The 576,716-nt window shown below is 48.8% G+C and overlaps 1 protein-coding gene across 1 annotated transcript; it reads right to left on the bottom strand.

The window, feature by feature from the left end:
• Positions 1–150,303: 150,303 nt before the first annotated feature.
• Positions 150,304–502,332, bottom strand: DCHS1 (dachsous cadherin-related 1). Its single transcript, XM_086950300.1, has 21 exons — positions 501,673–502,332; positions 460,723–462,557; positions 236,722–236,910; positions 219,357–219,588; positions 218,689–218,925; positions 214,560–215,567; positions 205,681–205,868; positions 204,429–204,525; positions 202,970–203,127; positions 197,802–198,645; positions 186,659–186,898; positions 186,390–186,515; positions 178,378–178,587; positions 173,982–174,845; positions 173,375–173,488; positions 171,643–171,854; positions 164,248–164,402; positions 163,640–163,770; positions 162,756–163,042; positions 161,220–161,361; positions 150,304–158,848 (listed from the first exon to the last, which is right to left on the bottom strand). The coding sequence occupies exons 2-21, from the start codon at positions 462,475–462,477 to the stop codon at positions 156,237–156,239; spliced, it is 9,801 nt and encodes a 3,266-aa protein (XP_086806426.1). The 5' UTR covers positions 462,478–462,557; positions 501,673–502,332; the 3' UTR covers positions 150,304–156,236.
• Between the last annotated feature and the right edge of the window lie 74,384 nt (positions 502,333–576,716).

The following is a 576,716-nucleotide window of genomic DNA, read 5'->3' as shown; positions in this document are numbered from 1 at the left end:
AGGAGGATGACCTCCCTTCAGAGGAGAATCTATGAAGCTAAAGAAAGGGAAGTCAATCTGAGGATTGCAAGGGAAGAACTTGCCCTGGCCAAAGAAAGACTTGCCTTTGCTAGAGAGCAGGAATTGAGTGGGTCAAAACCCACTGGTGGCAGCATTGTACCTAGCAATAGGGAAAGGAGTTTTGATACAAAACACCTGAATAAGATAGTGCCCCCCCTTTAAGCAAGGGGATGATATCCACAAATGGATTACTGCTTTGGAGAGGGCCTGCACTGTACAGTGTGTCCCCCGGAGTCAGTGGGCAGCTATCTTGTGGCTCTACAAGCAGTACAGGGTGCTGTTCAGGGATACCCAGAAAACTCAGTCTCAGGATTGGTCTGATTTTGTAGATTGTGCCACTAAGGCTTTGGAGGGCTGGTTGCTGGGCAGTAAGGTTACTGATTACACAGGATTGTATAATTTGATCATGAGGGAACAAATTTTAAACAATTGTCAGAACCAGTTGTTGCATCAGCATCTTGTCGACTCAGATCTGACCTCTCCCCAAGAATTGGGAAAGAAGGCAGACAGATGGGTCAGAACAAGAGTTAAACAGAACCAGGGCCAGAATCAAGGTGGTCAGAAGAAAGCCGACCAGAAGGGTAAAGATTCTAAGGGGGAACAAAATGACCAGAAGTCTTCGACAGGTCCCCAACAACCCAAAGAGGGTGGGGGTCAGGCTCCCCAGAAAAAGAAGAATCAAGAAGGCCAATCTAAAAGGTGGTGCCAGTACTGTAAAAGTAAAACTCACTGGTTTAGTGAGTGCACCAAGAAAGGAGGAGGGCAGACTCCTGCCACTGCAGCCCCTAAGGCACCTGTGCCCCCTAGTACAGTCAGCAGTGGTAGTGCACCTCCCAAGGGTTTAGTTGGGTTAACCTTGGGTTCTGAGGGGTATGACAAATTAGTTGGCACACTCACTCAGGCTGTCCTTGTCTGTACAGGGGATGTGGATATGTCCCCTGATATAAGTCCCAATACCTTGGGCAAATACAGACAGGCACCTTTAATTAATGGAAAAATGGCTCAGGCCTATAGGGACACTTGTGCCAGTGTCACCATGGTGACACCTAACTTTGTGGACCCTGGACAGATCATGCCAGGTACAGATTTCCTGGTGACCAATGCAAGCAATGTCACTACCAATCATAGTATGGCAATTGTAGCTTTCTCCTGGGGAGGGGTAACTGGTCAAAAGAAGGTTGTAGTTAGTGCAGACCTCCCAGTGGATTGTTTGTTGGGCAATGATTTGGAGTCATCACAATGGTCAGAAGTGGAGCAGAGGACTCACATGGAAATGTTAGGCTTGCCAGCACATGTGCTTGCTGTGACTAGGTCACAGGCCAGAAGATGCCCCACTGAACAGGTGCTGGATCCTGGAACAATGGACCAGACACCTTCCAAGAAGAAGAGCAGTAGGGTTAAGGCATTGCCTTCCCCCTTGCCCCAGGTTGAGGATCAGGTCTCAGAGGAGGCTGACCTACAGGAACTGAGGGAAACTGAGCCTAAAGAGTTTGAACTTGATCAAGTTGAATTCCTGGGCTCAGGGGGACCCTCAAGAGAAGACCTGGGGAAGGAACAATTAGACTGTTCTTCCCTTGAACCCCTCAGACAGCAGGCTGCTGCTGAGGCTGCTGGGAATGCCACAGGTACCCACAAGGTATACTGGGAAGATGGAATCCTGTACACTGAGGCAAGAGACCCCAAGCCTGGCATGGCCAGGAGGCTGGTTATCCCCTTGTCTCAGAGAGGTTTCCTCCTTACCTTGGCCCATGAGATTCCCTTAGCAGGTCACTTAGGCCAGACAAAGACTTGGGACAGACTTGTCTCACACTTTCACTGGCCTCACATGAATGAGGATACCAAGGAGTTTTGTCGCTCCTGTGTCACTTGCCAAGCCAGTGGTAAGTCAGGTGGCACAACAAAGGCTCCCCTTATACCAATGCCTGTGGTGGGGGTGCCCTTTGAAAGAGTGGGGATTGACATTGTTGGTCCAATGGAACCCCAGACAGCATCAGGGCACAAGTTTATACTGGTGGTAGTGGATCATGCCACCAGGTATCCTGAAGCTATTCCCCTTAGGACCACCACAGCCCCTGTGGTGGCAAGAGCCCTAGTTGGTGTGTTCTCCAGAGTGGGCTTCCCTAAGGAGGTTGTCTCTGACAGAGGTGCAAACTTCATGTCAAGCTACTTAACTGCTATGTGGAAGGAATGTGGTGTCAACTACAAGTTCACCACACCCTATCACCCACAATGCAATGGGCTTGTTGAAAGGTTCAACAGGACCCTAAAAGGGATGATTCATGGACTACCTGAAAAGCTCAGGCGAAGATGGGATGTCCTGATTCCCTGCCTTCTGTTTGCTTACAGAGAGGTCCCACAAAAGGGGGTTGGCTACAGCCCTTTTGAACTTTTGTATGGGCATCCTGTGAGAGGCCCCCTGTGTTTGGTGAAGGAAGGATGGGAGAGACCTCTCAAAAAGCCTGCAACCAGCATAGTGGACTATGTACTTGGTCTCCGCTCCAGGATGGCTGAGTATATGGAGAAGGCATCTGAAAACCTTAACGCCAGTCAAGAACTCCAAAAAGCTTGGCATGACCAAAAGGCTGTCCTGACTGTTTATCAGCCTGGACAGAAGGTGTGGGTGTTGGAGCCAGTGGCCCCAGCAGCACTCAAAGACAAATGGTCTGGGCCCCACACAATTCTTGAGCAAAAGGGAGAGGTCACCTACCTGGTGGACCTTGGAACTCCCAGGAGCCCCCACAGGGTACTCCATGTCAACAGGCTCAAAGCATATGTCAACAGGAAGGACATGAGCTTGCTCATGGCCATAGATGAGGGACAGGAGGAAGAGAGTGACCCTCTCCCAGACCTGCTCACTCAGAATCCTGATGATGGGTCAGTAGATGGTGTTGTCTTTTGTGGCAGCCTCTCTGAACATCAACAGAAAGACTGTAAACAGGTTCTTCAGTCTTTCAGACATATGTTCTCTCTGACACCCAGTCAGACCAATTGGTGTACCCATGAGGTTGACACCGGTGACAGCTTACCAGTTAAGAGTAAATTCTACAGGCAGCCTGATCATGTTAGAGACTGCATTAAAACTGAAGTGCATAAAATGTTGGAGTTGGGAGTCATTGAACCCTCAGATAGCCCTTGGGCTAGTCCAGTAGTTCTAATGCCAAAGCCTCACACCCAGGGTGGTAAGAAAGAGATGAGGTTTTGCGTAGACTACAGAGGTCTCAATGCAGTCACTAAGACTGATGCCCACCCAATACCAAGGGCAGATGAGCTTATAGATAGATTGGCTTCTGCCAACTACTTAAGTACATTTGACCTGACAGCTGGGTATTGTTCAGTTCAGTTCAATAAACTTTATTCGGTTAAAAAGCAAGTAACCATAAAAGTAACAAACATATAAACAAAATACAATGATTACAGCAGTTAAAATAATTACTTCTCATAAATAGTAGTACAGTGAGGTAGGTCAGTAGGGAGTCTAGGATGTTTCAGTTTGAATTTGTTTCCTAAATTTAAAAACAGTTTTTAAATAATTTAAAATCACAGTAACGGTTAAAATCGTGTCCATTTTCTGTACTTCTAAGAAAGCTGGGCGGCATCTGGTTAAATTCATGTTTTTTAAAAAAGGGACTATGATTTTCCTACGTATAGCAGTATAACATTTGCAGAAAAAAAGGATATGTATATCAGATTGTTGTGACATGCCGTCACACAGACAAGCGGGCAAAATGTGATTCCATGAGTTCATGGATGGAAAAGACACTAATCTAAAATATATACAAAATCTAAAACGGGTTAAAAGAAAACGATCATAGTTAGTCATGGACAGTGATAAGTATGGCTGTACAGTGTTAGTCTCACAGAGGGTAAAAAGGTGAGAGTGTACTGTGGGTTTCAAGATTTCGACTCTCTTCCTCTTATCCAGCAAGTGGTTCAGGCAGATGGTTTTTAGTGTCTTCCTGGGAATAGTGTCCATTGTGGAAGGGTCCGAGAAATATGAATGTAGACCAATCTCGGTCAAAAAGTGCTTAACATATCCCAGCCATTCCATTCTGTCCGCATGGACCAAACTGAGGGTGTCACGTAGCAGGGCCCGATTCATAACGCATTCGTTAGTAGTCCATACCCTGTGCCACAATAGGATAGGTTGAATTCTGATAATATCCGTTATGTAGGGTTGGCCAAGTTCAGCATGACAATTAAATGTGGCAGCACACTGTGGAACTGCTAGAACTCCCCTCAGAAATTTGTTCTCTACCAGCTGGATTTGGTCAACATTTGCATGTCCCCACAGACCTGAGCCATACATAGCCACGGACAAGCATGTAGCTTTATAAATGGTTAACATTTCTTTTATCGGTTTCCTGCCCAATTTTCTAACAAAATTCTGTAGAGCCATGATCGTTTTCATAAATAAAAGAGTTCTAGCCTTAATAGCGCTTGTCCAAGAACCTGACTCATGGAATAAAATGCCCAAATAAGAAAAGGTTGGGGTGTTATCCAGCGGCACATTATTTAAGAAAATACGCTTCATTAGTTTACCTGGTTTTAGGCCACAATTCATTGTGAAGGTCTTGCTACAGTTTACTAGTAGGTCCAGGTTCAACATAAATTTCTCAAAACTAACTACTAGTTTCTGCAGGGCACGTGGAGTGCGTGCCATGAGTACTGCGTCATCCGCATACATGAGCGCAGGGATTTCCCTCCTCCCCACCCTGGGTATATCCCTGCACTCCTGCAGCAGATGACGCTCGAGCCCATTGATATATAAGAGAAACAGAAAAGGTGCCAATACGCAACCTTGCCGCACTCCACGGCCTTCGCTAAATTGTCTGGAGCATTCTCCTCCCCTGCCGTAGCGAACAGAGGCTGTGGCTCCACTGTAGAGTTCCCTCAAAAAACAGATGATGTTATTGTCCACACCCAAACCTTTCATTATATCCCACAATTTTGAGTGTGATACACAGTCGAACGCTGAAGAAAGATCGACAAAAGTAAAATAGAAGCGTTCAGATTTAATCCTTATATATTTATGCTGCAAAAGCATTAGGTTTAACCCTTGCTCAATTGTACCAATCCCTTTTTGAAAACCAAATTGCAAATCACTAATAATATCATTTTCCTCTGCCAAGCTTTGGAGTCTTGCCAACACAACACGTCCTAAGATTTTTACTGAAGAATCAAGAAGGGAGATTGGTCTGTAACAGGCACAGCTATTCCTATCCCCCTTCTTGTAGATGGGAACAATGACTGAGGTGAACCAAGATTCTTTCAGACCCAATGAAAGAGCTGCATTAAAATGTTGTACTAACATTGGCCCCCAGATTTCAGTATTAGCTTTAAATAGGTCTGCCGGAATCCCATCGGGTCCGGCAGCCTTACCGCATTTAGTAGAGCTGGGTATTGGCAAATCAGGTTAGCTGAGGATGCCAAGCCCAAGACAGCATTTTCAACCCCTGGTGGGCATTATCAGTTTGTGGTAATGCCCTTTGGTCTGAAAAATGCACCTGCCACCTTCCAAAGGCTGGTGAATCATGTTCTCACTGGGCTGGATGACTTCTGTGCAGCATATCTTGATGATATTGCTGTCTTTAGCTCCACCTGGGAGGATCACCTGGTCCACCTGAGGAAAGTGTTAGAGGCTCTGCAAGCAGCAGGTCTCACTATCAAGGCTACCAAGTGCCAGATAGGGCAGACACAGGTTGTATACTTGGGCCACCTTGTAGGTGGAGGCCAAGTTCAACCACTGGAGAGCAAAATACAGTCAATCAGGGACTGGGCTCCTCCAACCACCCAGACTCAGGTTCGAGCTTTCTTGGGCCTGACTGGTTACTATAGGAAGTTTGTCAGGAACTATGGTTCAATTGTGACTCCATTAAATGAACTGACAAGTAAGAAAATGCCAAAAAAGGTTCAGTGGACAGCAGGCTGTCAAAAAGCATTCGATGACCTAAAGCAGGCCATGTGCACAGCACCTATCCTTAAGAGTCCAGACTACTCCAAACCATTCATTGTCCAAACAGATGCTTCTGAGTTGGGTGTGGGAGCTGTTCTTTCTCAACTGAATTTTGATGGTCAAGACCAGCCCATTGCTTTTATAAGCAGAAGGCTGACCCCCAGAGAGAAGAATTGGTCAGCTATTGAGAGGGAGGCCTTTGCTGTGGTTTGGGCCCTGAAGAAGCTGAGGCCATACTTGTTTGGCACTCACTTCAAGATTCAGACTGACCATAAGCCCCTCTTGTGGCTAAATCAGATGAAGGGTGAAAACCCCAAACTGCTTAGGTGGTCCATTTCCCTACAGGGGATGGACTTTACAGTGGAACATAGACCTGGTACTGATCATGGCAGTGCCGATGGGCTCTCCAGATATTTCCACTTAGAACAAGAAGACTCACGTGGTCAAGGTTAGCTTATTGTCCCAAAGTTTGGGGGGGGGGTCATGTAGGAGAGTAGGGTCTGCAATCCTATGATCACCCAGATTTTTTGCTTTTGTTTCACTGGTTTACGACTTTCTCTGGCTGTGGGCCTGCCAATCAGACCCACAACCTGGCTGTTCTCTCCCTAAATTACCACATGTGCCCTAGGTGCATTTACCAATTGGTACTGGGCCACCTTATCAGACCCTGTAACTCAGGGCATAGGTGTACCCAGGGCTGCCAGGGGCTGCAGCATGTATTATGCCACCCCTGGCTGGCCTCCTAAATCTGACACAACTGGCTGCATGACAGCTGGGGCAAAGTCGTGTAATCACCCTTTGCTGTAGATATAGTATACCTATATCTAACCCTAAAATGGACACACAGACTCCTATCAGTCACTCCTATGGCAGGCCTTGACAATCCTGAAGGCAGAGTGCTTGGAATCGTGTGAAATGGTGCTCTGGCATGAGCTGAGCCCGGTTGCAGCTTGCGGAACCAAGTCCTAATAGCTGTTCCATGATAACGCATACCATATACTCTTAAGTACATTATAATCCTTGCGGTTAAATGCTATCTTTGGTATTGCTTTATCAAAACATGTCGAGTAAGGTGTCATACGAATTGGAATACTAACCCCTCGCCAATTCTGGTGACGGGGTTAGCATTCCACCCTTCTAGAGGGACACGACATGTATGTAACTGTGAACCCCGGTTAAAGTTAAGCGAAGCCTCAGCTCCACAAAATGGACGCTGCCACCACAGACACGAGTCTGACCTCCTGCTGCTGGGAGTCCTTCCAGCGAGGAGAGCCTGGACAAAGGGTTTCCTGTCAGGGGCGGTGCTAGCACCATCCTAGACAGGGTTTTGTGTATCCTGGGTAGGCAGGGCTTTACAGGAAGGTGACTGCTGAGTGGCACCCCGGTGCTCACTACGCATCTGCCGGCTAGAACCAGTTCCAGGGGCACCCGAGCCCCTGACCTGGGGAAAGTCCGGCATGGGAGAGGGGTGTAACCACCCCCCTCCTAGTCCCACCCATAGGCAGGACCTAGTCACCGGGTCAGCCCCCTTTTTTTAGTATAAAGATAGGAGCGGGCCCCCTGTTCAAATTAGATCATCTTTGGAATCAAGACACGACTTTCTACGAAAGGACTTCAAGATTTCCTTCTTCAAGATTCTCCCTTGTGGCTAAGGAGTAGTCACCCTGCATCCGCAGGCACCATCAAAGAACACTGCGGTCTGCTGCAAGTCCTTCCTCAGGAATCCGACGACACAGCTCGACGAGACCCGGCTTCCCTGGCACCTCTGACCTCTACTCACCTCTACAGCCAAGCTGAGAACCGTGAGTGCGACGAGACCTCGAGGGACCGACGATCGCCAAGACTGCACGACCTCTTTACAGCAAGCCCGCCGAGCATCCCTCTGGTGAGTGCTTTGGGGTCCGAGAAGCCCCAACCCTGAGCAGCTCCAGCACCGAAGATCAGCCCTCCAGCATCTCCACGATCTGCGTGGGGCCCTTCTGCTCTTAGCTGCTCAACGCGTTGTTTGGCTACTAGCCCGCTGGCTTGTGGCCTTCCTAACGACGCCCGACGACATCACTGCTGCTGGTCTGGTTGCTCCAGACTGGCCCTTGCTCCCTTGCAAAAGAGGAGCACCCCGAACCCTCCTGGTCCACTCCAGACGCCATTTTGAGTCCACCTCGTGGGCTTGAATTTGCCAAGGCTTTGTTGCCCAATCCTGGGTCCAGCGACGCCGACAGCTTCAACCATTGTGGGACAGCTCGCTCCTCCATCCTGGTCGCCGACAACGCCTCCTGGTCCGTGAGAACTGCGAGCCCAGCGTCACCCACTCACCTAGTCGAGGTGACTACCATCCGGTGCCCTCCTGGTGCCACCTGACTACTGGCTAGTCGTCACGAACTTGGTCCCCTCTGCTTTCAGGTGTCATCTACCATCGATCCAGGCTTGGATCACTCGAACTTTCTTCACTGGTCGCCTGCCAGCAACTTCTTTCTTCCAGGCTCTTGGTCCGGCAACGAGGATTCCCGACGTCTTTTGAGCCCTATGCAGCTGCAGCCCCTGGGCTAGGTAACTTTGGCATTTCGGTGCCCCAGCATAGCCTCACTATCCAAGGGTCAGGATCCACTTTCGTTTTCTCCCTACCAGGTCGGGTTCGCCAGAGAACACTAACTTTGCATTTACTAGCTACCATAGACTTTGTCCCGCATCACGCGTGAGAGTGCACACTCTGCATCTGAGTCCCCTGGGTCTCCTAGAAGTAATCTAACGATTCTATAGTCAAGTCCTAGCGATTCCAAAGTCCCCTAGTACTGTACTTACCTGCTAGTAATTTCGCATTCCACTTTCAGAGTATATGGTTTATCGTGCCCCTCGGGCATTTGTGTTTACTGTGCGAACTTAAGTATTTTTTATAAGAGTTTTGTTTTGTGCTTAGTACCCTGTCCTCATAAAGAGTACAGGGCTGTTGTGATTCTAATAAATACCTTGTTTATTTTCATAACACTTGTGTGGTGTCCTTTCACTTGGTGTTCAAGGGGTATATGTGTGGTAAGCAGCTGGCTTAACACGCCCTCTCGAGTCTTTAGCCTTAGACTGCTCGTATCCACGCTACTAGGATAGCTGGTCTATAAGGTTGACTTACAACCAATCACCATAAGGGTTGCTGGACTGATACATAGTGATCACTAGAACAGTGAGCACTGCATATCAGGCCACCTTCTCACAACTAGCTCCTCCCCAGCCTCACAGACCTCTGAGGGGAGCCAGCCTCTCCGACATGTGACTCTGTCCCAGCCCCACAGTCTCACAGAGGTACCTGCTGTCTGCTAGGTGTCTACCCAGCCCCATCTCTAGCCGACTTCCAAAGGCACCAACCTATCCCACGGACAGTCTTTCAGAGGGCAGGCCTGCCTGCTGACGGGCTCTACCCCGGCCCCACCGACCTTTCCTGCAGCAGCAGTTCAGTTGCATCGGCCAATCTACGAGGCCTCTAGGACTGACCCACCTCACCGACCTTTCAAATGTAGCATACCAGCTGAAGTGACTCTGCCCCAGCCCTAGAGTCTTCCAGAAGTACCCGCCTGGCTGCTGAGTGACTAGCTCATTCCCGACTCCACCGACCTTTCACCTTCTCTGACCAGTGACTCTGCCCCAGCCCTGCAGGCTCGTCTGCTAAGTGCCTAGTCCGGTCTCATCTCTAGCCACCTTCCAACCCCCCCCCACCCCCGCCTATCTGAAAGATGTCTCTGCCCCGCCTGTGAGGCCTCAGAGGTACTGACCTGGATTTTAAGTCACTATCTCTTCCCTCCCCTCCCAACAGTCCATGAGTCGGCCACTGTGCCCCTTTGTACTCTCTACCATTCCTATGTGACTCTTAGAGTATATCCATTCGTATCCCTTCCTTGAGTGGTTTACTATCTCTTCCTTGTGTTTATTTATTTATTTATTTATTTATGCATTTTTATATAGCGCGGACTTTACCCGAGGGCGTCAGAGCGCTTCACATTAGGAACAGAAATGAAACATAATGAGAAACATTACAAAAGAGCAGATTACAAAAGCATACGTTGCGTTACATAAGGTAATAGTGACAATTGTGAGCAAACAAAAACATGAGGTAGTAAAAATTGTGAGCAACCAAAAATACATGAGGTAGTAAGGGTAATAATGACTTCACATCTTGTGTGACTTCACATCTTGTACATTTGCATTTTTTTCTGTTTGTACCTTTTATGTAACGCATGTAAACCTTAGTCCTTATGTTTTGCAGCTGGTTCTTATGTAAAGCGCTCTGACACCTTAGGAAAAGTTCGCGCTATATAAAATAGCATTAAATAAAAAAAAATATTAAAAAATGTGACTTTGCCCCAGCCCTACTGGCTTCCGGCTGCTCCCGCCGGGATGCTATGTGAGCCTCTCCAATGCACCAGCAGCAGCCTGTCTGGCGCAGTCTGGACGGAAGCCCAAAGGACTCAGGAAAACCCCTGAAAACTGACCCCTCCCATGTCTCCACAACTGCCCCCCACCCCTCCTACCCCCATGACAGCCCCACTCCCCCCAGTCTGGGTCTGGCAGCTGGCCCACTAATGAGAGGCAGGCCCCGCCGTTGCTAGGCGACGGAGGCTGGTGGCCGCCTGCATCCCTCACCTCTGCACCCCCCGGCCCCCCACTCTCAGGATGGCGCGCTGATGGAGAGTGAGCCCGGAATGAGACCCAGACCTGCCCCCCCCCCCCGCCCCGACGCCGTTATAAATAGACACCGCCTCCAACTGCTTCCCACTTTCACTCTTTTTCAAACAAAAAAGGGGCAGCGAGAGGCCGGAGTCACGCGAGCTCCGCGCCCCCGCCAGCTGTGCAGCGCTTCCCCGGGGGAGATGCTCATATTGGGCAACCGCGGCGCTATTATAGTCGGGGCGTGGGGCGGTGTCAGTGGCATGCGGGGGAAATGGGGTCGCCCTTCTTAATTTGCTTCCGTTTAAGCGGCCGTTGCCCTTATTAGCCGAGGAGTGAGGGTGCAGGCCTGGCCCTCCACGTGCCCTTTCACGGGTCCCACAGTCCCCCACACACCAGGCATCACCGCTGGACGGCAGACAGCTCACATTTATTTATTTATTTATTTTATTTATGCAATTTTATATAGCGCGGACTTTACCCGAAGGTGTCAGAGCGCTTCACAATAGGAACAGAAATGATACAAACTGAGAACATTACACGAGCAACAGATTGCAGAGGCATACGTTACGTTACATACAGTAAAGTGATAATTGTGAGCAAACAAGAATACATGAGGTGGTAAAAATTGTGAGAAACCAAAAATACATGAGGTAGACAAGGTAATTGTGACACTTGCGAGCAAACAAAATACATGAGGTAGTAAAAATGTGGGCTACCAAAAATACATGAGGTAGTAAAAAGTGCACAGGAGGAAAAAGTGACCCCACTGCCTCGGGAAAGTCAGAAGCCTTTCCCACCACGTGCCCTTTCACGGGTCCCACAGTCCCCCACACACCAGGCCTCGCAGCTGGACTGCAGACAGCTCACAGACCCCTGCAGTGCGCCCACTGCCTCGGGAAAGTCAGAAGCCTGGCCCACCACTTGCCCTTTCACGGGTCCCACAGTCCCCCACACACCAGGCCTCACAGCTGGACTGCAGACAGCTCACCCCGCACTGTGGTCACTGCCTCGTGGAAGGCTCGGCTCGCGCACACAGCTGGTTTTTCTGCCAATGCACGCCCTGTCTCTAATTTTGTTTTCTTGGTTTCAGTTCATATTTTGATTTAACCAAGATTCCTCTTATTTCTTGCTCTGATCATCTGCATTACAATATCCAACACAAAAACCCACATACTGCAACCCCCTGAATTGTAATTGCATTTACATAGCGCTTACTGCCCTCGGCGAAGTGCTGCAGCGCTTTATGCCACGCAGCCCCGGACCCAAGGCCAGTCGTTTTTCCAGTAGACATTGTTAGATATTGGGTCTTGTGCTCCTAATGAAACCATTCCATGGGTTTGCTCCAGGTTCCAGGTGTTTTTAGGTCGAGCCTGGGCAGCGCATAACAGCTGCTGCGAGGCATGCAGTATTGGAGTGTGGCTTTGAAGCCCCGCCCACTCTCCGCCCATATTGGTCCTTGGCTTGTGTCCAGGGTTGGATTGGGATTGAAAATCGGCCCGGGCACGCGCAAAAAAAATCGGCCCACATTTGCCTAATCACTCCTCAAATCGCTGCTTGGCGTAATCTTATAAAAAAACTTTAGGGGGGGGAGGTAGGGGGTACAAAAATGCACGCGTTAGTTTACAGTGGTGAAATAAATTAGGCCACTTCTACTAAGTCCCCCGCCCCCCACTCAATATGTCCACACGTTAATGGGCCGGCCACGGAGACAAAGGGAGTGACACCTCTTCCTGTTGCTAAACGGAGGTAATGATCGCCCATCTGCCTCTAGAAAGGCCTCTCAGACACCTACTGGGCCGCTGGCTGTATTCCAAGAATAGAGACAGCGCCCAAGTGGCCCCCCAGACTGCTAAAAAAAGCAGCCTACAGCAGAACTCAGACACCGGCCCCTCAGGCATTGCCCGAATGCCCGCGTTACCAATCCGACGCTGCTTGTGTCATTGTTCTTCACTGGCTTCCGAGTCGTTACTAGGTATGTTAGTTCCTCCTTAGTACCGCCTCATCTGCATTTGTTACCTCCCACAACGACTGGACCTTTTACTTGTCTTTTTAAATGGTCTGCCTAATCACGGCCAGTTGTATTCCAAAAGAAAAACAGCCAATACAATTTTCCAAACGAAGAGCAATTGATATAATGAGCTTAAAGACAATCAGCCAACACGTGTTTCGTCCATGGGTCAATAACACCTCAACTTCTTCAGGGCTGGTACAATATTGTGTAGGAATCCATTCACATAATCAATGTCAGGTATGTAAAGCACTATAATGCTATGTTCCAGTAGAGATCAATACGCCAGTGTCCTGGGTAGTTATCCAGAAACGAGTGTGCCTCCCAGGAGAGTACTCCTCGTGTTCCAAATGGTGTGGACCTTGCTTTTATTTGTCAAAGTGCCCCATGCTGCAGTTTCACTTTAATGTCGGACACGCCCCTTTCTTTAGATGCGGCTTGTCTAAAGAAAGTATTTACAACAAGGGGTGGTGAGGGACAGAGTCTCTGAATTAAGCAGAAAGCTCTCACCCAGTCAAGAGATCAGGGCTAGATCCAACACCGTTTTTTAGCTCACTGCACCATCCCAGTTTCAGAACCTGGCTGTATGCAAATTAGTCTGTTCCTGTCCCAGTGCATGATGGGAACAGGGCAAACCAAACTACAAAAGCCAATTCTTACACTGGGAAGGAAACAAGCTCCCGGGGACCGGTTTCTGGCATTACAGCCGTCTTCGGCCCGGTTTGCTTGAATCCTGATGGTGCAATGAGCAAGGGTCTCACATCTGAGAATACCCTTCCACGCTTAGGGTGGCCAAAAATATTTACAACAAGGGGTGGTGAGGGACAGAGTCTCTGAATTAAGCAGAAAGCCAGGTTCTGAGCTGGGATGGTGCAGTGAGCTAAACAACGGTGATGGATCAAGCCCTGATCTGTTGACTGGGTACGAGTGTTCTGTTTAATTCAGATACTCTGTCCATCACCACCCCCTTTTCTGAATCGTTTTGTCCACCATAAGCGTGGAAGGGTATGCTCAGACATGAGTCCCTTGCTCATTGCACCATCAGGATTCAAGCAAGCCGGGCCGAAGACGGCTGTAATGCCAGAAACCGGTCCCCGGAAGCTTGTTTCCTTTCCAGTAAAAGAATTGGCTTCGTAGTTTGGTCTGCCCTGTTCCCATGATGCACTGGGCCAGGGACAGACTAATTTGCATGTAGCCAGGTTCTGAGCTGGGATGGTGCAGTGAGCTAAAAAACGGTGATGGATCAAGCCCTGATCTGTTGACTGGGTACGAGTGTTCTGTTTAACTCAGATACTCTGACCATCACCACCCCCTTTTCTGAATCGTTTTGTCCACCATAAGCGTGGAAGGGTATGCTCAGACATGAGTCCCTTGCTCATTGCACCATCAGGATTCAAGCAAGCCGGGCCGAAGACGGCTGTAATGCCAGAAACCGGTCCCCGGAAGCTTGTTTCCTTTCCAGTAAAAGAATTGGCTTCGTAGCTTGGTCTGCCCTGTTCCCATGATGCACTGGGCCAGGGACAGACTAATTTGCATGTAGCCAGGTTCTGAGCTGGGATGGTGCAGTGAGCTAAAAAACGGTGATGGATCAAGCCCTGATCTGTTGACTGGGTACGAGTGTTCTGTTTAATTCAGATACTCTGTCCATCACCACCCCCTTTTCTGAATTGTCTAAAGAAAGTGGCACGACCTCAATGAATGTGATGGGCACTATAATAATAATAATAATCCACATTTTTAAAACGCACAATTAGCCGTAAGGGTCTCTAGGCGCTGGGGGCGGTCGGGAAGATTAAGCAAGCTATTGCCCAGAGTCACATAGTGCTGGGCAAACAAACAAATATTTGTAGTGCAATAGGTCTTGCATTTGCAAGAGTTTAAGCTATTGCATTGCCAATAGCTCAAACTCTGGTAAATTTGGGATCTATTGCATTGCAAATGCTTGTTTAAATTAACAGGAGTTGGGCGTGATCTTTAGTGGGAGGGTGATGGGAGCTCCTGCAGACAGCTGTGGGGTTAAGGCGTTCTGGTATTGTTAGTCTGCAGGGTATGACTTTTACAGGAAAGGTTGTGACCTTTGAAATGAAATGGGCCGTGCGCACTTTGCAGAAATACAATAATAGGGAGCCAAAGGCAGACTGGCATGCACGCAGTGCTCAAAGAGAGGCCATGCAGAGGATGGGAAGTAATTAGAGGGTCACTAAAAAGAAAAGAAGATGCAACAAATGGAGACTTTAGCAAGCTTCAACCTGCCTTTAGCACTATTCAATGATGCCATGGGGTCCTCAAAGCTCCGTCTGCTCCATCTCTTCTAGTTTATCCTCTTTCTAAGAGGGCAATGCCTCCCAGGGTTGTTTTTGTGCAGGAAGGCCCTTCCTTTCTTCTGGAGGTTGCTCTCGCTGTGAGTGCTCTGAAGCTCAGGTCAAGTCAAGGAGTCAAGGGTTTTGGCGTTGCCTTTAGATACCCTTTTTCAGGCAGCACAACCCCACCATGACTCGCGTTGTTGGGGTCATGGCACAGACGGATGTGCTATGGGTGTGCCCCATTTGTTCTTTCTTTTTTTGTACATTGCACCTCATAATATGTTATGCCATAAAGATATAATCTAAAAACAGTAAACACATATTTGAGGTATGCTCAGCAACTCTTTAAGACAACAGTATTAAACTACACCACAGAATTCAAGAATCCAAGTGGCCAAAGAAAGAAGAACAAAGTGTAAATCCTCCCACCACTCTAGACAGGAATGACTCAGTCCATGCCAGAGCTGTGCCCTGGATACCCGTGCAGAAGGCAGTGAGCTGGAGATGCTGTGGGCCGGGATATGGTCCATGATGGTGAAGGCAGTGAAAAGGTCTAGTAATGTGAACCACTCATCTGAGCACATTGAGGACAGCAGCGAAGATGGACCCGATCCCGCTTGCGAGATGAGGGCCAAACTAATGAGTACAAGGCATTGGAAGTAGCCAGGAAGGTGGCACTCCGAGCGGTGAGTGCCTTTCGAAGAGTTTAGGAGGTAGAAGCAAGCTGGACACTGGTCAGAAAGTTTATGTCCAAACAAACCGCTCATGTAGAAAAGGAACCAGATAGAAACAAAAATTGGACTACAACAGAGGCCATTGTCCTTAAACTTTTAATGGGGCAAGTATCAATGCAAAGCTCAATTTTGTACTCAGAAAGGGGTGCAGGAAGCTCACACTCAACAACAGATCTGAAGCTAGGAAAATAAATACAACTAGAGCATGGAGGGCCAGACGTGGCTTGAGGAAAGGTCACGCCATGGGGTTGACCAATGATTCCGTCCAAATGTGGTCAGTAATGGAGCATTGCCCATTAAACTCCTCTACCTGTTTTCATCTTAATGTTATATTTACATTTTAGAGAGCGCACAGCTGCCCCAGCAAAGGGGCATCCAGGCGCTAAATGCAACTGTCATAGGCAGACCGGGAGATGCACGGAAGAGCCGATTATGTAGAAAAAGATATGTTTTTATGGCTTTACGGAATAACGCATGTTTTTGGATACTCCTAATACTCACAGGGAGGGAATTCCAAAGCTTTGGAGCCAGAGCATGAAAGGAGCGCCCTCCTGCACGTGCTCTCTTAACCCGAGGAACGACCGCCAGGTGCTGGCCAATAGAGCGCAGCTGGCGGGTGGGTATGTAGGGCGTAAGGAGATTAGCTAGAATATCGGGAGATTGGAGATTCATGATTCTATGGGAGATACAGAGAGTTTTGAACTGGATACATTTCTCCACTGGGAGCCAATGTAGTCTGCAGATAGAGTCACTGCTGTGTTAACAAGGTCCTTATGTCATGTTTTTACTAATTGTCCACCCAGGTTTGCCGAACAATGCATCATGTAGAGGTACATTCCATCAAAAATCACTGGAGATCTCCAGACTCCACCTGTAAAGAGGTCTTAAAATCCAAACAATCTTTGCGCCAGGCCCGGCTCCAGGAATTTTTATTTGGGTGGGCCAAGGGTACATTCGGGTGGGCCACTACCGTCCCAATTTGTTGCTTCTTGAGGTAGACTACAAGCCATAGATTACATCATATCTACTTGTCAACAGTCACTATGATACAAGGATTGCTTCTGTGTGTATACAAAACATGTGAAGAGTTAAATAGTGGTGCCCCACCACTGACCCATTTCTTTGTAGATACCTTTACTACAACCCTCCAACAGTGCACTCCATCTCTTCGTAACCCCGCCCCCTCATGACCTCCTCCTCAGACTCCCTCACTACCACCCTCCACCAGTACCCCTCATCTCTCTGTATCTCCCACCCTCCCCCATGACCTACTCCTCGAATTCCCTCCTTCCACCCTCCAACAGCGCCCTTCATCTCTCCAAAGCCCCTCTCCCTCATGATCTCATCCTCAGATTCCCTCACTACCACCTTCCAACAGTGCCCCTCATTTCTCCAAAGGCCCTCCTCCCCATGACCTCCTCCTTGGATTCCCTCTCTGCTACCGTCTAACAGTGCCTCTCATCGCTCCATAGCCTCTCCCCCTAATGACCTCCTCCTCGGATTCCCTCATTGCCACCCTCCACCAGTGAGCCTCATCGCTCCATAGCCCAGCCCCCCATGACCTCCTCCTTGGATTCCCTCATTGCCACCCTCCACCAGTGCCCCTCATCTCTCCAAAGTGCCTCCTCCCCATGACCTCCTCCTTGGATTCCCTCACTGCTACCCTCTAACAGTGCCTCTCAACGCTCCATAGCCTCTCCCCCTGATGACCTCCTCCTCGGATTCCCTCATTGCCACCCTCCACCAGTGCCCCTCATCGCTCCATTGCCTAGCCACCATGACCTCCTCCTCGGATTCCCTAATTGCCACCCTCCAACAGTGTCATTCATCTCTCTGTAGCCCCTCTCTCATATTCGATTTCATTTGTTGTATTGCGCTACTCATAGTGTAGGGTGTCATAGTACTTTACATCATGCACACATTATGCAGAGACAATGAATTATACAAGTATGTAAATCAGCCTATAAGTAATGTCACATAAGCCAGTGAGGATTACAAGGTGTAGGAATCACATGTCATCCATACTGGTGGGCAATATGTTTTAAGAGGGTTTGGTCTGGAGAAGCACAAACGCAGGATTGAAAGCATACCCCAGTATTTGTGGGGTTGGCTTTACTGATTAAAATGTATATCTGCCAAAACAAACTCGTTATAGCAACATTAGAGTAATGAAAGAGTAGGGAAATTCCAACTATATTGAAACACACAAAAAAAAGTTCTAAGTGTACCATTCAGGTTTGTATGCAGCTCTTAGATGTCAGTTTATAGATCACTGTCCTATTTTAGGATTGTAACTTCTGTACTGCAAGTAACCCATTGAGCTATCCACATCCACATAAAATACAGTTTATCTGCATTTAAAAATTATGAACAGACAAAATATTGCTTTTTAGTAGTTGTCTTGCATCCGTCATGATAACGATACAACAATATAAATTAAATATACACGAAGTATGTGTCTTGCTGGGCCCTCACAGACTTTTAGAATATTAACTAATATACACACATCCACGAAACATACACAAAGTATATAGCTGGGCCTTCGCAGATTAAAAAAAAATACTGAGCAATAGCCACACATTCTCGTACCTGCTCTGTTCAAATTCTGTGCCACAGCCGGACCTAATGAACAGCTGAAGGGGTCAGCCTGATGTCACTGCGAGGGCCAAGGTTCGTGTTTGGGTGGGCCAGGCTCATGTTTGGGTGGGCCTGGCCCACCCGGCCCACCCTCTAGAACCGGGCCTGCTTTGCGCAATGTCACAGGACAAATGTTGTTGACAAAGCACAATTTGTCACTTCATTCCCCAAACTACATTAAGGAAATACTGTGAAATTCCTCCACAAATTGTGTTCAAATCCTATCAAGTTATGATTAAGGCTCCCTCTTTTCCGTTTTTACTGATTTTTACAGATAAATACAGACAGAAAACAATGTGTTTTCTGTCTGCATTTATTTTTAAAAGTGGATAAATACAGAATATGTGCTTTTTTAAAGTGACTCTTCATGCTGTCTTTCACGAAATATAGCCGAATAGCAGAGCAGATGGACAGCATGGGAAATTAAAAAACAGTATGAAATTTCTTTAAATAACTGCATGTATCAACTTACATTTGTGGTATAATGCTAATATCAGCCTGTAAATGTACTGCTTTGTTATATTTGTCAACTTAAATAGCTAAAACAAAACAGAAATCAAAGTATGATTGCGCGTCTATCATTTAAATAAATATGAAAATGTATAGTTTTATAACTACATTTTTACTCAAAACAGAACAGAAATATGTATGAATACAGATAAAATGCCCCAAAAGTAAATATGGATAAATAGAGACGGAAATGTAAAAAAAAATTAATACTATAAAACCGGAAGCCCTAGTTATGATCAATGTTATTAACATATTGTGCCCAAAATGCAACTTTTCAGCTAAATCTACTTTCTCCCCTTTCTCATGTATGTTATGCCAGAAAAGCAAAAGGGATGAATTCTAAAAGAAGACATATCTTTTAGGGCTATGTTTGAAACAACAGAAACTTATTTTCTTTCTTAAAAAAATAGATAGTTTGATAAATTGGCTGCACTCACTGAGAAATCATGTCCCACCCCCAATTCGGCTTATTTAACAGTGGGAATAAACAGCATGGCTTTATCAAAGGACCTGAATTTTCTTGCAGACTGATATGTTTTGAAACGCCGAGTGAGGAATGTTATTGTTTTTATTTTATTTGTAGTTTTGTATAGTGCACACAAGGCCTATTAAAGCATCAGCGCGCTTTACCAGATGTGCTAAGCATTTTAATGGCCACAAACACTATGATCCGCCGTTTGGAACCGTTAAAACGATTTTCCGCATTTAGTAATCCCATTTTTAGAGTCAGAAAAGTTTTTCCGACTATTAAAATGGAATTCCAAATGTAAGAGCCGTGTTATAGGCCTCCCTTCGAAATGCCTAATCAGTATTTAATGTATCATAGTTTTGCGACAGAAATCTGGTCGCAAAACATGAATATTTAACAGACACCTCAAAGGAGGTGGAAACCCATTCGAACAAGGAAAGGGGCCCCCAGGATGCCTTCCCCTTGTTGAATGTAAAAAGAATGTTTGTTTAAGAAGCAGCAGTGGCAAACCAAAAAGAAATGTAAACTTTTTAATTACAGGCCTGTTTCCTTTTAGGAAAATGGGCTGCATTAAAAAAGTTCAGTTTATTAAAAGTCAGTCACAGATATGGTTGCTGACCTCAGCTGGCCACCATCCCTACGATGGACTCTAACTTAGTGTTTTACAATTTAAGACTTACCTCATTTATATGCACGAGGTTGGTTAAATTCCGACCCACTTAAATGAAGATTTTTGTGACTCAAACCTATTAAAATAAAATCTTTCTGGCCGCCGTTTGCAATCAGTATTTTGCGACCAGATATTAGTGTCATTCAGTTGCAGATCAAAATTTGGCTTGACCGGTGTCCATGTGGTCTCACGAGGCCTCGAGGTTCAACAGCAGGCCACGCAGCTGCCGTCCATCATAAGTTCATCAAGATGACGTTACTATTGGGAAGTAGAACTGGAATAGTAGGATTTTGAGCTCTTTTTTAAAGATGATGAAAGAGGAGATTGTCTTGATCAAGGAGGGAATGTCAGATTACAGGTCCAATGTTTTTCGATGGTTCGAGGATGTCTTCTGATGAGTTTATTTACTTATATATTTATATAGCGCACTACTACCCGAGGGCGTCAAGGCATGAGTTCCATGTAGAGCTCAAGGTCATTCTCATAGAGGTGGAATTGGATGTTTGAAAGATTCAGAAGGGAGAAGAATGAGTCCATGCAGACTGAAGACTATGTGGAGAAAGAACTGATTCTGTGGAGCTCCTTGCTGGAGGGAAGAGGGACTCAGTAAGAAGTTTGCTAGTTTTATCTCTTGGGAGAAGTTAGCCAGGCATGACGTCTTCAAGAGTTCAGTACGGTGCCGCATATTTCCATATATAGTCCCAGTATTTTAAAGCGAGGGGTGTGGTTGACTGTGTCAAGTGCAGCAGACATGTTGAGGGGATAAGAAGACGAGTCATCTTAGTCCAGGATGCAGAAGGCATTGTCTACTATTTTTAGCACAGCGGACTCTGTGCTGTAACCTGTGAAAGGTACATGGAAAACACAACAGTGCCCGTGAGGACACAAACAAAACATGCCTGTGTGCAGATCTAAACTTGGGTCCTGTGACCTCCTGACCAGTGCTCCCTCCTCTCCTGAACATCTGTGCAGTTCATTGCTCATCTTGGGCCAACGCTGGAAGAACACAAACCCGTTGCTTCTGCTTTGAAACATTTGCTGTCCCACATGTTGCTTACCATATATCACTGTACAAGACTGAACTGTTAATCTCGTGTTTTGGGAAGCCGGAACTGTTTCTAATTGCAGAAAGCTGAATCCTTGCCTGCCAAAAGCCCATTATTTGGGACACGGCATTTCATCAGGACATCTGTCTGCGTATAGGACTGAAGCCGTTCCTAAAGTTCCCTGCACCAACACGGTCTCCCACATGAGAGCGTTTCTTGGCATGGTAGGTCATTGTCCCCAGTGGATTCTGGGATCTGCCCCATGGTCCTGCAGACTCACACTCACTTTAATGCACCTGACCATTCACACTGGACAGAAGCGGCAGAACAAGCTTTCGCGCTCCAGCTTTGGCGCTCCCTAATTCATGCAAAACCATTTACCCTCAACTGTCATGAAAAAGGTGTGTTTTTCTCAGCGGTGCGGACTCAAATGCATGGTGACAAGCACCACAAAGTAGCATTTTACAGGAAGGCCCTCGACCCCGTAGCCGCTGGATTCCCACCTTGTCTACGTACAGTCGCCACAGCTTCCACCATGGTGGAACTCTCCCAGACTGTAGTCCAGGGCTCGACTCTCACTGTAGCTGTCCATCATGCAGTAGTGTCCCTTTTACTGACCTCCTACTGGACGACTAACCAGAGATGCGATCCTATTGTTGTCTTCTAGCCTATTATTTTAAAGAGGTGTTCAGCTCTGAACCCTGCATCACTCTTATGTTCTCCCTAGGTTGGTGAGCATCATGATTGCCTCGCCGTCACAGCTTACCTGATGAAGCCTCGTAGCGATCTCAAAGACATCCCCGTGCACCATCCTAATATTGTCCTCTGTGTGGGTGGCTCTTGTTTACACAATGACTCTGGTACCTGGGCGTGCTGTGTGCTCCCAGCATGAGGTTATGGAGAGGAACCACATGCCCAATGCCTACTCCAATGAGGCGACTAAACTTCACTAGAGATTGTATTTTGGACAAAGCTAAATCAGACAACTACAATGATTCTCGCTATGCCTTTGAGGCTGTACATGACTGGGCAATTGTGGAAGCGATGGAGCCTCATAAAAAATAGCTCCTACATAGCCACGCCTTTAAATGCCCTTCAACTCCCCATGAAATGGTTGTGATAAAGTGTGCTGCCCACCATGGTGACTTTACTCGTGGAAATGCCCTGTCTGATTCAGCTGGCAGACTACAGCCCTGTCACTCTGATTCCTCCTGTCTGCATCCCAGTGTGAAGGCCCAATGGTGGCCCTGCAAGAGGTTTCTAAGCCACAAGGTGACACATCAGAAAGGAAGAAACAGCAGTGGAGGTGGAAGGAATGTAAGTTACATTCGGACCACTTACGGCGTTTCCAAGACAGCCGTTTGGTAGCAGTAAGGGTCCTACTCCCATACCTTGGTCGTATGCATCATGGATGTAGCATGTCAGCAGGGGGGAATGATTGCTGGTGTGGGAAAAAAAGATGAGCTCTGCCCCCAAAGTTCGCCACCGCAGCACAACTGCACCTGTACCTGCATCCTTTTAAAGCCCACAATGCCAGAACTACATAGGCTGCCAATCCACCATCATGGGCCCAATTTATAAATATACAAGCGGATTTCATTAACATTGCTAAATGTCTTAATTATGAATATGTGCTTGTCACTGTTTGTATGTTTTTAGGATGGGTAGAAGTCTACCCCTGTATTAAAGCTGATGCAAAGACAGTAACAAAAATACTGCTAAAAATGTTATTCCTCGGTTTGGCATTGTACTAACCATAAACAGTGATAATGGAGCTCACTTTACTCAGCAAGTAATGTGTGACATGTGCAAGGCATCTAAATACAACAGACCTTTCACTGTGCCAATCATCCTAAGTCAACAGAAAAGGCCATGATGGGGTGCTTGAAAGCAAACTTGCAAAGATCTGTGTGAAAACTGACCTCAAATGGGCTGACCCATTGCCCCTTTGCTTTACCACTGCAAATAGGGATAGAAAAACAGGCCTTAGCCCATATGTGGTTGTAATAGGCAGACCAATGAGACTCCCCGTCTCACCACCAGTACCCCTGTCTGCCTTAGGTCCACACATGGCTGATGACATTGTCTTGGATTATTGCAGAGCTTTATAAGTTGTGGTCAGACCTTCTATTCACAGGTATCAAGGGTCTTGCCCAAGGAGCCCAGTCAACCTTGTCAGCAACTTGAGCCAGGGGACCAGGAGCACAAGACAGTACATCAGAGAAAGACAGCATTGCGGCCTCCATTGAAAGATCCTTTTCTGATACTACTCACCACCAATACAGAGGTCAAGGGGCAAGGCTTCTCATCATCAAGACACGTGAAGTGGCTAAAAGGTGGAGCAAATCTCAGGATGAAAGTTCTGGAAACCTCTGCACTGAAAAAGAAGGTTTGCCACTACATTTTGAAGAGAATTTACAACTACAGGCCGTAAAGGATTTGACACTACAAAAGGTCCTACCCATATCACCCCCGACCGAGGAAGACAACTGCATGAGGTAGGGCCAGCATGGGATGGGATATGTTGGACTGAAAATGCATCTAGTTGACTCCTTCTAGCATTTTGCGAGTTAAGTTAGCATTTGAGGCGCCATTTTGTATTTAGCCGCCATTTTGTGCCAATGTCGAAACTAAGCTCCCGTCTCACACTGTCTGCCTCAGCAGAAAGCAGCCTCGATTGTTTCTCTCTATTTCTTCAAGGTTGAGCTTTGCTGCACTAATGAATAGATTGTTTTGCCACTGCATACCTTTCCCAAGTAGATAGGCCTGCTCCCACTCGCAGATAGACAGGCAAGGGCAGAGTAACCTTGAAACTAAGATAGCATGTACCCGGTCTCAGGATCGTAGCTCATCCTTTTCTGTCCTCCTTTGTTCATCAGCTCCCAGACGGGAGGGGTGCTGGAAAATGTATATCTTGTATCACATTGTTGGCGGGGTCAGTCCATCTGCAGCAATCTAAGGAGGCTGGTCAGACCGGCTCCGCTCGAGCGAATACTAATAAATAACTTGGTTTGTATTCTCCATTGTCTGACTGACTCTACATTTGCATGGAAGGCTGAGAGGTGGTCACAAGTGACCCGGATGACCCTAATCGGGTCATTTCCTTCAGATAGTATGGCTGTTCTTTGTTATAGAGAGGTGTAAATAAGAATGAAATAACAGCCAGGTGTCATTTTCACCTTCACGATGCTGGGAATTTTATATCAAGTACCTGTGATGCTGCCCAAAACCAAAATTGACACCTAGCATAGAATGTCTCTGTAATAAAAGAAGAGCGCTGCATTGGAAATGGCGGATGTATGTCGTTAGAACGTGCGCGTTACCACGACCTACTATTACAACGCGGTCGTAACAACGAAAGTTGTTACCACGCATTGCGCTGGGAGGGCGCAAAATTAAATAATTTAATTTACTATTCCAACACCAGTCCCCGTGGATAGTAGGGAAGGTGTTGGGATAGTAAATTAAATCATTTCCTATCCTTGAGCGCCCCCCACCGCATTGCGTGGTAACAACTTTCGTTGTTACGACCGCGTTGTAATGGTAGGACGTGGTAACGCGCGTGTTGTAAGTGTTGCATACCGAAATGGCTAACTGAAGAAAACCTGACACTGTATACATGTGTCTGCTGGTAATGGTCTTCTCATTGACTTACATGATACTATCAGTTTCCATATAAGCAAAGAGGATATAAGTAAGACTAGATTGAAAGTGGATGCAGATGATGTGGTATGTACTGCAATGTCAGTGTACTGCATGAAAACCTAAAATACTTTTTGCAGGGATCCCCAGTGGTGAAGAGAAGGTGCCCTCGTCACATTATATCTGATCATTAACTCTCCTACCCCTGGACCAGCAAGGGAGAAACTATACTTGCCCCTTGTCAGAGAACAACCCTCCCTTGCCCCCCCCAGCCATCTCCAAGCCATGAACAGTTCTCCTCTACCACACAAACAGCCGAGCCCTGGTCACCAACATTGACTTGCTGAGGCACATTTCACATTGTGTCTTTCTTGCTGATTTAATAGCCTAGGTATCACAGAGACTGGAGAGGGCTCTAGAGGAAGTGGACACTACCTGCTACCACTGAGTAAAAGTAGTACACTGGGAGGTGTGGGAGGAACTTTCTGCAGTACAAATTCACTTGTCAACACCACTGCAGTGGCTGAGCAAGAGAACAGACGCCAGGGGAATGAGGACAGGCTGGCCCAAGGAGGAATTCAGGGGAGAGGAAGGTGCAAGGGAGTTAGTATGGTACGGCAAGTTGAATCTAAGGTGTGGTGTTTGTTTGAAGAGACTGATGCACTGCACTTACATTTCACCTCACAAACAGGAGACATCATCACACGGAGCTTTAGAAGAACATCTAACACAACCACACATTTAATAATCTGTGACTTCGCCTTTAATATGGCCTTCTATTCCTTGCAAAGAACACTCTCTGAATTTGTCATCGGCCAGTGCGGCCACGCCCCTTATGACCAGGTCACACATGCACGTTCTGCTGTAAGAAAAAGGTTACGTGGGGATCAGGAAGCCATTTTGCTTGATTCCATCCTCACCCAGCCTGGTTTTCCTGGAAACTGGAAATACACGTGGAAGAACCAATGGGCATCAGAAGTGGTCAATGGAGGTTGCTGATGATACCTTTACCACAGCACTGTCAGCCATCTGTTATCTGCTGGAGATCATGGAAGTCGTGGAGGTGAAGTTACTCCTGGAAAAAGCTCCCTGGATCTGGAAGCCAATGACAACTTCCGTACGACAATTGGGAAATGAAACATTTTGTGGACATGCACCTGGCAGGACAGTGAATGGGCACATTTACTAAACTTTCAAGCAACACAGGGCAGCAAGCAAAGCTCTGAGCTGCGTTGCATGAAAGGGAGAGAGAAGACATGCTCCATATTTGCAAAGATAGGGAGCATTTCTGCTCTCTCTTTCGGCTGGTGCATTGTGTGCAGCCTAATGGCTGCAAGATTGTTTTTCTGCAGGAAGGGTCACACTCTTAAACAAAAGCAAGCCTTAGAGACATTTTCCTTGCTATGTCTGTTGCAGAATGCAGCACTCGCAGAAAGCGGAAATAACGAGAAGAAATAATTATATTTCTCCTTGTAACGCCTCACTTAGGAAGATGTAGCATTTTGATGTATTCCCAGGTTTACAAGTCTTTGCACACTCATGGACCACCTCTCAAGTTGAAATATAATGTAACACTGCACAAGTAGCTTCCTTGCATTACATTTCTTTATTAAGCTATGCAAGGCCACACAAATCAGCCCTTGTGCGGCTTTCTAAATAATGCTGCAGCCTTTGGGTTGTCCTTGCGCCACCTTGCGTGATGCTAGGGCAGAACAAAGGATTCATAAATCTAGGCCTGCATCCTCAGCAGGGAGAGCCCGAGCCTCAGTTCCCGTGTGCACCTGGACACTGTTTTGTCCTTAGTTGAAGGTAAATCCAAGACTGTCTGACACATTCCCATAGACCCATCCTGTACAATGACAATAAAACAAGGAACATGGGGAACATATATCATTATATCCTATGGGATTTGTTTTTTGGTGGACAGGATGTCCTTAACTGTTGTGACAGAGTAACCCATCCGACGGGATCTAAATCAGGCCCTATGTTAGCAAAGAGGCTGAAACGATGAGGACTAAACTAGGTGCCAATATAAATAATGACAATTTTCAGAGCAGTACGAAGCAGGGCAGATGGCCATTAACACAGGTCAGAAAGACATGTGGTGGGATTCCTTCTTCTCGTGAGGGGTGTGGGGGGAGTTTGTGCTTGCCCTAAAACTATGTTTCTTTATAATGATCTGCACGATCCCTGTGCTTTGGATAGTAACAGGGTATATGTGCTTTATGACAAAGAAAAGTATTCAAGAGAAGAGGTCCAAGGTTTTTAGAAGAAAGAGTGGACAAGAAGTGGAAGGAAAAATGGGATATAACTAGTGGCGGCCGGCATCTACAAGGAGCGGACGGAGGTCACGTGCATGAAAAATAAAAAATAAAAATAAAAATCATGTGTTTGCAGATCTAAACTGTGTCCTATGACATACTGACAAGTGCTACACTCCTGTACACTATGAATACCTGTACAAGTCACTTTTCACCCTGTGGTGACCCTGGAAGAAAGCAAATAAGCAGTGTCTGATTTGAGACATTTGCTGCCTTCACATATTGCTTACCTTATATCACCTTGCAGGGCTCAACTATTAAGCATTTTACTTACTATCATGTTTTGGTCAAGCTGGGAATGGTCCTAATAGCAGGAAGACTCGATTATATTATGTCGTTAATCTGTTAAACCATATACACTATGGGGCTAATTTAGATGTTAGTGGGCCATCAAGGAGACAGAGGGGCCATCCACCAAACTGCGAAATGACCTCCAAGCAAGCGGTCATTTCTTTAAACTTTGGCAGGAACCACTGTTACAGCAGCTGCTGCCAGGGTTTTTTGGAAGTTCGATGCTGGGCTCCGACAACATGGCCGAGCCTTTCACCAAGCTGTTTTCCTTTTTTTTTTTCAAAAACAAAATCCAGAAGCAGAAATTAATTTTTAAAATAAAAAAACGGCAATGCTCCCCTCGCCATGGGAGCCTCTCTCATGGCAAGGGGAGCACTTAGCAGTTTTTACTGCGCCTTACAGCTAAGGTTTTCCTGGAGATGACAGGCAGTGAACACTGACCACTAATTCCACCCATCTAAATTAGTCACCACTAGGTAGTTATAGTTAGGTCTGCTTTTCCACAGAAATAACATTTATTGGTTTGGTAATAACTTTGGCCCCATTTGATGAATCTTCACAAACCTTTCCCAAACAAAAAGTTCATCCAACTTTCTGGAACTTTTCAAGGTGATTCGTGGAGCAGGGCTGAGAAAAAATGGGGGTCCCAAATGTAAAATCCCCATACATTTTCCATGGACTTCTTTAAGACGGGCTACATCAAAAACTGCTGAATGGAATTACACCCACTTGGCAGTAAGCTAGATCTTGGTCGTCAGATTGTGCTTTTTATGAGCTGGTGTAAATCCGTTCAGTAGTTTTTGAGAAATTAAGGGTAAAAAATAATTGTATATTTAGGCAGCTGTGTCCACGAGAGGCTCAGAAACTCTGGGAGCTGCAATGTAAAAATAGAGCATTCTGATTGGCCTAGGGAGCTTTATATTCTTTGGGCCATATCGCTCCCACTGAAGTCAGGCTTTCGCGAGTGGCTGCCAGCAACATGAGAAAAATGTGACTGGTAGCCATTACTGGTTAAGGGGACTTAGGGCCAGATGTAGGTGGCCGTTTGAGGCCATTTACCGAGCGGTAACGGCCGATTTTGGCCATTACCGATCGGTAAATGGCTGACAGGTATGTAGGGGGCATTATTTTACCAAATCGGTAAAATTACTGAATCGGTAATTTTACCGATTCAGTAAAATAAAAAATCTGTCATTTTACAGATTCTGAGGCACCCAGATGTAGGTGGGACTCTTCAGAGTCCCAGAGGCCTTACCGAATCGGTATTTTACCATCAAATCCAATTTGATGGTAAAATACGGATTCCGGTGTGCATGCACATGTGTGCATGCACACCTATGCCATGTGACAGGCAGACCTGCCCTTAGGGCATGTATGCCTGCCACATGGCACCCGAGCCTGTTTTGGGGGTGCCAGAGGGTGTCAAAGTGACACCCCCTGCACCCTTGTGAAAATCGGTATTTACCGATTCGGTAAATACCGAATCGGTAATGCCCATTCATTCCTATGGGCTTAAATACTGAATTCTTCCGATTCGGTATTCCAGCACATCTGGAATACCTACATATCCACCACTTAGATTTACCGATTTTTAATTACCGAATCGGTAAAATTCGGTAATTAAAAATCGGTAAATCTATTTTACCTACATCTGGCCCGTAGTTCCCTGTCCTAAAGTTATAAAAAATAAAGATATATGGGAGCAGTGTAGGGATACCCTGACTCTGTAGGCCTCGTGGGAAGGACCCAGAAAGGCCCCCACACCCCAGGACCAAAAAAGAAATTAAAACAGCAAAATATGCCACTATCCCCCAAAACTCTTGCAGGATCGGAAAAAAATGGCTGATTTCAGAAAGGGTAGGGGAACAGCATGGCCCCCCTCCCAGAGTCTCCAGATGCCCCAGGAAGCACCCCAAAACCCGTCCCAAATTAGTGAAAATGGGGAGGGGGCAGCACGTTTCAATTCCGTGTGCCTCCAAAGGCATTTGAGATGAACATCAGTAATGTCAGAAATGATGTCATAGAACATGTCATGAGTGATGTCATATGTGAGGCCATAAGCAGTGCATGGCTTGGGCGCATGTTATAGTTAGAGCTGCTAGATATAGCTGGTAAATTTCAGTTTTTGTTTTGTTCAAACCATTCATGTTGTCACTGACAAATCCACCTAACTATAACATTGCTCTAACCTTTGTTTAAAATATATATAAGTTATAGTTAGGTCAAAGTTTCCATGGGAAATGCCTTTTTTTGTTTTGCTTATAACTTTGGCACAGTTTGATGAATTTTTACAAAACTTTTTTTCAAAAGTGCTCTTCTTTGCTTAGTTTGTGCATGTAAAGTTTTGGTTGATCTGTCAAGTCAGACTGAGAAAAAAGGGGGGTCCCAAAGCACAAAATCCTCATGCATTTTCAATAGACCTTTTTAGGCAGCACTACTATAAAAACCGCTGAATGGAATTACTCTAAATTTGGTAGAAAGTAGGGGTAGGCGGAACTCACAGTGTTTTACTCCGTGGAATTTCACAGAGTTACATGAAAACTCGTTGAGATTTTGCAGAATTAAGAGAACGACGGAAGTTGGCACGTCGCGCTGGTTGCGCTAATTTCTAGCAACAGAAGCTTGTTCTGCTCTGAAACATCATGCGAATGGCAGCACGCCAGGGAATGCTGCTTCTCGAGTTGGTTTTGCTGCAGCTCGAGTAGAATTACTTCTCGAGTGACAGCTTCCCACTACCTTTGCTTAGCTTTACATCCTCCCGCGTTGGGAAAATTTAACCAGGCTCCCTCCTAGCGAGTGAAAATCATGCTAGGGGACATCAATTCCCGCTCACGCTCATGAATTTACCATTGGCGAGCCGCGCATGAGAAAAAACTCCACCATGCGGCGGTTGACGGAATTTGCCTGGAACTCTGTGTTATATACGTAACAGGGACTGGCCAATGCTATACCAACTCCCTTGGCGGAGCGTAATTTAACACCCAACCCTAGTCGAGAGCTAGATCTTGGTCCAGAAAGGTGCTTTTTGTGATTTAGTGCAAACCCATTCAGTCATTTATGAGCAATTAAGGTATGAAAATATTTGTATACCTGGACGGTTGGGTTTGAACGACTCTTGTGAAAGGCAGTATATGTAAGTGTTGGAGTATATATAAATGACTATATGTGAGAGTGAGTGATTGGGAGAGTGGCTGTATGGATGAGTGTGTGCTTATATCAGTGATTGTATAAGAGAATAAGTATGTGTTAGTATCTCTATGAATACGTGAGGGGGTGTGTGTATAACTGTATAGGTGAGTAAATGGGAGTGTGACTGAGTCTTTGCATGACTGACTAGGTGTGTGAGTAACTGTATGGATGAGTGGCGGTGTGTGAGTGTGTATAGGTGTATGAGTGCATATGACAGTGCTCTATTGATGAGTGACTGCATGTATGAGTGACTGTATGGGTGAATGAGTGGACGTGTGTGTAGACCTAGGAATCAGTGAGTGGGTATGTAGTAACTGGTATTGGTGTGTCTATGGTTTCGAAAATGGTAGTCTGTATTTTAGAGTGGGTGTATCAAAGGTTATATTAGGGTATGAGGAGGTGCATTAGATTATCACATGGATGATGTAATCAATGATGTCATCAGTGATGTCATTTGAGATGTCATCAGTGATGCCACTGACCATGTCATGAATGATGTAATATGTGACGTCATCAGCAGTGCAGTAAGGGGGCGTGAGTTATAGTTAGCTCAACTAACTATAACGGATGAATTTCTATGATTTTGTATGAGGGAAATGTCCAACTAACTATAACGTCCCTGAAACCTGTGTTTTTTCAGTGTGTGTGTATATATATATATATATATATATATATATATATATATATATATACACATACACACACACACACGCCCAGATACACAAATATCAGTACATATATACCTATTCATATATACATTTATTAAAATACCTTAACATAAATCTGAACAAAACTCAGAAATTCAACTAAAAAACAAGTTAAAGTGCAATTATGGTTTCAAATTGAAACTGAATTAATACAGAGGTTTGCATGTTATGCAACAATTCATAACCCCCACAACAATATGCAAAACAACTTGCGCACCACACGCAAGTCTCAGACCTCACCCTTAATTAAACACATGCATTTAGTTACAAATGTTGTGAATCATCTTACAGACAAGTTTACATGTCACATTTCCCTACCACTTTGAAAGAGACAAGTTAATGTACTATCATTTTTTGATTTAATTATGTTGTGTTGTTTCACATTGCATTTTGCTCTTCTGGGCTGTTATTATTTGATATAAATATTGGTGAGCGCGTTATGGTTTGCATGGCTGTGGTATTGTGTTTTGAAACATATGTTAAGGCATTACAACAAGGTCAACCAAACAGCACTTTAACATTTGTTTTTTTCCAGTGTTTTTTCATATAAAACATGCAAGAGTTCCCTCCACTAAACCCTCTGCTGAAAGCCAAGCCCCGCTGTACAAGGCCTTCGTTCGTGGGCTGCGGGGTTGGCCACAGGATCTGACCGCCAGCCAGATTCTATGCAAACCTTCAGTGGGCGGACAACCCCTGCTGCACACTCTCCTGCCTCTGTCCTGGCCCTGCACCCAACCTGTTCTTGGTGGCTATCCCCACTCTATGAGGCCTTCGGCCATGCACGGTGGAGTTGGAGCCTAGCCCCCAACCAGTTCTTCCACCCCAAACCTTTGCAGGCAGCCAACTTCCGCTGTGCATGGCTTACGATTTCCTTCCCCTGGTAAGATACTGCAAGGCCAGACCCTGTCCCCAATTTCTACGGCTTCTATGTTGGCCTCGCAGTGCGTATTGGGGATTTATTTATTTAAGCAATTTGTAGAGCGCGCAAATACCCATGGGTGTCTCGGCTTGGCTGCAGGATCTGGCCTCCTACAATGGGGGTTGGTCTCCCAACCCACCACAGATGGCGAGGCCCCTGCAGCACACAGCCTTCAACCCTGTGCAGTGAGTTTCGGTTACAGGTCCCGGCATCATGCAGTGGGTCTGGCCTCTCGCCGGTCCTTGCTTTCAGCCCATCTTGGAGAGCCAAGACCCCGCTGCGCAATCTTCAACTGGGCCATTTGGAGATTGAAAGTAGGGCCTGAACTCCTGCAGCATGGTGGGCGGCGGAGCATGGCCTCCCAACCCACTGCGAGTCGCGGAACCCCTCAGCACACAGCCTTCTTGTGCAGCAGGATATGGTCACGGGCCAGACGTGGCACCTAACCTGCAGCAGGCAGCCAACCACCGACTGCACACGGCCTTTGGCCATACGCAGCCGGTCTGGCCACAGGGCTCTGGACTGTGGCTAAACACTGCTACCAACCCAATGTGTGACCAAAGTCTACATGTGGCGTTGGCCAGCTCAGCAATAGGGCACAGGATTCATTTTTTTGTATTTTGTTTCTACTGATTTTGCAGAGCCAGTGATGAATTGTGAATCCTGGTCCCTCCCTGTCCAAGCCCTCAGCATTGGATCTGTGAATTCCATACTTTGTTGCCAGGAGTGTCTCTTTGGGGCTCAAAGACATGGAACTGGGGGTCAAAGTGACGCACCCCGCTCAGTTCACCAGGATGACCAATAGCAGTCTGCGATAGGCAACCAATTAGAATGTGTTAGATTTACGAATCAGCAGCTAGTTTTGTGAATCCACAATACTGGACAGAAGGAAAGGCTCGCTTGTCCAGACGTGGTCCTTTATTTGTTTATTTGGAGTCACAAATCCTCCCTGGGTCTGCCATTTTGTGGATCCGCAAATTAACGATCTGCTCAGGGCTTACCTGAGCATTTTTTAAATGCTAATTTCTTGAAAACTATTAAATAGATTCACAACAAACCAAGCAAGACACTTCCTTGACTAAAGTTATACCTTCATGAAAAATGTGCTGTAATTCCATTCAGCTGTTTTTCCTGTAGTGATGAGCAAATATTCCTAAGGGAATTAAAATGGGCGATTGTATTTTGGGAGCCCCCTCTCTTTTCTTGGCCCACACTTGACAAATCTATTGCTTTTCTAGGTTTCAGGCGTGGTCTCCAATGGAAGGATTGTCTCCTACACTATGTAATTGTCCCCTCAAAGGCAACACGGGTTAGCAATGGTGAAAAGAAAATGAAATAATAAAAAGATGGAAACAAATACTTTCCTTCTCTTTCTCCTTTCATGGAAATTGATTGTTTTGCTTTTGTGTACCTTAGAGTTGTCCCCTGGCAGCCTACTTCTCTTTCTTCTGTATGGTATTATTTACTTTTCTTCTTTCTAGTACCTTTCCATTAGCTTTCTAAGATGACACTTAACATAAAAAAATGAAAAAGTTTCATACAAATTGGAGTTCTGATGCAACATAAGAGGATGTGGCATAACGGTTAGGGTGGTCGACCTCAAAGCTGGGGAACCGGGTTTGAGTGTTGGCATGGATGCTCAACATTCTGTGATTCTGGCAAATAGCGTAATATCCCCGTGCCTAACAACAATGAATGTGTCTGTCTGTAATGCAACTGGTGCTCATGGAAAGCGCGCTGGCACCTTCGGTTCTAGTTTGTGCTGTATAACCCCCTCCCCCCCCAAATAAACTCTTGTTTCACTGCTACCTTACTGTTGTCCCTTGTTCGCCCTCCTCTACCCTCTTTCATCACTAGGGGACTTGCCTGCATCACAGCTCACCCTCGAGCCTTAGTAGGGACGTGCCGCTCTTCCCGGTGGAGGGAAAGGGATGCCACCAGTTGTCTTCTCCTGGCGCCCTCTCTTTGTTCTGTTCTTCCTGGCTCTGGTGGTACCCTCTCCTTCTGAATCTTTGGGATTCGGGTACCCTCTCCTTCTTTCTCTATCATTTTCTGCCATGGGAGCATGAAAGGAGCATTTCTGATGGATACTTCTAAGTGTGGGTTCCTCATCTTCTGAATACCCCCAGGCACAGGCTGGATCGAGATGTTTCTCTCAGCAATTCTCTTGCATTGCCGGTGGCGCTGGCTTGTGGCTCCACATTCGATGTGCCTTTATCCAGATGTGATTTCCGGGGTATAATATAACCGCTACCTCTACCCAACCCCATCAGTTCCTTTCTTTCCGCGCCATCCGACGTGTATTCAGAGCTCCTTCCCTCGATTTCAATCATCTGACAGAGTTCCTTATCCAGACTTTTTCCAGTGTGAAAGGGACATGTCTCCCCTGAAAGAACAGGCTTCAACCCCTGTAAGGAGTGCCACAAACAGATGTTGGTGACCACCCTCAAGAGGTCTGTCTTTGGGCTCCCCACATGACTCATGGTCTTGTGACAAAGGCATTTAGATGATTCCAAAAGTCATACAGAATTGCGAGGCTAAATTCTAAGTTGCTGAGCACAGCGGGACTGCTCGAAAGACCTGGTCCTGGTCAAAATCGAGGATTCAGGAGTATTTACCTTCCTGAGGCCATTGCTGAGAGGGGTTGTCATCTGACTCTTAGTGTTCAGGTAAGTCGAAACAAGGCACATCTTCTTCCCGTCACTCTCGTCATAAGAAATTGTGTGGATATCAGGGTACCTCAATATTGTGGCCTAAGTCCATCATATTAGGAGCTGATTAATGCTAGTGCCAATCAAACCCTGGTTCCCGGGGCAACAGATTGAAGCATTCAAGGAGCCTATGTTGCAGGTCTTTGGTACCCAACTAGATCCCTCTGAAATGCCTTCTAGCCCCATGGATCCGTTGAGACCTCCATTGAGGATAACGTTGGTGGATCTACCCCAATGCTGACTGTGTCTCTCGATCTGATTCAGGGGTTCGCCCTGACTCCAGGTTCAGAGCCTGCTCTAAATCCCTATACCACAAAAACAGACAGTGCCCACACCACAATTACTAAATCAATACTTTGATAGGGTATAAACCAATTTATTGTAACTTCCCTAAGACAACCTTATTTTGTGTCCATTATTTTATACTTTTTGTCTTTTTCAAAAAATCATGATAGAAAGAAAGACAATACATTCACAATATTTACAAAACTAAATGCACTTTGTACAAGCTTCAAACACAAACATTATTTACAATCTAAAACATTTTTGCATCAAACATTTATACACAGACAAAGAAATATTACATTCAAAACATGAGAAAAACAAATATTGAGGGGGAATATAAACAACTTACCGCCTGATTCATCATGCTCCCGTTTTGCGAGGCCCTAATAGCGATTCATAGCGAATCGCTATTAAGGACTCGCAAAACGGTAATCATGTAGGAATATGCAAAAAAAATGCGATTCCTTACAATTCCTTATTTGCGATTAGCTAATTGCTAATCGCAAATAAGGAATAACTCGCCATTCATTCCTATGGGCCAAAAGGCCCATAGGAAAGAATGGGGAGTATTCCTTATTTGCGATTAGCAATTAGCTAATCGCAAATAAGATTGCGATTTGAAGGGTGCAAGGGGTGTCCACAGGACACCCTGTAGCACCCCTCAAATGACATTTCACACAGGTGTTGCACACACACATGTCCAAAGGACATGTGTGTGTGTAACATGCAACTCAAAAAAATGCTTTTAAATGCATTTTTCTGAGTTTTCGCAATTTACCGCGAGGTCTGACCTCGCGGTAAATTGCGCCTAGAAATTGCGATTTCGCAAATTTAAATAGGATGTTGAATAGCATTTAAGGAATCTCAAATAGAGATTCCTTAAATGTCATTCCTCGCAAAATTGCGAGATCGCAATTAGCGATTTTTACATTTGGGATGCTGAATCCCAAATGCAAAAATCGCTCTCGCAAAGGGCCGGATTCTCAGAATCCGGCCCCTTGCGAGCGCAATTTAGGGTCATGAATCTTAGTTTTAATGACTTATAGGCATTTAGATACTGGACCAGCCGGTCCTAGTGTATTTCGTAAGTCAATTTATTCCACCCAAACAATAATGCCAACGCGTTTCTAGACCAGGCGTGGCGTCACTGGTCTTTCATCAGGGCTGTGGATTCTTAATCTCTGAAAAATGCAAAAACATTGTTTTGCTTAATCAGGCTTGTTGACAAAGGGGTTCCTTTTTCAATCGTGGCTACAGAAAAATAAGGCTACATACCAAATTTGTTTAAGGGAACTCGAGGCAATGACTCTTCTAATAGTCCAGTTCACTATTTGTTGTGGTGGCCCATATGGATGTCTAAATTTTTTTTTATAAAGAATGTATGTAAATATGACCCGTTCGAGTCTTAAATTAACATGATTGAAAACCTGAATGAAAAGAATGGTTGCGTACCTTGGTATTACTGAAGTGCCGAAGCATGGCGGGTTCGCTCGTACAACGTAACCATCAAGTTCGTTTTCTAAAACAATAAGGCAAGTTGTTTGGTACGCGTGGAGATTTCAAAAAGGACTTGTACTAATGAATGCGGTCTCTTACAGCAACAAGTGAGCCTACCTTATCAGAGTCTCGTAGCATTAAAGCTGAGGATTTGAGGGCCAAAGTCTCCGTCCTGTAACGCAAACAGAACGTTGTATTTAAGATCACCATCTAGGAGTGCATGGATGCGAGTTAGAAATGCGTGGGAGCGGTGTCCACACTTACCAACTCCCTTGCCACCGCACGCCGTTACTGGGATCTGTTTTCTCTCATTGAAGATGGCCGCCAAAGTTTTGTGTTTATTTTATGTACGGGCTTGCACTGGTGCATTATGGAACTTGTGGTCGAGAAACCGGCAACACTCCTGGTCTGGACGCCATCCAAATGTTCTTATATAGCAAGGTTTTGCGTTCAAGTATATATAATAAAACAATGGTTTGGTGGATATAAGCGATAGTGAATTCAAACGATGCGTACCCTAATGCCTAAAGATTGAGCATAATGGTACTCGTAAAGCAAGTGTTAAATTTTTCATACTGGTGACATCAAAGGGGCCTTGGACCATACTGATTAGTGAGTAGAGAGACATAGTGCCTGCCAGGGATGTCAAAACGATGCAAGTCAGAGCACTCCCAGTGCTTATATATGCGCTATCTCAGATAGGTTATTCAGACCGGTCTGCGCGCTGTTAAACTTAAGAATGAGGTAAGCCTCTTTCTGTAACAGAACACGCTCCACATCATGGCATTTAGACTTTGAATTTACCGTATACAGAACAGACCAATTAAATTCCTGTTCGTTGTGGCCTTTCTCACAGAAATGTTCTACCATGGGTGCAGACATAACCTTCTTCTTAATACAAGATCTATGCTGACTTATTCTTTGATTTACTTGTTGACAAGTTTTGCCTACATAGAATAGCTGGCAAGGGCATCGCAACACGTATACAACATTTTTCGTTCTACAATTGGAGAAATCTTTGTGTCTCCATTTTGAGCCGAGGTGAATGAACTCATCACTTTCAATTGTGCTGGAAGAAGCGACGCAATTGCCACACTTGTGGTGTCCTTCAATCGGCTTAAGATTCCATTGCGCAAATAGGTCACTTTTGGGCTTTTGAGTAACAATGTCAGCGCAAATAAGTTCATCTCCAATACTGCGGGTTTTTTTAAAGGCAAAGATAGGTTTGGGGAACGGACAGTTCAACCCCTCCAATAAATGCCAGTTCTTTAACACAGTTTGTCGTAGCTTATGTGTGTCTGGACAGAAGGTTGTGACGCACACTAGTTTATTTAAAGGTGTGCGTTGTTTACTTTGCAGGAGGCATTCCCCTGGTGTGTACTTCGCACGCTTAAGGGAATGCTTAAGGAGCTTCCTAGGGTAGCCCCTTTCTTGCATATCCGAGCAAAACTTTCGGGTATGTCGCTCGTATTCCTGTAGATCCGAACAGTTCCGCCTGATTCTAAGTAGCTGTCCGTAAGGAAGATTAGCTTTTAAACTATGTGGATGTGAACTCTTGTGGTGTAAAATAGTGTTCCTGTCGGTATCTTTCTTATACAGTGATGTTGTTAACAGTCCGTCCTCGCATTTCAACTCAATGTCCAGAAATGTCATATGAGTAGAGCTACTCTCTATCGAGAATTTTATATCTCGATGCCTTGTGTTGAGCCATCCATGGAAGGCCATTAAATCGGTATGGCTCCCCTGCCACAGGAGCCAGACGTCATCAATGTACCGGTACCACTGTTTGATTTGCTGTTTGAAAGGGTTGTTAGTGTCAACAAACTTTTGCTCATACTGTGCCATGAAGAGCACTGCCATTTCTGGGGCGTAAGGACACCCCATGGCAGTGCCCTTCACTTGCATGTAGTACTGGCCATTGAAGGTAAAGTAATTTTTCTTCAAGGCTATCGATGCCAATTGTAAAATGAAGCTAGTAGGCACCCGATGTGGTCTTTCTCTTAGATCGAAGTATAGCTGCATTACTTCCAAGGCTTCCTCCTGGGGGATCTGGGTGTACAAGGACGTGACGTCCATTGACACCATGATGTCTGTCTGGGGGTCAAAACTGGTGCCTTCCACTTTAAGCAAGAAGTTGGTCGTGTCACGTAGATATGATTTTACCTGACACAAAAATGGTTTCAGGAAGAAGTCTACATATTGTGCTTTTGGCTCTAAACAAGAGTCACACCCGGAAACTATGGGGCGTCCCGGGGGCTCTTGTAGGCTCTTATGGATCTTCGGAAGAAGATAGAGGACTGGGGTCCTGGGACATTTCTTATTAAGGTAATCGTTTTCCTTGTTGCCCAAGAAACCACTCTCCTTTCCGAAATCCAAAATCTGCCCAATTTGGCCCTGGATGTGCTTGGTAGGGTCCTCCGTTAACTCACGATACCAAGTCGTATTTTTCACTTGCTTCTCTCCCTCTGCCAGATACATGGGGCGGGGCCAGATGACTATCGCCCCGCCCTTGTCGGCTTGCTTAATGACAATGGAAGGGTCATTCTTAAGCGAACCAATTATATCTCTCTGATGTTTACTCATATTCTGTTGAGTAAAGGTCTTGGATTTCTCCATCTTAGTAATGGAAGAAAGTAGTACTTGTTCAAAAGCTTGAACTTGTTTTGGAATATTGGTGTAGGGAACAAACTTAGATTTGTTCCTAAGACCAGTTGTTTCTGTACTTTCAGCGAATGGAGTGTTGGCGAAAAACGCCTTCAGTCTAACCTTACGGCAGAACTCTATTGCCTCCATTTTAAGTTTGGTGTAATCGGTGTTTACCGCTTCTTCTTCCATGGATAACACTCTAGGTGACAGATTTACTACAGTTGTAGATCTTTCTATGACTTGTAGTTGTTGTTCCTGGTTCGCATTTCCCATGGTACCTTGTACCTGGGTTTTGTTTGTTTGCCCTTCTCTAAAAAAGACACACCCTTCTTTTGGTTTCTGTTATCAGATCCCGTGTGACAAGGTACCATGGGAAATGTGAACCAGGAACAAAAACTACAAGTCATAGAAAGATCTACGACTGTAGTAAATCTGTCACCTAGAGTGTTATCCATGGAAGAAGAAGTGGTACTCAATCTTGGGTTAAAATTTGTGCCTAGCAAAAACACTGATTACACCAAACTTAAAATGGAGGCAATAGAGTTCTGCCGTAAGGTTAGACTGAAGGCGTTTTTCGCCAACACTCCATTCGCTGAAAGTACAGAAACAACTGGTCTTAGGAACAAATCTAAGTATGTTCCCTACACCAATATTCCAAAACATGTTCAAGCTTTTGAACAAGTACTACTTTCTTCCATTACTAAGATGGAGAAATCCAAGACCTTTACTCAACAGAATATGAGTAAACATTCGAGAGATATAATTGGTTCGCTTAAGAATGACCCTTCCATTGTCATTAAGCAAGCTGACAAGGGCGGGCGATAGTCATCTGGCCCTGCCCCATGTATCTGGCAGAGGGAGAGAAGCAAGTGAAAAATACGACTTGGTATCGTGAGTTAACGGAGGACCCTACCAAGCACATCCAGGGCCAAATTGTGAAGATTTTGGATTTCGGAAAGGAGAGTAGTTTCTTGGGCAACAAGGAATATGATTACCTTAATAAGAAATTTCCCAGGACCCCAGTCCTCTATCTTCTTCCGAAGATCCATAAGAGCCTACAAGAGCCCCCGGGAAGCCCCATAGATTCCGGGTGTGACTCTTGTTTAGAGCCAATAGCACAATATGTAGACTTCTTCCTGAAACCATGTTTGTGTCAGGTAAAATCATATCTACGTGACACGACCGACTTCTTGCTTAAAGTGGAAGGCACCAGTTTTGACCCCCAGACAGACATCATGGTGTTGATGGACGTCACGTCCTTGTACACCCAGATCCCCCAGGAGGAAGCCTTGGAAGTAATGCAGTTATACCTCGATCTAGGAGAAAGACCACATCGGGTGCCTACTAGCTTCATTTTACAATTGGCATCGATAGCCTTGAAGAAAAATTACTTTACCTTCAATGGCCAGTACTACATGCAAGTGAAGGGCACTGCCATGGGGTGTCCTTACGCCCCAGAAATGGCAGTGCTCTTCATGGCACAGTATGAGCAAACGTTTGTTGACACTAACAACCCTTTCCAACAACAAATCAAACAGTGGTACCGGTACATTGATGACGTCTGGCTCCTGTGGCAGGGGAGCCATACCGATTCAATGGCCTTCCATGGATGGCTCAACACAAAGCATCGAGATATAAAATTCTCGATAGAGAGTAGCTCTACTCATATGACATTTCTGGACATTGAGTTGAAATGCGAGGACGGACTGTTAACAACATCACTGTATAAGAAAGATACCGACAGGAACACTACTTTACACCACAAGAGTTCACATCCACGTAGTTTAAAAGCTAATCTTCCTTACGGACAGCTACTTAGAATCAGGTGGAACTGTTCGGATCTACAGGAATACGAGCGACATGCCCGAAAGTTTTGCTCGGATATGCAAGAAAGGGGCTACCCTAGGAAGCTCCTTAAGCATTCCCTTAAGCGTGCGAAGTACACACCAAGGGAATGCCTCCTGCAAAGTAAACAACGCACACCTTTCAATAAACTAGTGTGCGTCACAACCTTCTGTCCGGACACACATAAGCTACGACAAGCTGTGTTAAAGAACTGGCATTTATTGGAGGGGTTGAACTGTCCGTTCCCCAAACCTATCTTTGCCTTTAAAAAAAAAACGCAGTATTGGAGATGAATTTATTTGCGCTGACATTGTTACTCAAAAGCCCAAAAGTGACCTATTGGCGCAATGGAATATTAAGCCGATTGAAGGACACCACAAGTGTGGCAATTGCGTCGCTTCTTCCAGCACAATTGAAGGTGATGAGTTCATTCACCTCGGCTCAAAATGGAGACACAAAGATTTCTCCAATTGTAGAACGAAAAATGTTGTATACGTGGTGCGATGCCCTTGCCAGCTATTCTATGTAGGCAAAACTTGTCAACAAGTAAATCAAAGAATAAGTCAGCATAGATCTTGTATTAAGAAGAAGGTTATGTCTGCACCCATGGTAGAACATTTCTGTGAGAAAGGCCACAACGAACAGGAATTTAAATGGTCTGTTCTGTATACGGTAAATTCAAAGTCTAAATGCCATGATGTGGAGCGTGTTCTGTTACAGAAAGAGGCTTACCTCATTCTTAAGTTTAACCCCTTTACTGCTAAGGCCATTTTACTATTCTCCTCTAATTTCCATTGAAATCAATGAAAAGTGCATGACGAGTTACCCTTGTCATTAGCAGCCAAGAGGTTAACAGCGCGCAGACCGGTCTGAATAACCTATCTGAGATAGAGCATATATAAGCACTGGGAGTGCTCTGACTTGCATCGTTTTGACATCCCTGGCAGGCACTATGTCTCTCTACTCACTAATAGTATGGTCCAAGGCCCCTTTGATGTCACCAGTATGAAAAATTTAACACTTGCTTTACGAGTACCATTATGCTCAATCTTTAGGCATTAGGGTAGGCATCGTTCGAATTCACTATCGCTTATATCCACCAAACCATCATTTTATTATGTATACTTGAACGCAAAACCTTGCTATATAAGAACATTTGTATGGCGTCCAGACCAGGAGTGCTGCCGGTTTCTCGACCACAAGTTCCATAATGCACCAGTGCAAGCGCGTACATAAAATAAACACAAAACTTTGGCGGCCATCTTCAATGAGAGAAAACAGATCCCAGTAACGGCGTGCGGTGGCAAGGGAGTTGGTAAGTGTGGACACCGCTCCCACGCATTTCTAACTCGCATCCATGCGCTCCTAGATGGTGATCTTAAATACAACGTTCTGTTTGCGTTACAGGACGGAGACTTTGGCCCTCAAATCCTCAGCTTTAATGCTACGAGACTCTGATAAGGTAGGCTCACTTGTTGCTGTAAGAGACCGCATTCATTAGTACAAGTCCTTTTTGAAATCTCCACGCGTACCAAACAACTTGCCTTATTGTTTTAGAAAACGAACTTGATGGTTACGTTGTACGAGCGAACCCGCCGTGCTTTGGCACTTCAGTAATACCAAGGTACGCAACCATTCTTTTCATTCAGGTTTTCAATCAAGTTAATTTAAGACTCGAACGGGTCATATTTACATACATTCTTTATAAAAAAAATTAGACATCCATTTGGGCCACCATAACAAATAGTGAACTGGACTATTAGAAGAGTCATTGCCTCGAGTTCCCTTAAACAAAATTGGTATGTAGCCTTATTTTTCTGTAGCCACGATTGAAAAAGGAACCCCTTTGTCAACAAGCCTGATTAAGCAAAACAATGTTTTTGCATTTTTCAGAGATTAAGAATCCACAGCCCTGATGAAAGACCAGTGACGCCACGCCTGGTCTAGAAACGCGTCGGCATTATTGTTTGGGTGGAATAAATTGACTTACGAAATACACTAGGACCGGCTGGTCCAGTATCTAAATGCCTATAAGTCATTAAGTTGTTTATATTCCCCCTCAATATTTGTTTTTCTCATGTTTTGAATGTAATATTTCTTTGTCTGTATATAAATGTTTGATGCAAAAATGTTTTAGATTGTAAATAATGTTTGTGTTTGAAGCTTGTACAAAGTGCATTTAGTTTTGTAAATATTGTGAATGTATTGTCTTTCTTTCTATCATGATTTTTTGAAAAAGACAAAAAGTATAAAATAATGGACACAAAATAAGGTTGTCTTAGGGAAGTTACAATAAATTGGTTTCTTACCCTATCAAAGTATTGATTTAGTAATTGTGGTGTGGGCACTGTGTGTTTTTGCGATTTAAAAGAAGGTCTAGCCCTCACTCCACGTTCACGGACCTATCCCCTGTTGTTCTCACTAAATAATAATAATAATAGGACATTTATAAAGCGCATGGCTGCACAAAACTGTGTGTCCCCGCGCTAACTGCTGACAGACAACTCTCATGGGAAAGGAACCGGAGAAAAGACCAAAAGGAATTATTGCGGAAGAGGTGAGTTTTTAATTTAGCTCTAAATAGAGTTTCCGAGGGTTCCATTCGCAGATGCACTGGGAGGGCATTCCAATGCTTCACTGCTAAGTAGCGAAAGGATCTACCCCCCATTTTTGCTCTGGAAATGCGGGGAAGTTTGAATTGTGTCATACCAGATGATCTTAAGTCTCTGATCGGTCGATGGATGGTTAGGAGACTTCTAAGGTAGGTAGGTCCTTTATTGTGGGCAATTCGATGGCGTAGCAGAGGCTTTTAAATCTGATTCTTTCCCTAACAGGGAGCCAGTGCAATTTGTAAAGGGCCGCCTTGGCAGAGGTTCTTTTTGGAAGACCCAACACCATGCGAGCGGCAGTATTCTGAATACATTGCAGCTGGTGCAAAAGATTCTTGTTCAGGCCTAAGAGGAGAACGTTACCGTAATCTAAGTGAGGCGTTATTAGAGCGTGAACAATGATTTTTCTGGCTCCAATAGGAATAAGATCAATGATTTTCCGCAGGGTTTTTAGCGTGCCAAAGCACTTGCTTGTTATTTTGCTAACTTGGGATTTACCCGAGAGGTCCGAATCAATCATAATCCCTACGTTTTTTACTTTTTCTACAGGACAGGGGAGTTCACCCAGGGCCGTAGGCCACCATGCCTGAGACCATATCAAAGTTTTGTTCCCCACCACCAGCACCTCTGTCTTGTCTCCATTTAAGCGGAGGCAATTGTTGTCCATCCAGGTGGCAACAGCCGCCATGCAGCTGGAGAAATTGGTGGCGTATTCCTCGGTGTCTGGGGTAAGTTTAAACATCAACTGGGTGTCATCGGCATAGCTTACAATGCCCACCCCAAAGTTCTCTGCAACGTGAGCCAGGGGCTCCATGTAGATGTTGAATAAGGTAGGGCTCAAACTGGAGCCCTGTGGAACCCCATGGCTCACGCTACGAGAAGATGATGTAAAGGGTGGGCAGTGCAGTTGAAACGATCTTTTGGTGAGAAAAGATTCGAGCCAACGTAGTGCATGGTCTTTCACTCCTATATCCGAGAGTCGAGACAGCAGCGTGGAGTGAAGCACAGTATCAAATGCTGCGCTTAGGTCTAACATGACCAACGCTGCTGTCTCTCTCTCGTCCACCATCTTACGGATACATTCCGTAGAATACTGCACAGCTGATTCTGTGGAATAGCCAGGTCTAAACCCCGATTGAGAGGGGTGGAGTATAGTTTCCTTTTCTAAAAAGGCCATGAGCTGTTTATTAACTATTTTTTCTATTATCTTGGCACATTGCGGCAGGAGAGAAATGGGCCTGAGGTTTTGGAATTGAGTGATAGGGATGTTGGGTTTCTTTTTTAGAGGTATGACTTGCGCTGTTTTCCAGGCTTCAGGTACATTACATTCTTGAAAAGAAAGGGTTATCATGTTTCTTATATTATCTATAAGAAAGTGTTCCATGATGTCCTTGCTTTTTACCAATGGACACACATCACTGGGAGAGCCTGAATGAATGCCATTGATGATATTGATAAGGTCTTTTTTGTCAGGTGTAGTGAATTTGGTAAGCGTGGAGTTTTGAGTAGTTGAGGCTTTAGTCATTGCCTCCTTTCCTGAATTATTGGGTTTGGGGAAGGTGGCATGAATTTTCTCGACTTTTTCGACGAAGAAATCTGCTATTTGTTCACATATATCGTTGGAATATGTGTCTTGCGTATCTAAGCGTGTGGTGTCTGTCAATTCTTTGTAGATACGGAACAGTTCCTTCGTAGGATTGTCTGCCTCCTCAATTCTAGTTTTAAAAAAGGCGCTTTTTTCCTCTCTTACCATTTTCTGGTAGTTTTTTAGTTCAGATCTATACTTTTCCTTAAATCCCTATACAGCGCAAAGACCTGTACTAGGGCACCATGTGTCGGTGCTGGCAGTGACACTGATGATGCTGGAGGAAGAATCCATAGTCCTTTCGGATGCAGAAGTGAATCCACCCTGACCTCGCTCAATGCCGTGCTCACCTCGACCCCTGTTCCAAGTTCACCCTGATTCTGGTATGCTTCCATTCGTCTACAGATCTTCAGGTCTGGAACCACAAGTTGATGGCAGTTCCGACACGTTGTGACTATAAGATGACTAGAACCTATTTTGGACCACTGGCTTTGATACCTCCACTGACACTGGCTTCAAATCCCCTCCCGGCCCTTCTACTAAGGAATCTGCATTGATTGCAATAGTCATTAGAAGGACAGCAGAAGTTCTTGACCTTTAGCTCCCCTCAGTGGAAGTAAAGACCAACATACTCATGGAGGTGCTGCAGTCAGGGGAGACCTCCTTGGAACCACTCCTTCCCTTTAACCAGGCACTGACAGACACCTTTGGGCACCTGGGTGAAACCAGGATCTTGGACTTCTGTTTACCACCAGATAACCAGGGGACACAGGCCAGCTCCGGGGACCCATCCTTCCAACTGCAGGGACCGACACCCGACAGACTCAGGGGCATATTTACAATAACTTGCACATCCCTGCATATCAGCAGGGATGCGCCAGTTATTGTGCGACACAGCTTCGCCATCATGGATGCGCCGCATTTACAATGCGGCGCACCATGGGGCAAAAAACGGCACAGATGCGTGACGCATCTGTTCCGTAAACGTGACACTTTGCTGGAGTTGCGTCGCAAGCGTGACGCGGCTCCAGCAATGCTCTGGGAGCCCTATCTAGTTAATGCTGCGTCAATCCTTACGCCTGCTTCAGGCAGGCGCAGGGTTTTGACCCAGCATGGCCCTAAAAGTGCCTGAGTGAAATCTTGTAGATTTCACTCAGCCACTTTTAGGAGGCGTTCCGGCGCCGGAACGCCCCCCCCCGCCCAGGAACGCCTACATGTGGCGCAGGGCTTTACAACGTGATGCATCTCCCAGATGCGTCACGTTGTAAGTACCCTGCACCATGGTGCAGGATTTGCACCACCGTTGCGTCACAAAAGTGACGTAACGGCGGCGTAAATAAGGCGCAAGGGGCTTGTAAATCTGCCCCTCAGTGTTCAGGTCTCCACCAACCGGCTGAACCAACATACATTCACAACCACCCCGCCAGACAGAGAATAGAAGAACATGGAGGCATTTGTAATAAAGCGAATCTTCTCATCTGCCAGTCTTGCCCTCCGGTTAGCAAACTCGAGCTGCCTCCTGGGGTGTTATACGCATGATATGGTAATCGTATTTTGCCTGCAATTGGAGGTGACCTTTGTGACGGTCTTTAACAGATAAATCAGAAGGTGAAAAAGCAAAAAATATGTGATTATGGGCCAGATGTAGGTAAATGGCATTTACCGATTCGTAAATACCGAATTTTACCGATTCGTTATTTACAAATTGGTAAATGCCTTGTAGGTAAATATTCTGTAACATTTACCGAATCGTTAAGATTCGGTAATTACCGAATCGGTATTTACTGATTCGGTAATTGCCATTGATTCCTATGGGCCTTGAGGTTGATTCGGTAATTGCCATTGATTCCTATGGGCTTTGAGGTTGATTCGGTAATTGCCATTGATTCCTATGGGCCTTGAGGCTGATTCGGTAATTGCCATTGATTCCTATGGGCCTTGAGGCTGATTCGGTAATTGCCATTGATTCCTATGGGCCTTGAGGCCCATAGGAATCAATGGCAATTACCGAATCGGTAAATACCGATTCGGGAAAATTACCGAATTGTCAAGGGTGGCAGGGTGTCACTTTGACACCCTGTTGCACCCCTGATTCTGGCTTGTGTGCCATGTGGCACACATACATGCCCTAAGGGCATGTATGTGTATGTGTGCCACATGGCACAGGTGTACCTGCACAGATGTGCATGTACACTGGAATTCGTTATTTACCACGAAATATTATTTTGTGGTAAATAACAAATTCTTTTCAGTGCCATCTACATCTAGATTTACCGAATCGGTAAATTTACTGAATCGGTAATATTTAGGCCCCCTACATCTCAAATTCCAAATACCGGTCGGTAACGGCCGAAATCGGGCCTTAGTCGGGGCTGGACACTACCAATGTCTGGGTAGGGAAGTTGGTACCAGAGTGGAACTTTGACAAATCTGGAAACTTTCGAATGACCTTTAACAGCCACTCCTGGACATACCTTTTCATGGACCCGTCTCTTTGGAGACAAAGTGGGGTCAGCATTGCATCGCATTGAGGAAAGCAGGGAGCAGCACGGCTAGCACTGCCCACACTACCGTTTCCACAGCAGCATCGGTCCTTTCAAGGTTTTGGAGAAGGATTATAGTAGATGTCACGACAGACCTTGCCTCAACTGCAAGAGTCCTTCAAGGCTTTTAGAGGAAAATGTTGGCAACCAAGCCGAGAGTGTTCAGGCCCCAAGAGGCAACAAGCAACCCAATTCCACACAAACGGCCTTGCACGCGAAAAACACAAGTAAACACAGTATCACAGAAATTATTGTCCATAGTCTGAGACACTTTAAATTGCAGATAGATGGCTTCCCAAATGAAAGGACAAGAAAGTGTGGTATTTTGGATTGTAGAAGAAGTTATCTTTATTCCTTTAATCCATGAACATTTTCTTTCAAATACAGAAGCACAATGGACAAGATTACCCAATTCCCCCACCCCTCCTTCTGCCCTGGTTGGAGGTCCGACTTGTTGTTGCTTTTGCCGGATGCAAGGCGTCGCTTTTAAAACATGTGTGTTTCAGCTCATGCAGCATGGATATGGCCTGCCCTTGCTTTCCACACCTCCAAACATGCCACCGACACCTTAATGGCTTCCAGAGGAACACTTGCCCCTTCTACGAAGGGAAGTTCAAGCTCTCTTGGAAAAGGGAGCTGCAAAAAGGGTACCGGAATCAGAGGTGGAGACTGACTACTGGTCCCAGGACTTTCTGATGAGGAAAAAGGAGAGAGGACTTAGTTTTACTTTAGACCTCCGCCCTCTGAACTTCTTCCTCAAAAAGGACAAGTTCAAGATGTCCACCTTGGCCTAAGTTTAACATGGCCTTAGTCCAAGTGACTGAATGATGGCAATGGAGTGCATATTTCCACATGCCCATCCTGCAATCTCGCAGACACTACCTGCGGTTTCAAGTAGGACATGAGCACTTTGTTTGTTTATTTTGTAAATTTATATAGTACAGTTTTTTACCCGTGAGAGTATCCAGGCGCTGCCCATGAGCATGGAGAGATTAAGTGATTTGCCCAGAATCACAGGAGGCTGCGCTAACGCCGAGACTCAAAGCGGATCCCCAGCTCCTGAGTCGGCAGCTTTGGCCACTGCACCACATCCTCTCGCTTAGTCCTTGGTGCTCCCCTTTGGGATCACCAGTGCCCCTCGGCTATTCACAAAAGGGATGGTGATAGTCGCTGCACATCTTCAAAGGCTAGGAATACCAGTCTCCCCATGCCACAATGACTGGTTGCTGAACCTCAACCAGTCATGAGGCACCTCCTGATGATGGCCAACCAATTATCATTCCTGGGATTTTCCAGCAATGTGCCAAAGTCACAACTGACTCCTTCATAGAGTCTCCCTTTAATTGAAGCCATCCTGGAAACAGTGCAGTTTCAAGCCTTCCCTCCACCTCAACGAGTCCGGGACATTCGGATTATGATCCTGAAGCCTCAATCTTTGAATTTGGTCTCAGTGAGAATGGCTCTGAGGCTTCTTGGCCTCTTGGTCTTCTGCATCCTGGAAGTGGACCACACCAGGTGGCACATGTGGGCTCTGCAGTGGGATTTGAACTTTCAGTGGGCCCAGCACCAAAGAAATCTTTCAGACTTTATACAGGTGTCGGAGGAGACTGCAAAAGGGCTGCAGTGGTGGCCAATGTACCACAATTTGACCTGTGGCAGACACCTCTCCCTACCCCACCCAGAGCTAATGGACATGACGGATACATCGTTGCTGGTATGGGGAGGTCATGTGGGAGAGTTAGAGATCAGAGAACACTGGACTCCAACGGAAACCCAGGTGCACATCAATCTGTGGGGAGCCCCAGGTGCACATTCCCACAAACAACACCATCGCCAGGTGGTACTGCAACAAGCATGGCATGGCAGAGTGGGATTGTGGATTCTGGGTCAATAATATTTTTGGCTCTGGAACTAGCTGAGTCATCAGGGCATCTCCATGATTGTATAATACTTTTCTTAGAACACGAGGTAGAGCAAACTCAGCTTGCGTACCCTAGCAGATCACGAATGATGGCTACTTTCAGAGATGGCACCGGGCATCTTCCAGCAATGGGGAGAACCCTGACTTTATGTTTTCCTTCCATGAAGAACATGCAGTGCTCAAACTTTTTGCACGTTTGACACCCAAGGTAGTTCTCAGTTGGAGATGCTTTTCGGATTGACTGGAGCTTGGGACTCCTGTACATCTTTCTGTCTCTACCTCTCATGCCCACATTTCTGAAGGAGATTAGGGATGGCCAGGCCCGAGTCATCCTAGTGGCTTCCAATTCGGCTGGAAGAAGATGGTACTCTGAACTTTGGTAATGAGCACCTGTCCTCCAATCCGGCTTGAAGACAATGTTTCTCATAGTGATCAAGTCAGCTCGTCACGTGAGTGCGCTGCGAGCACTTTCAGTCCAGCAACCGTACACGACCTTTTTTTTCTGGCCAAGCTAGTGCCAAGGACTAAAGCTGCGTTCCTCCTGAAAATTATAACACCTTTCAACATTGGGCAGTCTATCACCTTCTTGACGTTCTTCGCACTACCTCACACATCTAGGAGGAGGAGAGACTCCCTCACCTAGCGCCAAAGAGAACTCTGAGGTTTTACATTGATAATACTAGGGACCATTTGGTGGACGATCTTTATGAGGTTCTTGGAGACAAAGAGGAGAAAAACAGTGCAAAACTATCCATCTTCAGATGGATCTTCTTTTGTATGAAGATCTGCTGTGGCCTAGCAAAGGAACATCCTCCAGAAAGTCTCCTGTCTCATTCTACCAGAGCAAAAGCTGCTTCGACTTTGCTCGGGCATGTAGTGCCCTCTTTGGATTTTTGACAGGCAGCGGCATGGTCCTCAGTTCACATGTTCATGAAGCACTACTGCTTGTAGAGCCAGGTCTGGTGGAAGGGGCACTTTGCCTAGTTGATCTTGCAGGTTTTCTGGTCTGAGTCAGCCCACAGACCTACCAACCGAGGTGGGCACTGCTTTAGAATCTACTCAAAAGTTGAGGTGTCTGCAGTTAGAAGTATTCATCAGAAGAACAAGTTATTTACTTTTGGTAATGCTCTTTCTGGTGGATACTCTATATAGCCACAGATTCCTCACTAGCCCTCAGCTCTGTTTCTCTCGAAGGGACTCCTTTGGTCCATACTAAAAAGGGTCCAATTAAAGATCTGCACCCTGATGCAATCTGATGACTGAGGGCTCTGCGTATGACAGGGCAGACATTTATCAGAAAGACACTGACGTTGATGCTGGAGGTAGCCCCAACATTACTTCTGGAGTGGGACGGTCCTGATGTGGAGCTGCAGCCTCCCAACACCTCTTGTGTGTTTCATGCACCGCCTTAAGTGGCATGGGTATGCCCAGACGCAGGTCCTGCGCTCACTGTGTCACTGGAACCAAGCTGGACCCAGCTGATGAGACCATAACCAGGGCAAAACCGGTCCTAGGTCGCTTGTGTTCCGGTTCAGGGAGGCCCTGGCAGTTCAGGCTGGACTGTTCCATGAGAGCAGGGTCAAGACTGATTTGCATATGGCTGGGTACAAACTGAGGTCGCGTGGTGATCAAAAGAACGATGGATTGGAGGGCTATCCTGACCTACTACCAGTGGGTAGACTTATTGCAAGTAGCCTCCCAGCACCTACTGTGTGTGGAGCTGCACAACGCCACCTACCTGCACCCGAGGGAACTACTGAGAAATATCTCCTGATCCAGTCCGGTGCCTGCATGAATAATTCAGCAAGTGAGGAATCCGCGATTAGAGTATCCACCAGAAAGGCAACGTAACCAAAGGCAATTAACTTGTTCTCGTGCTATAGCACTTCCTCCTACTGGTCCAACGGGTTTGCTCTGTCTTTCTCGGTTTGCGTGGATCTGGCCGAGTGACTCCCATTTGGTTCCTGCAACTCCTGACTGTTGATATTTACTTCTATTTTTGTTTTTTCTCCATGTCCCTTTTCACTTTCTATTGGTTTTCCTTCTAGTCTTTTTTCAGCTTCTATGTTTTCTGTTGTCTTTTGCAGGTCCTCCTTCTGTCTACCCAGACTCGTACTCTTATAAGTGCTCCTTCTTACCTACCCTGTGACAGTAAACTAATTGAGAAGCTAGAGATTGCCTCAGATTACCCCTGTGCAGATTGAAATTGCATAAAATGTTATTAGCTGCAGCTTTCAGTTGCTTGGCGAGAAATTCAGATTGATTTTTGATGACTAATGTGTGGTTTTGACCTTGAGGGTGGTAGATGACGTGGAAGGTAGTAGGTCTGCTTACATCCGTTGCATATATGGATAGACTTTGGAAGGAGGAGAAATGATATAGGGAAAGTAATAGAATGTTCTGAAAAGCACCAGGACTTTAATGCATAGTTAATCACCCCTCGTCCGCCGCTCCTCGGGTGGTGAACCCCCCTCCCCCCCCCTTGCAGACCTGATGCATCTTCTATGCTTGTAGAGGCGGGGAGATGGGCCGGCTGAGGAGCGCGTGGACCCCATTTGCCCTCAAATGATGTGTCTCTTTGATTCACTGCGCTCTCTGCGTTATGTGAAAAACCTTGTAGCCGTAAATACCGCGCGGCAAGCCAGATCTCCGCAACCACATTTTCAAATGTTATTAATTCACGGTATATTGGCTGAATTCCACCTCAATTTCGTCAGGAATGTTCCCCAGCCTATTTACATACTTCTGGACGGCCAAGGCTGAGCCTGGCAGTGTCTTCGCTCTCTGCTGCACAGATGTGAGCTGCCGCAAGCCACGGCCTCCCCGCTGCCCTGATGAGTAGGTAATTCCAGTAGCCACCGGCCAACCCCCGACTCTCTTTGAGGTCAACCTATGGCATGGCTTCAAGGGACACCTTATTATCTCACCCATGGATCCCTTGTCACTTCTTGTTAGCATTCAAGTGTGTCTGGCTGGCCTCGAGCCATCTTTCAAACTGTTCTGCGCATGTCCTGGAGCTGAGGATGGCGCCTTCCATCAAAGTCACTTCAGCAAAACCATAGGCTAGCAATAGTGACGTCACACACTCAGTTGGACTACCTGGTGCTGTTAGAGGAAGAGATGTCACCGGCCCCCGAAGTTGCCTCTTAACACATTTGACAGTGATAAAGTCACAGCAAGTGTGAAATAAGTGAAACAAGCATTGACAAAGAAAACCTGTGGATTTTTTTGTGGTGGTGGAAAGCTTTCAGTGTTTTTTTTTGTTGCAGATTTGTATAGCGCAAACTCGACCCGAAGGTATTGGAGCGCTTTACATGGGCACCAGTTATGTTACACAAGAACACATTCATTTTTTGGTAGGCACGGGGAGAGTAAGGGCCTCATTTATGAGAAGTGACGAATCGCTGGGTGAAAGCAGCGATGCGTCACTTCTCAGTGCGCCCTCCTTGCAACATGATTGATGCGTCATATTTACTGTATGACGCATCATGTCGTAAGGAGTTACAGATAGGTCAGTATTTCTGACGATTCTTTATGGCGCAAAAGTGACGCATTGCTGGAGTGACTCCAGCAATGTGTCCTTTCACAAGGGGCAAGCCCTATGTGAAAGGACCTGCTGGGAGGCAGGCGTAAGATGTTGACACATTTGCGTCCTAGAAGTGGCGCAGTGAAATCTTATAGATTTCACTACGTCACTTCTATGACCCTTTCTTGCGTCAGAACGCCCACCCTGCATACATTATACCTGGCGCAGGTATAATGTGGCACAGGGGTTTAAAAAGTGACACATCTACCTAGACGCATCACTTTGTAAATATGGTGCAATAAGGTAATTTCTTTACACCGCTGGTGCGTCACGAAAAGTGACGTACCAGCGGTGTAAAAGTGACGCACAGCCTCATAAATAAGGCCCTCTGTGATTTGCCTAGAATCACAGGATGTGGAGTCAACCCCGAGGCTCGAACCTTGGCTTTGCAACTCCAAGGTCGGCAGTCTAGCTGTGAGACCACATCTTCTCTTCCAAGTTTTGGTTGGTGGGAGGAGAGCAGAGAGATGGCTAGAGTGTCCTTGAAGCAAAAGGGGGTTTTCTGTTCAAAGCAAGTGGGTGGCATTTTGTAGATGAATGTGTTTCTGGATGTCAAGACCATATTTGCAAACTGATTAAGGTCCACACCAAGGGGCTGAACAGTTTATGTGAAGTTTAAGTGATGCTGAGTGCAGCTGACACCCCACACATCATATTACACACTCACAAGGGCGTCCAAACGCTCATATCCTGTAACATACACATAAACTATAGAATAGAATTTAGGCCCAGATGTTCAAAGGCTTATATATGAAAAATTCTCGTTTACTCTTGAAAGGGTTTTGGTGACCCTTTGTGAATCACAGATAGGAAGGGCCATGAAAGAGGCATACATCTATCGTTTGCTATATGGAAAGTGATGTATCAGTGTCCTTTAGGGCCAGTTTGCCCTCTGGGACTCATGCCAGGAACTTTTTTGGTGGGGAGGGCGGGGGCGGCAGGCAGTGGTCCATAGAGCCTCCAATGTCTTCCCAAACAGGACTTTTTTCTTTTTTGCTCCACCTTTGCATTCTGTCGCTGCTGGGGCAAGGCCACTGAAGAACTTCTCATTGACTCCCTCAGCACAACCACTCTGCCACTGCCAACTGATGCCAGCACGCAACCTCACCTGATGGATCTCCGACTGCGCTGACACTCTGGCACCCTTCAAGAAGAGGCCAGACAAAAAACACACCAAGGAAGTCAGCTGGTTCATCCATGCCCTCCATGAGTCCAGAAGTACCTGCCGACGACTCGAGTAGAAATGGAGGAACAACAAAACCCCAGAAACCCACGTAACCTTCAAATTTGCAGTCAACGCACACCACTTCCCCCTCAGAACCCCAAACAAAGACGCCCTTCCAAGACAGAATCAACACCAACGCACACAACAACAAATAATTCTTTGTCATCATCAAGGAATTCGCAAGGCCCAACAGCGAGACCACAGACACCCCACACTCCCAAGAACTCTGCAACAAACTCAGCACCTTCTTCGACCACAAGATCAGGCAGATCTACAACAGCTTCTATGCCCCAGACTCTGCCACTATGCCTACCACCACTGCACGCAACCACGCCACACCCCAACAGACCATGCTCAGCTGGACCCTCCTCACAACAGAGGACACGCTCAAGACCATGAAGAGGATCCACTCAGGAGCCCCCGGATACCTGCCCGTACCACATATTCCACACAGCAGCTGGCGCTATTGCCCCCTAGCTTCGCTACACCATCAACTGCTTCATCGAAACCGCCACCTTACAGGATGACTGGAAACAGGCAGGGATCAACCCCCTACTGAAGAAGCGATCCACAGACCCAACAGACCTCAAGAACCTCAGACCCCTATCCCTCCTCCCCTTCCCAGCCAAAGTAATTGAGAAAGCCATCAACTCCAAATTCATTGAAGTAAACCACGTACTAGACTCCTCCCAATCTGGCTTCCGAAGCAACCACAGCTCGGAGACCACACTACTTGCAGCAACCGACGAGATCCACCCCCTCCTCGACAAGGGTGAGATCACCGCCCTCATCCTACTGGACCTCTCTGCTGCCTTTGACAATGTCTCCCACTGCACCCTAATCACGAGTCTCCACGACGCCGGCATCTGCAACAAGGCACTGGACTGGATCCACTCCTTCCTCACAGGCTGGACACAGCGAGACAGGCTACCCCCGTTCCTCTCAAAATCTACAGAGATCAGCTGCGGAGTGCCCCAAGGTTCCTCCCTGAGCCCCACCCTCTTCAACATGTACTCGGCCCCCCTCGCAGACATTGTCAGAAGCGAGGGACTCAACATCGTCTCCTATGCGGATGCCACTCAGCTGATCCTCACCCTCACCAATGAACCCACAACTGCCAGAACCAACTTCATCAGCTGAATGAAGACTGTCACCACCTGGATGAAAGACAGCTTCCTGACGCTCAATTAAAACAAGACCAAAGTACTCACCCTAGGTCCCATCCCTTCAGCCTGGGAGGACTCCTGGTGGCCAGCCATTCTCGGAACCCCTCCCACCTCTACCAACCACGCATGCAACCATGGCATCATACTGGACTCAGTAATCTCAACAAACCACCAAATCAACTCAGTTTCCTCAGCCTGCTTTTACATACTGTGCCTGCTTCGAAAGACATTCAGATGGATCCCCACAGTATCCAGAAAGATTGTCACCCATGCACTCATCACCAGCAGACTCACCTACAGCAAAGCACTCTACGCTGGTGCCACCCAGAAGCAACTCAAGAGACTACAGAACATTCAAAACTCCGCCGCCAGACTGGTCCTCGACATACCCCGCCGCAGCCACGTCACGCAGCAACACCTCAAGCAACTTAACCGGCTCCTGGTCAATAAGAGATCACTTTCAAGCTCCTCACACATGACTACAACACTCTCCACAACTAGGACCAGCATACCTGAACCACCGCCTCGCATTCCACCTACCCGTCAGACAACTCCGTTTCGCCCATCGCACCTTGGCCTCTGTCCCTTGGATCCACAAGATCAGAGCCAATGGAAGTTCCTTCTCCTACCTCGCCGTCAAGACCTAGAATGCCCGGTCCCTCCACCTCAAGCAATCCATGCCGCTGACCCAATTCAAGAAGGACCACATGACCTGGCTCTTCAAATGAACCTCTACACCAAGTACGACTGGCGGCCCCCCACCGTAGGGCCTTGAGACCTTCACGGGTGAGTAGTCATGCTCTACAAACCCCTGATTGATTGATTGGTAAGATATAATATGGGTGGGGCCCAGCGAGGATGTCCTAGGAGAAATCTGGCTGCAGGGTTTGACTACTTGGGTGATGACCATAAATTCTGGATCAGTAGGTTGATAAAGTAGTATCTATTTTAGGAGTTTGAGATTTAGAAAGCAGTCTGGAGCGAGATAAGCATTGTGGGCTATGCAACCCAGCATCTCATTAAAAATAAAGGCTAGGGGCCAGATTAAGATCACGCCGGACAGGTTATTCCGTCACTTCGGTGATGGATATCCTGTGCACCACAATTTAAATCCCATAGCATATAATGGGGTTTATTGTTTGGCGGATGAAATATCCATCACCGTTGTGATGGAGTTAGCTGTCCGCCAAGATCGTAATCAGGGCCTAGATTCCGGACTGTAGGCACATGAGTAGGTCACTTGGTCAAAGAGGGGGACCACCAGTCTTCGTACCAGGTCTTGGAGGAGCCTCCAAAAATCAAGACCCCTGCTTCAGAAAGCTTCAGAAAGTTATTATTCATCCATTGAGCCACCTCGGACACACAGTCCTGAACCTTGAGATGTGGGTAAAGTTCCATCAGGTCTTGACATTGTCCATGTGTCATCAGCAGAAGTCATGGGCTCCAGAGTCAAGGAATTAATGGTGCAGGTAGGCAGTGTTCACCTTCCCTCACTTTCTAGCCTGTGTGCTTGGAGTGGTGCAGAACCTGGTCTACGGAAACAGTATGGCCCAGCAGGAACAAAGAACAAGAGAAGGAAAACACACAAGGCAGAAAGAAGGAGGAAGAGAAATATGGAAAAAGCTTTACAAATGGACAAATCTGCAATAGTGAGATATAGTGCCATGGAGTGTCTGTGGTGGATTAAGGCGACGCTAGGTCGAGTCAAGACTATGCGGCTGTGGTATTCGACACACCGACATTCAATAACGCCGGCAGCAGGCTTCGGAGCAAAACTTTGGGTGCCAGCACTAATTCTTTATAAATGAAGCACTGTTGCCAAGCACTCCCAAACAAACAGATTGTTCCTTGCTGAGGAGAGCCAACTAGCATGAAGCTCCTGCCCCAGGCTACCCAGCTCTTGCTGCTCTAACACTGGGGGGCAAACACTTGATTAATTGTGGCTGTGAACACTTCAGCTCTATTAATCAGACTGCACTGGCAGAACTGAAGCAGGCAGGCAGTGTGGTCTCCTCTCCCACTGGGTAAATATTCCATTAATTATTTACACAATATTGGAAAATGTGAAATGAATGACGAGTAGCTCTTTGCACAAATGGGCAGATTTCCAAGCCCCTTGCGACAACTTTACGCCACTGTTGCGTCACTTCTGTGTTGCAGTGCCGCTGTAAATAATACGCCACGCTACGACATATTTACAACGTGACGCAGCTCCCTAGATGCGTCACGTTATAAATCCCTGTGCTACATTATACCCACGCCGGGTATAATGTATGCAGGGTCGGCATTCCATCACAAGAAAGCCTCGTAAAAGTGACGCTGAGTCACTTTTACGATGCCACTGCATGAAAACCTTGCACCTGCTTGAAGCAGGCGTTAAGAGTGACACAGCATGATGGGAATAGGCATTCCTGACCATTGCTGGAGTTGCGTCGTGCTAACGACACTGCTCCAGCAATGCGCTGCTTTTCTGGCAAAAGATGGCTCACGCATCTGTCTATTCTTGCGCCACTGTGTGCCGCATTGTAAATGCGATGCATCCATGGTGGCTCAAGGCTATTTTTCCATCACGCAATTTAGCTGACACATGTCTGCTAATATGCAGAGATGCGCCAGTTCTTGTAAATCTGACCCAAAGTATTTTAGAAAGGCATTGTTGAGGACCCTGGTAACCCTGGCTATTGGGTAAGGCAGCTAATTGCAGCCACCAATCACAAAAAGCCTCATTACGAGGTACACTTTATGCCACCAGTAACTTCGCCCCCTAGACTTACTGATACCGGGAGATAGGTATGTCCATGGGGTGGGTTAGAAGAGTTACTAGGGCCCTCATTTTTAAGAGGACCAACGGGCCCCCTTAAAAATGAGGGCCCAACTTTCACATACCTCTCCCGCTGCACATTTTCCCACCTGGACCACACCACAGTTACACAGCATAGGAGAGATATAGGGGCCTGAAGGGCCACTCAGTAACAAATCGAAGAAATCAAGTGGAGGCAGTGTCATCCCCTCAAAAAATAAATAGATCAAGGCTGCTCTCTCTGAGATGGGTGGATTGTAGGCATCACCTGACACAAAACCAGCACTCCACCAGGATGCCTCAGAATGTGTGGTGCCACCCAAACCTGGACAGAGGAGATTGGTGACCACTGAAGCAGCAAAGAAAAGATGTCTTCTTAGACACTGGAGGAAATATCCATGTCATGAGGAGTGACTGGCTGGGCTGGCACTCAGAGGGACGGTGGTCGCTTGATGTAATGGGACACAGAATTTATGACTGCAAAAGGGCTTTTTCCGCCCTTGAGTCAAAGCACAAGTGATGAGGAGAGAATGCAGCTGTGTTTGTACGTCTCTTCACATGGTAATGTCAATTAACAGTATACATTAATGTATTGTAATAACACTCTAATGAACTGATATCTCCTAATGTATACAATGGAATAACAAATACATACTGTCAGGCTTGTCGACCTGTATTACTGTGTTACACAGCATTGAACAACCTAAAAACCCAATGAAAGGTATTTGAAATTAAATGGAACTATTTGACACGATTTGGACACCTTTCACTAGACCAGTTAGGCCACCATGGAAATCTGGCACAGAAGGCAGAGACAATATGCCTTTTATACATAATTATTCACTGATCAACAATAGGATTCCCCCTCTCGTGAAAGGAGTGGGAATTATTACTAGCAACTGACTTAAACAAGCATTGGCATAGTCAATAGGTCTCGCCTTTGGGATCTTATAAATGTTTAGTTATCCAGCACAATATCCTTGGTGAAACAACATCAAGTGTTGCATGGCTAAACACTTATAAGGTCCCAAAGGGGAGACCTATTGGCTATGCCAATGCTTGTTTTGAGTGAGTGGCTTGTGCAGGTATGCCACTGTGAGGTAGAGATGCTTCAAGTGCTTTTACAGGAGCCGCTGTGACATTGCCTCTTCAAACTGTATCTTGGGTCGGGTGTAATACTTCTAGCCCCTATTTCCGTCGTCTCACACCCAATGCATCCTCAGATTTATTTTATTTTTATTTATTTATTTATTTTTATTTATTTAATGAGTTTTATATAGCGCCTGCTAGACTCGAGGGTATCAGAGCGCTATACATGAGGTTCAACAATATTACAGAGTTACTTCAGTTACAATTACATTTGTTACAGACAAAAACATTTAAGGAGCATAGAAGACTAGGAAATGGAGTGAAAGAACGGTAAGGGGTAGGGTAAAAGGGATAGGAGGGAGATACAACAGAGAGACGAAGAGAAAGTCTGCCCAAGGTCCGGCTGGGTAGGTGAGGGCAAAGGGGGAAGTGCACAGCCCATCTCCTATATAGCTATCCAGTAGTTGTCCCATGTACAGCCGGGGTTGACACTCCTATTACCCCTGCCCTCCAGTAACACTTTACCTGTCACAGGTGGTCGTGGTGGTGGACATGGTGGTGGATATGGTGGTGGATGTGGTGGTGGTGGACGTGGTAGTGGTGGACTTGGTGGTGGTGGATGTGGTGGTAGATAGGGTGGTGGTGGACGTGGTGGTGGTGGTGGAGGTGGTGGTGGACGTGTTGGTGGTGGTGGATGTGATGGTGGATGTGGTGGTGGTGGATGTGGACATGGTGGTCGATGTGGTGGTGGTGGATGTGGTGGTGGATGTGGTGGTGGTGGCTGTGGTGGTGGTGGATGTGGTGGTGGTGGCCGTGGTGGTGGTGGACATGGTGGTGGTGGATGTGTTGGACGTTGTGGTGGTGGACGTGATGGTGGATGTGGTTTTGGTGGCTGTGGTGGATGTGGTGGTGGTGGACATGGTGGTGGTGGATGTGGTGATGGTGGTCGTGGTGGTAATGGACATGATGGTGGTGGACGCAGTGGTGTTGGTGAACATGTTGGTGGTGGACGTGTGTTGGTGGTGGACGTGGTGGTGGTGGATGTGGTGGTGGTGGTGGATGTGGTGGTGGAGGATGTGGTGGTGGAGACGTGGTGGTGGTGATGGTGGACATGGTGGTGGTGGATGTGGTGGTGGATGACATGGTGGTGGAAGACATGGTGGACATGGTGGTGGACATGGTGGTGGTGGTGCATGTGGTGGTGTTGGACATGGTGGTGGACTTGGTGGTGGATGTGGTGGTGGTGGATGTTGTGGTGGTGGACGTGGTGGTGGTGGTGAATAAGGTGGTGGTGGACATGGTGGTGGTGATGTAGTGGTGGACGTGGTGGTGGTAGAGGACGTGATGGTGGTGGATGTGTCTGTGGTGGATGTGGTGGTGGACGTGGTGGTTGACATAGTGGTGGTGGACGTGGTGGTGGTGGACATGGTGGTGGACGTGGTGGTGGACGTGGTGGTGGTGGACATGGTGGTGGTGGACGTGGTGGTGGAAGTGGTGGTGGACGTGGTGGTGGTGGACTTGGTGGTGAATGTGGTGGTGGTGGATGTGGTGGTGGTGCTGGTGGACGTGGTGGTGGAGGTGGTGTTGGTGGACATGGTGGTGGTAGATGTGGTGGTGGTGGACATGATGGTGGTGGATGTGGTGGTGGTGAACATGGTGGTGGTGGACATGGTGGTGGACGTGGTGGTGGTGGACGTGGTGGTGGTAGTGGACGTGGTGGTGGTAGAAGTGGTGGTGGGGGACGTGGTGTTGGTGGACGAGGTGGTGGATGTGGTGGTGGATGTGGTGGTGGAAGTGGTGGTGGTGGTGGACATGGTGGTGGTGGTGGATGTGGCGGTGATGTTGGCGGTGGACATGGTGGATGTGGTGGTGGTGGACGTGGTGGTGGTGGCGTGGTGGTAGATGTGGTGGACGTGGTGGTGGACGCGGTGGACGTGGTGGTGGTGGTGATGGTGGTCTTGGTGGTGGTGGATGTGGTGGTGGACGTAGTGGTGGTGGTGGTGGACGTGGTGGGGGTGGTGGACGACTATTGGGTAGGAGGGTGCTGGCAGAATGCGGATGGAGAGGAGGATCTCAAAGGGGCACATGGGAGAGCAGAAAGAGGCTGAATATTAGATACAAAAAACGACGAGTAGATAGAACACAAAACAGATTTAACGGGGTGGTCCCTTCTTATAACGCAAATGAATGTTCCTTAGCACCCTGTTTTTAGTAAACAGGGGGACCATGGGGAGATTAATTGATTAATCATGCATGATGATTGTGTGCGATTAATTGATTAAACACGTCTGATGATCGCGTGCGGAAGCTGGTGTTGTTCGAGTCACGGCGTTGGCTTACCAATGTGTGATTCTGGGCAAATGAGTTAATCTCCTGTGCCTTCTAAAAGGCAATGTGTTCCTTTGTGAATGTGCTCTTGTGTAATGTAACTGGGTGTCTGGTAAAGGCCTCTACTACTCTTGAGTTCAGTTTGCGCTGTATGAATTTGCTAAACAAACAGCCAGCAGACCTTGTAGAGCAAGAGCCTATTGCATCCGTTCATGTAGCGCACGCACAGCAATGAGGGCTCTGTATAGCCCAGTACTGCACACTACACAACAAACAAATATCCGTTCATGTAGCGGACGCACAGCAATGAGGGCTCTGTACACCCCAGTATGCATTTAAAATTTAAAGCGCATTAATGCACAATGCTCCGTTAATTAAAAAAAACGTCATGCCAGCAATGAGAGTGGCTCACAAAGGGCCAGATGTAGGAAGCCTAATACTGGTCGGTAATGGCCAAAATTACCGAATTTCTGGCGTTACCGACCGGTATTAGGCATTTGGGATGTAGAGGCCTAATTTAAGGATTCAGTAATTTACCGAATTGGTAATTTAAGGAATCAGTAAATTACCGAATTCTTAAATACCAATTCGGTAAATTACCGAATCCTTAATGTAGGAAGCACTCAAGTGAATGCTTTTCACTTGTAAGGATTCGTTATGTACCACCAACTAAAAGTTGGCGGTAAATAACAAAAACCGTTAAAAAAGCAATGTGCTTTTATAATAGTGCCATGTGGCAGACATACATGCCCTTAGGTCATGTATGTGTGCCACATGTGCACCCATGCACTATACAGGGGTGCAACAGGGTGTCAATGTGACACCCTGCCACCCTTGCAGGTCTACCCCCTATTACCGATTCGGTATTTACCGAATCGGTAATTCTCATTCATTCCTATGGGCCTCCAGGCCCAAAGGAATGAATGGGGAATACCGATTCGGTAAATACCGAATCGGTATTTACCGAATTTTACCGATTCGGTAAAATTTACTGAATCATTAGCTACATATCATTTACCGATTCTAAAATACCGAATCAGTAAAATTCGGTATTTTAGAATCAGTAAATGATATTTACCTACATCTGGCCCAAAGAAAAGAAAAAAGTGCTTAGCATCAAATTAAGAGACACTGTGGCCCGTCGCAAATAAAAGATTAAATCCCGGTGGGCGGGGCCTAAAGTGGACCAGGAGGGATTAAAAAGCCTCCTGGACAATTGTAACACCCGGTTTTGCATGATTGGTGACGCAAAATGACGCGCACCAATGCAAAACACGGACGGAGTAGAAAGTGAGCTTCTGGAATCGTGTTGATTCCAAGAAGCTCTTGCATGGCGAGAGCAGTGCATGCAAGCTGCTAACGCCAGGCGAGACCTAAAATGTGAGGCGTCTGTCCCCTGCCTCAAGGTCTGCAATAAGATAGATACTATGACAATGACAGAATGCCCTGTGGGATGGGCAGTAAAGTAAAATGAAATATGTGAAGTTACAAGTGGATGTCATAGATGGTCTGATGTCATAGATCCGGGATAGCTCCCTCAAGATGTCTTTTTTTAAATGTATTTTTACATAGTTTTATATAGCACGAACTTGACCCAAATTGGGTATCAGAGCGCTTTAAATAGCATTAGTTGCATTACATGAGAACACATTCATGTTTTGTTAGGCATGGGGAGATTAAGTGATTTGCCCACAATCACAGGATGTTCAGCGTCATTGCCGAGACTTGAACCCAGTTCCCCAGAGTCGAGGTCAAACACCCTAGCCGTTAGGCCAAATCCTCTCCCCCCTCTTACATTTCCTGCATCCAGATGGGTATTAAGGCTAATGTGGAAACGCCCTATGGCCTATTCTGTTGAAACTGTATATATCATTATTGAAATATTGGCATGGTACGTGCATTGCGTGTTGGCCAGGTCACAGGAATTACCTATGCATTAAGAATGCCACTTTAGTTAATGTCCAGTACCCCACAAAGGGGCTCATTCAGATGCGGCCTGTGCAGGTAACAGCGGTAGGGCAGGGCAGGGGCGTTGGGGAGTGGACAAACGATGGGATAGAGAAAGTAAAATAAATAAAAGCACTTTCCTTGCGCTCTCGGCAATGCAGCGAGCACAAGGTAAGTGCTTTTATTTATTTGTTTATTTTACTTCCCTATCCTGTTGTCTGTCCACTTCAAGCCCCGCCCCGCCCCTCCCACAGCTGTTACATGTGCCAGTCACACCTGGTCTTATCTACAAGCCCCTTGCGCTGCCGGTACATCACTTTTTCCCATATTAAAAATGACACATTGGTGGTGCCAGGGGCTTGTAAATAAACCCCAGAGCTTAACCATATCGCTGCAGCAGCTATTCCGCCGCAGCGCTAAGTGGGCGGGGCGGCCGCACGGCTCCCGCATGCTGGTGACAGAACCGCTCCGTCACCAGCCGCGGTTGGGCTGTGCTTGTGACGGAGCGGTTCCGTCATGGCCCCGCCCGCTCAATAGAACGCGCTGCGCAGGCGCGAAATAAGCGCAGCGCAGGCGCGGCGGCAGGGCCATGACGGAACTGCTCCGTCATCAGCACAGCCCAACCGCAGCTGATGACGGAGCGGTTCCGTCATCATCAACGATCGGGTTAACTTTGTCTTCAAAGGAGGCAAGCACTAAACATGAACTGGTCAACAGTCTTGTGACAATTCTCTCCTAAACAAGAACATTACCACTTCGACAGAAAATAAATGAGGAGCAGGTTGTAACAGGGATGCTTGGTGGGACATTTAATCCTACACTTACCTACTCACAAGGGATTGTGTTGCATGACCTACTGATTATCTTTACAGTCCGTAGGTTGATGTAGGAAGCCCTTTTATGTTGGCAAAACCCGTAATCCACCAAATCACAGAATTTATGACTGCAAAAAGGCTTTTTCTATGCACTACATTCATTTTTTGCAAGTCAGAAAAGCCTTTCTGATTCGCATAATAAGTTTTGCAATCCTTTCCAAATTGCAATTTGGATGGGGCATTAAAAGGAAGTATCCTCTGAATTGCAAGTCACAAGGGTACATATCGAAGGGGTGCAACTTCATCAATCACTTACCACCCCGCAACCGACTGGAAATTGGGAGGCCACTTCTGTGACCTGCCTCTTAGTCAGGGCTCGCAATTATGCGGCTGTGGTAATTTATGCATAATTCTTGATTTCCTGCATTTGAAACAATTGCTTCAAACAATTTAAAGGTTACTAAGAACGCAGCAACACAGGTTACATTAGAAGGTCCTTTGCAAAGCTTTGCTGGTCCCCTTTTCTGTTGCTTATTGCTGTACTTGGGTGTTAAACTGGCGCTAATGAGGTGAAACCAATGCCCAGACAGCACAGGCAAGTGTGAAAATGTCAAAGTAATAAGTAATACTATCGCGAAATGTGCCGCATTATGTAGCATAATTTGCCTTTTCTTGCCGGACAATTCACTCAACGCAGCCACATAATTTGACCCTACCCTGCCGCGTAATTCCAGTGGTCCTGCTCTTAGTACAGCGGTCCCAGTAGCCATTGCTTCCACCTAGAAACCGGGGGCCTCATTTATGAAAAGTGACGCCTCGCTGCGAGAAAACAGCGATGCGTCACTTTTCATTGCGTTCTCCTGGCGACACCAATGATGCATCATATTTACAGTAGGATGCCTCATGTCGCAAGGAATTACAGATACGTCAGTATTTCTGACGCATCTGTAGGCGCAAAAATGATGCATTGCTGGAGTGTGTCACCAAAGTGACGCAACTCCAGCAATGGGTCATTACACATGGGCAAGTCCCATGTGAAATGTACTTTCATCAGTCTTACGCCTGCCATGAGGCTGACGTAAGATATTGACTCATTTGCGTCCTAGAAGTGAAGCAGTGCAATCTCATAGATTTCACTGCGTCCCCTCTACGAGGTTTACTTGCATCAGAACCCCCACCCTGCATACATTATACCTGGCTCAGGTATAATGTGGCGCAGGGGTTTACAAAGCGACGCATCTACCTAGACGCGTCACTTTGTAAATATGACGCAACATGGCGCATTTTTTACCCTGCTGGTGCGTCACAAAGAGTGACGTGCCGGCGGGGCAAAAGTGACGCAAGGACTCATAAATAACCCCCACCGTTGATGCAGTGTTACTGACACGGTCAGGGTGCACCTTTTTGAAGTCTTGGAGTCCCTGCTCCTTTGTCAGCAGTTCAGAAAAGGGGGTGCTCATTGCACCATCAGGATTCAAGCAAACCGGGCCGAAGACGGCTGTAATGCCAGAAACCGGTCCCCGGGAGCTTGTTTCCTTCCCAGTGTAAGAATTGGCTTTTGTAGTTTGGTTTGCCCTGTTCCCATCATGCACTGGGACAGGAACAGACTAATTTGCATACAGCCAGGTTCTGAAACTGGGATGGTGCAGTGAGCTAAAAAACGGTGTTGGATCTAGCCCTGATCTCTTGACTGGGTGAGAGCGTTCTGCTTAATTCAGAGACTCTGTCCCTCACCACCCCTTGTTGTAAATATTTTTGTCCACCCTAAGCATGGAAGGGTATTCTCAGATGTGAGACCCTTGCTCATTGCACCATCAGGATTCAAGCAAACCGGGCCGAAGACGGCTGTAATGCCAGAAACCGGTCCCCGGGAGCTTGTTTCCTTCCCAGTGTAAGAATTGGCTTTTGTAGTTTGGTTTGCCCTGTTCCCATCATGCACTGGGACAGGAACAGACTAATTTGCATACAGCCAGGTTCTGAAACTGGGATGGTGCAGTGAGCTAAAAAACGGTGTTGGATCTAGCCCTGATCTCTTGACTGGGTGAGAGCGTTCTGCTTAATTCAGAGACTCTGTCCCTCACCACCCCTTGTTGTAAATATTTTTGTCCACCCTAAGCGTGGAAGGGTATTCTCAGATGTGAGACCCTTGCTCATTGCACCATCAGGATTCAAGCAAACCGGGCCGAAGACGGCTGTAATGCCAGAAACCGGTCCCCGGGAGCTTGTTTCCTTCCCAGTGTAAGAATTGGCTTTTGTAGTTTGGTTTGCCCTGTTCCCATCATGCACTGGGACAGGAACAGACTAATTTGCATACAGCCAGGTTCTAAAACTGGGATGGTGCAGTGAGCTAAAAAACGGTGTTGGATCTAGCCCTGATCTCTTGACTGGGTGAGAGCTTTCTGCTTAATTCAGAGACTCTGTCCCTCACCACCCCTTGTTGTAAATACCTTTGTCAGCAGTGGCGGCTCCTCTGCTAAGGCACAGGAGCATCGCCCCACTGCTTTTTACCAGGGGAAAAAAGGAAAAATAAAATGATAATAACTTGACGTTGTTATCCTTCTAATTGTTTCTGCTGCGGCAGCTTTGCAGGGTGGGGCGGAGCTGCTCCAATGACAGGAGCAGGGGGAGTGGAGAGCACACTCTGTAAGTGCACATCAACGGCCATCTCAGGCGTCCAAAACATTCATGCGTACTTGGCATGTTCTCCACCTAGGCTGTATTGCAGTCTGGGTGGAGAACATGCCCAGGCTCCCATTCCCTAGCTGAGCACCGAACCACGGCGCTCAGACCAATCACAATGCTGCATTGCAGTGTTGTGATTGGCTATGGGGAGCCTGGGTGTGTTTCCTGTTCAGGCTAGAGCGAGGGACTGCGGAGGAGAGACGCGGCGAAGGTGTGGCAAGAAGGTACGCTTTTTCTTTTTTTCTTACGCCTTGCCGGTCCCCCCAAACCACCCCGCCACCCACGATTTGTGCTGGCCGCCACTGCTTGTCAAGAGTTACAGACGTTTGTGTTATTATAACTCACTAGAGCCGCCATGTTGGATCTGCCTGTTGTAAACACACCCCTCTTCAGAGAACAACAGATGATTGACATGCTACTTCTGCACATGTTAAAGTTCTTCCGTTACTGTTTTAGGTGCCCTCAGGCTTATCCCAGAGTCCCTGTGTAACAGCACATATGACCTACACATCATAGCTACATTACTTCCAGTGTGTGTGGTGCAGTCATGTGCACTGCTCCACCCCACTTGGACATTCCCCACCCTGGAATCCCACTGCAGCCTGCCCTCTGTTCCATGGCCAATTGTCCACACTCCATACATGCCGCTAGTCGCACACATGCAGCGTGTGTCCCACCCGCTGACGCGACGCTCATTCTGAAGCAGGAAGCGCACTCACTCCATCCATGTGCCGGCCACTTGTGATGCGCTGCTCAACATATGAAGTAGCAGAGACCCTGAGTGCTGTCCCATCCATGGCTGAACCCACTCCACGCAGCTCACAACATGCTAGCCACAGGCCTTCTGAGCGCTTCCTCCACGGCGGGCTCTTCGGCCTCACTCACACCCTCCACATAACACTCTGACGTCAGAGATATGCCTATCTGCTAAGGTGGTTCAGCAAAGTAGGTACTGGATGTGAACAACTCTTGATCTGTGTCTCCCAAGATCAGATCAGCCCAGACCTGGTTAGCCCTTCATCCTTGTGAGGTCCACCAACTGAGTACCATTAAATTGACTAATATTTACAGCTCTAATTTGCTTTACTTAGAATTAACACAAGTGCAGTATGGAGCATGATTTAAAAAAACATCTGTTATTACAGAGGTTGGCGTGAGATAGAGAGAGAAGAAATTGAGGGCATGGGACTGACTGGGTCTGACCTGAGGTGACTAGGTGGGCAAAACATGATGGATTGGAATGTGTCAATGAGCAGTCCTTCCATTGGCTCGTTTTTGGTGTTCAATCCTAAGAGGCAGACCTGCAGTCTTAAAAACCTAATCCTTGTGATTATTTATTAAAATCAAACGAATGTGCATTTTTGTTCCTCTGTCATGCGAAAGACATACATTGTCCTGGTTTTAAAGAAGACTAAACTAATAGTCCATCACCAGGCTTTCTTTTTACTATTATGTAATTTGTTTATCGAGTTTTGTATAGCGCAAACTTGACCCGAAGGTACCATAGCGCTTTACATAGTTGGCAAAGTATCAGTTACACGAGTTACTTATATCTTCTACTTTGAGGTATTTTGCAGTGTGGGCGTTTTTTTAACTTCGGTTCCAAAAATAAGGAATGAGTTGTGTGATCTGGATCACAGCATTGCTGTGGCTGTACGTAGATCATGTAATCTGTTAAAGTTAGGTACCTGTAAAGAACTTTAGTGTGTGTCTTATTGTTTTTTGTGGTCTGCTTGTTGTTTGGTTTGAGATTGATATGTGCCTCAGCTGATCTGACATTGTTCTAACAACTTGGCATGATAATCAGCATTTTGTATTTTTATTTTTTGTAGTTTTATATAGCGCCGACCAGACACAGCTGGGCCGTAAAGCACTTTACAGATGCACAAGAGGCAACATTTTAGGGTAAATATAAAGAATGCAGACTATTAACAGGAGTGGATCACTGCTCTTCAAATTTGTGTCCACCTTGTAGCATCAGCATGATACTTTGCTGTTATCCCTCCTCTTTATTGTGAATGGGCTCCAGTACCAGAAGGACTGCGGGCGCTGGCGAATGATGGAGCGAGCTGGAGAAAAAACATTTTGTATACCTCTCGCGAAGTCATTTCCTCGTAACTGTAACCTTTATTAATTGTGTGGTGTGGAAAATGAACCAACATAGTATAGTATGCACACACAAATAGACGTGGGAATACTAATCTGCTTGTATGGCAAAATTATAACTGACTAATTATTGTTGTTGTCGTAATATGTAATAATGCAAAATCTTCAAATTAATCAAAAGCGGCAGAAATGTGCTTTTTGTGCATCTGTTTTTGGCAGAAACCGAGGGATAAGTGAGTATAAATCGCATATATGTTGCTTATTTGCTAGATAATAAGTAACAGTGAAACCCTTGTTATGTGAGGTGGTAAACGGAAGGGTCATATTTCCATAATTAACATTTATTTGTGTTTGTTTCTATGATAGCTCCCATTCTGGCCCGTGAGGCCTAGTAAAAAGATGGCTGCTTTATTAAATGTGAATGGAAGATCAACTGAGCCTGCGCAGTCCAAGGCCTAGATTGAATGTGAGCTGCCTGTGCCTGAACAAAAGAGGTTCAAGGACAACATGCCCTGAAAATACAGATGACTTCCAAAAAGAGATGGGTGTCTCTATTGTATAACGTGGGAATAAAATCTGAACTTGCAAATTGTGGACATGACAGTGCCGGACGCTAATAAAGACAATAGACTCTTTAATTTCTGCTGAAACTGCATAAGCTGGATATTAAAATGATGGGGTAATGCTTATCCACCCTCGAATTTGTCCAATCAGGATCAGAGTTTATACTGACAGTTACTTTTAAGATAGATAAAGTTAATCAAATAGTGTATAAAAAACCCCGATTTTACTTAGGAAAAAACTCCTTTCACTGATCCGTGAAGTAGGATGAAAGTGTTTTGTGAGTAACTCGCAGTGTTATGGGCCCCACTGACGAGTAGATGTATGGTTTGGTACTTCAGGGAAAGGTGATATGGTTTTAGAAAACATTTCCGGAGTAGCGCTGCTTCACTAAATACAACATGTCAAGGAAACCATTGTTGAGGATGCGAAGATTAAGATGGCCGCAAATGCGTTCACGTCAGACTCCATTTTAAGTGAAAATACATTGTGCTTTGTACGCGTGGGTTCGAATCCCATCCTCGTCACCAATTGTTAAGTACAAATACACGTAGGCAAGTGAGTGTATGTACCGGTTTATTGTCTGGAGCTCGTAGTTGCACAACAGCTTCTCTCTCAGACTTCTTCAAGTGACTGGTACATTCCCAGTTCTAACATCACTGTTCCAACATAGAATTCCCTAGTTGCTAGGCAATACTTCTGTTAACAACAAAACACACCAGCACAAGGAACTGTGCGGCTCTTCTATTGGTCCAAGCATGGGTTACTGGGGTGCTCCCGTCACCACACACAACAACCACTGTTACAGTGCTCGCGGCTATTGCTGTTTCGGTGGACTTGGCTTAGCGAACCATTGACTCTGACCTTAACTTTAGTTCAAATGTATGTGCTTACGATGCCCAGTGGACCCTCACTTGAGTCTCAAAAGAGACCCTTGGAAGATTTGGTGGTCAACAAAAAACATTGACAAGTAATTAGAGTGTTCACAGAGGCAATGGGTCTGTGGGTTTTGGCTTAATCCCTTCCTTGTCACCAACATGTAGCAGTAAATGAAGAGCAAGAAGATCTGTATGCTGAAAGTATACATTTATTGAAAAGAAAGCACACAATGAGGACACAGGACTGGCTCGCACCCTAGCATCACAACTGGCAAAGGCAGACAGCTGCAACCGGAGTCAAGAATAGAGCACGATCTGCTCCTAGAACCTGAAATTGGAACATTGGCAAGTAAGACAAAAAAAAGCCCCATAAGCCAGAAACAATGTCACTGAGCTCTTTTGTAAGTGTTAAGTTATATACACGGAGAGAGAGAGAACAACACGAACGATGTCCAGATTTCGCTTGGCAGGACTTATCATACCTGTCAGTATTTTGTTTGTCTCCGATGCAATACACGGGACCACTACTAGTACATATATTGAATGAAACGATCTGCTTATAAAGACGTACATATGGACGATCTTTGATTTGTGGAGAACCAGCACTTCTTTTTTTGACACTACGGAACACGTACATTGGCCATGGCTGAGAGTACTTTCTAGTCATCATTCTTTTATCGACATACATATGGATGCTCTTTGATATGTGAAGAACCAGCAATCTTTCTGACACTACGGACCATCAATTTTGGCCATCTCTGGGAGTACGTTCTTGTCGTCATTTTTCATTGCCCTGATGAAGTTCTCAGTATGGGAATGAAACGCGTTGGCTGAGTTTTAAAGAATGTGGAATAAAGAAATTGATTTTCTACATTACTATTTGGCTATTGGACTTTGTGATCCACGCACCCTCATTTCACAAAAAACTACTTTTTGATCTGGAGCACAGGTACATCAAACAACGGCTGGGGTTTGTTGCACAGTGAAATCACTTATTGGAACTGTCGTGAGGTGCGGAACTAGAGGTCCGCCGTTGCTCCATTGAACAATCAAGTTATGTTTTGTATTTGTTTGGTAATAAAGAACTTATGACGTTTGACCAGTGGCCAATAAACTACTACAGTGACTTCAAAGGGAACTGAATATCATAGAAATGAGGCCTATGTGTAAATTCCTAGATGTTGGGTCACCTCCCGGCTCCTCTGAGAGGTCCCTCCATATTTTCAGTAGTTTTCCTGGAACGCTTGAGCTGATGTGTTGGTGTAAGCTTTTAAGTCTTGTCACATCTACGATATATACATGGAGTTAAGAATAGTAAATCTATTAGTGTGACAACATCAGTGAGGCTTTGTTTCGCGTCACTCAACATTTCATAACATGCACACTCTATTGACCGTCTTGCAGGACAGAGACTGGACCCTTCATTCTGCAGTGATATTCTTGGACGCTTCTAAGGGGTTCAACGCCCTGGAGTGGAACAACCTTTTCAGGACATTGGGTAGAACTGGCATACCGCGTGATTTTCTGAGCTGGATAAAAGTGCTGTTGATGTTTCCCACAGCCAGGGTACGCATTAACAATGCCTACCCCAACTCTTTGGTGATATGCTGTGGCACGAGGCAGGGTTGCCCCCTCTCACTCTTTCTTTTTGTACTGCCTATGGAGCTGCTGGCCTCTAGGCTAGGGTGACCAACCATCTGTAAATTTCATGGACAGTCCGTAAATTGGACACCATGTCCATTGTCCATGAGGATCCCTTTTACGGAAGCCTTTTAACCATCATTTTTGCCATCACAGGGAGCAGCGCTGCTCCCCTGTGAGAAGGCTCAGCCCCCTTGATGCAGGTGCCTCACACTCACCTTGAGCACTAGGACAGCCCCACCCTGCCCATTGTCATTATGTCTGGGCTAATTGCCACATACAGAATGACAATGGGGCAGTCTGGGGTGTGACAGCATGTGGCGGCCTCCTCTTGCCCCAGGGTACATCAGGGCATTCTGTTGGATAAAAGGTAAAACGCCCATGCTGCAATGATAGAAAACAGTTTACATAAAGAAGCCTGTGAAACAAGTTAAAAAGAACTACCGTTCTTTCACTGTCTCGTCATTTTAGAGCTGAAGTATTTTCAATATTATATTCAACAAACCCATGGTTACTGCTTTTTTATTTTAAGCAAATAACAAACATTGACAAAGCCAATAGTCCTGGCTTGTTGTTGGTGTAATGATACTTGCTGTATTATATATCTGGATACAATGACAGAAAATACATAATACCAGTCGCGCTGAACACTATGCTAAGCACAGATTTTTAGCCTAGGTGTTTTAAACCATGCCCTTAATAACATCGAATCCCCCCCCCCCTATGAAGAGACACCCCCGTTTTTTAATGCCACTTAAAGCCTTGGAAACAACACCATGTCACAGTCACCTCATATCCTGGGACTGTGCATCATGCATGACTAATGACTTCTAGTTTTCAGATTGCCTATGCGCAGAGGCATAGTGCCCCCCTCGCCCCCCACCACCACCACACCCCTTGCTTTAGGAATTACAGCAAGGTGAAGTTCTTGATGGGCCTCTTCTGTCTGCAACTCTGCAGACAAAGGCTCAGCTCATAATGTGAAAAGGCGGGTGAGTAAATAAGTGAAGGAATGTGTGAATGGCTGGATGGATTAGTGATAGAATGAATGGATGAATGACAGGGTGAATGAATAGATAACAAAAGAATGGATGGATGAGTGAATGAGTGGAAGCATGGATGAGAGAAAAGGTAAATAGATGTATGTATGGGTGTAAGGGTAGATGGATGGGTAAAAGGGTGCATAGGTGTGTGAATGGATGGATGGATGGATGAGTGAAAGGGTAGATGAAGGGCGAGTGAATGGGTGGATGGATGAGTGAAATGATGGATGGATTGATGAATTGATAAGTGAAAGGGTGGATGGATGGATGGATAAGTGAAAGGATGGATGTAAGGATTGCTAAGTGAGTGAAAGGGTGTAGATGGACAAAAGGATGGATAGATGAGTGAAGAAGTGAAAGGGTGGATGAATGAGAGAATGGATGGATAAGTAATAGGGTTAATGGATGGATACATGAATGGATGAGTGGATGGGTGGGTGGGTGGAAGGATGGATGGATAACTGAAAGGGGGATGGAGAGAGAAAGGGAGGATGAATGACAAAAAGGGTGAATGGGTGGAAGAATGAGTGACTGGGTGGATGGCTGAGTAAGTGAAAGGATGGCTGGATGGGTGAAAGGGTAAATGGCTGGATAGATGTGTGAATAGATGGATTGGTAGAAGAGTGGATGGATGACTATACGGATGGATGGGGTGAAAGGGTGGATGAATAATGGGTGGTTGAGTGAAAGGGTGGATGGAGGGATGGATGAGTGAAATGTTGGATGGATGGATACATGGTGGATAGGTTTGCAAATGTTTGAATATGTTTGGATATAGATGGGCCACATAGATGAAAGGACAGAATAAATGGTGAAAGAATGAATGATATATAAAAGAATGATTACACCTTGTAGCACCCATTATCTTAAGCAACATTTCCTATGCATTCACTTTCACATTTATATGAGTCATTGTCTTTATAATGTGTGTGTGATGTAACGCATTCTGACACCTTGCCCTACATACTTGGGATGGGTAACACTATAAAAGAAATTAAATACACATGAGGGACGGTCTATGTGAGGATGAGGGGCACCATTGGAGGGTGGTAGCAAGGCCAGACTGACCAACCGGGCATCAGGAGTTTCCCAGTGAGGCTGGAAAAGGGGGGTGAGTGGTTTTGTTACTTGGGGCTGGCATTTCAAAGTTTCTTGTATATCCATTAGTTTTCAATCAACAATAAAAGCGGGCTCACTTATATTTAGGTTTGGTTCACCATCGTCTGGTGACTTATGTACCTGTTGGAGTGAGATGCAAGTTTTGAATCATCTAAGGTATCAAGCAGCGGCCATACTGAAAAGCTGTGAAGTGCACGATTGTCTCAACCTAATATAATCTTATTTTGACTTGTATTTAAGTGGTTGTCTATTTACTTAGATACTATTGGGCAACCTCCTCTGATGCGTCTGTAAAACGTACCTTTTGTCCCAAAGTTTTGTCCTGAATTTTGACCTTTTGTCCTGAATTTTGGTCCTGAATTTTGACCCTTTGTCCTGAATTTTTACACTCCACATCCTGAATTTGCACCCATGCCAGTTGGTCACCCTACTCTAGGCTCCAGCAACACTATGTTCAAAACACCCTTCGGTACATGAGTCACCACATTTTGCAATCCTTGTACAGTGATGACCCGACCCTTTTTCTTCTGGATCCTTACCTAAGTCTTAATGCCATCATGTGAGAATATGTTATATTCGGATCTCTCTCAGGGGTTCATGTTAATTGGAGTAAATCCCAGATTTTTCCCCTCATGATTCGCACACTGTACCAGACTTTCCCATGTGATTGTATGCTCTCCCAGATATTTAGGGATATGGGTGAAAAGAGATAGAGATGTGGTTATAAGAGAAAATGATTGCAATACAATTGATCAACTCACGGAGATGATTTCTCACGGGATTTCCCTCCCCGTGCCTGTGGCTGGTCGAGTAGGCCTTATGAAAATGATGATTCTCCCCAGGTCACTTTATCTCTTCCTGAGTACACCACTTGCTCTCAATAAATTCTTTTCAGTGTGCTCAGAACCTGCATGATCAGCATTGTGAGGGCTGGGAGGAAGGCCAGGGTTGGCTTGGAGACTCTCACATTGTTTATTATTATTTATTTATTTATTTTAATGTTTTGTAGAGCGCGAACTTGAACCGTGAAGGTATCAGAGCGCTTTACACGGTTTACAGAGGTAAACAAACAAAATGTCTCAAGTACAGAAATATACAAAGGTTGGCGCGGGGTAGGGGTGCTGGAAGCATAGACAAAAAGGGACACAAATGTATGGTTATGGTTGTAATTAGGATCAGTAAACAGAAACCCCACATTTTCTTGGCGGGGTGAGTTGGTGATCTGAGGAAGAAGCAATGGATTTAGATTTGTCAGGCACACTGTGGTGGATGAGAGCAGGCCATAGACCAGGAATTTGCCCATGAGGAAAGTTTTGGCCTCATTCTTGAAACGTGGTAGAGAAGGGATTTTTCTGATGTCAGGTGGGAAAGAGTTCCAAATTCTTGGTGCTGCTCCGGAGCACACCCTATGGTAGGTTCTTTTTTTTTTTAAAGGGCAGGTTGGAGCAGGAGGTTTCTAGCGGACCGGGAGTTCCTGCTTCCTCCAGATATCACAAGTTTCTGTGCCAGATAAGCAGGGGAGTTTGACTAGTGCTTGGACTGCCATAAGTCGGGAGCATCGATGAAAGGTTTCAGCTTCCACAGGTAGCTCAGGTGGAATTTGGCTGATTTAGCCAACGAGTAAATGTGGTCTCGCATGTTCAGGTTACAGTCGAGGAATATGCCCAAAGATTTAGCAGAGTCCACAATGGTCGGCGGGCAGTTTAAGGCTGTGATGGCTTTGATCCACATCTGAATCTCGGGGTTGGCTTTTGAGGGGGAGATCAGGAGAAATTCAGTTTTCTTTGCATTGAGTTTCAGTTGGTTAGCGGCTAGCCATTGGACAGTTAGTTTCAGGGTCTTGTTCAGGGCAAGGATCTCCTTGAGTGATGCAATATTGATGTATATTTGGGTGTCGTCCTCGTACATATGGTAGGAGATGTTGGCGGTACGAAGAACTTCATAGAGTGGCTCTGAGTAAAGATTAAAGACGGTGGGTGACTGGATTGAACCTTGGGGGACTCCAACTGTGACCGGGGTGGGAGCTGATAAGTTGCCGTTAATGAGGAATCTCTGAGATCGGTTATGGGGATAGGACCTAAACCATTCTAGGACAACGCCATCCAGACCCATCCTGAGTTTAAGGCGTTCGAGTAGTTTTTCATGGTTGACCGTATCGTAGGCGGAGGATAGATCGAAGAGGATTAGAAGGCAGGTTTTGCCTGGCTCAAGGGCTTGGGGGGCATCGTCCACGATGTGGAGCATAGTAGTTTTCATGCTGTGCCCGGTCTGAATCCAGATTGAAAGTCATCAAGTAGGTGGAAGTTGTTGATGTGCTGACTTAGTTGCTGTTGTACACACTTCTCTAACACTTTGGCTTACAGAGGGATATTGGAGATAGGTCTGAAATTGTCAGGGGAGGCAGGAGCCAGCAATGTTTTTTTTAATATAGGGAGGACTTGGCCGGCTTTCAAGGGGTCCGGGATTGATCCCTGCTGGAGAGAGGCGTTGATTATTGCAGTCCAGCAAGGAACAATGGCTTGGGAGGCAGCAGCGAGGCAGTTGGATGGTAGCGGGTCTTTGGAGTGGTTATTTGGGTTTAAAGGCAAGACACCGTTTTTCTCGAGTTGCTTGATACTTTGTGCTATACGTACGATCTCAGGACCTTGAGACCTAAGCCCCTGACGTGGGGTTTACTTTACTGCTTGTTTACATTGGAGCTCTCATTTGAATTTGGACTTAAACCTTTGGAGATTCTTATTTTACCTTACATGATTATTTGCTAAATGATATGGATCATTGAGTGCGGTGTAAGAATATTTTCTATTGGAATTGCCCTGAGGAAGTCTTTTGTGTATACCGCTTTTAGACGAAACACGTGTTGGCTCGGATCCACATGGATGCTGCTATGAAAAAATAAAGGAAGAAGAGAAAGTAGAAGTGTGGACTTGAACCTTTTATTGGACACTCATTTGAAAACAATTGTACCTTTGTTCTTGCTCTGGATACCACAGACTTTTCTTCGTCATAGTATTCGAAGTCGGTCCAGCGAGCTTGGTTTTTAGGTGAGGCCAGTGAGGGTAGTGCGGAAAGCGGGGGCAGGTCAGGAAAGGGTTGAGAGTAAGCAGCGGTACTGAGTTCGATTCCTAGTGCCGTGATTTTATCAACAAAGAAAGAGGAGAATTCCTCCGAAGATATTAGAGACTTAGGAGATTCTTTCAGTGTTTTAGCCAGTTTATTTGATTGGTGTTTGACCAGTTCAAAGTGCTTGCGGGGCCTATTCTTGGCATTCTCCAATTCCGATCTGAAGTATTGTCCTTTCACTTTGGTGGGTTCGAAGCCCCAGATGTTTGGCTATATTATCTATGCGCACAGGCACACTTTTTCATCTGCTGGTACAGCCCCTCACCTTTCCTCCCACATCTGGCTCCCATCCGGCCCCCTTCCTTCTTGGAGACACCATTCCCTAGATCCAAGCATGATGTAACAACGGTTGAATGTATGATTAGGGTATGGCATAGACTAAGTTAAAGGGGGGGGGGTGGGGTTACCTGTACTCACTAGACTGCAACTAGGCCTTCAGCCCGTGCTGCAGGCCACTCATGAGTCTAGCGCTCTACTATGCTCCATGCACAGGGACTGCTAAAGTGGGGTGACCTCTATAGGAATGGCGTATTTCCTATGCTGGAGGATTGTACTGGTAATTTACTCTGCACCTGCCTGGATGTGCTTCTTAATTACTGGGTGGGAGGTAGCTGCAAACTCCCACTCCCAGAGTTCCCGGAGCAGCCATCTACCTTTCTGCCGCTAGAGTGACTCTTAGATGTCTAATAACAATATTATATATCGCTCTGCAGGGAGAATGAGCTATACATACTCAGACATTGCACTCCCGATGTGAGGGGGAATTGATCCTGTCATTCGACTGTTGGGCTGGGTGAGCGACCTAGATACCACACATAAAGAATTTCTGGAACTGACCTTTCATTGGCGAAGAGACAAGTGACATGCCAATAGGTCAGAGGTAGGGCTCCCAAGTTTAAGCACTAGATACATGATCTGGTAGACTGCAGTGAAAAGTTGGAAATTCACACAGAAATGCTTACTCAGGCATCTTGACCCAAGGATTTCTGGAGACCCCTCAGGCCCACTGTGATGGGGTGGCACGGTGTGCGGATCTGGATGCTCTCCTGGTGTTGCATTTGCCGATTTGAACTTCGGATCTGTGTTGTCCTGTATGGGTTGTGATTAGACTGACCTTTCCGTATTGGCTGGTCTGTCTTTCATTCAGGTACTATCTGATCTACAGTGTCTAGGAACCTTCCCCTTCTGGCTAAGGGCCCGCTGTCCCTCACAGCTCTCAAACTGAACCTGTTTTGTTATAATGTTGACAAGATGTTGCTATCCTCCAGATTATAAACCCCGGATGGTCCATTGTCATGAGACCTGTGAGTCGGGGGGCAGGTCTCTTCTGCTCACCGCCTTGGACACAACAGGACTGTGTAATGTCCTCCCCCCCCCACAAGTCTTCGGGGCGCCGCATGCTTCGTGGCTATGACTCGCCAGCCACAGCCCTAGCAATTTGCTATAGTGCCCCCGGGAGCCACATGGGTTAGAGAGCTTGTTTTCTCCACTCACCATCCCCAGAGCAAAGGGGGAATGCTTAGTCTTGTGACCTAGCAGAAGGGGCAAAAATTTTAAGTTTGACAATCATGCTGAGTGAAGTCAACTGGGCTTTATTGGAAGTTCTGATAATAGCTTGTCATGTGTAACACCTTTTGTCTTGCAGGTCATCCTAGTATGTCATATTTATGTTCTTTTCTTTTGCAGGTCACAATAATGTCGTATTTGTGTTGGTTGGCAGGTGAGATCATGATTGGTGAGACAGTTCGGGTCCATATAAGGCCCCCTTTTACACCAAAGTAACCGCGGCATCACTGGACCCTCCAAGGGGTGCTGGTAGCAAGTCGAAGGAAGGTTGCAGTGGCCCGGGGGTTGGGGGCGTCGTTTACATGCGACCCTTACCTCGCACCCATCCTCGCATGTGCAGTTGGTGCAAGCCAGCACAGGCCCTTGGAGGGAGGTGGATGGGTGTATGGGGAGGTATCCTAGCAGGCAGACAGGCCCCCTATTCTATTATTCTATTCTATTAATGCCATTTGTAGAGCGCGTACAATTACCCTTGGGCGTCTCGGCGCTAAAAGTGCATTGAAGTCTCACCATGATCGGAAGTACGGAGATGTGAATTACTGATTGAATAGCCATGTTTTCAGTTTTTTTCTGAACTGAAGAAGAGTGGGACTAGCTTTTATGTGGTTAGGTAGGGTTTTCCAGAGTCTGGGAGCCGCGATTGAGAAGCGGCGATCGCCCCAAGATGCTGTTCGGCAACGTTGAACCACCAGCTGGTTAAGAGACGTGGATCTGAGAGTTCTCGGTGGGTTATAAGGAATCAGTTGATTTTTGAGAAATCGAGGTCCTTGATCCTGTAGAGATTTGTATACTGTACACAGAGATTTAAATTTTACCCTGTTGTGGATGGACAGCCAGTGGTAACTTTTGAGCGTGTCCGAAATGGGTGCAAACTTAGGTTTTTTTGCCAATACGCGGGCGGCAGCATTCTGCACGGTCTGAAGTTTTTTGATAACCCTGCTCTGAGCATTGAGCAGTAGACCGTTACAGTAATCCAGCGATGTGAGTACTAGGGAGGTAACTAAAGTTTTTGCTGCTGAGTCTGGTAGATAAGGTGTAATTTTTCTTACCATTCTAAGCTTGAAATGGGCGTTAGCTGCCACCTTGTTTGCATGGGCCATGAAGTTGAGCTGGTCATCGAAAGTAACTCCTAGGTTTCTGACTTTGACCGTGGGGCCGGGGGGTTGCCTAAGGCCGAAGGCCACCAAGTTGCCAACCAGACTGGGGAGAGGTTACCAAAAATTACCACCTCCGTTTTATCGGAATTAAGCTTTAGGCAATTCTTTGCCATCCACTCGCCGATAGCCATCATCCCACTTTGGAATCTCTCTGCCACCCTCTGTCCATCGCCCTTTATAGCCAGCACCAACTGGGTGTCGTCAGCGTATGAGGTTAGGCCCATCCCGTGTGCTTTGATGACACTAGCAAGGTCCGACACATATATATTAAATAGTGTCAGACTTAGGGATGAGCCTTGGGGTACCCCGCACGGTAACGACAAGTCAGCCGACTGGAAAGGGCACACTGTGACCGCCTGGGTTCTGTTGGCTAGAAAGGAAGCAAGTAAATCCCTAGCGGTGAGCTGAATGCCCATCCTCTCGACACGGTCGACCAAAATGTTATGGTCAACCGTGTCGAAAGCAGCTGATAAGTCCAGGAGAACTAGCAAAGCAGTTCCTCCTTGATCACGGATAACTCTTATGTCATCGGCTGCTTTAATGAGAGCGGTTTCTGTGCCATGATATTTGCGAAAACCGAACTGCGTATCATCCAGCAGATTATTGTTTTCTATGTAAGCTGATAGCTGCTGGTTCGTAGCCTTTTCTATAACCTTGGCTAAAAAAGGGAGACTTGCTATAGGGCGGTAGTTTTTTAATTCACCTTTATCTAAACCAGGCTTTTTGAGCAGCGGCTTGATTAACGTATTTTTTAGTGAGTCAGGGTAAGATCCAGACGCCAGTATTGTATTACAAACCGTAGTAATCATAGGGATAACGGTGTCTGATACAGTGGCGAGTACGGAAGTTGGGCATGGGTCCAGAGCTGAACCAGATTTGATCGTTTTTACTATGCTCTTGACTTGGTCAGTGGTGAGGGGACTAAAACAGGTCATGGTACTTTTGAGAGTGATCATGGGGGTGGTAGCACTGTTTCTAGCCTGATCTGAGTTAAAGGCTTGATAGATATCATTAACCTTAGCAAAAAAGAACTCCGATAGGGCATCACATAGTGTTTGCGATGGGGGTGGATTAAGATCCGGGGCATTTCCAGCTAGGGTTTTGGCAATGTGATATAACTGTTTGCTAGAAACAGGCACTCCCGCTGTGGGAGAATGGTGTCCATTTGGTATTGAATTAGGGGTTCTAAGAGGAGTGGTCCTGGGAACCAGTCAGGATCTCACTCGGAAGATGCTTGTGATGGATGCACAGGAACAATCTTAGTTATGGTTAGGCAACTCCCATGTATTAGGGACTCTGTTAACGTTAGGACTTAACTATGCAAGCAAAATTGTCAAATGATGGGTTACTGTGCATAAAAATGACAATGTGTTTTTTCCTGTTTACATCTTTTAATTAATACTTCTGGCAGTGCTTAATTTGTAAAATATCAAGTGCCAGGGCTCTGACCAGGAGGCCACTGTAGCTTGCACCACCCATCGCCCTTGTTTTCGCTGCCAAAATAACTACTAATCCTCTCTCTCGCATGTAAATGCGACGGTTCAGATTAAACCAGGTCCCCAAAGCTAAAGGAATGGCTGGGGATGCAGGTATTAGACATTTTATTGTATATTGTATTCCAAAACTACTGTTGTACTGCTCATCTCTAAATTAGGTGAGCAGCACCCCCTTGTGGTGGACTGTTCTAAGTATGGTGTTGACAATTAAGTGCCGGTGCTGAGCACTGAAAATCACCTGCTCAAATTAAGCACTGACGGCCGGGGGTTTCACATCCCCTAACCCAAAGAACTTGATTTTTGTATTCATGGTCTCTTACAAGGAGTGTAAAGGTGGGTGGGGGATTTGGAGAGGGGGTTTTCCCCAAGGGACATCAGGGACTACCTGACCATATTGTACATCCTCTCTTTATTTTTATTTATTTATTTATTTAGAAGCTTATAAAGCGCGCAGCTATCCCTAACGGGGGTGTCCCGGCGCTGTGAACATGTGACGGTCAGAGAGGTTCAGCTGGAGAGGTTAGGTGAGGGCTAGATCAGAGAAAAGAGCCAGGTCTTAAGTTTTCTTCGAAACAGAGGCTCTGATGTCAGAAATCTGAGTTCCACCGGTAGTAGATTCCACAGTTTGGAGGTGGCCACAGCAAAGGCCCTAACACCCGTGTGTGCAAGACGAAATCATGGGCAAAACATAAGGCGAAGGTGATTGGATCTAAGATCCCGCGTTGAATGTGTCATCCTGAGTCTATGCCTTAAGTATGCTGGGCCGTGACCATTGAGAGCTCTAAAGGTAAGGACCAGAGCCTTGAACTGAATGCGGAATCTCACTGGTAGCCAGTGCAGTTTGGCCAAATAAGGTGGAATAGAGTGGCGATAAGGGATGTTACAAATCAGCCTGGCCGCTGAATTCTGCACTGTCTGCAAACGGTTAATGAGATACGCCGGGGCTCCGACATACAAACTGTTTGAGTAGTCCAAGTGGGACGTTATTAGGGCATGGACTACTGTCCTGCGGGAATCAAGTGGCAGGAAAGGGATGATTTTTTTTAATCATTCGAAGTTTTCCAAAGCAGGATGCCAAAACTTTATTAATTTGAGTTTTACAGGAAAGAGCTGTATCAAATTGGAAGCCCAAATTACGGGCAGCTTGAACTGGTGCCGGGGGGGATTAAGTTCAGACGGCCACCAAATGTTGGCAGGAATAGAGGATTTCTGGTTAAAAAATAAGACCTCCGTCTTATCAGTGTTCAATTTTAGGTTGTTGGCGGACATCCAGGAGGCGGTGTTAACCAGGCAATGGCGAAAATTAGCCAGAGAGCTTTCAGAGTGGTTTTTAAAAGAAAACACAAGCTGAGTGTCATCAGCGTAAAAGATCACACTGACGCCCCAAGATTCAACCTACTTCGCCAGCGGCATCAGGTACACATTGAATAAAAGGGGGCTGAGAGCAGATCCCTGCGGGACCCCCCATGTCAGAGGTTTCTCCGTGGAGACAAAAGGTCCGAGGCAGACCTGTTGAAATCTGTCCGTCAAAAATGATTTCACCCATGCCAGTGGCGTCCCTCCAATACCCACCTCATGAAGGCGATTCAGCAAGGTGTCATGCGAGACGGTATCGAATGCTGCGGATAAGTCGAGGAGGACCAACATGGCCTCCTCTTCCCTATCCACACATTCGTGAATTGACTCAGACACTTCTAGTAAGGCTGATTCAGTGCTGAAGTCTGGCCTGAATCCTGACTGGGTATCATGAAGCAGATGGTTAGCTTCTAAATATTCGGATAGTTGCTCTTGTACCGCCTTCTCCAACACTTTTGCTGGCTTGGGGAGAAGTGAGATGGGCCGATAGTTGCCAAAACATAGTGGGTCAGCACCAGTTTTTTTTAGGAATGGTAACAGCAGTGCATGTTTCCACAAGGAGGGAAAAAGGCCCGATTGCAGGGAGGAGTTCCAAATTTATCATGAACTGAACTTACTGCTAAAAGGTTCTGATGAATTGTTGCCGTGATGTTAGCGATTTTCTCGTGAAAGAAATCAGACAGGCCTTCGCTAAGCTAGGAGTGACTGGGCAGGCCAAAGCAGAGGGATTAGCGAACTCTTTAACAGTGTTAAAGAGGGTCTTGGTGGAATTTTCCGCTTTTTAAATTTTTTCCGCAAAGTACTGTTTCATGGTGATGCGTTTGAGTTTATGAAACTCTTTAAGGGCTAGTCCGTAAAGGGATTTGGCCGCCGGGTCATATGTCCGGCGCCATGAGCACTCCAGTTTTTTGCATCTACTTCTGTTTTCCCGTAGTTCCATTGTGAACCAGGGGGCCGAAGGTTTAGATCTTAAGGAGGTAAGATTCTGCATAGGAGCGATTTGCTCAATGGCAGCAGAAAGAACTTTATTAAAAGTAGATACTACTGCATTAAGATAAGCAGAAAATGGGTCAGATCTACTCCTAAACGTTTGCTCCAGGGCCGTGCATGTGACCTAATGCCATTTTCTGCCCTTTTTTCTGATGGTAGATTCCGTCTTAGGAGGCCGGGGTATAGACACTACAAACGGAATCAGGTAGTGGTCAGACCACGTGAGAGGCATGGGGGGGAGAACCTTAAGGTCAGGCCAATTGGAAAAAATTAAATCAAGGGTGTGTCCTGCAGAATGTGTAGGACCACTGACCCATTGGGTCAGATTCAGGCCTTGCATGGAGTCTAAGAGATTTTTAGCACGTGTACAGTCATTTACATCAATATGATGATTGAAATCCCCTAAGACAGTGAAATGGGGGTGTTTGAGAGTCAAATCTGCAATGGCCGCCAACAATGAGGCAACAGCAGGCTGGGGTGTGCTCGGGGGGCTGTATACCAGGACACCCGAAAATATGGCAGTGGAGGCATGAGAGATGGAAAATAGAGTGCCTCTATAGGCCCTAAATTGGAGATTTTCCTGGAGGTGATTGTTAAATGATTTTGTAAAATGACAGAAATTCCACCACCGGACTTCACTCCTTCACGGCTTATACCTATTAGGCGATAGCCCGGGGGCGTGGCAAGGGAGATGTCTGGGCTAGAGGAGTACTTAATCCAAGTCTCTGTGAGAAAGAGTAAATCCCAGGACGTCGATGAGAGCAGCAGCCATATGTCACTTGAGTGACACGGCAAAGAGCGGCAGTTCAATAAACTGGCCGTGTAGGATCGTGTTGGCGTAAGAGGGGCATTTGTTAGGGACTGGGGACATTTTTTTTTCAATCAAGGCCCCAAAGCACTCGTTTTTTGTGCAGATGTGTGACTGCCTCAGGGATCAAACTTATTGCACACTGTCTACTCTGTGAAAATGCAAAAGCCTCTGGTCTCCCAAAACAGTTGAATTAAAGATTACTCACTATGTGGACGATGCCCAGGTATCTTTCAGAGTGCCATGTCTGGAGGTCTTTGGCCAGCTAACAGGGGCTCACACCCACCTTCATCAAAGGCACTGTTCGTTTGGAAACACTCTTAGTCACAGGAACGATAAACTTTGACTGCCACCCTGGCGAATGACTCAGACTTTCTTAGTGACTGCTAGGATATATTTTGCATATTTTGCTAAGCGTTGCCACAACTATTGTAATAGTGTGGTTAGTCTGTTTCCAACTTTCCTGCCTCATGTGTTCATTCCATTTTCTTTCCGGCCCTCTTTTCTTCCCTTCACTGCAACTCTCTCTGTTCGGAGACTTCATTTATACTTTTTCATTACCAGTGAGAGATACTGACCACCTTAGGGTGAACTCACACGCGCAATTCTGCAGATCTAATCTGTAGACAGGGCTTTAAGTGGGATGAAAAAACTCAGGGCTCAGCTAATGTATTTAAGGGCGTGGCTTAAAACACGTAATCTAAAAATCTGTGCTTATCATAGTGAGCCCCCCGCCTTGTACTTTGGTGTTTCTGTCATTGCATCTGGATATATGATACAAGTAACATCATATCACAACAAGTCGGGACTATTTTTTTTGTCCATGGTTGTTAGTTGCATAAGATAAATAAGCAGCAACTATGACTTGTTTTATATAATATTGAAAAAGCTTCCACTTAAAGCATTGGTGACACCACGACAATGTTGCTGCTCCTGAGTTTCAAAAGAGAAGGGAAATCCAGAGAGAAAACGACTCTTTAAAGGATTTCCCTTCCCCTACAACGTTCACCTGGCATGACGTCATGCCGTCACTTCTCCACCGGTGAGAAGTGAGCAGTGTGAGCACACGCACATCCACGTGCCTGCTGTCACTGAAGTCTGGGAAAAAAAAGAAACCGTCTGTGCCAGGACATAAAACAGAGCCGATAGAGACCCGTTTCGAGGCCTCCTTTAAAAACAAGCATTGGAAATGCAATAGGTCTCGCAATAGAAAAGTTGGAGCTATTGGTTTTGTAATTGACAATTTATTTTTAATGTGTGGGTCTTTAAAATTGCAAAAGTAATAGCTTTGTGATTTACAATGCCAATACTTTAAGCTTTTTTAAATGTGACACCTATAGCATTTGTAATGCTAAATGTTTTGTATGTACGTGACTTAGATGTATTCATTTACCAAATATAAATGGTTTTTAATTTTTTTAAATAATTAAGACTGAAATAAAAGTTTTTGTAATTTATAATAGCAATAACTAAAACGTCGGCATGTCAACCAGCCTCTGGCATCCCCAGAGAGGGACAGCGGTGCACAGTAGGGTGGATATTCGGCATGTAAGTGGAAATACTTGCAAACTACTAGACGTGGCACTTTTGAAGACACGTGTACTTTAAAGACAGTTTGTGTAGGTGCACATTAATGTACTGTGCTAGCATTTTTAGTGTAAACAGTTTCAACGTGTCATTTTCTCACAAACTTACGTGCCTCACAGAAATAAACATGTTGAAAGTTTCTGTTTGATAAAACAAAGAGAGATGGGGCCATGGCACAGCTTGAGTCACAGCAGGTGATCATACCTACACCAAAGAATTATTAGAACGTCCTCACACCAAACCAAGTAACACACCAATAAACCTACATAACAATTTAACATCCCCCTTTGATTCATGTCCTCTGTACTTCTTCCAACAAACCCGGAAGCACTGTTTAAAAATACCATTTTGAAAGCATGTTTGCACGGATACCGTTAGTGGCAAAAAAATTACACAGATTTCACAGCATTCTATCTTTCAAGCTGTCATGATTTGCAGTAAGGGCAAGTGAGACATTTACCTACCTGCCCTACAACATCTCCTTAACTTACACATACTGTAGGAGTTTGTGTCTACCTTCTAAATATGTAAAAAAAAAAGACTCCTAGAAGCACTAAAGATGGCACTGAGCAAATGAGTGCATTAAATCTACTGCTGGCAAAGTACCGCCGTACTAGGAAATGAAAACAGCCCTAAGCATTTCACCCGAGCAAAATCAGTCTTAGCCGTAAATGCGTCCATAAAAATAACAAGGTGCGACGGGCTGAGAGTTTGGGAGAGATTACATGCTGGGAGTGCGGATGGCCCTGGGAAATGGCAATTAGAGCATGCCAGGGTGAGAAAAGGGTAGAGTTTACTGTACGAGTTTGTGTCTACCTTCTAATTATTAAAAAAAAAAACAAGCTGTTTGGTAAGCGCGGTTACCTTTCTGTATTGGCAGTGTAAAGGCTGCGACAACGAGGGAGGGGTAAGGGAGGAGAGCCGAGTAGCCTCTCGTTAAGAACTGAAAGCAGACGAATAGCTATACAGATTGCAACCGCTCTTCGACACAGCAGCATATGGGTCTTGTTTGGGCATGTGGAAGGCTGTGTGTTTTTTCCTTCTTGCCTATATTTGTAATTTGAAGCATTCTGTTAAAATGACAGCGCTCATAACGGAAAAGAAGCATGAAAGTACTCATTTTAAATAACAGCGATTGACAAAAGAGACACACAGCTATGTAAGGAGCCTTCATACGATTCGAATGGGGCAGCAGGTTTGGAACACAAGCAGCATAGTAAACAACCAAGGGGTGTTAGGGATCACACTCCACAACACAAGCAGGAAAGTAATCAAACCCAAGATGTGCTGCGACAGGCAAAGAAAACAGTTGGCCGGCAGATACTCTGGAAGTGGATTATGAAAACGAAGACTGGAGTAAAAGCGACGCACATCCATTTACAAAAGAGACACAAAGCCAATAACTGGTGTGTTTGTGAGATTGGAAAGGAGACAGCAGCAAGATGGAGTGCAGGGTTGTTTCAAAATTGTGTTGAAATGTCAAAGCGAGAAGGCTTTTGATGTTAAAAGTAAAGCACTACGCTGATAGAGTCACAATTACAGCTTCCAACTCACAACAAAATCCAACGTACGATTATAAAGGAGAAAGTAAGCAAATGCAATGCATAGCGGTTTCACAATGCAATCCAAACCGGTCCAGAAATCAGTGAAAAATGCTCTGAAGGAATAAACAAAAACAGCACGCTGATAAAGTCCAAATTACAGTGACATCTTTAAATAAATTAAGAAGGATTCCATGAACAAAAAGACATAGCCATATGTAGGTGCCTTTGTGCAATTTAAAACCCACCGGCAGCCTAAGTACGTGATCCAAATATCCGGCTGAATAAATAACAGCAGCACGCTGATAAACGCCAAATTATAGAGATATTTCTAAATTAAAAAAAGACAATAAAACATTCTCAGTGAGAGAGAGGGGAGGTGCTGGCTAAGTAGCAGATTCAGGGGAGGCTGAATAAATAACACGGCCTGGCGGCCGTGAGAGAGAGGGTAGGTGCTGGCGGCTGGGGAGGGGGAGGAGAAATGCGGCCGTAGTGTAAAGCAGCAGGGGCCTTTGAAGTGAAGCTAAGCTTCACTTCAATGGTGTGGGAGGAGTGCTGCTGGGGAACAGATGGCGATTTGATGATGTGCACACGCATTTTAGGTCAATGCGCTTGCGCATTGACCTAAAAGCGCACGGGCACAGCATCAAATCGCCAGTCAATCGCCAGTGTGGGTAAACCTTATTTAAGCCCCTATAGTCTCGCTCAATGCGCATGCGCATTGAGAGGCGAGACCTAAAAACTGCTCAGCACCAGTGAGACCGGGCCCACTTAAAACCCAGACTGCAGAGTTCCACTAACCGTTTCTGACGAACAACCTTTGTGTACCCGCTATTTCACTGTGGCCTTTTTCTGTTTACGTATAAACTGCTTTCCTCTAGTCTGCTATTTGTTTGACGCTTCATCCTGTTCCGCCAGCCAGCAATCAAAACAGTAGAGGTAGGAGGAGGATTTTTTTGTCAGGAAACCTTCTGAACAGGCCTTTCACTCGTATCTTCCTGTTTTGTTCATCATGGCCTCCCAACTCCAAGCCTCGTTCTGGTACTGGCAGCCATTTTGTGCACTGGTGTGTGTCCCACTGCACATATACATTCACATTTTCAGTGTTAAAGTTGTAAAACTCCATACCTTCCTATAATGTGCATGCAATTTCTTATGTTCTATCCAGTTTCCTTGCACAAAGACAGTAAATCTGTGTCCCACTGCAATATGCACACATTCATGTTTCTGAAATCAAGCTTTAATTTCTTTCTTGCGTTTTTCCAACAATGTGCACACTAATAGGCATGTTTGACTCACTTTTGTTGCATAATGATAGCAACTCTATCATAGCTACCAAGTTTCCCAGGTCAATGCATGATTTGCTGTTCCAGTCCTTATAGTCCTATTTTATAATGATGTAAACAATACTACAAGTCCCAGAAGTCAAAGAAAAAGCCTAGACTGGAGCAGCCCATAACACATGGACCTGGGAAACCTGGCAGGGCTGCTCTGGATGTCACTGTGATATGTACACATTTATGATTATAATCGTTTAAAAATTGATACACATTGAAAACAGAGTTCAATTCGATTTGCTCTGTATCATTCACCTTGCTACATTATTTGTTAATTGCAGAACTTTAAACTGCTGTTACATACATTTCTTCATTTAAATGTCTTTCTACAAAATTACCACCCACCACACATTTCTGGACACTGAAAACCTTCTTCCAAAACAAAGGTGATCTGCTCATTCCTTGGAAAAGATGCAAAGAATCATTTCCGGCATACTTATTTGCTATTGAGGCAGATGAGATGCCTGTGGAGCACGGATCATTGATTGCAGAGGTTTGCAATAATTTAGAAGGGATGTATGACGTTACAACGCATACTTTTACAACACCTACCTTTACAACTCATTTTTTACACCGCAACATCCATTACAACGCATACCATTACAACGCATGCCATTACAACGAATTCTTTGAAACTACCTTTACAACGCATACCATTACAACGCATAACATTACATTGCGTGTAAGGTAAGTATTAGATAGTGTAGGGGTAAAAATTACTATTCTAACTCCAGGGGGTGCAACAGTAGGGTAAGTGTTGGATAGTGTAAGGGTAAAAATTACTATTCTAACTCCAGGGGGTGCAACAGTAGGGTAAGTATTGGATAGTGTAGGGGTAAACATTACTATTCTAACTCCAGGGGGTGCAACAGTAGGGTAAGTGTTGGATAGTGTAAGGGTACTATGTGTTGTAATGCAATGCGTTGTAATGGTATGCGTTGTAATGGCATGCGTTGTAGTGGTGTGCGTTGTAGTGTCATGCGTTGTAATGGTTGAGTTGTAAATGCATGCGTTGTAATGGATGTTGCGTTGTAAAAGTTTCGTTGTAATGGTAGTGCGTTGTAAAAGTTGCGTTGTAAAGGTTGTTTCCCATTTAGAAGAGTCTCAAGTCCATTCAGAGAAAATACTTCCAACCTCGCATCTCCATAGCCTTGAAAATATATCATCGATACTCGCAGACAAAAAGAGAGTTAGGCATTTGATGAATTCTACACTGCATTAAGGGGCTTAGGGAATACCTGCAACTTTGGTAACAACCTAGATGTCATGATCTGAGATAACCTCATGATAAATACAAATAATAAAAGAGATTCAGAAGCATCTCTGGCTAATAGGTAATCAAACCTTTGGGGTCAAAAATATGCAATACATTTGGGAACGTTTACTGAGACACTAACAAAATTACTAGGGGTGTGTAAAATGTATGTAATTTCCTTTTTGTGTATGTATGTATAAGGCATTTCTATAGTGCGAACTTAACCAAAAGGCAGCAGAGCAGTGTACCTAGTAATAGGCAAGTATAAGTCGCTGACTCATAAAAGAGGAAGCTGCGCTGCGGATGGTTAATCCATTGTGAACAAGTGTTCAGTAAATAGCTGAGGGCCTCATTTATGAAAAGTGACGCATCACTGCGTAAAAACAGCGATGCGTCACTTTTCACTGCGCCCTCCTTGTGACATGATCGATGCGTCATATTTACGGTATGACGCATCATTGCGCAAGGAGTTACAGATACGTTAGTATTTCTGATGTATCTGTATGGCGCAAAAGTGACGCAACTCCAGCAATGTGTACTTTCACATGGGGCAAGCCCCAAGTGAAAGGCCCTGCATCAGTCTTATGCCTGCTGTGAGGCAGGCGTAAGAAATTGATGCATTTGTGTCCTAGAAGTGGCGCAGTAAAATCTTATAGATTACACTGCGACACTTCTATGACCCTTTCTTGCGTCAGAACGCCCCCACTGCATACATTATACCTGGCGCAGGTATGATGTACCGCAGGGGTTTGCAAAGTGACGCATCTACCTAGATGCGTCACTTTGTAAATATGGTGCAACAAGGCACATTTTATACGCTGCTGGTGCGTCACAAAAAGTGACGCACCGGCGGCGTAAAAGTGACGCACGGCCTCATAAATGAGGCCCAGAGTCTCTAAGTCTTCGCTAAATTGGCGTAGCGATGGGGGCAGTCCTGGTGCATGTGGGAATATTGTTCCACATTCTGGTTTCATAGATGAAAAAAGCCTGTTGCCTTGTTTTTTTCTTTGTTACACTTCTTAGTCCGCGGTCTGATGTTCTGACTGTGGGTGTGCCGAGATGCACCAGAGATGGGGAGTTTGTCTGCAAGATAAGCGGGGGTGCTGGTCGCGGTGACTTTGTAAATGAAGCAGCTGGTTTTGAAGATGGTGCCAGCTGGCAAGAAGAGCCAATGGAGTGCCATCAGGATTGGCGGGGAGCGCGGGCGGCGGGGTGGGATCATATTTGTTCAGGCCCTGGATGAGATGTGCCACCCTAAGGAGGGGGTGTCAGTGTGGAGTCTGGGGGGGCATAGAGAGGGTCTTCACCACCATCTGAATCACTTTCTGGAAGAAGCCGTTTGGCTCTCATTAGAAGAGAGACTGGTGTCCGGCTGTCTTTGTGTGCTTTGGCCGTGTGCTCCATGAGGGAGAGGTTGGTGTCCAGAATGAATCCAAGTGAACTGGCACTTTGTGACAGTTGGAGTTTGAATCCATCAAGGTTCATGTCTTTGAACCAGGATTGCACTGTGTCGTGTTTGATGTTCTTGGAAAATAATAGAAATATTCTCTTGTGTAATTTCCTTTTTCGTAATAATGCGCAATTTCGGGACAATTATGTAAACTTACTCGAACTGCAAACTCAACATTTTGGGCTATTTTTATATTCATCCTTGCATCCGTTTTGTTCTGAAAAGCATCACTTGACACTTGAAGCAAAGTGTAGCCAACCGTGCTTGTTCATATTGTTCTGTGCTCCCGCTCTAAACTTTTTCCCTAAACAAGGATGAGTGCAAGACATGAAGGCTGACACACGTTTCAGTTATCTGGGAAACTTTCCCACTGCTTGGAGCATGTGTTAAACTTGTTAAGCTCTGTCCCAAAAATCAACATATATTTATAGGCACACACACATACACTCACAAACACACATATGAGAAGCTCCTTTCCTTAGAGCAACCACAGGATAAATCAAGTGGTGTAACGAAAGTTGAAGGGCCCCCCTGCAAGGTACACAGAGGGGCCCACCTCCGGTTTTAATCTGGAGCGCTCTGGCATGAGTACAGTGCTGAGGGAGACTCTCGCACTGTGGGGGATGCGGCGGCCTGTGTTACACCCCTGGATAAATATATCTATGTATGCAGAGATGTGCATTACCTACTCGCGGTCGCCAGCAGGTAGTTATAGTTAGGACCTTGTATCTATTCAAAAAGCGTTTTTTCTTTTCCCAATAACTTTGGCGCCGGATGACGAATCTTCCCTCCAAAACTAATGGCCTGCTCTTGTCCGCTCCTATCTTGAAAGTTTGGGGTGATTCGGCAAGCGGGGGCCGAGAAAAAAGGGGGGGGCCCAAAACATGTTTTGTCCATGTTAATTCCCATAGGAAACTTTAGACACGGCTACAGCCCGAACTGCTGAACGGAATTACACCAAATTTGGCAAAAAGGTAGCCCTTGTTTCAGAAAGAGCCCTTTTTGTTAAATGGTGTAAATCCGTTCAGTAGTTCCTGAGAAATTAAAAAAATAGAGGTCGAAAAATGCATTTCCCATAGGAAACTTTGGACACGGCTACAGCTGGAACTGCTGAACGGAATTACATCAAATTTGGCAAAAAGGTAGTGCTTGCTTCAGAAAGCATCCTTTTTGTTTAAATGCTGTAAATCCGTTCAGTAGTTGGTGAGAAAAGCAAAAATAAAAGTTTTGACGGAGGATCCGCGCACCCTACAGATCACGAGCTTTATGCTAATTGGCTGTCAACACTCCAAACCAAAGTGTTGGCAGAACCGAGGCACAAGAAAACAGTAAAAACAACATGCAAAACAAGAAAAGGGAGCAGGGTAGAAACACCCTGACCCCCTAGACCTTCTCAGGGGGTCCCAAAAAAGCATTAAAAAAAATAAGTCTGCCGAATTTGCACTGGGTGCGCAAATCCAGCCGAAAATAAAATAAAGAAAAATATACCGTGGGCTCTCCCGCTTCATTTAATTGAAGCCCCGGGGGGGCCAGGTCCTGTGGTCAGTAAAACAATGTGTGGGGTGGCCCCAATACCCCCCACACTGCCCCGGGGACCGCCACCCCCGGGGCTTCTTTTAAAAGGAAAAATATACCTGTGTTGGAAGGCTCAAGCCCCCCCAAATGCCCCGGGGACCGCCACCTCCCCGGGGCACTAAGTACCTCCAGTAAGCGCCACGGGCATGCGTTGCAGAGAGGTGGTCCAGGCTACGCCCCTTTTTACACCTATCTGCAACGCAGCTCTGTGGCGCTTACTGGAGATACCTGGTTGACTAGTTCAACCCCAGGGACCGTCAGGATTGAAGGGGACATAATCTCCCAATTTAAAACGGCCACAGGGCGTGTTTGCACATAAGTCACCTCAGGCCTCCTCCTCCATTCACCACTGTCCAAACGCTCCCAGCAGCGCATTTTAAGAGGTAGTTTTAATTCCCCTGCCCTATTATGTACTAGGGCCTTACAGAGGAGGTCATTCTAATAACCGGGGTACCCCAACGCATAGTCTTCCCTAGTGTATGTAGGTGTTTTCACTGTATTCTAAGTAGATTTTAGCATAGCACTGGCTCTAGGCCTGGTGAGTCAGTTACCACCAGCACCCGTCTTAAAAAGTTGTGGGCACAGGATGATTTTGCAACAAGGCCTCTTTCTGCTCCACTCTTGTTTCTTTCTGCACATGTCTTGCTTCTTCCTGCACTTTTCTTCGTCTTTGTGGACTTCTGTTGCTTTTTTCTGCATTTCTTTTGCTTCTTTATGTGCCTTTTTTCGTCTTTCTTCACATGTCCTACCTCTGTATCCATAGTTAGAAACTAGCATTTGAAAAACCTTTGAAATTCACTGAAAAAAACCATAGGTTTCAGGCACGTTATAGTTAGAAATCAGCATCTAAAAAACCTTTGAAATTTACTGAAAAAACAAAGGTTTCAGGAACGTTATAGTTAGAAATTAGCATTTGAAAAAAACTTAGAAATTCACTAAAAAAACATAAGTTTTAGGGAAAGTTATAGTTAGTTAGAAATTTCCCCGTTATAGTTAGTTCAGCTAACTATAACTCGGGACCCCGCAATGCACTGCTGATGGCGTCACATATTACATCACTCATTACATGGTCAGTGACATCTCTGATGACATCATCCATGTGATAATGTGATGCATCTTCTCACACCCTAATATAACCGTTGATACACCCACTCTAAATTACAGACCATTCTCAAAACCAAAGACACTCCATAATCAATAACTACATACACATTCACTGATTCTTAGGTTTACACACACATCCACTCACTCACCCGTACAGTCACTCATACTTATGGTCACTCAGTACAGGACTATCGTATGCACTCATACACCTATATAGACACTCACACACCAGCACTCATCCATAGAGGTTCTCACACGACTAGCCAGTCAAGCAAATAATTATTCACACTGCCATTTAATCACCTATACAGTTATACACACACCAGCTCAATTGCTCATACAAATACTAGCACATTCTTACGCTCTAATACAATCACTGATACAAGCACACACTGATCCATACAACCACTCTCATAATCAGACAATTTCACTTATAGCCATTTATGTACTCTAACACACATATATACAGCTTTTCACATATGTAGTTACTCACACATGTACTACTGAGATATACATTCACTCACTAACACACCCATGCACACACTCACCCACCCATACAGTCCATCACAGATGCTCTCTTGAAACCATGCACCCAGTGAATCACCCACTCACACATCTATCTATGCACAGAGTCACACAAACCCCACCCACAAAAACACTCAGGCACCCATTCAGATACTCAGACAAACAATCAATAACCCATATCAACACTCATGTAGATATTCGCTAACCCATGCAGCCGTTTACACACCAACATTCAGTAAGATACGTTTAATCACTCACTTATAGAGTCAGTCACGCACCTACTAAATCATCCATTTAGACACTTATACATCCACTCATTCTTCAATGCGCTATTCCCTATATATATTAAACATATTTAAACTTTACAGAAACACATAGTCACTGCATAATGTCATGAGTGATGTCATTTGAGATGTCATCAGTGATGCCATCAGTGATGTCACTGACCATGTCATGAGTGATGTAATATATGACGTCATCAGCAGTGCATTGTGGGGGCGCAATTTATAGTTAGCTGAACTAACTATAACGGGGGAATTTCTATGATTTTGTACGAATGAAATTTCCAACTAAATATAACTTTCCCTAAAACCTATGGTTTTTTCAGTGAATTTCTAAGGTTTTTTAAATGCTAATTTGTAACTATAATATGCCTGAAACCTATGGTTTTTTCAGTGACTATATATATATATATATATATATATATATATATATATATATATATATATATATATATATATATATATATATATATATATATATTTATATATATATATATAAATATATATAAATATATATATAATATCTATATATATATATATATTCACTGAAAAAACTATAGGGGTGTTATAGGTAGCTACACATTTCACTCGTATAAAACCATTGAAATTCTCCCGTTATAGTTAGTTGTACTAACTATAACTCGTGCGCCCGCAATACACTGCTGATGATGTCACATATTACATCACTCATGACATGGTCAGTGACATCACTGATGACATCTCAAATGACATCCTGCTGCCTTTCATTTTGTAAGTAGTGCGCCACGTGCTGCTTCCTCCCCATGCAGTTCACATGTAATCAATTGACCAATGTTGTATTTTACAATGCTCTCCATGTTTTTTTAATAACGTTAAACTTGATTTGCTATCCTTAGTTCTGTGCAAGTCACTTAATCCTGCCACGTTTCTTTAATTTGCCAAGCGCCTCGTGGCCGTTTCCGCAACAGTGTGGTACGTGCTGTTCAACTTAATGCGATGTAGTTTTTCTCGTGTAAGTAGTGCGTAACGTGCCCCATGCATTGCAAAAGTAATGTTTTTGGCAATAGTGTATTTTAGCACGGTTTCCAGCTCTTATACCTCTAATATCTTACCTTGGTAGGCGATCACGTAATTCTTCTGCCTTTAATTTTGTAAGTAGTGAGCCACGTGCTGCTACCTCCCCATGCAGTTTACATGTAATCGATTGACCAATGTTGTATTTTACAACGCTCTCCAAGTTTTTTAATAACCTTAAATTGATTTGTCCCCTGTTCTATCTTATTATACAGATATCTCAACCATGAGATGTACTGGTCGCCACAAGCTGTTTATTCCTGCCCATGCACTATACCAGATGGTGGTCAACCACTCCACATACCAGATCCACTGACCGCTCTCCATATGCTATCAGATCAAAACCAGGAGTTTGTAAATTAAGTGAGTGACCAATCTAGGCCTAACATTTGTATAATGCAATGCTATTTCCTATTTTGCTTGCCAAATATAACCTCTGATGATTGCTTTTCAACCCCAATCCTATTGAGAACAAACGTTTTTATGTATATTAAAATGAATCTTGGACATATGTACATTACATTATGTACAAGATATACATTTTTAACTCTTTTTTCCGTTTGCAGAATGTTACATAAATTAGCAGCATATTGCCGAGGTTGAAAAAAAGTATATCCTCCTCTTCCAGCTGATTACATCGATGTCTCAAATATGGCATTTACTAGTTGTCTGAACCATTGAGATTCACAAATTTTTAACGGATAACGTTAAGTTAATAGTCTCAATATGAGTAGTTGATGAAGTTAAAAAGTAACAGATATAAGTACTTGAGGGATTTTTGGTACCAGATAATCTCCAATTCACACTTGTATGGATGAGTCTGATAAAGGGTGGATATCTGTATAACTAATGGATGATTAGGTATTAGGATGGCATACAAAGCTCCCAACCTTCTTACTTTCTCTCTCAAAGGGTTCCAAATTGGGGACAAATATTAAGCTGTGCAGTAGAGGTTGAAGGTGTACTTCACTGGTTGACTGTTGACTGGTACTTGTTTGCCCTAAGTTGGCAGGGTATACTCAGACGTGAGTCCCTTGCTCACTTTGCCACTGGATTCAAGATAGCCTGGCTGATGAGGATTATGAATCCGAAACCGGTCCCAGGATGCTTGTTTCCTGTCCAGGGAAGACATGGCTTGGCAGTTCGGGCTGGACTGTTCCCATGAGGCACAGGGTCAGACTGATTTGCATATGGCCATGTCTGAACTGGGGTGGCAGAGTGAGCTAAAGAATGGTGATGGATTAAACCCAGATCAGTTGACTGGGGGTGAGTGCTTGCAATGTTCAACACGCTGTCCATCATCCCCCCTGATTTTGCTTTGTTCACCCTAAGATGTTGAGCACAGCAGTTGCTTCTCCATTGACATTGGCAAATGTTTGTTCCACCATTTGCAAACATTTCTGCAAGAGGTGCAACACTGGGATCGCTTGGCTCATGGCATTACCCTCCTTACTAACTTCCTGTATGAAAATCTCAAAATGCACTTGCATTAGGATAAGGCACAACACTAGTTCCAATTTGGCAACCTCCATTGTCATTGCTTTGGCAGCTACATCCCCTCTCCTTTGTAGTACGTAATCATTTATAGACCTGCACTGCTCAAATAGGCATCACAGCATGGAGAAGGTAGAGTTCCAGCCAGTTGTCACTTCCTTTATGAGGGCTTTTTACAGGGATTCTATTAGCATGCTGAATGATTCTCAACTACTTCAGGGCTTTGAATAAATACCTGAAATTAGTGCAAATCAGGAGACAGATGACCAAGATGTTGTTGACTATGCTTCTTTTAAGAAGTCTAGCACAATGAGGTTGATGCAATGTGCTAAACATAGTACTCAAATGCACTGCTAAGACCCCTGGGATAAAATGATTTGTGGACTTTGGTGTTAAACTCTTCCAAGATATTGGCAACTGTATATGATTTCTCCATGGAAAACATTGCAACCGTTGCACGTCTCTGAATGTCTCGAAAAGCATTGTTAACAGTGAGACCTGTAGTGAGCCTGCGCTTAACCCCTTTAAAAAAAAACAACTGTGAAGTGCTGCACATATAGTCTGTGGATTGCGCTCTGGTCCATATGTCGGTGATGAGGAAGATGGACTGAACAGTGCTTTCCTTCATTGATTCACCAACAGTGCTGGAATTGCTAAAAATGCACTCGGAACACAAAAATGAATTTCAAGTTGTGGAAGAAGAAAGAGGGTGGATTCACGAGGGGCAGAGCTTGCAAAGCAGAGTCTGACAGTCAGCTTATCCACTTTTTTTTTAATATCTGCTGCTAAGAAATTGGCAACAAGGACATATGTGACAGCAAATCTGTTCTAGCTTTCATAATTGGCCAAAAAGAGGCTGCATTTTAAAATATCTTACAGGGTTAAGACAGCTGCTGCAGAGATCTATGTGTGCCCATCAATTTTAATGCTACTATAATAGTGCTAAAATAACTCTAGTGGTGATCGCACTTCTGAGAGAGTGCTGTGCTTAGTCCAGTCACAGTTTTGACTTGTAAAGTAGCATGGATGGTTACTGTACCTGCTGCAAACACATTGTGTAACATGCAGATCGCAGATTTGTAGTTTGTGTAGATAGGTAAGTGAGCTACTGCTTTTGAGACTGAGTTCATTTTATTACTTCCAGTTAATGTTTTTCAGTCATTCTAATATAGCACAGTCACCTATTTATCCAACATCAAAGAGCTGCAAGCAAACAGTAAGCCATATATTTAGATCCTTATTGTTTTTTTCTCAATTTATTGTTATTCTCAGATTGCCGAGAAGTATTCCTTTGGCAAGTGATAAAGTCTTGTTAGTACAGACAACCGTAATCACTCTTGGCCATTCACTCTTAAAATACAAAATCTACATGTATGGAACATATGAAATCCAACCTCTTATTATCTTTAATGTCATATGTAACATTTCCTGATATTGGTTTACATACTTGTATGATTTATTGTGCCTGTGTGTGTGTTGTAAAGAGCTCTGACACCATACACTGGGATGCGTAGCGCTGTAAAAGCAATAAATAAATAAAGAATTAGTTTGTGCCCGTTAAATTATTATTTATGTAATTACTCGTGCACACAGATGAATCTTGCATTCTTACAGAGCAGGCACATCTCCTTCAAAGGACGATTGAACAAAGACAAAAACCTGCCTCCAAGTCATAGTTGTTCTGAAGTACTTGTACATTGACACGCTACGCGCCCTTGTCTCCTCCCATTGCATTGGCATCTAGGTGTTGGGCTCCAGATTGCTCCCAGCCAGGATGGTACTTGAACAAAAGAAAGCCTTTGTTTTGAGCCTGGCTAGAAATGAAAATAAGAAAGTCGCCTTGCTGCCTTCAGGTTGTTGTTTCGAATGGGATTCAGACAACGCGTGGGCACTGCTGAATTATGTCCCAGTACAGGAAAATGAGACGAGGGCATGTTTCCCTGGGTCGACCAGGTACCAGATCCAGCACAGAAATTGCTCCCAGAACTGATATCCTGCAAGATCCCCCTACATTCCAACACTTTTCACCAACCAATTGCAGCACTTGATGGTGCCAGGATAGCACAACAACAGTGTAAATATAGATGTGTCATGGAACCTTCCATTTTGAACAGAGGGTCTCCACAAATTCCTGAAATCCCACACTTTTCACAAAGAAAAGGTAGGAGGCCAATCACTAACATTTTGTCTGACTTCCCATTGTATGAATGGACATTATCATGGGTTTGGTGGTACGGCGACTCCTTGCTGAACATAAATTGGACATGAGGATACCTCCAAAAGTGACCTATGCGTAGCAGGTAAGCTGCTCGAGTGATTTGGGGTGATTGTTTCCTCTTTTCCTTGTGTTATGCCGAGATTACTGCAGTTGATGACTGGACACTATTAACCACAAAGCAGGGCTGCTTCAAATGACAATGTATTCTTCTTCCTGACCCCATCTGTATCTATCTGTCCAACTTCTTCTCCTCTCTCACAAGAGGTTACCTTTTAGGGGTGCTCTTCCAACATGATTGTGTGTTGATTTTTTAGATGGACCAATTGACTCCCATTACCATAATGTCCACGTGGCTTACCAAGACACCCTGGTTTGTGTTAAAGTGAGCAATCTGCGATGTGCCCCTCATGCGGCTTAAGTGTACAGTACTCCCAAACTGGGGAGGAGAGATTTATCGAGTCAATGCCTAAAGAACTTGCTGAGATGGAGCTTGTCGGTTGCATTGCCCTTTCTCGCGGGCGGTGAATGCGGTTGGGGTTGTTGTGGTTGATGCTGGATTTTGGGCTTGTGAAAAGATGGAAGCTGGTGATGTTGGTGCATCTCTCAGTACAGGTTGAATAAATGTGATCTTCACTAGCTCTGACCCACTCTCCACACAAACAATCACTCATTCATCATCTTCCTCTCTTCCAAGGCTTTTGGGAACCTTGGTTGGAGGACTTGGTTGGAGAACATGAAGGAGTGTTCTTTCTTTTCCTTGCAGCCGATGTGTCCAATGGAAGAACAGTCACAATAACATCTTGTTCAGCAGAAAGCTAAACTTCCCCCTGAGCCCCACCTCTGGAAGATCAGGTGCAGCAGGCTGTGGTTGCTGTTGGGTTCCTGTGATGAAGATGTGTCTGCTGTTGAGAAAATTCGATTTCCAATTCATTGCTCTTTGCCATGACTGCAGGAATTGCAGTGCTGAGAGACATCTGCGTTGGTATTGGTGGTGGTGGTGATGGTTTGCTGTTGTCGATCCACCAGTGATCCTCCTCCCAGCCTCTCCCTGCCCAGAGGAGGGTGCAGCAGGTATGCCATGTTGCTGGAAAATGGAATATGTTTTGATGCAAATTGTGGTAATAGCAGCAGACTTCCTTCTTTGGGATCAGCTTCTTCTTTGTGTTTTCTATGATGCAGCACTGCTGCAGGAGGGAAAGCACCTAGCAGAGAGGTCTCTGGACTCCAGCGGCTGCTGCTTCATACACTTCTCTTACTCTCAGTCAGTAACGAATGTTAGGGCGCTTAGGGGAGTGAATGTGTAGGCACTCATGGTGTAGGGATAGGTGCTGGTTGTATACAGCAGTTTCCAGAGGCACCCACAAGGTGACAGATTGCGGGTATGGGGCTGGCTTCTCAGAAAAAAGCCCTGGGGGTGACAGGGGTGTTGCCCCATCAGAGGGGGCCAGTAAATCATAGAGGTGAAAGGGACACATGCGATGGCTCATGTATGTCGCAGACCACGCGGATTGTGCTGTGGGAGGCTGTATTAACTTGTCACCTCCCCCCAAGGAATGTAGTCTGATAGTCTGATGTGTGGCTAGACGGTATACCCATCGTTGATCTTTGGTGAAGAGGGTTTCTTGGGTTATGTTGGAACAAGCTTCAAGTATCGTCCAGCGTAACTCGTCTGGTGTGTGGCCCATTTAAATGTAGTGGGTGAGCATTTTAGTAATTGTCTTGCTGCACCTGATGTTACTGCTTTGTTCAGTTATTCTTATTTTCACTGCCCTTGTTGTCATCCCTATGTATTGTTTCAGACAGGGCATTCAAACATCTGTGGGACCCAGGTCCACATGTTTGGAAGGTCGTGTTAGTAGACACACGCTGCATGAGCCACATTGGTAGTGGCCTGTCAGCGGGGGGCCCAAAGAGGTAGTTTTTGGTCAGGTGGTCTAGTGTGTACAACAATGTTTTTAATGTTGCAAATTGTGGGGTAGGGGGGCATCTTTGCTGTGTGTAATATAGCCCAGTGTTTTTTAATGATTTTCTGTATGTAGTTTGACTGAGGTGTGACGGATGTGACACAGGGGATCACATCGATAGGTGCCCTCTCACTTGGTTCTAAGAGACTGTTGTCTCTATTGTTGTTCCTCACTCATTTGAAGGCCTTTTGTAGCATAGGAACCCAGCAAATAAAATATTCTATGGGATTCCGATAGCTATTTTCAATCCGCACACACTTTCTTCCCATCTCTACTCACTACACATATGCCCCACTACTACTTTTCAGCTTCACGTCGGCAAAAAAGAAGACCTCCGGCATTGAGGCACCGGCCCAACAAGGAGCAGCTCGGTGATAAAGCATGACACCCCTCGAGGTCTGTGAGGGCCCTTGCTCCTGATTGGAGCTATTCCACTTCCACCTTCGCCTTGCCTGTCCCTTGCGAACACCTGGTATCCACGCCTTCTTTCTTCCTCCCCTTCTTGCTTCCCTTATACCTACCTAACTTCAACCCCCAAATCGTGGCCCCCCTAGCAACCATACTCCTCACAACAACACTGCTAGCATCAATGCAGGCTTCGTCACATAACAGACAAAACTTTATGGCCCCTGGGAAAATATTTGTGAGCACCCATGCCCTAAACATTACTATCAAACCTCAGCAATGCAGATTCTGCCATGTACTGCAGGATAAGAAAAGGCAGTCCAGAAAAAGGCACGGTACCACAGCTTCCTCAAGTGCTACAAGGACTTCTGTCCTGCATCTACTTCTAAAATCATGGATCAAATAGTATTTGGAAATTCCTTTGTAATCTAAATCTTGTTTTGCTTGTGTTTTCTTGATTTCCATAGATGCGTTGCTTGCGTTTTCTTGATTTCAATCCAAGTGCTGCTTGTATTTTCTTGATTTCCATCAATGTGTTGCTTGTGTTTTCTTGATTTCCACCAATGTGTTGCTTGCGTTTTCTTGAGTTTTTATCGATATGTTGCTTGTGTTTTCTTGATTCCCATCAATGTGTTGCTTGGGTTTTCTTGATTTCAATCGAAGTGCTGCCTGTGTTTTCTTGATTTCCATCAATGTGCTGCTTGTATTATCTTGATTTCCATCAATGTGTTGCTTGTGTTTTCTTGATTTCAGACTAAGTGCTGCCTTTGTTTTCTTTATTCCCATCAATGTGTTGCTTGTGTTTTCTTGATTTCCATTAATGTGTTGCTTGTATTTTCTTGATTTCCATCAATGTGTTGCTTGCGTTTTCTTGAGTTTCTATCGATATGTTGCTTGTGTTTTCTTGATTCCCATCAATGTGTTGCTTGCATTTTCTTGATTTCAATCAAAGTGCTGCCTGTGTTTTCTTGATTTCCATCAATGTGTTGCTTGTGTTTTCTTGATTTCCATAGATGCGTAGCTTGCGTTTTCTTGATTTCAAACCAAGTGCTGCTTGTATTTTCTTGATTTCCATCAATGTGTTGATTGTGTTTTCTTGATTTCAGACTAAGTGCTGCCTGTGTTTTCTTGATTTCCATCAATGTGTTGCTTGCATTTCCTTGATTTCAATCGAAGTGATGCCTGTGTTTTCTTGATTTCCATCAATGTGTTGCTTGTGTTTTCTTGATTTCCAATGTTGCCTTACTTGTGTTTTCTTGAGTTTCTATTCATATGTTACTTGTGTTTTCTTGATTTCCATCAGTGTTGCTTGCGTTTTATTGATTTCAATCAAAGTGCTGCCTTTGTTTTCTTTATTTCCATCAATGTGTTGCTTGCATTTCCTTGATTTCAATCGAAGTGATGCCTGTGTTTTCTTGATTTCCATCAATGTGTTGCTTGTGTTTTCTTGATTTCCAATGTTGCCTTACTTGTGTTTTCTTGAGTTTCTATCCATATGTTACTTGTGTTTTCTTGATTTCCATCAGTGTTGCTTGCGTTTTTTTGATTTCAATCAAAGTGCTGCCTGTGTTTTCTTGATTTCCATCAATGTGTTGCTTGTGTTTTCTTGATTTCCATCGATGTGTTGTTGCTTGTGTTTTCTTGATTTCCATCAATGTGTTGTTTGCGTTTTCATGATTTCCATCAATGTGTTGCTTGTGTTTTCTTGATTTCCATCAGTGTTGCTTGTGTTTTCTTGATTTCCATCAATGTGTTGCTTGCGTTTTCTTGATTTACATCAATGTGTTGTTTGTGTTTTCTTGATTTCCATCAATGTGCTGCCTGTGTTTTCTTGATTTACATCAATGTGTTGCTTGTGTTTTCCTGATTTCTATCAATGTGTTGATTGCGTTTTCTTGATGTCCATCAGTGTTGCTTGTGTTTTCTTGATTTTCATCAATGTGTTGCTTGCGTTTTCTTGATTTCAATTGAAGTGCTGCCTGTGTTTCTTGATTTTCATCAATGTGTTGCTTGTGTTTTCTTAATTTCCATTGTTGCCTTACTTGTATTTTCTTGAGTTTCTATCCATATGTTGCTTGCGTTTTCTTGATTTCAATCGAAGTGCTGCCTTGATTTCCATCAATGTGTTGCTTGCGTTTTCTTGATTTCCATCAATATGTTGCTTGTATTTTCTTGATTTCCATCAATGTGTTGCTTACGTTTTCTTGATTTCAATCGAAGTGCTGCCTGTGTATTCTGGATTTCCATCAATGTGTTGGTTGTGTTTTCTTGATTTCCATCTATGCATTGCTTGTGTTTTCTTGATTTCTATCGATACGTTGCTTGTGTTTTCTTGGTTTCCATTGATGTGTCTCTTGTGTTTTCTTGATTTCCTCGATGTGTTGTTGCTTGCGTTTTCTTGATTTCCATCAATTTGTTGTTTGCATTTTCTTGATTTCCATCAATATGTTGCTTGCGTTTTCTTGATTTCCATCAATGTGTTGCTTGCGTTGTCTTGAGTTCAATCAAAGTGCTGCCTGTGTTTTCTTGATTTCCGTCAATGTGTTGGTTTCTTGATTACCATCTATGCATTGCTTGTGTTTTCTTGATTTCTATCGATACGTTGCTTGTGTTTTCTTGATTTCCATTGATGTGTTGCTTGTGTTTTCTTGATTTCCATTGATGTGTTATTGCTTGTGTTTTCTTGATTTCCATCAGTGTTGCTTGCGTTTTCTTGATTTCGATGGCCTGAGCACAGTGCCGTAGCTAGGGGGGGCGGTGGGGGCGGTCCACCCCAGGCGGCACTTTTTTGGGGGCGGCAGCCTTTGTAGTTTATTTGGGGACCGGGACACTCACTGACACTACTGTCTGTCAGTCTAGCTACGCCTCTGATTCCCTCTCTTTCTGTCTTGCTCCTCACTTACTGAAAACCGTGACTTGAAGAAACGGTTCATAACCTCTCTTTCCTTCTTTCATTTAGTTGCTTCCCTGTGAAATGGATCCAAAAAAGAAAAACACTCTTGCGAGAAATGCCCTTTTTGTGACATTTTTCTATTCCAAGGTGCAGCCTCGGGATGGAGAGAAATAAAAGGTTTTAAATATGAAAAATAAATACATAACTAAATAAAGCAAGACAGAGGGGTTGCAAAGTGGCCAGATTGGTTTTATTCACATTCAAACACATCAGCCTCACTTTACAGAATTTGCAGTGAAGCGCTACTTTTGTTTTCTCGTCTTTCTTTGAACAGCATTGTTGTCCCCAGGTGGGGAAGTGCACCATTCCTGGATGTATTGCAATACCTGGTTGATGGGTGGATTGGAAAACAAAATGTGTACCGTGGCTCTGTGTTTATGGATGTGGTCTTTTTAAACCAGACTGCTTATGTTTTGTAAGGATATAAGCAATGGGCATTGAAACGGTTCCCTTCAGGGTCCTGTAGTCATGTCCTTAACTTTTCAGGTAAAACCACTCACTGATTTCTGAATAGTGAGTGAGAGATCGTTAAGGTAACCATGTTGTTTCTGCTTACATTTCACATGCTTTACTTAATCTTGCATTCCCTATGAGAGTTTGCTTTCACTTTTTTTTAGGCAGTATATTACTCTTATCAAGTGCATAATTTGAATTGAGCCACATCCAAGGGTTTATAGCTGGCACAATTAGGTTGTAGCTGAAAGCAGTGCGAGTTTCTCTCAGTGGGGCAGTATGGTGCTCAGTGGGGGAGAGGATGTGGCACTATGGCCAGAGCTGTCGAATTTGGAACTAGGGAACTGGGTTCAGCCTTCATGACCAGTCCGCCAGACCACTTTACTGAGGGAGCATATTCCCATGCTAGAGCTTAGAAGGCCCCACAAGACCTTAGAAGGCCTGATGTCTTAGCACAAGCAGGTTTACCCTAGTGGTGTCAATTGTGGGTTAACCTTGAAGGCCTGTCCACCACAATCCATACTGAAGTTCATCTCTAGTCTTGCGGGCAGGCCTACGAAGCAGCACACCCTAGAACAGCAGTGATCCTGTCACTGTGACTCTGTCACTGAGGTCACATGAACCTTGAGCAGGTTAGGGCGGTGCGAACGGTGTGACCGCACTGGGTACCTATTTTGGGTGGGTGCGTAGTGTTTGCAAGTATTTTATGGTTTTTAAAAAACTTGCTGCCTCCTTCCTGGCCTCCAGCAATTTTCTGCAACAATAAAAATTTCATGATAACTTCGGTGATTAATGTTCTTCCAAGAGAGAGATCTGAGTTTTGTCCAGTGGAAGGGCTGACTCCTGGAAAGGTAGCACAGAGTGCTAACGTAAGGAACAGGCCCTCATCCCATTTAGGAAGAAGTTGGATACAGTTCTTTTTCGGAATCCTGGGATATCATCTAACAGCTGACATTTCCCCTCTGCTCGGATAGGTGCTCTCTCTGGTAGCGCTTAGAGACCTGTAGGCGATAAGGCGCTTTACAAATAACAATTACTATACAATTACAATGATGTGCCTGCTGCAAAGAACGTGTACTATGCAGATCTCAAAGTGCACATAATGTTAACTAGGTTAGTAGGTTACTGCTTGTATGAGAGAGATCCTTTTATTACTTGCCGTTTATAAGTTCAAATCCTAACATAGAACAGTGAGCTATTAAATTATACTGCCTACAAGTATGGTTTTCATGTGGCTTCTACACCTAGTAGTCCTTTGTCTTATGTAACATTTCCTATACAGTGATTTACACACGTAGGAATGGATGTCTCTGTGCAGTGTGTGTGATGTAAAGTGCTCTGACACCGTACACTGTTATGTTATGTTATGTTATGTTAATAACATTTATTTGGCGCACAGCTGCCCCAGCGAAGGGGCGTCCTGGCGCCTGATCAGATGCCACAACATAACAGGTCAGGTCAGACACTGGTATGAGTGGCGCTGTAAATCAAATTAAATGCATCTGAGAAAGAGTGTGGTTATGGAGTCTGGGACGCGCGTGCCGATCACAGTCAGGCAGGCTGACGGATATAAAAAGGGGGTGGGGTCGCACACTACTCACACACCGGCGGAAGTTGCCCCTAAGGACTCTGGTCATCGTAGTAGAGTGTTCGCGATGCATCATCTTTCGATCTTGCTATCTTCGCTGTCTTCGCCATCCCTGGACACGTGTTTCGGGTTTTCAACCCTCGTCAGCAGGGATAGGCAGTGTTCTGGGGTCGCCGATGGCTGCCAATATCTGCCAGGTATAGTACCACTCCGGCGCGTAGGTGCGGGATCCCAGGCTCGTCAGCCCGCTGCTCAAGGGAGCTTTAAGTTACAAAAAGGGGGTGGGGTCGCACACTACTCACACACCGGCGGAAGTTGCCCCTAAGGACTCTGGTCATCGTAGTAGAGTGTTCGCGATGCATCATCTTTCGATCTTGCTATCTTCGCTGTCTTCGCCATCTCTGGACACGTGTTTCGGGTTTTCAACCCTCGTCAGCAGGGATAGGCAGTGTTCTGGGGTCACCGATGGCTGCCAATATCTGCCAGGTATAGTACCACTCCGGCGCGTAGGTGCGGGATCCCAGGCTCGTCAGCCCGCTGCTCAAGGGAGCTTTAAGTTACAAAAAAGGGGTGGGGTCGCACACTACTCACACACCGGCGGAAGTTGCCCCTAAGGACTCTGGTCATCGTAGTAGAGTGTTCGCGATGCATCATCTTTCGATCTTGCTATCTTCGCTGTCTTCGCCATCCCTGGACACGTGTTTCGGGTTTTCAACCCTCGTCAGCAGGGATAGGCAGTGTTCTGGGGTCGCCGATGGCTGCCAATATCTGCCAGGTATAGTACCACTCCGGCGCGTAGGTGCGGGATCCCAGGCTCGTCAGCCCGCTGCTCAAGGGAGCTTTAAGTTGCAAAAAGGGGGTGGCGTCGCACACTACTCACACACCGGCGGAAGTTGCCCCTAAGGACTCTGGTCATCGCAGTAGAGTGTTCGCGATGCATCATCTTTCGATCTTGCTATCTTCGCTGTCTTCGCCATCCCTGGACACGTGTTTCGGGTTTTCAACCCTCATCAGCAGGGATAGGCAGTGTTCTGGGGTCGCCGATGGCTGCCAATATCTGCCAGGTATAGTACCACTCCGGCGCGTAGGTGCGGGATCCCAGGCTCGTCAGCCCGCTGCTCAAGGGAGCTTTAAGTTACAAAAAGGGGGTGGGGTCGCACACTACTCACACACCAGCGGAAGTTGCCCCTAAGGACTCTGGTCATTGTCATTATAGTAGAGTGTTCGCGATGCATCATCTTTCGATCTTGCTATCTTCGCTGTCTTCGCCATCCCTGGACACGTGTTTCGGGTTTTCAACCCTCGTCAGCAGGGATAGGCAGTGTTCTGGGGTCGCCGATGGCTGCCAATATCTGCCAGGTATAGTACCACTCCGGCGCGTAGGTGCGGGATCCCAGGCTCGTCAGCCCGCTGCTCAAGGGAGCTTTAAGTTACAAAAAGGGGGTGGGGTTGCACACTGCTCACACACCGGCGGAAGTTGCCCCTAAGGACTCTGGTCATCGTAGTAGAGTGTTCGCGATGCATCATCTTTCGATCTTGCTATCTTCGCTGTCTTCGCCATCCCTGGACACGTGTTTCGGGTTTTCAACCCTTGTCAGCAGGGATAGGCAGTGTTCTGGGGTCGCCGATGGCTGCTAATATCTGCCAGGTATAGTACCACTCCGGCGCGTAGGTGCGGGATCCCAGGCTCGTCAGCCCGCTGCTCAAGGGAGCTTTAAGTTACAAAAAGGGGGTGGGGTCGCACACTACTCACACACCGGCGGAAGTTGCCCCTAAGGCGCCTGTGTGGTACTAGACCTGGCAATATTTGGCAGCCACCGGCAACCCCAGAAGATAAGAAGATGGCCTATTCCCTGCTGATGAGGGGTAAATACCCTGAAACACGTGTCCAGGGATGGCGAAGAAGGATACATCGCGGAATACTAAACTACACTGACCATAGTCCTTAGGGGCGATCCCGCTGGTGAGTGAGTGGTGTGTGACCCCACCCCCTTTTGAAATGTTTAAAGCTCCCTCGAGCTGTTGGGCTGACGAGCCTGGGACCCCGCACTTGCGCGTCTGTGTGGTACTAGACCTGACAATATTTGGCAGCCACCGGCAACCCCAGAAGATAAGAAGATGGCCTATTCCCTGCTGATGAGGGGTAAATACCGTGAAACACGTGTCCAGGGATGGCGAAGAAGGATACATCGCGGAATACTAAACTACACTGACCATAGTCCTTAGGGGCGATCCCGCTGGTGAGTGAGTGGTGTGCGACCCCACCCCCTTTTGAAATGTTTAAAGCTCCCTCGAGCTGTTGGGCTGACGAGCCTGGGACCCCGCACCTGCGCGCCTGTGTGGTACTAGACCTGGCAATATTTGGCAGCCACCGGCAACCCCAGAAGATAAGAAGATGGCCTATTCCCTGCTGATGAGGGGTAAATACCCTGAAACACGTGTCCAGGGATGGCGAAGAAGGATACATCGCGGAATACTAAACTACACTGACCATAGTCCTTAGGGGCGATCCTGCTGGTGAGTGAGTGGTGTGCGACCCCACCCCCTTTTGAAATGTTTAAAGCTCCCTCGAGCTGTTGGGCTGACGAGCCTGGGACCCCGCACCTGCGCGCCTGTGTGGTACTAGACCTGGCAATATTTGGCAGCCACCGGCAACCCCAGAAGATAAGAAGATGGCCTATTCCCTGCTGATGAGGGGTAAATACCCTGAAACACGTGTCCAGGGATGGCGAAGAAGGATACATCGCGAAATACTAAACTACACTGACCATAGTCCTTAGGGGCGATCCCGCTGGTGAGTGAGTGGTGTGCGACCCCACCCCCTTTTGAAATGTTTAAAGCTCCCTCGAGCTGTTGGGCTGACGAGCCTGGGACCCCGCACCTGCGCGCCTGTGTGGTACTAGACCTGGCAATATTTGGCAGCCACCGGCAACCCCAGAAGATAAGAAGATGGCCTATTCCCTGCTGATGAGGGGTAAATACCCTGAAACATGTGTCCAGGGATGGCGAAGAAGGATACATCGCGGAATACTAAACTACACTGACCATAGTCCTTAGGGGCGATCCCGCTGGTGAGTGAGTGGTGTGTGACCCCACCCCCTTTTGAAATGTTTAAAGCTCCCTCGAGCTGTTGGGCTGACGAGCCTGGGACCCCGCACTTGCGCGTCTGTGTGGTACTAGACCTGACAATATTTGGCAGCCACCGGCAACCCCAGAAGATAAGAAGATGGCCTATTCCCTGCTGATGAGGGGTAAATACCGTGAAACACGTGTCCAGGGATGGCGAAGAAGGATACATCGCGGAATACTAAACTACACTGACCATAGTCCTTAGGGGCGATCCCGCTGGTGAGTGAGTGGTGTGCGACCCCACCCCCTTTTGAAATGTTTAAAGCTCCCTCGAGCTGTTGGGCTGACGAGCCTGGGACCCCGCACCTGCGCGCCTGTGTGGTACTAGACCTGGCAATATTTGGCAGCCACCGGCAACCCCAGAAGATAAGAAGATGGCCTATTCCCTGCTGATGAGGGGTAAATACCCTGAAACACGTGTCCAGGGATGGCGAAGAAGGATACATCGCGGAATACTAAACTACACTGACCATAGTCCTTAGGGGCGATCCTGCTGGTGAGTGAGTGGTGTGCGACCCCACCCCCTTTTGAAATGTTTAAAGCTCCCTCGAGCTGTTGGGCTGACGAGCCTGGGACCCCGCACCTGCGCGCCTGTGTGGTACTAGACCTGGCAATATTTGGCAGCCACCGGCAACCCCAGAAGATAAGAAGATGGCCTATTCCCTGCTGATGAGGGGTAAATACCCTGAAACACGTGTCCAGGGATGGCGAAGAAGGATACATCGCGAAATACTAAACTACACTGACCATAGTCCTTAGGGGCGATCCCGCTGGTGAGTGAGTGGTGTGCGACCCCACCCCCTTTTGAAATGTTTAAAGCTCCCTCGAGCTGTTGGGCTGACGAGCCTGGGACCCCGCACCTGCGCGCCTGTGTGGTACTAGACCTGGCAATATTTGGCAGCCACCGGCAACCCCAGAAGATAAGAAGATGGCCTATTCCCTGCTGATGAGGGGTAAATACCCTGAAACATGTGTCCAGGGATGGCGAAGAAGGATACATCGCGGAATACTAAACTACACTGACCATAGTCCTTAGGGGCGATCCCGCTGGTGAGTGAGTGGTGTGCGACCCCACCCCCCTTTATCAGGCTGACGGATATGTTTGGAGGTATTAGGAAGAATCACACCGGTATGGTCGGGCGAGTGGCCCCGGGGTGCTGTGTGCGGCCCTCTGCGGCTGCGAGTTCAGATGGTTGGCACATGCTTGCACTGGATGGTGGACCGGTGTGGAGCTGGCATTACAGTGATACATGTGAGAAATATTTGTGCCCGAGGTTTGATAGTGGGGTGAGATTCGAAATTCGAGTCGCGACTTGGCCTCGCACGGTCATGGGGCTGCGGATGCCATGGGCGGCAGTCTGTGGGATGGCTGAGCAGCCATTGCAACTTGACTTGGTATGTAACTTGCCCCACCTTTGTGACCTTTGATCACTGGATTCTGAAAAACTAAGTCAGAGGTTGAAGAAGGACTTTCAGTCTGTCATCTCCCCCTTCAAACATGGCTTCTGCAGAGGACTGCGTCGTCCTTTGCTGCAGAGCCCTTGAGCAAGGGATGTTGTGCGCCTCACCAATAGCGCGTGGTCTGCTACCCTGTTGCATTGGCTTGGGAAATGCGGTAGGCATGGACCCTGTGATTTACTACAGGCAAACTTGAACAGTTAACTGATTATTCACGCTGCATGGGCTCGTTTTTTCAGGGGATTTGTTAAATCTTTCCTTTTTAAAAGGAAGGGTAAAAAGCCTTCTCCTTGGGTGGGAAGAGGGAGCTGCCAAGTTGCATGAATGGGTTTTTCAGTGGGGATCAGGCTGTGCATAAAAGCGTGTGAGCCAGTCTTGGAAGTCCATAACCGCGCGTAGGCAAGAGCAACACCCGCACGGCTGCGCGTGTGCGCGGGCCCTCAGGAAGCGGGAAGCAGTTTTATTGGCCAGGTGGGATTGCGCTGCTCCAGCCATTGCCAGAGTTTGGCCTCATATTTTCCCCTTTAAAACTTAAATTGAATATAATATCCTACTGTACTGAATTATTTATGGGCCTATGCGTATATTTCATGATAAGTGCCCTGCTAGGTTTTATAGATTGCGTGTTGCGACAGTTCCTTATGTGCCATGTTTAATTTATGTATTGCTTACGTAGTCAGTGCAGAGTGCCAGGCCTGCACAAATGGTTTCAATGGGAATATGGGGGGGGGGGGGGGGGGGGGTGGCCTGACCAGATTATGCAGTTAATGCCTCATGCAGAAACACCTAATACTCGTCTGATCCTCGACAAATTTACACCCATGAAATGCAGGCTTATTTTCTGCCTTCATTCAGGGGTGCAGCAGGTGCAGTAGCACCAGGAGGCCACTGAACCCTGACTATTGCTTTGTTTATCATTTAAACAACAACCAGGGGCCTCCATCCTTCCTTGCACTAGGGCCTGTGACACCCTGGCTACGCCACTAACAACCTTGTGCAGTGATATTTATTCTAAGGATCTCTTATAGTGCTGGGTGGGTCTCCATGCCTCTGGGGCAGCAGGGACCTCGCTTCGACACTCCAGCAGCAGCCTGGCTTCCATCAGTGCGGCACGGCAGCAGCAGTTTCTGTGAAAATGCACTTCAGGTGGGACCGCCTTGTGATGACCGCCTAGTCAACATTCTGGGGTATATTTACAAGGATTTAATATTGACATGGCTGTTTTTATCGTCATCTTGACAAGTTGCCACAAAGCCTTGTTAGCTGCACTTTTTAAGAGTTAACGTCAGTTTTTCATCGTGCCACTTCACTAAGAGTGACTTACCAAAAATTAGATGTAAGGTAGGCGCGCTCGCGAAAAAACTCCCGCAAAGCACACAACGCAATACTTTCAAGGATTACCTTGTGCCGCTAAAAATGAAAAACAGCTGCTGAGCCACATTAGCAGCAGATTCTTACCGCTAGCAATTACCTGGTCTTAAAAATAATGCTAACAGACTTGTAGAATAGGGGCCTCATTTTGAGGTTTTGACGCAGGGCAGCGCAGCAGGAAATCTTGCTGCTCTGCCCGGCGTCAGAAGAGAAGTGCCGGAATGCACTGTACCTATAAGATAAAGGGCATTCCTAACCTTTTCCCCAGCGCTGGCACACAATGGGCTGCCATGCGCCAACGCAAGCACCTTTGCACTCTCAATAGTTTGCAGCACAAAAATTTTAACAAACGGCACCTCCAGTCTGCAATGCAGCCTGTCGATTGATAGCCAGTTTCTGCTTAGTTTTGCGCTTGGCAGCATGCCGGAGATTCTTGCAGTCGTCACTGTCCCATTGACTTCTGAAATGGAGTTCACCTTGCTGGTGATGGAATGCCATGCAGCGTTTTTGGTTCTCATTAACACCCATGAGCTGACGAAGAGCTTGTGTTGATGCTCCGTCACCTCCGCAATCCGGATCTCATTCTCCTCCTGACGGTATCTGCTTTTTCAGGTTCTCATCCTCTTGGACTCTGGCTTGTCATCCTGGGTGTTAGAGGGGTTGTCCTGTGCTGAACTTGGTCCTGGCTGCTCCATTCTGCATTCAGGTCATTTTTTTATTTTTCCTTAGCGGTGTATGCGTAAGCTCTTCTTGCCGCTAGACTCTGTAAAGTGACGTTGGGCTAACTTGCATGAACTTTTTTCCTGCTATTTGGCTGGCTGGCACTTTTTTCACACTAACAGGAATTTTTTATCGCCTTCACACTGAAGTTATCGTAAATTTTCGTGCCTGCTAGCCAGTGCTTAATTTGTAAAATATGAAGTGCAGGTGCTCTCATTTTTTTAGGATGCCACACCCACTCTCCATGGCCCCGCCCACTTCCTCAGGTGGCTCCACCCACGTGTTATCGGCTCCGCCCACACTCACAAGCCTCAACACATGAGAGCCACCTCCAGACTGTATTGCCTTTTCAGAGCAAATCCAGGAGTTTGCAGGGCTCACCTGTACACCTCCTTCCTGGCACTGTGAGGATTGCGCAAGCTCACTGGTGGGCACCTCCACGCAGAGCTGAGCGATGAGACGTACACACTACTGGAGGCTTTTGCTTTACATCCTACTAAAAAGAACGTGTCAGACAGGATTACACACGCTATGCTAGTGTATTTTTGCATCACCATTGCCGAATGCAGATAGATGGCGCTTATGCAACCTTTGCCCTGCTTATTGACTGAAAGTGCAACATTTGCACAAACTGACCAGTGCAGAAATTTATTTTGCATCGATTGGTCATTCTGGTGTTTTTATATTTCTCTTGCAGAGAGCACAAAAGCAATACGACAGTTTAACAATTAAATGCATAGATGTGAAATCATTTAAAAACTGAGACCAGATTACATTGATGGCACCAGTACAGTTTTACACCAGTTTCTTGCTAAAAAGTGACAAGTGGGCTCCACTGTCTTCAACTCAACATATGTTAAACAGACCGCATAAAGTGAGCGATTAAGATAGGGACCAAAGTGAAAATAATAGCGATGCCGCGCTCCTGTAAAAATAAATTAAATACATTTGTCAGTGACAAATACCACAACAATGTATAGTTGGGTTGTCACTGCTCCTCTCATGTTCGTCCTTACATTTGACTCATGGGTGATGGCAACACATTGCTGGCTCAGGGGTCCACTTCTGGTGGGTGGGTGCGATGCCCCCAGCTCTCCTCTGCAAACGCAATTCACCGTCCACGCTTGGCAGGCCTGTGTTGTGTCTGCAAGCACAAGGGACATGGGGGACCGGCACAGCCGGTCACGTGCATCGTGCATCAGGTAGCGCGGTCCAAGAGGAGAGGACTCGAGCAGTTGCGCCCCTCCTTTCATGGTTCGGCTGCACTGGACAGCAGTGCAGGGTGGGCAGGTTGTCAAGGGAACTTCTGGCACTATTCCACAGTCCCGATGACTTCAGAAAGTTCAGTTGTGCGTTACATGGAACACAGGTCCCGACCTCAATGAAAGCTTCCGGCAGCCGAGTTTGATTGGGGAATATATAGAGCATGAGGAAAGGTTTCAACTGACCCACCCGGGCCATGCAGTAATGCACATCTTCAGCTTACACCTCTCTATAGCATGAGAGGAAAATCATGACGCCATGCTCTTCTGCCTCCCACAGCAGCTGTTTGTGTTACGGATAAATCATATTTATTTTTTAGATGCGGTCTCATTGTGTAGTATAATTATAAATTTACTTGAACTAGAAGAGTTCAGAGACAGACGTTTCCCAGTCCGTCTGGAAGGGGGGCTTGGGGGGGGGCAGCCGACCGCAGGGAGGTCCCCCCCCCCGGGCTGATTGGGAGGGGTCAGTGGGGGGGGGGTTGTGACAGAGCGCCAGCCTTGGGCTGGTTTTGGGCTGGTTTTGGGCTCCCTCGGTTCCTACTGAGGGAGCCCACCTATATAAGCCTTTGACCCCGCCTCCCGGCCACCATTTTAGGTTGAATGACCTGGTGGCCGGGAGCTCATAGCTGATTTGAAAAATTTTTGTGTGGTGTTTTGTATTCCGACTTTGGCATGTCTGGTGAGGACTACCGCGTTTTGGAGGCGATCCGCCTCTTGAGCGAAGCGGGACGCCTGGATTTAGTTCTGGGGGATGTGACTGGGCCGTCGCGTCCTCGGCGACAGGCCTCGGCTCGGGTTGCTGCTGTGGTCGCGGCTTGCGCGTCGCCCAAGAAATCCCGCCGAGAGGGGGTAAGTGACAGGGGCCGCCAGCGTGCTAGAAAAGCGGCCCCTGGAATTGTGGCGCATGGGGATTTTGTGGCGACTGTTCGGCGGGAGGCGGGTGTACGGGAGGGTGAGGCTTCGGCTCCTACGCTTGTGGTGGGGCCGCCGCAACGTTCGCTTTCGGTCCCCGCTGCCAGAGGCAAGCGGGCCGTCAAGCGGGGGGGCAGAAAGCGTTCCGCTTCTGTCTCTGTCGGCCAGGCCGAGGAATTGGTAGAGGCGGTGACGGCGGTTGGCGCGCATGCGCATTCTGACATGAGTGCGCAGCGCGTCGATATTGATGATATTTTACCGTCGGCTGTACAGACTGATGTGGCTTTGGAACGCTCGGTTTTGGGGGCAATTGGTGCTAATCGGGCGGCGGATGTGCCTGCGGCTGGCAGGGGGCTTAGGAGTGACAGAGAGTGTACGCCAGCTCGCGTTTCTGCGCCGCAATTAGCTGAAGGTGTTGAGGCTCCGCCTGGACAGTCAGGGGCGGGGGAGGTTTTCGTACCTTATAGTCCCCTGTTGTTTTCCCCCCCTGTATCTGATCGTGGGGAGGTTTATTCAGTGCTCAGTGGTTCTGTGGGGGAGGGGGAATGGGCGCAGGTTGAGAGGAGGGAGATGGCTGTGTTGCAAGGTCAGGGGGCTGGTGTTGGTATGTTGTCTAGCAATGCTGTTGTCTCTGAGTCGAGTGGGGGGCTTGGGGATCCTGCGGGGGGAATGGGGGTTTTTCCTTCTGTTCATGGCAGTGGTGATAAGCAGGTGGGTGCTAGGTCTTGGGAGGGTTTAGACGTTTTTTCTTCATGGGCAGAGGGGGTTCGGGATGCAAGCAGGGCTGGGCCCCTCCAGGGGACTGATATGCGGAGTGGTTTTGGGGGCACTTTGAGTTTTCCAGGGTTACCTGTCAGGGGCAGATCGCTTGGGAGGATGGAACAGCCTCGCTCTGATGTCCAGCAGAAGGGGCAGGGTGGACAGGCGTTGGGGTCTGCGTCTAAGATTGTGCAGGAGTTGTTGGACTGGAGTAGTGGTGATGAGGACGTGGGACCTCACCCTCCTCGTGGGGGGCTGTCGGTTCTCTCAGGGAGATCTGTTTCTCGGGAGGTTGGTCAGGTGCAGTTTCAGGATTCTAGTTTTTGTATGGCTAGTGGTGTTAGCAGTTTTGGCCGTTCTGGTACTAGGGGTCCCGGCACATCAGTTCAGCCTTTTTCTTCGCAGGTTGGAGAGCGTCGTGGAGATGCAGACTTGGTAGGGTGGAGTGCGGCCCGGTTGCACCGAGGAGAAGGGAGGGTGGAGCCTGGCGCGGCATACCCCGTACCGGCGAGGGACCCCGGCGCGGTCAACGTACGCAGGTCAGGCGCTACCTCGTTGGCCCCAACGTCCTCCTCTCTGGATCTCGGCGCGGTCAGCAGAAGCAGGTCGGGCGCGGCCTCGCTGGCCCCAACTTCTCTTTCTACAGGTATAGGTGGGGTTGGCAGAAGCGGACCAGGCGCGTCCTCGCTGGCCCCAACTTCTCTTTCTACAGGTATAGGTGGGGTTGGCAGAAGCGGACCAGGCGCGTCCTCGCTGGCCCCATTGTCAGGTTCTTTGGATGTCGGCGGGGTTGGCAGAAGCAGGACCGGCGCGTCCTCGCTGGCCCCCAGTGTTTCTTCTCATCAACGAAGGGATTCATCGTTGGTTCACCTGTATAAAACTGGTCAAAGTTCGGGGGAGTACAGGCAGGTTCAGTCAGCTCCCACGTCTCAGGTGTCCGTAAGGGCTGGTAAGGCCCAGGTTGGTTTCAGAAGTCTGGCAAAAGTGTTGGCCCCTCCTAGGTTGGAGGAGTCTTTGGTTTTGGATTACGATGAGGAGAGCCCTGAGGAGGGCGAGATACGTGCTGAGGGTGCAGGGGGGGGGGCTTTTTCACGCTTCTGATGATGTTTTGCAGGCACCGTTGGTGGTGCGTCCGAGGACTACAACCTCCAGACCAACCCGGGAGAGCGGCCCCGCGGTGAGGGTTCCTCGGTCAGGCGACGATGTTGGACAGATGACATGGAGAGAGAGGCCAGCCCAACTGCCTTTATTGAATTCAGGTGAGCTTGCTGGTCCTCGGAACAGGCCGTTGATGGTTTCTGTTGGTACGGGGGGGGATCCTTCTGCAGAAGGTGTGGATCTTAAACTTCACAAGGGTCGTTATGTTAAGGATCAAGGAGTGGGCACGGGTGACGGGGATGTAGGTTCTAAGGTGGATTCCGGGACTGTTACGGAGCCCGTGGAGGTAGGTAAAGATCCACCACAAAGCAAGGAGCTTCAAATAAAGAAATTGCCTTACATGGGCGTCACAAAACCGTTGGGCGCTCATTTAATGCTGTCCACTAAGGAGAGGATTTGGAAAGGGGAGTACGTGGAATTATTGAAGCTCTTACATAGGGAAGTGAGGTCTAAAGAGGGGTCTAAGGAGGAGGAGTACGAGTTGGCCAAGCGCCCCAAGGTTCCTCTGACTATCGAAAATTGGACTGCTGCATTTCTTATATATGCTAGCGTTTACTGTGAGAAATTCCCTGAGCGCTGTGTGGCCTTGTTTAAATATATGGACGTGATTAGAAAGGCGCAGATTACTGGCAGTGGTTATGCATGGTCACAGTACGATGAGGAATTCCGGGCTCGGATGGCTTGGGATCCTGAAGCTAAATGGGGGGAGCTAGATAATGACCTGTGGCAACACACTATGGGTGCATCAGCGGGTGGTAACACGATTTTCACAGCTAGTGGTTATCCCTTACCTTCACGGCCCTTTCAGGGTAAGCCCACTCGGGGAGGGGTGGGTGCAGCTGCGTCAGTTCAACCTGCCGATGGGACCTGTTGGGATTTTAACAGAGGATACTGCCCGAGAGAGTATTGCAAATTTAGACACGAATGCTCCCAATGTGGTAGAACACACCCGCTGTCCAGGTGTTGGGGGCCGCGGGTTACAAGGGGCAGGCAGTGGTCACATCAGTCAGCTAATGCCCCCGCTCCTGCACAGCAGCCTCAACCTAACAGGGGAGGGAAACACACTTCTGGAACTGGGCCCAAAGGCTCATACGCCAGTTAATCCTTTTCACTTGGCTGTTGCTCTGAAGGGTTATGGGAATGTGGACGCTGCTGAGTTATTGTTGAGGGGTTTTCAGGAGGGTTTTCGTCTTGGTTACACCGGGCCGCGGTTGCGGCGGTGGTCAAGGAATCTTTTGTCAGCCAGTGAACATCCAGAGGTGGTGCAGGACAAATTGGATAAGGAAGTGCGTGAGGGTAGGATGGCGGGTCCTTTTGATGATTGGCCCTTGGAGAATCTTATTGTCTCCCCAATTGGCGTGGTTCCTAAGAAAGAGCCTGGGCAATTTCGTTTGATACAACATTTGTCATGGCCGGAGGGCTCCTCAGTTAACGATTTCATTGATGGTGAGGCTGCTTCTGTCTCTTATTCTTCAGTGGATGTGGCCATGGCACTGGTTGTATCTGCCGGCACGGGTGCGGCAATGGCAAAGTGTGACATAAAATCTGCATTTCGTTTATTGCCGGTACATCCTGAGGATTGGGATCTCTTGGGGATTCAATTTCAAGGAAAGTGGTATGTTGATAAGGCTCTTCCAATGGGTTGTTCCATGTCCTGTGCGCTATTTGAGACCTTTAGCACGTTTCTCCAATGGTTTTTCATCGACACGTCAGGACACCAGCTTGTGACTCACTACCTGGATGATTTCTTTTTTGTAGGCGCTCCCAATTCCTCTGCATGCCAGACTGCTTTGCGGACATTTCAAACTCTGATGGAATTTTTGGGTGTGCCCTTGGCACCCGAAAAGACAATGGGCCCCTGCGCGACCATGTCTTTTTTGGGGATTGAAATTGATTCTAATGCCATGGAAGCACGCTTACCGGTGGATAAAAAAGCAAAGATGTTGGACCTCTTACATGTGATGTTGAACAAAGCAAAGGTGACAGTGAAGGAAATTCAGGTGCTGCTGGGCCATCTTAATTTTGCTTGTAGGGTGGTCAGGGCAGGTCGAACTTTTTGTAGGCGTTTAGGTAGAGCCCTGTCTGGTCAGTTTTTACCTCACCATCACGTCCGCTTGTCAGCCGGGGTTAAGGAGGATCTGCGGATGTGGGTAGCCTTCTTACACTCTTTCAATGGCATTCCTTTGTACAGAGAAGAGAATTGGATTTGGGACGTCCAAATTTTTTCAGATGCTGCAGGCAGTGATGGTTTCGGTCTTTACTGGCAGGGCAGATGGTGTGCTGAACAGTGGCCTGCTGCGTGGAAGGACGGAGGCAGGAGTATTGCCTTCCTTGAGCTTTTCCCTGTGGTGGTGGCTTTGACGCTGTGGGGTCAGGAGCTTGCTCACAAAAAAGTGCTGTTTAGAATTGATAACAAGGCTGTGGTGGACGTTATCAATCGACAGTCGGCCAGGGATGCTCACATCTTGAAGCTTTTGCGAGTCTTTGTGTTGGGGTGCTTGAGGTATGACATCAGTTTTAAGGCCTTACACATTCCTGGAGTGGACGATGACATTGCGGATGCTTTGTCTCGTTCACAGTGGGAGAGATTCCATGGGCTAGCCTCGGAGGCGGACAGGACGCCGACCCGCATGCCAGAACATCTGTGGACTGTAGGCGAGACAGGGTTTTGCAGTTGGTGGTAGGTTCACTGGCACTTTCCACTAGGACAGCGTATGAATTGGCATGGAAGGAGTTTTTGGAATCTGGGGCCGTCTGGCGCGCTCCGGGCTGGAGACGATCTGAAGATGTGGTACAGTTCATTCTTCACTTGATAGACAGGGGCCTGACACGTGTGACGATTGCTGGAAAATTGGCTGGTATTGCGTTTATGGGCAAATTACTGTGGGGCTATTCTCCTTCGGCTGGGGAGGTGGGGAAGCGCATGCTGGAAGGTTGGTCCAGGGAGAGGGGTAGGGTACATATGGTTCGCCGACCTTTGTCTTGGCAGACGTTAGCCCGAGTTTTGCAGGTTTTGTCCTCAGTTTGTTTGAATGAGTTTGAGGTTTGTCTGTTTTCTACTCTTATGGTTTGGATGTTTTTTGGGGCTTTCAGAGTTTCTGAGTTGCTGGGGTCGAAAGTTGCTCTTGGGGTGGGGTGGGAGAATGTTCGATTTTTGGAGATGGGGTTGCACGTCTGGTTGGCTCGGGCGAAAACTGATCAACACAGCAAAGGGAGGGGCATTTGGTTGGAAGCTTCTTCCCCTTCTGAGACGTGTCCTTTTAGGTGGGCCAGGCGGTTGAGGGACTGTTCGGGGGCCGCCCTAGAGGGCCCTGTTTTCCGACATATGGATGGTTCCAGGGTGACTGAGTACCAACTGCGCATGGTTTTGCGTAAAGCGCTGCGATTCTTGGGGTTGGATGAGACTCAGTATGGTACGCATTCCTTCAGGATTGGAGCTGCTACAGAAGCTCATAACAGGGGTTGGTCGCAGCAAGACATTATGTCTTTGGGGCGTTGGTCCTCCAACTGTTTTAGGCGCTATGTGCGGACTGATCCCGTTGTGGCGCCTGCGGATGATAATGTTTCTTGAATTTGATGCTGCTTTTCTTTTTCAGGTTCAGTGGCCGGCCCCCGTTCTACTGTCATGACGATCTGGATAGTGGGACATTCCTTCATTAGGCGCGCGGAGGATCAAGCTATAAGAAGCTATTTTGGTTCCACTCTTGGTTTTAATTCTCGTCTTTTTAATGTTGTGTGGAAGGGGAAGGGGGGTATGCTTTGGAGGGAGCTTATCCCAGCATTGAATTCTTGGTTGGTGGGAGGTGTTTGTCCTGACGTGTTGCTCTTGCACCTTGGGGAGAATGACCTTTGTGGAGTGAAGGGAGTGGTTTTATTGAGAGCAATGAAGAGGGATCTTTCTCTTATTCGTCAGCATTGGGCGGGTTGCCATGTTTTGTGGACAGAATTGGTCCCTAGAAGAACCTGGAGGGGTGCGATCAAGCCTAGGGCGGTGGATAAGGCGCGACGAAAGTTGAATCTGGAGGTTTCCCGTTTTTGTAGGGATCTGGGTTTTGGGCGGGTGTCCCATAAGGACATCCGGTATGACAATGTGGAATTCTTTCGTGGTGATGGTGTTCACTTATCTCGTATAGGGATGGATTTATATCTTTTGGAAGTGCGAGAGGTGCTCTCCAGGTGTTTGAAGATTCAACATTTCTTAGGTTGAGGTTCTGGTTCATTGGTTGGTCGGTTTTGGGGGGCAGAAAGAGAGGAGGGTAATTCCTTTCCCCCTCTTTTCTGGGTGGCGGAATTTGGGCGTTCTTGGTCAGCTGGGACATGAAGGTTGTTGGGTTTTGATAAAGTTGGGCTATGGCTGAAAAGTTTAAATAGTTGTTTCGTGGGGTGGTTACAAGGTTTTGGGCAATGTACGTTGTTGGTGGGTAAATTTTGCAATGTGATGTTTGGCGGTGGGTTGGGATGATATGTAAATGATTATCAGGTTTTGGTATTGTTTGAACTGTAATTATGTTGTGCTGGGTGGGGGCGGGGTTTGTGACGTGTTAGGGGCGGGCCTGACGTTTGGGGTTGTAAGGTAACATCTTATTTAGTGAGGACTAGTTTTGTTAGGCGGTTGCCAGGTTTGTATTGTTGTAAATATGCACCTGTTTCAATAAAAGCGGCCTTTTGCACACTCTAATTTGGTCTGGTGTCGGCTCACCCCCCCTCACCCCTCCCTCCCAAGGGGGGCTTGGGGGGGGGCAGCCGACCGCAGGGAGGTCCCCCCCCCGGGCTGATTGGGAGGGGTCAGTGGGGGGGGGGTTGTGACAGAGCGCCAGCCTTGGGCTGGTTTTGGGCTGGTTTTGGGCTCCCTCGGTTCCTACTGAGGGAGCCCACCTATATAAGCCTTTGACCCCGCCTCCCGGCCACCATTTTAGGTTGAATGACCTGGTGGCCGGGAGCTCATAGCTGATTTGAAAAATTTTCCCCCCCCCTCCTCCCCCTGTTTTCTGGGTTAGCCCTTTCTTCTTCTTTTCGGGGTTTTATTTATTTCTTTATTTCGTTATTTATTTATTTATATTCATAATTTCAGGTTCTTTTGTCGGAACAGGTGGATATGGGGTAACTCACAATGTTGTTCATTGTCGCTTGGAACAGGTGCCGTGCGGAATTTGGGCGTTCTTGGTCAGCTGGGACATGAAGGTTGTTGGGTTTTGATAAAGTTGGGCTATGGCTGAAAAGTTTAAATAGTTGTTTCGTGGGGTGGTTACAAGGTTTTGGGCAATGTACGTTGTTGGTGGGTAAATTTTGCAATGTGATGTTTGGCGGTGGGTTGGGATGATATGTAAATGATTATCAGGTTTTGGTATTGTTTGAACTGTAATTATGTTGTGCTGGGTGGGGGCGGGGTTTGTGACGTGTTAGGGGCGGGCCTGACGTTTGGGGTTGTAAGGTAACATCTTATTTAGTGAGGACTAGTTTTGTTAGGCGGTTGCCAGGTTTGTATTGTTGTAAATATGCACCTGTTTCAATAAAAGCGGCCTTTTGCACACTCTAATTTGGTCTGGTGTCGGCTCACCCCCCCTCACCCCTCCCTCCCAATGCCGCGGGCCGCACAGGGACCCCTGCCGGGGCCGCAAAGTTCAGCTGCAGCACTGTCTGCTCTGCAGCATGATGCACTCTGCGGGACTGCATCAGTCTTCTTCACCGACCCCCAGACACTGGCTGCTGACACACTCCTCGTCCCCCCACTTGGCCGAAGTTTAGATTGCGCCCGCCTGCGATCGTCACCAATACCTCTTCTTGCGTAGCGGGCGGAGAGTGGACACTGTGTCTGTGTGTCCTCCTGGCACAGTTGTCGCCGCGCCGCCGCCGGTGACATTTCACTCCGGGGCATAGCTGCCAAGGTTTCAGATTGCCGAGTGTGACATTTTCCTAATTTCAGTGCCAATATGAGTGACATTTGATCGAGCGTGAGTGACACTTTTCCGCAAGCAAAATTATGCAATTAAGATAAGGGAAGCTTATAAATATCACAAACAACCATTTGCACAACGAAAACTATTATTTTAAGCAGTTTAATGTACGGTACGTGACGTCACTTTTTTATGAATTCCAGCAATGAAACAAGTAAACATAGCCGTATGTATTTATCAGCTACAGTCTACTGACTGACATTGTGGAATAATTGTTTCTAAGAAAGCTGAAAAGTTAATTACAGGGACCGTATTACAGTGCTTTATTGTCCAACTCAATGGTGCTCACAGTAATATTAACTGCAGAGAAGGGTGAAACGGACTGAGCCAGCCCTGCTGGACCGGGCCGTAGACAGCGAAAACCTGATCTGCAAAATAATGTGGAAAACATTAGAAATTGACAGTGATGCCCGACTGACTGACAACTTGCTGTGTGTGTTGCCCATCCCAACTATGTAGTGTACATCGTGTCTGGATGACGGTTTAAAGTTCCCCAAAAGGCGGCAGACCGGCCTTAATGAGATTGCGCGCTCTGACACAACATTCAAATTCAATCGACATTAATAGCAATATTTGTGTATAATGGTAATGGGTTGTGACAAGTACTTGAAGTGAAGTGGCGGGCCGGGTGCGGTGGGCAGACTTCAATCCTCTTCAGAGCCAGCCATCTGCAGCAGTGTGGTCTGGTACGTGGGCGATCGGACTCAAGTCGGCAGCTCTGCTAAGTCAAGCAGCTGGCCGCCAGCGACCCCCGTGGCAATTATCTGGTGGTCAGTGCAGTTGCAGACGAAGCTGCGGCCAGCTGTGTTCTCTACTTCAGTCCCAGTGACTGCAACGTAAGCCCCCCACAGCGTGGAATGTCCGGCGGCCGAGCTGCAGGTGCGAGCTCCACATTCTTAGTGCTAGCGATTAGCGAAGCACCTCCGAGCACAGACACCATTATTGCCGCAGCCGGCGCCACCCCAACAGGCAGTAAGCACAAGACTTGACCTCTGCTTCTTGCGCGCTCTGGTAGGCAGCAGGATGTGAAATCACTTCCGTCCTGCCCGAGCGGCGCCGCAATAACACACAACCTGACTGGGGCAGGCACGCCCGGATGTCAATAGTAGCTATTGGATATACTACCTTCAGGCGGGCCTATGTGGTGACTCAGCATCGCTGCGGAAATTAAATAGAAAAAAATACATTGTAGCACTCTGAGCCCGCAGCTGCTGCCCGCAGCGCCCCAAGCCTCAGCCACGCAGGCCACACGGAATAAGTTTCAGCGATAGTGCTTAAGTTGGAACTATGCATTAATATGCGTGACAATGCATTTAGCACCACACTGAAATAAATGTGTTAGACCCGGCCCTGAGAAATAAGTGCCGGTGCTAAGCACCGGAAAGCACCGGCACAAATTAAGCACTGCTGCTAGCTGATCCTAACTAACGCCATATAGCAACGTCTTGTAAATATGTTCCAAACATAGCGTTAGGATTTGCCGATCAGCAGCCGTAAAAGAATAGCCACTAAGCAGCGTGAAAACTGCTTAGAAGCAATTCTTATAAATGTACTTCTCTGTTTTTTACCCTCAGCTTTGTTGATGCAAAGCAAAACTAGAATGTCTCAGACTCACTTGGGGTTTCTCGCCGCTTGTTGCTTTTTCCTGTACTTGACCACCATGGGTTTCACATCAGTTGCGAACTGACAAAAACAGGCTCAGATGACTGCTGCTGAGCCAGTTCCTTTGGGGAACAGCCATGACAACGCGGGGATTACCCCGCACTGCCATTACAATGCAGGGGTTACAACGAAAGTTGTTACAACGACTTTTGCTGGAGGGCGATGTTGGATAGGGAATAGTTTAATTTTCTATCCAACACCTTCCCTACTGTCAACGTGGGCTGGGGTTGGAATAGAAAATTAAACTATTCCACTATCCAGCGCCCTCCAGCGAAAGTCGTTGTAACGACTTTCGTTGTAATCCCCGCGTTCTAATGGCACGCGTGGTAATACCACGCGTTGTCATGACATACAACCGTTCCTTGTTGGGACCACCGGTGCTGAACTAATGACGAAGACTATGGTGAAAAGTTACTCAGTGGGGTCAAAAGCGAGGAATGGCCCGGGAGTCAGTCTCTTTAATACCCACCCCTGCAGCTACTGACTGCCGTCCAGCAGAGCCAGAAACAGCAAGTGAATTTGGTTTAAGCAGTGATGTGTAGTGAACAAGAACCAGAAGGGCAGCGGGCACAAGTAACATGTCTCTTCTGCCTCTGTCTCACCACCAGCAGTTGGGGCCCCTCAGCCACAGGTTATGTTAAGGGCCCAACCTCTAAGGCACCTCAGCAGAGCCCCACGGATGTAAGTCATCTCATTAAAGGTCTGAGGAAGTTTGACCGGATCACTCCAACCCTGAAGTGACCACACTGTCGCTCCCCTCCAAGACCGCATCATCATCAGGGCAAGCTGCCAAGGTACCGCTTCAGTGCATACCCAGCAAAGGATAAACCATCTCAGGTGACAGCATGAAAGCCAATTCACCAACGTTCCAGGGGAAGCAGAAGTGACATTACACACCATTAGACCTTTCCTTTCACTCACATACACACACACACTCTCTTTCACACATAAACAGACTTTCACACGCAAGCATGCACACAACATCAATTTAAAAGTATTTTTTACTTACCTCAGCTGCCAGGGAGGGTCATATTCCAGCTACTTGCACTCCATTCTTTACTACACGAATATTGAATAATATGTTATTCACTATTAATGTAAAACAACATTGCCAGAAAACAAGAAAAATGGAGCCTCCAACAGACGTCTTCAAGGACAAGCTGCCCCTGTGTTTGTGGTACAAATGTTGCCACCTCTGAGGACAGGGGTCGCAAGGAAGGGATCACAGCTAAATGGCATCCATGAGTGACAGCTTCACATTAAGACAACTTAAGACATGGCTGTTTCCCTGTTAATGTACCAAAGGCCCTACTCTCAGCACAGTACTCACCAGCGCTGGGAAGCCTTCGGGTAGCCATGACTAAACAGAAACATAAACATTAGACATATGACAGCTTCACTTAGACACATGAACACCATCACAGTGGGAAAAAAACACAACACAAAAAGAAAACCAGGAAGCAGGCCTTCTTACAGTTATTCCTAAATGGCCTGGAACAACATACCTGTCACCATCAGACCTACCCCAAACTTCTGCGGCTTAGAAACAAGATGAAGACCCGCCTCTTCAGAGTACACTCCACACCTAAGGACTCACCACCCATGAATACTCTGTGTCGCTGTAAATGATCCTTAATCCTATGTCTTGTGTCACAGGCACGTGCACTGCTCCGCTGCTCTCTGGCTGGGTTTGCATTATTAAAATACATGGACATACATTCAGGTACAACCGTAGGCCTCTTCACTGGGTCACACCCCACCCCAAGGGCCACTACAGAAAAACTAACAAGCAGATTTCAAATGATGGGAAAACTAGAATTTGTTTTAAAAGAGGATGCTTTTGAGACAGGTGTTTCTAAGTATAAGGGTTTCATCCCAAGCAATCTAGGCATGTTCTTGTTAATGCTACTCAGCTCAGTAGTAACATAACAGCTGTGACATCACAAAAACAGTTGGTATCACACAGCAAGCCAGAGATGAAGGTTTCAGAATCAAAGGCGGCCTCTTTGTAGGTGCCTGGCCAGGTCAGAATTCTGTAGAACTACGAGTGGTCGTAGGTTTAGCTTTGAGTAGGATGCTGTGTAAATTAGCGGCCAGCCCACTGTGAGTCTGGGGCCATCATACTCCTCAGAGACTGAACGCACCCTCAAAGGGGCTTTACAGCCTCTTCTGGACATCCTGGTGGTCCCTGAGCCAAGCACTATCTTGTAAATACTAGCACTGTCACCATCTGCAGCGCGCTGTCAGGAAGTTGGGAAATTAGTTTCTCTTGTCCTTGGGTCTTGAAACAGGTGAGGAAGTCTCTTGTGCTAACCCAATGGGACAAAAGACAATATCACAACCACTCTAGGCTCTCACTCTTGAAGACACAAGAGGTCTGCCATTGTTTGACACCGGCCTTGCACAAACCCCTGTCTCTGGAGTATGTTCTTACCCCCACATGAAGTTGGGGTGTTTCAAACTTCCAAAGGCTTCACAATGGGACACTTAAGTTTCTCATTAGTGGACGCCATCCTTGGGGATTAGTCCAGCCTGTGCCGTCGGGTGTTCACTCCATTAACGCGTGTCTCCAGCCTTTGGGAAAGGGCAGGTTTCTACTCTGGGTGCGGATCCTCACCTGGAGGGCTCGCGCCTAGCTCCCTACCCTCCTGAAACAGGTAACAGATCATCCAGTTTTTCTTTCTGTCTTGCCAGCACTTCTGGGTTGTCCATCCAGCGAACAACCTGGTCTGGTCACCCAGGACAGACAACATGGTGGACTGTGACAACTTTTAGAATAGGCCCTTTGCTTCCAGCTCTGATGCTCATCAAAGGTACTTTGACCCCTCCATCCCAACCGTAAGGTGCTCGTAGGGGCTATTGACTAGCTTTGGGGAGGTGGCTTCGTTAGTGTTTTGGGCAAGGTTGAGAACCTCTCTCAGCCTCTGCTCTATGGTGACAATTGTCCCCACTTTTCCAGAGGTTAAGGAATATGACATCTTCAATTTCTGTTGACCAGCCCGTCAATGGCATTGTCTCGTTGAGTGTTCTTTGGTGGTTTGCCAACGCCTTGATATAGCCGTTGTTTCAGGAATATAGCGGCTTGCCACCCCTCTCTGGGATGTTAATTCGCTTCTTTCCTTTTGTGGCGTAAAATAATGTTTTTGATTTCAATAGACTGACCCTTAAATGAATGATGCTCCTTTGCTTGGATTGCTGCTGGACTATGGACTGATTGGAAGGGGTTTTTCTCCTGGAAGGAGTCTGTTTCCTTCTTACACGCTGCATGACGTCACTCGTGGTCCACCTTATATCCGTCCTATCCAGGGAATCCAGCGTCACTTGCCCGTGTCTATGAGTATCTGACTGTAAACGTTAAGGCTCCACCCCCTTTGCTTTTATGTCCTTGTGATTGTTTTTGTCGACTGTGGTGCCCCCCGTTGCCAGCTTAGTGTGGGCATTTCTGCGTATGGTTTATGTTAGTAGTTGTGGCCGCACCCTGGGGTGCTGCGGTTCTGAGGCTTGTTTGTGGGGGTTCGCCGATCGTCGGATTTCTCTCCGTCATCAGCCTTTATCAGTTTGATTCAGATCTCTTGACAGTGCTGTACCGTTCAGAATGTGTATGCGTGGTAGTGCGTGAGACGTAGGCGTGGGTGCACGCTGGTGACGTTGCAGAAGGGTGCACAGTGCACTTGCTCGTTTTGGGCGTTCACCATCTTATTCGCTTCTAGAAGTTGCGCCCACTTGTGCCGCTTCAGAGCTCTCAGCCGCCTTTATTGCTGTGTTTCATCCTTGTGACTTCCTGTGTTTTATGAGGGCCAGGGTGCTAGTTTCATACTTGATTGGGTAGCATTGAATACATAATTCATAATGTCATCGATAAAGTCATGATTTCCTGCCCAGAATGACTGAAATCTACATTTGTATGCAGTGCTTTAAATGGGCCGGTACTCACCGGTACTGAATACCGGCACTTCTTTTTTCCCCCCAAAGAGTACCGGCACTTCTCCGTTACCAAATAGAGTACCGGTACTCAGTCACACATAGTCGTGAGCATGCATCGCATTTCTACAATGCGGTGCATGCTCACATATTGGTGATTTCACAAGGGGGGCAGTAACACCATGGCGCCAAGGCAGAGCAACGTGTGGCCCAGGCGTGCAAGACTTCAGCACAACCCATACCCCCCCCTCCCTCCCTCCCCCTGCCCCCGCCCCCGCCGTGTGTGGCAGCCCGGCTGAGACAGGTTGCCGGGCAGACACACGGCCGCCCGAGTACTTCACAGGTCTTTGAAAGACCTTGTAAATGAGGTTTTGATGTGTTTCACAACTTCTTAGAGAGCCCCCGGCTCCACTCTGACTTTTGCTTAAAGAATGAAATGAAACTGTGCATAGCCAATGGACGAGAGAAAAAGGTGGGGTGCAAGGAGGGGAGGAAAAAATACTCTGCACTCATTTGTGCATGCCGATATCTATATGCGTCAGCACCTTAAAGGCTAGACCGCTGATTTTTTTGGGAAAATGCGCATCGTATCTATGGAATGCCCCCTATAGGACTTGCCAAGTGGTATCTCACAAGACTCAAAGGCAGCCCCCTGCATCTGGTGGAAATTCTACTACACCTTTGGGCAGAGCATGTAGCTGCTCTTGAGGGGCTCTCCCTGTCGCCTTCCCCAATCAACATGGGAGCCAGGAGCATGTTATAACACAACCTTTATTCAGCCATGCCTGCTCATAACTAACTTCCCATTCCCCGTTTCCTGCTCCTCCCTTTCCTGGCCCTCCCACGAATCTATCCCAGACACTAGACTGCTGCACACGATACTACATCTCCCCCTTTCTTAACAAAATAGAGTCATCTTCAAACATGTTTATAGTTTCTTGACTGGCCGCACAGGTCTGCGGATTGTCCGCATGGGTCATAGACACGTTGCCGTTCCAGGCTTAGACTCAGTCAGCTCCTCAGGCGTTGGCAAGGTATAGTCTGTTGGGGACACTGCATTGTTCGAGCTGTCGGCTGCCTTGACAAGAGTATCCTTGACTGCGGGAGTGCGCCTTTGAAAGTACGAGACATTCTGTGTGATCCTCTGGTTCTCAGATTCGTTGCGGTTTCCAATAATCTTCCGAGTTATCCATTCGTTTACAGCTTCTGGCGCGATCATGGTTACCTTTTGTGACGTGACAGTTGATGGCTCAGCTCGATAGCGGCAATCTGTCTTTCTTGGTAGCTCTTGTTCGACTGACGCTCGATCTCCTTCAAGAGTGGACGGTGTTCTGGTTCTCTTCCGAACATCTGCATGAGATTTTACTTCCTTCTGTCTCTTCCGGTCGGGGGCAGCAATGTCCTCTTGTTCCGAGTCGTGCATACATGTCAGTAAGGCACTATCTGACATGGGTGGCTCGGTTTGGTCTCGGGACTCATTTGTTGACCCTGATTGTCTCTCCCACTCCCACTCGCATTTGGGACTGGTAAACTCTTTGATCATCCGGGCATGTATATGTTTCTTCCTTATCCACTCATTTTGCCTTCCTTGCTGAGTGACAGGGTAGTCCTTTCTCACCTGGTGGGTGCTGTCCCGTATCTCTGGTTTCCTTCTGCGAGCGCGTTGAGTCAGCCTCGCGGACCCCTTCAGGGGTGCCGGTATATTCTTTATGTCTTGAGGTAACCGTGACTGACATGACGTGTTGTATTGTGGGGTGATCAAATATTTTAAGTCATTGACGTGAGATATGCTGCTCTGGGCAGGGAGAATGTTCTCTGATTCTATTGTTGGTGATTGGTGCCATGAGCATTGTAAGGTCCTTGACTCGGTTGATCGGAGTAACCGTACAGACATTTTCTGAATTGGAGGAGCCTTTTGCTGATTTCCTCTGAGAACGTTTCTTTGAGAGCGTTTTGACTGATACATTTCTTGAGCTGGTAGTCTGTGATGACATGCTCCTGGAGTCGGAGTCATCTGTCAGACATTTTTGTGAGTGTAGCTTTTGAGGTGTCTTTTGTGTTATTGCTGTGGATGAGTTATTTTCTAGCCACGCATTTATTTCTTTGGTCTGGTCGTGGAGCATTTGGTCACTGTCTCTCTCACATGACATTAACTGTCTATGCCCAGTTTTCTCATTGTCGTGGGTGTCTTTAGTGCACATGCCTATCTCTTTCCAGTGCCGGAGTGACTTACCACGCCTCATGTGTTTTGTTTCTTCTTCTCGTTGGGTGCACTAATGGCAGTGACACTTGTGTAATGTGTCTTCCTGCTTGGTGCTTCTTCAGAAGTGTCTACAACATTTGATGGGCAGTGGGTTGCTCGAGTGTGTTTGTATACCGGTGTCCAGAGTTGGTGTGACTTGTCCACTCGTCTGTATTTGGTCCTTTCCACATATCCATTGAGCAGACTGTCATCTGTCTCCTGTGTGTGGTCTGTCTCACTTGATGCTTCATCCGAATAGTTTGTGATGTCTGTTGAATGATTTAGTGAAGACGTATCAGTGAGGCTGTCGTAATCATCCTTCACTGCCTTTTGTATTGTTAACTCAGGGTGTTTCACGTCACTTGGTTTCTTCCGCGGTCTTGTCTCTATTCTGCCTTCGCCCTCCTTCTTTCTGGTTTTGTTTGTTACTTGGGCTTTTTCCACATACATGAGAGACGGCCCCATTCCTTTATCTTCGTGACTTGCGTTCGGGTGCAGTTCTTTTGCTGATTGTCTTGCTTTAACTCTCTCTCCAATATCAGCCCTCCTGATGATTTCTTGTAGCGAGAACTGCCCTTGAAGGATCTTGCGTTTTGTTTCAGGTTTTGAGCAACCTTCAATTACCCGGAGTCGAACTGCTTCCTCATCTGTAAATGTGTTGAAATGGCAGTGGTGCACTAGACTTTGTAACCTTGTTATGAAGTTTGGTAATGATTCTCCGGGTTCCTGCCGTGCCGCGTTGAAGGCGATGCGGTCATGATCCACGATGTCCTTTGTGTCGAAATGAGCGCGTAGCGTCTCTTTGAGTTTTCCATACATCTCTGTGTCTTTTGCTGAAAATGTTCTGATTAAGCGTCGGCCTTCGTGACCTACAAGCTGACGTAGCAATAGTAGACGTTTTCCGTCCCTTCGCTCACCGGTTGTTTCAAGAAAGTCATCCAGTGATTCCAGCCACCTGTTCCATTGGTGACCCAAACTCTGATTATTGATCTGCGTCACTGGGGGTGGTATTTCAATGCAGGGTTTGGATGTATGTGTTTTTTCTGTCACCGACATGATGGTGAAATGTATGACAATGTCACAGGACTGTTCCCTTTTCTTCCTGCCTTCTTTGCTGACCCCCCCTTCGGCCGATAGTCTTTGTGTGGTCGTTTCCTTTGGTTTTGGTGTGGTCGTTTCCTTTGGTTTTGGTAAAACTCGCTGCGCTCGGGTGACTATTGTATGTTGTCTGCTGTCTGCCCCTGGCGCGACTGTCTCGGTATGCTTCAGTGAGTTAGGCTTGGATCTCCTGAGGTCAGATGGTCACCCTTCAGCTCCACTATGCGTGACTCGTGGCTCTGCAAGTTTCCGCTTTCGCTTCTTCTAACTTTAATTATTTGTCTTCACGTGGTTCTGAAGTTTACTTTGGTATTTGCCTTTGCTCGTGCTTGTTCCGTTTGGGATCCGCATTTGCTTGTGTTTGTTGTATTCGAGGTTTGTGTTGGCTTGTGCTTGCTGTGTTTATCGTTGCCTTGACTTGCGCTTGTCGCTAAAGTCACTTCGATTCATAATACTTTGCATATGTTTGTTTACTTGTTCAGCCTCTTGCATTGACTTGTGCTTGTTGTTTGTACTCGTGCGTGTTGTTGTTTTTTCTTTCTTTCTTTTGCATTTACTTGGGTTTGTTGATTTTGCTCTCTTGCAGTCGCTCGTGTTTGTTCACTTTATTATTTATTGCATTTATCAGTGCTTGTTTATCCTGTGTGCCAATGCTTGTTTCTAATTTTTTTTTCAATGCTCATTTGCCAAGCTCTGCTTGCCTGACTTAAAGATGTCCGACACCAAAACTCTGATGGAGTCCTATGGGTGGCGCCTGACTCTAATATGGCCGCCGCTCGGGACACAAATAGTCTCTTTCTTAATCAAAGCTTCATTCTCAAAACCTCATTTGCTTCACTCCCTTGAGCTTTGGGTAGCCGTTAATGTATTTGCACAGACGTTCAGGCGTGTGAGGACTCACCCTCTTGTTGCTGCTCGTGGCTGGCTGTCCTCACGTGTTCTCCTCGGCTGTGGTGCTGATTCGCGCCGTTTTTTTCAATTTCAACTCCCGCAGTGTGGAGCTATCGTTTGGCAGGGCGGGCACAGTTCTTTTGAAGGAGCGCTGATTTTCGCGCTTTGGGCAGCATACGTGCGCGCCGCGTGAGGCGATCCTGGTTTCACGCCCCCGCGTGCTACGCCGACACAGGCTGCAGGCTCACCGTGCTCGCTGGCCGTTCACAGACGGCAGGGATTCAGGCGTGTGGGACTTTAACAAAGATCCCACTCTCGTCGCCAGTGTCGCCTTCCCCAATCAACACAGGAGCCAGGAGCATGTTATAACACGACCTTTATTCAGCCATGCCTGCTCATAACTAACTTCCCATTCCCTGTTTCCTGTTCCTCCCTTTCCTGCCTCTCCCACGAGTCTATCCCAGACATTAGACTGCTGCACACGATACTACACTTCCCTCTACCACATTACAGTACATCCGCTGTGGAGCACGGGCTTGTAAAGAGAAGCACACTGTACCCTCTGGAGAGGGCAGCATTTCATCCTCTATTTGTGTACTTTTACCTCCTAAACAAACACCAGGTAGCCAGGGTTGTAAACATGTAAATCCTCCCCCTGGTTTTGCTGCCAAGTGTGGTGTTGGGCTGCCAGACGTTTTTTTTTCTCTGTGTGACGCACGCATCAAGGCTGTTGGAGATGCGACTCTTGGCCAAGCCCTATACCTGTCCAGTGGAGCCTGTTGATTTTACATGTCTCGGGCAGTGGGACCTAATGCCCGCAGGAAAAGCAACAATGAATACAAGCATTGGCAAAGTCAGTAGGCCTCACTTTTGTGGCCTGTTGAGTTTGCCAGTGTTTTTTAACTGAGTGGGAGCAAAAGAAACACGGGTTGGGGGAAAGCAACATGGAGTGCGCAGGTGAGGAGATGTGAAAAAGCAGATGGGTGAGCACAGCAAAAGTGAGGGGCTGGGAGAAGCTGTCAGTCAACACAGAACAACACTGAGTGCAGGGGAAAGACATACACAAGGAAGGTGGCTTGAAAACACACTCTCTAATGGAGTACTTCACACAAAAGAAAAAAGTGTTGTGACCCTTCAAATGTTTTTCATTAGACCCACGCTTAGTCCCGACTTTAGCCCCGCCTCCTTGCCACGCCCCCAGCTCGATCTGATGAGTACCTGCACTTTTTTTTTTCCATTTAAAGCACTGTTTGTATGTAAACAAGAGCCACACAGGCACCCTAGGAATAAGACATAAACCGCACATTTATTTTTTTGTTGAGCTGCATGAATATCTCCATTATAAACTAAGGTCCATATTTCTAATTTTTTGTATGCAGCGCAACGCAGCAATCCACCTCGCTGCGCTGCATGAAAAGGAAAGGGCAGGGATGCATCGTATTTAGCACCATACAGCCATTCCTGTCCTTTCCCTTGTGCTGGTGCACATTTGGCTGCCTAGCGCCAACACAGGCACCCTTGCGTCATGGTGCAAGGGTGCCTGCATTGAAGGCAGCATTGCTCCTATGCTTTAAGGGACACCTTCCTGCACAAAAACAATCCCGAGTGGCGTTTTCCTCTTTCCACGTGTGGTGCGGAATAAGGCACATACAGATTGAAGAAAAGACGAGGAGAACACATTCCGAGGTCTACCACTCATGGTAAATTTGGGAATGCGCCAAAATTCATGGGTGGATGCTTGGAACATCCACACTCCACCCATGGAACGCCTCCCTGGGGCCGAGTTACACAAGGCAGCGATTTATGCTGCCTCGAGTTATCCAGATTTGTCAGGCCATGCAGGGCCATGCAAGGTGGCCTTGCATGGCTTTATAAATCTCACTTAGGTTTTGCATTGTGCAAAAGCAACGCAAAACCTTAATAAATGTGCCACTATGGTCCAGATTTACTAACATTTTGCCTCATGGTTGCACAATTCTTGTGGCACATCCATGATGCAAAATGCTAGTATATATTTGCAAAGCCATGCAAAGGCGATTTGCACAGTCTTGCTTGGCTTTGTAAAAAAAAATAAATGTAACGCAACGCAGTGGCTTGTGCATGGGTGGACCATGGCATTGTCGTGCATCCACTGATGGATTTCATGCAATCCCAGATTTGCAAATGTTTGTAAACCAGGGATTGTGTGAAATCTCTACACCTGCCGGAGGATGGCATAACAATTCTCCTCTTCATTTCTTTTTTATATCTGTGCTGCAATCTGCAGCACGGTGGATGTGTGTTTTCTCCTTCTTTATATTTCATTTTCTCCTTTCATGCAATGTAGCACGGCAAGTTGCTTGCTACACTGCATTACGTGATAAGTTATTAAACCTGGCCCTCAGTTTCAGGACCAGCATTAAAACTTTCTGATGCAGGACTAGAGCTTACAGGTGAGTCAACATCTCCTTCCCTCGGATTTTTCAATAAACGATTCCTCAGAGCACAGTGTTATGGGCAAGGCTTACACATCCTGACCAAAAGCAGTTATGGTTTGTGGTTTCGGATAGAATTCGGGACTCCTCAGGGAATAGGAGAACTTGTGACTCAAACTCACGCTTGTAGAAGTGGAGGGACGGACAGATTGCCGCTACCAGTGTGTACATATTGCCTCTTACTGTGAGATGTTCAGCTGCAGAGAGAGGTGATGTTCCCACCAGGGCATAAATATGAACTGCACCGTACCAAGTTCTCTGGCCCCTCTTATTCCTGCTCTCTTTATAGAGTCTGTAATTGGGTGGTCGGAATGTTTGTGGGTCGGACGGACATTCTTGTGGGATACATGCCTCAGTTAAAGAAAACTGCTGTAGGATTTCCTATTCAGTGGCATCTCTATCATAGCGAGCCTCGTTTACTACAGAGTGAACATTTACAATCCTGGCCTGGACATGCCGGGCAGGTGCTTTTTAGGTCGAGCCTGGGCAGTACATGCACTGCTCTGCAAGGCATGCTGTATTAGAGTATAGACTTGAAGCTCCGCCCACTGTCTGCCCATATTTTCCATTGGCTTGTGTCATTGTCCTTCGTAAATGATGGCATCTGATTCGTTAATAGGCTTGTTAATCCCTACTTAGTACCAGCTTGTCTTCATTTGTAACCTCCCATGAGCACTGGCCCATGGTTGTTACAAAGTATGTCTTATTTAGCCCGTAAGCACTATTTTCTTTGATGAGTTTCTCCTACTGCAGACACAACATGCTTTCCTGCAACACTCAGCGCACCATGAGCTCTTTCACTTTCCAAGCAGCCCGAGACAATGGCGGCCGCTTCTTTGAAGTGAAATAGGTCTCGCATATACAAGAGTTTGAGCTATTGGCATTGTAAATCACAATGCCTTTTATTTATGTGTTAATTATCATACCAGATAAATAAAAGGCATTGTCATTTACAATAGCTCAATCTCTCGCAAATGCAAGAAATATTGCAAATGCTTGTTTAATAGTTTTCTCCAAGGGCTGGACATGGAAATCCATTGCCCATGATTTCACCTAAGCTGGGGTCCGAGCTGTCGGATTCAATCCTACAGCGGTGGTTTTGGTCTCGATACCAAGGATTGAGCCTCATACTCCATATTCACTTTGAAGTTTTAAGTCCCAAATGTGTTTTCTTGTTGGTCCTTGACATGTTGTCACAGGTGAACTGCTTTAGGGGAGGAACGTCCTTTACAACTGAACTTTTACAACGAAGTACAGTTACGACGCAGGTTTAACAACGAAAGTCATTACAAAGACTTTCGCTGGAGGGCGCTCTAGGATAGGTAATAGTTTAATTTACTATCCAATACCTTCCCTACTATCCACGGGGACTGGAGTTGGAATAGTAAATTAAACTATTCACTATCCAGCGCCCCCCAACGCAAGTCATTGTAACGACTTGCGTTGAAAACTTGCGTCGTAACGGTACGCGTTGTAAAAGCACACGTTGTACTGTCATACATCCGCTTCAGGGGGTCAACCCTGTGATGGGCCGTGGGTAGTGGTCAAAGGGGGTTGCAGAAATGTCAGCAAGTTTCTTAATCAGTAGGGTTTCCTCTTTATCAAGCCCTTTGTAAAATGTCTCATTGGGTTTGTGGAGTTGGTTTTTCAACATTTCAACGCTTACATCTCAGTCGAGTTCTGCGGTTCTTGTGAAGCAGGAGCACCTGCTGCTATCCGATGGGCCTTGTTCTATAGTTTTAGCTGAGATTTTTTATACTTCTCCTGACATCCGCTCCAAACCAGTGAAGCACGTCATTGTGCATCAGATAATTGCCTTGATTGCGTGCACCTTGCTCTGCATAGGCATTGACTTAGTCCTCAGAAGCTGGTACGATGAAGCCAGTTGGGATGATGCTTTCTGGTAAGTTTTCTCAACGTGGTTTCTCCAGCTGAGTTTGGAGTTGAGTGTCACCCCTAGGTAGAAGCTCTATTCCCTTAAAGCTCCCACAGTACAAACAGGGGGACACTGTTGTAGCAGCAGCTTCTCTGATTCGCTTCACAATTATGGGCACAGATGGGCTGCCCATAGTCCACGTGTGGACCCGCATTTTAAGTGCACTACAAGCACATGAGAGCTATCCAGGTGCCCATAAATGGAGAATAAATGTTTTATAGTGCACAGCTGTGGTTAAAAGTAGCTCCTATTGCGAGGAAACCAAACCCTTCCCAAATTTGATTTATACATGTCATCCTTGTGCTGCCTTTTGTGTCTCAGGGCTCGATTCACAGAACTAACTTAAGACAAAATCCTAAACTTACTACCATTTTGGTATTCACAGAAGGCACTTACTCATTTCGGTATTAACAGAAGGCACTTACTTACTCATTTTGAGTAACTTACTAATTTTGAGTAACTTACTAATTTTGGTATTCACAGAAGGCACTTATTGATGAGTACGTGCCTTCTGTGAATACCAAAATGAGTAAGTTACTCAAAATGTGTAAGTTACTCAAAAGGAGTAAGTAAGGGCCTTCTGTGAATACCAAAATTAGTAAGTGCCGTCTCTGAATACCAAAATGGTAGTAAGTTCAGGATTTTGTCTTAAGTTAGTTCAGTGAATCGGGCCCTCAGTGCGGTGTTAGAGTGCAAGTTAGTGCGGTGCCAAACTGTGACACGGTGATTGGCAGGGATGGGTCACTGTGGCAGGGATGAAGCACCACAGGGCGAGTGAATGTGACGCAAGCTGTGGGTGTGGCATGCCTGACTAAAGTACTGTCCAGACGTGACACACATGCTCAAGGCTGCATGACTGCTGCCACGCGGCACTCGACCTAAACTCGGGGCCTGGATTCTAGTGTGCAGCTGATGCTGCTCTAACCAGGGCAGGGGCTGCAACATTGTTGCAACTGCACCTAAGGGGGTTTGGAGTGACGTGTTTTGAGCCCTTCTTCCAGCTCTATTGCTCAATGTAGGCCTGTTGGGTCAATGGGCAATAATAAAGGGGTGCGCCTCTTCTCAGGGCACGATGCCAATGTATCACTGAGGTGGGTCCACTGAACTACGTGGACCCGCGTTTGTGATGTATTACATGCACACATGAGCACCGCACCATTGACCGAGAGCCCATAATTACCACAGAGCAATTGTAATGTGAACAGCACAGAATACAAGAGGCCTAATGTATGCGTATGGGGCCAGTGAGTGTTTCGAAGTTGTACCTCAGTGTAGCGCTGCCTTTTTGTGTCGCTGTTGGGCACTAGAAAAAAGGTGCTTCTGCCAACGTGGTCCCAAACTATTGCCCCGCAGTGAGCAGAGGGCATTGCAAGGCAGGCGATGGATGGACCTACATGTTGTCCCCTGACTAAACTACTGTCCAGGAGTAACACACACACAGGAGACCAAGGTAAGGAATAGTGTTATTGTGGGGTGTCCTCTGTGCGTTTTACTCCTGGCTAAATATGAAAACACTCCTCAGAATAACACAGAGAAGAGATCAAGGTGAGAAATAGCATTGCAGGGTGTCCTCTGTCTGCTTTACTCTTGAAACAATACTAAAATACTGACCAGGAGTAACACACAGGGGGAAGACACAAGCTAGGGAGTACATTTAAAGACGATAGATGTGTTTTACACCTGAGAAAACACTAGTGCTGTCCAGGAGTAAGACAAAGAGTGGAGGTCAAGGTGGAGGATACTTTTAGTGGTTTCCTCTATGTGTGTTTTACGCCCAACCAAATAATTGTACCATCGAGGAATAAGACACAGAGTGGAGACCAAGGAGAGCAATACCATTGCAGGCTGCCCTCTATGTGATTTACGCCTGCTTAAATATTAAAATACTGTCCTGGAGTAAGACACGTAGTGGAGACGTAAGGTACACATAGTACTGCATTGTTATGTTATGTTATGTTAATTTTAACTTATATAGCGCCAAATCACCATCACGTCTCTAGGCGCTAATAACAGGTGGGAAGGAACAACAGCTGAGTGAATGGAAAATACGTGTGGCGGTTAAAAATACGCAGTGCTTCGGGCTTCTCTAAACAAGAGCGTTTTTAAAGATTTCCGGAAGTGCAACAGATTTGATTCTTTGCGGAGAGGCTCCGGTAGTTTGTTCCAGATCTGTGGCAACAGCACAGAGAAGGATCTCCCTCCCTTGGTGGCCAGTTTGTACCGGGGACAAGACAGCAATTGTGCATTGGAGGACCTTAGTGATCGTTATGGGGTTGTAAACCTCAAGACGTTCCTTGATGTAGGCGGGTGCTTGGCCATGGATTGCTTTATGAGCTGTGCATAAACTTTTAAACTCCACCCTCTGCTTTATGGGGAGCCAGTGCAGTTTGCGCAGCAATGGGGAGGCATGGGTCCGTCTTGGTAGCCTAAAGATCAGTCTAGCTGCGTCATTTAGGACCACTTGTAACCTACCGGTCAAAGTTTTAGGCAAGCCCAGATAAAGGGCATTCCCGTAGTCCTATCTTGAGATTATTGTTACAGAAACAATTGTGTGAAGACAATTGTGTCTCTGTGCACATTGGGGTCTCAGTCCACATGCTGGGGGAGCTGCTAGAGCCTACATTTGACAAGGGCAGCAAGGACACTGCCACCATGGCCACAGATGCCTCTAAGTAGGGTGGTAAGAGGAGCTGTAATAGGGTGCCATGGTGACCCTACATCCCCGCCTGAAGGCTTCCTGCCATGGCTCATCTCAAGCATCCATGGACCAGGATGCACGTAGGCTTTAAAGGGTCCTGTCAAGATACCTCTTAGTGGTCTCTGAGGGGGACAATAAGATGCAGGGGCTCTGACCTTATTTATTTATTTTTTACACTACAAAATCCTCCTTCAACGTCATTTAGCCACATGCTTTCTGATGTATTGTTGGGGTGTGGCGAAGTTTGGTTTTTGAGATGTGCTGGTGTGATTGGCTGTGGCTGGCTGCCTCCCAGTTGTGGTGCACAGGGCCTTCCTTTCTAGCTCTCACCTGTCAGACAGCACAAGCTGTCTGGTTACAATATACTTTTTGTGAGCTTACAGGAGGCTTAGAGCCATCTTCTTGGCTTTCTTTTGTCACTTATTTGATTCTTTCTTATTCAGTGATGTTTCTTCCTTTTCTTGTGTTTGTCCCCGCCCTGGAGCATAACCAGTATTTACAATCCTTTTGATTGGCTGACTTGTAGCCTTTCACGGCTTACTGTTAGGGAACTATTTTTTTCTTTTTGGGTAAGCACTCCAAAAGGGTGCATGTGTTTTCCATCTCTCCCTCATATCCTTCGCCCCTCTCTCCACTCATATTCTGTGCTGCTCTCTCTCTCGTTTGCCTCTCCTCGCCTCCTGAACCCATGTTGCTCTCTCCCTTGTGGCATTCTATCCTAAACTCATGTGTTGCTCTATCCTTCTCGTGCTTCTCCCCCAACCTCCAGATTGTTGTCTTCATTTTGTGCTTCTTTTCCCTCATTCTGCATTTATTTTTGTTTCATTTCCCCCTCCGCTCCCACGCCTCCATTATCCCCTCACCCCGCAGTCCTTTTTCTTATTATAGTTTATTTATTAGCATGTGCATGCATGGTGAGGCATGCACATACATACGTCATCACAAATGTCCATGCCTTCAGAATTGTGTTTTGGATAAGTTACACAGCATCCCAAAAAGCATTGGCAAAGTCAATGGGTCCCAAACTCGAGTCCCACTGGTTTTTCCAATGCTTGTTTATTTGGTTGGGGGATTGCCACTCCACAAACCGTATGCTTTTATTTTTTCTACGTGTATAAGGGTATCCATCATACCCTGCTTCTTCTCTATTTTTTCTCCTGATTGCGCCTTCCACACTGTTATACTGCAGTGCCGTGCACGTGGGGAACTATCTTGCACTGATGAGTATGTAGTTTAAAGTCTACGTAACTTTGCTTTGCATGTGGGGTCATCCATGACATATCATGAGTATTTATGGCATTCTTTTGAACCATAGCGAATGTGGCCATGCCTTAAGGTAGTCATCAATATCATATTGTTTATATTCTGTTCCTAGGCATAATACGATGGCTGACGTGGTGCTTCACATAAGCTTCGCCGCATAAGGACGGCATCCTTGACATTCAGTGGCTCCCATTAATATAGGATGGGTCGCCCTGGCTGTGATTGTAATACACACCTTTAAGCTTAAAAAGCTCCATGGGGGCATATTTACAAGCCCTTTTCACCACAGGAACGTCACTTTTTACGACGTTCCTGTGACAAGAGGGGCTTTCCCTTATTTAAAGGGCAGTGCTAAACTACTTAATGTGGCTTAACGCTGCCTTGTACATAAGGCACCCTTTCACGCTACACTTAGTGTGAAAGGGGGGCAATGGGTTTTGCGGTGGGATTTCCGCCGCAACACCCATTGATATGGACGCTGCCCCCTATTTACATGGCTGGCATAAATATGGGTTCAAAGAAAGGTGTTCCCAAACTAGTTAGGGCATACACAGTGTTTGCTTAAATACCCCTCAAACACCAAAAGGGGCCTTGGTGTCACGCTTCATCATAGGGGTCTTCCCGCCCGCTGCGGGACGGGGCGTGCTACGACAAACGACTACGCTGGAGCACTGTTATTGTAGTGCTATGTGTGGTGTATGTGTAGTGAGAGAAAGGGTCAGGGGTAGATGAGGTGAGTGGGTGTGCCGCGGGATGGCGCCAGTCGAGGCGAGGACTTCTCAACCACTTCATTACAGTGGCCACCCGTAAAAGAAGGCTCATGGAGCACTGACTCCGAGGGCCCTTTTGGTGGGGGAGGGGTATTTAAGCAAACACTGTGTATGCCCTACCAAGGTTGGGAACACCTTTCTATGAACCCCTATGAGGTGGATCCTTTTGTTTTGAATTAATCTAGTTGAGGAGGACATATCCACCCCGGTGCCCGTGAAGGGCATTACCTCTTCACTCCCTAATCCTGTTTCTTGTAGTGGCATAAATATGGCGCAGCGCCACAATTAAGACCAAAAAAGCCTGTCCTAACACGGCGAAAGAAGGAGAAATACTTTATTTCTCCTATGTTTTGCTGTTTCTATGTGTGCTGCATTGTGCAGCAGAGCGCCATGCATGATTGTTCATGTGCAGGAAGGTGCACATAAACAATCATTTTAAAAATGACGAGTTACAACTTGTATGTGCGCTGCGCAAAGCAGCACACAGCAGCAGATACGAATCGACATTTAAGATTGTTTATGTGCAGGAAGAGACACCTTCCTGCACATGAACATTTCCACAACGCAGGTACCCTTGCACTCTAGTGCAAGTGGGCCTACGTTGGTGCTAGGCAGCTGTAATTAGCGCCAGCGCAGGGGGTAACTCAGGGCTGCATCGTATTGTTGTAAATATGGTACAGCCCTACGTTTCCAAAGTGGCGGAATGCGGCGTTAAGCCAAACGCCATGCTCCGTCACTTTCCTTGTAAATATACCCCGTGGTCACTCACTCTGTTCCATCTGGTTCCTTATTTCACCATTCTTATCAGCATAGTGTGTTTCTGTGCAGGGGGCTTGTGTCAAGACTCCTGATAGGTGCTCTACATCTTTTGTATGTTGCTCTCTGACTGAGTTCTGGACTCTGTGGGATGGTAGGAGATCCACTCAGAGTGGCACTCCTTTACTTCCCTTATAAGGCCATGGCATGAGCTGGTGGTTGCCCTATAGTCATGGGGTACAGGATGTTCTATCTCCACTCCAACCTGGTGGAATGCCATACTGGCTTTTCAAGTGTTAAACTATATAGTTTGGAAAGGGCTGAGCCTCTTCCATTCTCACAGAATTGAAGAACCATATGTAAGGTCATGCTTAAACACATGAGAGGTGGGTCAACACATTTTGAGGGTCTGTCAGGAACATCAGAACAATATGTATTACTTGTGGTCAGAGCTGGGGTGGTTTTGTCACAGTTGCCAAACAAGGTAAACGGATGTAGACATGAGGTTCATTTCTGGTTCCCTATATTTTAGTCCTTCAGAACATTTATAACTTAAATATCAATTTCATGTAATTAAAATTGAGTTTAGATTTAATTAACATTTTGTACATCTAAGATGGAAGCCGAACTGTTGAGTGTTTGAGGTATCGTTCCCAAACCAAGATGGCGTCCACACAGTGAGACACATTCCAAACGAGAACAAACATGAACTAGAATATGGCGGCCATCTTTGAACACTAGAATATTAAGGCGCTTCCCTTGAAGATGTTGCTTCCCAAAGACAGTTTTTGTCTGCTCAGTTTGAAGATTGAATTGTGCTACTATCATCTCTTGAATATCTTTCTTCATGGAATTAGTTGAATTTCTTCAATCACTTATGGTAAATCTGTGAAAATCCATGGGTGGATGAGTGGGACCCCCCACGCTTCACCGACGGAACACTTCCCGGCAGAGTAATGCAAGACGGTGTCTTCTGCTGCCATGCATTCCGCCAGATTTACCAGGTACACTAGCACCCCTCAAGGCGGCTCTGCGCGGCATGGTAAATCTGACTTTAGTGCTGCATTGTCCTTGCGTTACTGTGCGCGACGCTAAGGCAACGCAACACTTTGATAAATCTCTCTCTATATATTTTATGACGTTGTTGTTTCAGTTAGTTTCATTTGCCCATATTTATCTAATTTTCCTTCTTTTACTCTGCAGGTCCCTACCGTGAATGGACGGACGGTCACAGCGGTCCTTGATTGGCAGGTTATGGCTGCTTCCGCTCTCCATGATAGCGGTCACTGGACAGGCGTGCAGATGACATGTTAATGTCTTCCCAAGACAAGCTGTCTGCAGCAGATGTGGCCACCACTGCCAGTGCTTGAAATGGACAGGTACTCCCCAGTACTGAGTACCTGCACTTCTTCAAATTGAGAGGGAGGGTACCTGCACTTCCCAGCAGTGCTGCAATGGGAGAGTACCTGCACTTCTCAGGAGCAAACATGTACCCTAAAGAGTAAGTATCTGCACTGACCACTGCTGTCCTTTTTCACCAGCTGCCACGGGTACTTAGTTGAGCATATACGCCAACATTTTAGAGCAAGGAAGTGAGAGATTTTGAAAATAAAATCAGGGGGGATGTATTTTCCCCGTTGACTTATATTGAAACAGAGGCACTTTTAGGCGGGCGATAGCTGAAGTAAAGACATTTTTGGCTTCAGAAATCAGCAGTCTCCCACCTGAATCAGGTCGCTTGGCATGTATGGGGTGAGGCGTTCATCTCTTTCTTCTCCACCAATGGTGTGGTAACTATTGAAATGTATCACGGGTGCGATCCCGCATCACCCACCCAAACCCTGTTTCCTTGGAGTTAAGATCCTCTAATTTTTCCCACAAACCACCCATATATAATATTAAATTGAGTTCCACATCTACTAACGTTCGTACAGTGCAAGAATCAGCAGCACACGCAAAGATTAAAAAAACCAGGCTCCTCCATATTTAGGAATACTCCTACGCCAAAGGTGTAAATAGCGGCACTCGTGCACAATAAAATACCCAGTTTTGCAGCAGTAGGGCCCAGATTTAGAACATTTGTGCACCACAGTGATGTAAACTAAGATAATACTTGGGCCTCTATACCAATAGTTGATAGTCTTTGTATAGAATATAATGGTCGACACGGTCAAACGTCGGTAATAGGTCTTATAATTTCAGGGCGTTGACATCTGCTATCCCACAGAGGTCAATTGCTGCAGGTATCGGAGCCAACTCGGTACCTCGCCACAGCCTGAAGTCTAGTTCAGCCTCTTCTAAGATGTGGTGCTTATGGTCTGGCTTGACAGTGCAGCTGTCACCAGAAAATTAGGTTAGTATCACTAGAGAGCGGCTTTGAGTCCACCCACATGTTGGGAGCCAGGAGTGTGGTTTGATTGGGCAGAAGTTGTGTGCTGCCACAAAAAAAGTGCTTGCCTTCCAGGCAGCTGAGATCATTTTGTTTATTTATATGGTTTTGACAGTTGAATTTTGTATATATTTGAAATTGTATTATGGCATACCTGATGGTTGTCTTGTAGGAGGGACTATAACCAACATAGTAGGTCTGAGCTGGCTATGGTGCTAGCCAAAGATAACAGTTAGTGGCCTGATTGGTTCTCTAGGAAAAAATATTTCCAATGCCATAGATCTGATCTGTTTATTATGAAAAGTTATGATAAATGCAGTAGGCCTGAAATTTTGATTGTGAAATGCATAGATTTTGAAGTCTACAGATTGGTATTTTGTTAAATGGAATATCACACGTTAGCCGTGTAGGGAAGGTTTTTGGTGTTGGCTACCACCTCTGACAAACCCTAGGGGGAGAAGATTTGTACTGTAATAATTCTTGCTGTGATCTCTTCTTAGCCGTCTGCTAGGATCTTGTACCAAGGAAAATCATTAAACAATGCATACATACAAGTCTAAAAGTGCATATCCCTATAGGTAAATAGAGGCCAACTCTGCTCTTCCATTGGTCTGTCTGAGTGTAATATTTCATATGACAATACTACATCTCTCCAGGCAGTGCTAACGGATCACTTGCTTGCCGCTCATTCCTCTGCAGTGCACCGCATCCCACGTGACCACTTCATCTAAACCAGGAGACCATGATGGAATACTGTTGTGCATATTGTATTGTTGTATTACCATTCCAAGATGCCAACGCGTTGGTTCTAAATGTGGCGGCCATGATGGACCCTTAAAACGACAATAGACTACTTGCAATACCAATACAAGACAGACACCTGCTGCTATGTTTAGTTTCATTATTGCAAACATGTCCGCCATGTTTACATGATAGCTGGTTTTATTTTTCCTACTTGCATACTTTCAATTTATCATGCATATGTTGTTGAGTTTGTGTGTGTTTTATTGCGGTTGTCAGAAGGCGAGTGCAAGAATGAGTGAGTGAACGGATGAATGAATGGATGCATGAGTACAAAGGTGAGTGACAGAGGATGCATATGATATCACATTGAGAGTCTAAACGCGTCGGTGGCACTACAGACACTTTTATTCATAAGCCAGACCTATTGCCATTGCCAATGCTTATTTATCAAGTTGGGAACAGAACGTCTAAGAGACACAGCCATATGCAGGAGCGGTCCGTGCAGGTAAGAGTGGTGGGCAGTGGGGCTGGATGGGGGGGTATTTGACAGATGACAATAAGGGAAAATTAAATAAATAATCCATTTTTCCTCGTCGTCGTCTGTCGAAGCTCCCTTCCCCCCCCCCCCCCACCTGGCCCCACCACTCTCACCTGCACGGGCCGCTCCTGACCATATGCAAGGAAACACCTGAAGCATGGGACACAGTCCAGCCAATCAAGGAAGCCCAAGGATATCTGGGGCTCACTCAGAGGTGTTCTGTCCGACTTGGCAGAGGGCCAGTAAACACAGATGCTAATGACGCGAACCAGCTCCAGCTGTGTACGGAAACACTCCGGGTCCAACAACTAGACACGATCACTTGTGAACACTCAGAATGCATGCTGTAGACACGTCTTGTGAAGGGGATACACTTTGCTCACATTTATTATATATCCTCCCTTGCTGGGACTGCCTGGCTGCTTACTCTGGGGCAGATTTATGATAACTGGCGCATCCCTAGGGATGCGCCAGTTATTTTGCGCCGCTGCTCCGCCACCCAAGGTGCGCCGTATTTACAATGCGGCGCACCATGGGGCAAAAACGGCACAGATGCGTGACGCATCTGTGCCGTAAAGGTGGCGCATTGCTGGAGTTGCGTCGCAAGCGCGACACAGCTCCAGCAAGGCTCGGGGGTGCCCCATCTTTACAATGCTGCGTCGAGACCTACGCCTGCTTCAAGCAGGCGCAGGGTTTTGACGCAGCATTGGCCTGAAAGTGACTGAGTGCCATCTTATAGATTTCACTCAGCCACTTTTGCGAGGCGCACCTGCCCCGGAACGTCCACCCTGCGCCGGAACGCCCACAAGTGGCGCAGGGCTTTACAACGTGACGCATCGGACTAGATGCGTCACGTTGTAAATAGGTCGTAGGGATGTGCAACGTTTACGCCGCAGTTGCGTGGCGCAAACGTGGCGCATTCCCAACATAAATCTGCCCCTCTGTGTTGGCGCCCTCTGAGGACAGTTTGCTGATGTACCCTTATGTATGAAGAGCTGTAAACTCGAAGTCGGTTGTTGACGGCTGTAGGTTTCAAGTACTTGTGGTGACTGGTTCTTTCGTTAGAATAAACGAAACAAACAAGAGAGTGAGAAGGGGAGATACGTTTGTTTCTGTCCCCTTTGTAAACATAACAAACACATGAAAACAAGCTTGCTACCACTCGTATATAGTGCCAAGAGTACCAATCACTCCTGCATCCAGAGGTAAAAACAATAGGTTTTTTGAAAGAACCCTCACCCACCAACCTAGTTAGCGACATGCTTTACCATTTCGTTCCCACCCAAGGCGCGAGTGCTTCTGGGGTGTGCTGCGACGCCTGAATTACAGCGGAGCGTTTTTTTGTGAATTTGTGAGTTATGAGGGAGGTAATATTTTCTCACGGCGATTCGTCCGTCAAGGGGGCTTTAATCGTGGATACCTTGGAAGGGTTAAAATTGGATGTGATGTGATGAGAAATTGGGTGTTCCATGAGATTATAATGGTCAAGACTCAACAATTCACACAAAAAACACTACACTGTAATTTAGGCATTACAGCAGGGTGGGAACGCACTGATGAAGCATGCCACCAACTAAGCTGGTGGATGAGCGTTCTTTAAAAAAAAAGTTTACGTTTTTTTCTTTCAAAATGTTAACTAAAGAGATATTAAAATGCTTTGTGGGTGCACCAGAAGGGTTCCTGGGGTATGACCTTTGACCCCGTTGCACGTCTGTGCTCACTATTCAAGTGAAGCTCACGCCAGGGGCTTCGGAGGTGTGAGGTGAAATACTTTACTACGCTTCCTACATGACGCAATGTGACCTCACTCGGGGTGTTCTAATACACACCACTAACACTAGCAGAGATATAAATTCGTAGCAGACACCCTGCTGGGCATCGCTGCACACATAGCGCCTTGGGCGGATTTTATAGAATATTTTTGAAAGGCGGATCGGTTGTAATTTCCTGTGAAGGTTTCTCTTTGGTTCACAAGTGTTGAAAACCCTCCGACGTTATTAACTTACACAAAGACCAGTGCTGGTAGCAGTGACGTCACCGACCCCGCCCTCTTTGGCAGGAGTTCTTCCGCCGATGAGGAGTCGAATTTTTTTGAACATCTGGGATTTCCTCACTGGCGGAGACGTGTGTAATTTGCGAAACAAAAGAAGTCTTGGCAGAAGTAAAAAGCGAGACCAACCGTCTTTTCCGTTTAATTTCTTTCTTTTTTTTTTTTTTTACAAACAGGATCCGGTGTAATAAAAGCGTTTCATATAAAAGTTGGCACTTGGTTCGAAGTACACCCTGCAAACGGTTGGAAGGAGGAGGCCGCAGCCCCGGGGCGCACTTGCAAACTCCGGGTCCACGTCTTACACATCATATTAAACGGAAAAAAACTGAGAAACACAGCTCTTGGTACAATACTGTATGTAAAAAATAAATAAGTATTCAGACTCCAGTCGCTCAATGCAAAATACAAATAATCTGTAGAAGTGTGCCCCTTGTTATGACAACATAGAAAATAAAATACCATACAGTAAACGGGAAGGCGTGGCCACCACCACGCAGTGTGAGCCGCACCTGCAGTTCTGGTGGAATTAAGGTAGTGGGCAGTATTTCTCTCCACCCTTAGAAGCCGACATGCCACGCGGATGGTGTCTGTCATACAAAAGCAATAGCCCCGCCCCCATCTCCCCATGGCCGCTTTAGCTTGGTTCAGTCCATCCCTCAACCTGAACTCCCACAGGGTTATTTCTGACCCTTTCTCCACCTCCCAAATTCAATTCTAGAGTCCCCGCCTCACCAGCTACTGAGGAGAAACATCTAGTCCCTCCTCCGTGTACCACACCCTCTCGCCCTAGGCTACCATACGCGTCTTTGAACGTCTCATGCCGGCCCCATCCGAAGCAGCACCATCCCTGTCTTGACTATACTGAAATAGCACATTGGTCCCCAGACCTCCTTATGCTAAGCCCTGGCCAATGCCCAGAACTTGCCCCGCTGAAGACCATGTGCTCCCCCTCTCTCACCACACCTCTTCTGTTCACGCCCCATTCCACCATGAAGTTCCACCTTCCTTACCTCCTGTTTCTAAATACCACCCACCCACCTCCTTCTCTAATTAGACCATTCGCCCCCAGAATTCTGCGCTGTGCAGTCCCTAGGAAGGACAGGGCGCGTGACTTGAGCACGGTGGCGCTGGGTATGCCATGGCACATTGTATGAGCGGGTATAGGTGAGGGTGGGAGGGAAGTGTTCTGTAACAAGGAGGAGTAGGTAGGGGAGAAGATGTTTATCTTGAATAGAATTGTAGAATATTGTAGAAGATGAATGTACTCGCTTGGAGTAGGTGAGGAGGAGCAACAGACAAAGATGAACCAGCCCCAGAAAGGACAGAAGTTGAAAGCAGGACGTGTCTTCAGCGTTGCATATGGAAGCGACCGAGATAGGGTACTTATGAAGAAAAGGAGGGAGAGAACAAGAACGGGGTGCAAAATTAGAATCTGAGAGGCAGGATAAGGATGAGCTTGGAGGTGTTGCATGGTGGAGGAAAGCGGGTTCTGGAAATGAGAAGCTGTCAAGGAAGAGCCGTAAGTTAGTAATAAAGGGACACATGCAGACGTGAAATCATGCGCCAAGAAGGCTATGGCCGACGATGAAGCACAGAGGACTAAGGGATGGGATACGCCTGGGGCAGAAAGAGTCTCAAGAAGCAAAAAGGGTGAGGTGTGTTAGCGATGGAGAATTGTTGCACAGAAAAATGTCAACCTCTAAGAGTTGGACGTTGTAATGCTGAATAGCTTTGTAGGAGCGCGCAACAGAGATGGACCAACCTCAAACCACCAGACACTGTGAGGTTGGATACCACTGGGGAGAAGAGGAGACATGGACCTCATGGAGCTTGAGACTGTGCAGAAGGAAAGATGGAAATGAGGTGAAGATCTCATAGATAGGAGTCTCCAAGGCAGCGCGGCCATGGAAGTGTGGAGCAAAGGCATCAGAGGGAACTGGTGGCTGGAAGTACCCTGGAGATGTGGGCAGATGTGAAGTGATCTGCCTCTGTGAAACTGAAGAAGGGAGTGGAGGTAGGATGTAACGATTGGCTGGAAAGAAAGAAGTACCACCAAAGGATTGGTTCCAAGAACGCCATGGTGGTTAGGACCATGTTTAGGCCAGAAAGGAGAGACGCTAAGAGGGGGATGATGGCCGTGAACAAGACAAGGGATGCTTAATAGCAGTAGAGGTAGGACGCTGCCCTTGCAGTAGCCGGGTGAGGATGGGTTGGCTCTCAATGATACGTCTTGATGATGGGTGGACCCCCATGGGACAGAAGAGGACCTCTTAGTGACAGATGTCAAACACTGCTGGGGATGTCACAAATATTTGGAAATGGTCTTCATTTCAAAAATACATAATAATATAACTATATGTACACACACGCGGACACACACCTAGTCACTCGCACACGGGCACGCACACAGAAGCTCACAGATGGGAGATGCTTCTTCCTCTGGAGTCTACATCGTAAAATATGGTTTTCATGACCTTAGTGTGTTTCGCTTCGCAACCTTCTTCCTGTTGCGTCAGGAGAGGGTCTCGGCGTGTATTATTGCTTCGTAGACTGAGCACGCTCTGCTCTCCATGGCAAGATGAGAGCACTACGACCCTGCTGGAGGGACGTAACATGAAACGAACAGAGATTCCAAAGAGAAGCTGGACTCAGACAATTTTCTGTTGAATGAGTACGCCGTGGGTCCTAGAGCCGGAGGAAATGATGTGGACGGAGACTAAGAGTTATTGTACTGGACCCAGAAGAAGGGCTTTGACTGTAGAGGACCTGGAGGAGAAGTTTTTGTGAGTATGAAGTAAGAAAAGGGTATTTCAACCCTGAGGAGGGTGACCTCCCGCTTACAGAAAGTTCACGTTAGAACAAATCCACCAGGGACTCGGTCTGGCTCTTCTTTGGCTGGTGTGAGATTCCTAAAATCGAAGGCACCAGCCAAAATGTAGGTGTTCTGTTCGTGTTTTGGTCCCGCAGTCATGCAAGTGAGAACAGCCTTGGCTGAGGGTGCCATCGAGCATCCACACTTAGACACAGGAACGAGTAGGCAGGTTTAGGAGACGAGCAGCCTCTTCTGCCATTATACGTTATAAATCTCTATAGAAAGAGGGAAGGGATCCAGCCCCTCCATACATAAACTGTGGACACATAATGAGCTTAACACCATGAATGCCATGGACTTAGAGGTCATTTTGAGGGTGTGACGGATGAATTGCATTCTATCATCATCACTTTGCCAGCGTCTAAACGAACTTGAGAGGCCAAAACATACATCTGTCTGCTGATATACATGGCACACACCCCCACCTCGCCCAGGGATAAATTAACTGGCACATGAAAGGTTTGGGAAGAAGGTGCATCTACAGACCCTTTGGGAGTGAGCCTGGCTTCCTATTCATAAGTTCATGCTGGTTATCCAGAGGTTTACCACCACTGGGGCCAAACACCTGGCGAGGTGTACGTGGTGAGCATGGTTTCCCATCAGTAGAGTCTTGATGATCATCAAGAAGGTTCCCCTAGGAGAGACTGGAGCCAGACTTCGTACGGTGTAGATGGTGAGCATGGCCTCCCATCAGTAGCGTCTTGATGATCATCAAGAAGTTTCCCCTAGGAGAAAGTGGGGCCAGACTTCGTACGGTGTAGATGGTAAGCATGGCTTCCTATCTGCAGCTTCAAGCTGATCATCAGGAAGGTTGCCCCAGGAGAAAGTGGGGCCAGACTTCGTACGGTGTAGATGGTAAGCATGGCTTCCTATCTGCAGCTTCAAGCTGATCATCAGGAAGGTTGCCCCAGGAGAAAGTGGGGCCAGCCTTCGTACGGTGTAGATGGTAAACATGGCTTCCTATCTGTAGCTTCAAGCTGATCATCAGGAAGGTTGCCCCAGGAGAAAGTGGGGCCAGACTTTGTACGGTGTAGATGGTGAGCATGGCTTCCTATCTGCAGCTTCAAGCTGATCACCAGGAAGGTTGCCCCAGGAGAAAGTGGGGCCAGACTTCGCGTGGGGTGCAGGTGGTGAGCATGGCTTCCCATCTGTAGCTTCTAGCTGAGTTTCAGGCAGGTAAGCCCCAGAAGTTGGAGTCAAACTCCTTCGAGGGGGAAGGTGAGTTTAGCGCTAAAGTGCTGACCTACGTTCTTTGTAAGTTTGTTCTCCAACACTGAACATGAAACAACCGCCCTCCCCACTCCCCCTTCTCTCTCAGAGGAGCCCCATCTTCTACCTCTTTCCACTGTTTGAGGCATTCCCTGCTCACCACATCAGACGTTCTTTCATTAAAACAACAACAAACATTCAAAGAAACAAACGTCGTCAGCTACAACACGTTCGTAGAGACCCCGCTCATGCCTGGCTTTGATTCCAGTAAAACAATCACCCTCCTGCAGCATGAGAACGGAAAACACACAACGACTGGGCATAAATTAGGACAAACAAGAGAACAAAACGACCTCAAGTGTCTTTGAAAATGTCAATGCCAGCTCTGCTGACTGAGGTCTTTCTTTTTCGTTGGATCTGCAGGGTTCCTACGGCTTGGCTGAGAGTCTGTGTGATGCCTGAAGATATGTCGACATGGGTCCGAGGACAGATGTGAGCGGCAGCGTCCTACCCTCTGTTGGCCATCTGGCTGCGGTCAAGCGGCTACCACTTGAGGAGTGTCCAGGAGAAGAGGGCAGAGCGCCTGCATTCCCAACTCACTTTTCATGTAGTGGTTACATTTTCCTGAATAGCTACATGGCACGACATATTTCATGGCCAGCTGTCCAAGACACTTACCACTTCGTCAAACCAATATGAACAGTAACACTGATTAGGCCAGGGTGGGCCAGAAAAACAACAGTTCGAGAGGTGGCGACTGGGTCCATGAAAACGGAAACATTGACTATTGTCCTTTGTTTGTCTTTGAGGTCCAAACTTTTGGGTCAACTCTGAATTGTTAAATAAAATGATCTTCTTTAAGAGTCTCTCACTTGATGTCAACCTTTCAGCCTCAAGTTCCTTCAAGCAGTGAGGAGTGCTGAAAGTTGAAAACATGAGGCCTGCGGTTAAGAACAAATTGATGAATGTACACGTGGACATGCACACCCACAAACTGGCACAGATACGCAGCCTCCCCAAGACATGCTTGGGCTTGGCAACCATGCTGGCTTATGCCAAAAAGCGAGGGAAGGATTGAGAATGTGAAGAAAGGAAAACATGAACATGTAGCTGCCGCTGCACAGTAACCATTTCAAGATGTCCGCCCTGAGCACAGATCATGGGTGACGTCACTAGACTTGATGTTCTACAAAGGTGGCAAAAACACTGAGGGAATGGGTGGACTGCCACCTTGTAGGTTCTTCTGTCAGCTGTGTTTGCTTAGGGTCTGGTCACTTCTCTCTGTGCCCAGCACGCACGTGCATCTCTTCTGACCACCACCAATATCCCCCGCCACTATAATACACCTACAACAGTGGTGGTAACCTACATATTTAACCAATTGCCCAAGTGGCAGAAATAGTGAGTGAAAGAGGAGTGCAGAACAATTTACACATTTCAACTTGCACAGGAGTTGTGAAAACATATGTGTCTATGTGCGAGGGATCGAGAACAGAGGGCGAATAAAGTTATACAATTATGTGCAACTAACAACAGTGCCACTCGTTCCTATTAGAATACCAAGGCACGTCAGAGGTAAGGTACCCATTTTAGCACCAGTCTGTCACGGTTGGTACTCCCCAAGCACTTTGTCCGGCCGGAAAGTGGTCAGTGTGTTACAGGGAGGCACTATCATTGCGGGGTACTAGTGTATGCCACATCCGAAACATCGCCCGTGATTGGCTGTCAGATGGCCCCACTGCCACCACTTCCTTTGTCCTTTTCTTCATTAGAGATAAGGCAGTACCATGACACCTACACCAGAGGAATTTGGCTCTGATAGAGTGTGGGGGCCCACGAAGAGCCCAGAGGCACTCCGCTCCAACGTCGTCTTCTCTGTCCTTCACACACACACAAACCCCCACAATACACGCTGTCATGGTTCTCTCTTGTACATTTTCCTTTTAAATACTCTAGCCACCCTCTGCAAAGCCACAAGTTAAATCCGCAGTTCTGCTTCGTCTGCGTTGTCCAGGGAATGCCCAGTGCTGATTATGGAGGCCGAAGGCCCCTGCGAGACCCCAAATGGAGACACGACTGGGGATCGAGCAGCCAGAGGGGAGAGGGAAGGAGAGAAACTGGGGGACATGGCGGCAGATGAGAGAGATCCCTCATGGCTGATTGGAGAACGTCGCAAAGAAGACAGGTGGGGGAATGTCCTTCCAATGGCTGGCTTAGGTGGCACTGTCTTGGCACCTGGGTGGGCCACCGATGTGATCAACGGTGGCGGGTCGATTCTCGGTTTAGTTTCTGCTTTGGGCTTGGGCTGGAAGGGTCTCCTCATTGTGGTCTCATCCTTGAGCCGGGCGATCTCAGTAAAGACACTAGCCAAAGGCTGGAACTGAGGGCACCAGTTCAGCAAGTAATCCCAGTTGTAGCTGCCTCTAAGTTCTTCATCGCTTGCCACAATGGCAGTCAGAGAGCCGTCCACAGACGGCTTGCCATCTTCAGGGAAAGCATAGTCTTTAGGATGTGATAAGTTCAGTCCACATCCTACCCCCACGAAACCTCCCCCATCATCCCGGTAAAGGTGAGGCTGGCCTTGGACCAGTAAGCCAGAACCCTTTTTGTTTTTAAACCATTGGCTTGTCTCCATGCCCGGGTCGCAGGAGATGTCCGACAACTGGTCTGCATCTTGTTGTATGCCTGAATCAGGCCCCCTGGCAGAGATGTGGTCTTGCATTGAGGAGGTGATGCTGGCAACACGTGGGTATTCATTTATCATTCGAATCTCGTCATCTTCTGCTGCCTCTGCTGAGCCCCGCCCACTAGAATGGGACGGGTCCAAGGATCCGCCCCTTGTGTACGTACCACCAACCCCACTCTGATCACTGGAGAACCCCGGCAGTGTTTGGTGGTAAATACGATCACTGTTGGCAAGCGTGGAGTCTTCGCGCCCAATCTTCTGCATCGAGCTGCTTTGGATGTTGCTAAGTTGGGATTCTGTCTCTGGTTTCTTTCTTGATCTTCGTCGCGAGCGACACACCACTAGAGCAATCGCCACCACCGCAATTATGACGACTACTCCCAAGGAGGCTGCCACAGCAATCACCAGCACAAGGTTAAAATCAGGTGCCAGGCCGAAAGAGGTATTGGTGACATCGATAGTAACTTGAGCAGTGGCTACACGTGAGGTGGGTAGAGGGCTGCGTGCATGGATATCCATGGTTATTTCCCTTGTCTCGCGCTTGGCGCGGCCACTGCGGTGTCTTTGGCTGTCCATTTTGAGGTAGATATAGCCAGTGGTTTCATTTACTCCAAAATAGAGTGAAGGCTTTGCAAAGGAGTAGAGAATTACACCATCTGCTCCCTCATCTTCATCGGTGGCCATCACCCTGCCAATGATTTCATCTTTCTGTGCTCCTTCCGGCACATCGAAGTTGAAGGAAGGCGCAAAGAAAACTGGGTCATACTCATCCTCTCCGCTTACCAAAACCTGCACTGTGACAGAAGCAGAGAAGTTCCCAGCATCAACTGCTTTCACCATCATCTTAAAAACTTTAGTCCTTTCATAGTCAAAAGATAACTGGGAACGCAACTCCCCTGATGTCTCGTTGACTGAAAAGAAGTTCTTTCCATCTCCGAATCCAAGTTCATCCACTGGAAGGTCAATCACAGTGTAGCGAATTTGCCCAAAAACGCCAGTGTCAAAGTCAATAGCATGGATCACAGTTACCACGGTGTTGGGGGGCTGGTTTTCCCTGATGCTGGTGGTTAGAATTTCCACTGGAAAATATGGCTTGTTGTCATTAATGTCCTTCACTTCTATGGTGACTGGCACCAAAGCAAAATTGCCTTGACTGCCTCGACTGTCAGATGCTTGGATGACAAGGACGTGGACAGCCTGGAGCTCTCTGTCAAGAGGTTGCACCAGCCGAATCGCTCCTGAACCCTCATTGATGTGGAACAGCTGGTTTTGGTCACCAGAGCTGATCTTGTAGTGAATGAAATCATTAGGGCTGGAGTCAGAATCGTGAGCTGCTACCCGCAGGACCTCTGTGCTGACCGGGGCACTCTCGCTCACCTGGATGCTGTACTCTGCTCTGGGAAAGACTGGGGGATTGTCATTTACATCCAGGATGGAGACCACAACTGGCACGACGGCACTCTTCTGCGGAATGCCGCGGTCGGAAGCTGCCACAGTGAGGTTATAGAGCGGGATTGTTTCAAAGTCAAGCTTCTCCACTAAGATGAGAGCACCAATGGTCTGGAATCGACCATCGATGAAGCGCACGCTGCTCTCCAGTTGGAAGGCATTGCCAGTGTTCCCACTCACGATGGTGTAATCAAAGCCGGCATTCTCCCTGGACAGGTCGTCATCGGTGGCCTCAAGAGTCAGGACAGTGGTGCCGGGGTGCAGGTCCTCTGATATTGAAGCGTCGTAGCGGGCCTGGTGAAAGTAGGGGGTGTTGTCGTTCACGTCCTGCACTTGGATCTGGATGGTGGAGAACGAGGACAGGATTGGGGAGCCATGATCCCGAGCCTCGATCAACACATCAAGAGTAGGCCTTCTGGAGTCAAATTCAACGCGTTGACTGGTAAAAAGAGTTCCTGAATGGGAAAAAGAAGAAAAAAAGTGTAAGAATCCAAATTCACGAATCCAAAGCAAATATAATGTACACGCAAACATCTAGACAACCGCGCAAAGAAAGATCATGTTTGATAAACATCCCCCAACAGGATTAAATGTCCAGCCTTGAGTCCAGGAACGTTCATTACTTTGTGCCCTAAAGATACTCAGGATAGCCAGTAAACTGGTTCTATTTAAAGGAATTATACTTACTTCTAAACAGCTCATACATACCACAGGCGAACAGAAATATCATGAGAGTACCCATACTAAAAGCATCTTCTACCAAATACAACTGTAAATACAGTGAAACTAAGTATATGGAAAATACCACCAACCTACACATATCAAGAGCAAATATACATACCACTAAGCAGAACCAGCCAAAGGCTGGCAATGCTTACTGGTTTCAACTCACATCAAGGGGAAACTTTTACACTATGCAACTCAAATCAAGAGTAAAATATACCTACTACTAATCAACCCAAACAAAAAACTAAGTTATTAAACAATAAATGACCCACACCCACATCAAACATGCACACCACAAGACAACTCAAGCCAAGAACAAGCAGCCATATTACTAAAAAAATGGCAACTGAAGCAAACAGCTTCTACTTAACAAAACCCAATAATAGCAAACATACATAACGCTGAACAATCTTTAAGCAACTGTGAATACATGAAAAATTGAATATCTGACACTAAGAAGCAAACTTGCCAACCTCAAAGCAACCATTTTTAAGAACAGAAATGCTTACCATGAAGCTACTGTACCAGGGGCAAAAACACCAACCCATTAAAGAAATGTACCAATACTCAACATGCAAAACAGACTGAAAGCAAACAGACCTGCTATAAGATCCTGAAATTAGAGAACCTGTGCCATCGCTAAATGGTCTGTAAGAGGAACTGACAACTATTGCTAAACCACTTATCCAAAATATGCAAACAACTAAACGACTATATCAAGAACAAACTTGTGTGTATTAGAATCACCCTCACCAACAGTAACCACTAAGGTTGCAAAAGGAGAAGTCACCGGTGTAGCAGGATCCCTCTCCAAGGGCTAGACAACTGCCCCAAAGCCATGAGACTGGCGCGTCTGAGTGGAAGTTGTGCGGGTGAAACACCCTGCTCTCAGGATCTTAAAAAGGGACGGTTCTATGATACTGAACAAGTTAGATTAATATGATGGGGTTTCTGGAAGAGTATGACTGCTTGCAGACAAGTTTTGTTATATACAAAAAAGCCACCTGAAAATTTTTCATAAAACATGTTCTAATCTATCACATTATGTAATATATTCATGTTATATCAGCCTGCACCTAAACATACACAAAAATGTGATGAGATGTCCTCCTATTCCACCAGGTGTCATGCTTCAGCATAGGACTACCCAGGGTCTTCAAAACTCCGGTTTGATGAAGAGCGGGCCTACAACCCTGAAATCAGGGAGGCACTTATTACAAAATATGAATGCGTGAGAGATATATACTTAAAACCCAATGTGGTAATCCAGTCTGACTTTTATACTATATGGGATACCACTAGGTAATACAAACTAAATGTGGGGAATAGGGGAATTAGTACCCCAGCCCCACTAAACAGTCAACATGTTTCTACCTAGAGGCTCAACAAAGTCCATGGCATTCATCAGGATGGACATCAGCTCCTCTGGTAGCATTTACAATGTACATTCCATTTTGTCAGTGGTCTAACCCCTGTCACCACCCTATGTTTCTACGTCCCTAGGGACTTGAAAGACTTTAATAACAAATGTGTGTTATCAACAGAAATGCAAGGCTGATACTTCAGGACCAGGCGTCACTCAAGATACACGTAGGTATCAATTACACGCGGTGTGGGTGTGACGCTGCACTCGTGTATCACACACCAAGGCATTTGTGACTTGACGCTTGCAGACAATACCACCAAATAAGCTACTGTTTTCAAGAATGTAGACTATGGAACAACGTCAGAGAACAAAAGGGTAGAGCTTTATTAAAAATGGCCGCTACAACACAGAGGCGAACATACCACAAACTTTAACAGAATATCCCTTGATTTATTAATCACTCCTTTCTAGCTACACATTAACTAAGTACTACTTCTCCCAGGTTCTGTCTGGTAAAACTGGTTCTGTTTCTTAAGTAGACCCAGGAAAATGCTGTCTCTTTTTTGTGATTTTTTTGACTTATTAACTAAATTCTCATTGTAGTTGCCTGATGTAACTATTTTCTGCTGCATCTTAGTAGGATAACTGGTACGGTTATCACCGCCTCATCTGGCATTCTGCGGAGAAACCCCACTAGGGTTATCCTAAAGGTGGAAGTATACACAGAGCCGTACCGTTATTGGAGTCTATGTAGAAGGCGTCCATGGCTGTGGAGGCGAGGTGATATGTGACCCTTCCGTTCTCGCCGGAGTCCCTGTCGGTGGCGGTGACGGTGAGTACCGGAGTGCCTGGGGCAGTGTGCTCCAGAAGAGTGACCTGAAAAACAAAAGGTGATCTCCAGTGAGCAAGGACTGTGCAGGGTTTCATAATAGAAGAGTCCATTTCATGTACAAGCCTGGATAATTAGGAGTGCACCATACAGTTTGTAAAACAACCATTCTCTAGGTATCCAAGACTGTGTAGCTTAAAAAACAGACCCCCCTCCCCCCATCCAGAACCAGATGAGTTAAAGAGGCCACCCTCTGGCTGAACAGCACCCACCTACAAGTAAAGGTCCCTGTGAGTCTCAGCCAAGGTTCAGAGGAGGCCTCTGGGATTCTGAACACCATCCAGCACAGCCGCAACGCTGGCACCGAGCACTAGGCACAGGACCCCCAAAACAGCTTTTAGGCTAAATAGGTGCATTTACTCTACATCTACAAGGGCCTCACGTATAGCAGCCAGGAGCAGGACCACTCATCTGCTAGCAGAGTATGAAAATTGCCGAGTGCGTTTGAGGTGGAAGGTTCTGTGGATCAGTTATGTTTTAAGTGGTGTCAGGATGGTGTTTACATAGGTGGCATGGTGGTAGGAAGGTGAACCCCTTCCAAGAGATAAGGGAAGACACAGACATGTGATAAGTTGAAGGAGGAGGTGCAAAGGATGAAGACTGTTGCAGGATGTGTGTAGCATGGTGCTAGAGAACTAGACATCTCTGTCGACGGTGGGAGTCATGCTTTGAGTAGGCCTGGGCGGTGAACTTCACTCTGTTTGCGGAGTTTGCAGAGTTTTCTGCACTCCGCACAGCTCGCGGAGTGCAGAAAACTCCGCTTCACGATGTGCAGCAGAGCATTTTGCCAGCTAGCGATCTCAAACGGTAAGTTCGCGAGCGTGAGCTATCGCTCGGGTAGAATTTCTACACGAGTGGCAGGAATACCAGCACAAACTGCAGTTCGCACTGCACTCCGCCACTTGCTGAACTTCGCAGAGTTTTTTGTAACTTTGGGAGTTCTGCATAGCAAAACTCTGCAAACAACGCCCAGGCCTAGCTTTGAGCTTAAATTGTGTTCGATCGAATTTGACGAACACCCAAGATTTCCAACCCAACGTACATGTGAGCTTCACTGTGCTGCTCTGGTAACTTCTGCTCCACTTGGATCTGTTACTTTTATTGAGTTTACAAGTACCAGCTCTGTCACATACTCTGGGCCATGTATATATTACGGAATTTGCCTCTATTGATAAACCTTTGCCTGTAATCTCTATCGTCATTTTACCAAGTGCACCTTTCTCCTGAAGGACTCCTCCATCTGTAGGATGCTATAGGATGTACTTTGTCCTTCAGGTTCCTTTTCCTATGACCCAAACAACAATGTACTTTGCTCCACTGCCTTTTGGCTACATTCAGGCTATAGAAATACCATACATCCATACACCCCCCTATGGCCTACCTGGTAGAGCTCCTGTGTGAACTCTGGTGGGTTGTCGTTCACGTCTTCCACGATGATGGTCAGGTTGGCCTCGGTCTCGTGCCGGGAATCCGAGGAGCGGATGGTGAGGGTGTACCAGCTCCTGTCCTCATAGTCCAGAGGTTCCATCAACGTAATGTGTCCCCCATAGCGCAGGATGCTGAATGTGCCTGCAGGAGCTCCGTTCAGGAGCAGCGTGTAGGAAAGGGCGGGACCGGAGTCAACATCGTTTCCTGTCACCTGTGTAATCTCCGTGCCAATCGTTATGTCTGGAACAGAGGACACAAAGTTACCAGAGTTACTGTGCTTTATGTTCAGGACTCCTATGTCAGGCTAAAACACACAATACTTGAACAGCATCAAACAGACCCCCCCCCGTGCTAATGAAGTATCCTGTACTGTTGATGAATGGGCGAGTCTGTAAAAGAGGGTGAAAACTCTCCTGCGTAATGTGGGCATTAATAAACTCCATGGGACCAAAGATTAAGGTGTACTGTCCAGTATCCAGTATTCACTATAACACAAAATGAAAAAATTGCCATGTCACTGACTGCGCCAGGTCGAGTGTGTATTTTTCTGAGTCAACAGAAAGGGCCATTGGGCTTTGAGATCTGTAGCTGGAATGAAAGCATGAACCTGAGAGATATGTGTGATTTTAATGCTCTCTGATCATGCACCACACCTCAGCATGTAGCTTGGGTATTCCAGCCAGCTCCCAGTGGCATGGATTTTGACAGTTCTTACCAACTCTTCTCTCCTAGACTCACAGAGTGCACCTCCTCCCACCATCTTCCATTCCCCTGTCCCATTTGAATTACTAAGATACTGTGAATCACACCCAGGCTACCAAGGTGCCCTGAACTCACTTTCTCGCACTTGCAGCTGTAACGGCAGAGGGATGGTGGGACTGTTGTCGTTTAGGTCCATCACCACCACTGTCAACGTGGCAGAGCCTATGAGCGGAGGGTTGCCTCGGTCCATCGCTGTCACCACGAGCCTGGCAGGAACAAACACAAGAGAATAAATATATGGAAATATCAGTAGCCACAGTTGTGTGGGACCAACCCAAAAACCACAGGAACAGCAATTTCTTAGAAGCAACTAAAGCGCCAAGCAATTAAGGTTCCACTGATGCCACCTGCAACAGCAGGAAACAGATTCTCCAGCCACTCTTTGTAAGTACATTTTATGTTCCACTTGGTGGGATAGGGGCATCTTAAAACATGAATAGTCCAAATGCCTCTAAGACCATTTAAAGTACATCAGTGATGTAAGCTTGCACTTCTTATACTCAAAGCAAGACTATAGCCAAACAATAAACATTATAGCCACACCATATTCTCATCCAAAGAAGTTATAAAGAGAGTGAATCAGCACAGTAATATCCCAGCCCGAATCCCTCCCATTAAGGGCCGGTTGCATACACAGAGCCCACAGTCAAACAGGTTGGTGGCGCAGACAGCCGGCCGCTCACCTAGTGCGTGACCAGATCTCTCTGTCCAAGATGGCTGCCGTGGTGATGGTCCCCGTCTGAGGGTCAATGTTGAAGAGCCCTTTCATGGGTTGAGACTGCTCGATGGCATACGTCACCTGGCCATTCTGTCCTTGGTCAACATCATCAGCTAGCACCTGATAAAAAAGGAAGACAAACAAGATGGTGAAGGGGAAGTGCGAGCCAAAAGGTGGCCATGATACAACTGTAACCCTGCTGCTTGGTTCAACCCATACGTGTGACTCACCCAGCCCAGCCCCTTATGCAAATCAAAGTCAGAACCTGATAGTTGCCATCACTGTTAAATTTCCTCTGGCCGGATAGCTACCAGCTGCCAAGGCAGGAAGGTCAGTCATCATTTCTCCCCTGAATCTTCATTTTCACTCATCATCACTGAGAGTAATCTCGAGTCTTTCCCATGCGTGTGCATGACAAACTCTGAGCTTCCTTTTCAGAACAACATCCTTGTGTATCACTAATATCATTATACAGTTTCTTGTGATTAAGATTATCTCTACTTTATGTATGCGTGGTGGCTTAGTATCGGGGTGACCAGTAACATAGGGTGGTACTTCTGAGGCCAGTACTACAGAATATCTCCAATACCGCCCCCATGGCTATTGGCCATCATGAGGTACTTTTTGGCCTGGAATGGGCATAACGCGAAAGTCCCAATATTACCAGCTCCATTACTGCATGTGATTCCAAAATTCCGAGCCCATTTCTGAACACATTTTACAAATGCATTTTGAAAAGCAATGGAAGACGCGTAATCCATGCATCTCAGCTCTTTCCTCCCCATGAATATTAGATTTAGTTTTCATGCATGTAGTGCCAACTTAACCACAAATTAGCTGGGCATGTTCCAATAAACTGATCAAGGTAACTCTCTGCCTGCCATGGTAAGGACCGGTAAACCTTGAAAGAACCTGCTGGAGGGGCCAGGCAGGGGCGGCTCCTCCGCAAAGGCGGGGGAGCGTCGCCCCACTAAGTACAAAAAGAAAATGACAATAACGCAATGTTAAAAATGGTACGTTATAATCATTTTCTTCTTGGAACCAGCCAGGTTGGGGCGGGGATGGGCTTGCCTGGGAAAGGGAGAGGGCCCTGCTGCACTCAAGTGCGCATGACAGTTTGGCGGGCCGTCCTGGGCCAGCCACTTTACATGTTCTCCACCCAGACTGCATTAGAGCCTGGGTGGAGAACATGCACATCTTTCCATGGCCGAATCTGTGCTAAACCATGATGCTCAAACCAATCACAACGCAGCCTTAGGAGCGCTGTCATTGGTCAAGGGATTCTGGTTGCTTCCTGTTCCTGCGTTGGAGGAGGCGAGGCAGTGGCTGGCGATCAGCATTGATAAGATAAGTCTTTTTTATTTCTAAACCCCCCTCATCCCCTGCCATGGCACCAACGTTCCCAACCAGCCGCCACTAGGGCCAGGTGGGAGTGAAGACAATGGAGCTGTAGTGGTTGGAGGAATACACAAAGAGGTGGTGGATGGGGCTACAGTTTGTGCCAGTAATTCCAACCTGGTTGGAAAAAAGGCTTCTGCAGAAGGCAACTGTGGAGAAAAGCATCTGCCGAACACGGAATTAGGAGCTAATGAAGATACGAGGGGCAGATTTATCAGCAATTTGCGACGGTGCAAAGTCACCAAAAATTATGCAAACAGTGTAAAGTGTTCTTTTGTTAATTTGACTAAAAGCAACGAAAAGAGAGGATTTGCAGAATCTTGCAGCACTGGCATCCAGAGGGTGTCCCATGGATAGTACATGGCCCTTCACGTACTACCAGGCATGGTTTCTGGCACAAAGACGGATCAAGTAACAAGATGAGATAGGCTTTGCATACAAAAATACCACCTCCTCGAGGCAGGCGCTAAGAAGGGGAAAGGTTTCCATTTCTCCTAACTTTTCCATCAGTGCACGGGTGCTGCACTATACGACACACAAACTAAGTGGGGTACTTTTCAAACTTAGTCTAAGCAACGTATTTTGTACTGGAAGAGAATCGTAGACAAAATGTGTGCTCCACTTGAGTGCAAAGGTGTGTGAGTAGCACTAGCGTGGTGGAGCGCTGTGCACGGGATGACAGCAGCAACGCCATATCTTTGTAGACATCGCTCTGCCATGTGTTTGCCTCATTGCGCAAAGCAGAAAAGCAACCAAAAGCTGAGGGCCCAACTTTATGATACATCGGCCCAAAAGAGTGCAAAAGAGCATTTGATGGACAGCCTAGTTGGAGAGAGAAAGGCGGTGTCAAGAGGAAGATGGGTATGAGGATGGAGAGGGTTCAAGGCTTAGGGAGTGCTTGGTGAAGTCCTAGGTTTGTTGACCAGAGGTATGCCAAGGTGGGTCGAGTTTCTAATGTGGGTGGAGTCAGAGCCTCCAGGTGCAGATAAGGAGGTCGATTTACATCTGCAGGTGACACAACATACTTCTAAGCAGATGCATCTCAGTACAAGACAGCCAAGATCAGAGGCGAAACTCGTGATGGAGGAAGGATTGCCATCAGTTGAGGCGATGATGATGAACAGGTAAATGCGCCTTCAAGGGTTTTTACTCTTTTAGTTCACCATTCAAGGCAAGCTAACAAATATTACTTGCAATGTAATTTATTTTTATAATTTCTTTTCGTAGAATATAAACATACTTAGATTGTTCCATTATTCACAAAATGAGAACACAAGATCTAATCATAGACAAAAATATTAAAACACGAGCGTAAGTATAAAAATAATGTTATTTTGAGAAGTAATAAAGGGTATTTGTAGGTTTAACTCACAGGTGAGGGGAGGCAGCTCGGCTGGAACCGATTCCGTCCAGCTGGGAGCGCAACAAGGGCCGGATCCTGGTGCACAAGGGGACCTCTGGGATGTAGAGTTTAATATTCCTTCGTAGTCTGAGGTGATATGGTTGCATGTCTGCGAGTTTGTTAATTTGCACTTTGAAGGAAAAGGTGGAGTCGAGTGTGGAAGACAAGTCAAGGAATTCCATGTCAATGGGGCTGAGTATTAGAAAGTGGGAGGGCTCCTGGCGGTCAGGACTCTTGAGACAGTTTCCGTGCACTGCATGTCAGCAGCTGATGACTCTTAAGGATACAGGTAAATGTTGTAGGAACGCCTGTGGGCTGGGACACTCAGGAAAATCACCAGTTCTCCCAGTTTCTCCATATAGAGTCTTAAAGGGACAAGGATTTGTATGGTTACCTGTGGCACCTTCACTGCATGCAGTTCGCGTTCCTACTCAGGTTACGCTTGAGTCTAATCGCAGGAAAAGTTTCGCTGTGGCTCTTCCTGTACTGTGTATGGCAGCGGCCCGTCAACCATTTTTACTTCATCTAATGCTTGTTGGGAACTGTCCATGACACTTTCTTCAATCCGCAGGTTTTCTGTATAGTGCCGCACAGCAAGGCTGACAGCCCATGCTTACCCACAGCCGCAGATGACGACCTTCGCGACGTTAACAACAGGGGCACGAGTGGTGACGGAGTTTTCCATCGGAGCAGCTGTGTTCCTTGGAACTCCACCCTCCTGACGTCATTTCGAGTTTAATCTGCCAATAAACTCATATGTGTATTCCGTGCTGGCGGAATTCCCTCCACATAGTCAAGATCGAGTAGATCTAATACTACCTCCTTAGCAACTGACTAAGGTAAGGATTTTTTTCATGGGACTGGGACAGATAGACGTCCTGAAGAAGATCAATGTGACCTACTGATTGGGGGCACGCCCAGGTCGAAACATGTTGACTCTAGCGGTTTAGGAGGGGTGTTATAGGTTCCTAATTTCCTCCCTTACCACCACCATCCGTAATTCATTTTTAATCCTGACCTTGGAACCTACGAATAAAGGTACATTAGGTCTCCATGAGCCAGTTTTAATTTAATCTCACTACTTTGACTGCACATTTTATTCTATTACTGTACCCAGTCTTGGACTGACACACTCTGTTGTGAACACTGTTTGTCACTTCCAATTTTGTGTTTTGTCTCTATGTTTTACGTTTCCCCTCCCTATGCTCCGCTCTGTGCGTGGCTACGCTAGGGCGTCGCAGCAGACCCGATGATGAAGCATGTCACACACATTTGTGTGTGAGTGAGGGCAGTTTTTTCAAACATACAACTGTATCACTGCTTGTATACTTTGTTGTATGTGGTCTTTCCTCTCCATCCCTTCATGTGTGTATCAAGTTGACTTTAGGGGGTTTGGGGTGGTAGAGTAGTAGCTTGACCCTCTCCCCTCTTTTGTGTGAGAGAAGCCTTTATGGCACCAACACTAACTGCAGTAACCGCCCAACAACAGGGTCAGTGATGAGGTGTCGCAACAAAGTGGACCATTGGTAACTAACGTAAGTGGCTGCAGTTCCCTACCTTCTCCCCGTCTCCTACTTGAACAATGGTCTTCAGCACAGATGGGTTTTGAGAATCCTTAATTTCTGAAGTCAGGTGTCCAAGAATGGGTCATTCTGAGTGGGAACCTCTGCAATATTACAGATATATTACCATCCATGCTCGGCGACGCAATCAACCTTCCTTCTAAGCCTGCAATGGGCAACAAAAGGAGCAAGCACGATTTCCTGACTATCCCTGATGATTCTGATTTATTACACCTATCCCACGTGCCCAAGTCCAGGACAACACCTTCCAGCTCTGGGTTAATGTGCACAAGCGCCCTTCGATTCTACAAATAATCACTTTAACGTGGACACTACAGTGGGTTGGGGGGCTTGCCCGTCAACATGAGGGTTGGAACTCATGCGCGTGTCTGCGGATGGCATGTCTGACGTGCGGCTCTGAGCTGGGGCACAAGGCCCGCGGGAGCTGGCTCCACCTTGTGCCCTAAGGGATAGCAGCTTTTGTTGCTCAAGGGCCAGTAGTGTGGTGTAGGAGGGACACTGTGGCAGGAGTAGACACCTACTAACAGATACACAGATAAACTTTTAAATAAAAATTGCACTTTCCCAGCATACTTTGCTGTACAGTGAGGCAGGGCCATGCAAACACAGCTCCAAGCCATGACTTTTAGGCACCTCACTGTGGAACATGTACGTCAACGCGAGGATTTGTGGATTGGAGGAGGACGTGTTGTGCCAAACGTCCAGTTTTAGGAGTCAAAGGAGCTGTGTCGCCCTGTGGCCATGCCCTTTGCCAACCCCAGATTAGGAGAAAACAAGAGAAAAAGACTGAAGCAAGCTGAGCCCCTTGGACAGGAACTACAGCCCTCCCTCTGGGAGACAGTAGACATCTTGTAAACAGATGTCAGATACCAGCAGCGAGATTACCAGGCATCTGGTAGTAAGTAACCAGCATGAAAGTAGGTTTTAAGATGTTTCTAATATCCACACTGCAAGAGACATCACTCATGTGATTGACAAGTCTGTCATATCTGGCACAAACAGAGACAAGATCCTTTCATCAAGTCACCTGAAGCCCAGTCTTAAATGCACCCTCGTGCCACGGGAGGCCGCGCTCCTATGACTGATCATCTACTGCCCAGAGTCCGTGTCCGACCTGACACAGTGAGAGCCATCACTCATGGCAGGGCTCACAGCATGGAAGCAGCGTGAGATGTCTCTTCCAATACCATCAAAGGCATCACTCAGAGTATTTAAAATCTCAAAACAAGTCTGAGGTGACTCTGGAGACACCACCTACAGCTTAAAACAACCTGAAAACCAGCTTGAGAGGTGATATCTTATCCCACCAGACAAGACATGAACATTCGACCCACCAGACAAGACGTGAACATTCGACCCACCAGACAAGACATGAACATTCGACCCACCAGACAAGACGTGAACATTCGACCCACCAGACAAGACATGAACATTCGACCCACCAGACAAGACATGAACATTCGCCCCAGCAGGTGAGAGACGGCACCTCACTGTCATAGATCTTATAAAGTGCCGGAGAGCGTGACGCACACGCCATAAGGCCACTCATGCAGTCGATTAAGTAAAGAAGGGATGTTTCTTCTACTGCTCGTACCATCACATGTAACAGAGTTCTACGGTCATGAGAACCCTCAGCTTCTCTCCAGCATTCACAGATCCTCTAAGCAGAAGCTGTCCATTTATGGTCCTGGTTCTGACAGGAGACACTACTTGCAGTAGAGTTCTTTATCCGCTCCCTTCTTCCCATAATCCCCAACTACTCCTCGCTCGTCTTGTGGCCTGTGTATCAGCGTGTTACAGACTGCAAGCGTGAACCTATAGAGGGAATGAGGCTCCGGAGTCAGAGGAAGGGGAGCACCATGCTCTCCCGCATGGTCGTTTGTCAGTGTGTCGTTTTCGGAAATATTGTCTGACATAAATACTGTGTCCTAAATATTGTTAAAAAAATGACATTGCAGTTGGTGTCCATGTTCTATTATTTTCTCTAAATGGGTGATATTTTTGTAAATGATGCTGAGTATGATATTTTGGTACCAGACCCTGCTGGTCTGATGAGACGTATCTGACTCAAAACCATCCCATTCTTTTAGGGTACACTAGGGTACGACTGTGCCCTCGTGTTCTATTAAGAGACACATGGCACAATGCTGCCCAGAACGCCAGAGCTGCATTTGACTTCTTGCCTCGCACCCTAAATAAATGTGCATAACGTCACGCCACACCATTTGACAATATATGCACACCATTCATGCCATCCGATCCTACCCAAAAAAAGCCTAAATCCATGACTTCGCTCTCTACCAAACATGATATTATTCCATGGCATCCCACTCTACCAACCGAGACATTTTTCAGTACCATCCCTTACTACCAATATAGCCATTACTCCGTGTTATGCAGCCCTTCCAAGAGATGGACGAGTAGGCACCACTCTATTTTACTGAGATACACATCACGCCAGGTAATGCAGTCCTCACAAAGAAATACACGGGAGGAGACCCATCTGAGGAAACTTCCTGCTTTCTACTGCCCGCTGCGACCCATCTGAGGAAACTTCCTACATTCTACTGCCCGCCTCTCCCACCCGACAGAGCCAGTATCCATTACATAACCACCTGGTTACCAGCACCTTCTGGTAAAATCCTCTGTTTACCCTTGTCCTGGCCTCCCCTTGTATCCCTACCTCTTCCCCTTTCACCTTCCCCCTCAGAACCCCTGCAGCCAAGTGGCATGTCTATAACTAGGCCATCTCCATAAACCCACCTCTCCACTTCACTAAGTGCCACATTTCCACCCTTACTAAACCCCCATTTTGCTGCTCACTCCTCCTCTGTGCTCTCCCTCCCCATTTTGTGTCCTTATTTTCCACTCGATTGCCTCTCTTATGTGGCTTTGGTCTACCTTTGCACTCTGCAAGTCACTCACATGCACACACAGCACCACGGCGCCTCCTAGTACTCATTCAGTAAGCACTTACCTGTATGACAGGCAAGCCATAGCCCTGAGCCTCCCAGATAAAGGCCACATAATTCTGCAGCTGGAACCGAGGCAGGTTGTCGTTTATGTCCTGCAGGTTTAGGCGAAGCGCCATGAAGCCTAAAGATGCAGCCGTCTCTGCCTGGATGACCAAGCGGAGCTTGGGCGTTGACTCGAAATCCAACCTTTCAGAGCTCTGTATGGAGATGTCCCCTGGTAAGGTGAAGAGACCCAATATGTGTTAGTGAAATATTGGCTCTGCAGGAGCCATACAGCCATAAATGTCAAACTCCTAGAAGAATTGGAAAGATTCTAACCTGGAACACCTCTTCCAGTTCACATCCCAAGAAGAAACCACACACAATCATGACTGAGCAAGCAATGGTTTCATCCCATATCACAAAAGAAAAATAGAGACTTTATAGGACAAGCATCTTTTATGCTTCATGTTCTATTGAGAAGTAAATAGCTTTTTTCAAAAATCAGGTTCCTACTCCAGAAGTGAGCCACTGGCACCAGACCACTCTCCTTAAGCAAAAACCACTTGCCCTTCTGAGCCAGAGTTGTCAGAACTCTCTACACGAGCAATCAACTCTTTCAGATTTTTGTTTTAGAAGCCCTCTCTACACGAGCATGCACCTCTTACAGACCCGAGTCCGTGGTACCAGGCCTCGCTACTTGCGCAAGCATCTGTTCGCGAGCGTAGTAAGTAGCACCAGACTGGTCTACATAAGGAAGCACTTCTTCCAGAGATCACTGACCTGAATCAAAGCAGTCTGTTAACATTCTCACAATGTTTAGAAATTATTCAGATCAAATTGTTGTCATAAAGGGTGGGTAACCAATGTGTTTGTTAGTGAGGGGTTATGTTGGTTAGTAATCAGATGGAGCCTGTTTAGAACCTGTTATGGCTCTAAGTGTGCACAGATGTGATTGGTTCTGCTATTTGTTTCATTCTATGCGGTTGTATAGTTACCCATTGCTTGTCTTCAGGTGGGTGTTATTTTTCAGCAGCATCTTTACCCATTACATGGCTTTACGGGTGTGTTATTTCTCTATGTGCAGTCTAGGTTTTTAGATTTAAATAACATTCTTCTAAGTAGTTGATATTTAGAGTATTGATCAGAAAGAGATGTGTTGGTGGAACAGGATGGATTGCACCACTGAGATGGCAAACCCTTTGCCCACTAGATGACTTAGGGTTGTCTGCACGGTGGTACCCCGGATGGAGTCCAATGTGTACTGCTAGTGGGGAGATATATGCGTATAGTTTCATCTGTAGGTTACGCTGAGGTGACAAGCAGTTAGACAGGTACATGGCTCATGGCATCCCTTCAACTTCCTCAATAATGTTGATGAATTACAACACTGACAATGCCTGAGGCACAACCATATCTTTCAAAAGATTGATTGTCCACAGCGGTACTCCTAATAACGACTCACTGGGTAATATAATGCTACACTTAGAAGTTTTTTAACATCATTTAGTTTTCTTAAATTAGAAAAAGATTTGTACTGATAATCAGTCCTACATTCTACGATGAAGATATTGATCAAAGTGGGTAGGAAAATCTTTTCCAACCCCATTAAACCTGGACAGTTTCTACGGTCTTTGCTAGTACCATTGTGCGCTTCCACAACCATAGTCCAGTATCCATCATGCATCCTTTATCCATCCTTTAAACCTTGATGCCATCAGACCCCACCCTTCCCAGCATCCCTTGCTACTGCACCTGTATTGGGTTGGATAACAAACGCCTCGTCCTCGTTGCCGCTGATGATACTGTAGGTAATCCGCCCAGATGAGCCAGCCACATGGACGGCTTTGATGCTCAGGACGGCGGTGCCTGTGGGGGAGAAAGGAAGAATGGTTTCAAATACAGTCTTTTTCACAGGATACAGAGCATCATTCTTCCAATGCTATCTGCACTAATCGTCCAATAAGAGGCCAGCTGCACTTAGAACTTGCTATCAGTGGCCCTTACTGTTGGTGGTACGGTGGCTAGTTCATATCATCAAAGAGAGGAAAGGCCACAAGCAGCCATAGTCATCTTAGAATATTTATTTTACTGGACCAGCACCAACTGGGCTGATACAAAAGCCTCATCTGTGCTCAGACTCTTTTTACCCAATCACAGACTGCTACCCTCTTTATTCAGAGACTTTGGCTCCATGGTTGGCATTATTGCCCTGTTAACATCCAAAATCTGTTTTCATGGCAAACAGGCTGAACCCATCCTTGCCCCTTTATTCCCAGCAGCTAGACTAACAATCCCCTCAGCTCCCCTCATATAGCTCTTTGTAGCTTTGACAAAAAGAGAAACTAAATGCGCTTCTTACCTGGAGCAGCATTCTCCGGTAAGGCCACTTCTCTCGTACTGCGGGGAAAGCGTACTCCCCGGTAGGTCTCTTCCAGAAGATATATCACCACAACCCCTGTGGTTGAGAGCGCTGGTGAACCAAGATCCGTGGCCACCACGAACAAGGTGCGCTCCCTCTGGTTCTTGGACGCCAGCGGCTCCGTCACCTGAATCTCCCCCGTGTAGGAGTTGATGCTGAAGCCATTCACTAAGGTAGAGAAACGGTATAAAATTGAGGCATTAGCACCCGCATCTTTATCTTCTGCCTTCATAGTGGCCACCACCTGCTTGAGAGGCGTGCTTCGGGACACGTTGACGAAAAGAGGGTTTTGAGTGAAAAAAGGGGCGTTGTCATTCACATCCCGTACATTCACCGTAATGCGAACACTAGCGCTTTTTGGATCGGATGGGGCAGAATCCACCGCTTTGGCCAGGAAGCTGTATGTTGACCGCTTCTCACGGTCCAGCGGCAGTGCGGTGGTGATAAGACCCGTCTCAGGATCGATATGAAACTTCCCTAGTGACTCATTGCCGAGGAAGTAAGAGATCTGCCCATTGGTTCCTTCGTCCTCGTCCTTGGCTGAAAGCTGCAGGACAGAGTGCCCCACCGGAACGTCCTCGGGCACGTCCAGTGTGTAAGAGGCCTCAGAAAAAGCAGGACCGTTGTCGTTGAGGTCCAGGATGCGGATGGTAAGAGGGATAGTGACACTACGCTGCGGGCTCCCTTGGTCTCTGGCGACCACCATGAGCGAGTACTCTGCTGTGACTTCGCGATCCAGATTCCTAGCTGTCGCAAGGGTACCCAACACCGAGTCCAGAATAAAGTCATGACTTGGATCTCCTGCTGTAAAAAACAAAACAAAGACATGAATACATCTGTCCTGTTCAAATAAGCCCTTTATTTAATATCTGTACATTGCTAAATATATTAAAATTAATATTCTTAAATATTGTGCAATTAAATTTGTCCTGATTGTCATTGTACTACCAAGGGCTACAATAATTGCATTTAAATGTTGACCAGAACAGCTACTAAGAAACTTAAAAATGCATTATTGACCTTGTTGTCTGTCAGCAGCACTAGATAAAGCCTTTAAATCGGGTGAATTAACTAGCATTATTGACAAACTAAGCGCTTAATTAAACGCACCTTATTACTTAACTCAATAAATAACGTCAATTAGAAAGAAGGTCTCTTGAGGTCTGAAAAGGAGACCTAAGATGGCGCTGCAGGTGCAATATCACACAGAGCTAGTTATTTAACCTGTGAATGCAGGTGCTTATCTGCATGCTTTTTTGTTTGCAATTTTTTTATTATGATTTCTAGTAGTTTCCCATGGGTATCTAGGAGAATGACATGCAAATCTGTATTTGAGGAGTTCGAAAGGTCTATGCGAGAATTTTTGCTGGACAAGTCTTACATAAGTCATAAGACAATAAATCCCTAAGTGACTTGTCATCTACATTAGAGCCCTCTAGGTAATTAGCATCAAAAACTGTTTATAATATTCCACTTACCTATAAGAAACTCATGGGATGATTTTGCACAAAAAAGAGTCATATTCCAAAGAACCCCAACAATTACCAGTTAATTAAAATCTAAGGAAGATCACAATCATTTCCTACAGATCTTGAAAACATGTAGGGTATTCCCAGGGCAGAGGAACACAGAGCAGCACAACGATGGGCCCATGAGTCCACCAGACACATCAATGTCAGTCTGATTCAAAAAGCCATTCTATTTCATAAACTTATGTTTAAAACTTATGTTTACAGCTGAAAATCACTTCCTAAAGTATCCACTAACAGATACCTTGCATGCGTAAATGTATTTACTACTTCACAACTGCATGCCGCGGCTACATTTGATTACAAAGTAGTAAAAGCCACACAACAGACAGGGAGGGCGCAGATCAGGGCGTGGTTTGCCTTGAGAGTTTATGGACATTTAGAAACCCCTCGCAAACCCTTTCCACTCTGGAAGTGGACTGGGATTTACTGTACCAAAGGGTGGAGTAAATCTTCTTCAATGGATGAAGGGGAACAAAGACCCCCAAACTACATGGGGGTCTATGGGATAGGGGGGCTTCCACTGAACTTTTGACAATCACAGTTTTCCAGGCCAACTGCTGCCAGTGTTTGAGAATAAGAACACAGAGTAAACCTGTGCCTGTTTGTAGTACTTTTGCAAGTACATATTTGTCAACATTTATTGTGAGGTGGGTCTGATAAATTCTAGTCTGTGGGGCATGTTTTTGATGAAAAAAAAACCTAATGACATACTGTGCTGCTAGTTTTTTGCCAATGGATTGGTTGTTTGGTATTTTACATTAAAATCTGTGGTGGGCAGGCATGTACTAGTCCAGAGGCAGATGATGCCCCTCTGAACGCCAAACCCATCATCTCTGAGCCAGTTATGCTTTTATGCTCGTATCCCTTGTCCGATTTGTTTTAAGATGTATTCTAGACTGTTTAAGCGCTGTTCACTACCGCAGAGATTGATGACTCTGCTAGGTTTGGGAACTGAGTTTGTGCCACACATGACCAAGAAATGCACTGTACTTGATGGAGGGCAAGGACCACCAGACCTCTTTAGTTCAGTTCTTCCCCTGCCTGCTCCAGATCATAGACCTTTTCTCCAGTCCCTTCCAGAGCATGGACCTTTCTCCCTGTCCCTTCCAGAGCATGGACATTTTTCCCTGTCCTTTCCAGAGTATAACTCTTTTCCCCATCCCTTCCAAAGCATAGACCTTTTCCCCTGCCCCTTCCAGAGCATAGACCTTTTTCCCTGCCCCTTCCAAAGCATAGACCGTTTCCCCTGCCCTTTCCAGAGCATAGACCTTTCCCCGGCCCCTTCCAGACCATAGACCGTTTCCCCGGTCCCTTCCAGAGCATAGACCGTTTCCCCTGTACCTTCCAGAGCATAGACCTTTTCCCTGTCCCTTCCAGACCACAGACCTTTCCCCGGCCCCTTCCAGAGCATAGACTGTTTCCCCGGTCCCTTCCAGAGCATAGAGAGTTTCCCCAGCCCCTTCAAGAGCATAGACCTTTTGCCCTACCCATTCCAAAGCATAGACCTTTCCCCGGCTACTTCTAGAGCATAGACTGTTTCCCCGGCCCCTTCCAGAGCATAGACCGTTTCCCCGGCCCCTTCCAGAGCATAGACAGTTTCCCCTGTACCTTCCAGAGCATAGACCTTTCCCCGGCACCCTTCTAGAGCATAGACAGTTTCCCCGGCCCCTTCCAAAGCATAGACCTTTCCCCTGCCCTTTCCAGAGCATAGACCTTTCCCCGGCCCCTTCCAGAGCATTGACCGTTTCCCCTGTACCTTCCAGAGCATAGACCTTTTCCCTGTCCCTTCCAAAGCATAGACCTTTTCCCTGTACCTTCCGGAGCATAGACCTTTTCCCTGATCCCTTCAAGGGCATAGACCTTTCCCCTGCCCCTTCCAGACCATAGACCGTTTCCCCGGCCCCTTCCAGAGCATGGACCGTTTCCCCGACCCCTTCTAGAGCATAGACCGTTTCCCCTGTACCGTTCAGAGCATAGACCTTTTCCCTGTCCCTTCCAAAGCATAGACCTTTTCCCCAGCCCCTTCCAGAGCATGGACCGTTTCCACGGTCCCTTCCAGAGCATAGACCGTTTCCCCGGTCCCTTCCAGAGCATAGACAGTTTCCCCTGTACCTTCCCGAGCATAGACCGTTTCCCCTGTACCTTCCAGAGCATAGACCTTTTCCCTGATCCCTTCAAGGGCATAGACCTTTCCCATGCCCCTTCCAGAGCATAGACAGTTTCCCCTGTACCTTCCAGAGCATAGACCGTTTCCCCGGTCCCTTCCAGAGCATAGACAGTTTCCCCTGTACCTTCCAGAGCATAGACCGTTTCCCCTGTACCTTCCAGAGCATAGACAGTTTCCCTGATCCCTTCAAGGGCATAGACCTTTCCCCTGCCCCTTCCAGAGCATAGACCTTTCCCCGGCCCCTTCCAGAGCATAGACCTTTCCCCGGCCCCTTCCAGAGCATAGACCTTTCCCCAGCCCCTTCCAGAGCATAGACCGTTTCCCCAGCCCCTTCCAGAGCATAGATCGTTTCTTCAGCCCCTTCCAGAGCATAGACCTTTTCCCCTGCCCCTTCCAGAGCATAGACCGTTTCCCCGGTCCCTTCCAGAGCATAGACCTTTCCCCTGCCCCTTCCAGACCACAGACCGTTTCCCCTGTGCCTTCCAGAGCATAGATCTTTTCCCCGGCCCCTTCCAGACCATAGACCGTTTCTTCAGCCCCTTCCAGACCATAGACCGTTTCCCCAGCCCCTTCCAGAGCATGGACCTTGTACAGTAACACAGAATGGCCCTTCTCGCTTTGAAATTATTCTCCTCACCGATGATATGGTACTCCACGCGTCCATTCTCGCCGGCATCAGAATCGGTGGCCCTCAGCGTCAGCAGCACGACCCGGCCCTGGTTTTCGGGCACCTCCAGGTAGCCTGAATCTCCTTGGAATGCCGGGGTGTGGTCATTCTCGTCGCCCACTGTGACCTTCACCGTAGCCTTGGCCATGTGGGGTGGGACTCCACCGTCCTTGGCATACACTAGAGGCAAGCATGTGAGACTGTTAGATGGAAACCGCTGTTGCCAGCAGGTGTTGACCAGGTACATACGTCAGCACAGGAAGAATGTGTGATGCAATCACCCCCCGCCCCCCTGCAGCCCAACCTTGCAATACTGCCGCCCTCACAGACTACCCATGTGCCCGGGTCACAAACATACCCGGGCAGACATATGACCAGCTCTGAAGTGGAACCAGATGGTTAGATGTGAAGACACAAAAGACTACGTATACACAGCGGAATAACAAGAGGCGCCCTGCCCATAGACATCACTATCAAATGATGCCATTCAGTAAACCAATCAACCTCTGAGACTTGGAGAGACAGAACCAGTTCCCAACTAGAACACTAGTGATTCCTTTCACTGATGGACGGAGAACATGAGTAGCTGAGCAGGGGCTTCCCAAGGATTAGGTGGGCCGAGTCAGTGGGCACAGGGTGATCTGACCATGAGGGCAGCAGTCGGGTCCTCTCTAACCATCCCTCTTGGCAATGCCAACCCTCAGTCTTTACAGGGTTCCCCAGAGCACAGCCAATCAGCAGTACTTTCTCTAGTCTCAGCAGTATTTTGTCATGGCTCAGCAGTCCTCTCACTTATCTTGGCAATTCTCGATGTAGGTTCAGCGATACCCTGTATACTATACTCAGATGTTAATGTTAATGTTAATGTTAGCCATAGACTGTGGGATCAGTGGGTCACTGGTCCCATCCTTGGGTGCACACTGTAGTTCCTCTGTGGTTCACAAAGGTTCCAAACTTGGTTGATTATAAGTTATTCATGTTTATTATATTCATGAACATGTTAGGTTATTCCATTTTCAATATTTTGACTTAGTATTCAGCGTCAATCCAATGCATTTCGGGGCTGAATGGTGCCCCTTCATCAGGGATGAGGTACTGTAATAAAGTTCAAAATAAAGAGGTGTAAGTGATGGTGGGGGATAAACATAACGTGTGTGCGGTATTCGGGGATACTAAGAAATGTGGAGGGAACAAGGTAGTGTGTGGATCTTATGGGGTCACCTTTATACATTCAGAACTGCCCGTGTTCAAAAGGAAGGTAAACGAAGAAAAAAACATGCTTCCAAGATAGCTTACGTGTGCCAAAGGTATTGCGGTTATGCCGATGTGCTAAGAAAGTGTCACAACTGCGGGAACTGTAACAGCATTATAAAGGGCAACACGATTAACCACCCTATGAAGGGCAACACCATCAAACTACAAGTCAATGCAACTTGTGATTCAAGCAATGTAATATATGCCCTCAAATGCCCTTGTGGGAAACTGTATATCGGTAAGACCGAAAGGAAAATCAAAACCAGACTCACAGTACCTCATCCCTGATGAAGGGGCACCATTCAGCCCCGAAATGCATTGGATTGACGCTAAATACTAAGTCAAAATATTGAAAATGGAATAACCTAACATGTTCATGAATATAATAAACATGAATAACTTATAATCAACCAAGTTTGGAACCTTTGTGAACCACAGAGGAACAACAGTGTGCACCCAAGGATGGGACCAGTGACCCACTGATCCCACAGTCTATGGTTATAATTCAACGTCACGGACACTTGACGTTACTTGAACAGCACCTAAACTTAGCTAAACCACTCAAAATTCAACTAACTTGCTGTGCATCTATCCCAACAACACTCCTAATGTTAATGTTAGCCACACTTTTAGAGCGCACGGCTACCCCAAAGGGTGTCCCGGCGCTTTAGCAAAGAGGCCCCTAAAAACAGAGAAAAACCAAGGCAGACACACTACAGTTATCGCGGGTTACTCGGTGAAGTACCGGAGATGTACTTTGTCAAAGTTCACCTATACTCTCTCTAGTCTCAGCAGTAGCGTGTTAGGTCAATAGTACATTCTGTAGTCTCAGCAGTTCACTCTCTAGGTTCCGGGAAACTCTCTATACAGAAGTAGTAGTACTTGGACAAGACTCAGCAGCACTCTCTATAGCTCAGCAGTTCTCTACGTAGGCTCAGTAGTACTCTCTCTAGTCTCAGCAGTACTTTGTCAAGGCTTGGCAGGGTACTAGCGTCAGTAGGCTCAGCACCTTCTCTAGTCTCAGCAGTACTTTGTCAAGGCTTGGGGGTTCTAGCATCAGCAAGCTCAGCACCCTCTCTAGTCTCAGCAGTACTTTGTCAAGGCTTGGCGGGGTTCTAGCATCAGCAAGCTCAGCACCCACTCTAGTCTCAGCAGTACTTTTTCAAGGCTTGGGGGTATTAGCCTCAGTAGGCTCAGCAGATTCCTTGAGTTCGGCATGATCTACATGGCTCCGGTAGCTCGAACCGTTTTCAGTACATATTAATCTCGTAACTGTAAAAATTGTCAAGACCAGTAGCAGTTATTCACTATATATGAGCCGCGGGCCTCTATTTACTTATTCAACCTACCTACACTACATTGTATGCCTTGACAAAAGTCCATGGGTGGACAAAACACGTGTTGGCAGTTTTTGTCTGAATTAGAAATATTCTTTTGTCTGGATTGAATACATTTTTAAAAGATAAGAAACAAGAAAAATAAAGGAAGGAAAAAAAATTACTTTTTGAAGATATTCATTGATGTGGACTCTGCTTTTCTGCCTTTTCATTTTGACTTTCCTAATATTGAAAAAACAAACTGTGGAAATTGACATGAATATATGTTGATTTGAGGTCATATATCTAGGGTCTGAACTTTGACCGTATCTAACAAGCCAAGGGTGTGCTGCATATTTCTTCCAAACTGTTCAAATTCTGTGTTTACAACCTCTTTTGTTGCAACTATTGGTACTTTTTTGGGTAGTGGGTACCGGAAGAATCGAAATAGCACCCTGACAACAGTTGTTGATTGTTTGATTAACTAGCGATATCTGAATATACACTGCAAATAATTTGCTTGATGTGCGATTCCATCCCTTATTTGGTATAAGGGAACACTACTACCTTCCGTCTTGCATAATGGGTACTAGCGTCAGTAGGCTCTTTACCCTCTCTAGTCCAAGCAGTACTTTGTCAAGGCTTGGAGGTACTAGCATCAGTAGGCTCAGCACCCTCTCTAGCCTCAGCAGAACTTTGTCAAGGCTTGGGAGGTACTAGCATCAGTAGGCTCAGCACCCTCTCTACCCTCAGCAGTACTTTGTCAAGGCTTGTGAGGTACTAGCATCAGTAGGCTTAGCACCCTCTCTAGCCTCAGCAGTTCTTTGTCAAGGCTTGTGAGGTACTAGCATCAGTAGGCTCAGCACCCTCTCTAGTCTCAGCAGTACTTTGTCAAGGCTTGGGGGGGGGGAGGTACTAGCATCAGTAGGCTCAGCACCCTCTCTACCCTCAGCAGTACTTTGTCAAGGCTTGTGAGGTACTAGCATCAGTAGGCTTAGCACCCTCTCTAGCCTCAGCAGTTCTTTGTCAAGGCTTGGGGGTACTAGCATCAGTAGGCTCAGCACCCTCTCTAGTCTCAGCAGTACTTTGTCAAGGCTTGGGGGGGGGGGGGGGTACTAGCATCAGTAGGCTCAACACCCTCTCTAGTCTCAGCAGTACTTTGTCAAGGCTTGGGGGGTACTAGCATCAGTAGGCTCAGCACCCTCTCTAGTCTCAGCAGCGCTTTGTCAAAGCTTGGGGGTACTAGCATCAGTAGGCTTAGGACCCTCTCTAATCTTAGCAGCGCTTTGTCAAGGCTTGGGGGTACTAGCATCAGTAGGCTCAGCACCCTCTCTAGTCTCAGCAGTACTTTGTCAAGGCTTGGGGGGAACTAGCATCAGTAGGCTCAGCACCCTCTCTAGCCTCAGCAGTACTTTGTCAAGGCTTAGGAGGTACTAGAATCAGTAGGCTCAGCACCCTCTCTAGTCTCAGCAGTACTTTGTCAAGGCTTGGGGGTACTAGAATGAGTAGGCTCAGCACCCTCTCTAGTCTCAGCAGTACTTTGTCAAGGCTTGGGGGTACTAGCATCAGTAGGCTCATTACCCTCTCTAATCTCAGCAGCGCTTTGTCAAGGCTTGGGGGTACTAGCATCAGCAGGCTCAGCACCCTCTCTAGTCTCAGCAGTACTTTGCTCTGGTCTCTTCAGTACTTTGTGAAGGCTTGGGGGTCCTAGCATCAGTAGGCTGAGCACCCTCTCTAGTCTCAACAGTACTTTGTCAAGGCTTGGGGGTCCTAGCATCAGTAGGCTCATTACCCTCTCTAATCTCAGCAGCACTTTGTCAAGGCTTGGGGGTACTAGCATCAGCAGGCTCAGCACCCTCTCTAGTCTCAGCAGTACTTTGCTCTAGTCTCTTCAGTACTTTGTGAAGGCTTGGGGGTCCTAGCATCAGTAGGCTGAGCACCCTCTCTAGTCTCAGCAGTACTTTGTCAAGGCTTGGGGGTACTAGCATCAGTAGGCTCAGCACTCTCTCTAGTCTCAGCAGCGCTTTGTCAAGGCTTGGGGGTACTAGCATCAGTAGGCTCAGCACCCTCTCTAGCCTCAGCAGTTCTTTGTCAAGGCTTGGGGGTACTAGCATCAGTAGGCTCAGCACCCTCTCTAGCCTCAGCAGTTCTTTGTCAAGGCTTGGGGGTACTAGCATCAGTAGGCTCAGCACCCTCTCTAGTCTCAGCAGTACTTTGTCAAGGCTTGGGGGGGGGGGTACTAGCATCAGTAGGCTCAACACCCTCTCTAGTCGCAGCAGTACTTTGTCAAGGCTTGGGGGGTACTAGCATCAGTAGGCTCAGCACCCTCTCTAGTCTCAGCAGCGCTTTGTCAAGGCTTGGGGGTACTAGCATCAGTAGGCTTAGGACCCTCTCTAATCTTAGCAGCGCTTTGTCAAGGCTTGGGGGTACTAGCATCAGTAGGCTCAGCACCCTCTCTAGTCTCAGCAGTACTTTGTCAAGGCTTGGGGGGAACTAGCATCAGTAGGCTCAGCACCCTCTCTAGCCTCAGCAGTACTTTGTCAAGGTTTAGGAGGTACTAGAATCAGTAGGCTCAGCACCCTCTCTAGTCTCAGCAGTACTTTGTCAAGGCTTGGGGGTACTAGAATGAGTAGGCTCAGCACCCTCTCTAGTCTCAGCAGTACTTTGTCAAGGCTTGGGGGTACTAGCATCAGTAGGCTCATTACCCTCTCTAATCTCAGCAGCGCTTTGTCAAGGCTTGGGGGTACTAGCATCAGCAGGCTCAGCACCCTCTCTAGTCTCAGCAGTACTTTGCTCTGGTCTCTTCAGTACTTTGTGAAGGCTTGGGGGTCCTAGCATCAGTAGGCTGAGCACCTTCTCTAGTCTCAACAGTACTTTGTCAAGGCTTGGGGGTCCTAGCATCAGTAGGCTCATTACCCTCTCTAATCTCAGCAGCACTTTGTCAAGGCTTGGGGGTACTAGCATCAGCAGGCTCAGCACCCTCTCTAGTCTCAGCAGTACTTTGCTCTAGTCTCTTCAGTACTTTGTGAAGGCTTGGGGGTCCTAGCATCAGTAGGCTGAGCACCCTCTCTAGTCTCAGCAGTACTTTGTCAAGGCTTGGGGGTACTAGCATCAGTAGGCTCAGCACTCTCTCTAGTCTCAGCAGCGCTTTGTCAAGGCTTGGGGGTACTAGCATCAGTAGGCTCAGCACCCTTTCTAGCCTCAGCAGCACTTTGTGATAGCTTGGGGTACTAGCGTCAGTAGGCTCATTACCCTCACTAGTCCCAGCAGTTCTTTGTCAAGGCTTGGGAGTACTAGCATCAGTAGGCTCAGCACCCTCTCTAGTCTCAGCAGTACTTTGTCAAGGCTTGGGGGGGGGGTACTAGCATCAGTAGGCTCAACACCCTCTCTAGTCTCAGCAGTACTTTGTCAAGGCTTGGGGGTTCTAGCATCAGTAGGCTCAGCACCCTTTCTAGTCTCAGCAGTACTTTGCTCTAGTCTCTGAGGTACTTTGTGAACGCTTGGGGATACTAGCGTCAGTAGGCTCAGCACCCTCTCTAGTCTCAGCAGTACTTTGTCAAGGCTTGGGGTACTAGCGTCAGTAGGCTCATTACCCTCACTAGTCCCAGCAGTTCTTTGTCAAGGCTTGGGAGTACTAGCATCAGTAGGCTCAGCACCCTCTCTAGTCTCAGCAGTACTTTGTCAAGGCTTGGGAGTACTAGCATCAGTAGGCTCAACACCCTCTCTAGTCTCAGCAGTACTTTGTCAAGGCTTGGGGGTTCTAGCATCAGTAGGCTCAGCACCCTTTCTAGTCTCAGCAGTACTTTGCTCTAGTCTCTGAGGTACTTTGTGAACGCTTGGGGATACTAGCGTCAGTAGGCTCAGCAACCTCTCTAGTCTCAGCAGTACTTTGCCAAGGCTTGGGGGGTACTAGCATCAGTAGATTAGCACTCTCTCTAGTCTCAGCAGTATGTTGCTGAGGCTCATAGCTTGTCTCAATGCAGGTTCAGCCCTACTCTCTTCCCATACACAGGAAGGCTTTTTTCTTTAAACCCAGCCAGTAGGATGCAGCCAGAAGCTTCTTCCCAAGCACTTTTGTTAAAAGAATTAAATGAACACATGTATTCATTTTTATGCAAACCTTATTTCCTGACATCAGATGAACCATACATATCCATTAGCTAACGAGCGCTTGACAATTCATCGGGGGTTATATAGGTGCGTTAAAAGGGCAGCATCTCTGGATGAGGCCTACAGGGAGCCGACATCCTGCATCCATTTTATCCTCATGACTTGGGTCCTGATTTAGAATTTGACAGATTGGAGGCTTCCTCACAAACATGGCGGACATCTGATCTGCTGCCATATGATATGATGAACTTTTAATACAGTAGACGGGATATCCGTGATGTTTGTGACAATATAAACCATCCGCCAATTGACGAGTATCCAATCTGCCAAATGACGAGTATTCCATCCGCCAAGTGATGGAGTATCACATCCCCCCAAGTGACGGAGTATCCCATCCCCCAAGTGACAGAGTATCCCATTCGCCAAGTGACGGAGTATCACATCCCCCACGTGTCGGAGTATCCCATCCCCCAAGTGACAGAGAATCCCATCCACCAAGTGACGGAGTATCCCATCCGCCAAGTGACGGAGTGTCCCATGCGCCAAGTGAAGAGTATCTCATCCAACAAGTGACGGAGTATCCCATATGCCAAGTGACAGAGTATCCCATACGCCAAGTGACGAGTACCCCATCCGCCAAATGATGGAGTGTCCCATCCGCTAAATGACGAGTATTCCATTTGACAAGTGACGAAGTATCCCATCCCCCAAGTGACGGAGTATCTCATCTGCGAAGTGATGAGTATCCCATCGGCAAAGTGACGAGTATCCCATACGTAAAATGACGTGTATCCCATCCGCCAAGTGACGGAGTATCACATCCACCAAGTGACGAGTATTCCATCCGCCAACCGACGGAGTATCCAATCTTCCAAGTGACAGAGTATCCCATACGCCAAGTGATGGAGCATCCCATCCGCCACGTAATGGACTATCCCATTCGGCAAGTGACGGGGTATCTCATCTGCCAAGTGACGGAGTACCCCATAAATAGACTCACTCACTTGCTAAGCAAAAATGACTGTGTGTAGTGGGATTTTTTAAATGCAAAAATTATGTATCTGCAATATCTATTAATTAAGGCAACAGTAAATCTGCTCCAAGTAGTCTTGCATTATAATGCATCTACTGTCAGGTGTATGAGGTTTGTCTCACAAGGACCCGGTTATTTTCAAGCCTTCCCTTACTTGGCCTCATGTGTGGGACATGAGTGCACGTGGTGTACAAAAACACTTCCTGCACATCCCCCACTTGCATCTATTGCATGCTAGCACCACACACACACACACACAAAGTCAGTACCTGTGATGATATAGTGCTCTCTCATCTCTCTGTCCAGTGAGCGCGTAGTGGTGACCACCCCGGTGACAGGATCAATCCTAAATCCGTCCTCAGAGAGGGCGCTGTAGCTCACAGCACCATTGGAGCCTATGGAAGGAAGCAGAAATGCATCAGGACTTTTGGTCTAAGTTTACCTTTGTAAATCAGACCCAATAATACTCTGAGCCGAAGCTAGAGCGCATGAATCGACAATAGTTTAATGCTTCAGAGCGAGAGCCTGCCCTGCTTACCCGAATCCCTGTCCCTCGCCACCACCGCCAGCACCGTGGTGCCGGCGGGCTGGTTCTCCATGACCACGACCTCATAGTCGCTCTTCTCAAAGGCTGGTGCTTCATCGTTGACATCAATGATCAGGATGGAGAGCGCCTGCGTGCTGGTCCTGCGTGGATTACCGTGGTCTGTGGCTACCACGGTCAGGTTGTACTGGTCCTGCTCCTCGCGATCCAGGCCCTTCACAATCGCCAAGGAACCTGAGGGATGCAGAAGAAACCCCACTGAAGCAACAGAGCGTCTCAGGCTTTCACACAAGGCAACGATGAAGACACAAGTACCAGCAATGCTTGAGCAGAACAAATATAGACATTACATGAAGAGACAGACACAGGGACATAGAGGAGGAAGACCCTCAGGGCTGGTGCCCCATGGAGCTGTCAGTGGCCTTCCTGTGCCACTCCGGAGCCACCAGGCTGCTTTCCCACACCCCGAAGACAGAGAGGGTCCCTCTGAACATTGTTCGATCCAATCAAATCCAAGGGATGGAGATCCATATGAGATTTGCGATCTCTCGCCCGCACTGTTTTTGGGCAGGGGGTTGTCATTGGCGCCAAGCTAGCACTTTACTAGAAAATTCAAAAAATAAGGCAAAGCCCAGGAGTGCAAGCAAGAGATGGAAACTACATGAGCTAGGCTAGGTACAAAGAGTGGCAGGAAGAATGTAGGCAGCCATAAACAAGAGAAGACAAGCAAGGTAGCAAGGGGGGCTGGTAGAAAGAAAGCAACTGCAAAAACAGTGGCTCAAAGCCAGCAGAGGCGAACAGTAACCTTTGGTGGATATGCAGGTAGACACCAACATCTGAATTCTACAGTGGGGGACAGGGAAAAGCAACCCACCCACCAATGGAACCTACCAAGTACACCAGATCAAGAGCAGCACCAGGGCTGGAGCCTCCACCCAACATGGCGACCCAGATAGCCATGTGTTCACGTGCATGACGCGTCAACGCCTGCCGCCCAATGCAGTCTCTCTATAGGTGCTCAATCTCACAGCTCACTTAATCAGAATCCAGAAGGTGTTTCCCTTTCTTCTAGGATCGGCTGTGCTAGTTTAATCGTTTGTACTTTATTTATAGCAACAGTAGCAATTATTAACACATTTTATATTTTTAGAAACCCTTAACTGTGCATCAAGTCATGTACCATCTAATTGTTCTGGACAGTTTTACACTCTCTCATCACATTACCTTCGGCTGGAACAGCTTTCAGCTCAACAACTCTACTAAAACAGCAGGGGGGAGGCCTGTGTCCCTCCCTCTCACATGAGACCAGATGTCCGCGAGTAGTTGTGTTTTATAATTCTGTTTCCAACCTCTTAAAAACAGTTGTTTCTCAAGAAAAGCTGTTTATAATGCTTTTCTACTTTCTGCGTGGATATCAGAATGTGAGCTCTTAAAATCCTCTCTCATTCAGCCAAGAGCCACGGGCGCCACGGGAGGGTAAGTTTGAGGAAACTCCGAGCGCGCGCCATGGACATGTATGGGAAACACAGAATGTTTTAATAGTAAAAACAAAACGCCATGTTCCTCCCCAAATTAAACAAAACAGTAAAACAGCATTAATAAACACATATAGTGGATTACAAATTGTATTTTAGGCATGGCTCCAAGGCCCAAGGGGCAAAGACAGATGTGGGATGCAATAGTGACAGAGATGAGACGGGAACGGAATGAGGCCCAAACACGAATTGTTTCACTATGTGCAGGTGCCTCGCCTCTCTGGGAGAGTTGTAGATGTTCTTACAGCCTGGCAGTGTGCCCACCTGCTGGCCTGGTGCCAGCTCATCTTGTTTGACAAACTGGACCTGAGAGATTGCACTGTTGGATTAGTGGTACAGCCCACCTGCAGTCCCCCCCCCATACTGAGGGTTATTGGTGTGCCCGGAAGAAAGCAGCAGGTGCAGTGCCAGGTCAGTGTTGCCAGATTGCGCTCGATCTCGCACAATTGGGCTATATTTTTTCCGGTTGTGCGGTAAAATTTTGGTTTGTGCTAGTTGCCAAATTATAAATATATATATACAGCGCTCCAGCAAAGTAGTATGATAAAGCGCTTTATTAGACAAATATTTACTTGGCAGCCTGCTGCAACATCAATTCCAATGCATTCACCGCCTGCTTGACACTGTCCTTCCTTCCTTCCTTAAAGTAACAATATTGGGCTACTTTGAGCTACTTTTTGGTTGGCTTTGGTCTAGAGAATGCTTAAAATATTTGGCAACACTGTACTAGGCACGTGCAGTCCACAGTTACCGAGTCTGTGTGCCTCATTACAGTGTGTCCTTGCGCGCCTTGGCCCATGGGGGGCGGACGATGCAGTGTGCCTCCCGAGGAAGAGTTCACCTCTGTATCGCACAGAGAGGAGAGCGCCACACTGTGGCAGTCCTGCCATGGGCACAGGACTCTCCCAAGACCGGCTTTTCAGGTGCCCACACCTCTCCAAGAAGAGCAAGATGCGGGCCAGTGCTGCACAAAAACACCACCCGCAGGATGAGAGTGAGGGCAGCCCCCAATGATCACAGCCGGGCACAGAGGTGCACTTCCTGCAGGGTGAGAGTGAGGGCAGACCCCACTGATCACAGCCCTTCAGAGAAGAGCCCTTCCTGCAGGACAGAGAGTGAGGGCAGACCACGCTGATCACAGCCCTGCAGAGAGGTGCACTTCCTGCAGGACAGAGAGTGAGGGCAGACCACACTGATCACAGCCCTGCAGAGAGGTGCACTTCCTGCAGGACAGAGAGTGAGGGCAGCCCCCACTGATCACAGCCCTGCACCGAAATGCACTTCCTGCAGGATGAGAGTGAGGGAGGGCCCCACTGATCACATCCCTGCGGAGAGGTGCACTTCCTGCAGGATGAGAGTGAGGGCAGCCCCCACTGATCACAGCCCTGCACCGAAATGCACTTCCTGCAGGACAGAGAGTGAGGGCAGACCCCACTGATCACAGCCCTGCAGAGAGGTGCACTTCCTGCAGGACAGAGAGTGAGGGCAGACCCCACTGATCACAGCCGTGCACAGAAGAGCACTTCCTGCAGGACAGAGTGAGAGCAGCCCTGTTCACAGCCCTGCACAGAGGTGCACTTCCTGCAGGACAGAGTGAGGGCAGCCCCCACTGATAACAGCCCTGCACAGAGGTGCACTTCCTGCAGGGTGAGAGTGAGGGCCGCCACCAGTGATAACAGCCCTGCACAGAGGTGCACTTCCTGCAGGACAGAGAGTGAGGGCAGCCCCCACTGATCACAGCCGGGCACAGAGGTGCACTTCCTGCAGGATGAGAGTGAGGGAGGGCCCCACTGATCCCAGCCGGGCAGAGAGGTGCAGTTCCTGCAGGATGAGAGTGAGGGCAGCCCCCACTGATCACAGCCGGGCACAGAAGAGCACTTCGTGCAGGGTGAGAGCGAGGTCAGACCCCACTGATAACAGCCGTGCAGAGAGGTGCACTTCCTGCAGGATGAGAGTGAGGGCAGCCTCCACTGATCACAGCCCTGCACAGAAGAGCACTTCCTGCAGGATAAGAGTGAGGGCAGACCCCACTGATCACAGCCGTGCACAGAAGAGCACTTCCTGCAGGACAGAGTGAGAGCAGCCCTATTCACAGCCCTGCACAGAGGTGCACTTCCTGCAGGACAGAGTGAGGGCAGCCCCCACTGATCACAGCCCTGCACAGAGGTGCACTTCCTGCAGGGTGAGAGTGAGGGCCGCCACCAGTGATAACAGCCCTGCACAGAGGTGCACTTCCTGCAGGGTGAGAGTGAGGGTCGCCACCACTGATAACAGCCCTGCACAGGGGTGCACTTCCTGCAGGGTGAGAGTGAGGGCCGCCACCAGTGATAACAGCCCTGCACAGAGGTGCACTTCCTGCAGGGTGAGAGTGAGGGCAGACCCCACTGATCACAGCCCTGCAGAGAGGTGCACTTCCTGCAGGATGAGAGTGAGGGCAGCCCCACTTATCACAGCCGTGCACAGAGGTACACTTCCTGCAGGATGAGAGGAAGGGCAGCCCCCACTGATCACAGGCCTGCAGAGAGGTACACTTCCTGCAGGGTGAGAGGAAGGGCAGCCCCACTGATCACAGCCCTGCACAGAGGTGCACTTCCTGCAGGGTGAGAGTGAGGGCCGCCACCACTGATAACAGCCCTGCACAGAGGTGCACTTCCTGCAGGGTGAGAGTGAGGGCCGCCACCAGTGATAACAGCCCTGCACAGAGGTGGACTTCCTGCAGGGTGAGAGTGAGGGCAGACCCCACTGATCACAGCCCTGCAGAGAGGTGCACTTCCTGCAGGATGAGAGTGAGGGCAGCCCCACTTATCACAGCCCTGCACAGAGGTACACTTCCTGCAGGATGAGAGGAAGGGCAGCCCCCACTGATCACAGGCCTGCAGAGAGGTGCACTCCCTGCAGGATGAGGGTGAGGCCAGCCACCACTGATCACAGCCCTGCACCGAGGTGCACTTCCTGCAGGATGAGGGTGAGGCCAGCCACCACTGATCACAGCCCTGCAGAGAGGAGCACTTCCTGCAGGGTGAGAGGAAGGGCAGCCCCCACTGATCACAGCCCTGCACAGAGGTGCACTTCCTGCAGGACAGAGTGAGGGCAGCCCCCACTGATCACAGCCCTGCACAGAGGTGCACTTCCTGCAGGATGAGAGTGAGGGCCGCCACCAGTGATAACAGCCCTGCACAGAGGTTCTATTCTCTGTGAACGTGGAGGAGGTGAAAGGGGAGTGGGAGGGTACAACAAAGCCCCCGAGGAGCATGACACATCAGCCCTCCGTCCCACCCCGCATCTCATGATAATGCAGCCACCACCGCTGCCTCTTCTGCTCCCACTAGGCAAGCACTAGAAAGAAGAAATCGGGTACTCTTCAAAGAATCCTTGGCGCGTGTAACAGTTTTCCACTGGAAACGTGAGCTATCGAGTGAGGGGGCAAATTAAACACACATGCAACCTTCTGAGTGATTCAGCGTATGCCCAGCCCGCAGGGGCCCATTAACATATGGGGAGGCCGGGCCGCCGCAGAGATGGGCTGGCCCTGGGGCCCACAACCTTTCTACGTCAGGTTACTGTATGACGTCGGCACAGAGGAGTGACCTGAGGTGTGAGGGCTCCAGGTGACACCCGTGCACTGTCTGTCAGGTCCCGCCAGGTACTGGCTCTGGGCAGGGTTGGATTGGGATTAGAAATCGGCCCGGGCAGGCTAAAAAAAAGTGGCCCACATTTGCATATTGCCTTTCCGCAAAACACTGCTTCAGCAATTTTTAAAAAAAAATATGGTGGGGAGGTGGGGGAGAAAAAAAATGCACGGATTAGTTCACACTGGTGAAACTCACCTGAAAACAAGTGAGGCCACTTTTGCTCAGGCCCCCTGCCACCGCTCAATCTGTATACATTAATGGGCCGGCCCAGCGAGAGAACGGGAGTGACACCTGTTGCTGTTAGACGGGAGGTAATGGACGTCCATCTGTCTCCAGAAAGGCCACTCAGGCACCCACTGGGCCGCTGGTGGTATCGAACAACGCAGAAACCGCCCAAATCGGCCCCCCAGGCTGCTCCAAAAAGCAGCCCACAGCTGGAGTTCTGACACCAGCCCCTCGGGCATTGCCCGAGTGCCCGCATTACCAATCCGACACTGGCTCTGGGGCACAAGGGCCGCAGGGGACAGAATCACACGGTGGAGGGGTCCGAGTCCGATCTGTCCAAGACAGACCTCCACGCTTCGTTGGAAAGAGCCTCTTTTTAATCTGGCTTTTAGGACAAAACAACCTTAAATCAGGCCTCGTGCAAAGCAGCAGCCTTACAATGGGCAGTGCATGACGATACAGCCTTGCATCAGACTTTGCATGATAGGACAGCGTTACGTCAAGCTCTGTAAGATATAACAACCTCACATTGGATCTGGGAAGATATAACAACCTTACATCATGACTAGTACGATACTTACATTCGGCCTTCCACGATAGACAGCCTCACTCTGAGATATGGCGGATACAAGAGTGTTACACCGAGCTCTGTAGGATATAACAACCTTATAGCATGTCCTGTGTAATATGGTAGCCTTACATTGGATCTTGTAGGATATAACACCCTTATATCATGTATAGTACGATACCGCAGGTTACGTTCGGCCTTCCACGATAGACAGCCTCACTCTGAGATATGGTGGATACAACAGTGTTACACCGGGCTCTGTAGGTTATAAGAACCTTATAGCATGCCCTGTATAATATGGTAGCCTTACATTGGATCTTGTAGGATATAACACCCTTATATCATGTATAGTACGATACCGCAGGTTACGTTCGGCCTTCCACGATAGACAGCCTTACTCTGAGATATGGTGGATACGACAGTGTTACACCGGGCTCTGTAGGATATAAGAACCTTATAGCATGTCCTGTATAATATGGTAGCCTTACATTGGATCTTGTAGGATATAGCACCCTTATATCATGTATAGTACGATACTGCAGGTTACATTCGGCCTTCCACGATCGACAGCCTTACTCTGAGATATGGTGGATACAACAGTGTTACACCGAGCTCTGTAGGATATAAGAACCTTATAGCATGCCCTGTATAATATGGTAGCCTTACATTGGATCTTGTAGGATATAACACCCTTATATCATGTATAGTACGATACTGCAGGTTACGTTCGGCCTTCCACGATAGACAGCCTTACTCTGAGATATGGCGGATACAAGAGTGTTACACCGGGCTCTGTAGGATATAACAACCTTATATGGGATATGGCTTCTTATATAATATGGCAGCCGTACGTTGGGTCTTATAAGCTACAACACATTTATGTCATGACTAGTATGATACTGTAGCCCTACACACTGCTTTTTAGGATAAGGCAGCCCTACTTAGGGCAAATGGTGAATTCAACAGCATTATGCCGGGCTCTGTGGGATACAACAGTGTGAATATATGGCTTTCTGCTATGCTTCAGTCTCAGGTAGAGGTTTGGAGGTGAAATTAAGCCTTTAAATAATGATTTGTGGAGCGCAGGACTGGTTCTGAGAACATTATTTCTACTCTTACTGAAAATATCTACTTTTTCAAGTCGAATAGTGTCTAGCTGAGCCCTCCATAGTATTGTTGGGCAGATTCCAGGTTCTTTAAATGGGGGTGTATATACGTGTGACCAGTGCCCGCAGCAGTGAAGCCTAGGTTCGAGCAGGATGTCGTTGCAGTCGATGAGCGGACATCTAAATATGATACTGCAGGGCAGGGATAAGTAGGGACCAGTGCTCCCCAACCCTGGTGCAAAGACTGCCCTGACATGAGCACCATGACCCTGTATCCATGCAACACCCACAGACACTCACGCAGAGGGACTTCGGTTGGAAAAAGGGTGAAAACCACTACTTAATTTGAGCCGGTGGGTTCCAGTGCCTGGTGCCTCCGCTTAATTGTCAACACCGGCGGGTGTGATGGTCTACCACAAGGTGGCGCTCTCTTGCTAATTTAGAGATGACCACAACAACAGTTTATTATTAATTCAATGTAGATTTAAAATGACTATTACCTGCTGCCCAAGCCATTCTTATAGCTTTGGGGGCCTGAATTGTCACACTTGAATGTGTGTGATGGTTAGTGGTTGTGTTGGCTTAGTGGACTTTTGCATCCACTGCAGGGGCCTGTGTTTGACCTCATGGTTACAGGTTAAAATCCTGGCGGGTCCACTCAGCCTTTCATCCATTTGAGGCCGATAAAATTAGTACCATTGAGTTGGACAGCAATATACATCTGGTATTCAGCGCCTTGAGACCCCTGGGTAATAAGTGCGCTTTAAAAAAACAATTGTTATGTTATGTTGTCACTATGATTGGGAACAGTGGCATGGGCAATGCATGGTGCAAGCTGCAGCGGCCCCCAGAGGAGAGCCCTGGCACTTACGTGTATACAAGTTAAGCACTGAAACTGTGCAGCCAGTGGGTCAAACTCAGACCGAATCCGCAGATCTCGCAGCCACCCAAACACGAAAAGGCAACAAATAGGTCTGGCGTCGTCAGGACCCATCACTGATATTCCATGGAGACCGGAAGTCCTGCTTGCAGTGCAGCTCAGCGCAGAGCACTTCCTTACTGGGCATCAAGCTAGCGCCTAGAGGCAACTGGTCCACACTGTACACCCCAGACCGAACGTACTCACCCCATCAGTCTATGGGAGGCGCTAGAAACGCCCAGAGTGATAATAATTTCAATCTAAAAGGTCAGACAGAGTCAGTTGAGCCAGCAACCGCTTTAAATAAGCACGTTGCTGTTCCTGGTTAATTTCAGACAAAAATGAAGATTCAGTCGTTCCAAATGTGCTTTTAGATGCACTATACCATTGTCATTTTTCGTCTAACATTTGTATTGCATTTTTTGGGTTGATTTGCATTTCGTAATTGCTTGTTATGGACTTTGATAGCTACATAAGGGACGCAATTCACAAAACAGGGCGAACTGCAACTGCAAGCAGAAGGAAAACTGCATCTCACAGGGCGTCGGATTGTGCAGAAAAGGTGCGAAGAGGGTCAGGTGGCAACCTCAGCTGGCCCTACAGGCTGCAGCCTCAACCAGGCTTGATAGGGTCACCCAGGGGGTGTAAGTTTGCACTCGGGCGTGATTTTATCACCCCCTCCGTTGCTGACCTTTTGCAACCTTGCTCTTGGCGGTGGATTTTCTTGTCAATGGACAGCCCCACCCGGAAAACTAGTCCTGCCAGGGAGGGCTCCGGTTGCGCTGCAAGCAGCACATCTAGGCGCTTAGAGGCAGAATCAAAGGGAAGAGAAACGCTATTTCTTCGAGCAGGGTCCACCCAGAGTCGGATCCGTGTTCATGGGCCTCGCTGTGGCTGAGACAAAGGGGAGGCGAAGGCCAGCGACCGCAGTTGACGAAGGCATTCTTCATGGAAAACCGCTCTTTCCCCTGATCTGCTTTAAGCCAGCGAGCGCCTGGCGCCGGCCCAGCCCCTCCTGCGCCCGTAAAGGGGCCGCGCCCTGCGTGGAATGGTCGGGGCTGGACTGCCTCTGACGCAGCAGCCCCGCCCACTGGCAAGGGAGCAGCATCAGTTCAACCTGCTACCGACGAGCTGGCGCTGACAGAGCCAACCCACAGGGCTTTAAGTGGGCCGGGTCTGAGCACCAGCAGTTTTTTAAAGGGGGCCTCGAAACAGGTCTCTATCGGGCTGTGTTTTGTGCCCTGGCACAGGTGGACTGCAGTGACAGCAGGCACATGGGTGTGCGCTGCTCACACTGCTCACTTCTCACCAGTGGACAAGTTACGACATGACGTCATGGCAGGAGAGCATTGTAGGGGAAGGGAAATCCTTTTAAGAGAGTCATTTTTTCTCTGGACTTCCCGTCTCTTTTTGAAACGCAGGTGCAGCAACATTGTCCTGGTGTCAATATTGTATGCAAGCCACAGTTGCTGCTTATTTATCTTATGCAACTAGCAACCATTGACAAAGCCAATAGTTCTGACTTCTTGTAGGTATGATGTGACTTGTTGTATCATGTATCATATATCTGGACGCAATGACAGTAACAGCAAAATACAAGTCGGGCGGCACACTGTGCTAAACACAGATTTTTAGCTTTCGTGTTTTAAGCCACGCCCTTTATTACATTGACCACGCCCCTTTGAGAGACCCTGCAGTTTTTTCATCCCACTTAAAGCCCTGACTCACACCCTGCATAGCCATAGTCGAGTAATGCGGATATGGCATGAAAATCTAGGCAAGGCCCCTGAACCCCAAAAACACGGCCCCAGCATTGTGTGTTGTAAGCAATGACTGCATCTTCAAGCCCCACCGGTGCACATGTATGAAGCAAGAGTTATATTCAGGGAAATATCTGAAGCTTGCATGGCTCGAATTTCTGTTAGTCACCCATACATCACACTAGTTTCTTCAGCAAGAGGACACGTTCCATGTTCCGCATTTCAGGAGGCGGTGCCTGGTTATTGCGTGGTCTATGACTTGACGCATTCATTGATCACGGTGGACTACACTCTGGTCCTCTCTCCTCTGGCCTCACCCTGCTGCTTCCCGTTGGCTTGTGAGTTCAAGCGCCTAGAAGCTCTTCAAGCCCCAGAAGAGCCGTAGCCAGCCCGCTCTCTTCATTCAGTCAGTTTCAGGCCTGGGTCAGTTTCCTTGGCTCAGGTAGCTGCACGGGGTTCACATTAGGACACCCTTCTGGTGTTCAATCAATCAATCAATCATAACATTTGTAAAGCGCACTACTTACCTGTGAGGGTCTCAAGGCGCTGGGGGGTTGTTGAAGCTTTTAAAGAGCAGCGCCTGTATGTAAAGGATTCCTAGGGGAGCTATGAACCCTTAGTGTGACCCAGTTTCAACACTAGGGTTGCATGTGACACCCACCCAAGGCCAGGTGCCCAGGTGTGGACAGAGAGGGTCATCCTGTCCAACCCTTGTCCTGAATGACATCAGTCCAAGGTCACTCAATGTGAGGAAGGCCCGGCCCGACCTGTGTCACTGCAGCACAGGTCGGGCAGGGTGTCTCTTCATCCAATCATGGCTCCATGTGCCCCCGATGAGTCAGTACCACAGGTACACACATAGGTCCTTTTAGCCATATAAACAAGAGATCCATTCCATTCCACTGGTGGGTAAGCCTGATTAACACCAGTCCTGCCACCCCGCCCTCTGCTGTAAGGCCTGCTCCAAAATCACTCAAAGAGACACCTCTAAGATGAACATCTGCTTGTAAAGAGAAACATACCATGATACCCCTGGGCATATCCAGCTCACCGATGGGTTACCTACTTTCACACGAGTGCACCCCAGTCTACACTAATACTCTAACTTACTCCGTCCATACTAGCTGCCTCCTGATAACACCTGGTGGTTGCGATGTCTGGTGTCAGCTGCACGAGATCTAATGCACTGACTGCAACCCTGCAACACTTGATTTCCTCTCTGCACACCTAACTGCTCACCTTCGTGAAGTTACAATATGCACCAGCTGTGCAGAACTCATATCAGTGAAACATGGAATCATGACACAGGTTGTTCAGTTCAGTCAATAGTGTATGTGTGGTGCCTTCACAGAGAAGTGACTCTCCGCGTGCACAGAATGTGACCTTCCTTACCTGTGCTTGGGTTCAGGTGGAATTTTCCATCCCCGTTGCCTGATCTGATCTGGTAGCTCACGCGGCCATTCTCGCCCAGGTCTTTATCCTGAGCAATGACGTACAGCACTACAAACCCAGTGGGCTGGTCTTCCATCACGCTGACCGCAGTTGGGGAGAGGAAGACGGGCGGGTTGTCATTCTCGTCCGTCACAAAGACCCGTGCGGTCACCGATGATGACTTGCGTTGGGTGATGTTGAGAGCCTGGTCCGTGGCCCGTACCACCAGCAGGAACGAGGAGGTGTCTTCGCGGTCCAGGGCCTTAGCCACACTGAGGATGCCCGTGCGGGCATTGAGCTGGAAGTGCCCATCCAGCGGTGACTGCTGCACAAGGGTGTAGAACACCTCACTGTTGGGGCCCGCCCCATCTTTATCCAGAGCCTGGAAGGTGAAAATGGAGGCGCCGACCTCAGCATCCTCAGACACCACCACGGTGACCGGGTCCTCGAAGAACTCTGGGCTGTGGTCGTTGCGGTCCTGGATGTTGATGTCCACCACCATCAGATTGCTGACGAGGTAGCCCCTCGAGGCATCTTCTGCGCTTATCTGCAAGGTGTAGTGGGCTCCGGCCTCATAATCCAGTTCTCGAGCCAGGTAGATTTCCCCAGTGGTACTGTCAACCACGAACGTTCCTGCAGAGTCGGTTCCACCCACAATGGTGTAAGTCAGCTGGTTGTTAGGGTGCCGGGATGGAGACTTCTGTGCCACTGAGCCGATGACAGAACCGGGCCTCACTCCTTCGACCGAGTGCAACGTCAGCATGGTGGAGTCTGGCTTCGGCTGCAGTCTGGAGGAGGGCAGCACCTGGGGGGAGATGACCATGGGCTTGGGTTACTCAATGAACACAGCAGATACAGTGAAAAACAACCATGACGTGTATGAGACCCAGTGCAGAGCACATCCCAGGCACAGGAGAGCTGACTGTATTGCATTAAGAACACTGAACAGATATGTACAAATCTTGCAGATTGTTAATTGTATTAGTGAGAAACAGCTTTGGCACAACTTCTGTCTCCTTCATGCCAATAAAGGAAAATGAATTGAATTAGGAAAAAACAGGAGAAAGGGTGCAATGAGAGGGTATTGTGGGGGAGGGAAGGTGGGGAGGGGAACAGCTTGGGAAGGAAAGAGAGAGAAGAAAGTTGTGAGTTAGAGAACTCTCTAGAGAGGCCAGATTTTAGCTGAGCTGGTCAAAGTCAGGTTTTGCAGTTGTGGTGCGTGAGTGAAGGGAGAAGGGTAAAGGGGGCATGTGAGGTCAGGAAAAGTACTCAGAGTTAGAGAACTCTCCAGTTAGTCGTTCCTTCATTATTGTCCCCAGGGCTTGGGCCTGTAGGTCTACAGAGACCAGAGGCTAGCTGAGCTGGTCACAGTCAGGTTGTGTAGTTGTGGTGCGTGAGTGACGGGAGAAGGGTAAAGGGGTACGTAAGGTCAGGCAAAGTACCCAGAGTCAGAGAACTCTCCAGAGTTGGTAGTTCCTTCACAACCATCCCTAGAGCTTGGATGGTAGGTCTACTGAGACCAGAGTTTAGCTGTGCTGTGCTGGTTACAGTCAGGTTTTGTAGTTGTGGTGCGTGAGTGAATGGAGAAGGGTAAAGGGGGCATGTGAGGTCAGGGAAAGTACCCAGAGTTAGAGAACTCTCCAGTTAGTAGTTCCTTCATTATTGTCCCCTGGGCTTGGGCCTGTAGGTCTACAGAGATCAGAGCCTAGCTGAGCTGGTCACAGTCAGGTTGTGTAGTTGTGGTGCGTGAGTGACGGGAGAAGGGTAAAGGGGGTACCTATTTCGCTTCTGCCAAAACCTGCCAAGATTTTGGAGAAAGTGGTACAAAAACAAATGGCACTTTACCTAGAGTCGAACCAGCTGCTACATGATTCTCAGTCAGGCTTTAGGACCGGATATAGCACTGAGACTGCGCTGCTTGAGGTCTCTGAAATCATCAGGGAATCAGTGGATAGGGGCGAGGAGGCCATGTTGGTCCTCCTCGACCTATCCGCCGCCTTTGATACTGTCTCCCATAAAATACTTATCACCCGTTTACAACAGCTTGGGGTTGGTGGGACGGTGCTCGCCTGGATTACTTCTTTCCTGACCAATCGCCTCCAAAGGGTCACCATGCACCCTTTTGAATCCGAGGACAAACCCCTCTTGTGCGGAGTGCCCCAGGGCTCCGCCTTAAGCCCTCTTTTGTTCAACGCCTATGTGGCCCCCCTAGCCAAGGTAATTGAGTCTTGGGGTGTCAGGGTGGTCTCGTATGCTGATGATACTCAGCTTATCTTTTCCTTTCGAGACCATTCTGACTCCCTTTTCTCTAACTTTAGGAATTGCCTTGGCAGCATCTGCTCTTGGATGTCTACCAATCATCTTGCCCTGAACACCGATAAAACGGAGGTCCTCTTCTTCAGCAAAAAATCCCCCCCCCCATCTATCCTATGGTGGCCTACTATCCTGAACCCTCCCCCTACGCCAGTACAGGCAGCTCGTAACTTGGGCTACACTTTTGATAATGCCCTGTCTGGTAAGGCTCAAGTTAATAAAGTGGTCGGAGCTTGCTTTTCCAAACTTCGTATGATAAAGAAAATTCTCCCTTTTCTCCCTCATTCAGCACGTAAAACTGTGGTCCATGCTCTCATCACCTCCCACTTGGACTACGCCAACAGTCTTTACTCAGGTGCCCCACTTTTTCTTGTTGACCGCCTGCAAATTGTGCAAAATGCAGCCGCCCGGCTTATTGGCAATATTCCTGCCCGCACCTCTGTCAGAGCCTTTCGAGAAGAACTTCATTGGCTTCCTATTTTACGACGCATTGATTTCAAGATTTTGACTTTGACATTCCGAGCTATCCATGGTACTGGCCCGACATATCTGAAAAAGCGCCTTAAAATCTCGGTGTCAGCCAGACATCTTAGATCTAACAACCTTCGCCTGTTGACAGTGCCCAGATTTAAGCTCTCTCGGACTGGCGGCAGATCTTTTACCATCACTGCCGCCAAGCTCTGGAACAGCCTTCCTCTTGACCTCAGGTTCTGCGAATCTGAGTCTGTTTTTCGCCGCAAAATCAAGACTTGGTTGTTCACTAAACAGTAGGACCTGGTTGGGTCAGAACCCTGTATGAGTTCAGTCTCTGTTTTCTTTCCCTGGGGACAATTCAGTAATCTCAGCGCCGGGACACTTCCTTCGGAGGTAGCTGTGCGCTCTACAAGCTTCAAATAAATAAAAAAAAAATAAAAGGGTCAGGCAAAGTACCCAGAGTCAGAGAACTCTCCAGAGTTGGTAGTTCCTTCACAACCATCCCTAGAGCTTGGATGGTAGGTCTACTGAGACCAGAGTTTAGCTGTGCTGGGTACAGGCAGGTTTTGTAGTTATGGTGCGTGAGTGACTGGAGAAGGGTAAAGGGGGTACGTGAGGTCAGGTCAAGTACCCAGAGGAGGAGGGTATGAGTTCAAGAGGAGAAGAAAAGGTAGAGAGATTATGTGAGAAGGGATTAAGAAACAGACGGAAGAGGATACTTGGATACTAGAGAGTAGAGAGTAGCAATCAATGAAGAACAACTTGAAGGAGCGAGGAAAGAAGGAAAGTCTGAGGAGGAAACTACGACAATATCATAAGAAAAGGGTGAGGGGAAGTGGGTTAATAGAGGGAACGAGAGGAAGAGGAGCAGAAGGAGAAGGGAACAGGTTGACACTATACAAAACCAAATATCGGCACCAATGAATGTAAGAGAGCATGCCCCCGGAGGGGCTAAAGATCCATCCTCAGCTCTATGAGGGAGAGGGCGCATGAGGAAGGTGTAGAGCCCCCCAACTCCCTGCAAAGGGGGAGGTTCTCATCTCATAGCTGAGGAGACAGGCCATAAGTGAGGAATAGGAAATCAGATGCAGGGGTCACAGGGGAAGAAGTAGCAAAGGGGCTAGTCACAGCTCACACATCTGACACTTCTCTGACTGGATTCAGGAGTCTCCCTCTAGTAACTCACCGCCCACCCCTGGTGCAGGATCCAGCCGTCTGCCCTCAGATACTCACCACCTCTTAATATCTGGGTTCAGGAGTCTTCAAGCTTACCTTCACAAACACACAACCCACAACCAGCCACCCTCAGGAGTCAAGCATCAAGAATACACCACCTTCCTTTTTCTAGACCTGGCCATTGGTGGGCCCTCACCAACCACCCACTTAAGATCTCAAGAATCCGCCAACTTGGGGACCCAAGCCCTGGCCATGTGTCTGCCCTTGCAAACCACCCACTCTAAGGAGCTAGCCCTAAAGAGCCCACCACCTGCAGCCTCAAGACCTAACCATGTGTCTGCCCTCACAAACCACCCACCCTCAGGAGGCAGCCCTCAAGAATTCACCACCTTTGGGTCCCAAGACCTGGCCATGGGTGTGCTCTCACAAACCACCCACTCTAAGGAAACAGCCCTGAAGAATCCACCACCTACAGGGCTCATGACCTGATCTAGAGGTCTACCCTCACAATCTCCCACCCTCAGGAGTCAGCCATCAAGAATCCAAACTATGGGTCTGCCATCACAAAATACCACTCTCTGAAGCCAGCCCTGAAGAATCCACCATCTGTAGCCTTAAGACCTGACTCATGGACCTACCCTCGCACACACTCCTCTCTCAGGAAGCAGGCCCTCCCTGGGAGAGCATCCACATAGACTCATCAGCTTCGCGTTTTGAAGGACAGGTCTCGGGACGGAGTTTGCCCTCCAACATTACCCAATGTCACGTCGTGGAAAAGACCCCGGAGTCTCCTCTCATAAACCAAACACCTCTCCTGTGATTGACTTTTAGTGATTGGCTTATAGTAAGAACATGGGAATTGGATCAATTAAGTGAAAGATTGGGTAATATGGATCAATCTGAAGGAGCCTTCGGGTCATCATGAACAGGGCGTTTGACTGCTGAACCGTCACCAGATGTGCACACACCTTGCAAATAAGATGGAATCTGTGACACACATCTGTGCTGCCTCTCCTCATATTCCCACAAACATCCCTACTCTTTTTTCTGACCTGATGTGGGCAGGAGGGGACAGCCGCAGTCTGATGATTCAAGGGGTCTTAAGACTGGCTTTGATTCTGGGCTGAGGTGGTTCTGCTCATCAGTGGTGCCAGCACTCGCCGTACCTGGATGCGGATGAATGCGGATGTGCTTTTGGCCTCTGGCCCCCGGTCGCTGGCCTTGATGGTGAAGGTGTACTCAGCTCTCTCGGACCGGTGGAGCACCGTCGCTGTTCGCAGCTCACCCGTGTTCGGATTAATTGTGAAACGCTCAGCCCAGGATCCTGGAAAATGAGAGGATTGTCACAAGGGGTGAGGGTCTGTCCACTTCCACCCTCTCCCACACCTCAAATGGTGAGGGTCTGTCCACTTCCATCTATACCCACCCCTCCAATAGTGAGGGTATACCCACTTCCACCTTCTCCCAGCCCTCCAATGGTGAGGGTCTCCCACTTCCACCCTCTCCCACCCTCCATGAGCACATATCTTGCTTGAGCTTTTCCCATACATCCATCTTGATTCCCCCCGAGGTTCTTCCCAGTTTTCCCTTTACATTCACCTTTTTTCACTCTCTCTACACTTTCCTTCCATTTCCTGCTCTTTCTCCATTTCGCCTGTGCTATCTTGCACCTAAGTCTTTCTGATTCCAAGTCATCTCCTTGTTCTCAATGTTGCACTCCAGTCACATTATGTTATAATAAGTTGCATAACATACATAACTTGCACACTTGGCCCCAAGGCAATGCCCACTTTACATCTTTGTAGATTGCTTGCTTTTTAATTATCATTCCCTCTAATTGCCAAAGTGCTTCTTAGCAGATGACCCTCACCTGACTGAGGATCAGTTTTTCCTAAGCCCCCTGGTGTTTCACTGCAGACCTTTCTCACCTCTCAGATCTTTTTTGCCTTTTCCACATGGTGTTTCTTAAATCTTTGTCTTAGATTGTCTTGCCCACTGACAGCCTCTCCAGCCATACATACCACATGCATGAGGTATAATCTCCCCAAATTCCCAGCTTCTGATTTCAAGATGTCTCACTCTTTCAATGTTATTCCCTCCTACAGTGGAAGTCTCTTTTTTGACCCAAAGACACCTCTTTAATCCTTCCCATTTACGAACCACCTCCCTCAAGTCTGAAGACTTCTTCCCTTCACTTTGAAATGTCCCCCCATATGTATTTCATTGCCCTCTCCGCTGGTCACCCACAATTCCTCCTTGGTCACCCAGAAGAGACTTTTGATCTTTCGTGTTCTTTCCGTGAAGATGTAACCCCCCTAAAGCGTGCTTGCCTCCTTTACGAACTTTCTTGTCTAATGGTGATGTCCACCCTCCGCAGACCCTCACACCTGCCCTGTGCATGAATCTGTCCTCAGCCCACCTCGCATCAAGTCTTCAAATCTGAGGCGGGTTGGGCTGGGACCTCTCCAGTAAAGCCCTCACCCCATGTTCATGGAATCCTCGCTCACCTATTGTTGCCTACCAGGTCTCTCGCTTCCCTTCTACGTGACTCTCCTAAGCACCCCTTCCCACTGTCTCTGCGACTTTACATCCCCACCATCTCCTCAACGGTGGCTCCTTCAGTACCTGTCAGCGAGTAGAAGATGGTGGCGTTCTCGCCCTCGTCCGGGTCCTTCGCCTGCAGGGAGGCTATGAACGTGCCCGACGGCTTTCCTTCCTGCACCTGCAGAGGGAATGCGAGGTTGAAAGAGATCCTTGTTAATGGAAAAGTTTATGGGGCAGCAGGAAGGTGTAGTTAAAGAATCTTTTGCGCTTCAGACTGTTCCATTAAACTGATGATGAAGCCACCTAGTGGTTGGACTCAGAATGGCACTGTGCTGACTTTAAATATTGATTTTTGGTGCCAACAGTAGGTGGCGCCACTAAGACTCATGACCACACCCACAAGGCGCCACAATATACCCCCATCTTCAAATTCTCTTTTCTGCTGTTGGATTCAGAAGAAGATGGATAAATGTGGCAAGATGTTGGGAAACATCATTGGTAATCCTAAAGGGGCGTGAAGGTGGCAACGCACGGTAAGGAGCGGTTGAATATGACACTGAAACGCAGCCTCATCAAACCACAGCTCAGAAGTGGCTAGAGAAGGCTGTCCACTGGGTGGTGAGGAGTATGGGGGGTAGGTCTGGGGGCCAGTTTGCGTGGAAGGGACAGACTCTGCCACCTCCTCCCTCCGAGATTAATAAATAAGGCTCCCAGTTTGTTGTTTTTACTGAATTTTACAGATAAATACAGACAGAACACCATTTATTGTCCGGCCTGTATTTATTTTTCCATATGGATACATACAGAAAAGAGGTTCTGGGTTGAAAGATTCTCACTATTGTCAGTCATGAGTGTTAGGTCACTAGCTGTGCAGAATGACATGTAGGAAAGTTAAACATTTTACAAAAAATTCTAATGCAGGCGTCCTACAATGCAAATGTTTTCAAATGACTTTATTGTACTATAAATAGCTAAAACCCACTGGATCTTCAAACCTGAGTAAGCATTTGTTGGTTAAATAAAAGTGGAAATATACCCATTGCAGCTACATTGTTTACACTAAGTACAAAATAAATATGGATAAATAAGGATACATGAACAAAAAATAAGTAAAGATAAATATAGATAGAAATGTCAAAAAAATAAATACCATACAACTAGGAGCCTTATTTATAAATTAGCAAAGCACCTGTCCTACCACAAGTCTTGCACACTGTTCCTAACAGCTGCTGGTGCAGCAGTGTCTGGACAGGTGGTGCTAAACCTCTCTCGTTCCCCACTGAACTATATTTCACCCCTTCCTCACCCATACCATCACACCAGTATGTGGTACCTGCACAGAGAACTCCCTCCCGGCCAGGGCGTGTAGGAAGGAGGGCGCGTTGTCGTTCTCATCCAGCACAGTGACGTAAATGGTGCCGGTGGTGCTCCGTGGCGGGGTGCCCCCATCCTGCACCATCACCGGAAGCTGGTAACTCGACTGCTGCTCTCGGTCCAGACTCCTTCTCACGCTGACGTCACCTGAAAGAGATCAGTGTCGCAGTATGATATGTGCGTCTTCAGTTCCTGCTGTGGGCAGGCTGGTGTGTGGACAGTTATGGTGTGTTGTGTGTGCCAGTGAGCCTGACACCCTGCTGTAATCAATCACCCATGGCACAAGCCTGCCCACAGGTCCCACTGTACAGATGAGTGGGGTGACATATGCCACCACAGGCCTCGAGGACATGGACGCGGTGTACTTTTGGAAAAAGAAAGAAAGCATCTATTGTGAGGTGACATCCATATATGAAACCATCTCGCTGGGGCCGATTCACAGAACTAATCTGAGATAAAATCTTAAACGTACTACTTTTGGCATTCACAGAAGGCATTTAGTAGTAGTAAAGTTAGGACTGCTAACTTTACTACTACTAAATGCCTTTTGTGAATACCGAAAGTCGTAAAGTTAGGATTTTTTCTCAGATTAGTAATAGTAAAATTAGGAGTCCTACCTTTACTACTACTAAATGTCTTCTGTGAATACCAAAAGTAGTAAGTTAAGGATTTTATCTCAGATTAGTTCTGTGAATCTGCCCACTGTGTTTAATTCTTACATTGTGTCAGGTGGAAACTGGTGTATCACAGCAAAGCAATGAATTAGAATAGCACACTTCAAACAGGTGGAACCCCACAGCTAGGTACCACAGCATCCTTCTACACACAGGTGAGACTGCACACCAGACAATCGTGGATGCTGTCAGAAACAGGTGTGGCATCACATCACTAAAGCACAGCATCATTCCCTAAAGAGATACTAGCTCACAACCCACCACCAGGGCACCTTCTGAAAACCAGTGACTTCACACCCCGCTGCGAAGTGGGACTGGGCCACAAAAACGGCCAGAACTTCTCTGTGTAAACAGATGGTACATCAAGGGTCTCTCTTGAGAACAGGTTCAGGCCAAGTCAAGTGGCCTCAGCATCTATCTGTAAAAAAGCCGGACTCAAAAATACAGTACCCTCACTTGACTTCGGATGGAGTGCAGATGTGCGGAGGTGTGCCCACTGGGCACTCTGATCCGGAGTGGCCATTGGTCGGGTGCAGCTGTGTTAGTGAGAGGAGTGGCACTCTGGTTGGGTGTGGATGTGTCAGTGTAAAAGTGTCCTTTGCTTTGGGTGTAGATGGGTGTGTGGTGGAGTGGGCCTCAGGTCAGGTGTGGATGAGTGAGTGGCCCTTGGGTCAGGTGTGGATAAACGAGTGGCCTATGGGTCAGGTATAGATGAGAGAGTGAGAGAGTGGCCATTGGGTCAGATGTGGATGAGTGAGGGGTCCTGGGGTCAGATGTGGATGAGTGAGTGGCCCTCAGGTCAGGTGTGGAGGAAGGAGTGGCCTCGAGTCAAGTGTGGATGAGTGAATGAGAGAGTGGTCCTCAGATTAGGTGTGAATGAGTGAGTGACCCTTGGGTCAGGTGTGGATGAGTGAGTAGAGGAGTGACCCTTAACTCAGGTGTAAATGAGTGGGTGTAGATGAGTGAGTGAGGAGTGGCCCTGGGTCAGATGTGGATGAGTGAATGGCCCTCAGGTCAGGTGTGGAGTAAGGAGTGGCCTTGAGTCAAGTGTGGATGAGTGAATGAGAGAGTGGTCCTCAGATCAGGTGTGAATGAGTGAGTGGCCCTTGGGTCAGGTGTGGATGAGTGAGTGGAGGAGTGACCCTTAACTCAGGTGTAAATGAGTGGGTGTCAAAGAGCTCTCCAACCCCAACGCCGGTAACAACGACATCACCCCGTCACAAGACCTCTGCAACTCCCTGGCCTCCTACTTCCACAACAAGATCGCGGACATACATAACAGCTTTAGCACCCAACCGACACACGCTACGACTGAACCACCGCCCCCCACCACCACCCTCCGCAACTGGACCCCGATCAGCACCGAAGACACCATCCGCGCGATCAACTCGATCCACTCCGGATCTCCGACCGACCCCTGCCCTCACCACGTCTTCAACAAGGCCGACGCCGTCATCGCACCCCACCTGCGGGACATCATCAACACCTCCTTGGACACCGCGACCTTCCCGGAGAGCTGGAAGCACGCCGAACTCAGCGCCCTACTAAAGAAGCCATTAGCCGACCCCACCGACCTCAAGAACTACCGCCCCATCTCGCTGCTCCCGTTTCCTGCAAAAGTCATCGAAAAGACCGTCAACAAGCAGCTGGCCGCCTTCCTCGAGACGAATGGATCCCTCGACCTCTCGCAGTCTGGCTTCCGGGCCAACCACAGCACCAAGACCGCCCTGATCGCAGCCACCGATGACATCCGAGCCCTGCTCGACAACGGAGAAACAGCGGCCCTCATCCTCCTAGACCTCTCCGCGGCCCTCAACACTGTCTGCCACCGCACCCTAGTGCAGCGCCTCCGCAACGTCGGAATCCAGGAGAAGGCACTGGAATGGATCATCTCGTTCCTCGTAGGAAGGACACAGAGAGTCCGCCTCCCCCCGTTCAGATCGGAAGCCACCGAAGTCATCTGCGGTGTTCCTCAAGGCTCCTCGCTCAGCCCAACCTTCTTCAACGTCTACATGAGCCCCCTCGCGGCCATCGCTTGCCAACACAACCTCAACATCATCTCCTACGCCGACGACACCCAGCTGATCCTCTCCCTCACCAACGACCCCGCAACCGCCAGAGCCAACCTACACGAAGGGATGACAGAAGTAGCCAAGTGGATGATGAACAGCCGCCTGAAACTGAACTCGGACAAGACGGAAGTCCTCATCCTGGGATCCTCACCCTCCGCCTGGGATGACTCCTGGTGGCCCCCCGCCCTGGGCAGCGCACCCAAACCAACAGACCACGCACGCAACCTGGGCTTCATCCTGGACTCCTCCCTCTCCATGACCAGACAAGTCTCCTCATCGTGCTTCAACATCCTGCGCATGCTACGTAAGATCTTCCGGTGGATCCCCACCGAGACCAGGAAGACGGTCACCCAGGCCCTCGTCACCAGCTGACTGGACTACGGCAACTCCCTCTATGCCGGAACCACCACCAAACTCCAGAAGAGACTCCAGCGGATCCAGAACGCCTCAGCACGACTCATCCTAGACATCCCCCGTCGCAGCCACATCACCGAACACCTGAGAGATCTGCACTGCCTCCCGGTCAACAAGAGAATCACTTTCCGTCTCCTCACCCACGCACACAAAGCCCTGCACAACCAAGGACCAGCATACCTCAACAGCCGCCTCAACTTCTACGCTCCCACACGCCAGCTTCGATCGACCAGCCACGCCCTCGCCGCCGTCCCCCGGATCCGAAGAGCCACCACAGGAGGAAGGTCCTTCTCCTACCTGGCCGCCAAGACTTGGAACTCCCTCCCGACCCACCTCTGCCTGACCCAGGACCACCTTGCCTTCAGGAAACAGCTCAAGACCTGGCTTTTCGAGCAGTAGCGGACCCCCCCCTCCCCTAGCGCCTTGAGACCCTCCGGGTGAGTAGCGCGCTATATAAATGCCTTGATTGATTGATTGATTGATTGATTGATTGGTGTAGATGAGTGAGTGGGGAGTGGCCCTGGGTCAGAAGTGGATGACTGAGTAGCCCTTGGGTCAGGTGTTGATGAGTGAATGGCCCTCAGGTCAGGTATGGATGAGTGAGTGGTCCTCAGGTTAGAAGTAGATGAGTGAGTGACCCTCATGTCAGGTGTGGATGAAGGAGTGGCCCTTGGGTCTGAGGTGGATGAGTGAGTGGCCCTCGGGTCAACTGTGGATGACTAAATGGCCCTCAGGTCAGGAGTGGATGAGTGAGTGGCCCTCGGGTCAGGTGTGGATAAGTGAGTGGCTTAGGGTCAGGTGTGGATGAGTGAATGGCCCTCGGCATAGATGTGGATGAGTGAGTGGCCCTCAGGTCAGTTAGCTATCGGGTCAGGTATGATGAGTCAGTGTGAGAGTGGCCCTGGGCTCAGGTGTGGATGAGTGAGTGGAGCAGTGGCCCTTAGAATAGGTGTGGATGACCAAGTGTGGAAGTGGCCCTCAGGTCAGGTGTTGGATTAATGAGTGTGGGAGGGTCCCTGGGGTCAGGTGTGGATGGGTGAATGGCCCATGGGTCAGGTGTGTAAGAGCGAGTGGCCCTCAAGTCTGAGGTGGATGAGCAAGTGGCCATGCCATCAGTTGTTGATGACTAAGTAGCCCTGGGGTCAGCTGTGGATGACTAAGAGCACTTGGGCAGGTGTGGCTGTGTGAGTGGAGAAGTGGCCCTCAGGTCAGGCATGGATGAGTGAGTGGGGCAGTGCCCCTCGGGTCAGATGTGGATGAGTGAGTGGCCCTTTAGTCAGGTGTGGATGAGTGAGTGGCCCTCGGGTCATGTGTGGATGAGTGAGTGGCCCTCGGGTCAGATGTGGATGAGTGAGTGGCCCTTTGTTCAGGTGTGGATGAGTGAGTGGCCCTCGGGTCATGTGTAGATGAGTGAGTGGCCCTTGGCTCAGATGTGGATGAGTAAGTGGCCCTCGGCTTAGATGTGGAAAAAAGGAGTAGCCCGTGGATGAGTGTGTGGCTCTTGGGTCGGGTGTGGATGACTAGGTGGCCCTAGGGTCAGGTGTGAATGATTGAGTGAGTGGCACTTGGCTCAGGTGTGGATGAGTGAGTGAAGGAGAGGCCCTCTGGTCAGGTGTGGACAAGTGAGTGGCACTCAGGCCAGGTGTGGATAAGTGAGTGCAGGAGTGGCCACTGCATCAGGTGTGGATGAAGGAGTGGCCTTAGGGTCAGGTGTGGATGAAAGAGTGGCCCTCGGGTCAGGTGTGGATGACTGAGTGGCACTCGGTTCCGGTATGGATGACTGAGTGTGGGAGTGGCCCTCGGGTCAGGTGTTGGATGAATGAGTGATGGAGTGGCCCTCAGGTCAGGTGTGCATGAGTGAGTGGAGGAGTGGCCCTTGGGTCAAGTGTAAATGAGTGAGTGGCCCTCAGGTCCGTTGGCCCTCAGGTCAGGAATGGATGAGTGAGTGGGGCAGTGCCCCTTGGGTCAAATGTGGATGAGTGAGTGGTCCTTTGGTCAGGTGTGGATGAGTGAGAGGCGCTCAGGTCATGTGTGGATGAGTGAGCGGCCTTTGGCTCAGATGTGGATGAGTGAGTGGCCCTTGGCTTAGGTGTGGATGAGTGAGTGGCCCTTGGCTTAGATGTGGATGAAAGAGTAGCCCTCGGGGCAAGTGTGGATGAGTGTGTGGCTCTTGGGTCGGGTGTGGATGACTAGGTGGCCCTAGGGTCAGGTGTGAATGATTGAGTGAGTGGCACTTGGCTCAGGTGTGGATGAGTGAGTGAAGGAGAGGCCCTCTGGTCAGGTGTGGACAAGTGAGTGGCACTCAGGCCAGGTGTGGATAAGTGAGTGCAGGAGTGGCCACTGCATCAGGTGTGGATGAAGGAGTGGCCTTAGGGTCAGGTGTGGACGAAGGAGTGGCCTTAGGGTCAGGTGTGGATGAAGGAGTGGCCCTCGGGTCAGGTGTGGATGACTGAGTGGCCCTTGGGTCAGGTGTGGATGACTGAGTGGCCCTTGGGTCAGGTGTGGATGACTGAGTGGCCCTCGGTTCAGGTGTGGATGACAGAGTGTGGGAGTGGCCCTCAGGTCAGGTGTGGATGACTGAGTGGCCCTTGGGTCAGGTATGGATGACTGAGTGGCCCTTGGGTCAGGTGTGGATGACAGAGTGTGGGAGTGGCCCTTGGGTCAGGTGTGGATGACTGAGTGGCCCTTGGGTCAGGTGTGGATGACAGAGTGTGGGAGTGGCCCTTGGGTCAGGTGTGGATGACTGAGTGGCCCTTGGGTCAGGTGTGGATGACTGAGTGGCCCTTGGGTCAGGTGTGGATGACAGAGTGTGGGAGTGGCCCTTGGGTCAGGTGTGGATGACTGAGTGGCCCTTGGGTCAGGTGTGGATGACAGAGTGTGGGAGTGGCCCTTGGGTCAGGTGTGGATGACAGAGTGTGGGAGTGGCCCTTGGGTCAGGTGTGGATGACAGAGTGTTGGAGTGGCCCTTGGGTCAGGTGTGGATGACTGAGTGGCCCTTGGGTCAGGTGTGGATGACTGAGTGGCCCTTGGGTCAGGTGTGGATGACAGAGTGTGGGAGTGGCCCTCAGGTCAGGTGTGGATGACTGAGTGGCCCTTGGGTCAGGTGTGGATGACTGAGTGGCCCTTGGGTCAGGTGTGGATGACTGAGTGGCCCTTGGGTCAGGTGTGGATGACAGAGTGTTGGAGTGGCCCTTGGGTCAGGTGTGGATGACTGAGTGGCCCTTGGGTCAGGTGTGGATGACAGAGTGTTGGAGTGGCCCTTGGGTCAGGTGTGGATGACTGAGTGGCACTTGGGTCAGGTGTGGATGACAGAGTGTGGGAGTGGCCCTTGGGTCAGGTGTGGATGACAGAGTGTGGGAGTGGCCCTTGGGTCAGGTGTGGATGACAGAGTGTTGGAGTGGCCCTTGGGTCAGGTGTGGATGACTGAGTGGCCCTTGGGTCTGGTGTGGATGACTGAGTATCCCTTGGGTCAGGTGTGGATGACTGAGTAGCCCTTGGGTCAGGTGTGGATGACTGAGTGGCCCTCGGTTCAGGTGTGGATGACAGAGTGTGGGAGTGGCCCTCGGGTCAGGTGTGGATGACAGAGTGTGGGAGAGGCCCTTGGGTCAGGTGTGGATGATTGAGTGGCCCTTGGGTCAGGTGTGGTTGACTGAGTGGCCCTCGGTTCAGGTGTGGATGACAGAGTGGCCCTCGGTTCAGGTGTGGATGACAGAGTGGCCCTCGGTTCAGGTGTGGATGACAGAGTGTGGGAGTGGCTCTTGGGTCAGGTGAGGATGACTGAGTGGCCCTTGGGTCAGGTGTGGATGACTGAGTGGCCCTCGGTTCAGGTGTGGATGACAGAGTGGCCCTCGGTTCAGGTGTGGATGACAGAGTGTGGGAGTGGCTCTTGGGTCAGGTGTGGATGATTGAGTGGCCCTTGGGTCAGGTGTGGATGACAGAGTGTGGGAGTGGCTCTTGGGTCAGGTGTGGATGACTGAGTGGCCCTCGGTTCAGGTGTGGATGACAGAGGGGCCCTCGGTTCAGGTGTGGATGACAGAGTGTGGGAGTGGCTCTTGGGTCAGGTGAGGATGACTGAGTGGCCCTTGGGTCAGGTGTGGATGACTGAGCGGCCCTCGGTTCAGGTGTGGATGACAGAGTGGCCCTCGGTTCAGGTGTGGATGACAGAGTGTGGGAGTGGCTCTTGGGTCAGGTGAGGATGACTGAGTGGCCCTTGGGTCAGGTGTGGATGACTGAGTGGCCCTCGGTTCAGGTGTGGATGACAGAGTGGCCCTCGGTTCAGGTGTGGATGACAGAGTGTGGGAGTGGCTCTTGGGTCAGGTGAGGATGACTGAGTGGCCCTTGGGTCAGGTGTGGATGACGGAGTGGCCCTCGGTTCAGGTGTGGATGACAGAGTGGCCCTCGGTTCAGGTGTGGATGACAGAGTGTGGGAGAGGCCCTTGGGTCAGGTGTGGATGATTGAGTGGCCCTTGGGTCAGGTGTGGATGACAGAGTGTGGGAGTGGCTCTTGGGTCAGGTGTGGATGACTGAGTGGCCCTCGGTTCAGGTGTGGATGACAGAGTGGCCCTCGGGTCAGGTGTGGATGACAGAGTGTGGCAGTGGCCCTTGGGTCAGGTGTGGATGACTGAGTGGCCCTTGGGTCAGGTGTGGATGACAGAGTGGCCCTCGGTTCAGGTGTGGATGACAGAGTGTGGGAGAGGCCCTTGGGTCAGGTGTGGATGATTGAGTGGCCCTTGGGTCAGGTGTGGATGACAGAGTGGCCCTCGGTTCAGGTGTGGATGACAGAGTGTGGGAGTGGCCCTCGGGTCAGGTGTGGATGACAGAGTGTGGCAGTGGCCCTTGGGTCAGGTGTGGATGACTGAGTGGCCCTTGGGTCAGGTGTGGATGACTGAGTAGCCCTTGGGTCAGATGTGGGTGACTGAGTGGCCCTTGGGTCAGGTGTGGATGACTGAGTGGCCCTCGGTTCAGGTGTGGATGACAGAGTGAGGGAGTGGCCCTCAGGTCAGGTGTGCATGAGTGAGTGGAGGAGTGGCCCTTGGGTCAAGTGTGAATGAGTGAGTGTCCCTCGGGTAGTTGGCTATCGGGTCAGGTGTAGAAGAGTGAGTGGGGGAGTGTTTCACTTTTTAGGATTTTTAAGGTTTTGCAATGAGATATCACTGCAGTAATACCATCCCTAGCACGCTCATATCACTGCAGTAGTACCATTCCCAGGAAACTGATGTATTAGTTGACATATTAATGCAGTAGCATTATGTGTGATAATGCCATATCACCCCAGATGTCGACATACAATCTTTGGTGAGTTGATGTCTGCACGTTCACATATGACTGCAGTAACATGATCTCTGGTGACGCATCAATGCGGTAGCGTGATGTCTGACATGTTGACATGCTACTGCAGTAACATGATCGTTGGTGACACATCGGTGCAGTAGCGAGTGGGCATGCTACTGCTGTCTGGTGAGTTGACATAGCATAAGCAGAATTCTTTGCCCAGCTCCATGATGATTGATGGAAAGTGTAAGTTGTCACTGGAGGAGATTTGTTACTGAAGTGTTTGCCTCTGTCAGTATCAGTGAGTTCAGGAGATGCCTTGACCCTGACACGTGAGTCTACAGGGGTGAAGCAGCATAGCCTCCCCGGTGTGACAGGTGGATGAATGCACAGAGAGAGCTTCTCACCTGTCTGCGCGTTGATGGAGAAGTTGGGGTCATGCTGCAGAAGACGGTAGGTTAACCTGCTGTTGGGCCCAGAGTCCCTGTCCGTGGCCACGACTCTTCCAACTGGAGTCCCTCCGGGCTGGTTCTCGGTGATGGTGAAAAAGTACCTCTCCACGCTTAGCTTGGGCACATTGTCATTCTCGTCGGTGATGGACACCCTCACCGTGGTGGTGCCCGTCTTCCTTTGGTCATTTCCACCGCTCGAGGCCAGCACTGTCAGTATGTAGAGGTCTTTGGTCTCCCGGTCCAGGGTGCTTTTCACAAAAAGCCATCCTGTCTCCGGCACAATGCCAAAGCTCGCTGAGTCACCATCAGAGCGGAGATGGTAGGTGACCTGGGAAGCACCGTTGTCCTGAGACAAGGCTCGAACTTGCAGAAAGCGTGAATTCACAGGCGTCCCTTCCTTCACCTCAACGCGGTACGTGAGTGTGTCGAAGATTGGTCCGTTGTCATTTTCTGCTTGGACATGCACGAAGAGTGTGAATGTTGAGCTCAGCTGGGGCACACCACTGTCCTTGGCTAAGATCTTCAGGTCGTAGCGGGAGCTCGTGTCATACTGCAGGGCTCCAATCAGTCGGATTCGCCCTGAGGTCCGGTCAATGCTAAAGAGGCGCTCCCCACTGGGGACCAGATCAAACTGGATGTGCCCATTTGGGCCGCTGTCTTGGTCTTCGGCGTGGAGTGTGTAGATGGTGGACCCAATCTCTGTAGCTTCTGGGATCAGGATGGAATCGGACGGTGTAGCAAAGGAAGGTGCATTGTCGTTGACGTCTGAGATGGTGATCTTCACTCGGGTGTTGCTGTAAGCTGGGGGAGAGCCACTGCGGGCCTGGACATCTAGCATTATGGTGGGGTGGGCTTCGTGGTCCAGTGGGATGTTGGTGCGGATCTGCCCCGAGCTGGAGTCCATGACAAAGTACCCAGTAGGGTCACCAGACGAGATGGAGTAAAAGATGTCCTCAGTATGACCTGTGAGGAAAGACAGATAGAACACATGAAAAGAGATAGCAAAGCTTTAAAATATATACGATTAATGGAGAATTCACAGTTAAAGTGGAAAGTCTCACTGTAGAGGAACATCAAACCCTACACAAACGCTTGATGGACTCCGTTGTCAAGTACAAGGGGGTAGATTGGTATCCCTCGCCCAAGACTTAGTTCTACTAGATACAATGCCAGATCCATACATCAAGCTGTGAGGAGGCGAAATGAAAGGACTGAATCTACTGGCACGGAAAACAAAAGATCTGCGGCCATGGACCAGGCAGCTGGCTGTGTGGTTAGCATTAAGAAAGCACGCTGTAGGGCATGGATCGAGAAACGAGCTCTATGGCATGGACCAGACATCTGGCTGTGGGGTTAGGGTTGAGAGTATCAGAGAGCTGGCTGTAGGGTCAGGGTTGAGAGTACTGACTCTGGTGCATGGATCAGAGACCTTGCTGGATGGTTGGGGTTGAGAGAGCACACTGTGGGGTTAGAGTTGAGAGAGCTGACAGTGGTGCATGGATCAGAGACCTGGCTGTGGGGTTATGGTTGAGAGAGCTGGCTGTGGGGTCAGGTTTGAGAGAGCTGGGTGTGGTGCATGGATCAGAGACCTGGCTGTGGGGTTATGGTTGAGAGAGCTGGCTGTGGGGTCAGGTTTGAGAGAGCTGGGTGTGGTGCATGGATCAGAGACCTGGCTGTGGGGTTAGGGCTGGGAGAGCTGACTCTGGTGCCTGGGTCAGAAATCTGTCTGTGGGGTTAGGGTTAAGAGAGCTGGTGGTGGGGCATGGATCAGAGAGCCGGCTGTGGGGTTATGGTTGAGAGAGAGCTGGCTGTGGTGCATGGATCAGAGATCTGGCTGAGGGGTCAGGGGTGAGAGAGCTGATGGTGGGGCATGGATCAGAGAGCTGGCTGGTGGGTTAGGTTTGAGAGAACTGGTAGTGCAGCAGGGACCAGAGAGCTGGCTGAGGGATCAGGGTTGAGAGAGCTGGCTGTGGTGCATGGATCAGAGACCTGGCAGTGGGGTTATGGTCGAGAGAGCTGGTTGTGGTGCATGGATCAGAGACCTGGCAGTGGGGTTATGGTAGAGAGAGCTGGTTGTGGTGCATGGATCAGAGACCTGGCTGTGGGATTATGGCTGAGAGAGCTGGCTGTGGGGTTAGGGTTGAGAGAGCTGGTAGTGTGGCATGGATCAGAGACCTGGCTTTGGGGTTATGGTTGAGAGAGCTGTCTGTGGTGCATGGATCAGAGATCTGGCAGTAGGGTTAGGGTTGAGAGAGCTGACAGTGGTGCATGGATCAGAGACCTGGATGTTGGGTTATGGTTGAGAGAGCTGGCTGTGGGGTTAGGGTTGAGAGGGCTGGTAGTGGGCATAGTTAGGAGGTCTAGTCTTGGGGCATGCTTAAGAGAGAGTGTTTTGGGCTTGGTGTAAGAGAGCTGTCTGTGGGACACGGTTTAAGAGAGCTGTGTTTTGGGCTGTCTTTAAGAGAGCTGGCTGTGTGGTTAGGGTTGAGAGGGCTGGTAGTGGGCCCAATTAAGAGGGCTAGTCTTGGGGCATGCTTATGAGAGCTGTGTTTTGGGATTGGTATAAGAGAGCTGTCTTTGGGATATGGTTTAAGAGAACTAACTTTGAGGCCTGTGTCAGGAGAGCTGTCTGCCTGCGAGTGTGGATTAAGAGAGAGTTAGCCCTGGGGTATGGATAGAGAGCTGTCTGTAGGGTGTGGATTTAGACAGCTGGCCCTGGTTATTATTGAAGAGAGCTAACTGTGGTGTGAGAAGGAAGAGTGTGGAGTGAGCTAAGTGGTATTTTTAAGGAAACTGTCTGTGGGAGTATGCTTAAGAGGGCTGACTTTTGGATGTGGCTAAGAAAGTGGTTTGTCTCATAACACTCTTTCTACTTTAATGGAAATTGTGGTGTCCATAAAGATTTACTTTCTGAAGGAAAGGTTATTTTTTGCTAGCGAAGGTGCGAGCTCTGCCCGTTGGGTCCTGGACTGGAATACATCCACCAAGGTGTATTGCATGTGTGTGAGTACTGGTTTGTATGTGAGTACTGGTTGTTATTCTAGTTGCAGCACCAGCCCAAGCCTGGACTCTGTTTCATAAACACAGTGCTGCTCGTTAGGGAGGTGTGCAAAATCGCATCTTTTTTTATTGAGCATTTCAGGAAATTATGCTTACGTCAACAGTCAACACTGCTCTGTTTTAGGAAAGAGTTGAAGAGTTCCCTCTTTAAAGAACACTACATCACAGTGCATTAACCGTCCACAACCCAGATTTGTCTCCTCTTACTCGTTGACTTTAAGCTTACCTGTGCCCATGTACAGAGCTCCGCTGTCTTTTGGCTAGGTTCATGTTATAGAAATAACATATACATACATGCATGCATATAGTTGGGTTTCACCAGCATCCAGTGTCAATTTTTTCACCTGAATGTGAACTTCCGGTACAAAAGTGTTTACAATCTACAGACAGGACAGTGGTTTGAGCAAACACAAGGAGCTGACAGACGGAGGGCCGAAACCTTTCAGTCACTCACCCCCAGTCACAGATCGGGGTTGAATCCATCATCGTTCTTTAGCTCACTTCGCCTCCTCAGTTCAGACCCAGCTATATGCAAATCAGTCTTGACCCTGTGCCTCGTGGGAACAGTCCAGCCCAAACTGCCAAGCCATGTCTTCCCTGGACCGGAAACAAGCATCCTGGAACCGGTTTTGGGCTAAGAGCCCTCATCAGCCAGGCTAACTTGACCCCAGTGGCAAAGTGAGCAAGGGACCCATCGTCTGGGCATACCCAGCCAAGACACTGGTTTGAGCAGAAGCTGCCTCTCAGGGAGTCTTGTCCCCTTAGTACTGACCTCTTTAATTACAAGAGGGCTGTGTTATGTTCCTATCTGTTAATGCTTTGTATGGTTTCTAAACTTCGACCACACACCAGTCATCCGGGGAGTGTATGATGAGGAGGTCGTACATGTAACTTCCATGGGCGCTCGTCTTTAAAAGGACAAGGATTGCCACTTAGTACTGATCTGGTTGACCCTGTTGCCTGCAAGTTGCATTTATTGCAGCTATGTGTATGTGAGGAAGTATTAAGCAAACATTAGTGTTACCTGGGGGGTTGTGCGCCCAGACAGTGCCCACACTTGCCCCTCTGCTGATGTCCTCGGGCACAGTGAAGAAGTACTGCGGGTGCTCGAAGAATGGTGGAGAGACGGATCCTGGAACAATGCTGATGTTGACGCGGGCGTTGACCAGTGCAGACAGGCCACCTCCATCCTGGGCACTGACCACCAGCTGGATGAGGGAGTTAGCTTTACCGTTCAATGCCCAGGACAAGGAAATAACACCTGGAGTAAGAGAGAAAGAACATCAGGTAAGAACGCAACTATGGTAAGACCAAGCCCAGCAAGGAGACAGTCATCGGAGACCAAGCCAACACCCATTCAAGCCTATACTGCAGATATAGCAGATAGTTAGAACAAAAGTACTGTGACACCAAGCTTCGCCATCACTGGAGACCAAGCTTACAGCCTGTCTGGCCTTACTAGAGACAGAGCTGAGGTTAGAACAAAAATATGGTAACACCAGCACCAGCATTCTTTGGACACCAATGAGATATAGCCATTAGGGACGAGGCTAGTTAGTATTTCACAGGAGAACATAGGCTATCCTGCAGAGTCCTCAGTCCTGTCTCACTCTGCATACATGGTACCAATCTACCCTGATGATGCTCTTCACAGCCCCAGCACCATCGGCTGCCTATCCTGAGCGGTCTCACCTGTCTCCTTGCTCAGGGTGAAGAGCGGCGGAGAGTTCCCAGAGATGATGCGGTAGGCCACTCGTCCATTGACACCTTCGTCCTTGTCGTGGGCCGTCACCTTGACCACAGCCGTGCCGGGCATGCTCTGGGTACTGAGGCTCACGGCGTAGTCTACCGGGTAGAATACTGGCCGATTGTCATTGATGTCATCCAAGAAAACCTTCACATAGGCCATGGAGTTAAGTCCACCCTGCAGAGGAATCACACACAGAAGTCAATGACACAATAGTACAACTGGATTATGCGAGGGCTATGACAACTCCAAATAAATGCAACACATCGGCAAGTGAACACGTCTTCAATGGCATCTTGTCATGGTTACCTACAGGTCCCTTTAGAGATTTAGGTCTGGCTTGACAGTGCAGCTGTCAGCACAACATATTGTTTCCAATTCTTTAAAATATACATAAAAGGGGCTTTAGTTGAACTTGGAGTATTTCTCACCCCATTTGATTGGTTGTTTGGTGTATCCTTCCACCACCTATAGAGATTTTGCATTGCCATAAATGAGAGACTATTTTACATTAGAAAAAGTAAATATTTTGGTCAGGAATCAAAATGCAATCCAGAATCATTGGCTTTTCCAATGTCTATTTTATTTGTGGTAAAAAAAAATTGTATATCCTATAAGGTACCTGTACTGTGCATAGTTCCGTAGGATAAAACTAATAAGCAATCACCTGATAAATATTGTGAATAAATATTGTAATATCCTCCTCTGTGATTAAATACTTGAAAGGAAACAAATCTTTTAAGAAAAGAGCTATGACGCTGAGGTGCTAGCTAGGACTGAATATCAATAAAGTGTAATCAGACCGAAGACCAAGAAACACAAGGTTTGACCATAATCCGTGAGCGATGCCGTTATAGAATGTTACGGTCAGAGTCCAGTAACTACAAGGTTGTGTTTCTAGTTGTTTAAAAGTTGATAGTTAATTAAATGTTTAATGACCACAAACTATGGGGTGATGGTAAAGAATGGTAGGATGTAGCCCAAAAACAACTAGGCTGTGCTGTAAACCGTGACTGGATATAGCTAATGAAGTGTGGGATTTACCACTGAGAACCTCTAAGACTATGAACTAAGATATTTTCTTGTTAAATGTGATTTGATATTGATAACGAGTGTGAATTTTAATTTCACGGTGTACACACTTAAGATGTTTGCTGCCATTGACTACTAAGAAAGAACAATAACCTCTTAGATTGACTTAGATGAGGGGCCATGAGGTTGTCTCGCTAGATGTGATTGGCTAACATAAAAGACCAGTAAACTCTTAGATGAGATCCATGAGGTTGTCTCGTTAGCTGTGATTGGCTAACATGAAAGAATAGTATGTTTGTAAGACCTATCGCGTTTAGGTTGCGTGGGAAGATCTTATATAATGAACCATGAATCTGTTTCATGCGCTGTGATTGGTTTCCAATAAACAATGTCACAAATTAACACGTTTGAAGTCTCCAGGATACTTCAGATGGCGGTCAGTTAAGTACCATCAACTGTCTATGGGTAACACCGGGATTTTATGGCACTTCGACGCTACAAAACTGCGCTGAGAGAAACACAAAGAACAAAACAAATGATAATCTTTATAACTGTTATGTTTGGTCTTCTTCCTTGTGTTATTCTTATTATTACTACGCTAGGGGCATATTTACAAAGAAAGTGGCGGAGCGTGTCGGTAAGCCTAGAAGGCTAACAACACGCTCCGTCACGTTTGAAACGCAGACTGCACCATATTTACAAGAATATGGTGAAGCCTTGCGTTTCCCCCCGCACTGGCGATAACTTAGTCTGCCTAGCGCCAACGCAGGCACCCTTGCACTAGAGTGCAAGGGTGCCTGTGTTGAGGAGAAGATTGTTTATGTGCAGAAAAGTCCCCCTTCCTGCACATAAACAATCTTGAAATGGCATTTTGTAACTTTTATGTGTGCTGCTTAATGCACTTAATGAAGGTGCAGAACAGCATTGTTTTTAAATGATTGTTTATGTGCAGGAAGGGGACCTTCCTGCAGATTAACACTCATAGGCAGTTTGCTGTTTCTGTGTGTGCTACACAACGCAGCACACATGGAAACAGCAAATACGAGGAGAAAAAAAAATTCTCTTTGTTGCACCAGGATAAGACCAGGTTTTCCCTGGTCTTAATTTTGGCGCTGCCACCCTTATAAATAGGAAGCCGCATCAATATGGAACGCCCACCGCAACACCCATTGCCCTTCCCTTTCACGCTAAGTGTAGCGTGAAAGGGTGCTTTATTTACAAGGCGGCGTTATCTTATTTATTTATTTTATTTAATTTCTTGTATAGCGCAAGAATCGACCCCAGTCGGGGTATCTCCGCGCTTTGCTCGCTAAGATGGTGAGAGAAGGGCTTTGCAGATGAGCTGGGGTTTTAGTGGTAGTGATACAGTTAGTTATTCCTCTAGGAACAAGTTGGTTTTAAGCCTTTTTCTAAAGGATAGGTGATTGGGGGTTTGTCTGAGGCTGAAGGGCAGATTTTTCCACAGGGTCGGCCCCACTAGGGAGAGGGCGCGGCCGCCTTGTCTGGTCTTTTTGATAAGAGGGGGTTTTAATAGAAGTTGATTGCTTGAACGCAAAGAGCGGTCTGGTTTGTAAAGTTGTAGCTTTTGGGTCAAGTAGTTGGGGCCATTTCCAGACAGACACTTATGGACGGTACAGCAGATTTTAAATTTGACACGTTGCCGTATTGGGAGCCAATGAAGTTCTCACATTTAGTGGCTCAACGCTGCCTTGTAAATAAGGTACAGTTCCAATCACCACCACAACGTCGTGAAAAGTGACGTTCCTGTTGCAATAGGGGCTTGTAAATATGCCCCTGGATGTCATTGGATGTTCACAAACACAGGGTTTCTTTTCTTGTATCCTCTAGTCTCTGGTGTCGCTGATGGCTGCAGTTAACAGTAGCATTATTTAAAAAAATACAAAATAAGTGGAGTGCATTCTTTGGCTGCGCTGTTGACTCTGATTGAATCAATACACAAGCTGGAAAGAACAAAAGGCTGTGCCCTTCCGTGTGATTGAATAATGCTAGAGTGCAACCAGAACCAGGAGTGTGTCGTCAGCGGTGATTGTATAATGATACACAATGGCAGAGGACAAGAGATTGTACCATTAGCCATGATGGGATAATTATAAGGAATGAAAGTTCTTGGAAGTTGTGCTCTTGTCAGTGAAAGAATGGTCTTCATGTGCAATATATTTCCTGTGATGGTTTGATTAGCCTTTATTGGATAATGACAAAGTGGAGGTTTCGCTGAAGGCAGGAACAATATGTCCATGGCCTTCGATGTGATTAGAGGAAGGACGCACGGCTCTCAGCATCTTTACGCTTGGGAGCCATCGCGTTCTTCTATCCTCCAGGTAGACCTCAATTGCCAGCAGAGCAAAGGCCTTACTGAACCGATGAGTGTCTTGGTTCATGCAATGGCTGAGTAGATGTATCTTCTAGTGATGCAATATAATCAAGATTGGAAAAAGACGTCCAAGTGTCGACCTGCACTCCAGCTTCCCTGCTTCGTCGAACCTTAATATGTAATGTTTGTATATGCCAGTAGGCTTATGATAGCCAAGAATGTTTTTCTCTGGTTCTGCACCAACTGGAACTCAGCTAAGGGAAGAGGCTCAGCCTGATGGCCATATGCTTAAACGAAGATCAAACAAGCACTGGAAAAACCAATTGGTCGCACCTCTGTAATGCGAGTACCGAGCTGTTGGTTTTGCCATTGTTTATCAGTAAAGTATTGTTAAAAAAAAGTAAAAGAAAAATAAAATTCTTAAATACTAGAGGAGAAACAAACACATATCTTATGATATCTCAAATCTTGACATTGAATAAAATATTTGAAATCTTTTCGAATGAAATGGTTTATTGTTTAACTACTTTTCACTCAGGAAAACTTTGAGTAGAATTTAAAACGTGTCAGAATGTAAAGGAAATGCTTGCCAAGGCCTAACTCACTCTCTGCGGAAATCAGACATTTGGTCCTTGTAGTAACCCAGCAAACGGATTTATGGGCCTCCAGGAGAAGTGTCATACTAAGTACACCTTCTGTCTCAGGTGCCAGCTGAGTGAGTTTGAAAAGTAGAGAGTGTGTACTCCATGAGGGATCACAAATGTGCTTGTTAGGATTAATATCCGTTCTTTCAAGTCGTCATACAGAGGACAGAACTATTTCAGGTTGCAGTGTAACATCTTTATTGTTTTTTAGTGGAACATGGACAGCCGACACGTGTTTCGCCCCCTCTTGGCGAATTGCGTCGGGGCTTTCTCAAGGCTGTAAAGAAAGATGAATGAATTGTTTAGGAGTGTGATGAGATAGCAGTTGACCCCAAGAGAAAGAGAGAAAAAAGAAAGGAATCACCTAAAGTGGAAAGTGATTGGAATATTTTGTGCTGTCTCAGCATCAAGGCATTATCTAAACCGTGAAATGACAGTGTGTCGTGCCTCAAGTCACGTAGTTATAGATTTCATATGTCCTTATAGCAAGTCCAAACAACAAGAAGTGCAAAACATAAAAAGATGAATCAAGTGATTTTAAAAACAGTACAGAGAAGTGCGCTTTAAACAGTGTCTCCGGTAGGTCGAATGTTCGATATTCTCTAGCGACCCAGGTAGTGAACAAAGGTACCAAGCCAAGATGATGTAATAAGACAAGACAAAAGAGTAAAAGCATAATAGACAATATGTAGTAATCATACCTATTTCCACATATACAGCGTATATTATTACTGTTTCCAATTTTGATAATATCCAAGATACAGAAAGTTCAATACTCGAGGAGCAAGAGTTCTTCTGTGAGTTCTAATAGAGAAATTGTATACAAAATGTTTGTGACCAAATGTTATGCCATAGCACAACATACAGTGCATACAGTATTTCACGTTGAGATTCATTAGAAAACATGCATGTAGTTGAAAAATTGTATATGGTACAGGTTAAACAGGTATATCTATATTGGGTCTTAGATTTGGTTATGCGTTGCTTTATATATCTGGGCCTAAATGCCCTAGGCATTGTATGTTGGTTGGGTTAACCCACATGTCCTCATTCCTCGTCGGGAGAGATGGGCATATATGCTTATCTATCTTATCAGGGAGTACATGTAAAAGACGCATGTTTAAAGAAATAAATAATGACTGTGGAAATGGGGAAAAATGTCCTTTAAGTTTTACGTGCATGGAAAAGTCTCCAAAAACGAGGTAACCCGAGGACTGGGAGCAGGGACCAAACTGAGCCATCAGCCCAAAAGTGAGTAAAAGCATGTTTGGGGCTCTGTTAAGCCTGGCGAGATGAAAAAGAGTCGCGGCTCGTTCTACTCGCTCCAGTCATTTTGCATGCTCATGCGACCTTACCAGCACTTCGGCTCTCTCTAATTAATGCACTTTACTTTGGCTAAGTATCGCCCTAGCAATGCGGGTGCCCCGTTTTGTTTTTGCAAACCATGGTGGTTAAGATCAGGGTTTCGTTTAAATAACGGTTTTTTTTGTGGCACTCGAACACACATAGAATCTTGGATTTCCCGTGTATGCTTAAACTAATGTGGATATTACGAGATGGGCGCAAACTGACAACACACGGGTTGCACTGTCAGTCTTAAACATCCGATGGGATTTACTAAGAAGTTAATTTTTCCTTAATAAGTTATCGTCTTGATAGACAACCGCCTGTAACCACGTGGGTGCCCAGTGAGTCATTAAACGTTGACTTCAAAAGACGGAAACGTATATGAAAATAGACACGTACCACCATGTGGACATTGATAGATTTTTTTTTTTTGGAAACCTTTATTGTGCATCTAGTCAGTACAAATACGGGCCTACAACCTGTCGGCCGGCCACGAAACAGTAAAGCACCAATGCAGCGTTACGGCGACATAGTAATACCTCTAATCGAAGCAAGCAGTAAAAAAGGGGTTACACTGTAGTTACCGTATTACCATGTCCCAGAATCAGTGAAGGTTAATTTTCAAAAGTTTCCATCGCAACCATTAAGAGCAGGTCATAGTTCTCCGTACTGATATAATAAAAAGAGGAGAAACTAGGTCCGTGCAGGTGGGACCCACAATAGACACCCCCACCAATCAGCACAGTTCGCATCATGCAGGTCCCAACCAGAGGATGGCAACAAGTTATACACACCCCTAAAGAGGACGCAACATCCCAACTAATACCACGCTATCACCCATCCCCCAATATGCCTAACACGGCCAAGAGAAGAAAAGAAAGCATATAATAGCAAAAAAGGCACCATAGAAAAAAATACGAACTGAAATTTAACCCCCCACCCTACACACATGCAGAGGCTACGGCCTACCCCCCCCCCCCTCCCCCCCCCCCCCCCCCCCCCTAGCAGAGTGTTTATCTCCCCATAACCCGAAATATAGCAAGAGAAGAGAAAAGGAAGAAAGAAAGAAAAACAAAAAGGGAAAAGGAAGAAGGAAGAAAGAGCACAGTTCACCTAGGGAAAGAGTTCCGTTAGGGAAGAAAAAGAAAAAAGTATAAATCACATAAGACCGGGGGAGGGCCGTAAGAATATGTCCAAAACCATCAAAGTACGTTAATCCGGCCACCCTTACCCCGACCCCGCCAGCAATACAGTACCAACATATGAAATCCACAGGCAGTCCATCAGTGTCCCAGCAGCACAAGGAAGACAGTTCCGAAGGGATGGGGGACACCCTCAACCTTGCCCCTTACGGTAAGATGCAGCGACGCAGTCCAACTGGATTGAGAACGATGCAGATGAAAGAAGGGAATGAGGGGACTCCGTCAGGATAGGAAAGTGGTCACAAACATTCATCCAGTCCGTTGCCGAGAATACGTCAATGATGCAGGAAGCGTTGCAAGGTGATGGATCACCCCGTGCAGCCAGTCCCAACGTTCGCCACCGCGCCAAGAAGGGGAAGTGCATTCCGCTAGCCGCCATCAAGGGAGCTTCGAAAAATGGCGCCCGATGCCATCTCTCCATCCGTAAAACAGTCCCAGACTTTCCGGTGCTGCCCAGGGGTGTTGCCGCTAGTTCACTTACAGGATTAGAGTCCCACTCCGTCCCCACCTCAGCGGCGACCGGGGCAGCGGGGCCAACAGGATTTATCACCGGATGTGGCATAGCGGCCAGATGCTGCGGATTTTCGCGAACAGATAGGGGGGCCGCGGACAGTATCGCGTTCATTCGACCCCCCAATTCCCCAGCGACGGTACGCAGGTCAGCCCTCAAGACAGACAGGACGCTCAGGATATCACGTAGCCGCAATGGCTCCGAGGGGGGAGAAGGCGCCGCATTGTCATCCAGGTGGAGCGGATGTGCACAGTGTCGTTCCGCCGGTCGATAGCCTTCCTTGCCAGCATTCCCAAATAACTCCAGCTGGTCCATAGTGAAGTGAGCCCAGCGGGGGGCGCAGAGGCAACGGTCTCTTATCACCCACGCAGCAATGCTTGCCCAGACCCAGTCCCGGGTGGCCCCCTTCAAAGGACAAAGGCAGGCGAAAAGATGGCGCCCGTCCCTGCCCTGCAGTGAAACGAAGTAGCGGCGGAACCAATTCAGGTCCGAGAGCTTGCTACAATGTTGTTTCTGGAGCGTCGGCGTGCAGATCAGAGGGAGCGGCAGGCAGGGTTACAGGATCGAGAAGCTGCTTCGGTGATACGGCAGCCTGCCCCGTCCAGCAGTCCCAGGCGATCGTCGGTGCATACGGAGCCGGGCTCAAACTGAGAACAAAGACCCCGAGCCAACCTCGCCGAGTCCGGAGGAGGTGAGGGCGTCGCGGCGCTTCCACTGCCGGGAACGGGCTTCAAAGGACAGCGGCAGGATCAGGCTCCCTTCCCGGTTCCGCCAGCGCCATGTATTCCGAGGAGTGCGTGCAGGATGTCGCGGAAACCGGGAAAGTAGTATAGAGGCGAGCGGAGCCGAGGAGTCAGGCGGCCATCATGGTCGCTGGCCAGGCTCCTCCCCCCACATTGATAGATTTTAAATAATAAATCTAGAAAAAGAAGCCAAAGACAACTCCTTTTTGGCTTCTGTTTATTTACCCTTTTTAAAAAACGATTTGTGCGTTTTTTGATACATTTTATCTTATGCATTCAAGTTTGCAGTATTTGTAAATCCGATAAACAACGGATTACCTCGTTTTTGGAGACTTTTCCATGCACGTAAAACTTAAAGGACATTTTTCCCCATTTCCACAGTCATTAGTTATTTCTTTAAACATGCGTCTTTTACATGTACTCCCTGATAAGATAGATAAGCATATATGCCCATCTCTCCCGACGAGGAATGAGGACATGTGGGTTAACCCAACCAACATACAATGCCTAGGGCATTTAGGCCCAGATATATAAAGCAACGGATAACAAAATCTAAGACCCAATATAGATATACCTGTTTAACCTGTACCATATACAATTTTTCAACTACATGCATGTTTTCTAATGAATCTCAACGTGAAATACTGTATGCACTGTATGTTGTGCTATGGCATAACATTTGGTCACAAACATTTTGTATACAATTTCTCTATTAGAACTCACAGAAGAACTCTTGCTCCTCGAGTATTGAACTTTCTGTATCTTGGATATTATCAAAATTGGAAACAGTAATAATATACGCTGTATATGTGGAAATAGGTATGATTACTACATATTGTCTATTATGCTTTTACTCTTTTGTCTTGTCTTATTACATCATCTTGGCTTGGTACCTTTGTTCACTACCTGGGTCGCTAGAGAATATCGAACATTCGACCTACCGGAGACACTGTTTAAAGCGCACTTCTCTGTACTGTTTTTAAAATCCCTTGATTCATCTTTTTATGTTTTGCACTTCTTGTTGTTTGGACTTGCTATAAGGACATATGAAATCTATAACTACGTGACTTGAGGCACGACACACTGTCATTTCACGGTTTAGATAATGCCTTGATGCTGAGACAGCACAAAATATTCCAATCACTTTCCACTTTAGGTGATTCCTTTCTTTTTTCTCTCTTTCTCTTGGGGTTAACTGCTATCTCATCACACTCCTAAACAATTCATTCATCTTTCTTTACAGCCTTGAGAAAGCCCCGGCGCAATTCGCCAAGAGGGGGCGAAACACGTGTCGGCTGTCCATGTTCCACTAAAAAACAATAAAGATGTTACACTGCAACCTGAAATAGTTCTGTCCTCTGTATGACGACTTGAAAGAACGGATATTAATCCTAACAAGCACATTTGTGATCCCTCATGGAGTACACACTCTCTACTTTTCAAACGTGCACTCCTGTATGAAGCCCAAGAGGTCCAGAGCTTCGAGTGTGTCTCCATTCACCTACAAAAGCAGCTTATCAAAGCGCTGTTTAAGCCTTGGAATCCTTGGACCTTTCCTACATTGCCTGTAGTCAGCTGAGTGAGTGCAGCAAATGCCCCTTCTCCCAATTCCCATAAAAGCCTTTGTGTGCCAAAGCTAGCTGGTGCTTTCTTGAAGTATGAGAAATGCAGGAAATAAAACAAAAAGAACTCTCAAATTTGTTCACCTGCCATTACCCAGCAAAATACAAGCTTGTGCTTTTACAGATAAATGGGGAGGGGTGGCGAGCAACATATAGCAGAAGTGGCATTTGAACGGGAAAGTAGTACACAAGTGAGTGAAAGTAGTACACAAGTGAGTGAGCTATAAAACACGTGTGCACTCACAAAGTGCTGAATGCAAAAAAGGAGTTCACTAAATGTAACCAGTGCAAGGATTCAAGTCAGCCAGTCTTAACCGCATGCGCGCTAGCGTTTTTCCCGCTGAGCGCTGCGATTTTAAAAATCCCGCGTTACGTGACAAGGTCAACTCGTCACACGCACAGCGCAGGTAACGCCCATGACGAGCTGACCTTGTCACACGCATCAAAGGGGTTAATCATTGTAAACAGTCTCTGCTCCAGAGGAGGGACATACACAGGAAGAGGAAGGCAAGCTATCAAGTGAGAAGCAAGCAAATGATAGTGACAATAATGTCAACCAATGGAAACCAATGGGCGGGCTGTAAGCCCACTGCAAGATCACAATAGGTATTTTGTATCCAGACTACTTACGCTGTCTGATAGGTGATCGCTAAAAAACACATAATAGGTGCAAAACCGATTGAGCTCGCAGGAGGCTGTGGAATGTCTGCTTCTGGGGCTACTGTTGTCATCAGTGGGGCTAAGGCTACCTTAAATCCACGAAACTGGAGAGTGACAACAGCAGTGAATCATGGGACACCAAAAGTGACGCACATAGATGAATGAACTTGTTGTATCGGGTGTTATGTTTCATGTCTAGTCCCCCCTCTGTTCCTCTTTCTTCACTCCCCCTCTCACTTGGTTAACCCTGGATTTCAGCGCCGGGACACCCCTTCGGGGGTAGCTGCGCGCTCTATAAACTACATAAAATAAAAATAAAAAATGTCCCAGTTTTAATTACACCATTTACTGCTCCCCCTAACCTCCTTCATTTTTTCACCTTGTGCTGTTAGGTTCATCCCCTCTTTTTTATAGCCTTGTGCCTTCACTAATGATGGGGTGCCTACAGAGTCTCACCAAGCCCCTGTCCCTGATCATCTGTGGTGCATTACTGCTTGCAATGTGGAGTCCTTTTTAATTCATGCCAGTTTACTGGTCCACCTGGACGCGCCAACACCAACAGCCAAGGCTCCTGTTTTTACGAATAAATTGAAGCCGTTGATGACGTTACAGCAGCTCCACCAACAGCAGCACTACAGATCTCTCCAATGCCACACTTGCTTCTATGAGAACCACAGATTCATTAAGATGGCTGCCTTCCTGTCACTTTGCCGGCGCGTCTATGACGCCTAGGCAAGGAAGCTAGGAATGCGTTGGCAGTAGGAAGAAGACATTGGATTGGAGGAAGCATGAGTGAGGTCACAAGGGGGTCATGGTTTAATAGTGACCAGGTGGAAGTACACTGTAGGGTGCAGGAAACTTGCAAAATTTGTATGCAAGCAAAAAGGAGACGGGTTATGGTGGCACTCTGGGAGCAGGGGAGGCAGAGTGCAAGCAGGCTGAATGAAAGGAGGACAGAGGAGTGGGTGCACTGAAGGAGTTCAGATGAAAAACTAGAGAATCATCCATCAGCAATTACAGTAGCTCCGGCCTTCTAATGGGTGGTATGAGCCTTCTGTTCCAACATTCCAATGTTTGTCTTCATGTTTCTCCCTTTTTAATGTAGAAAATTCTACAATAGTGGGTGGAATGTTCTAATAGGCTTATAGCCCCTCTGTCTTGGGCTATACCGCTTATTAAAAGCCCTCTCCCTTGTTAAAGGTCCTCATCTATGGCTCAGGTTCTATAACTCGGGTTCAGGGTGTTTAATAACCAGTATATCCCTCGACAGCTTCTATAAGTCTATATTGACACAGAGTGAAATAACGGTGGCCATGTTCATGTAGGCACATTTGCCAGACCTAATTATAGAGGCTCAGAAGAAGGACGTTTTAGCACTTTAAGCTAAGCCGGAGCAGAACATTCCAAGAGTCCCCGCACAGCATGTCTTAGAGGCTTCTGGCGGTGCTCCTTCTGGAGAGAAGCCGTATCCAAGACCTGCTCCCACACCAGACGAAGGCAATGACTGTACAGTTAGAGGACGGTGAGTTACGAAACCCAAAGAGTGTGCAGCTTTGGCACAATCAATATCACAAACCGTGGGAGAGCAACAGGAGTCATCTTTCTAGAATGAGGGGGTGCAGCTAACCCATGGTCATAACAAGATGGGGGATCCTCAAGAGAAGTGAAAGAAGAGTTTATGCGCATGCCCGTCACGGACATCCACCGCATGGGAGCGCTATGGAAGGAGTGACTACTACCATGCGAGCGTGAACACATTTAATGGCAATTAGGGCATGATATAATCATCTGTAATTCCATCATTGTAATAGGTACCTGAGAATCCCTAAAATTCAACCATGAATTTGTCCTTTGACAGTGATTAATATCCAACTTGATCAAGACTAATTAAGGTGCTTATTTGAGGGGGCATTAATGGTTCTTCAAATGAATAGATCACCAGGGATGATGTTAATGACTAGTTGGTGAAAGCATTTAAAGGGAATGACACACCATTAAGATACTTCTGAGAAAGGCTGTAGAGCGCAGACGCTATGCCGTGCTTGGCCCTCGTCGCCTGTATCGCCTATGGGGAGACTAGGGATCTGATTTAAATCTTGGCAGATGGGATACTCCATCACAAACGTGACGGATAACCCGTCTGCCGAAAAATAAATCCCATAGGATATAATGCACGTGTAATACGGCGGACAGGATATCCGTCATGTTTGGGACGGAGTATTCAATCCGCCAAGATCTAATTCAGACCCCAAGTGAAGTACTACTCAAGGTTTCAGTGATCTTTGTAATAAAGAGATTAATACTTCATTTGATTATTTTCTTGTGGTGTCTCTCCAGTGTGGTGCGCCGAGTGATCGGCCATCGTGGGTGCTGCTGCGACGGAAAGACCAATATCTGATGCACCACTGTGGGGAGTGTCATCTCTGTACTTAGGGAAGTTCTCGCTTGGAGGCCACAGGGCACAGAGCAGCAGACAGGGCCCAGGAGCCTTGTCTGAGAATCTACCACTGAGTACACTGTTTAAGGGGGGTGTTGTGTGAAGATAAATTCAATGATATTAGAGGTTTGTGATGACTTTGCCGCTGTCTTTCTTGCCCCCCGCTCCCCTCTGATTATGGAGGTTCATTAGAGATAATGTGACTGCGAATATGACAATGTAAATGACAAGGGGGCCTCCAACGTCCAGGTTACCGACACCTTCTGGCAGAGGAGTGATCATCGACTGCTTTAAGGTAGACAAATGCATCTTGTTTGATCAATGTACCAGCAGAGGGCGTATTGGCTACTAGGGTGGTCACTGGCCACGGAGGTAAAGCATGTCAAACGCTTCTGCCGGACCCGGGTCGGCAAATTGAAATGGGACTTAAAGGACAAGGAACCTTTTCAAAGTTAAAAAAAATGTCCTGCAGAGGAAAAGAAAAGATACTAGATCCAGCTTTTTAAAATCTATACATAACTGTGGCCGCACATGAGTGGGGCTCAGAAAAAGCGCAGGGCCTGGGGAATAACGAATCTGACTCTATTCTCATAGGTCTGCATCGGGCCATAAGGGTGTGTATGCCACAGTATGCTTCATTGGCTGACATCCTGCAGCAAGCATGAGGGAAAGGTCTCTTATCTGTACCAATAGTTTTGCTGCTCTAGACTATTCACGAGTGGGCAATAGATGGCTGGGATTAGATAAACAGCTTGCTTACTCGCATACTGATTTTAGGGTCCCTGTGAGTAATGAATCATTATCCATTATTAGGTCTCGCCTAGGCAGCGCTTGTGCTGTCTCTTCAAGGCATGCTGTATTCAAGATATAGGCTTTAAGCTTCGCCCATGTTTTTAATTGGCTCCTTTGACTGTCTTTTGGAAATGCTTTTTTTTTCTTTGGGTCATGTCTTTAGTAGTACCTCCTTTTCTATTCTTGTAACCTCTCCGGAGGAATGCCCCGATACATGTGATTTACTTTCAGCTTCAGAGCACTCTTTTCGGAATGACTTCTTCATCTTAGCTGGGGTTTCAGGCACAACAGCCCGTTCCCTGACCGCACATCCCAACACACCCTCTCTTGGACTGCAGCAGCCTGCTCCTCCTCCCTCTTGCTTGTTAATATTTATTTCTTAAGGAAGTCCATCTTTCTTTCCTATTTATTTACTTTTGTATCATTTGTGGCACACCGCACTTTAGCATAACATGTTTAAAGCGAAAGCGCTGCGTGGTGTGAATGTACAAAAGTGAATAGATAATAAATACCAGCGGCTGCCGCTTTTCCTTTCGATTTCTTAACTTTGTTGTACAAAGGGAAAGCACCCTATGCTGGAGACCATCTCTAAATGATGCTCTGTGTGTCAATTAATCTCAAAACTGAGCTTTTTTCAAACAAATTACAAAGTTCTATTATTACTTTACCATTTTAGTAAGATTGTAGCAGGAAGTTGAGTCCCCTTGTTATTGCAGGCTTGATTTCTAGCCTTTGTTTTGCATATCTACAGCTAAATTTTTATAAAACGGAGGCAACAAAATTGCCAGACTTCTTTCAAATGAGCTTGGATTACCTGCTTTTACGGTATATGTCTATGAACGTTAGTTGATAAGTATTCCCTACTTTTGTAAACAAATCTAAGCCAACAGCCTGCCATGTTTGCTGTAGATGTCACTGTGCGTATAGTTATCTTGCAATAGGCTGTCAAAAGAACAATGTGCAAGCTCAGAGTGCCTTGCTGGGGAGAAGATCAGAGAACAGTGGATAAATGCTCAGAGGAGGGTGTGGGGACAGGAATACAACTGTCCTAACTCAAGCTACACAATGTGTGATGCAATGTGGGCCTTTCTGTGGCACCACTTTATGTTTGTCCCACTACGTTCACTTTATTTGTGTGCCGGGGTGGGAGAAGATTGAGGATTCAGTTGTGCAGAGGTAGCCCTGGTATACTGCCAGTGCACTAGGTGGTCTAACATAGATCGAACATGCGTGTATACATCTTGTGAATTAGCAAAGAGTTTGTGAAGAATTGACAGAGCAACTCGGGTGAGCTTCGCAGGGGCTGACAAGATCCTCGGCTGATTAACCACTTTCAACGTTTTTTACATTTTTGAGCTTTGCATGTTTTTGACCCTACCCGGTGCTGTTCTTGGACCTATTTAGGAAGGGATGACACTTGACAGAACTTTAGTATATAGGTTTCGAACTCCTACTTATGCCAGAGACTGCCTGGTAAACCAGTACAATAGTTGTACTAAAGTGCCAATGTAGCCCAATTGCTGATGTGGGCCTGTATAGCTGCATATTACTCATTGATCAGATTATGAAGGATCCAATCATGCAACCCCAACACATCTCCCCCTTCCCCATCACCCCTTAAAGTGACTCAACGATATACTCATGCACAGAAGTTTTTCAATCCAACATGTCATGGTCATATTGTGGTGCTTCATGGAGAGGTGCGATAACACTGAGTTTCAGCACCGACTTGTCGTCGACGGCACTACCAGTATATCTGTGACAGTATATTCCTCTCTCCTAGTGCTCCGATGCGATATACCAAGGGCGAAAATGAGAACACAAAAAAAAGAAAAAAAAATCCAGCATGTAGTGAAGCCCTCCTCGTTGCAGCCCTCCTCCATGTTGTCCTTCTCTCTGCCCTTCACTGTGCTGCCCACTTCGTTGCCCTTCCCCTTGTTATTCCTAGTTAAGCACTGTTTTTAAAGGGTGCAGTACCACAGGCTGTTACCAGGTGTCCCTGTGGAGTTGTAAAGGGACCTCTATTGGCCAGTTAAGGTACTGCACCCTTAATGCAATTATAAAGAGAAAGATTGCAGCTGAGCATAAGTTTCCATTTGTTCTTATAGGAAGTGCGATCTTTGTTAGCTTGCGTTTTAAAAATGCCCTATTAAATAGACAACAATTGTGCATATTTAGAAGGCAAGGTAACAAAAATCTTACTTCCAATAAAAATAAATGGAAAAGTATACTACGCTGCAATCTTTCCCTCTATAATTGCATAAAGTGTGCTTCTCTCCCCACCGATTCTTGATTTGCTTTCTCTTGCCCGTGTGCTTCTCTGCCCACCTATTCTTGTGTTGTTTTCTCTTGCCAGTGTGCTTCTCACCCTACCCATGCTTGTGTTGCTTCTCTCACTCGTGTGCATCTCTTCGTACCCATGCTCGTGCTGCTTTCTCTTGCCCTTGTGCATCTCTTCGTACCCATGCGTGTGTTGCTTCTCTCACTTGTGTGCATCTCTTCGTACCCATGCTTGTGTTGCTTCTCTCACTCGTGTGCATCTCTTCGTACCCATGCTCGTGCTGCTTTCTCTTGCCCTTGTGCATCTCTTCGTACCCATGCATGTGTTGCTTCTCTCACTTGTGTGCATCTCTTCGTACCCATGCTTGTGTTGCTTCTCTCACTTGTGTGCATCTCTTCGTACCCATGCTCGTGCTGCTTTCTCTCGCCCGTGTGCTTCTCTCCGTACCCATGCTTGTGTTGCTTCTCTCACTCGTGTGCATCTCTTCGTACCCATGCTCGTGCTGCTTTCTCTTGCCCTTGTGCATCTCTTCGTACCCATGCGTGTGTTGCTTCTCTCACTTGTGTGCATCTCTTCGTACCCATGCTTGTGTTGCTTCTCTCACTCGTGTGCATCTCTTCGTACCCATGCTCGTGCTGCTTTCTCTTGCCCTTGTGCATCTCTTCGTACCCATGCGTGTGTTGCTTCTCTCACTTGTGTGCATCTCTTCGTACCCATGCTTGTGTTGCTTCTCTCACTTGTGTGCATCTCTTCGTACCCATGCTCGTGCTGCTTTCTCTCGCCCGTGTGCTTCTCTCCGTACCCATGCTTGTGTTGCTTTCTCTCTCCCATGTGCTTCTCTTCTGACCCATGCTTGCGTTGTTTTCTCTCGTACGTGTGCTTCTCTCCCTACCCATGCTCATGTTGCTTTCACTCACCCGTGTGCTTCTCTCACTACTCATGCTCGTGTTACTTTCACACAACTGTGTGCTTTTCTCCCTACTCATGCTTGCGTCGTTTTCTCTCGCACGTGTGCTTCTCTTCCTACCCATGCTCGTGTTACTTTCACACAACTGTGTGCTTTTCTCCCTACTCATGCTTGCGTCGTTTTCTCTCGCACGTGTGCTTCTCTTCCTACCCATGCTCGTGTTACTTTCACACAACTGTGTGCTTTTCTCCCTACTCATGCTTGCGTCGTTTTCTCTCGCACGTGTGCTTCTCTTCCTACCCATGCTCATGTTGCTTTCACTCACCCGTGTGCTTCTCTCACTACTCATGCTCGTGAAGTACTGGTGTTATAACTTTCATAGGTTGGCATGGAGACATTTGGTGATTATAATTAAGTAGATTTAAAGTCTTTTTAAAATGGCAAACTTTTGTTACAATTATATAAAAAAATCATTTTATGAACCAAAATGTGTATTTGTGTCAGATGATGGCCTTTTTTCAATACGGGCTCAACCACCCCATCAAGGTCGAATCTTGACTCCTTGTTATATAGTTCCCCTTTCTATTTTATTTTTTCTACTTTTATTCGCGCTCCAGTAGACTTTAATGGAACTCGCAGACTTCAATGTTAAGCATGGATGGCCATAGACTTCCATCAACATTTAAACTTCACTTTTTCCATTTTTCTTTTTGAGATTTTATACAATTTTTAGTATCAAATTCCCTCACACCAGAGCTCTTCTGTCCTCCCACCAAGTGTAAAAAAGCAGCAGTCCTCACCCCGTCCACTGCGCTGATGGTGAAATCGTAACTGCGCATGCCCTCGTCGCGGTCCAGGCTCTGCGCCGTGCACAGCTCGCCCGTCTGCTTGTGGATGCGGAATTGGGTGGGTACCACGCTGCCAATGCCCGAGCCCAGGGAATAGGTAATCGTCCCGAAGGTGCCACTGTCCGCATCCGCCGCAGAGACCTATGGGCGGAAGGAGAAAAGAGTGAGGCTGTGCAATCATTACCAAAGGGAAAACTTCACCTAGTATTTGAAAAATCTTCATTGATTGATTAAAAAATAATCATTACAATATTTGGAGCATTAACAGCTGTAATCACAGTAGCGCAAAGGATCAATTATAGTCAAATGCATAAATAGATAAAATAAGGAAAGACCACTTAAATGTAATCATTTTCAACAAATTTTTGGTAGGGATAGCCACCACACTAGAACATTGATACCACAAAAACAACTTAAAGTAGTTTGTGTCTTGTCTCTAATGATCCTAGTCTCCATGGTCATTGCCTTACTAACAAGATATCTCCATGCTTGCACACACACTTTATCTTATCCTTTTATTCCTAACTCCACATCCATAAAGTGACTACATGCTTATTCCGCTGTGCGATAAACAGTATTAAAATAAATGGATAAAATTCCTCAATGCCCATCACTTTTAATACAGACTTATTAAGTGCTTACATGCAGTGCCTTAGTGCTACCCAAACTTTATTTCTATCAGTGGGTAGCATGTCAATAATGATTGTTCTAATGATACCTAATTTCGTTTTTTTCTGCTAAAAAGATATACTTGACAAATTAAATGGATTAATTTCCCAGAAAGGCATAAGATATTGCTTGACCACATGTTCTCAACCCTTGTCCATTGAAAGTGGGTTTCAACAATGCTTGCTGCTTTTCCTCTAATAGGCAAGGGCAAGTGCACATGATATTTGTTAGCGTTTCGAATGCAAACCCACAGAGACTATAGTTTGGCGTTGGCGAGTTGCATATCCATCTTGGGGTTCCATCCTTTGTCGGATATTGGCCAAATCTTACTTTTAAAAATGTGTCCCTAATAAATGGCTGAAGACTAAGTAGTAGATAAGGTTGGGGCTTCTTGTTATTAAAGAATTAATGATCGGCCAGGCATGTTTTTTTGCTGATAGGCTCCTTATCCAGTATCAGGTATAGTATGTTCGTTAAGCGTTTTAAAAAGTGTTAACACATATTTCTATTTCTGCCCCAATTATCATATGGAAAGAGATTAAATGTATTTAGACTCTGTTAAGTAAGACTTCAGCCCACTTGCGTAGTCGGATTTAGTCAATTCTTGTCAACACAAATTTGCAAGGCTGCGAGAATAAGATAAAATCAAGGAGTATAAGCTTTTTAAAAATGCTGTTTGCCTTACTAACGTTGGACTTGACTGGGGTGTGTAGATTTATGCCAAAAGATCTGATTTGCTCTTGAACCCCGCATCTGGAATTCCATTTGGACCTGGAGCGCCATTTGATTTAATTCAGGTGATAGAGCTAATAATGCTATTTAGGGGTTATGGTCGCTCTCCACATGGTACGCCACAATTCCAGGTGTTAGTTGCCTAAAAACAAGAGCATAGTCGATTAGCGAATTTTGTCTGGAATTTTTTTAAGTTGGTACACCTACTATATTTGATTGATGTTATTCCTGTAGCAAAGTAAGCTCATATTTTTAAAGGTGATAGCAGCAAACCTGAATGATATCATTGTTTAAGTTATCTGACCTATTGACCATGTGTATGTTAAAATGCCCTTATTAGGGAATTGATGGGTCAAAGTATCAATCACTTCCCAAAATTAATATTGTTGGCAACATGAACAATGGACTGACATAGCAACAGTTCATTCAATGCCTCACTAGAAACAGAATGAGAAAAGTGTGTTGCATTTTCACTTTGATCGTTACTGAATCCACAGACCTGTGTTTCCAAAAACTTACATGTAGGAATATTAAAATTTCTGATCAAGATAATATTGACAATACATTTAGATTTCCCAACGCCAGGGGCCTGGAAACAGGAACTATTGTCATGTGGGTTTGACAATACTTCAGCGCAGTGCACTAGTCACTTTATTCTGTTTTGCATCCTATCTTCTGGGCCGAGACCTTCTTTATTGCTCCAAAAACTGCGGAAGTCAAATCTGAGATATCGCAAAGAAGGGTTAATATCTCTGCAGTCCCTAGGTTTCCCAGAAATCTGTTATGCGTAATGAAATTCTATAAAATCATCCCTTTATGTTAGGAAACGATATGAATTTCAAGAAATAGAAATTAATAGATGATATGTTAACATAGAAAGTTTTGATCTTAACTTTTCTGCGATAATTATGTCTTAAAACTGTCCTGGAGTAAATCACTTTATATTGTTCCATGGACATTAATATGACATTTTAATATACTGTACTTTTTATTGTAATTTATCCGCTTTTATGGCTCCATTCAGATAAAGATTTGCTTTGTTTTGATTTGACTGGTAGAGCAATATTTTGTCATCTACAAAAAATATAAATCAAACGTAATCAGTCCTATAATAAGTGTGAGCCTGAAATGCCTGTACAAAAGCCTGTCTCTACTTTCCTTTTCAGAGGCGAGTTGTGGCACATCCAGTTGCTTGTGATGTAGAGTGAGGTGGCATCAGAGAAGGGCTCAGTGGTCTCTGTGGAAACCTGGACCAGGCAGGGATGATTTGAACCAGCAGAAGGCTGCCAAAAGGGGCAGAAAATGGAATTGGTAACATGAGCAGCAGCCTGCACTCCTTCCTCCGAGACATAAAAAGGTTCAGAGCCTGCACCCCCTGCACTGATCTATCACACTTTCAGAGCCTGCACTCCCTCCTTCGAGACATAAAACTTTCAGAGCATGCATTCCCAGTACTGATAAGTTCATAGCCTGTGCCTTTTGCGCCTCTCAAGTACTTGGCACATGCACAGTACAAAGCCAGTGCCCCAGGTGTGCTGTTTAAGTTTCCTTTTGTTTAAACTCCTATTATTAACTTTGTAGAATAATTGTGTTTTTCTTTTCCAAACTTTCCTGGCTGGAGCTGTGAGGAATGATTCCAGGACATGTCTAGCCCTGCAGGGTGCTCGTCCTGCGTCCATACAAAGGAAAGTGAAGGATGAAAAGAAGACGGCATGAAAGTGGAAGTGTTAGGGGATGAGATTCTTTCTACCCCTTCTGAAGGCCTGTGGGGCAGATATTGCGGCCCCAGGGGTGAATGCCAGGAACCCAGAGCATCATCCTTTTCTAGACTCCAGAGCTAGATATTGCTTCTGCAGCACTGGATGTCTGTACTCCAGAGCCTTAACTCCTTCTGTGAGCCCTACAAGTCCTATATTACTGCCGCAACAGTGGGTGCCTGTACTCGAAATCCTCTACCCCTTCTGTGAGGCCAACAAACCCTAAACTGCCGCCGCAACAAGGGATGCATGAACTTCGGAGCCTCTACCCCTTTTGTGAGCCCTGCAAGTCATTGTTTACTGCCCCAAAGGTGGATGCCTGTACTCCAAATCCTCTACCCCTTCTGTGAGCCCAACAAGCCCTAAATTACTGCCCCAACGGTGGATGCCGGTACTCCAGAGTCTCTCCCCCTTCTGTGAACCAACCAAGCCATATATTATTGTCTCAACAGTGGATGCCTGTAATACAGAGCCTCTACCCCTCCTTCTGTGAGCACTACAAGCCATATATTATTGCCTCAACGGTGGATGCCTGTACTCCAAATCCTCTACCCCTTCTGTGAGCCCAACAAGCCCTAAAATACTGCCCCAACAGTGGATGTCTGTACTCCAGATCCTCTACCCCTTCTGTGAGACCCAGAAAACCTGGAATCAATCCTGGCGTCCCCTCTTGATTTAAAATGTGTGATCCCAGCCAAAGATGCTACTTCATTGACCCTCCTTTTTCTCAGTTTTTACCCATGCGAGCACCTTTAAATATGTAAGCTGAGGACGTCCAATGTAGCAACAAACGTGTTTGATTTAACAATACTAAAAATGTTGCTCTATGTAAAGAAACTCGGCCGAATATATGCTACAGGTGACTACTGATATGGCTCTTAGTTTAATACTGACCGTTGTCATCGCATGGGCAGGAGTGTGTCCAACTCCAAGTTCAGTGTGAAAATGGTCACTTTAAATTTTTAGCTCTCTAAGCATTGCTATACCGCTTCTGCATGTTCAACAAATACACATTTTTGATTTTTTAAAGAGATTTTCCCATATCTGCTCATGATGTTTGTCACATGTTTTACACGCCAACTATTTCCAGGGCTCGGCTTGAGCACAAGCTCTTGGAGCCACACTCCGGCGCAGACCCAGGGCGCCGGCCGTGAACGCCCAGCTGACCCCGGCGATGGCACTTTGTTGAATGTCGCTCTGACTTATTTGCGGAGTTTCACAAGCTTCCATCACTATAAAGTCAGGGCCCCGTGGACAGCAGGGCTGGGGAGATTATGGGCCGAGAGCACCGAGCACCTGCCAGTGAGGGTCCACGGGATACGGACAGGGGCCTGCCGAGACCCCGCATCCTGGCCACGAGGGGCCACTCAAGCCCTGGTGAGGTAGTTGCAACACTGATGTGAGGCAGCAGTGACCCGGTGTTGCACCAATAGCAGCCCCCCCGGAGGAAGGAGGCCTGCTGAGACAGTACCGAGCTGGCATAGGCGCCAGTAGGGGCTCGGATGGGAAGCACTTGACCCGGGCCTGGAGGTCAGCATGGGGTCAGATGTAGACGTGCTTTAATTTCCAGCATTCAATAAAGAGGAGAGCTCACAAGCTGGATTTGATGAGCAGGGGTCTCTCTGAACCTCTGGGAGGGAAAGTCCTGCCTTCTAGTGGAAGCCTAGTGCGGAGTGTAGGTCGAGCCTAGCGGCAGCGCGCATGCACTGCTCGCTCTGGGATGCATGCAGTAGTCGAGGATGCTGTGGAATCCTCGCCTTCTCTCCGCCCATATTTTTGAGTGGCTGGTGTCATTGTCCTTGGTAAATGCTGGATTCCGATTGATAATGAGGCTTGTTAGTCCCTCCTTATTACCGCCCTGTCGCCATTTGTTACCTACCATGAGGATTGGATCTTTTACTTGTGGCGTTACACTGTCTCCTTCATAAGTCGGTAGGCACTCTTTTTTATTTGTAGTGCGGTCCGCTTTCACGGCTGCGCTTGTTTATTTAATTCATTTGCTGTGCGGGCCGAAAGGGAGTGTTTCTACTCACTAATCTAACAAGCATTTGCAATGCAATAGGTATCACATTTACGCGAGTTTGAGCTATTACAAATAACAATTGTCATTTACAATGCCAATAGCTTAAACTTGCGTAAGTGCGAGACCTATTGCATTGCAAATGCTTGTATTATTTTGTACGGTCTGTAAAACTATTCAGCTATGAGCATTTAAATTGTCTGCTTCTAGAAAGCTTGCGAAAGGTTTGATGGCGGCGCTATTTAAAAACAAATACTGAAATAATTAAAGTAAGTAGCCGAGCCAGTAAAACTGCTAGCCTTCTCGTTCAAGTCACCCTCACAGTGAGGTTTCAGCTATATTCGCTTTCAGGAGCGCGCCTCGACTCAGGACCATTCTTGGCGCTGTGCTGCTGGGGCGCCAGCGAGGAGGCACCAAACCCAGCTTGCTACCTTAAGGGGTCACGGGCTCAGGGCCCATGTGACTTCAGGCCCACTCAGACACCGCCACCAAGAAGGCCTGCCAGGGGTTAGGCGTCAAGCAGCTGCCCACCAGAGCCCCTATGACCCAGGAAGAGGTCCCACGAGGCACCCGCCACCATGTATTATGCCTATGGGGTGTACATGTACCTGGTGGGGTGTGGAGTATAGTGGGGTTACACACCATACAGCTTCCCCACCAGAAGCTCAAGCACCCTCCAGTGCATTCAGACTCAAATAATGCCACCTCCTACCCCCCTTCAGAAAAAGAGGCGAGGGGCACGGGTTCCAAACGCACCGATTCCCCGCCGGAACTCTAGTGGTCGAAGCATGCCCAGGACCCCACAGCACTCGCTGTGGGTAGGGGTCCCCTGCAGGGCTTTAAGTGGGCCGGGCCTCACCGGAGCTGAGCACCAGTAGTTTTTAAAAGGGGGCCTCGAATCGGGTCTCTCTCTATCGGGCTGTGTTTTGTGCCCTGGCACAGGCGGACTGCAGTGACAGCAGGTACGTGGATGTGCGCTGCTCACACTCTCACTTCTCAGTAGTGGAGAAGTTACGGCATGACGTCATGCCAGGTGAGCGTTGTGGGGGAAGGGAAATCCTTTAAAGAGAGTCATTTTCCCTCTGGATTTCCCTTCTCTTTTTGAAACTCTGAAGCAGCAACATTGTCGTGGTGTCACCAGGGCTTTAAGTGGAAGCTTTTTCAATATTATGTACAACAAGCCATAGTTGCTGCTTATTTATCTAATGCAGCTAACAACCATTGGCAAACCCAATAGTCCTGACTTGTTGTAGGTATGATGTTACTTGTTGTATCATATATCCGGATGCAATGACAGAAACAGCAAAATACAAGGTAGGTGGCACATTATGCTAAGCACAGATGTTTAGCTAATGTGTTTTTAAGCCACGCCCTTAATTACATTGACCACGCCCCTTTGAGAGACCCCCCAGTTTTTTCATCCCACTTAAAGCCCTGGTCCCAAGAGAAGATGGATAGTTGGGGGGGGGCTGAAGAATGACGCTCTGCTGACGCCCTCATGCACCCGCCCACCCAGTCACCAGTATCTATGCTGCGTCTCCAGTGTGCTGAGGGGGTTCCCCGATCGACTCAGGTAGAATGAGGGGTGTAGGGGCCCTCGTGCAACCGCACAATCAGGCCCACTCACACACCAGCAGCAGCCCGTCCTTCCACCGTGGATGTATGACGTTACAACGCATACTTTTACAACACATACCTTTACAACGCATTTTTTACAACGCAACATCCATTACAACGCATTCTATTACAACGCATGCCATTACAACAAATTTTTTAAAACTACCTTTACAACGCAATCCAATACATCGCATACTACCTTTACAATGCATACCATTACAACGCTTAACTTTACATTGCATGTAAGGTAAGTATTGGATAGTGTAGGGGTTAAAATTACTATTCTAACTCCAGGGGGTGCAACAGTAGGGTAAGTGTTGGAGAGTGTAGGGGTAAAAATTACTATTCTAACTCCAGGGGGTGCAACAGTAGGGTAAGTGTTGGAGAGTGTAGGGGTAAAAATTACTATTCTAACTCCAGGGGGTGCAACAGTAGGGTAAGTGTTGGATAGTGTAGGGGTAAAAATTACTATTCTAACTCCAGGGGGTGCAACAGTAGGGTAAGTGTTGGAGAGTGTAGGGGTAAAAATTACTATTCTAACTCCAGGGGGTGCAACAGTAGGGTAAGTGTTGGAGAGTGTAGGGGTAAAAATTACTATTCTAACTCCAGGGGGTGCAACAGTAGGGTAAGTGTTGGATAGTGTAGGGGTAGAAATTACTATTCTAACTCCAGGGGGTGCAACAGTAGGGTAAGTGTTGGAGAGTGTAGGGGTAAAAATTACTATTCTAACTCCAGGGGGTGCAACAGTAGGGTAAGTGTTGGAGAGTGTAGGGGTAAAAATTACTATTCTAACTCCAGGGGGTGCAACAGTAGGGTAAGTGTTGGAGAGTGTAGGGGTAAAAATTACTATTCTAACTCCAGGGGGTGCAACAGTAGGGTAAGTTTTGGATAGTGTAAGGGTACTATGTGTTGTAATGCAATGCATTGTAATGGTATGCGTTGTAATGACTGCGTTGTAATGACATGCGTTGTAGTGGTATGCGTTGTAGTGTCATGCGTTGTAATGGTTGCGTTGTAATGGCATGCATTGTAAAAGGTTTGTTGTTATGGTAGTGCATTGTAAAAGTTGCGTTGTAAAGGTTGCTTCCCCTCCACCGTGCCTCGGCTCAGGTAGTATGAGGGTCTGTAGGGCCCCTCACCCCCTGGCCCACTCACACACCAGCAGCAGGCCGCCCCTTCCTAGTGCCGAGGCTCACCTCGGCTCATGTAGTATGAGAGGCTGGAGGGCCCCTCACCCCCGGGCCCGATCACACACCAGCAGCAGCCGCCCCTCCCCCGTGCCGAGGCTCACCTCGGCTCAGGTAGTGTGAGGGTCTGTAGGGCCCCTCACCCCCGGGCCCGATCACACACCAGCAGCAGGCCGCCCTCCCCCGTGCCGCGGCTCACCTCGGCTCAGGTAGTATGAGGGTCTGTAGGGCCCCTCACCCCCGGGCCCGATCACACACGAGCAGCAGGCCGCCCCTCCCCCGTGCCGAGGCTCACCTCGGCTCACCCCTCAGCCAGAGCTGGCCCAGCGCTGTTCTCTCTATTATTTTTCATTAAACGCTCATTTTGGACACAATAAGCTTTCCATCCCACTGACAGATTCACATTTTTTTCCGCAAAAAGAATGCAAAATGCGTGCACTGAGAGCGCTTGTGAAAGTTGATCGCTTCCTCATGGGTGACAGCGCCAAAGCATGCGAGACCCCCAGAGCAGCCCCCACCCCAGCACGTGACGTGGCTCTGTCAATGAACCCCATTCCTGGACGTTTGTTACCCTGCCCCTCCTGCTTACTACAGCTCTGGGTGGGACGCACGCACTGCTCCGGCCTGCAGCAACCCCGCTAAAGTACCTCTGCCCTGAGCGGCGGAGCGCGGAGGCACACCTGCTGAGAGAGACACACACACAGACACACACACAGACACACACAGACATACACACACACACTGAACTGGTCCCGGTGTAATTTTCAGATATGGGACACAGTCAGGGGCCTTTGGTATTTTATATTTCAGCAGAGCACAAAACAAAGGCTGAAGGTAAGGGTCCATCAGCCCTCCTTTTGATGAGTATCCTGGCTGGGTGATCTCTGAGCCTCTCGCCTAGATGCAAATTCAATGCAGGGGAAGCAAAGACACACAGCTTGTTGTCACTTCACAGGGACTTAAGAGGCATGGGGTTGACTCTGTTCAGACCCTGTCGACAAGACACATGTAAGCACTATCAGAATGTCAGATGCGTTGGTCTGTCCCGGTATTTACACAAGTAATCTAAATACCACTTTTTTAGGTCTCGCCTGTCGATGCGCATGCGCATCGAGCAAGGCGAGAGTATTGGCACTTATCCGCTCTTTATCCACACTGCAAGGAATCGTGGCGATTCCTTGCAGTCCACGAGAAATTTAAGCTCAATGCGCATGCGCATTGAGCTTAAATGCGCGTGCACATGCCCCCAGCCGCCTGCCTTGCCTACTCTCTCTCACAGCCTCCCCCAGCTCCGCCCCCTCACTACTTGATTGCACGGCCGCTAGGCCGTGCCTCCCCTACTCTCCTCCCCCCTCCTCCTCTCCTCCCCTGCCTGCCTGCCGCTAGGCCGTGCCTCCCCTACTCTCCTCCCCTCTCCTCCCCCCTCCTCCTCCTACTCTCCTCCCCTGCCTGCCTGCCGTGTCGCACCTCTCCCCTCTCCGCCCCCTCCCCTGCCCGCCGTGTTACGGTGAAAGGCTTGTTTTTTGTTTGTATAATTTAACCCGCTCCGCCCCCTCCCCTTCCCTCCGTGTCGCATTTCTCCTCCCCCCTCCCCTCTCTTCCGTCCGTCCGTCTTGTTTTCTTTCTCTCCTGCCTCTTGTTATCATTTTTCAACCATGCGGCTTAGTGGGCATCACACTGGGGCGCAGTTGTGGCACGACTTGCGGTGCACGCCAGTGCATCAGTTTATTTCGTTACCGCCTCCCGGTTTCTTTGGTTTACATGAATTACTTTGTTTCTAGAGGCGTTTCCATATCATCAATACGTCATCTAACAGGCGTGTTTACTAGGCGTTTTCATTTACTATTTGGTCCTCACTATCGCCTGTTAAAGGGATATCCCCCCTAGGGGCGGCGTTCTAGCTACCTCAGCATTGCTTTAACCATAACGATTGGCCCTTATAGAAAGAGACAGATGGCGGCACATTGGGTCATTTCGTATTGCCAACGGCTGCGGGACGCCATCACTCATCCTTTATGCGGCTCCCGGAGGTTGTCATACATAGAACGGAATATCTTTTTCTCCGGTAAGGAAGCGTTTCTCGCCCGTTAGTAAACCCCATTCTGTTTTAATTAATTATATACCGAATAACAATCTACAACCTATTTGGGTTTGTTTTATTCACCTTTATTTTTAGAAACGCAAACCTGGCGTGGTGATACATCCTCCCACTCCTCCATTACGACGGCAAGCTCCTATGACTCTTTATTGATCTAGACGATAACAGTAACAGTTTTCATATTTGTTTTCGGTAACATTAGATTATCAGCTTTAACGCAACGTGTCGCTTAATTCGGTTCTAGCCGAGTCGTCGGGGGTAGTAAACGCAATACCAATGAAACCATACACAGCAAAACAAGAACGTTTTTGTCTTGTGCTTATCTGTCCTGCGTCTAAAGTATTTTGTTTCCTTAAAGGCAATAGGGATGGAACGTTTGGCGCCTGGAATGCTTGGATTGGCGCTATTTTGGCTCGTCAGTTCCCATGAGAAAATGGCTGAGCCAGAGCTAGACATCGGGCCCGAGCCAGCCGCGAGACCTGCTTTTCTTGCCCACCTTTACTTCCAAGCACGACAAGCCCTGCTAGATAAGTTGCTCTGAAAGTGAACCTGGTGTCGATGGGTACAGAGAGGTGAAGTGCATTCTTATGCAACGATTTCCATTGCATGACCTGTTTTGTAATAGCCGTTCGTCAGAGTGCATGAGTCATTCAAATATTCGTTCTTAGGAATATAGGCCTAATGGCTATCTATTTCCAGTGCCAGGTGTTGTCATGATCATAAAGCCACGGTTTTTTATTTAATACACATGTTTACATGGCCATTCGTGCTACTCCATGACAGCATTGCCACCGCATAATTAACAATACGAAGGACCCTCATTAACGTGGCAGGAGGTAGCTTGGGTACTAATATGATACTATTTGGCTGCTGGATGGGGGTTGCTTAGTGGGAGTTGAGGGGCATTGTTTTATCCATTTGCAAAACTCGTGCTTTAGGCCATATTTGTGTGCTGCACCCGAGTAACCCTTTCTGAGTTAATGTGCTGAGCATGATGTATAGCTAAGCTGTGCTGTTCTATTTTACGTAGGCCACTACCTTACATTATTGCTCCAATAAAAATATTTTTTTTTAACGTGGCAAGAGGTTTATATTTAGTTAAAGATACAAAGGAAAACATTATAAAATTCCTTCTTTACCGATTTTTCTCTAGAAGCAAAGAAGAAAAGAAGTAACAAATAATCCAATATGGATGTCAAAGGGCAAAATCATACATTAATAGTTTAGAGAACAGCAGATTTAGAGTATTTGGAATACATTATCTTCACTCTGTGTATTTTATAGACTGTAAACATTCCTCAAAGTTAGTGTGAGAAGCTGGCTTGGTATATTGTATTGTATTGTATTGTAATTCTTCACTCACCCTCAACCCCTCACCCTCACTCACCCTCAACGCCTCACCCTCAATCACCCTCAACCCCTCACCCACCTTCACTCACCCTCACCCTCACTCACCCTCACCCTCACTCACCCTCACTCACCCTCACCCACCCTCAACCCCTCATCCTCACTCACCCTCAACCCCTCACCCTCACTCACCCTCAACCCCTCACCCTCACTCACCCCCACTCACCCTCAACCCCTCACCCTCAACCCCTCACCCTCACTCACCCTCACTCACCCTCAACCCCTCACCCACCCTCAACCCCTCACCCACCCACACTCACCCACACTCACACTCACCCACCCTCACTCACCCTCACCCTCACTCACCTTCACCCTCAACCCCTCACCCTCACTCACCCCCCCTCACCCTCAACCCCTCACCCTCAACCCCTCACCCTCCCTCACCCTCACTCACCCTCAACCCCTCACCCTCACTCACCCTCAACCCCTCACCCCCTCACCCTCAATCCCTCACCCACACTCACCCCCACTCACTCACACTCACCCACCCTCACCCACCCTCACTCACCCTCACTCACCCTCACTCACCCTCACCCTCACTCACCCTCACCCTCACTCACCCTCACCCTCAACCCCTCACCCTCACTCACCCTCACTCACCCTCACCCACCCTCAACCCCTCACCCTCACTCACCCTCAACCCCTCACCCACCCTCAACCCCTCACCCTCACTCACCCTCAACCCCTCACCCTCAACCCCTCACTCACCCTCAACCCCTCACTCACCCTCACTCACCCTCACCCTCAACCCCTCAGCCTCACCCTCACTCACCCTCAACCCCTCACCCTCACTCACCCTCAACCTCATGCTAAAGATTTAAAAAAAAAACCATAAACAATTCTAAAAGCACTAACTCTAATGCTGCGAGACCTATTGCATTTCTAATGCTGGTTTTTTATTTCTTCTATAGCGCTATTTACCCCAATACAGGGTATCAGAGCGCTTTAAATCACTCGTACACATTATACATTGACCATAAATAACGCGTGTAAATCAATGTAAGGGATGTGCTACATAAGACATTGAGAGTTACGAGATATAGGAGCCACGTGGTCGTACAACACTGTGCTATATTAGAAGGATTACAGTTTGTGAACTGTATAGGGGTGATCTGTTTGTTAAAAGAAGTAGCCCACTCACCCATCTACATAAAATAAAAGTGTGTTGTCTACATGTTACATGATGTGCTTTGCAGGAGACACATTAACCCTATGTGCTGCTTTGATTGAAATCTGGGACTGACAAAACGCAGATCTCTCCAGCAAATGCATTAACCTCCAGAGTTATCTTACCAATATTATTATTGCCGGCTCTTAACTGGACACAAAGATCTCTGGAGCAGGTGCCTTAACCCCATAAGATAATTTAAAATGCAGACTTTGCAACCAATTAAGCAGAATAGATTTACTTTCACGTTTCTCTTTGTTTCCAACTTATTTGTGGCAACTTTTAAGTTGAGGCCCACATTTTGAATCAAGGTTCTATCATTTTTGTGCCGCAACCTTTGATGCAAAATCTAATTTCTTAAATCTCGTAATGCACTGAAATGTACTCATGATAGACCTGCTAAACATATGCGTGAAATGTTAAGATCTAATGTCACTTCTTTGTGATGTAACTTCCTGTGAGGTCATAGGTTATTATGATGTTACTTCCAGTGATATAACTTCCTGTGATTCCACGTGCGATATCACATGCTGTGATGTCACCATGATGTCACTTGCATACTGCCTAGTACCCCATCCCCCCCCCCCCCCCCCCCAATTTCTGTTTTAGGACTTGCCCCCTAGAAATTACTATGAGGAAATGTAAAAAACGTGAAGATGAGATTGAATGATATGAGAAAGACATGTTGGGGTAAAGAAAAATAGATGGGCTGTAAGAAGCAGCAGAAAGGAAAGAGGCAGAAGGTAGGGTGTGGCTCGTGAGAGTGACTGAGGCACTCACGGGTGTCCTCTGATGTCCACGCCTGGGCACATGCGCAAGCTTTGAACCTTCCCAATTGCCACAGTTTCACTGCTTTTTATAAACTAGTCTATGGCCCACTTTCAAAGCCTCCCTCCCCCGTTTGTTAGGTCGAGCCTAGCGGCAGTACGCATGCGCTGCTCACTCTGCGATGCATGCAGTAGTCGAGTATGCTGCGGAAACCTCGCCTTCTCTCCGCCCATATTTTTGATTGGCTGGTGTCATTGTCCTTGGTAAATACTGGCTTCCGATTGATAATGAGGCTTGTTAGTCCCTCCTTGATACCGCCCTGTCGCCATTTGTAACCTACCATGAGGACTGGATCTTTTACTTGTGGCGTTACACGGTCTCCTTCATAAGTCGGTAAGCACTATTTTATTTTTTATTTGCAGCGCGGTCCGCTTTCACTTTAGCGGCTGCGCTTGTTTATTTAATTAATTTGCTGCGCGGGCCGAAAGGGAGCGTTTCTACTCACTAATCTAACAAGCATTTGCAATGCAATAGGTCTCACATTTACGCGAGTTTGAGCTATTGACATTGCAAATAACAATGCATTTTATTTTTGTTTTTAAAAATATAAATAAAAGGCATTGTCATTTACAATGCCAATAGCTTAAACTTGCGTAAATGCGAGACCTATTGCATTGCAAATGTTGTATTATTTTGTACCATCTGTAAAACTATTTTGCTAGGAGTATTTTAATTCTCTGCTACTAGAAAGCTTGCGAAAGGTTTGATGGCGGCGCTATTTAAAAACAAATACTGAAATAATTAAAGTAAGTGGCCGAGCCAGTAAAACTGCTTGCCTTCTCGTTCAAGTCACCCTCACAGTGAGGTTTCAGCTATATTCGCTTTCAGGAGCGCGCCTCGACTCGGAACCATTCTTGGCGCTGGGCTGCTGGGGCGCCAGGGAGGAGGCTGTCGCTGGATCAGACGTCTCCACCGCCACCCCCCCTCAAACCCTCCCCAGTCCAACCTCAGGCCTCTCAGATCAACTCTTCCAGCAGGAAACACCTGCAGGCGGACCCCGAGGATGGAGAGGCGGGGGCTCTGGAGCAGGGCCCCCACACCTCCACACCTGGGAAGGACGCCAGCCGAGGGGACTGGCGTCCCTTATCCGCCATCAGCGCTATCTATCATCAGCCAGCCCTCCTTCAAAGGCCAGCTCGGCCCAGAGAGACCCCCTCACACGGAGGGGCATCGTGACATGGAGGGGCATCGTGACATGGAGGGGCGTCGTGACATGGTACTCCCACCACAACAACAGTAGAAGCCACTCCAGACCTCCAAACGAATGTTAACCTTCACAGATGGCAAAAAATAGAACAATGATAAGGTGGAGGGGGGTGGAATCAGGAGGGAAGCATAGGGTGGATAAGGGGGTGGAAACAGGAGGGAAGCATAGGATAGGGAGGGGTGGAAACAGGAGGGAAGCATAGGGTGGGGGAGGGAGGTGAATAGAGGAGGGAAGCATAGGGTGGGGGAGGTGGTGGAAACCGGAGGGAAGCATAGGGTGGGGGAGGTGGAAACAGGAGGGAAGCATAGGGTGGGGGAGGGAGGTGGAAAGAGGAGGGAAGCATAGGATAGGGAGGGGGTGGAAACAGGAGGAAAGCATAGGGTGGGGGAGGGAGGTGAATAGAGGAGGGAAGCATAGGGTGGGGGAGGTGGTGGAAACAGGAGGGAAGCATAGGGTGGGGGAGGTGGAAACAGGAGGGAAGCATAGGGTGGGGGAGGGAGGTGGAAAGAGGAGGAAAGCATAGAGTGGGGGAGGTGGAGGAAACAGGAGGGAAGCATAGGGTGGGGGAGGGAGGTGAATAGAGGAGGGAAGCATAGGGTGGGGGAGGTGGTGGAAACCGGAGGGAAGCATAGGGTGGGGGAGGTGGAAACAGGAGGGAAGCATAGGGTGGGGGAGGGAGGTGGTAAGAGGAGGGAAGCATAGGATAGGGAGGGGGTGGAAACAGGAGGAAAGCATAGGGTGGGGGAGGGAGGTGAATAGAGGAGGGAAGCATAGGGTGGGGGAGGTGGTGGAAACAGGAGGGAAGCATAGGGTGGGGGAGGTGGAAACAGGAGGGAAGCATAGGGTGGGGGAGGGAGGTGGAAAGAGGAGGGAAGCATAGAGTGGGGGAGGTGGAGGAAACAGGAGGGAAGCATAGGGTGGGGGAGGGAGGTGGAAAGAGGAGGGAAGCATAGGGTGGACAAGGTGGTGGAAACAGGAGGGAAGCATAGGATAGGGAGGGGGTGGAAACAGGAGGAAAGCATAGGGTGGGGGAGGGGTGGAAACAGGAGGGAAGCATAGGGTGGGGGAGGGAGGTGAAAAGAGGAGGGAAGCATAGGGTGGGGGAGGTGATGGAAACAGGAGGGATCATAGGGTGGGGGAGGTGGAAACAGGAGGGAAGCATAGGGTGGGGGAGGGAGGTGGAAAGAGGAGGGTAGCATAGGGTGGGGGAGGGAGGTGGAAAGAGGAGGGAAGCATAGGGTGGGAGAGGGAGGTGGAAACAGGAGGGAAGCGTAGGATAGGGAGGGGTGGAAACAGGAAGAAAGCATAGGGTGGGGGAGGGAGTGGAAACAGGAGAGAAGCATAGGGTGGGGGAGGGAGGTGAAAAGAGAAGGGAAGCATAGGGTGGGGGAGGGGGTGGAAACAGGAGAGAAGCATTGGGTGGGGGAGGGGGTGGAAACAGGAGGGAAGCATAGGGTGGGGGGGAGGTGAAAACAGGAGGGAAGCATAGGGTGGGGGAGGTGGTGGAAACAGGAGGGAAACATAGGGTGGGGGAGGTGGTGGAAACAGGAGGGAAGCATAGGGTGGGGGTGGAAATAGGAGGGAAGCATAGGGTGGCAGAGTGAGGTGGAAACTGGAGGGAAGCATAGGGTGGGGGAGGGAGATGGAAAGAGGAGGGAAGCATAGGGTGGGGGAGGTGGAGGAAACAGGAGGGAAGCATAGGGTGGGGGAGGGAGGTGGAAACAGAAGGGAAGCATAGGATAGGGAGGGGTGGAAACAGGAGGAAAGCATAGGGTGGGGGAGGGAGTGTAAACAGGAGGGAAGCATAGGGTGGGGGAGGGGGTGGAAACAGGAGGGAAGCATAGGATGGGGAGGGGGTGGAAACAGGAGGGAAGCATAGGGTGGGGGAGGGGGTGGAAAAAGGAGTGAAGCATAGGATAGGGAGGGGGTGGAAACAGGAGGAAAGCATAGGGTGGGGGAGGGGGTGGAAACAGGAGGGAAGCATAGGGTGGAGGAGGGGGGTGGAAAGAGGAGGGAAGCATAGGGTGGGGGAGGGGGTGGAAACAGGAGGGAGCATAGGATAGGGAGGGGAAAGAAACAGGGGAAAGCATAGGGTGGGGGAGGTGGTGGAAACAGGAGGGAAGCCTAAGGTGGGGGAGGGAGGTGGAAAGAGGAGGGAAGCATAGGGTGAGGGAGGGAGGTGGAAAGAGGAGGGAAGCATAGGGTGGGGGAGGGGGTGGAAAAAGGAGTGAAGCATAGGGTGGGAGAGAGAGGTGGAAACAGGAGGGAAGCATATGGTGGGGGAGGGGTGAAAAGAGGAGGGAAGCATAGGGTGGGGGAGGGAGGTGTAAAGAGGAGGGAAGCATAGGGTGGGGGAGGGAGGTGTAAAGAGGAGGGAAGCATTGGGTGGGGAGGGAGGTGGAAAGAGAAGGGAAGCATAGGGTGAGGGAGGGAGGTGGAAAGAGGAGGGAAGCATAGGGTGGGAGAGAGAGGTGGAAACAGGAGGAAAGCATAGGGTGGGGGAGGGGGTGGAAAGAGAAGGGAAGCATAGGGTGGGGGAGGGAGGTGGAAAGAGGAGGGAAGCATAGGATAGGGAGGGGGTGGAAACAGGAGGAAAGCATAGGGTGGGGGAGGGGGTGGAAACAGGAGGGAAGCATAGGGTGGAGGAGGGGGGTGGAAAGAGGAGGGAAGCATAGGGTGGGGGAGGTGGTGGAAACAGGAGGGAAGCCTAAGGTGGGGGAGGGAGGTGGAAAGAGGAGGGAAGCATAGGGTGAGGGAGGGAGGTGGAAAGAGGAGGGAAGCATAGGGTGAGGGAGGGAGGTGGAAAGAGGAGGGAAGCATAGGGTGGGAGAGAGAGGTGGAAACAGGAGGGAAGCATATGGTGGGGGAGGGGTGGAAAGAGGAGGGAAGCATAGGGTGGGGGAGGGAGGTGTAAAGAGGAGGGAAGCATTGGGTGGGGGAGGGAGGTGGAAAGAGGAGGGAAGCATAGGGTGAGGGAGGGAGGTGGAAAGAGGAGGGAAGCATTGGGTGGGGGAGGGAGGTGTAAAGAGGAGGGAAGCATTGGGTGGGGGAGGGAGGTGGAAAGAGAAGGGAAGCATAGGGTGGGGGAGGGAGGTGTAAAGAGGGAAGCATTGGGTGGGGGAGGGAGGTGTAAAGAAAAGGGAAGCATTGGGTGGGGGAGGGAGGTGTAAAGAGGAGGGAAGCATTGGGTGGGGGAGGGAGGTGTAAAGAGGAGGGAAGCATTGGGTGGGGGGGGAGGTGTAAAGAGGAGGGAAGCATTGGGTGGGGGAGGGAGGTGTAAAGAGGAGGGAAGCATTGGGTGGGGGAGGGAGGTGTAAAGAGGAGGGAAGCATTGGGTGGGGGAGGGAGGTGTAAAGAGGAGGGAAGCATTGGGTGGGGGAGGGAGGTGTAAAGAGGAGGGAAGCATTGGGTGGGGAGGGAGGTGTAAAGAGGAGGGAAGCATTGGGTGAGGGAGGGAGGTGTAAAGAGGAGGGAAGCATTGGGTGAGGGAGGGAGGTGTAAAGAGGAGGGAAGCATAGGGTGGGGGAGGGGTGTAAACCGGAGGGAAGCATAGGGTGAGAGAGGGAGTTGGAAACAGGAGGGAAGCATAGGGTGGGGGTGGAAATAGGAGGGAAGCATAGGGTGGCAGAGTGGGTGGAAACAGGAGGGAAGCGGGAGTGCAAGTGAGGGAGAAAGGAGGGCAGGGCTGGACAGAACTACAGAGAGGGCGGGACTGCAATGCAAAAGGGAAGAGGGGCACTTCCAGGACGGGGAGTGTCCTGGGTGGGCTCAAAGACAGAGGCTAACAAGCCATGACATGGAAGGCGTCTTCTAACCTACCAGGCATATTCTAAGACAGATATATCACTGAAGTTGCCTCAGTGGAGAATGAAGGAGTGCCAGAGATGAGCACGAGACAAGTCTGACGTCAGCAGTCCCAGGAAGGCACCGTCAGTTGGTGCACTGAGTCCTCCTGCCTCTTATGTTAGCGCCCGTCCCTCTTTATACTGAGGGTCCGTATCAGTGTTCCCTCTATTGACAGGGCCACTGGAATTAAGTGGCAGTGGAGGACCAGATCACGCGGCAGTGTTGAGTAAATTATGGCAAATTATGTGGCATTATGCAGCAGGTTTTGCAATAGTACTTCTCCATTGGTTCATCATTTTTAGGTCGAGCATTTGAGACATCTTGTATATACTTTATTATATACTTACATGTGTACTTTGTGGGCTCTAGAGATCAGCCCTAGGACTTGTCTGCTTCCGCTTAAGGACGTTTTTCATTTCAAATGCCTCTATTTAACTGTCTTGATAGGAAACGGCCACAAGAGGTCAGTAAAACACCAGAATTGCTTTCTGCTGAGGGACTTTCTTTTTTAAAAATGATTCTGGCAACTGCCTCTATTTAACTTTCCTGATAGAAAACGACCAGCAGAGGTCAGTAAAATACCAGAATCACTTTAGCATTCTCTTGATTCCACTCAATAGAAATTGTCTTCCATGAGCACCAAATGACTATAATATTTTTTTCAAATCTTGTATTTTCAGTGATATGACCACCGAAGGCCCGGATTTTATATTAAAAACAGAGCTTTGGACTATACCATTTCCCGCTGAAAGGCAATATTTCTCTCCATGTGTTTCCATACCTGGCGTGTCACGCGGTTTGGTGCTTACTTTCCCTCCATGTTAAAGAACAGTAGATGTCTCAGCACCCAGGCTAATGTGCTGCATAGCTAAATACATATAAGGTCCCACAGGCGAGACCGATTGCATTGTAAATGCTTGTCAAACTTGGTGACCCTGTCTGGGCATTGGCTGCACCTCATTAGTGACACTTTAACACCCAAACATAGCAGCCAGCAACAGGCAGGAGATCAGTCTAACTCTGCAAAGGGCCTCCCACTGCGCGGCAACATGTGTCCCTGCGTTTTTAGTAACTTTTAAACTGTTTCAGCTTATGGCGTCAACGAGACCGAAGTGCGTAGGTTGGAGTCAGAGAAGGCCATGCTTAATGAACAACCCCAACATGGAAGCCAAATCTCCAAGGCTTAGCTGCACAAAGGACTCTGTTCCCCACATTCTGTAAAACTGTAATGCAGAAATAGAACTTTAAAGATGCAACAGGCAGCTGAGGGCACAGCACATGCGTTTTGCAACGGTACGTCAAATGCTAACCTTTGGCACCTTAGTGCAGTTGAATTGAACCAAGACTACAACTCCCAGAATGCATCATATGAAGGCCAGGACTAAACATAAGTGTGCTCTTAAACTCATCTACATGGAAACTTATCTACGTCTAAGTTTTGTGGCTGACACTGCTCCAATTTGTGAAATAAATAACCACATCTCAAACGTATGAGGTATTTGTATGTAATCAGAAGCTTCTTTACCCAGCCCACTGTGAATGCATTCGCCTCCCAATCAGTCTCAATGAAATGTTGTTTGATGCAAATTGACAACAATCTTTATTCTAAGCACACAGGAGCATTAAATGTCCGACCACCCAGGGATTAGCCAGGTTCCTAATGGCTTGAAATGGGGCATAAAGACCATTATTGTGCCCACTCCTGACTGCCCATCATTCAAGAACTGTATTGTATTGTATTGTAACTGCATTTATATAGCGCTTCCTACCTCTGACAAGGCATCAACGCGTCATACTTTGTTTTTACAAGGTCACTGTTTCATATATACTGCCCACGTCTCTCTTGCTGGAAGGTAGCTTCAGCTTTGCAGTCCATGGTATGTGCCTTACTTTCTGCAGCCGAAGTGAAGCATTTCTGAAGTAAATCACATCTCCACTAGCTTCTTTTTTATTGCATTTTGAGAACTTAGTCAATTGCTCATACTGATCAATAAAACTGCTTAAGCCTTCTGCTGTTTTTGTACCCTGTTTACAAACATAATATCACGCAAACCAAACATGTTGCAGAACATGTAAATTCTTATGTACTACTTTCGCAAATAAAGTCGCAGTTTCCGACTTTGTTTTTGTCCAATGGCTAAAAATTGGGCCAGGCCAGGTCCTCCTTGGTACCTGGCTGACGAGTCCTAACTCGGGGGAAACCGGTCCTTGTTTGCTTCTGTTTCGGTTCAGGGAGGGCCTGGCCTGGCAGTCCGGGCTGGACTGTTCCATGGCACAGGGTGACTGGTTTGCGTGTGGCTGGGTCCAAGCTAAGGTGGCATGGTGGGTAAAAAACGATGGATTGGGATGTGGCGCGAGCAATTGCCAGTGGCTGAGATTACTTCAAGCATTCATCCATCCCCTTGTTGTTGCATCAGCCTCTAGCTTTACTATAGCATCTCCGTAGACGTCAACATTCTCTGCGTTGGAGCTCCCCACCAATACATTGATGCCAGCCGCCTCTACGCTGACATCAGTAGGCTCTATGGTGACATCATCAGCCTCTTAGTTGACACCATCAGCAGTTACCTTAAGGGGTTGACAACAATCATTCCTTACGGTGTGAGCCATCAGCCTCTAAAATGACATCATCGTCTCTACGCCGACACCACTGGCCTCCACGTTGGTACAGTAAGCATCAGCTCCATCGCCCCCTATGTCCCCTGAGGGCACAGAAGACGTATCCATCCATTTAGCATTTCTTGACCTTCCAACTGGCTGGTTGTTTTTTTTTGTCTTGATGTCAACCTTCCAGAACAGGAAGGCCTAATACACCCTAAAGAAACTTTATATACGTGTCAACCTTGTCTCATTACCACTGTTTCATGCTTCTTACTCTTCGTCTAAAGAAAACCATTATGATTAAGCATTTATAAGTGTGCACAGGACTTGTGTGTGTATCGAATTGGTTGGGCCCCTCCCAACCCCATCAGAGGTTCATTGGGTTTCCTCTGACCGTGTTGCACCGTTCTTATACTGTATTTTGTTGTACACTTACCGCTACCAGAATAGGCGCCACTTTTTCTTGTACACTACAAAACCCTACACAGAATCCACAAACGGTGATATTGACTTCATCTTCTCCCCTAGAGCATGGTGGTGTGAGTCTGCAGAGAAGAGTGAATCCGTGGAAGTCTGCCATCTCCAAAGATGGTGGCCATCACCACCAGCTACCAGCGCTGTGCACGGACCATGTCACTCCACCACAGTCCTTCCAAGAACCAAGACAATGGAGCTGACCTGGCCTTCTGGGACCTCTACAAGACCAGGGCAAAGCCGCCACTCTCCAGCCATCCAACAGCACCACCCATGCCCAGGATCACACAGCCATGCTGGACACTGCTGGTTCTCCAAGGAAGGACCCCACTAGGCGCCTCTTGCCACCATCCACGTAACTCCAAGACCACACGTCTCACCGATGGACACAGTGTCCACCTGGCCCAGCTTTCTTGGCTGAATGAATGAACACCAATCACCAATCCACTCAGTGTCCCTGCCAAGGTCAGGCACTTATCTCATCACTATATTTATGTACCCTCCGATAAGCGCCATTTAAAGTCTCTTTATCTGTTTCGTCTTCTGGTCCCCAAGCCTTTCCTGCAAACAAATGCAGAACTCAAAAAGACAGAGGCATTAAGAGTGGGGAGAAATTAAGAAAGGTGGATGGAGGAATGGGGGGAGACAACAGCAGTGTGGACAGAAATGTGTAACATAACATTACATAACATAACGTGTATTTGTAAAGCACACATTCACCCAAGGGTATCTTGGCACTGAATAACAGATGTTTATTGTTGCCCAACTCAATGGTTTTAGGCAAGAAACTAAAGATAAAATGGACTGTGCACTGTTATCCAGTGTTTGTCCTCGAGGGCAGAGTCACATCTGATTTTCGAGTCAGAGATGCATTTATCAAAATTATTCTAAATGGGGATAACCCTCAAGGTCGGTGGTTACCCTTAAAATCGTGGAAACAAAAGTACCCCTCAAGTTTCAGCACTGGGACCCCATGCTTCATGGACAAGTTGACTGCTGGCCGAGAAAGAAGCCTAGGAAATCCAAGTGGCAACTACTTGACCAAAACCGTGTGACCCTGGGCAAATCCCTGTATCTCTCTAGTCATCTGTTCCCTTGAGTCCTCACCCAAGGGCTTATCCTGGTAAAAAAAAAGAGAGGGTTATAACTCAGTGCATTTATACATTTATAGGGTAAAGTAAGGGACACAAAAGAGAGGAGCGATGATGGATGGGAGAAGAGAACTGAACATGACAGTCAGACATTGCTGGACTTTACTGTAAGCACAAGATAGAAGTGTGAGGGGAGCAAGTCCAGCTGGAGCAGCAGCTCTGCTGGGAGCGTGTCATCTCACACATTATTATTAACCACAGCTCATACTCACCCACTGACCTCCCTGACGCGTGCACTGCAGACCGAGCACTGAGTGATGGCAGCCGCTGAAGATGGAGGCCTCTAAACCGAGGACTGAGCAATGCACCCGCTGAAGATGGAGGCCTATGAACCAAGGACTGAGCGATGCACTCGCTGAAGATGGAGGCCTCTAAACCGAGGACTGACAACGACAGCCGCTGAAGATGGAGGCCTCTAAACCAAGGACTGAGCAATGCAGCCGCTGAAGATGGAGGCCTCCAAACCAAGGACTGAGCAATGCAGCCGCTGAAGATGGAGGCCTCTAAACCAAGGACTGAGCAACGACAGCCGCTGAAGATGGAGGCCTCTAAACCGAAGACTGAGCAACGACAGCCGCTGAAGATGGAGGCCTCTAAACCAAGGACTGAGCAATGCAGCCGCTGAAGATGGAGGCCTCTAAACCAAGGACTGAGCAATGCAGCCGCTGAAGATGGAGGCCTCTAAACCAAGGACTGAGCAACGACAGCCGCTGAAGATGGAGGCCTCTAAACCGAAGACTGAGCAACGACAGCCGCTGAAGATGGAGGCCTCTACACCGAGGACTGACAACGACAGCCACTGAAAATGGAGGCCTCTAAACCAAGGAATGACAACGACAGCCACTGAAGATGGAGGCCTCTAAACCAAGGACTGAGCGATGCACCAGCTGAAGATGGAGGCCTCTAAACCAAGGACTGACAACGACAGCCACTGAAGATGGAGGCCTCTAAACCAAGGACTGATCAACGACAGCCGCTGAAGATGGAGGCCTCTAAACCAAGGACTGATCAACAACAGCCGCTGAAGATGGAGGCCTCCAAACCAAGGACTGAGCAATGCACCCGCTGAAGATGGAGGCCTCTAAACCGAGGACGGAGCGATGCACCCGCTGAAGATGGAGGCCTCTAAACCAAGGACTGAGCAATGCACCCGCTGAAGATGGGTCCTCTAAACCGAGGACTGACAACGACAGCCGCTGAAGATGGAGGCCTTTAAACCGAGGACTGAGCAATGCACCCGCTGAAGATGGAGGCCTCTAAACCAAGGACTGATCAACGACAGCCGCTGAAGATGGAGGCCTCTAAACCAAAGACTGAGCAATGCACCCGCTGAAGATGGAGGCCTCTAAACCAAGGACTGAGCAACGACAGCCGCTGAAGATGGAGGCCTCTAAACCAAGGACTGATCAACGACAGCCGCTGAAGATGGAGGCCTCTAAACCAAGGTCTGATCAACGACAGCCGCTGAAGATGGAGGCCTCTAAACCGAGGACTGAGCAATGCACCCGCTGAAGATGGAGGCCTCTAAACCAAGGACTGGGCGTCGGCAGCTGCTGAAGATGGAGGCCTCTAAGCCGAGCAGAGAGTGATGGCACCCGCTGAAGATGGAGGCCTCTAAACCCAGGACGGAGTGATGGCAACCTCTGAAAATACAGGCTTCTAAAAAAACCTGGGCCTCCAAAGGAAGCATTGAGTAGTGTTCTGTCTCTATTCCCCTTGTCTTGTCTTCCTCCTATGTTCTCTCTCTCCACCTTCTATTGCCTTTTCCCCTTGTTCTCTATCACCCTTGCCTTGTCTTTCTTCACTGTTCTCTCTACCACCCTTGCCTTATTTTTCTTCCATGTTCTCTCGATCACCCTTGCCTTGTCTTTCTTTCAGGATCTCTCCCACCCCTTCAATGTCTTTCTCCTTTGTTCTTTCTCTATCCCCTTGTTTTGTCTTTCATGCATGATCTCTATTACCCCTGGGCTTGTGTTAGGTCTTTACTCATGCTTATTAGAATGTTTACTACGTCATCATCTTGTCTTTCTCCTGAGTTCTCTCTCTAGCTCCCTTAACTTTTCTTTCTCCAGTGTTCTCTCTCTGTCGCCCTTGTCTTCCTCCTGAGCTCTCTTTCTCTCCCGCCTCTTTTCTTTCTCCATTGTTCTCTATTACCCTTGTCTTGTCTTTCTTCCATGTTCTTTCTATCACCCTTGCCTTGTCTTTCTTCCATGTTCTTTCTATCACCCTTGTCTTGTCTTTCTTCCATGTTCTTTCTATCACCCTTGCCTTGTCTTTCTTCCATGTTCTCTCTATCACCCTTGTCTTGTCTTTCTTCCATGTTCTTTCTATCACCCATTCCTTGTCTTTCTTCCATGTTCTCTCTATCTCCCTTATCTTGTCTTTCTTACATGTTCTTTCTATCACCCATGCCTGGTCTTTCTTCCATGTTCTTTCTATCACCCATGCCTGGTCTTTCTTCCATGTTCTTTCTATCACCCATGCCTTGTCTTTCTTCCATGTTCTTTATATCACCCTTGTCTGTCTTCCATGTTCTTTCTATCACCCATGCCTTGTCTTTCTTTCATGTTCTTTCTATCACCCATGCCTTCTCTTTCTTTCATGTTCTTTCTATCACCCTTGTCTTGTCTTTCTTCCATGTTCTTTCTATCACCCATGCCTTGTCTTTCTTCCATGTTCTTTCTATCACCCATGCCTGGTCTTTCTTCCATGTGCTTTCTATCACCCTTGCCTTGTCTTTCGTCCATGTGCTTTCTATCACCCTTGCCTTGTCTTTCGTCCATGTTCTCTCTAGCACCCTTGCCTTGTCTTTTTTCCATGTTCTTTCTATCACCCTTGCCTTGTCTTTCTTCCATGTTCTCTCTATCACCCTTGTCTTGTCTTTCTTCCATGTTCTTTCTATCACCCTTGCCTTGCCTTTCGTCCATGTGCTTTCTATCACCCTTGCCTTGTCTTTCTTCCATGTTCTCTCTATCACCCTTGTCTTGTCTTTCTTCCATGTTCTTCCTATCACCCTTGCCTTGTCTTTCTTCCATGTTCTCTCTACCACACTTGCCTTGTCTTTCTTCCATGTTCTCTCTATCACCCTTGCCTTGTCTTTCTTCCATGTTCTTTCTATCACCCTTGCCTTGTCTTTCTTCCATGTTTTTCTATCACCCTTGCCTTGTCTTTCTTCCATGTTCTTTCTATCACCCTTGCCTTGTCTTTCTTCCATGTTCTTTCTATCACCCTTGCCTTGTCTTTCTTCCATGTTTTTCTATCACCCTTGCCTTGTCTTTCTTCCATGTTCTTTCTATCACCCTTGCCTTGTCTTTCTTCCATGTTCTTTCTATCACCCTTGTCTTGTCTTTCTTCCATGTTCTCTCTATCACCCTTGTCTTGTCTTTCTTGCATCTTCTTTCTGTCACCCTTGCCTTGTCTTTCTTCCATGTTCTTTCTATCACCCTTGCCTTGTCTTTCTTCCATGTTTTTCTATCACCCTTGCCTTGTCTTTCTTCCATGTTTTTCTATCACCCTTGCCTTGTCTTTCTTCCATGTTCTTTCTATCACCCTTGCCTTGTCTTTCTTCCATGTTCTTTCTATCACCCATGCCTGGTCTTTCTTCCATGTTCTTTCTATCACCCTTGCTTGTTTTCCTCCCATGTTCTCTCTGCCCTGTGGTCTGCTCCACTCTCCCCCACCCTCTCTGGCTCCACATCTGAGGGCTCCCTGGCTCGGAACCACAGATTAGAGAGTTGGCCACGCAGGCCCTTATCAGCTTCAGTCTTCAGTTCCCAGAGAGGGGTGGGATGAGTGAGTTGTTTCGGGACAGGCAGCTTCCCTGAGAGCCATCCATCCCTTCCTCCTCCCTGGGCCTGCGACTGAGGACCCCCCAGCTTCACATCCGCCCCTCTGGGCTGTGCCTGTCTCTCACCTGTCTCATGCCTCTCTAAGGCCAGGCAGCTTCCCTGAGAGCCATCCGCCCCTTCCTCCTCCCTGGGCCTGCGACTGAGGACCCCCCAGCTTCACATCTGCCCCCTCCAGACTGTGCCTGTAACTCATCTGTCTCATGCCTCTCTAAGGCCAGCCTGCTTCCCTGAGAGCCATCCATCCCTTCCTCCTCCCTGGGCCTGCGACTGAGGTCCCCCCACAACTGCCCCCTCCGGGCTGTGCCTGTCACTCACCTGTCTCATGCCTCTCTAAGGCCGGCCTGCTTCCCTGAGAGCCATCCATCCCTTCATCCTTCGAGGCCTCGGACTGAAGACCTGCCAGCTTCACACCCGCCCCTCTGGGCTGTGCCTGTCGCTTTCCTGCCTCGTGCCCCCTGCTCATCTAAAGCCAGGCTGCACAGCTTTTTATCGCCACTCACTCTCTCTCTCTCTCTCTCTCTTCTCTGTTGCCTGACTTCCTTTTCTACTTTCTTACTACAGAACCATTCGCTCTCTCTTTCGCTGTCTGTGCCTGTCACGCCCCCCCCCCCCCCCCCCTTCCTGGACTGCATGCGCGCGGCCTCCTCTCCTGGCTCCATCATAACTCCTTCTTGTCTTTGTCCCTCCTCTTCTCCAAGCTCCATCATTGTAGGCCCACCTTTCCTTCCTCTGGCACTCCTCGGACCCCGTCTGCGCTGGGTGTCACTCACTCGCTGGATACCTCCTGGTTATAAACCAGATTCCTCCCTCTCATACCCCCCTTGAAGCTCTGTCGCTCCTACACCAAAGGATGTCTCTTTCGACGACACCCGTCTCATGGTGCTGGCCAGGCTAGGACCACTCACCTCCACCTGCTCACACAGGATGGGGGCAAGAAGCATATGTGTATCCAGGCATCCATCTGCTGCACAGAACGAGTGCCGCACTCTTTGCAACAAACCTTGATAAAGGCAAAAAGATTCGCTTTTCTACAGTAAACACCTTGTGTGAGTTAAGTATGAAGATCGACACAATGTTACAAAAGAAAAAGCAACTTCCCAATATGGCAGCCCGTGCTGCTGAGTATGCTATGGCGTGCTGCTTGTTAGGTCACTGGTAGATACTCACGGTGCCAGAGGGCGGCTCAGTGTGCTGGGATTGCTGCTCGATATATCAGCGGTGGTACTCAGTTTTGTCCAAGAGTTCTGCTCAATATACCATCCTCTCCTGCTCAAAATAGCTGAGGTTATGTTCGATATACCAGGGTGCTGCTCAGTATGCCAGCTTTGCTGCTCAGTATGCCAGCTTTGCTGCTCAGTATGCATGGTCTGCTGCTTAGGGTGTCAGGTTTGTTGCTCATCATGCCAGGTGTGCTCCTAATTATGCCAGATTTGCTGCTTAGTATACCATGTTTGCTGCTCATTATGCCAGGTTTGCTGCTAAGCATGCCAGTGGTAATGCTTAATATGCCTTGGGGTGCAAACACATTCATACTCACAAGCATAAATACAACACATAAGCACACACGGGTGCATACACAAAGACAAGACCGTGATGGCCCACAGAAATAAAACCGACTCCTTGACAGAAGGGCACTCTGCCATCAATGTGCATTTCTCCCTCATGGCCTCCAAGCCACAGCGGCCATCTTGCATCCACCACGCTGACCTCCAAAGAAGTCTGACCACCTCATATCCAACCGCCTGACTTCAGACAGCACCGGACCACCTTACATCTACCCTGTCAGCCTTCAAACCACGTCTGGACAACTCACCTCATTAGAGGCCTTGTGCCAACCTCAGAACCATGCCCATCCCCCCTGCAAACTTCAGAACCATGCCCATCCACCCTGCCAACCTCCCAACTGTGCCATGATTGCATCGTATAGAGAACAGCACTGACGATGTGCTTTCTGTAGCGCCTTGAAAACCTTCCTTTGTCACCTAGAACCATAAACCCCTCAGCAACACCTCCCAGGGGAGCCGCAGAGATGAACACGAGTGGCCAGGGCTGTGTAACTCACGCCCTTACTAATGCACTTTACCTTTCCCATGAAGGGGCGACACTCCAGGCGTGCGGCGCCTGATCCTTTGCAACAGCGCTTCATGCAGCAGCACCGTGTGCTCTTGGGCTGAAGGGAGCCCTCTAGGGATGAACCGCCCCCCCAGTCCTGGTCCCAACAAGTGTCACCTCACTGCCAAGGGACGGAAATGACGCACAATGGCACCGCCCACCCAGCCCATGGTGGCCTGCAGACATGCAAGTCCTCCGGGGGGCCCAGGCTGGCGCCGTTTCCAGAGGAACCAGTCGCTGTGTCATATGTTTTCTTTGATCAGTTTGGTTAAATAATTAGCATCGGGGGCATATCTGGGGTGTTGGAGCTGCACAGATCCTCCGGGCTGTCACTCTATCTCCCGCGCTAATCCGTGTAACCCGACGCCCGGACCCCTGCAGGCTGGCCCCGGGCCATGGGGACCCGCCTGGGAGCTGATAGGGGCCTCGCTCCTCGGCACAAGCTCGCTTCCTTATCACAGACTGACGTCCCTCTTTCATTCGAGCCCAGATCCCCTTCCATGCTCCCGCGAGCTGCACACTGCCCCCACCATGAGGGCCGACCCCTCATCCCTTGGCCCTGGCTGCAGAGTGCGTCCCATGTGCGCCCCCATCCGTGTCCCTGCCTGCAGAGCGCGCTCTCTCACCCCAGGGGTGCACCCTCCTGTCCCTGCCTGCAGAGCGCTCTCTCAACCCAGGGGGTGCACCCTCCTGTTCCTGCCTGCAGAGCGCGCTCTCACCCCAGGGGGTGCACCCTCCTGTCCCTGCCTGCAGAGCGCGCTCTCTCACCCCAGGGGGTGCACCCTCCCGTCCCAGCCTGCAGAGCGCTCTCTCACCCCAGGGGTGCACCCTCCTGTCCCTGCCTGCAGAGCGCGCTCTCACCACAGGGGGTGCACCCTCCTGTCCCTGCCTGCAGAGCGCTCTCTCACCCCAGGGGTGCACCCTCCTGTCCCTGCCTGCAGAGCGCTCTCTCACCCCAGGGGGTGCACCCTCCTGTCCCTGCCTGCAGAGCACACTCTCTCACCCCAGGGGTGCACCCTCCTGTTCCTGCCTGCAGGGCGCGCTCTCTCACCCCAGGGGGTGCACCCTCCTGTCCCTGCCTGCAGAGCGCTCTCTCACCCCAGGGGTGCACCCTCCTGTCCCTGCCTGCAGAGCGCGCTCTCTCACCCCAGGGTGTGCACCCTCCCGTCCCAGCCTGCAGAGAGTGCTCTCCCTGTGGTGAGAGAGCTCGCTCTGCAGGCTGGGACGGAAGGGTGCACCCTCCTGTCACTGCCTGCAGAGCGCTCTCTCACCCCAGGGGGTGCACCCTCCAGGCCCTGCCTGCAGAGCGCACTCTCACCCCAGGGGGTGCACCCTCCAGGCCCTGCCTGCAGAGCACTCTCTCTCACCCTAGGGGGTGCACCCTTCCGTCCCAGCCTGCAGAGAGCGCCCTCTCGCCCCAGGGGGTGCACCCTCCTGTCTCTGCCTGCAGAGCGCTCTCTCACCCCAGGGGTGCACCCTCCTGTCCCTGCCTGCAGAGCGCGCTCTCACCACAGGGGGTGCCCCCGCCAGGCCCAGCCTGCAGAGCGCTCTCTCACCCCAGGGGGTGCACCCTCCTGTCCCTGCCTGCAGAGCGCGCTCTCTCACCCCAGGGGGTGCACCCTCCTGTCCCTGCCTGCAGAGCGCTCTCTCACCCCAGGGGTGCACCCTCCTGTCCCTGCCTGCAGAGCGCTCTCTCACCCCAGGGGTGCACCCTCCTGTCCCTGCCTGCAGAGCGCGCTCTCACCACAGGGGGTGCACCCTCCAGGCACAGCCTGCAGAGCGCTCTCTCACCCCAGGGGGTGCACCCTCCTGTCCCTGCCTGCAGAGCGCGCTCTCACCCCAGGGGATGCACCCTCCTGTCCCTGCCTGCAGAGAGCGCTCTCTCACCCCAGAGGATGCACTCTCCTATCCCTGCCTGCAGAGAGCGCTCTCTCACCCCAGAGGTTGCACTCTCCTATCCCTGCCTGCAGAGCGCTCTCTCTCACCCCAGGGGGTGCACCCTTCCGTCCCAGCCTGCAGAGAGCGCCCTCTCGCCCCAGGGGGTGCACCCTCCTGACTCTGCCTGCAGAGCGCTCTCTCACCCCAGGGGTGCACCCTCCTGTCCCTGCCTGCAGAGCGGTCTCTCACCCCAGGGGTGCACCCTCCTGACTCTGCCTGCAGAGCGCTCTCTCATCCCAGGGGTGCACCCTCCTGTCCCTGCCTACAGAGCGCTCTCTCACCCCAGGGGTGCACCCTCCTGTCCCTGCCTGCAGAGCGCGCTCTCACCACAGGGGGTGCACCCTCCAGGCCCAGCCTGCAGAGCGCTCTCTCACCCCAGGGGGTGCACCCTCCTGTCCCTGCCTGCAGAGCGCTCTCTCACCCCAGGGGGTGCACCCTCCTGTCCCTGTTTGCAGAGCGCGCTCTCACCCCAGGGGATGCACCCTCCTGTCCCTGCCTGCAGAGAGCGCTCTCTCACCCCAGAGGATGCACCCTCCTGTCCCTGCCTGCAGAGCGCACTCTCTCACCCCATGTGCACCTCATGTTTTTGCCTGCAGCCTGCCCTCTCCCACCCCATACCACCCCCAATTCTCTGGTGTAACTCTCTTCCTCAGCCCGACAGAACTTTTGTATCCCAATATGATTTACAAAAACTGTTGCTCAATTGTATGTAGACTTTCTATGATCAAACCCACAACGCGGTATTTTTGTGATGCATATTCGGGCACACTGGTTCTGTCTGGTTCCATGCCAAAAAGGCCTTCGTGGGAAGGAGCCGAGAGGGCAGGCCTCTCTCGCTCCTTCACCCCAGAGCTTGCCCCCGTCCTTTGATGCAGCTTTCTGCCCCCTCCCTCCATGGCTGGGGCAGCTGCCAGCGGTGAGATGCCTGAAGGCAGCTGCACAGGTCCAATCTCTTCATCCCGGCCTCCTGGAGAACATGCGGAGCCTCCCCCGGACCAGGAGAAGGGTCTGGCATCATCTGAGACAAAGCGACGGCGGTGGGGGGCGAGGGCGGGGCAGACAGGGGAAGCAAGAGAAAGGAAAAGAGACTCGTGAGAGTGAACCAAGCGAAGGAAGGGAGAGCGGGTGAGAGGAGGAGCAGGCAGAGAAGGTAGGGAGAGAGCGTAGGCAGAAGGTGAGGGGTAGAGGAGAGAGCGGGTGAAAGGAGGAGCAGACAGAGAAGGGAGAGAGAGAGCGTGGGCAGAAGGTGGAGGGGAGAGTGGGTAAAAGGAGGAGCAGACAGAGAAGAGAGGGAGATAGCGTGGGCAGGAGGCGAAGGGTGGGTGAAGGAGAGAGAGGGCGAGAGGAGGCACAGTAAGAGGAGGGAGACACAAGGTGGCGAAGGGGCCAGAAGAGAAAGAGAGAAGGAAAGAAGAGGGGGGGGGGGCAGATAGGCAGGACAGAGGGAAAACGACAGGGAACCCAGGTAAGAAGGTGGCAGGGAGAAATGGGTAAGAACAAGAAGAGTGAAGGGCAGGTCCGGGAACAGGGCAAGGACAGGTGATAAACTGGAGGAAAGAGTCGGATGACCTGACTATCAGTATAAAAAATCTGGACGGCCACCATTGACATAGAAAAAGGACTACACGAAGGCACTGCTTTGACCAGAACCAGCATTTAGTCCTTTCTCTCTCTCTCTCTCTTTCTCTCACACTTGGGAAAAGTGGAAAACGGATAAAAGAAGGAGCTGGGTGCTGACTGAGTGGACTGAGGGTGAGAGACAGAGAAATACTGCTCAAGGTGGGTGTGTGGAATGGGCCATAACAAGTCATAGGTTGATTCAATACCAACAGGCAGGGTTCAACCCCATACAGCGAGTAGAAGGTGAAGGGTTAATTCAGTACCTATATACAAGATTCAATCTCGTACAGCGAGTGGAAGGTGAAGGGTTAATTCAGTACCTATATACAAGATTTAATCTCGTACAGCGAGTGGAAGGTGAAGGGTTAATTCAGTACCTATATACAAGATTCAATCTCGTACAGCGAGTGGAAGGTGAAGGGTTAATTCAATACCTATATACAGGGTTCAATCCCTACAGACACTCAATCTTGACCAATGGTACCTGTAAAGTGTCGAGGGTTGCTTCAATACCTGCAGACAGGATTCAATTCATACACATCTTCCATCTTGGCCAATCCTGCGTGTAGAAGGTCAAGGGTTAATTCAATACCCACAGCCAGGATTCAGCCCCATACAGAGAGTTGCAATGATACCTTTAAAATGTCAAGGGTTACTTTAACTGATCACAAAAGATACTCAAGCCTTATAAACTCTTCTGTCTTGTCACTGTTGGGAAACCTGGCAGTTCCAGGATTCTAGGTGGTCAGGCGAATCGCTGAATTTCAATGTTTGACCACACCTTGAGATTTTAGCCATTATCAGGCGTACTCAATGATTAAGGGATTTCTTTGGGTATACCCCTAGGTATTTCAAATTTTCTTAACCTAAAAAGGACAACTGCATTTGTCCTGAAACAAGATATATAAGAGCTTCTGGGTCCCTTGACCCCGGTCGAGTCCACAGGGACGGGAGAAGGTCTACAAGCCTCGAGCATCTTGTGTTATAATTGTTGAGATAGTACGGAGGCCGTGATTGGGCGCGTACTTCTTTTCTCTCTGCTATGGGGTTGGATGGGGCTTCAATACCTACAGACAGGCTTCAATCCTATACCAGCCTTTCATCTTCGCCACTCATGCCCACAGACGCTCATGGGCTTCTTCAGTCCCTACAGACAGGGTTCAGCTAATGGTCACAGACCAAATATTTATCAATTTTTCTTCTCCAATCACTCTTAAAATTTTTGACCTGCTTGTACTGAATATTTTTTTTTATAATAATACGCAGAAAAGCACCACTGAAACTCCACTTTGCCTTCATTTCTTGGAGGGGCTGGTCCAAGCACTACTACAGGGGTTCAGTTTTCACATTCCATTTCACATTTTTCACAGTAAGCGCATGAAGAAGCCATTTTGGACAGATCCAGTCAAATTATTTTATGCTCGGTTGGATTGGCATGGAAAAATTTGGCTCTATAGACAACACAGAAACAAACAAACAGAAGACGTGTTAATCCAGAAGTCCTGTGGTCCATCATAGGAAGAGACAGCAAGCCATGAACCAAAGAGCAAGAACAAAATGGCCGCCTTGTGCGTCCCTCCGCTCTCGTGAGCGCCAGTCACGCTTCAACATATAATTTATAAAGTTTGCACCGATGGAGCGGGTTTGGAGCAGAGCCACTCCACGCTGGGCTTTCCAGGGAGCCGTATAACCCGACAGCATCAGGACACGGTTAGGCGGGAATGTGGCCTCTCCTAGAGCTAAGAAGGTATGGGATGGAGAGGATACTTCCAGAAGCTTCTGGAATGTGTCCCTCTGGCCTACTTCCCCCTTCCCTCACCTTCTTCCCAGAATGCACTCTTCTCAAAGAACTGTCCATGAAGGCGGTAAATCATGCAAGGCCAACTTTTACTGGGACTGTGAGAATGTCTAGGGTTTGCTTCAGCACCCTTCCAAATTATAACTAAGGATCCCTGTTTTCTGTTTTTACTGATTTTTATAGAAAAATACAGAAAGAAACCCATTTATTTTCTTGTCTGTATTTATTTTTAAATGTGTATAAAAACTGAAATGCCATTGTGTTTTGAGTGACTCTCAATGCTGTCAATTCTGGCTGCCAAGCGCATAGCCATGCACATTGACAGGCAAGGGGGTCATAAAGAAAGGAGGCTTAAAAAGCAGTAGATATGCACACGGTTGATACCAAAATGTGTATGTTTTCACGTAAGTGCATTGATTTATCATTTGTAGGTTTTCATATAATTGAAACCTATCAGGCATTCACGCATGAGTGCACCTGTATTCGTTAACTAAATATGAAAATATACTAGTTTCAGCTTCGTTTTTTCACAAACCTGAAAATAAATGTGGATAAACATAAATAAAATGAGTATACAATAAATATGGATAAATACAGGCAGAAAAGTTAAAAAGATAAATATCATAAAACCGTGACCCCTAATTATAACACAAAGTACATTCAGACAAAAACATATATACACCCTTCCCCCCGACTCCTCCCACCATCAGAGGAAGCAAGTCAAACCTACACTTATTGGAACAACACAAGATGAAACTGCCCCCAGCCTGCCCCGCCCTACTGGTTCCGTTTTTACAAAGGGCCCGCAGCAGAATACATGAAGTTACAACTCAAACAATTACAATGCATGCTTTTATAATTTAGATTTTAAATCGCAACTGCCATTACATTGCATGATTTTACAATGCATGACATTACAACGCATGATTTTACAATGCATGACATTACAACGCATTTTTAAAAACGACAATTACAACGTGTTCCATTACAACGCATACCATTACAACGAATAATACTTTTAGGGAAACAGTAGGGTAAGTGTTGGATAGTGTAGGGTAAACATGAATATTCCCTTCTACCCCACAATCCATACTCACCCTAAAACTAAAAAATCTCCATTATTTACCTTACAAAGCGTTGCAATGGCATGCATTGTAATGGTATGTGTTGTAATGGTATGTGTTGTATTGGCATGCGTTGTAAAGGCATGGGTTGTAAAGGCAATTGCGTTGTAAAATCAGTGCGATGTAATGACTGCATTGTAATGGATGCCCCACGCCCCCTCCCCCTTCAATGTGACCCTGTGCACCATGGCTCTTTGATAGCAGAGGCAAACATCTCCAAACACAGCAGCCCTCATGTCACTTTGCAAGAATCAATCACCCCACCAGGACTGGAACATGTGACCCGGGAGTTACCACACAAAGCACTGCAGCAGGCACATGAACCCACCCAGCTGCAGACAGCAGGCACGGATGCTGTCGTCTCATCGAGAGATATGCGCCCGCCTTCCTTCCATAGTCTGAATCAAGACCCCTTCTAGAGAGGTCGGCGCTAGCCCTCCGCCTCCAAAAGTATCTGCCTCCCCTCAGACAGGACAGCCCCCTCTTCTAAGCCCCCCTTCTTTCGGGGACCAGGGCCAAGGCTCTGTCTCGCCTCCAAGCTGCCAAGTAGACGTTTTACAGCAGACCTGGGGGGCTCCTGCCCCCACCCAAGGAAGCGGCTCCCCTGGTGCGTGGGTGAGAATGGATACACAATTACAGAATATTGCCCGAACCCCCTCACATCTGCAACCCACCCTGGGGATCCCATCAGACACCCCTCTACCCTGACTGCCCCACAGCCTTAATCCGGGTCCCTAAATGCCAGCCCCAGGGCAGCGTGGGAGGGGGCTGCCGGGAGTGGGCTTCTGGAAGGTGGTTGCTGAGAGTGAGGCTGCTGGGAGTGTGGCTGCTGGGAGGTGACTGCTGGGAGTGAGGCTGCTGGGAGTGTGGCTGCTGGGAGGTGACTGCTGGGAGTGAGGCTGCTGGGAGTGTGGCTGCTGGGAGGTGACTGCTGGGAGTGAGGCTGCTGGGAGTGTGGCTGCTGGGAGGGGGCGGCCGGGAGTGGGCTTCTGGAAGGTGGTTGCTGAGAGTGAGGCTGCTGGGAGTGTGGCTGCTGGGAGGCGACTGTTGGGAGTGAGGCTGATGGGAGGGAGCTGCCGGGAGTGGACTTCTGGAAGGTGGTTGCTGGGAGTGTGACTGCTGGGAGGTGACTGCTGGGAGTGAGGCTGCTGGTAGGTGGTTGATGGGAGTGAGGCTGCTGGGAGGTGGCTGCTGGGAGTGAGGCTGCTGGGAGGCAACTGCTGGGAGTTCAGGCTGCTGGGAGGCAACTGCTGGGAGTGAGGCTGCTGGGAGTGGGCTGCATCCCTGTTTGGAATTCGAGGTATCCAAGCCCTTGCCTGATAGAGGAAATCCAGATAGGTTGGATCAGGAAGAATGTTCTGTAAAAAGGTGGTTAGAGGACAGGTTGAGGGGGCTGCTGGGAGCATTGTCCTCATTCCCTGTATTGTCTGTCGGTCCCTGATCAGCTGACCTCTCTGAAACAACATGGCGACCTGCTGCTGGTTGGCGGTTCACCTTGGATGAAGCGCGACACGCTCATGGTCTGCGGCGGTGCCAGGACCGTGCCGGGCCTGCAGAGAGGCCAAGGCTGCCCCTGCAGAGAGGGCTCATGCTCCCTGCGCCAGAAATGTGATGCATCTTCGCTGCCTCTTTCCAAACTTTCCTTCCCCTCCAATTCCTCCGCGCTGGAGGGTTCTGGGGTAATTCAAAGTTAATGTAAATAAGGGTAGAGGGGCTGTGCCAAGCCTGCTCGATACTGGGGTGCCCTTTGTTACAGGGTGAGCCAGCTGAGATTTCCGGGGGTCAACAGCAGCCTAGCCTGAGGTAAAGTGGGGTGCCGACTCTCTCTAAGAATGGCGGTGATCTGTGACAGGAACTGGACGCACCAGCGCCCTTCCACCAGACAGAGGGAAAAGGCCAGCAGTGGCGTAGGAAGGGGGGTGCGATGGGTGCCGCCCACCCCGGGTGTCATCACTTTGGGGGGGGGGGGGGGTGACAAAATGGCAAAATAAAATGTTTGCTATTTTGTGAAGCAGGGGGTGACAAGACATTTTCTGCATCGGGTGCCATCTGACCTTGCTACGCCACTGAAGACCAGTCAGTCCCAGCATCTTTCACCTCCACTCTAAGAGAGACCACCAGAAAAAGGCGCCACACCCACTCGAGCCTCAGCCCAAGATATTCACTATTGTATTGTAATTGCATTTATATAGCGCTTACTACCCCTGACGAGGTGTTGAAGCTCTTTTTCTGCGAGTAGCACGCTACTTTGGAACCCATAAAGGATTAGTGGTGAATTAGTATAGTGAAAATATGAAAGTGATTTGAGTGGTGGATATGTTAGTCAGTTATTTGGATTGAGAAGGATAGTGGAGGGATAGAAGAGGGAAAAAGGTTTGCATTTATATAGCGCTTGCTACCCTTGATGGGGTGTTGAAGCGTTTTTTCAACAAGCAGCACGCTATATGTGTCCTTCCATGATATTGTCTGCTTTTATGGGTGAGGACAAGGCTAGGTGTACCCCACAAGTAGTTCTGGCCCTGCCCTCTGCACAAGCCTCGCAGTGCCAAGGGAGTACCTTGCACAGCCCCAGCAGGGGACACGTCTTCTCACAGACACAAGCAAGGGCCTCAGAGGACTGTTTGTAAGTGGCAGAGCAGGGTGAACAGAGACACCCCACACACATTAAGTTTGTTGGAGGGAAACAAACTACCCTCTAAGGAATCCCCTTTCTTGCGGAAAAATGACTTCACTCACTATTCTTGGCATGCTTCCTCATGGGGTGGTTTACTCATCCCCTGTGAAACCATCTACAGCAGAAGCATTTTTGGTCTTAACTGTTAAAGTGGGATCAGGTTTATAAGGGTTTTGAGAGGTTAACATTGCCTTGGGGGTACCCAAATCATTCTGATGCTTTATTCTTGGGTCCACCAGACACAATTATTTGATGGGCAATAGTTTTTCATTCATCCTACCATCACTGAAATTGTTGTCAACATGTTTCGGCCAACCATTATAACCTGGTACGGGTCAGTGGCCTTCCTCAGGACCATGTGATCACCTGTCTAACTGCTGTCTTAGTCAGCCAGTAAGTTGTGAATTTAATCAGAGTTGAGAAGGGCTCAGGGGGTCTCCGAGGCTGTCTCAGGGGGGCTCTTATTGGAGATGGCTTAGAAAGGCTAGGAGTGGAGTATGCCTTAGGCAGACTCAGAGTGGAGACCACTCAGGAGGTTTTAAGAGGAGACTTACTCAGGAGGCCACAAACAGAAGAATGGCTCAGGGGCATTAGATTGGAGACTGACTCAGGAGGAGGACTGACTCCGTGAGGCTCTGAGTGGAGGCCATGTCAGGAGTCCTCGGAGAGGAGACGGGCTCACAGAGGCCCAGAGTAGAGAATATTTCAGGGTGCCTCAAAGAGGAGAGGGGTCCACAGAGGCTGAGAGTGGAGACTGAAGCAGGAGGAGGCCTCAGGGTAGAGGCTGCCTCAAGAGGCCTTACAGAGCAGACTGGCTCATAGAGCCTTGGAGTAGAGGCGGCCTCAGAAGGTCGTAGGTAGTAGATTGGCTAAGAGACTGGAACTGGAGCGTCTGAGGCGGCACCAGAGTGGAGAAGGGCTCATGTGGGCTTAGGGTGGAGACGGGATCAGGAAGTTAATGCGGAGCCAGGATTAAGGAGACCTTGTAGCAGAGAGGGGGGATAAACAAAAGTTCTGCAAGCATCTTGCAGCCCCGTCCAAACCTAACCTCGCTCCATCAGCCACCACCAAGCTCTTTCCATCAGTTAGAAAGAGAAAGTTAAATATTTAGATTACCTCCTCAACTGGATAAACTCCGGGCCACCAGAGGACAATTTATTTACTTTTCTTTTTGCGCTTTGGATTTGTCAGCCTCTCTTCTTGGAGCTTTCTGCCAACATGGATTCCAGAAGTCCCGGCTGGGGACAGAGATGGATGGGACGAGGGATGGAAAGCGGAGCGGTGGGAGGGCGGGGGAGGGAAGGGGCGGTGAAGGAAGGAGATGTGGAGGAGGGAGAGGTGCAGGAAGGGGCAGTGGAGGAAGGGAGAGGTGGCGGCCAGTGCAGGCCTCACTCTGAACTGGGGCGGCAGAGTGGGATAAAGAACGGTGATGGATTAAACCCAGATCTGTTGACTGCGTGTGAGTGTTTGATTGGTTCAGATGCTCCGTCCATCACCACCCCCTTTTGTACCGCTTTGTTCGCCATAAGTGTGGCAGGGTATGCTCAGATGTGAATCCCTTGCTCACTTTGCCACTGGATTCAAGCAAGCCTGGCTGAAGACGGCTGTAATGCTAGAAACCGGTCCTCGGAAGCTTGAATCTGGTCCAGGAAAGGCATGGCTTCGCAGTTCCGGCTGGACTGTTCCCATGAGGCACTGGGTCAGACTGATTTGCATATGGCCATGTCTGAACTGGGGTGGCAGAGTGGGCTAAAGAACGGTGATGGATTAAACCCAGATCTGTTGACTGGGTGTGAGTGTTTATTTATTTATTTATTTTGAAAGTTTTATATAGCGCGGACAAGATCCTTGCGGATATCAGAGCGCTTTACAAAGAGAAGTACATGGGGGTGCATAGTTAGACAGATACATCAAAGGTCACATAGTATAAATGGTACAAATAAGTGGATACAAAGCCAACCTGAGTACAAAATATTACAAGTAAATGGCTACAAAGTCCAACATGTGTGCAATCAGACAATTAATAAAAATAATCAAGGTTGGGAGGGGCGTGGCTAGCAGCCGATGATGGCGGCAGCAACCTAGAGAGGCTCCCGTAGCAAGGCGGCTTCCCGCATCAATCCGCATGCCTATCCGTTCACGGATCAGTCCGAAGAAGGTGTCCTGGGTGCGGTGACCGAACGGCGCCGGCACAGAAAATTTGGGAGCGCTTGGACCCCGGTAACGGGACGAAATTTCGTCTTCATCCCTTGTGGGAGGCGGGCCTGGTGACACGAGGCGAGCATCGGTGTCGACTGCATCCTGAGGCCGGGCGGAAGTTCACCCTCCCCGGCGCGCTCAACCGGAAGTGACCGACGACGCCATCGCTCTGCACTCTGGCCGGGGACCCTCCCCCGCGGCCTGCTCTATTCCTCATGCTGTGTACTGAGTGACGCTCCGCAACAGCGCTCCTGGACTGCGCCTGAAACAAACCGGAGGACCTGCACAGCACCAGTCGCCATTTTGATTGCCTCGGCCGGGGCCGCCACAGCTCCGCGGCGGCCGGCAGCATTTGAATACCGCCAACAACTACTGGCCCACACCTGCTCTGTCCCCCCCCCCCTTCCCGTGGACGGCTGCAGACCATCATAGACTTTGTCTCATTGAACGGTGATGGCGGGGAAGGGACAACGACAGAATGCTGCTCAGGCAAAACTTGGGAAATTTGCCTATGATAACCAATCGGCCACGCAGCCTGAGCAACGCAAATCGCTGGGGAAAGGCACAGACACTGACGGCACCAAAAAAGCCACGCTGGACGACGTGCTGCGGGCGCTGGAGCAGGTGCAGGCCACGGTGGGCTCGACCGCGGCGGAGGTTACCCTCATCAGAGCCGACCTCCAGAAAATGAACGAGAGAGTGAAACAGGTGGAGGTGGTGACTAAATCATTAATTGAGGACGTTTCCGATTTGCAAGTAGCAATGGAGAGGCTGCAAGCGGACAATAAACTTTTGAAAAGTAAGCTGGATGACCAAGAGGGGCGCTCCAGACGAAATAACGTCCGTATCCTAGGAGTTCCGGAATCTGAAACAAAGGGGGCCATGGACCTGTATGTTGAAGACCTTATAAAAACTAAGCTGGCTCCGAAGGGATTGTCCAACTTCTTCACGGTGGAGCGGGCCCACAGGGTCCCCGGTGGGACACCTACCCCTGGAGCCGCCCCTCGCCCCATCTTGGCGCGACTCTTCAACTTCCGTGACCGCGATGCCGTCCTCCAAGCCGCCAGGGTGGCACCACCCATCCAAATCCTGAACTCAAGGATCTCCTTCTTTCCGGATTACACGGCAGAGGTCACCCGTAAACGGAGAACATTCCTCGAGGTTAAAAAGTCGCTTCGCGACCAAGAACTGCCGTACTCCATGCTGTTTCCGGCCCGGTTGCGTGTGGTGGCGGACAAGAAGGTCTGGTTTTTTGACTCGGCGGAGAATGCCAGGGAATGGCTGGATGGCTGGCGCACCGTGGACCGCACCTCTAACCGGCGACGCTACAGATCGGGAGAGGAGAGCCGGACGAGTTCCCGGTCTTCACCCAAGAACAATGGAACTGAATCGCCGTCACAGGACCACTTGGGAGCAGCTGGAGGCGACTGATGTGACCACAAGGGGCTAGAGAATCATTCCTGAACTGTACTCCCATTCAGCTCCTTCATTGTGCCGTTACTGGACGCTGGCCCGGAAGACCCTAGGGCTACTGAGGGACCGCCTGCTTTGGGGGACACTCTCCCCCGACGTGCAAGTACTCTGTTTTCGAAATGGGAAAAGCGCTCTGCTATGTTGGGGTGGCGGGCAGTTTTGAGTCCGTTTGGCAGGGAGGCAGGGTGGGGGGAGTTGGGGGGGGGAACTGTTTGGTTTAACGGGAGATTCATGCTGTCAATAGCTAACTGTAGATTGTACTGTGTTCCTTACTGGAACGGTGCTGGGAGGGTGGGCCATGTGCTTCTGGTTTGTGATCCTAGGTTTCGATGGTGGTGGGTGCACGGCCTGACGTGATGCAAGCGAATGAGACACGTACGGGCGGCTCCTCCCTGAAGCTTCTGGCCTGGAATGTGCGCGGTTTGGGTGATAAAGTGAAACGCGGCCTTGTTCTGTCCGAGGTCAAGCGTCACAAACCTGACCTGGTACTCCTTCAGGAGACACATCTAATGGGTACTACTACCAAGGCCATGGATAGGAGAGGGTATACAATGTTAGCCCATTCCGAATTCTCGACTGGGTCCCGGGGCACGGGTATCCTGCTCAGAAAATCCTCCACCTTTATCACCACTAACACAAAAATTGATTCGCAGGGCTGTTTCGCGGCGGTGAGTGGTCAATGGGAGGGGCGCCCCCTGACTGTAGTATCAGTGTACATTCCACCGTCCCTGCACTCAGTAATGCTACCTGCCCTGGGAGATTTCTTACTGTCCCTCCCCGCAGGTGATACCTTGCTCGGCGGGGACTTTAATGCCCCTGCTGACCCACAACTCGACCGATTTCCAGCACCCGCCCTCCCTGGGGGCCCTTCCAGATTCCAGAGGTTCCTTGAGGCGCTGGGACTGGTAGACATCTGGCGACACGTCCACCCAACACTGCGACAATACACCTTCCACTCCACCGTCCACAATAGCTTGTCCCGCATTGACCACTTTCTGGCACTGGGAGATGGGTTGCAGCGCGTTGACGAAGTGCTCATTCACCCTAGGGGCATCTCAGATCACTCCCCTCTGACTCTTACCATTACTTCGCACACACGCTCACGCCACCGCGTCTTCCCCATGCGCGCCTCATATCTTAAGGTACCTAAGGTCCGGAAGGCACTACAGACAGCCACAGCACACTACTTTGTGGAGAATGAGCCTACCGCAGCCTCGGCTGTGATACTATGGGAGGCCTATAAGACCGTCCTGAGGGGGCAAGCCATTAGCTCCATAACCTCATACAGACGGGATCAAGCGGCGGAACACTCGGCGCTCGAACTGCGACTGCGCGAGACAACCGCTGCTCATGAATCAAACCCCACTGACGATACACTGCAAGCGCTCCTGCTGGCCCAACGTCTCTATGAAGATCACGCTCGACACATTACACAAGGCCACATTGCTGACACACAAAACCGCGTGTACGACATGGGGGACAAGGCGGGGAAAATGTTGGCTTGGTTGGACAACAGAGGTGGGAGTGCCAGGGGGATTCAACAGATTAAGGACGATCGGGGGATCGTTCACACAGACCCGGCTCGGATAGTGGAAGCGCTGGCGACTCACTTTGAGACAGTCTATACCCCGGAGCGAGACGTCACTGCAATAGCGGCCCAAAGCGCGCTATATGATCTGCCTATCCCGGCACTGGCGGCCGAGGCGGCGGCAGAACTGGAGACCCCTTTTACTACTGACGAACTGCGGATCGCTATTGGGGCCCTACATTCGGGCAAAGCGCTCGGCCCGAACGGCATCCCAATTGAGTGGTTCCAGGACCGCACTGATACTCTCAGCCCATATCTGCTTCGAATGTTTGAGGAATGCCGTGCTGCGGGAGCGCTCCCCTTAGACCAACGAACGGCCACGATCGTGGCTATTCCTAAGACAGGTAAACCCCCGGATGACTGCTCCTCCTACCGCCCTATATCCTTGATCAACGCCGAAAGCAAAATTCTGGCGAAACTTCTCTCGAACCGCCTCATGCCCCACCTCTCTGACCTTATCCACCCGGACCAGTCAGGGTTCATGCCCCACAGGAACACCTCACTTAACCTGAGACGGGTGCATGGGGTGTTGGCCAAATCGGATGATATCGGAGAACCAGCAGCCATTTTGGCCCTCGATGCGAGAATGGCCTTCGACATGGTCGAATGGGCGTACCTCTTCGAGGTGCTCCAATACATGGGCTTTGGCCCTGTCTTCGTCTCATGGATAAAGCTACTATACACCTTACCGGTAGCGCACGTAGTGGCTAATGGTCACATCTCACGCTCCTTCCCGCTCAAGCGCGGCACCCGACAGGGCTGCCCCCTCTCCCCCTTGCTATTTGCGCTATCGCTGGAGCCTTTGGCGATCCGCATTAGGAACACTCCCCTGCTCAAAGGGATTCAATGGAAGGAGGGCTGGGAGGACCGCGTCTCGCTCTACGCAGACGACATGCTGGTCTACCTGACGGACCCTGAACGCGGAATCCCGGCTCTGTTGAACATCTGCAATGCCCACGGAGAGGTGTCTGGCTACACCATTAACTGGACTAAATCCGAATTGTATGCCCTGACGGGCGGCCCGCCCGAGATCGGCGCGGCCTGTCCCCTGCGATTGGCAGATACCTCATTTAAATACCTTGGTATTTATGTCACGAGAGACCCGGCGGAATATGATAGGTTGAATCTGATGCCACCACTGGACCGCCTTAGGCGAGATGCGAGCTTCTGGGCAGGCCTCCCGTTAACGATGCTGGGGAAGGCGGCCCTCTTCAAAATGAAATCCTTGCCCCGTTTTCTGTATATCTTGGATAATACCCCTTTTGCGGTGCCCCCCAGCTACTTCAAGAAGGTGGCGGCGGTGGTCTCCGGTCTCCTATGGAATAATCGCCCGGCGCGGATAGCCCACGCCAAGCTTTGTAAAGGCTGGTATGAGGGGGGCATCGCGCTCCCCAATCTTCAACTTTACTATTGGGCGGCTCAGCTTAGGCCGATCAATCAATGGCTGCACGCACCGCAATCGGACCCTGCATTTCAGGCGGATCGGGCCCAGCTGGGGGCTAGTACCCTACTGGCCCCGCTCTACGATAAGCGGAAACTCAGGTCACTGAGGGGGCCCACCAAGATCACGGTGTCCATCTGGCACGCAGCTACTGCTGCACTGGGATGGAAAGGTACTATCACCAAGCTCACCCCGCTCTGGGACTCACGTGCTCTGGGCAGCCTACGGACCAGCAAGGGGTTCTCCCGCTGGGACGACATTGGCATTTCAACGGTGGGGGACATGTGGGATCGTGGGGCTGTCATTACATTTAACCGCTTGCGAGAACTCTACGACATGGGTCCAAACGAAACCTACCGGTATGTCCAGGTCCGCCATGCTCTGCTGGCGGCTATCCCGCTGGGGTCGACTCTCCCAGAGTCGTCCCCGCTAGAAGATCGCCTCTTGACGGATTACATGGTGGAAAAGGCTACCTCCCTTACCTATCGGAAACTCCTAAATAATTCTCCAGACCCAATACTGCCTCTTAAGGGTAAATGGGAACAGGACGTGGGGGAGATGGACGAACACGAGTGGAATGAGGCGTTAGCATCCCCCAAAGAAGCGGGCATATCCTCCAGGATGCGACTGATCCAACTCAAAGTTCTACATAGAACGTACTACACGAGGACACTGTTACACCACATACAGCGAGCCCCGGACCCCCTCTGCCTGCGGGGCTGTGGGGTGGAGGGCACACTATTCCACACACTCTGGGACTGTCCCCTGATACAGACATACTGGCGGCAGGTCATGCGCACAGTCTCGCAGGCGCTGGAGGTCTCAGTGCTCCCAGAGCCCCGTCGCTGTCTTCTGAATGTGTGGGAGCCAACCGACCTGTCCCGGCATGGTCGCCTCTGGGTGACGATTGGAATGATGATGGCCAAGAGGGATATCGCGCAGCGTTGGGGGGCGGCGGATCTACCAAAAGCTTCACAATGGAGTGCTAATATGGACAGGGCCATGATCACGGAGCGGGCAGTGTACTTGACTAGGGGGTGCCCGGCCAAATGGAACAAAGTCTGGTCCCCGTGGAATGTTTACCGCGGCGAGATTTGTGAGCCGCTTCCTGAGGATGACACACTAGACTCAGACGAGGAAGAATGAATGTGCGGGGAGGGATTGACAAGGAGGTGGGGTGACATAGGGTGGGGATGGGGTGCCGTACTGTGCAGGCTATTGTGGTACCTAACAGGATGTGCATAGTATTGTTGTGCTGAACCCAGACGCACTTTTCCACCTAACTAGCATTGAACTTCCTGTGTTGATGGCAATGTAATTTCCCGAAGTTTGACTGTTCCTTTTCAGGTATAAAACAAAAAACGAAAACCTCTTAATTTGGCATGGAACATTCGCAGTTCTTTCCTCACAATTATGTTTTGGCACACTATCCTCCGGTCCGTGCGGCCGCAACTGCAACATTACTGTAAAAATGCATAATTATTTGCCTGAAGCCTTTCTTAGCGGCCGGCCCGGTCGGGTTGTAGGCGACATGCTGTGTATTGCTTGTGAAGGATCAATAAAGGTTTTCAAAAAAAAAAAAAAAAAAAAAAAAAAAAATAATCAAGGTTGAGTGAGAGAGTTCGACGGTAGGGTGGAGGGCCCGTTGGGCGGGGAGGTGTAGTTGTGTGAGGTGTTGCCGGGGCGACGAAAGGGACGAGGGCAATTGCTGCGTCTAAGGGCGGGGATTGATGCTCGGTTTGTGGCGTGTTGAGTGAGTAAGACAGCCGGATGGGTGGGGGATAAGATGGGAGGGGAGGTGGGTGAGGGGTGTATGGGGTGTGTGGCGAGTAGTTCCTTGATGTTGTGAATGTCATCTTTGATCTGAGCAAGGGTAGCCATGACGTTGTCCATCGTGGGGTAGGTGGTGGGGGCGGCCGACTGAGGAGAATGGCTGACTAGGGGGTTAGTTTGCAGGTGGGAGCGTGGGCTGGTGCTCGAGGAGGTGTACGTTGTATTGATGTACGGGAAGGTGTTAGAGAGAAAAGATGTTTTGGGAGGGAGGGGTGTGGATGAGGTGGGGAGGGGGTTGGTGGTGTGAGTGATGGCATTGTTGGTAGGTGGGTGGGTCAGGGTGTGTGCTGGGAGACTGATAGTCGAGGTGGGGGTGCAGGAAGGATAATGGGGGCTGAGAATAGGAGGGGAAATGGGAATGGGAGTGGTCATGTTGTGGGGAGGGGGAGTTATACTAAGAGAGGAGGTGAGAGGGTAATGGGGACTGAGAATGGGGGGGGATGGAGGGGGATCCATGTCGCGATGATGGTTTAGGTGGGAGTTGGAGAGTGCACTATAGTGGCATAAATGTGCAGGAAAAACAAAAACATACAGTAGGTTACACGGTGTAGGAATAGTACTAGTGATCGTATCCTAAATGTAAGAGTGTGCAGAGTAACATATACATAGAGTAGGTTACAATTTTATAGGTTATAGAGTACAACAGTGGTACTAGTGATCAACCAAATATATATATGAGGTAGTGTCACCATCAAGAAATCCAAAATCATAGAGATCAGAAATGACATTAGTTAGCAACCAAGGTAAATGAAGTAGCATGCATTACAAAAGTTTGAAATACAGGTCGAGGAATAATACTGCGGTAAAGGTGTATGAGGTAGCAATCTGTGCCTAAAAAATGTTCAAAATACAGGTATAGGTAAAATACTGCAAAACTAGGCAAACGTTCTATTCGATATGGTGTGGCAGACTGTGCATTACCAGTGTTCAGAGTAAAGCTAGGAGTGAACTGCAATAATAGTCATCTATCATATATGAGATAGTATTCTGTGCATTACACATGTTCAGAATATAGTTAAAAGTATCGTGGTACAATAGTAGGCAGGCATTCTTTCACAGGAGGGTGTAGATACCTAACTGAGCCAAGTGCTCAGTAGTTGTGATTAGTCTAGAATGTTAAATTCTTAGCGAGTGTTCAGATAAAGAAGAAATGACTAGTCCAAGATGTCCGTCCCTGAGAGAGACTAATCAAACATGTCCGCCAAATAGGTGGGATAGAGACCTTAGTCCTCTGTTTGTTGATTGGTTCAGATGCTCCGTCCATCACCACCCCCTTTTGTACCGCTTTGTTCGCCATAAGTGTGGCAGGGTATGCTCAGATGTGAGTCCCTTGCTCACTTTGCCACTGGATTCAAGCAAGCCTGGCTGAAGACGGCTGTAATGCCAGAAACCGGTCCTAGGAAGCTTGAATCCGGTCCAGGGAAGACATGGCTTGGCAGTTCGGGCTGGACTGTTCCCATGAGGCACAGGGTCAGACTGATTTGCATATGGCCATGTCTGAACTGGGGTGGCAGAGTGGGCTAAAGAACGGTGATGGATAAAACCCAGATCTGTTGACTGGGTGTGAGTGTTTGATTGGTTCGGATGCTCCGTCCATCACCACCCCCTTTTGTATCACTCTGCAGCCAGGTAGCCTCCGGTGGGAGCCCAGGGTGGTCGGAGCTTGGGGCAGAGAAGGATTACAAGAGCAGAAGCCGGATTGTCAGGGTGTGAGCCCGAGCTGTGAACTTGAGTGCCACTGACAGGGAGGGCACTAAAGCACACACCTTCTGTACATCTTCTCATGACATGCCAAAGATCACACAGGTTTGTGAGGGTCAACTGAGTTCCATGAATACGAAGAGAGGCTCAGCTAATTGTACTCCACAGGTACCAGCTCACAGGACGCTGTGTGAGTTCTGTGCCTTAAAAAGCCGTGGATACTGTTTGTAGGCAATGGGGGCCATTAAGAATAATTTATGAGTGAATCTGTCTTCCAGTGTTTGGGGCACAGCTGACAAGCGAGCATTTAAGTGTCCCGACAAGCTGCTGGGACGATTTATTTAATCAATCAACCAGGGGCTGGTAAAGCAGACTACTCACCTGTGAGGGACTCAAGGCGCTGGGGTGGCGGTGGGCTTCTGATCGGACAGGGTGGTGGATCATTCGAAGAGCCGGGTCTTGAGGTCCTTCCTGGATTGAGTCAGTGACGCTGGTTGCCTGAGGGGCAGAGGTGGGGTGTTCCAGGTCTTGGGGTGAGGTACCCCCTGTTCTGAGCTTGTGGATCCTGGGGGATGGAGGTGAGGGGGAGTTGGGAGGGTCGGAGTTGTCTTACGGGTACGTGGAATGCAAGGCGGTGGTTCAGGTACGCTGGTCCTTTGTTGTGGAGGGCTTTGTACGCATGTGTGAGGAGCTTGAACGGGACTCTTGTTGACTGGGAGTCAGTGGAGTAGTTGGAGGTGTTGTGTTATGTGGCTGCGGCGGGGTATGTTGTGGAGAGTCTGGCAGCTGCGTTTTGGACGTTCTGTAGTTTATTGAGCTGTTTATGGGTGTTTCATCACATGTACAAGGGCGTAGGCGATGCCACATTTCTTGGGGGTGGCAATCAATCAATCAATCAATCAATCTCAGTGCCTCAGTATAGTACATACCATTAGATCTCTGAATTGGGTGACAGTTTTTGCGACTGATATATATATTTTTATCAAACATTCAAGAATTCTGCATGCCTTGACGAGGTTGCCACGAAGTATCCAAAATGTGTCCTTGAGTCATGTTGTTGAAATATATAACCTATATTATTATTAAATTTGAAGACACATATTTAATATTAGCGATATTTACGTAATAGAAGCATTTACATTCTACAGTCCTCCCCATACATTGAACCCTACCTTAAGATTGTCACCAAGCCTTACCATCGCTTTTTGCTGACAAGATTCAGGTTTAATTTAATTCATTTCACCTTAGGAAGTTTCCCACATTGGGGAAAACCAGAGGACTCCCCACCATGCTCCTGCGATAATTTTTCTACACAGGACACTCTACACCTGATTATGTTCTGTGAAAAATTCTCAAAAGCACGCAAAAGATTCTTATGTCCAATACTGCGTGAAGCGGGGTTTATGCAGGTTAGACCCGCACTTCTATTTCTGCAACTGCTGAGTAGCGTGCGTATCATTTCTAGCGTAGCCAGTTTCTTGGTGGCCGCAGCCAGAGTAAACAATAAAAAAGATATTGACATGCATTAAGCAAAGCAATCTGAAAGGAGGGGGGAGGTACCGAGTCTTTTTAATTCTGCACAGTGAATTGATGTTTTTATACTCTTTTTATTATGGTACACTTTGTGGCACTATAGACAACGTATCGTTTTGCACAATTCATGAGTTGTAAATAGTGTATATATATATATATGAATGTCCACAACTGTATATATATATTTATTTAATTGCACCAATTTTATCGATTTTATGCACAAATGAATGTATGTATTGTTGTTTCTTTTATGATTTTAATTAATCGAAATAAAGAGTTTTGACTGACTGACGAAGTAATATTGTTTTGTATAGTGCGGCTCCTGTATTGAATTATTTTAATGTGAATTCTTGTGGCTGACCCCTCGTCGAGGGCTTTTGTGGTAGGAAAGGTTAAAGCGAGGGACAGAAGTGAATACCGCTAGGTCAACAGCCCTCACCCCCAGTCCACCACAAAGGCCGGGCAAGAACCCTCGTGCTTTGGGGACACAGCGCCTGCATGCCTCCACCCTGGCCCTCTTTGACAGGCGCTGTGATGATTTGGGGGGGGGCTAAACCCATAAATGCACTGGACATATCACAGCGCCGCCCAGGCCTGTGCGTGGGGACACTGGGGCCAGATGCACGCGAGGGGGTGAGGAAAAAGACAGCCTACAGGGAGGGAAAGAATCAGAAGCGGTACCTCGAGGGGCCCGGAGGAAAACCATCCCAGCGACCTCTGATATGTATCGGTGCAGGCGCCTCAACCCACCAGACTGCCTCTCCTCTGGCCCAGCTAGACAAGCCCTCCAAGAGTGTATCCGAAGAAGTAATGTTTACAAAAACTGCACTAAGCCCACTTCCCATACATTCGTTCGGGAGAAAATTGATTTGCAATTGTTTTCAGCCCATTTCGCAAACAGATTAACTTCCGGATGTTATTTCATCCTTCGAATATGTGAGAGCAGTGGGGCAAGTCCGTTTGCCTTTATACTTATCCGGGAGTGTAGACAGGTGTCCCGGGCCCTACTGCAAGGAAGGAAATGGGCCCCCAGCTGCTGTTTGTACTATAAAATACACCAATAATTGGGGCGCAATGGGCCCTTCAGGCCTCTGCGGCCCGGCGCCACTGCCCCTGCTGCACAAATGGAAACGACTCCCCTGCACTTACCAGGAAAGTCACACAAACACTACACACTCGTGCCATGGGGGATATTCTTTCAGCGCCGTGCCCCGTACCCCAGCCTCTTCCTCCCCATCTCGAACATCCACAATGGCGCAGCCCGGATTTGTTCCATTGTTGGCCCAAAGCAGATGTGAGGCAATGTGGCACGCGACGCTGCTCCAATCAAGCAGCACGCGCCACAGTCCCGGGTCTGTGCGGCTGCGCACGTGGAATCATGTGCACGCGCACAGTGCGCACTCTTGGCGCTGTAGGATTTGGAGGCACGCGGTGCATGCACGTGCACAAAGGAGGTGCGTGCGGGCACAAGGGAGGTGTGTGCGTGCGTGCACACGTGCTTAAGATACCCAGACAGTAATAGGCTGTTCTCCTGGTCGCGTGCCGTGTAGTGACGTGGGTAGCACTTGTAAAATTGGCCACGCCAATAAAGCCCCTTTGAATCGGCGACAGGGGTGAGGAGTGGGCGGTAGGGGTTAAGATAGTGGAGGGGCCCGGGCGTGATGAAGAGGAGGGAGCGGCGGCGCCGCCTCTGGTATGGAGAGGTCAGGGGCAGAGCCCGACCCTGGCACACTTCAAAGGAGACAGCTTCCTTCTTCTCTTCCTCCAGAGCCAGCCTGTAATTGAGTCATTTGTCAGCGGGGAGAGCGCCATAAATCACGGAGAACGGAGGGAAGCAAAGCGGCCCTTTCATTTACACCCTCCTCGCCCCCGCTCTTCCAGCCGCATCTGCCTGCCGAGGCCACAACTGCAAGATGGCGCATCTGTCTGGAGTGCCCCATAACTACAAGATGGCGCATCCGTCTGGAGTGCCCCATAACTGCAAGATGGCGCATCCGTCTGGAGTACCCCATAACTGCAAGATGGCGCATCTGTCTGGAGTGCCCCATAACTGCATGATGGCGCATCCGTCTGGAGTGCCCCACTGCTCCAATATGGCGGATCCTCTGCAGAGCCACACAGCTCCAAGATGGTGCATCTGTCTGCCAAGGTCCACAACTGCAAGATGGTGCATCTGTCTGCCAAGGTCCACAACTGCAAGATGGTGCATCCGTCTGGAGTGCCCACAGCTTCAAGGTGTTGCATCTGACTGTAGTGGGCCACAGCTTCAAGATGGTGCATCTGTCTGGAGTGCCCCATAACTGCAAGATGGCACATCTGTCTGGAGTGCCCTATAACTGCAAGATGGCGCATCTGTCCAGAGTGCCCACAGCTTCAAGATGGCGCCTCTGTCTGGAGTGCCCCACAGCTTCAAGATGGTGCATCTGTCTGTAGTGTCCCACAGCTTAAAGATGGTGCATCTATCTGGAGTGCCCCACAGCTTCAAGATGGAGCATCTGACTGTAGTGCCCCACAACAGCAAGATGGAGCATCTGTCTGGAGTGCCCCACAGCTTCACGATGGTGCATCTGATTGTAGTGGGCCACAGCTTCAAGATGGTGCATGTGTCTGGAGTGCCCCACAGCTTCAAGATGGTGCATCTGCCTGGAGTGCCCCACAGCTTCAAGATGGAGCAGCTGTCTGGAGTGTCCCTCAGCTTCAAGATGGTGCATCTGTCTGGAGTGCCTCACAGCTTCAAGATGGTGCCTCTGTCTGGAGTGCCTCACAGCTTCAAGATGGTGCCTCTGTCTGGAGTGCCCCACAGCTTCAAGATGGTGCCTCTGTCTGGAGTGCCTCACATCTTTAAGATGGTGCATCTTCCTGGAGTGCATCACAGCTTAAAGATGGAGCATCTGCCTGGAGTGCCCCACAGCTTCAAGATGGTGCATCTGCCTGGAGTGCCCCACAGCTTCAAGATGGTGCATCTGACTGGAGTGCCCCACAGCTTCAAGGTGGTGCCTCTGTCTGGAATGCCCCACAGCTTCAAGATGGTGCCTCTGTCTGGAGTGCCCCACAGCTTCAAGATGGTGCCTCTGTCTGGAGTGCCTCACAGCTTAAAGATGGAGCATCTGCCTGGAGTGCATCACAGCTTCAAGATGGTGCATCTGCCTGTAGTGTCCCACAGCTGCTAGATGGAGCATCTGTCTGGGGTGCCCCACAGCTTCAAGATGGAGCACCTGACTGTAGTGGGCCACAACTTCAAGATGGAGCATCTGTCTGGGGTGCCCCACAGCTTCAAGATGGAGCATCTGTCTGGGCTGCCCCACAGCTTCAAGATGGCGCCTCTGTCTGGAGGGCCCCACAGCTTCAAGATGGTGCATGTGTCTGGAGTGCCCCACAGCTTCAAGATGGTGCATCTGCCTGGAGTGCCCCACAGCTTCAAGATGGTGCCTCTGTCTGGAGTGCCTCACAGCTTCAAGATGGTGCATCTGCCTGTAGTGTCCCACAGCTGCTAGATGGTGCACCTGACTGTAGTGGGCCACAACTTCAAGATGGAGCATCTGTCTGGGGTGCCCCACAGCTTCAAGATGGAGCATCTGTCTGGGCTGCCCCACAGCTTCAAGATGGAGCATCTGTCTGGAGTGCCCCACAGCTTCAAGATGGAGCATCTGTCTGCCAAGGTCCACAACTGCAAGATGGTGCATCTGTCTGCCAAGGTCCACAACTGCAAGATGGTGCATCCGTCTGGAGTGCCCACAGCTTCAAGGTGTTGCATCTGACTGTAGTGGGCCACAGCTTCAAGATGGTGCATCTGTCTGGAGTGCCCCATAACTGCAAGATGGCACATCTGTCTGGAGTGCCCTATAACTGCAAGATGGCGCATCTGTCCAGAGTGCCCACAGCTTCAAGATGGCGCCTCTGTCTGGAGTGCCCCACAGCTTCAAGATGGTGCATCTGTCTGTAGTGTCCCACAGCTTAAAGATGGTGCATCTATCTGGAGTGCCCCACAGCTTCAAGATGGAGCATCTGACTGGAGTGCCCCACAACAGCAAGATGGAGCATCTGTCTGGAGTGCCCCACAGCTTCACGATGGTGCATCTGATTGTAGTGGGCCACAGCTTCAAGATGGTGCATGTGTCTGGAGTGCCCCACAGCTTCAAGATGGTGCATCTGCCTGGAGTGCCCCACAGCTTCAAGATGGAGCAGCTGTCTGGAGTGTCCCTCAGCTTCAAGATGGTGCATCTGTCTGGAGTGCCTCACAGCTTCAAGATGGTGCCTCTGTCTGGAGTGCCTCACAGCTTCAAGATGGTGCCTCTGTCTGGAGTGCCCCACAGCTTCAAGATGGTGCCTCTGTCTGGAGTGCCTCACAGCTTTAAGATGGTGCATCTTTCTGGAGTGCATCACAGCTTAAAGATGGAGCATCTGCCTGGAGTGCCCCACAGCTTCAAGATGGTGCATCTGCCTGGAGTGCCCCACAGCTTCAAGATGGTGCATCTGACTGGAGTGCCCCACAGCTTCAAGGTGGTGCCTCTGTCTGGAGTGCCCCACAGCTTCAAGATGGTGCCTCTGTCTGGAGTGCCTCACAGCTTAAAGATGGAGCATCTGCCTGGAGTGCATCACAGCTTCAAGATGGTGCATCTGCCTGTAGTGTCCCACAGCTGCTAGATGGAGCATCTGTCCGGGGTGCCCCACAGCTTCAAGATGGAGCACCTGACTGTAGTGGGCCACAACTTCAAGATGGAGCATCTGTCTGGGGTGCCCCACAGCTTCAAGATGGAGCATCTGTCTGGGCTGCCCCACAGCTTCAAGATGGCGCCTCTGTCTGGAGGGCCCCACAGCTTCAAGATGGTGCATGTGTCTGGAGTGCCCCACAGCTTCAAGATGGTGCATCTGCCTGGAGTGCCCCACAGCTTCAAGATGGTGCCTCTGTCTGGAGTGCCTCACAGCTTCAAGATGGTGCATCTGCCTGTAGTGTCCCACAGCTGCTAGATGGTGCACCTGACTGTAGTGGGCCACAACTTCAAGATGGAGCATCTGTCTGGGGTGCCCCACAGCTTCAAGATGGAGCATCTGTCTGGGCTGCCCCACAGCTTCAAGATGGAGCATCTGTCTGGAGTGCCCCACAGCTTCAAGATGGAGCATCTGTCTGCCAAGGTCCACAACTGCAAGATGGTGCATCTGTCTGCCAAGGTCCACAACTGCAAGATGGTGCATCCGTCTGGAGTGCCCACAGCTTCAAGGTGTTGCATCTGACTGTAGTGGGCCACAGCTTCAAGATGGTGCATCTGTCTGGAGTGCCCCATAACTGCAAGATGGCACATCTGTCTGGAGTGCCCTATAACTGCAAGATGGCGCATCTGTCCAGAGTGCCCACAGCTTCAAGATGGCGCCTCTGTCTGGAGTGCCCCACAGCTTCAAGATGGTGCATCTGTCTGTAGTGTCCCACAGCTTAAAGATGGTGCATCTATCTGGAGTGCCCCACAGCTTCAAGATGGAGCATCTGACTGGAGTGCCCCACAACAGCAAGATGGAGCATCTGTCTGGAGTGCCCCACAGCTTCACGATGGTGCATCTGATTGTAGTGGGCCACAGCTTCAAGATGGTGCATGTGTCTGGAGTGCCCCACAGCTTCAAGATGGTGCATCTGCCTGGAGTGCCCCACAGCTTCAAGATGGAGCAGCTGTCTGGAGTGTCCCTCAGCTTCAAGATGGTGCATCTGTCTGGAGTGCCTCACAGCTTCAAGATGGTGCCTCTGTCTGGAGTGCCTCACAGCTTCAAGATGGTGCCTCTGTCTGGAGTGCCCCACAGCTTCAAGATGGTGCCTCTGTCTGGAGTGCCTCACAGCTTTAAGATGGTGCATCTTTCTGGAGTGCATCACAGCTTAAAGATGGAGCATCTGCCTGGAGTGCCCCACAGCTTCAAGATGGTGCATCTGCCTGGAGTGCCCCACAGCTTCAAGATGGTGCATCTGACTGGAGTGCCCCACAGCTTCAAGGTGGTGCCTCTGTCTGGAGTGCCCCACAGCTTCAAGATGGTGCCTCTGTCTGGAGTGCCCCACAGCTTCAAGATGGTGCCTCTGTCTGGAGTGCCTCACAGCTTAAAGATGGAGCATCTGCCTGGAGTGCATCACAGCTTCAAGATGGTGCATCTGCCTGTAGTGTCCCACAGCTGCTAGATGGAGCATCTGTCTGGGGTGCCCCACAGCTTCAAGATGGAGCACCTGACTGTAGTGGGCCACAACTTCAAGATGGAACATCTGTCTGGGGTGCCCCACAGCTTCAAGATGGAGCATCTGTCTGGGCTGCCCCACAGCTTCAAGATGGCGCCTCTGTCTGGAGGGCCCCACAGCTTCAAGATGGTGCATGTGTCTGGAGTGCCCCACAGCTTCAAGATGGTGCATCTGCCTGGAGTGCCCCACAGCTTCAAGATGGTGCCTCTGTCTGGAGTGCCTCACAGCTTCAAGATGGTGCATCTGCCTGTAGTGTCCCACAGCTGCTAGATGGTGCACCTGACTGTAGTGGGCCACAACTTCAAGATGGAGCATCTGTCTGGGGTGCCCCACAGCTTCAAGATGGAGCATCTGTCTGGGCTGCCCCACAGCTTCAAGATGGAGCATCTGTCTGGAGTGCCCCACAGCTTCAAGATGGAGCATCTGTCTGGAGTGCCCCACAGCTTCAAGATGGAGCATCTGTCTGGAGTGTCCCACAGCTTCAAGATGGTGCCTCTGTCTGGAGTGCCCCACAGCTTTAAGATGATGCCTCTGTCTGGAGTGTCCCACAGCTTCAAGATGGTGCCTCTGCCTGGGGTGCCCCCAGCTTCAAGATGGAGCATCGGTCTGTAGTGTCCCACAGCTTTAAGATGGTGCATCTGACTGTAGTGGGCCACAGCTGCAAGATGGAGCATATGTCTGGAGTGTCCCACAGCTTCAAGATGGTGCATCTGACTGGAGTGCCCCACAGCTTCAAGGTGGTGCCTCTGTCTGGAGTGCCCCACAGCTTCAAGATGGTGCCTCTGTCTGGAGGGCCCCACAGCTTCAAGATGGAGCATCTGTCTGGAGTGTCCCACAGCTTCAAGATGGAGCATCTGTCTGGAGTGTCCCACAGCTTCAAGATGGAGCATCTGTCTGGAGTGTCCCACAGCTTCAAGATGGTGCATCTGTCTGGAGTGTCCCATAACTGCAAGATGGACATCTGTCTGGAGTGTCCCACAGCTTCAAGATGGCGGATCCTCTGTCTTGGCTCACAGCTTCAAGATGGAGCATCTGTCTGGAGTGTCCTACTGCTCCAAGATGGCACATCTGACTGCAGTTCCCCACAGCTCCAAGATGGTGCATCTGTCGGAAGTGCACCACTGCTCTAATATGGCGGATCCTCTGCAGAGCTCCACAGCTCCAAGATGGCACAACTGGAGTGCACCACTGCTCCAATATGGCGGATCCTCTGCATTGCCCCACTGCTTCAAGTTGGCGGATCCTCTGCAGAGCCCCACAGCTCCAAGATGGCACAACTGGAGTGCACCACTGCTCTAATATGGGGGATCCTCTGCAGAGCTCCACAGCTCCAAGATGGCACAACTGGAGTGCACTACTTCTCCAATATGGCGGATCCTCTGCATTGCCCCCCTGCTCCAAGTTGGCGGATCCTCTGCAGAGCCCCACAGCTCCAAGATGGCACATCTGGAGGGCATCACTGCTCTAATATGGCAGATCCTCTGCCCAGCCCTACACCTCCAATAAGCACATCTGAAGCACAGCACTGCTCCAATATGGCGGATCCTCTGCATTGCCCCACTGCTCCAAGTTGGCTGATCCTCTGCAGAGCCCCACAGCTCCAAGATGGAACATCTGGAGGGCACCACTGCTCTAATATGGCAGATCCTCTGCCCAGCCCTACACCTCCAATAAGCACATCTGAAGCACAGCACTGCTCCAATATGGCGGATCCTCTGCATTGCCCCACTGCTCCAAGTTGGCAGATCCTCTACAGAGTCTCACATCTCCAAGATGGCGCTGAGAGTGACCGAATCTCTTTAAACACTTGGGACACTTTGCACTTTATGTCTTTGTATTACTATGTGTATTAATATATGTAAATAATTATCTATGCAACCATGGTTTTGAAAATACAAAAACCCTGATGGTAAAATTCAATACACTGGCCATTGTCTCTCTCTTGCTCCATCCCCTATATACTCGCGACCTCTATGAATAGCTATTATGCTATGTATTAATTTTGGATTCATAAATATCATATCACAGGAACCATTGTTTTTTGGATAAACTGTTTGCCCTGGTTCCTTTGTGAATAGGGATTCCCTTGTTTTCTGGTAAACCACATCTCCGAATGGCACATCTGTCTAAAGTGGCACACAGTTCTAAGATAGTACATCCGTCTGCAGTGCCCTAGAGCTCCAAGATGGCGCATCTGTCTGCAAAGCCCATGCAGCCCCAAGATGGCGCATGTGTCTGCAGTGCCTCTCAGCTCCAAGCAGTGGCAGGAGGAGCGCCGCCCCAGTGCTCTCGGAGCAGTGTAAAAGGAAAAATAAATTGATAATAACAGAAGTTATCATTTTATTTTTAGTATCAGCCAGGTTAGGGCAGAGCTGGGCTCCCGTGACATCGGGAGGAGGATTGGTTGCTGCACTCTAAAGTGCGCATGACAGTTTGGCCGGCCGTATTGGCCCGGCCAGTGCTGCCCACTTTGCATGTTCCCCACCAGGATGCATTGCACAGCCTGGCGGGGAACCATGCACAGGCTCCCTGTGCCCATCTGAGCACCGAACCACAGCGCTCACACCAATCACAACGCTGCTTGGCTCAGGGGGAGCCTGGGTGCTTCCTGTTCGCGCAAAAGCCAGGAAGAGGATGGAGAGGACGGACGAGAGAGGATGAAGGAGTGATGGCGTGCTGAGATAAATGAATTTCTTTTGGTCCTTATGTATGAACACATTTTCCCATTGACACAGAATGGGTAAAACCCTTTGATGCATCTGGCCCTTTATCCCCTCCCCTCCATCCCCCCCCCACTCCCTTCCGTACAGATCGCCCTCCAAGAGGGAGCATTTATCTGCAGTGCCCGACTGCCTCTAGGTGGCGCCATATGTCAGTACTGCCTGGCCGCTCTATGATGACCTCCCCGTTTGCAGTGCTCCAAAGGTTCAAGATAACTCATTACTCAACTGTGGTTAATCCGATTAAGCGTCCATGGGGGTTGGATTATTCCAAATCAAGCGGAAAAAGGGCCACCAACAACCATACTCCATTCGACATTCATTTAAGAGTGCGCAGAGGTTTAAGCCAGAGTGCATATTTTAATTACATAAACAAATCTAGACTCATAAAGTCCACGCCTTAAGTATCTTATGTTTGGCGCGTAGAGACAACAAAAAGGACAGATGTTAATACAAGAACAATTGAAGGATTTATGCAAGAAAGTTGTCTGGTGCAACTTAGGCATTCTTAAGTAAACATAACACACCACAGAAAATGAAATGGCAAGAAATGAAAAAGGTTTACAAACAGAGCATTCGAAAGAGGCCAAAATATGGAAATACATTTATCAATTTGAAGTTCATCTTAATACGTCAGTGGTCCCAGTGGGTTGGGTGTGTAGTTTCCTCCTTAAGTGTTGATGCTAGATGTTTCTTTTACTTATAGGGACCATTCTATATATGGACCTCAGTCTCCCCAACCTCTATATGCATCTACATGTTTCGATCTTCAACTGTGGGACCAGTAACGTATGAGAAGGTCTTCCTCAGGGCAGTACTTTAAACTGTAGGACACCCAGGAGCCCATGACTGAGTTAGGGATATTAATATGAGCATTTGGAGGGGGACTTTACCTTCCTGCTTATAATCTGGAGAAATGTGAGTTTCACTCCATATTCCGTCAAAAAGACACATAAACCTTGCCTACAATCTTGGATCACAAACAACTCCCGCCCATAGTGAGACACCATGCCGCTAAAACAGCTGCTTAAAATGACGCAAACAAGCGCGGTTTATGAACTACTCCTGGCCCGAAAGTGAGATTCAAACTACTAATCTCAAACTGCTACATTGTGATATTTAAACTGCAACTAAAGTCTCAGTAGTGTGCTGAGGCTCAGCCAGTGGAGCAGTGGCTTGGCCACATGAAATGGAATGAATTTGTCATATATTTACAACTTGGCAGGAGCACCATATCTGAAGTGGTGATAGAGTACCCCAAAGTTTGTGGCAAAGGAGGCGTGGGCCAGGGAGTCAGAAGAAAACACAACTGAGCTGGACGAGGCGCCGGGACTGCACCGGTGCAGATGAGGAAGGAAATACATGGAATCCGTTTTTAAAAAATGTTTTTTTTAAAATTAAAAATACTTTATTGATTTTCAAAAGGGCAGAAAAAAAGACTGTAACAGGGTTAGCATAAGATATCTAAGGCAAAGTTACACATATATAATCTTAAAGTGGGGATTGCACCTATATGGGTAACATCAGACTAACCCAAGGGATCAATAGTAAAAGAAGAAAAGACAGGTAAAAGAATGGAAAAAGGAAAGAAAAGAGAAGAGAAGGAAGAGCAGCGGCTAGTCGAGCTGTATCAATGGCTTCCACCATTCTATGCATAGGTTGGCACAAGAGCCGTCCGACATTGGTAGGCCTAACATAGAGCAAGAGGGACAGCCAGGTCCGCCAGGTGAGAGTAGCAGCGAGGCAGTCGGATGTCCGCTCCTGGTGACTGCGAGAGAGAGAGAGCTGGAAAGAAGAAGTATTGATGATAAAAGTGGGGGCATAGGGGCAGGAAAAAAGGAAGAGGGCCCAGGACTGGTCCTTGAGGGCCACCAACTGGTAGAGACAGCGGTGATGATAGGTTGGGGCCCCACATCACCAGAGAAGAGAGGTAGGAAGAGAACCAGCCGGGGGGGAGAAGGGTGAGGCCCCAGGTCTTGGTATCAAGTATGGAAGGGTGGCCAGCAGTGTGAAGGTGACAATAGAGACAGGAGTGTAAGTACAGAAGAGAGACAGTTGTGAAGAGCTGATGTGAAGAAGTTTGTGACATTTGGGGGCTATTTCTATTGAGTGTGAGGCATATAATTCAGAGTGAAATGGTTTGTTTGATGTAAGTTAAAGAGGACAAGCCATTTCAGAGTTGTATGGAAGAGAGGACGTTGAGATATCTGGTGGTAGTTGGAAGGCAGGAAAGGTTGTGTGAAGCAAGGATGGGAGCTTGGCACAATGGAGTCGAGGGACTGGCAGAGAAGAGAACGAGAGCCTCGAGGAGAGGGCAAAAGATGATGGTCTGTGGTCTGGAAGAGTGGCAGGCGGGACCCTTACGAAGGACCAAACATCTCCCTCTCAACAGTAAGCACCCACAAAAACACCCGGCATGCTTACGCCAACCAACCAGACACCTACAGTCCACCTCCCTCTTCCTCGCAGACACCCCTGGGATCCGCCAAGAGCGGCCAAAGCTTGGAACAACCTTGCTGTGCACCTCAGGACCACCGCATCACGACAGCAATCAAGGAAAGGACCCAAGGCCTGGCTGCTCGAATGAACAGATCACCTCGCAGAAGGGAGCAACTCCAGCGCCTCGAGACCCTCACGGGTGATTTGCAGCGCTTTACACATCCTTGATTGTTTGAGTGCCGCTCCCACTTTTCAGTGGTGGACTCAGGGATACAAACACTAGACAACTGAGCCCACAACCACCACACCACCAACACCCTCGCAAAAGAACACCGTAATCCCCCTGTGGCCGATACCCTACAACCAGAGGCCAGAACCCACCACTGAATGGCTCTGCACCAGTCTTCGCAACCACAACCTTCAGGGGAGAAACCACCCTGCTTCATGGCTGGGTATGTGCTATAGAAATATAATATATGTGTTTACGCACACAAGAAGCTGGACTTCTTGCAAGAGGGAAGGGGGGAGGAGACCCTCACTTTGATGTTTGGTTCTTTCACTGACTAGGTTCTGGGTCTCGTGCCTACAGGTCAAATATCGGTAATCCAAGGGAGGGGTGTCCTTTCAAGATTACAGTGCATGGATTTATTGTAATTGGGTATTATTGTGAATATTTTAAGTATTACTTTAAGTACAGTTTGAGGCCTTCTCCATCTGTGCACCCAGGATCTGGGACGACATCCCTGAATCCACTAGGACCGCCCCAACGCTGCTCCAATTTAGGAAAGAGTTGAAGACGCGCCTCTTTAAAGAACACTATATTACAAGAAGCAACTATCCACGTCACAGCTAAGCTCCCCATCACTTGTCGACTGTGTCTTTGCAATGGACACTTCGTTTGGCGTTAGTCTATGAAAGAACCACATACATACTCTGTGTAGTTACAACAATACCTCTCTGAGTGCCATGCTAGTGCAACGCTTTGTGTTGCGGATTGTGTGCTCATGAACAGCACAAGAGAGGCGCAGACAACTTTAGTGACCTAAGATAAAATGCCAGTGGGTGTTCCTGCAGGTTTGAAGCCAAGGTATCTGTGCACATATTGTGCGTGACATCACAGAGATAATCCGGACTCGGCGCAGTATTAAGTACCCCAGAGTGCCTCCTCTGCTCATGCCAGAAGGGACCAGAGATCACGATGCATCTTGTGGTCCATCCTAAGGCAGCGGCCTTCAAACTATCCAGTATGAGGGCCACATTGTATATTCTACAAATATTCGCAGGCCGGAAAAAAAAACTATTTTATAAATGAGTTAATAAAATTTAAATGAATGAATAATGTTTACTTGGATATGTTTTGTAATCAGCATGATATGATTCATAAAATGGAAATGTGACAATTAGAGAGAAACAGTGCCGCGCTTAAACTGAGAAACGATATATAAGGAGTAAAAATGTCAAACATGAGCAAATACTCTGACAAAAAAAACAATTAGTTAACTGTAGATAAGAAGATCAGGGTTTTCATATTTTAATTAATTAAAAATAATAGAGAAAAATAAAAGAGAACAGTCAAGAGGCTCTGCTGCTACCTAGAGGCTGCCAAAGGAATTGGATACATATTTTCCTTTGATCATCAGAATCAGGGGCTTTGGAAAACAACAGAAAAATGACATTTTAGCCTGTTCATGCTACAGTTGCTGCTGGCCAGATCAAATTTTGTAGAGGGTCGTACGTGCTTGCGGGCTGTAGTTTTGAGACCCTTATTCTAAGGCAATTCTATCCCTCATTCATGTACCACATTTGAGCGCTCATTGGAGGTTCGGACCTAAGGTTGGGGGTATCTCCCACAAAAGATGGGGGGCAGATGACATTTTGAGGAATTGGAACGCCCTCATTTTACCACTTTCACTGCACAGCAAACAAACAGAAAAGCCACTTGGCACATGAATGGCTTGTAGGTTCCTGGCTTAACTCGCTGCGACTTATTTATCGACCAGAGAAGGATAATAGTCTGATTCTGCACAACCACCATCCGAACCTCTGACGTCATGGTTACACAGATGTCTGCCACAGGCACTCAACACATGTACAACGCGACCACTTGCATGTCTGGTGACTGGGTTGAAATGGGGTTTTCTGAAGGGCAGTGCTTCCTGTCCCAGAGGGACTTACCTTAAGCACCTGCCAGAACCCATAGTGCACCTGGTAAACCTCAGCCCTGCTGCTACGGAAGACCTGTGCCTCAGTGCTGGTAGTGAGGTCTGTCTTTGTTGATGGCAGCTGCTGAGACTTTGCTTCGATCAGTCCCCCATCCTCCTGGAAGCCTCACAGTACTTTGTCTCTACCTGTTAGGACCCGGATCCCCCAGCATAGCCCCGCCTCCCCCTTCAAGCATAAAGTACCCCACAGTTAAATCAACCAACGCGATTCGTGTGGGTTTAAAAACGGCCATGTTTAATATCAACATTTCATAAACATGACAAGGCAAATCAACTGCATACTTCAAAATTACAACATACTTTTAATATTGACTTTCATGATTTGCAAGATTATTATCCCCCCAGCACCAAGGGGCCAACTGAGTTTTCCACGCAGGCGCAGCACGCCTGCGCCCTTGAGCGGTGGGCCCCCACCTCTGATCCTTGTCCGCCGTTACCGGGGCCCAACCCCCCAACACCAGGCTGCCCAGGGACCCAGGAGGCTCGCAATCAGTCGCCCTAGCCTCCCCAGCCGGTGGCCACTTTTTCCCGGGAGAGCTTACCGCCTCTCCCCTCAGTGCTGGCCTCGGGAGTACGCAAGGCGGACTCCCCACCATTCTGTAAGTCAATGTCACTGTTCGCAGGTCTCTTTACTGCCACAAGGGTGTCCCAAGCCTTCGGGTCTGACACCCTCTCCACCTGCGTAAAGAGGTGGAGGCCACGGGCACTTGACCCTAAATAGGCCAAAGATCTCCGCCCCCTGCTGCACCGGACGAGCATCACTCCCCCCGACCCGGAAGCACTTGACGGCCGGACGCCAATTGGGCGAGCCGGCCATCCCCTACCTACGTGACTGGGAGGAGGGGCCTGGGAGCCCGGATCCTGAATGCGCGCTCCTTTAAACTCGCGCTTGGCAAAATGCAGAGTTGTCAGCTATGTAGCCCCAAAACATGAAGGCCCTGGGATGAGGTACATACTTTATCAGCAGAAAACAGATTTTTCCCAATATCTGTTTATTTTGAAATGGTGATTAATATTGTAAATATAAAAAATAAGAAACAAATATGCAGGGGCGGCGGCTCCTCAGTTAGGGCGGAGGAGCAGTAAATACCATTTTATGATTCTGCTTCTCGCACTGCGAGAAATCTGGGGGCGGGCGGGTTTGCTCAAGGGCAGAGGAGGAGTGGCTAGCCCAATGCTGCGGGCCAAACCAGTCATGCGCACTCTGCCTTTTCTTCATGTAGATTCATGCAGCCTACATGGAGAAAATGGCCTCCCCATAGATGCCTGGCTGGTCGGTGTTCCCACCAATCACAACGCTGCCATTGCAGTGATGTGATTGGGTGAGCGGAGGGAGGCTGCCTGCTTCCTGCAGGTCATGCCGGTCGCGACTGCAAGAGCTCTGCCTCATAGGCACAGGTGTGTTACATGGGAGCACCCTCGATCTGCAGACTTCTCTGTGCAGTGAGTCTGTGCACAGAGCCCAGATCTCAGAGGCCCAACACACTCAGCCTCACACTGAAGGCGCTTTCCTGATCACCAGAACTGAATGTGGAACCACCAGCACAGAGAGGTAACACAGGCAGTGCTTTTGTATGTTTAAAGGGACTCCAAGAGAATGTTTATGAAACAAGCACTGGCAAAGCCAACAGGCTTCGCCTCTGCGAAATAAATTGACTTTTTCAATGTTTTCTTACAATTTGCACAGCCGCATGAATGGTTGTGCGACATGGGCCTACGCTACTGTGCGATATGTCTAAAAAAAACTGCGCCGGGGTTGGGGGTAAGCACAATGAGGGTGGGAAAGATAAGGAGAGCAGGATGAGGGTGGGGGGCTGGGTGGCATAACGGAGGGAGGGGTGGCCTGGGTGACATACTGGAGAGTGGGAGAAGGGCGGGGGGCTAGGTGTCATAACGGAGGGCCGGGGGATGGAGGAGTTTAAACAGCGGAAGATGGGGGAATAAAACAGCAGCAGAAAGTGTGAGGATGGTAGGCCGCTGTTTTGAAGAAAAAACAAAGGGGGAGCTGCAGAATGGGGACACACATTTAATTATGGCACATGGAGCGAGGAGAGGCAGCGGGCATCTCGGCAGAAAACGGAAGTGGAAGTTGGTAACAGAGAAGGATAGAACACATTACAGGGAAAGCAAGAATGAAGGCCGGGAGAAAAACTGCTATCCACTGGGAAGAAGGAGAGCGGGAGTAGGTTGGGGGGGGAGGGGGCTCTCTGAAACAATGGAGGGCGGGTGGTGAAACAATGCCTAAGAGTGGGAGGAGGCTGTCTGACACAATGGAGGGTGGTGGGTGAAACAATGGCTGAGAGCAGGAGAAGGCGGGCTGTCTGAAACAATGGAGGGTGGTGGGTGAAACAACGGCTGTGAGTGGGAGTAGGTGGGGAGGGGGCTGTCTGAAACAACGGAGGTTGGGTGGGTGAAACAATGGCTGAGAGTGGGTGAAGGCGGGGGCTGTCTGAAACAATGGAGGGTGAATTGAATTTGAATTTAAAATTATTTATAAAGCGCACGTACACCAGCGGTTTCATGGCGCTACGACTAACGGAGGTCTGGGCAAAGGAGCTGGAGCTGAGTATGGGAAAACAAACTGCTAATGGATTAATTGAAGGATTTGGTCAACAGATGAGCCTTGAGCTGCTTCCGGAATTGCGGATACATGGTTAAGGCTCTGAGCTCGAGAGGCAGGGAGTTACAGAGGAGCGGGGCAAGGGTCGCAAATTTCGAGCCTCCCCATTTCTTTCTCCGGAACCGTGGGACTGTGAGAAGGGACTGAGTAGATGAACGCAGTTCCCTGGAGGGAACATAGGGGGTGATCTCAGATGAGATAAAAGCCGGTGCCGTGCCCAGTCGTGCTTGAAAGGTGATGGAAGCGAGCTTGAACTGGACATGGGCACGAACAGGGAGCCAATGCAAAGACTTTAGGAGGGGAGTGATGTGGTGAAATTTTGGGATCTTGAACACCAGGCGCGCCGCCTGGTTTTGGATCTGCTGCAAACGCCGTAGACTATATGCAGGTATACCTGCATATAAGGCGTTGCCATAATCCAGGCAAGAGACGACCAAGGTGATCAATTTTAGAGCATCAAATGAAAAAAAACGGGACACCTTGCGTATAGTGCGCAGTGAAAGGAAGGAAGAAGAAACCACAGAACTAACCTGGGAGTGAAGGGTGAGTTGAGAATTGAGTTTAATGCCTAATGTTTTGACTGAGGTAGAGGGAACAGGTGGAGAGCCTAGGGAGGGGGGCCAAAATAAAGGAGACCAGGGGCTGGATGAACCACCCGTCAACACCAGCTCGGTCTTGTCTGGGTTGAGTTTCAGATGGTTGTGGTTCATCCAGTCCCGGATATGGATCATGATAGATTGGAAATTAAGGACAGAAGCGGGGGAAGAGGACAGATTGAAGACAAGCTGGAGGTCGTCCGCATAATTAAATATGGCGACCTCCATTTGCTGCAGTGAAAAGATAAGAGGGGCGATGTAAAGATTAAACAAAAGAGGGGAAAGGGAGGAGGCTTGGGGGACCCCGCACTGAACTTTCCGAAAGTCCGTAGTAAAGTCACCCAGACGAACTGCCTGGGTGCGGTCCCTCAGGAAGGAGGATAACCAAACCAGCGCTGTGCCCCCGATCCCCGCCCCCTTAACACGGGAAAGCAAGATGGTATGATCCACCGTGTCAAAAGTGGCTGAGAGATCGAGGAGGACCAAGGCCTGGGGTTGGTTGGTGTCCATTCCCTCCCTGAGGTTGTCAAGGACCGAGAGGACTACGGACTCCGTAGAGTGTGCGGGGCGAAACCCGGCCTGGCGGGGGGCAAGAGCCCCGTACTTCTCCACAAAAGAGCTCAGAGCGCAGGTGACATGGCGCTCGAGCACTTTCGCCAGGAACGGCAGGAAGGAGATGAGGTGAAAATTGGCGGGGATTGAGGGGTCCGCGCCCGGCTTTTTCAAGAGGGGAACAATGACTGCTGATATGAGTGGATTAGGTACCACGCCCTGGGAGAGAGAGCTATTGAGGAGGTGAAGGGGGTGGGGGGGGTCTGCACAGGTGGTAAAGATGTGACGGAGAATATGAGCAGGGCAGGGATCTAACGGGGAGCCGGATTTGACAAGGGGAATTATGGAAGTCAGAGATTCCTTAGTCAGAGGGGGGAGGGTGGTGAGTTGTCCCTTGGGGGGGGAGACACTGAGGATCCACAAAGGTAGGGGAGGGGGGAGGGATGTTGGCTTTGATGGTGGCTATTTTCTGAATGAAAAAATTATTGAGGGAGTGACAGAGTTCCTGGGAAGGGGTGGGTTTTAGAGAGGTTCTGTCCGATAACGCCAGGTTGTGCACAATCGAGAAAATTTCCTTCGATTGGTTCTCGGCTGCGAGGATTTTGGAGGAGAAATAGGTAGTTTTAGCCTCCAGGATATCCTTTTTGTATTGAGTCAAGATGTTAATGAACTCCAATCGCAATGAGGGGCAATAGTTTCTCCTCCAGGCCCGCTCCGCTCGACGTACCTCTAGTTTAGTGGCTTTGAGATCTTCGTTAAACCACTGATTGGCATCCTTCTCTCGCTTAGAGGTGACCCGTTTCAGAGGGGCAATAGAGTCGCAGCCTGAGGAGAGCCACTGTTCAATGGCCGTGACCTGGGTGGGTGGGTGAAACAATGGCTGAGAGTGGAAGAAGGTGGGGGCCGTCTGAAACAATTGAGGGCGGGTGGGAGAAACAACGCAGGGCGGGTGAGTGAAACAATGGCTGAGAGCGGGAGGAGGGCGGGGGTTGATTTTCAAAACAACGGAGAATGGAAGTGTTTGGAATAAGTAGCATAGGTATATATTGTATAGGTATGTGGGCACCATTGTAACAATGAGAATAGTGGGAACAAATGTGGGCGTAGAGACAGCTGGCAAAACAACACACTCCGATTCACTGCTACATCACAAAATTAAAATAGTACCTCTGCAGGCGCGGAGGCACAGACAGGAAGCAGGACGCGGTCTAAGCTTCACGGCATAGACACAAAGGGAGCCCGGAGAGGAAGCCAGAGGCGAGGAGGCACTGTCCAATTAGAAGCAAGAAAACGAGAGCGACGTGGGAGCCAACCCGGGCTTTGAGTGGGATGAAAATACTGGGGGATCTCTCAAAGGGGCGTGGCCAATGTAATTAAGGGCGTGGCTTTAAAACACTTCGCTAAAATTCTGTGTTTAGATAGTGCGCCGCCCGACTTGTATTTTGCTGTTTCTGTCATTGCATCCAGATATGTGATACAACAAGAAACATCATACCTACAACAAGTCTGGACTATTGGCTTTGTCAATGGTTATTAGCTGCATAAGATAAATAAGCAGCAACTATGGCTTGTTACAAATAATATTGAAAAAGCTTCCACATAAAGCTCTGGTGACACGACAATGTTGCTGCTCTTGCGTTTTCAGAAGAGAAGGGAAATCCAGGAAGAAAATGACTCTTTAAAGGATTTCCCTTCCCCCATAAGGCTCACCTGGCATGACGTCATGGCGTAACTTCTCCACTAGTGAGAAGTGAGCAGTGTGGGCAGCGCACATCATGTGCCTGCTGTCTCGAAACGGGTCTCTATCAGTCTCTGTCAATGTTGCCAGATTGGGCGTTTTCCCGCACAATTGGGCGACATTTTTCCCATTTGTGCGGGAAAAAAATACCCTGGCGGGTTGCGGGAAATTGGGCGACATTTGCCCTAGTGTGCGCAAAATAAGTGGTTGTGCGGCGCCCACAGAGAATCGGTAATAGGGGCCGTCAATCATTCATAGCGCGAATGCGCTACGTATGAGGGCGGGCCCTGCTTCTTGTTGATGGCCTGCCCCCAGAGAGAATGACCAATGGTCTTGCGAGGGGGCAGGCCTGTAATAATTTATTTTTTTTACTTTTCGTTTGCTTTTCTGGGCGCGCATCGCATCGTACAGTACTCGGAGGAGGAGTCTCAGGAGCGGCAAGCCAAGGACTGGTCGGAGGCCGATCGTGCAACCTGCTTCTGTTGCTGTTGCGGTGGTTCTTTAGGTGCCAGTGTATTGTAGGATTAATTTAGTGGTCGAAATGTCCACTTTTCCTACCCTTCAGAACGTTTTTCACAAAGAACATGAGCAGGCACGGTCTCAGGGCATCCTCTGGGTCACAGCAGAGGCACAACAGTGAGAAAAAGGTAGAGTGAGTTAACAGTGCACTGTAGTAACCGGTCTAAGATCTCGTGCCGTTTTACCTCTTACTTGTTCCGTTAGTTAGTTTTAGTGCGTGTGACAATGCAACATTCCAGGAGCCGTGCGGGAAATAGTCAGCCAGCCCATTTCTTTTCTTTGGAAGACTTGTAATCGGTGATCTCTTTAAAATCGTGACTACAATTCCCAGAATGCAAAGGAAACCATTGAATGGTTGAGTTGCTCCTGCGTGGACCTTGCTTGAATATTTGGTATCTTACAAGCCATTAAAATAATTGTATGGGTTGTAAGTACCAACAAGTCAATTTCTAATGAATGAATAATGTAAATAGTGGTGTCATTCTAATTGTGAACAGACCGTGAAGACTGCAGCAGGCATGGTGCTATATTTGGTAACGAGGACAAGCATACCATAAGTAGTTTTTATAGATGCCGAATTATTAAAGCATCAAAGAAGGTTATTTCTTAATACCTAATTATATTAGTAGAGGTATTTTTTGGGAAAATGATTGCAGCCTTTTCTTAAAGCTTAGCCTTGGGATATGTGAATATTTCTGGAGACCAGTACAAATGAGGAAGTTTTTCCCTTAAATCTAAGCTAACATTTCTCAAAACGATAACATACTTTGGGGCAAGTGTTCCACTGAGCCCAACGCATAGCATAAACCTGGACATTTGTAAATCCTATTTATGAGGTCTTAGCTGAAGTATAATTTGCCAATCATGCCCATGTCACAAATTAATGTGTCTGTAGCAAATTACAGATCAAATTGGGCCTATTGTGCTCTATTTGTAAACAGTTGTTCATGAGCGTCTAGAATATAATCTCCATAATTCTTCCTGCACAAAACATAGTGGGCGCAGAATAAGACTCTTGTACATCAGAGGCAGTAGTCTAATTTTTTTTAACCAGGCACAATTACTTTAGTTAAAGAGTAGAGCTACCAAAATGGTGAGTGGTTTAAACCAAAAGTCATATGAAGAAAGGATGACTAATGTAAGCATATTCCTTTCCAAAGTGGTGCAGTGTCCTTGGTGCAGTATCGTCATGTCAACTTGCTCCAGATTTCCTAATTTATTGCCCACCCAGTATGTTTACTTCTGAAAGATACCAGTGTTATGAGTTCCTCAGAATGTGCTGCATACCTCAGGTAAGTGAGTCTGGGTCTGGGTTCTGGACGGTATTAACTTAAAACTGCCCACAGCCTTCTCCCACCCTCAGCTGCCACCTGCAAGCCTTTAAGACGTTGCTGGTTTGGCCTGTCTGGTGTCCTATCCGTCTCCATTCACGCTATGTTGTTTTTGCTCTTCTCGTGGTATTTTTGCTTGCTGTAGGCAGTGTTTGTGGTAATATCAGAGAAATCCATAGCAAAAGTTGGCCACCAGACCATAAAACGGGCCCACAAAACAGAAAACACGTCTGCATACTGATTTTTCAGACCAGTCCTTCTGGCACTGCTAGATGCACTGTAGGCCGGCCCGTCCCTGGAAAATGGTACACAAGAATTGATGCAATTGTATTTAGTGATAATGTAAAACCTAATAGTGATTGTATGTAGGTTTAAGTTGTTAAACGTTTGGGGCCTTTTCTTACTAATTTGTTCACATGTTATTCCCCGATATATACAGCAGACTTTTTGTCTAGTTTAAAAAATGCCCAAGTATCTTGTGTGAATGGTACTTATTCTGTAATGTTTTTGCTTCTGTAATTACTAGACAACTTGAAATAAGTCCCTAATGGTTATTTACATTTATCTAATAATAACATACATATAACTATGTTGTGAATAGTGCATAATTGCAGTGGCGTGATTAATGGGGAATAGTTTGTGAGAATGCTAATTGTGCACGTTTTACTCGCTTATTTCCTTCTCACATACTGATTAGTCCCAGCAGTGATTGCCAAGATAAACCTGTTGGTGATATAGAATGTATATTTGTCCTTAAAATTGTTTCTGATGACAATTTATGCATAATTTGAGACTTGCTTATTTGGGCTGGTTTTTGGGCTGAAACTGGTCTGATTGGGCTTATTTTGGGCTTATATTTCAGCGGCTTTGGGCTGGGGACGGGTCTAAAAATCTGGCAACACTGGTCTCTGTGCGTCCTGGCACTTTTTTACCGACTGCAGTGACAGCAAACTGCTGTCTCTGCAGTCTGGGGAAAAAACGGACCGCCTGTGTCAGGGCACAAAACAGAGCCCGATAGAGACCCGTTTCGAGGCCCCCTTTAAAAAACTACCAGTTCTCACTTCTCAGGCGCCTTGGGACCCGGCCCACTTAAAGCCAAGGAGCCAACCGATGGTAACTAATGGTAAGTAATGGGGCGGGCTCTAAGACCCTTTAAAGTTTTTTTTTTTTCATCACAAAAGATTTCCAAAGCACCGAGCAAGCGCAGACGAGACCTAAGGAGGGAACAGGTTGCTTTAGCTGCATTTCTATTTGAAACGTGGGTGAACTTTACGTCATCCACTTTTATTGATGTGAACCGCAAAAGCAGTGGAAACGAGCGAGCCCCTTGTTTTACTCCATTCCGTATTGCACACCCAGCGAGCATGTTTCAGAAGGGTTTGTTCACCTCTGTTCTCGCATCAGTTGAAGTCATCGGGGTCTGGCCCCAGCTCTGCAGACCCGCGGCTCTTTCTCCGCAGTCTCTCCACCTCCCACGTGTTCAGATCTATTCACCTTATCTCTGTGCTCTGAGGCGCCCCCAGGCCCCAGCCTCCTCCCTGCACATAAAGCCCTCCCCCATCAACTCCTCAGAATGATCAGTCGGCCCACCCCACGCACCCCTGCTCGTGCCAGCTGTAGCGCTCTAGTGCTCCGAGGGTCTCAGGTTGAGCCCCGGAAGCACTCCGCACCATGTATCACTTTCTGGCCAGGCGTGGCCAGAAGGCTTTAAATAAAGGGACCGAAGTGGCTCGGCACTTCCGGTCCACACCAGAGCAGCAAGTGCGTGTGTGTCCTTCATTGCGCCAGGCAACGCGCTGCATATGCGGTTAGGCCCCACCGGCTTCACACTGGCGACGAGGGTGGGATCATCATAAGCCCACCAGCAGGACCCCAGCGCTACATCCACCTACCTGGATGCCAGCGGGCTCGACCTCCACAGCCAAGCGCTGAAGAAGAACGTCCATGACGGAGGCCGACGCCGAGAGCAAGAGCCGCGCACGCCGGTAAGCAGCGAGAGCAAAAGCTGCGTGTGGCACCGGCAGCAGCGACGGCAGGAAGACCCAGGGCAAGAGACGCGCACCGCGAGAAACGAGTCGACGGCAGGCCCAGCAGTGCGCGCGTGCGCAAAAGGACCGACGTCACCACCGGAAAGGAAAGCCGAGGAAAGGGCTGCTAAGAAAATCGAGCACGAGGCCCAGAGCCACGGCACCATGAGGCACCACCACCAAGGCCAGCCACGCGCGAACAGCGCCACCATCAAGCATTGGCCAAGACAACCACCACAATAAACACAGGCAGAGACAACTAACCATCCGGTGCACGCCGGACCAAACCGGGAAGAAAGGAAAAACACGGTAGCACAAGCAAAGGCAACGCACAAAGCCACAAACATTGCCTCTCACGAGAGCCAACAAGCACGAGCAAAAGCAACACAGGACACCATAGAGAGCCACCACCCAACCTCATAATGACCACGAACCCGGGAGGAGCCGCCGGAGGAGCCGCCCCAGCGCAACAAGCCGCCCCAGGTCAACAAGCAGCACCGGCAATAAACCTCGGCGCACAGCCACCTGCGCCATCACAACACTCACAAATCCAAGCACTGCCACCCTTCAGCGAGTTGATAGACCCCGGGACGGCCGCCCCCAGATGGGCCGTGTGGCTCGGCCAACTCAATAACTACTTCACTGCCACCAGAGAGAGAGACAACGCAGTAAAGAGGTCCCTGCTATTGCACTTTGGAGGCACCGAGCTGTACAAGTTATTCAAACACCTCCCGGACACAGGAGATGACGATGACTACGACGCAGCAGTCACCGCGCTGAACGCACATTTCGACCCCCAGCTGAACCCGCACTACGAGCGGTTCAAATTCCGCCAATCCAGACAGAGGGAAGGGGAAACCATGGATGCGTTCCACGCGCGACTGAGAGATCTCATAAGCACGTGTACGGACGAGGATGAAAAGAAGGAGGTGACGGCACAGCTCATTCAAGGGTGCCGCAACAAACACCTAAGAACACTCATCCTGAGACAACCGCGAATCACCCTAGAAGAAATATTGATCCTAGCCAGATCCCATGAATTGTCGGATGCACGTGCCACAGCAATGGAAGCAGCCCTGAACCCGCGGGCAGAAACAGGACCCATAGTGAAGACAGAAAGGGTGGATGCAGTCCGCAACACCAGTCGAGGAAGCAGAGGAAGGTGGCCAACCAGGACGCCACGAAGAGCGTCATGTGGATACTGTGGCCGAGACGAACACAGCCAAGATGGCTGCCCAGCACGTGGCAAGACATGCTCGAAATGCGGAATACCAAATCACTTCGCAAGCGTGTGCAGAGGTGGCTCCAGAGGAAGAGGAGCATCCGGAAGAAAACCAATAACTGGAGCAGTGAAACAACTATCGTTAGACGACGCAACATCGTCACGATCACACAGGTCGCCAAAGCGACCCCAGTTCGACGACTCCCCCTCGGAGGATGAGGATGAATGCTACTACGTGTCATTCGTAAGTGAACTAAAGAAACGAAGGAGACCACAACCCAAGTGCCAGATACACATCGACGGGTCCCCAGCGTGTGGCGTCATTGACACGGGGGCCACCATAAACGTCATGGGAATCCAGCACTACAAAGCGCTGAAACCAAGACCCAAGCTAGTCCCGTCGAAAGCGCGCATACTAACATATGGCAGCCAGGAACCTCTCCCACTACGAGGAAAAATGACGGTCCAAGTAAAGGCTGAAGACAACGAGGTGACGACAACATTCCACGTAATAGACAAAGAAGCAGACCTGCTGGTAAGCAGCAACACAGCAGAAGACCTCCGCCTTATTGCATTTGCAAACGCCGTCAAAGCACTACAAACCGAGGACATCCTGGAAATGTTCCCCTCTCTCTTCAAAGGTCTTGGCACGATCAAGCGGCCACCAATCAAGTTACACATCGACCCCGCCATCCAACCTATTGCTCTAAGACACCGGCGAATACCGTTCCACTTGCGCTCCGCTGTGGAAAAGGAACTCATCCAACTCGAAGAACAAGGGGTAATTGAGAAAGTCTCAGGGCCAACGCCGTGGGTGTCCCCGATGGTGATAGCCGAGAAACCACGCCAGCCAGGAAAAATCCGCATCTGCATAGACATGAGAGTCCCCAACAAGGCCATCCGACGGGAGCGGCACCTCACCCCAACAGTAGATGACATCCTAACCGATCTGAATGGGGCCCAATGGTTTTCCAAGTTGGACCTAAACGCAGGATATCACCAGCTCAGGCTCGCGGAGGAAAGCCGCTACATTACGACATTCTCGACACACCTGGGGCTGAGACGGTATAAGCGACTAAACTTCGGTATCTCATCCGCAGCCGAAATTTTCCAAAATACAATAAAAGAGATCCTAACAGGGCTTGAAGGAGTGCTGAATGTCAGCGACGATATCCTGATTCATGCGAAAACCAGCGAAGAACACCACCGTAGGCTGAGAGCCACCCTACACAGACTCACACAATATGGAGTCACCCTACACAAAGACAAATGTCAGTTCTTCAGAAAATCAATTGAGTTCTTCGGATATGTGTTCGACTCAGACGGAGTAAAAGTAGACCCCCGCAAGTCACACGCCATCAAGAACGCTCCAGCACCGTCAACCGCCTCCGAAGTAAGGAGTTTCTTAGGGATGGCGCAGTACTGTGCCAGGTTCATACCCAATCTGGCCACACTTGCGGAGCCTCTAAGAAACCTGACGAAGAAAGACAGCTCGTGGAAATGGACTGAAACGGAAGATAAGGCATTCCACCGAATCAAAGAGGCCCTCCTAGACAGCACCACAATGGCCTATTTCAACACAGCAAGACCCACCGAGGTACTAGTGGATGCCAGCCCAGTAGGCCTGGGCGCTCTCCTGTCGCAAGAATCTGAGCCAGGAGTTTGGGCCCCGTTGGCGTTCGCAAGCAAAGCTCTGACAGCAACGGAATCACGGTACTCGCAAATTGAGAGGGAGGCCCTAGCCGTCAAGTGGGCGTGCGCCCATTTCCATCTCTACATCTCTGGCCACCCCTTCAGAATGGTGACAGACCACCAGCCGCTGATACCACTATTCCGTGGGACCGCTCCACATCCACCGCCAAGGATCGAACGCTGGGCAATCCAGGTTCAACAATACCAAATGGACCTGGTATACCGACCGGGGGCAAAGAATCCAGCGGACTTCCTGTCACGCCACCCCCCCGCGGAGAAACCCAACGATACAGACCCAGAAGGTCAGACCGAAGAGTTCATCAACATGCTAGCAACAGGTGCGTGCCCCTGCGCGCTGACCGCTGACACCATCATCCCCCACTATGACGGCGACGCAGTCGCCAGAAGAGCGAAAGAAGCCATACAGTCCGGAACGTGGGCAAACTTCCTAAAAGGTACCAATGGATGGGACGAAGCAGACAGAACACGTCTACAGCAATACTGGAAGGTCCACGACGACCTCAGCTGCGCGGACAACGGCCTCTTGCTAAGAGGGACCCGCGTGGTCATTCCCAAAGCGCTGCAGGAGCGAGCAACCACCCTGGCACACGAAGGGCATCAAGGCACCCGCCGAATGAAAGCGAGGATGCGAGAGAAAGTCTGGTTCCCCAACATGGAGGAGAACATCGAAGCCTGTGTACGAGAATGTCGAGCGTGCCAGATCACAAGCAGCCCCGAGGCACCAGCGCCGATAATAACGGAGGAACACGCCCCATCACCATGGGCATGGCTAAGCCTGGACTTCGGCAGTTTCCCAGACGGGAGAGTCACCGTAGTGTTAATGGACAACTACACTAAATACCCCGTGGTGGAAACAGCTACATCCACCAGCTTCGCAAACATTCGCCCCATCCTCACCAAAACTTTTGCTTTGTTCGGCATCCCAATGGTCATCAAGACAGATAACGGGCCCCCATTCCAAGGTCATGAGTTCAAGGAGTTCCTGAGCAACCTTGGCATCAAGCACCATCGAATCACCCCACAATGGCCACAAGCCAACGGTGAGGTAGAACGCTTCATGAGAACAATAAACAAAATACTGAGGATCTCGTCAGCGGAAGGGAGTAACCCGGAAGAAACACTACAGGCATTCCTAAGGGAATACCGCAGCACGCCGCACAGCACCACCATGCAATCACCGTGGGCACTGATGTTTGCAGGCCCTCGGAGAGACCTACTACCAATGGCTGATGGTTGGGCTCCCGAACCATACTCCCCAGCAAGCTCCCAAGAAAGGAGAAGAAGGACGAACGAAAAGGCGAGCTGCAAGAGAAGAGCCCAGACAAAGACCCTGAATCCAGGAGAGACAGTGCTAATCCGAACAAGGAGGCCCGGAGGAAAGTTCAGTACCCCATTTGAACCTGAGCCCTGGACCATAAAGGAAACCCACGGAACAGCAATCACCGTCAGCAGAGACGGAGAAGAAGTCACGCGCAACATATCGTGGTTCAAGCCGATACCCGCTCAGAGAAGATCGAACCCAAATGATGACAGGCCCGTGACGAGAGAGGAGAGAGAACCTGCGGCCGTGAGAGAGAATCCGGACATGTCCCCGGACGCTGCAGACCAACCACATCCACCCTCGCCAGGACCTCCTCAAGAACCGATTCCTCCGAGAGGCAAGTGGCGATACAATTTAAGATCCAATCCACAGCCTAACCATAGACTGGCTGATTTTGCATGTTGAACTGTTTTATGACTTTGTTGAAAATCCAAGTTGGGAAGGGATGTAGCGCTCTAGTGCTCCGAGGGTCTCAGGTTGAGCCCCGGAAGCACTCCGCACCATGTATCACTTTCTGGCCAGGCGTGGCCAGAAGGCTTTAAATAAAGGGACCGAAGTGGCTCGGCACTTCCGGTCCACACCAGAGCAGCAAGTGAATGTGTGTCCTTCATTGCGCCAGGCGACGCGCTGCATATGCGGTTAGGCCCCACCGGCTTCTGCGCCCCTTCTCCTGGCCTCTCTCCTATGCCACCCTGCTCCCACCCCTCCCGTCTGTCAGGGCCCCTCAAACACCACCTTAAGGGTCCCCCCAGGACCACGTATTCCATGCGCATCCCTCGCCCACCCTGTCTCCTCCGGCTGGGATCACCTGGGTTGTTTCACGCCGCTGCCCTCCCCACCGGTCAGTGCACAGACAGGGGCCCCCTGCGCCTGGAGGAGGGAAGCAGGGTTTGAGGAGAGGGGGGCGAGGGGGTAGTTCGGCCACTACTGCCCCTCCCCGCGCTGTCTTCTCCTCACATGGTGAGAATGACTCTTCTCACTCCTCTGTTCCCCAAGCGGCCCCGCGGCACTGCTGCCAACACCTGTGGCCCCCACAGAGGGAGTGGAAGTGACCAACACACCAGGACTGTCCCCTAGAACTGGACTCACTTGATCAAGGCCTCCCTCACCAAACCCAGCTGAGCGTCAAAGACACAGGTCTGAACTACTGCCACGCTCACAGCTGCCCGCTGCCCGCTGCCCCCTCCCCCCCCCCCCCCCATCCATGGCGGCCTCCAGCCAGTCCCTAGTCAGGCAACAGACTTGTAGTTTCACCCTTTTCACTCCAAGTCTGAGCCTGCAAGTCCACGGGCGCTAAGGGTTGCGGCTAAAGATGCGGGCCTGCCTCGAAGCCCCCCTTGTGACGTCGACACCTGTCTGTCCACCCGTGTCCAAGGGGTCATCTTTGTAGGGTGATCAGAAGTTTAAAGCTCAAAATAGAAGAAGGACTACCATTGTACTTCAAGCCAGCGCACCAGAATGACAGCGCATCCTTAGCAGAGAATTGCAAGAGGCATTAAAAACATTCACAAAATTCAATTTTTTAAGCCCAGTAGTATGCCTGTTAATTACATTGCTTTCTTGAAACAACTGCTAACTACCCCTGCTTTGTAAAACATAAAAAACACCTCCCTTCGTTTTCAGTCGACCCTCTCTAAAAACCGGGGCGCGAGCGAAAATTCCTGAAATCTGGGACCGTCCCGGCAAATCCGGGAGGTCTGGTCACCCTACATCTTGGGAACCGAGCGGGCAACACAAGGGAGTACAGCCTCCCCCAGGGAAACTCGGGGGGGGGGGGTCGCTTTGACTGTGCAGGGCAGCATACCACCAGGTGCGGTTCGTCCATTGGGGCGTAGCCCCCCCTGCCCCACGCCGCCCGCAGCTCCCTCATGACAATCATGTCAATGAATCAACATGACGTCAGACCGCCGGGCGGGCGTCATGTTGATTCATTGACATGATTGTACAGACGGCAACACAAGTACGCATGCGTGGGGACGGAGGGTGAATTTTTACCCGTGCCCACGCATGCGCACTTGTGTTTTGGCGGCGTTGCGCATGCCCATCAGGAGCCCTAATGGGCGTGCTGCGGGCGAGAGGGTACCTGCGCCCCTGGCGCCAGGATTGGCCAGGGGCGCTGTGAGCCTGTGACGTGTGCGGGACCGGCAGCAAGGTAAGGTCCTTTCCCTCCCCCTGGCTAAGCTTTCGCCCCGTCCAGGAAACTGAGATAATCGCGCTGATCTCGACCTCCAAACCTTCAGCACACATCTCAGACCCCATCCCCCCATCTTTAATCAAACAAATGAAGCTTACCTTAGCGCCTATCTGGGGAAGAATCATAAACAGCTCCCTACAAAGCGGTGTGGTCCCCGATTGTCTAAAAATGGGACACGTCACTCCCCTCCTGAAAAAACCCGGTCTCGACTCAACTGACCTGAACAATTTCAGACCAATATCTAACCTCCCTTTACTCTCGAAAACACTTGAACGCTGTGTACTCCTGCAACTGACGCAACACCTGGACAACATCAATCTCCTGGACCCCCTCCAATCTGGCTTCAGACAAGGCCGCAGCACCGAAACCGCGATGTTGAACATCATAGATGACATCCATGGATCTCTTGACGCTGACAAGTGCTGCCTCCTCATACTCCTTGATCTCTCAGCAGCGTTCGACACGGTGGACCACAAGCTCCTCATCACGACTCTCCAAGAAAGAGCCGGCCTTGGCGAGGTAGTTCTCAAGTGGTTTTCCTCCTTTTTACACAACCGTTCGCAACTAATAAAAATCAAGAACTTCACCTCCGATACCCAGCAAGTCAACAAGGGTGTCCCTCAAGGATCGGTGCTCTCCCCCCAGCTCTTTAACATCTACATGGAGCCACTCGCTAAGTTACTCAGGAACGCCAACATCAACTTCCACCTCTACGCGGACGACACGCAGATTTACCTGGAAATCTCCTCTCTTAAAGACATCCAGAGACTCAACGATATCCTAAACGAAGTTCAAGACTGGCTGACAAAGAATCACCTGAAACTCAACCCCGATAAGACAGAAACACTCCTCATCTCAAACAAAGAAGATAACCCTCAAATCACCGAGTGGCTAAAATCGATCGATGCTCTCAAGGGTAACCTCACGCTAGCCGACTCCGTTAAATCCCTGGGCTTCACCTTAGACCCTAAACTAACCCTGACAAATCACATTAAGAACTCGGCGAAAAGCGCATTCTTCAACCTCAGACTTTTGAACAAAATTAAACCTTACATTCCCAACAAGGACCTCAAACTAGCCACGCAATCTCTAGTTCTATCAAGACTGGACTATGGGAACTCAATCCTAACAGGCATCCCCAAATCCCACCTGGCTCCACTAAAAACAACACTTCACGCGGCAGCAAGAATGATCACAGGCTGCAAAAAATATGATCGCATCTCCCCGGCTCTTAAAGAACTCGAATGGCTCCCTGTGGAAATGCGAAGTACCTTCAGAACGGCCTGCCTAACCCACAAGGCCCTCCACACCGGCAAACCGGAATACCTGGCTAACAAGCTCAAAAAAGCAGGCCAAGCCAGAAATTTGAGAAGCTCTAATTCCCTACTGCTCATCCTACCAAAAACCAGAAGGAAGAGAACTGCGGACTGCTCTTTCTCAGGAAATGCCCCCAAAATATGGAACGCCATCCCCCCGCACATCAGAACTCTACCGTCCTATGCAGAATTCAAGAGCCAACTTAAATCCTTGTGCCTGATCCGCTCCCTTGGTTATGGATAACCTGGAGCTGCAAACGTCTCAGAATCCATGCGGTATTGTTGAATCCAGTACTGAGAAGCCCTGCTGTCCGAACTTTTCTTCTTTCCAAATTGTCTGTCGCCGATTGCTTTTATTGGGTTTGTTTCATGTTGTTCTCTTTTTCATGCCCACTACTGTGAAGCGCTCTGATACCTTCGGGTCTTGTTAGCGCTATAGAAAACTTCTAAATAAATAAATAAGTAAGAGTGTGTTTTTCGGTGTTCCAGTAAACTAGCTTGCACAAATGACTTGAGATAGTTCAGTGTGTTAAAGCATCTGCTGCAGAAATGTGTGTGTCTATTCCAGGTCACCAATTTATTTCACAGCATGGGGTTTTGGAAATGTAAAAATTCTCAGAATTTCTTTTTTGATAGTTGCAACAACAGCCTTCAACAGATTTCATTTTATAAACATTTTCCAGAAAATGAGTTCACAACTGTCACCACAAATATAATGTACTCTTTGAACTAAGGTTATAAAATTTCAAAATGTTAACAAACGGTAGAGGCGGAATAGCATGATATATGCATTTATTATTGCATGCATGTTGGTGTATGTTTGTATGTGAATTTGTATAGTACATACCTAGGGCTTACAGGATGGCAAATACATGGGCGGTGGAAGGTTTCCAGCATAAAAAGGTAGGGGTGATGTAATATGTAAACTGGCACATCCTTCAACATCGATCCTAAAGGCTTGTTAGAGTCCATAATTTATTTTTATATGGTCATAAAAATACATGAATGATGGATGGATGCAGGGTGGGTGCATTAATGATTGTTCAGTGGATGTGTGGGTGGATGGGTGCATGGATGGATGCATGCATGATGGGTGGATGGATGCATGAATGATGGATGCAGGATGGATGGGTGGGTGGATGGGTGGATGCATGAATGATGTATGGATGCAGGATGGGTGGATGCATGCATGAATGATGTATGGATGGATTCATGGATGCATGCATGATGGGTGGATGGATGCATGCATGATGGGTGGATGCATGATGGATGGATGGATGGATGGATGGGTGGATGGATGGGTGGATGCATGAATGAATGATGTATGGATGCAGGATGGGTGGGTGGATGGATGGGCGGATGATGAATGATGTATGGATGCATGCATGATGGGCGGATGCATGATGGATGGATGGGTGGATGCATGCATGAATGAATGATGTATGCAGGGTGGGTGGGTGGATGGATGGGTGGATGCATGGATGCATGCATGATGGGTGGATGCATGATGGATGGATGGGTGGGTGCATTAATGAATGATGCATGGATGCAGGATGGGTGGGTGGATGTATGGGTGGATGTATGAATGATGTATGGATGCATGCATGCATGGTGGGTGGATGCATGATGGATGGATGGGTGGATGCATGAATGAATGATGTATGGATGCAGGGTGGGTGGGTGGATAGATGGGTGGATGCATGAATGATGTATGGATGGATGCAAGGTGGTTCGGGCTCGCTCGCTGCGCTCGATCGCTGCGGTGCAATATGCAAATTAGTTTACGCCCCACCACTTTCAAATGTCACCAGCCGTCTGGGCCTCATCCCTGTGTATATTTGAAATGCTGTCTGCATGACGGCACCGACGTCTCCCCTGCACCGACGGACACCCCAGGCTCCACATACTTCAGACCTTCTCCATGTCTGGCCACGCCCCCTTCTCCACAGGTGTCTCTAGAACTTTCCACACTTCTGGCCTCCCTGCGTGAGGTGCAGCCACCTGCCCCACAGAAGCCTTTGAACCTGCCCCAGACCCCCCAGGGCCCTTCCAGGGCTTGTTTACTCGCGAGTGCCCCACAGTGCTGGTCATGGAGGGGGGTGGGGCGTCAAACTACAGAGGCGCAGGAACAAGGGTCGAGTATTAGCAGTCCGCGGGTGGGGGGGTTCGGCGTCAGGTGACCCGATAAGCTTCCACCCTCGGTTCCCTAATCCCATTTCTGATCGGATCTGTGTCCGCTGAGCCCTCACATGAGACGTCTTTAAGGAAGGAGGGGGGGGGGAGGGGCGCTGCCTCGCAAGGGTTCACCGCCTGATGCTTAACCTCATGCACGGGGGACGTCACGTGAGCATGGAGAGGCCCTCGGCGGAGAAGAGTCTGGTGGGCCCAACCCTACCAGCGCTAACTAGGTCCACAGAGACCCAGTGTGGGTGACGAGGAGGCATCAGACCTCTGCCATGGACGTCAGAGCTCTCTTTGCATTGGAAATATTAGGGTTCATCACTGCTTTAAGTGGGATGAAAAAACTTGGGGGTCTCTCAAAGGGGCGGGGCAATGTAATTAAGGGCGTGGCTTTAAAACACTTGCTAAAAATCTGTGCTTAGCATAATGTGCCGCCTGACTTGTATTTTGCTGTTTCTGTCATTGCATCCAGATATATGATACAAGTAACATCAGACCTACAAGTCACAACTATTGGCTTTGTCAATGGTTGTTAGTTGTATTAGATAAATAAGCAGCAACTGTGGCTTGTTGTATATAATATTGAACAAGCTTCCACTGAAAGCCTTGGTGACACCACAACAATGTTGCTGCTCCTGAGTTTCAAAAAGAGAAGGGAAATCCAGAGAGAAAATGACTCTCTTTAAAGGATTTCCCTTCCCCTCGGACGCTCACCTGGCATGACATCATGCTGTAAGCTCTCCACTAGTGAGAAGTGAGCAGTGTGAGCAGCGCACATCCACGTGCCTGCTGTCACTGCATTCTGCAAAAAAACAGACCACGTGTGCCAGGACACAAAACAGAGCCCGATAGAGACCCGCTTCGAGCCCCCTTAAAAAACTGCTGGTGCTCAGACCCGGTGAGACCCGGCCCACTTAAAGCCCTGGAGTTCTTCACCCCAGTTCACTGAGGACACCAGTAACTCACCACAGCAAAAACAGGACTACATCTCACTTCGACACAAGGGGCTGTGCGTGTTTTTGTATGGACTGAGGGAGGTATTGCATCCAGGCACTGTCAATCCCAGTCATTGTGCAGTAAAGAACTGTCACTCACAGAGTCAGAGCCCAGCATCCGGTGTCGGTACAAGTAAAGGTTCCATTGCGTGTTAGAGGAAGTTCCATTGCAGTCTCCTCACCCAACCCCATTGGACGTAACTAGACCATCCATCGCAGTCTCCTCACCCAACCCTGTTGGACATAACTAGACCAACCATCACAGTCTCCTCACCCAACCCTGTTCGACATAACTGGACCATCCATCACAGTATCCTCACCCAACCCTGTTGGACATAACTGGATCATCCATCGCAGTCTCCTCACCCAACCCCATTGGACGTAACTAGACCATCCATCGCAGTCTCCTCACCCAACCCCGTTGTACGTAACTAGACCATCCTTCACAGCCTCCTCACCCAACCTCACTACATGCAACTGAACCATCAATTGCAGTCTCCTCACCCAACCCCATTGGACGTAACTGGACCATCCATCGCAGTCTCCTCACCCAACCTCACTGCATGCAACTGGACCATCCATCGCAGTCTCCTCACCCAACCCCATTGAACGTAACTGGACCATCCATCGCAGTCTCCTCACCCAACCTCACTGTAAGCAACTGGAGCATCCATCACTGTCTCCTCACCCAACCCCATTGGACGTAACTGGACCATCCATCGCAGTCTCCTCACCCAACCTCAGTGCATGCAACTGGACCATCCATCACAGTCTCTTCACCCAACCTCACTGCATGCAACTGGACCATCCATCGCAGTCTCCTCACCCAACCCCATTGGACGTAACTGGACCATCCATCGCAGTCTGCTCATCCAACCTCACTGCATATTATCGATTCTGGTGTAATAGCCCCAGTTCTGGTGTATTGTGTCCAGTTCTGGTGTATTGTGTCCAATTCTGGCGCATTGTGTCCAGTTCTGGTGTATCGTGTGCATTTCTGGTGGTATTGTGACCATTTCTGGCGCATTGTGTCCAGTTCTGCCATATAGTGGCCATTTCTGGCATTGTGTGTTCAATTCTGGGGCATTGTGTTCATTTTTGGTGTTTTGTTTTCAGTTCTGGTGTATTATGTTCAGTTCTGGCGTACTGTGTTCAGTTCTGGTGTATTGTGTTCAGTTCTGGTGTACTGTGTTCAGTTCTGGTGTTTTGTGCAGTCCAATCACAAACAAGCTCTCATAGATACGCCCCCTGGTGCCTAGCTACCATCCTCCCGCCCAGCAGCTGCCTCTCTCCAGGAACTCACGGAAAAATAATTTATGTCCATTGCTAATCTCTAGAGGGACTGTGGAAAATAAATCGAATCATAAATATGCAGTTTTGAAATGTTAAGATTCTTTTCCAGAAGCGAATAAATCAAGATTTCACACACTGAAACGGGGATAGATCAGCTCTGGTACCCCTGAGGAGCATTCTAGACATCTGAACCCGGGACCAGAACCCGTGACTAGGGTGACCAACCGTCCGTAAATTTCACGGACAGTCCGTAATTTCGGCCGTCTGTCCGTTGTCCGTGAAGGATTCTTTAACGGACGCCATTTGTCCGTAATTTGAACCCCAGGCACCGGTCGCACCACCCTACAGCCGGCACAGCTTCCACCCACCTCCCTTCTTGACTCTGTTCCAAAGCTCAGAAACCAGCATTATTGGAGAGACACAGCGGGATGGCAACCCTCACACCTTCAGCCCATGATGACCCGTTAAGTGGTGCTTGAAGGTGACTGAGAGGGAGGGGCTGCCGCTTCAGGAGCAGGGGCATCTATTCAGATGCAAACAGCCCTGAATGCGCAATGTCTCTGCGATTTCACACATTTCCTTTCTGCCCAGGGCCCCAAACATCCTAGAACCGGCCCTGATTACACGACGGCGCAGCATTGGTTCACTTCACAGAGCTTAAATATTGTCACTACATTGTGAACAAACCTCGGTTCTTCAAACATGCAGTCTTAATTTAATAAAATAAAGAAATTGCACAATCGCACCCACACAGATTAACAAAGTATGGAGGATAATCAGTCTCCTGGAATACCTCCTGTAAGTACTGTACATCACAGTGAGGGATGGCAAAACTAACATTTTGGAAAGAGCCTGATGTCTCGTTGTCTTGACCAGGAGGCAGTGAGGAGCCCTCCCCCACCCTGAACGAGACCAAGATGATACTAGAATACTGCATGCCCACCCCTGTGCCCACCCTGGTGGATCCTGTTCCCCCTCCTGTGATGGCTCCTGTCCCCCCCACCTGCCCCCCGCCTGTGATGGCTCCTGTCCCCCCCCCCCCCCTCCCCTGGTGGTGGATCCTGTCTCTGCCCTGGGTGGCTTCTGTCCCAGTCCTGGAATGGCTCAAACAGCGCAGGTGAAGTTCTTGATGGGCCTCTTGTCAAAAAGGCTCCGCTCAAAATTGATATGAAAAGGTGGGCGAGTGAGTAAGTGAAGGGATGGGCGGATGGCTGGATGAATTAGTGAAAGGGTGAATGGATGAATGAAAGATTGAATAGATGGATAATGAGAGAGGATGGATGGATTGATGAGTGAGTGGAAGGATGGAAGAGAGAAAAGGGAAATAGCTGGATGTATAGGTGGAAGGGTAGCTGGATGGGTAAACGGGTGGATGGGTGAGTGAAAGCATGGATGAGTGAAAAGGTGGATGATGAGTGAGTGAGTGGGTGGATGGATGAGTGACATGATGGATGGGTTGATGAATTGATAAATGCAAGGGTGAATGGATGGACGAATGAGTGAAAGGGTGGATGCAAGGATGGATGAGTGAGTGAAAGGGAGGGTAGATGGACAAAAGGATAAACAGATGAGGGAAGGAGTGAAAGGATAAATGGATGAGAGAAAGGATGGATGAGTGATAAGGTCAATGGATGGTTTCATGAGTGGATTAGTAGATGGATGAGTGGGTGGATGGATAGAAGGAAGGATGGCTAATTGAAAGAGTTGATGGAGAGAGAAAGGGAGGATGGATGGACGACTAAAAGGGTGAATGGGTGAAGGGTGAGTGGATGGATGAGTAAGTGAAAGGATGGCTGGATGGGTGAAAGGGTAAATGGCTGGATGGATGAGTGAATGGATGGATGGGTGGAAGAGTGGATGGATGAGTGTACAGATGGATAGGGTGAAAGCGTGGATGGATGGATAATGGATGGATGAGTGAAAGGGTGGATGGAGGGATGGATGAGTGAAATGATAGATGGAAGGATGCATGGTGGATAGGTTTGCAAATTGATGAATATGTTTGGATATGGCTGGGCTTACTTCTATACTATTGCGCGACCTCTGATGTGTCTGTAAAACGTATACAATTGTCCTGAAGTTTTGTCCTGAATTTTGACCTCCTGTCCTGAATTTGTGTCCTGAATTTCGACCCTTTGTCCTGAATTTGTACACTCACCGTCCTGAATTTGCACCAATGCCAGTTGGTCACCCTACCCGTGACCCGGGCACGCAGCAGGGGGGGGCGCACTGACGTCACTAACCATGGACACAGGTGGAGTAAAGGAGGAGAGTGGGTGGGCTGAGGGGGTGAGATGGTGTCATGTGGGAGGGATGAGCGGTGCTTTTCATGGGAAACAAGAGGGGCAGACACTCACCGAAGTGAGTAGGAGGTGGCCAGGGGCGTGGCCTGGGCGTGGCTACGAAGCAGGCATTTATTCACACAAGAATGGTCCTGCTGTGCACCAGGAGCTGGTGATGTTTGAGCTAAATAGAGCAGTTTCCAGCATACTTTTCTTTAAAATGTGCAAAGAAACCCTACATTCTCAAAGAGCAGCAGATAAACACGTTAGTGCAGCATCAATGCTGAGGGTGTAGCGTTGGAGTGGGGGCGTATTCTGTTAAACCAGGAGACCCACATTCTAACCCTGATTGTATTGTATTGTAATTGCATTTATATAGTGCTTACTACCTCTGACGAGGCGTCGAAGCGCTTTTTCGGCGAGTAGCACGCTACTCCGGGACCCATAAACAGCGTTGGATTGGTAATGCGGGCATTCGGGCAATGCCCGAGGGGCTGGTGTCCTAGTTCTGCTGTGGGCTGATTTTTTGAGCAGTCTGGGGGCCGCTTGTTACCTCCTGTTTAGCAATAGGCAGAGGTATCACTCCCTTTCTCTCGCTGGGCCGGCCCATTAACATGTGCATACTGAGTGGGGGCAGGGGGCCTGAGCAAAAGTGGCCTCACTTGTTTCCAGGTGTATTTCAGCAGTGTAAACTAACGTGTAAATTATTTTTACCCCCTTCTCTCCTCGAACCGCCTCACAACCCCCCACTTTTTTTTATAGTATTAAATGATTAGAAGATTACGCCGAAGCAGTCATTTGAGGTAAGGCATTATTCAAATGTGGGCCGATTTTTTTTTGCGTGCCCGGGCCGATTTTCAATCCCAATCCAACCCTGCCCATAAATGATAGCCTCACTGTACCAATATCCGAGTTGGTGTCTGAGTGCACCTGCTCCTTCTCTGCCTCATCTGATGTTAGGAGGTAGTAGAATGAATGAACTGCTCAGAGTCACGTGGTCTGGTACGTCAGCTCCCCCCCCACGTGCTGTGTGTCAGTGCCCCCACTCTATCAGTAGACCCCACTTAATTATGTCATAAAACGTATCCTGAATTTGACTCCATCGCTCTAGCACAGAGGTCTTCAAACTGTGGGGCCCGACCCCCAGGGGGGTCCTGGAGTCCTAGGAAGGGGGTCGCAGATTCCCCTGATTAACTTGTCCCTGTAAAAAGACAGCCGTCTGCTGTTTTGGGATGGCTAATTGAGATCGTTATCAGCTGTTTGCCTGAATGAAAAGCAAACGTGCTGGCAATCTGCCAGTGTAAAGGATGCTTGGGAGCAGGTCTGGCTCTTTGTGAAGACAAAGATGTGTGTTGTTTTGAGTTGAAGTGCAAAGAGTTAACTACTGTGCTGAAAAGTTTTTCTTTTAATTTTGACTGAATTTACACTGCCCTTTGTGCCCCTAAAAAGGTGTTGTAGGGACAGTTATGTAAAAAAAATAACTGCATTACATATGGTCTGGCATTATTGAAACCTACATTTTGAAAGCACCATTTTATTGTAAAACTATTCACACATTTTGCAGCATTGTATCTTACCCTGTGTGTAATGCAAGTATACAAAATTGACTTGCATATTCACAGTGCTTTCTGTCACTGGCTGTGACTTTGTAGCACTAAAAGTATACATCACTATTCTCCACCGCATCAATCAAGATTTAATTATGTGGGTCTCTGTTTACACACAGACCTCTGCAGTGCTTTAACTAATAGATGTTTTCCTAATGTACTACAGTGCATTTCCCAATGAGCAATAACTTATTTTATTTATTTTTCATTTACACTGCCCATTATTTTATATGTAGATACCTAAAGGTGAAATACCTAAAAAACGTAAGAATATTTTAGGCTTATTTATGAGAGGCTTGCATCGCCAGAGCATCACTTTTTTTGATGTTCTGGTGATGCAACCATCTCAACCATACCTATGAGGCAGTGCAAAGTCACCCTGCATGGCTTTGCATTGCCTCATATGGAGTAATCAGTAAGACACAGCAGCACAAGTCACTGCCTTGCCTTACTCTGCGTCAAGGAGGTATTCCATGGGCTCTGCATGGGGTTCCCACGCAAAGCCCACAGATATTGATGCTGCCCCATATTTACAAAATCATGTAAACCTGGGGCAGCGCCAAAAACTGGCACCTCTCCAGTTGAGGCGCAACAAGGAAAAATGTTCTATGAGAGCTGCATTCTGCAGCTCTCATAGAAATAGGAAAACGCCCCTCAGGATTGTTTTGGTGAAGGAAGGTGCCTCTTCCCGTACAAAAACAATTCTGCCTACGTTAGTGCTAGACAGCAATTTGTGAAGGGAAAAGAACTGGAATGCACCGTATTTCATAATTACAGTTTATTCCTGCCCTTTCACATTGGAATTGGGCAGCGCCGCAAGAAGACTTGCAGCGCTGTCCTTCGCCAATTCCTCATAAATAAGGCCCTTTGTTTTTAGCTACACCTTTGGCTACACCCCTACACTCAATGACCTTTGGTTTGGATATGCTCATATAATGTTCTAAGTAAACTCCCATTCTATCCTATGGGACAGATAGCCTTCCCATAGTGAAAAATTAAACACACTGTAATTCACTACCAGAAAATGTCACACACACCAGTACATGTCTTACCTATAACATACACAGCACCCTGCCCACAGGGGTACCTTGGGCCTACCTTAAGGGTGACTTACGTGTAAGAAAAGTGAATATTAGGGCTTGGCAAGTGGGTGCACTTGCCAGGTCGGCATGGCAGTTACAAACTTCACGCAGACACTGCAGTGGCAGATCTGATAACCCTTTTAAGGGCTGCTTGGGTGAGTGGCACAATCAGTACTGCAGGACCAACTGCACCATTTGATTTACAGGTTCTGGCACCCTCAGTGCACTTTACTAGGGACTTACCAGTAAGTCAAACATGAAATCATGGAAACACCAGTCCATAATACAATTTATAATAGGAGCGCTTGCGCTTTAATACTGAACAGCAAAAAGGAAGTGTGCAGAGACACTGAACCAGCAAAAACAGAGTCAAAACTAGGTCAGAAAGGAAACAAACAAGAGAAACATGCCAAAAGATGGCAGGTATAACAGGGGCATTTATAGCTATCGATATAGGTTGATGACGAGAAGAACCAGTTTCTAGAAAATTTTGTCAGAAGGACATCAAAAAGTTTGAAGACCACTGCTCTAGCACCTGCAGCTCACAGCAGACACAGAACCTGCCACGACTCCTTCGCTCTAGCACCTGCAGCTCACAGCAGACACAGAACCTGCCCCGACTCCTTCACTCGAGTACCTGCAGCTCACAGATGACACAGAACCTGCCACAACTCCTTCACTCAAGTACCTGCAGCTCACAGCTGACACAGAACCTGCCACGACTCCTTCGCTCGAGCACCTGCAGCTCACAGCAGACACAGAACCTGCCCCGACTCCTTCACTCGAGTACCTGCAGCTCACAGCTGACACAGAACCTGCCACGACTCCTTCACTCGAGTACCTGCAGCTCACAGCTGACACAGAACCTGCCACGACTCCTTCGCTCTAGCACCTGCAGCTCACAGCAGACACAGAACGTGCCACGACTCCTTCGCTCGAGTACCTGCAGCTCACAGCAGACACAGAACCTGCCACGACTCCTTCGCTCGAGCAACCGCAGCTCACAGCAGACACAGAACCTGCCACGACTCCTTCACTTGAGTACCTGCAGCTCACAGCTGACACAGAACATGCCACGACTCCTTCACTCGAGTACCTGCAGCTCACAGCAGACACAGAACGTGCCACGACTCCTTCACTCGAGTACCTGCAGCTCACAGCTGACACAGAACATGCCACGACTCCTTCACTGGAATACCTGCAGCTCACAGCAGACACAGAACGCGCCACGACTCCTTCACTCGAGTACCTGCAGCTCACAGCAGACACAGAACGTGCCACGACTCCTTCGCTCGAGTACCTGCAGCTCACAGCAGACACAGAACCTGCCACGACTCCTTCGCTCGAGCAACCGCAGCTCACAGCAGACACAGAACCTGCCACGACTCCTTCACTTGAGTACCTGCAGCTCACAGCTGACACAGAATATGCCACGACTCCTTCACTCGAGTACCTGCAGCTCACAGCAGACACAGAACGTGCCACGACTCCTTCACTCGAGTACCTGCAGCTCACAGCTGACACAGAACATGCCACGACTCCTTCACTGGAATACCTGCAGCTCACAGCAGACACAGAACGTGCCACGACTCCTTCACTCGAGTACCTGCAGCTCACAGCAGACACAGAACGTGCCACGACTTCTTCGCTCGAGCACCTGCAGCTCACAGCAGACACAGAACCTGCCACGACTCCTTCACTCGAATACGTGCAGCTCACAGCAGACACAGAACCTGCCACGACTCCTTCACTCTAGCACCTGTAGCTCACAGCAGACACAGAACCTGCCACGACTCCTTCGCTCGAGCACCTGCAGCTCACAGCAGACACAGAACACGCCATGACTCCTTCGCTCGAGCACCTGCAGCTCACAGCAGACACTGAACCTGCTACGACTCCTTCACTCGAGTACCTGCAGCTCACAGCAGACACTGAACCTGCCACAACTCTTTCCCTCGAGTACCTGCAGCTCACAGCTGACACAGAATATGCCACGACCCCTTCACTCGAGTACCTGCAGCTCACAGCAGACACAGAACGTGCCACGACTCCTTCACTCGAGTACCTGCAGCTCACAGCTGACACAGAACATGCCACGACTCCTTCACTCGAATACCTGCAGCTCACAGCAGACACAGAATGTGCCACGACTCCCAGCAGACACAGAACGTGCCACGACTCCTTCACTCAAGTACCTGCAGCTCACAGCAGACACAGAACGTGCCACGACTTCTTCGCTCGAGCACCTGCAGCTCACAGCAGACACAGAACCTGCCACGACTCCTTCACTCTAGCACCTGCAGCTCACAGCAGACACAGAACACGCCACGACTCCTTCACTCGAGTACCTGCAGCTCACAGCTGACACAGAACATGCCACGACTCCTTCACTGGAATACCTGCAGCTCACAGCAGACACAGAACGTGCCACGACTCCTTCGCTCGAGCACCTGCAGCTCACAGCAGACACAGAACCTGCCCCGACTCCTTCACTCGAGTACCTGCAGCTCACAGCTGACACAGAACCTGCCACGACTCCTTCACTCGAGTACCTGCAGCTCACAGCTGACACAGAACCTGCCACGACTCCTTCGCTCTAGCACCTGCAGCTCACAGCAGACACAGAACGTGCCACGACTCCTTCGCTCGAGTACCTGCAGCTCACAGCAGACACAGAACCTGCCACGACTCCTTCGCTCGAGCAACCGCAGCTCACAGCAGACACAGAACCTGCCACGACTCCTTCACTTGAGTACCTGCAGCTCACAGCTGACACAGAACATGCCACGACTCCTTCACTAGAGTACCTGCAGCTCACAGCAGACACTGAACCTGCCACAACTCCTTCACTCAAGTACCTGCAGCTCACAGCAGACACTGAACCTGCCACGACTCTTTCACTCGAGTACCTGCAGCTCACAGCTGACACAGAATATGCCACGACTCCTTCACTCGAGTACCTGCAGCTCACAGCAGACACAGAACGTGCCACGACTCCTTCACTCTAGTACCTGCAGCTCACAGCTGACACAGAACATGCCACGACTCCTTCACTGGAATACCTGCAGCTCACAGCAGACACAGAACGTGCCACGACTCCTTCACTCGAGTACCTGCAGCTCACAGCAGACACAGAACATGCCACGACTTCTTCGCTCGAGCACCTGCAGCTCACAGCAGACCAGAACCTGCCACGACTCCTTCACTCGAATACGTGCAGCTCACAGCAGACACAGAACCTGCCACGACTCCTTCACTCTAGCACCTGCAGCTCACAGCAGACACAGAACCTGCCACGACTCCTTCGCTCGAGCACCTGCAGCTCACAGCAGACACAGAACACGCCACGACTCCTTCGCTCGAGCACCTGCAGCTCACAGCAGACACTGAACCTGCTACGACTCCTTCACTCGAGTACCTGCAGCTCACAGCAGACACTGAACCTGCCACAACTCTTTCACTCGAGTACCTGCAGCTCACAGCTGACACAGAATATGCCACGACTCCTTCACTCGAGTACCTGCAGCTCACAGCAGACACAGAACGCGCCACGACTTCTTCACTCGAGTACCTGCAGCTCACAGCTGACACAGAACATGCCACGATTCCTTCACTCGAATACCTGCAGCTCACAGCAGACACAGAACGTGCCACGACTCCCAGCAGACACAGAACGTGCCACGACTCCTTCACTCGAGTACCTGCAGCTCACAGCAGACACAGAACGTGCCACGACTCCTTCACTCGAGCACCTGCAGCTCACAGCAGACACAGAACCTGCCACGACTCCTTCACTCGAGTACCTGCAGCTCACAGCTGACACAGAACCTGCCACGACTCCTTCGCTCTAGCACCTGCAGCTCACAGCAGACACAGAACGTGCCACGACTCCTTCGCTCGAGTACCTGCAGCTCACAGCAGACACAGAACCTGCCACGAATCCTTCGCTCGAGCACCTGCAGCTCACAGCAGACACTGAACCTGCCACGACTCCTTCACTTGAGTACCTGCAGCTCACAGCTGACACAGAACCTGCCACGACTCCTTCGCTCGAGCACCTGCAGCTCTCTGCTCATCCCCTGCCCCGCTGGCAGCTCTTGCAACGAGCGCCAAGAATCCCATGCAGCTCCTTCTACAGTTCTTTCGTTCACACGTTTCAGACGTCTCTATTCTGGAAAAGGTGTCTTATTTTTTCTGAATCCAGGTAGACTGCAGGTCGTCAGAGGCAATATCCTGCCCAGCATGAGCACCGCCTGCAGCACCACATCTAAAGAGGTGCCAGGCTGAGCCACGCCTGTGTTTCACTCTTTTATTTTACTGCATGCCACATGTTGCCTGCTTCACATACGCTCGAATTCCACTCCAGATCCCCTGTTTGTTTTTATTTTCGGAAACCAAAATGTAAGAAAATATGGAAAAGGGTGGAGGGTGGAAAATGGCCCTATGAGAGGCGACCAGGGTCTATGAACTCAGGAGTGAAGAGTACACGGGGTCCAACCTGTAGGTTTTGAGTCTGGTCTTGAGGCAGCCTCTGCTGTTTCACCAAAAACTAACAAACTAACATAGAGGGGCTTTTGGTCATCAGGCTTCCTCAGTTGGGTTGTTAAACTGTCACTCACATTTTGCCTCCACCTCCCACTGCATTCAGCGTGGCCACTGGGTCAGCCCACTTCTCCCATTGGCTCCTTTCACTTTGAGTGACTTTACAAAGCCTGTGCACATTGTTCACAGCCACCTAAAATACCACCTTCCTCTGACGTGACAGAAGCTGGCCTGGAGAGTGTTTTAGTTTATTCATGGTTGTATAAACTTGAGTACCGGTTGTTTATTTTGCCTGCAGTTCATGTACAATATTAGATCTTGAGGTATTTTCTGGCTCTTTTTATGTTGCTGTTATAAAGGGTTTAAGCAACATTCTATAATTGGATCTGCCTGGGATTTGATTTCTTGGTTGTGTAGTGAGTTATCATCTCCATAAATAATAATATTATTACATTATAAAATGAATGTGAGAACTGAAAGCCTTCTTGTTAAAAAAATCATTTGTAAAAAGGCAACATTAGTAAATATTTTTTACAGTTGAAATTGTTATTGCAAGCACGTTGCAGCCATAGTTAGTTGGGGGAAGTTTTTTTCTTCTGTGTATTTTTGTAGCATGTGTTTGCAATAAAAAATAATAATAATAATCATTTAAAAAAAATATATATATATATATAATAACCATCACCAGCTACCTACAGCCACACCTATTTGGATTTGCTAATGCTTGTTTGAATTTGCCTCTACAAATTCAGGACTGAAGATATCATATAGTGAAAGAAAACAAAACTTGAGGAGCGTCTCATCCCCTAAAAGAGGCACTTTGATTTGTCGCCTGCAGAACCCCAGAGTCAGGCACATCTGGAACAGAGCTTAATTTGCTGAAAAAATAAGTGCCCGGGCTCTCGTCAGGAGGCCACTGCAGGTTGCACCACACATCACCCCTGCTATGCTGCCAATTATAGTAACCACACAACTTATTATAATCACACTCCTACAAGTGTGACATTTCGGACTATTTCAGCCCCCCAAAAGCTATAATGATTGAATTAATAATTAACTGTTGTTGTGGTCATCTCTAAATTAGTCAGACACTGCCACCTTGTGGCAGACTGTCACAAGCAATGGTTTTGAAAGTTAACTGCCAGTGCCGAGCACCGGAAACCCCCACCTCAAATTAAGCACTCATCTTGTGGCGCTTTCTTCTCTGGTTCTTTGCTTTTATGGGTTTTAACTGTGGCTGTGCCAGTGATATGTATTATGTCTCTTGCCAAACACATTACTTAACACTTTTGTAACGCCTCCTGGCTTGTGATTCGCGGTTCATGTGTGTTCCTGGGTGTGGTGTGGGTACAGCTCACTTTATTACACATTGCTTGTGTGATCTGCTATAACTATTCCTCTTCCGGGCACCCAGTGCTTCGGACAGGGTGAAGCTCGCTGGTGGTCGGATACCAGGGTCGCTGCTGAAGTTAGCGCACCGTCAACCCCATATGGTTCATTGTGTAGGTACCATGACAAAGTCTGACTTTCACAGCCTGTCCTTGTGTTATTTGGGCGATCAGGCATCGGGCTAGTTGTGGGCTGGTACTGTGTATAGTTTGAGGTGGGCATCTGCTTGTAAATTTCTGTGTGCCCTCGTGGTGGACATCCATTGGCAGAGGATCAGTGAAGAGGGTCAGCTCCCAGAGTGTCTTTGGGCACCGGGGGCAGTGCCCTCTGAGGTGTGCCCTCGTGGCGGGCATCCATTGGCAGAGGGTGAGCTCTCAGAGTGTCCTTGGGCACCAGGGGCAGTGCCCTCTGAGGTGTGCCCTCGTGGCGGACGTCCATTGGCAGAGGGTCATCTCTCAGAGTGTCCTTGGGCACGGGGGCAGTGCCCTCTGAGATGCAGCCTCCCCCATTAGGACATGCGTTGTATATACTCGTATACCTTGAAGGACATAATGTGAGAAGAGGCTTTGAGAAAAACATTGTATTCTTGCCATGGGATGTTTCAAGTGGAGAAGTGTGGCTCACTTGTTAGAGCAGGCAGACCCTGAAGCAGAGGTCAGACCCGGGACCAGGGTTCAATTCCCGACGCAGCAGGGTCTTGAGCTCAAATGTCCACTGACTCAATAATTCTCGCTTCGGTGCCTGACCTAATCATGGGTTCACACTCTGCAACTCTGGGCATTAAGCTTGCTTAATCTCCACAACGGCCCCCCGCGGCGGGATGCCTGGCTTTCACCTTGGGGATGCCCTGTAGGGGCATCGCCAGGACGGGTTCCCAAGGCAAGCGCTTAGAGACCACTGGGTGATAAGCGCTATATAAATCTAATATACAATACAATACAATACAATACTTGTCAGACACAACATGTGGCAGGGTTGACTAGCTTCGGTGCCAAATAATGGCACTGGTGTGGCACATGACAGCGCAACCTTTGACATTATTATAAACTTGTAGGACATCTGAACACATATTGGCGACACAGAAGGGCTGCTATGTTCTAAAGAAGGAAAGCTGGGCACATTCCGCTGACACGTTTCAGTGTGTTCACCACCCATCAATCCTTCTGTCCTGCACAGGGGCGCCAGAGCAGCGAGTCACTAACAGTGCCCTTTCCACTCCTGGACTGGCATAGCTGGTGAAGGGCGTGTACCAGATTGCACTCAGCAGAACACAACACTACCTGTGAGCATTAAAAGCGGCGCCTTTTTCATTCCATACACTGCATGTACTAAGGGTGAGGCTAGACGAGCCCGCCTTTAGGGGCCGGCCCCCCGGCCCACGCAACCCATTTGTTGAGGGTAGCCGGTCGTCCACCCTATGGGAGGCGACCGGGTAGAGGAAGTCCTTCCGGGGGAGCGGTGACGCGTTTCCGGCGCAGGCGGGGTCAGAGGCCGTGACCTATATAGGTCACATTCGCAATTCGGTCGTCCTCTTTCCTCGCCTGCGCACGGACCTGCTCCCACCTTCTGCCCCCACCTCTTTTACTCCCAGGCTCGGTAGCCTGTTGTTATTTAATCTCCCACCCACCCGTCCCTTAGCTAGGCAGTTCAAAAGGGTGTGGCGGAAAAGAGACATTCGAACACTGTTCTTGATAGATGGCATAGACGGGAGTCCACCTTTGAGCACTCCCTTAGGCCAGCACTGAGGGGAGAGAGGGTAAGCTCTTCACAGGGGGACGGAGACCACCGGTTGGGGAGGCTAGGGCGACAGGTACGAGCCTCCTGGGTCCCTGGTCAACCTGGTGGAGGAGTGGTGGTGCCCTGGAAATGGCGGACAAGGTTACGAGGGCTGGGGCCCACCACTCTATGACGCAGGTGGGTTGCACCTCGCGTGGGCATCGCTTCCTGGGGAGAGCATAGCCAGAAGGCCCCTTGGTGCTGGGGGGATAATGTCATTCTGTGTGATTATTAAAAATGATAATGTACAGTTTTAATTTGGTGTTCTGATTTGCAAGTTTTAATAATTTTAATAATAATACTTCGTCATGTTTATGTTATGTGAATATTAAACATGGCCGTTTTTTGACACCCACCTAAATCTCAAGTTTAATTATTGGGTGGGTGATGGGAGGGCGTGGAGCATGCTGGGGGATCCGGTCCCTATGTGCATTAAAAGTGCCGCCTGTTTTATTCCATACACTGCAGGTGCGCTCGCTTTAAAGGGTCTTCGGTTAGCGGGGTGCTCTGTGCTCGCACCCGGGGTCTCGTTAAAGCATCATCGGACAAGAAACTGCCGTGTGAGCAGAGATGCACACGAGATGTGTGCTCTCCCTCTGCGTCCATGCGCCTCCTGGGGCCCGGGTTCTTCTAGCCGCTGTGCACAACCCTTAAGCGTGCATGCGAGCCCTGATCCGTCATTACCATACAAAGAACGACCCCCCCCCCCCCCCCCCCCCCCCCTCTGCCGTGTGACGTGTTTCAATAAAGAAGGGAATGTGCGTTTGCTCCAAACGCAGAACTTTCCACCCTGGTTTATCGGCCGGCATTCCTTCCCGCCTTTTATGGGCTGGGCTCAGATAATGTTAACAATATGTCATCTTTAGAACGCTCTCCCTCCCGTCCATATGTTTATTTGAATGTGTTTATTCGGAGCAGCAGCCGCGCTAACGTGTGCACGAGAACAGCTTTTACACATCAGCCCCTCGTGCTCCTCGCCGTGACGTCACCCAGAGGTGTGACGGTGGCGGTGGCGGTGGCTCCTTGGGGCCCTTGGGAGTCATCACACACTGGCAAACACGGGCCAAACATTCTCCCGGAAGAGGGGGTCTCTCTCACTTTTAAGAAGACATCTCCGTTCACTCACTTTCTCCAAATATATCTTCGATTCCAGTGCAAGCCAATGACGGATGAACCCCTTTTGTTTCGAGTGAAAGGTCTGTTCCAAATGTTGGCCTCGAGCTCCCACCCCGCCACGGGCACCCGCGGAGGGCTAAAGTTCCCCCCCTCCCCTCCCCCAGTTCTCGTGCCCCCACCCATCACTGCCACGGACCACTGCCCCAGTGGAGGGCGCAGTGACACCAGCGGTATTTACACAGACTGGGGCTGATCCACAGAACTAACTTCAGACAAAATCCTAAACGTACTACTTTTGGTATTCACAGAAGGCATTTAGTAGTAGCAAAGTTAGGATGTTGTCTCAAGACAAACTTAAGACAGACTTAAGCCAAATTTAAGACAAAATCCTAACTTTACTACTACTAAATGCCTTTTGTGAATACCAAAAGTAGTAAGTTTAGGCTTTTGTCTTGTGTGTTCTGTGAATCGGCCCACCGATTGGTGCAAACCCTTTGCACTGTACCCCCCCCCCCCCCCCCCCCACCTCCAGTGCACCCCAGCATTGGCCTGTGTCTAGAAATGTACTTTCAGACACGGCTGAAGGGTGCAAATGTCTTAGAAAGAGACATCCATAACTGCCCCCGGCATGCTGTGAACAGTCTGGGCCACGGGTACTCATAGTACGGCCCGCGGGCCAGTGGCGGCCCGGCAAGCCATCTCTGGCGGCCCGCGGACCTTGCAGACATAGTACCCGTGTTTTAGAAATTTTTTTTTAGAGTGTCTTTAAACACGGAGGGTTTCCGCAGCGCAAGTCTGAGAGACTCTGCTGCGCGCCGGGCCGATTGGCCGATTCCAGTGTTAGAGCGGAGCTGCAGGGGCCTAGGAAAAGGTGCACAGTCCCATTAACAAGCTAATGGTCTTTTTCGCGCAATAACAGACCACGCAGTTTTAGGCGTAAAAGGCCATTTATTAGACCAGAACTGCGCATAACAATAGAACAATAAACAGTAGCAACAACAACACCCCACTCATACCTCCCCCCCATTCGTTACACTCATTCTTGTCAATACCGAGCCCTAGTGGCTCCAAACACCCTCCACTTGCCGTCAATCACCCTTCCAATCCCCCAGCCATTGCCAACTTCAACCCAACTTCGCTCCGTCCTGAACAAGTCTCCCCCCCCAAGGGATGGGTATGCCCGCTCTTGACCCCCTATCCCTTCGGAACCTGCCTACCGCAGCTCTGGCCTAAACTGGCAACGCTAACAAGCCAACCCAAGAACCACCCAAAAACAGCTGGGTGGGCGGGCGGTCTTTTTTGAGCTCCCTCCCGATGGTGCCAAGCGCGGAAAAGAGGAAGATCCCTTCCTCCCCCGCGCTTAAGTACCCACCCCTAACTCCTCCCCTTCCCCTGCCTGGACTATCCCCTGCGCGAAAGACCCCGGGGAAAGACTAGTCTGCGACTCTGCTTTCCCCGGGGCCCCGCATCGCGCAATAACAGACCACGCAGTTTTAGGCGTAAAAGGCCATTTATTAGACCAGAACTGCGCATAACAATAGAACAATAAACAGTAGCAACAACAACACCCCACTCATACCTCCCCCCCATTCGTTACACTCATTCTTGTCAATACCGAGCCCTAGTGGCTCCAAACACCCTCCACTTGCCGTCAATCACCCTTCCAATCCCCCAGCCATTGCCAACTTCAACCCAACTTCGCTCCGTCCTGAACAAGTCTCCCCCCCCAAGGGATGGGTATGCCCGCTCTTGACCCCCTATCCCTTCGGAACCTGCCACCCAGTGGACCCCCTGTAGGGCGGTACACTGCCCCACCCCCCCAGCAGGGGCCCGTCCGTCCGTCCGTTAAAGTCACTCCCTCCTGCACCAGATCGACTCGTTCCACAACTTGCTCACCACATCCCTCAGTTCCATCATGTACCAGGCATTCCCCAGGCGAGACAGATGCACACCGTCCTCCCTAAAAGCTAAAGGCTCCTCCAGGCGAAGTCCAGGATGTGCGATAACTTTCACCCCCCTATCGACACAGTAGAGTCTCATAGCCCTATTCAATTTCCTCCGGGCTTTCTCAACAGCCCCGTGATTCCTGGCCCCTCTCCAGACCATGCGGGGGACCAGCTCCGTCCAGGCAATGCAGGCCCCCGACATCCTTGATTTGAGCACATCCAAGTCCCTCTGCATTACTTGCAACAGAGCCAGTCCAGACAATTGCACCAGGTCGTTCTCGCCCAGGTGGATGATCAACAGATCCGGGCACCCCCTTTGTGGGACCATCTTCGCGAGCCAGGGCAGTAGTGCCCCCCATCGCATTCCGCTCTTTCCCCACCATTTCACCTCGTGCAATTGTCCTCTCAGTCCCAGGTTACGGCCGTAAACCTGCTGGTCAGCATACTTGGATGCCCAGTGCACAAAAGAGTGCCCAACGATCCACGTCACCGTCTTACCACCCGGGCCACCCACGCAACCTACGAAGAAAAAAGATGTTAGAAAACGGCAAAACAGAAATCACAAACCAGCAACCTGCCTGGGACCCCACCTACTTCCTCACATACCGCTCACAGCAGCGAGACTTCCAACGACCAATACTCCGTATCCGGTCCCAGGACCAACCCAACCGTGCCGCTGCAGTGGCAGCCCCAATCCGGAAGGAATGAGTACCAAACCCCGCACCATCCATTCCCAGTCGACCCAGAGCCAACCTCAGCACCGCCAACAACTGGCCCGCCGTCAACCTCGCACCCGAAGAGTGCAGGAAGATCTCGCCTCCCCGCGGGCCCCCAGCCCCGCAGAAGGAACGCCACTCATGCACGGGGCACACCGCCCCACCCGACTCATTCAGCCACACCCACGCACCACGACCCATCTGATCAGTCTTCGAGCGGGCCAGCCAGATCCCCAGACGCCCCGCATCCACCCACACATCCTCGTACAAACGCCCCGGACCCCGCCTCGTGCCCAGCAACTCAGACACACGAAAAGCCCCGAAAAACATCCACACCATGCACAGGCGGAACAGGCCCAACTCAGCCCCGTCATAGCAGCACTCAGGCAACACTCCCACCAGACGCACCAACAGGTCAAACGTCACCGCCTCCCGCAGGCGCCTCCCCCCAACAGCCCTCACCCGACCCCACCCTCGCAACATGCGAGCCAGCACCACATCCTTGGTGGGGTCGAAACCCAGAAACAGAATACAGTAAAAGGAAATGCCAGCCAGCTTCCCAGAAATCGTAGCAGCAGTCAGCCCCCGGTCCATGCAGGAGAGCACATAGCCCCTCACACCACCCAGCACCTCCGCTTCCCCGCTCACCACTCCGTCCACCGTCCAGCCCATGAAAGAACTAAAATCAGACCAAGCCAACCGGTATGTCCTCCTCGTGGACGGAGCCAACGAACTCTCCACCAGACCAATCATCCTCACTCCCCCAAGGCCCAGATGCCGGCCGGCAGCTCGGTCTTGCAGGCGTCCGCTCCCGGCGCCAGATGTCGGAACCGCTGCCACTGCGAACGAGACAAAGCATCCGCAATGTCATTATTCGCCCCAGGGACATGCTTGGCCCGAAACACCACATTCAATTGCAGACACGCCAGCATGAACCTTCGCAACAGCTTCAACACTCGCAGGTCCCTCGCCCTTTGGTTATTCACAAGGTCCACAACCGTCATGTTGTCCACGTGGAAAAGCACCGTCCTGTCCCGAAAGTCATCCCCCCACACCACCAGGGCCACCAGCAAGGGGAAGAACTCGAGAAAGGCAATACTCCTGCCCTGCTTCATCCAGGAGGCCGGCCAGCTCTCCGCGCACCACCGCCCATCCCAAAAAACACCGAACCCAGCAGACCCAGCCGCATCAGAAAAGATCTGGCATTGCCACACCTCCCTCTCCTCATCAAACTCCAAGGGAACTCCATGAAACTCCTGCAAAAAGGCAATCCAAGTCCGCAGATCTGACCGCACCCCCAGCGAGATCCTCACCCGGTGATGCGGAAGCACTGCCCCCGACATGGCCATGCCGAGCCGCCGACAGAACGTGCGCCCCGCCCGCACAACCCGGCAAGCAAAGTTAAGGAAACCCAGCAGCCTCTGAACCGTCCGCAAGGGAATCCTCCTCTCCCCCACAGCCCCCTCCAGACAATCCAGGATCTCCCTCACCTTTGCCGCGGGCAGACGCGCCAACCATGCAACCGAGTCCAACTCGATCCCCAGGAACGTGAGGCAACAGCTGGGACCAGCCGTCTTCTCCGGCGCCAGGGGAACCCCGAACTGCACCGCCAAGGCCTGAAAACGCGACAGAGCCCTGCCACAATCCCCCGACCCCGCCCTGCCCAGGAAGAGGAAATCGTCCAGGTAGTGAGTGACCTCGCGGCACCCGCTCACCCGCACCATGACCCACTGCAGAAAAGTGCTGAACAACTCAAACAATGCACAGGAGATGGCACAACCCATGGGAAGGACTTTGTCAACATATATGGCACCCTCAAACTGCATGCCCAAGAGCCCGAAATCCGCCGGGTGAATCGGCAGGAGCCGGAAAGCGGACTTGATGTCGCACTTCGCCAGCTCCGCCCCAGGACCACAAGAACGCACCATCCGGACCGCATCGTCCACCGACGCATACAGCACCCGCGAATCCTCCGTCGCAATGAAGTCATTCACAGACCCCCCCTCCGGCCATGACAGGTGGTGGATTATCCTGAACTCCCCCGCCTCCTTCTTCGGCACAACCCCCAGCGGCGAGACAATCAGGTCCGGCAGCGGCCAATCCAGAAACGGCCCCGCAACCCGCCCCTCTGACACCTCCTTCCTCAACTTCTCACCCACCACACCCGGCAACTCCCTCGCTGACCTCAAGTTCTCTGCCCACCTCCTTTCCCTGGGGCCCTGATAACCCACCCGAAAGCCTTCGGTGAAACCCCAGAAGAGCCGCCCCGCGGCCTCGCGGTCAGGATAGCACGCGAGCCACGGGGCCATAGCCTCCACCTTAACCGGAGTAGGCGCCCTTCGGGCCAGGCTGTCCTCGCCCCCTGGCGTTCCGCCACTGTTCAGAAGGGGTGGCGAGCGAGAGGCACTGAGTGATGGGGTGCTTCCCACCGCACTTGGAACACTCGTGTTTAAACTTGCACGGGTACCTGGAGCAGAAACCCCGACTATAGCTCCAACACACCCCTGTGGTGGCCCCCCCTGGCTTGGGCGGCTGTCCGGACACCAAGGTGCTGGGCACAGTTCCGCCCCCCGCCCCGCCCTGGGCGGGACGCGTCGGAAAAGACCGATATAACACCGGCAAACCGCTGGCCGTATGCGTAGAGGCCGACGAATGCGATGACGCCATCCACTGCATCCAAAGCTCCTGATCCACCTCCCCCCAGCATCTCTCCGGATCGGCGCTGACCCTAGCCCGGAACTCCTCATCATAGCTCAGCCAAGCAAACCCCCCAAACTGCATCTGCGCCTTGCGGACAATGTCCATGTATTTGAACAACGCAATCGCCCGGTCGAGATACTTAACACAGTAAACGCTAGCATAAATCAGAAAAGCCGAAGTCCAATTCTCCATGGTGATCGGCACCCTAGGCCGCCTCGTCAATTCCCATTCCTCCTCCTTAGAACCCTCCTTCGCCTGAACCTCCCGGTGCAGCAACTTAAAAACATCCACAAACTCATGTTTCCAAATCTTCTCCCTCATTTTTTCAGACAAATGAGACCCCAACGGCATTGACAGCCCCATGTACGGCATTTTCTTTGGTACCTTCACCCCTTTATCATCCTTCCCATCCTTCTTGTCCGTTTGCACCCCCAAAGTCACCGACTTACCATCCACCGCCTTACCATCCTCCGGTGGACCGCCCGAAGGCGCCCCCCCCTCCCTCACAGACCCATCTCCCACCCCCACTGAACGGCAGGCCCGCTTCCTCCCCTCCCCACCCCGGGGCACGTCATCCCAAGCCGCCCACCAGGCACTCTCACCTGTTGGTGCCTCCGTCCGCTCCCGGGGCCGTCCTCCGTACACCCTTCCGCGGGCCTTCGCCGGTCCAGTCCTCATCCGAGATCCGGTGTCGACCTGTAAGACACCAAGGTCGTCACCCCCCGCTGCGCGGCCTACGCCTTCCAGGTCATCCCGCACCTCCCCCTCTTCCAAATCATCGCTCTCATCGCCATAATCCAAGTCAAGCACCGGTTCCTGATCCACAACCTCAGTCGAGACACTCTTCGCAGCACGCTTCACACCCTTCGCTCCACTCTCGCGGCCACGCTGTACGGTGGCGCCACCAGAAAACGTTGCCCGATCCCGCGGGGGAGGGACAGCCGCCGCGGACTGCCCTACTGCTTCCGGCCTGCGTCTCGGAGCCGTGGTGCGCCCCGCTAGGCCCCCCTTGGCTCTGCCGACAACCGCCGACTTGGATCCCCTCCCGCCCCCCAGGTCGCTCGAACCTGGCAGGGCCCCGGCACCATCGGGCCTCAAAGCCGTGCTGGCCGTCCCTGTCTCCGCCGCGCCCCCGCGTACGAGGGCGGGCGGGCCTGACTTCCTCATCCTCGCCTGCCGGATCTCCTCCTCCTGTCTCTCCGCCTCCCGCTCCTCCTCAGAGGTAGGGGTGGGTGGCCCCTCAATGTCGGGGCCCCACACGGAGCCCACCCGGGCCCTAGTCTCCTCAGCCCACCTGACCTCCTGAATCTGGGCTAAAATACGCTCGCCCCTGGCCCTCTCCTCCCAGGACACAGCACCCCAAACCGGGGGGGGGAGCGGGTGGCCGCGGCCGAAAAAGTCACTCCCCCTGGGGTAAAACCCCTCATGGTGGAAACCCGGGACCCAACCCGGGCCGGAAATGGGAACAAAGGCGGGGGAAGCTCTCCCGCCCACCGCAAAACCACGCACCCTCGGCCGTACCACGGCCGGGGAGGCCGCCCTGGAGCCCCGGGACAAGTCAATCGGGCCGCCCTCAGACACCCGCAGGTCCAACCCGGTCCCCACCCCACTGGAGGAAGCCCCCTCAAAACGAGCCAAGGCCCCAGTGGCCCCGTCGTCGCCCTCCGACCCGGCCAGGCCCTGCGCGGGCCCAACCCGGGCGTCACCCTGCTCCGTCCCCTGCGCGGCATCGACCGGCGCCGACGCGGGATCCTGGAGCGGAAGCTCCCCGGACGCAGCCAGCACGGCCGCCCCAGAGGCCCCAGGCAAAAATTCCAGTTGGGGGAAGGGGCGCGTGGAAGTCGACCGACGCTTCCCGCCCCGCGCAGCATCCTTTGGGACACCCGCTCCCCTCCTGGCCCCCGAGCTACCCTCCTGAACCTGGTCGTCCTCCATGCAGGCGAAAACCGCCGCCTGCACCCCGGCCGAGGCAGCCCTCGTGCCCCTGGTGGCCCCCACCCAGGCCTGATCCATGACCCCGGGCCTAATCAAATCCTCGCGGCCGGCCCTAGCGAGCAGCAACAAGGCCTCACGGACCTGTTCCGCAGGAACCCCAGACATCCCGGTCAAGGCAGTAACCAAGGCAAGAGGAAAAGTACAAAACCCAGCTGTCGTAAGAGCAGCTCCGAACAATATCTAAAAGCAGCACTAGGCCTCGACTACGCACTAACTAACTCTTTTTTGAGCTCCCTCCCGATGGTGCCAAGCGCGGAAAAGAGGAAGATCCCTTCCTCCCCCGCGCTTAAGTACCCACCCCTAACTCCTCCCCTTCCCCTGCCTGGACTATCCCCTGCGCGAAAGACCCCGGGGAAAGACTAGTCTGCGACTCTGCTTTCCCCGGGGCCCCGCAAAATACCCGTGGAGTGCTCGGGTGCGGCTGTGAGTGTGATGCAGGCGGCCGAAAACGAACTGGGCGGAGCTGCTGCAATTGCTGAAGGCAATGCCCGGCAGGCACTCAGGGTCATGGGGAACCCAGTGGGAGTCCGACCCAGGAGCGGCTGGTAGGAGGGGTCCTTCGGGAGAAGATCGCCCAAGAAGTCAGAGGACTGTACGATGCAGATCCAGACCCCCTGCTGGCTGGTGAGGTGGCCCAGTCCTCTGTGCTGCTTCGTGATGCTGTGTAAGAAGCGAGGGTCGGGGGAGAATATGGAGCTCTAGGCTGCCCCCCCCCCCCCACCCCACTACCCAAGACCAGTGAGCACGGAGGATAGTGCAGGGAGGAGGGTGGTTCCGAAGCAATTCCTGGCCAGAGAGCTCAGCTCGCGGCTGCACTCCGGGGAGCTGGACGGCACAGTGTGATTTGTGCAAGCGCAGCGGGATCCCTCCTTGTTGTGCAACAGAAGGAGGCATAAAATACGGGGGATGTCCCAGCCCAACACGAGTGCTCCCTGCATCTGAGTGGCGTGTCCTCCTCTAAAGCAGCATACTGCATACAGTGGGCCAAGCTTAGCTGTACAAAGGAGCACAGGAACCTCTCAAACATTACCGTGAGCTAGGAAATAAGGCTGCCTTGCACGCAAAATGCCAAGGGGCCCTGGAAAGACTAGTTACATACATCGCAACCTTGCCAATCCTCGTCCAGCTTCACTTAGTCAATATAGCAATAGCCTGAGAATAGGCGGCCTGGGGGCATAAAGGCAGTGATTCATCGCTCGTACCTGTGATGGGAAGGGGCCACACCAGCAACCTGATGAGTGAGGAGGAGGGGGTTGCTACCTACCCCCACTAGACCAACAACACACAGGCGGGACCAGGGTGCGCAGTGGACACACGCCAGTTCAGCTGAGACCCAGAGCTGTGCACCCCCTGCCTGGTGCTCAGTGACATCACAAGCCTTGGAACCAACACAGAGCACAGGAGGACGACAGGGTAGGCGTTGTGAGGCGGCATGTCCCAGACGGAGGGAGACAGAGGGAGGGAGGTAGACAGAGGGAGGGAGGGTGACAGAGGGAGGGAGGCAGAGGGAGGGAGGGAGGGAGACAGAGAGAGGGAGGGAGACAGAGGGAGTGGGGTGACAGAGGGAGGGAGACATAGGGACGGAGATGGAGGGAGGGAGACAGAGAAAGGGAGAGGGACGGAGACAGAGGGAGACAGACAGAGGGTGACAGAGGGAGCGTGACAGAGGGAGGGTGACAGAGGAGGGAGACACAGGGACGGAGATGGAGAGAGGGAGACGGAGGGAGGAAAACAGGGACGCAGATAGAGGGAGGGCGACAGACAGAGGGAGAGAGACAGACAGAGGGAGGAGAGAGACAGAGGGAGAGAGACCGAGAGAGAGAGGGAGACGGAGGGAGGGAGACGGAGGGAGGGAGACGGAGGGAGGGAGACGGAGGGAGGGAGACAGAGGGAGGGAGACAGAGGGAGGGAGACAGAGGGAGGGAGACAGAGGGAGGGAGACAGAGGGAGGGAGACAGAGGGAGGGAGAGGGAGGGAGACAGAGAGGGAGGGAGACAGAGGGAGGGAGAGGGAGGGAGACAGAGAGGGAGGGAGACAGAGAGAGAGAGAGGGAGGGAGACAGAGAGGGAGGGAGACAGAGAGGGAGAGAGCGATCAAGAGAGAAAGAGAAAAAGCGAGAGAGAGAAAGAAAGAGAAAAAGAGATGTGTGTATGCCGGGTCTGGTAGCTCAGTGGACAAAGGCGTCCGCTGCGGAAACCTGTGTTCAACATCATGGTCACAGCTTTTAGCCCCGCCCCCTTCCCCACTGACCCCGCCCTCACTGGTGCGGCCCTCGGACACAAACCACACTGTATATTTGGCCCCCTAGAGAAAGTTTGTGAGTACCCATGGTCTGGGCCTTGCCCCACAGGCGTCCACGGGGGCACCCCTCGCCCACAGGCTCCTGCTGAGGGGAGGACCCCTGCGGGGTGGGGGTGCTGCCCGAGGACCCCTCCCTGGCAGCGCGCACACCTTCCCATCAATCCCGGAGCGTGGCGCGGAAATCCGTCGAAAACGGGCCTTTCCTTGATCACACGGCAGCAGCGAAGCAAGAAGAGAGGGGAAGAAAGAAAGGGCCCGCCGGGGCCCTGATCCCCCCTAAGCCGCACACCTGGCGGGCCCCAACAGCTGACCGCCGGCCGGCCCTCTAGGGCGTAATGGAGCCTCCGCGGCGAAACTTCCATCAGATGTTTCCAGCGGGGATTAGTCCGTTGTGTACCCGATATGGGCTCTGTATGGGGGCCCCGAGACGGCTCCCAGCCTGCAGATTATGTGGGGGCGCTGGAGGGGGTACGGTGTCCGACAGGTGCGCCCTCCGTCCCCTCCGCGTCCCTCTGTCTGTGCGACACTCCCTGTCCCCACAGAGTGGACGCTGCAGCCGGCAGAGGGCGCTCTTAAGACATGGCCCCCTGAAGCACAGGGCCCCCAGGAATGCTAGAGGCCGGTAGAGGGGCAGTGCTCGCCCCATACTGATTATACCACTGACTGCCCCTTTAGAACGTGACAGGGTACAGCAGCACGTGGCCACGCGCCCTCAATAAGGACTGACTTTCGAGGTTTGCGTTGACAAGGTTTGTGTAGAGCTCCACGTGTCACCAGAAGGGCCTCGGACCGCTACCAGACGTGCGGGAGCCTGCGAACCCACAGCAGGGGCGAGATGGAAACTTCCGAAGGGAACAGGCAGATTCTGGGGCTTCTGGGCTTGCAGAGGACTTCCCCTACACAGAACTGGAGTGGAAGGGGTGGCATTCCACCGTCCCATTGTACAACCCATTCTTATTAGGTCTCGCCTTTTGCCGATGCGCATGCGCATCGAGCAAAGCGAGACTATTGCGAGTTATCCAGACTTTATCTGCACTGCAAGGAATCGTGGCGATTCCTTGCAGTGCCCGTGAGTTTTAAGGTCAATGCGCATGCGCATTAAGCTTATGCGCATGCGCATTGACCTTAAAACTCACGGGCGCGTGCATGTCCCCTCTCCGCCTCCTCCCCGTTCCGCCCCCTCCCCTGTTCCGCCCCCTCCCCTTCCCGCCGCTCGCCATATGCTCGCTCGTTCCCTCCCACTGGCAGCCTGCGGCCACTGCTGAGAAGCTCTTACAGATCCGCCTCTCAGTCTTGTTGTTTCTGGTGCACGTCGCGTTTCTCCTGTCCGAGTGCTCTTTTTTTTTTTATCAGCTTAGGTCCGACTCCAACTCCTTTATCCCGCGGTTCCTCTTCTTTCCATATTTGTTTCCACCCACGAATTTTGCTTCCTGCTTCTCCCTCCTTACCTTGTACAAACCCCTCTACTCCCAACGGCGACGGTCCACCATTACCTCACAGCCCCTCCCCCTTCTCTCACCTTCACTTCACCTCCCTCCTCTTCTCTCGTCTTCTTGCCTCGGGCCCCCCACACTGCTCCTCGAGGTAGCCTTGGGGGGAAGGGAGGGGATGGGCTGAATGCCCACCCGCTGGGCCCTCGTAAGAGCAGGGCCGGGGCTTGGCTCCATCCACCGGGGGTACAGGTCCGTGCTCCTCCCACGTTTCTCACAGGGTGCGTCACTCCTCAGGTGCTGCTCGGCTCATACCATTCCGATGCGGGGTGGGGGGGTCGACGTACCACTTTGACACAGAACTCCATTCAGTGACAGTGCAAACCTGCGACTCTGGCAAATATTGCAAGTTATTCGAAGGCCTGGAGATCAGAAAGAGGCCGCAAGGTATGTATGTGTGCGGCCGCCTCCCCTGCCGAGCTTGGATTCGTCCACAAGCTTGTGTCTCTGTGCACCTTTGTTACCAGCTCGTCACAAACGCTCAATCTTAAAACTGGACGGGGAGCTTTGGAATTTTTCTTTAATGCTGTGCCGAATACAAATATAACACAAATGAAATGCTTGTTTTTCTTTGTGTTTAAGGAGTGTGTGTGTTCTCTCCAAACTGGCTGCCTCGTATTCTTCTGCTCCTTCTTCCCTTGTCAGCAATGATTGCTCACAACTGCTAGTCAATGATCCCCCACTACCGCCCCCTGAGATGCTTGCCCCCAGGCGCCCTCCCGTCTGCTGTTGCCTGTGATGCCCTGCCATCCACCCTCCTTGTGTTGTCGTCGATGGACTCAAGCTCCTTCAGTTGTTTATGGTGCCCCCACACACCATCCTGTCCTCATTTGTATCTGTGATGCCCCCAAAGCCGCCATCCCGCCCTCCTCTTGTTATCCACAATGCCCCCTCACCTGTCCTCCTTCCACTGTCTGTTATTCCCCCACAACAACAAAAAAGTGCTATTACCTGGACATCGCTGGCTGCGAAATCACGTTTGTTTTTGCCTCACACCGGCAAACCCGCCATTGTCCATGTTGACTACTGCACCCTCAAAAAAAAAGGAAGCGACCTGACTTTCCCAGCGCTGGCTGATTTTTTTCAGTCCACACTGCTGTCCAGTTGCCCCCCCCCCCTCACAATAGCCCCCGCGGTGCAGGTGTCCCCGAGCGGCAGGGCCCCCTTCCGCCTCTGTGCAGGGTCGGCGGTTGAGAGCTCCTGACTGGGCCTGGAGCGTGATGGTGGAATGGTGGGGCGGGCACTATATACGCTGCGGGGAAGGGGGCTCAAGTTTTCTTATGCCGCTGCTCATACTCCCTACCCATTTCTCTCGCCGTCCCTCCCACCGCTAGTCCTAAAAAACACACAACCTTTCAAACGGAAAACATTGTACTCGTACATTTTATTGAAAAAGCACAACTAGAGGCTGCTTAAAAGTAGCACTGTCCTCGCGTGCAGATCCGTCAGTACCTGGAAATGGCCAAGCGTGCCAATGAGTGTTGATAAAATTAAGGTTCTTGTATGGAAATAATTATTCAAAATGGTAGTACCAGAAACATTTCTTAAAATCCTGACAATAAAATAAAACCACTGACTCTCACCGCTGCTGTGGAACAGGCTGGTATTAATTTTCTTAATCTATTTATTTTTTATAACTTTCTTAATGTGGTTGCTCCCATGTTTAGATTATATACATTATGTACAAACGTGCCTTTTTGGCGAGCGTGGTCAAAATTCAGGACAAAAATTCAGGACAGCAGGTCAAAATTCAGGACAGAAATTTCGGACAAAATTTACGTTTTCAGACACATCAGAGAAGGTCGTACAATAGTGTATAAGTAAGTAAATAGGTAACCAACATAAATACATGTCAAAATAAGTTTATATTAAGTTGAGACAATCGTGCACCTCACCCTTTTGGTATGTGCACAATCCCTCACTCACCCTCACTCACCCTCACTCACCCCCACTCACCCCCACTCACCCACCCTCACCCACCCTCACCCACCCTCACCCACCCTCACTCACCCTCACTCACCCTCACTCACCCTCACTCACCCTCACTCACCCTCACTCACCCTCACTCACCCTCACTCACCCTCACTCACTCACCCTCACTCACCCTCAACCCCTCACCCACCCTCACTCACTCACCCTCAACCCCTCACCCTCACTCACCCTCAACACCTCACCCTCACTCACCCTCAACCCCTCACCCTCACTCACCCTCACTCACTCACCCTCAACCCCTCACCCTCACTCACCCTCAACCCCTCACCCTCACTCACCCTCAATCCCTCACCCTCACTCACCCTCAACCCCTCACCCTCACTCACCCTCAACCCCTCAGCATCACCCTCAACCCCTCACCTACCCTCACCCTCAACACCTCACTCGCCCTCACCCTCACCCTCACTCACCCTCACTCACCCTCACTCACCCTCACCCACCCTCACTCACCCTCAACCCCTCACCCTCACTCACCCTCAACCCCTCACTCACCCTCACTCACCCTCAACCACTCACCTACCCTCACCCTCAACACCTCACTCGCCCTCACCCTCACCCTCACTCACCCTCACTCACCCTCACTCACCCTCACTCACCCTCACTCACCCTCACTCACCCTCACTCACCCTCACCCACCCTCACTCACCCTCAACCCCTCACCCTCACTCACCCTCACTCACCCTCACCCACCCTCACTCACCCTCAACCCCTCACCCTCACTCACCCTCACTCACCCTCAACCCCTCACTCACCCTCAACCACTCACCCTCACTCACTCACCCTCAACCCCTCACCCTCACTCACCCTCAACCCCTCACCCTCACTCACCCTCACTCACCCTCAACCCCTCACCCTCACTCACCCTCACTCACCCTCAACCCCTCACCCTCAACCCCTCACCCTCACTCACCCTCAAACCCTCACCCTCACTCATCCTCAATCCCTCACCCTCAACCCCTCACCCTCACTCACCCTCAATCCCTCACCCTCACTCACCCTCAACCCCTCACCCTCACTCACCCTCACTCACCCTCACTCACCCTCAACCCCTCACCCTCACTCACCCTCACTCACCCTCACTCACCCCCTCACCCTCACTCACCCTCAACCCCTCACCCTCAACCCCTCACCCTCACTCACCCTCAACACCTCACTCGCCCTCACTCACCCTCAACCCCTCACCCTCACTCACCCTCACTCACCCTCAACCCCTCACCCTCACACAGTGCAATAGGTCTCGGAGCATTTGAGTTAGAGCTTTTAGAAATGTTTATGGCTTTTTTTTAATTCTTTAGCATTGGCTACAGGAAACAAAAATGCTAAAGATTTACAAAAAAACCCATAAACAATTCTAAAAGCACTAACTCTAATGCTGCGAGACCTATTGCATTTCTAATGCTTGTTTTTCCTAAAGCGCCTGGCGCTGCTGATATGCGTCCTGTATCTTGCCAACACCAGCCTGCTGGTTTGCTGTGGTCGTGGTGGGCTACATGTGTGGGCAGAAGGCCCAGTGAACACAGTGCAGAATTCTGTTGGCGTTCGGAATGACAATACTTTGCCATCACTCCAGCTCCATACATGTATTTTACCCAGCATTCCACTTTCCCGTGAACTAAGAATAAGAGTGCTGCCTTCGCAAATCAGATTGGCTGCACAGAAACCAATCAAAATGGTCCGAATATACGCACCTATTCCGATTGGTTGAGGCCCAACAAGCCCGATGGGCTGAAAAACCAGGTTCTTTAAACAGTTCTGATGGATTGCCTTTCAATTAATGACAATTGATCTCTAGGTTTCTACTGTTCTGATTGGTTGCTGAGCATCTTGAAGTAGTTCACCTTTCTAGACTCCTTGTAGGGACTCCCGTGGGAGGTGGGTGTGGCAGCGAGCATCATTAATCTCTCACTTGACCCTATCCCATTGTTGGACACACCGGCAATTTAACCACCATTTACCAGCTGGGAATGTGAATGTGGCTCCCTAAGCCAGCGCTACTTCTTGACAATCAACAGATGCAATCTAAGGATAGAAGACGCAGAGCTCTCGTCACACCTGACATAGTTTAACTGTAATTCAATCCAACCTTAGTACCTTTTGCACAACTCTTCAGGCACCTCACGGTCCTGTTCATGACTTAAAGCAGGAGTAGGAGAGAGGCAAGTGGACGCGAGGCCGGTATTCAAAGTCTCGACACAGAATGGACTTTTGTGAACTCTCATAGGCCAACGTTACTAGATCAATGTGACCACTCTGCAGGCGAAAGCGGGCAGAGTTGTGCCTGATATTGGTCCCCACAGAGCTTTGAGGGTTTCAAGGTGTCCACTGAGCCATGGAGGCGTGAAGGTTTCAAGGTGTCCATTGAGCCATGGAGGCGTGAAGGTTTCAAGGTGTCCATTGAGCCATGGAGGCGTGAAGGTTTCAAGGTGTCCATTGAGCCATGGAGGCGTGAAGGTTTCAAGGTGTCCATTGAGCCATGGAGGTTCGAAAGTTCCAAGGTGTCCATTGAGACATGGAGGCGTGAAGGTTTCAAGGTGTCAATTGAGCCATGGAGGCGTGAAGGTTTCAAGGTGTCCATTGAGCCATGGAGACGTGAAGGTTTCAAGGTGTCCATTGAGCCACGGAGGCGTGAAGGTTTCAAGGTGCCCATTGAGCCATGGAGACGTGAAGGTCTCGAGGTGTCCATTGAGACATGGAGACATGAAGGTTTCAAGGTGTCCACTGAGACATGGAGACATGAAGGTTTCAATGTGTCCATTGATACTTGGAGACGTGAAGGTTTCAAGGTGTCCATTGAGCCATGGAGGTGTGAAGGTTTCAAGGTGTCCATTGAGCCATGGAGGCGTGAAGGTTTCAAGGTGTCCATTGAGCCATGGAGGCGTGAAGGTTTCAAGGTGTCCATTGAGCCATGGAGGCGTGAAGGGTTCAAGGTGTCCATTGAGCCATGGAGGCGTAAAGGTTTCAAGGTGTCCATTGAGTCATGGAGCGTAAAGGTTTCAAGTGTCCATTGAGCCATGGAGGCGTGAAGGTTTCAAGGTGTCCATTGAGCCATGGAGGCGTGAACATTTCAAGGTGTCCATTGAGCCACAGAGGCGTGAAGGGTTCAAGGTGTCCATTGACCTATGGAGGCGTGAAGGTTTCAAGGTGTCCATTGAGCTATGGAGGCGTGAAGGTTTCAAGGTGTCCATTGAGTCATGGAGGCGTGAAGGTTTCAAGGTGTCCATTGAGTCATGGAGGCGTGAAGGCTTCAAGGTGTCCATTGAGCCATGGAGGCGTGAAGGTTTCAAGGTGTCCATTGAGTCATGGAGCGTGAAGGTTTCAAGTTGTCCATTGACCTATGGAGGTTTGAAGGTTTCAAGGTGTCCATTGAGCCATGGAGATGTGAAGGTTTCAAGTGTCCATTGAGCCATGGAGGCGTGAAGGTTTCAAGGTGTCCATTGAGACATGGAGGCGTGAAGGGTTCAAGGTGTCCATTGAGACATGGAGACGTGAACGGTTAAAGGTGTCCATTGAGCCACGGAGGCGTGAAGGTTTCAAGGTGTCCATTGAGCCATAGAGGTGTGAAGGTTTCAAGGTGTCCATTGAGCCATGGAGGCATGAAGGGTTCAAGGTGTCCATTGAGCCACGGAGGCGTGAAGGTTTCAAGGTGTCCATTGAGCCATAGAAGTGTGAAGGTTTCAAGGTGTCCATTGAGCCATGGAGGCATGAAGGGTTCAAGGTGTCCATTGAGCCATGGAGGCGTGAAGGTTTCAAGGTGTCCATTGAGCCATAGAGGTGTGAAGGTTTCAAGGTGTCCATTGAGCCATGGAGGCATGAAGGGTTCAAGGTGTCCATTGGGCCATGGAGGCGTGAAGGGTTCAAGGTGTCCATTGAGCCATGGCGGCGTGAAGGGTTCAATGTGTCAATTGCGCCATGGAGGTGTGAAGGGTTCAAGGTGTCCATTGACCTATGGAGGCGTGAACATTTCAAGGTGTCCATTGAGCCATAGAGGTGTGAAGGTTTCAAGGTGTCCATTGAGCCATAGAAGTGTGAAGGTTTCAAGGTGTCCATTGAGCCATGGAGGCGTGAAGGTTTCAAGGTGTCCATTGAGCCATAGAGGTGTGAAGGTTTCAAGGTGTCCATTGAGCCATGGAGGCATGAAGGGTTCAAGGTGTCCATTGAGACATGGAGCGTGAAGGTTTCAAGTTGTCCATTGACCTATGGAGGTGTGAACATTTCAAGGTGTCCATTGAGCCATGGAGGCGTGAAGGTTTCAAGTGTACATTGAGCCACGGAGACGTGAATGTTTCAAGGTGTCCATTGAGTCATGGGGACGTGAAGGTTTCAAGTATCCATTGAGGCGTGAACGTTTCAAGGTGTCCATTGAGTCATGGGGACACAAAGGTTTCAAGGTGTCCATTGAGCCATTGAGGCGTGAACGGTTCAAGGTGTCCATTGAGTCATGGAGGCGTGAAGGTTTCAAGGTGTCCATTGAGCCATCGAGACATGAAGGTTTCAAGGTGTCCATTGAGCCATGGAGATGTGAAGGGTTCAAGGTGTCCATTGACCTATGGAGGTTTGAAGGTTTCAAGGTGTCCATTGAGACATGGAGATGTGAAGGGTTCAAGGTGTCCATTGACCTATGGAGGCGTGAACATTTCAAGGTGTCCATTGAGCCATGGAGGCGTGAAGGTTTCAAGGTGTCCATTGAGTCATGGGGACGTGAAGGTTTCAAGTGTTCATTGAGCCATGGAGGCGTGAAGGTTTCAAGGTGTCCATTGACCTATGGAGGTGAGAAAGTTTCAAGGTGTCCATTAAGTCTTGGAGGTGTGAAGGTTTCAAGCTGTTCATTGAGTCAAGGGGACGTGAAGGTTTCAAGTGTCCATGGAGGCGTGAAGGTTTCAAGGTGTCCACCGAGCCATGGAGGCGTGAACGTTTCAAGGTGTCCATGGAGCCATGGAGGCGTGAAGGTTTAAAGGTATCCATTGAGCCATAGAGGTGTGAAGGTATCAAGTTGTCCACCGAGCCATGGAAGCGTGAAGGTTTCAAGGTGTCCATGGAGCCATGGAGGCGTGAAGGTTTAAAGGTATCCATTGAGCCATAGAGGTGTGAAGGTTTTAAGGTGTACATTGAGCCATGGACACATGAAGGTTTATAGTCTTCTGCTCAGCTGCTCGTGCAAACTCCCACGACACTTCCCCATCACATCCCACCACACTATCACAAAGCATCCAATCATGGTATCAAAGTTGTCTTCTTACATCTCTGGATATTTTTTTTTATATATACTTGCATCCATTTGTTTCCTATTAAAAAGCAACAAGCACAGGGTGGTGCAGACAGGAGCTCAGGCCTAGGCTGCCTGCCATAGGATTCAAGATGGCCGCCTCGCGTGGCACAGTCAGGCATCCAGTGCAGCAGACACTACATCAGTCCACACATCTGGCACTGGTCAGAGAGCACATAGCTCCCTCCAGGGAAAAGAAAGCTCCCCTCCAGGGCCACATTTGTTTTGTTTAGACCATGTGCACCTTACAGGACCTGTTTATCTTTCCTAGAAGATCTCGGGTGTAGGAAATGAGGCATGCCTTCTTACAGCTTTTCAGTTTGTTTTTCTTCTTTTTTCCAGACTTAAAAGAGAAAACACCAGCCTTGTGCTACTGAAGTTAAATCTTGAGTGATTCCTGTCCTGCTGCTTCTGAGGCCCTCTCCCCATGGCAGCGGCGCCCCAATATCCCATAATCCCTCCTAGGTTACACAGCTGGCCTCGCTCTCTGTGCGTTGACTTTCCCTGCTTCTCACATGATGCTGTTGTGATTAGAGGGAGGGTCCTCATACAGGGGTCTGGAGCCACTCAGGTAGGAGGTAACAGCCTGATTCATCAAAGACCCGTTTTGCGAGTCTATAATAGCGATTCATTAGGAATCGCTATTACAGACTCGCAAAACGGGATTCATGTAGGAATCGCCAAAAGAATTACGATTCCTACACATTCCTTATTTGCGATTAGCAAATTGCTAATCGCATTCCTTATTTGCGATTAGCAATTAGCTAATCGCAAATAAGATAGCGATTTTAAGGGTGCCAGGGGTGTCCAAAGGACACCATGTAGCACCCCTGAAATGAAAATTGAAACAGGTGTTGCGCACACACATGTCCAAAGGACATGTGTGTGTGCAACATGCAACTTAGAAAAATGCTTTTAAAAGCATTTTTCTAAGTTTTCGCTATTTACCACGAGGTTTGACCTCGTGGTAAATAGCGGGCCGAAATTGCGAATTCGGAATTTTTAAATGGATGATGAATTGCATTAAAGGAATCTCAATTAGAGATTCCTTAAATGTAATTCCTCGCAAAATAGCGAAATCGCTATTGCCGATTTTTGCATTTGGGATGATGAATCCCAAATGCAAAAATCGCACTCGCAAAGGGCCAGATTCTGAGAATCTGACCCTTTGCGAGCCGATTTCGGCTTGATGAATCAGGCTGTATGTTCTTTATTTCATGATGCACCCCAAGGTTACATTAACAGCAGGTAGGGCCTCCCTTGTTCTACCTCCCGGCGTCCGCAGCAGAGGACACATCACCTTTTGTTACATCTCCAGAAAGTATGACCCGGGAATCCACCTTTAGATGTAAATTAATTTAAGTGTAAGTCTGTCCAAGAGAGAATGTTGGGAGACAAAGAGATTTCTTTATTCCTGATCATTATTCTGTGTTTTTCAAAAATGTTGTCTTTTCACACGTGAAGATTTACAGACACAGTCTCTTCTGTAATTCCAAATTTACAGTCCAAACAATAGACATGTTATAGTCATCCACAATTTTCAGAATTGAGCGATGACAGCACAAAGTAATGACGAATAGTTACAGTCCGTCCAATTTTCAGTGTTTTGTTGACCGCCGGCACGTGTTTCGTTACAAAGAGACTTTTTCAAGGCTGCAAAACAGTACAGGACATATGTTGAACAGTGTCAGGGAACATGGAATTGATCAGCGAGAAAATAGTAAGCGAGTGTCCGAAGAGAACGTCCTTAGGAAAGCCAAAAGGAGGATAAAGCAGCTATGTTGGTACCTTTACCAATAGATTATTTTTTGAGAAGAGTAGAGGAAAGGTGCACCAGCTGTGAAGATGACAAACTTTAAAAGGTTGTAACCTTAACAATGAGTTTCAAGGGTGTAATAAGTGGAAACAGCCGGTATAATGCAGGAATAGGTTGTCCAAAGAGCAGCCTTGAGAAAACAGGCTTTAGGGATATTTGGGACATGGACCTCGGTCCAACGCGCACTCACACCTAAGGTAGTAGGGTGTGGAACTACCAGTGCTTAATTTGAGCCGGAGCTTTCCGGTGCTGAGCACCAGTACCTAATTGGTTTCCTTTCCGGTGCTGAGCACTGGCACCTAACTGTCAACACCAAACTAAGGGCAGTCTACCACAAGGTGGCGCTGCTCATGTAATTTGGAGATGAGCAGTTTCACAGTTGTTTAGGCAAACCATATATATTACAAAATTAATAATACCTGCCTCCCCAGCCATTCCTTTAGCTTTGGGGACCTGGAATAATGTGAACGGTCGGATTTACATGCAAGAGAGATGGTTAGTAGTTGTTTTGGCAGCGATGACAGGGGCAAGTGGTGGTGCAAGGAGCAGTGGCCTCCTGGTCAGAGCCCTGGCACTTAATATTTTACAAATTAAGCACTGGGTACTACCCTATGTGGCACCATCACGCATACTGACTTTTTATAGTTAGTTAATGTGTATCATATGCTCACTAAATTGTTCTGCCATACGAGGTGCGATTCTCTTTCCACTACTACCCTTTCTTGTTGTATATTTTATTACATCATTGACTATCGGCATTCCTGACACCAGCGAAGACATACAGGGAGTGTGGACACAAGGGAAGCTACACACCATCCCAGACATACAGGGAGTGTGGACACAAGGGAAGCTACACACCATCCCAGACATACAGGGAGTGTGGACACAAGGGAAGCTACACACCAGCTCGGATATACAGGGAGTGTGGACACAAGGGAAGCTACACACCATCCCAGATATACAGGGAGTGTGGACACAAGGGAAGCTACACACCAGCTCGGATATACAGGGAGTGTGGACACAAGGGAAGCTACACACCATCCCAGACATACAGGGAGTGTGGACACAAGGGAAGCTACACACCATCCCAGACATACAGGGAGTGTGGACACAAGGGAAGCTACACACCAGCTCGGATATACAGGGAGTGTGGACACAAGGGAAGCTACACACCATCCCAGACATACAGGGAGTGTGGACACAAGGGAAGCTACACACCATCCCAGACATACAGGGAGTGTGGACACAAGGGAAGCTACACACCAGCTCGGATATACAGGGAGTGTGGACACAAGGGAAGCTACACACCATCCCAGATATACAGGGAGTGTGGACACAAGGGAAGCTACACACCATCCCAGACATACAGGGAGTGTGGACACAAGGGAAGCTACACACCATCCCAGATATACAGGGAGTGTGGACACAAGGGAAGCTACACACCAGCTCGGATATACAGGGAGTGTGGACACAAGGGAAGCTACACACCATCCCAGATATACAGGGAGTGTGGACACAAGGGAAGCTACACACCAGCTCGGATTTACAGGGAGTGTGGACACAAGGGAAGCTACACACCATCCCAGATATACAGGGAGTGTGGACACAAGGGAAGCTACACACCATCCCAGACATACAGGGAGTGTGGACACAAGGAAAGCTACACACCATCCCAGATATACAGGGAGTGCGGACACAAGGGAAGCTACACACCAGCTCGGATATACAGGGAGTGTGGATACATGGGATACACAAGTCTGGCATACAAGGAGTGTTCCCACACAGGAAAGTGCACTCCAGCACAGACGCACAGGGAATGGGGGGGGGGGGCACAAGATACTATAGATGCCCATCCTCTCCTGTCAGAGCTTACTCAAAAGTCACAGCTCTTTCTCCTTTTCTAAATTGTTTCTATTTTTACCAAGACATTGTTTTCTTTTAGGTCTGGCATTAGCCAAGACTTTTTGGTTTTACTCAAATTAAACGTCTAATAAACATACTTACTTATCGTTCACATTTTCGTCCACCCATTGGAGCATACAGCACGGGACAGTGAGTCAGCCAGCTTCAGTCATTGGCCACCTTCACTGTGTTCCACCCTTTCACAAGGTGCACATCCGCACACAAAGTAGTTCCCTTCAGTGCCAGTGGTTTCTATGACAATTTGCGATGTTTAGGACCAAAAATATTTTTTTGTTTTTGAATTTTTTTGTCTTGACAGGGGACTGACACCTCCCCCAACAATAACGTTTTACAAAAACCATGACAAAACAAACAACCATTGAGAAAGCCAGAAGGCTGGCAGCTTTGGGAATGTTTGTTCCACTTTACTTTTACCTTGCTGGTTTTACTTAACAAGGCCCTTCAAGTTTGAAAGGGATGCCTTTTGCAACATCACATAATACTTTGTTAAAAACACTTATGCAGCTTTCTGAAGTGCATAGTAATGATTGCGCGACCATCACTGTACTATGCCCCCCTCTATGTCTGGCCAATAGCAGACCACCTGGGCAAGGTAAACGCTGTGACGGGTGGAACGGAGTCTTTGCCCGCCTTCAAGAAGGATGAACTGAAACTGTGTCCAGCCCTAGTCCTCCTCGTCCTTTCCTTCTTGTTCTCTAGTTCTCTTTCCTCTGCTCCTCACCTCTTTCCATCCCTCAGCCTGTCTGATGTTCCTCACTCTCTGCTCCACCATCACTCCTCCCCTTGAACCCTTCTCTCCTCTCCTTGCTCACTCGCTCTCTCCTCTTTCCCCTCTTGTGGTTTCTTGTTTGTCTCTCAGATGGTTCACAGATGAGAGGCCTGGCTCTCTGGCACGGACCGGGTGTGGGCAGAGATGGGCATGAGGCCTGTATCTCGCACGCAGAGAAGAAAAAGAGACACAGAAAATGAAAGGCCAGACTAAAACCACCTATCTTGTTTTGGAAAGTTTGAAGTCTTAGGGTGGTGGGCAAAATGGAGGATTCACAGGGCCTGGCAGGCGGGACGGTGCGGCTTTTTATGTATCTATGTATGTGGTATTTGTATAGTGCAAACCTAGACAAAGGCGGCAAGCGCCGTAAGAATGAGGGGCGAGCGCCGGACAGGGTCAGCGAGTAGTGCCGGACAAGGTCAATGGGGAGTGCCGGACAGGGTCAATGGGGAGTGCCGGACAGGGTCAATGGGGAGCGCCGGACAGGGTCAGTGGGGAGCACCGGACAGGGCCAGTGGGGAGTGCCGGACAGGGTCAGTGGGGAGCTCTGGACAGGGTCAATGGGGAGCACTAGACAGGGTCAGTGGGGAGCACCAGACAGGGTCAGTGGGGAGCACCAGACAGGGTCAATGGGGAGCGCTAGACAGGGTCAGTGGGGAGCGCTAGACAGGGTCAGTGGGGAGCACCAGACAGGGTCAGTGGGGAGCGCTAGACAGGGTCAGTGGGGAGCGCCAGACAGGATCAGTGGGGAGCGCTAGACAGGGTCAGTGGGGAGCACCAGACAGGGTCAGTGGGGAGCACCAGACAGGGTCAGTGGGGAGCACAAGACAGGGTCAGTGGGGAGCACAAGACAGGGTCAGTGGGGAGCACAAGACAGGGTCAGTGGGGAGTGCTAGACAGGGTCAATGGGGAGCACCAGACAGGGTCAGTGGGGAGCACCAGACAGGGTCAGTGGGGAGCACCAGACAGGGTCAGTGGCGAGCTCCGGACAGGGTCAGTGGGGAGCTCTGGACCGGTCAGTGGGGAGCGCCAGACAGGGTCAATGGGGAGCACCAGACAGGGTCAGTGGGGAGCACCAGACAGGGTCAGTGGCGAGCTCCGGACAGGGTCAGTGGGGAGCTCTGGACGGGTCAGTGGGGAGCGCCAGACAGGGTCAATGGGGAGCACCAGACAGGGTCAGTGGGGAGCTCTAAACAGGGTCAGTGGGGAGCACCAGACAGGGTCAGTGGGGAGCACCAGACAGGGTCAATGGGGAGCACCAGACAGGGTCAGTGGCGAGCTCCAGACAGGGTCAGTGGGGAGCTCTGGACGGGTCTGTGGGGAGCTCCGGACAGGGTCAGTGGCGAGCACTAAACAGGGTGCAGGGGGTGGGCACCAGAGAGAGGAGTAGCATGGGTCCCTACTTTATTTGTGGAGTTTCATGTAGTGCCAACATGTTCCTTCCGGAGACTTCTTGGCGATTTAATGTGAGGAGGGTCAGATCCAGCGAAGACGCATGATGATGAATCATTTCTTTCAGATAGAGGGTTGCGCGCCTCCCTCCCGGTGGGATCTTTGTCAGCTGCTGTTGATGAGGCTTAGAGTGGTCCCTTCATGAAGAGGGGGTACGGCAGAGAGTCCCCGAACTCAAGCGCCTCCTCTGATGGCCGCCATTTTGCTGCTGTTCTCGGCCGCTTTTCTCTGGACCCTGACCCGTCATCTTGTCCATTCCCTCGTCCTCTACCCGTTTGCCTCGTTTCCCCCTTGACGATCCTCAAATGTTTCTTCCCTTTTCTGATTTGCCTTTTCTCCATACCCTTGTATCCCTCCCTCCCTCCCTTGGTGCTGTGACTGCGTCCCCCCTCCGACCCCACTTAATGGAACTCTGCTCTCCTGTTTTTTTATTTTTTTGGGGGGTCTTGACCTGAGAAAATCTACTATGTGTATATATATGTATATGGAGATAACTCTAATCACTAGTATATGAAGTAGGCCTTTGTTCTCTCTACCATTCCTATGTGACTCTTAGAGTATATCCATTTGTATCTCTTCCTTGATTGACTTTACTACTTGTGCCTTTTTCAATTTTTCTTTCTGTTTGTATCTCTTCCTTGTGTGACTTTACATCTTGTACATTTGCAATTTTTTCAGTTTGTATCTTTTATGTAACACATGTAATCCTAAGTCCTTATGTTTTGCAACTGGTTCTTATGTAAAGCGCTCTGACACCTTCTGGTAAAGTTCGCGCTATATAAAATCGCATTAAATAAAATCAAATCAAAAGCTGGGTTCAGATCAGGGAGAGGTCACCTTTGTCTTAGAGCCTGGACATAACATTCTCATGTTTTTTTTTGCCTCACAATCTGACCCCGAGGGGTGAAAGAGAGGGCCTGTGGTTGCGTCACTTGCGTGATGTCTTACTCCAGTGGTGTGGGGGGTACGATGGGCGGGAACTCTGTCAGGCTCATCCTGCCCATGTGCAGAGGCCGAGCTGCAGCTGGGGAGGAGAGCAGGCGGCGGTGCCACGTGTCTCTGGGACGCAGCACATGGCGGCCTCTCGGCGCTGTCCCAGAGCCGCGGGCCCTCGTGAAGCCTGCTCGCGCCATGTCTCAGGAGGGGCCCTGTCTAAAAGTCCTCGTAAAGATAGAGTGAAGGATTGCTCGGCTTGTCCCCAAGGACCCCGCTGCGGGCCGGGCCCGGAGCTCCAAGGCAAGGACATGGAATCCTCTAAGCGCTACTTGCGTCATTCAGCCACTAGGTTTGGGCCCTCAGCCGGCCTTCTTGTGGCCCATCTCCTGTGTTTATTTGCTAACCCCTCCCTGCTTGCCCCCTTCCCATCCCTCTCACTTACCTCTTTTCTTTTGCTCTCACAGGATCTCTTACCCTCTCATTTACCCCCCTGATATAATGTGTCCTCATTCCCAGCCCTTCACTCCTCCGCTCCCTCTCTTACTTCCTGTTGGTCACTCCTGCTCCCTCCATTTCCCCATTGTTATGTTGTTACAACAATTTAATATAGCGCAAACAGCTCACTAGGCGCTAGAGCCCAGTAACCAGAGGACTGGATGCAGATGCATCCCAGAGAAAGTGAATTAAAATTGCCACGCTTTAGCAGATTTTGAAAAGAGTCAAACTTGTCCAGGGGCGATTCTGGAGGGGGCGGCAGCTTGCTCCAGTAATGTGGGCCGAATCAGAGACGTAGGCCCTTGTGGCAATCCCCGCACAGGCGCGTGGGCGCCAAGTTAGCATAACAGCGCAGCCCCATGGGGTGGAATTTGAGGGCGTAGGGGGTGCCCAAGGTAGGCAACATTCTGTGCAACCGGGCCCCCTGCGCGAGGTCCCTCTGGGAAGGGCGGGAGGGGGGGGGGGGGGTTCACCTAGCACGTAGTTGGAGCAGTCATGACTTTGCCCGTAACTCTATTCGGGATACGCAGAAAGCAAAATGTATATTTTTAGTTTTAGGTTAGGAACTTAGGAATGTCTGTGTATTAGAATCTATGTTAAGGTAAGCCATCCACAAACATGTGTAAATAAATATTGTACAAACTTTGTTGATGTATGAATATTCTGAATTGTTATGGGGATTTTTCTGCTCATTTAAATATGACAAATTTTAATATCTTTGTCATGTAATAAAATTCGCCTGGGGTTGTTACGACCCATAACCCAAAGAAAATTCTGTTAATTGTGTCTTGTCTGATCTATGCCTCAGGGGGTGGGGGTGGAGGGGGGAGGTGGTACCCACAAGGCCCACGGAAGGGAATGGAGTGTTGGGGCGGGGCGGGGTCTTGGCCTGGCCAGGTGACTAGTGATAAGAGCCTGTATAGCAGTCATCCCACAGTTCAAAGTTAGCCAGAGATAGACCTTCCTCAGAAGGCAGAAGACACCAAAACAGGTCCCGCAAATTACAGTCACTTGATTTGCCATAGTAAGCTTGTCGCCCATTAAAAGGCTATTTTTTTTATCATCTTTTTAGGGTAGGGAAGTTTCCAAATTCCAGGGTCAGCAGTCACCCGACCAGCTCTGATTAGCTTTCCCAAAAAGTAAGATTTCAGTCCCCTCCTCCCATTAAGTTGGAGACAGCTCAGTTTCATCCATGAAGCCACAGCGTGACGTTGTTCCTGAATTTAGCGTTTGTTACATCGTGCTTTGTCCAAACGATAGCACCAGTTGGGTGTCATCTGCATAAGACAGCCCGAAGGGTCTACTAGTCTTTGTCAGAGGGGCCACATGGATATTAAAAAGCGTGGGACTCGAAGAAGACCCCTGAGGCACTCCACAGGCATTGCTGACAATCCTGATTTAGAAGGTGGAATAGAAACTACCTGAAATCTGCCTCCAAAAATATCCCTCAACCAGGCCTGGTCTGTGAATGCACCTGACAGCACAGCGTCTTTCGATCAACGCCGCGTGCGACAGTGTGTCGATGGCTGTGGAAAGATCACCCAATATAAAAGCAGCTAAATTTCCAATATCCACACTGGTCCTGATTTATTTATTTATTTATTTATTTTTGACATTTATAGAGCGCAGCAAATACCCGCAGGCGTCTCGGCGCTAAAAAGTCATCTGTCTCCTATGTGTAGTCACCGCCTCACTGATTAAAGAGCCATGTCTTTAAGAGTTTTCGAAATTGGTGGAGTGACGGACTCATCCTGATATCCTGATGGAGTGGGTGAGTGCCCGGGGAGTCGTCTCAGTACTATGGGATGCCCTGAACCCTGACTGGGAAGAGTGTAACTAACAAATGTCCTCAAGATATCTGCAAAATTGTTTATTGATCTGTTTCTCCAAGGCTTTGATAAGAAACAGCAACAACGAGATAGGGCGGAATTAAAGGGATGAGCGTATAAGCTGTAGGTCTTTTCAAAATGGGGGAAACATGGGCAAATTTACAACATGTTGGCACCTCTGCTATTTTTAGGGAAATGTTAAACAGATCAGTGAGCTGGGGCACAAAACGAGAGGAAGAGGAGGTGGGTGAGTGGGCAGGGAGAGGGTCAGCCAGAGACCCCGACTTCATTTTAGCAAACACCTCCTGAACTGCCTCAAGAACAATAGGATCAGAGCCTCTGTCCAGGCCACGAGAATGGCAGGGTGGACAGCCATGCTGACCGTTATTAGAGAGAGGATCAGTCTGCTGGCCAGAATACTCATATACTTTGCAAATCTCACAGAGGAAGCAAGTAAAGAGAGCTTCACACATTTCTGGCGAGGTTGGGACCGATGTCTGACATGCAGATGGTTTAGTAAATTCTTTCAAAGATTTAAAAATCACTGATGAAGAATTTCGCGAATTCAGAATTTTGGAGGCCAAAAACGTTTACGGGCTGCCCTTCGATGTTTATGATAAATTTACAGGGCACCTTTATAAGTGTTTTTGTCTTGATGAGATTTTGACCGATGCCAAGCCCTTTCAAGTTTCTTACACCTTTGTTTCTGCATTTTAAGTTTGTCGAGCACCGTATTGCTGATGTTTGTGCTGCCCACGTTTTTTCATTTTTTCAGAGTTTTATATAGCGCGAACTTGACCCGATTCGGATATCAGAGCGCTTTACATAGCACCAGTTGCGTTACAGGTGGACATATTCATTTTGTTAGGCACGGGGAGATTAAGTGAGTTGCCCAGAATCAGAGGATGGTCAGCGTCATTGCCGTGACTCGAACCCACTTCCCCAGATTCGAGGCCGACCGCCCTAGCCGTTAGGCCAGCTCCTCTCCCCAAGTTTAACCATTTTAGGAGGAGCAACAAAATCTAGAGAGTCGTTCACAGATTCCTGAAACCTTGCGGCCGCTTGGTGAGTACCAGTGGCCTTCTTCAGGTCTTGAGATTGAAAACAAGCCCCAGCTAATTGAATCTACTCACTTCTAAAAAGAGACAATAGTTGCTTCTAAAGCGACAAGAAACTAAAATCATTCACAAAAGAAATGATTAAAATGAATAAGATAATGGTCTGTCCAAATAAGAGGTACGGGTGGATCCATCCTGATTTGATTGAAATGATTAAATATTAGATCCAGTGCGTGGCCAGGCACATGTCTGGGACCGCACACTACCTGTGTCACGTCGACTGTACACAAATCTGACAGCAACCGATGATAATTGAAATCCATCAACAGTGCAACATTATTGGCCTCTATAATATAAGGAGAAAGCAGAAGTACATTGACATCTTTCCTAAATCAAAGCCCCTTACCAGGTAGTAGGCTTTGCTGAATCTACTGTACACACAAATATCTCCAACTATTTGGGGAGATGGGAGCCAATGGCAGATATGTTAAGTGTGTTAGAGAAGGCAACAACCACTCCCCACCTCCAGGCCTACCTTCTCTGTCCAATTTATTCAACTTGTAGCGATCAGGAATGGTCCGCTTTCTTACAGGTAATCTTTACGACTCCGAGACCAGGTCTTCCCCGATACAGTCCTGTTCTTAGGAGGGGGGCTACTTATGTTAATGAGGGATGTTGTAATTGCTTGTATATATACAGGATGTGATGTCATGACCCCTCCCCTTTTCTACTGCCACATAGGAATGGCAGCCCTACTGGGAGTATTTTGTTCTATGTCAGCCAGGGAACAGGTTCTGTGGGACGGACTGTAGCGGGGAGGAGGCGTGAGGAGGTAATGACGATACCATTACCCCTTCTCTGTCATACCCTTACTTCTTCCCACCCTCTCCCTACCTGTCTCACTCTGGCACCATCGCTTGCTTTTACTTGCTTTCCATGCTGCTTTTCTTCCTCACTCCCTCCCTGTTATTCAATATCCCTCTCCTTTCGAATTGCTCCTCTCCAGGAGCATATCTTCCCTTGGTGCAGCAGGTGCAGTGGCACCAGGGTCAATTGGCCTGAGGGGCCTACTGAACCCTGATTATTGCTGTATTTCACATTTCAGACAGCGGCAGGGGGCCCATTTACTTCCTTGCATGAGGGCCCATGACACACTGGCTACGTCACTCCTCCCGCCCTCTTTTCGTTCACCATCGCGTTCTTTCGCTCACCTTTTCCCTGCCCTCTCTCTCTCTCACTGCCCGTCTCTTCTGTTGCCCCTTCTCTATCCACACTGCATTTCTCCTCTCCCCTTCTCTCATCACTTTCAGCCTCTCCATCACTCTCACCACCTGCACACCCTCTCTCCCTTCTGTCTGATTCTCCATCACCCCTCCTCTCCATCTGCCTTCACTCTCGTCTCTCTCATCCTCTCCCCTCGTTCCCTCCCCCCTCCCCTCTTTGTTCCAGTCCTGGAGTCCTGCAGTGTCCTTCACCTCACCTTGATCCTGTCCAGTTACTGCTTCACTCATCACAGTTCAGTATCCATATACCAGGTAATCTCCCTGCAGCCTCTGCGTCCTCTCCCTCATCGATTCACCCCCCCCCCCCCCCGCCCCCAGCTCCCCATCCACCGTGCCCACGTCTCACCAGCAGCACTCAGCTCCTCCAGATAAGGGTGGAAGGGGGCGCTCTCCTGGGACAGACCCACCCCTCGCCGCCCCCGCTGGGGCACATGGTGCAGCCCGTGCCATCCAGGCAGATACAGAGGCTCGTGCGGTTGGGCCCCTGCTGCTGAGAGCCCACATGCTGGGCTTTAAGTGGGATGAAACTACTGAGGGTCTCTCAAAGGGGCGTGGCCAATGTAATTAAGGGCGTGGCTTAAAAACACATAAACTAAAAATCTGTGTTTAGCAGCATAGTGTGCCGCCCGACTTGTATTTTGCTGTTTCTGTCATTGCATCCAGATATATGATACAAGTAACATCAGACCTACAAGTCACGATTATTGGCTTTGCAAATGCTTGTTAGTTGCATAAGATAAATAAGCAGCAACTCTGGCTTGTATATCTTATTGAAAAAGCTTCAACTTACAGCCCTGGTAACCCCACGACAATGTGTTGAGAATGGAAATTCAGAGAGAAAATGACTCTTTAAAGATTTCCCTTCCCCTACAGCGCTCACCTGGCATGACGTCATTCCGTAACTTCTCCACCGGTGAGACGTGAGCAGTGTGAGCAGCGCACATCCATGTGCCTGCTGTAACTGCAGTCCAGGGCTGCCTGTGCCAGGGCACAAAACATAGAGACCAGTTTCGAGGCCCCCTTTAAAAAAAACTGCCGGTGCTCAAACTGGGTGAGACCCGGCCCACTTAAAGCCCTGCGCACAGGTGCATGAAAGTGCTCAGTTAAGAACTTGGTCCATGAGGGGTTGTCCCCTATGGGTGGTGTGTCTTCCTGGAGCACATGCGTGAGACTGCTTGTACCAACCTGTGCCAGGACAGCATTAGGAGAAGAGAGGCTTGAGGCACACATTTACAGGGTTGACCTCTGACCCCCGGTGCGCTGCAGGTTCAAGGCCACTTCCGATTCTGTGTTGACTGGTCAGTCCCTGGTGGAGCAGTAAATGGCCCCTGAACACAAACATCGCGGGGCCTGCCCCAGTGGTCCTAAATCACCCATGGCTGAGCTGCCTCTGATGGCTTTATTGGTGTTGGTGAGCAGGGGTAAGAGGGTGAAGGAAGGGCAAGAAAGGAAGTTAATGGGGCGTTAATAACACCGCCCACTGTATGACAATAAAGGATTAAACCTACTTTAAACTGGCAAATCAGACAGAAACGAGCACACAGACAAGATGACAGTGGTGCTGAAATATATTTGTCCTGATGAAGACTCCTCCAAGTGAGCTCCAAGGACCGAAACTTCTACCACAATAACTTTCTAGTCTGTGTCTCTCAGAGACTGTGAACATAGGATTCTGATATTATCTCTGATGCTTGGAGATACCTTTAGTTTATCCACACAATACTGTGCACCTCACACTCAGAGGCGCCACGGCGCGGTGACGTGTGTGCTTGGTTGTCCCTCAGCCCATTGTAAGGGTTTCATAAGTCACCCAGAAGTTCTGTGCCATACAACTCACAAGGCACAGCTCATTATGCGTGCATTCATATACGACAAAATTATTATTATTTTTTTTTTAATAAAGTTTTATATAGTGCGAACAAGATCCCGAAGGATATCAGAGCGCTTTACAATCGGTTGGAAGAGAGGACAAACACGATGGTGGTTTAGATATATTGTTGACACTTAATAACTAGCATAGTGCATTATATACAGGATAACATACCCCAACCGTACATTATAAGGATGTTAGAAGTCACATAGAAGCCACAAGGCACAGTTAATTAAACATGCGTTTAGATATAATGAAGGAATAGCGCTGTATAACGTACAGAATAATACACCCCAACGGTATATTATAAGGGTATTATGTCACCATGGAAGTCACAAGACATGCCTAGTTCATCGTACGTGAATATATCTATAAAGAATAGCAGCATGTAATATACGGAATAACATACCCCAAATGTATATTATAAGGATATTAAATGTCAGCATATTAAATGTCAGCATAGAAGTCTCAAGGCATATGCCTATTTCAAGGTACATGAATAATTTATAAAGAATAGCAGCATGTAATATACAGAATAAAACACCCCAGCTGTATATAATAAGGATATTGAATATTACCATAGAAGTCACAAGGCATGTATGCCCAATTCATCGTACGTGAATATATCTATAAAGAATAGCAGCATGTAATATACGGAATAACATACCCCCAGTTGTAGATTCGAGATATGTGGTATGTATAGATGAGTTATTTGACACGTAAGCCCTAGGCACCAGGCCAGGGGTGCTAAGGAGGGCAGTGCCTGCCACTCAGATGCCACAGCCGCTGTGTCGGCTGCCTGGCACGCATCAGGATGGTAAACATCCTGCGGCCGCCTCTGCTCTTTTTATGTCAATGAAAACATGTTGTGTTTGTTGTTGGTGGCGGGAAGTTAGTGTCTGTTTCGGGTTCCTCCGGATCCGCGGTTCCTCGTCTGATCTTTCTCGCGGAAGTGGCTATCCATGAGGTAGCCTATGCCACCGGGGCAGATCCGGTCTCACCTGCAGCCCCCCTGCCCCTGAGCAGGCCTTACATGCCACGCCCCCTCCTGAGCCTAGTTCCTTTTTCTATGTGTCCAGTGCTTCTAGCCACTAGTTGATGGCGGTATTGTGCTTGAAACAAGGCACCTTAGCAGCCTTCAAGGCGCATTGAGACAGACTCTCGTGTACCTTCCCCACAAACAAATAACTTTCGAGCACGTTTACCTTTAATGATATGCACGTACTTTATCGTATGTTTGCATTTTTTTTAAATTTCCATATGCATGATTTTCCAACAGTATTTTAATTTGCATTAACTCGTCCTACGCCGAGCCTCGTCAAGGCAAGTCATGCTCCCTGTCGCCCCCTGGTGGTGGTAAAGTGCGTCGCCTGCCATCGGCAAGGGTGAGAAGGGGCGGAGCCACCTATGACCCCCCCTGATGATGTCTTAGGGACAGCTGCGCCCAGGATGAGCCGTGTGATCCCAGGCTCCCCGTCCTCTGCCCCAGGGTGGGGCCCGGGTCTCACTCCCCGCCCCCTCACCACTCCGAGGTGCGGATTAACGGGTGTGGAGGGGTTATTTTGGAGTGGTGTGCCCGGGCTGTGCCCCTGGGGGAGGGGAATTCCTCGCCTCTCCCTCCAGGCCCGGCTATATCGGAAGCGCGCATGGCACAGTTGTTCATTCTGGGGTGGGGCGGCGGATACTCGATCCCTCCCCCGCGCACCAGCCGGTCCCTTTTATAACAAATCCCACAAAGGGCCGCATATCTGATCTAAGCCCTGGAGTTAGGGTGCACGGCGCCCCAAGCTATTCCTGGGACTCCCCCGGATCCAGGGTAGAGAGAGATCAAAGGTGGGAGGGGCACTATTTATTCACGACAAGACTCCTGCCCCCGTGGTACGCGTGGCCCCGCCCCCAGCTGCATATGACGCAACCCAAGCTGAATGACTGCTGGACGTGCTTCGAGGCGCATTCCCCTGCCTGGCTAAAAGGAGCCGGGGTGGAGGCGGGATTGGCTCAGGGCGTGGCGAGCTCTGAAAAGGGACCCCCGAACGCACAGGGTGGGCCCCAAGGGACAGCTGCGCCCCACCTGCTGCGTGGGAGGCAGGGGGGCGACACATTCTTCAGGGACGGAGCAGCCCCGCTCATTTAACTCACAACGCCCCCTGCGGCCGAAACCTTCACAGCTCTTTCGACTCTTGTGATTAAAATTGCGCATACAAATATAAGTCCAAGAGTGGGGGGGAACGATTGGCAGAAATCCCTGACAGTCCACTGTACCACATCTGAGAACGCTAAACCCAAGGCAGAGTAGATAAGGTGAGGCATTGGAAGCCCCAGGTAGGATGGAGCGGGTGGGCGGAGGGCGCATACAGCACGAGATGGTCCTTGTATGCGCCTAGAGTGGCAGCGCAGGATCTAGGTTCACCTGAGTCCTGGTGGGGACCAGTTCATTTGTCCCATGGGGAAGCGGGGTGCAGCGCGTGTCCTGCATCCTTCGTTACAAGCGTGATGGTCCAAGGATAAGACCCTGGAATGGGAGAGCTTACCCTGGCGTAAGAACAACAAGCAACTCATTCATTTTGTGTAGCGCCAACCAATCAGCTCAAAAGAGGGATCTTAAAATATGCCCTGAAGAATGCCCGTGAACAGGTTAGGCTACCTCTGGGCAGAAACATGTCGGCACCACAGAGGTACGAAAGGGCCATGGTACCGAATAACATCCTCTGAACATACTTCTTAAGTAGTACCTGATGAAGTGTTTCTCGTGGTTTACCCAAGGTGTTTTTAGCTAAGATAACTGGATCCCAGATATTTATGCAGATTAGTAATTTATAAGAACTTCTTCAAGATGGTCCCCCTGGAGGTTGAGTCCGCCCTGGGAGTATCATCTGACCAGGGTGGGGTGAGGGGGCCTATGATGAAGCATGTCGCATTGCGTGAGGGAGCCCACCTCAACAAATTCTTGCAATTGCCCAGATTTGAAGTAGGAAAGTATTATAGGTAGCAAAAAATCTCTGGAGAGGTACAAATAAACAAAGGTGTGCCTATCCAACGGGCTACTACGTCAACGCGTAATGTGATGTATCACTAGAGGCAGACACGGGGTCTATTTCAGACTCTTTTTCTCTCTTGATGATAATGATACACCATACCAAGCCCCTGGCAGCACCCCTGCACACAAAGAGGAGGCAGGTGCAAGGGTAGACTATACCAAGACACTGTGAGTGCTCCTGCATATAAAGAGGCAGAAGGTGCCTGGGTACACTATACCAAGCACCTGGGAGTGCCCCTCCACACAAAGAGGAGGCAGGTGCCTGGGTACACTATACCAAGACACTGGGAGTGCCCCTGCACATAAAGAGGCCAAACATGTATGGATACACTATACCAATGGCCTGGGGGTGCCCCTGCATAGAAAGAGGCCATACATGTATGGATACACTATACCAAGACACTGGGAGTGTTTCTGCATACAAAGAAGTACAAAAGGGGGTGGTCGGGGCATCTGAACCAATCAAACACTCACCCCCAGTCAACAGATCTGGGTTTAATCCATCACTGTTCTTTAGCCCACTCTGCCACCCCAGTTCAGACATGGCCATATGCAAATCAGTCTGACCCAGTGCATCATAGGACATGTCTGAACTGGGGTGGCAAAGTGGGCTAAAGAACGGTGATGGATTAAACCCAGATCTGTTGACTGGGGGTGAGTGTTTGATTGGTTCAGATGCTCCCTCCACCACCACCCCCTTTTGTACCGCTTTGTTCGCCATAAGTTGGCAGGGTATGCTCAGACGTGAGTCCCTTGCTCACTTTGCCACTGGATTCAAGCAAGACGGGCTGAAGACGGCTGAAATGCCAGAAACCGGTCTTCAAAAGCTTGTTTTCGGTCCAGGGAAGGCATGGCTTGGCAGTTCGGGCTGGACTGTTCCCATGAGGCACAGGGTCAGACTGATTTGCATATGGCCATGTCTGAACTGGGGTGGCAGAGTGGGCTAAAGAACGGTGATGGATTAAACCCAGATCTTTTGACTGGTGTGAATGTTTGATTGGTTCAAATGCTCCCTCCATCACCACCCCCTTTTGTACCGCTCTGCATACAAAGAGGCCATACATGAATGGATACACTATACCAAGGTCTTGTAGGTATCAAGGACCCCCTGATATGGATAGGACTCCTGGGTCTGGGAAAACAATTTTTATGTAGAGGTATATACCCAGGCAGACTTTTAATACACAAGCTGGCTATTTAGAAAAACATATTTGTATACACATAAATGATAAAATTAAGGCAATGGACTGGAATGATATCAAAAAAGATACTTTTTAATATAGATATAAAAGATGAATAGATACATATAATTCAATATACACAGATTACACAATAAAAATTCATAATATTTCATGTGGCTTTTCTTCAATTTAGGAAGACATAACAAAATATATAAAAAAGAGCTTTTTCTTTAAATTTAATTCTCTGGTTATGGAGAATAGGGCTGTGTGTCAACGCGTTTCGACAAAGTCTTTTGTCTTCATCAGGACAAATGGATATTCAGCCACTTTTTCTAAATAGAATAAAACAATATTTACAAAACATTAAGATCACAGTGCATTGCTTTTTTATATATTTACAAAGATAGAATATCATTCAGTTGATTAAAATTTTTTTCCTAGCCAGACTTATGTTGTAGTACGAGTTACATGAAAAAACATAGTTGGAAAACATACATATTTCAAAGTCTTAATAATCAACAGTACATCTCTTTCGTCTTGATGACAAAAATGATCCTAGACATACATATATATAGATGTTGGATAGAGGTTGGCGCAACATTTTTGGAATTTCACATTTAAAACACAATACCTATAGCTATAATTAAAAAGTTAAGCTAATTAAAAAGGCTTTTTCATTAAGATCCCTATTCAATCTATCTAACATTTGTTCTGTTTTTTAGTGGTGGACGACCTATGTTTAAGAAAGGAGGAGCGGGGGATTTTTACTAGAGGTTTATATTATCAATGAGACAGATTCATGTTACTTGATAAAATTTCACTAGACTTATGTCAACAGGATATCTAGTCTGGAGAGCAAGAGTTATAAAAAATACAGTCGAATAAATCTGAGTCTCTTAAAGTTTATATCGCATCAAGTTCAGAGTCAAAGGGCGATATGATTTAAATAGATGGACTCGGAAGAACTTTCCTTGGTTCATTAGGTTTATTTCTTATTTAATGTTATCCTTACCTAAAACCGATTTTAAACAGATAGGTTCGAAGTTGATGAAGGGAGTAAGGCACCTTTCCTCTAGTGTCCGGAGTCGGTATGTGATAACTGTTTGGGGAAAGACAATTACGATGTATAAATTCTTATAGCGATTTAAAAGATATTACAGAGTTCTCCCTATTTTAGTTTGCGGTTCTGTTGGATGATATTCTTACCTGTTTAGACAGTGTTCACTGCTTCCATCTTACTTCTACCTACAACCACTTTTCATCGTCTTTTAAAAGAGAGGGAAACCTCAAGCATTCTCCGTCATTTTCATCGATATATCACGTATTAATTGATAAAGTTGGTTGTCCGATTAGCTAAAAAAGATATTTATGGATTTGTGTCAGTTGCTATTAACAAGTTACTTCAAGGGTCTAGGGTAACTTCTCTTTATTGATATTTACCTTTCACATTAGTTGATTATTCAAAAAGACGCGGTAATAGGCAGAAACCGTTGTGTATCTTCACTCCGCTTTCGTTAGCAAAGGGCTGTGATTCAAATTGGATGTCCGTTAACCGGATCACGCCCACTAGACAACAGAAAGGATACGAGAAACCACTGTTAAAAATAAGGTTGAAGTCTAATGGGGGAAGATTTAACAAAAGTCCGTTTAGGTAATGCGGAGTTGCATTCTACTAATGCGGAGTTCGTGCGGAGTTTTAACGAGTTCTTACCGTTGTGATATACGCGGAGCCCGAGACGTCTCTACCTCCCTCAGTAGTTCGTGTAGAAAAGGGTGATTACGTGTAGTCCTTCTACCACTGCTATTCACTTCCTGGCTAAGCGCCGCCCTTATTTAAAGCGATACGTTGTTTAAGTAGTTACGGGTTACACATCATTATCGTAATTATGAGAATTAGAGAACGGATCATCAAAATTAACAATTTATCATTACACTATTGTTTCTTGGACTTGGTTTCTGCATTAATATGACCACCTCCTTCATGGTGTTATATTATTGCGTTTTCCCACGGTAGATCTTGGTTTAACCCATGGTTAAAAGTTCCAAGGGTGAAGATCCAAAAAACCTCTCTTTTTCTGCGAATCTCATCTCCTCCTTGGTTCTTATGCAAATGAATTTTTTCTAGAATACGCCATTTTAGTTCTTCAGGTTTGTGTCTATATTCTATGAAATGGTTTACCAAAGGGGCTGTGATTTTCTGTGTTTTAATAGCTGACCTATGCTCGGTTAGCCTGGTCTTTATCATGCGGGACGTTTCACCCACATATCCAAGATTGCAGGGACATATAAGCAAATACACGACATTTTTTGTGTTACAAGTCCAGAGTTCTTTTGCTTGAATTTTCGTCTTATTGAACTCCATTGTCTCGCCCATTATGATGGTATCACAGGATTGGCAGGAACCACAACGTGAGGTGCCTTTGATGGCATTTGCTCCATCAATTGATTTCGGAATAAAGGGAGTGCTTCTAGTGTTGCCCTTATGTCGAGAATGAACCACTTGATCTTTTAGGTTTTTGTTTCGCCTGTGGGCAAACATGGGTTTCTGTAGTTTTTGTTGGTTATCCAGAACGTTCAATAGATGCCAATTTGAATTTATTATCTGCCTAATTGTAGAGTCCATGGTTGAATGTTTAGTAATACATACTAATTTCGGATCTGCCTTCTGTTTTTGTGAATTCAACAGAGTGTCTCGATCATAAAATCGAGCTCTCTTGTATGCTCCTCTGACTAAACGATGTGGGTATCCTCTTTCAATGAATTTTTGCTTCATAATTTCAGCTTGGGTGTCAAAGTCTTTTATATTGGTACAGTTCCGCCTTACTCTCAAAAATTGAGAGAAGGGGATACTGTCCTTCTGGCATCGCGGATGGTAGCTTTTAAAATGTAAAAGAGTATTTCGGGCAGTAGGCTTCGTGAACAAATCTACTTCGAGAGCACCTTCTTTATTTTTAATATTTATATCTAGAAACTCGACTTTAGATTCATTGATGTGTGCAGTAAATCGTAGGTTTTCATCTGTTAGGTTCAGCCACAGAAGGAATTCATTCAGGGTCTGCTTCCCATCGGTCCACATAAAAAAGATGTCGTCAATGTAGCAATACCAATGGGAAACAGACTCGAAAAATGGTGCTACCTCATTGAAGATGAATTTGCTTTCGAACAGGATCATGTAAATGTTAGCTATTGACGGGGCCATTGAAGCCCCCATGCTTACACCTTTGACTTGTAAAAACAAGTCTTCACCAAATTCGAAGAAGTTCTCTTTTAAGACTAAAGTCAAGCAATCTTTAATAAATGACTTAGAGCAGGGAATTTTGTGTAGATCGATAAACCACATTGTGGCCTCAATCGCTTCTGCCTGGGGTATGTTACTATACAACGACTCCACATCGAGGGTCACTAAGATGTCATTGCCTTCATTGAAAGCTAAATTTTCAACTTTCGCAATTATGTCACCAGTATCTTTCACATAAGATTGCGAAAGAGAGATATATGGGCGTAAGATTTGGTCCAAGTATTTCGAAAGGGCTTCCAAAGGAGTCCCGATCGTAGAGACAATTGGTCGATACGGTGGATTTTTTTGGTCCTTGTGGATCTTAGGTAGTCCATATATACAGGATACCTTTCTATCTGATTTATTTAGGAATTCATATTCTTTTTTGTTTATTATCCCTTCATTTACAGCTTTTGTGGTTAACCTGTTTATCGTTTTCACTATTCTCTCAGTGGGGTTAGTTTTGATTTTCTTATAAAAAATGGGGTCACTTAGCATTCTGGTCATGTTTTCTTCATATGCTTTGCAATCCACTAGGACTATGCCTCCACCTTTGTCACTGCTCTTGATTACAATGGTGTCATTGTTTTTTAGCCTTTCAAGGGATTCATGTTCCTCTTTGGAAATATTATATCTGGGTTTTGGTATAAATCTCAAAGCTTGATCTAACCGTTTAAGGACGACCTTTTCAAGTATGCCCACTTCTGGTCCTACCTGTTGTAGAGAAGGAGTGAACGTAGACGGCAAAGCCACGATATTGTTGCTTATACCTTCTAGATCCATTGGATCATTTTGTTGGAAGAATTTCTTTAATCTAACTTTTCTTAAAAAGGAATGGATATCTCGATAAAGTTAAAAAATGTTTACTTTTGCATGTGGGACAAAAGATAGGCCCTTGGAAAGAAGAGACAGATCTGAGGATTCAAGAGTATAGGAGGATAGATTGAATATTGGGATTACATCCCGTTCCTCCAATATTGCTTGCTTCTCGTCTCTAGATATTGCTGAGGTTCCTGGGCATATTGATTGGTTTGATAATTGCCCCTTGTGTGGTTCTGGAATCTGACTTTCTGACGGCCTCCTCTCCCCCCCGGTGACCTAAAAAAGGTTGACAAGCATTTCTTTGGCCATTTCTGGGGTCAAAGGGTCTATCGTCCTGATATCCCATGTTGTCTTCTCCCTCTGAATCTGAGTTTGAGGCTGAGGAATGAGAGAAATTATTGATTCTATGTTGGAAGGTATGGTTATTTGTTCCTGGTTGTGAATCAGCTTTATAGAAGCCTTCTACAATGTAAGGGTATGTTTTCTCTACCGAGTAGAATCTTTTGTCTTTTACAAATTTGTCTTCCTTCCTTTTCTTCAGATATTCAGAAAATGATGATATATCTTTTTTAATTATTTCTAATTGTTTCTCTGCCTCTTCCGCGGTTGTAGATTTTTTTAGTTTGTCTTCAAGTTCTTCTATTTCTTTTTTTATTTCAGCAACTAACTCTTTATATGTGGAGATGATCAGGATCATAAGATCTCTTGAACATCGACTAGCGATCATACTCCACTTCACCAGAAAGGCTTTAGTATCTACAAAAAGACCCAGAATATTCCGAATCCTTAGACCCATGGGGATTATACCGTTCTTAAGATAATTTAACATAAATTCCCCATGGGCTTCCACTCTAACCAGTTTCTTTTGAAGATTTAATAGTTTATTATAATCACTGTTATTTTGTGGATTACCTGTTTGGTTAGTGCCAAAATCTACATTGGTTCCTACCAGAGTGGCAAATTCCTCATCAGAGAAGCCAAAGGTTTGAAGGTTGGACATTTTTGTTCTAAGGGTTAATCCTAAAGGTATTAGTGGTTTCTCGTATCCTTTCTGTTGTCTAGTGGGCGTGATCCGGTTAACGGACATCCAATTTGAATCACAGCCCTTTGCTAACGAAAGCGGAGTGAAGATACACAACGGTTTCTGCCTATTACCGCGTCTTTTTGAATAATCAACTAATGTGAAAGGTAAATATCAATAAAGAGAAGTTACCCTAGACCCTTGAAGTAACTTGTTAATAGCAACTGACACAAATCCATAAATATCTTTTTTAGCTAATCGGACAACCAGCTTTATCAATTAATACGTGATATATCGATGAAAATGACGAAGAATGCTTGAGGTTTCCCTCTCTTTTAAAAGACAATGAAAAGTGGTTGTAGGTAGAAGTAAGATGGAAGCAGTGAACACTGTCTAAACAGGTAAGAATATCATCCAACAGAACCGCAAACTAAAATAGGGAGAACTCTGTAATATCTTTTAAATCGCTATAAGAATTTATACATCGTAATTGTCTTTCCCCAAACAGTTATCACATACCGACTCCGGACACTAGAGGAAAGGTGCCTTACTCCCTTCATCAACTTCGAACCTATCTGTTTAAAATCGGTTTTAGGTAAGGATAACATTAAATACGAAATAAACCTAATGAACCAAGGAAAGTTCTTCCGAGTCCATCTATTTAAAACATATCGCCCTTTGACTCTGAACTTGATGCGATATAAACTTTAAGAGACTCAGATTTATTCGACTGTATTTTTTATAACTCTTGCTCTCCAGACTAGATATCCTGTTGACATAAGTCTAGTGAAATTTTATCTAGTAACATGAATCTGTCTCATTGATAATATAAACCTCTAGTAAAAATCCCCCGCTCCTCCTTTCTTAAACATAGGTCATCCACCACTAAAAAACAGAACAAATGTTAGATAGATTGAATAGGGATCTTAATGAAAAAGCCTTTTTAATTAGCTTAACTTTTTAATTATAGCTATAGGTATTGTGTTTTAAATGTGAAATTCCAAAAATGTTGCGCCAACCTCTATCCAACAACTATATATATGTATGTCTAGGATCATTTTTGTCATCAAGACGAAAGAGATGTACTGTTGATTGTTAAGACTATGAAATATGTATGTTTTCCAACTATGTTTTTTCATGTAACTCGTACTACAACATAAGTCTGGCTAGGAAAACATTTTTAATCAACGGAATGATATTCTATCTTTGGAAATATATAAAAAAGCAATGCACTGTGATCTTAATGTTTTGTAAATATTGTTTTATTCTATTTAGAAAAAGTGGCTGAATATCCATTTGTCCTGATGAAGACAAAAGACTTTGTCGAAACGCGTTGACACACAGCCCTATTCTCCATAACCAGAGAATTAAATTTAAAGAAAAAGCTCTTTTTTATATATTTTGTTATGTCTTCCTAAATTGAAGAAAAGCCACATGAAATATTATGAATTTTTATTGTGTAATCTGTGTATATTGAATTATATGTATCTATTCATCTTTTATATCTATATTAAAAAGTATCTTTTTTGATATCATTCCAGTCCATTGCCTTAATTTTATCATTTATGTGTATACAAATATGTTTTTCTAAATAGCCAGCTTGTGTATTAAAAGTCTGCCTGGGTATATACCTCTACATAAAAAAAATACACTATACCAAGGGCCTGGGAGTGCCCCAGTGTACAAAGAAGCCGCATGTGCCTGGCTACACCATATCAAGGGCCTGGGAGTGCCCCTGCATACAAAGAGGCCGCACAGGCCTGGGTGCACTATACCAAGGGCCTGGGAGTGCCCTGCATACAAAGAGGCCACACAGGCCTGGGTGCACTATACCAAGGGCCTGGGAATGCCCTGCATACAAAGAGGCCGCACAGGCCTGGGTGCACTATACCAAGGGCCTGGGAGTGCCCTGCATAGAGGCTGAATGTGCATGGGTACACCTTATCATGCCCAAGCCCCAGCATATAAGGAGACAACACATGCTTGAATACACTATGCCCAGCCCGGGCCCCCTTGGAGTGTTTCAGCCCTCCCTCTGCCTGCACGTGCCTGGATGCATCACACTGTACCCTTGCTCCCCCCCACCCCCCCCCCCTCCTCCAGTGCTTGGACCTGTACAGATTTCAAAGGAATGAGTGAGGAGGACAGCACAAAGCAGACCATTGTACCTCTGCAAGGATGCCGCTGCCAGGGGCTGGCACCGTGCAGCTAGAATGCCCGGCTGTCAGCTCTTCAACAAGGGTTCACTCTCTCTACGTGTGCAGGTGATGTATCTTGCTCAAGGGTGGCACCAGGCAGACAGTTTAACGTGCGCTTTTCATGCACAAGAGAAACATTTTAAAACAATACACACTATACACGGAGGAACTCCGGATGATGAAACGCCACGGCAAAGAACTGGAGTGCAGGTGGAGAACGAGCCGAGACAACAAAGACAGAAACACCTACAAATCCGCCCGTTGGCGCTACCACCAGCAGATCCGGACCACCAAATGCTCCGCGCTTGCAGACGGCATTGACGCCAGCACCAACCGCAGCAAAGAAATCTTCGCTGTCATGAAAGACTCTCTGTCGCGTCTAAAGAAACAACTACAACCACTTGGCCAGATATCACCAAGGAAGAAACTGCTACCACCATGCAGTCCATCCATCACTCTTGCCCCCAGCACACGTTCACGATAGGGCTTCAACCCATCAGCACAACACTCATCCCAATCCTGAATGCCTCTACCTTCCTCCGACCTTTCCGGATTCATGGAAACACACCACAGTACTCCCTCTGCTGAACAAGACTTTGGCGGACCCTTCGATGCTCACCAACTACAGATCCTCCTCCCTGCAACCGCACTTGGCAAAAATCCTAGCAAAGCTAATCAATAAACACCTCACCAACTATCTGAAGCTAAACCAAATGCTTATCATCACACAGTCCAGCTTCAGATCCACCCCCAGCACAGAAATAGCCCTCATCACCACCACAGACAACATCCCTATTGTAGGAAATCAGGTTATTGGGGGAGAGGGATGAGAGCCCCATACAGGCACCAACCACAGTCCTTGTCAGTGGGAAACACGAAAGTCATTACATTAACCTGTGATTAAATAACACATGGTAGCTTGGCACAAATCAGTCAGGCTTAACTTAGAGGCATTTATGCAGCACGCAAACATTAATAAAGTGAAAACACAACACAATAAAAATCAGAAGCCACTGATGTCATCCAAGGATCCAAGACCTGGGGCGGCATCTCTTTGGGATTAGGAACCCACTCCAGCAGAGGCCAGCAGGGCTCAGGCAGGCCCACTTTCAGGTCCAGGCAGTTCCTGGGCAGCAGGTCAGCTAGGCAGTTGCAGGGAGGCATCTGGAGCTTGTTGTGCTGCTGTACCTCAGACAGGAGGTCAGCCAACCGACCCTTGTAGTCACTCAGGTTAGCCCAGATGAAGAGTGCAGGTCAAGTCTTCCTTCTCAGATAACAAGAAAGTCCTTGAAGCAGCAGGGCAGTCCTTCTTCTGTAATATCCACAGGTCCAAAGGCGGATTGAAGAGTGCCTCTGGAGGTCCAATGTTTATATCTGGTGCCAGTCTCTGAAGTTAGGGATTACTTTTTTTACTTTTATTAAAGCTTTATTCGACATTTGTCATAAAAGCATTCACCTAGCCCTAATACAATAAATACTACACATAAAAATACTTTCTAAAAATACATATTAAACATGAGTTGTCGAATAAATACATGATAAAAATACACTAGATTATCACACTTCTTAAAAAGTAGATTTTTCTAAAGATTAAAATACAATAATTCATATGGCAAAGTACAGAGTTAGTAATGTACATAATTTCATTGGGATGTGATTGTCATTAATGATCTGGTACGAATTATCCATGCCCAGGCCAGAAATTTTGCTACCCCAACCACGAGCACTGTGGAACAATCTGTTTCAAATATCCTAAGAGCTTCAGATTGGCTACGGGTTCCCATATTTAAGCACACAGGTTTTAACCATTTACGTCTGGGGGACGAATACAGTGGACAACAGAACAAGAGATGGGAAATGTGCTCAGTTTGTTCATTACAATGGTGACAGTGTTCATCCCATGCTGGGGACCAGTGCTTCCTGAAGGCATTCACCGGGAGTGTACCTATGCGAAATTGAAAATAAAGTTTTCTATCATATGGTTTTTCGATAACATCCCAAAAAGATTCGCATGAGGGGTACATTTTTATATCTAAGAAGCGAGATGTTAGGCTTGAACTTGTACCATCACTAAACATTGTAAGATACACCATTTCCCAATATAATTCTTTCAGCTTTGCTTTTGTAGGGAAGCAGGTCATATCTTTAGTGTCCCATAGATAATCCAATTTCAGTTTTATAAGGAGTCCCCGGAGCTCCTTTAGCCATGGGATACTATGAAAACTGTCGAACTTGATGACATCCATCAAGGCCGCCGCATAGTGACTTAGTTCTGGGGTCACCATAATCCGTCTCCAATATAGAAGGGGGCGTAGCCTCGCTATGTCCTCTATATCTTTTCTTCCCAGATACAATTTTAATGGGATTGTGGGTGTGCTTTGGGGAACCATCACAATCCCTCGTAGAAATCTGTTTTCTGCTCGGCCAAGTTCTCTCAAATTAGAAAACCCCCATAATTCTGAGCCATATAAACAAGCCCCCAGTACTTTCATAGAATAAATTTCCAACACACAATTTACTGGCTTTGTTAGCGAGGTACGATGTTTTAGGCTAATTGCGCCTGCTAGCTGCCTAAACTTTAGTAAAGTTGTGTTTATATGTGATTTCCAGCTCATGTTTTCTTGAAGGGTGATGCCTAGGTAAGAGAAAGAGTCCACCCTTTCTAGGGATGTACCTTTATATTTTATTACACCTTTAAAGGTGGACTGCTGGTTGAGGCACATGAATTTTGTTTTAGTGGTATTCAGTTCAAGGCCCCTCCCATCACAAAACTCACCGAAGGCGTCAACCACTTTTTGGAGACCACTGGGGGTGCGGGAAAGTAAAAGCGTGTCGTCCGCGAACATGAGGACGGGGACACGAGAGCCTGCAATTACTGGGGCGTCACTAGCAATCTTCGCTAGATGTTCAACAATGCCATTTATATAAATTGAGAAGAGAGTCGGCGCTAGGACACACCCTTGTCTCACCCCACGTTCTACCGGAAAGGGATCGGTTACTTCTCCTTGCTTGCCCCATCTTATTCTTGCAAAGTTATTTTCGTGGAGACGAACAAGGAGTGTAAGCAATTCCTGGCTTAAGCCTGCGTCCGCCAGGGTCTGCCAGAGTTTTTCGCTGGGGACCAAGTCGAAAGCGGCTTTTAGGTCCACAAAGACTGCATACAATGTCCCCTTCTTTAAAGTAACGTTTCTCCAGTAGATGGTTAAGAAGTGGAGGACTTGATCAACGCTACTAGTTAAAGGGCGAAACCCAGCTTGGTAGGATGACAAAATATTCTTTTCAATAATCCATTGCTGCAGTTTATTCTGGACTAATCGACCCATTAGTTTTTGTGCTGTATCAATCAAACTAATGGGTCTATAGTTTTTAGCCAGGGTTCTATCACCTTTCTTGAATATGGGAATAATTTCGGCTCCCTTCCATGAGGCAGGCACTTTCCCTCCCATTGCCACCGCATTAGCCAGCATTGTAAAATAGCTACACCAGGACTTCCGATCCGATAAAAATATATCAGCCGGAATTCCGTCCATACCTGGAGCTTTGCCCCCTGCTACACAGTCCAATACAATACTCACATCCTTTTCAACAAATATTGGAGATTTGTAGTAGACATGCGGAGGAGGACAATCATTGGTAAATGTGGGGTTACGGGCATACTGTGGTTGGAAAAATTCTACCCAATTGCTTTTCGGGACATGGTTCATTGGCTGGAGGGCTACGCCACCCTTTTCCCATTTTACTGTGGCCCAGAAACGCTTGGAATCCTTGGAGGCACATGCCTCCTTGAGTTCGCGCCAGCAATCCTCATCCCAACGCTTCTTTGCCAATTTTTGGGCCTGTCTATACTGATTTCTCGCCAGCCTCACTGTTGATGCATTTCCTATTCTCAATTCCATACTAAGATTTTGTCGTGCTATCCTGCAACTCTTATCATACCACCCTTTACTCTCTTGGACCTTTTTCTTTTTGTTTGAGGCTACCGTTTTGACAAAGAAACTTTGAATTTTAGCAAATAGTTTCTCGTTGGCCTCCATCATGTAGTCTATAAAATCAATCAACCCATAATGGGACTTAATCTTAGAGACTTCGTCCACCACTAGTTCCTTGAGAGTCTCTAATTTAGAAACGTCTTCTAGGAGCATACTCCACTTCAGGTGGCGAAGGTTATTTGAACTTACAAGATCTTGCGTCACCATTTCATTTCCTCTTGGATAATCGGACATTTCATGGTAGGGATGGAGTGTCAAGCACAAAGGATTGTGATCGCTTTCTATTTTGTCTTTCACTTCCATATCTACCAATTTATTCCAAGCCCTTACATCCAGTAGTATGTAATCTATTCTGCTGGCTGCTCGGCCGTTATCAAATGTATTTTTCCCCATTAAGTCAGAGGGTGCCCGTCCATTGACTGCTCTAAGCCCTCTTGAGAGACAAAAACTCTCTAATTGGATTGCCACTGTGCTCCATTTTCTAATAACTGGGACGTCTAGTTGAGGAATTCTCCACTTGGCATCCTCTTCTTCGGCCAGGATCCTATCCTCTTCACCCAACGGTTCAAAGGTAGTATTGAAATCCCCGCCTATCATTACATGGGGTGGCACTGGTAGCATTTCAATGTGATGCTCAAGGGTCGTTATGGTCTCTGATAGTTTACCCCTACTAACTCCCCTGGAGTAAAGATTAAACAGGGCAAGTTGTTCGCCATTTTGCCAGCTAATATCAAGTGCTAAAATATCATTAGAGGGTATAGACCTTTGCTTAACTGAGCAGTTCAATGTTTGGCGTACCCAAATTAACAGGCCCCCAGAGGGTCGACCTACTCGGTTTCTTATAGCTGGAACATAGAAGTTCAGGTACCCTTGCCGGAAAATTGGGGTGAGCGACCAAGTTTCTTGCAGCATAATAATATCATAATGGTCGATAAAGTCGACCCAATCTGGGATGTTTAGCTTGCTTGTAATGCCAGCTATATTCCAAGAGACAAAAGATAATGGCAGTATATCCAGTTGATGATACATCTGGTCATTATCAGGAGTATTTATTGCTTCTTCGGATTCTATGCCTGATGTTAGGCCTCCACTCAGTGTTGGTGATGTCTCAATCACCTCTAGTACTCTATTTTGTCCCTTCAAAACTATGCTTAGTTCCTCTGGGGCAGGAGTGTAGGATTCCTTGGGGACCAGGGTCAGTTTTTTTGCTAAGAGCTCGTGTGGGGTGGGTGTCCTATCACGTCCCTGATGCAGCTGAATTTTAGGAGGGACAGGAGAAGAGCCCACGAGTCAATCACACTCGTTTAAGTCAGATAGCGCAGAGTAGTGGTTTTCCAGATTTAGCCCCCACTCGTATAATGGGCCATTCCTGGCCCTTCTATTTCCCACAACTGTCCACTTTGTTCTCAGTATGCTAGGTTTAGCTACTAGACCTCTTCTACTATAGAAGAAATCCAGTGTCAGTGGTATTATTTCTGCTGTTCTATGTTGTGGTGGGAAGATGTTCCGTAGGACGTCAGGTAATACTTCAGGGCCCTTGAAGTTCAAAACCACACAGTCCCCTTGGAATTTCTTTGTCTTAGTGCCTATCCACTTAACCCTTCTTGCTGTGAGCAGATCACCAGATAGTTTTTCCTTGCCCCAAGGAGATATGTGCATGTTATTACTAAGCCACTGCAGAGCCTTATTTCGTAAGGAATCCGGAGACTCGATCTGCCCTGTTTTCAGTGGTGGTGTGTTAGCAAGTACTAGAATCAAGGGGGAAGCTTCGACAATTAATTCAACTGGGCCGGTTTCTGGGTTGAAAATCTCAGAGGTAGAGTTGCCTACTGTTTGCGCTGGATCTAAAATTGGAGCAGTGTCAGGGATATCACCGGGTCTAGAGCTAGCTTGCTGTGTTTGGTCAAGTGGGACTTGTAGGCCTGTATTCGTATTCCCCCCAAGTGTTTTCCCTGCAGCCTCTATGTCTTCAAGTTTGCTTATTATTAAATTTGGTATTTCCCCCACCCCCTCATTGGTTTTTCTTAGGAGGGTCTCTAATTTGTTAACTTTATTGGCTAGTTGGTCTATTTTTGATATAAGGGGTTTCATTAACCCTGATAGTTTGGACTCCAGTATACCCATGAGCTTATTTGAGAGCGTGTCCTCCCAGACTACACTTTCGTTCTCTTCCTCCCTTATCCCTTCTTCCGCCCTTTTATTTGTTCTTCTAGATGGAGTTACAGGTTTATTCTTGCAGGAACGTGGACCACCTCTTCTAGGCGGGGCCTTAGTAGTCCCTCTTTTAGCTCTTGGTGCGGGGACGGGGGTAGGAGGGGTATTGCTCTCTGGGTCTAGCTCTACAATTGTATCGGATTTATTTAACTCTTCTGAAATGAGTGGGTCGGCAATAGAATCAGGTTGTAGGACAATAGATGCCGTGGACACATTTATTGTAGAGCAATCATTGGGGTCCTCGATTGGGTCGGAGGTGATAGTCTCGTCACTAGCAGACTGAAATACCCCTGATTGGTTAATTTGGGCACAAGGTGGCGAGTCCATGAGTCCCAGAGAGGACCTACGATCATTATTGATTTTGGCCACTACCTGGACCAAATAGTTGTCCATTGTGTTGGCCGGAGTGGCAGGTGTTTTTTGCCTCGACATAGCAATCAGACAAATCCGGGCAGCAGAGCCCTGGTGATAAGTATAGCAATAGTAGACCAATTACACAATGACCGCTGGGAATGTAGAAGTATGTCAGCTTACCACATGTAGATTGGATATTGGGGCAAAGAGGGGTGGCCCAGTCCAGTCTCTCACAGTCTAGAACGGGCTAAAACGGGCCCGCCCTTGGCCCGGGCTTCGCCCGGCGTCCCGCGAGACGGGGGTGATGCACTATTTCAGCGCCTCCAGGCGCGCTGGCGACGCGGCGTGCGCCGCTTGGGCTTCTGGGAAATGTAGTTCCCTCGACCGCGACCGCGCTCCTCTCGGCCACCGCGTTCTCCCAGGTGACAGTGGAGTCGGGCAGCGAGAGGCGGGAGGGCAGGCAACAGAAAACAAGGGCTCCAAACAGGTCTCCTAGTCGTCTGGGCAGCAACAGCGTTTGTCCAGTAGAGGTTCCCCCCCTCGACCGGGGTGATGCGCTATTTCAGCGCCTCCAGGCGCGCTGGCGACGCGGCGTGCGCCGCTTGGGCTTCTGGGAAATGTAGTTCCCTCGACCGCGACCACGCTCCTCTCGGCCACCGCGTTCTCCCAGGTGACAGTGGAGTCGGGCAGCGAGAGGCGGGAGGGCAGGCAACAGAAAACAAGGGCTCCAAACAGGTCTCCTAGTCGTCTGGGCGGCAACAGCGTTTGTCCAGTAGGGATTACCAATACTACCTCCACATCCGGTTCTGGAAAGTACTTCCCCACCCCTGTCAGGCTCGAAGAAGTCTGGGTTCTCAATAAACTTTTGTGTGTGTTGAAGGCAAGCCCTTTGAAGTGTAAGCGGGGCAAAGCACAGCTTTGCCTCGCCACCCTAGCAGGAAGTGCCATCCTGCCCACATCTAGTCCCTTTTGTGTCACTGTCTGGGAAGAATACACAAACCTCAATAGCAGAGTCATTCAGGGTCATGTGACCCAGTACACTGACAGAAAGCACAAATGGTTAGGACAAGAAAATGCCAACTTTCTGAAAGTGGCATTTTCAAGACTGCGACTTAAAATCCGACTTTTTCATTAAAGAGGGTTTTACATTACAATTCATGTGAGTGTAAACACTATATCTCTATCTTCTCCCAATCTAAAGTTATCACTTGTCACATGTAATAATGTAACCCAGTGTCAGACAATGGGAGGGATAGGTCTTACAGTAGTGAACAACGACTTGGGAGTTTTTCACTATCAGCACAAGTAAAACTTACATCCACATGTCCTACTTTTTAAATAAAATCCCCCTGCCCTATGAACCATGTAGGGACTACTTTATGGATAACTTATATGTATTAAAAAGAAGTAAGGTAAGGCTTGGCAAAAGGTTTACTTGGCAATGTCAAAATGGCAGTTTAAAACTGCACTACATGCTCCAGTGACATACCTGAGACATGTTTTAAAAGGCTGCTTTGGATAGCAAAATGAGTGCTGCAGACCCACTAGTAGCATTAAATTCACAGGCCTTGGGTACATGTAGTGCAATTTACTAGGGATATATAAGTAAATTAAATGTGCCAATTAGGTGTAAGACAATTGTACCATGCTTTAGCGAGAGACCAGAAGCACATTCCCCCTGGTTAGCAGAGAAAAAGTGTTTCAGCAAGAGATGGCAAAAATCTGGGGACAACCTTGTAAAAATGGCCAAGTCCAATACTTATGATCATGAAAGAGGCGATATGGCTGCCCATAAGCTCCTGGACCGCTCTGCTGTATCCCACCCCATCCTTAGCTGATGCTGCTTTTGTCACAGTATCCCACCCCAGCCTTACCTGTTGCCTACACAAGACTAGAGTCAATGGCTCGCTCACCATTGGATCACTTCCTTCGTGACAGGTTGGACCTAGTCAGTCTGTTCACCCTGTATTACTTGGGTACCCGCAACCTCATCTGTGGAGTACCGCAAGGATCCCCACTCAGCCCAACCCTCCTCAATGTGTGCATGATACCTCTTGCCAGCATGATCCGTTCCCACAGCATCGACGTCTGTTTTTACGCCGACAACACCCTGCTCATACTATCCCTCTCAGACAAGTCGCGCAGCACCCGCAACAAGTTCACCGTCTGCATGACTGAAAGTGCACACTGGGTGAGGCCCAACTGTCCAATAGGTGAAGAGAGGTGGCTGAAAGCCCTTTTAACTTGTTTCAAAACTTCACAACTTTCAAACAACTTTACTGAATAGACATTTTTTGAAAATATATAACACAAATTACTACAATACATCCTCAAAGGAAAACAACATCTTAAAAAAGAAATCGCAAAATACACTGCACAACAGAAAATTCATATAACAAGGGTGTATTACTATATAGGACCCTGATACTAGGACAGAGCCAAAAAGTTTTACAGTCTTGATAAAGATGGAGTGACCATTTTTCCATCGAAACGCGTCGACGCATCCTCTACGTACAACTCAAGACGCCAGTACTCTAATAGCAGCACAAATTATACAGTGTGCGATATTTAGAGTGTCACTAGGACATTGAGTGTACCAACTGTACTGCACAATTGTTAATGTCTTACTTTGTTTCTGTCCTTCCATGTGATTATGCGGGTCATAATCGTTAATGTCTGGTTTTGAACTGTATTTGAATTGCATTATTCTGTTGAATTTTTTTAAGTGATTCCTATTGATTTTATGTACCTTGTTTGTCATTGTATTTTTATATGATTGTATATTTGTATTATATATGGAATAAATCTGATGTTCTTTTTATACATTTAGTTGTATTTGTATGATTAATGATCATACGGTTTTAGAATATATGTAGATCAAGGGGACTTAACTTTTTCAGGCTGTGATACCTCAATTCCCTTGACTTCTCCAAGGGGTATCTCTCTTTTTCTTAACACACCAACTGCCTCAAACTCAACACTGAACAGCCAGAGGTTGTGACTTTTGGAATTAACCTATAGCCATACAAATCCATGTTGTAGCCAGCAGAGCTAGGACACGCCCCGTATGTCCCACGCCAAGAACCAAGGGACCATCATCAGCAGCACGCTCAGCGTGACTCCCCATGTCAATGCCGTGATATCCCTGTGCTTCAGAAACCTGAAGATGCTCAGGAGAAGCTTCAAACGGCTCCCGACCAGCACACGATCAAAACCGCCACTCACGCCCTCATCTCTAGCAAGCTGGACTACAACACCCGCTGCACCAGGAGCAGCAAACAACGCACCTGACAACTGTAACCCATCCAGAACCTGGCCGCCAGAAGCACACTTAACCAACCACAATGGACGCACATCGGACTGCATCGGAAGGAGCTCCACGTGCTCCCAATACACAAACAATCACAGTACAAACCCCTCACACACCTTCAAAGCACTACGAAACACCGGCTCGGCTCATCTCGATAGCTCAGATTCATTACAAAAATGGCCCATCGCAGAAATAAATGAAAAAAATCTTGAAATGAAAGCAGAGGTTGGCCTAACAACTCCTGAACTGAAGTAGACTACCTTATAGGTGAAAAACAGATATATCACACCATAAATATAACAACAAAACCAATGAAAAGTGGTCCATGGGCCAGCCCGTTGTAACCGCCCCACTATGCAGGCCCTGCTGCCTCCTCTTGCTGTGTATTCCATTGGCCCGCCCTGTCTATACTCGGCGGAAGAGGAGCCGTCTGACTGCTTGGGCTTCTCTCTATCTCAACTTCCTGTACTTGAATCACATGACCTGGCCCGCTTAGTGGCTAAAGTGAAATCTGGGTCACCTGAGGACTTGTGTCCTCCTAAGGTGTTCAAGATGATTATTCCCCTGGTCGAGGCTGAAGTGTTGTCTGTCTTGAACTCATCTCTGAGTTCTGAAACAGTGCCCCAGATATTTAAGGAAGCGATAGTTCTCCCACTGCTGAACAAGCATTTACAATGCAATAGGTCTCGAATTAGGCCAGTTTGAGCTATTGATATTCTAAATGACAATTTTTTTTATGTGTAGGTTTTGAAAAGAGCCAAATTAATATCTTTATCATTTACAATGCCAATAGTTTTAACTTTCGGAAATGTGACACCTATAGCATTTGTAATGCAATATGTTTTGTATTTACATGACTTAGATAACCACTGAAACTTAAACATAAATAATTATGACTCGTGATATGCGGCAGCAATAAGTCTGGAGGAGCACTGAATATGAACTTGCATGTCAGTTTTACCATGAACACTTGTATCAAACAAGGGCTCCACTGAGTTTTACCATGAATCCACACAAAAAAAAAAATTGAAGAATGCATTGAAGAAAACTGACGGAAGAAAAAGAAAAATTGATTAAACAGGATTAATGTTGATAAAATTGGACTAATACCGTTTATGTTCGGCCTATACCAGTTGCAGTGCATCTTAGCTGGTACACCACTTGGGCATCAGACAGTGTCTTGTAATGTTTTCAGCGGGTTTTTTGTGCAATACACACCCTAGCGTTGCACACCAAATTTTGCCATTGAGCACAATCTAATTCTAAAATGTATAATGCCTGAGTGCATTCTATCATGTGCATGTGCTTATGAACATGTACATGGCTCAGCTCGTTCCAGGGCTCTTAGAGCCAAGCAAGACCCTTGGCTCGGCTTTGGCCTGCCTATTAATCTGTTGGTTCGCACCTACAACACAATCAAAAAAAGACATCACATGTGTATCTGTGAATGTGCACGTTCAACCCTTGCGTTATCTTGCAGCTGCATAATGCACGTTTTCTGTTACCCATACCAAAGTAATGATTTTATCTACTCCAGGAGGATGTAAGTTGGAGTGGCCCCACTGTGAATGGAACATGTGAGCAATAGCCAAATGTATATGTAGACACTCACGTGCACTGGGACACAAGTGCAGACTCTCACTTACACATCTATTCACATGTACGCTCTCACACGCACATGTAATTTAATGTAAAGTACACTTATATAGCGCAAAATCTGTCACCCTACTGGTATCCTGGGGCTTTAGAATTGGTGATGGTCAGCACGTTACCAGCCCATAAAAGGCAATGAAAGGACTCGTTTTCCATCCTTGGAAACAACCAGGTTTTCAGATCCTTTCTGAAACAGGTCCACGAATTGGCCTGTCTGATGCTCTGGGGCAGATCATTCCATAGTCGTGCAGCAGCCACCCCAAAGGCTCTGCCCCCCATTCTGGTGTTCCTGAACCTAGAGGTCTTAATCAGGTTGGCATTCGAGGAGCGAAGCTGTCTTTTTGGATTGTGCCGTATAAACCTCTCCTGCAGTGGGATAGGGTCCTCCTCATGTGCTGCTTTGTACACAATGCAGAGGGATTTCAAGCAAATTCTCTCTTTGATCGGCAGCCAGTGTAGGTCTCTTAAGGCTAAACTCGTAGAAGACCTACGTTGCCTATTTAGCGTCAACTTACCTGCCATGGTCTGGACTCTCTGCAAGCTCTGTAAGATGCATTGTGGGGCTCCCAGGTACAGAGCGTTGCAGTAGTCCAGTCTGCTAAGTAATACGCTCCTCACCACAAGCGAACGGGTTTCTCCAGGCAGGAAAGGAAGAATCTGCCGCAGCATCCGCAACGGAGAGAAGCAGACGCTGACAGTTTTATTTGCCTGATAGTCCATTTGGAGACTCCCGTCCACTAATATCCCCGTTACGCACCGTATTAGCGGGGACAAGGGGATCCTCTTCTGGGGTAAGCTTAAACTCTGGTAGCGAGTGTAGCTGTAAACTAGAGGGAGTAGGACAGAATATAACCTCCTCTTGATACTGTGTGGATAAAGATTTCAGATAACTAGTACCAGTTTAACAACCAAATACAGAAACAATCAACTGAAAGAAGAAACTTTTGTCATGGTCCTTCCGCTGCACACAAACACGTCGAGACATTTGAGAAACTTTGGATCTGTTTAAGCTAGAAACAATTTTTTGGTAAATTCTGCACATTATGCAGCAGATGATGGTTTATGTGGCAAATCTATAATTATGCAAAACAAGCAGTGACCGCAGAATCACATAATTCCAGAGGCCCTGACGATTACTCTGACCAAGAGTAACCAACCAGAGACACACAATACAACTTGTAATCTTTGAGGAACCTCTAAAAACTTAGTTGAGTAAGAGACGAAAGAGGGTGTGCTAATCTAGAGAGCGGCTCTTTCTTTCACTTGACTTGTGGGTGGCATAAGGTCATGTGGTGCCCTACAGCAGCTACTTGTATTTAATGCCACTTGTACAGCTAGTTGTGCACTCTTACTATAGATTTACAAAAAGCCAGATAAGCACCTGGTGTCTTGATAACTAATCATTAGATTTCAGGAAGAGAGCGCCCTTAAGGGTGGTCTCGCTTCCCAGAGGGACAAGAAATAGCGGTAATCTAGGTCCATCCGACGGAGCCCCGCGTCGAGGCGGGCTCACGACGTCCCTCCTCCGCAGCAGGTGCCTCGCGCTTTATTTCGGTGCTTCATGCCTCTTCCTGCCCGGCTCTCCCTGAGCTGGCATCCTGACTGGCATGATGCCGTAGGCGAGAGAGCAAGGGACAGATGGCAGTGGGTGAGAGTGAGGGATGTGCAGGACCAGCTGGGACTCGGTGTGTTCATCATGTTCCTCTGGGAGCGTGGGGGGCTCACGACTGTGCCTTCCCCCCCCTCACCCCCCCACCCCCGACTAAAGCAGGCAGAGCCCGCCAGGAACGTGACTGTAGGCCTGGGCGTCCCTCATCACAGAGGCAGGAAACGTACGGCCCGGTTCACAAAGGTAAACTAAGACTTACGGCTGAAAGTCTAAATTTACGACTTTCGGTATTCATAAAGGGCATTTATGAGTAGTAAAGTTAGACTTTTGTCTCAGTTAAACTTAAGACCAAAACTTAAGACTGTAGAACTCTCTCTCACTGGAGCACTCAGTCACTGCCAGAGGCTTCATTCTCTCTCACTGGAGCTGTCACAGTCAGTGCTGCTGCACACTCTCTCACTAGAGCACTCAGTTACAGCTGCAGCAGTCTCTCACTGGAGCACTCACAGTTCCGTAGCCACTCTCTCACACTGGAGCAGTCACAGTGCCGCAGCACTCTCTCACTAGAGCACTCACAGACAGTGCTGCAGCACTCTCTCTCACTGGAGCAGTTAGTCACTCCTACAGCACTCTCTCTCACTAGAGTAGTCACAGTGCCGCAGCCCTCTCTCTCACTGGAGCAGTCACAGTGCCGCAGCACTCTCTCTCACTAGAGCAGTCACAGTGCCGCAGCCCTCTCTCTCACTGGAGTAGTCAGTCACTGCTGCAGCAGTCTCACTGGAGCACCCACAGTAAAAATGTAAATGTGGGTGTACTTGTAAAGCGCACTGCGACTCCATGGAGTATCCTGGCGCTGAAGACCGCTGGGGAACCCGTCCTGGTTTTCCCTGTGAGTTGGTCCCTACTGGGTATCTCCAAGGTGAAACCAGGCATCCCCGGCATCTGTGGGGGGCCGTTGTAGAAATGAGGCAAGCTAATGCCCAGAGTTGCCGAGTGTGTTCCCTGGTTAGAGTAGGCACTGAGGCGAGAATTGTCGAGTCCGTTTTGACCCTGGTCCACGACCCTGCCGCATCGGGAATTGAACCCTGGTCCCGGGCCGTTCTCTGCTTACGGGTCTGCTGCCTCTAACCAGTGAGCCACACCACTCCACAGTTCTGTAGCCACTCCCTCTCACGGGAGCAGTCAGTCAGTGCTGCAACACTCCCTCTCACTGGAGCAGTCAGTCAGTGCTGCAACACTCCCTCTCACTGGAGCAGTCAGTCAGTGCTGCAACACTCCCTCTCACTGGAGCACTTACAGACAGTGCCGCAGCCCTCTATCTCACTAGAGCACTCAGTCACGCTGCAGCGCTCTCTCTCTAGAGCACTCACAGACCGTGCCGCAGCACTCTCTCTCACTGGAGCACCTGCCGTGACTGTCCGAGAGGCCGGCTAATGCCACCACAGAGGCCGTGTTTGACCCTGCCTGAGAGGCCAGACTCTGGGCGTAGAGTCACTCCACCACCACCAGCCAGTGTGTGTCTGAGAGGCCGGGCCCGGGAGCCTTCTCAGGGGAAGACTTTCCACCCAGCCCACGAGATAAAGTCGAGCCTCCATCTCTGAGCGGAAGTGAGGTAAGAGCCAGCGGGCCCGGCACCGCCGCCACCATTGTTCCCGCTTCCTCCCCGTCGAGCACCGGAAGCGCATGCCAGGAGGATTCAAAGGACATTTCCAAAACACCGGATGAATCAGAGGAAAGTGCACCATTCAATCTCGGCTATTTTCTGACCTGGCCCAGGCCCGCTGCAGTCCGTGCCCTGCCCTCGGTGCCAGCGGCAGTGCAACGCTGCGTCAGTGTGATCGTGGGAGCCTGCTCCAGAGTGGGACGCCTACATACCACATCACGCAATAAACAGGCCACACTGATGTTTTAAGCGTAAAAGGCCATTTATTAGGACCAGGCTGCACAAACATAAACAACAACGACAATATATTAATCAACAGCAAACCCCCCCGCCACATCAACTCAACCTTCATACACTCCGGTCTCACCTTCCATTCCACTCCATGACCCATTCCGTTCTTCATCCCTTTCTTCAGGTCTCTCCTAGCATCCTGGCATTACACTAATGCCTCCAGTCCCCCCCCATCACTCACTTTCCCCCCCCACGAGACATGGGTGTGCCCGCTGGTGACTCTCCCACCCCTCCCAAGTACCACCAACCCTGCAGCCCGTCCTAAACTGGCACGCTCTGCCAACCATACCCCTGAACGCTAATAACTGTAGGGTGGGTGGGAGGCCTTCACAAAACTACCCCGCCCGATGATGTCAGAATGGAGGAAAAGGAATTTGCCTTCTTTCCTGCATTCTTATACCCACCCCTCAAACCACTCCCATAACCCCAGACTGGCCCTCCCAGCGCGAACGACCCCGGGGGAAGACTAGTCTGCGACTTTCACTTCCCCAGGGGCCCTACAGGGGCCTGACGTGAACCCCAGGCTGGAGGACCCCCGAAACAAGCTGCAGGAAAACACCACGTTGTGACCATGTTTCCAGAGTAAACCGGAGAGTAGGGCACACTGAGAGACAGTACCATCTCTTATTTAATGCGCTTAGATAGGGCAGCGGCGCTCTATGAAGCGCTATGTAACGCAGGAGTTATTATTACCTGAGAAAAGAGACGAATCACAGGAGGGGTGAATGGAGCTGGGAATAGCAGGCATTGGGGCCGAGGTGGAAGAGAGAGTGGGTCGGGTCAGAACAGCACAGGGTAGAGGTGATTGGGGGGGGGGGAGGGCAGAGGAAGTGAGGCGAGTGACAACACAGCTGAGAAAGAGGAGTGCAGTAAACCCTCCATGCTGCCTCTACCGACCCCTACTGCCGTGCCCCCCCCCCTCCTGAGATGTTGGTGCGAATGCCTATTTTTCGGCTATTTCTTGTTTTATAGACCCCTCTCCCCCCCCACCCCAACGAAAAAAACACCCCTTCTAAGGTAATACACAGTCTCAGTGGAGGAGTGTGGCTCACTGATTAGAGCGGCAGACCCTGATGCAGAGGTCTGGCCCGGGACCAGGGTTCAATTCCCGACGCGGCAGGGTCCTGAGCCCAATAATGTCCACGGACTCGATAATTCTCACCTCGGTGCCTGCTCTAATCATGGGGTCCCACGCTGCAACTCTGGGCAATAGCTTGCTTAATCTCCACTACGGCGGCCCACCCGCTGCGGGATGCCTGGCTTTCACCTTGGGGATGCCCAGTAGGGGTTATCTCACAGGGAAAAAGCCAGGACGGGTTCCCAAGGCAAGCGCCTTGATGCCTTCGGGTGATACGTGCGCTATATAAGTCGCAATACATTTGCATTACGCCGGGTCTTCTTTCTCTCCTGTGCAAAGCACCCCCTCCGAAGCCAGGTCCAGCGAAAGAAACATTCCCAAAGAAACAAAATGAAAACAATAGAGAATAAAACGAGAGAAAGAGACAACTACGAGAGGCAGCGGGTGGGGGAGAGAGTGAAAAGAGAAAGTGAAAGAAAACATGGAGGAAATGAAATACAAATAAGAGCGTGAGAAAAAGTGAGTGTGCAAGAGAGACAAAGCAGAGGAGAATGAAAAACGTGTGAGAGAAAAATTACAGATAAGTGAGGGGGACAATGTGTGAACGCGAATTAACCTCTAAATTTGACAGAAAGTTTAGATAAAGACAGCCCAGAATCCCTCTGCCGGGCTCTGCTGTTACCCCTTGCTTCATCGGCATTCCAAGGTGACAGATCAACAAACCGTGGACATTCTAATTGCAATTAGTGAGTGCCCCCTGCAGGGAACCGATGGAATAACATCTCACCTGCGCAGACAAAGCGATTTTGTAACAGTATATAAAGCATATTCGTTTTCGAATGACATCATTGTTTTTTTCTCTTTTTTCACTACAGACAGCCAAAGGGTTAGAGCCAGCCCTCTGTTTCATTTGCCATTTTAAATAAACATTTCCCCAATTAGAAACTAACACTCTCTTCATTACATTTAGACAAAACCTGAACATTGCACTGGCAATCAGGGCCGTTGTTAGCTGAACCGTACAGGGAGCAGCTTCAAAAACCTCACACTTGAGCAGGCAGAATGTTTTTTAACACAGCCAAGTGTGCTGGTAATAAAAGAGTACCGGCGCTCCTCAGCAGGGGTGCAACACTTTTAATGGGAGAGTACCAGCACTTCTCAGCAGGGGTGCAGCACTTTTAATGGGAGAGTACTGGCGCTTCTCAGCAGGGGTGCAATACTTTTAATGGGAGAGTACTGGCGCTTCTCAGCAGGGGTGCAATACTTTTAATGGGAGAGTACCAGCACTTCTCAGCAGGGGTGCAGCACTTTTAATGGGAGAGTACTGGCGCTTCTCAGCAGGGGTGCAATACTTTTAATGGGAGAGTACTGGCGCTTCTCAGCAGGGGTGCAATACTTTTAATGGGAGAGTACCAGCACTTCTCAGCAGGGGTGCAGCACTTTTAATGGGAGACTACCGGCGCTCCTCAGCAGGGGTGCAACACTTTTAATGGGAGAGTACCAGCACTTCTCAGCAGGGGTGTAATACTTTAATTGGGACAGTACCAGCACTTCTCAGCAGGGGTGCAATACTTTAATTGGGACAGTACCAGCACTTCTCAGCAGGGGTGCAATACTTTTAATGGGAGAGTACGACAACAGAGGTGCAATACTTTTAATGGGAGAGTACCAGCACTTCTCAGCAGGGGTGCAATACTTTTAATGGGAGAGTACCAGCACTTCTCATCAGGGGTACAATACTTTTAATGGGAGAGTAAAAGTACTTCTGAGCAGGGGTGCAACACTTTTAATGGGAGAGTATCAGCGCTGCTCAGCAGGGGTGCAATACTTTTAATGGGCGAGTACCAGCACTTCTCAGCAGGGGTGCAATACTTTTAATGGGAGAGTACCTGCACTTCTCAGCAGAGGAGCAATACTTTTAATGGGAGAGTACCAGCGCTGATCAGCAAGGGTACAATACTTTTAATGGGAGAGTACCAGCACTTATCAGCAGGGGTGCAATACTTTTAATGGGAGAGTACCTGCACTTCTCAGCAGAGGAGCAATACTTTTAATGGGAGAATACCAGCACTTCTCAGCAGGGGTGCAATACTTTTAATGGGAGAGTACCAGCACTTCTCAGCAGGGGTGCAGCACTTTTAATGGGAGAGTACTGGCGCTTCTCAGCAGGGGTGCAATAATTTTAATGGGAGAGTACCAGCACTTCTCAGCAGGGGTGCAATACTTTTAATGGGAGAGTACCAGCACTTCTCAGCAGGGGTGCAATACTTTTAATGGGAGAGTACCAGTACTTCTCAGCAGGGGTACAATACTTTTAATGGGAGAGTACCAGTACTTCTCAGCAGGGGTACAATACTTTTAATGGGAGAGTACCAGCACTTCTCAGCAGGGGTGCAGCACTTTTAATGGGAGAGTACTGGCGCTTCTCAGCAGGGGTGCAATACTTTTAATGGGAGAGTACCAGCACTTCTCAGCAGGGGTGCAATACTTTTAATGGGAGAGTACCAGCACTTCTCAGCAGGGGTGCAGCACTTTTAATGGGAGAGTACTGGCGCTTCTCAGCAGGGGTGCAATACTTTTAATGGGAGAGTACCAGTACTTCTCAGCAGGGGTACAATACTTTTAATGGGAGAGTACCAGCACTTCTTAGCAGGGGTGCAATATTTTTAATGGTGAGGGTACCAGCGCTGCTCAGCAGGGGTGCAATACTTTTATTGGGATAGTACCAGCGCTGCTCAGCAGGGGTGCAATACATCTAATGGGAGAGTACCAGCACTTCTGAGCAGGGGCGCAATACTTTTATTGGGATAGTACCAGCACTTCTCCGAAGGGGTGCAATACTTTTAATGGGAGAGTACCAGCGCTGCTCAGCAGGGGGGCAATACTTTTAATGGAAGAGTACCTGCACTTCTCGGCAGGGGTGCAACACTTTTAATGGGAGAGTACCAGCGCTTCTCAGCAGGGGTGCAATATTTTTAGCGGTGAGGGTACCAGCGCTGCTCAGCAAGGGTGCAATACATCTAATGGGAGAGTACCAGCACTTCTGAGCAGGGGTGCAGCACTTTTAATGGGAGAGTACGACAACACAGGTGCAATACTTTTAATGGGAGAGTACCAGCACTTCTCAGCAGGGGTACAATACTTTTAATGGGAGAGTACCAGCACTTCTCAGCAGGGGTGCAATATTTTTAATGGTGAGGGTACCAGCGCTGCTCAGCAGGGGGGCAATACTTCTAATGGGAGAGTATTGGTGCTTCTCAACAGGGGTGCAACACTTTTAATGGGATAGTACCACCACTTCTCAGCAGGGGTGCAATACTTCTAATGGGAGAGTACCAGCGCTGCTCAGCAGGGGTGCAATACTTTTAATGGAAGAGTACCTGCACTTCTCGGCAGGCATGCAATACTTTTAATGGGAGAGTACCAGCACTTCTTAGCAGGGGTGCAATACTTTTAATGGGAGAGTACTAGCACTTCTCAGCAGAGGTGCAATACTTTTAATGGGAGAGTGCCAGCACTTCTCAGCAGGGGAGCAATACTTTTAATGGGAGAGTACGACAACACAGGTGCAATACTTTTAATGGGACAGTACCAGCACTTCTCAGCAGGGGTGCAAAACTTTTAATGGGAGAGTACCAGCACTTCTCAGCAGGGGTGCAATACTTTTAATGGTGAGGGTACCAGTGCTGCTCAGCAGGAGTGCAATACTTCTAATGGGAGAGTACCAGCACTTCTGAGCAGGGGTGCAATACTTTTAATGGGAGAGTACCAGCACTTCTCAGCAGGGGTGCAATACTTTTAATGGGAGAGTACCTGCACTTCTCAGCAGGGTGCAACACTTTTAATGGGAGAGTACCTGCGCTTCTCAGCAGGGGTGCAATACTTCTAATGGGAGAGTATTGGTGCTTCTCAGCAGGGGTGCACCACTTTTAATGGGAGAGTACCTGCACTTCTCAGCAGGGTGCAACACTTTTAATGGGAGAGTACCTGCGCTTCTCAGCAGGGGTGCAATACTTCTAATGGGAGAGTATCGGTGCTTCTCAGCAGGGGTGCAACACTTTTAATGGGAGAGTACCTGCGCTTCTCAGCAGGGGTGCAACACTTTTAATGGGAGAGTACCTGCACTTCTCAGCAGGGTGCAACACTTTTAATGGGAGAGTACCAGCGCTGCTCAGCAGGGGTGCAATACTTCTAATGGGAGAGTACCAGCACTTCTCAGCAGGGGTGCAATAATTTTAATGGAAGAGTACCTGCACTTCTCCGCAGGGGTGCAACACTTTTAATGGGAGAGTACGACAACACAGGTGCAATACTTTTAATGGGAGAGTACCAGCGCTGCTCAGCAGGGGTGCAATTCTTTTAATGGGAGAGTACCAGCACTTCTCGGCAGGGGTGCAACACTTTTAATGGGAGAGTACCAGCGCTGCTCAGCAGGGGTGCAATTCTTTTAATGGAAGAGTACCTGCACTTCTCGGCAGGGGTGCAACACTTTTAATGGGAGAGTACCAGCGCTTCTCAGCAGGGGTGCAATATTTTTAACGGTGAGGGTACCAGCGCTGCTCAGCAAGGGTGCAATACATCTAATGGGAGAGTACCAGCACTTCTGAGCAGGGGTGCAGCACTTTTAATGGGAGAGTACGACAACACAGGTGCAATACTTTTAATGGGAGAGTACCAGCACTTCTCAGCAGGGGTACAATACTTTTAATGGGAGAGTACCAGCACTTCTCAGCAGGGGTGCAATATTTTTAATGGTGAGGGTACCAGCGCTGCTCAGCAGGGGTGCAATACTTCTAATGGGAGAGTATTGGTGCTTCTCAACAGGGGTGCAACACTTTTAATGGGATAGTACCACCACTTCTCAGCAGAGGTGCAATACTTCTAATGGGAGAGTACCAGCGCTGCTCAGCAGGGGTGCAATACTTTTAATGGAAGAGTACCTGCACTTCTCGGCAGGCATGCAATACTTTTAATGGGAGAGTACCAGCACTTCTTAGCAGGGGTGCAATACTTTTAATGGGAGAGTACTAGCACTTCTCAGCAGAGGTGCAATACTTTTAATGGGAGAGTGCCAGCACTTCTCAGCAGGGGAGCAATACTTTTAATGGGAGAGTACGACAACACAGGTGCAATACTTTTAATGGGACAGTACCAGCACTTCTCAGCAGGGGTGCAATACTTTTAATGGGAGAGTACCAGCACTTCTCAGCAGGGGTGCAATACTTTTAATGGTGAGGGTACCAGTGCTGCTCAGCAGGGGTGCAATACTTCTAATGGGAGAGTACCAGCACTTCTGAGCAGGGGTGCAACACTTTTAATGGGAGAGTACCAGCACTTCTCAGCAGGGGTGCAATACTTTTAATGGGAGAGTGCCAGCACTTCTCAGCAGGGGAGCAATACTTTTAATGGGAGAGTACGACAACACAGGTGCAATACTTTTAATGGGACAGTACCAGCACTTCTCAGCAGGGGTGCAATACTTTTAATGGGAGAGTACCAGCACTTCTCAGCAGGGGTGCAATACTTTTAATGGTGAGGGTACCAGTGCTGCTCAGCAGGGGTGCAATACTTCTAATGGGAGAGTGCCAGCACTTCTCAGCAGGGGTGCAATACTTTTAATGGGAGAGTACCAGCACTTCTCAGCAGGGGTGCAATACTTTTAATGGGAGAGTACCTGCACTTCTCAGCAGGGTGCAACACTTTTAATGGGAGAGTACCAGCACTTCTCAGCAGGGGTGCAATACTTTTAATGGGAGAGTACCTGCACTTCTCAGCAGGGTGCAACACTTTTAATGGGAGAGTACCAGCACTTCTCAGCAGGGGTGCAATACTTTTAATGGGAGAGTACCTGCACTTCTCAGCAGGGTGCAACACTTTTAATGGGAGAGTACCTGCACTTCTCAGCAGGGTGCACCACTTTTAATGGGAGAGTACCTGCACTTCTCAGCAGGGTGCAACACTTTTAATGGGAGAGTACCTGCACTTCTCAGCAGGGTGCACCACTTTTAATGGGAGAGTACCTGCACTTCTCAGCAGGGTGCAACACTTTTAATGGGAGAGTACCTGCACTTCTCAGCAGGGTGCACCACTTTTAATGGGAGAGTACCTGCACTTCTCAGCAGGGTGCACCACTTTTAATGGGAGAGTACCTGCACTTCTCAGCAGGGTGCAACACTTTTAATGGGAGAGTATCGGTGCTTCTCAGCAGGGGTGCAACACTTTTAATGGGAGAGTACCTGCACTTCTCAGCAGGGTGCAACACTTTTAATGGGAGAGTACCAGCGCTGCTCAGCAGGGGTGCAATACTTCTAATGGGAGAGTACCAGCACTTCTCAGCAGGGTGCACCACTTTTAATGGGAGAGTACCTGCACTTCTCAGCAGGGTGCAACACTTTTAATGGGAGAGTACCAGCACTTCTCAGCAGGGGTGCAATACTTTTAATGGGAGAGTACCTGCACTTCTCAGCAGGGTGCAACACTTTTAATGGGAGAGTACCTGCACTTCTCAGCAGGGTGCACCACTTTTAATGGGAGAGTACCTGCACTTCTCAGCAGGGTGCAACACTTTTAATGGGAGAGTACCTGCACTTCTCAGCAGGGTGCACCACTTTTAATGGGAGAGTACCTGCACTTCTCAGCAGGGTGCAACACTTTTAATGGGAGAGTACCTGCACTTCTCAGCAGGGTGCACCACTTTTAATGGGAGAGTACCTGCACTTCTCAGCAGGGTGCACCACTTTTAATGGGAGAGTACCTGCACTTCTCAGCAGGGTGCAACACTTTTAATGGGAGAGTATCGGTGCTTCTCAGCAGGGGTGCAACACTTTTAATGGGAGAGTACCTGCACTTCTCAGCAGGGTGCAACACTTTTAATGGGAGAGTACCAGCGCTGCTCAGCAGGGGTGCAATACTTCTAATGGGAGAGTACCAGCACTTCTCAGCAGGGGTGCAACACTTTTAATGGGAGAGTACGACAACACAGGTGCAATACTTTTAATGGGAGAGTACCAGCGCTGCTCAGCAGGGGTGCAATTCTTTTAATGGGAGAGTACCAGCACTTCTCGGCAGGGGTGCAACACTTTTAATGGTAGAGTACCAGCGCTGCTCAGCAGGGGTGCAATACTTCTAATGGGAGAGTATCGGTGCTTCTCAGCAGGGGTGCAACACTTTTAATGGGAGAGTACCAGCACTTCTCAGCAGGGGTGCAATACTTTTAATGGGCGAGTACTAGCGCTGCAGCTTGGGAAGTCAGACACCCCGAGAGACGAGGACAGCCTGGAGCTACGGAAGTCAGACACCCCGAGAGACGACAGCCTGGAACTTGGGAAGTCAGACACCCAAAGAGACGAGGACAGTCTGGAGCTTCGGAAGTCTGACACCCAAGGGAGGACAAAGACAGCCTGGAGCTATGGAAGTCAGATACCCTGAGAGACGACAGCCAATAGAAGGCCGCGGTTCTGAGGAGTTCGAGTGCCTCTGCTCTGGCGAGTGTGAGAACAGGAAGCGCCGCCGTGGACGTGGCCCGGAGTGACTTTGTGTCGGAAGTCAAAAAAATTATTTGAACAGTGTAGAGGAAGAGGCCGGCGCAGCAGGATATCCCTTTCCATAGTCAGTGACCAGTGTAATGAGCCAGAGATGAGGAGAACGATGGAAAGAGGGTGAACGAGAGAGAGCAAAAGCGAGAAGTAAAGAGAAAAAGAGAGCAGAAGAGAGTTAAAGAAAGAGAGAGAGTGAGAGGTAAAGAGAGAGAGAGAAAGAGAGAAATGGGTACGAGTATGAGAGAGGGAGATAGAATAAAAAGCATGGAGAAAGAGATAGTGAGAACGAGAGAGCGAAAGCGAGAGAGAGAACCGAAGAGAGACTGAAATGAGAGAGAAATGGGAGAGTATAAAACGAGAATTAAAAAAACATGGGAGAAGGAGAGATTGAAAGAACAGAGAGAGACGAAGACGAGAAAGGAAGAAAGGAAGAAAGCCTGCTCACGTGCCCCCCCTGCTTCCCGTTGAAAGGGTTGCCCCAGACTTCTCAAAAGCATGGATGGGGAGAGCCCAGGGCTGGGTGGGTTGGAGGCAGAAGCGGCTCCTCCACTAAGGCGGAGAACCGTCGCCCCACTGGTCTGTGAGCAGTTGAAAAAGGAAAAATACAATGATAATAATGAATGGTTCTCTGGCTCAGCTGGTTGTGGGCGGGGCAGGGCGGGACATCACAGGACCGGGGGAGGAATGGGGCCACTCTCTTAAGTCTGCAAGACGGATGGCCGGTCGCCTTGGGCTGGCCAAACATTCATGCGCACTTTGTATGTTCTCCACCCAACTGTCTTTTACAGCCTGGGTGGACAACATGCAGAGGCCCCACTACCTGTCTGAGCGCCGAACCACGGCGCTCACACCAATCATAATGCTGCAGCAATGCAGCGTTGTGATTGGCTAGGGGAGTCTGGGGGCATGGGTGCTTTCTCGGTCCTGCTTCCTTCGTGCTTCCTTCGTGCTCCTGGAGTGCGGAAGAGGACCGCGAGGCGGCGTCCAGCCGGCATGCAGTTAAGAGGCAGTTTTTAAACTTTTTTTTTCATTTACACCACCCTCGCCACCCACCGTTAAGTAGCGGCCACCACTGGTGGGAGGACCATGGACTTGGGAAAGGAGAGAGCGATAAAGATGGACAGGAGACGGAAGAGACAGAGTTGGATGGATAGAGAGAGAGTGAACAGGACACCGGAAGTGGCCCCTGTCAAGTGACTCACCTACAGCCACTCATGGCTTGGATGACAATCGTACTTCGCATGATGGGATTTGTAGGATGACGATGGCCTTGGGACACAACCTAATTCGAAGTGCGAGTAGGTGGCCTAGTCTGGAATGTGCACATTCTGGTACCTGTAGTCCTTGTTGTATTCTGGGATACACACAGGACAGCAAGTTTAGACGGGAACGTAAACTCCCGCCCCGGAAGCGCTGCTGACGCGTGGACACCTTCACCGCTGTACACAGGGGTATGAAACGTAAGACATATAGGGTCCTGCCTCTCCATGTCACTATGCAGACATATTCCAGCCCCGGACGTATATGTGACAGTGCAATGCATTCTGGGTGTTGTAGTCTTGTTTTGCTTTCATTGAATTAACTATAGGAACACCCTGAAATGCAGTGATCTGTAGATGAGAAGCTCATATATGGAGATGTATCTGCAATGGCCTGGAGAGAGGGGTCACCCTAAAGACGTGGGCAGGACCGGGGGAACCACACTATTAACTGGTGATGTTGGGGGTGTCTCTGCTGTCAGATGTGTACTTTACGTATATGTAAGAAATAAACTAGCATTTAAATGAATGAATGAATGAATTGCTGGACTTTTTAGAGCGCACGGCTACTCCCAGGAGTGTCCCAGCACTAATGAACAAGCAAGAGCAAGAATGGAGAAGGCGAGAGGGTTATGCAAAGAAAGACAGAGAAACAGGGCCAATAATGCAGATATCTTGAAACAGAGATGATAGAAAGCACAACCCCCCCCTTTTTACTTTTGGCCGACCCTCCCTCCTTGCCCCCCTGAACTTCGACCACCACAGACTCAGAAAGGATCAGGTGGTTTTCTAAAGAGGTCTGCTTCAAAGAGCGCCAGGGCTGCCCAGGGCCCCGTTTACAGCAGTCACAAAAATAGAAAGTGCAGCTTAAACAGAAAGCCCTGTAGGTGAGTGCACAGCGACAAGCAAAGCAACGTGTAAGCAGAAAGCATGCGTCACTCTGGCGCTTCGAATCGCCTCGTTCTGGTCACCCAGAGAACCAGGCACGGAAGCAAACTCAGCAATCCACACCGAGAGCTGGCAAGGCTTGGAAGAGAGTTTCATCTCACTACCGGACCCCTGAGGACTCCTTATCCTGTCACGGGGTCTTAAATGTATTGTATGTCTAACGTAACATAGCATAACGTAACGTAACATGACATAATATAACATAACATAACATAACATAACATAGCTGGGACAACCAGTCAAGTGCAAGAAGCCCAGGCCTCTCTCTAGACCTGCACCCCTAGCAGCCATCTGCAGCACAGATTCCAGGATACCCTGCTCATGTCGACAAATGTGCAAAATGTGAGACCTATTGAATTCCAAATGCATGAAGGCATCGCTGAGTTGCCCCTTCTGTCTCCCATGGCCCCTGAAGAGCTCCCCCTTTTCTACGAGTTCAATAAACAAGCCGGTGGCCACAACTGCGCATTAAAGAAAATAGTGCTTACAGACTGAAGAAGGCGTACTTTGTAACAACTGAAGTGAAAGGTCCAGTCCTCATGGAAGGTTACAAATGAAGACAAGGCGGCACTGAGGAGGGACTAAAAAGCCTAACAACGATTCAGAAGCCAGCATTTACGAAGGACATTGACACAAGCCAATGACAAATACGGGCGGAGAGTGGGCGGGGCTTCAAGTACATACTCCAACACAGCACGGCTCGCAGAGCAGTGCATGAGTTGCCAAGGCTCGACCTAAAAAGACTTGGGGCCAGATGTAGGTAAATCCGATTTACCGACTCTTAAATACCGACTCATACCGATTCGGTATTTAAGAGTCGGTAAATTGGAAGGAGGCAGATGTAGGTAAAAAATTACCGAATCTGTAAGAGTCGGTATTTACCGAATCGGTAAATACCGATTCTGTATTTCCCATTGATTCCTATGGGCCTTGAAGCCCATAGGAATCAATAGGAAATACAGATTCGGTATTTACCGATTCGGTAAATACCGAATCCTGCAAGGGTGCAGGGGGTGTCACTTTGACACCCTCTAGCACCCCAATCCCTAAGGGCATGTCTGTGTGTCACATTGCACAGGTGTGCATGCACAGATGTGCATGCACACCTGAATTCGGACAGATTCTCAAGGGCCTGTGGCACTCTTAGGAGTGCCACCTACATGTGGATTTTCCGAATCGGTAAATATACTGATTCGGTAAATTTACAGAATCTGTAATATATAGACCCCCCACATCTGGAAACCCTAAAACCGGTCGGTAAAGGCCAAATTCGGCCGTTACCCACCGGTATTATGGCTCCTACATCTGGCCCTTGGTGTCTTCAGACTAATGACTCATTCAGACGAATGACCCATTCTCGAACTTTGGGATCTGAGACCCAGCTATCATAGGATCCGCAGGTGCAGTGGCATGGATGCGCAGTGGTTTGTGGGGCCCACTGCACCCCAGTTATGAGCTAACGATGAGATATGGCGGTTCATTTTATTCTCGTTTGCACTTGTTATGTTAAGGATTTGTAGATTGAGCGCATGGCTGCCCAAGGGCTTCCCAGCACTGCTGAGTTCTGTTTGTAAAGCTATGCTCCTACAGGTACTTAATGGGGAAACAACCAAGTCCTTACGTTTTGGGCCCATAGCACCCTTGCAACGCCTCTGGTTCTCAGGACGGATCCCTCAGAGTGCCCGGGGTGAATCTCGGGGACGGGGGACCACAGAGCGACTGAGTGCAAACAGAACCTAGCACACAGGGCCGGCTGGAAACCAAATTCAGCCCTGGCAAAAATGTTCAAACCAGCCACACAGTGCAAGACCAACAACCGGAGTGGGGTCCTAGTGGCACGGGTGGGTCTTGGCAGCCCATGCTTCTCTGAAAGCAGCCTCCTAGCCTGCAGCCCTCCAGGGAAATGCCAGAGTGGCAGAGAGGCAAGTCCCACCCCGGAAGGATGAACAGGGATGAAGGCATCGTGAGGGCTGGCGGCAGGTGGGAGGGGGCGATAAGAGCCCCCGCCTCCGGGGAGGGGTCTCACTGGTGATGTGAAGGTGCTGAGTGACTGAACTTGGCACATGCCTCGAGGTCGGCTGTTCCAGAGGCGCAGGGCCCCTGGGAGAGGGGCTCGGATTCCCTGTGACGGACAGCTCTCCGAGCTCATGACATGGAGGTATTTCAGTCACTGACCAGCACCGACCCATCACCGGGTGAGTGATGGAGCTCAGCCAGCTCTGCACAGGTGCGGGGTCAAATCTTGGCACTGGCTTTTTCTGTACAGTAGTTAAATTGATCTTTGTTTTCAGAGGGCACATTCCAGGTGCTCAGGGCACTAGAAGAGAATTTACAAGGGAGAGAGAGAGAGAGAGCTGGCAGGGCTGAAGGAGTGGTGACCAACCACCCTGCGATCTGTGCCAGCGGGCGAGTGGTGGATAAAATCTGTCCGCTGTGGCCAGGCACGCAAATTCGGCTTTAGCACTTGTGGCACAATGCGACAATGTTTTTGGGCACCCCCCCAATGACCACCTTCCCTCCCTACCTCCCTTTAACAGTCTCCATAGCCACTCTCTCTCGGATGCATTTAATTAATTTTATGGGTTCACTCATAAAAGTGAAGAGTGACAGAGCACTTTACATAACACACACATTACACAGAGACTGTCAATCATAGGTGTGTAATTCAGTGTATAGGAAATGTTACATAAGACACAGGACAACAAGGGTGGATTTACATGTCATCCATACAGGTGGGCAGTATAGCTGAAGAGTACTTGGTCTGGAGAAGCACGAACTCTGAATTTAAAATGTAACACAATGGATTGAGGCTCTCTTTAATAACAAGAATTGATTTGCACCCAAATGAACCCCTTTTTGCAACATTAGAATAATGAAAGTCTGGGGGGAAAATCCATTCGCTCTAATCTATACCTTGAAGTCTACACACACTTTTTTGATGACAGTTAAAAGCTCACTGTAAAATGCAACTAACAAAAGGAATTCTCTGACAAAAGCAGTAACCCACTGACATGTTTACATTACATTCACTTTGTGACCTGATTGGTACATGTTCTTCGCAGCAGGCACATTAACCCTCTGCGCTACCTTAACATGAATCAAAACTTCCAGGAGTCAAAACATTTACTAGACAAAACTCCCATCTCGCCGGGAAGAACATTAAACACCGGAGTTCTCTTGATATATTAATTGTTGCCTGAAAATTGCTGGTGGCCAGGAACACAACAGCAGGTGCTTTTAAGCATAATATAAGCTAGCAAACAGGCGCCCCCATTTGAAGTCAGCACCCGGTGCGGTGGCACCGGTCGCATCGCCCTAGAGCTGGCCCTGCAGGGCCGTCCAGTTCCTTACTAGCGCTTCCTTTGTTCAGCCGCACATGGCTGCGGGGTTGCTAAGACCCCTCCCAATAGGCTGCATTTCTTTCATGCTCCAGTAGACATGTCTGAGGGCACATTGTGCAGGTCAAGGACCAGTTGGGTGCATACTGAACCCCCAAAGATGGTTGCAGAAAGTGAGCCCTTGTACAGGCAGTGTTACTGCCTGGGGCCTGGTGGGAAACAACCTTTACAAAGCAGTCATTACATCGCAACACTCTTTACATCGCATGTCATTACAACACAGCCATTACATCGCATGTCACTACAAAGCATGTCACTACAACGCAGGGATTACATCGCAAGTCATTACAGCGCAGACCATTACAACGCATAGTACCCTTACACTATCCGACACTTTCCCTACTGTTGCACTCACTGGAGTTAGAATAGTAATTTTTACCCCTCCACTATCCAACACTTACCCTACTGTTGCTCTCACTGGAGTTAGAATAGTAATTTTTACCCCTACGCTATCCAACACTTACCTTAAATGTGATGTAATGGTATGCGTTGTAATGGTATGTGTTGTAATGATATAATGCCATGTAATGGAATGCATTGGAAAGGTAGTTTCTAAAAATGCGATGTAATGGCATGCAATGTAACATAAAGCGTTGTAAAGGACGTTGTGTTGTAAAAACTGTGTTGTACAGGCATGCGTTGTAAATGTATGCGTTGTAACGTCATACATTCAGCCTGGTTGTTGCACCTCGGAGTAGAGGCTTCTTTTCCTGCCTTGGGTCCGAGACTGCACCTAGGTGTACAGCGGGATCCAGTGGTCCTGCCTGGAGTGCAATGGTTACTCAGGGCTGTACAGGAGGAGTAGGTGCTCGGCCTGGGCCCTTGCAGCTACACCTCTGAGTAGATTGGGGGCCACTGATTCTGCCTGGGGTGGTAGTAACAGCTGGGTGTACAAGAAAAGCAGCTAGTTCTACCAGGGCCTAGTAGTTACACCTCTGAGTACATACCTCACCTAGGGCCCTAGTAGTTACACCTCGGTGTAGAGGAGCTCGCGGTTCACCCTGGTGTCGTTGCAGGTCCTGCCGCAGATTCGTGCACGCGGAATGGACTGTACTCCTAGCGTGCAGATTTTAATTCCTCTAACAGGTTCCAGGGCTGCCTCTGTCTCCATGTTCCAGCAGTTTATGATATTTTTTCCCTCTGTTTATAATCCCCGAGACAGGCCATAAAAGGCTCGCATTTGGAATTCTCCCATATACCAGGCCCTGGGTCCTCATGTGGTCTGCAAAGAATCTATCTCTGCCTGGGGACCCCTAGCAGGCGACCCCCAGCTCAGAAAGCATGAAACTACAGACCCAAGACTTCAGAAGCATAGTACACGCCACTAACTAACTAATATGCATTGCCACTGGGATTATGCAATTCTGTGGCCGCATAATTACGGATTCTCCGCCTTTGCCACATAATCCATCACATGTCTCATAACCTCCCGATTTCAACAACAAAAATGTTTAGTTTCTAGCTCAAACTGATCAAACGTTACAAAAAATATGGCGATTCTGGTTCTTTCGGACTGGAAGGCTTTGTGCAAAACATTGGCTGGTCATGTTTCAGAAGGTTTTCGCTGTATTAGGGTGTTATATTTGTACCTTATAAGGGAATCTCTTTTTCCTAACACTGCTACCAGGTGTCAAATCGACAAAATAATAAAGTAAAACCATCACTAAATGTGCCACATTGTGCCGCATAATTTGCCTTTCCTTGCCGCATAATGTACTCATCCCGCCACATAACTTGGTCCTCCACTGCTGCATAAATCCAATGGTCCTGGTAATATGTATTCACCAGACCAGGGACCCTGGTATTATCACCAGCACAGAACGGGGTTGCTTATCACAGGACCAGCCGTCGAACAGCAACACCAAAGAACTGTGGGCACCAGGCCAGGGAGACCACATTCAGACTGGCACACAGCGCAGGGCATTGTGGATCATTGTGGCAGGTCCTCTAGCCAGGTTTGTTCGCAAATAGTGAATTTCTCCAACTTTTTAGCTTTGACTTCATCCTGCAGTTGCATCTTCCGATTGCATTCCATCTCGAAAAGATTCCTCTGTGTCCCTGAACCATGCTCGAATAATTGACCTCGATTTAAAAGTTCTATTTGTTGCCTCCTTTTTTTTTTTCTCTAGATGCTCCCTCTTGTTACCCTCCATCCTCTGCAGGTCTCCTCTCTCTCAGTACAGCCTACTCCATGTTGTATGCGTGTTTGCCTTAATCTCTCTTACATTTCTGCAGAGCGCCCACACCTACATTCAAGGCACATAACCTCTGCTTTGAAAGTCACACTCTGCAGCCTAACATTATAATCTCCTGGTGGTCATCAATAAATGCCACCAAACATCTGCAGGGACCCTACTCGCGACTCATGAACGCACCTAAACACTATGCTTTAATATCCAACGCTCCTCGCATCCATTCCTGATGCAAGGGCGCCTTTTGTGCTAAAAAACAAGTCCAAAAACGAATGTGCTACGAACAACAGCCGCTTGCATTATGGTCGTTAACACTGTTGCCATGAACTACAATTTTACTGTAATGCAGCGTAACTACACGCCATGGCGCACTGGCATAATTTCATAAATTCACTAAAACAAGCGTAACACGTAATTCACAAAATTACGCGAAAATATGCCTGCATAACAGAAATGTCACCTGGGACGCCCCCTCACTTGTCTGCCGTAGTGTACATACCTATAGTAGAGACAGAGAGAGAGAGAAGGCATAGGCACTGGAAGTAGGGGCGCTGGGGGTGCAGCAGCACCCCCAAAGTAACCAATCAATCAATCAAGAGTATTTTTAAAGCGCGCTACTCACCCGCTAGGGTCTCAAGGCGCGAGGGCTGCTACTGCTCGAAAAGCCAGGTCTTGAGTTGCTTCCTGAAGGAGAGATGGTCCTGGGTGAGTCGTAGGTGGGTGGGGAGGGTGTTCCAGGTCTTGGCCACCAGGTAGGTGAATGATCTTCCTCCGGTGGTGGTTCTGCGGATCCGTGGGACGGTGGCCAGGGCGGAGCTGGCGGGTTGGCATGTAGAACGTGAGGCGGTTGTTGAGGTATTCGGGGCCCAAGTCGTGGAGAGCTTGTGTGCGTGGGTAAGGAGTATGTACGTGATCCTTTTGCTTTTCCCATGCTAGGGATCAGAAAATGAACAAGCAATAAAGATGCTTTTACATTTTACTTTTACCTTGTGGCTTTTGCAATGGTTCAAAGACAGGGGTCAAATGTCATTCTGTGTCTTCTGACAAATCTCTGCTTATTCTTTTAAACTGAGATGGGGGCTTTCTTCTCTTTTTATGACTGGAAAGTGAGAGGATTTTGTAAAGCGACAATCTCCCCAGGGCACAGGTAGCCTGAATGGAAAGGCTGCAGGGTGGTCTTTTTTTATCCACAACATTTAATTACCTGTATATGAACTGTAAAAATATTACAAAATATATCAGCAGCGAGGAAAGCAGAAATGAAGGGCTTTTTGTTGTAATTGTGAAAAGCGATGGAAATGAAGTGTTTCAACAGGAGCAAAACGAACGAAGACACTTGATTGTTGATGCGCTTGATAAATGTTCATTTTCCAGGCATTACAATATGTGCCCCATATAGTTTTATGAGTAAACCCTTGATGTCTTTGCAAATTTAGTGGGCATTTCAAAGGAAAATGTATTGACGGTAAATGACAGTGCGTACCACACCCACCATGCTTCAGTAATGTATGTGCGACACGCACCGCCTGCCACGTGTTACGCACTTAAACCGCCACGGCTGAATGGGCGTGGCCCATTTGTGACACCTGTTCTTTTCTCACAATCCCTATGATTTCTGTGATGTAACATTGATGGCAGCACCACTGAGAGAAGGGAAGAGAGATGGGCCTGAGACGTGCTCACTCACCTCTGCAGGAGATGAAAAGCGCGAGATCTAAACAAGCGCGCCCTTAGGGCCCGGCCTCCTGGACCCACGCCCCGCCCCCATAGTCCGGCCGTGTAGCCCAATTGGCTACTGGCCCAACCAAACACTTCCGGGTCACCAGTGATGTGTTTCCGGCAGGGAATTGGCAGGGGTGGAGCCGGGGGTCTATTTATCCCTGTGGGTCACCAAGATCACCCTCTTTCTTCCCCGACCAGGCCCCCAGGATTCATGGTGATTGCTTGGTCTTGTATGATACCACGCCGAACATGGGGTACGATCTCTAGCCTTGAATGTGTCAGTGAGGTGAATCAATGGGGAATTGGCCAAGCTGTGCCCAGGACATGATGTTTCACCATGACGGAGTACATTTGTCGGACATCAGGATGAACGTATGGCTAAAAGGAATCTGGTCTTTTGTGCAGAACTTGTTCGGTGGTGGGGAGGGTGAAGGGCCTGTGGGCCCTGGTCACCCTAGAGGTGGAAAAGAGGCCATAGAACATTGACTCGCAGGGGTAACGGGAGTCCTCCTTACATACTTCCTAGGCCAGCACTGAGGGGAGAGACAGTAAGCTCTCCGCAGGGAGAATGGGGACACCGGCTGGGAGGCAAGGGCGCCCGGTCATGAACTAGGGCAAGGGGCAGCGGCCCCTGGTAATTCCCTACAAGCCTCCTTGGCAGCCTGGTGGTAGAGGGGTGGGCCCCATATATGGCGGACAAGGACCAGAGGGCTGGGGCTCCCTGCTCAGGGACGCAGGTGGGTTGCGCCGTGCGTGGTTCTCAGATTAGGAGATGCGGGCCAGAGGGCCCCTTGGTGCTGGACCAAGTGATAAATGATTTGGATTGTAAATATTAATAGTGTAAATATTGAATTTGTAAATTTGTAAGATGTAACTGCATTTTGTCATGTTTATGACAGAGAGAGAGAGAGAGAGAGAGAGAGAGAGAGAGAGAGAAATGGGTGTGACGCGTGCTCACTGCTTTAGCGCAGTGCATTTCCTTGTGAAATGTCCTTCCTCGGGCTCAGAGGCGCTCTCGGATGGAACCCGAGATCTGAAATGTTTGAGCAGTCACAGATTTCATAAACAGAACTGGATGGACCATCTGCAGCTGTGCTGACGCAGACATGAGGGTTCCTACACTGAGGGCATCCAAGGCATAGTGACAACAAACGGGACAAGCATACTGAGACGCTTGTGCGATACGTGCACACTGGTGCACTCACGGATCTTTAGTTTGGAGGAGGGAACTGGTGGGGCCACATGGAGGTCTACCGAAAGCCACTCTCAAGGAAGGCATGCAGTCCCAAAACCTGGCCCTCTTCCACCCCACCAATTGACATCACTAGAGGGGGCCCGGACCTATTTGTCCCTATGGGCCACACCACCATAGCTGTTGAATGTGCCAAGAAGTGACCCAGAGGGAAAAGCCAGACACGCATTTGCCCATCTCCCTTGCATTGCAAACCAGCATTTGTTTGAGGCAGTGGCGACTCTGTAGTTATAGTTAGGACCTGGTTACCATAGGAAATGATTTTTTGGGTTTGCTAATAACTTTGGCGCCGTTTGACGGACATTCACAAAACTTAACAAGAAAGTGCTCCTTGTACCTCAGGTCTTTCCTAGAAAGTTTTGGGGTGATCCGTCAAGAAGGGGCCAAGAAATATGGAAGTCCCTACAACCAAAATAGCTGAATGGAATTACACCACATTTGGCATCAAGCTAGCTCTTGTTCCAGAAAATGTGCTTTTTGCGATTTGGTATAAATCACTCCAGTATTTTTTTGAGAAATTAATATTAAAAATCTTTTTATATCAGGATGGCTGGGTTCATGAGAAGCTTGCAAGAGTGCGAAGTCACGAGAAATAAAAAAAAAAATAGAGAAGTGTGATTGGCCAAGGGGGGCTTTTTTTCCCATTAGCCATCTTGCTCCCGCAGGAGCTTGCATTGTGATTGGCTGGTTGAAACAGGAAGAGAAATGTTGCTGCCATCTTTTGAGGACATGACGACTCTCTCCATGTGTCCTGAAATAAAAAATGTAAAAAGCATAATGGGGCAGGATGGGCGCGCCCTTGGCCCCTGGATTATTTGGGGAGGTCCCAGCGAGACCCTGGGCCCAAATTTAAATAAAGTATTTAAGGGGTTTCCACAATCCCGCGGGCGTTCCAGGGATGCTAGGGAGTACCCTAAAAACCTATATTGGAAAAGGGGGCTCAACCTGTGTGTCTGCGGTGGGTCCCCGCACGCAGACTGTTGGCCTTCACCTGTGCGTGGCGAGGCATTGCTTCCCTTCAGCCAAGCGCTGTACATGTCTGGCAAAGGGCATCATCAAATGAAAAGAGCCCAGACATTTCACCAAAAGCGCGCAAAGCACATGGTATGGTGAAAAGAACGGAGGCCTCGCTACACAAAGGCAAACGACATCCTATACTGAACGCAACAGCAGCAAGCCCAGGCAAAGAACATGCTAGAGTGAAAGAAACCGCGAGGTTTTGTATTTGCATTTAGTATTAGAAAGCGCGCCAATACCCGAAGGCGTCCTAGCGCTACCAACAGTGGGAGGCAAAAAAGAGGAACCGAGGAGGAGCGAGGAACAGAGTCAGGGCTGAAAGAGAAGGGTCTTTCAGAGCCTAAAGCATCTAACAGGATCAGGCCGAGCTCAAAAGAACAGAGACATAATTTATCAGAGTGACAGGGCAGATGATACCGTGAAATAAAGTAACCACAGAGGAGAAGGGGCCAAACCTGAGACACTTTCATGCAAACAGCATCCAATGATAAAGTAAGTACAGAAATATTCACCAAAACAAGAACCATTGACAGGCAAACAACGAACACAGATAAAGCGCCTGGAAACCCGCAGGGGTGATAAGCTGAGCACTACAAACCAAGATAACAAAACAAAGTAAAAACAGAGAGACTACCAAAAGAACCATTATCGGATAAGTAACACCCATTACTGACAACAGCGGCTAACACCCAGACCTGACAGCAGCGGCTAACACCCAGTACTGACAGCAGAGGCTAACACCCAGACCTGACAGCAGCCGCTAACTCCCAGCACTAAGAGAAGCGGCGAACACCCAGACCTGACAGCAGAGCTAACACCCAGACCTGACAGCAGCGGTTAACACCCAGACCTGACAGAAGAGGCTAACACCCAGACCTGACAGCAGCGGCTAACACCCAGCACTGACAGCAGAGGCTAACACCCAGACCTGACAGCAGCGGCTAACACCCAGCACTGACAGCAGAGGCTAACACCCAGACCTGACAGCAGCGGCTAACACCCAGACCTGACAGAAGCGGCTAACACCCAGAACTGACAGCAGCGGCTAACACCCAGACCTGACAGCAGTGGCTAACACCCAGACCTGACAGCAGCAGGTAACACCCAGACCTGACAGAAGAGGCTAGCACCCAGCACTGACAGCAGCGGCTAACACCCAGACCTGACAGCAGAGCTAACACCCAGACCTGACAGCAGCGGCTAACACCCAGACCTGACAGCAGCAGCTAACGCCCAGACCTGACAGAAGAGTCTAACACCCAGCACTGACAGCAGCGGCTAACACCCAGACCTGACAGAAGAGGCTAACACCCAGCACTGACAGCAGCAGCTAACACCCAGCAATGACAGCAGAGGCTAACACCCAGACCTGACAGCAGCAGACCTGACAGAAGAGGCTAACACCCAGCACTGACAGCAGCGGCTAACACCCAGCACTGACAGAAGTGGCTAACACCCAGACCTGACAGCAGAGGCTAACACCCAGACCTGACAGCATCGGCTAACACCCAGCACTGACAGCAGCGGCTAACACCCAGACCTGACAGCAGAGGCTAACACCCAGACCTGACAGCAGCGGCTAACACCCAGACCTGACAGCAGCGGCTAACACCCAGACCTGACAGCAGCAGACCTGACAGAAGAGGCTAACACCCAGCACTGACAGCAGCGGCTAACACCCAGCACTGACAGAAGTGGCTAACACCCAGACCTGACAGTAGAGGCTAACACCCAGACCTGACAGCAGCGGCTAACACCCAGACCTGACAGCAGAGGCTAACACCCAGACCTGACAGCAGAGGCTAACACCCAGCACTGACAGCAGCGGCTAACACCGAGACCTGACAGCAGAGGCTAACACCCAGATCTGACAGCAGCGGCTAACACCCAGACCTGACAGCAGCGGCTAACACCCAGACCTGACAGCAGCGGCTAACACCCAGACCTGACAGCAGCGGCTAACACTCAGACCTGACATCAGCGGCTAACACCCAGACTTGACAGCAGCGGCTAACACCCAGACCTGAAAGCTATCACTCACTATGGGCCCGATTCACAGAACTAACTTAAGACAAAATCCTAAACTTACTACCATTTCGGTATTCACAGAAGGCACTTACTCATTTCAGTATTCACAGAAGTTAGGAGTCCTACCTTCTGCGAATACCGAAATGAGTAAGTGCCTTCTGTGAATACCAAAATGGTAGTAAGTTTAGGATTTTGTCTTAAGTTAGTTCTGTGAATCGGGCACAGAGAGTTGAACTGAACCAGGAATCCAGCACCAATATATTTATTTGGTGTTTGAGGGAGGATTTTGCACCATTCTGTGTTTCAGTGCATTATTAACAGGGCTACAGGAGTATAAAAAGCATTGGCTAAAGCAAGTTGAAGAATAACATTTAGATAAGGAACAAAAGGGAAGGATCCGAATATGAAAGCAGGGCGAAAGACTAATAAATGCGGGGCAACAGTTGTTTATCAAACCATGAGATGTGTAATTGAGGGGTAAATCCCCGAAACCGGTCCTAGGATGCTTGTTGCCAGTCCAGGGAGGACCTGGCCTGGAAGTTCTGGCTGGACTGTTCCCATTGGGCGCAGGGCCAAGGCTGATTTGCATATGGCTGGGTCCAAACTGGAATGGCACGGGGAGCAAACAAATTATGGTTTAGGCCCAGATCTCGGAAAGGGTCCCCCCCCCCCCCCCCCCAAGGTGGGGCAGAGCCATCTGGAATGTGAGTCCTTGTGCGGATACACAGCCAAGCGCCTAGTGGCGCGCGGGTTCGCAGTGTGCGCTGCACTGCGCCTGACGTCCCTCTGCTGGTGCTGCGCCCACCCTCCCTGTCCTCCTGACTAGCAGAGGCTGGGCCGGGAGGCGCCTGGCAGCTGCTTGTCATCCTCCCGAGGTGAGGCCCGCAGCGAGCTGTCAGCAGATCACATTATGACAATATTGTCATGTTTCCTAATCACAGCCCTCCCCGGGGAGCCGTCATCGAGGGGGGAGGGTGGGGGGGGGGGCAGCCTCCGGCCGGGATCCTCTTCCAGGAGCCGGAAGCAGGCCCGGCGGCCCGGGCTACCTGAGCTTGGAGCTGCCAGCCCCGGCAGAGGCGGGGAGGGCCCTCCGAGGCCGGCCCTCCCGGGGGTGCCAACATGTAGGACATGTCCTGAGGGCACGGAGCTGCCAGCCACGGCGGAGGCGGGGAGTGATCTCCTGGAGGGTGCCAGCTTGTAGGGCATGCCCCGAGGGCACCGGGCTGTCGGCGCTACGGTGTTGGGCGCTACACTCGGGTCACAGTGTTAGAGTGATGGGAGGGGGGGGGGGGGGCTTCTTGTGGGGTGCGTTGGAGCGGTGACGTTAAGCTGAGATAGAAATGCTGACTATGGCGAACGGCGCGAGCTCACTCATCTTCCTTTTGTCACGTGTGACCTTGGGCAGACCCTGCGTTCTCCATTCAGTGCCTCGCACCTCAGCCCTGTCCCTGCTCGCCTCCTCCTCCTCTTGAGCACAACAGACTGCGTCAGCAGGAGTGGGGTGAATTATTGATGGGCGCAGTGAGCTGAGCAGGGTATGCTAAAGAGCTGTCTCCAAAGAGCAGGCTGCGGCCCCCACCGGTTACCATGTGTGCTCCTGGGCACAAAGGAGTGAAACCTCACCACAGCACAGAGCAACAAATGACACAGAGGCAGATAGCGCTTACAAAAACACGACTAAGGCACAGCAGCGCTAAAAGTTAAAATTATGAAGTTGGCTGCAGACGACGAGGGGGCAGAGAGAGAGAGAGGAGATGAGGCAGAGAGAGAGAGGAGATGAGGCAGAGAGAGAGAGACAGAGAGAGGGGTAAAGAGACGGAGAGAAGATGAGACAGAGAGTAAGGGGGAAATGAAACAGGGAGAGGCAGTGAGAGAGAGAGATGAGACAGAGAGATAGAGAGGGAGGGGGAGATGAGAAAGAGAGGGAGAGAGAGAGAGAGAGAGAGAGACAGGGGAGATGAGACCGAGAGATAGAGAGGGAGGGGGATATACAGAGAGAGAAATACAAAGAGAGAGAAAGACAGAGAGAGAGAGTGAGAGAGATGAGACAGAGACAGAGACAGAGAGAGACAGAGAGAAGGAGGAGATGAGAGAGAGGGGGAGAGTGAGAGAGCGACAAAGAGGGGAGATGAGGCAGAGAGGGATGATAGTTGAGGCACAGAGGGGATAGATGAGGGACAGGGTCGGATTGGGATCACAATTCGGCCCGGGCACTGACGAAAAAAGTGGCCCACATTCAAGAGGCGTGGCCCATATTTAAGGGGCGTGGCCCACATTCAAGGGGCGTGCCCTTTCATGAAACACCATTTGCACAGACAAGGAATGGAAGTGTGAGGATACTGTTCTTGCACACGACACAGGGCCAAGGTAACAATGGCCTACATGCTGAGCAACTAAAAAAAATAGCAAGGCCCCTTTTTGTCACAAAATTATTCCAGCCCTCCAGCACAGGAGCACCTGAAAAGCAGCAAAGCCCCTGCTATTACTAACCTACTCAGTCCTCCCCAGACCTTCAGCTCAGGAGCACATGAGCTGAGGTAAGGCCCCTGCAATTAGTAAATAAATAAACCCGCCAGGCCTTGGGAAAATGTCCTGGCAGGGGAGCACAAAACACAGTTTTCTGGGTCATCCAAGGTAGCCAGGTAGCCGGGGGGGGGGGGGGAGGCTGAGGTGAAGCTGGTGCATGGGAAGTGCCTTCCCAGTGTGTTCTGGCAGTTTGAGTATTTACCATTTACTGTAGTATTACCCTTGTACCTGTGTATGGTACCCTTTTGTAACTTGCACAAGTCACTTTTCTCTTGTAACACACTGTTTGCTACCTCTCACTTTTGTTTGCTTTAGATACTTGCACAAGTGCCACCATTGCCTACGTAACGTTTGTTCTTGTGCTGGAGTGTCTGCCATTAATTGCAGTATTATACCTCTACTTGTATTTTGTAAGCTTTTGTAACCTGCACACATATCTCTTTTTTCTCCTGTAATGTATCGTTTGCTCCTCTTGTATTTTGGTTGCTCACTATTGTCACTTTTGATTCATGTAACTTAACGTTTGCTTTTGTAATTTGTCCACTTATACTTTTCTCCTCATGTATTATTGCTGTTCAAAGTGTGAAGCGCTCCGACACCTTCGGGTAAAGTCTGCGCTATATAAAATCGCATAAATAAATAAATAAAACAAAAAAATTCCAAACATCACCAGGCCCCCACAGCAAAACCCATTCTTCCTCGCCCACTATGCCCTGAATGTGAAGGGCTGTGGGCGAGGTGTTAAGACTAACACCGTTTCTGGGCTGCATGGGCGCCATGGGGCCGAGGTGCAAATGGCTCAAAGGCCTGAGAAACACCTGGCCCCCAGCGAGGCCGATTCTTGCAAACAACCCCCCCCCCCTCCCCCCCCCCCCCCAAGCCCAGCAGCTTGATTGCTTGGCGAAGGAGAGGCCACAGCTGACAATCGCTGTCTGGCCGCACAGCGAGGCTGCTTTCATTTTCTCAGTCTCTGTCTCCGTGCACTCTGTGGGCCGTTTTTTTTCCTCCCCTTTCCTAGTCCACTCTCTGTGGACTGGGACAGGGGAGAAAACAAGCATTTGCAATGCAATAGGTCTCGCATTAGGAAAGTTTGAGCTATTGGTATTGTAAATGACACATTTTTTTATTTATGTGTTGGTTTTGAAAATAGCAAATTTAATAGCTTTGTCATTTACAATGCCAATAGTTCTAACGTTTGCAAATGTGACACCTATAGCATTTGTAATGCAATATGTGTTGTATTTACGTGACTTAGATGTATTGATATTTCAAATAACAATGGCTTTTACATTTTTTAATAATTAATACTTAAATAAAAGTTATTGTAATTTATAATAGCAATAGCTTAAACTTTTGTAAAAAAAATTGTGAAGATTATGTTAATTGTATTTTATTTTGACGAAAATCCAAGAACAGAAGTGAAATATTAACATCTTTTTATGACATTTGTAATAAAGCTTGAAACATTGAGAGAACATATTTGAACCAGTTATTGAATGGTTGCACAGATTGATGCTGTGGTGGCGCTGAGTGATATTGTGGTGGCAACAAGTGATGCTGTGGCGTTCATTGATGCTGTGGTAGCGCCTAGTGATGTTGTATTTCCCATGAGTGATGCTGTGGTGGTGCTGAGTGATGCTGTGGCGAAGTGATAGATAGAGTGAAGGCGATAGATAGATAGAGTGATGGCGATAGATAGATAGAGTGATGGCGATAGATAGAGTAAGTGCGATAGATAGATAGAGTGTATTTATGTTGCATTGAGTAGTGTAAGTATGAGGTGTGTAATTATACGGCGCTGAGTGGTATTATGTGAAGTGTATTTACGTTGCATTGAGAAGAGTAATTATATGGGGTGTAATTACGTGGCACTGAGTGGTAATATGGGGAGTGTATGTTGTATTCAGTAGAGTAATTATGTGGCACTGAGTGGTATTTGGAGTGTATGTTGCATTGAGTGCAGTGTAATTATGTAGCATATTATACCGCACTGAGTGGTATTATGTGAAGTGTATTTACGTTGCATTGAGAAGAGTAATTATATGGGGTGTAATTACGTGGCACTGAGTGGTAATATGGGGAGTGTATGTTGCATTCAGTAGAGTGTACTTATGTGGCACTGAGTGGGATTTGGAGTGAATGTTGCATTGAGTGCAGTGTAATTATGTGGTGTGTAATTATGTGGCACTCAGTAGTATTTGGAGTGTATGTTGCATGGAGTGCAGTGTAAATATGTAATATGTAATTTTGTGGCACTGAGTCGTATTGTTTGGAGTGTATATGGCATTGAGTGCAGTGTAACTATGTAGCATATAATTATGTGGCACTGAGTGGTATTTGGAGTGTATGTTGCATTGAGAGCTGGGTAATTATGTGGCAGCGCAGTGTGTGAGGCAACGCAGTGTGTGTGTGAGGCAGCGCAGTGTGTGTGTGTGTGTGTGTGTGAGGCAGTGCAGTGTGTGTGTGTGAGGCAGCGCATTGTGTGTGTGTGAGGCAGTGTTTGTGTGTGAGGCAGCGTGTGTGTGAGGCAGCGCAGTGTGTGTGTGAGGCAGCGTGTGTGTGTTTGAGGAAGTGCAATGTGTGTGTGTGTGTGTGTGAGGCAGCGCAGTGTGTGTGTGTGTGTGTGGCAGCGCAGTGTGTGTGTGAGGCAGTGCAGTGTGTGTGAGGCAGCGCAGTGTGTGAGGTAGTGCAGTGTGTGTGAGGCAGTGCAGTGTGTGAGGTAGTTCAGTGTGTGTGAGGCTGCGCAGTGTGTGTGTGCGTGAGGCAGCACAGTGTGTGTGAGGCAGCGCAGTGTGTGTGAGGCAGCGCAGTGTGTGTGAGGCAGCGCAGTGTGTGTGAGGCAGCGCAGTGTGTGTGAGGCAGCGCAGTGTGTGTGAGGCAGCGCAGTGTGTGTGAGGCAGCGCAGTGTGTGTGAGGCAGCGCAGTGTGTGTGGCAGCGCAGTGTGTTGAAGCAGCGCAGTGTGTTGAAGCAGCGCAGTGTGTTGAGGCAGCGCAGTGTGTTGAGGCAGCGCAGTGTGTTGAGGCAGCGCAGTGTGTTGAGGCAGCGCAGTGTGTTGAGGCAGCGCAGTGTGTTGAGGCAGCGCAGTGTGTGTGAGGCAGCGCAGTGTGTGTGAGGCAGCGCAGTGTGTGTGAGGCAGCGCAGTGTGTGTGAGGCAGCGCAGTGTGTGTGAGGCAGCGCAGTGTGTGTGAGGCAGCGCAGTGTGTGTGAGGCAGCGCAGTGTGTGTGAGGCAGCGCAGTGTGTGAGGCAGCGCAGTGTGTGTGTGTGTGTGTGTGTGTGTGAGGCAGTGCAGTGTGTGTGTGTGAGGCAGCGCATTGTGTGTGTGTGAGGCAGTGTTTGTGTGTGAGGCAGCGTGTGTGTGAGGCAGCGCAGTGTGTGTGTGAGGCAGCGTGTGTGTGTTTGAGGAAGTGCAATGTGTGTGTGTGTGTGTGTGAGGCAGCGCAGTGTGTGTGTGTGTGTGTGTGGCAGCGCAGTGTGTGTGTGAGGCAGTGCAGTGTGTGTGAGGCAGCGCAGTGTGTGAGGTAGTGCAGTGTGTGTGAGGCAGTGCAGTGTGTGAGGTAGTTCAGTGTGTGTGAGGCTGCGCAGTATGTGTGTGCGTGAGGCAGCACAGTGTGTGTGAGGCAGCGCAGTGTGTGTGAGGCAGCGCAGTGTGTGTGAGGCAGCGCAGTGTGTGTGAGGCAGCGCAGTGTGTGTGAGGCAGCGCAGTGTGTGTGAGGCAGCGCAGTGTGTGTGAGGCAGCGCAGTGTGTGTGAGGCAGCGCAGTGTGTGTGGCAGCGCAGTGTGTTGAAGCAGCGCAGTGTGTTGAAGCAGCGCAGTGTGTTGAGGCAGCGCAGTGTGTTGAGGCAGCGCAGTGTGTATGAGGCAGCGCAGTGTGTTGAGGCAGCGCAGTGTGTGTGAGGCAGCGCAGTGTGTGTGAGGCAGCGCAGTGTGTGTGAGGCAGCACAGTGTGTTGAGGCAGCGCAGTGTGTGTGAGGCAGCGCAGTGTGTGTGAGGCAGCGCAGTGTGTGTGAGGCAGCGCAGTGTGTGTGAGGCAGCGCAGTGTGTGTGAGGCAGCGCAGTGTGTGTGAGGCAGCGCAGTGTGTGTGAGGCAGTGCAATGTGTAGCAGGGCAGTGTGTGCGTGATGCAGCGCAGTGTGTGTGTGAGGCAGTGTAGTATGTGTGTCATAGGGCAGTGTGTGTGTGTAACAGCGCAGTGTGTGTGATAGGACAGTGTGAGTGACACACAGCAGTGTGTGGCTCCATACTGTGTTTGTGAGGCAGCGCAGTGTGACTGTGTGTGAGGCAGCGCAGTGTGTGTGTGAGGCAGCGCAGTGTGTGTGTGTGAGGCAGCGCAGTGTGTGCGTGAGGCAGCGCAGTGTGTGCGTGTGAGAGGCAGCGCAGTGTGTGTGTGTGAGAGGCAGCGCAGTGTGTGTGTGTGAGAGGCAGTGCAGTGTGTGTGTGAGGCAGTGCAGTGTGTGTGTGTGTGTGAGGCAGCGCAGTGTGTGTGTGAGGCAGCGCAGTGTGTGTGAGGCAGCACAGTGTGTGTGAGGCAGCGCAGTGTGTGTGAGGCGGCGCAGTGTGTGTGAGGCAGCGCAGTGTGTGTGAGGCAGCGCAGTGTGTGTGAGGCAGCGCAGTGTGTGTGTATGTGAGGCAGCGCAGTGTGTGTGTGTGTGAGGCAGCGCAGTGTGTGTGTATGAGAGGCAGCGCGGTGTGTGAGAGGCAGCGCAGTGTGTGTGAGGGAGGGCAGCGCAGTGTGTGTGAGGGAGGGCAGCGCAGTGTGTGTGAGGGAGGGCAGCGCAGTATGTGTGTGAGGCAGCGCAGTGTGTGTGAGGCAGCACAGTGTGTGTGTGAGGCAGCGCAGTGTGTGTGTAAGGCAGCGCAGTGTGTGTGTGAGGCAGCGCAGTGTGTGTGTGAGGCAGCGCAGTGTGTGTGTGAGGCAGCGCAGTGTGTGTGTGAGGCAGCGCAGTGTGTGTGAGGCAGCGCAGTGTGTGTGTGAGGCAGCGCAGTGTGTGTGTGAGGCAGCGCAGTGTGTGTGTGAGGCAGCGCAGTGTGTGTGTGAGGCAGCGCAGTGTGTGTGTGAGGCAGGGCAGTGTGTGTGTGAGGCAGCGCAGTGTGTGTGTGAGGCAGCACAGTGTGTGTGTGAGGCAGCGCAGTGTGTGTGTGAGGCAGCGCAGTGTGTGTGTGAGGCAGCGCAGTGTGTGTGTGTGAGGCAGCGCAGTGTGTGTGAGGCAGCGCAGTGTGTGTGAGGCAGCGCAGTGTGTGAGGCAGCGCAGTGTGTGTGTGAGGCAGGGCAGTGTGTGTGTGAGGCAGCGCAGTGTGTGTGTGAGGCAGCGCAGTGTGTGTGTGAGGCAGCGCAGTGTGTGTGAGGCAGCGCAGTGTGTGTGAGGCAGCGCAGTGTGTGTGTGAGGCAGCGCAGTGTGTGTGTGTGAGGCAGCGCAGTGTGTGTGTGTGAGGCAGCGCAGTGTGTGTGAGGCAGCGCAGTGTGTGTGAGGCAGCGCAGTGTGTGTGAGGCAGCGCAGTGTGTGTGTGTGTGTGTGAGGCAGCGTAGTGTGTGTGTGTGAGGCAGCGCAGTTTGTGTGAGGCAGCGCAGTGTCCAATGTGTGGAAGGCCCTGGTTACTTCAGCATGAATGACGCATTTGCACTTCATAGCAGCTAGATTTAGACCGGCACTGCAGGATTATAAACCCCTTGGAAGCCCTTGAATCGTCTGTACATCCAGTTCTAGGGTCACAAGACTCATTCTGTTGTTTTATTTATTTCCAATACACGTGGCTGTGTTTAAATGTGACGGGGTTCTGCTTGGCCCAAAACATGGGCTTCAAACGTCTGGTCGCAGAGCGGTGCAGCCGCCTGCAGGCTGGAAGCACACGGCTTGACATGGAATGATTTACATTTAAACAAAAATAAAATCAATGGGTTTACATAGGTTACGACTGCCCTATATGAACACGGTGACAGAGACTGGAAAACAACTGCTTGATTGCTGGTAGGTAGAGAAATGCATTTATAGGAAAACGTGTTTATTTTCGATTTTTTGACAACATAATATATCAAAGTAATATAGATACACCTAAAAAACTGATTCTGCGCGAGCCACTGCCGCCGATTTTGCAGTTTCCTACCTAACCTTCGTAAATAGTGTATAGCCACCGGTTCTACCAATCAACGCAGTAGTGCTTATTTTATCAACTGAGGTAAGATGAAACTTTGAGCAGTGACTCGCATTGTAACATGCTACTTGCACACTGTAGATGGGGCTACCGGCTCAGATGTTTTACCTGCGTTGGAACCTGTGGCTGAAAGTCCCCCACACATGTGTTTTAAAGGGTTGGAGCCTGTAGGTGTGACCACAAAGATCTCCGCAGTGGGCGTATCACGCCTCTGGTCCACTACAGATGTGTTTTTTTTTCTAAGGAGACATTTCAGATAAAACGTGAAACCCTGTCGCTGTTACTTATAAGACAGCTCCAATGGTGAGGGTTCTGGAAGGGCATGGTCTTTTTTTACGTAACCCCTTGGGCGTGCCCACCACCATGCAGCAGAAAGAAAAACAAGCATAATCATGGTGGGTGAGAGATAGGAACAGGGGGAGGGGGCAGGGGTGAGTGATCGAAACAAAGTGGAGGGTGTGAGGTGGGAACAGGGCGGAGGGGTGAGAAGAGGTTGGAGGTGATGAGAAACGGGGAGGGTGAAAGTGAGAGATGGGTGGAGGGTGAGTGATGAGAAGAGGGTGCAAAGATGAGAGGAAGACAATAGTGAGGTGGATGTGACATATAGGAGCGGGGTGCGGAGGCTGGGGATGGGGTACAGTGCGCAGAGTTAAGAAAGTAACAATAGTGTGAGGTACCAGGAGAGGGAAAGGAACCGGACGGATGAGTGAGAGAAATAAAGAACAGTGGCCGAGGAGTTCGGATTGGGACAGTGCGGAGGTAGAGGTGGATGAGTTGAGAAAGAAACAAGCGGGTGGGGAAGAGATGTTTGGGGTAGTAATAGACACCGTAAGGGTAGATGGGTGAGGGATCGGTGGATAGGTGAGGGACTGACGGATAGACCGGCGAGAGTCCTGGTCGGGTGATTGACGGGTAGAATGGAGAGAGAGGAGGCGAGATGATTAGGAGAAGCAGTTAAGAAAAGTGAGAGAGGTGGGTGCAGAGGTGAGAGCGATAAGTGGATGGGGGACTGCAGGAGGGAGCGGAGGGCTGATGGGTGAGTGCACAAATTGAGGGATGAAAAGCGGAGGAGTGACTACTTGGGGAGGAATGAGCGGTTGGAAAGTGTTAAGGGGTGGGGGGAGGAGTGGAACGGTCCAATGGTCGAAGGATGTGTGGTTGAGTAGAGGGAGGCCGGGTGGAGCCGTAGGGCATGGCTGACAGTGGTGAAAGGGGGAGACCTGCAAGAATGTTGTGATGGGCGGAGGGTAAGGCAGGGTAAAAGTGTGAGCGGCTTAGGCAGGACGAAAGGCTGAAGTGTGTGGGAAGAAGTTAAGAGAAACTAGGAAAGGCTATAAACCTCCGATGTTTGGCATTCTGTAGCCCCACGGACAGAAATATGCAGAGAAGGATACGGTTGTGAAAGAACATGCTGACCAGTTAGAATAGAAAACAAGAAATAAAGATTATTTCAAAGTTACCTTGGCGGGGCTTGCTGGGCATGCTTGTGTGCTTCCCAGAGAGACAGGAGATTGGGAAACGCACGCGCGCGGCCGGCGCCGATCGCTTTCCAGAGCGTGCGCGTGACATCTCCTGTCTCCTGGGAAGCAGACCCGACAGCATTAGTATCGCGCCTGCGCGATGGCATATGGCTTCGCCATATGCATCGCAGGCGCGAGACCTAAAAAACGGGCCACAGAGGGCACTGAGGCACCGGCCCTTCGGCCCATTCCCGAATGCCCGCCTTGCCAATCTGCCCCTGGTACACTGGCACAGGTAGCGGTGGCATCATGTGCTGGTTGGAGGCAAGGGAAGGGCAGAAGAGCACGGGCGGGGGCGGGGGGGGGTGATTGCACAGAGCACTGAGGGGGCAGAGAGAAGGAGTCCCTTGTGTTGTAGTCTGGTTGCCATGGGAACCCATCTTGAGGCCGCAGAGCTCCGCACATTAGCAGATTTCTGTCCAGCCTCCTGTCAGGAAAGGCACCGAATGCAGGCCGAGCCTCCCTCCCACTGTCTGCCTGTCAGTCATTCCTGCCGAGGCAGCCCTCCTCCCCTGCTGCCCTCTTCCCTTGCTGCCCCCCTCCACCCCACTGCACGCCTCTGTAACCCTGGCAGGCTGCACGGCTGAAGGAGCGGTGATTGACTTGGCATTTCTGGTTATTAAATCGTGCTCTGCAGCGCTGCCCATGGCATGGATAGAGGGGGGCGCTGCCCTCCCCCTGCCCCCACGCCCCCTGATGTGCCCACCTCAGATCCTTCCCTTCCTTATCTGACCTGTGCCTGTTTATTTCAGAGGGATGCGAGGCTGGCGCTACCGCCCCTCCCCCCATCAATCCTTCAGCTCTAGCGCCCCTTCGTTTATTTCCATCCTCCTACCTTCCAGGTTTCATTCCTCCATGTTTTTATTCCACATACGTTCTCTTTGTGCCCTTCAGCCCGCCTCTCTCATTCCTTCTCTCTATTCTCCATCTCTCCCTCTCTCTCTGGGCTACCACTTTCCTCCTCTCCTCCCTCTGCCTACCACTCTCTTCCTCCCCCCTCTACTTTTCATCCTATGCGCTCTCTTTCTGGGCCACCTCTGCCCTGCCTCTCTGTGCCTCTTCTCTCGTCCTCAGCCCCCTGTCCCTTCCCTGGACTGCCTCTCTCCTCTCAGTGGCTGAGATTCATTCAATGGTTCCATCCACCACCTTGGTGTTGTTACAGGTGATGCCCTGGGGGCACAGGTATGCCCAGACGTGGGGCCCATGCTGACTGTGCCTCTGGAATCAAACTGTACCTGGCTGATGAGCCCAAAATAAGGGCAACACTGGCCCTAGGGTGTTTGTGTCCGGTTCAGGAGGACCTGGCCTGGCAGTTCGGTCTCGACTGTTCAGCATTCCGTCCATCATTTGTTTGTGTAGCACTTTTCACCCTAAGCGTGATGGGTATGCCCAGACGTTGCTCACTGTGCCACTAGATTCAAGCTAGCCTGGCTGATGAGGGCCGATACCCTGAAACTGGTCCCAGGATACTTGTTTCCAGTCCAGGGAGGACCTGGCCTGGCAGTTCGGGCTGGACTGTTCCCATTGGGCGCAAGGTCAGACTGATTTGCATATTGCTGGGTCCAAACTGAGGTGGCATGGTGGGTGAAAAAACAATGGATGGGGATGCGGCCCAAGTGATTTTTCTTTATTTCCTGAGTTTAATATAGCGCGAACTTGACCCGAATCGGGTATCAGAGCGCTTTACATAGCACCAGTTACGTTACATGAGGACACATTCATTTTTGTTAGGCACGGGGAGATTAAGTGATTTGCCCAGATTCACAGTGGCTGAGATTCATTCAAGCATTCATTCACCAACTTGTTGTTGTGGCAACCACGATATTCAACATCTGACTGGCTTGACAGGGCTTGTGGTCAAATATATATACATTATTCACACTAATATGTGACAACTGGGGGTGGGGAGACCGCTTTGAAGCAGGGAGGCCGGACGCTGTCACCGGCAGGAAGGGTTACTGCCCTTGGGGGTTCTTCTGTCCTGTCAGATCTGCTGCTCCAGCGACTCGAGTCCTGGGGGGCAGACCCAACAAAGGGGGGGGGGGGGCTGAGCTGACAATACTCTCCGTAGTGTTAACTCACTGGGTGGTAACGCAGAGGATGTGGGGCAGAGAAGCAACTGAGAAGAAGCAAGGAAAGGGAATAAAGAAAGAAAAACAAACAAGAACAGAAATAAAATAGCACCCCGTTACAAAAGGTGAGGAAAAACATAAAAACAATAAAAAACAATCAGAAACCAAGAAGAAATAAATACAAAATAAAGAGATTTTCCCTCAAATGTATGTGCTACTTTTGGGTCTTAAGGAGCAGTGTCCTCGTTTTTGTCGAGCGCAGGGTCGTAGGTCATGCCCCAGACAGCTTCAGAGCCACCATGCTGGGGTCCCTGTGCTGTTGTATGCCTGTGAGTGTGCGGCGCACACACAACCTTTTCTGCAGACTCTGAACCGCTGACATTTCAGGAATGCGGGTCCCTTTCCCCCACACAATTCCTTCCTCTGCTTTCTATTCATGGGACGCCGCGCGCTCCCTTTCTCTGTCTCTGTCGATTAGTACCTCGACGCCCCCACCCCCGCCGCAGCCCCCCAACACTTTCCCTGATTGGTAAAAAGCAATCGCTCGCCTGTGGGTTCCAAAGCAGGCCTGTCAGAGGGGGCGCAGGCAGGGGCCCGGGCACTGATTGCATTCCTGGCTCCCGGGCTGGCACGGGCTCGCAGCTGTCAATCACTCACCTGCTCCACAGAAGGAAGGCTGCCTTTCACTGTGCTCCTTTGAATCCCTCCCTTTATTCTTTCTTCGCTCGCATCCATTGAGTTTGCGACCAGACTCTGACACGTGTTTCGCTCCAACGAGGTTTGCCAGCGTTAGTCGGCAGCGTCAGCATATGGTTGTTCCTACGTGCAGACGTCTACAAAGGGTGGGACCTAAAAATATATCGGTGTTTGGGATGACTGGACGTAACACCCGAAAGGATACTTTTAGGGTAACCGTTGCTCGTGGCAGTGAAAGGACTGCTCGCACCCACCATGCACAGCTGCAGTGTGCGAGGCAGGGTCAGTGGGGTGCACCAGGCGGCCCGGATTTGCCCGGGCAGTCCCGGGTTTTCGCCAGCTGTCCCGGCTGATTTCAGGAAATTAAGCTCATGTCCCGGTATTTAGAGAGGGTCGGATGAAAACCGTGGGAGGTGTTTTATATCTTTTGCAAAGCAGAGATATTTAGCAACCGTTATAAAAAGCACTTTGATTAACAGGTATGCTACTGGTTTTAAAAAATGAATTTTATATATGTTCTTCCTGCCTCTTCAGTCTTTCTCTGCTGAGGAGCGCTGTCATTCGCTGGGTTGAAGGAAAATTGTAGTCCTTCTTCTATTTTTTGGAAATGTCCCGCTTTTTGGCTTTAAAATTCTGTTCACCCTACCTCAGCAGCGCTCGTGCACCGACGCACAGCAGACCTGCACATTAATCACACGTTGCCACGCCACTGACAGCGCCATTTATCATGGAAATGGGGCCGCGGGTCTGAGTAGAAAGGGCTCTTGAGTATTCACGAAGGCCCCTCATAACAGATTGAGACGTCATATCAGGAAGGGCACGAGCACGCGCTGCACATTTCACGATAGGAATTCATAAGACAACAGTCTGTGACGAAATAAAGAACTTAAATATTTTAATTCTGTTCCTAGCAAGGATTGCATGGCGGTGAGGGCACGAAGGGAGTGAAGGGTTGCATGGCGGTGAGGTCATGGAGGGAGTGAAGGGTTGCATGATGGTGAGGTCACGGAGGGAGTGAAGGGTTGCATGCCGGTGAGGGCACGGAGGGAGTGAAGGGTTGCATGATGGTGAGGTCACGGAGGGAGTGAAGGGTTGCATGCCGGTGAGGGCACGGAGGGAGTGAAGGGTTGCATGGCGGTGAGGGCATGGAGGGAGTGAAAGGTTGCATGCCGGTGAGGGCACGGAGGGAGTGAAGGGTTGCATGGCGGTGAGGGCACGGAGGGAGTGAAGGGTTGCATGGTGGTGAGGGCACGGAGGGAGTGAAGGGTTGCATGGCGGGGAGGGCACGGAGGGAGTGAAGGGTTGCATGGTGATGAGGGCACGGAGGGAGTGAAGGGTTGCATGGCAGTGAGGGCACAGAGGGAGTGAAGGGTTGCATGGTGGTGAGGGCACGGAGGGAGTGAAGGGTTGCATGGTGGTGAGGGCACGGAGGGAGTGAAGGGTTGCATGGCGGTGAGAGCACAGAGGGATTGAAGGGTTGCATGGCGGTGAGGGCAGGGAGAGAGTGAAGGGTTGCATGGTGGTGAGAGCACAGAGGGAGTGAAGGGTTGCATGGCGGTGAGGGCACGGAGGGAGTGAAGGGTTGCATGATGGTGAGGTCACTGAGGGAGTGAAGGGTTGCATGATGGTGAGGTCATGGAGGGAGTGAAGGCTTGCATGATGGTGAGGGTGCAGAAGGAGTGAAAGGTTGCATGGCGGTAAGGGCACGGAGGGAGTGAAGGGTTGCATGGGGGTGAGGGCACAGAGGGAGTGAAGGTTGCATGATGGTGAGGGTGCAGAGGGAGTGAAGGGTTGCTTGGCGGTGAGGGCACAGAGGGAGTGAAGGGTTGCATGGTGGTGAGGTCACGGAGTGAGTGAAGGGTTGCATTGCGGTGAGGGCACGGAGGGGGTGAAGGGTTGCATGGCGGTGAGGTCATGGAGGGAGTGAAGGGTTGCATGATGGTGAGGGTGCAGAGGGAGTGAAAGGTTGCATAGCGGTGAGGGGACGGAGGGAGTGAAGGGTTGCATGACTGAGTTCACGGAGTGAGTGAAGGGTTGCATGGTGGTGAGGTCACGGAGGGAGCGAAAGGTTGCATGCCGGTGAGGGCACGGAGGGAGTGAAAGGTTGCATGCCGGTGAGGGCACGGAGGGAGTGAAAGGTTGCATGGCGGTGAGGGCACAGAGGGAGTGAAAGGTTGCATGGCGGTGAGGGCACAGAGGGAGTGAAAGGTTGCATGGCGGTGAGGGCACAGAGGGAGTGAAAGGTTGCATGGCGGTGAGGGCACAGAGGGAGTGAAAGGTTGCATGGCGGTGAGAGGACGGAGGGAGTGAAAGGTTGCATGGTGGTGAGGACTCGGAGTAAATCTGGGGGGGGCTGCAGGAGTCCGACCCCCCCATCTCTTTGAATATATGGGGCGTGTGTAGGGTGGGATTACCGGAGTGTGGGCGTGGTTTCTCTTCTCTTCACACCTGGGGCTCCCTCTCACAGAGGTGACCGCAGAGGTGGGCGGGGCTTTGCGGCGGCTTTCACTGTGGAAGGCGAGGCCTCCCTAATCCGACACAAATATGTGCTAAGCCGCTCAGAGCTGCCCGCTGACCTGGGCGATTAGACCTTTCTTCCAGTGCCCCACATTTACACACAGCCTCGGCTTACACAGGGGTTACCAACCTTTTCTGTGCCCTGCACACCCTAGGAAATGTTTATTAATGTTTGCACCCCCTACAAAAGTAACACCACATTCCCGTTGGAGTTCAGCCGCAGTAGGTTGAGAAGTGGGTCCGGAGCAAGCACCAAAGTGCTACTCCTAAACTGGACCCCTCCAGCGACTCATGGGATTTGTCATCTGGAACATAAGAGTACAAACTTAGAGGAAAGCCTCCTCTTACAGTTATCGCACCTTAGAGAGTGCGTCACTTAGGGGCGTATACATACTTTGTAAACCTCTTTTTAACTCACTTTACACACATAGGTCCTGAAGAAAGCCAGATTTAACACCAGGCCTGGCCGAAACTAGTTGACCACACTGGATGCGAGAGCCCCTAAGTCTCTCCAACCACATCCACTAGCCTTGCTTTTAATACTGCCAAGGGCCCACAAATAAATTATCCTGTGGACACTGGGACCCTTAGGACAGTTTTTAACATACATTCTCAACATCATCACTGCACACTCACTTGACACTATCCGCTCCGCTGTAAACAGACGTCGCAGCACACCCGAGGCACACTCGGTGGTTGGTGAGGGCCTTCATAAAAACCAATGTTTTTCTGACACACACAACATAAGCATTACTAGCACAGCTAGCTCTTTTTGATTATTACTATAAGGGGGAATTTATCCCATATCTGTCCAATACCACTATGGGGTACTGAGCATTCGCGCGAATCTATAGCAATAGAAAGTCCTCCATTGAGAAACCTTTAAAGAGAGAAGATGCAACTAGACAGAAACTTTAGGACGTCTTTTTAGTTGGCATTCGAAGGTCCCATCAGTGGGGTCAGGGCGGCGCCCCTCCCCCACTCGGTCCTTCACCCAGCTTCGCCAGGCAGTGCTGCTGAGGAGCATGGCAGACCCCTCCTAAGAAGCCCCCACCCCTCTGGATCCCCTTGGAGCAGCTGATCGTGGCCTTCCCATCAGGCCTTGCGGCTCCACCTCGTGTTTATTTTAATAAGCCGGCTTCCTTTCCGGGCATCGGATCCCGTCTCCATGGCAACGAGAACTCCATCGGAGCAGGAGACAGGGCCCTGAGTACAGAGAGGCCATTCACGGGCGCTGTGGAGGAATTCACCCCCATGGGCCTTTCACTGGGGCTCCCTCCACAGTCACAGCGAGCCCTTCACCTCCTCCACCCCACCTCCCCCCGGGCCGTTCACTGGTCCTCCCCCCATAGCCATAGTGGGCCCTTCACCTCCTCCACCCCTCCTCCCCCAGGCCGTTCACTGTTGCTCCCTCCACAGCCACAGCGAGCCCTTCACCTCCTCCAGCCCTGCGGGCCATGGACCGGCGCCCCTCCACGGCCACAGTGAGCCCTTCACCTCCTCCGGACCCCCCCCCCGGGCCGTTCACTGGCGCCCCTCCACGGCCACAGTGAGCCCTTCACCCCCCCATCGAGGGCCTTTCACTGGAGCGCCCTCCACGGCCATTGCGAGCCCTTCACCTCTCCACTTTCCCCTCCCCCCAAGGGACTTACCCTGCCGCTACCTTCACAGCTACAGAGAGCCCTTCACCTGCCCCTCCAGGGCCTTTCACTGGTGTTCTTTCCACCGGCACAGTGAGCCCCTCACCTCCCCCATCGAGGGACTTTCACTGGAGCTCCCGCCACAGTGAGCCCTTCACCTCTTCACTTGCCCCTCCCCTCAAAGGACTTTCACTTTTGCTCCCTGCAGGGAGCCTTTCATCGCTCTACAGCCCTCTCCCCTCCAGGCCTTTCATGCGTTCCCCCTTCCGAAGCAGTCATGAGCCACTCTCCCCTCCTCGGGCTTCTCTTGTCCTTGTTCTTTCACTGCCTTTCCCTCCACAGCCGCAGGGGGCCCCCACTCCTAGTGTCGAGGCCAAGTGGTGTCCCGTCCCCACGCCCAGAGGCCTTTCACTGCCTCTCCCCCACAGACACATGTATGTATGTATGTATGTATGTTTGCATTTATGTAATTGGTATTTCTATAGTGCAAACCTAGCCAAAAGGGAGCGCTGTATATGGTCAAAGACAAGCATCAAGTCAATGTGTAAGAAGAGAGGTAGCGGCTGTGGGCAGGTAATGGATTTATGATGTAAAGTTATTTAAAGAAGATTATTTACTAACCCTGGGTGTAGTACTATGCTACACTCGAGGAGTGTGCGTAGTTTGCGCAACTAAGCACTACGCGAATAGCATGTAGCACAGTGCAAAAACGAGTAGAGTCCTCAACATCAATTTGGTGACCGCGAGCGAGCAAAATCAACATCCCGGCGAGAATTTTTCCTCGTTCGCGATCAACAACATCAAGTTGCCGATCGCGAGCGTGGAAAATAAACCTTCGGGCGAGAGGCTCAACGCGGAAAGGTCAGGTTTCTCATTGTGAGTGGTCGTGTATGCTCGCGACCGCTCGCGATGAGAAACTACCAGTCCGCGTTGAGAAAGCTTCCGCTCGAGTACACATCTACTCGAGTGGCAGAAAACGATCGCTTGCACTGTGCGAGATGCCGCTTGCAATGATTGCACAGGGCGGACAAACATCCAGCACTGTGCAATCAGTGCGAACAGCATTTTTCCTACTGCATTACGCAGTTCGCGTAGCGTGTGTAGTGCTATGCAGTGATTTTGAAGATGATGCGGACGGCAAGGCGAGCCAAAGCAGTTCCATCTAATAGGACCTCACTCTGACCCCCCTCCCCCGAACCCCATGGTCTCTTCCCTCCCTAACTACTCTGGCCTTGCACTGCGTCCTTTCTCTGCCATCTTTCACACTCTTCCTATCTACCTTATTTAACCCCTCCCTTACAACTCACATTCCTCCCTTCCCTCTGTGCTTGCTGGCTTTCTTCTTCGCTCCCTCCACCCTCCCTCCCCTCCATCCATACATCCACTGACGCTTTTGTTCTCTTTGGCGTGTGCATCATGGAGTTCTCTCAGCCTCTGCTTTGCTTTTGTTCTTAGCAGCAGGAACCAACGCAGAACCACAGGTTTCATTTGTCACCTAATTGTTCCAGGAGGCAGGATTTAGAGGAGGAAGAGGGGGAGGAACACTCCTCCTGAGCAGCCCAGGTTGGCTGGGGATAACTTAGAAGAACTTGGAAGGGGTTCAGTTGTATTAGGATTGACCTTCCCCCTCATGTAATCAGAACATTTAATAAAAGAAAAATGCTCCATATATACATGCAGAGGGGTTTTATTACATATAGAGGGGATTTGGAAAATCCCTCTTCATCCCCCGGCGTGGGCATCTGCAGTTCACATTCTTTTCCTGCCAACCACTGCATCGGGCACTGAGTCAGCCCACTGCAGCTATTTGCTCTCGTGCACATCAGTGCCAGGGCTAATGGACCAATACTTCACTTTGATTGGAGCCGATTCACCAAACTAATCTGAGACAAAATCCTAAACGTACTACTTTTGGTATTCACAGAAGACATTTAGTAGTAGTAAAGTTAGGATTTTGTCTTAAATTAGGATTTTGTTTTAAGACGGTAACGTAAGCTACATTTAAGTTTAACTTAAGACCACATCCTAGCTTAAGACAATGGAACAAACTATGCTGTCCTCCATGACCACCCCAGTGGAAAAAAACTATGCTATCCTCTATGATCCTCCCAATGGAACAATCCATGCTGTCCTCCATGACTCTCTCAATGGAACAATCCATGCTACCCTCCATGACTCTCCCAATGGAAGCAATGGAATAGTGCTTGCAGTCCTCCATGACCTTCCCAATGGAATATTCCATGCTACCCTCCATGACTCTCCCAATAGAACAATGCATGCTACCCTCCATGATCCTCCCAATAGAACAATCCATGCTACCCTCCATGACCCTTACCATTGGAACAATCCATGCTGTCCTCAATGACTCTCTCAATGGAACAATCCATGCTACCCTCCAAGACTCTCCCAATAGAACAATCCATGCTACCCTCCATGATCCTCCCAATGGAACAATCCATGCTGTCCTCCATGACTCTCTCAATGGAACAATCCTGCTACCCTCCAAGACTCTCCCAATAGAACAATCCATGCTACCCTCCATGATCCTCCCAATGGAAAAATCCATGATATCCGTAATGACTCTCGCAATGGAACAATTCATGCTACCCTCCATGATCCTCCCAATGGAACAATCCATGCTACCCTCCATGACCCTCCCAATGGAAGAGTCATTGCAGTCCTCTATGACCTTCCAATGGAACAATCGATGCTACCCTCCATGACCCTTCCATTGGAACAATCCATGCTATCCTCCATGACTCTCTCAATGGAACAATCCATGCTACCCTCCAAGACTCTCCCAATAGAACAGTCCATGCTACCCTCCATGATCCTCCCAATGGAACAATCCATGCTACCCTCCATGACCCTCCCAATGGAAGAGTCATTGCAGTCCTCTATGACCTTCCAATGGAACAATCGATGCTACCCTCCATGACCCTTCCATTGGAACAATCCATGCTATCCTCCATGACTCTCTCAATGGAACAATCCATGCTACCCTCCAAGACTCTCCAAATAGAACAGTCCATGCTACCCTCCATGATCCTCCCAATGGAACAATCCATGCTACCCTCCATGACCCTCCCAATGGAAGAGTCATTGCAGTCCTCTATGACCTTCCAATGGAACAATCGATGCTACCCTCCATGACCCTTCCATTGGAACAATCCATGCTATCCTCCATGACTCTCTCAATGGAACAATCCATGCTACCCTCCAAGACTCTCCCAATAGAACAGTCCATGCTACCCTCCATGATCCTCCCAATGGAACAATCCATGCTACCCTCCATGACCCTCCCAATGGAAGAGTCATTGCAGTCCTCTATGACCTTCCAATGGAACAATCGATGCTACCCTCCATGACCCTTCCATTGGAACAATCCATGCTATCCTCCATGACTCTCTCAATGGAACAATCCATGCTACTCTCCAAGACTCTCCCAAATGGATTAGTCCTTGCGGTCCACCAGGACCATCCTCATGGAGTTGCCCACGGAGAGTTCTGAATCATAATTAGTTACTTATAGAGCACTTGATGCAGGCCCTCAGATAGAAAACCCCCAGCACAACGCCGCACAGAGAGTGCTTTTTCCTCACCCATGCCCGGTTTGGATGAAGGGTTGACATGGACACGTTTCACTCCTTTCCCCTAGAGGTGGTACTATATAGTACGCAGCCTTGTCACTCTTCCATAGACAGGAGGCTGAAGGCGGCTTGTCTGGCATTGGTGGAGCTTGCCATGCTGTTAGTGTGCAGTCGAGCTGGCACTTCCAGGGGGGCACATGGATCAAAAGTGCCAGCTTGTGTATAGAGACCTGAACCAAACCCTGTCACAGACCAGCTTTGAGAGGGCAACCTATGTGCCTGGGAATGGGCCCTGCCGGTGGCTCGTTTACCCTTAGTGATGGCTACCTTCTCCGTGGAACCCTGGTCCCCACCTCTGGCATGTTTGAGCTCACAGTGATAGCCCAACCCCTGGGAGCTGGCACTGCCGGTGTCTCGATGGTCATGCTTACCCTGCTGAACCCCAGTACCTACCTGTGTAGGAAGCAGCTTACTCTGCTGTTCATGCACATGGCATCTGTCACTGACCGGAGCTCACGTGCCATCAGACGTGCCCGCTTGCACTAGGGCACCCTGGCACGCTGCTCTAGGATTTCTAGGCTTACCGTGCTATGAGGCACTGCTGGTGTTTCATTTGCCATTAGCAGTGCCCGCTTACCTTGTGGACCCTCAGACCCTTCTCTTGCACACGGCAGCTTGCCCACCATGCCCGCCTCGTACACACGGCGCATTGCCCACCATGCCCGCTTCGCGCGTGGCCAGTTGCCACAGTGTGCAGATTCCGGCTGGTGCTTCCATCCTCAGGGCTGTCTGCCCGGCCTTCCGTTCCCAAACTCTCACATTTCGGCTCAGAGGAAGCTGCGTCTGACGTGAGCTCCAAGCAGATGTGTAAGATGTTTGGATTATGTAAAATATGACTGCCTGGGCCGTGGGGATCTGCGCGAGCCCGGCCTGGACTCTGCCTCTCCAAATCAAACACCACCTCCCAGCCAACAGCTTTACAGACCCAGAAAGTTAAGTGTTCTCAGCTCAAGTCGCCTCGATCCATCGAACCATCATCCATCGGTGCTCTGGCGCCCTGGTACACCTGGCTCTCGGACAGTGACCGTGAGATGGCACTGCGGGTACTGTCTCAGTAATGGTGGCCCCACATGGACCTAGATTGTAACCCTGGGATGGCACAGAGGGTATGTCCCATCCATGGCATCTCCACGTGGTCCTAGATCGTAACCATGGGGTGGCACAGAGGGTATGTCTCATCAGTAGTATCTCCACATGGGCCTAAAACGTAACCATGAGATGGCACAGCGGGTACTGTCTCATCAATTGCGGCTCCACAATGGGCGTAGACTATAACGATGAGATGGCACAGAAGGTACATCCCATTGATGGTATCTCCACATGGGGCTAGACCGCACAGAAGGAAAGTTCCATCAAATGTATTTCCACATGGGTCAAGACCGTAACCATGGGATGGCTCGGAAGGTACATCACATTGATTGGTGTCTCCTCGTGGGCCTAGACCGTAACCATGGGACGGATCGGAAGGTACGTCACATTGATTGGTGTCTCCATGTGGGCCTGGACCGCAACCATGGCACGGCTCGGAAGGTACGTCACATTGATTGGTGTCTCCACATGGGCCTGGACGGCAACCATGGAATGGCTCAGAGGGTACGTCCCATCAATGGTATCTCCCCATGGGCCTTGATCACAATCAAGGGATGGCACAGAAGATACATCCCATCGTCGAAGGCTCTGCAGGGGTCTGGAACATGACCATAGGATGGCACAGTGGGCACATTCCACAAAGGTGGCTCCACATGGGCCTACACCATAACCATGGGATGGTATAGCTTGCACGTCTCAACGATAGTATCCCAGCATCGGTCACAGACCATAACCCTTCTATGGCACGGGGGTGGTTTCCATTGGTGATGGCTCTGCATGGGTCATAGACATAACCCTGGGATGACATAGTGGTCCCATCGATGGTGGAGCCACATGGTGTCTAGACCATGACCAGGGGATGGCACAGTCGGTACCATCTCATCGATGATTGCTCCGAATGGGGCATAAGCCTTGGCCTAGCCAGACCAGGACCATAACCATGGAGTGGCACAGTGGCCAACATATATGAAACAATGGTTCCTTATAGGATAGTCATTTATGTATAAATATTAGTAATTTTTCATAAAGGAATAACAAATTAATTGTGTTAAAATAGTAACATCAGCCATAACCAGTTTTGTATGCATCCGTGATATTTAATACATCTTGACCATGCTCAGTGCTCAAGGGATCACTCATTGTGTTAAAATTAAAAGAAACATGCAGGCAAGTATAATGTGAAAAGGCAATGAAGCAATAAAGGTGTCTGCTGCTGTTTGTTCTGTAAAAGTCCTTAATTTCAATTCAGTAAACAAAATTATTTAAGAACAAGTACAAATGCCACAGGCAGGCGCCAAAGGCGTTTCGACCATTTATAGATTAAAGGGTCTTTGTCAGGACATGAAGTTTATGGGGCAAAAGCCTTACTTTGTAATTAAAGGAATGAATGGGTCAGAGGTATGTATATCAGAAGTTAAATTTATAGTAGGACCATGCCTTCAAGTGATCTTACTTATTCATGCACTTGTTTAAAATAATTATAAAAAAGAAGAGACAAAAAAATAATAAATGTGATGTAATAGTCAAATCGTGTAACAAGGGGCCCATCACCTGTAAGAAATTCAGACTTACTTAGACATTGTATATGTTTTCCACATATCAGTGGTATCTGTATCCTGCAATAGATTTAATCATTTAGTGCAAAACAATATGTAAGTGGATTTCATGATATATCTAAAGGAAATTATGCATATATATAGCCATTGTAAACTGATATGCTGGGTGTGCCTACGAATGTTAGATATACACATATAACTGACCTTTACAGCATCATGTTGTTCCTGCATCAATCAGAGAATCGACGAAACAAAAGACTGCAATCTGAGTTAAATGACTGGTGGTGGAAGGAGGCAATATAAAAAGAATTTCTCAGCACTGTTGATAGAGAATTAAACTCTGGTGTGAGCAGACATCATCACAGTGTTCAGTGCGCCATGCAGACACAAACTAGAGAGAAGCACGCAAATGGGATCACCCCAAATATCCAAGATGGCCGCCAAGCACGCTTCAAGGTAGTCATAGAAGATGTCTGTCCGCAAGGACTAGACCGCTACAGATATGTATTGTCTGACAACAGAGGCTAAAACGGGGCACGAAAAATAAAGGAGTAATGTGTTTAAATTGAAATGGGGCTATTTACTACAGAGTACGGCCACACCAAAAGGTAGCGCGCTAATATACAGGACTGGCTTCATTAATTGTTGCAATCATTGTGAAGTCTCAGCATTAAAAGGCCAACAGGATAGTTTCTTCATTTTACAACCCCAGAAAAATACACTGAGAATAACTTTGCGTTAGGTAGTGCAAATATACAGCATGCATATATTAAACATGCATTCTAATATTTTATAAAGGGGCCATGCCTTTACAGTCAAAATAAAACTTTAAAGAGGTCAAATACTCTTAACGATGCTGCGATGCGTGGTAATGTGATATACAGCATTCATTCTTAGTTGTTAATGGAAATTGACTTCCGAATTGGAACTTGTGATGTTGAAAAAAAAGAGAAGGGTCTTATGCCTAGAGGTAGAGTTGCATTCTTCCACAGTGTTTAGACCTTATACAACAGTGTCACGATTAAAGATCCAGCTGCATTCTGCCTTATTCGGCTATATTTGGAGGTCACCGCCTGGTGGCGGTTTTACCACCTGTTCAATGACCTACCAACGTATGTCCTTTTCAGAGTGGCTCATTTCAGCGAAGAGGGGAAACAGTGGGGCGGATAAAACCGTGTGTCTTATTCTGCAGTGCTGTTGGCACAGACCAGTTTTGACTTTCTGAGTTGTCTGCCCATTGTGAATTAAGTTGCAGGGGCACCAAGTAGCATAAATTGAGTTGCAATTTGAAGATTGTCTTAGTGTGTATTTACCGGGTCCATCTTTGGGGGCTCCACGCAGGCCCAGACCGTGACCATGGGATGGCACAGTGGGTTCACCCCATTGACGGTGGGTCGGCAAGGGGCATACACCAGGTCCATGTGTCGGTACAATGGATGTCATTCTACTAGAAGCAATGGCCACCCCACAATCCTTTCAGATACAGAACCAATGCATTTTTAGAGTTTTGTCAAAACACTCTCGGTCAGGGTCACAGTTTTATGTTTGTGCTTTAACTTTATTTGAATTTGTTTTGTTGCAGAATTCAGGGGAAAGCTGGCTTAAAATGCCCTTAAACTGTCAAGTCTTTAAAATAAAAGTTATGTTCCAAATTCCTGTGAGAAACCTATAGTTTTGTGGGGAACCACAGAGCAGCCAAAAAGAGGCAGGAAAATACACTGAAAACTTAAAACATAAACACATCATGAGATCTGCTCTTGGTTAGAAAAATGAGGTTGGAAAAATGAGCTGTCGGTTATTTCAGGAAATCCACTTTCTAAAGTGATCTCTGGCAGATGCATATTAAAAATAACACAAGTGCAGCGTAGCGGTACCGGTCCTCAAGGCGCACTGGCAAAAATCTTTTAGTGTAATCCCGTTCGATGCTTTGGGGTTGATTAGAATGGCGGGCAGATCGCCACCACCAGGTCGGCAGTTGCGATCCACCCGCCATCCCAACCCGATTTACCCCAGCCATATTATAATGGCGGGGGGTATTGCGGCAGACGCAAAGTGCATCCGCCGCTGTCCTGCCGGTCGGCAATCGTTCTGATTGCCGGCTGGGCGGAATTGGGCCTCAATATGGTGGCAGTGCCTAGCAGGCACTGCCATCCATATTAGGATGGGTGGGAATTAACCGCTTCCATGCTCGTGACGGAACCGCTCCGTCACGAGCCTCGGTTGAGCTGTGCTCATGACGGAGCGGTTCCGTCATGGCCCGGTCGGCGCGCCTGCGCGGCGCTGATTTCGCGCCTGCGTGGCGCGTTCTATTCAGTGGGCACCGTCCAAATCTGAGCTACCCTCTTGCACTTCTCGGTAAAGCTGTTCTATGCTCTCATAACTACTGCTCTGGAAGGTTGCAGTATTTCCCGTTTCCCACCATTATAAGTCCGAGCATTACTAAATAAAAGTAATTTTAATAACTGCATGTCTCACCATCTGGTGGGGAGGGTGAACCACGGTGGCCGCTTGTGATCAGGTGGCATGCAAATATTTTGTTTGGAACTTTTGCAAATGTCGTCAATGTAAAACTTGGCAACTTCGCGAAGGTTGGCAGGATTTTTCCTTTGGCACATTTGCATGAAATGATGGCATTAGCAACAATTATGTCATGTGTACCCTTTTTCAACACTTGCACCATTCAGACCTTACAGAACCAGTGTTCCTCTCCTGCACAATTGTACCAGGAAATGCTCTGCAAAAGCTAATCTTGCAGAGAAAATCTCTGCAAACATTTGCCATTGTCCACATGGAAGTCACAAAATAGCCTAGTTTTCAAGCTTGACTGGATCCAGTTGGAGAGAAAATGATCTTGCATTGTGGTGATCTTACCATGCACTGAAACTACGCCTGGGCGAAAGTAGGGCTAAACCAAACTTGTTGGCAGAAATGGGGAGAAAAAAAACAGTACTATTCAAAAACTTTGCACATCCCTAGTGACCATCACGCAGGTGGGTGTGCCACGCCTTGGAAGATTTGGGGGTCCAGCTTTGGGAGAGTTCCTGGTGTGTTGAATCCTTGTAGTAGGCTCAGCGAGTATATAAGCGCTGTGTTTACATTACATTAAATGCAGCACAGCAGGGGGCATAAGATACATAGGTTCCAATGACCTTCCTGCCCTTGAGTTCCCTCTTCCATGGCCACGCACAGGGGCCACAGGCTGATGACCCATAGGCCTTTTCCCAGTCTGTGTTTATGGGCAGGGCCGGACTGTCCATAGCGGGCACCGGGCATTTCCCCGGTAGGCCGCTAGGGTGGGGCCGGTTTTGGGTCCCTGGGGGCTGTTTTTGTTACCGGGTGCGGCAATAACACCCCCCTGTAACAAAATCGGCCGAAAACGGCCCTCGCAAACTGCTCGGCTGCACTCCTTGTTAGGGTGAAACCTCAAAGTTGCTAAAATAACTATGATAACTGTGGCACAGAAGAGACAGGCTTAATTTAGGGCAATGTGTGCAGTATTTATTTATGAGGCACCACGACAGTAATAAAGTCAAAACACCAAGCAATAAAACTCCCAACCCAATTTACAAAAACATAGACAAATTTAATGAATAAAACTACAACAAAATGAAAAAAAACAATAAGGGGAACCAGATATGGATTTTTAAGTTTTAAGTACAAATAAGGCCAAAAAGCACAAAGCACCAACAATAGCTTGGAAGACTATGGAAGTAGTAGGCCAGGATTAAAATGTATAATCTATACTTTCCCTATGTGCCAGCAACAGACTGACCAGTGACAATGCCATTTTGGGCCCCGGCACTGGGGAGAATGACATTTCAACAGCCATAAATCTTCCACTCTTAAATATTATGCGCCCTACCTTGCGGGCAGCAAGGTGCGCTCATGGATGACTTATTTAATCAGGTTTTCCTACCTCTCAAAAGGGTGGTTTCGACAGGTCTGTGCAGCTGTGGCCATGTTTTGGCTCCACAAGGCTGCAGTGGACGGCACAAAGGCGCTGCCGTCCACGGGGGTGTTTAACTTACCATGCCAGGGGTGCACTTCTGCCCCATATACAATGGCCTTAGAGGAAAGAAGTTGCGCAAATCAGATTTAAGCCACTTTCAATATGTTTAAAGGGGGTGCACAGGCACTTTACTCCACTTTAGTAGGGGTAAAGGGCACAGAGTGCCAAATCCTGCAAAAACAGAGCCCTGAAAAGGCGAAAAATCTGGGGTAACCATGTAGGAAAGGCAGATTTCCTCCAGGGAGGCACCCTTTTGAGGGCCACAGTGTGAACACATAAGGAGATGTTGGCATGGAAGTTGGAAGCCTTTGTTTACTGCTGCCAGGGGCAACAATAGCATCTGCTTAAATACTCAGGAAGGGGGCCTATGGTGTAGGAACCCACCGCCCCCCAAGCACGCCCAAGAATGGGGGTCCCTACAAAAGAGCCTCAATGCCCCTACCATAAGTGTGAAATATCACCCACAGGAAGCGAGGCCCTGTTTTACATACCAATGGCATCACAGGTTTCTATTGAGCGTGATGACATCAGCAGTGGACTGTGCCATGGCAGAGGGGGGTTTGTGGGGAACTATATGGGGCTAATCTGAAAAGAGGGACAGGCATCACAAATGAACAAATATTTACGAAAGAAGACCTATGAATTGGGGGCGGGGGGTAAGTATTTTTTGTTCCCCACATAATGTTTATGAATTTTGCATTTTCGAATTGACCACCTTTTGCAAAGATTGCAGGGTGTTCCTAGGCGCTTTTGAAGTTGTTTCTCTGCAAAGTGTGAAAATACAACCCACAGAGTGGGATCTATGCTAGTGTCATATTTCTGAAATAAATCTAAACTGGAAAATGGGTGTTGATGTTTCTCTGCAAATGTGAGTTATGCAGAGCTTCTCTATGCACAGTGGAGCTGTACAGGAGGGAAACACTGCGGCCTTCTTTCTATGCCAGGTGCAGTAATTACCTAATCCCAATCGTGATAACACAGGGTGCCCTGATAGTGTCATCTGCCATCACCAAGCCATTCCGAGTTTTGGATCCAAAGCAGAAGGATAAAGCACCATTTTTTTTTTATTTGCCCTGCGCCAAGCTGTACAAGTCACAGACGCACACTCCTTTCCTGCACAATTTGCAAAAAAATGTATTTGGAAAAATAATATTGCGCGGGGTGTTTTTCAGCAGACGTTCCAAAACAAACATCTTTGCAAATGAAAGCAAAGCTGCATTTATCTGCAGACCTTCCTGAAAATATGTAACAAACCATAGCCTCTCCAGACCCTTCATGGTTCCCTGAAATGTGTCTTTCTGGGTTCAGAGTGTTGATGTGCCCCATTCCAGGAGTACTTTTGATCATCAGAGGGGCACTGGACAGCAGTGGGGTCAGTACTGTCTGCTCTTCGAAGGCTGGAAGGGCTGCAGCGGAGTCAGTCTGACATGCAACTGAGGCTTCCACAGCTCTACGGGTCTCGCAGATGGAGGGGCCTATCCGGAAGTGTCTGCCCTTCTCTGCAGAGTCCTCATGAATGAATGAACGAATGAGTTCCTCTCATCATCATCACGCTGCCTTTGTACATAGCCCAGAGGGGGCTTATGAGGGTCTTTTTCCTTGAGTTTTAAGGCAGGACCCCCGGGCCCGGTGGACAAAACTCACTTGACACAGAGCGAAAAGGTGTGAGGACGAGGATGAAATGCTGAGCTCAAGCACGAGGGCATTAATTCATCGATAGTGACCCCACCACTGGAGCCTGCATTGAACTGGCGGAGAGTACTTGCCCCACTCCTTATCTATTCAGTGATGTACTGTGTTTTCATTCCTTCCTGCGCATGTCTAAGTAAGTGCCTTGTGTAGATTTATATTTAAGTCTTCGCTGCAGGGCAGGTGTTCACGCACATAATTATGCATAGCTCAGTGTAGTGGGCTGTCCGTGTGGGTAAGCATGTGAGTGCCTTACATAGGCGTGGAAAGAATGTATGACATTACAATGCATACATTTACAACGAATGCCTTTACACAGTTTTTACATCACAACATCCTTTACAAAGCCTTCCATTACATCGCGTGACACTACATCGCATTTTTAGAAACTACCTTGTTAGACCTGTCAGCCTTAGGGTGGTCTTCCCCAATTTATTTCACTTTTGCCTCATTTTTCCCACCTACTTTTTGTTGGCCTTAGGTCTCTGGGCACCTTCCCATTCCTTACCAATGCTAAGGTGCAGGTGCCCTCTTACCCTAACATGGCTGCCACTGACCCCTGCTACTGCAGCATGGTCTTTTTAGACGCACTCTAGTAGCCAGGAGCAGGCTGGAACCCTTAAACATTGTTGCAATACCAGCCTACCAGCCTGCCCATAGCTAGAGTGAGAAAGCTCCTGGAACCTTCCAGAATAGGGGAGTGGACACCAACTGCCACTGCCAACTGCCAACTGCCAACTGACGCTATAAAAGGAAAGGGAGGGAAACTTTCTAGTCAGTTGGGACATCACTGACCTGGGGGACCCTACGCAGGAGACTTCGGTGGTAGGGCCTAGTCAGGAACCTATGCCACTGGGGGTGACAGGGTTTAGGCGCTGCCCACCAAGCTGTGTGAGGAACACTGAACTAGACCACTGATCTGGCCCAGCGGGAGGGGAACCCAGGGACAACCTGAAGTGATCTGCTGAAGAAACTTGATAAGCCTTCAACTCAAACCCCCCCTCTTCAAGTAACTTCTACCAAGGGCGTAGGAACCAGCTAGCACCAAGAAGACCTTCTCACTGCCCACTGGACTGGTGGGGAATCAACCAGTTATTGGCGCTGTATCACCCCCTGCGCTCCCTGACTTCACCTGGGTCCCCTCTGCTGTTCTGCCACTGTCGTGTGGCCTGTCCTGGACTATCTGACCTGCAACTCTGTCTGATTCCCCAATGCAGTGCTTTCCTATGGTGCCCCTGAGTAGCGCTGTGAACCGCTGACTGGCAAGGGCTGTGCCCCCTGAGAAGAGCTGTGAACTGTTGACTGGCAAGCGCTGTGCCCCCCTGAGAAGCGCTACTGCGTGGAGACCCTCTGTGGGCCCAAAGAGAGCTGCCCGAGGCGCGATCGTGAATTACCCCCAAAGCGCTACGAGGACCAAGCGCTTTAGCTACCAGACGCTTCTCAGCTGTGCCCCCTTTTCGAGCTTTCCACCGAGTGCGCCCCTGAACTTTAATACTTCAGCCCAGGGGCCCTCTGAGCCTCGCCGACATTGTTGCGGTCCAGTGCTTTCCCCGAGATGCCAACGCTGCCTTCTGCATCCCCTCGGCAGCCCCCAGAGCCAGGAGAGGGCCGCCGTAGGCCTCGCTAGGCCTGAAGCATGGATCTGGCATCACGTGACGGGGGCGCCCGTGTTGACTCCACCCCGCCTTGTGCTGATTGAGTCCCTGTGCTGTGCCCTGCGAGCCGCTCTGCTATTGGTGGTCACTGGGCGCCTGGGCCTCCCATTGGTTCCCGGTCCCTGCAAGCACTGAGGGAGGACCGGGACCGGCTCTGACACCTGTGCGGGGGGGGGGGGGGGCTCGCGAAGAGTACCGGAGCCCCGTCTGTCCCCGACTTCACCGGAGAGCGCAATAGTGAGAGCGCGCCTCCGAGTATCATCCCCAGCGTGCTGAACCTCCGCAAGGGCCAGAGAAGGGGCCGAAGAAGTAAGGTAAACCCCTGAGGAGGCTCTAAGACCGCCCTCCCCGCGGGAGACTGCAATTAGGCCCCGTTGGCCCCGATAAGTACTGTGGACTGGGCAGGAGCCCTGTGTCATTTGAGGAGCCCTCCAGGGGGCTTTTGTGACAATCCCCAGGGAAAAGTTAACCCCTTAGTAGGGGAAAGGTTATTCTGTTATGGTGGCCTGATTGTTATTGGAATTGTCATGCTTAGCTCCTGAGAGTAATGTCCTGCCTATTCTGACCAAAAGAAATGCTCATTTTGCCGGCAGGAAAGGTTAATAGTGCCTGTTGCCTATCTAATGAACTGTTGGAGTTTACCTAAAAGAAACGCTTATTCTAATTATTGAACTGCTTTATTTCAACCTTGTGAAATGCACTACATTTGCTGATAAATGGCTTATCTTTGCAGCTAGGAAATGTTTACCCCCCCCCATTTATTGACACGCCGATTCCTGCAGCGACAAAGTGACTGCTGCTGAGTAATTAAATGCTATTTGAATGTCTTAAAAGGGAATTCCTTGCGGGCGCTGTCTGGAGCAAGGCTGTTACCAGGCCTACCGTTATATAATATTTAATATTTATTTATTTAAGTATTTGTGGCCAAGAAATGGAAAGCATGTGCTTTTAAGGGAAAGCAATGAGTTAATGCTGCTGTGATTTTTGACTGCCCTGGTTTTGATTCCAGATAAAACGTATTTATTTGAATCAAGCATTCTGGTGTGGACTCAGTCTTTGCGTGCACTTATTGCCTCAGTGGATGTGTGTGCTGAATAGTCACTTAACACCTAAGCTTCGGGTGCCTGCCTGCTCGGTCCAAGCTACCCCCCGGGGACCTGACGAACCAAGTTGCTACATAGCTTTACAACGCATTCCATTACATCGCATTATACCATTACAACGCATACCATTACATTGCATTTAAGGTAAAAATGACTATTTTAACTCCAGGGGTGCAACAGTAGGGTAAGTGTTGGATAGTGTAGGGGTACTATGCGTTGTAATGGTATGCGTTGTAACGGTATGCGTTGTAATGGTATGCGTTGTAGTGACATGCGATGTAGTATCATGCGTTGTAATAGTATGCGTTGTAATGCCTGCGTTGTAATGACATGCATTGTAAAGGATGTTGCGATGTAATGACTGCGTTGTAAGTGTAGTGCAATGTAATGGTTGCATTGTAAAGGTTGTTTCCCGCATGGGAATACACTACCCAAATGTTAAAATACTGTGTGCCACGTCACATGTAACTAATGTTGTTCCCTTCTACATTTTACATCCTCAGATTGCACGCATCTCCCAAAAAAAGCTTTGTCCTCCATGTTCCCAAAGCCCTGCATGAAGCATGGATCTCAACATAAGACTATTGAATGTTCACTCTCGATTCTGCCAATCGAATGCCCTACCCCCGGCCTCTGAACTCCTTACTCTCTCTGAGTGCAGCCTACTCTGCATTTCATGCCTTACTCCCTATGAATGTACTCCTGCAAAGTGCCCACACCTCATGACCTCAACCTGTCGTTCTTTGGGACCCATGCAAACCCCTGCAACCTACATATCTAATCCCCTCTGGCGTATCACCCCACTGACCACTTGTGTCAACTCACACTAATATTCACACTAAATTTATATTATCTTAATCTACCACAAAGATGCAGGAGTAAATGCACCCCACTAACCTACAACAACAAACCCTACCCAATATCCACTCGACTGACCACTAATCTCAGCCAACCCTTGCACTAATCCATGCTGAACCCATAAACAGCACACTCAGTGCTTGCACTGACCCTGGCACTGGTTCATAGTGTACCCAGAGTGCGCTCAGCCAACACTTGCACTAATCCATGCTGAACCCATAAAAAGCACACTCAGTGTATGCACTGACCCTGGCACTGGTTCATAGTGTACCCAAAGTGCGCTCAGCCAACCCTTGCACTAATCCAGGCGGAACCCATAAACAGCACACTCAGTGCATGCACTGACCCTGGCACTGGTTCATAGTGTACCCAAAGTGCGCTCAGCCAACCCTTGCACTAATCCATGCTGAACCCATTAACAGCACACTCAGTGTATGCACTGACCCTGGCACTGGTTCATAGTGTACCCAAAGTGCGCTCAGCCAACACTTGCACTAATCCATGCTGAACCCATACAAAAGCACACTCAGTGTATGCACTGACCCTGGCACTGGTTCATAGTGTACCCAAAGTGCGCTCAGCCAACCCTTGCACTAATCCAGGCGGAACCCATAAACAGCACACTCAGTGCATGCACTGACCCTGGCACTGGTTCATAGTGTACCCAAAGTGCGCTCAGCCAAACCTTGCACTAATCCATGCTGAACCCATTAACAGCACACTCAGTGTATGCACTGACCCTGGCACTGGTTCATAGTGTACCCAAAGTGCGCTCAGCCAACCCTTGCACTAATCCAGGCGGAACCCATAAACAGCACACTCAGTGCATGCACTGACCCTGGCACTGGTTCATAGTGTACCCAAAGTGCGCTCAGCCAACCCTTGCACTAATCCAGGCGGAACCCATAAACAGCACACTCAGTGCATGCACTGACCCTGGCACTGGTTCATAGTGTACCCAAAGTGCGATCAGCCAACCCTTGCACTAATCCATGATGAACCCATTCTATCTGGGTTGGTGTTAAGTGCCAAGATACTCCCTGGAGCGGTAGCAGCGCTATAAAAGTGCACTTTACATTACACAGTGTATGCACTGACCCTGGCACTGGTTCATAGTGTACACAAAGTGCGCTCAGCCAACCCTTGCACTAATCCATGCTGAACCCATAAACAGCATACTCAGTGCATGCACTGACCCTGGCACTGGTTCATAGTGTACCCAAAGTGCGCTCAGCCAACCCTTGCACTAATCAATGCTGAACCCATTAACAGCACACTCAGTGCATGCACCGACCCTGGCACTGGTTCATAGTGTACCCAAAGTGCGCTCAGCCAACCCTTGCACTAATCCATGCTGAACCCATTAACAGCACACTCAGTGCATGCACCGACCCTGGCACTGGTTCATAGTGTACCCAAAGTGCGATCAGCCAACCCTTGCACTAATCCATGCTGAACCCATACACAGCACACTCAGTGCATGCACTGACCCTGGCACTGGTTCATAGTGTACCCAAAGTGCGATCAGCCAACCCTTGCACTAATCCATGCTGAACCCATTAACTGCACACTCAGTGCATGCACTGACCCTGACACTGGTTCATAGTGTACCCAAAGTGCGATCAGCCAACCCTTGCACTAATCCATGATGAACCCATACACAGCACACTCAGTGCATGCACTGACCCTGGCAATGGTTCATTGTGTACCCAAAGTGCGCTCAGCCAACCCTTGCACTAATCCATGATGAACCCATAAACAGCACACTCAGTGCATGCACTGACCCTGGCACTGGTTCATAGTGTTCCCAGAGTGCGCGCAGCCAACCCTTGCACTAATCCATGCTGAACCCATAAACTGCACACTCAGTGCATGCACCGACCCCGGCACTGGTTCATAGTGTACCCAGAGTGCGCGCAGCCAACCCTTGCACTAGTTGGTGATTAGCTTGTAGTGCTTTCATCGCACTAGCATTTGCACACGTCCATAGTGAAATCAGAGTGCCCTTGATTAACCTATAGTGCTTTCAAAGCACTTGTACTAGTCCATAGTGAAACCAGAGTGCCATTGATTAACCTATAGTGCTTTCAAAGCACTTGTACTAGTCCATAGTGAAACCAGAGTGCCTTTCATTAACCTATAGTGCTTTCAACGCACTTGTACTAGTCCATAGTGAAACCAGAGTGCCATTGATTAACCTATAGTGCTTTCAAAGCACTTGTACTAGTCCATAGTGAAACCAGAGTGCCTTTCATTAACCTATAGTGCTTTCAACGCACTTGTACTAGTCCATAGTGAAACCAGAGTGCCTTTCATTAACCTATAGTGCTTTCAAAGCACTTGTACTAGTCCATAGTGAAACCAGAGTGCCATTGATTAACCTATAGTGCTTTCAACGCACTTGTACTAGTCCATAGTGAAACCAGAGTGCCTTTCATTAACCTATAGTGCTTTCAACGCACTTGTACTAGTCCATAGTGAAACCCGAGTGCCATTGATTAACCTATAGTGTTTTCAAAACACGTGTACTAGTCCATAGTGAAATCAGAGTGCCATTGATTAACCTATAGTGCTTTCAAAGCACTTGCACACGTCCATAGTAAAACCAGAGTGCCTTTCATTAACCTATAGTGCTTTCAACGCACTTGTACTAGTCCATAGTGAAACCAGAGTGCCTTTCATTAACCTATAGTGCTTTCAACGCACTTGTACTAGTCCATAGTGAAACCCGAGTGCCATTGATTAACCTATAGTGTTTTCAAAACACGTGTACTAGTCCATAGTGAAATCAGAGTGCCTTTCATTAACCTATAGTGCTTTCAAAGCACTTGTACTAGTCCATAGTGAAACCCGAGTGCCTTTCATTAACCTATAGTGCTTTCAAAGCACTTGTACTAGTCCATAGTGAAACCAGAGTGCCTTTCATTAACCTATAGTGCTTTAAAAGCACTTGTACTAGTCCATAGTGAAACCCGAGTGCCTTTCATTAACCTATAGTGCTTTAAAAGCACTTGTACTAGTCCATAGTGAAACCAGAGTGCCTTTCATTAACCTATAGTGCTTTAAAAGCACTTGTACTAGTCCATAGTGAAACCCGAGTGCCATTGATTAACCTATAGTGCTTTCAAAGCACTTGTACTAGTCCATAGTGAAACCAGAGTGCCTTTCATTAACCTATAGTGCTTTAAAAGCACTTGTACTAGTCCATAGTGAAACCAGAGTGCCTTTCATTAACCTATAGTGCTTTAAAAGCACTTGTACTAGTCCATAGTGAAACCCGAGTGCCATTGATTAACCTATAATGTTTTCAAAGCACTTGCACACGTCCATAGTAAAACCAGAGTGCCCTTACCCTACACACACACCCCCCACTGCACTATTGCAAGGTGAACCCAAGTGCAATAAAGCAGACCCAGCGCTTCTGTTAGTCCATGGATATCTAGGCACCTTCCCTCCTGACTCCGCCCACACTCACTCACTGACACAAAAGACGGCATGAATCTCCTCGGAGGGTGAAAGGAGGAGCGAGAGAGGCCTCTCTAGGAGAGAGCCCGGCCGGCATTCCCAGGGCCTCGGGACCGTCTCTTGGTGACAAGAGAGCAGGGGCAGCCAGGAAACCGAGGGGTGATGAATAGAGGGGCGCGGGGCAAAGCCCTGAGAAGGGGCCGGGAGGCGGAAATGGAGAGCGAGGCATGATGGGAAGGTCACCCCTGGCACCAGTGCAGAGAGAGGGGGCAACAGGCAGCAGAGGGGCACCGAGAAAAGACCAATGTAAAGAGGCAATGTAAGATAGCACGAAACGGGGGAGAGAGAAAGAGAGAAATAGAGAGTGAGCGAGAGAGAAGATGGATTGAGAGAGGGGGGTGGAGAGAGAGAGAGCTAGCGAGTGGCTGGTATTTTATTTTATTTTATGTGGTTCTACTTTTATTATGTTTAATTTTGTTTTCATAAATCAATTTGCTGAAAGGCAACTGCTAACAATAGGACTACAATCTTTATATTAAAATTACAATTATTCCAAGGATGGGATAAAGTTCCCAAAAAAAAGCGAAGGATGGAGTAGGGGATTTTGGAACCAAAAATTAAGTTAATTTCAGACCAATCGCTCTTCCAGAAACTGTACACATGATGCCATGCAAAAAGAAAATTAATTAAATCAGCGGATGTGGAGGAACATGTCCAACAGGATTTGGGAACGCCAATGTCTTTTATTTAGGGCAACCGGACAGGACAGAAGTCTATTATAAACAAATAGAGTGTTTGTGTAGTATTTGCTGCTCTAGAGGACTTCTTGATTTTAGTCCAAATTTTGTTTTGCAGGAGAATCAGCCAATCCACCTCTAAATCCCTTTCCCAAGATAATTTTACCTTCGTTTTTTCTCTAGTTGTATGTGAGGTACGAAGATGAGTGTAAATAGTAGAAGCTCGAGGACAAGTGTGAAGGAGAATGTGTAAACTGTTGACAGAGTGGGGGGCAGGAGGGCTGTGAGATAAAAATTGGTCACACAGACTAAAGGGCCAGTTTCAGAAGAGTATATTTAGACTGGAAAGAGGGAGATAGGTCAAAAAGCTGACTAGCATGTGAAAAGGGTATGACTTCATCCTTAAGAAAAAGTTGGTGTACCCAGATTAAGCCCTTGTGTCTCCAAGATTTCCAAAAAAAGAGTTTGCCGCAAATCAGTACAAACGTATTATGCCATATTGTGGAATTGAGAAAAGGGTCGGAATCTGTAGGAGGCATCAATGGACTAGATTCTAAAATTTTGCATGTATGTTTAAGGATAGGATTGTGGTTTGTGGGTGAAAGATACACATTCTTGAAATGAAAAAGGATATAAATAAGAACGTTCAAGGTCCACCCACAAAGGACAATCCAAAGAGAATTTTCATAAAACAAATAAAACTTGAACTTAAAAGAAAGAAAACGAGGTGGGCTCATGGGATAAATGACCCCCTGACGTAAATGCCCTTTTAGAAGTTCATTGCATTTAGAGGGGACTTTCAAGAAACATAACATAAGACACTGTAAAGCTTCCATGAATCTATGTCTTTAATCGCTGAACCCATCTTAAACCCATTGGCTTCCTCCATGAATGCCGCTTGGAAAGCTACGCGATCATTCGGCTATGAATAGACCGGTATTGATGACACGCACCCTAGTGTGCATTCCAAACTTTACTCTAGTGTTTACTTTTAGACTTCTATATGTGGATACAACATGCTCTTGGTGGACAGTACATCAGCTGTGAAGGTGTTACACTAGTATGGAAGTGTCCCAAATCATATGAGACCCTGCATTACACATACTTATGTAGGGTGAGGTGTGTGAATTTCCGGACACCCAAAGCAGTGCTTCATTTGTAAAAAAAATTAAAAGTGGCAGGGCTCTCGTGAGGAGACCACTGTGGCTTGTACCACACACTGCCCCAGCCATGCTGCCAAAGACAGTAACAACACAACTACTAACCATTGCACTCCTACAAGTGGGGCAATTCAGACTATTCGAGGGCCCCAAAGCTTTAAGAATGTTTTGAGGGGCAGGTAATAGTCTTTTTTAATGTATATTGGATTAACAATTACCTTTTGTTGTGGTCATCTATAAATTACCCAGACAGCGCCACCTAGTGGCAGGCTCTCACAAGCGCCGGTGTTGACAATTAAGTGCTGTGCCAAGCGCAGGAAACCACCAGCTCAAATTAAGCACTGGGAAGGCATCCAAGGTGTTCTAAGTTTATTGCAGATGTTTACAGGAAGGCAACAAGCAGGCTGTACATACAGATAGATAGCTTGCTTCGGAACAGCCCCCGCTGGTTATAACACCCTGTGCTCTATGAGCAGCAGCGGTGAGTGCTGTTTCACCTGGGAGGTTCTTTGGTTTAGTCGAGCCATTATGCCACCGTTGTTTTGTTGGGTGGAAGCGGTGGATGTGGTTACAAAGGATGGGAGCCCGTCAATCTCCTGGCATAAAATAAGAGAACTAGTAGAGCAGAGCTCTGGGAGGAGGGAGGGACCTGAAATATGGTACCCAACAAAGGCATCCATTTTATGAAGCACATTGAAGGGATTCATTGTGAGATTTTAAAATGTTTTGCCTCATTTTTTGCATACATTTTGTAAATTGGCACCTTCTGGAGCCTAACATAATTATGAAATAGACTTTTAGCTCACTGGCTGTCCAACCCCCCTTTCAGTCCTGAGGAAGACCCGCCTTGATGCTTTTTACATTTGCACCACCTACAGGGTCGAAACGTCGACTTGCTGCATATGTCCGCACAGTGCTCATGATCACAGTTTAAACTTATCAATGGATCCTACAACATATGTGGAAAAATAATAAGGACAAAACAAAATCCCCCTCTTTTCCATGCTCAAGTGTCACATGTCTGTTTGTCTTGATTATAGTGTACTGTCAATATCACCAATCACAAAATGTCACTATATGTCACCTTTTTTCACCACAGTCACCTATTCCTCACTACAATTGAATTTGTAAATTTTGTCAGCCCTGAGTATTTGATATTTAATTTGAAATACATTATTGAATCCTAATTTTGGTGTGTGTGTTATTATATGTCTCTTTACCATTCATTGATACATGTGCTATAAATAAGTCTTTACTCCTGGAGTATTCTAAGCAATTGAGAATCCCCGACAGAACCAAATGTTTTACTTAATACTTATACCCAGGTTCTGAGGGACACCGGGTCGCTCCATTATCTTTATTATTGTTGGGTGGAAGCGGCGGATGTGGTTACAAAGGATGGGAGCGCAACAAGCTCCTGGCACAAAATAAGAGAACTAGTAGAGCAAAGCAGAGCTCTGGGAGGAGGGACCTGAAATGTGGTGCCCAACAAAGGCATCATTTCGATGAAGCGCATTGAAGGGATTCATTATGCGATTTTAAAATCTTTTGTATTTCTTTGCATAGATTTTGTAAATTTTAACCTTCTTACGGGCTAAAGTCTGGAAATAACATAATTATGAAATACATTTTTAGCTGTGCGTACTTGCATTTTAGGGGAAGAGTAAGGCAGCTGTCGTGTTAAGTGGACACGACTGACTTACTTATTAATACAGGAGATTTTCAAATGATACGGTCTTAAACATACCAAGACTATAAGGGTTGTACCCATAAACTGGAGGAGGTTTGTCCGCGTTATCGTTATAGTATGGGGTCAAGCGCCTTGATGTCGAGAGGCGCTAGCAAACAGCACTGTGTCCTTTGGGGTGATGTGGATTCTGTTGAGCCAAGGGAGGCTGCAGTGCAGACTACATTGAGCTGGATACTGGGATTGCCGCGCACTTACATATCCACACGCATTGTCTTATTTTGTAAACATTTTGAAAGCTTGAGGTATATTGCCAATGCTTTATGCAACACAATTTAGAAAGTTTTGATTTTATTTTTGAAATATTATGGATTTCTATATTGTATGGCTCATATTTGTAAGTAGAAACCATAAACATGGTTGGCTTTGAATTCAGAGTCGTCTTCCAACAGCCTTATAATTTAGGGTAGAGGGTATTGTATTCCTTACTACGAAGTCGCACCACCTGAACGCAGAATCTGTAGAGCTAAATTGAACACTCCAGCACACAGCTACGAAAACATTGTTAATCTAAGTGACTTTTAAAAATATTTATAGTTCATATTTCGGCGCAATTAACTATATCAAACAAAAACAAAGCATGCCGCCATACAATGTTTTTTTTTGTTAATGATTGAAAAACACTCTTCATTCCATTGTTTGAACAGCAGCTGTCTGCTGGCTCTGACGTCACACCTCAACAGTAATAAGTGATTATAGTTGAACAGCCACGTAACTTCTTGTTACAGGTGAGTGGGATGTTACAAAGACAATGTAATTCGCGGATTAGGAACCACTTTTTAGGTCTGGCATTACCCTAGACCTTTTGAGTTGATATATACATTTGTAAACACACACACACACACATATATATATATATATATCTATTTACATATCATTACAGCATGGAGCAGCAGTTGGTCGTACACTTCTGCCATTGGCTAACTTCACTGTGAGCTATGCATTCTGCTCTTTCGCAAGGAGCACATCCGAGTCCTCACAAAAAAGAGTTTCGTACAGTGCAAGGAACTACTATGCCAATGTGAACGTTTTGAGGACAAAAACAATTGCCTTTAGCCCGTTTTTTGTTTTTTTATAATGGAGAGGGAAAAGCAGCTCCCCGACAATACAATTTTACAAAAGAAATTACAAAACAATCATTGACAAAGCCAAAAGGCTGCAGCCAATGCATACCTATTGGCTTTTGCCAGTGCTTGCTATACCCCGATTGCAGGCTCTCATGCATTATGCATTGATAGTCCACACATCACAAGTAACTAGTCCTGAAAACTAAAACAAAAGTGCTCTAACAGCATGGTGCATGGTATGGGAATAAATGCAGTAAAACTCAAAATGACTAAAGTGGACATAACTTTCGTGGGTACCATTGAGTTGAGTAACAATAAACATCTGTTATTCAGCGCCAAGATGCTTGCGAGTGAACGCGCACTTTACAAATATACATGTTATGTTATGTTATGTTAGGTCCAAATGTTCTATTGAAAAATGCCTTTTGACATCCATCTGTGGCATCAATATATAGATCCAGGGACAACAGGTGAACTTGTCTCGAAACCTAAATTTAATTTCTGGCTACGGAGACAGAGGTTAGACCTGAAATGCACCAGACATATCTTAACTAAAAACATTCCACCAAATTATTTCAAATCTGTACTGTATATTGCGCTTGACCAACTCAATGAGGCTCCTCCCACCATAACATCCCCCATCTGGGGCGCTGGTCCAGCAGCAGCATCTGGAAAAACATGAAGGCTGATAGGCTAATGAGCTTCAAATCACATCTCAAGATGGTAGTGACGTGGCTGGAATACACGCTCCTCCGGATCTCCAAGTCCACCATTTGATTAGGAAGAGCTGTCGGCCAAGAAGACCTTGGCTCCACTCCAGGCCATTCAACCTTGCCAGGCCATGAATCAAACTCTACTACGTTCACCAGTGAGATGACCCATCTCAGGAACAACATTCAGTCACTTGAGAGGCAACGGAGGAAACGCAACTCCCTGTCCGATAAACTCGCCCAGGGTATTCGACGGAAAGAAATCCCGAACCAAGACCCAAGTGGTCCGCATCTACTCAAGTTGTACAACCTTCTAAGAGTTAGTCAACATCTACAATATGTCTTGGGCACAAACAATTGTTGCATTTCACCTGTGTGCGATCTTAGCTGACCTTCCATTTGCTCACATCTCTTGTCTGAGGTCGCCGCCGGCTTATTCCTACAGAAATCCTTGCCAAGATCTGTCGTCATCGTCCTGTTTGGGTGCCTGCCAAGCCTGAGCCGCCAAGCTGTCCTCTGACTCATTGACACCAATGGAGCCAATGTAATCAAGGCCTCTGTTCCACAAAGGCTGGCCCCCAGCTTCTGGAAGCAGGCAACGGTCACCCTGCCCCAGACGAAAGCCGAAGTGGATCTCCTGAATCTGCCACAAATCTTATTCTTACTGCACAAATAGGCTGAACCCACAATCTGCCAACACATACTCAGTCTCTCACAGCGAGACACCAGCTTGTGAGATGAGAGACGGCGCGTATCAGCGTGCCTCCCTGCTACATACTCAGGGATTTTTATGAGTCTTGCTTGCCCCTAAATACATGGGGACCCAATGAAGAATAGGCTAATATTCAGAATCTATATGGTCCTATATGATGATTTCGGCATTCTTCAGGCCTCAATATGTTAAAAGACAAAATTATGCTCTGATGAAGTCCACATGTAGTGGACGAAACGCGTTGGCTGTTCTGTGTTATTCATATGAGAAATAAAGATTACCTTGGACGTCATATGGAAAGAATGGACTAACTTTCTGTGTAATTTTGATAGTGCGGTGCACTTCACATTTACATGTTGAACATACCCAGTCTCTGCATCCAAAGCACAACCAGCTGCCTGGGTTCCGCACCTCCAAGAACAGTAAAACCGGCTATGAAAGAGTTCCACCTGACCCAAGAAGAAGCTGTAGAGGTCACTTTCTTTTTACACTTGTAAGTGCTCATCGAACAATTTACTATGGTGTCCTGTTAGCTCGGTTGCACCCATGTATTGGGGAGTTATTTAACCCTTCTGAAAGGTAGACACCAGTAAATACAACTGGAAAATGTCATATCCCTCCCGACTGAGCAAGAAGGGATGTTTAGCTGAGCTCCATTTTCCATCCCCAGTTCTTCAAAAGCGTGCGCCCCTAGTGGGTCATCTTGCCCCATGCATTCACCTATAGGAGGCGTGTCCTGATGGGTGTGGTCTCTATGCCAGGGATACCGAGCAGCTCTTTCGATTCAATGGGAAACAAAACAGACAAAATAAGGTTGCCCTCCCTGGCTTAACAAGCTGCCCAGGAGATCTGCGACAACATCCTTGTATCCGCCAGGACCGCCCCAACGCTGCTCCAACTTAGGACAGAGTTTACGACGCACCTTTTAAAGAACACAACATCACAATGCATTAACAACACGGCTCTGTCCCAGGAACCCCGCTTCCTCTTCAATCACTCCTTGGCTGTCATTTTGTCTGGGACCCTCTAGAGTGCTATCTTTCTGGCTATTTTTGTGCTATCCAAATGCCAGATGCATACATATATGCATATACACATACACATACATACATACATTGTCTCTTTTGCATTAAGCTATAAAGTCTGGCCCTTCTCAAAGGAAGTTGTTCAGTTGAAGGGGGCGAAGCTGGGAAACCTCTCTTCTTTTGTCCCCTGGCCCAGCCCCCATTCATCATTGTCTATATAGGTGGGAATTTGCACATCAAAAATGGACCCCAAACTGTCCTTTAGGCATCATGTAAACAATATGAAATTACAAATGAATTGTTATAATCCTAGCAAAAACATTATACAATATCTGCACACAGCCCAACACATACCTCCTGCTTACATTACTCCAAAGAGAATCATATCCCCAGTCTTTAATAGAATCCTTGAAATATGTAAAAACAATAAAAAACTAAGTCAAGTCAACTTGAACCCTTCCAAGTCAAGTCAACTTGAACCCTTCTGAGATAGTATTCTAGGGACCCAGACCCGAGGAGGGCCGAGCGGCTCTTCTTCTTCGCTGGGTGGCCGGGGCTTCTCAGTGCACAGCCCAGCACCGTGGACGTCCAGGCACCTCTGCGGCTGGGACTAAACCTTCTACTATGCTCTGGTCTGACAATGGCAGGTTGGACCGACTTTAGACATCTCTAGCTATTGACTGAGGCCTGGTACCTGAGACCTAAACATTGTACAGAGCGCAAATAAACGAGTGTGTCACCGTAATCTAAGTCCACATCACATGACACAACCTGGCATAATCTGCCTTGTGAGGAGTAAGGAATGAATGTTGCGTAATTCCTTCCCACTCATGACTCATGGCCTACAGAATAGTCATTTTAATCAGCACCACATGATGTTCTAACAAAGCTTTGCATGACCCTAGTTTGACCTCGCTTGATTCAGATTGGCATGTCTGAGAACCCCAGAGGTAACAAATGGTTGCACAAGATAGCTGCCCCTACAAGTCTTAAAACAAACGAGCCAGGGCGTTCAGCCTCTACAATGGATAGCAATATTTGTACAAGGAAGTGCAAAGCCGCCATCCTTACCTGGAGGAAGCAGGTCCCGATGGGCGTGTTCTCCTTCAAGGACACATTGTAGAAGTTGCTGCTGAAGGTGGGCTCGTTGTCATTCACATCTTGGAGGGCCACCTTGACCACTGCTGTGGAGGAGAGCGCGGGGCTGCCCCCATCGGTGGCCATCACGGTCAGCTTGGGATGCGGGTCCTTCTCATAATCCAGGGGGTTGGTGGTGGTGATGATGCCAGTGGCAGGGTCAATGGTGAACCAATCAGAGTTGGTATCCGAGTTGTGTAGGATGCTGTAGTAGATGTCCCCATTCGGCCCCTGATCTTTGTCCCTTGCAGTCACCTGAAGCACAAAGCTGCCAGGATACACCACCTCAGGGATAGTCTGCTTATAGACCTGCTGGTCGAACAGGGGTGGGTTATCGTTGACGTCCACAACCTGAAGGACGAAGGAGGACTCTGCCCTCAGAGGAGGGGTTCCAGAGTCAGTGGCCATGACCCTCAGCTCATAGGAGTCCCTCTCTTCCCTGTCCAGGTGTTTGTCCACAATGATCAAGTAGATGATGTTATCTTTTGTGGTCAGAGCAAACTTTCCATCCCCACCTTCTAGCGAGACGTTTACATTGGAGTACTCACCGTAGTCTGGGTCGGACACCGAGATACGGGCAACGTACTGACCCGGCTGGGCCCCCTCAGAGACCTGGGGAGAGCCGTCCTCACTCAGAAAGATGATGGTCATGGTGGGTTGGTTGTCATTGTAATCCCGCACGTGGATCGAGACGAAGGCAGTGGAAACCTCCGGGTGTGTAGCGTTGTCCCTCGCTTGCACCACCAGCTCATGGACCCGACGCATCTCGTAGTCCAGCCCCTTGCTCAGCTTGATCACTCCGGTCTTGGAGTCAATCTCGAAATACTTGTCGGGGTCGCTCTGCCGGCGGTTGATCTCATAGATAATCACCCCGTTTTCACCCTCGTCCGCATCAGAGGCAAACACCTGCAGGATGTTGCTGCCCGGCTTCAAGTTCTCTGAGATGAGCGTGTGGTAACGGCTCTCATTGAAGGCCGGCGCATTATCGTTGATATCCTGGATGACAATATCCAAGGTCATCTGCGTACTCCTGTGGGGAGATCCTCCATCGTAGGCCTCCAGCACCAATGAGTAGGTGGAGCGGTTCTCTCGATCCAGCACGCCGCTGACCACGAGGTCCAAGTAGAGTACTCCATTGGAGCCTCTCCTGGTATCCAGCCTGAAGGCCTGGTCAACGTTCCCCTGCTTGATGATGTAGCCCTGCGTGTTCAACTGCCCACTGTCGGCATCGAAGGCTGGATCGAGTGGAAAGCGGGTACCAATGGGCGTGTGCTCAGGGATTCGGAACACGCTGTGGCTGGTGGGGAACGCTGGGGCGTGGTCGTTGATGTCATTGACGTGAATAGTGACCTCCACAGTCACACCCTCGGTTGTGACGGCGATGAAACTGTACTGCTCCCGGCTCTCGCGGTCCAGCACTTTGGCCGTCTTGATGATGCCTGTGTTCTCGTCGATTTCAAGGTCAGTGGTCACTCCACTGCCCTCCTGTGCAGAGATAAAGTACATGTAGGTGTTGGAGCCAGGGGGGAGACCAGCACTGATGTCGCCAATGATTGTACCCGTAGGCTGCCCCTCGTCAATCTGTAGGTCCAGTGTGCCCAGCATGACGTTACACTGCCCACCCAGTATCCCCCACATGCCCAAGAGCAGCAGCAGGTTCAAGCGGCCGCGACCGCGTAGATGATCCATGGTTTGGTCCAGAAGGTTTGCTTCGTAGTGGAGCAGTCTGGTCCTTTCTCAACTTCTCTTACAGAACTTGACTTTCAACCCTGCAAGGAAGAAGAGAGGTTGTCACAAGTCATGAAGAACAAAAATTCACTGACCCACAAACAGTAGAAAACAACTCATCATTTTTACATCAGGTAAAGTATTTAGCATCAGAAAGATCCCTCTAACTGAATCCGTTGACGGCACGTACAGTTGGTACCTGCACCTACGTGGCGCCTTGCACGTACGGCTAGTGCAGTCGATGGAGCAGCGTTACCTTATTCATAGGATGTACTAATTGTATGGTTAGATAAGCAGCTATAGACTTATAGGACATCTACTGCAAATACAACTAATATCAGTCATAAGTTAATGTGAAAACATACCAAACAAGCATTTGCAATGCAGTAGGTCTGGCATTTACAAGAGTTTAACCTATTGTTATTTACAATGCAATAGCTCAAACTCTTGTAAATTTCAGGCCTATTTAACTTTAAAGAAGCAAACACCATTGTTCGGTGCTGCTTAGAAGTGAAAATGTGCATGGTGAGGAAAGCACGTTGTGCCTGCAGTAGGAGAAATTCATTAAAAATAATAGTTTTTACAGACTAAAATAAGACAGACCGTGTCGCAACAGAAGTAAAAGTGCCAGTCGCCATGGGAGGTCACAAATGCAGACAAGACGGTACCAAGGAGGGACTAACAAGCCAAATAACGACTTGGAAGTCAGCGTTTACAAAGGACAGTGACACAAGCCAATTAAAAATATGGGCGGAGAGTGGGCGGGGCTTCAAAGCCATACTCCACTAATGCATGCCTCTCTAGGGACAGCGCAACTCGAGCTAAAAAAGACGCAACACAAGAAAGTGTGGCTACTTAATAGACTGTTTGAGCGTGTTTCCAATTGAGAAACTGGCACATAGAATTATTCAGACACCGGTCACTTTTTACACGGTCTACCAGCATACTTACGGTGAATGCGCTCTCATTTCTTGACTTCACTCAAACGATCACTTACAAATAACTTGAAGTGACAAATGATTACAGGGCATTAACCACTATCGAAGGCCCTCAAAACATGAACAAAAAGACTGTAGATGACCCAGCTACTCTGTCCAGGTCCCTTTTTACCTAGCTGAACACGCTTAGCTGTTCCTTGGTCACCAATGGAGTTTAGCACATGTGCATGTTTTGAAGTCAGTGTGACTGCAGAGGCAAGTTATACTTTAGATGAAATGCATGTTAATAAAAATCTATTGATGCGAAATCATCCTATCATGTTGACAAAAAAGTTTTGTGCATTTAAAACAATTGTATTTTGGACATGTATATAAACAAACATAATGGGATGTTTATAAAAAACATGGCCACAACTGATGAGTGGCTCTCACAATCTATCTGTGGGGGTGAACCGAGGAATCTCTACTTAACTAATAGCCTTATAGCCCTTCTCCCTCAGGCTATCCTGCTTGTTAAAGGCCCTCTTCCTGATTATATGCCCTTTCCTGCGGCTCGTGCCTACAATGAATGATAAGGCCCTTGATGATCTAACATTATGATACATGGGATTCTGTAATGTCTGTATAAACGACAGTCCTTTATTTCTTCAAATCGTCGACTCGTTCGGTGACTAGTGACACACCAAGTAGCCAATTATAATGAGAAGACATCAGAACTTGACTATATTACTGTTTAGCTCTGACGTTCAAGGAGCAAAATTGAAGCAGCTGTTTAAAGCAACGAAAACAGAATGTTGCATTTCTTCTGCTCTATTTTAATTGCGTGCAATGACAAGCAGAGAGACTATGGTTAGTTTTTGCACTTCTTAGATGGACAAAAGCTAGAATATTTCTGTATGTTTCTACACGTTTTGAGCTACTGTAACTTTTTTAACATCTGACTTGTATTGAACTGTTACTAATATCTGTTTGAAATAAATATCTAACATGCTTTTGCTTTGTTTAATTTTACACTAGTGATATTATTTTTATACTTCATGTTTGCAAACATTCTCGCTTTACCAATGAAAGAATGAGGCACCAAGGTTTTAAGTGGTTTATGGGAAAGGTGATGGTGTGGCCATGTACTATATTGGATAAAGTACCCAAGGCGTATACAATATGGATATTGCAAGTCACCTCACAGTTCCATAACCTAAGAAAGGAACTGAGCCTTCGGCCTCGTTCCTCTATATGGCTAAGGAACTCCTCGATGACTTGCAATATCCGTATAAAGTACGGCAGGGGGAACTGTATCTCTTACATAAACTTTAAAAATGGGTTATAATATTATAAAGTATTGCAGATACACCTAATATAATAATGCTTTGTAAGAATTTTAAAAGGAAAGCCCAGGATTGGAAACATGGAGGAAGGGCACAAATATACTTCTCGGGTACAGAGGCCTGGCACACAGCTTCACCAGCTTGGCCCTGACCCCGCTCCTAATATCGTACTCCCTGATTGGCTGAATGCCATCACAAAATTCCAGTCCCTTAGACCCTATAAAAAATAGGTCATAATATTCCTTCTCCCATGCCCCAACCTGCAGGAAACAGAAATTAGTGGAAGCTAAATCCCCAGCTGGGCACAAAGAACACTCGTAAATACTGTATTCCTATGAAGCGGGCTGGCCGCGCGCCACGCCGGTTGCAGGACTGCATGCGGCGGCCATTAAAGCTGTGTAAAATGTTACACGAGATGCTGCTCCCATTGGCTGGCTCTCTTTTATCCCGCCATTTTGCTCTACAATGGAGTACAGGTTTTAGGAAGGTAAACCCCTGGACATCACAGTCCCCCCCTCCCCCCACCACCATCTTATTGCTTGGGATTGGGGCTTTGGGGGTTTGGGTAGTGCAGCTTCTGGAAGTGCTTTGTAGCTGCCAAAGAGCACTGGTTCTTCTGAACTGCTTACAGCACCTTTGCCCAACAGCAGCTGCATTCTGGGACTTGTAGTTTTAAAATTCCTATTGAAGGTGTCTAGGCGCATCCACCCGTACGCAGAAAATGCTAGACAGACCTTCCATGACAACAACTCACTTTACTCTCACACTAACTCATGCAACCCATTTTGAAAGGAATACAGGGCACCGCTTCACCAACCTCTCACAACCAAACACCGACAAAACTACAGACACCCCTGAAATCTGCAATGAACTGATAGTGACTTTGCTGAGTGAACTGCAGTTTGCGTATATTGGTTAACCCGTGTACTTATCTGAGGCAAGCTTTTGTTAGCTGTTTTTAACACGTGCAGCGCTTCCCTATGTTCATTCTGCACCCTGCTAATAGAATGGCGTCCGCAGGGCATATTATAGTGCTGCTTGTGCCAGGACATGAAGTTGGGGCTTCACGAAGACCTTTACACGCCAGCCAGATTTGGAAGTTAATGGTAAGGTAGCCCCGCAGGTTAATGTTTCTGCTTCAGACTTATTCTGCATCATGTAAGGTGTTTCTACCGACATAAACTGCTAGACAGGCTGTTAGAGGAAGAACTTGGGGTTCCGGTAATATTAGCCCTCGCTTCTAGGCACAAGTTAGGCACTATTTTCCCCCTAGCTGCTGGGGGCTGCATAGGTTAGGTACTGTTACCCCTAGCTGCTGGGGGCTGCATAGGTTAGGTACTGTTCCCCCCTTGCTGCTGGGGCTACAAAGGTTAGGTACTGTTAACCCTTGCTGCTGGGGGCTGCATAGGTTAGGTACTGTTACACCTAGCTGCTGGGGGCTGCATAGGTTAGGTACTGTTACCCCCTAGCTGCTGGGGCTGCAAAGGTTAGGTACTGTTACCCCTAGCTGCTGGGGGCTGCATAGGTTAGGTACTGTTACCCCTAGCTGATGGGGGCTGCATAGGTTAGGTACTGTTACCCCCTAGCTGCTGGGGCTGCAAAGGTTAGGTACTGTTACCCCTAGCTGCTGGGGGCTGCATAGGTTAGGTACTGTTACCCCTAGCTGATGGGGGCTGCATAGGTTAGGTACTGTTACCCCCTAGCTGCTGGGGGCTGCATAGGTTAGGTACTGTTACACCTAGCTGCTGGGGGCTGCATAGGTTAGGTACTGTTACCCCCTAGCTGCTGGGGGCTGCATAGGTTAGGTACTGTTACACCTAGCTGCTGGGGGCTGCATAGGTTAGGTACTGTTACCCCCTAGCTGCTGGGGGCTGCATAGGTTAGGTACTGTTACCCCCTAGCTGCTGGGGGCTGCATAGGTTAGGTACTGTTACACCTAGCTGCTGGGGGCTGCATAGGTTAGGTACTGTTACCCCCTAGCTGCTGGGGGCTGCATAGGTTAGGTACTGTTACACCTAGCTGCTGGGGGCTGCATAGGTTAGGTACTGTTACCCCCTAGCTGCTGGGTGCTGCATAGGTTATGTACTGTTACCCCCTAGCTGCTGGGGGCTGCATAGGTTAGGTACTGTTACCCCCTAGCTGCTGGGGATGCAAAGGTTAGGTACTGTTACCCCCTAGCTGCTGGGGGCTGCATAGGTTAGGTACTGTTACCCTAGCTGCTGGGGGCTGTATAGGTTAGGTACTGTTACCCCCTAGCTGCTGGGGCTGCAAAGGTTAGGTACTGTTACCCCTAGCTGCTGGGGGCTGCATTGGTTAGGTACTGTTACCCCTAGCTGCTGGGGGCTGCATAGGTTAGGTACTGTTTCCCCCTAGCTGCTGGGGCTGCATAGGTTAGGTACTGTTCCTCCCTAGCTGCTGGGGCTGCATAGGTTAGGTACTGTTACACCTAGCTGCTGGGGGCTGCATATGTTAGGTACTGTTACCCCCTAGCTGCTGGGGCTGCAAAGGTTAGGTACTGTTACCCCTAGCTGCTGGGGGCTGCATAGGTTAGGTACTGTTACCCCTAGCTGCTGGGGGCTGCATAGGTTAGGTACTGTTACCCCCTAGCTGCTGGGGCTGCAAAGGTTAGGTACTGTTACCCCTAGCTGATGGGGGCTGCATAGGTTAGGTACTGTTCCCCCTAGCTGCTGGGGCTGCATAGGTTAGGTACTGTTCCTCCCTAGCTGCTGGGGCTGCATAGGTTAGGTACTGTTACCCCCTTGCTGCTGGGGCTGCATAAGGTTAGGTACTGTTACACCTAGCTGCTGGGGGCTGCATATGTTAGGTACTGTTACCCCCTAGCTGCTGGGGCTGCAAAGGTTAGGTACTGTTACCCTAGCTGCTGGGGGCTGCATAGGTTAGGTACTGTTACCCCTAGCTGCTGGGGGCTGCACAGGTTAGGTACTGTTACCCCCTAGCTGCTGGGGCTGCAAAGGGTAGGTACTGTTACCCCTAGCTGCTGGGGGCTGCATAGGTTAGGTACTGTTACACCTAGCTGCTGGGGGCTGCATAGGTTAGGTACTGTTACCCCCTAGCTGCTGGGGGCTGCATAGGTTAGGTACTGTTACACCTAGCTGCTGGGGGCTGCATAGGTTAGGTAATGTTACCCCCTAGCTGCTGGGGGCTGCATAGGTTAGGTACTGTTACACCTAGCTGCTGGGGGCTGCATAGGTTAGGTACTGTTACCCCCTAGCTGCTGGGGGATGCATAGGTTAGGTACTGTTACACCTAGCAGCTGGGGGCTGCATAGGTTAGGTACTGTTACCCCCTAGCTGCTGGGAATGCAAAGGTTAGGTACTGTTACCCCTAGCTGCTGGGGGCTGCATAGGTTAGGTACTGTTACCCCTAGCTGCTGGGGGCTGCATAGGTTAGGTACTGTTACCCCCTAGCTGCTTGGGCTGCAAAGGTTAGGTACTGTTCCCCCCTAGCTGCTGGGGCTGCATAGGTTAGGTACTGTTTAGCCCTCGGTACTAGGCTCTGAGACTGTTTACCTCAGTAGGTTATGTACTTGTATGTATAGTATGTATGTATGTATAGGCATTTATATAGCGCACTACTTACCCGGAGGGTCCCAAGGCGCTTCGACCGCTGCGAAACCCTTCCTGGCTTCCCTGAGAGATGGTCCCCCAGGCATCCCCGGCGGTCTGGTAGGGCCGTTAGTGAAGATGAGGCAAGCTAATGCCCAGAGTTGCCGAGTGTGATCGCTGATCAGAGTGGGCACCGAGGCGAGAGAATTATCGAGTCCGCTGACCCTGGTCCAGAAACCTGCCGCGCCGGGAATCGAACCCTGGTCCCGGGGCGTCCTCTGCTCTCGGGTCTGCTGCCTCTAACCAGTGAGCCACACTACTTCACTACTTGTTATTTCCTCCTTACTGCCGGCTCTGTGCAGATCGCAGAGGGTAACACTGCACACAATCCCCACAACTGCACTGTGGCGTCAGAGCACAGGGTACAAGTAGGCGCATCTGCATGCAAAGCATCTGCAATGTGGCGTCAGAGCACCGAGGGTAAAACTGCAGAAACTCTCCACAACTGCACTTTGGAGTCAGAACTCAGAGGGAAATTCTACAGAACTTCTCTGTGCATCCTCCCTGCAGCTGCACGGTAAGTCAGAGGCAGTGCTTTCGATGGACTGGTACTATCAGGTACTGAGCACCTACACTTCTTTAATTTGAAAGGGAGAGCACCTGCACTTCTTTAATTTGAAAGGGAGAGCACCTGCACTTCTTTAATTTGAAAGGGAGAGCACCTGCACTTCTTTAATTTGAAAGGGAGAGTACCTGCACTTCTTAAATTTGAAAGGGAGAGCACCTGCACTTCTTTAATTTGAAAGGGAGAGCACCTGCACTTCTTTAATTTGAAAGGGAGAGCACCTGCACTTCTTTAATTTGAAAGGGAGAGCACCTGCACTTCTTTAATTTGAAAGGGAGAGTACCTGCACTTCTTTAATTTGAAAGGGAGAGCACCTGCACTTCTTTAATTTGAAAGGGAGAGTACCTGCACTTCTTAAATTTGAAAGGGAGAGCACCTGCACTTCTTTAATTTGAAAGGGAGAGTACCTGCACTTCTTAAATTTGAAAGGGAGAGCACCTGCACTTCTTAAATTTGAAAGGGAGAGTACCTGCACTTCTTAAATTTGAAAGGGAGAGCACTTGCACTTCTTAAATTTGAAAGGGAGAGCACCTGCACTTCTTAAATTTGAAAGGGAGAGCACCTGCACTTCTTAAATTTGAAAGGGAGAGCACCTGCACTTCTTTAATTTGAAAGGGAGAGCAACTGCACTTCTTTAATTTGAAAGGGAGAGCACCTGCACTTCTCAGCACTGCTCAATATTTTGAAAAAGGTACCTGCACTTCTCAGCACAATACTTTTGATGGGAGAGCACGGGCACTTCTCAGAGGCACGTGGGCTCTCTTGAGCAGTGAATACCGCTGAATGGCTGCACTTTTCTGCCTCCATTTGCAGCCCCGGTCCGAGCTGAGGTGGTCACAGCTCAGCGCGGCATCGCTCAGTGCACCCCTCCTATGGCGGTACCTGGCACGGAGCTGCACGGCGTCCTGCAGCCCCCCTCGCCCCCCCCCCAGCCAGAGGGGTTAAGTTGCCTGTCTCCTCAGTGATGGATGGCTTTCTCCTGCCTCTCCTAACCCTCCCTGGAGACACATTCAGAGGGCCCCTCCCCCAGCCCTTCCTGCAGTAGCCGGCCGCGAGCCCCAACAGCTGCTTTTAATTAGAAGTCATTGGACTGCCTCAGCCTCTGAAACCCTATCTGCCCCCCCCCCCCCCCCCCCCCCCCACCCCCAAAGCTCGGCTCCTGTCCCTGGTACCCAGGTCCCGGCCAGCAGACCCCGCGCGGAAGGAAGAGGAAACCTCCTCTGGCCCGCCAAGCCCTCTGGTGACCCGGCCAGGGGGGGTCTTGCCATAACGGTGCCCTGTCGGCCAGAAGCGCCTAGGGGAGAGACTGACCAGGTCAGAGGGAGGAGGGCCAGTCGGGATGGCGTCCTGGCCAGGCCCGGGATGTTCCCCCTCACTCCATGCCATCTGAACAGGGGTCCACAATTTGTGTGCACTTTCAGCAGGAGCGTGAGTCCAATTGATTCCATGAGTGAAAAAAAGACTACATTTCCCAGAATGCTTTGTGTTTATGAAAGTTCACAGTTGGTGGCGTGGTGTCCTGATAACATGGAGCCAAGTTGGAATACTAGCTGGGTGCAGGTCAGGGACAGCCCAGCTATGACCTCCCGAGAGGCTGGCTGACCAGATTAGGGGGGCGGGGCGGTGCTTGGTCTAGGAGGCTCTGGAGGAGCTTGACCAGGTCAGGCAGATTATTTTGTAATATTATTTGAGATTTCTATAGCGCGAACTAGACCTCAGACATCCGGTATCAGAGCACTTAACACGAGCACCAGTTTCGTTACAGATGAACGCATGATTTTTTTTTTTTTTGTTAGGCACGGGGAGATTAAGGGGCATATGCATCAAGCCCTTTTTGCGAACGGGAAAAGGCCTTTTGGGATGTATCATCCCAAAAGGGCATCGCAAATTAGAGGCAAAATTTGCAATTCTCTATTTTTTGCGATTGCATTTAAGGAATCGCATATTGCGATTCCTTAAATGCAATGTATGAAGCACAGAAAAGTGTGATTTGGCCTTAAGAAATCGCAAATTACCACCAACTTCAAGTTGGTGGTAATTTGCGATTTCTTTGAAAAACACACTTTTTTTTCATTTTTCAAAGTGTCATGGGGCGCACATACACGCCACATGGGCACACATACATAATTCAGGGGTGCAACAGGGTGTCCTTTTGACACCCTATCACCCTTGAAACTGCATTCTCAATTTGCGATTCTCTAATTTCTAATCACAAATTGAGAATATCTTCCCATTCATTCCGATGGGCCTCCTGGCCCATAGGAATAAATGGGAAGGTATTCCTTAATTGCAATTTGCAATTTGCAAATCGCAATTAAAGAATGACAAGGAATCACAAAATATTTGCGAATTTTCTATTACATCCCGTTTTGCGATTCTGAAATAGCAATTCTCTAAAAATCGCTATTTGAGAATCGCAATAACGGTATTTGATACATATGCCCCTAAGTGATTTTCCCAGAATCACAGGAGCGTCGTTGCCGAAACTCGAATCCAGGGCCGAGGTCGACCGCTCTAGCCATAAGGTTACATCCTCTCCCATAGACTGTATTTATTCCTCGTTTTTTGGGGGGCGGACTTATTTTTGATCATGAGTTATACATCCATTCTAAAGCGGCGAGCGCACTGAGGCGAGGGCCTCCAACTGCTAACACTGCACGGCCACAGAAGTCTTACCCGACACCAAGAAAGGGGCGGATGGATTCGGCCTCTGAGATCCATGTGATGAGGAAAAGAGGAATCATTTTAGAAAAACCAAAGGAAAAACAAGTCCCTGCAGGCTGAACTCTGGCTAACCGACCCGGGGAAGCGAACCCTTCTGGAAAAAGAGAGGACCGCTGTCCAGGGAGCGCGGAGGGAGGCGGGCCTCTAATGAAATAAACATGGCCGAGGGCTTCATGAAACCGCGCGAGCCTTGGCGCGTCCCCGCTCCAGGCCAGGGGCTCCCGGTGGTTTCTGCAGAAGGGCCCTCTGTGGGTGAAACCAAGGCAGCTGGAGGGGGTGATGGTTTTTACACCGAATGCTTGAGACGCTTAAACCAGGAAAAGGTCACAATAACACATTGTGCTTTCACCCATCGGCGGTCGACTTTGTCCCTGAGATGGGCAACGAAAGGGATTCTGCAACTTGTGGGAAGGGAGGGATATGGTTCATGTGTACACCCCCACCGCGCAGACCGATGTAGCGTCAGGTTTGCCGATTCTAAGAAGAACGAAAGGCCAAGTCAAGGTCCCCTCAATGCAGCGCCGTTCACTTAGATCCAAGCGCAGGAGGCCGAGCACCCCTGAACCAGCCTGAAAGGGTCACATTCTAGGAAAGAGAGGTTAAGCCCCATGTCGTGATTTAGCCCCATGTCGTGATTTAGCCCACTGTCGTGATTTAGCCCCCTGTCGTGATTTAGCCCTATATCGTGACAATCTGAGAACCTGCGGTGAATCCTGACAGGACAGCTCTGTGGTCACACACAGGACAGTTTGCACAGTGGAGGGTTCCAGGATGTGTCACTCCCTGAGGAGCATCTACACACACTCGAAGTCCAGAGGGTTGCTGTGTTCCAGGCCTAGGACCCGTTCCTCAAACGCTCCGTCCATCATCCCCTTTTGTTTCGCTTTGTTTGCCCTAAGTTGGCTGGGTATGCTCAGACATGAGCCGCTTGCTCACTTTGCCACTGGATTCAAGCTAGCCCAGCTGATGAGGATTATGAATCCAAAACTGGTCCCAGGATGCTTGTTTCTGGTCCAGGGAAGGCATGGCTTGGCAGTTCGGGCTGGACTGTTCCCATGAGGCACAGGGTCAGACTGATTTGCATATGGCCATGTCTGAAGTGGGTTGGCAGAGTGGGCTAAAGAACGGTGATGGATTAAACCCAGATCAGTTGACTGGGGTGAGTGTTTGATTTGCTCAAATGCTCCGCCATCATCCCCTTTTGTATCGCTCCGTTCCTGTGGCTGGTCAGCACCCGCCAGGCTGGGGACTGAATCTGGTCACACTTTCTGCTAGAAGTGCTGTTGGACTGCCTGGAGGAAGGGGAGTCCTATCTCCTGTGGAGAGGGGTGCTAGAGTGTGCCCTGCAGAGAAAGCATGCACAGAGGAAGGGTTCATCACCACCACCACCCCCTCCCGGAGAGCAGGCCCTGTGCAGGAAGCGCAAGCAACCATCACAATTCAGACCACCTGAGGGCCGAGGGGAGGTTCAGCACCTACAGAGGCTCGTGGGGAGACCCCTTTGCCCTCACCCCTCTAGGAGGTCCTTATTTGCCCCCGTAAGGCCCTGAGGACTACCTCAGTGTATCTCCTGGCTTTGAGATGACCAGAGAGACAGCTAGATGAGGCTTTAGTGAGCCAAATGCAGCAAACCACAATGGAATGCATGGAGGTTGTGGAGTTACGAACACAGCAAACCACAGCAAAATATTTATGGGGTGGTGGAGTTACCAGAAAAGCCACAAAACACAGCAAAATGTGTGTGGAGGTGGCAGAGTTATCAGAAACGCAACAAAAATGTAGCAACATGTGTGGAGGTGGTGGAGTCATCAGAAACACAACAAAACACAGCAACATGTGTGGAGGTTGTGGAGTTATCAGAAACATTGCAAACCGCAGCATTAAGTGTGGAGGGGTAGCAAAACACAGCAACATGTGTATGGGGTTGGTGGAACCATCAGATATGCCCCAAACAACAGCAAAATGTGTGGAGGACGTGGCAAACTACAGCACGATGTGCGGAGGTTGCGGAGTTATCAGAAATGTCACAAAACACAGCAAAATGTGTGGGGTTGGTGGAGCTATCAGAAATGCCGCAAAACAGAGCAAAATGTGTGGAGGTTGTGGCAAACCACAGCAAAATGTGTCAAGGTTGCGAGGTTATCAGAAACGCCACAAACCACAGCAAAATGTGTAGAGGTTGTGGGACTCTCAGAAAGACAGTAAACCACAGCAAACTGTGTGGAGGTTGAGTAACGATCAGAAATGCCTAAACCCACAGGGAATGTGTGGAGGTTGTGGGGTTATCAGACACACCGCAAACCACAGCAAAATATGTGGAGATTGTGTGGTTATCAGAAACGGTTAAAACATCAGCAAAATGTGTGGAAGTTGTGTAGTAATCAGAACCGCCTAAACTCACAATAAAAGGAGGTTGCAGGTTTGTCAGCTATTGCAGGCTCAACTCAAGACTGTGCTTTTTCCCTGCCTGAGGCCCTGGGACGATTGGTAGGGGTAATAAAATGTACCATGAACTTGAGAGAAACTCCTTTGAACATAAAAATGCCCCCACATCAGACAACCCTAACCGCAATCAGATGTGGAGATACTCAGCTATATTCATGAAGCATTTTTGCAGGCGCAAACGGTGCGAATCGCAGAATTCAGCCGTTTGCGCCCGCAAAAATGGCATTTGAAATCATCATTGGGTCATGTACTCGCAATTTGAGAAATTGCAAAAAAATGTGATTTTTCAAATTGCAATTGCGTTTAAGGAATCTCAATTTGAGATTCCTTTAAATGCTATTCATGACCCAATAAAAAATTGCGAATTCGCTATTTTTTGCCGCTATTTACTGCGAAGTCAGACTTCGTGGTAAATAGCAAAAACTGAGAAAAATGCACTTTTGTGCATTTTTCTCAGTTGTATGTTACACACACACATGTCCTTTGGACATGTGTGTGCGCAACATAACTCTACATTTTCATTTCAGGGGTGCTACAGGGTGTCCTTTGGCACCCTTGAAATCACATCCTTATTTGCGATTAGCAAATAGCTAATCGCAAATAAGGAATACTCCCCATTCCTATGGGCCTTAGGCCCATAGGAATGAATGGGGAGTTATTCCTTATTTGCGATTAGCTATTTGCTAATCGCAAATAAGGAATGTGTAGGAATCGCAATTTATTTAGCGATTCCTACATGAATCCCGTTTTGCAAGTCCTTAATAGCGATTCCTTAATAATCGCTATTAAGGACTCGCAAAACGGCTCCTTGATGAATCTGGCCGACTGGGTTTTCAACTTCACATCCTTAAAGACTAGTTATCGCTGTATTCACAAACCCGGACCACATGTATTCCCCCCGGGTGCATCATAACTGCCCCTTGAACTCGCACTCCCGGCCAACCACAGTGCTCCAGGGTGGGCGGGACTTCCGTCACGTTTGGGCGGTGGCTTTTCCTTGAGCCTTCGAGATGCGTCTGCTTCTATGCAGGAGCCTAGATGCAGTGCACAAACCCTGACATGAGGTGTGACCCTCAGCACAGTCAGTCAAGTTCAAGTTCAAGTTCAGGAATTTGTATAGCGCACTACTCACCCAGAGGGTCTCAAGGCGCTTTTGGGAGGGGGATCGTTATTTATCGAATAGCCAGGTTTTAAGTTCCTTTCTGAAAGAAAAGTGTTTTTTTGTGAGGCGGAGGTGGGTGGGGAGGGTATCCCAGGTCTTGGCCGCCAGGTAGGAGAAAGATCTTCCTCCCATGGTGGATCTGTGGATGCGCGGAACTGTGGCGAGCGCTTGGTTGGAAGATCTTAGTTGGCGAGTGGGTGTGTAGTAGGACAGTCGTGTGTTGAGGCAGTCGGGTCCTAGTTTGTAGAGGGCCTTGTGTGTGTGGGTAAGGAGACGGAACGTTATTCTCTTGTTGACGGGGAGCCAGTGGAGGTCTTTCAGGTGGCCGGTAATGTGTGCTTGGCGAGGGATGTCCAGTATGAGTCTGGCTGATGCGTTTTGGATGCGTTGTAGTTTTTTCTGTAATTTGGCTGTGGTTCCGGCGTATAGAGTGTTTCCATAGTCCAGTCGGCTAGTGACTAGTGCATGGGTGACCGTCTTTCTTGTTTCGGTGGGGATCCAACGGAAGATTTTTTTAAGCATACAAAGTGGAGAAGTGTGGCTCACTGAAGCAGAGGTCAGACCCGGGACCAGGGTTCAATTCCCGACGCGGCAGGGTCTTGAGCAAATGCCCACGGACTTGATAATTCTCGCTTCGGTGCCTGACCTAATCATGGGTTCACACTCTGCAACTCTGGGCATTAAGCTTGCTTAATCTCCACAACGGCCCCCCGCGGCGGGATGCCTGGCTTTCACCTTGGGGATGCCCTGTAGGGGCTATCTCACAGGGAAAAGCCAGGACGGGTTCCCAAGGCAAGCGCTTAGAGACCCCTGGGTGATAAGCGCTATATAAATCCAATATACAATAAAATACAATACAATACAATACAAAGTACGTTGAAGCAGGAAGATGAGACGGCGTTAACTTGTTTGGTCATCGAGAGGGAGGAGTCGAGGATGACGCCTAGGTTGCGTGCGTGGTCCGTGGGTATGGGAGCTGTGCCCAGTGCCGGTGGCCACCAAGCAGAGGGGGAAGATCCGAGGATGAGAACTTCCATTTTGTCTGAGTTAAGTTTTAGGCGGCTGTTTTTCATCCATTCGGCTACTTCTTTCATGCCTTCATGAAGATTGGTTTTGGCGATGTTAGGGTCCTTGGTGAGGGAAAGGATCAGTTGGGTGTCGTCCGCGTAGGAGATGATGTTAAAGTTGTGTTGTCGCGCGATGGATGCAAGGGGACTCATGTAGACGTTGAAGAGGGTGGGACTGAGTGATGATCCTTGTGGTACTCCGCAGATGACTTCGGTGGCCTCTGATTTGAAAGGGTGGAGGCGGACTCTCTGGGTTCTTCCGGCGAGGAACGAGATGATCCAGTCCAAGGCTTTTCCTTGTATTCCGATGTTGCTGAGGCGTTGTATGAGGGTGCTATGGCAGACTGTGCCGAAGGCGGCGGAGAGGTCGAGTAGGATGAGGGCAACTGTTTCTCCGTTGTCCAGCAGCGTTCGGATGTCGTCTGTCGCTGCAATGAGGGCGGTTTCAGTGCTGTGTTTGGCTCGGAACCCGGATTGTGAAGAGTCGAGGGAGTTGTTGGATTCTAGGAAGGCGGCGAGCTGGCTATTGACGGCTTTTTCAATGACTTTGGCAGGGAATGGGAGGAGGGAACTGGGGCGGTAGTTCTTAAGTTCAGAGGGGTCTGCTGTGGGTTTCTTCAGAAGGGCGCTGAGTTTGGCGTGTTTCCAGCTTTCTGGGAAGGTAGCGGAGTTGAAGGAGCAGTTGATGATATCACGGAGATGGGGTGCGATGATGGAGTCTGCTTTGTTAAAGATGTGGTGGGGACAAGGGTCGGTGGGCGAACCTGAATGGATGGAGTTCATTATGCGGATGGTGTCTTTAGTGGTGATTGGGTTCCAGGCGCTAAGGTTGTTAGCGAGCGGTTCCGGTTTGGAGGTGGGTGGAGTGGACTGTTCTATGGAGATGTTCTTAAAGCTGTTATGTATGTCGGCGATTTTGTTGTAGAAGAAAGAGGATAGCAAGTCGCAAAGGTTTTTTGGAGGGGGTGATGTCGTTAGAGGCTGCGGTTGGGTTGGTAAATTCTTTGACGATGTTGAATAGTTCCTTGCTGTTGTGGGCGTTGTTGTCGAGTCGATCCTTGAATGCTGATTTCTTGGTGGCTCGGATCAATTGGTGGTGTTTGCGGGTGGCTGCCTTGAAGGTGGTCAGGTTGTCAGTGGTTGGGTATTTTTTCCATGTTTTTTCGAGAGTGCAGCATAGTTTCTTGGATTTCTTAAGGTCATCGTTGAACCAGGGGGCCTTTTTGTTACCTTGTTTGCTCTGGTGGTTTTTCAGGGGTGCTAATTCGTCAGCGCTGTGAGTAATCCATTGTTTGAGTTTGGTGGCAGCTTCGTTTGGGTCCGATGAGAGTGTGGGAGTGTTTTGTTTGAGCGATGTGAGGAGTTGGTCGGTGGGGATTTTGTTCCAGTTTCTTCGAGGAAGACGTTGTGGAGGGTTGTTGTTCGTGGTGGTTTTGAAGCTGAAGTGAACACATTCGTGGTCCGTCCAGTGGAGAGCTGAGGTGTGGTCGAAGGAGATGTGTTTGCAGGAGGTGAAGATAGAGTCGAGCGTGTGGCCTGCTGTATGAGTGGGTGTGTCGACAAGTTGTTTGAGTCCGAGATTTGCCAGGTTGTCCAGAAGGGAGGAGGTGTTGCTGTCATTTTTCTTTTCCAGGTGGAAGTTGAAGTCTCCCAGAAGAATGTAGTTCTCGGAGGGGAGGGCATGTGGGCTGATGAAGTCAGTGATGTCTTCGCTGAATTGTGTGCGGGGTCCTGGTGGCCTGTAGATGAGGGTTCCTCTAAGTGTGGTCCTGGGGTCGGTGTGGATCTGGAAGTGGAGGTGTTCGGCGGTTGCAAGGTTGTCATCGAAGCTAGTCGTGATTCTGATGGTGTTCAAATGGACGATGGCTATGCCTCCTCCTGTTTGGTTTGTGCGGTCCTTACGGATGATTTTGTATGCGTCCGGGATGGCAATGGCTATGTCGGGTGCTGATGATGCGTTCATCCAGGTTTTTGTAAGGAAGGCGATGTCTGGTGACGCAGTGTATAGTAGGTCCCAGAGTTCAGTGGCGTGTCTGTGGACCGAGCGGGTGTTTAGCAGGATGCACTTCAGGTGGTTAGGGTCGGAGCTGTGTTTGGAGGTAGTGGATTTGGTGTGGGTCTTGATGCAGGCAAACTTGCAGGAGTGGCAGGCGAAGGGACCATGGGTACGTCCTGGGGCAGCTTCGAAGCATTGTGGTGTGCGTCCGGGGTTGAGGGCTAAGAGGGTGGAGGCGTCATACGTAATGCGGGAGGAGTGTGGTTTGCGGGGGCCAGGGGGTCTGGCGCTGGGCGCGGTCCAGGCGCGGACGGGAGTAGACGGGCTTACCTTTGGCGCACCTTCGGCGCGACTTGGGCGTGTCCGCTGCGCGTGAACGCTGTGCGCATATGCATCTGTCATATGAGGCTGGTGGGGGGGAGGGGCGAGGGAGGGGCAGCTGGGAGGCGGGTGCGTGGGGGGAGCCGGGCTGGGATCAAGGCACAAAAACAATAAACAAGATGGCAGCAAGTCAAAAGGCGAAACAGGGCGAGATTGGGGGCACAGCCTTAAAAACGCGAGCAAATGTCCAGAGGTACCGGCCCAATAAATAAATTAAATAATTCAGGCAAAGTAGGCAGAGCACAATTGTGAGATGAATGCGCAGCCGTCTAGTGGTAAAAGCGCTACTAAAATGCAAAATGAGTGTTCAGGCAATACTGAACAGTAAGCAGTGCGCAGCTAATTAATATGAAGGCACAAAGCAGTTAGGCAGAAGCGCTACGATTCCACTGGTCTGGCAGGGAGCAGCGCGAGGGAGCGACCGCTTCTGTGGAGGCAGGACGGTCACACAGTCACACTCCAACTGTGGCTCAGAGTCGTATCCACCGAGAGCAGAGCGCCTGCACGTGCACTTTAATGTCAGATAAGAAAAGCCTATAGTACACAACTAGGTACCCTGGACCTAGGCTACACTGCCCTCTGCGTTGTAGGTACACTACACCACTTTGTCCACAGAACCTATCTTTAAGACGTGCAACTCTGCGTGACGTACATCACTCTTTACCACACTTCTCTATATGCTGTACCTACATCACCCGCCTCTGTGAGCAGCGTCTGTACCATACTGCTATGCATGTTCTATGTACACTACCTCCCTCTGCACGCTTTTCCTCTGCTACACAGCTCTGTACATTGTACTGCTGTGTTACACATCACTGCTCAGGGCTGTACACTCCACACTTGCACACGTATACACAAACACCTACATATTCTGTCGCCTACATTCTTAAAGCTAGAATTTCTCAGATACTCAGCTAGGGACCTATTCATTTGCATTTTGTAGTATGTAAAGTAGTACTACAGTAATATTACTCACACACTACAAAATACTATTCACAAACCTGCAGTCGAGACCTCAACCGCTCCTATATTGTCTCCGCAGAGACCACGGTAACAGAGGCGGGGTCTCAGCACATGTAGTTATAGCTTTCAGTAGTAAATTTGGGAGGGACAAGGGAGTGGCAGAAAAATGGGGAACGCCTACAGCTAAATGGGAGGGGCTGAAGGAAATGTAGGGAGGCTTTTAGGGCGGGACATGTTAATCCAAACATACACCTACAAAAGAGTAAGGTCATTGGTATTCACAGACTACACTTCGAAAGCTACTACAGACCCTACATTTGATAACACAGGTGTGAATATACTCCACGCAGGCTTGGAGTAAGTCAAACACCACACATGGGCGCTCATGGGTACTGCAATACACACCCAGAGAAAACAATAGAGGGAGGGAAATAAATACCCCATGGGAGAGGTTGTGGCCTAACAGCTAGAGTGGTCAACCTCAAAGCTGGGGAACTGGGTTCGAGCCTCGGCAGGAACACTCAACATTCTGTGATTCTGGGCAAATCACTTAATCCCCCCAAGCCGAACAAAAAATGAATATGTCCATCTGTAACGCAACTGGTGCTCATGTAAAGCGCTCTGATACCTTCGGGTCGAGTTTGCTCTATATAAACTCCCAAAATAAAATGGAAAAAAACAAATTTTAAAATAATTCAACTAACGACATTTAAATTATCTTTGTACATAACTGAATGGTTGAAATAATTGAACTATTTTAATGTTAGATGAAACAATGTCCTTTCAGGCTTATAGTGCGACATAAATTATGAAAAAAATTAAGTTGTAAACCCTGGGTGGAGAGCAGCTCTTTTATACAGGGGACTCTACACACCACCAGCACTCTATATCTGTTCACTTCAAATATTTGTTTTTCTAGCAGAATATTCAAGCATAGAATAAGCCCAATGTCATCCATGCCGAGATAGAAAAGTGAACAAAGCCTTTTGCCATTTTTGACAATGTCTTTAAGTATAGGATTAGCAAGTGCCATCCAAAAAATTGACAAAGGATGGTTTAACTCAATATTATGTCATTCAACATTATACTGTATATAATATAAACATTATATATAAGTATCTAATATATGGGATTCTGTGATACCTGTATGAATAGCCGTCTCTAGTTTCCTTATAATCGGCGACCAGTAGCAGCTGCTACCGGATGGGGGTGGTGGGGCGGGGAAGAGGGGGGAATGGGAAAAAATAAAAAGAACTTACCTGAAACGGACAGACGGCCGCCTCTCCTCTGTCCTCTTCATCTACTGGTCTCCAGTCCAGCCGGCAGCAGCAGCAGGAAGCACGCGGGCACACAGGCTCTCGTGAGTCAATCACCACATTGCAATGCAGTGTTTTGATTGGCTCCCCATAGCCAACCACAACACTGCAATGCAGCGTTGGGATTGGTCTGAGCGCCATGGTTCATCGCTCAGACGGGGACAGGGGAGGCTTTGCATGTTCCTCATCAGCTTGTGTAATGCAGCCTGGTGGGGAAGATGCAAAGTTCATATTGGCTGCTTCACCGGCCCAAGAGGGCCAGCCAAGCAGTCCTACACACTTAGGGAGCGCAAACCACACCCCCTCCTGCGCTGCCCAGCCTTGCGAGCCACTGACTTCCATAGGAAAAAGACAATTATAATAACGATAAGTTATTATCAATGTATTTTTCCTTTTGAGCAGTGGGGTGGGCCGCCACTGACAGTGACTTGCAATGCACCCAGTCGCCGATTATGAAGAAAAGACGTCCGAATTCAACTATTATAAGGTTAACAGTCGAGCTCTGATGTCACAATGCCTGATTTAGCGCCAGCAGCCGAGGTGAAAGGCAGGTCAAGTCACGAAGTATAGTTGAAGCAGCTGTTTAAAGCAATGAAAACGGAACTTTGCTTTTCTTTCTTCCGCTCTATTTTAATAGCTTACAAGGACAAGCAGAGAGAATATGTTTTTTTTTTGTACTCCTCAGAGAGAAGGTAGAACCTTCCTGCATGTTTCTGGAAATTCGGAGCTACTGTAGACTGTTTTTTGTAAACTGAATTCTACTGGATTGTTTCGAGTATCTGCTGGCAACATATCTCTAACAGGTTTTGATCTGTTTAATTTTGCACTAGAGGTTTTATTTTTATTCTTCATGTTTGCAAATATGCTTGCACTTGCAAATGGAAGAGCTGTGCACCAAGTTTTAAATAGTTTGTGGGAAAGGTGATGGTGTGACCATGTATTATATGGTATAAGGTACCCCCTGGAGTACATGATAAGGATTTTGCAAGTCACCTTGGAGTTCAATAAACTTATAAAGGAACTTGGCTTTTGGCCTCGTTTCTCTATATGATTATGGAACTCCTTTGTGACTTGCAATATCCTTATAGTTTGAGACAGTGGGCACTTTATCCCTCATGTAATGCTTATATTGTATTAATATATATATATATATATATATATATATATATATATTTTTTATATATATATATATATATATATATATATATATATATATATATATATATATATATATATATATATATATATGTGTGTGTGTTTGTGTGTGTGTATATATAAATATATATATATATATATCCTCAACACACCAGATTTCATAAAAAATAAGCACCAGGACGCTCGGGTTCACTCTCATAAAGACAGCTTTATTGTTGCTTGTTGCTCACAGTAAACAGATAACACGTTTTGACTGCAGCGACTCTTAAATACTTATTTTAAAAGTGAATCTTAACAGGATGGTGTTAGCTAACAAAAATGTTCTTTAAAACTTTTTATAAAAATGTAAAATAATTGGCATTATTTAAATATGTTTTAACAAAATTAGAATAAAAGAGAGGTTGGATTTTTAAAAATTATTGTTTTAAATTTATTTATAATTTCAATTCATATATTTACTTCATACAGCTCCATTTTGATGAGTTAATAAGCTGTTACATTTTATCAGCTCGAAGTTAAAACTATTTAAAAGTAGTTACTTTATGTTTCAATTGTAAACACTTTTCATATTTTTAAACGAATAATACACTTTAACAATGTTCCCTATATTTCCCCAAAGCTGGATCTTTGCCACGGTGGCTGAGACCTCCAGCTTCAAGTACTGTAGTCATTTTACTGTAATATTTTTATACAGCTCTTATTACCTCCAGCGAGGCGCTGAAGGCCTTGCCCATAGGGGTAGCTTGCTGTGCCATGTAGTGTGGTTGAATGGGTGTTTTCTTTTTTTTTGGTCCGATGTAGGGAGTGTTTCCATGGTGAGTGATGACAACTGGGGTGTGGTTGTCATATTTTGAGGTGCAGCGCATGTGCAAGTTACTAATAGTAACTTTGCACTTGTATATCTTGTTGCAAGAGTCTCCGCCCCTTTATTTGAGGGGGTGGAGACATGCAAGTCCATTTGAGATGTAAATTTTAACATGGAAATGGTGAATAGCCAAAAAGTGCAGCGTTTCACCTGCGCGTGATAGTAAATACACGCATGATTACACATACACGTGACGTGTGCATTCCTTCAGAGTCCTAAGTACTCTTACGAAGTCATTCGTGTGGCGTGTGCACGTGCACGACTACCCTCACACCCCTTTCATAAACGTACCCCTGCTATTTCCCCGTCTCACACAATTGCACGTGCACACGCCTGCTTGCTAACACACACTCACACAGTCAAGCACTCACTCAGTTTTAAAAGGTCGCAGCCGGCCTCTCTGGCATCTCTGGGAGAGGCCACGCCCCCTCCGCGCGTGCTCCCCACAGCTCATGCTATAGGGAGGCAGCAGGGTTCTTTCTGTGCCTGCTGTGGGGGGAGGGGCTGGACATATGCTGCTATTTCAGGAGCAGATGAATCACACGTGCCAGGGATGGTGGCTCGTGTGCGCCAAGAGAGAGAGAGAGCGTGCGTGCGTGCGTGTGTGTAACAGTGAGCGGCATCCACGCCCCTTCTCTCCACTGCCCCTGCCTTCATCCTGTGTCTCACCTCAGAACCCTCTGCTGCCTTCTTCCTGCCCCCCCACCTCCTGCTCTCTCGTTTGTTTTTATCAACCTCCTTCCCTCTGTACTCTTTGTACCCACCCTCCATTCATTCACTTCCCACACCACTCCCTCCTGGTTTCAAGAGAAATGTCTTCCTCCCTCCCAGTCACTGTATACAAACTTCCTTCCATCCTTGCTTTCTTCTTCCTCCTTCCTAAATTCGTATCTTTCCTTCTTTGGCTCATCACACCTCTCTCATTGTGCCTCATAACTTCCTCCACTTTCAGCTTCCTTCCTTAATTCCAAACCCCCTTCGTCTCTATTTCCCTTTATTGTTCTCTTCCTTACTCTTCACTCTCCCTGCCTGCTACCTTTCTTCACTCTTCCCTCTCTTCTTTCCTTTGTCCTTTCCATCCTCTCGTAGCCCCGCCCCTCACACGCGTCATCGCGCAGACAAGAGAGGGTTTACTTTCACTCCCGCAACTACAAAGAGTCTCGGTCGCCCGCTCAAGTCTGAGCTGTCAAGAAGAAAAGCGCTGCTTTCTGCGCGGGTTCTTTGAGGAGACATAAATATATTCTTTATCACTCCAAGGTCCCTTCTGACAACAACCCCCCTCCATCCGGTGGCCTAGTGTCTAAGGGTTATTGAAAACTGTACAGCACCAGGCCAAGAAATGTATCTCTGTGGTATCGCCAATACCGGCATAGATACTAAGCACACACATCTGTGCCCATGACATAACAGCCACTTAGTGCACATCTGTACCTCATGGCATCACAGCCGCTAAGTGCACATCTGTGCTCCTTGGCATCACAGCCACTAAGTGCACATCTGTACCTCATGGCATCATAGCCACTAAGTGCACATCTGTATCCCATGGCATCACAGCAACTAAGTGTACATCTGTGCACCATTGCATCATAGCCACTAAGTGCATATGTGTGCCCCATAACATCATAGACACTAACTACACATATGTGCCCCTTCGCATCATAGCCACTAGGTGCACATCTGTGCCCCATGGAATCACAGCCTCTAAGTGCACACCTGTGCTCCTTGGCATCACAGCCACGAAGTGTACATCTGTGTCCCATGGCATCATAGTCACTAAGTGCACATCTGTACCCCACGGCATCATAGCCACTAAGTACACATCTGTGCCCCAAGGCATCAACTTTCCTATATAAACATCTGTACCCTGGCATCATAGCCACTAAGTGCACATCTGTAGCCCATGGGATCATTGCCACTAAGTGCACATCTGTGCCCCATGGCATCATAGCCACTAAGTGCACATCTGTGCCCATGGTGTCATAGCACATCTCTTTTTTCTATGGCATCATACCAATAAGTACACATCTGTGCCCCATGGCATCAAAGTTCCTATGTAAACGTCCGTTCCCCATGGCAAGATAGCCACTAAATGCACATCTGTGCCCCATGGCATCACAGCCACTAAGTGCACATCTGCACCCTTTGGCATCACATCCACTAAATTCACATGTGTGCCCCATGGCATCATAGCAACTAAGTGCACATCTATGCCCCTTGGCATCACAGCCACTAAATGCACATCTGTGCCCCATGGAATCACACCACTTAGTGCACATCTGTTCCCCATGGCATGATAGCCACTACATGCACATCTGCGCCCCTTGGCATCACAGCCACTAAATGCACATCTGTGCCCAAGGCATCATAGCCGCTAAGTGCACATCTGCGCCCCTTGGCATCACAGCCACTAAATACACATCTGTTCCCATGGCATCATAGCTGCTAATTGCACATCTGTGCCCCTTGGCATCGCAGCCACTAAATGCACATCTGTGCCCCATGGAATCACACCACTTAGTGCACATCTGTTCCCCATGGCATGATAGCCACTACATGCACATCTGCGCCCCTTGGCATCACAGCCACTAAATGCACATCTGTGCCCAAGGCATCATAGCCGCTAAGTGCACATCTGCGCCCCTTGGCATCACAGCCACTAAATACACATCTGTTCCCATGGCATCATAGCTGCTAATTGCACATCTGTGCCCCTTGGTATCGCAGCTACTAAATGCACATCTGTGCCCCATGGCATCATAGCAACTAAGTGCACATCTGTACCCCTTGGCATCACAGCCACTAAATACACATCTGTGTCCCATGGCATCACACCACTAAGTACACATCTGTGCCCCATGGCATCAAAGTTCCTATGTAAACATATGTGCCCCATGGGATGATAGTCGCCAAGTGCACATCTGTGCCCCATGGCATCAAAGCCACTAAGTGCACATCTGTGCCCCATGGCATCACAACCACTAAATGCACATCTGTGCCCATGGCATCATAGCAACTAAGTGCACATCTGTACCCCTTGGCATCACAGCCACTACATGCACATCTGTGCCCCATGGCATCACAACCACTAAATGCATATCTGTGCCCATGGCATCATAGCTGCTAAGTGCACATCTGCGCCCCTTGGCATCACAGCCACTAAATACACATCTGTGCCCCATGGCATCAAAGTTCCTATGTAAACATATGTGCCCCATGGATGATAGTCACCAAGTGCACATCTATGCCCCATGGCATCACAGCCACTAAGTGCACATCTGTGCCCCATGGCATCACAACCACTAAATGCCCATCTGTGCCCATGGCATCATAGCCGCTAAGTGCACATCTGCGCCCCTTGGCATCACAGCCACTAAATACACATCTGTTCCCATGGCATCATAGCTGCTAATTGCACATCTGTGCCCCTTGGCATCACAGCCACTAAATGCACATCTGTGCCGCATGGCATCATAGCAACTAAGTGCACATCTGTACCCCTTGGCATCGCAGCCACTAAATACACATCTGTGTCCCATGGCATCACACCGCTAAGTACACATCTCTGCCCCATGGCATCAAAGTTCCTATGTGAACATATGTGCTCCATGGCACCACAGCCACCAAATACACATCTGTGCCCCATGGCATCACACCACTAAGTACACATATGTGCCCCATGGCATCAAAGTTCCTATGTAAACATATGTGCCCCATGGGATGATAGTCACCAAGTGCACATCTGTGCCCCATGGCATCACAGCCACTAAGTGCACATCTGTGCCCCATGGCATCACAACCACTAAATGCACATCTGTGCCCATGGCATCACAGCCACTAAGTGCACATTTGTACCCCATGGCACCATAGCCACTAAGTGCACATCTGTGTCCCATGGCATCACAGCCACTAAGTGCACATCTGTGCCCCATGGCATCACACCACTAAGTACACATCTGTGCCCATGGTGTCATAGCAACGAAGTGCACATCTGTGCAACATTTCATCATAGCCACTAAATAAACATCTGTGCTGCATGGCATCATAGCCACTAAATGCACATCTATATAAATACAAACCTTTGTCCTCCTCTATCCTTCAGAATCCAAATAACGGACTAACCTATCCACCACTTAAAAATGTACTCACATGTTTCACCATACTAATTCAACACTAATCCTCTAAGGGTTCCGGAGTAGCGTGCTACTCGCCGAAAAAGCGCTTCAACGCCTCGTCAGGGGTGGTAAGCGCTATACAAATGCAATTACAATACAATCTGCATCGAATTACACCAGAGGGAAGAAGTATGCATCTGCCCGATGCCACAGCCACCAAGTACACATCGACACCGTTTGACAATATAGCCCCTAAATACACATCTGTGCCACATGGCATCATGGTCACTAAATACACATCTGCACCACATGGCATAGTACCCACTAAAAAAGGCATTCACATCCAATGGCATTGTACCTGCTACCTGAGTACCCATCTGTGCCACGTCGCAAATGAGTGCCCATTTCCACCACATGGCATCCCATCCGCTGAGTAGGAACACATCTGGCACCATATCTGGTCGCTCCACACACACATCTGTACTGTATGACTTCACTGTCCACGTATACATCTGTGCCACAAGGCATTATAACCACTTATCTGTGGCCCATAGCACCAACGTATGTAACTGCAGCAGAGGTTGTCATGGCCGCCCCAGTGTGTACACACAGTGTAATATCCCAGCTGATAAATAAGTGAACAACCTGCAATATTCACCATCAACTCCCTCCCATGCCTCGTGTGGCATCACAGACACTGAGTAGACGTGAGCACTGCATAACGTCACATCTGCCACTGGGGGTGTATCTGCACTGTAAAGTCTCATATCTGCCACACCAGCAAACATCTGCACTACATGACATCATATCTGCTATCTAAGTAAACATCTGCACTACAAAGCCTCAAATCTGCCACCTCAGTAAACCTAGGCACTGCATGACAACACATCTGCTACCTAAGCAAACATCTGCACTGCATGAGATCACATCTGCTACCTAAGCAAACAGCTGCACTGCATGAGATCATATCTGCTACCTAAGTGAACAGCTGCACTGCATGATATCATTTCTGCTACCCAAGTAAACATCTGCACTGCATGGCATCGTATCTGCTACCTAAGTAAACATCTGCACTGCATGACATCATTTCGGCTACCCAAGTAAACATCTGCACTGCATGGCATCGTATCTGCTACCTACGTAAACATTTGCACTGCATGGCGTCGTATCTGTTAAGTAAACATCTGCACTACAAATCCTTAAATCTACCACCTCAGTAAATCTCGGCACTGCATGACATCACATATGCTACCTATGCAAACATCTGCACTGCATGAGATCATTTCTGCTACCCAGGTAAACATCTCCACTGCACTGCATGGCATCGTATCTGCTACCTAAGTAAACATTTGCACTGCATGGCATCGTATCTGCTACCTAAGTAAACATTTGCACTGCATGGTGTCGTATCTGCTACTTAAGAAAACATCTGCACTGCATGGCATCGTATCTGCTACTGTGGGATATATCTGCAGTACAGAGCCTATCTGCCACCTCAGTAACCCTCGGCACTGCATAACATCTCATCTGCTACCTAAGCAAACATCTGCACTGCATGGCGTCGTATCTGCTACCTAAGCAAACATCTGCACTGCATGACATCATTTCTGCTACCCAAGTAAACACCTGCACTGCACTGCATGGTATCTTCTGCTACCTAAGTAAACATTTGCACTGCATGGCATCATATCTGCTACTGTAGGATGTATCTGCAGTACAAAGCCTATCTGCCACCTCAGTAAACCTCGGCACTGCATGCTACCCAAGCAAACATCTGCATAGCATGATGTCGTATCTGCTACCTATGTAAACATCTGCACTGCATGGCGTCATATCTGCTACTGTAGGATGTATCTGCAGTACAAAGCCTATCTGCCACCTCAGTAAACCTCGGCACTGCATGCTACCCAAGCAAACATCTGCATAGCATGATGTCGTATCTGCTACCTATGTAAACATCTGCACTGCATGGCGTCATATCTGCTACTGTGGGATATATCTGCAGTACAAAGCCTATCTGCCACCTCAGTAAACCTCGGCACTGCATGATATCATATCTGCTACCCAAGCAAACATCTGCATTGCATGACGTCGTATCTGCTACCTATGTAAACTTCTGCACTGCATGACATATCTGCTACTTATTTAGACATCTGCACTGCATGGCATCATATCTGCTACCAGTCTGTTCACAGCTGCACTGCATGCTGTCAGCCCACACCTGTATAGTACCTGTGTGTGCATCTGCACTGTTCGCTGACAGCCAGTGCCCGAGTGCCAGGGTGACCAGGCCTCCCCGTTTTGCCAGGACGGTGCCCGTTTTTAACCAGCTGTCCAAGCAAACTTCAAGAAATGTAGCTCCTGTCCCGGTTTTTAGAGGGGTGACTGAAAACGGTGGGAGGCGTTTTTTATGTTTTACAAAGCAGGGATAGTTAGCAGTTGTTTCAAAAAAAGCAATTTAATTAACAGGCAAGCTACTGGATTTAAAAATTACATTTGAAGTAAAACGGTAGTCCTTCTTCTATTTTGGTCAAATGTCCCGGTTTTTGGCTTTAAAATTCTGGTCACCCTACCGAGTGCACATCTGCACTGCACAGCATCATATCCGCTACCTGTGCGTGCACCGCACTGTTCGCTGACAGCCAGTGCCCGAGTGCACATCTGCAGTGGACGACATCATATCTGCTACCCGTGTACCTCTAAAGGGCGAACCCCTGGGAAACGCCGCCCTGTCCTTCCAGTGCATGCATCTGCACGATGTCCGCCACTGCCGCGTCCACGAATGTACACTCCGCGACAGTACAGCTCCTAGCTGCCGTCTTCTAGGCGCTTCAGCCGACACTGCCGCTCCATGCGTGGGCGCCCTCGCCGCTGATGCGCCCTCGGGTCCCGAGCGGACAAAAGGCGCTTTTCATTCGTTCTCCGCTCCCTCTCTTGTGTGTCAAACATTGCTGACCCCAGCTGACCCCGCGGGAGCGCGCCCTGGACGGGTGCCCGGCAGCCGCCAGGGGTCAGCCGTGTTAGGGGCTGATTGTTCCCAGGACGAGCGGGGCAGGCTCCGGGCAGAGACCACATGCGGGCCGGATGCGGCCGTCCCTTCGGAGACGGGATGCACAACTAGCAACGGGGTCTGGGCTGAGCTGGGAGCATTACTGGAGGGGCAGACACCAGATGCAGCTGTGGTGCACCCGGTCTGAGCCAGAGAGCATCACTGCACGTGCACACACCAGATCCAGATGTGGTGCACTCTGGTCTGAGCCAGAGAGCATCACTGCACGTGCACACACCAGATCCAGATGTGGTGCCCTCTGGTCCGAGCCAGAGAGCATCACTGCACGTGCACACACCAGATCCAGCTGTGGTGCACCCTGGTCTGAGCCAGAGAGCATCACTGCCCGTGCACACACCAGATCCAGCTGTGGTACACTCTGGTCTGAGCCAGAGAGCATCACTGGACGTGCACACACCAGATCCAGCTGTGGTGCACCCTGGTCTGAGCCAGAGAGCATCACTGCCCGTGCACACACCAGATCCAGATGTGGTGCACTCTGGTCTGAGCCAGAGAGCATCACTGCACGTGCACACACCAGATCCAGATGTGGTGCCCTCTGGTCCGAGCCAGAGAGCATCACTGTACGTGCACACACCAGATCCAGCTGTGGTACACTCGAGTCTGAGCCAGAGAGCATCACTGGACGTGCACACACCAGAACCAGCTGTGGTGCACCCTGGTCTGAGCCAGAGAGCATCACTGCACGTGCACACACCAGATCCAGCTGTGGTGCACCCTGGTCTGAGCCAGAGAGCATCACTGCCCGTGCACACACCAGATCCAGCTGTGGTACACTTTGGTCTGAGCCAGAGAGCATCACTGGACGTGCACACACCAGATCCAGCTGTGGTGCACCCTGGTCTGAGCCAGAGAGCATCACTGCCCGTGCACACACCAGATCCAGCTGTGGTACACTCTGGTCTGAGCCAGAGAGCATCACTGGACGTGCACACACCAGATCCAGCTGTGGTGCACCCTGGTCTGAGCCAGAGAGCATCACTGGACGCGCAGACACCAGATCCAGCTGTGGTACACTCTGGTCTGAGCCAGAGAGCATCACTGGACGTGCACACACCAGATCCAGCTGTGGTGCACCCTGGTCTGAGCCAGAGAGCATCACTGCACGTGCACACACCAGATCCAGCTGTGGTACACTCTGGTCTGAGCCAGAGAGCATCACTGCACGTGCACACACCAGATCCAGCTGTGGTACACTCTGGTCTGAGCCAGAGAGCATCACTGGACGCGCAGACACCAGATCCAGCTGTGGTACACTCTGGTCTGAGCCAGAGAGCATCACTGGACGTGCACACACCAGATCCAGCTGTGGTACACTCTGGTCTGAGCCAGAGAGCATCACTGGATGTGCACACACCAGATCCAGCTGTGGTGCACCCTGGTCTGAGCCAGAGAGCATCACTGGACGCGCAGACACCAGATCCAGCTGTGGTACACTCTGGTCTGAGCCAGAGAGCATCACTGGACGTGCACACACCAGATCCAGCTGTGGTGCACCCTGGTCTGAGCCAGAGAGCATCACTGCACGTGCACACACCAGATCCAGCTGTGGTACACTCTGGTCTGAGCCAGAGAGCATCACTGCACGTGCACACACCAGATCCAGCTGTGGTGCACCCTGGTCTGAGCCAGAGAGCATCACTGCACGTGCACACACCAGATCCAGCTGTGGTACACTCTGGTCTGAGCCAGAGAGCATCACTGGACGTGCACACACCAGATCCAGCTGTGGTGCACCCTGGTCTGAGTCAGAGAGCATCACTGCCCGTGCACACACCAGATCCAGCTGTGGTACACTCTGGTCTGAGCCAGAGAGCATCACTGGACGCGCAGACACCAACTGCAGCTGTGGTACACTCTGAGCAGACGCCACATGCAGCTGCGGCACACCCTTAGCAGATACCAGATGCAGCTGCGGTACACCCTGAGCAGACACCAGATACAGCTGCGGTACACCCTGAGCAGACACCACATGCAGCCGCGGTACACCCTGAGCAGACACCACATGCAGCCGCGGTACACCCTGAGCAGACACCACATGCAGCCACTATACACCCTGAGCAGACACCACATGCAGCCGCGGTACACCCTGAGCAGACACCACATGCAGCCGCGGTACACCCTGAGCAGACACCACATGCAGCCACGGGACACTCTGAGCAGAAACCAACTGCAGCTGCGGTACACCCTGAGCAGACACCACATGCAGCCGCGGTACACTCTCAGCAGACACCACATGCAGCCGTGGTACACTTTGAGCAGACACTAACTGCAGCTGCGGTACACCCTGAGGAGACACCACATGCAGCCACGGGACACTCTGAGCAGAAACCAACTGCAGCTGCGGTACACCCTGAGCAGACACCACATGCAGCCGCGGTACACTCTGAGCAGACACCACATGCAGCCACTATACACCCTGAGCAGACACCACATGCAGCCGCGGTACACCCTGAGCAGACACCACATGCAGCCACGGGACACTCTGAGCAGAAACCAACTGCAGCTGCGGTACACCCTGAGCAGACACCACATGCAGCCGTGGTACACCCTGAGCAGACACCAACTGCAGCTGCGGTACACCCTGAGCAGACACCACATGCAGCCACGGGACACTCTGAGCAGAAACCAACTGCAGCTGCGGTACACCCTGAGCAGACACCACATGCAGCCGCGGTACACTCTGAGCAGACACCACATGCAGCCACTATACACCCCTGAGCAGACACCACATGCAGCCGCGGTACACCCTGAGCAGACACCACATGCAGCCGCGGTACACCCTGAGCAGACACCAACTGCAGCTGCGGTACACCCTGAGCAGACACCACATGCAGCCGCGGTACACCCTGAGCAGACACCAACTGCAGCTGCGGTACACCCTGAGCAGACACCAGATACAGCTGCGGTACACCCTGAGCAGACACCAATTGCAGCTGCGGTACACTCTGAGCAGACGCCACATGCAGCCGCGGTACACTCTGAGCAGACGCCACATGCTGCTGCGGTACACTTTGAGCAGACACTAACTGCAGCTGTGGTACACCCTGAGGAGACACCACATGCAGCCACGGGACACTCTGAGCAGACACCAATTGCAGCTGCGGTACACCCTGAGGAGACACCACATGCAGCCGCGGTACACTCTCAGCAGACACCAACTGCAGCTGCGGTACACCCTGAGCAGACACAACATGCAGCCACGGGACACTCTGAGCAGACACCAACTGCAGCTGCGGTACACTCTCTGAGGAGACACCACATGCAGCCGTGGTACACTCTCAGCAGACACCAACTACAGCTGCGGTACACCCTGAGGAGACACCACATGAAGCCGCGGTACACCATGAGCAGACACCACATGCAGCCGCGGTACACCCTGAGCAGACACAACATGCAGCTGCGGTACACCCTGAGCAGACACCAACTGCAGCCGCGGTACACTCTGAGCAGACACCACCTGCAGCCGCGGTACAACCTGAGCAGACACCACATGCAGCCGCAGTACAACCTGAGCAGACACCACATGCAGCCACGGTACACCCTGAGCAGACACCACATGCAGCCACGGTACACTCTGAGCAGACACCAACTGCAGCTGCGGTACACCCTGAGCAGACACCAACTGCAGCCGCGGTACACTCTGAGCAGACACCAACTGCAGCCGCGGTACACCCTGAGCAGACACCAACTGCAGCTGCGGTACACCCTGAGCAGACACCAACTGCAGCTGCGGTACACTCTGAGCAGAAACCAACTGCAGCTGCGGTACACTCTGAGCAGAAACCAACTGCAGCTGCGGTACACTCTCTGAGGAGACACCACATGCAGCCACTATACACTCTGAGCAGACACCACATGCAGCCACTATACACCCTGAGCAGACACCAGATACAGCTTCGGTACACCCTGAGCAGACACCACATGCAGCCGCGGTACACCCTGAGCAGACACCACATGCAGCCACTATACATCATGAGCAGACACCAGATACAGCTGCGGTACACCCTGAGCAGACACCAATTGCAGCTGCGGTACACCCTGAGCAGACACCACATGCAGCCGCGGTACACCCTGAGCAGACACCACATGCAGCCACTATACACCCTGAGCAGACACCAGATACAGCTGCGGTACACCCTGAGCAGACACCAATTGCAGCTGCGGTACACTCTGAGCAGACGCCACATGCAGCCGCGGTACACTCTGAGCAGACGCCACATGCTGCTGCGGTACACTTTGAGCAGACACTAACTGCAGCTGCGGTACACCCTGAGGAGACACCACATGCAGCCACGGGACACTCTGAGCAGACACCAACTGCAGCTGCGGTACACCCTGAGGAGACACCACATGCAGCCGCGGTACACTCTCAGCAGACACCAACTGCAGCTGCGGTACACCCTGAGCAGACACAACATGCAGCCACGGGACACTCTGAGCAGGCACCAACTGCAGCTGCGGTACACTCTCTGAGGAGACACCACATGCAGCCGTGGTACACTCTCAGCAGACACCAACTACAGCTGCGGTACACCCTGAGGAGACACCACATGAAGCCGCGGTACACCATGAGCAGACACCACATGCAGCCGCGGTACACCCTGAGCAGACACAACATGCAGCTGCAGTACACTTTGAGCAGACACTAACTGCAGCTGCGGTACACCCTGAGCAGACACCAACTGCAGCTGCGGTACACCCTGAGCAGACACCAACTGCAGCTGCGGTACACCCTGAGCAGACACCAACTGCAGCCACGGTACACTCTGAGCAGACACCACCTGCAACCGCGGTACAACCTGAGCAGACACCACATGCAGCCGCAGTACAACCTGAGCAGACACCACATGCAGCCACGGTACACCCTGAGCAGACACCACATGCAGCCACGGTACACTCTGAGCAGACACAACATGCTGCTGCAGTACACTCTGAGCAGACACCAACTGCAGCTGCGGTACACCCTGAGCAGACACCAACTGCAGCCGCGGTACACTCTGAGCAGACACCAACTGCAGCCGCGGTACACCCTGAGCAGACACCAACTGCAGCTGCGATACACCCTGAGCAGACACCAACTGCAGCCGCGGTACACTCTCTGAGGAGACACCACATGCAGCCGCGGTACACTCTGAGCAGAAACCAACTGCAGCTGCGGTACACTCTGAGCAGACACCAACTGCAGCTGCGGTACACCCTGAGGAGACACCACATGCAGCCACGGTACACTCTGAGTAGACACCAACTGCAGCTGCGGTACACTCTCTGAGGAGACACCACATGCAGCCACGGGACACTCTCAGCAGACACCACATGCAGCCGCGGTACACTCTGAGCAGACACTAACTGCAGCTGCGGTACACCCTGAGCAGACACCACATGAAGCCGCGGTACACCATGAGCAGACACCACATGCAGCCGCGGTACACCCTGAGCAGACACAACATGCAGCTGCGGTACACCCTGAGCAGACACCAACTGCAGCCGCGGTACACTCTGAGCAGACACCAACTGCAGCCGCTGTACACCCTGAGCAGACACCAACTGCAGCTGCGGTACACCCTGAGCAGACACCAACTGCAGCCGCGGTACACCCTGAGCAGACACCAACTGCAGCTGCGGTACCGCCCTCCCACTGGAGACAGGGCCTGTACGCATCAGCGAGGCTAGTAAGGGCATGGGGTGCTGCCATAAGCATGACGTGGGCACTGACAGTATTATAGATACTCCCAGCAGCCTCGAAAGTAGTGCCATGCTTAAGCTCTGCAATAGAGGCAGGGGATGGATGGAAGCATGGAAGGGTGGATGGATGGAAGGGTGGATGGATGGAAGGGTGGATGGATGGAAGGATGGATGGATGGATGGGTGGAAGGCTGTATGGATGGAAGGATGGAAGGATGGATGGATGGATGGGTGGAATGATGGAAGGGTGGATGGGTGGATGGATGGAAGTGTGGATGGGTGGATGGATGGAAGGGTGGATGGATGGAAGGGTGGATGGATGGAAGGATGGATGGATGGATGGGTGGAAGGCTGTATGGATGGAAGGATGGATGGATGGATGGGTGGAAGGATGGAAGGGTGGATGGGTGGATGGATGGAAGTGTGGATGGGTGGATGGATGGAAGGGTGGATGGGTGGATGGATAGAAGGGTGGATGAGTGGATTGGATGGATGGGTGGATGGATGGAAGTGTGGATGGGTGGATGGATGGAAGGGTGGATTGGATGGAAGGGTGGAAGGTTGAATGGATGGAAGGGTGGATGAGTGGATTGGATGGGTGGGTGGATGGATGGGTGGGTTGATGGATGGAAGGGTGGATGGATGGAAGGGTGGATGGGTGGAAGGGTGGATAGATGAATGGGTAGATGGAAGGAAGTGTGGATGGACGGATGGATGGAAGGAAGGGTGGATGGATTGGATGGATGGGTGAAAGGGTGTATGGATGGAAGGATGGATGGATTGGATGGATAGGAGGATGGATGGAAGTGTGGCTGGCTGGATGGAATGGTGGATAGATTAATGGGTAGATGGAAGGAAGTGTGGATGGACGGATGGATGGAAGGAAGTGCGGATGGACGAGTGGATGAAAGGGCGGATGGAAGGAAGGGTGGATGGATTGATGGATGGAAGGATAGATGGAAGAACGGGTGGAAGAACGGGTGGAAGGATGGGTGGAAGGGTGGCTGGAAATGTGGATGGGTGAAAGGGTGGATGGATGGGATGAATGTTTTACTTTGCATGTGTGGGTGGATGGCAACAGAGAGACTGGTGGGTAAGTGTCTGGGGGATGGGTCTGTGGGTGGATGGGGCGAGGCTACATGGCTTGGTGGAATGTATGGATGCAATGAGGGGGAGACAGCTCGTATATACATTCTGTGTCTGTGCAGGTGGCCGGATGTGCTGTATCGACGGATAGTATGACGTTGCACCTTTAAATCGTAGCAGGTGCACAGTACATGCCGCATTCATGCAGCCTCAAACGAGCACGTACCTGTGTGGTATCTTGGCGCTATACAGAACCCTTGAAATAAACCATACATCGCACGTGGCCGGTGGTGGCACGCCCACTGGCAGCGTGCACGTCATGGCCGGGTACTCTCTCCTGCACGAGCCCCCTGGCACCTCACTGAGGCCGTATGTGCGGTGAAGGAGGCGCTGATCCACGGCCTGCCTCTGCTTCACGCGCACAAGATGGTCCACGTGTAGCCCTGGGAGGGCGTGTATGGTGCGTGCGCACACGAGCACGATCCCCTGTCTGCGCTGGATGTAGGAGCGTCCCAGGCTCCGCCTGCCGTGCGCCTAGAGGCCGCACCTGTACGTGTGTACACGCCCACTGAGGGCTCCTTGGATGCAGCGCTTGCGCCCACATCCCCGTGCGCGCCCTCGTCCGTACCCCTACAATCCAACAGCCACTTTGGGGGTACTTTGAGTTTTGAGGGCGGATCAGGGTGGGCACTTTATACACCCGCCCCCCTTTAAGGAGCAGAACAAAGAAGAGCCCTCGGCGCGCAGTCTGGGCGGCCGCCACCCACCCCTCGCCCCTAGGAGGGGCCCTCTCGCTCCACCCAGCCGCCACGCGGGGTGAACCCCAGTTTTCTGTGGGTGCGGGCGGGGTGGAGGGGCGCCAAGCACCGGGTCTCCGCGGTGATGTCACCGTTTGGATGGGCAGCGCCCGCCTCGCGATGGGGATGGAGACGGGTCTGGACGCCCCCCCACCCCAATCCATCATGTCCCTGAGTTTACCGATTGAGGGGCGTTCAGCTTGGACGCGACCCCCTCTTTGCGAAGGAGACCTCCATCTCCCCCTTTCCCACCAGGAGGCGCCGAGGGGGCTCGGAGTCGTCTTCTTGGCACGGACCGGGAGGGAGGGAGGGAGGGGCGGAGGGGCGCCGTGCTCTGGTGGAGAGGGGCGCGGAGACAAAGGAGCCGGGCCTGGCGCCCCCCTGGCCGAGCTGTGCGGATGGAAAAGGAACGTGGGGGCCCGGGGCCCCCAGTCCGGGCTGTACCGGCTGCAGATGAGCCTGGGGGGGGGGGGGGGGGGGCTGGTGGAGACCTCTCCACCCCAGGCACGAGCTGTGCGGCTACCAGGGAAACTGGGGGCAACAAAGAGGATGTGGGTGGGTGGACGGAGAGCGATCTGGGGGTTCAAGCCCCCCTCCCCCCCCCCCCCCCCCCCCCATCGCCTGAGTAATGCGGCTACAGGGGAGCCTGGGGAGGGCGTGTGGAGACCCCCACTCCTCCGGAGCTGTGGGGCTAACTGGCAAGCCAAGCCAAGGAGCTGTGGGGCTGCAGAGACGATGTGGGGTGGGGTGGGGTGGACGGAATGAGATCTGGGGGTCCAAGACTCCCCGAGTCTGAGCTGTGCAGGATGCAAAGAGAGACATGAGGCCAAAGCTCAGCCTGACCCCAGGATTACAGAGCCAACTGCGGGGGACCGGGCTAATATCCCCCCCCTCCCCCCCCCCCCCCCCCATACATACACACACACACACACCCGTCCCTAGCTGTGCCGCTGCCTTGGGGTCCCAGCAACCCCCCGCCTAGGGATTCAAACCCCCTACCCGAGCTGCAGCTGAGGGCCGAACCCCAGTGGGAGCCGGGGGGCCACAGCTCCCCAGCAGCGAGGTCTGCAGACCACCCGGGGGAGATCAAACCTCTGCCCCTGTCACCCTGTGGACCGTTAGAGGAGCAAGTGCCCGGCTCAGAAGGACTCATCCACGTCACCCACACTGAGCACCCCTAAACGTGACCCCCAACTCACACCACACTCGCCCCTTTGTCGCTCTTCCACCCGCCCACGTCACGTATGATTCTCTGCAACAGGCGCGCAACCCACTGAGCTTCCGACGGCTGACCTGCGCGATGTATTGATCCCACCACCGAGCATCCATCACACTATTCCAACCTCACCTACCCATTCAAGTACCCCTCCCTTACTACCCATGCAACTACCCCTCCCTTACTACCCATGCAACTATCCCTCCCTTACTACCCATGCAGCTATCCCTCCCTTACTACCCATGCAGCTATCCCTCCCTTACTACCCATGCAACTATCCCTCCCTTACTACCCATGCAGCTATCCTTCCCTTACCTACCCATGCAGCTATCCCTCCCTTACTACCCATGCAACTATCATTACCTTACATAACCATGCAGCTATCCCTCCCTTTCTACCCATGTAACTATCATTACCTTACATAACCATGCAGCTATCCCTCCCTTTCTACCCATGTAACTATCATTACTACCCATGCAGCTATCCCTCCCTTACTACCCATGCAGCTATCCCTCCCTTTCTACCCATGTAACTATCATTACTACCCATGCAGCTATCCCTCCCTTACTACCTATGCAGCTATCCCTCCCTTACCTACCCATGTAACTATCACTACTACCCATGCAGCTATCCCTCCCTTACTACCTATGCAACTATCCCTCCCTTACTACCCATGCAGCTATCCCTCCCTTACTACCTATGCAACTATCCCTACCTTACTACCCATGCAACTATCCCTACCTTACATAACCATGCAACTATTCCTCCCTTACTACCCATGCAGCTATCCCTCCCTTACTACCTATGCAACTATCCCTCCCTTACAACTCATGCAACTATCCCTACCTTACATAACCATGCAGCTATCCCTCCCTTACTACCCATGCAACTATCCCTACCTTACCTACCCATACAGCAATCCCTCCCTTACTACCCATGCAGCTACCCCTCCCTTACTACCCATGCAACTATCCCTACCTACCCATACAGCAATCCCTCCCTTACTACCTATGCAGCTATCCCTCCCTTACCTACCCATGTAACTATCATTACTACCCATACAGCTATCCCTCCCTTACTACCCATGCAGCTATCCCTCCCTTACTACCCATGCAGCTATCCCTCCCTTACAACCCATGCAACTATCCCTACCTTACATAACCATGCAGCTATCCCTCCCTTACTACCCATGCAACTATCCCTACCTTACCTACCCATACAGCAATCCCTCCCTTACTACCTATGCAGCTATCCCATCTTTACCTACCCGTTTAGCTAGCCCACCCATACCTACCGATTCGATAATTCCACGCTTGCCCACCATTACAGCTATACCACCCGTACAAACTTATTCAGCTATCCCACCCTTACGAATCCAGAGATAGACCACCCATACCTACCCATGCAGCTATCCATTGTATCCATCACTGAAATACCCACTGAAGTATCACATGTTTACTACACATTGCACTATTCCACCCTGACCTACACATTCACCTATTCCTCCCTTACTCACCCACTGAGTTAGCCTATCTGTACCTACCCATTGACCTAGCCCACTCCTACCAACCCATTGATCCAGCCGACCCATACCTACCCATTCAGCTACCCTTCACTTACTTACCCAATGAGTAAGCCCACTCTTGCCAACTCATTCAACTATCCTTACCTACCCATTCAGCTAGCCCACCCGTACATATCCACTGAGCCTGCCTATCCTTACCTACCCATTCATATATCCCTCCCTTACGTATCGACTGAGCTATACCACCTTAACCTACCCATTCAGCTAACCCTCTGTTACTCACCCACGGAGCTATCCTACCCTCCCCTTTTCATTCAGCTATCCCATTCGGACTCACCCAGTGAGCTATCCCATCCTTACCTACCCTTCAGCTCAGCTATCCCACTCTTACCCACTGAGCTATCTTCCTTACCTGCCCGTTCAGCTATCACACCCTTACTCACCCACTGAGCTAGCCCATCCTTTACCACCAACTGAACGATTCACCTTTAGTTACCCATTGAACTAGTCCACAGTCACTATCTCACTGTGCTATCCCACCCTTACCCACCCATTGGTGGACAGCGGACTTTCCTACTCACTTAACTTGTCCAGTCTTACCCGCAGAAATATTCACCCCTATTTACCCACTGAGCTATCCTTTCCGAGCCTCTGAGCTTTTCCACCCTCAGTCACCCACTGAACTAGCTCACCCTTTCTTAACCACTGCGCTGGTACACATTAACTAACCTACCCTCTTGTCTCTGCCCTCCTCTCCTCACTGGGCTAGCCCACCCTTACCTACCCGTTCAGCTAGCCCACCCTTACCTACCCATTCAGCTACCCCACCCCTGCCTACCCATTGAGACGTCATCTGATAGACGGGGTGGTTTTATCGGGTGCTAGCCTCTCCCCCAGAGGCCAGGCGCTCTCAGGGCTGACACCTTTAGTTGTGCTGCCTGATTCTAGCACGGAACGAGGCGCAGGCCTTGAGGCGCTTCAGAGGACCGCCTCGTCCTCCCTCAGACGGCCCCGTGGCCACCTGACAAGCGCCCTCCGGGATCAGGTCTCGCAATAGAGGGGATACTGCTCTCAAGACGCCCCTCAAAGGCGAGAGGCAGGAGGGGGAAGAAATAGAGCCGCCCAGCCCTCACTTACATGTGCCTCGGGGGTCCGCAGCAAGGTGGCCCTGGCGCCCTCATCCGGAGAACAATTCAGTGTGGGTGTATCCCTCCGCGGACCCTCACATCCCTCGGTGCAGGCGGCGAAGGCCTGGTCGATGGAGGCAGACTTAGAGGACCCTCCTCAGGCAGCCTCGCGCAGGCAGACCCTCTTCAGGCAGCCTCGCGCAGGCAGAACCCCCCAGCAATAGCCCAGTGGAGGTAGTGCAGGCTTCCCAGATGCGCAAATCCTGAGCAGGCAGGTCCGGTTCAGCAACCCCTGGCGCAGAAGGTACTTGAGCAGGCATTCACTGTAGCTATAATGCACGCAGTTCGGTTGTGTGCAACACCAGCACAGGTTGGTCACACAGCCACTGTGCAGGCATCTCCGGTGCACCCAGCTGTTTGCAGAAGCAATCCCCGTGCAGGCATCTCCATTGCAGTTGATGTGGGCAGCCCCCGTGCAGGCAGCTCCCGTGCTGCTGATGGGGTCGCCCCTGTGCAGGCAGCTCCCGTGCTGCTGATGGGGTCGCCCCTGTGCAGGCAGATCCCTTGGTGATGCTATGGGTAGCCCCAGTGCAGGCAGCTTATGTGGTGATGCTGTGGTTAGCCCCGGTGCAGGCAGCTCCTGTGGTAATGCTGTGGCTAGCCCCGGTGCAGGCAGCTCCTGTGGTAATGCTGTGGCTAGCCCCGGTGCAGGCAGCTCCTGTGGTGATGCTGTGGCTAGCCCCGTGCAGGCAGCTCCTGTGGTAATGCTGTGGCTAGCCCCGGTGCAGGCAGCTCCTGTGGTGATGCTGTGGCTAGCCCCGGTGCAGGCAGCTCCTGTGGTAATGCTGTGGCTAGCCCCGGTGCAGGCAGTGTCGTTAGTCAGCTCCGTTGCAGACACACGAGGGAGGCAGGCGGCTGCTCCAATTCAGGGGCCGGCTCAGGTGCCCTGTGGGTGTATGTGAGGCCCTCCCTGGGCTCAGTGGCACCTCCGGGCTCTGGCATCCAGCGGGGTGAAGCCGGAGGCCGTGTAGCGCCTGCAGGTGTGTGGAGTGACTGCCCCTGGTCCTGCCTGCGGCCGGGTCTAGGAATCCATCCGTCTCCTGCAGCCCGTGAGGACGAAGCGCCGGCTCCAGTGGCGCGCACGCAGATGCCAGGTGTGCCCCTGCCCCCCTCCGGTGCCCGCCTGCCAGCCCGGTGCAGACTCGCCGAGAGACCGCTCTGTGCGCTGCTCCAAGACGCCGGCCTCTGTGCACTGGAGCCCGAGAGGCGCTCGGAGCAGCTGAAAGCGGATCCTCCCCCTGCCCCACCTCCCCCTGCCCGCCGCCGCCCGCCCCCTGCCTCATCTGGGTAATTTATTCCGCTCCCCGGGAGGAGACGAGGCAGAGCCCCTCGATTCAGGACCGAATCCAAGACAAAACATGGAACAACTACAGCTGTGAAGGAGAGAGAGAGGGAGAGAACGAGGAAAGAGAGAGAGAGAGGACAAAAGAGAGAGAGAGGAAAAAGAGAGAGAGAGACAGAGAGAAAGAGAGGGAGAGAGCGAGGATAGAGAGAGAGACAGAGAGAGAGAGAGGTCGAGAGAGAGGTGAGGAGAAGAGAAGAGAGGTGGAGAAAGCGAAGAATATATAGAGAGAAGAGAGAGAGGGGACTATGGGGGGGCAGAGATAGAGACAGAAGAGAGAGGGAGATAGCGATTGCGAGAGAGCTGGAGAGAGAGAGAGAGAGAGAGAGAGAGAGAGAAAGGGACGAGAGGAAAACGAGAGGAGAACGAGAGGAGAGGTAACTAGAGAGAGAGAGGAAAGAGAACAGACAATGGGAATAAAGAGAGGGAGCGAGAGAGATAGGACCATGGAGGGGCAGACCTGGAGACAGGAGAGAGTGAGAGAGAAGAGAGGGAGGCGAGAGAGAGAGAGAGAGAGAGAGAGAGAAAGAGAGAGAGAGCTATATGAGAGAGAGAGCTGGCGAGAGAAAGCGAGAGCTAGAAGGAGAGTAGAAAGAGAGAGGGGGGGAGAGGAGAGCGAGAAGATACATAACTAAAGAGTGAGGAGAGATGAGATAGAAATACAGTGGAGAGAGAGGAGGAGGAGGAGGGAGAGGAGAGACAGGGAGAGAAAGAGAGGTTGGAGAGAGAGGGGGCTAGAGATTGTGAAAGAGAGGAGATGGAGAGAGAATGCGCGATACAGAGAGCTAGAGGGAGAGAGAGGTGTCAGAGAAAATAGAGGGAGAGTGAAGACAGAGTTAGGGGAGAGTAAGAGAGGATACAGATTGGAGAGAGTGAGAGAGAAAGAGAAGGAGAGACAGAGGGGAAGAAGAGAGCTAGAGAGTGGACAAAAAGAGCCGCATAGGGGGCGAGAGAAAAAGTGGAAAGAAGAAAGAGAGAGAATTGAGGGAGAGTGAGAAAAGGGGAGACAGGGAGAAGAGGAGAGCAGGAGAGGAAGAGAGAAAGGAGAGAGGAGAGAGGGGGGAGGGAGAAAGAGATAGGAGAGACAGAGGGCAAGGAGAGAGATAGAGAGAGGGAGGAGAGAAGACAGAGAGAGCTACAGAGAAAGGGAAGAGAGAGAGTGAGTGTGAGAGAGAGGCAGAGAGAGAGAAAGAGAGAGAGAAGTGAGGGAAAGAGAGAAGGAGAAAGAGGAGAGAAGAGTGAGAGGAGAGAGGAAGAGAGGGAAGGAGGAGAGCGGGAAGTGGAGTGGGCAGAGAGGTGAGAGGAGTGAGGCGAGAGGTAGAGGGAGAGACAGGAAAAGAGGAGAGGGGGAGAGAGAGGGAGGGAGAGTTGGAGAGAGAAGAGAGGGCGAGAGAAAGATGAGAAAGGAGAGAAGAGAGAGAGGAGGAAGAGAGAGGCGAGGGTGAGAGAGCTTTGAGTAGGCGTGTTCTGCTCTAAGAACAGACTCAACACAGCTGCCACAGAGAGAGAGAAGAGCGAGAGAGGAGAAAAAAACGCTTTCACCTGGAGGCGACCGCTGCAATAACAGACTTAACTCAACCTCCCTATAGATGGATGGATAGATGGATGGATAGATGGATGGATAGATTGATCAATTAATTGTGACTCAGCTTGGCGATCGAGCTGCTGCGAATAACTGACGCACACGCGCTGTTGGTCTCTCATGGGCGTGGCCTCTAGCGGTTCACTTCCTTATACGTATATCCTTCAGTGCGCCCGGACAAAGGGGCTGCATACTCCCTCTGCGGACGTTACACTACATCCCTTCCTACGTTAGTCTTTAAGCACGTCTGGATATTGGATGTTTCCACTTCCACACAAGGGATCCTGGCAGTAATCAATCAATCAATCAATCAAACATTTCTAAAGCGCGCTACTCGCCTGTGCTACTGATCGAAGAGCCAAGTCTTGAGGAGTCTCCTGAAGGTCAGCAGGTCCTGGGTCTGTCGTAGGTGGGTGGGGAGCGTGTTCCATGTCTTGGCGGCGAGGTGGGAGAATGATCTGCCACCGGCGGTCGTTCTGAGGATGCGTGGGACGGTGGCAAGGGCGAGGTTGGTGGAGCGGAGCTGGCGGTTCAGGGTGTAGAATGTGAGTCGGTTGTTGAGGTATGCCGGTCCGGTGTTGTGGAGTGCCTTGTGAGCGTGGGGAAGGAGCTTGAAGGTGATCCTTTTGTTGACAGGGAGCCAGTGCAGGTCCCTCAGGTGGGCGGTGATGTGGCTGTGGTGGTGGATGTCGAGGATGAGGCGTGCGGAGGCGTTCTGTATGCATTGCAGTCTCTTCTGGAGTTTTGGCTGTGGTTCCTGCGTAGAGAGCAGTATCGACCTGGCGCCGGGTTTGGCCGCAGATTATTCTTCTGGACCCTTGTCTGGTTGCACCCCCCACCCCCTCCTCTTGCCGTGAGCCTTTACGGATGATTGGAGTAACCAATCTGTGGTTGTTTGGACCCTCGGAGGGGAGCTTCTATCAGGAAAAGGCACTGTGTTGGTGGATCCTAGGTTTCCCCAGCTTCTGGGGTACATGTTGCTCTCAGTCTTTTCCAATATCCTCCTCTGGTAGCGCTATGAGCCATTCAAATGTTTTCTGGGTCACCACTTCACCTCTTCCTGGCTGTGCCCATGGTGCCCCAGACTCGGGTGATCAGCCACGGTGCTCTCTTGAAGGGTGTCCAGATTTTTCTTCCTGATGTCTGTACCGGGCCACCTTCATTTAGTGTGGCAGGCCTGTCTCCTGGCACGACTGGCCCATTTGTTTGTCTTTTGCCATTGGCACAGAGCTTATTCTACAGTCACACCCTTTGCATACTCCGCAGAATCTTCAGATGGGTCCCAACCAACACAACAAAGACCGTCACTCAGGCCCTCGTCACCAGCCGCCTCGACTACAGCAATGCCTCTACGCTAGCATCTCCACAGAGCTCCTCAGAAGACTCCAGACAATATAGAACACTGCAGCCAGACTCATCCTGGAGCTCCCCAAACAAACCCATATTGCCCACACCTTAGAGACCTCCGCTGGCTCACCAACCAAAAGAGATACAAGTTTAAGATCCTTACGCATGCCTATAAATCCCTCCACAACCTAGGACCTGCCTACATCAACCACTGACTGAACCTCCACCAACCCACGAGACACCTGCGCTCCTCTTCACTTGCCTTTGTACCTCCACATCCGCGATGGCTGCATCTTGTCCTACATCACTGCCGAGACCTGGAATTACCTTCCCCTTCAGCTCCGTACTGCCTCCTCGCTGGCAGACTTCAGAAAGAGTCTCAAGACCTGGCTCTTCGATGGAGACACATCACCCAGATCCCCCCAGGGGTGACAGGGTTGCACTTTATAAATGCTGTTTGATCGATTGATTGATTAATTGGAGGGTCTCCATTTTGGACCCACTGGAATACTGTCACAGACCAGTCTCCAGAACATCAGAACCATGGGCACACAACTTGGTGTGATGTGGCATGTTCCTTTAGAACTTTAGGAAATGATGGAGGCGCCTTTACGGATCATCCCCTTATAACATTTTGTTCAGTCTTCACATTAAAAGTTCTACTTCCCCATTTGACAGGGGCCACTATGGTGTGACCTTTCGATGCCTGATCTACAGGGCTTTGAGGTGTTTAGTAAACCCCATCCCAAGGAACGGGAGCCCATTATTTGTTTTGATTTTCATTGGGAGGCCGAACATAGCGAACACTTACCCGAGGTTTGGTGTGACCATGTGGAATGCTGTGGGCAGGGTCAACTCCACTACCACGCACTTGGAGTGGCTGTCTACCCGTACTACAGTTGTTCCGCCATTGGGGAAGCTATTGAAGTCCATGCTCATGTTGACCCATGGCTTATGGCATAGTTCCTATGTCATAATCGCAGCTGGTAGAGTCCTGTCTCCAGTGATTTGACAGGACTGGCAACCTTGCACCTTCTCCACTGCCATGCTGTCCATACTGGGGAACCTGACCATCAACCTCAGTCTTGCCTTTGCTTCTGCGGCAGCCCCTTGGTGTGTAAGCTCTATAACACAGATCCACTGTGAGTGGGGTTTCACTATGGGCCGACCTCTCAGCACGAGCCCTTCTGGGTGGTGCTCAACGTATTCTGGACTCTCCAGTGCTGGTACATCACCAGTTTGTCAGTGGTATTCCATATCTGGTAATCCTCTAGGAGCCACTTTCAGTGGTGTGTTCCAAAGCGGTGATCCCTTTATGTAGGTACGTGTACCTGACTGTCGCCGGTATGATCTTCTCCGACATCTTTGCATTGAGACCAGGCCCCTGTATTGTGCTTTTGACGAACTCGTTGGCCCACTCGACTTCCTTGTCAGACTCTTTTATGTCAGCTAAATTATGTCTAGATAAGTAATCCGCCGGGTTACAGGTCCCTAGACTGTATATCAATTCGAAATTGTAGAGTTTCAGCTGGACCACCCACTTTTCAATCCTTGACAGCGAATACCGCAAGTAAAGAGGAGGACCAGGGATTTGTGGTCTGTAACCACCCTGAATTCTCACCCAAATAGGTATAGGTGGAAATGTCGGCACCTATGCCTAATTGCTAGGGCTTCTCTTTCAATCTGCGCATAACGCATTTCGGGGTTGGTCAGGGCCCGGCTCACGTAGATGATGGGCAGCCATTCTCCTATGAATTTTTCCTCTGTCAGCACCACCCCTCACCCCACTGGGCTGGCGTGTACGATAAGTTCTGTCCTTCTCCTGGGGCATCCTTGAGTTATGCGCTCTTCATTCTCTGGAAGGCTGTTTCCGCTTTGTCCCCCCAGTCCCATGGCATGTCTGCTCTTGTGAGTGCCCTGAGGGTCTCAAATAGGAAAGTGAGGCTTGGTATGAACTGCACCCAATATGTGACCATCCCAAGGAAGTTTCTGCCTTCCTTCACAGTTTGTGGTTTTCTGGATGGCACTCGCTTTCTCAGGTCGACCTATAGACCTTCCTTTAAAAACACAATGCCGAAAACTCTATGAATGACTCAAAGAATAAGCATTTCCATCTGTGCAGCATTAGGCAACTGCTGCTTAGCCTCTTCAGGGTGGCTCTCAATCAATCAATCAATCAATCAATCAAGACATTTATAGAGCGCACTACTTACCCGGAGGGTCTCAAAGCGCTTGGGGGGGGGGGGGGGATGCTGCTACTGCTCGAACAGCCAGGTCTTGAGCTTCTTCCTGAAGGAGAGGTGGTCTTGGGTCAGGCGCAGGTCGGGAGGGAGGGAGTTCCAGGTCTTGGCGGCCAGGTAGGAGAAGGACCTTCCTCCTGTTGTCGTTCTTCGGATGCGGGGGACGGCGGCGAGGGCGTGACTGGCTGATCGGAGGTGGCGTTTGGGAGCGTAGAAGTTGATGCGGTTGTTGAGGTAGCTCGGGCCTTGATCGTGTAGGGCTTTGTGTGCGTGGGTGAGGAGACGGAAGGTGATTCTTTTGTTGACGGGGAGCCAAAGCAGGTCTCTCAGATGTCCGGAGATGTGGTTGTTTCGTGGGATGTCAAGGGTGAGTCTGGCTGAGGTGTTCTGGATCCGCTGGAGTCTCTTCTGGAGCTTGGCGGTGGTTCCGGCGTAGAGGGCGTTGCCGTAGTCCAGACGCTGGTGACGAGGGCCTGGGTGACCGTCTTCCTGGTCTCGGTGGGGATCCACCGGAAGATCTTTCGTAGCATGCGCAGGATGTTGAAGCACGACAAGGAGACGGCGTTGACTTGTCTGGTCATGGAGAGGGAGGAGTCCAGGATGAAGCCCAGGTTGCGTGCATGGTCTGTCGGTTTGGGTGCGGTGCCCAGGGCGGGGGGCCACCAGGAGTCGTCCCAAGCGGAGGGCGAGGAGCCCAGGATGAGGACTTCCGTCTTGTCTGAGTTGAGTTTCAGGCGGCTGGTCGTCATCCACTCGGTTACATCTTTCATCCCTTCGTGAAGGTTGGCTCTGGCGGCGGCGGGTCGTTGGTCAGGGAGAGGATCAGCTGGGTGTCGTCGGCGTAGGAGATGATGTTGAGGTTGTGTTGGCGTGCGATGGCCGCGAGGGGGCTCATGTAGACGTTGAAGAGGGTTGGGCTCAGCGAGGATCCTTGAGGGACGCCGCAGATGACTTCGGTGGCCTCTGACTTGTACGGTGGTAGCCGGACTCTCTGTGTTCTTCCGTCGAGGAAGGAGATGATCCATTCCAGTGCCTTCTCCTGGATTCCGACGTTGCTGAGGCGCTGCACTAGGGTGCGGTGGCAGACAGTGTCGAATGCCGCGGAGAGGTCTAGGAGGATGAGGGCCGCTGTTTCTCCGTTGTCCATCGGGCTCGGATGTCATCGGTGGCAGCGATGAGGGCGGTCTCGGTGCTGTGGTTGGCTCGGAAGCCAGACTGTGAGGGGTCGAGGGATCCATTTGTCTCGAGGAAGGCGGCCAGCTGTTTGTTGACGGTCTTCTCGATGACTTTGGCTGGAAACGGGAGGAGCGAGATGGGGCGGTAATTCTTGAGTTCGGTGGGGTCCGCTGTTGGTTTCTTTAGTAGAGCGCTGAGTTCGGCGTGCTTCCAGCTCTCCGGGAAGGTGGCGGTGTAGAAGGAGGTGTTGATGATGTCCCGCAGGTGGGGTGCGATGACAGCGTCGGCCTTGTTGAAGACGTGGTGAGGGCAGGGGTCGGTCGGAGATCCGGAGTGGATGGAGTTCATCATGCGGACGGTGTCTTCGGTGCTGATCGGAGTCCAGGCGCGGAGGGTGGTGGTGGGGGGCGTTGCTGCGGTCGTGGCGTGCGTCGGTTGAATGCTGAAGCTGTTGTGTATGTCCGCGATCTTGTTGTGGAAGTAGGCGGCGAGGGAGTTGCAGAGGTCTTGCGATGGGGTGATGTCGTTGTTTCCGGCGTTGGGGTTGGAGAGCTCTTTCACGATGTTGAAGAGTTCCTTGCAGTTGTGTGCGTTGTTGTCCAGCCGGTCCTTGTATGCAGTTTTCTTGGTGGCGCGGATCAGTTGGTGGTGATTCCGGGTGGCAAGCTTGAGGGTGGTCATGTTGTCCGGTGTTGGTTCCCTTCTCCAGACTTTCTCGAGGGCTCGGCCAAGCATCTCAGCCAAGCATTTGGTTCTTCCAATGCCAATGAAAATAGTAAGATGTTGTCACTGATATTCAGCATGACCTCCAGCCCAGAGAGAGTCTCCCGGATGGAATTCTGAAATACGTTTGGCGACAGAGGAGATGCCAAAGTGGAGGCATGTGTAGCTCTGCAGTTCTAAGTGGGCGTAGAAAGTGGTTATATATCAGATGGTGGGGTCAAGTTCCATATGGTGGCATTCGGGACTGAGATCAAGTTTTGGAAATCACTCAGCACGTTCAGGTCTGTGATTATGTCATCCATCGTTGGTGTTTGGTGACACTCCCTTCTGATGGGCTTGTGGGATAGCCTCATGTCAACACACAAGCAGATGGTGCTGGGTTGCTTTGGGGCCACGACCATGGGAGATACACACAGTGTGGGCTCGATCACCTTCTCAATTACTCCCATCTTTTCCAGTTTGAGGAGCTCCTCCTCAATGATTGGGTGGAGGTGGAATGGTCCCTTTCTGTGAATGAGTGCTGTGGGGCACGCTGTCGGCTCAATGTGTAGTGTGATCTTTATGGTCTTTTGGAAAACTAGACCTGTGAATAGTTGGAGGAATTCTTTCACAATATACTTGGCCTAAATCTCATAGACATGCTACACAAAGAAGACCAACCATGGTCCTTCCTTGATGTGGAACTGTGTGTGTTTTTCTGTGTCTCTGTTTCTCATCTCCACCTCAATGACTCCCATCAATGGCAGCGACATGCTCCCTCCGTAAGTGTATATTTTTGTGATGGTGAGTTTGCAATCCTATGGAACGGAAAACAGTTATGCATATTAACAGGTAAAATCACAACTTACTATCCCATTTTGCGAGGGTTTGTACCAACACAGGGCAAGGATCAAGTGGACACCAAGGTTGCACCACCAGCAGTACAGATGCGGCTGGGTGCAGAGGTCGAACTTGTTGTCGAGGGCCCAATGGTAGTCTATGAAGACTGGAAGCGACTGAAGATTGCGCAGTTTGCCGGTAAGTACCCACGGTTTCAGGGCACAGGCCTTGGGGGATTAGACAAGCACAGGGGGCACTAGGCAGCACCAACAGCTCCACAGGGGTTGATGGGTGCAGGGTGCAAAGACAGCGTAGGGCGCCCAATGCAAGTGAATGGAGGAACTTGGTTTCACAAAGAGGCTGCAGGCTCGGACCAGGAGGCTGGATGAAGGTGACCAATGACTGGACAGGTAAGTTGGGATGGCAGTGGGGGCTGGGGCACTTTCGTCTGGGCTCCCCAATGTCAGGTGGCTGAGGATGCAGGGGTGCCTTTGGACGTCGGGAAATCTTCACGGAGCCAGTCGCGGTTGGGGGACCCTTCATATTGAGGATGCAGGCGTCTTTATGAAGTCCAGGAGGGGTCAGCCAGTGATGGATTCGAGGTCAGGATCGCTGGGGAGACTTCACTGGACCAGTTGGCCACTCAGACTCGGGCCATAGGAGTCGGGACCAGAGTGGGCAGGACTTGCGGTTCCAAATGAGCACTTGGTGTTGTTTTCTTTGTGAACAGGGCTGCTGTCCTCGGGAGTCCATGGTCTTAGGGAAGGCAGGCAGTCCTCGGAGGGATTTAGAGGTTGCTGGGCCCACAGGATGAGCCATCTTCTTGGAGCAGGATCCTGAAGCTGCAGATAGGCCGGTAGGGCTGAGGCCAAGTCAGTTGTCGTCTGGAGTCTTCAGTGCTGCATGGCTTTTTTGTCCTTCTTCTTCTTTACTTCATCAGAGAACTAAGGAACAAGTTTCTGGGGTGCCCCTAAATACTCAATTTAAGAGCCTTACAGAGGTCACAGGGCAGTAGCTAAAGGCTAATAACCTTTAGGGTGACTCCACCCTTTGTGTGTCCTTTAGGGAGGGGGAGGGGTTCCTATTGGCTAACAATCTCCAAGTCAATATGGAGGATTTTGAAGAGAGGGGTTCACCTCAGCTCTGGAAACCTTATGGGTCGTACCAGCAGAGGTGGACACTCCTTCTCTGATTACTTATTTTCTCGCCTGACCTGCCGCCAAAAGTGAAGAGGGAGCAGGCATCTGGACTAGCTGGAGTGGCCCAAGTCAGCATAACAAAAAGCAAGAGTCTTTGAGGCTCTCTGCCGAGTGCTGCTGTTCCTGCTAGGGGGAGGTGTGAAGCACCTCCACCCAGAACAGGGTTTGTTCCTGGCTCTCGAGAAAAAAAGGCTCTCACCCCATAGGGCCAGAAACCTGTCTGGTGGTGGCGGCTGGCAGAGACCAGTCAGCCACACACTAAAGAGTTGGTTGAATTTCAGGGGGTATCCCTACGATGCCCTCTGAGTGCATTTTATAATAAATCCAACATTGGCATCAGTGTGGGTTCATTATGCTGAGAAGTTTGATACCAAACATCCTAGCATTCAGTAAAGTCATCATGGAGCTGTGTAGTTCATAATGACACACTCCCAGCCGCCGTATTCAAAATGGCTTCACTGCACTTACAATCTCTGTGAATGGCACAGCCACTGTAGGGGCATATTGCTCAGGCAGCTATGGGGGCAACTATACCTGTGGTATAGTGCACCCTGCCTTAGGGCTGTAAGGCCTGCTAGAGGGGTGGCTAACCTATGCCACAGGCAGGGGTTTGTAGGCATGGCACACAGTGGTGTGTGCCATGTTGATGCTTCCGTTTTAGCTGCTCCAAAACACAGAGTCTGCAATGGCAGTGTGTATGTGTTTGGTGAGGGGTCTCCGAGGGTGTTACAATACATGCTTAGAGACCTTCTCTGCTCACAAGGCCCTTGGTACCACTGGTACCTTTACAAGGGGCTTATATATGTACCAGAGGTGGGCCAATTGTGGAAACAAAGGGACAGTTTTGGGTTCGAACATAGGTGCTGGGAACTTGATTATCAGGGGCCCAGTGCACACTCAGTCACAGTGCATCAGAATCAGGCAAACATGTCTGGGGGTACATAAACCCACTGTCCTACAGGGGTGGTTTGTGAATAGTATATAGATCTCTTACCCTCTATAGTGCAACAGGAGGGACTGCTCCACCATCCCATCGGTCTTGCAGGTGACAGAGAAGTAGTGGTTTAGTCGCCCAATCCAGACTTTCCATCTGGGCGTAGTTGTTGCTGGGTTGACAAGCTCGTTGAATGGCGGTAGCGCCGTCATGGATGAGGGAACACAAGCTCCAGTCGATTGCGGTTGTGGTTGTTGCCATTGCTGGTCATCAGTCTAGGATTTATAAAGCTCAACAGATCACCTGTGAGGGTCTCAAGGCGCTGGCGTTCCTTCCTGCTTTGTGGTGCTCTTGTTCACTCAAACAGCCAGGCCTTGAGTCCTTTCCTCAATTCCTGGAGCGATGAGGCAGTCCTGAGGTGCAGGGGAAGGTCACTCTAAGCTTTGGCCTCCTGGTGTTAAAAGGAACGTCCTCCGCTGTTGCACCAGCAGATCCGTGGTTGTCTGCGAGGAAGAGGAAGGCAGATCGTAGGTGGCTGGTCGGAAGCTTTATTTATTTATTAATTTCAAAGGTTTTGTACAGCGCAAACAAGACCCTTACGGGTATGAGAGCGCTTTACAGAGTAGATGTAGGTAACAAAAAACAAGCATAGAAAAATGTAGGTGAGTCTCATACGAATAGGTAACTGATACAAACAGGCACTGTGAGACATGGTTGTACTTGACTCTGTTGCTGGATGTGAAAACGGGGTCGAGCGTGTGTTCCGCACTGTGGGTAGGGTTGATAACAAGTTGCTTGAGGGTGATGTTGTTCATGCCTTCCAGGAGGTCAGTTGTGTTGATGTTGTTGGGGTAGTCGCTGTGAAAGTTGAGGTCCCCTAGGAAGATGTAATGCTAGGAGTCTGTTTAAATCAGGATGATAAGGCCAGGGATGGTGTTGCGGAAGCTGGGGCATCGTCCTGGTGGTCTGTAGGAAAGGGTGCCTCTGACGGTGCTTTTTTCATCGGTGTGAAGTTGGAAGATGAGATGCTCCATTTACAGGCTCAAGTCATCCGAGGAGGACGGAGACATGGTCTACACTGGGTGGATGGTTCTTTTCTCTCTCTCTCTCTCTCTCTCTCTGTGTAGTGGGGATCAGCCACAGTGCGTCCATCGTAGCCCCACCAGCCACATGGACCCACCGTCGGCGTCATTGCATCGCGCATTAAGCATTAGCAATTTAGCAGCAATCCCCTAATTTAAATTGCAATCATCCGCCTCAGCCTGACCGGCGCCGGGACACACCCTGCGATTTCGGAGTGTGCAGGCAGGGGGGTGGCCTCAGCCTGCTGCAGCTTGAGTGACAGTCACTCAGTCCATGTGACCACACCCTCAGGCTGCAGTAGACCAATCCAGACCGTAGTGCGCAAGTGCAAGTTAGTGTAAAACTTGCCCGAGCATGCGCACAGTTGTCAGCTCCCTTACAGAGCGTGACCAGAGGGTGCTGGCTTACCCGGCCGCAGCCAACAGGGTTTACAGAGGGCGACGGGGCGAGCAGCAAATATGCCCCCCTAGCCAATCCTGGCGCTGCATACATTGGATGCCACGCGTGGGGGTGACACACACTGCCTCAGCCGCACTGTTATGGCCAATCACTGTGTGACTTCATGTGAAGCCATGCAGTGATTGGCCATTATCACTGGGATGTGTGCGCTGGCTGCTGTGAGTAACCTCGTGCACAGCAGAGACCGTGTCCCGTCTGTGTCACCGTGACTGACTCCCTCCCCTGGCCCTGAGGCGGACTGCGGTGCAAGCGGGCAGCAGTTATGAATTTGTTAAGGGTGGGCGGCCAGCTACGCTCCGTGCACGGAGTGTGCGTAGTGCCGTCTACTCCGCATTTTGCGTAGCAGGCGTAGCCAGGCGGCACTACGCACGCTCCGCAGACGGAGCGAGCTGGCCGCCACCAGCCTCCCTCCCGCCCTCCCTAAATACTTTAAATTAAAAGTGTAAAATAATTAAAAGGCACTTACCTTGCCCGCCGCTGCCCGCCGCGTCCCCGGGGCTCGCTATCTTCATTCTGCCGTCTTGTGTACTAATGCGCATGCGCGGGCGACCGCGCATGCGCATTTCTCCCGAAAAAATGCGCATGCGCGGCCGCCCGCGCATGCGCATTAGTAAACAAGACGGCAGCAATGAAGATAGCGAGCCACGGGGACGCGGCGGGCAGCGGCGGGCAAGGTAAGTGCCTTTTAATTATTTTACACTTTTAATTTAAAGTATTTAGGGAGGGCGGGAGGGAGGCCTGCGGTGCGTAGTGGGGCTACGCGGAGTGCGGAGGTGGGCGTAGTTTCTCGCCCACTTCACGTAGCTCCGCGAAGCCCCACTACGCCCACTACACCCAGGGTTAGAATTTGTTTCTTTCATTTTTGAACTGAAGCCACTGCTCGCACCGCCCGCTGCCTGGGCCAAATTGGTGCCTCATCATGCCGCTGCCCCTTCAACTCCAAGGTGAAGTACTAGGCTTCTGTCTCGCTGCTATAGAAAAATCAAGTAAAAACAGCCCGCATCTCCACTCTGTGACCAGCGTTCAAAGCTGATTTGCTCATTTGGGGCATATACTGTCTCAATGTCGTTCCGTCGCCGTTAGTCGCCCAATCTCATGGCTGTTCTGAATTCCTTTCATGTAAAAAGCATGATACGGCCAGGGTGTGCAGCCATGGAAAAATGAAAGGGGATTATCTGGTGAAGCATGGGATACGGTAACGGACATCCCAGAGAAGGCCCCGGGCCGGAGGTGCCAGTTTCATGTTTCCAGTGCATAACTGAAGTCCCGAACCAGAATACAGAGCCAGCGGACAGCGGAGAGAGCTGGTAAGAAGGGAGAGCAGCTCTAAGTAGGCATGCTTGGCTGGGGGTGTGCGAGCTTTTGGGTTTCAGGATGGTGCCCTCTGCCAGCCTGCGAAAATTCTATAACTACTGCAATTATTGGCTTGTCATTAGATTGACATCCTGCCCCCTTGCGTGCTTTTTTAAAATTAAGTCTCTAGAGCATTGAGTACTGTCTCCCATGTCACCTGTCTGATGAAGTCTGTCCACATTATTGTTTTTACATACAATACACTACTATATAAAATAAATACAGTACATGCACAGTTCTTTGATGCCCATAAGGCTTGGTCCTTGCTACTAAAAAAGCTAAATAAACATATGTGCGCCACTCCGTGTGTGGTTCTTGGAAGGAGAACTGCCTGCCTCATCCATTCACTGATGTACCTATAGCTATCGGGTAAAAGAACTACAGTCATATTTATGACATTTCTTACTGGCTATTCAGCATTACTTGTTTACATGTTCTGATGTAGGGGACCTTCTTCCTATGGTAACCCTGACGGATGACTCACTTCACATTGTCCACTTACTACTGCCTACAGAAGGAATTCGGAAGTTTAGGTGTGGCAACGCCTCCCTGTCCTTAGCACTTTGGTGCAACTTGTGAGTTCTTGCTCGGTGACTGACATAGGCAATCTACGCTAGTCTACCAACTAAAGTCTGCAGTGCTCATCGATAGATCCCCACACAAGGCCGGTCCTCTCCCTGGACCTGTGTGTGAGCTCGCTCCCTGGAATGGATCCGGCCGCTCACACTGAGGGGAGCCGGAGCCCCGCTCCTCTTTCAGGTCCTGATTTTCCCTCTTTTGTTGATCTGGCTGCGCATGTCCCTGATAACCTGCATCAGGTGCGTGTCTCCCTCCATCCCTTCACCACCGGGTGCTTCCAGTGACGCCCCAGCGGTCGGCCACCTTTTTCTATAGCTGCAGACTCCTAAAATTGGGAGGGACCATCCTGTACTTAAGGCCAGTGACACAATAGGAAGCTCTGCGCCAAGGCTGACGGTGTCTGTCATCAGCAAGTGAGCCTGCATTAAGTGTTCACTGTTCAGACACCAGCCATCAAAGCTATGATCCCCACCCTGAAGATAAGTCTTCCCCTGAGCAGAGCTGCTCCAATAGTGTGGAGAGTGAGGCGGGTTGCACATCAGGGACTTTAGATTCTTGGGATATGATGCCTGAATTAAATCCAACATCACGTAGAATAGTGTTTTTTTCATGTAACATTGCCGTTCTGAGTTCATTGGCCTTAAGATATAGGTACCTCCGGCCGAGAGTAATGACATTCTTGCTGTCCGGTTAGTGTCTGGCCCCTATGGTAACATTGAGATTTATAATGAATATGCAAGAGGACATAGTGGTGGGGTAGAGGTCCGAAACCATACTGGCTTTAATAATGCAACACATGAAGCCAACTCAGGTCGCCCACGTGGGGGTCTTTCTATATACATCTCTACAAATCTTAAAGCATCTCACTTTGAAATTGACCTCCATGTTAAATGGCTTCAGTGTGTTAAACTAATAGCCAGTCATTCAATTATCTTATTAAATGTGTACTTAAGTTGTAAAAAGAAAGTTAGATCTTCTCAAATAATCCTGCTTTGGGGAATGGTAAAAACTTTATATTATGAGCATTTGGATTCAGTATTTATTATTTCAGGTGATTTTAATATGCACTTTGATCCTTTAAATGGGCAGACTCTTGACTTAAAACGGTTAGCTCAATGGACAGAATATGAGTTCAAAAAATACAACTTAAAGATTCTGCATGATTCTGATAATATTCCTACATTTAACAAGGGTGAATGTTCCTCTGTAATAGACTATACTATACTGTCTGAGAAATTAAATCATTTAGTAAAAAATTACGAGATTGTCCCGAGGATCGAAAGCGATCACAATCCACAAGTCATTCTCTTTGACATTGAACCGGAGTATCTGCCAGAAACTAGGACTATGATAAAAGTTCCAACAGCCTTTAATCTTAAAAGGTTAGTTTGGAATGAAAAAACTGAGGATAAAATTCTGGGCGTTCTTGGCTGTTTAATTCAGGATACGCACTCTGCTTATGCTGAAGGGCAGTCTATGGTTGAGCTTTGGTCTCATTTGTGTGATAAATTAGTAGCTAAATTTGCTAGAGATGAGCCCTGTAAGGGTATAACACTAAATCCCCGGAGACCAGGATGGTATTCTTTCCACTTACTTGAACAAAAAAGAAAACTTAATAAAGAAATAAGATTACTTTACAGGAATAATACCAGGCTACCACGTCTCAATATATCATGTAAAATTAGAGAGTTAAAACAGAGATACAAGAAGGAAATATGGATAGCAAAACAAGCCTATTATGAATCAATTTGGGCAAAGGTCCATCATGCATGTAAATCCAAAGATCTTCGGTTATTCTGGAGCATCATTAATGATATTGAGAATGGTAATAATAGAGGCAGCAGTGCTAATGTTGATGAAGTGAGTTGGGTGAGCTTTTTTAATGAAAAAATGGATACAGAATATTTAGATGATGATAAATATAGTAATAATAGGTTAGATGACATGCATAAAGTAAAACATAGGGGGAGTGGGGGTGGCATCTCTCCTCCCCATTGTACAGTGGATACGAAACCCTGGTCGCTCAATAAAGTAAAAAAGGCGATAAAAAGGATCAAATCCAACGGAGCACCGGGTCCAAATGGTATCCCAAATGCAATATTTAAGGCTGAATTGAGTAATTGGCCTGAGTTATTAATGCTTTTATTTAATGAGATTCTTAAATCAGGTCTTCTTCCGTTATCCTGGCACGGGAGCATTATACAGCCGATTTACAAATGTGGCCCGCAGGATAATCCGGCTAATTACCGTTTAATTACACTCACTGACGTAGAGGCAAAAATATTTGCTAGTTGCTTGCTGGAAGAGTTAGAGACTTGGGCCTCACAGGAGGAGCTGATTCCTAAATTTCAAACAGGGTTTAGAAGGGGCGAATCAACCCATACAAATTTGATTTTATTAACGTTATTAGGTGAGAGAGCCAAAAGTAGGAAGCAAAGATTATATGTTTGTTTTATTGATTTAAAAACCGCTTTTGATTCTGTACCACGAAATAGACTTTGGAGGAAGCTACAGAACTGGGGTATTCCAGAATCTCTATTAAAAATGATTATATTGCTATACTCCAACACCTGGGTGCAAATCAAAATAGGCGATGGCAAACACATGACCCAACGTTTAGCTACAAATGTGGGACTAAAACAGGGGTGTGTCTTGGCTCCTTGCCTTTTTAATCTTTTTATGGCTGATTTACCAGCCCATTTTAACAATATAAATTCGCATTCGCCTTTTATTCATGGCCAGGAAATCAAATATATGCAATATGCAGACGATACAATCTTAATGAGCCAAACAGAAATAGGATTAAAAAGATTAATTAACTCTTTTAATGGTTATGTTACACAAAATGGTCTGACAATTAATATAAAAAAGACAAAGATAATGACTATGGGAAAAGGGAAGCCTAGGATTAATGAGTGGAATATTAACGGTATGATAATTGAAAATGTGAAATTATACAAATACCTTGGAATCATGTTTGACGATGGTTTGATTTTTAGACAGCATTTTAATAGTCTTGAAGCTAGGGGTTGCTCTCTTGCATTTGCTTTTAGAAAATTAAGAGACAAACTATTATGCCCCAATTACAACCATCTGATAAAGGTGATGCGAGCAAAATTAATGCCATCTTTGGAATATTGCTCATTCATCTTCAGGGGCAAAGACGCCAAAGTGCTCGATGATATAGAGATTAGAATATATAAAACTGTTTTTAAAATCCCCAAATATATTAGTCGAGCAAACATAAGACTGGAATTTGGTTTGAAAAAACAATCTCTGGCGCGTCAATCTACATTCTTGAAGTCTCTTTTAACATTAGTCCGTTCAGAGGAAGGCTCACTGGCAAAGTTATGCTGGCTTGAAATCTCAGAAGGGGAATATTCAAAAAATTGGCAGCTGTATTTTAATGAATGTATAAGTAAATTTGATTGCTCTAATTTGGCTGATGAACTGAGGAGCAGGATCGTTTTTAAAAAAGAGATGAATCAAATGGCCGCATTATTAACGACTATAGCGGACAAGGAGGAATTAAGAAAAAGAAGTAATTTCTGGACAGTTGCAAACTCTTTCGGTAGGCTGTCACCTCAATCTTACTTGTCTTATCATTTAAAACCTAGGCTTAAGAATAAATTTATGTATTTAAGGCTGGGAAGATATCCGACAAAGGATGGTATACCAAAATGGGAAAATCAATGGGAATCTAGCATCTGCAGGCTTTGTAGTCAAAGGGAGGAAACACTAACACACATCGTAACCTTATGTCCAGCTTTGGCAGAGGCTCGGAAGTTGATCCTAAAACCAATTTTTAATGAATTAGGAATTAGAACATGCAGGCAAGCAATTATTACCTGTATGAGTGGGGCCAATATCAAAGTTACCTACAACTTTGTTAAGTTCATTATTATTGTTGAGAAGAAACTTAAAGACGAAGAACAAGTAAATAACGGTTTATTGTGATCCAAAGTAAAAAAAAAAAAAAAAAAATGAAACCTATTTTAGGAATTGTTTAAATCAAAATGTATGCCAGTTGAAGGGTCTATTAGTTTAATTTACTATAGTTATGCATATTGCACTTTACTATAGCTAGCAAATGGAAAAGAGCAAAACATGTATTATACTAGTATTTCCTACTGCTAACACTGTCACTTTAAGTTAAATGCTGCTATAATAGTGATTGCTGCTAATATATTGTACTCTAGTTAATACCTGTATTTTAATAGTGTGTAAACGCTTAAACATTATTATGGAATTGACTGTATTAATGCAATTTTAGATGATTATTTTAATATGATTATAACTTTGTGCATAGTATATGTTTGTTTATGTGAGTTGCTTTTATCTATTCTTGTTTGTAATGATTTTAATTAATCAACAAATAAATAAATACTACTACTACTACATACTGGCTTTAGGAAAGCTCCTTGACAGTCTCTCTTGGGCCGCCTCTGCTGTTATAGTGAGAGACTTTAACTGGACCTTTGACCCCCTTGATAGTGAGGAAAATGACCTGGCGGGGAGGAAGATGCTCAGTGGGGTGTCCCATGTTTGGAAATACCTCCAATTAAAAGATGGACAGTAGCTATCCAACTGAAAGATATTTGCTTAGAAAATGGCTTAAGGGTGGCCAACTCCTGAACCATCTCTGTAAGACAAGGGGCCAATACATTCAATAATGGCCACCATTCGAAAACCAGACCTTATGGGGCCGACTGCGCTTACTGTTCAAATATGGCACACAGTAACGCGACATTTGGGCTGGCAGGGAAGATTAACACAGCACAACCCACTATGGAACACGAGAAAGCTAGGCAAATTGGGCAAGAGCAAGGGTTTTCAACAGTGGGACACAATAGGGATCTTGCGACTAGGTGACCTCAGGAGAGGGGGTAAAATCGTCACTTTTGCCCATTTACAAGAACATTACACAATGGCGCCCACTGAACTGTTTCACTATATACAGATTTAACACGCACTGGTGGCGGTCATTCCATGTGATACGACTCTCCCAAAGGCCTCCCCATTAGAAGACAGACGCCTGACGGAGTATATAGATAAACAAGCATTTGCAATGCAATAGGTCTCCGTCTCGCATTAGGAAAGTTTGAGCTATTGGTATTGTAAATGACACATTTTTTATTTATGTGTTGGGTTTGAAAATAGCGAAATTAATAGCTTTGTCATTTACAATGCCAATAGTTTTAACTTTCGCGAATGTGACACCTATAGCATTTGTAATGCAATATGTGTTGTATTTACGTGACTTAGATGTATTGATATTACAAATAGCAATGGCTATTATTTTTTTTATAATTAAAACGTTAATAAAAGTTATTGTAATTTATAATGGCAATAGCTTAAACTTTTGTAAATAACTTTTGTGAAGATTATGTTCAGTGTATTTTATTGTGACGAAAATCCAAGAACAGAAGTGAAATATTAACATCTTTTGGTGACATTTGTAATATAGCTTGAAACATTGAGAGAACATATTTGAACCAGTTGTTGTTGAATGGTTGCACAGATTGATGCTGTGGTGGCACTTGAGTCTTGGTTACCTGGTAGCGCCTTAGTTTGCAGCTCTGCAGCATTACCCAGGCCAGGAGTAAACGCCCCAGCACCCAGGCCAGGAGTAAACGCCCCAGCTCGTCTGCTGCAGCTTTGGCAGACTTGTCAGACCGCATGAAATTTATATGTAAATAATTAAGGGAGAGGTGCTGTGGTGGAGCCCCTTCACTCGTTTGTTGGTCCAGTCTACAATTACAGTACATAAATACAGATTTCTAAGTATGCTTTCACCAAATTAGCTTGTTGTTTTCACAAGGTTTAAAACACCTGAGCCCTGTAAATGGTTTGAAATAAAGGAGATGAAAGGAGTTAATTTGTTGGTTGTGTTTTGCTCGGCCCATCACTAAATATGTTTTCCATGCGCTCTGCTCCCTTAATTGTCACACTGAATGAGTTGCTATTTTATCATGTGACTGAACCTGTAATCTGTGTGTAGCAAAGGGGTGCTATGCTGTTGGAAACCTTGCTGAAGCTGATAAGCTGGAGGGTACTTTTAATGCCAATATCGGAGTCTGTAATAGGACGGAATGTATGAAGCTCTGTGGTTATACTGAATAAGCAGCTACCTATGCTATGCCATCTATTAATGTAATAACTGCACTTTCACAATTGCTTTATTAACCTTCCTGCTTTCTCAAATTTGCTTAAAAAAAATGCACGATTTTTCTTCTTTTTTTTCAAAATTTTCTTGGGGGGTTAACCCCCCCAAATCCCCCTTTTGGGGTTCGGGCTAGCTCACTGCGCTCGTTCGCTACGGTGCGGTATACAAATCACTTTGCGCCTCACCACTTTCAAATGTCACCAGCCGCCCCTGGTGGGAATGCCCCGCAAGCTGCACTTTTCAGGCTGAAGGGAGTATGAGCCTTTGCAGTATGGATGGTGAATGCTGCACACCAGCAGGTGGCACTGCCCCAAGTACTGCCCCAGATGTTGATTTCGGTCGTAGTTGGCAGTACAGTTGACTCATTGTATAGGTACAGTGGGGCCCGCCACTCATGGGACTTCCACTGCCAGGCTGCAAGGGGAGAGGATGTGGCATAGCAGGCAGAGCTGCTTACTCAGGAGCTGGGGATCCGTGTTCGGGTCTTGGTATCAGCGCAATATCCTCTGATTCTGGGCAAATCACTTAATCTCCCCATGCCCATGGACAACACCTGGATACCATCACATGTGATAAGCCGCGCTATATGAATGAACTAACAGATGTGTCTTGCTGCCGGAGGAACCGGGCCTCCGGCAGATAAGCCATTCATTTATTTATTTTATTTTTAGAGTTTTCTATAGCGCGAACTTGAACCGATTAGGTTATCGGAGCGCTTTACATAGCACCAGTTCCGTTACAGGTTATCACAGCAGTTTACATAGAATCAGTTACATTGCACATTTCAGGATCTTGAACCGATTAGGTTATCAAAGCGCTTTACAAAGGACAGCCTTCGATGTCCAGTGCCCTCCTCCGCCGTGTAGCGGGGGACCTCTTCCAGCCCTCCGAAGTCGTCGAGCTGTCGGGACTAGGCTCCTGGAATTTCAGCTGCCCCTTTACAACTAATTATCTATGGAACTATGGAAGGGACTTCCGCTGCAAGCGAAACCACACACTTCTCTCGATGGCAGTGGACATCAAGGTTTTAGGCCCGGCGTGGGCTCAACATCCTGTGAATCTGGGCAAATCATTCATGCAGCATGGTGGCTTTATGAAAGGAGGCCCCCGTTGCAAGGCAAAACCACATGATGCTGTGACCGCTTAGCATATATGAACATACATTTTTTAGAATAAGCCTGAAATAAATTACAGACAATCCGCCATCTTTCGGGTTCATAACAATTAAAGAAATTAAGCAACTGAAAAGGAATGCAAGCATAAGTAAACTGTATATGGTCTGTGCTGCTCGGCCAAAAAATAAAGTGACATATTGCTGCCTGAACCAGTTAGGAGGCAGCAAAAAAGAGTGACACTGGCCTGAACCAATAGTAAGTAGCAGGCAGGAGCATAGTCATTTATTATTATAACAGGTCTTGCAGACAACGCATGTGCACTGCTAGGCTCAACCTAAAAAGGAATCTACTAAAGGAAGCCTGTCCCTAAATTGTTTGGTGCCTAATGGCCTGTCCTTCTTGACTACCAGTAGTTAGCAAGAGTTTATAACAAGAATTTTCCTGAGAGTTTAAGCTATTGGCAATGCAATAGCTTAAACTCTCGCAAACCCTTTTGTACTGCTTTGTTCGCCATAAGTTCGAAGGGTATGCTCAGACGTGAGTCCCTTGCTCACTTTGCCACTGGATTCAAGAAAGCCTGGCTGAAGACGGCTGTAATGCCAGAAACCGGTCCTAGGAAGCTTGAATCCGGTCCAGGGAAGGCATGGCTTGGCAGTTCGGGCTGGACTGCTCTCATGAGGCACAGGGTCAGACTGATTTGCATATGGCCATGTCTGAACTGGGGTGGCAGAGTGGGCTAAAGAACCGTGATGGATTGAACCCAGATCTGTTGACTGGGAGTGAGTGTTTGATTGGTTCAGATGCTCCGTCCATTACTACCCCCTTTTGTACCGCGTCCAAAGAAAGGAGCGTGGCCTTCATTAAAGTGAAACTGCAGCATGGGAGCTGCGAACAAAAAAAGCATCTGTTTGTCAAGTTCACAAGATGGGTTTTTTTGGTAAGCCAAGCCGCTGATCACACTTCTTCTGATGGTTGGCTGGCTGTGTGTGGTGAGTCAGGTGCAAGGAGGTCCACTATATACTGTTCTAAGAAGGGGGAGAGGGGGGGAAAGAGAGAGCGTGAGAGAGAGAGAGCGCGCCAAGCACTGGTAGTCAGACAGGCACCACTAGAAATATGGGCTTCGAGAGCTGGCTTCTCGTAGCAGAGCTGCCTAGCTTCTGGGCTGGCTTAAGAGGGAGCTGTACACCCAGAATTAATCCATCCATCAATCAAGCATTTAGAGAGCGCAGCAAATCACATTCCAGGGTGTCGAGGAGCTGGAGCTATTGCGTGGAGGTTGTGTCATTCAAACCTCCAGGTCTTTAGTTCTTTTCTGAATTGCTGGAGTGATGGGGCAGTCCTGAGGTGCAGGGGAAGGATGCTCCAATCCTTGGCTGCCAAATGCGAGAAGGAGCGCCCTCCGCTGTTAGCTCTGCAAATTACCACTTTCTGGCTGGACGTCCACCAAGACCAGTTCTGGTACTCCCAGCTCATGGAAGAGCAGGGCCTCCTACTCAACCCTGGCGCCCTCCAGTAGGGTGACCAGCCCAGGCACCAGCTCTGCCGGAGCCTGGTGAGGGACGCAGGGTCGAGTCTGACATTAACCCGGCTCTTAAAGAGGCAAGAGCACCTGCCCCCTGCCATCCAAACTCTCGGTCCGCCATTCTCCTTTAGAGCCAGGTGGTCCTAAGATTTCTATCAACAGAGCCCCGTTGGGTCCTATGACGGAAAACTTCCTCTGATGGACCCACAGAGTAGGGATCATCGAAGGAAGGACATTATCACCTTCACACTTTTTACGGTGGACAGTGTTTTATTTCTATCCATAATGGGACAGATTAAATCAAATATTGACCCTGAATCCTGGGAGAAAACTCACAACCCGCGAGGGTCATTTGTTTTTAAGAAACAGATGTCCCTGTTGGGAATTTATTTCTTAAAAAAACAAAAATTGTTAGGTGAACGGCTGTCACAACTGACATCCACTATCCACCAAAGGTTTTGCATCTTGAAAGGAACTGCAGTGATGCTGGCTCCTTTCAAGGTACACATGACCCCTGGGCCAGCGGTCAATCTGGCAGATGGTGGTCCTTCAGGGTGGAGGAGGTAATGCCTCTGCCACCCTGATGGATGGAGAACAGTTCAGTTCAACAAACTCTAAATCAGGGCCTAAGTTACCACCATGGGGCAAGATTTTTGCAGAAGCCTCTAGAGCTGGGGAGAGGTCAGTTATCCTGCCAGGTTGCCCACCAGAGCTGGAGGGGCTGCTCCTTCTCCTTCAGGGTTTGCAGCTCTCAGTGCCAACAAAGGACTCGAGGCGTATACAAGCACAAGGGGCCCATGAGTATATCCTGACTTTCACCATGCTGGCAGTGAAGAAGTGACACACCTAAGTATTTAACTCCTACATAAAAGTCAAAACAATATTGAGACATGAGAACAAAATGATTTTTCTGAATGCTTTAAATGGGAGAAAATTAAAATGAAAAGTTACCTTAATGATTAAGTAAACTCTTCATTTTAATTTTCTCTCATTCCAAATTGTCAAATTTAAAAACAGCAGGCCTCCTGCTCTCAATGCCCAGTAGCCACGTGCCATATTTAAAACTGAAAAATAGCCATTTATTTTTTAAACAAAAGAAATTGAAAAGTGAAGAAAAATATTTCAATGAAACATTGTCTTAATGTTTTTCTTCTCTTTCGTTTGTCAATGACATCCTAGTGTTTTATGAAGCATGTTTTGTCACTTTAAATTCTTCCTATTTGAACAAATGGTTGTATTTTTCTGTTATAAATAAGGCAGAATGTGCGCAGTCCGCTAGAAACAAGACACCTGCTGTTTGTAAATATGACACGTCGGAAATGGGAGAGAATGTTTTATGGAATCCATATAAACATAACGTTAACTCTTCAGTTTAATTTTCACCCATTTCAAAGTGTCATATTTACACACAGTAGGCATTTGCTCTCAGAGGCTGGTGGTCTCGGTACCATATTTATAACTGAACAATACAGCCATTATTTTAAAGGGGAAATTTAATGTGTAGAAAAATGTTCCACATTGGGGAACATTTTTGCAGAACATTTTTCCGTCCTTTCAATTTCTTCAATTTAAAAAAAATGGTTGAATGTTTGTGTTATACATGTAACTGTGCCACATGTGGTGAAAGCTATGTTTACGTACAACATAGATTCACAGTCACCCATACACCTATATCACATTCATACACACACAGACTCATACATCCCCCAAAGAACATGCTCTCACTGACACACATGGCAGACCTGCCATGATGCCCCTAGTCAAAGTATTTTGTTCAATACATAGTACCTGGCTCTATTGCCATTAGGCTTAATCCCTTCGCCGCGGCGCAAATTTCGCTGCGATGCTGGCAAGGCGAGGGTTGAGCGTGGCTCTGCGGTGCTCATGATGGAACCACACCATCATGAGTCACGGGCGGCATATGCTCATGACAGCGTGGTTCCGTCATGACCCCGACCAATCATTAATTATTGCCGCGTGGGCGAAGCGGCAGCCGCATGATGGAACCACGCCGTCTTGAGCACACGCCGCCCGTGACTCATGATGGCGTGGTTCCGTCATAAGCACGCAACGGGTTAAAGGTAATGAAGTGTGGGAGTGTCTGATAACAATGCGAGAGTTGCTTTGACACTTAAGGCCCCATTACGATGTCCGCCCGCCACCGTAACAGAAAATGGGACCGACTGCCAGAGGTGCGTCATTCCCACGAGGCCAATGAGGATTCACCTGGCACACTGGCAGGCATTTCTGGCCTTTAACATTGCGAGTGGTGCTGCTGGGTGCAGCTCCGTCTGCAATGTTAAAAGTGCATGGTTTGCATTGCCATGCACAACGTAACAGGCACCGCGCGGTGCCTGCCACCTTGTCTATGGCAATGTAGGGGGGTGCCCTAGGTACCCCCCTGAAGTACCAAAAATTTCAATGTCCCGATTGTCGTCTGAAATACAGAGGGACGACCCCAACGCGGAGTCTCGGCGGAGTCGCCAACTGAAGTACCCAAAATTATTTACCACCTCCCAATTATAGTTATATTCACAACCAATCCCATTCCCATTACCAATAATCAGTCAGTTGGCAGTGTAGAAGGTCCAAGCATTTATTAGAACAAACAAGCCAGAGGAGCTCCTTGGGACCTAACCCCACGAGGTCCGCCAAGAAGACTGCTGGCACACTGTCAGGACATCACATATATACAGTTGCATTTGTAGAATCATGGCCCAACATGGAAAAGTACAAGCTGGTACAGTTTGGTACAGAAAGAAAAGGCCATATATGGCACACAAAGCACTCTTGGTTTAGCTCATCCCAGATTAGCAAGGTCGAATGGGTGACTCCCTTCTGCCAGCTTCGAGACAGTCCGCCCCGCACCCCTCCTGGAATGTGCTTATCGGGCCTTCTCCTGCTACCTACAACCTTGACAGGCCTAACGAGCTGAAACAGCAATTCTGCAACAGTTGGGTTATTTCTCAGGAGAACGCTTTTAGCAAAAAGGAATGAATGGGGTCTGTTAATGTAAGGCTTCGAGCGAGGCCACAAAATGGCGCCGGTCAAGTCAAGAAAGTGTAAAATACAGAGAGTGGTGCAAGCTAGAATTCTAAAATATGACAGACGGATTTATGCTAATGTTTGCGTGCATATACTAAAACATTTAGATACATCATGCTAATTTTGAAATATCGATTATGGGTACTGTATAATCGAAAAATCGATGCCGGTTCCTCAAACCCTCCTTTTAGCGTGGTGTAGCTAAATACAGAGGTCAGGCATGCTAATCTCTAAAAATATCTTTGTTAATGGCCATCAATTCATGGATCTCCTTTTGCAGCATCTGAATTTTAGATGGGACTGGGGCAGGCACGCATAGTGTAGTGACTCGGGAGGCACATAGGAGCAACAAGCCGGGCCACATTGTATCAGAATGCAACAGGTAAAGATGATACCGGCTGCTCCCCCCAGAATCAACAATAGCTTCCATCCCCAGGTGGACAGGAGCCCCCTGAACCACCCTGACAGTGACCAAGACCCATTATCAGTATGCATTTCAGAGGCAATGCGGTGCAATTTTTGAATGGCCAGATGAACAGAGGGGGCGGAGTCTGGAATATACACGCAGCAAGAGCTGCCAATCACACGGCATGCTCCACCTCGATCAGCTAAGATGACGTCTAAAACCATACGGTTTTGGAGCGCAACGAGCCTCGTCGCCTGAAGCTCAACAGTTAGGTTTGCTAAGATGTCAGTAGTTATGTTTATGACATTTTCCACTATCCTGGACAACCTCCTTATTTCTCTGCTATTGAATATGGGTCCCCAAAACGGCACTAAACCTTTGCTAAAGTCTGTGAATTGTTGTAAGGAGGTGTCGGTCTGATCAACTTCGGTCTTGATGAGCTGCCTACCCTGTCTAATAGGTACCGCATTGGGTGCTATGCGTACAGGGTGTAGCTGATGCGTCTTGTGGTAATCAGATGGTGCTAGGTAAACAGGTGGGTATAGGAAGGACAAGTAACAGTGCCCGGCCCAATTGCGTGGTAACCAGGTATATGCATTTTCTCCACAGACGAAATTCACATTGGGTGGTGTAACTAATGCAGGGCTAATGCGTTTCTTCATACGAAAGGTATAATTGCAGATACTGTCTCCAACCCGTACACGGCCTATTCCTTGCACACAAAATCCGGAGGAAACATCCAAAATAGGAATGGGTACAATACGATCACCTGTAACATTTCGTGCAACAAAAAGCTGGAAATATTGAGAGGCATTGAAATGGCTAAAATCTTTAAGTTCTTCCTGCAACCAAAGTATCGTTCCTAGCCACCATGTACCTGTTCATGCATGCCTGTGGGTCTATTGTCCCCCGTCCCCCATTTCCCGACTGGTTAAAACCCCCATGTTCGTCAATAAAAGACATAACCACATTATATTCTTTCACCTCAGAATCCCTGCGACTATTACCCCAGTGACGATATATGGCGGAAAACAGTCCGAACCACTCCTCACAGCTTCCTAGGTAGGACAAGGGTAGTGAGAGAAACAGATCGTGATTGTGCACTACGGATGGCAGGAGCCCACAAACCCAGCAATCAGTAACGTTGGTAACACTGTGCGTCTGATGAAGCATTTCAACGAATACATTTTTGGCATAAGTCTGGCGATGTCGTTCTTTGTGAGGTGCTAAAGTGTACAGCAAATGCTCAGATGGGGCAGCAGTGGTCGGTAAGAAATCCTGCAAAGGGTATTGATGCTCTAAATATACAAATAAACCCATAAACACAGCTATAATGACAGCTATAACCACTACAAATGCTACTTTGACCCTTGTGGTCCATGTGGAAAACATTGGCTCATAAAACGGTACATGACGTGGTGCAATTGCAAATTCTTCTTCTAAGACAATTCGGCCAAAAGGATACATTTCTAGCTAAAAGTCCAAAAATAAACTCGGGCCTAGCAGTCCGTCCTGCCAGAGGGTTCTTCTCCCTGTGTCCGTCAGAGTCTCACAGGCAGACTCCTTCGTTCATCCCAAACAACCAAAGAGTGGTGGCCAAACTTTTATTCGGTTGTACAACCAGGTCTTTTACGCTATTTGGTCTTCTTTCTGAACAGAGCACAGTGATCAAAGTTCCTGCTCCCAACGTGTTCAGCCCAGTGTCTCGCTCAATACCTCAGACCAACAAGCTAGCAAACCCTGACTATTCAATCAAGTCTTTCCTTATCTCCTAGTGGTGGGGTCTGAGGCACCGTTATTTGTTTTCCTTGGCCGCAGGTTGTATCGCACATGACCCAGAACTTCCTGATCAGAGAATAGTACACCAGGTACCTTTCGAACATGAGAACTTTCGCTTGCCGGGGTACTAGAAGCAGGATTCAAAGCAATTGCAGATTCAGCGGAGACCAAGTCATCTGATCTCGTCACTCCCTCCTCTAGCCTTGGTTCAATCTCACGGGCGCCGGAGAAGGGTACAAATGCATTAGCTCTCTCAGTTTCCTGTGTCAGAATTCCCCCTGGGCGTTGCTGATCATAAGGAAGAGGAAGCGGCAGCCTCTTCAGATGGGAGACATGGATCCAGTGCTCTCTCCCATCCACTTTAACCGCCGTCCGGGTGGCGAGCAGAACTTGCCGTGGCTCCGACCACCTTGGAGCCAAGCTGGAGTCACGTTCAAACTTCTTGACCAGTACCCACTGGCCGGGCTGTAGGCGATGTCCAGGGCCCTCTGGCAGGGGCTACAGTACGGAGGCTACCTGCTGATGAATAGAACGAAGATCTTTAGTCAAGGCATATAGGTAATCGATCAACATAGGATATTCAATGTCTGAGAAAGATCGTGGTCTGGGCACCCCACATACATTGGGGGGCCTACCAAAAATAATTTCATATGGTGAAAGGCCAGATCGGGAGTGTGGGGTAACCCGTAGTGACATAAGGGCTAGAGGCAAGGTGTCAGGCCATGTCAACCCTGTGCTTTCCTGTATTTTGGCCATCTTGAGCTTAAGAATACCGTTGTATTTTTCCACGAGCCCCGCTGATTGTGGATGCCGGGCAGCGTGGAACTTTTGCTTAATCTGTAGGCCCTCGCAGATATGCTTGACGAGGGCCCCATGAAAGTGCCCCCCGTTGTCCGACCAGATCAAGCGGGGCAAACCGAAGCGGGGCACAAACTCTTTGAGAAGGGCTTTTGCTGTGGCCATGGCAGTATTTTCTTTAGTGGGGTAGGCCTCAACCCATTTGCTAAAAGCACAAACTACCACCAGGACGTATTTCAAATTGTTGACACGCTCCATATGAATGTAGTCCATTTAGAGTACTTCAAAAGGCAGCGTCGGGGGTGCAAAATTCCCACTCAGGACATTCTCTCCCTTCCCCGGATTGTGTTGCAAACAAACCATGCAGTATTGGACCAACCGGACAGCCGTCCTTTGGATATTAGGGTTGTTCGAAACTGGATCCAGAAGCCCACAGATACCTTTCGCTCCTATGGGTGCAGGGCCGTGCGGCATAGTCACAACTGCCTGTACTAGTGCATGGGCAGTAACCATCTTTGCTTTTCTGTCAGATCAACCCAACAATTATTTTCATCCAATCTTCCTACCTCCTTTTCCCATCTCTCTAATTCTGCGGGTGTAGCCTCCTTCTGTAATACTCTCACACTTTCCATGGTGTTATCGAACAATTCAGATTCCTCCACCCACCTTGCGGAAGAGTTCACAAACATTGTTGACATTAGGGACTGTGCTGTCTGTTTGGCCACCTGATCTGCGAAGGCATTTCCCACCCCCACCTCATCCACTATTGCTTTGTGCGCACTGCATTTGATGATGGCTAATTTCTTGGGCAAGGTGAGGGCGTCTAACAGCCGCAAAACCAGGGGACCGTTTTGTATTTTCTGACCATGGGAAGTAAGAAAACCCCGCTCCCTCCACAGCCGCCCAAAGCTATGGGGCACGCCGAAGGCGTATTGGCTGTCAGTGTAAATGTTGACTTCGAGTCCCTCACTTAATTCGCAGGCTCGCAGGAGAGCAAGAAGTTCAGCAGCTTGGGCTGACCGATGAGGTACTCGGAATGTTTCGACTACTGTCTTCAAAGTCGTAATTGCATATGCAGCTGTTGTTGTTCCATCTGCTAGTTTAAAACAGGACCCATATACATATAGCTCCCCTTGGGGTTCAGCTAGAGGAGTGTTTCTGAGATCGATCCTGCCCTTAGTTTCTTCTTCAGTGCGATAAATGCAATCATGTATGTCATCAGTAAGTTCACTCGTAGGGAGTGGTAACAACGTGGCAGGATTCAGTGTTGCACATCGGGTGATAGTAATATGTGGTGCAACCAATGTTAGTTCATATCCAGTGAGGCGTGCACTTGTAAGATGCTGTGTTTTTGTTTTGCTTAGTAATGTGTCCACAGCATGCGGCACCATCACTGTCAGGTTGGAATTTAGGACGAGTCCTTCCGACTGCCGGATTGCCACTGCAACAGCTGCTGTGGCCCTCAGACAGCTAGAAAGTGCTCTTGCGACATTATCCAGTGGGCTGATAGATAAGCGCAAGGTCTTTGCTTACCACCAAAGTCCTGCGTTAACACTGAAAGTGAGCAACTGTCGACCTCATGCACGTATAGTACAAAAGGTTTACGGTAGTCAGGAGTGCCCAAGACAGGAGCGGAAAATAAAGCAGTTTTTAAAGTGTCAAAAGAGTGCTGGCATTCATCCGTCCAGGGGAGGGGTTCATGCACGTCCTTAGTAGTCAGATGCAACAGAGGTTTAGCAAGAAGGGAAAAGTTAGGTATCCATTGGTGGCAGTAAGAGGTTATGCCAAGAAAAGCACGAACTTCACGTTGTGTGCAAGGAACAGACATTTTAGCAATAGTAGTAATACGTTCAGGTGTTAGTCGTCTACCCTCCTTCGATAGTAGATGACCAAAGTAGGTCACCTCCTGTCGACAGTATTGGAATTTTGACCAGGATACCTTGTTCCCCTTAGCAGCCAAATGGTGCAGTAATTTAATGGTGGCAGTTTTGCAACCTGCTTCTGTGTCCGAGGCAATCAGTAAGTCATCCGCGTATTGCAAAAGGACATTGCCCTCCGGCAAGTCCAGATTGTCTTATAAAGCCTTAAGGGCTTAGCTATATATGCTCGGGCTTTCAGTATAGCCTTGAGGTGCGCGACAGAAGCGGAAGCTGCGTCCAGATAACGAGAACCCGAAGATCTGCCTGCTATCAGGATGAATGGGGATACTGAAGAAGGCATTCTTCAGATCTATGACCGAAAAGTACTGGGCAGTTGGCGGAATCATCGTAAGGATCGTGGTGATGTCTGTTACCACGGGATACTGTGGCACCACAATTTTATTGACAGCTCTAAGGTCAATCACAAAACGATAAGCAGCGTCCTGACCCGGTTCATCAGAATCAGAACCTCTTTTCAAAATCGGAAGAATCGGGCTAGTGCAAATATTAGCAGCCGTTTCCTCCACTACTCCCTTGTCGATCAAGTCTTGAATAATCGACAGCAAAGCCCGTTCCCCTGCAGGTGCTATTTTGTACTGCGGGATGCACAGCATTTTCGCGCCTTGTTTCAGCGTAATGTGAACCGGGGGAATAGCCAGCTTACCCACATCAGCATCCCCTGTTGCCCAAAGCGTGGCTGGGATGCCATCAAACTCTGGGGGAAGAGGTTCATTTTTGGCAAAACATTGTTTCATGTGTTCAGTGCAGGGTTGAATTGTCAAATAAACCCCATCAGCAGAACAATGTATTGTCACGTTTAATTTCTTCAACATATCCAAACCCAGAAAGTTCTCTCCACAATGTGAGGTCAGCAAAAGAGGAGTGTCAATAGTGGCGGGACCGATCGAGAAGGGGAGAGGTTTGGAGATGGGACTGACAACTGGGACTCCCGAGAATCCCACTGAGACATTATTTTGCCCGGACAGAGCCGCACCTGGAACCAATGATCGAGCAACAGAACTATTCCTTGCTCCCGTGTCAATTAGGACATTTTCAGAAGTCCCCATCACTTTCCCTTTTACATAGGGTCCCTTTTGATTGACCGGGATCGACACTTGGCCCCTACTCTGTCCCTGGCTGTCCTATGCTTGTACATATGTATCCTGATCTTTATATTCGTAATCATCGTGATAGTACTGCTTGCCCTGATGATTATCGAAATGATTACGCTCAGCCTTGCCTGATCCTTCTTCTCTGCGCATATCATTCCGGTCGGGGCCTCCCCGTCCACGTCCTCGCCCTCGGACTGCTCCGTTCTGGGAAAGCAACAACGGACACTGTGCTTTCCAATGCCCCTCCTCTCTACAATAGGAACATTGGTTCAAGCCCACAGTCGGAGCCCCGCCCGTGCCTCGGCCTGTACCTGCCCCTCTGGACATGGGCCCTCTAACTCCTCTTCCCCCTCCTTGTCCCCGGACTACCTGCTGCAGCAATACTCGTGTTTTAAGGTCTTTGGCCTTCTTTTCCACTTTCTCCTTACATTCATTCTCTCTATGTTCATAGTACTGGGCCATGCTTAAGATCAAAGAAGGAGTAGAGGTAGTCCAAGTACTTTCTGCCGCTTGCAGACGTGCAGAGACTTCCGGAGCCAAGTTTGAAACGAATTTGTTCACGAACAACCTAATTCCACCTTCCGTAGCCAAATCCTGCCCGCTAAAGTCAATGAAGACTCCTTCAAACCTAGTGAAGAAGTCGGACACACTTTCATCATTTTTCTGCCGTCAAGCAGTCAGTTTGTCCCAATCAACCTTCCTCGGAGGTATCAAAGTGTGCATAAAAGCAATAATTTTGGCTGGCAAGGATATTATTTCATTTTTAGGCTTGTCTCCCGGTTTGCGATCTCGATCCCACCCTCTTAACTCGTCCCACGTCCCCCCAGTTCAGCGTGATCAGAGTCATGCACCTGCCTCCATATATCAACGGGCACAAGCAACCCAAAGAATAGCTCGACATCTGCTAACGTCATTACGGCAGAGGCCGCAGCTTCGGTCAGTTCCTTGTAATAGGCGGTAAGGTTCTTTCGGGGGTCGGGCAGTTGGGATTTCAGAGCAAGGACCCCACTTCTTTTCCATGGAGTGTACACCCATTGCTCCTGAAATCGGGCGTCTATCCGTGCCCGGGTGATCTGTTGGTTATCATCGCGCAGTTCGGGAACTTCGGGATGATAAATGGGATGGACCTCTCGCATGGGGTGCTGCGAAGTCCACTGTGGCAGTGGGTGCTGTGAAGTCCACTGAGGGCTTTTTAGGAACAATCTGCCTCGATACTGGACCAAGGTAACTACGTTTTTGTATACCTCCTGTGGGGTCAGATTAAATCTATGAGTCCAGTCTTGAATCTCATACAGTATCTGAGGAGCGCTTCCGTTATCGAAGCTGACCTCCCAAGACCAAATGAGGGAATTAGACATTTGGAATATCACATGTTGTTGCATCACTGGTTCTAAATCTTTCACTGTACTCCATATGTCTTCCACTGTATATGCATCACTCCTTATACATTTGACGGCCTGATCTGCTAACACTTCTTTCTCACCATATGCCACAGATGACCTAGTGAATAATCGTTTACCATCCAACCCTCCGGATGCCCCTCTCGGGGTCTGATCCGCCATACCAGGTGTGGTGCTGGCCGAATGAGAGACCCCTACGGGACTCGGGATGCTCAATTGTACGCTAGGGAACGGTAGGGTCTGTCTAGAATCAGGGACAAGGGTGACCAGGTCCCCCGTGGAGGGGGATGGGATGCGGGCGTCATGTCTAGGGGTGACAGCCTCGTTCCTCTGGTGCGGATGCTTGGAGTGCAGCCGCCGTTTGAACAGGGACCGCGGGATGTATGCGTTGCGGGGCATGTGGTGGTGGAGGTCTTTTGTCTAACAGATCCTCTATCTCATCCTCAGCTTCATTTCGCGTTACGTAGCTCATCCACCTGCAGCCTAAATCGTCGATCCTCTTTCTCAATATTCTTTTCTGTTCTATTTTTGTCATGTGCAATAGCTTTCTGTGTTATTGTTTGCCCTTGCTGTATCTTGAGTATTTTTTCTGACCGAATACGTCTTCTCTTTGCCTCTTTCTGCCATTTGTTAAGAGTGTCAAACATGGCCTGTCGGCTGCGTTTAACAAAGAAGCGCTCTTGTAAATACTGAATCTTTTTCTCATCAAAGGATCCAGTTTTCGGCCACTGTAGTTCTACGTTATCCTTGGTGTACTTATGCCACAAGGAATTAAAGAGAAGGGGGCCAATACCGTGTTTGCAATACATATCATGACTGGGTGTTCCTTCCGGAGGGGCAGGTTGACTTTCGTCTAACCTCACGCTCTCTCGGTGGACACAGCCAAAGCATAATTTACTAAAGCACTGCATTTTTCTTTCTCTATTCTACGTGAGCTGAAAAGGAATCGAGTATTATTATTCAAAACAACAGAATCAAGTTACATCAATCACAGTTCTTTCGAACACATGGCCATGTTCTCATTCAATAGACATACGCACGTTTGCAAAACAAAACTTTCAATTGGACATAAAACAAGACACAGCTCTTTTATACATGACAAAACGAAAGAAATACCAATATTCTGCAAACAGAAGGTGGAGCCCGTCGACTCCCACCTATGGAGAACCCTTTATCCAAATATCCAAAGTTGCAAAGATCACCTTTCAACAACAGTCTTGTCCTTAGACTGCCTGGAGATAGTTTACACAGGTTTCTAAACCACAGACCAACCTACAGGCCATCCAACAGTATTCATGGTTCACCTCCCGGACTATGCTGGCTAAGCCCGCTTTTGCAAGCGCCGCTCCAGATCTGTCCGAGTGCTACCCAATCTCAACTGTTGGCGTTCCCGAGAACAATCCGGCCGAGTGAGAACCGCAGTCCCCACAAAAGGCGTATAATCGCTATCTCCAGTGTTTTCACCCAAATCAAACCAGAGGCATCTGCACGTGCAATTTCAACGTTGCCCCATCAGATCCCCTATTCAGAGTATCTCCGTGACCACAGGTCACCAAATGCCAAGTACCAAATCCGGAATTCGAAAACACAATCCAACACAAAACAGGACAAAACACTCACCTGGTGCACACAGGTCTGATTGCACGTTCTCCACTGCCAACTCTTGATAAGGCCAACGTGGCTGGTTCTCGGGTCACACCCGAAGGACTCCGGCGTGGGGCCACTAGCAGCTGAGGTCCTCGTGATCGGGAGGGCAAAGCAAAACCCCAAATTATCGTTGGTCTATTCTGCAACCCCCCGATCTGGAGCACCCCTTTCAATGTCCCGATTGTCGTCTGAAATACAGAGGGACGACCCCAACGCGGAGTCCCGGCGGAGTCGCCAACTGAAGTACCGAAAATTATTTACCACCTCCCAATTATAGTTATATTCACAACCAATCCCATTCCCATTACCAATAATCAGTCAGTTGGCAGTGTAGAAGGTCCAAGCATTTATTAGAACAAACAAACTCTGCCAGAGGAGCTCCTTGCAACCTAACCCCACGAGGTCCGCCAAGAAGACTGCTGGCACACTGTCAGGACATCACATATATACAGTTGCATTTGTAGAATCATGGCCCAACATGGAAAAGTACAAGCTGGTACAGTTTGGTACAGAAAGGAAAGGCCATATATGGCACACAAAGCACTCTTGGTTTAGCTCATCCCAGATTAGCAAGGTCGAACCGGTGACTCCCTTCTGCCAGCTTCGAGACAGTCCGCCCGCACCCCTCCTGGAATGTGCTTATCGGGCATTCTCCTGCTACCTACAACCTTGACAGGCCTAAGGAGCTGAAACAGCAATTCTGCAACAGTTGGGTTATTACTCAGGAAAACGCTTTTAGCAAAAAGGAATGAATGGGGTCTGTTAATGTAAGGCTTCGAGCGAGGCCACAAAATGGCGCCGGTCAAGTCAAGAAAGTGTAAAATACAGAGAGTGGTGCAAGCTAGAATTCTAAAATATGACAGACGGATTTAGGCTAATGTTTGTGTGCATATACTAAAACATTTAGATACATCATGCTAATTTTGAAATATCGATTATGGGTACTGTATAATCGAAAATCGATGCCGGTTCTTCACCCCAAGTGCAGCCCCCCACCCCTCCATCCCCCAGGGCCCATAACATTAAGGGCCCCCAAAGCAATTTCTGCTGGCCTTTCCATGGCGGCATTGCCGCCATGGAAATGCCTTTAAATTTGCACATCATAATATGCAATTGTAACGATTGCCTGCCGGCGGAAAAGCAGCAGACGGTCTTTACGTTTGCCAAGATACCCCTGCCATACTAATATGGCGGGGGGTAAATCAGGTACAGATGGCGGGCAGATCGCCACCGGCCATCATAACAGGCCCCTTAGCCTTCAGTAGTTCACAATGAGTTTCGCTGATCAGAAGTAGCTCTCACCACAGAAAAAGTTGGAGACCCCTGCAGTAGATGATGCAGTCTGTGCACCAACACCTGGTCCAACGTGCAGGTCTATGATGAGGAATTACTACGAAGCCAGATTGGAATCCTAAGTCAGTCCTGGCAAAAATGTCTTCAAACCAGTCCCACACAGCTCATGCACAGGGAGACCCTTTGAACAGATTCAATAGTACTTTTGGAGGGTGTCAGTCGAACTCCATCTTAAAATGTGGTCGTCTCAACAGAGTCATTAGTCCATTCGGGGGGGAGGGGGTGTAAGGGTCCATTTCAAACCACATTCAGAAGGCCTCAGGACAGTCAGGCACTACTGGTACACAACCTTAGGGGTTGAGGTCTTTTACCTTTGATGTCTGACGGGGATAATTGGAGGTCGGACTTCCGGCAGCATTCTGATTTGTATGTTGCTCCTGCTTCGCAAGTCACTGTAAGCTGGACCCTATGTCAGGGTCAAATACAGCAGTCCTTTCCATGAACTGTTTCTCCTGCAGAGTCGATGCTTCTGTCAGCATGCCTTGGCACCCTGGACAGGTCAGTAATTCTTCCTTCAGATCAGACACCACACAATGTTCCCCCACCTCTGGGGACTTGACTGTCAGTGCAACACAAACCCATGGCTGCTTTGTAGTCCCTGAATACTCCACAGAGTATACTCTCTTAGGTAGGAGAGACCACAACAATGAACAATAGGGGGTCTTGGGCTCCCATCTTTATACCACTTTTGCATGCAAAGGATGTGTATTCCAGGTTTGCTCCTTGGAACCGGATGTATGACGTTACAACGCATGCTTTTACAACGCATGCCTTTACAACGCGGTTTTTACAACGCATGCCTTTACAACGCATAGTGCTTTGGGGCCCTGGATAGTGAATAGTTTAATTTACTATTCCAACTCCAGTCCCCGTGGATAGTAGGGAAGGTGCTGGATAGTACATTAAACCTATTCCCTATCCTACAGCGCCCCCCAGCGCAATGCGTTGTAATGGTTTGCGTTGTAAAAGTTGCGTCGTAATGGTAGTGCATTGTATAAGTTTCGTTGTAAAGGTTGTTTACCCTTGGAACCAGTTTGGGTCAGGTTCCCCTTTCATGTTTCTGGCCAGGTCACTTTCCAGGTTTGTCTTCTGTCTGCAAGGATGCTCTGTGCAGCCGACAGTCTCCAGGTGGAGTTCCCACCACATAGGCAGAAAGAGGTGCCAGAAAGTTGCACCCAGCGGTTTACGACTCCCGCCACAGAGGTCAGGAAGAGAGGCAAGAATCTGTGCCCCATCAATGGACTCCTTTCCCTATAAACAAATACTGCAGGTCTCACCCTCTACCCCCTGCCATCCACCAAATAGCAGCTGCAATCAGAGCCAATTTACAGGCAATTGTATCAGGAAGGGCAGTGGAATTTCTAAGGAAAGCCTGTCCACTAGTTCACTGTCCTAATGTCTGGTACTCCACTTCCCATCTAGGAGCTGCCAGTAATGCGCATACGTCGCCTAGGTAAAATCAAACTCCCTCCATCTTGTATTTGGCCCAGGCTATGGGCTTCCAAAATGGAACTGGCAGGCCCATATCACTCTTGCGTGGCATACTACTACTTCAAGCACACATGCACATGCCAAATGCACAGGATGTCACATTCAGGATTCTGGTTCATTGTGAACAGCAGAACCTTTAAATGAATGGGTCTTTAAGCAAACAGTCATAGCTCACCGGTAAAAAGCTTGTCACTAAAATTCTCTAACTTGGCATGCTGCCAACACCACAGCGCACACGTGAAACCTGTGGCAGAGACGGTAGCCTCTGCCACTATAAGGGTGTCACTATAAAGGCCTTTCTAAGGGTGCCACTATAAGAGTGCCTGATGAATCCCTCCCGGGTTCAGGACTAAGTCCAGAACCTTGCATTATCAACTACCAGATTTAGGTCAATCTGCGCACACTGAATTTGTGTGTGGTATGACCAAAATAAAAAAAACAGAGTCACTGGTATATTCTTTGGTCACGCAGGGACACAACCGTCCATCGTGCAGGGATAGTTCAGGTACCAATACTCTGGTACCTGAATATTATGTTTAAATATTGAAAAAAGTTGTGACCAGAATAAAAACTAACAGAAAAATCATGAAGGTAAGCATGAGTGTGTAAGTATAAGTTTACCATATTTAACTCCACACCTTGACGATATGTATATATCATCAAGCTGCACATTTGAAAAGTTTAAAAAATAAATTTTATGCCAATAAATATATACTTATCTTCAGAATGTTATGGTTGCTGATACCTTGGCTATGATATCTTTGTATGCAAGCTCTGGGGGTTGTTGGCCAAACTTCTCAATATCAGGTAGTCTCAACAGAGTTAATAGTACATTTAGGGGGTTATCGGTTGAACTTCCTTTGAAGGCCAGGTCGTCTCAAGAGTCGTTCAGGGGTTGTCAGGTGAACGTCTTCTGAAGGTACCTTCCTCTCAATAGGGTCAACAATATAGTTGGAGATTATCGATCGAACATCTTCTGAAGGTTAGGTCCTCAATAGTTCATTTAGGTGGCTGTGAGTCAAAAATTTTCTGCTGAAGTTGCATGGAGTCTCAATAGTGCCGTCTTTAACATACGAGACGCTGTGTCATCCTCCCTAGAATACAGAACGCTGGACGCCATGGAGGCTGCTCCATGTCAAAGAAATCTGCTCACGTGCCAAGTCGTAGTCTAAAAGGTAAACAGCCATTACAATGCAGCCGTTACCACGCGTTACCATTACAACGCAGCTGTTACAACTCAGGTACCTTTACCAAACATAACCTTTTACCACACACATGTTTTTACAACTGTACGAAGCTAGTGCTCTATCTAGTGCACTAAAAGGAAGTACACTGTGCTGAGAGTCCAGTTGGTATACAGAGGCAAAAGTAGATAATACTAACGCTCTATGTGTGGTAGTGTGGGAGAGCAGTAAGGCTTATCAGAGAGTAGTGCTAAGCATGTGTTTTACTCACTGAGGCAATAAATGAGACACACACTATAGCCCTATAGCCCACCGTAGAGGGCTATACCGGCTATTAAAGGCCCTCTCTGCGAGGGCCTTTAACAAGGGAGAGGGACTTTAATAGCCGATATAGCCCAGCTACGAAGGGCTATAAGGCTATTAGAACATTCTGCCACTGAAGGGCAGAATGTTCTAACAAAAAAGAACAAAGCCTTATGGGAGCGTGAGGGGATTGGAATCCCCTGAGGCTCCCTGAAGCTTTTGTTCACAGCCGGAGCTATGAACAGAGAAACATTGGAATGTTGGAGCTCCAGGCTTATACCAGCCATTATAAGCCCGGAGCACTCCATTGTTTTCAATGGAGCTTCCAACGTTCCAATGTTCTAATCAAGAAGAAATCCAAGACCAATTTATAAAAATAACACAGATTTTTATATAATTGTTCAGAGCAAGAACTTTGTTCTACAGTAAGTACTTTTCAAGATATGAATTTTTCAAGTTCGCAAAATAAAAAAAATTTTGTGCGTAGTTATCCTCCGTTGAAGCCAATAGGAGAAAATATAAAAATGCATATAAAATCATACAGTTGGATTTTGAGGTTCTCCTTCGGGATTTAGGTAAGTATCAAGGCCAGCCCAATGTTCAACCAGTGGATTCTTTGGAGCACCCAGATTCAGCCGGGAGCAGGGTGCTAAGGTCGTTGGTAACTGGTGCGCTATGAAGCAGGAGGCCACCAGAAAACACACTGCACAAGGGGACTTAAAGATAAGTCCGAGGGGTCCCACTCAAGAGAGCAGGTTGCAAGGCCCTAAGGACCAGAAGAGCACAGCTGGTTTGTCGGTGCTCAGGCTGGGTGGGCTTTATGCAGAGCAGGTAGGTCAACTGGCGGTGCACGCCAAGATGTCCTCCCGGCCACTGGCAGGCAGCTTGGAGAGGCGATTTCAGGACAGCTGGCCCAGTCAGTAAGTGGATCTCAGGGGTCACGATGTCCCTTGATGGGTGCTTGCTTCCTGCTCAGTTTGAGTCCAGATCGGACTCTTCATCTCAATGAATGCTGCAAAGGGCCCAGTACCCCGGTTAATGGAGTGGCACAGCTCCAGTAGATCATGGTGTCTCCACACTTGGAGGGAGACAGCTTTGATCCTCCAGGGCTGGTGTACCACTTTTGGTTTGGGTGCTGCGTCGGGGTCGCAGGGGAACAACGAGTTTGGAAACCAGATTCTGCATGTTTGGTACCTACAGATGTCGGAAGCAGGCCTCAGCTAGGCCTACTAGTGCAAGGGGTTCGCCCTTCTCTGCACGGAGTCCTCAGACCATAGGAAGAAGTTGGCAATGAAACTGGAAAATACAAAAGCAAAGTTTAAACCTTTAAAGGTGGTACTACAGTCCACACAACACCCTTCAGTATTGTATAGAGTAGCACACCGAACTAAAGAACATGGCCCCTTTTATACACAATGAGGGGGCTCAAAAAAAGGCGGTACAGAATACAAGAGCAGTTTTATGACCATACAAGGACATTTTGGAAAGCACAATCGATAAGTGGGCGGAGTTAACAGTCTTCGGAAACTAGTAAACACATTCCTATGTGGAACTAATTAGTAATAGCCGCAGACCCTACTGGGCATGTCTGGGCATGCTGGAAGTGGGGGATGCTAAATATAGCCTGTTGCCGGGCAGACTTCAGGCGCAGTTAACAAAGAGGTAGGACAAAGCACATGATGAGCACATGGCGATGTATGGCATACAAAATGGCCGCTACGAATGCAAGATGGAGTCTGTTCATTTGCTACGATAATGGTCAAATACAGCATGTCTTCTGCTAATGCTTAACCCAATCGCCGTTGATTTACAACAGACGACCCTTTCAGCATTAGCTGAAGACATTCGACTTCCTGGGATAAGCTAGATACTCATCCCTTCTATGAATAATAATCATATCAGCTATCTCCTTGTTAAAGTTATTCTGCATTTTAACTTCTGCAACATTTCTTTTGGTCGGTATGCAGGTAGTAATACACATAGAACATATCATCGGACTACACTGGATACACATACACCAAGTGAAGACTATTGCAATTATTATACATAGAGCAGTCAGTACTTTCCAGCCCCAGGCAGAAATTAGAGTCCAAAGCCACCCTGTAAAAGTCCACGTACCATTTTCTGGATGGAGGTCTGCAGCGATTTTATGAAGTTTATTAATCGCTTTATACACTGATGGTGTGTGATCTGGAATGAACATGCAGCAACTACTACCTATAATGCGACATGCACCACCTCTATCTGCTAGCATGACATAAGCAACAATTCTAGCAATTTGCAATTCTTCGGTGAGGTTTCCTAGAGCTGCAGCTGTTTGATCTGTAACAGCTTCTACAACTCTAGTTAATCGTCGCACTTTTCTGCTATTTAATGCAGCACCCACAAAAAAAGAACAATCCTAAATTAAAATCTATATATTGTTGTAGGCTAGTATCTGTTTGGTCTATATTATCAGTATTCAAGGTCCTCTTATATCTATTTACAGTAATATTGTTTAACAATTTAAGATTTCGATGATACAATGGAGGTGCCAGAAACACAGGGGGCAACAAAAATGATACATAACAGATTCCTGTCCACCCAGCTGGCAATCGATAATATCCACGATTCCCACACACAAAATGTTATGTGAAGCTAAAAAGGGTACTAATATTCAAACCATCTATATTTAAAACAGTAATACAATAGCTAACGCCCACAGGAATATGTCCAATGCTCCGTACATATATTTCCGCTTGTTTTTGAGTAACAGAAATAACAAAATTATCAGCATTAACAGAGTCTCTTGTGTTAGTGAAGATATATGGCATTGAAATATTGTCCGGTCGATATTCCTCCCACTCCCATTTAGTTCCATTCGCTTGGGGATACCCATATTTGTCTTGATGACACTCTTTATTCAACCGGAAAAGCAGTCTGCCCACTCTAGGCTTCCTAGTCGCAAAAAGCAAAGTATACCAGGCTCGACAGGAGCCGTTATGCGAAAAAGGGAGAGGTATAAATGGTGTACCTCCTTTCTTTTGATGTGCAGGCATCATCCCACAAATCCAACAGTTTGTGGCATTCGTAGCAGTGTGGGTATGATGTAACATCTGAATAAAAGTGTTATTGAGGTAAGATTGTCGATGCTTCAATTCTTGATATGGGAGCGTAAAGAAATAATGCTCCTCTGGTGTCAGTGTAGTAACAACAACAACTCACGAGCAGGAGTTGTCTCCTCAACAGACCATGTTATCGTTGCCGCAATCACAAGGACAACAACAAACCCTACAGTGCAAAAAATCTTCTTCTTTTCCATTTTAATCAAAGCACAAAACAATTCTTCCTGAAACTAAAGTAGTTGTCAGAGCTCTTACCCCTGGGTAGCCGTTGATTTCTTCACCACGGGCCAAGACGGGTGTCACTACTCTAATGCAGGGCTGATACCCCCCTCGCCACATGACCCAGGGAATGCTCAGACAACTTTCACAAGCGCTGCAGACTTTTCTCTCCTTCTCAAATTATATCTCGTTGCTCCAGGGACTGTCTGGTCCGGGAAGAACTCCTCAGATCCCTCAGGTTTCACAGTACGGCCTTTCTCCACAGTCAGAACCTCTTGATGGTCGGTCAACACAGCAGGCTCCACCAAGGTAGGAAGTACTCGCCGACAATGTGTGCTGTGAATCCAATTTTTCCGGTTCGTGACTCGAACTGCTGTCCTTGTGGCAAGTAGCACTTGCTCTGGCCCACGCCACCTTAGCTCCAAACTGCTCGATCTCTCAAAGGACTTCAGGAGAACGAAGTCACCAGGTCGGAGATTGTGGCCTTCACCTGTGGATCTATCAGGAAGTGCTTCTCGAACCTGTTGATGAATAGAAACCAAGTTATCAGTTAGCTGTGCCAAATAGTCATTCATTAAGACACAAGGTACATCATACACAGAACTTGGCTTAGGAATTCCCCAGATGTTCATAGGCCTTCCAAACAAGATCTCATAAGGTGTGAGACCTGTTCGAGAATGAGGCACTGATCTAATAGACAACAATGCCAGTGGCAACGCATCTGGCCAAGTCAGAGAAGTAGAAGCCTGTATCTTGGCTAATTTCAGCTTCAGAGTAGCATTGTATCTTTCCACCAATCTTGCTGATTGTGGGTGGAACACTGCATGAAACTTCTGTTTGATCCCTAATCCTTTCAGGACATACTTGATAAAGTCCCTATAAAATGAGGTCCTTTATCACTCCACAAAAATCTACAAACACCATAGTGAGGGAAGAATTCCTTCAAAAGTACCTTTGCCGTGGTAATTACAGTATTGTCCTTTGTGGGGTACGCCTCAATCCATTTACTGGAGGTACATACCACCACCAGGACATACTTCAGATTATTACAGCGATCACGCTGAATATGATCCATCTGCAATACTTCAAAAGGTGCAGTTGGTGTAGCAAATCCTCCTGCTGGAGTTCATGTCTCTTTTCCAGGATTGAATTGTAGGCAGATCATGCAGGACTGTACTACTCTCTTAGCTGTGCTAGCAATTTCTGGATGCTCCCAAACTTGTGTAAGCAATTTCTCTATTGCTAAAGCTCCAACATGTGCTAGCCCATGTGCCATCTGAACCATAGGTTGTACAAAAGCTATAGGCAAATTCCATATATCCATCTGTTTGTTTCGCCAACATCCTTCATCATCCAACTCTCCATCCTTGGACCATTGCTCCCGTTCTTTGTCAGAAGCGGTCCTCTGTATCTCTAATACTTCCTTCCTAGCATCGTGCCACCGCTCAGCTTGTGACTTTACTATATACATAGAAGTAGTGTCAGGCTGCATCGCAGTCTCACGTGCCACTCAATCTACAAAAGCATTTTCTTGTCCCACCTTATCAGTCACTTTCTTGTGCGCACTACATTTCACTATAGCTATCTTCTTTGGATATGTTAATGCAGTCAGAAGATTATGCACTAGTTCTCCGTGCATTATCTGCATCCCGTGTGATGTCAGAAAACCTCTTTCCTTCCAGAGCAGGCCAAAATCATGCGCCACTCCAAAAGCATAGCGGCTATCTGTATAAATGTCACACGTAAACCTGTACCAAGCTCACACGCTCGTGTCAAAGCTATTAGTTCCGCTGCTTGAGCTGACTTCTGTGGTATGCGAGCTGTCTCCACTATTGTGTGAAGCGTAGTAATTGCATATGCGGCTGAAGTTGTACCATCCGGTAACTTCAGACAAGACCCATCAATCCACAATTCTCCATCTACATCTGGAAGGGCCGTATCTTGCAAATCAATACGACCCTTTGTCTGTTCCTCAGTCAAGAAAATACAATTATGTGTTTCTTGCGCCTCAGGCTGAGTCGCCGGAAATGGCAACAACATGGCTGGGTTTAGTGTTGCACATCTCTTCAGTGTAATATGAGGAGCTAACAGCGTCAACTCATATCCTGTCAGACGACCGCTAGTTAAGTGCTGCGTCTTTGTTTGATTCAAAAGGGCATCAACAGCATGGGGTACCAGCAACAACAGCTTATGTGATAAGACTATCCCTTCACTCTGGCATATTGACACAGCTGTGGCTGCAACCGAATAAAAACATCCAGGCAACGCTCGAGCAACAGGATCAAGTACTGCTGAAAAATATGCACAAGGGTGTTGCTTATCACCATGTGTCTGTACTAAAACTGACAATGCACATCCATGTCTCTCGTGCACGTACAATGTAAAGAGCTTCGTGTAATCTGGAGTACCTAACACTGGTGCTGAACAAAGGGCTTGTCGTAACTGTCGAAAAGCATTCTCACATTCACCTGTCCAGGGAAGGGGTATTGGAGTATCTTTTGTCAAAAGTGCTAACAAAGGTTTAGCAATGTATGAAAATCCCAATATCCATTGCCTACAAAAAGAAGTAAAACCTAAAAATGCTCGAACCTCTTTCTGTGTAGAAGGTACTGGTGTGTCTAAAATTGCCTGAATGCGATCTGATGTGAGTGCACGCCCCTCCTTAGACAAAAGGTGACCTAAGTAGGTTACCTTTGGTCTACAATACTGCAATTTCTTTTTTGATACTTTATGATGATGTGAAGCAAGGAAAGAAAGCAAAGACAGGGTACACTTTTCACATTGTTCAGGGGTATCGGCTGCCAACAAAATATCATCAACATATTATATGAGCGCCACACCTTAGGGTAGAACAAAATAATCAAGTTGTCTTTTCAATGCTTGGCTGTAAATACTAGGACTCTCAGTATAGCCTTGAGGAACTCTACAAAATCTATACGATCGATTATTCAAAGCAAAACCGAACAGATATCGGCTATCAGGATGAATATGGATCGAAAAGAAGGCGTTCTTCAAGTCTATAACCAAGAACGTAGTTGTAGTAGGTGGAACTAAAGTAAGAAGTGTCGTGATGTCAGAAACCACTGGATATTGTGGCACCACTATCTTATATGGCCGAGATACCCGCCACCCCCTCTCGACACAATCCCCAATGATGGGAAACTGGAAACGTTCTGGACTTTTGGAAGACGGGAGGGAGTGACCCTCCCGGCCGTATTTATTAAAATATGAAACAAAATTAAAACGTTAAAATAACAGTTTCATATTAATGTACAATTTCATTTCCACATTTGATATTTGGCTAACCTTAACATATTCTCTAATATACAAAGGTTCTCCTAGCCGATCTAACATCCTACAAGCTTTAAATTGAAATTGTACATCCTAACGTTTAAGGGCCAACGGCAAGGTCATAACCGGTGTCAAGATCCCTAAACCAGACATGTCCCCCTCACTTGTGAGGGGCGACCGCTCCGAGGCATACCTCAAGTGCATTTACCAATTTCCCTTGACTTGACGGGGGCCCCAATAAACTCGACGCCATTTAAAGGTTGTCCGAGGACTCGTGTGAGGTATTTAGAAGGTAGCGTGGACCCCCTCCCAAACCCCACACAACTTACCACATCTGCCGTCGCAGATGACCTGGCCCCAGGAAATTCCCCAGGAGGGGGCTGTAACCCCTCCTACCCAAGGAAGGGGCCTTGACCGCCTTTCCTTACCTTTCGGCGGCCCATCCTTAGACGGGACCGCCCCCCGTTGAGGGGCCAATGGCCACCTCCTTCGAGCGCTCCCATCCGTAATGGGTGACGCCCACCCCTAGGGATCTTCCAATTACTGCTCACCGATCATGACCTTACCGCCCGACCAAAATAAATACGACAATTCTAACTAAATAACTAAATGCCTAATTCCTAACGACAGTAACAAATTACGACTTATAAAAAGGCATGATTACTGGTCAACAACAGTTCATTATCACTTTATTCGAAAAGAACATCAGAATTTATCCATTCTTTATTGCATATTCAAAAGGCATCACAATAATCCTTACAACCTGCAAAAAATAGTGTTATAACATCAACTTTATTCAAAACATCCTGCTGTCCTCAGGGGCTGGTGGGTGGGTCAAAAAATGGCTCTTCGTTCCGTCTCGAGCTCACGTGCAGCGAGGAGGTGCAGCTTCAGAGCACAGGAACAAGAGGATGCTTTCTTGGCTTGTTGCTCCTTTTATCCGTCTTCAGGGCGGGAGTAAACCCGCCCCCGCCTGCCCTGAAGGGCGTGGTCGGCCGCGTCAGTGTCTAGGCCAGCCCACTCCAGGGCGGGAAAAAGGCGCGCCCCGGCTACGCCGCTTCGGGCATACCAGCCGAGACTCGCCTCCCGCCCAAGATGGCTTCCCGGGGGGATCGTGGTACTCCGCCATACGTTCGGGGGGACCGAATGGTCGCCCCTTTCCATATGGCCGAGATACCCGCCACCCCCTCTCAACACAATCCCCAATGATGGGAAACTGGAAACGTTCTGGACTTTTGGAAGACGGGAGGGAGTGACCCTCCCGGCCGTATTTATTAAAATATGAAACAAAATTAAAACGTTAAAATAACAGTTTCATATTAATGTACAATTTCATTTCCACATTTGATATTTGGCTAACCTTAACATATTCTCTAATACAAAGGTTCTCCTAGCCGATCTAACATCCTACAAGCTTTAAATTGAAATTGTACATCCTAACGTTTAAGGGCCAACGGCAAGGTCATAACCGGTGTCAAGATCCCTAAACCAGACATGTCCCCCTCACTTGTGAGGGGCGACCGCACCGAGGCATACCTCAAGTGCATTTACCAATTTCCCTTGACTTGACGGGGGCCCCAATAAACTCGACGCCATTTAAAGGTCGTCCGAGGACTCGTGTGAGGTATCTAGAAGGTAGCGTGGACCCCCTCCCAAACCCCACACAACTTAGCACATCTGCCGTCGCAGATGACCTGGCCCCAGGAAATTCCCCAGGAGGGGGCTGTAACCCCTCCTACCCAAGGAAGGGGCCTTGACCGCCTTTCCTTACCTTTCGGCGGCCCATCCTTAGACGGGACCGCCCCCCGTTGAGGGGCCAATGGCCACCTCCTTCGAGCGCTCCCATCCGTAATGGGTGACGCCCACCCCTAGGGATCTTCCAATTACTGCTCACCGATCATGACTTTACCGCCACAGGCCGGATAGTTGACCGGCTATCCGGACCCCCCACCATACTCCTACCTAAAGGTCATGTCATAAAGTCCTTAGCCAAGCTATCAGGTCTCCTATGAGTAACTCATTCCCCACCCGGGACAAATGGACACCATCCCCCAAATACATACTGTCCCCTTTAATACAACCATGCGAAATAGAATGCAGTGTATTTGAACGGAACAATCTACTCACTTTATTATTAATTTTCCTTACTGAATGATTCAGAGCAGAAACCGAAAGGGCCCCTCGCCACACTTTCCGTGGGATCATATGGGACCATGCAATCGTGCACCCTGGAACTCTTCTCGCTAACCAACTTACAGTGGAAAGCATCGCCTCAAGAAGCAGTCGTCTACCAGTGGTCACTAAATCGTTGCCCCCAAGATGTACTATGACTACAGACGGCGGTGACCTCGTCCGCCCTAACAAACCCTCGAAAAATGATCGAAACTGGTCAATACAGAGCCCGCCCTTTCCATAGAAGGACACACTGTACCCGTATTCCCCAGCCACGTGAATCATGTCACCTGCTTTGAATACGTCCGCGGCACGCCTCACGTATGAGTGGCCCACGACCCACACCTCCTTTTTCACAGCCGGTGATGTCTGACCGCTGGCCCAGTGTTGGGTCGACTGCACAGTCCGCCCCGCCTCGTAGGCTTGCGCAACTGAAAACCAAAGAAAAACAAGAAGCGTGAGTACATCAATACAGCTTCACAACATGTGCAACCGCACATACCTTTTATAACAATTGGAGGACCAACGCCCCACACGTTTAATTTGTTCGACATTCAAACCCCTGGCTGTAGCTTCTGTAGCAGCCCCTATCCGAAAGGAATGGGTCCCAAACTCGCCGGGGTTTAAGCCCGCGGCTGAAATCGACATCGCAAGCACCCGCTGGAACTGAAACCTCGTCAGTGGGGTGGCATCAGCGTGTCTCAACAAGGTTCCCCCCCATGATGCCATCCTCAGTGCTAAATATTCCTCAACGCACCTCACCGGGCACATGGATGACCCGGGAATCCTTTGTATCAGTATGCAGTCCCCCATCGATCCCTGATCCGTCTTAGACTTGACAAACGAGACAGTTATTGTCTCCCCCCTGACCTGAACGTGCTCTCGGCACAATCCCCCCAGGGTATCCTGTTTGTTCCTTGCCACTAGCTCGCTTACCCGCATAGCCCCATAGAATGCTAACATAAAAGCGGCCCGGAATAAGACCGTTTCATACCGGGATGAACATGTTGCAGGCAGTACAGATAACAACAAAGCCAACCTATCCAGACCTATCGGGCGCCTTTCGTCTACTCTGCGACCCTCAAGGCGTTGCCACCCACGTAGCGCTTTTTGCACAATGAAAGACGTAGTCGGGTCCTGGATCCCATGAGCCCTTGCCATAAAGGAAATGGCGGCCCGATGCCTCTGGGCCGTAGCCACTGATTTGCCTGCCTGATGTAAGGACAGCAGAAAATTAACCACTAATTCCTCCTGACCCCAAAGCTCCCTCCTAGCCTCCCCCACAAAGGCCCAGTAGGATCGGAACGCCCCTTGGTATGCCTTCCTCGTCCTGGGGGCTAAACTCTCTCCCACGAGGTGCTGTAATTCGGGGCACCGAGCGACCAGAGAGCTTCGGGGAAGGGTGCCGCCTCCGGGTCCGCTGTGGGCAGAAAACCCCAGAAGGCCTGCACACGAAAACGAGAAAGTGCATCAGCCGCCTTGTTCATTACCCCTGGCACATGTCTCGCTTTAAATAGGACATTCAACTGCATACACAATAATACAATTTCCTTAAGCAATCTCAGAATCCATTTGCATCGTGCTGCCTGGCTGTTGATACACTCAACCACGGTCATGTTGTCAGACCAAAACACCACAGAGTGATCTCTAAACCCCTCGGGCCAAGTTTTCAGGGCCACCAGAATGGGAAACAATTCCAAAAAGGCAATGTTACTCGTCAATCCACACTCATGCCACCATGACGGCCATTTCTGAGCCGACCATTGTGTGCCAAATATGGCACCAAAACCAGTGCTTCCTGCCGAATCTGTCCACAGCCCCAGCTCCTCGGAGGACACCGCCAGTTTATTCCAGACCACTCGACCATTGAAATCCGCCAGAAATGCCAACCAAATGCGCATGTCCTGACGAACCTCTGCCGATAACCTTGTGCGATGATGACCCTCCTTCAGGCCGACCATGGCTTGAGAGATCGAGCGGGAAAAGGGGCGGGCCATCGGCATGACTCTCAGGGCAAAATTCAGCTGTCCAACCAATTGTTGCAACTGATGCAATCTGACCTTGGACTCCCTAATACACGCCTCTAAGGCTCCCCTGAATTTTACCACCTTCTCTCTAGGTAACCTAAAACAACCTTCCACGGAATCGAGCTCGATCCCTAGAAACTCGAGGCAAGTCGAGGGTCCCACAGTCTTACCTGGTGCCAATGGCACACCGAGATGCGTCATTAAGGTACAAAATTCATTCAAAGCCTGTCCACATTCCGGAACCCCGGCCGCCCCCAAAAACAAAAAGTCATCGAGGTAGTGCATGATATGTTGGAAACCCGTCTTCTTTGTGAAGACCCATTGCAGAAAACAGCTGAACTTTTCAAAATAGGCACAAGAAATAGAGCAACCCATTGGCATACATCTATCCATGTAATAGTAACCCTGAAACATGAAACCAAGGAGACGCTGATCGTCTGGGTGTACCGGGAGCAACCGGAATGCTGACTCGATATCTGACTTCGCCATCAGCGCCCCGGGCCCTAGGCGATTCAACATGGCGACGGCCTCATCGAAAGATGCGTACCGCACCGAACATATATCCTGGTCTATTGCATCATTCACAGACCGACCATGTGGGGCTGATAAATTATGTATCAGTCGGAACTCACCCGGGTCCTTTTTAGGGACCACCCCCAAAGGAGAACAAACAAAGTTATCGCATGGTGGCTCGACAAATGGACCGGCCACCCGACCTCGAGCAACCTCCTTCGCAATCTTCTCCTGTACCACAGTCGTATGTTTCAAGACCGATATTTGATTTTTACATTGTCCTATACCCTGGAACTTCCCCACTGGGATGCGGAAACCATATGAAAACCCGTTCCGCAGCACCCCAGCGGAAGCATGATCCGGGTATTCGCTGAGCCAAGGAATCATTGCCATGGTATCAACCGGAGTAGGTAAAGGCGCCCCTCGGACTATTTCAGACCTGTTTGGCGCCTCCTTTACCCCCGTTATCACCCGTTTTGGCTCTGCACATGGACTCCGGATGTGATGATTGCCCGCACCCTCCACATTCGTGGCGGAATTTGCATGTCCCCTGGGGCCTTGAACATTTACCCCTGTTGAAGTTCCAACAAACCCCCCTTTTACCTGTGTTGCCGTTCGGCCTCGAGTGGAATTCGTTACCTGAACCTGATCGAAAGGGCGTCCCGGCATTTTGGCGGGAGGATTCCCCCCCACCGCTCCCTACTAGTGGCAGCTTTAACATACCAGTACTTTCCATTTTTGACCATGACACAGAATCGTAACAATCCCAAGTTAAGCTTTTATCGTGCTCTTTTGCTTTCCTAAAAATGTTATCGTAACAGAACCACTGAGTGCCCCCATACGCTACGGAATATTCCATGATCCGTGTCTGATAAATCGGCAACTCGGACAGCAACTCGGGTCTACGTTCGCCCACAATGGATGTAAAAATCCCCCACGCCTTGCCCCAATTGCCAATGTGTTCATCAACCTTAAAGGCGGCCATCTTTGCGCGCCACACACCCGGATGCATGAGCTCCTTTTGGCTCCTAACATGCTCCATCTCATAATGGTCAGTAAGCAATGAAAAAATGTTTACATACTCGTCTGCCCATATCTTTTCCTTAATAGCCCGAGGGACATGTTGACCCAACCTTTCCCTTCGTGAAGGTGCAGACCCATCTCTCGCAATCGGCAATGGCCGCTTACCTGAACCGGAGGCTGTCTCCGTGGTTGCACCTGTTCCTGGTGGCTTTTCTACTGCCGCAACCAGCGTGATAACTGGCGATGATGCCTTCGCCGCCTCCTTCGTTTCACGCAACTGCTTAATGAAAGCCCGTGCGTCGTCAGCCGTGGTGCCCTCGCCATCTTTTCCCAACCACGCTGCTAATTGGGCTGCCAGCTCAGGAGGCATATCCTCCGCGGACACGGGGGTGACCACTACGGGAATCGGAATTCCCTCTGCCGGCACCGGAGTTGGCTCCTCGAGCGGAGCACAGGGAACCGGGATGTCCCCCCCAGCTGCTCCCCTTCTGGGCCTCTTGCCTTTTCCTCCCGGAGCTGCTCCTGCCAAAGGCCGTTTCGGTCCCTCTTCCCCCTCTTTATCCGCCATCCGCTTCTTCAGATCGGTCACCTCCTTCATGAGTACCCGCAGCATCTGATCAGTAGTCATTCGCTTTCCGGCTTTCTTAGGCATTCTCCAACAGAGTTTCTGTAAGACAAAGAGAAAGATTACCACGCTCAAAAAATGGCTCTTCGTTCCGTCTCGAGCTCATGTGCAGCGAGGAGGTGCAGCTTCAGAGCACAGGAACAAGAGGATGCTTTCTTGGCTTGTTGCTCCTTTTATCCGTCTTCAGGGCGGGAGTAAACCCGCCCCCGCCTGCCCTGAAGGGCGTGGTCGGCCGCGTCAGTGTCTAGGCCAGCCCACTCCAGGGCGGGAAAAAGGCGCGCCCCGGCTACGCCGCTTCGGGCATACCAGCCGAGACTCGCCTCCCGCCCAAGATGGCTTCCCGGGGGGATCGTGGTACTCCGCCATACGTTCGGGGGGACCGAATGGTCGCCCCTTTCCATTCACCTCCCGTAGGTCAATTATAAATCGATAAATCCTAGTATCAGTATCTTTCTTCAAAATTAGGAGGATCGGACTGTTACAAACGTTAAATGGAACTTCTTCTACAACCCCAACTGCAACAAGATCTTGTACAATTCGTGTAAGTGCTTCCTCACCCTCCTGTGATATTCGATATTGAGGCAAACGTGACAACACAGCTCCTTCCTTTACACTAATATGCACCGGTGGAATAACCATCTGTCCCACATCAGTATCTGAAGTAGCCCACAAAGTTTTAGATAAGGAGGCTAATGCAGTATCCTCTTTAACAATGCACACTCTGTCCGTTACTGGATAATTGTCATTCAAAATCACATGCACTCCTTCAGGGGAACATCTTATTGTGGCTCTGAAATACTTGAGCATATCAAGACCCACAATATTGTCTGGTGTATTTGGGGAGAGCAAAAACGGGCACAGAGCAGCAAACTTATCAATATGAAATGCAAGTGATTGTGACAATGGGCTAAGGGAAGGTGTTCCATCGAACCCTATCGATGTAATCGTTAAGCCAGACAGGGGAGCCCTCGGAACCAATTGTTTAGACAAAGCGCTACGAGTAGCTCCTGTATCAACCAGAAACTGATCAGTAGAACCCAAAACATGTGCTGTAACATAAGGACCCCTCTGATCTACTGGAACTTCAACTGATTCCTTACCCCATCCTACGCAATCCTATGCAAAAGCAGAATCATGCAAAGCAGTCTGTACATAATCAGACATCTGGTATTGGTTGCGCCTATCAAAAGTATTGAACCCATTTTGTACCCGCACATTGGAATCAAACCTAGCGCGATCATTCGTAGTGCCTCTGGGTCCTAAATTTCCTGTGCGATTTCTCATTGATCCTTGGCCACGGACATAGCGCTGTGAGCGCAACAACAGACACTCATCTTCCCAATGGCCAAATTTCCTACAATACGCGCATTGATCAACAGCCAAATTCGAACGAGTGTAAGAGGAACTATAAAATCCTCGTCCACCTCTATCGTTACCTCTAGGAGGTGGACCATAAACCTGAGATAACATAACCTTTGTTTTCAATTCTTTAGACTTTTTATCCTCACTACCCTTCGCTTCTAATTCCTGACGCTCGTAATATTGAGCCATCGTCAGGAGGGATGCTGGAGAAGAGGTAGTCCAAGAGCTTTCACTAGCTTTCAAGCGGCTAGCCACTCCTGGTAATAGATTTGTAACATACTTATCTACGAACAAATGTCGGCCCGTATCGTCCGTTAGCGACTGGCCACTAAAATCATGAAAGGCTTCCTCGAAACGCGTAAAGAAATCTGAAACTGATTCATCTGCCTTTTGCTTACAAGATGCTAAAATAGTCCAATCAATCTTTTTAGGGGGAATAATCGTTTTTAACTTAGTTAATATTGCACCGGGAAGATCTAAAATCAACTGACATGGCTTTTTCTCTGGTACCCTATCCTCATCTACCCTCTCTATCTCCTTCCATAATGCCCCATACGCTGCGCGATCATCAACTTTACGCACGGATCTCCACATATCAGGCGGCAATATTAGCCCAAAAAATAAATCAATATCAACTAATGTCATGGTACAAGAATTTATGGCTCCCTCAACTTCCTCATAGAAAGCGGCTGGATTTTTACGCGGATCAGGCAATGCAGCTTTAAGTGCCATAACATCTGCCCTATTCCAGGGAGTATACACCCAATTATAAATAAAATAACCTTTAGCATCTACAGAAAACTTATCGTCACTTGTACCCGTTCCCTTAGGAGGAACATATAAAGGCGCGGCCTCTCGCATAGGCTTTGCATGCACTATTGCGGACTTATCTGTTCCAAAGATAGATGATTGTTTCCCGTCGACCGATCCCGTCTGTCAATCTGTTTTAGCTTTCCGCTTCTCCTCCCGTAGACGAAGAGCCTCAGTTCGAAGTTTAAACCGCCGCCTGATCGTATCAGTCACCTGGGGGAGAGTAAAAAGACCTTTATGCAATTGCTTACATTCGGTTGCTACATCATCAGGTTCGAGAATGTCAGAAACTTTTCAGAACATTTCAACAACTTCTTCTGCAAAATGCTCAGTAAAATATATTTGCTCTCTCTCTTGCCATCCCTTTAAAGTATCTGAGATACTAGAAACAGTAACAATATCCTGAAGTGCCTGACGGGCGATCTTTCTAAGTTCGGCCGCGCGATCGGCCGACATCATGGAGCGGGTATCAGGTTTCGTTTTATCTGCCCCAGAATCCTCATCTTCACCAGATGGAGTGGACTGAACGGCATACGGAGGCGGAGGACGATCTAACAATGAAAAATCATCTTGTGGTTTATTAAGGACAGGATAAAGAGGTTGTCGAACAGCATATTGGCCAGATATCTGTAATCTGCGCTCCTTCTCCTGTTTCTCTTCCAATTCTTTCACCTGGTTCTTCCTTAATTCTTGCGCTTTTTCATACACATTCTTCCGTTGTTCTTTCTCAATCAGCGCTTGCTCACGTTTCTCACGCTCACATACTTCTTTCACCCACATTCGTACACTCTCAAACATGTCTTGTCTAGATTTTCGCTAGAACATTCACTGTTCCACATACTCAATCTTTCGCATATCAAGCAACCCATACTTTGGCCAACGTAACTCAGGATCCTTTCGCGTGTATTTCCTCCACAATGTGCTGTACATTATAGAAGAAAGACCACATTTCAAATTCATATCTCTGTGAGGCGTCCCCTCTGGGGGAGCCGGCTGCGATTCCTCAAGACTTAACCTGTTATTTCCACAAAAGCAGCACATCCTACGAAGTGCGCTAAAAGCAGGCATGCCAAAAATAGTGCAAAATATGCAGTATTATAATCAAAGTAGCACTTAAGGTATCTGTAATACGTTGTGCCGTTCAAATCAAAATCGCATTGTAGAGAAAAATCTCCTCATTACCTGCCTATATGTGTTGCAACGCATATATTTCACTTACACATACACATCATGACTAGTCATACTAAACAAAAATTGCCACAGCAAGCGTATCCTAAAACTGCCTTGCCAATCCCAGGCTTCCAAAACCCACAGCAAGTACCGTACAACAGTTCTTACCAATCACAGGGCATCCAGATTTCAACTGCCAAGTTCTAAATTCGACCAAACGGCCACTGCACGGCAAGCCAACAGAAGAGATCTCAGTCGAGGACCGGCACCACCTGGATGGTCAGATCGGAAAGAAAGGAAAAAATGCCTTGGATGTCAAGACTCTGGTCTCTTCTGGCAGTGATCACATCCGCGGCGAGATTCCAATCCTTCGTCATGACCACTCCTTCGGGCATCAGAGTCGCCAATGAGCCCGACGTTGGGCGCCAATTTGTCGGAAGCAGGCTTCAGCTAGGCCTACTAGTGCAAGGGGTTCGCCCTTCTCTGCACGGAGTCCTCAGACCATAGGAAGAAGTTGGCAATGAAACTGGAAAATACAAAAGCAAAGTTTATTAAACCTTTAAAGGTGGTACTACAGTCCACACAACACCCTTCAGTATTGTATAGAGTAGCACACCGAACTAAAGCACATGGCCCCTTTTATACACAATGAGGGGGCTCAAAAGATGGCGGTACAGAATACAAGAACAGTTTTATGACTATACAAGGACATTTTGGAAAGCACAATCGATAAGTGGGCGGAGTTAACAGTCTTCGGAAACTAGTAAACACATTCCTATCTGGAACTAATTAGTAACAGCCGCAGACCCTACTGGGCATGTCTGGGCATGCTGGAAGTGGGGGATGCTAAATATAGCCTGTTGCCGGGCAGACTTCAGGCGCAGTTAACAAGGAGGTAGGAAAAAGCAAATGATGAGCACATGGCGATGTATGGCATACAAAATGGCCGCTACGAATACAAGATGGAGTCGGTTCATTTGCTACGATAATGGTCAAATACAGCATGTCTTCTGGTAATGCTTAACCTAATCGCCGTTGATTTACAACACAGACTGCAGGGGAGGAGTTGCCTCTACTCCAAGGGAGTTCTTTGGTGATTTCTCGAAGGCTGGAAGTGCTCTGGGGTTCTTGGAGGCCTCACAGTTGCAGGATGAGACAGCACACCATGATTGTCGAGTTCTTGAGGCAGCAGGCAGGGCTTGGTGGCAATTTCTTGCAGCAGGGCTTCAGTCCGGGTTAGCAGCTCTTCTTTATCCTCATCTTTGTGTCCATTGAATCTAAGGTTCAGGGACCATGGATGCCATCTATATAATACATTTAGGGGCATTAAAGGGGGTGACAGGTAGTAGCCAATGGGCTACCTACCTTTAGGGTGTCTACACCTTCTTCCTGTTGGAAGGGCTACTACCCTGACCCTAATTGGCAAATTTCCCCTCAAACCAGGATGGCGGGAAATGAAAAGTGGGCTCCACATCACCTGTCCCACCTTAGGTGTGGTGCTGGTAGAATGGGGACCCACCTCCTAATTTTAACAACTTTCCCTGCCTGTCCACCCACCAAATGTGGAGCAAGAAAGGGAAGGTTGGCATACTCCACTATCTGGAGATGCCTAAGTCACATTTCAAATGCTGCATTGCCTTTGAAGCTTCCTGCCTTGGAATGCCTTCCTGGCCTGTGGGAGGTGAGAAGGCTTTGCTCTTGGCCTCTGAGAGCTCTGGCTCTCACCCCACGAGCTCAGAAACATGTCTGTTGATGGCAGGCTGGCTAAGACTAGTCAGATACCACACCATTGCTTGGGAGGCTTTCAGGGGACTCTCTAAAGTGTATCCTGTGTGCATGTATTAATAAATCTCACACTGGCATCAGTTATAGTTAGTGAGTTAACTATAACTCGTGCCCCCACAGAGCACTGCTTATGACTTCACATATTACATCACTTATGACATGGTCAGTGTCATCACTGATGACATCATCCAGTGACTGTGAGTGTTTAACACAAGTTTGAGTGTTAAATTATGTACCAATGTGTATTGGTTAATTAGTGGCTGTATAAGTGCCTGATTAGGTGATTTTGTGGGTTCATGACTGACTGTATAAGTGAGTGATTATGTGTCTCAGTGAATGTATGAGTGGGGGAATAGGTGTATGAATGTCTGTATCTGTCAGTTGGTGTTTAAGTGGCCATAAGGGGTTGTGAGTGGGCATATGAGTTTCTGTGCAAGTGAGTGATTGGTTATTTTAGTACCTCTTTGGATGTCTGAGTGTCTGTGTGGTGGGTGATGAGTAAGTGGGTGAGTTAGTGGCTGTATGCGTTAGTGAGTGCATTTGTGAGGGGCTGTATGGCTGCATGAGTGTGTGTATGGTTGTGTCGGTGAGTGAATGCATTTGTCAGTGGTGTATGGGTGAGTAGCTGGGTTTGTGAAAGACAGTATAGGTGAGTGATGGGCTATGTGAGTGACTGTATGGGTGAGTGAGTATATGTGAGAGTGTCTGTATGGATGAGTGTGTGCTTGTGTCAGTGACTGTATAGGTGAGTGAGTATGTGTTAGTAGTTGTATGGGTAAGTGAGTGAGTGTGTGTGTAACGTTATGGGTGAGTAAGTGGCTGTGTGGCTGACTATGGGTCAGGGAGTAGATTTGTGAGAACTGCTATCACTGACTGGCTGAGTATGTGAATGGGTATACAGATGTACGAGTGGAGATGTCAATGGCTGTATTGATGAGTAAATGTGTGTATGAGTGGCTGTATGGGTGAGTGAGTGGATGTGTTTGTTTATCTATGAATCAGTGAGTGGCTATGTAAGCACAGGTATGGGTGTGTGAATGGGTTTGAGAATGGTAGTGTGGAATTTGGAGTATAAAAGGTTATATGGGGGTGTAAGTGGGTATGTCAGAGATTCTGTGGATGATGCCATCAGTGATGTCATTTGAGACATCATCAGTGATGTCACTAACCATGTCATGAGTGATGTAATATTTGCAGTCATAAGCAGTGCATTGAGGTGGCGCGAGTTATAGTTAGCTCACTAACTATAATGGCTGAATTTCTCTGGTTTTGTGCGAGTGAAACCTGAGCCTAACTATAACATCTCTGTAACGTTTGTTTTTTTTCAGTGAATTTTCAAGGTTTTTTAAATTCCATTTTTTAACTATAGCATCATTGTAACCTTTGGATTTTTAAGTCAATTTCTAATGTTTCTTAAATGCTAATTCCTAACTATAACGTACCTGTAACCTTTTTTCTATGAATGTCTATGTTTTTTTTTTACTAGTAATCGCGTTTGCAGAGTGGTGGAGATAGGGGGCTGGGCCTCCAACCAGCTCTCATGAATGTCGCTGTGTGGGACTTACAAGAGGTACCAGCAGGGCTGCTTGGCTCCCAAGTTCCCTTAGGAGTAAAGTGGACTTCATCTACCAACCAGTAGTGCACCACAGCCGTGTTTGCAGAGTGGTGGAGAAAGGGGGCGTGGCCTCTGAAGACCTCTTAGCAATCCCGCTGTGTGGGACTTATTGGAGATAACAGGTGGGGCAGTTGGGTCCCAAAGACTTCCTTGTAGACCAACTACCCCTCCTGCTATCTCCAGTAAGTCCCACATAGCATGACTGCTAAGTCCTGGTAGGAGGCCACACCCCATTTCTCCACCACTCTGTAAACGCACCTCCTGGTGCACTGCTAGTAGGGGATGAAGTCTCAATGACTATTGTGGGTCCTTAAGGGCCAACAAGCCCACCTGTTAACCCCGGTAAGACCCATACAGCTCCATTACTGAGAGGAGGTGAGAAGCCATGCCCCCTTTCTCCACCACTCCGCAAACGCACCTCCTTTACTTTTTTTCTGGATCTCAGCTTGAAGCCGAGTCCCAAGATGGTTGCAAACACTTCATGGTAGAAGTGTTGGCAGCCAATCAAATTTTAGCAGGATCTACAAGTCCCCTGAGATCTATATGTTTTAAATTTTAATTTCTCTGAAACTACTGAACAGATTTACACCAAATCACAAAAATATGCTTTCTGGACCAACATCTAGCTTTCTGCCAAATTTGGTGTAATTTCGTTTAGCAGTTCGGGCTATAGTTATGTTAAAAAAATGAAAAAATCCCCATAGACATAACAGGAGAAAAACATGTTTTGGGACCCCACTTTTCTCTTGCCCCCCCCCCCCCCGTCTCGCCGTATCACCCAGAAACTTTCAACACAGTAGCTGAACCAAAAAGGGGAAGTTTTGTGAAGATTTCATGGAGATTTGTCAGGTGGTGCCAAAGTAATTGGCAAAACAAAAAATATATATTTTGTGAAAATCGCTGTGAATTAAAAACACAAATGCTTTTATGCCATTACGAGGTTCCAGGGAAACCCCAAGATCAAGGATTGGGTGTCAGGGTATTTCTACCCTGCTCCCTTTTCTTTTTGTTCACTTTTGTGATGCAGCAGCGGCGTAAACAATGCGGCCAGTTTACAACATGACGCATCAAGGGAGATGCATCACACTGTAAAGCCCTGCGTCACATTATACCTGCGTCAGGTATAATGTATGCAGGGTGGGTGTTCCCATGCAGGATAGCCTCCTAAAAGTGACGCAGTTAAATCTACAAGATTTCACTGCACCACTTCTAGGAACCCACTGCATCCTGCAGGCGTAAGGAGTGATGCAATGAAGTGAGAATAGGCCTCAACATGCATTGCTGGAGTTGCGTCATGCTTGCGACATGACTCCAGCAATGCGTGACTTTTACGCCAACAGATGCGTCTGAATTTCTGAGGCATCTGTCAGTCCTTGCACCATGATGAGCCGTATTGTAAATACGGTGCATCCATGGTGAAGCAAGAGTTTTGCATGCTGGCGCTCGGAAACGGACGCATCTCTACAGATGCGTCAGTTTCTTGTAAATCTGCCCCTCAATTGTTTTGGTCCTGGATGGCTCACATTGGCCAGAGTGCCAAAGGTTTAGCCTTACTCCACGGAAACCCAGCCTCTGCCCACATATTAGATTACCTGCTTTTCAAGTTCCCCTTGTAAACCTCAACCTTCCAAGAGGACTCTTGGTGGTAAGCACAATTAAAGTGATGTTAAATCCCTAAGGCTATACAGAGTATCTGAATTACAGTGGACACAAAGTGGCTTCCCATGTCACTTCCAAGGGGGTTTTGGGGTGCAGCCGATCCGCGAGGTCTGCCCCCCTGGGCAGATTGGGAGGGGGAGGGGGGGTTGAGATGGCGACTGCCATTTTAGGATGTTGGGCTGCCTGGGGATAGCCCAAATGCAGCCCAAATTTAGAAAAAGAGCCCAAGGGATATAGGGGTTAACGGCGCCTGCCCAGCCACCATTTTAGGTTTGGTAACCTGGTGGCTGGGAGCGCTTTAGGAGAGGTTTTTGTTGTGAGGTTTGTCTAGGTTGTGGCGGTTAGTCTTACTTGGTCGTGTGGCATTATGGCAGCGTAGGATTTTCGCGTTCTGGAGGCCATTCGCCTGCTCAGTGAGGCAGGGTGAATGGACTTCCTTGTGGGACCCCAGGGGGGGCGCATCTGGTGTGGAGTGCGCCCGCGGGAGTAGCGGTGGCCGTTTAGGCCTGCTCCCTGCCTTTGAAGCAGGCGAGGTCGCAGGTAAGGCCCCCGGGCTGCTCGGAGGGGCTGGGCTGGGCCCTGGGGAGCAGGGCTGGGGGCGAAGAGGGGGCGGGGCCGCGGGAGGCCTTTGAGGTGGGGGCGATCTGGGGGCATGCCGTCGGAGCTTGCCGTGGTGGCGTAGGACCGCCCGCTGCTTCGGGGGTGGTCTCGGCGGGGCGGGTGGGGGAGGTCCTGGGAGGAGGTTGCGCCTCCGACCGGGACCTCGGGGGCAGGTGCAGGTGGGCCTCAGTGGGCGGCGGGGTGCAAATGCGGGAGAGGCGCGAGGAGTGCTTCCCCCGCCATGGAGCAGGCGAGAGCTTCGCGGCGGAGCAGCGTGAAGCGCGCCCCACCCGCGACGAGTGAGGAGACTTGGCAGAGGGTGGGGGGCCGGGACGGAAGCCGAAGGACAAGCGGGGGATGAGCAGACGGAAATTTTCCCCAGCAGGTAAATCTGTGGTCCTCAAGTACGCGGTGGGCGCGCTGCAGGGGGGGACGGTTGACAGTTCCCCCCGCGTCATCGGTTGCAGAGTGGGGGCACTGGAGGGGCTGGGAAGGTCGGGCCGGTTCCAAGGGGGGTTTCGGGGCGCTGGTCGGGGGGGGATGCCGGGTGACGGGGGTGGGGGACGGCACCAGGGAGGGCAGGTGGAGAGGGGGGAGGAGGGGTGGTGGCCATGAGTGGATTGGGGGGTGTGTGAGGATGCGCGCTTGGAGGAGGCAGGGGCCTGGCGTAGGGGGGGTGGGGGAGGGGTTGGTGGCCCAGGGGGGGACGGGCAGGGAAGGGGGGTGGTCCCCGTTGCTGCTATCGGAGGGGAGTGGGGAGAACTGGGGGTTTGGACGTCTTCGAGTCATGGGAGGAGGGGGTCAGGGACGCCTGGGGGGTGGGGAGGGCCTGGGGGGGGTCGGGTTTTTGAGGTTGGGGGAGGCCGGGCTGTGGGGGTGTTGAGGGGGGGCAGGGGTCCGGTTCTGAGGGCTGGCCGGTGGGAGAGGTAGGGTCAGACGAGGGGGGCCGGTTATGGCAGTATGGTATGGAGCGATTATGAGAAGGCGGAAGAGGGGGCGGAGGGGGGCAGTGGTAGGGAGGGGTTAGTGGGGGAGGGGGAGGGGCAGAGTTCGGATGGGCGGCAGGGTGGGTCGGGGCTCTGGTGGAGTGAGGGAACCAGCACACCAGTCCGGCCATTTTTCTTGCAGGATGAAGACCGTCGAGGAGCTCCTGACTTGGCTGGGCGGGGGACGGCCCAGCAGCGCCAAGGCGTAGGGAGGGCGGAGCCTTCCGCAGCAAGCCTTGTACCGGCGGGGGATCCCATCGCGGCCGGCACACGAAGACCCGAGGTGGGCTCGCCGACCCCAGCACCCACGGGGCACCAGCGGCCTGGGGAGCGACACGCGCATTGTATGTAATGTGGCTGGCAGGGGGCTGTCGGCGCCTCCTATGGGAAGGTGTTGTGCAGTTGGTTGAGGACGAGGATAGTTTGGAAGAAGGGGAGCTGAGAGATGGCGAGAGCGGAGGGGGGCACAATAAGGTTGTTGCTAGTGTTTTCCAGAGGTCACGGGGCCAGCGTGAGCAGATGGCCCGGGCATCTCATGGAGAGCCGAGAGCGGCGTCAACGGAACAACATGGCGGAGGACGACAGGCAGATGCATTAGTGGCAGGTACGAGGGCAGCGGTTGCCGCGGCGCGTTTTGTATCGGTGGGGGTGGGGGGAGGGGGCGGTTGGGGGGGTGTGGCTGCGCAAAGGAAAGTATGTGGAGGACAACGGGGTGGGGCCTGATGTGGTGGTCCTGGAGCTGGTGGGCGTGACGGGGGCACGGCGGGGTCGGCAGGAACGGGTGCGGCGGGGGAGGACATTGCGAACCCCGAGAGTAAGGAGCTAAAGATCAAAAAGCTGCCGTATATGGGGGTCACAAAAACGTTGGGGGCACACTTGATGTTGGCGACGAAAGAGCGATTTTGGAAGGGGGAGTATGTTGACATTCTTAAGTTACTTCATCTGGAAGTGCGGGCGAAGGAAGGTTCGAAGGAGGAGGAGTATGAAGTCCAGAAGAGGCCGAAGGTGCCTCTCATGATAGGGAATTGGACGGCGGCGTTTTTGATCTTCGCGAGCGTCTATTACGAGAAGTTTCAGGAGCGGTCGGTGTCCATGTTTAAATACATGGACATCATCCGGAAGGTCCAAATTACGGGTGGTGGTTTTGCCTGGGCGCAGTACGACAAGGAGTTCCGGGCACGGATGGCCTGGGATCCGGAGGCAAAAAGGGGCGAACTCGATACCGAACTTTGGCAACACACAATGGGTTTGGCAGGTTCGGGTAAGACCATTTTTACGGCAAGTGGACTTCCCATAATTTATCAGCCCTTTCAAGGCCGCCCCACCCGGGGAGGGGTGGGGACAGGGTCCAAAACTCAGGCCGGCAATGTGGGCCCCTGTTTGGACTACAACAAGGGCTGTGTATGCGAGAGCATTGCTTTTTCCGGCATGAATGCTCCGGATGTGGCAAATATGATCACCCCCTGGTCAGGTGCTGGGACGCTGCGGGCACGTCCAAAGGAGGGCAGTGTGGAGCGTCGGGTGGTCAGTGGGCGAGCTCCACTCAGGCAGGCGCAGCTGGCAGAAGTGATAAGGGTACTGGGCCCATGGGCTCATACGCCGGTTAGTGTGGATCGGCTGGTGGCGGCGCTATGCGATTACCCCGACGCGAGGGCCACCGAGCGTTTGAGAGTGGGGTTCCAGGACGAGTTCCGCCTGGGGTACGAGGGGCCCAGGCGGAGGAGGTGGGCAGATAACTTGAAGTCTGCCAAGGAGCACCCGGAGGTGGTGCAGGGAAAACTGGAGAAGGAAGTGTTGGAGGGCCGCATGCCGGGTCCTTTTGAGGACTGGCAGGTGGAGGACAGGATTGTCTACTCGGTCGGGTCGTGCCAAAGGAGGAGGAAGGGCAGTTTTGGCTGATACAGCACAGGCTCGGTGAATGATTTTATTGACGAAAAGGAGGCTTTGTCTCATATTCCTCCGTTGATGAGGCCATGGCTTTGGTTGTGTCGGCGGGCGCAACGGCAAGGGTGGCAAAGTGCGACATCAAGTCGGCTTTCCGGCTTCTCCCAGTCCATCCAGACGATTGGGGCCTACTGGGGATTCAGTTTGACGACCGCTGGTATGTGGACAAAGCATTGCCAATGGGCTGCTCGATGTCATGCGCACTTTTTGAGTGCTTCAGCATGTTTTTGCAGTGGCTGCTTACTGCACGGACGAGTCACCAAGAAGTCACGCACTACCTGGATGACTTCTTTTTGTTGGCTCACCCGGTTCTGCGGACTGCCAGGAGGCGCTGGACAGGTTCATGGAGCTCATCGGAGAGTTGGGGGTGCCACTGGCACCGGAAAAGACAGTGGGGCCAGGTACGGCGCTGTCCTTTTTGGGGATCAAACTGGATTCGGTGGAATGGAAGCCCGTTTACCAGTGTATAAAAAGCAGCACATGCTGGAGCTGCTGGAAGGAATGTTGGCACGACCCAAGGTTATGGTTTTGGAGATTCAGGTGTTGCTGGGTCACCTCAATTTCGCATGCAGAGTGGTGCGCGTAGGAAGGACGTTTTGTAGCCAGTTGGCCCGGGCCTTGGCGGGGCGGCATCCGCCGCATCACCATGTCCGGCTCCCTACGGGAGTCAAGGAGGATTTACAGATGTGGCGTTATTTCTTGCAGCATTTCAATGGTATTCCCATGCAGTTGGGGGAGGCACTGGTGTGGGACGTGCAGATCTTCTCGGACGCGGCTTGCACTGGCAGGGGCGGTGATGCACCGAGAAGTGGCCCCCGGAGTGGGCGGGGGGGGGCAGGAGTATCGCTTTCCTTGAGCTTTTTCCCATGGTGGTGGTGGCGTTGTGGGGGGAATTGCTGGCCCACAGAAGGGTAACTTTTTATGTGTACAACATGGCGGTGGTGGAGGTGGTCAATCAGCAGTCTGCGAAAGATGTGCAGGTGTTGAAGCTGCTGCGTGTGTTTGTGCTGGGGTGCTTGCGCTTTGACATTGCTTTCCGCACGGTGCATGTGCCCGGGGTCGACAATCACATTGCGGATGCTTTGTCTCGTTCGCAGTGGGGGAGATTCCGTGGCTTAGCCAGGGATGCAGACGGGGAGCCGACCAGCATCCCCCCTCAGATGTGCTACGTAGGCAACACCGGATGTTGCAGCTGGTTCTAGGGTCCTTGGCAGTGTCGACGAAGGTGACGTACTTGACTGCTTGGGGCATAAATATAATTGTAATTAAGACAGCTGTACATTATAAAAAATGATGCATTTTGATTGGCTCCTAGCCGATTAATACCTACCAAGGAGATTGATATAAATAGTATTTGAGACAAGTCTCATTATAGTATTAACCCGCATGGATATCACTATTCCTTCCCATAACAGCTGCCTGTGAAGTCCACAGAGTTCTAATAAAGAACAAAACTGCTCACCTAGCTTACACAATATGCTTACAACAGGAGTGATATCCCTGTAGAAGACATATTTAGTTATTAACTTTCCTGTACAGAAGGAAGCATATGTACATGAACACGGATCTTATCCCAGCCCTTACAAGTTTGTGAAATAAATGCATCCTGAAAACCTTCCTCTCACTATGCTTGCAATATATTTTTGTAAGTATTCCAAGTGTTACGCCGTCTGTGACTGCTGGTATTTTGTGTTAAAAATAGAATCAATGTTCCCTCTGATTTATTTTTTAACATTTTAGTTCATTTCTTTTGAATGTAGTATGTTTTATCATTTCCTTCTAACAAACGCACAATGATTGCACACCCATGTGGGAAGATGTGATTACCGAGTAAAGGAAGTGGGAAAATATACAAAGGAAAAGTGCATGTCCAAACAAAAAGTAATTTAAAGGGTCTCACTACCTAGAGCAACACAAATCTATTCAGTCTGCAAATTGCTTCCTTCACTTTTTCAAATTTACTGCCGCGTGTTTAAATGCACTCTAGTTGTTCATTAGAAATCTGTGGTGAAGGTACAGTAGGCCACTGGGGAATCAATTTACAGACAGCTGCTCCTGTTGACAGCACATGTTTCACTCAGCCTGCCAAATTTACGTCTTTCACGGATGAGGAAGATATTTGAGAATTTATAGAAAATGTGTCATCATTTAGCTTTCCAGGCTGTTAACCATAATTTCTATAAGAAAATTAAACTTTTCATTTTGCTCATTTACTGCAGACTGCTATTGGAAAGGAATTCAGTTCTGCAGCTCTGATTCCAGCAACATGGCGTCCAGGTGTGCCTCACGTTTTCATGAATATAGAATGCTAGCACTCTAGTTGTTCATCACAACACTGTGGCAAAGCTGCAGCAGATCACAGGGGAGTCAGCAGACAGGTTCTGCTCGTGTTGCACGTGCATATAATGCTCAGCATGCCAGGTTTTTCTTTCTCACAAGGGAGTGAATATACTTGTGAACTGCTAGAAAACATGTCCTCATTTTAGTTTCTGGGCCACGTACCATCATTTTCATAAGAAAATAATTGAGAAAACATTTTTCTCTGAACTAAAGGCACAGTGAACCTCCTAGCTCCAAGAAGGCTGACTTCTGGGTCTGAGGGTCTGGTTCTGGTTATGGATTCCTGGCGATTGATTGATATATATCAGTGTTGTGTGCACCTTGGCCTTCTTCCCTCTTCAGGAATGGATTACAGTGTATGCATTTATTGGTTACAGCAGTTGTCATTGCCTCGTAGAATGCCTTTGTCTTGGCAGTCAATGTACTAAGATGCAAAAGGTGTTATATTGGTGCCAATGGTGAAACTGTCTTCATGAATGTGGGTGATGTCAGTACATAGTAAATACTTGTTCTAACGCCCCTTGCCTTGCCCATGCCCAGAAATTAATTGTGCGTTTCTAACGCGCTAGAATCGACTCCCGAAGGAGTATCTCTGCTCAGTAGACCGCTGGGGAACCCGTCCTGGCTTTCCCTGTGAGATGGTCCCTACTGGGTGTCTCCAAGTGAAACCAGGCATCCCCGGCGTATGTGGGGGGCCGTTGTGGAGATGAGGCAAGCTAATGCCCAGAGTTGCCGAGTGTGATCCCTGGTTAGAGTAGGCACAGAGGTGAGAATTATCGAGTCCGCTGACCCTGGTCCACGACCCTGCCGCGTCAGGAATTGAACCCTGGTTCCGGGCCGTCCTCTGCTCTTGGGTCTGCCGCCTCTAACCAGTGAGCCCCAGAGAAGAACTACTGCAGCATGGTAGGTACAAATGCCAACTACCAGGCTGGGAAGGTCTCCAACAGAACCAGGAAACTAACACTGACATGAAAACCCTTACTTTAGCACATCGTGCTATCAAGGGAAAAGGATCTGCCTATCTTTCTTCTTGTCTCCGTCCTTATAGAAACGCCAGACATCTCCGGTCCAGCTCAAAACACCTGTTGTCAACCCCCAGATTTAAAAAAGCCCGTTCCGGAGGAAAAACTTTCCCGGTATGTGCCTCATCCCAATGGAATAAACTCCTGATTTCCATTCAGACGATTCAGGAGGAGATGCCTTTTCGGAAAGCGCTGAAAACCTTCCTCTTTTGTTAACCCCTTCGACGCTGATGACGAGCTCAGCTCGTCATGAAGTACACCTCTTGTACGCTCATGACGAGCTGAGCTCGTCATGAACCGTGGGATTTTCGAATCTTCAGCGCACAGCGGGAAAATGTGCATCACCGATGGTGTTAAAATCACTGATGTAAGACACAGCAAACCTGCAGAAGCGCCGGGACACCGGGTTGGGGTAGCTGCGCGCTATACAAAACACACTAAATAAATAAATAAATAATTATAGGCCCCCCATGGAAAGCTGACTGAACCCGGCTCACTAAGGGATGGAGCAGAGGGCTGCTCATTGAGAAACAAGAGGAAAGGGGAGAGGGTCGGTGATGCCCACCCTTTCTTCCAATGACACGTCCCTACTCTTTATTTCAGCATTACTCCATAAAAGACAGTCAATTGTAAAATTAAAGCATGATACAATACAATACGGTAAAAAAGATGTATACATTAAAAATCATTAAAACAAGAATGTTAAAAACGACTTTGCAGCAATTCGTAAAAGCTTTGCAGTTTGAAGATACATGTGGTAGCACCATCCATAGGCACACACCAAAATAACTCGACATTCAATGTATGATCAGTATGTTGTATTTCATTAGCATAATGCAAGACGCAGAGCTATGGGGTGCTATCTGTAGCAGGCAGTGAAACGTGTTTGCGCCTAGTGCCCCACATTGCAAATAAATACTTAGAGACTGCAAACGCAATCTTTTGGCAGGAGTCTGTTTTGAGAATTGTACATGGCTCCCATGCTGGACAGTCCCCAGGTTCTTGTAAATGGGGATTAACCATGTTGCCCTTTCCAGCCTGTACTCTGGGCAGGTAAAGAGGACATGGACCCTTGTTTAATTGGCCAAACCGCGGGACAGGTAGTCCTGCCCCTTTGCTTTATCTGTACATGTCCATCCGCAGGTAGATGTGCGCAAGGGGAGGGACCCGTGTCTGAGCTGACAATAGAGCTTCCTGGCCAAGCTTGATTCTATTTAGTCTAGAAGCTCTTCGGTATTGAAATACTTCCTATGTTGTATAAGAGCATTGGTCAGTGCACCCACATTTGGTCTCATTAAAAGAGTGTCTGAATTGTAGTTCTTATAGCTCACTTTAAGTTCTAATTTAGAAATTGGCTGCAGACCTACTCGGGGTCATCCCAGATTCTGTCTTCCCCATACTTTAGAGGGTATCCCTGACATATTTAATCCAGGGTAAGTCCCCTACCCCCTGGATACCAAGTATCTCTCCCAGCCCGCAACCATAGGAGGACCACTCAGGAGCTGCCCAGCCTCTTCTCCAGTACATTAGGGGTCCAATGGCAATCCCTCCAGAAATTGGTCTACCCCATATCCATCCTTATTGAGGTCAGTGGGGTAGTTACTGGGAGGTCCAACAGCTGCCTCAGATCGAGAGAGATCCACAGGGCTTTTAGTCAGAGGAGCAACTGGGTGCACAGCCTAAGTGAGCGCACTGTGTACAGAAGGGGGATATAATTATGTGGTGCAGATGGGTGAGTGGATAAGCCTTCTGAACCACTCGGTTTAAAGTAGACTACGCTACCCAAATAGAGATTACGGGTTTACCCAATGCATTCAGACACAGTAAAACATATATTATGTGAGTAAGTATACAGAGAGTACAAAAAAAAAACAAAGCGACAGAAGTAACTCGGAAGCTCCAGAGGGAGAGTAGTCCATTGGAGTCCTTTATTATGTCAAACAGCCAGCCGACACGTGTTTCATCGCTATTGCGAATCCTCAGGGCTATAATGGCTGTATCTAAACCAGAAGGTCGCGCTGCTGGTGATAATTCCGACCCAGCCGGGCCCGTGACCGTTGGTTTCGAGAAGAGGAATAATCAGGCCAGGGGGACTGGTTCCAAAACAGTATAAAGCAGTTATGTGTGAAATGTCCAAACAGGAACACGTCCCGGCCAGATCACACACTGCGACCCGGTCTCTGCAACACGGAGTCTCTGTCGCCCTATGAATAATATGAAAGTCGTACCCGACTCCACACCGGGGTGTCTATAACCACTAAACCCCCTGAGACCACCATTGATTTCAACCAACATTTCCAAGTCTACACAGCTATACTGGACGTTCGCATTATTTTTGGGACATTTCACACATAACTGCTTTATACTGTTTTGGAACCAGTCCCCTGATTATTCCTCTTCTCGAAACCAACGGTCACGGGCCCGGCTGGGCCGGAATTATCACCAGCAGCGCGACCTTCTGGTTTAGATACAGCCATTATAGCCCTGAGGATTCGCAATAGCGATGAAACACGTGTCGGCTGGCTGTTTGACATAATAAAGGACTCCAATGAACTACTCTCCCTCTGGAGCTTCCGAGTTACTTCTGTCGCTTTGTTTTTTTTTGTATTCTCTGTATACTTGCTCACATAATATATGCTTTACTGTGTCTGAGTGCATTGGATAAACCCGTAAGCTGCCTCAGATCGGTTCTCTACACGAACCGAGGCATTAGCGGCCTTGTAGCCCCCAGAATTCAGCCCCATAGAGTACAAAACCCAGCACATTCAGTGCATACATCTGCATTACTGGGAAGACAGGTCTACAAAAGGACTCCCTTGAAACCTTCGGCAGCCCACCAGTGTTTCATTCCATTTTAAGTCTTTGTTTGGAAATATCTGCTGTCCAATCCATTTTTTACATACAAACGTTGGTAAATGGAAAATACAGTGATTTTTATTTAACCAGGTGCCCAAGATTTAAATATTACATTCAAAGGTCTGTGATGTGTAGGCCTACATGTTATGTTTGGTTTTGTGAGGCTGAGCCAGGAAGGGTTTTGGAGAAATGTTCATGGGTTTAAGTGGTTGTAGTCCTTGCCTGGGGGTGGTGTCACAATGTCATCCACTTCTTCTGTTATGCAGAAATGAACCCATTGCAGGTTGTGGTTGGAGTGTTGGATTTTGAGGAGTTGTTCTAAGCATTTGGGGGGGGGGGGGGGGGGGTAGGTGTCCCTATAGGATGGTGCTGTGACTCCGTTGTATGCATTGATTCTGGAGATCTATACAGCCCCTTATGTGATACGGCCTGTATAGTCTGCATGGTGAAAGCGTATCGTCTTGAATCGTCGTCCCCCTTAAAGAAACGAAGACGGTCCCGCTGCAGCTCTAGCATGTCTGGGATGAATTTTTTCTTCTCATCCAAGACACCGCTCACTCTCTTCAGCAGCCCTAGATATTTCTTCCTGGTGGGTTTGCATTTTGCTTGGTGTGTCCCCCATTTCTTGAGTATGACCCCGAGCAGAATATTGCTGCTGGAGAAACCGATCTGTCAAAAACCACAAAGACCTGGTTTACAAGGCACCTCTTTTTAGGCTACACACTTTCAAACGGAGGTAAGGATTCACAACCTTTAAATACCATATATTCCTCTCTTTTCCGTTATGAGGTAATAACAAACCGTTTTTTGCCTTTACTTAAAGCTAAAACTGTTTTTACATATGGCAGTCACCACATCCTTTAATAGTTTCATCACCATATAAAGTAAATTATAAACAGTGTAGAAAAGAATCGAAAAGGATTAAAAAAAAGTTTGAAGAGACAAGGGGACCCCTCAGGTGCGCACCACCAACGGGCTCACTGGTTGGTACTCACCAGTTGTGGACACTTTTCTCATCATTGGTCTTAGAAAATAAATGTGGTGTCCACATCAAAAGAAAATAAACTGAGTGCTGTGAAGTGAAACGATCACATCCCACAATGTGACCGTGCATGATTAAAATTGAAAAAAATGCACTTTATTCAGAACCAACTTTATAATTCAAATGTGCACTTTTTCAAATTAAAAGCGGTTGCTTGTCATGCATAACGTTTACAGCGCAGAAAAACTGATCTGCCCAGTGGACTGCATTAGGTCATCTGTGACAATACATATATATCAAGGGTTTTTAGCAGAGTATGTAGTTATTTGAAAGCAAGTCAACATCATTATGAAGAGCAAGATGGTTTCAGATGACACAAATAAGCTTACTAAAGACTTACTACTCTGCCATCTGTTTCTATCTGTGAACAAACCACACCTGGCTGCACTGGCTGGAGCAGATGAAGAGGTGGTGGCTCTTGGCTGATGGACAGACTACACGGGACATTCTAAAATGAAAAGGTCAAGCTCAGGTGAAATACATAATCCTATTGAATATCAATAAATGTATGTGTTGATTACAGGTACCAAAAACATATACAGCAAAGATACAGTTACATTATTATTGAATGATAGAAACAAAGGTGTATAGAGTACTAAACTGTGGAAGTATCATAGACATAAGTATGGCATACCCATCCTTGTTGCCTGCCTACCGCGCCACCCCCCGCCCTCCCTTCCCGCCACCGCCGCTTGTCCCCGCCCCTTTTTCTTCTGTAACCCTCCCCGCTCCCGCCTCCCAGCTGCCCCGCCCACCCGCGCACTTCGCCTTAAATGGCGACCGTGCGAACGCGCAGCGGTCACGCGCAGCGGGCGCGCCGATTGTGCGCCGAAGGCGCGCCAAAGGTAAGCCCGTCTGCGCCCGTCCGCGACTGGACCGCGCCCAGCGCCAGGACCCCTGGCCCACGAAGACCCCGACCGACCCGCCGGACGTACTCCGCCGCCACCCTCATCGCACTCAACACCGGCCGACTCCCAGAATGCCATCAAGCCACACCACGACACACCCACGGACCTTTCAGCTGCCACGCCTGCAAGTTCTACTGCATCCGGACCTGCCCCGCACCAGCACCCGACAAGTCGAACTCCAGCAGCACCCACCTCAAGTGCATCCTGCTCAACACCCGCTCCGTCCACAGACACGCCATCGAACTCTGGAACCTCCTAGACGCCACAGCCCCTGACGTTGCCTTCCTCACGGAGACCTGGATGAACGCCTCTTCAGCTCCCGACATCACCATCGCCATCCCAGAGGGCTACAAGATCATCCGGAGGGACCGCAACGCCAACCAGATGGGAGGAGGCATCGCCATCGTCCACAAGAACACCATCCGTCTCACGACCAGCACCGACAACACCCTGACCAGCGCCGAACACCTGCATTTCCAGATCCACACCAACCCGAACACCACCCTCAGAGGCACCCTGATCTACCGACCCCCCGGACCACGCACGCAATTCAGCGAGGACATCGCCGACTTCGTCAGCCCGCATGCCCTCCCCTCCGCTGACTACATCCTCCTGGGGGACCTGAACTTCCACCTGGAGAACAACAACGACCACAACACCAGCACCCTGCTCGACAACCTCGCCAACCTGGGACTCAAGCAACTGGTGTCCACCCCCACCCACCTCGCCGGACACACACTCGACGCCGTCTTCTCATCCAGCACAGACATCGACTTCAGCCACGCCACAGAGCTTCAATGGACGGACCACAGCTGCGTCCACTTCACCTTCAAGAGAACGACGACCCACCAACACCAGCAACACACCGCCCGCAGAAGCTGGAACAAGATCACAGCAGACCAGCTCGCCACCTCCCTGAGCCAACACCCTCCTGCCAGCTCAGCGAACCCCAGCCAGGCCGCCGACAACCTCACGAAGTGGATCACCATCTGCGCGGACGAGCTCGCCCCGCTGAGGACCCCGCCCAGCAGACCCGGCAGCAAGAAGGCCCCATGGTTCACCGACGAACTCAAGAGCTCCAAGAAGAACTGCCGAGCCCTCGAGAAAGTCTGGAAAAGGGACCCGACACCGGACAACAGGACCTCCTACAAACTGGCCACCCGGAAACACCACCAGCTGATCCGCGCCGCCAAGAGAACAGCATTCAAGGACCGGTTGGACAACAACGCACACAACAGCAAGGAACTCTTCAACATCGTGAAAGAGCTTTCCAACCCCAGCGCAGGAAACAACGACATCACCCCATCACAAGACCTCTGCAACTCCCTCGCCTCATACTTCCACAACAAGATCACGGACATACACAGCAGTTTCAACAACCAACCAACGCACACCACGACCGACCTGCCACCCCCCCCCACCACCACCCTCCACGCCTGGACCCCGATCAGCACAGAAGATACCATCCGCACGATGAACTCCATCCACTCCGGATCACCAACCGACCCCTGCCCTCACCACGTCTTCAACAAGGCCGACGCTGTCATCGCACCCCACCTGCGAGACATCATCAACACATCCTTCGACACCGCCATCTTCCCCGAAAGCTGGAAACACGCCGAACTCAGCGCTCTACTCAAAAAACCAACAGCGGACCCCACCGACCTCAAGAATTACCGCCCCATCTCGCTTCTACCGTTTCCAGCCAAAGTCATCGAGAAGACCGTCAACAAGCAGATGGCCGCCTTCCTCGAGACGAACGGATCCCTCGACCCCTCACAGTCCGGCTTCCGAGCCAAACACAGCACCGAGACCGCCCTCATCGCCGCCACCGATGACATCCGA

This window comes from Lissotriton vulgaris, unplaced genomic scaffold (assembly GCF_964263255.1).
Source record: "Lissotriton vulgaris unplaced genomic scaffold, aLisVul1.2 SCAFFOLD_1025, whole genome shotgun sequence".
Classification (NCBI taxonomy): Eukaryota; Metazoa; Chordata; class Amphibia; order Caudata; family Salamandridae; genus Lissotriton; species Lissotriton vulgaris.
This window is presented reverse-complemented; position numbering and strand designations above follow the sequence as displayed.

Coding starts and splice junctions, on each gene's coding strand:
- DCHS1 (XM_086950300.1), bottom strand. CDS start 462,477: ATGGATCATCTACGCGGTCGCGGCCGCTTGAACCTGCTGCTGCTCTTG. Junction 219,589..236,721: donor CCATCAGCGCAGTGGACGGG/GTGAGGACTGCT, acceptor ATTCCTCTGCAG/GGTGGACTTAACTCCATGGC. Junction 186,899..197,801: donor CCACCTGAACCCAAGCACAG/GTAAGGAAGGTC, acceptor TGCATCCCTCAG/GTTCCTTGGCGATTGTGAAG.